The sequence below is a fragment of the Rhinatrema bivittatum genome, chromosome 2, assembly GCF_901001135.1.
Source record: "Rhinatrema bivittatum chromosome 2, aRhiBiv1.1, whole genome shotgun sequence".
Taxonomy (NCBI): domain Eukaryota; kingdom Metazoa; phylum Chordata; class Amphibia; order Gymnophiona; family Rhinatrematidae; genus Rhinatrema; species Rhinatrema bivittatum.
Genome location: NC_042616.1, coordinates 257,840,488 through 258,350,535, shown reverse-complemented (window position 1 = coordinate 258,350,535; position 510,048 = coordinate 257,840,488). Strand labels below are relative to the sequence as shown.

Sequence of the window (510,048 nt, the reverse complement as noted above, 5' to 3'; positions counted from 1 at the left end):
TCCATCTAACCATAATTCCTATCTAGAGAAAATGTGTGAAAACGCATTTTTTCAGTAATCATATTTCCATTAAAGGGAGATAGAATTCTAAACCATCTTTGTAACATTCATTTTGCCCAGTTTTACAAAATATAACTTGTGACAAGATGCCTTACTGTGCAGACACAGTTGCTATAGGAAAAAAAGTAGGCAAAGTAATAACAAAGAACCTTGTACTGATTATTCTGCAACCTCTTTATTCTGAGTGCAACTGTTTTGGGTAATAATGTTTCCAACTGTCTATTATTCCTTGTGGGGGAAAAAGGCAGTGCCAGGGGTGGGGTTAGGGTGGATCACTAGAAGTACCTGTGCAGATTTCATTTTGAAATCCAAACACATAGGGAAACTCCACAGGGAGATTAAGAATTGGCCTCACTAACCTTAATTTGTTTAGTTTCAGTAAATATAATTGTGGCAGGATACATTTTCTTGCAGAACAGAAAAGATGGGTATCATGCTCTTTCTAGTGCTCCTTTAACCCCTGCTGGCTGTTAGGCATTCATCCACCCATAAAATAGGCAAAAAAAAAAAAATCTTCTTAAAGTTTTCTTATTCATACTCCCTCCAACTGGAACAAAAGTGTAGAAATTTCCGGATGATACAAAATTACTCAGAGTAGTTAAATCACAAGAGGATGGTGATAAATTACAGGAGGACCTTGCAAGACTGGAAGATTGGGCATCCAAATGGCAGATGAAATTTAATGTGGACAAGTGCAAGGTGTTGCATATAGGGAAAATTAACCCTTGCTGTAGTTACACGATGTTAGGTTCCATATTAGGAGCTACCACCCAGGAAAGAGATCTAGGCATCATAGTGAATAATACTTTAAAATCATCAGCTCAGTGTGCTGCAGCAGTAAAAAAAAGCAAACAGAATGTTAGGAATTATTAGGAAGGGAATGGTTAATAAAACGGAAAACGTCATAATGCCTCTATATCGCTCCATGGTGAGACTGCACCTTGAATACTGTGTACAGTTCTGGTCGCCGCATCTCAAAAAATATATAGTTGTGATGGAGAAGGTACAGAGAAGGGCAACCAAAATGATAAAGGGGATGGAATAGCTCCCCTATGAGGAAAGACTGAAGAGGTTAGGGCTGTTCAGCTTGGAGAAGAGACGGCTGAGGGGGGATATGATAGAGATTTAAGATCATGAGAAGTCTTGAATGAGTAGATGTGAATCGGTTATTTACACTTTTGAATAATAGAAGGACTAGGGGGCATTCCATGAAGTTAGCAAGTAGCACATTTAAGACTAATCGGAGAAAATTATTTTTCACTCAATGCACAATAAAGCTCTGGAATTTGTTGCCAGAAGATGTGGTTAGTGCAGTTAGCGTAGCTGGGTTCAAAAAAGGTTTGGATAAGTTCTTGGAGAAGTTCTTGGAGAAGTCCATTAACAGCTATTAATCAACTTGATTTAGGGGTAGGTTTTAAAAAATTGCGCAATCGCGTACTTTTGTTCGCGCACCAGGCGTGAACAAAAGTACGCTGGATTTTATAAGATTTTATAAGATACACGCGTAGCCGCGCGTATTTTATAAAATCCGGGGTCGGCACGCGCAAGGGGGTGCACATTTGTGCAACCTGCGTGCACCGAGCCCAGAGCGCGCTGCCTGTTCCCTCCGAGGCCGCTCCGATTTCGGAGCAGCCTCGGAGGGAACTTTCCTTCGCCCTCCCCCCACCTTCCCCTCCCTATGCTTATTTCTATGCACAAACCTATAAACAATTTAACTAAGAGGCCATGAATAAAACTCAATTAATGGAAAGCAAAATAGAAAAAGTGGAAATTACTGTGAAAGAAATGCAGGGAAAAATGAATGTAACGGAGGAAATACAACATAATCTCATAAAATCTGAGAAAATTAATTCGGATAAAATTGAGATGTTAGAAAATCAATAAAGAAGAGCAAATCTAAGGGTATTAAATTTCCCGAGGACTAAGCTGATCACTCCTAATGATTTATTCAAGAGCTATCTCTTGAATATACTGAAATACCCGGAGTCTGCTCTTCCGGTCATATAAAAAATATTTTATTTGCCTCAATCTTCTGAAGAATTGAAAAATCAGTCAGACTTAAATGTAGACCTGTCTGAGATCCTGGAGAAATCCTTTGAGATGACCCATTGAATCAAGAGCTACTTTGCTAGTACAATTTGCTTTTCTGTCTGAGAGAGACACTGTCCTCCAGATGTATTTTCGTCATCAAAAGATGAATTTCTATGGCCAGCAGGTCAGGATTTTTCTGGACTTAGCAAGAAATACTCAGTTAAGAAGAAAGAAGTTTATGTTGATGAGGGGGGGGGGAAGTAACATCACGGGGGGCAAAGTTTGTTTTGCGATTTCCATACCGTTGTATAATTATATATCAAAATTCAAAATATATTTTCAATGAACCTGTACAATTGCGCTCTTAGGGGCGGATTTTCAGAGCCCTGCTCGCGTAAATCCGCCCAAAACCGGGCGGATTTACGCGAGCAGGGCCCTGCGCGCCGGGAAGCTTATTTTACATAGGCCTCCCGGCGCGCGCAGAGCCCCGGGACTCGCGTAAGTCCTGGGGTTCTCGGAGGGGGGCGTGTCGGGGGCGTGTCGGGGGGCAGGCCCGGTCGTCGCGGCGTTCCGGGGGCGTGTCGGCAGCGTTTTGGGGGCGGGTACGGGGGCGTGGCTACGGCCCGGGGGCGTGGCCGCACCCTCCGTACCCGCCCCCAGGTCGCGGCCCGGCGCGCAGCAGGCCCGCTGGCGCGCGGGGATTTACGTCTCCCTCCGGGAGGCGTAAATCCCCCGACAAAGGTAAGGGGGGGGTGTAGACAGGGCCGGGTGGGTGGGTTAGGTAGGGGAAGGGAGGGTAAGGTGAGGGGAGGGCAAAGGAAAGTTCCCTCCGAGGCCGCTCCGATTTCGGAGCGGCCTTGGAGGGAACGGGGGGAGGCAGCGCGGCTCGGCGCGCGCAGGCTATACAAAATCGATAGCCTTGCGCGCGCCGATCCAGGATTTTAGTGGATACGCGCGGCTCCGCGCGTATCTACTAAAATCCAGCGTACTTTTGCTTGAGTCTGATGCGCAAGCAAAAGTAGGCTGATCGCGCTTCTTTTAAAATCTACCCCTTATTTAGATTCCCATTCCTAAGAAACTCCACTGTAGTTGGTACTGGTATAATTAATGTGTAGTAGCGCTAACAGCATTACATTTTGTTTATCAGTAATGATAATTTTTCTTTTTCCTTAAATACTTTTGTCCCCTCATGTTTCCTTTAATGCATGAGTCAATGTTTTCAGAATATTATGTTTTGTTTGAGAAACTAATTTGCAAATATGTCTTTATTCTAGAACTTTGTATTCTTTAAAAATATGATTAAAATTCAATAAAAAATAAATGAACAAAAACATTAGATGGTCTAGGGAAGAGAAGCGATGACTGACAAGGGGAGGAGAACATAAGAACATAAGAAATTGCATACTGGGTCAGACCAAGGGTCCATCAAGCCCAGAAAGAAGTAGGGGCAGGACAGAATTGAAAATGGCAGAAGAGGGGGGGAGAAAAAAGTAACAAATAGGAGTAAGAGTGGTAAAAGAGCAAATATAGGTAATGAAGAGAGGAAGTGATGGGGTTGGAATAGGGTGATATGTATTGAATCTCCAGGTACTGCGGGTAGGGTCACTTTAAAAGAGCAGAGGACTCCACCATCCAAAACAGCCAATGTTTTGGATGTTTTTATTTGTATTTGGTTTCTACTCCATGCAGATTGCCTTAAAGTGCAGACAGTTTTTGTAAGAAAATATGGGTGGATCTAAGGAAGGTTCTGGGTAGTATGGAAACCACTATTTGGTGTTTGAGGCCCACTATCTCTCTTTTCTATGTAAAAAACAACCAAACAAAACCACAACTAGATCATAAGATACCATGTAAATGTAGTTTAAGTAGTAAGCTATCCAATTACAACTTATATTTTGAAACTAGACAAAATGAAATTTGTGGGTATGAGTGCTGTGAAATTGCATCACAACTTGTGCTATTAATAGTCACTCAAACTGGAGTATTATCCCATAAGACATATTGAACTGTAAAATTTCAAGGAGGTTTAGGGATTAACATTTCAAGTCTCATTTTAACAACTTGACTTGTGTCTGGCTGCCTTTTTGTTTCATACTGATATTTGTAGTGTTTTACAGCAGCTGCTTGAGTGTGATAGGTTTTCCCAATGATTCCTATTGAGATGGAACGCATAGGTATTTTTGAAAATACATGATGTTACATGGTGTTCTGAGCATAGGGGAAAGTGGTTTTTGGTGTCATCTTTAGAGTGACATCACAGTCCAAGTATACTTAGAATATCTCTTCTACACAATTACAGATGTTGCAGACGTTATGAAAACAACTCTACACATCCGGAAAGGAGCAAGTTTCAAACAGACCAAAAGGTGTCTATTTTCCGGGATGCGTGCATCCATAGTCTGCACTTATGCGTGATCTGAAAAAAAAAGACATTTATCAGAGTCCTCATGTTCTCTTAGACATGTCTTGAAAATGTGATGTGGATAGGACAGTAAATAGAAAGGGAAACACATATACACCCTCTGATCTCATGTGCCTTCTTTTCCTTCGGAAAGTAGGCTAATATATCATGCTCATTGTAATGAGACTGATAAGGTAATATTCTTATCCAAGTGGAAGCAATTCTAAAAATGGCACATGAAGGAGATCTACACATTTTATTTTAGATATGCTAGATCTCTGAACCATATATTATTAAAATATGATATGATTATTTGCATTTGAAACAGTCAGCAAATATTTTTTTAACAGAGATTTTTCTAAGTCCTGAAGTTAAGTGACTTGAGCCCATGGTTGAAAAATCCACTTTAGTCCAGGAATAGTTTAAAAGTGCGTTTGTTAATGAACAAAAAAAGTTCCATCCAGAACTAAAGGAGCCTACAATCCAGGATGCATGCATGTGTGTGTTCGTGGTCCACAGATATGCCTGAAACTGAAAAAAATACACCACCCTCGGTCAGAATCTTCATGTCCACTCTGGCATATCATGAAAATGTGATGTGGATAGGTCAAACATTAAAATTATTAAGGGGTCACACACACATTCATATAAAGATGAATTTTCAAAGGCTTATTCATGTAAAAAAGGGCATTTACTCATGAATATGGCCCAATCACACATAATGCATATTTTAAAAAGGGGCCACATATGCGTGTATATATACATGCATGAACAAAAGTATTCATGTAAAAAAGGGGCATGTTAGAGGTGTGTCAGGGTGGGCTTTGCACTTACAGGTGAAATGAGGTATTTAAAAGTGACATACATGTGAATGTCATCCAACTGTGTTTATTTACTACTGCTCTTTGGGACATACAGAGTCATACCAGGGGAGGAGGGGAGTGAGGTTACCTGGGATAGACAGGTCAAAAAAGGGGGTTGTTGTAAGTGTACCTGGGATAAACTGCGCCATAGTGTGTTATAACTGGAACATACAGATTTATACTGGGGGTTACTGGAACAAATTGGGGTAACTGGAATTTATAGAAATATACAGGAGGATGAGTGTGTGTGTTACTGGGACCTACTGTGGGGTGGGAGTCAGCGGTGGAGATTCACTTTTCAATGTGACTCTAATGACCTTATGGCTACTTAAGTCATAACATAAGAACATAAAAAATTGCTATACTGGGTCAAACCAAGGGTCCATCAAGCCCAGCATCTTGTTTCCAACAGTGGCCAATCCAGCCTACAAGTACCTGGCAAGTACCCAAAAACTAAGTATATCCCACACTACCGATGCTAGTAATAGCAGTGGCTATTTTCTAAGTCAACTTGATTAGTAGCAGGTAATGAACTTCTCCAAACCTTTTTTAAACTCAGCTACACTAATTGTACTAACTACATCCTCTGGCAATAAATTCAGAGTTTAATTGTGCGTTGAAATGAGAATTTTCTCCAATTAGTTTTAAATGTGCTACATGTAACTTCAAGGAGTGCCCCCTAGTCCTTCTAGTATCCAAAAGAGTATTTCCTCCTCCAGAAGAGGAGGAAATACAGCTGGTTGCTACTCTTTCCTGCATACCTGATCTGGGGCAGCTTGCAAGCGGCCAGCAAAGGAGCAGCTCATCTTTCCCGTTCTAGACCTCTCATGATTTTAAAGACCTCTATCATATCCCCCCCTCAGCCGTCTCTTCTCCAAGCTGAACAGCCTTAACCTCTTTAATCTTTCCTCATAGGGCAGCTGTTACATGCCCCTTATTTTGGTCATCCTTCTCTACACTTTCTCCAGTGCAGCTATATCCTTTTGAGAAGTGGTGACCAGAACTGCACACAGTATTCAAGGTGCGGTCTCACCATGGAGCGATACAGAGGCATTATGACATCCTCCGTTTTATTCACCATTCCCTTCCTAACAATTCCTAACATCGTTCGCTTTTTTGACTGCTGCAGCACACTGAGCCGATGATTACAAAGTATTATCCACTATGATGCCTAGATCTCTTTCCTGGGTGGTAGCTCCTAATATGGAACCTAACATCGTGCAACTACAGCAAGGGTTATTTTTCCCTGTATGCATCACCTTGCACTTATCCACATTAAATTTTATGTCATTTGGATGCCCAATTTTCCAGTCTCACAAGGTCCTCCTGCAATTTATCACAATGTGCTTGTGATTTAACACTGAGAAGGGAGAGAAACCTGAGGAGGAGAAAGAGAAGGAGGTCCCCTTATAGAGAATATTCAAGACTAGGGCACAGTTTTTTGATCTCTCAGAGGAGCAAGTCCTGTGCAGGTTCAGACTCAACAAGGAAACCATACTATACCTATGCCAGCAAGTTAGAGCAGGACTTACAACCTACCACCCAAAGGGGCCACGGCTTGCCAGAAAACATCAAGGTCACTACTGTCCTAGCATTTTTGGCTACCAGTGCCTTCCAGACACTTTAAGGGGCCACGGCTGGAATCAGCCAATCTGTCACCTCCCTGCATATTGAGTAGTTTGTTGCTCCAAAAATCACACCAATATACATGCTTCCCTCAAAGCAGATATCAACAACAATGAAATATTACTGATTTCTATCAAATAGCATACTTCCCCTCTGTCTTGAGGGCTATCAATTGCAATCATATCCCTATAAAGGGCATCCGGGGGAGATGAGGCCACCTACCACAATCACAAGGGCTTTCATGCCCTCAATAAGCAGGTGATCTGCGAAACCAAGGGCTTAATCCTGGATTTTATGCCCAGGTTTCAGGGATCAACCCACAATGCTTACATCCTCTTACAGTCAGGAATTTCTGACCACTTCCAGGAAGGCTACATCACCAGGGCTGATCATACACCAGCTAACCTCTTCTTATTGTCTCTCTTTTATCTAAGTGGACTGACAACTTTGGCCCAGGAGGACTGCTCTGACTCATCCCTGTGAACTGCTGCCCAATCCAAGGCATATCTCTAACTGCTTTTCTCTGCCCTTTCTCCTACAGTGGCAAAAACCAGAACAGAATCAGCAAGGAACGGAGTTCTCCTAGGCACCATGAGAGAGCCAAGAGAGTAAGAATAGCAGAACAACAAAGTGGTGAACCAGGAAATAGATGGGGTGGGAGAAGAAAGGTTTCATTTTTTTTTCTCTTTTGTAAAAAGTTTTCTTTTTTAGGAACAAAACATTCCAGTATAACAAAAACAAAAGCAGCAGCAGGGTAGGAGGAACAGGCTGGGCAGCAACAGGCAATAGCTATATAACACAGCAAGCAAGGTGCTGACTGAACCAGGAGAGAGACAGGGCAGCAACAATGGCTAGAGAGACAAATGCCAACAGCAGCAAGGTGATAGGGGCAAAAATCATGGGTATTGGTTCAATACAGCTGTGCTTTCAGTCATCCTACCACTTGCATGGAAAATCTGAGAAACCCAGCAAAGGCAGATGGATTTCTATTAAGAGCAACTTTTCCGACAGATCTGGTGCCAGCCATGAATGATGAGGGCTCATGATGTCCCCTGCCATTGAGAAGACATGCTGGGTGGTGGGCAGGAAAGATAATGCTGGACCACTTTTGGTCAATCTGATCAGACCATGGACTTGTGTGCCCAATATGCCAAAAGATCTGTGGCCATGTCCTAACAAATTTCTGCTGGGATCTCATTTGCTGTGGTGGGGTGAGGGTCTCTGCTGTTGTCCTAGTTATGACCTGCATCAGAAAAGATGGTTGAGTGGGGGGTAATGTGGCTTTTGTGTATTGAAGTGAGGGATGAAGTGGTAGCTGACAGACTGCTGTTTGTGCTCACACTATTCTCAGGGGTGGCCACTTTTATCTGTGCTGCATCCCCACTGCACCTCCGCCTCTGCTGCTTTTGTTCACATATCCAAGCCAACAGTATCTCCCCTTCCTGTAAATGGGATGCTGGGACTGGAGGGCAAAACTCCCTTTCACCCGTGAGACACAGACCATGGCACGCATGTAAGTATACATTACTAAGAGGGGTTTCATTCTCTTCTGTACCTGCTGCTGCAAGGAGGCCACAAACTGAAAACCTCTACTCTCAGTCCCTCCTTCCTATGGAAACCCTCTAACTTTTCCCCTAGAATATTTACTATGGGGATGACTCTGCCCAGGGTAGCACTTCTGGAACTCAGATCCTCAGCGGCATCCTTGAAGAGTTTCAGGTCTCATATTTGCTGCCTCATTATTACCCAGTGATGATGGCTCAGAGGGCAATCCATATCTTTCTGTGTTTTTCTAGACAGATCATGGAGGAGTGCCTGCTGCATCAGATATGAGGAATTCCACCGGGTTCCAACATCTTGAATGAGCCACATATGAGGCATCCCAACTTCTTCCTGCTGCTTATGGAGAAGCTTACCTGTCCCTTCACGCTTGAATGAAAATGTCCTGCTTTTTCCTGAATCTCTGTATCAGGTCCTTCAGCACTGGAAATGCAATGTTCCATGGTCCCCAGCCCCAGGGCAACACTTACTGCTACTCTTACCATGGGACAGTGGTACAGAACACCACCCCATGAACTCTATTGGTGGCTTGCCACTGTTGATATAAAGCTGGAGGCTGCTGGTCTGCCACCAGACTAGTGGAAGGGCTGTGGGATCAGCTTGGGGAAAAGTCTTTCCTTTTTTTCTACCATTTTGCTGCTACTCCTGCTCCTGATTCTAATTGAGTAGGAGACGGAGTCCCTGAGTTAGTAATAATTCCAATGATAGCGGGTGGTGTTTTTGAAAGGGATGCTGCATAACAGCATTTGCAAGACTCACCAGAACCTTCACTTGATCGATGACCTTACTACAACAAACACACTCAGCAAAATGCCAGCCCTCCCTCATTCTCAAGCGCCTCCACACCACAGATGTCTTCCGGGATCTCCTCTCCCTTTTTGAGATCCTTGGAGAATGCTGCTGCTGACACTGGGGCTGAGGGCAGACTAGGAGGTAAAAGACCAGGGGCATCAGGCTCTGTAACTGCACTGCCTGTTCTTCCTTGGAGGTGCTCTCAGCCCCATTATCATCATTGCTTCTTCCTCCTCCTCACTGAAGGTTAATACACTACCAACCAGAGGCCCCACATTCTCTTCAGCTACCAGCTGTCCAATATCTTCTGATGCAGGGAATCCAGGACTCGATTCTTCACTAGAATTAGTTTTTGCCTGAGAAACCAACCAAGGAAGAGTGCCGTGCTGGTTTTGGGTGCTGCCCTTGCCCTGGTCATGGATCCTAAGTAATTGCAGATATTGCTATTAGTATTTGTCCCTTTCTGAAATCATTTACTGGCATTTGATTACGAGTTTCATTTGTCCATCCAAATTTATAATTTATAATTTACATATTAAACATGCTTTGTTTGCAATCTTTAGAGAGTGGGATTATATCAACAATGATATATATTTGAGGCATGAGGAAGCATTTAGAACGGTTTACTAAAATAATACAAGCGGATAAAGTTTAAAAAGAACAGAATCATTTATTTTGCTCTGTGGTCATGAGCTTTTGCTTTGATTGATAGTAATTAAGTTGTTTTGCAGCTTTGGTGATTTAGTTCAGTGCAACTGTTTACAAATGTTTTCCCAATAGGAAACCTTGGCGAATATGATTTATATCTCTGTGGGCCTAGCCAGTACACATAAACTTACAGTGCATGGATTCATGCCAAACAGGGAAATATGATAAGCTGCTTGATATTTTTCCTATTCCTAAATTCAATTGTCCAGCTTCTAAAATAATTTTAGAGAGGGGAAAAAGCTTGCTGTGACAAAGCTGGAATCAGCAAGAAAGATGTTACTTCTAAGCTTTGTGTAAACCCTAGAAAAGAAATAACTTTAGTTTAAGGTGATGTCTGCTCATGTTTTGGCTTACTTCCAGAGATCACGTAAGTAGGTTTCTGTATTCATTCCTCTGGACTCATGCCAATCCTAAAGCACTAAAACCATGCAGTGCTTTATCTAAAATGCTAGCATCAAATGATTAAATGTCAAGTTTCCATTCAACGAAAAGAAAAATGTGAAGCTATAGAATTGAGAATTGCATTGTTATTTCAAAAACTAAGTATTACATGGATAGTAGCCTTTTAGTGCATTCTGTTTCTAAAGGTCCAGCTAAGACATCCCCAGCTGTGAAGAAAATAACCGTTGATATTTTTAAACTATCCAACCTCATCTTTCAACATTTTTCTGTTTTCTGACATTCACTTGATTTAGTTTGGGTTGTATGGAATTTTTCAAAGTTCTTAGTTTCAAAATGTTTGATAAAAATATAATATTTATTACAAAAAAAGGGAGGAAGATTATATCGCTATTGCATAACTAACAAAACATGTCCAAGTTCATAACTAAACCATTCATTAAACCAGGGGTGGGCAAGTCCGGTCCTCGAGGGCTGCAAACCAGTCGGGTTTTCAGGATACCTCTAATGAATATGCATGAAATAGATTTGCATACAACTGAGGCAGTGTGTATGCAGATCTCTCTCATACATATTCATTAAGGATATCCTGAAAACCCGACTGGTTTGCAGCCCTCGAGGACCGGAATTGTCACCCCTGCATTAAACCATACCTTATTTCCTACAACAGGCATGTTAAGCACCATATGTACAAAAAAAGAGACAGCATGTAGAGGTATGGTAGGCATATGTAAAGATAAGTACTGGACCTGATACTAAGAGATTATGTTCTGGAAAATGGAGCAAATAATGGCTGAAGAAAATGGGAACTGCTAAGAATGACTTGGCCTTGGAAGTTATATAGAGCACCAAACTTGATATACTTATCAGATAGCAGGAATGTGCAGAGTGAAAAAAATTGTTTTGGTTTGTTCATTCATTTCTCATGTCACAGTCATGCTGCTTTTGGTTTGCTTTAAACAAAACTTTTTTTTTTTTCAATTATTTGTTTTATTTGTTTACCTATACAGTCAAGGGAAAAGCAATACAGCCTGTTTGGGGCTCCCAAATTGTGCTTTTCCAATCATTTCTAATGAAATAGGGGGCGACTTCATCAGATGAGTGAAGGTATGCCAACGCATCAAGACTATATTAATATGGCACCAAAAGTGGCAAGAATAGCCTAATAACCCACAATGGGCAAAATGATAACAGCAATGGCAGGACCTCTCCAAGGCACCAACAGAGGAGCAAAACAACAACATGAGAGGCCAGATCACTCAAGGCTGCAAAAGTGGGTCAAAAGACACCAACAGTGATATGACCCCCCAAGGTTGTACACGAGTGGCAAAGCAGCACCAATTATGACATGAACAACTCAAAGCACCATTAAGAGCGAAGAAAGCGGTGATAAAGGATCAAAGCACCTGAGAGAGTGACATGAAGATCCCAAAGCATCATATGAGGTGCAAAGCAGCCACCCAGAGTAGCAAGAATACTCCAAGGCTTCAAATTAGGGCAAAATACACCAACCAAATTGGTCAAAAGACCTAGATAGGGAAAACCAGAGGAAATCTCTGATATCAATTCTATATGGCATCATTAGATGAAGGAGCTAGCTGGCCAGGCTTGTAGTTGGCTATTAATGGGGGTTAATATGCTACTGACTAGAAGCACCAAATCTTCTTTAGCCACTAGCTGTTTACTATCCTGTAATTCAGGGAATCCATGGCATGATTATTCTTCTTAATTAGTTTTTACAAATAAAGCCTCTTTTTTTTCCTTAGAAGCACTTGTGTAGCATTTGCTTTTTGCTGTGGTATAATCCATTGAAGACTAAATACAGGATAAGACCAATAATCATAAGAACCATGAGAGAATGGAGATGGAAGAAAATGTCCAAGATGGTATGAAAGAGTTAAAGATAACAGAGCAGGAAAGATCTGTATATAGGATCAGATGGTGATCAAGAGGGCAAGTACCATAGAAAAACAGATTTTGGAAAGCACTAAGAAGAGAGCAAGAGCAGTGGAGAAGCATCCTAAGGTACAAAGACTGGCTTGGAGCAGTGGTAGTATCAATGCCATAGGTGAATAAAAACTGAACAATACAAGCAGAGCAACACAGCAAGAAGGGCTGAAGCAAGAGGAAGAATAGTATTAAAAGCCAGAGGAGTGCTGCAGCAAATATGCAAAGCAACAGATGGCCGGGAAAGACTAAGAGTTAGCAAGTACCATAAGGGAAGGGGATTTCAAAAAAGGCTTGAGGAGAACTGGAGTGGGGAGTGCATGGCTACTTTGTTGATCCTACCAGTAACATATGCTTCTGACAAAAAGTAAGGATCCAGCCATTCAGGCTGAAGAGATTTTAGCATTATGTGCAGTGTGTTTTATTTCATTTGGTAAGAACGAAAGCATGAACTTGTGTTTATTTAAAGCCATTCATAATTAGATTTGATTTATCATTGGAGAGGGATGTATCATTTTTTCTTTGGTCAGGGGTATAGGCAGAGAGATAGAAAGGAAAACAATCTATAGATATACTACATGAGAGCGACTCCATTTTAATGAAATGATCTGTTTAAGTGTTTTTATCACTTAACAAACCGATTCATTGAGTGTAACAGTTGTTTGGCGGGAGAGGAGGTGAACCCCCCCTTAGGAATGTGTTTGAGAAGAAAGAAAAAAAAAAAAACCTGGGAGTGAGTCACTTTTAAAATGGATTTTACAGTTCTGCTGCGATAAGAGGTTTAAGTATGTTATAGGACTGAGTGCAAAGGTGATAGAAGAGGGACTAATGAATTAATCTGTTTAATGTGAAAACAGAAATTTGTATTGAAAGTATGGGGAAAGTGAATATTAGGGATGAGAGATGACGTAATGTTAAAGAGGGAAGAGATTTATGAATATGCAGAAGGCTGTGTGCTGGGAAATTTAGAATGTTTTGGGTAAAAGTAGAGAAAAGATGTAAGTCAATTGCATTAAATTGTGTGAAGATATGATTTATTTTAAATTAAACACAGGTCAGAAATAAACGGACGGCACTAATATGCATGACCTTTATGCAGCAGTATGTGTTAATTACGTTAGTTCTCAGTTTTGATTATATCTCACTAGCTGCTAACTTTTAGACGTAAGGGAATGAATTAGGTGTTTTGATGGGAGTTCAGGTATTGCACGTTTGTATTGTGGATTGTTTAGACGATATGTAAAGGAGAAAGATTGTGAGACGGTGAACAGCAGAGAAATAAGCAGCAATGTCTATTATCTATTTATGTGCCAGTAAAAAAAAAAAAACTTTTGGTTAATGCATATTAGTATGTGCCATCCTTTTATTTTGCAGACTTCCTGACTCCTAGCTGATATGTCTGTGCTTTTGGAAATGATTCGTATTTCTATTTAGGGTATTTACAGGATTTGGTAGTAAGAACTTTGTGGAACATATGCATATTGGATGGAAATAAAATGACTTCTAATTAAGTGCAAAGTTGTCTGTTTTAAGTTTCTCTTTTAGAAGGCGAGTTAGGAGTTTACAAGCATAGGAAAACAAAAAGATTTTAGATTTGTAAAAGGAAGTAGCTTTTATCACAGGGGACAGCGCCTCCTAGAGGTGGACCATCATAGAAAGGAAAGTAGCTTTATGACTGCTTTTTGTTGAATTAAGGTATAATAGCAGTTTGACTTTTAAGGAACCTGTAATGTCATTTTTAAATTTAATTTTAATCATTATATTAACTGTCATATATTAGATTTCTTTCCAGGGTACCAAAGCACAAAGCGCATCTGTCTCTGTTCTATGGGAGATGAAGAATGCAGTTTATTCCAGTTTGATTCCTTTTTCATTTTTAAAAGATCTATTCTATTTTTAATCCTGAGTTTTTGTTTTCTTTTGTGGATCGATCCAATTCTTTTATATTTTAAAATACGTTTTTTCTTTTTGAGCTCAAACGTTTGACATGTTGTCTGTTCTATGTTACATGTGTAAACTGAGGAATGAATGAATGAATGCATTATGTGGTCAGTGCTGTGACATATGTTTTAATGTACAGTCTGAGTATTTATGTTTGTGGTCTAGACCATTGCATGATGTTTTGAAATAATGTGGGGATTAGTTGGCAAATTAAATATAGGGAGTACGTGACATAAAAGTATTTTCTTACTACTTAATCGGATTTGTTGCACTTTTATTTAGGTTTGACTTCATACACATGCATCTAATTTAAGGAGCTAAGAGATTCTGCCTTGACATCATCACTGAATCCTACTAAAAGAACTATATACGCACTGAATGCAGACATTATTCTTGGTCGCAGACTTTCTTACATATTATATGGACTGCAAGGCTTACAATTTATACCTGCTTTTTGCTTTTTTCTATGTTTTGTGGGAATGACTTTATGCAGAATTTAGGTTCTTTCATTCTCTGTCAGCACTTAGGTGTTCAAGTTAATAATATTATTTGAAGTGATGCTGTTTTTATTAGTTTGTATGTTCCAAGTTAAGTAGTATTTTCCAGTCTTAGACTTTATAATACTTATATGCTGAATCAGTTAACTGCATATGTACTAGGTTTTTCTATCTTTATCTATGGAAGCTGCTTCGATCACATAGAGGGTGATGTGTGTCAGTGTGATTCAAATATGATAATTTAGGGTTCAAGAGGGAGATCTCTTTATATTTCTCTTCCACACCAGCCTAAGGTATAAGCTATTCCTATTCTTTTGTTTTGCAGCTTGCACTTAGGGTAATCCCTTTGCTGATCTTTAATATCTCCATATTCTATTTCTTATTCTAATGTTTCGCTGAACCCTTCTTTGAATATCTTTTTCCTATGACATTATTTACTAGATTTTACCTAATGACTGTTTCACTCTCTTTCACAAAGATTTTTTACTAGTGTAGCCTGTGATGCTTATTATGAGATTGTTCTCCTTGAAACAAATACATACCTTACACATGAGGAGCTCTGCTATGGGGATCTGTAACATTTTATTACTATATCTTTGGGTATATTAATTGCTCATTGTTCTTTTCTTCTTATCTTGGCCCTTTCACTATAAACTCTATCCATGACTTATAAGCTAGTTGGTTTCTATTTAGGATTCCAAAGGGAAAGATATAATTTTTCTTAGTTCTATCTTTGATTTGTATTAAATTTCTTCCTTTCCCTGTGTACAGACTCACACTGATGGTTTATCAATTCTGCAAAGTACATTATTTTGTTTTAGTTCATATAATATGCTAAAGACTTTCTCATAGTGTCAGCTTTTACTTGTTTATGATTATTCCCAATATATTTAGACTTACCATCATTTAAGAAGGGTATTAGCCCCATTTCCCCTAGAAGTATTTGAAGACGAAGCAGTATTACTAGCCAATAGCCATCATCTACCTTAATAATTAATACTTGCCATACACAGATGTATTATCTCTTGGACATATGACTGCCATAAGTGCATTAGGACTGTCCATACAGTGAGTGCTTTCACTGCTACAGTTTGTTGTCATAATACTGGATAGCATTATAAATACCCTACAGAATTAGTATGATGTTTCAGACTTTTGCTATGCCTTTGCCTATCATGCATATGCCTTTGTATTTGATCTTCCATCACTACAGCATATGACTAGAATATGTCTTATGCTTTGCAAAACCTTTATAACATGTATGCACAACACAGTATGAGTTTTTCTATTGATTCTTGTTTCTTCTATTCTATTGGTTTCTTTATTTTTCTGGTAAGGTGCATTGATTATATCCCTGTTTGCCATTTTAATGAATATTATCCTGGGTAGTTGTTCACAACAACAGTATTCATTGAAAAGATTTGCCCAGTATACCTAGTATTATATGAGAAACATAGTATTTTCATACCAGTCTCTCTGTGTACTTATCTTTACATGTTATACCACTATTATGTACTTACTTGATTCTGACAGATAACATATGTGATTATGTTATTATGAAGTAGGGCCTTTTTATAATGCAGGTATCTGTATAGCTCCATTATAGAGCTAATAGCTACCTAGTGAAAATTAGTTTTGCTGTTATTGTTTGATTAACTAGTGAATGCTTGTTGGAGTATCATTCATATTAAGTAGGAATCTAGAGGGACACACACCTATGCACTACACCTGATAAATACCAAGGTTAGTGGTTAGGACACATTTTAAGTGCCTTTGTCATGGCTTAGCATCGAAGACTGGTTGATGTGACACCTGTCCATTAAAGGTGTCCCATAGAGGGAAATGAAGAATAGGCCGAGCAGATAACCAAGAATTCCCAGATGCCTCTGCTGTACTGTGGCTTGTCAAGAGGTGAATGAACTTTGAGTGCTTTTCTGAGCATGACTTGCAGAATATCCCTGAGATCGACCTACTGGCAGGCTCTGCCAAGCCTATAATTACAGGCCAGGAAGGCATCAATGACAATATCTGCACCACAATACATGGAAACTTATTTTGCAGGAAATCAGGATGCAAGCTTTTGTCTTGCAGATGCCTCTTTCAAAGAACAGAAATCAGTTGAAAAGAAGATCCTGTGAGGTTACAGTTTTCAAGTAAACCCTGGTGCCAAGAAATGGAATTCATGCTGAGCTTCTATTCAAACACCAGACTTGTTACCTGTTTATACAACAAAGAATATCAAGAGAAGAACAGAAGAACAAAGCCAGCAAAGTCATTGATAAAGGAACTTTTTTATGGTGGGAGGAGGAACAGGGTTAGAAGAATTCTTAGTTGAGGGAGGTCCTCACAAGCATTTTCTATACAGTATAGATTGTCATGACAACAGCATCATGTGTTTGTGGGCGGTTACACCTTTCTGGAAGTTTCGGCAATACTGTATGTTTTAATTATAAAAGAAGGCTCTCTTCCTGTGTTGGAGGAGATGCTAGTTATTACAGATAGAGGGCATATTGCATCTCACAGGAACATTTGACTTTTAAGAAGCCAAATAAACTAAATTTGAAAACCTCTTGTTGATTTGAAATGTTCTTGTTGCCCTAAGCTTTAAGTCCAGCAAAAATTATACAAGGCATGTACATGTTAAGTATGCCTTGTCAATACAGTAAAACTGTGAATGGTTCATTAAATCAGTTATGGTTCCATCTGTTATTTGGAAAATTGTGATAACTGTAGAGCTAATATATGCCAATGAATACTGAGCCCAAGTCATATTGTGGGAAATACAAACAGCACAAAGGTGTCTAAAGCCCAAAGGCATAGAGTGAAGTCTATTGCAAACAGTACAGGGGCATCTAAAGCCCTAAGGCATAGAGTGTGGTCCATCACAAACAGCACAAAGATGTCTAAAGCTCCAAGGCACAGATTTCAGTCCATTGCAAACAGTACAGACATCTAAAGCTAAAGGTATAGAGTGTAGTCTATCACAAACAGCACACACGTGTAGACAGCCTTAAACAAGACAAAAAAACCAGAAAAGAGAAGGAAAAGGACAAACTTGTATTTTTCTCTCTTTTTACATTTTTTCTGGGGACAAAGCTCATCAGTATAACAAAGAAAGTAGTAGAGTGGGAGAACTAAGCTGATTCAAATAGCAAACAGAGGCAACAAAATTCTCATGCAGGTACATTATAGGTGTGCCAAATTTACATTATATACATGCCAAATAGGCCATGCCCCTGATATACATCTCAGGTGGTATATATGTAGGGCATAGCAGGTAGGCAGAGCAGCAGCTCACCCCTAAGGTGTGATATATCTGGAGCAAGGTAGAAAGTCAGAGAGGCTGCATCTCCTTCAGGGTGGTATATGTGGGGCATGGCAAGCAGGCAAAGTGGCAACTAGACCCCTAAGGTGGTATATTTATAGAATGGCAGATAAGGATGTGGCAGCAAGACCTCCAAGATGCTTTCAGTCATCTTACCACTAACATGGTAATTATGGAAAATCCAGTAAAGGCAGATTGAAGTCTATAATGCGTTCTTTGGTCATATCATTCAACTACTGTAATGTGCTATATATAGGTCTACCACAGTCTGTAATGCATACTATGAACTTGATACAGAATGCTGCAGCTAGAATAATTGCTGTATGGGAACATATCACTCCAATATAGTTCAAACTTCATTGGTTACCAATGTGGCCTATAAAATTAAAAATCTTAACCCTAGTATTCAAAGGTATGAATGGACTTGCTCCACCAGCTTTTACTATTGCAGAGAAGACCTACCAGTCTCTGAGAGAAGATTGAAATCGGAGTTGCAAAATTTGTGTGTTTCATCCTTCAAGCAAATAAGGCAAGATGAATCACAAGAATGCCTTTTCTGTGTCCAATTATCAGAACTGTGGAACTTGCTACCCAGAAACAAGGTTGAACCATTAACATTAAAAAAAACTTTTAGTAATTATAACAACATTTTTTAAATTAATATCAAGTTTGTACTTTAGGTACATGAGCATGAACATGTAATTTTTGCATCGTGACCATTTTATGAAAACATTTTATTATATATTTTTTAAATTTTTATGCCATTTCAGTTTTATGGGATTGTGTTTATACCTTTTAAGTTATTTATGTTTTAATTCATGTTTTTATAAATATACCATTATGAGTCACTTAGCAAAGTTGATATATGGTATAAAAATATTTTAAATAAATACATTGATTTTTAAACACACCAATTTTTCCATCACATCTGGAATCAGCCTTAAACAATGAGGGCTCACGATGTCCCTTGCAATTAAGACATGTTTACTGGCATGCTGGTTAGTGGACTGGAAAGATAGTGCTGAGTCACTATTTATTAAAATATTTATATTGTGCCAATAACAACAACCATGTTATGCTTGGCAGATTACAGCTTCAACATAAAATAGTCTTAAAAACACACATGACAAATAGGTACATAAAAATAAATAAATTTTACATTTGTCATCGTTCTAGCTTTCTAATGGGAAAACTTCTAAATACAATACATTTTTTAATGTCTTGCTAAATACCTTAAAATCTGTTAAAAATCATAACTCATCTGGTAGTGTGTTCCATAAACCATGGCCTACAAAAGACAATGATCAGTTACGCGTCTCTTGTAGCCGAGATTCTTAAACTCCTGGAATCTCAAGCAATTTTGAATGGACAGAATGCAAATTTTTTCCAGGTTTATACCTAGCAAATAACCCAAATAAATAAATGGGGACCTCTACTTACTGGGACTTATAACTAATGCAAGAACTTTGAATTTAATTCTTTGTTGCACTAGCAACCAATAAAATTGTTTGAGTAAAGGCATAATTTGTTCTCCCTTTGAAGCCTTTAGAAGTAATTGAGCAGCCAAATTCTGCAAAAGTTGTAAAGAGCACAAATGATATTTTTAGAGCCCAATATATAGTGAGTTCCAATCGTCTATTATGGTAAATATGAACACCTGAACTAAGGTGTGGAAATCTGAGACATCCTAAAATGGCCTAAGATGGCATAACATTCTTAATTTATAATATATATAATATATATATATATGATCTGAAATTTTTGCTTGGCATCCTCTTCCTTGTCAAGGATAAATGAAGAAGCGATTTACATCGCGAAACACCGGCCGTTGTCGGGTGTCATTTTGGGACAGTTCGGGTGATTGATGTTCTTTAATTTTCATGCGGGACTCAGAGGACATTTAAAGTGTGATTCAGCTGCTTTATATACAAAAATCAATATATTCAACATCACGCCGCAAATGACGAGTAGTCCGGACGGCAAGTGGGTTCACTGCCGTCGTCTGGCTTGCTGATGCGGTTATAAATTCTAAAAAATGGTTTTATATAAAAACAAAGATTTTTTGGATAATAGCACATTGAAGATATAGTTCACATTCTTGTTTTTTTGGTTGTATATCATAAGGATAAATGTAGACCATCCTTACCATTTAACTTTTTACTGTTCCAAATAAGGCCCCAGCCTTCAATGTATCCAAAACCACTTTCTTTATACCATGTTTTGAGCCAGAAGTTGAAGTTTCTATATGGCAGAGCCTTTCCTTCCCCTTTCCATGAACAGGTAATACTTCTGAAAAGGCAATGGTCTTTGCCATATGTTTTTAATCTTCTTCCCTAGATTTTGGAAGTCTTTCTGTACTGCAAGGATACCATTTCTAGCAAGGTCATTCGTTCCCAGATGGATGATAACATTGATATTTGAGTCTCTACTTTCTTCTATAATTGCATTGACTATCTGGGTTGATGTTTTTATTGGCTGAGGTTCCTGGAAGGCATTTAAATGGGGAGGCAACAGCAAAACCTTTGATACATTTCACACATAGGAGGCTTGTGATTGAAATGAGAAACTTGGGAGTGAGTGCAAATGTGGTGGCATGAATTACAAACTGGTTGACTGATAGGTGTTGTAGCAGCCAGCTGCATCTGCCCGCGGCTGGCCCCTCCTACCTCTCTTTGCAGTGACAGTGTTGCCAGCGACACCACAGCAGCAGCAGGGAAGCACTCGCATGCCGGGCTCCTGCTGTCCGCTCTTGGGGATGAATCCCTACGGGGTCCTCCGGGGGGGGGGGGGGGGGCATCCTCCAGCCTTCCTCTCGCGGTGTTGGGCCGCACTGGTGCATTTCTGGGATCGGGCTTGGCCTGCTCTGCCCTTAGGAGCGAGGTCACACCTCCTGAAAAGATTTAAAGGGGCCTCGTTTCCTAAAGTGGTTTCAGCTAAGCCAGTAGGGTCAGGCTCAGGGAGGTAATTTAAGGAGACTTCCTCCTTCCATTCAGTGACTTGGCAACGTCTGCTCACACCCTGTGAGTCTTCTGGTGCCTCTGTATCAGTATCTCTGTCTCTGTTCCTGGACGATTCAGGTGTTTGACTTCGGACTGGCAAGCAGTGATTCTCTGGCGCTTGACTTCGGACTAGCAAGCGGCAAATCTCTGTCATCAGATCTTGGACTGGAGTTTGACGAGTCTTCCCTCTTCAAGGGTCACCTAAGTCCCAGCGGTCTGGGTCCCTACAGGCTCCTCCTGGGGGGGGGGGGGGGCACAGGCTTCCAAGGATGAAGATCCAGCTGACCCTTGCTTCCACGCTATGAGACCTTCTTCTTTCTAGGTTCGTCTAAGTCTCAGAGGTCCGGGTCTCTACGGGCTCCTCCTGGGGGGACCACGGGATTCCAGGGGTGAAGATCTACTAGTTCCCACCTCGCTTCAGCCTCTCCATTCGACGGGGGAACCCGGGGGCTTGTCTCCTCGGGTAGTATCAACTCCTCCTCGGACTAGGGTTCACATCTTCTCAATTTCATAACAATAGGAGACAATAGGAACCTACTCTAAAGAGAGAAAAATTTTAAGTGGAGTGCCACAAAGATTGGTGTTGGGACTGGTTCTGTTCAATATCTGTGTGAGTGACTTTGCAGAACTGATAGAAGGTAAAGTTTCCTGGTACATGAAAAACCATGACTGGGATATATTTATTACAGATGTGCTTCGTTTATCACGAATTAGGCAATTTCAATATCCAAGTCAAAATACAAGGCAACAACATTGCCATTTACTGAAAGACCAGCAAAGCAGGTCATTCTCCTTCTCCTCTTCCTCCTGCTACACCTATCCTGAGCAGGAGGTGAGTGGAATGCCTGGTGTTGAGTCAGACTTCAGGATGTACAGGTCTTTGGTGTAAGGTGGGTGGGGTGGTCATGGATATTAGGTCTTTAGTGTTGAGGTGGAGGGATCAGCTGACTCTGGGAATAGCAAGAGCTCTTGTTTTGGTACCCCTTGCTACTGCCACAATGCTCTGTAGCCTTTGCTAACAGGGTCCAAATCTCTGGAACACAGAATGTGAGCTGCAATAGAAGAGAGAATGTGGCTGTATTAAAATGGCAGATTGTGGTTGTATTAAATTGATTGAAGGAAATTACTCCCGGCCCCTCACTAGACCACTGAGTGTTTGTGGTAAGTACTGGAGGGTGATGTGGTCTCCTGGTGGGAGGGCTCAGATTTCTTATAAATGGGAAGGGTTGGGGGCAGACTCTGGGCTTTTTTCTCCCTCTTATATTTCTTTAAAACCCTCAAAAAATGATAGGAAAAGCAACACAAAATTGTATTTTTATTTTCACAAAATGATAGGAAAAGCAACACAAATTTTTTTATTTCCTATTTCTTTGCAAATGACTTCCCACCCCTACCAGATAGTCCTCCATATAATCTTCTTGCCTATTTCTCCTGCTTTGGCACTGATGAGGCTGCTATTTCACACAGGCAAGAATTGATTGCTATATAGTTACAAGTTAGTCCCTGCCTGCACCTGTTGTTTGTTCAGTACAGCCATAGACTTGAATGTGCTATAGACAAATGGGAAACAAATGAATAGAAATTTTAATTTACATTTGTGGGAACCTCCATTCATTTGGGGCAATCATGAATTAAACAAAAATGGTCTCATTTGTTGCATTTTACCCATTCGTTTCAAACAAATACATATCCCTATTTCACAGGCACAATAGGTTGTGGGCATAGAAATTAAAACTGAAGTATTTATTTATTTAAACTTTTTTTTTTTTTAATACCGACGTTCATGAAAAAGGACATATTGCATCGGTTTACAGAGAACCAAAGTTGGAATTACATCAAACATTAGAACAGGGTTATATTAAAGGAATTACAACGAACCTTTGAACAAAGTTATATCAAAGAAAAGCAATGTGATAGAACTGAGAAAGTAGGAGAGGTGATGAGCCAACATTCATCTCATTTTTCTCCAGTGAATAGAAAGGTCAATTTTTGAAAGACTTTAATTGGGCAACTAAGCAATTACCTGGATAAAATCGAGGGGGCTGAAAATATCCCTTCCTCTTTAAGAGTAAAAATACCTGTACTGCAAAGGGGCAGGGGAGAGAATTGGACTGGAAGACAATGCATAAGATGCATAAGAATTTCATTTTGAAATCCCCATATAAGATTTACAGTGAGGACTTGGCATTTACTATAAAGCATGTAAAACATCCACAGGTGATAAAGTACCTGTGATGCTGCCCAGCCCTGAATTTTCAAAGGGAGACTTCCTCAGGAATCTCCCTTTGAAAAGGTGCTCACATAAATTGTAAAACTGCCTCCCTAATATGTGAACAATAAGACATGCACCGTGCAGGTACAAATTCTATTTTCTTAAACTAGAGAAAGTATGAGTATGACAATTTTCTCTTACAAAACTTTACCAATACTCCACCTGCAACTAGACAGAAAATCATGAGAATGTGTACTTATTATACTGTATATGCTAAGTTGACTATAGCTACCTGGTTCTGATTAAGATTACTTTTTGAATATGGGCATGCCATGTACTCTCCATCATTCTGACAGAATCAATTCTACTCTAACCAATTCATTCTACTCTCCATCATTCTGGCAGAATCAATTCTACTCCAATCATTCTATTCTAATCAATTCTACTCTACTTTTTCTTTTCGCCCATATGCTTTCTCCAAATTTCAACGCCTTTCTTTGCCTCTCTCTCCCAAATTATATATTTTTCCCTCCCTGTCTCCCCACCTATTTCCGCCAATCTATGCTTTATATGTTACCTCATAAATATGTCTTAAGTTATAGCTCTGTTTTTATTAGTTGCATTTTATAAGATTTAAACTATTATTCTTTTCCCATCCAGCCTCCCCACTTTTTTCCGCTAATCTTTGCTTTATATGTTACCTTATAAATGTTTTAAGTTATAGCTCTGTTTTAATAGCTGCTTTATATAAGATTTATTTGAATTAGTTGCTTTGTATAAGATTTAAACTATTATTCTTGTTTCATGTATAACGCTCCAGCGTATGTTTTCGTTCTCTGTACACAGACGCGATATCTCTCATGAGCGGCGGTATATAAAAACCAATAAATAAATAATGAATTCCTAAGCTTTAAATACTTTATTCATTTCCAAAGTAACCTTTGATAAATTTCATTTGAACCAGCTGAAATTAATTTTTACATGGTCCATTTTCTTCTTTACTCACTTCTGGATTTTACAAACCTCGGTCTGCCCAGTGTTCAGGTATTCTCCTCAAGTAGTCCTTCTATAAAAACTAAAGCAATAAAGAACCTCAAGATGATGACTTCATGTCTCAAGAATATCTCCTCCAGATGTTCTCTGATTTTTTTCATTAAAAAATTGTTGACTTCTGCAGCAGTTTTTCATTTCTCTCCCATAGTCCTATTACATATGCAAATATAGATGTAATCTCGGACTCTTTCTCTGATCACTTTCACTAATACTATACTGTATAACTAAATTGAATCAAGACACTTGATCGCTAAACCCATGTCCTACACTATTCAGAGCATTGAAGGAAGATCTTGCCCCGACCATCACTGCTATGGTAAACTTGTCATTCTCAGATGGATATCTTCTGAATGCTCTGAAGGTGGCATTTAGTCATCCTCTATTGAAAAAACCTAGATTAAATCTGATGGTCCTAACTAATTTTCAATCTATTTCTTCCTTTCATTTCTAAAATTATTGAATCAGCCCCTTTGAAGCAATTAACATGTTTCACAGATTTTAATGTCCTAGATCCTCAATAACAGTTTTCAAAGAAATCTTAGTACAGAAACATTATTGTTCAGTTTCGACTCCACCCTGTAAGTTTCAGGGTGCAGGGACCTGTCTGCTACATTCCCCATTTCAGTTCCATCCAACCTCACTTCACGATCTTAAGTTCAGGTAAAAAGACAATGGGGTAGATTTTAAAAGCCCTGCGCCGGCGCGCCTATTTTGCATAGGCCGCCAGTGGGTGCAAAGCCCCGGGATGCACGCAAGTCCCAGGGCTTAGAAAAAGGGGCGGGAGGGGGAGGGTCCAGGGATGTGGTGACAGTTCGGGGGCGGGCCGGGAGGGCAGTCCAGAGTCCCCCGGCACTGCGGCCTGTGCCGGGGGATGCTGAGGCGGCGCACGCAAGTTACGCCTGCCTCAAGCAGGCGTAACTTGCACAACAAAGGTGGGGGGGGTGGGATTTAGGTAGGGCAAGGTGGGGGGGGGACGCGGAGGGAACGGAGGCAGGCTGTGCGGCTTGGCGCGCGCAGGCTGCCGATTTTGCGCAGCCTTGCGCACGCCAACCCCAGATTTTATAAGATACGCATGGCTACATGCATATCTTATAAAATCCGGCGTACTTTGTTAAGATCTACCTCAGCATGTTCTCCTCAGAATTAGACTTTTATTTATCAGATTTGGTAGGATTTAGCATTTAGAAGATAATTCCTGTCTCTAACATCCTGGCCACTAAGCACCAGTTTACCCTAAAGAAAATTCTGTACCATGGGTGGTTTCAAACATGCCATAAACCTTAGCCTGCTTAATATATTAATGCTTATGGATAACTTACTTATCCCCTGGTCCCAACTTCAGGCGATATCTGCTGTTCAACTGTGAAACAGGCTCTGGATGGAGGTCTGGAGAATATGGGCAGGGGAGAAGGCATGCTTCTGGGTCTAGTACTGACAGAGCTGGTGGGCTATCTGGGGGCTTGGTTCCGGGTCTGGTACTGGCAGAGCTACCAGGCTGCTCTCTGCTCCTCACCATCTCAGACTCCATGTCGCTGGCCGACCCTAAGCAGGGCGTCTCCTCTCTCTGATCTCCTGGCCACACCTAGTCTTCTCCCTCCTCGATAGCAGGGGGTGCTGGGCTGCTTTGGGTCCACTCCAAGCTGAACAGCTCTAACCTCTTTAGCCTTTCCTCATAGGGGAACTGTTCCATCCCCTTTATCATTTTGGGCACCTTTCTCTGAACCTTCTCCAGTGCAACTATATCTTTTTTGCAATACAGTGACCAGAATTGTACACAGTACTCAATGTGTGGTCTCACCATGGTGAGATACAGAGGCATTATGACATTTTACATTTTATGCACCATTCCCTTTTTAATAATTCCTTACATTGTTTGCTTTTTTGACTGCTGCAGCACACTGAGCAGACAATTACAATGTATTATATCTACTATGATGCCTGGATCTTTTTCCTGGGTGGTAACTCCTATATGGAACCTAACATCGTGTAACTACAGCACGGGTTATTTTTCCCCCATTTGCAACACTTGCACTTGTCTGCATTAATTTCACCTGCCATTTGGATGCCCAATCTTCCAGCCTTGCAAGGTCCTCCTATAATTTGTCACAATCTGCTTGTGATTTAACTACGCTGAATAATTTTGTATCATCTGCAAATTTGATTACCTCACTCATTGTATTTCTTTCCAGATCATTTATAAATATATTGAAAAGCATTGGTTCAAGTACAGATCCCTGAGGCACTTCACTGTACCCTTTTCCACCGAGAAAATGGACCATTTAATCCTACTGTTTCCTGTCTTTTAACCAGTTTGTAATCCATGAAAGGACATAAGTCTCCTATCCCATGACTTTTTAGTTTTCTTAGAAGCCTCTCATGAGGGACTTTGTCAAACACCTTCTGAAAATCCAAATACACTAACATAGAAACATAGAAGTGACGGCAGAAGAAAACCAAATGGCTTTCACACCTATTTGTTTTCATACTTATCTGTTACTCTGACCGCTGAGGTCAGGGCCCTTATTGGTAACTTTTTGGTTCCAATTCCCTTCCACCCCCACCATCGATGCAGACAGCAGTGCTAGAGCTGCATCTAAGTGAAGTATCTAGCTAATTGGTTTGGGGTAGTAACTGCCGTAATAAGCAAGCTACTCCTGTTTGTTTACCCTGCCTGTGCAATTCAGTCCTTGCTGGTTGTCTGAATATAAATCTTCTTTACTTCATTCCCCCCTGTTGTTGAAGCAGTGGGCTACATCTGCTGGTTCACCTTTCCACATGTTTATTAACCCCTTCAAAAAAATGAAGCAGTGTGAGACAAGACTTGCCTTGGGTAAATCCATCTTGACTGTGTTCCATTAAACCATGTATTTCTATATACTCTGATTTTGATCTTTAGAATAGTTTCCACTATTTTTTCTGGCACTGAAGTCAGGCTCACTGGTCTACAGTTTCCCAGATCGTCCCTGGACCCCTTTTAAAATATTGGAGTTACATTTGCCAACCTCCAATCTTCAGGTACAATGGATGATTTTAATGATAGGTTACAAATTTTAACTAATAGATCTGAAATTTCATTTTTTATTTCCTTCAGCATACTGGGATGCATACCATCTAGTCCAGGTGATTTGCTACTCTTTAGTTTGTCAATCTGGCCTACTACATCTTCCAGTTTCACAGTGATTTAGTTTAGTTCATTTGACTCATCTCCCTTGAAAACCATCTCCCTTGAAAACCATCTCCCCAACATCCTCTTTAGTAAACCCAGAAGCAAATAATTTTAGTCTTTCTGCAATAGCCTATCTTCCCTAAGAGTCCCTTTAACTCCTCAGTCACCTAATGGTCCAACCAACTCCCTCACCAGTTTCTTGCTTCAGATATATTTTAAAAGGCTTTTATTATGAGTTTTTGCCTCTACAGCCAAATTCATTTCAAATTCTCTTAGCCTGCCTTCTCAATGATTTACACTTAACTTGACAATGCTTATGCTTTTTCTTCAGATGGAGGCTTCTTCAAATGTTTGAAGGATGTTTTTTTGGCTGGAATAGCCTCTTTCACCTCACCTTTTAACCAAGCCAGTAATAATTTTGCCTTCCTTCCACCTTTCTTAATGCGTGCAATTCACACACTCCCTCTTGTGCCATCTTCCTTTCTATTCCCTTTCACTCAATTCCTTCTTTCCTTCCTTTGCATTCACTTACCCCACTTTCCCTTTCATCCTCTCACTCACAGCCCCCTTTGCTTACTTTCTCTTCCCTCTCACATACTCATCACCCTTTCCTTCCATCCCATATCATTCATTTATTACCCCCTCCCAGTCCAGCCATTCTCAAAGTCACCACCTCTTCCCTCACACCTCAATTGTCATGTTTTTTCCCTCCTGCCTGCAGGACCTGGGATCCCCATGAGTATGTCATAATCAAGCACTGCCAGTGTGGTTTGTCTTTCTGCCCATGGTGCCTGGGATCCTGGGGGCATATTACAGTCTTGCACCACTGCCTTGGGTTTTTCTTCCTACCTGCAGGCCTGGGAACCCATCAGGCACATCATAATCCCACACCACCATTGCTAATGATTTTTGCCCACAGGGTCTAGGCTCCTCATGGGTACATCATACTCCTGCCCAAGGTATGTCCGAATTCTGTATCGCTGATGCTAGGTTTGTCTTTCTGCTTGCATTGCCTGGGATACCCGCAGGTACGCCATTATTTGGAGAGGCTGATTTTTTTTTTTTTCTGGGTGGGGATGTGGGCTAAGACAGCTGCCACAGGGGTATTTTAAGGGGCACTTTTTTGCCACTTTAAAATTTTGTTGCCTGATCCTGCTGCCTCACTCTGCTACTCAGTCTATTTTTCTGAATATGGTTTTTTTGTTTTATAAACTATTTTGTTGTTTTTATGTATATTTTTATGAATGTTTACCTGCACACTGCCTCAATCAAGGAAGAGTGTGTGTAACTAATGCATAAAAAAAAATAAAACAATTTGGTCCCTATCCACAGTAAGTGGTTTTCCTACTCAGTCTGTAAGGGTAATCAAATCTTTCCTTATAAGATTACTATTTATAACCAGTAGAGAAGTCTGTCAAAAATGATGGCATAAAATGGTCTTAAAACATGCACCCTTAGTTTTGTAGTCTTCCTTGTCTAGATGCATCCTGAACTCTATCAGTCATGAAGACTTCCCAAACCCAATAGATGCTTTACCATCCAAGTAAGCTGCCAACTCCTCCTTGTCCTTATATACTGAAGGCCCCCCCCCCCCTCAAATAGCAAAGCAGTGGATCCCTAAGAGCTTAGTGTGTCTTTGGGCCAAGTGAGTGCGTGTATGTATGTTTCAGTGTAAGGGGTGGAGGTGGGGTATGTATCTCCCTATGAGTGTGTGTTAGGGGTATGATTATGTCTCCCTCTAGGTTGTATGGGTGTGTATGCATATGTTTCTCTGCATGAGGAGCATGAGGGGGCGTTTGTCTCTCTCTCTGACTGGGTGAGGGTGTATGTCTCTCTCTCTCTCTGGGGGTGTGTGTGTGTGTGTGCATGCAAGTATGTCTCTTTCTGAATGGAGAGTTTGGGGGGTATGTGTTTTTCTGACTGGAGGGATCGCTCTCTCTCTGAGCAAGGGTGTTTGGGACATGTGTATGTTTGTGTCTGGGTGTAATGTAGGGGAGGGTGAACAACAGGGTGGTGCCTTTGTAGCACTCTATCCTATTCATGCACTTATTCTCTCTCCCTCTTTCCTCCACCCCCTTTTCCTCACTCCTCTGACCCGCTCTCATCTCATTCACTCCCTTTCTCTCATACCCTGCCCCTTCTCTTATTCACTCTCTTCCGTTTACCTCCTTCTCCTCCCCTCATACACCTTCTGACCTCTTCTTACTCCCCACAGGGTTTTTCATGGTCCTGTGACTGCAGGTGTGGAGAGGGTGATTGGGGCAGGGGGACTGCAGGAAGGCTTTTATTCGAAAACAAAAATGCAGCAGAGCTAGAATTAAAGAGGAATAATGCTCAGCAGCTGCCAATGCTGCCATGGCCGCCCCATGCAAGAAAGCTGAATTGCAGGCAGAATAAAAAGCCAACACTGCTGCGATAGATGCTGCAACAGCAGCAGCCACTCAAGAAAGCTGAGTTGAAGACAGAACACAAAGTTGAAGATGATAGAAGCAGAAAGCAGAACCCACATAGGCTTCACCCTTGGTAAGGCTAAATTAGCACACTTACCCACACCATACCACGCATCAAATTTTGCTGAGCAATGGTGGCAGTAGAAATAGACGAGCTGATACTAAGCAAAACAGACATTCAGCTTGAGATGGAGGAGTAGTCTAGTGATTAGAGCAGGGGGCTGTGAACTAGGAAGCCAGGATTCAAATGCCTCTGCTACTCATTGTGAACTTGAGCAAATTACTTCATCCTCCATTTCCTCAAGTACAAACTTAGAATGTAAGCCCTTTGGGATTAGGGAAATATTTGTAGAACCTGAATGTAATCTGCTTTGAAGAGCCTGAAAAGCAGAAAATAAATGGTCAAGTGACAGCACAGTACTGCTGATCTACATATACATTGAGACCAAAAGATTGTATGTATATGTGAGCAACATCATCAAATGCATCAGAAAATCAATGCACCCAGAGCAGTAGCATTATGTGCCCACCGTACAGAAGCCAGTGGACTATGCCACAAAATCTGTTTCAGCAGTTTACCTGATGCAGCCAACGTGGCTAACTTGATCTGAGTTCCTCACAAAGAGCAACAACAGATTCCCAGTTGAAAGACTGTATTGAGCTTGTAACTCTTGGATCAGACTCAAAAATCCACCTGCAGAAGCCAGACAGTACATCAGATGCTAACCATTGGTTTTTCTGCACAAAGCCTTGCACAGTTGATTAACTCACATTCAGAGAATGCCATCCTGCATTGTGTACAGCAAGAGACATGCTAAAGAAATCAAGATAGCAAAACAAGGAGCAGTAAAGACATTAATCAGACCTGCCACTGAGAAAGTGTTCCTTATGCCTTACGACTTTACTTGAACAGTAAAGAGACCATTGCATGTTTTTGGTAGTTCTTTGATTTGCATATTATTTTTTAACAGAGGTATCTACATTAGCAGGCAGGAGTATTCTGCCTCCACAGTTTATATATGTTTTTTTTTAATATGCTGCCACCACCCTGTGACATCTCTAAATATTGCTTAGCTTAGAGAATCTGCATGCTGTAGCGCTCCTTTTCATTATTGGTTATTATTTTAATGTTTGTCAGCTCCTTATTGGATCTATTCCTGTTTTGCTCACTCTCTCTTTTCCTTTCTAATCTTCTTATTGGTCCCTTGACCCAAGGAATGCCTGGGACAGTATTTCCTGCAAAGACTATCAGTTGTAAGAAGGCTCGTGATAACCAGCTGGAGTGGAGTAGCAGCCTAGTTAGAGCAGAGGGCTACAACCCAGGGTTCATATCCCAATGCCGCTCTTTGTGATCTTGGGCAAGTCGCTTTACTCTATATTGCTTCAGGTATAAACAGATTGTGAGTCCTCTGGGGACAGAAAAATACCTACAGGATCTGAATGTAACCCACTTTGAATTGTCAAGAAGTAGAATACATTTCAAATAAAATTATTCTCATTCTCTTTCAGGCTCTGAGAAGCATCATCTTTTACCTCTTATTTACTATTAACCCACAGCTACTGTCAGCTTTCAAATAAAGCTATTATAGCTGTTATCAGTCTCGTTAGCATGTTCAGCTATTTGTGCGACCTTCTCAGTTACTGTGAGCATTGAATTATTCTTCATTCAAATAAATGCTTTTAGTAACCAAGAATCGAGTTTATCTGATATTTGCAGCTGGGGAAATGGTTTAGCTATTGTCTAAGGCAGGGGTTGGCAATGTTGGTCCTTGAGTGCCACAAACAGGTCTGGTTAACAGGACATCTATTTGCATATAATGGAAGCACTACATACAAATATACCTCATGAATATTCAGTGTAGATATCCGTAAACCAGACCTGGTTGTAGCACTCCAGGACCGCAGCTGCCTACCCCTAGCTAAGGGGTCAATGCTGAGGGTAGTATTTCCTCAACTCGGTCCTCAGGGGTCTTCAAGATATCCATAGGAACATGCATGAGATAGATTTGCATCTACTACTTATATTGTATGCAAATCTCTCATGTATATTCATTGTGGATAGTCTGAAAACACCTGGCTAGCTGTGCCCTGAGGACCGGTTAAGAAGCACTGCTCTAGGACACATGTTTAGATCTAAGACTGTCCCTCATATGCTTTACAACAAAGACAACTGATTATTTTAGTAGTCATCTTCTGGACCAATTCAATCTTTATATCCTTTTGAAGATATCTCCAGAACTATACAGTATTCAAAATGATCTCTCACCAGGGACTGCTACAGGAGCAATATCACCTCCCTTTTTCCTGCTGATAGAAATATGGTGATTTGGTTTTAACGTATTGGAAGTTTATAGAGTTCTGTCAGATTTATACTTATGCTCTGCATTTAGCTGAAGCAGCACAATTTTTTTTTTTTTTTGCTTATTTGGATCATCCTTAATCAGGGCTTCTAAAACGGTGGGTTGTGACTCCTAAGTAGGCGCACAAAATCTTCAGCTGTGGTCACAAGTACCTTAAAGGGCAACGCTGTGCTGCTCAAGCACCAGCAACATTAGTAGTACAAGGGAGCATGAGGCCTGTGACCCAGTGCACACACAGGCTCTGGAATGGTCATCATCACGTGAACTTATGTGGTACCCAGCAGCTCTACATGAGGAGGTTCCAGAGTTGATGCAGAGCCTGCGAGCTTGTGGTTCTCAGGCCTCGCACTGACTTTCATTACTAATGCTGCTGCCACTTGCAAATCACTGTCTGGTTTGGGACAGCCATGGGGGGGGGGAGGGAGGGGGGAGGAGAGGACTGAGTGTGTACGGGTGAGTGGAGATTGCCACTGCTAGTCTCTCTTCACCCACCACTTAACCTACCCAAGAGAAAAAAGTTGCTGCTGTCAGCCTGTCCATTCTGGTCACACATGGTCATCTACTTTGGTCTGGGGCCCAAAGGAAAATGCTGCTGCTGATCCTGGTCAGGAAGATGTTTGGAGGAGGATGAGTTGCTTGGCGGGAGAGTCAGAAGCAGTAAGGGTCTGAGGGTTGAATCAGCTGGAGAGGGATTGTCTGTGGAGGGAGAGAGAGGAGGAAGAACAAAATCAACAGGGAGGTGTAAAAGAGGAGCTGGGGGGAGGATTTGAGGTGAGATGGAGAACAGGGATAGAGTGAGGGGGAAAGGATGACAGAGGATCAGTAGGGGGTTATATAAGAAGGGCTTGAGGGTGAAAGACTATCAGCTGAGGGTGTGAAAAGAGCTGGAAAGGGATATGAGCTGGGGGATGTGAGAAGGGATTAGCTAGAGGAATAGAGGTTGACAGTGTGGGTCCCCTAGAAGGCAGAGGTTGAAAAAGGATCAGCTGGACAGCAAGGATGGTGAAAGTCGAGTGATTGTTGGAAGGAAACTGTTCCCCTGCTAATTAGATTGTTGTCTGGTGTCATGTGAATTTTCTAGAACTAAAATAGGGACACATTGGCTAAAAGTTTGGGAAATCCTGTTCCAAATGTTGGAGAGAATTTTTCTTAAATTTTCAAAATAAGTATCTCCCCTCCAATCCAACATAATTAATGACTACTTTCACAGATACTACAGTATGCTGTTTAAGTATAGCTAAATCAGGTTTGGACATGACAGTGCAGTCAGAGACCACATAGGTTTGGATACCTCTAGCAGCATTCTTCTCCCAAGCTGGCAGGTAATGAAACTACTTCACAAATAATGATCCCACACAAAACCAAAAATTATGGTTCTGTAATGTTTATACCAAATTAACTGTATAGGTTAACCAAAGAATTTCAGAGTAAACCATAAGAACTGATCACTCAGAAGGCTGGCCAATCACAAACCTGCTTTTTAGTGCCCAGTCTGGAATACCATTTATGCAAACCTGGAATAAAATATTTACATCTATGGGTATCTGGCATTTAATACTAAGATGCTAGATATGCATGCAAGATTATGTGAAGTGTTCAGAGACTTATTTTTGGCCTCTTGTGCTGTCTTAAATTAAGTATCTTAATACAACACATATAGGGCTAATAACTAAGGGGCGGATTTTAAGAGCCCTGCTCGCGTAAATCCGCCTGGATTTACGCGAGCAGGGCCCTGTGCGCCGGTGCGCCTATTTTACATAGGCCTACAGGCGCGCGCAGAGCCCCGGGACTCGCGTAAGTCCCGGGGTTCTCCGAGGGGGGCGTGTCGGGGGCGGGCCCGAACCGCGCGGCGTTTAGGGGGCCTGCCGGGAGCGTTTTGGGGGCGGGTACGGGGGCGTGGCTACGGCCCGGGGCGGTCCGGGGGCGTGGCCGCGCCCTCCGTACCCGCCCCCAGGTCGCGGCCCAGCGCGCAGGAGGCCCGCTGGCGCGCGGGGATTACGCCTCCCTCTGGGAGGCGTAAATCCCCGGAGAAAGGTAAGGGGGGGGTGTAGACAGGGCCGGGCGGGTGGGTTAGGTAGAGGAAGGGAGGGGAAGGTGAGGGGAGGGGCGTTAGAGGATTCCCTCCAAGGCCGCTCCGATTTCGGAGCGGCCTTGGAGGGAACGGGGGTAGGCTGCGCGGCTTGGCGCGCCGGCTATACAAAATCGATAGCCTTGTGCGCGCCGATCCAGGTTTTTAGCAGATACGCGCGGCTCCGCGCGTATCTACTAAAATCCAGCGTACTTTTGTTTGCGCCTGGAGCGCAAACAAAAGTACACGCTCGCATATTCTTTAAAAATCTGCCCCTAAGGGTTTCTATATGTACTCAATAGTATTCTCTTTAATGTACCAGTCTATGTTTACCTTAGATCACACAGTATTCCAAACAGTTTGAATATATTTAATGTGGATAAGTGCAAGGTGATGCATATAGGGAAAAATAACCCATGCTATAATTTCACAATGTTGGGTTCCATATTAGGTACTACAACCCAAGAAAGAGATCTAGGCGTCATAGTGGATAACACATTGAAATAGTCTGTTCATTGTGCTGCGGCAATCAAAAAAGCAAACAGAATGTTGGGAATTATTAGAAAGGGAATGGTGAATAAAACGGAAAATGTCATAATGCCTCTATCGCTCCATGGTGAGACCGCACCTTGAATACTGTGTACAGTTCTGGTTGCCGCATCTCAAAAAAGATATAATTGCGATGGAGAAGGTACAGAGAAGGGCGACCAAAATGATAAGGGGAATGGAACAGCTCCCCTATGAGGAAAGACTAAAGAGGTTAGGACTTTTCAGCTTGGAGAAGAGACGGCTGAGGGGGGATATGATAGAGATGTTTAAAATTATGAGAGGTCTAGAACGGGTAGATGTGAATCGGTTATTTACTCTTTCGGATAGTAGAAAGACTAGGGGGCACTCCATGAAGTTAGCATGGGGCACATTTAAAACTAAATCGGAGAAAGTTCTTTTTTACTCAACGCACAATTAAACTCTGGAATTTGTTGCCAGAGGATGTGGTTAGTGCAGTTAGTATAGCAGTGTTTAAAAAGGATTGGATAAGTTCTTGGAGGAGAAGTCCATTACCTGCTATTAAGTTCACTTAGAGAATAGCCACTGCCATTAGCAATGGTAACATGGAATAGACTTAGTTTTTGGGTACTTGCCAGGTTTTTATGGCCTGGATTGGCCACTGCTGGAAACAGGATGCTGGGCTTGATGGACCCTTGGTCTGAACCAGTATGGCATTTTTTTATGTTCTTATATTCCTATAGAATGAGTTGACAGAATACAGTCATTAACCAAGCTAGTGTATGGCAAATTCTAGAATGTTTAATACCCTAGCATTCCAAATATTGTCCTTTTTAACATCAGTCTAAATGCAGTAAGCATTCAGTGTTCAAAATATTTGAAATATGAACAATACTTCCACTGCAAGTTTCATCAGGCCTGCTAAAAAAGTACCTAGTAAACTTCTGAAATGCTATCAGGTTGGCTTACTTATATAAATACCTGAATTGTGCTGATACTAGTGTTCTTCGTACTCTTCATTTTAAACATTAACAATTAGAAACAAAAAATATGACTAAAATAAAGGAAATGTTTCACAAACTGTACACCACAATGTGGCAGCTTCAACTGACTATCATATAGTTTTTATGACCAAGTAACCAAGACTTCATTGTGTTTTGTTCATTTACAAAAGTCTTATAGTATTGTCTTATAATAAAGTCTTATATTAAATAAAAGTCATATTATAAATAAATAAAAAGTCTTATAAACAGATATAAATAAATAAAATTTAAACAAATAAAAATAAACATAAAAATAAAAAATAAATAAATAAAAAGTCTTATAAATAAAAGTCTTATATTAAATAAAGTCTTATATTAAATAAAGTCTTATATTAATATTGTCTTATAATAAAGTCTTATAATCTTATACCGACCTTCATGGTAGGGACCTGATATGGTCCCTACCATGAAGGTCGGTATAGAAAAGTGTTAAATAAATAAATAAAATCATCACTATAAAGCTTATTATCCCAAAGTTTGATACATATATTTCACACAGAAGAATCAAAAATCTGTAAGAAGGTCTAACATACCAATAAAGCAACCATTTCATCAGGATGTTGTGCTTCTGGCAAGGCAAAAGCAAGATAGACATATAGTGTGTAAATCAATAGTGGTAACTCTTATCTAAGATATCAAGGGACCTAGTAAGATCTGAGAATCATAGATACAGAAAAAAGAGACTTGCAGCCTTGGATCTACAGCAGCTATATTAGCACTGATATGGCTTCAGAAAACTTAATATCAAGGGTCTCCTTTTTTCTTTTTCTTCAATATATATGGCTAAAACTAAGAACATAAGAACTTCCAGGCTGGGTCAGACCAAGGGCCATTTAGCTCACCACCAGTCACCACAAGCTATTTAGTAACACTCAAAGGACCTAAACCAGAGTTCACTTATGTGCTCCCTATAGACATGCACGTATGTATTGTAGTGACTCTACTTTGTACAGGAAGAGGCCAGCCATGTTTAAAGCTTTAGCTTGAGGATGTTGAATGCTGTTTTTTTTTTTTTTTTTTGCTATCATTGTCGCGTATGCTGAGATGCAGGTTGAGTTTGACACAAAATTTTGTTTACATGCACAGATTGAATAACTTCTGTCCATCATTATAGGCTTTTTAGGTAGCAAATACACATGTATTTTTTTGTGTATTGGAAAAAGAGACCAGGGTTGAAATTCTCATGATTTACGTCAGGCAAAACTGGAGTAAAAAAAGTGACGGCTGGTTTCTAGCACAAAAGTGTTTGGAGGCTTGCAAGCACAAAACAAAGCCATACTGAAGAGTAGTTTCAACAAGTTATGGTCTCAGCCGCTCCAACCCCTTTAAATTGCCTCTATAAAGCAGCATGAATAGAGGATGTATAGATAGAAAAACCACATGTGCATCACCATTTCTTTTCTGCAGAAGTATAGACCAGTGAGCTTGACTTCAGTGTCAGGAAAAATTGTGAAAACTGTAAGAAAGAATAAAATCACAAAACATTTAGATAAGACATGGTTTGATGGGACACAGCCAGCATGCATGGATTTACCCAAGGGAAGTCTTGCCTCACAAATCTCCAACATTTCTTTGAAGGGGTGAAAAAACATGTGGATAAAGGTGAACCGGTAGATGTGGTGTATTTGGATTTTCAGAAGGCGCTCGACAATGTTCTGCATGAAAGGTTTCTAAGAAAACTAAAAAGTCATGGGATAGGAGCCGATGTCCTTTTGTGGATTGCAAGTTGGTTAAAAGATAGAGAACAGAGAGTAGGATTAAATGGTCAGTTTTCACAGTCGAAAAAGTTACAGTGGAGTGCCTCAGGGATCTGAACTCGGACTGGTGCTTAATATATTTATAAATGATTTGGAAAGGGGTACGAGAGAGGTGATCAGAAATGTGGATAATACAAAATTATGCAGAGTAGTTAAATCTTAAGCGGATTGTGATGAATTGCAGGAGGTCCTTGCGAGACTGGAAGATTGGGCTTCCAAATGGAAGATGAAATTTTAACATGGACAAGTTCAAGGTGATGTACATAGGGAAAAATAACCTTTGCTGCAGTTACACAATGTTAAGTTCTATCTTAGGAGATGCCACCCAGGAAAGAGTTTTAGGTTCATAGTGGATAATACATTGAAATCGTTGACCCAGTGTGCTGTGGTGATCAAGAAAGCAAACAATGTTAGGAATTATTAAAAAGGGAATGGCAAATAAAGCGATGGATGTCATAATGCCTCTGTATCGTTCCATGGTGAGACCACATCTTGAATACTGCATGCAGTTCTGGTCACCGCATCTCAAAAAGAATATAGCTGCACTGGAGAAAGTGCAGAGAAGGGCAACCAAAATGATAAGGGGCATGGAACGGCTGCCTTATGAGGAAAGGCTAAAGAAGTTAGGGCTGTTCAGTTTGGAGAAGAGACAACTGAGAGGGGATATGATAGAAGTCTTCAAAATCATGAAAGGACTTGAACACAATGGGGCGGATTTTAAGAGCCCTGCTCGCCTAAATCCGCCCAAATCCGGGCGGATTTAGGCGAGCAGGGCCCTGCGCGCTGGTGAGCCTATTTTACATAGGCTCACCGGCACGCGCAGACCCCAGGACTCGCGTAAGTCCCGGGGTTCTCCGAGGGGGGCGTGTCGGGGGCGGGCCCGAACCGCCCGGTGTTTAGGGGGGCGTGCCGGGAGCGTTTCGGGGGCGGACCCGGAGGCGTGGTTACGGCCCGGGGCGGCCCGGTGGCATGGCCGCGCCCTCCAGACCCGCCCCCAGGTCGCGTCCCGGTGCGCAGGAGGCCCGCTGACGCGCAGGGATTTACGCCTCCCTCTGGGAGGCGTAAATCCCCCGACAAAGGTAAGGGGGGGGGCTTAGACAGGGCCGGGTGGGTGGGTTAGGTAGGGGAAGGGAGGGGAAGGTGAGGGGAGGGCAAAAGGAAGTTCCCTCCGAGGCCGCTCCGATTTCGGAGCGGCCTCAGAGGGAACGGGGGTAGGCTGCGCGGCTCGGCGCGCGCCGGCTATACAGAATTGATAGCCTTGCGCGCGCCGATCCAGGATTTTAATGGATACGCGCGGCTCCGCGCGTATCTACTAAAATCCAGCGTACTTTTGCTTGCGCCTGATGCGCCAGCAAAAGTAGGCCTATTCGCATAGTTTGAAATTCTACCCCAATGTAAATTGGTTATTTACTCTCTCATATAATAGAAGGACCAGGGGGTACTCCATGAATTAGCAAGTAGCTCATTTAAAACAAATTGAAGAAAATTCTTTTTCACTCAGTGCATAGTTAAGCTCTGGAATTCATTGCCAGAGGATGTGGTTACACAGCAGTTAGTGTAACTGAGCTATAACGGTAATTAATAAGCAATAGTAGCTTGTGATCTATCTAATGTTTGGGTACTTGCCAGATACTTGTGACTTGGATCGGCCACTGTTGGAAACAGGATACTGGGCTTGATGGACCCTTGGTCTCACCAAGTATGGCTTATCTTATTCTTTTGTTTTTCTCATTTCTGTCAGAACCCTCCATTTTTCATTAAATGTTCTCCTAACTTTCATTACATCTTAATGTACCATAAACATTCCTGCTACAAACAGATACCTATGATGCAGCAGCAAGTTACTTAAAAATGAAGACAGAGGTCTTAGGTATCATAGAAAAGGATGGTAGTACTCTACTGTGCCAGATCAGTTGTGACCAGTGTCAAGCTTTGATGAATACTAGAGATAGCCCATGTGCATTGCTCCTACAATGGTGCCCAATGTGCTCTATCACCTACAGCATGTTTAACCTCATTCTGCCTGAATACAGAACTAAACTGGGAATTAGAACCAAGCTATCCAAAAAGAACAGGGCTGGGAGACCTCTAATCCGAGGGTCATACACCAGCTGGGATTCTCAAGATAAATCTAATAAATATGCATGCGAGATATGCATATACTGCTTCCAGTGTATACAAATCTCACTCACACTTATTCATCAGGGATATCCCAAACACCCCAGCCAGAATGTGGACCTCAAGGAGGTAGCATTAATATTTCACCTTGTTAAATAAAATCAGTATTCCCCCTTTTTATTTTTGAAAGAGGGACTTACACAATGTATAGCTTGGCAGAAATATTTTTAAGCCTTTTAACAGCCAGGGTCAAATAAGCCAATGTGTACACAGCTGAAATGAAAAATTCATGTGAGTAGTTCACCTTCTATGCTGCCTGCAATTCCCCTGTCAGTGGAAGATCCGTGCTAGACAGCAGTTTGAATCAGGCTACAAATCTGTGAAAGCTTCCAGTCCAAGACAGAATTTTATTTGTGCTATTATGGAAGGAAGGGGTTAAAAGTGTAAAACATGTTATGACTTGCATTTGTTTATAGCCCACCATACAAACAAAACTAATGTTTACTGGGTTTTTGTTTCTATCATTCTATTTTAATAAAAAAGTTTAATATAAAATTAGTATTTTAATTTTTAATGTTTTGCATGGGATGATACCAGTTTATTTATTTAAAGTGTTTGTTTCCTGTGCTCTCCAATCAATATTCAGGGCAGGGTACATAAAAATATACATAGTTTAAAATAAACAAAGAATATATACAAATACAACATAGAAACTTCTGCTGAAAGAACTTGTAGACATCATTGGAGTACAAAAACATTTTCCGGAACAGCTAATCAAGCTGGACGCCAGGGGAAAATCTGAATGCAAAGGTGCTACTCATACATGTTTAAATAAATGTTTTGATAGGTTTTTTGAATTCTTTGATATCTGTAATAGTGAGGATTGTTATAAGAATGGAGTTCCATAGCATTGGCCCTGCTATGGAAAATGCCCCATCATGTGTGGCTGCTAGTCGTGAAAATCTGATGGCTGGTGTGACTAGGTGTTGACTTGCAGATCTGAGTGTCCTAGTAAAACGTAAAGGCATAAGGTAGAGGTAATTCATAGAGAAGTGGCTTTATTCATCAACATAAATTGAGGAAGTATAGGCCAAATCGTCAACGTCGATCATCCTAACAAGCCTCATCAGTTCCAACCACAAAGGAACAAACACACTTTGGAGTATGCTTTTTTCATAGCTGTACTAAGACTGTGGAATAGTCTTCCAACTAATTGCATCTAGAGTAGGATTATTTGTCCTTGAGGAAAGGCAAAAAACTTGTCTAACAAATTTTATGAATAAACAAGGTAGTTTGCTAGAAAGACCAATTAGTTATAGCTAGAGGGAGTGTTGTATAAGAGAAAAGTAGTTGCATATTCTAAACATCTAAAAATAAGTTGCTGGTAACATGGCATGGAGTTGTAGATGAACTGATTGTATATATATATATATATATATATATTGTAATTTTAAAAATATTCTATTGTCTGAGTTTTATGATGAGATGATACATCAATGTAAATAAAAAATCAGAATGCCATATTTGGCATTCTACACATTTGGATGAATCAAGAAAGCAAAGACAGACAATACAGTATAGTAGAATTTTATTGCTTTCAACTGTTAACATTACAAAAAATAGTTTTCTTCTAACAGTTATTAAATTACAGAGTAAGATTTCACATTGAAGACAAGTACAGACAATGAGTGATTTTCACAAACTGAATAATTTTGTTTCTATTCCTGGAACATTTAGCTTGCTTTGGATTTTATTATGAAAGATAAACCACTGCTATAATTACAAAATCAGTGATTAAAAACAGTTGTGCAGAGTAATTACACATCAAATCATCAAGTATGACAATGAATACTATAATTTGATTTTGTTCAGTTAAACTGAACTATGGAAGACACACACATTTGTGAATATAACAGATGAAAAAAGGGAAAATAGGAATACAAAATGGCATATCACCATTCCTACCAAATCAATTCACTTGCATTAAATAAAAACTGATATTCAACACATTATTCCAAGCCATCTGAAAACTGCTGTAAATTCAGTATATGAAATATGACCTTCAAATAATTATAACAAAGATTTTCTACATTTGACAAGATTTTCCTAGAAAAAGTTACAAAATAAAATTACTTGATATTAAAATCACTAAATTTTAAAAAATAAATTGCTAGCTTTTACCTTTATAGTTTCTACCTTGAAATATTCAAAGCTGTGCACTTTTACACTTCAATTTACTTTTCTACAAAATAAATAGCTGTTGGTACAGTATAAACAAAAATTAACCTCTCACACTTTTCCACTGTTCAATAACTAGTTTGCATCAGTAATTTCAAAACACAACAAGATTACTTATATGCACCAAAGGAAAAGAGAACTGGAACGTATGAGCTGCTATAACTGAAATCTGTGAACCGAATTTAACATGAATTAATCTAAGGATTAGGGCAGTCACAAAATGTGCAGCCCACACAGATAGAAAATAATTGCATGCATGTCACACAATACCACTTGCAAACACATTGCTTACATGAAGCGCTCTTTGCAAAATCAAGTTAGGGTGCTACTTATATGTGTGTCAGAGTTCCTGCAAAAAAGTTGCTGAAGTTTAAATGAAGCTAAATTGGACTTTGAACAAAAAATTATTGTGGTAGTGCACTGCATTTGATAATGCCACTATTTTGATACTATACTTGGCAAATAAAAACACCATCACCAGGTCTTTTCAATTTTTACTAAAAAAAAAAATCTTATGATTGAGAATACACTCACTATTCTTGCAAAGAAAAAGGCCAAAAATAATAAGTACATCAAACTGGGCACAAATACCACAGTTTAAAAAAATAAATCTACCTAATTTGCAGTGTGAGACAAATTTAAGTTTGGGTAGTAGAATCTAACAGATCTAAAAAAACCCAAAAAAACAAACCACTTATGTAAGATGATTTAAGAAAGCATGGACTGATGTATTTTTTTTTGTTTTTCTAGTTGAAGATCACCCTTATATTCTATGTAAACAATGCAATATTCTTAAATAAAGGGAAGCTAGTGAGAAAAATTCCTGAGGTGGCGCTGCAACCAGATTTAGCACTAAAACTCCAGTTATGGCAATGAGCACATCTATCAAAGAAAGTACAGGGCTGTGGATGAATAAATACATGAGCAAGGTGACTACTGCAATGCAAAAATATGGAAAGTGTCTGTTTCAAATTATTTGAAATGTTCTAAATTAGTGCTGGGTAATCACTGTTACTCAATTACTTCTATTGTTAAGGTAATGTTCTATAGCTGTATTAGTTGGGTCTTCTAAAATCTCATGGATATCAGGTGCAAAACTAAAAATAAAAAAAAATACAGCACAGGAAACACTTGCATAAACTTAAATGAGCAGGATACTACTCAAAACCAGTTTACTCCTGGTTTCTATGACTGCCATATCTGTAATTTCTGTGGAAAAATGGTCAAAAGAAGCACTTTATTATAAAAACCTATTGCATAGTGGGCACTATAAAAACAAATAGCCTTAATGTAAACACTACTTCATGACTGTTCTGGCACTGGACAAATTTAACAATTAAAAAAAAAAAACCAGGGAAGCAATACTCTTATTCCAGTGGTTTCCAAGCTCTTTATTAAAATAGCTAAAGAACCACTTGTTATAAAATGATCATGTGCATATTAAATCTCTTGGCTTTGTCAGAAACCATTTGGATTTTCATGGGAGGAAATCTCGCTGACGACACCAAGAAGTAAAAAAGAGTTCAACACACAAGTATAGATCTTTGGAAAAAGATTCTGGAGTTGTAAACATGCTATGTAAATTGTTGATGGAAGAACACTGCTATGTAGAAAAACTGGGGCCTCAACATGTCTAACACGCAGGAAAAAAAATGCACAACAAGCAGCTAGGTGGACTTTACTAAGGAAAACTTGAGATCGACAGATTTTCTTTTTCTACAATAACTCCCATTTACAGTGGAAGGAAACCCGACTTGTTCCTGAAAGAAAACTAACCAAGAAAATTTTCCTCCTTCCTCATACTTTCAGACCACTTACTGAGTGCATCTTCAAAAAGGCATACAATCTGATATACAAGACCAGATGGAAAAAAAAAAAGGAGAAAGAAAACTATGGCCCTGCTGGACACTTTTTTGGTACCAAATTAATGTAGGAAGAATTACTTTGTTTCCCAAAACACAAACATTTTGGAGAAAAAAAAAAAAGAGGCCTGGCAGTTCACAGCAAATGTGAATTATACCATGAGCAGAAAGCACTGTTGCTTTCACATACAAGACAATGTAAACAATCCAGACAGACACTTGCACTGACTTCTAAGTAGCATGGAAAAAAAAGGCAATGGTCCTACAAGAATGACTAACCAAGTTTGTTGTCTAATACTGACAAAACCGAACTTTCAGGATTATAAAAGTGTTCCACTTAAAGATGTGGTAACAAAACCACAAGATTAAGCAGCTCAGTTACCTGTTAAGGGCACAACAGAGAACAGCCATTTCAAGAGCTCAAGATCATGATAAATGAAAAAAAAATTAACACAGATACAGCACAACTTGATCTGCAGGAGAATTATACAAAGTTTGTATGTTTTTACATCGCTGAGAAATTGTATTTTACTAAGATGTTAAATGATTGATACTAAGTAAAAGTTACAACAAACGTCCAATTATTCAATGAAATGATGCAAAGGACATCATAGATTTTTTTTTAATCTAAAGGGAATAAGGAACAGTTTAATACTTTAAAAATAAAAAAAAAAATGGAGATGAATCCCAAAATAACTAACTTTTTGGAAAACTCATCTCATATTGATGTATTTGGGAGACAAACTCTGTACAGTATCACTATACAACAAATAAAGATAGCCTTAATAGACATTATAATGGCAAACTAAGGAATAGGTTTTTCGAGCAGCCCTATCAAAACAAAGCCCGCTTATGCTGGCAACAAGTTTTAGACTAAAGCATTCTCCAGAAATCTCACATGGAAAGCGAAGCTTGTATTTTTGCCACAGTTATTCTGTACCAGCAGCAGTTCCTCTAGTGATATCTGTTAACACTGTCTCCCTAATAAGAAACAGCAGAGGAGTGGACATCACCAATTTGTTTGTCTGGCACAAAATAAATGCTCCTAACAAAATTAGAAACATCACAATCAATGTAGAAAATTTCTTGGGTCTAATACTTATTTCTCCAGACTGGCAGAAACTTTCACCTGGTTGGGCAGTAAACTGTTATATTTATTTGCCATAACCACTGTCCTTTAACTGTTCAAGTAATGGCATGTTTATATCTGTTCTATGGAAGCAAATAAACCTCCCATCCACACTAAAAAATAAAAATAAAAAAATTGTAAACCCCTCCCCCCTTGGAAATAAAATTCTGTGTTGGCTGTAATGCGAACATGCATTTCAACCATTCAGCAATTACTATACTCAATCCAAATCACTGATGCACATATTGATCCTCACTTCACACAAATTATACATACACATACACCTATTTAAAATTCTCATTAAAAAATAAAATTTCCCATAGAATAAATATTTGAAGAATGATCATTGTGTCTTAAACGAGAGAACATCTTTCTCCTAAAGATACAATATTTACAGTGCTCATGATTTTGTGTATACAGTACTTACAAGCAGCATGAAAGTCACCCTTCAATGGCATGATATCCTATAATGATATATACATACAACCACACATATGCTCTTCTTGGTTCAGTTCTATAATGATGTCTCAGTATCCATATAATTCCGTGAAGTCGCATCTTCTATACTTATTTTCACACTCACTGCTCTTTCTGGGTTTTCTGGGCTGTTAAAAGCAAAAATTATGAGCCATGAACTGTACAGCAGAAAAGAAGGAAAGTATTAGACATGAAAGACAGATTTGCATTTTAATTTGTTGGAGGAAAATTCATGTGCTGTTTCAAGCCATTTTTATCTTGTAGCATTCAGTGAGAAAAAAATGGTTACGGTACTGCTGCATCTTAACACAAAACAAGCATTAGAACAATATCTGTACGATATATCATGATTCCCATTAATTTTGTATTTGCCAAATTATATGGGAGAAAGACTGCCAGCAGAGTTGCTTACCTTTAACAGGTGTTCTCCCAGGACAGCAGGATGTTAGTCCTCACAGATGGGTGACATCATCAGATGGAGCCCGGCACGGAATACTTTTGTACACTGAGCATGCCCAGCATGCCACTAACCCTGGAGCCACACGGGGTCCTCCTTCAGTCTCGTATCAAAGCAGAAAAAGAATGAGCGAAAAAATAAAATAACAAACCTCAGACGAACCCAACTTCGCGGGGTGGCGGGTGGGTTTCCTGAGGACTAACATCCTGTTGTCTTGGGAGAACACCTGTTACAGGTAAGTAACTCTGCTTTATCCCAGGATAATCAGGATGGTAATCCTCACAGATGGGTGAATACCAAGCTGCAAGCTGCCCCTGGAACACAGTGGGCCAACAGGCACTCAAAGTGCAACAGGCACAACAGGGGTGTTATTGGCAATAACGGGGCAGGCTTAACCTCATACTGGGCCCTAGGAAGGGAGAGTGGGGTTCTCACACTGGGAATAGGTTACAGAGGACGGACTGGCCAAAGACGCTGTCCTGTCGGCCATCCTTGTCCAGACAGTAATGGGCTGCGAAGGTGTGGAGGGAACTCCACATCGCGGCCTTACAGATTTCAGCAATAGGGACTGCCTGGAAGTGTGCTGTTGATGCTGCCATGGCCTTTATTGAGTGCGCTTTCACTCTGCCTCCGAACGGAAGGCCCGCTTGCTCACAACAGAAAGTGATCCAGTCTGCCAACCAATTGGACAGGGTCTGTTTGCCCACCACAACTCCAAGTCTATTCTTATCAAAGGAGACAGAGTTGGGTGGACTGCTTGTGGGCTTCGGTGTGCTTTAGATAAAAAGAGAGAGCACGCTTGCAGTCCAAGGTGTGCAGAGCCCGCTCACCTGGGTGAGAGTGTGGCCTCGGGAAAAAGGTGGGCAACACAATGGACTGATTCAGGTGGAAGTCAGTCACCACCTTAGGCAGGAACTTAGGATGAGTGCACACTACTCTGTCGTGGAAGAATCTCGTATAAGGCGGATAGGTCACTAGGGCCTGCAGCTCACTGACTCTGTGAGCAGAAGTAACTGCCACTAGGAAGATGACCTTCCAGGTAAGGTGCTTCAACTCGCAGGAGCTCAGGGGCTCAAATAGAAGCCACATGAGCCATGCCAGCACTATGTTGAGGTCTCAGGCCACAACCGGAGGACGTAGTGGAGGCTTCAGTTGAAGTAAGCCTCTCATGAAGCACCCCACTAAGGGCTGCACAGAGATCGCAGCGTCGCCCACTCTGCAGTGGTAGGCACTGATGGTACTCAGATGCACCCGGGATTCAGGTAGTCTGTAACCCAGACTCTGAGAGGCGCCAGAGGTAGTCCAAAAGATTAGGTGTAGGGCAAGTGAAAGGGTCAAGAGCCTGTTCCGCACACCAGGGCGAACACCTCCTCCACTTCGCTTGGTAGGCTTATGCGAAACTATGAGGACCTGTGAGACAATGTCCGAAAGGTTGAGGGACTGCAGCAATAGCCTTTCAACATCCAGGCCATGAGGGCCAATGACCGGAGTTTCGGGTGGTGCAGTCTGCCCCAATCCTGCGTAATGAGGTCGGGCCAAGGTGCCCAGGTGGATGGGCTCCTGCACAGACAGGTCGCGGAGGATCGGAAACCAAACCTGCCATGGCCAGCGTGGGGCTATGAGGATCATGGAGCCTTAGTCCTGTTGTAGCTTCACGAGAGTCTTGCCTATGAGCGGAATCGGAGAGTATGCATACAGGAGACCTGCACTCCAGAGGAGGGTGAAGGCAACCACGGCTGGTCCCTTCCTCTCCCTGAGCAGGGAGCAGAAGTGATTCACCTTGTGGTTCTGCAAAGACTCAAAGAGATCCACATTGGGCTGATCTTACCGGTGGAAGATCTTGTCTGCCACCGAGGGGTTTAGGGACCACTCGTGAGGGTGGAATGTTCAACTGAGGCGGTACGCCACCACACTCTCCATCCCTGCTGGGTAGATCGTGCACAGGAGATGGAATGTGAAAGGGCCCAGGCCCAAATCTGCACTGCCTCTTGACAAGAGGAAATAAGAACCTATGCCCTCATTTGTTCACATACCACATGGCCACTTTGTTGTCTGTCTGAATCAAGATGACCCTGTTGGACAGGCAGTCCTGGAACGCATAGAGCGCATACTGCATCGCTCAAAGTTTTAGGAAGTTTATCTGGCATCTCACCTCGGGCTTCAACCACACCCCTTGTGTGCAAAGGCCGTTGACATGGGCTCCCCAGTCTAGGTTGGAGGCATCCATGGTCAGGATCACCTGAGCAGCCAGGGGCTCAGGTTGGATTCCTGCACCCTCCAGGCGAGGGAGAGCTGAAGCAGTTCAGTTATCTGGACCAATGTGGAGAGCTCGAGAGGCTTGGTGCCACTAAGACCGCAGAGTCCACTGCGTAACCCTCATGGCTAGGCGGCCATTGGTGTGACATGTACCGATGATGCCATGTGACCCAGCAACTTCAGGAGCAGGCGGGCTGAGGCTGTCTGCCAGCGATGAATGTAACTGGCTAACCCAATCAGGGTGGCTATGTGATCGTGGGAAAGGAACACCTTGGCCACCATGGTGTCCAGATCTGCTCTGATGAAACTGAGCCACTGAGATGGCATTAGTTGGGATTTCGGGAAATTGACGAGAAACCCCAGCGATGGGAGGAGCCCCATCATCACATTCAGGGACTGAAGGGCTCCTTCCCTGGAAGAACCCCAATGAGCCACTCGTCCAGATATGGGAACACATGCACCCCCTTCCAGCACAAATGTGCTCCCACCACCGCCAGGCACTTTGTGAAGACCCGGGGTGTGGAGGCGAGCCCGAAGGGAAGAACCCTGTACTAGAAATGCTGCTGGCATACCACGAAGCGCAGATATTTCCGATGAGGGGGAAAGATGGCTATGTGTGCATAGGCGCCCTGCAGATTGAGAGAGCAGAGCCAGTCCCCTTGATAAGAAGTGGGAGTAAGGTACCCAAAGATACCATTTTGAACCGCTCTCTCTGGAGGAATTTGTTTAAGGCCTGGAGGTCGAGGATGGGATGGAGGCCACCTGTTCTCTTTGAGATAAGAAAATACCTGGAGTAGAACCCCCAGCCGTGCTGTGTCCAGAGGACCAGTTCTATGGCTCTGGACCATAGCAGGGCTGAGAGATCTAACTCGAGGGTCATTGCATGTTCCACAAGGCTCCACACCGGAGAGGGAGGGGAGTCTGGGGGACATTGAGAAGGTTCAGGCGGTAACTCCGTGCTACGATGGATAACACACATCGGTTGGTGGTAATGGGGGGACCAGCTTTCTGCGAATAGGCAGAGTCGGCTCCCCACTGGTGGGTCGGATAATGCGGGCACTGGGGTTGGGCTGCTGCTCTCTGCGCAAGTCAAGAGCCAGCCGCAGGGCTAGGCTGAGCCCGAGGTATCCGCTGTTGGCAGGAGTGGCACTTTGGGGTAGCTTGAGCTGGTTGAGCGAGTGAGGCTAGAGGGTAATATCTCAGTTGCCTGTAAAATGGCTTCCCAGAATCTCTATGTGGCGCCCTTTGGGTCGCTGAAGAAGGGTCAGAGGTGGTAGTAGACAACTGGCGCAGGGTCTCATGGTGATCTTTGAACTGGGCCACTGCATTCTGGATTTTGTCCCCAGATTCTCTCTGGCCAGTTTGTCTTGGACCTCTGGATGGAGGCTTTCAGCCAGGTCCATCGTTGGGCATTAATGCCTGCCACTGAGACCCTTGCTGCCGTCTCAAAGACATCATAAGATGCCCTCACTTCATGCTTACTGGCTTCAAATCCTTTCTGGACAATGGCACTGTTGCAGGAGGCCCTCAGCGAACTCCTGGACCTGTTTCCAGAGGTTTTGTTGTACTGGTTCATGTACAACTGGTATGCCGCAATTTGGGCGATGAGCATAGCTCCTTGGAAAACTTTCCGGCCTAGAGGGTCTAAGGCTCTGTGATCCTTTCCTGGAGGAGCGGAGGAGTAAGGGTGGGATCTCTTGGCCTTTTTCTGGGTTGATTCAACCACCACTGACTAGTAACACAACTGGCTCTTCTGGAAGCCCAGGGGATTGCACTAAATACATGGCATCCATCTTTCTGTTGACCGGAGCCACGGAACCCGAACACTCCCAGAGTCAGTAGAGGGGGTCTAGAAGAACTTCATCTACCGGGACAGCCACCACCTCCTTAGGGACGTCTACAAATTGAAGGACCTCCAACATCTTGTGGCGGACATCCTCTTCAGTTAAGTTGGAAGGGAATGGTTTCCACCATCACCCGCACAAAGCTCGCGAAAGAGAGGTCCTCAGGAGGCTAGCGCCATCTCTTGTCTGGGGGAGAAGGCTCTGACTGAAGGTCTTCGGAGGCCTCAGAAGAATGCTCAGAGGCATTTCCCATTGGGTCGTAAGGAGCCTCCTCCTCACCACTAAAATGTCTGGGTCGAGGAGGAAAGCCAAAACACAAATCATGGGACACAGGCACCGATGGTCAGCGAGAAGTAACAGACAGCGGTTGCGCCAACATTGAGGGCACCGGGACCTGTGATGGGCTGTGGGGCACTGGTAGGTCAGAGGGTCTGGGAAAGGAATCCAGCACCGGCAGCACTGCCCGTGGAGGTGGGCATGGAGCCGCATCTTCCTCCTCTGAGGAGCCCGGAATCGTGATGTGGGGAGGGACCGATGGCGGACAGGGCACCGGGGCCTGTCAGTAAGGCATCGAGCAGCATGTCCAGCCTTTCCAGCAGAGGCACCAACATGAAGGGCGCTGGTTCCGGTGCTGGTATGACAAAATGCTCAAACCAGATCTGTTAATTTGTACATCCTGAGCTGAAGTAGAAATGCTTTTCCCTCCAGAGTACAGAGATGCATTCCTATCAATTTTAATTGATAAGCTGGCAACACTTAAGACTACTCAAAATTAACAAATCCTAGACACCTCAATTTTAAAACGCAAAGGCATTGTTTACTTTGGAATCGTAGGATTTGCTCAATATTAGCCCATTTTCTACATATGGAAAAACACTTTTTTTTCTTAGATGCATAGTTACTATTGCCAAACATCTGATAAAACACTCTTGGAGGTACAGCCAGCCCGAATGGGAAAACTTTGTATTGATAATAGTCTCCTTCCAAAGAAAATCTTAAATACTTCCTATGCAGTACGGGGTAGATTTAAAAAGGAGCACATGTGCGTCCATGTGCATGCAGTTCCCAGAGCGCGCATGTTATAAAATCTGTTGGCCGCGCGCGGGGGTGGGGTGTGAATTTTAGTAAATTATGTGCAGCGACGCAATCGGGCCTTCCCCAGTTCCCTCTCAGTCCGCTCCAATTAAGGAGCAGATTGGGAGGGAACTTTCCTATCCCTACCCTCTTCCCCGCTCCATTCCGACACCTAACCTAACCCTAACTATCCTCATTTTTTTTTTTTTTTAAACTTACTGTAGGAGCAGAAGCAACTTCCGTGCGCCGTCCCGGCTGCTGGCCGCTTCTCCGGAACACGGTTTAATGGCTGCTGACCCGGCTGGCCTCCGTTCTGCCCCACCCCAACCTCGCCCGCCCCTTTTTCAGGGCCTGGCACTTGTGTGCATATCGGAATCTACCTGCGTGGCCGGACCCTTTTAAAAATGCGCGCAGGACCAGGGCAAGCGCATAAGTCCTGATTTTTACACACGCAGCCCTTTAAAAATTCTCTCTTAAGTATTGGAATTAGTGTAAGCATTTCTGAACAAGCCATTCTCCATCTCTAAGTGTGGCAGAAAGGTGCCTAAGAAATTCATTTTGAACTTTTCCTAAAGATACCCTAGATCTCAGAAATCTGAATGTAAGTCAAAATTCTCCAACAACTTCTTTGGCATGATGAAGTATGTGGATTACAACCCCTGTGCTCTCTATGTTGGGGAGAGGAGTTCTATTGCATGTGTTGCTAATAGTGATTATATTTATTTATTTTTTAAACACCTGCAGCTGCTTTTGCGAATGTCATTGAAGGCATGGAGGAGATACCAGTGAAAGGTAACCTTGTCTAATTATCCTGAAACCCATTTATCTGAGGTAATTTTTGACCACTGGGTACTAAAATACTGAAATCTCCCCCCATCGGAAGACTGAAATGGGGAATTCTGTTGCAATCAATGGTAATCGAAAAGCCATAGCAGATTTCTGAGGTGGCTGAGATGGGCATTGCAGCAGGTCTTCTGGCCTAGATCTTGTTTGCTGCTGTTGGAGTTGTTGAGGCTGGGTTTGCTGTTAAGGGCAACAGATGCTGCTTGTAAAAAGAATATGGACTGCATCATCTCTGAATAATAGTACGCCCTTTTAAAATTTTGTTGATCCCGAGTCAAATGATACAAAGAAGATGTTGCTAAGTATTAAAAGATAGTAGATTATTCTTTTATAACATTAACTTCTTCTACCTAGTCAAAAAGGTTCTCTCCTAGACATGATGCATCAGCTAGTTTGTCATGAATGTCCTCAGCTCTTTTCATAGCAGATTACTACCATCTTATTGTAAGCAGGCAGTGTCGTACCCTATATTTTAGATCTATGCTATTTTGCCTCTGATAATATAGATCTTGTAAAGCCTTATGAGCTGATACAACCTTAATTTGTAATAGGAGGTTGGATAAACTTCAGTACTTCTTGGGGATCTTTTGGGGTGGTCTAACTTGAAAGGTATTATTTCTGCCATCTTTTGTACAAAGGCTGGATATGACATATACTGTGGGTGCATTGCTTCTTGAGGATTCAAGAGATGAATCCAACAGTAACTTTGGTGACGGCTGCAAAGAACCATAAGTATATGCACAAGAATCCAAAGCTTCATCTGAATTGGAAAGATGGACTGATACTTGTTTAGGTAATGACATTTCCTTTAAGAAATTAGATTGTGATGATTCTGATCTAAGATTAACCTGTGTTTTGAATTGCAGTTCCTTTGCCAACTTTTCCAAAATAGATTCTGATACCTATGTGCCAGCAGTAGTAGATGGAAGATTGCTTCCATATTTCACCACAGAACCCATCCATACATTTTGCATAAATGAATGGCATTCTTCTACCAGTGTTAATGGTAAGATGTTATTTTAGTTCAAGAGTCAGTCTCTGGCACCAGAATGGATGAAAATTCTCCCATAGCTGGTTCCTTGCACCATAGGGAACACTCAGTGCAGATATGTTTTTGTGTCACAGAGTCCCCATTATCGGTAACATGGCTGCATCACTGAGTGGCAGGCATACAGAACCTTCAGTGCTGAGGATGAAGATTATGTGCACAGCATTTATGTTGAGAGCACCAGTGGTTTATCTCAGCCAACAGCATCTAATGTTACTCAACTTCAGGTTTTCCACAATGAAAATGCATGAGATAAATTTACATAACCTAGGTCTCCAATGTATGAAAATCTCTCTCATGCATATTCATTATGGTTATGCTTAAAACCTGACTGGCTAGGTATGCCTCCAGGAGGGGGTTGGGAAACACTGCTATAGGAAATGCTTTTCTTAGTGGCTTCATTGTTTTGGGAGTTTTCTTCTTTTGGGCTTGGGACTTGTGAGGTTCTGACCCTTTATTGGTCTTTTTTCTCCTTTCACTTTCTACAGGTGAAAAAAAGCTCATACTTGAGCTTCATTTCCTTGTGATATCGGGCTCTTGGGAACATCTGTCTGCAGTATTCACAATTTGACATGTCATGTTCTAGTCCAAGACATCTGAAGCATACATCATGCATGTCCTAATGGGGCCTTCCCTATCCTCTTCCAACATACTATTCATCTCTATCGATATCTATATATATCTAGAGAGCCAGATGTAGAGAGAGCCAGATGTGTGTGTGTGTGTGTGTGTGTGTGTGTGTGTGTGTGTGTGTGTATATATATATTTTTTTTTTTTTTAGGTAAGAAAATCAAAAGGAAGGAAGACTGGGGAGGCAAAATTCCAAATTCAGTTACAAAAATTAAAAAAAAAAAAAAAAATCACACACAAGAGAACAAAAACTGACCATTTGTGAAGTGGACAAAAACAGGCAAAGGCTCACGCTGTGATTTTAATGCAGCAGCTACTACATATGCTCAGAAACATTTTTAGTTCTAAGCTAGAGAGTGCTCTCAAATGGCACCATAGGTTGAAGCCACCTACTTGTCTGGCTGACTTTGTTCTCCTTGCCCATGTAGAAATTACATTTCAAGTGTCCATTTGGGAGAATTAAAACACAAATGGCTAATATTCAATTCAAAGACTACCAACAGAAAAATGGTAAGTGAAAAGTTATAGATACCTCAGGTTAGATCTGATTACTTTGGGGTTCTCAGTATTCATGGACAAAGCCTTCCATTGAGCAGTTTTAGCCATTTCGTCTGATATGTTCACAACAGATGGATCAAGGCTATAGAAAAAACAATTTTTGATTAGTATTCAATACTTGAAAATGGTACAGGCAATTTTAATGTTGCAGCAATAGCATCTGCTACCATAAATTGAGCAACTATATTGTAAGTGACATACTATATTATGTTAACAAAACCTTATACCAATACAATTAAACAGAAGTCTAGGTTATTGCAGCTCCTACAAAGACCATGACTACTTGCATGATAAGCTAAAAATAAAGTCGAAGTGAAATGAAGCATAGGAGGTAGCATTCTGTTGCACTTTACTAGACTGTAGCTTTGCTGCCACAAATATGTCAAATAGGATTTGATATAAGGGAAGTTGCCACATTTCTCTTTAATCTTCACTTATACTGATTACTTTAAGCAGAGATAAGGATATATTTTATACATTTTTTTTTTAACAAACCAAATACAACTGCTGCTATCATCCAATTTGGCCAGATATAGTAATTAGTTTTTCCCCATTTTGTGTCTATGGGGAAAATACTTAATACATCTGGCCCTTAGAAACTAGATGATGAATATTGAGAGACTAGGAGTTGGCAAATTTATTCCACATATTCAGCGACATGAATATATCACTGAACATACCAGGCCATTGGGAAGTTAGTCAGATACATGTATCTTGTTAACTTTAGGCCTGCTTTCAGGTAAGCTTAAAGTTAGCCGGATGTCTTAGCTAGATATCACTGAATATCTGTTTATCCAGCTAATTGCAATGGATAAGTGGTGCCACCCCCCAGAATGCCTCCAGATTATATTATGTTTTAGCCAGCTAATTACTTAGTCAGAAAACACAGAGGTGCTCAGCATGTGGGAAATTTCAAATCTCTGTATTTGTCTAGCTTAGAAGCTGAACTCAGCTGGACAGGTGTGCTGAATATCGACCTCTACACAAATAAAACTGTGAAACTTATCAGTTTGTCATGCATTGGCTTTTGTAAATCTGAGAAAAACTAAGTATTACAGCTACAATAATATCAATACATAATCATTGTGAGCGATCGCATCATTTACAGCTGTACATGAAACAGAACTTTCAATATAATGTATTTTCTTACTAATCTAAGCTGTGTCAGTGATGCCCTTTACCTCTTGTTGGGCTCATTAGTTCAGTAGAACAACATAATCAACTTTCTTTTTAAAACTGCAACCCAAACTGAGTGCAGTTTTGAGAAATGTATTTTCTAGTTGGGGCAAAATGGAGTGGGGTTGAATGTGCGTGTGTGTGTGTATATATATATATATATATATATATATATATATATATATATATATACACATATACATACATACACACACACACACATTCAGCTTTAGCATACTTTGCAGGACATCTTTACAGCTCAACTATTATCTGATTATCCTAATAAAACAATTAATCCTTTGTATTTTTGTTTTAAGGTGCATTTACAGAGCACTAAACTTTACTTTGTAAAAATAGTTTTCAATGTCTTGCCTCACATCTGTATTGTAGATACATCTGGCCATTAAAAATATACTGGATTTTTTTTTTTTTAAGTCTTATTCTTGAAATCAACCTGACTGGGTCAATAATTCTTCACTTAAAAGCTGAAACGTAGTTATTGCTGCTCACCCTAGTAGTCTTTGCATGGTTAAAGAAAGTTCCTAGGTGTATACCAGGGAAAGCAGAACAAATCATCCACAAGAATGGGTGATGTCAGACTGATAGCAACAACGTGAAAGAAAAGCTCTTTCAAGCTCCGAAGACCTAGAAGCCTTTCAGAGCATGAGTGGAGTTTCCTGTGTTGCCACCACTGCAGCATGAACCACCTCAGTCCTTTACAAGCTAAGCTTCAGCTTCAGGAAGGGAAGGATTGTATGGCTGATCTGTTCTGCTTTCCATGGAGAACACCTATTACAGGTAAGCGACTTGGCTTTCTCTGTGGACAAACAGGAACAGTCGCACAAGTGGAGACTCCAAGATATGGGTTGCAAAAAATTAATTCTGCCCTTAAAATATAGTAGTGCAACCCACAGAAACAAAGAAAGCAAACAAACTATTATTGAAACAAATTTTGCAGAACTGCCTGCCTGGCCAAAGCTACTGCCAGTATGGGAAATCTTGGTCTAAACAGTAGTGCTTTGTAAAAATGTGAAAGGAAGAAAATGCTGCTGCCTTACACATGTTTGGGTAGATACTGGATGTACATTAGCCACAGAAGCTTTAGTAGCTCTCATTTGATGAGCCTTTATCTTTGTGGAAGAGAATTGTTTGTGTGTGGCAGTAATCAATACACAGACAACCAAGATATGAGTGGCTAACATCATATGCAAGAAATAGCTAGGAAAACCTTCTGAATGGCTATGTTGGGTTGAGATGGAACAGGAAGGCTCTTCTACAGTCCAAAGGATGAATTAGGTTTGGGGAAAAAAAAAAAAAAGATGTAGAAAGATTAATGGACTGATTTAAATGGAATTGAGAAGCTACGTTATGGAAAAACCTTTGACAAGTTCTCAAAATTTTGTTAGGAAAGAGTTGTTTACCTGTAACAGGTGTTCTCTGAAGTTAGAAGGATGTCAGTCCTCACAAGTAGGTATCATCACCTAAAGGAGCTTGGCCCAGAACTTTGACTGTCCCTCACTGGGCATGCCATGTTGCCTCGCATCCACACAAAAGCCCCATAAGCCTTATTCCTTAGCTTAATAAGGAATCAACTCCAAGGGAAGGCAAGCAGGTTTCATGAGGCCTGACATCCCTGCTTTGGAGAACACCCGTTACAGATAAGCAAATGTTTCTCCAAGAACAAGCAGGTTCGTGGTCCTTACAAGTGGGGAATCTAAGATACAGACTGCTCTGAACGAAAAAAGGGGAAAACAAAATAATGCCAATGGGAACAAACTATTGTTTTTGTTGACAACATGCCTTTTATCTTCTATTAATTTCCTTTGAGGGGCAGCCTGAAACAAAACCAAATTCTACACCTCAGAGAGATTCCGCAGGACAGACTGGCTATACCTACCATCACGTCCGCCATCCCCCTTTCTAAACAGTAGTGAGATGTGAAGAGAACTCCATGTCACAACTTTGCAGATCTTGTCCACTGAAACAGGTTGTAGGTGGGTAACCGATGATGCCATGGCTCAGATTATGAGCCTTGACATGACCCTCTAGGCTCAGGACCGCCTAATCTGCTAGCCAATTTGATAAAGTCTGTTTGGTAAAGAATTTCCAGTTTGTTAGTGTCAAAAGAAACAAAAAGCTGAGTGGACTTTCCATGGGCTTCAGTCTGTTCCAGGCAGAAGCCCTTGCAGTCCAAACTGTATGGTGCTTTTTCACCTTAGTGGATATGTGGCCTGGGAAAAAAAAGTATTGGAAGGACAATTGACATAAGATGGAATTCAGACACTATCAAGTAAAAACTTAGGATGGTTCTGCATACCCATTTCATCATACTAAAACTTAGGTCCCTGACTGCCACCAAAAATATGTCCTTCCAGGTCAGGTACTTCAGGTCACAGGAATGCAGTGGCTCAGAGGAAGTTTTCATCAGCTGGGTCAAAACCATGATGAGGTCCCAGACACAGTCTGAGGCCTGATGAGAGGTTTCAAGTAAAGCAGGCCCACATAAATCGAACAACCAAAGCCTGTACCAGAGATGGGTCTACCTTTTACAGGCTGGTGACAAGTGACAACTGCAATGAGGTGAACTATTAGAGAGTTAGTTTTGAGACTCAACTCAGACAAATGTACAAGGTAATTAAGCAGTTTTTGTGTGGAGCAGGAGAAGGGATCCAAGTTCTTTTGCTCATGCCACAAGGCGAACCTCCATTTTAGTTCATGGGACTTCCTCATGGATTCCTGTGATAGATTCCAGATTTGCAGAGTTATCCTCTCAATATCCAGGCCGAGAGAGCCAGGGATCAATCTGATCATGGGATGGTGTAGCCATCTGTGATCTAGAATGATAAGATCAGGGAATTTCCTAGCCTGATTGGTTCCCTTAGTAGATGGAATAAAACCTGTCTCAGCCAAAAGGGGGCTATGAAAATCATGGTCCCCTGATCCTCTCTCAATTTCAAAGTCTTTATGACAAGTGAGATCAGAGGATAAGCATACAAAGCAGGCCTTCACATCAATTAAGAGGAAAGACATTTGAGACTAGTTTGCCTCCTGTCCCTTTCCTGAACAAAAGAAGGGGCATTCCTCTTCTGAGGAGACAAACTAATCTATCTATCATGGAGGTGCTGCTATCTAGTTTGCCACCCATCAGGTTCTATGACCCGACTCCATATGTTCATTAGGACATTCTCTTCACCTGCCAGATATGTGGCTCAGAATCATTGCTTGAGCGATGGCCCAGACCCAATCAATCTGAGCAGTCTCCTGACACAAGAGGTACGATTCCATGTCTTCCTGCATGTTGATATAAATCACCATAGCCTTCACATAAGAATTTGGTCCGACCATCAGACGTTCTTACGGTTCTCGATTCTGCGGGACCACTTTCAATTTTGCGCTCTTCCTTTCAGTCTTGCCACGGCACTCAGGACCCTTTTTCCAAAATAATGATTGTAGTAGCTGCACAGCTCTGAAAAGAGGTATTCTTTGTTCATCCCTACCTAGACGATTGGCTCATTCGAGCAAAGTCGGAACATCTCTGTCGCTTGACTGTGTCTAGAGTTCTTCAGCTTCTGCAGTCATTGGGCTGGGTTGTTAACCCAGCAAAGAGCCACTTAGTACCATTCCAGTCCTTGTATTTTCTGGGAGCCCTGTTCGACACCCGGTGGGGGAAAGTTTTGCTCACGGAACAACGGATCAAACTAGTGTGTCAAATTCGGGTCTTGTTGTCCAAGTCTCCTCCCAAAGTCTGGCATTATCTACAGGTTCTAGGCTCCATGGCCTCTACTTTGGACTTAGTTCCGTGGGCATTTGCTCATTTGAGACCACTTCAGTCAGCATTGCTCTCCCGCTGGAATCCGGTGTCAGAACAGTTTCATCTTCCCTTTCCTCTTACAGACTCTGCTCGTTCCAGTCTCGATTGGTGGCTCCTATCGCAGAATTTGCATCGTGGAGTGGACCTAGAGGCTCCAGTTTGGACAGTAGTCATGATGGATGCCAGTCTGTCCGGCTGGGGGGCAGTTTGTCTCAACAGGTCTGTTCAGGGGCAAGGGTTGCCGAAGGAATCTCGTTGGTCGATCAATCATTTGGAGACCAGAGTGGTGAGACTAGCCTTACAGACCTTTCTACCGCTTCTTCAGGGGAAGTCAGTCAGAATCCTTTCCGACAATGCGACAATAGTGGCTTATATCAACCGCCAAGGGGGAACCAAGAGCCAATCGGTCGCGCTCGAGGCTCAACTATTGATAGCATGGGCGGAACATCTCCTTCGTATTGCAGCGCCTCACATCGCCGAGCTAGACAACGTTCAAGCAGACTTTCTCAGTCGCCATCGTCTAGATCCTGGGGAGTGGGAATTTTTCGAGCAGACGTTTCTTCTCATATGCGAAAAGTTGTCCACGCCGAGCATGGACCTGATGGTAAGGTTCCGGAACTCCAAGGCTCCACGCTTCTTCAGTCAACGTTAAGAGCCAGGGGCAGAAGAAGTCGATTCCTTGGTTCTTCCCTGGCCAATGAGCATTCTGCTTTATGCGTTTCCTCCTTGGCCTCTCATCGGCATAATTCTTTGGCGCATAGAATTTCATCCCTCGGAGGTGATTCTGGTAGCTCCGGAATGGACGAGACGTCCTTGGTTTGCAGACCTTGTCAACCTCATAGTGGACGGTCCGCTTCGCTTTTGGAACCTTCCGAATCTTCTCTGCCAAGGTCCCGTTTGTTTGGAAGAGGTAGATCGCTTCTCTCTAGCGGCATGGCTTTTGAAAGGCGGCGCTTGAAAGATAAGGGTTATTCTGATGCGGTGGTCGCTACTCTTCTCAGGTCAAGAAAAACCTCTACTTCCCTGGCTTATGTCAGGGTTTGGGGAGTTTTCGAATCCTGGTGTGAGGAGAATCAGGTGGTTCCTACTCGGGCTTTGATTCCTGACATTTTGTCTTTTTTGCAGGCTGGTCTGTCGAAGGTTTATCTTGCAGCTCTCTCAGGGTACAGGTGGCAGCTCTAGATTGCTTCCGTGGGAAGATAAAAGGAGTTACCCTGGCATCCCATTCTGATGTGGCTCATTTTCTTCGGGGGGCAAAACACTTGCATCCTCCTTTCAAAAATCCTTGCCCTTCATGAAGTTTAAATTTGGTTCTTAAAGCTCTTTGTTCTGCGCCCTTTGAGCCTCTAAGGTAAGGTCTTTAAGAGTAGCCCTCTTTAAAGGTGATTTTTCTGGTGGCTATTTCTTCGGCCCATAGGATTTCTGAGCTTCAGGCTTTATCTTGTAGAGAACCATTTTTAAGAATTATAGATTCTGGAGTTTCTTTGAGAACTGTTCCGTCCTTTCTTTCAAAGGTGGTTTCTTCTTTTCACTTGAATCAGTCGATTGATCTGCCATCTTTTCCTGATTCACAGCCTTTGGATCCTCAGTCTAGAGATTTGAGAAAGCTAGATGTGCGGCACTCTCTATTGCGTTATCACGAGGTTACTAATAGTTTCCGCATGTCGGACCATCTTTTTGTGGTCTGGAGCGGTCCCAAGAGAGGACACAAAGCATCTAGGGCTACTATAGCCAGATGGCTAAAAGAAGCTATTGGTTCGGCATACTTACACTTCATGGTCAGTCGCTTCCGTCTGGTCTTCGTGCTCACTCTACTCTGTCTCAAGCAACTTCCTGGGCGGAGTGTCAGCAAGTATCTCCGCATGAGATTTGTAGGGCGGCGACTTGGAAGTCTTTACATATTTTTGCTAGACATTATCGCCTGGATGTTCAGGCTCCAGGACCTGGGGGTTTCGGTGATGCGGTGATCTGAGCGGGACTCTCAGGGTCCCAACCCTAGGTAAAGGAGCTCTGGTACATCCCAGGAGTCTGGACTGATCCGGGTACATACAGGGAAAGGAAAATTTGTTCTTACCTGCTAATTTTCGTTCCTGTAGTACCACGATCAGTCCAGAGTCCAGCCCATTTCAGTTTGGAGATAAAGGAGAGTCCGCTTGTTCTTGTTATTTACTTTGCAGATAAGTATTTTCATATAATATGTTTGTTATATGTTAGGTGCTCTACTGCCGTTTGGGTCAGTAAGTCTGGTTCTTATGGAATGTTCTCCCAGTTTATAGCAGTTAGCTACTTAGTTGGGTTTTTTTTAGTTCTTCTGCTTTGTTACATTTAAATACTGACGTACTGTAGGTGCACCTCACGGAAGGTGTGGAGTCAGATGGAACTTCTTCTGCCTCCATCTGCTGGTAAGTGGACAGAACCCAGGAGTCAGGACTGATCCGTGGTACTACAGGAATGAAAATTAGCAGGCAAGTACCAATTTTCCTGTAGAGAAGATTCTATCTGAGAGACTACAGCCCAAATATCTTGAAAGGAAACTCTGCAAGAGCTTGTAACATGGAGGGTGGAACAAAACTGACAGCATGAGGAATATCCACTTCCACCAAATGTTCACTTGTAGCCTCTGACCTCAAGAAATGACAACCATCAGCTCTAATATCCTCCAGAGCTTCTACCAAGGGGTCAGAGTGGTCCTCCACTTTTCCACAAGCCCACAAACTATCATCCAGCCGATCTTTCCACTCCTCCAGCCCTTTATTCCACTAGCTGAACTGCCGGTTCACAGCGTGGCAAAGTAGAGTCATCTGTCTGCAACTCTAGATGCAGCTGTCTGATGGCCTCAGGCTTGCCAACGGCTGATGAAATGATCTCTCCAGGGAGCTGAGAGAAGCCTCAGTGACAGGAGTTCCCAGTTCCAACTGATTCTCCTTGACCCCAGACATCACACTGTTGCTGGGAAACTGCAATGCTTCATGAGCCACAAGAGTCCAGAGGGCCTCTTGGGGTAGAGGCCATTGCTGGTAAAGGTTGAGCTCTTCTAACTTTTCATTTAACATAACAAAATTAATCTAAATGGCTTAGAGCTCCGGGAGCAGTGCCAATCCATCCATCATTTTAGAGCAGCTCCTCCCCTTAAAAGCTCTTGATACTTGATGTTTAAAATGTCATGCAGAACAGCAAAGTCCACCATAGTATCAATAGAGCAGAGATCATTCACCCTATTTTCTCCTATAATTTTCAATTTACCATAAGTTTTTGCATATAGTGAACTATAGAAGATACTTTATTTCTACCCTAATAAATTTGTTTCCATTTGACAATATATTCCTTTAAGATTCAAATAAAATAGAAAACCTTCAGTTGCTTATCTTTGTAAGAGTAATCAAGAGCACTGGACTACAGGAGAAGCCATGGAACATACTTTCAAGATTTCCGTCTTCCACTAACTCAGCATGTGACCTTCAACAACTCAGATTACATACATCTGCCTCCAGGACTCAGTTGAACACATGACTTTTTGGTAATATAGCTTTACTCAATCAAAATATTTAAAGAGCATGCAATTACTTGGGCCTTTTGAATAGCTTATTTAATTTCCCTACTGATATTTCTACAGATAAAAACCATTCTTCTGAATTAAAGCCATGATTCATCAATTATATTTTCTTCTAGATCTGTGATTCAGATTAGATACTTAAGACCCAATTATGAAACACTTTTACCAGAGAAACAACAAATCCTTTATATTTTTATATATATATATGTATATAGTCAGTGTAGACAGAGTAATTTGAAGGCAAGAAGGAAATATAAAATGCTAGGAAGAAAATTTTGAAAGATGTGCTCACAGCAAGTACCATCATAATATGTAACACAGGAAAGCAATTACTATACCTATATTTTAGGCCTTTTAAAGGAATCTGCAGGATATTTCCTCCTTCAAATGGCAGGTGTACAGTTTCACTTTCTTCCGCTTGGAGCATTAGTTCTGCTTCCTATAAACCATTAGAATGAAATTTGCAGAAAGTTATTTTGTTTATTTTATTTATTTGATGAGTTTTATATACAGTTATTCGGCTGAGCCATCATAACGGTTTACAAAAGTATACATTATCTTGTAATTGAGCATTAGTAAGAACAGAAACAGATTCTTAACATATGGGTTGCAATACAAAACCATTTGAACCATTAAACAATATCAGAGAAATGGATATCAAGTCCAGAATGAATTATTAATAGGATAACACTTATAGGATATTTATAACTTGATATTCAAATACATGCATATACACATACACTAAAAATCACAATATACTAAGAAAACATGATGACTGTATTATACTGGTAGAAAGTCTGGTTTCAAAGCAGACAAGATAAAATTTGAAATCTCCTGATAAAAATAAACTGTCTGAGATGCTTAAAAATCCTGAATATGTTATTACCAGGAGAAACAGTCTGATATGGGGTTGGGAAGGAAACATGAGCAAAAGAAAGCAGTTATAAGAAAAAGGAAACACTGTAAAACAAGCTTTCATAATTAAACATTACATTTATAAGGATATGAAATATTACATGGATATCCCTTTCCCTATAGAAAGGTATTTGTGCTGCTTATATTGCATGAGAGATTGATGAGATGACCTATACCTGTTTATCTGGGTTCTAGAATGTACTTTTCATTGGTTGTGTCTATTCCCACAAGTCAAACCTTTTGTGTATTGACACAAACACCAATATAGCTACCAAAAGTCTGCAATAATAATAATAAATAGTTTGATAACAGGTAAAGATCACCAGGCCTATTTATCAATATGGCCATTTTTTCTACCAACTGCAAAACCACAGGTTCTCTTTGCCTCTCTCAAGCCTATTTAAGTTTCTTCAATTCTTGTCTCTGCCACTTCTGCCTCCAAGCTGTTCTATGTAATCATATCCCTTTCTATGAAGAAACTTTTAAGGTAGACCCAAGTCTATCTGTCCAGTCTCATGCCATGACACCTTGTTTTACAACCTCTTTCACTGAAAAATGAATGTTTATACTCAAGAGTATTTGAATCTGTTTATTGTAACAGCTCTTACTTGTTCAACCAACCAAATTAATATGGCTTCCTTCTAGTGAATCCATGTTGCCTCAGATTCTGTAGTAAACGTATTTAAGATACATAATCTTCTCCTCTAATAGTGATTCAATCACACAGATCAGATTAACTAGGCTGTACGCTTGCCAGTTAACTGTGGTCCTATTTTTATACCGTGGAATTAGATATAGTTTTCTTCATTCCCCTGGACCCACTCCTGCATATCAGAGCAGTAACTTTTTTTTTTAGCTCGTTTAAAACATCCTTTGACTAATTGCCTTGTCCACTTTAAATGGTTCTAATTCTGTTGGCTCTTTTCATCTATAAATGGAATAGCATCCACTTTTTTCCTTTTCAACTTGACACGTATCTATGGCCCTTCATTATTCCCTTCTATGAACACACAAAAGTATTTGTTCAGTATTACTACTTTTTCTATCTTGTTTTCTGTTTCAGTCTCAATTTTTACAAATCTAAAATGTTTTTGCTATCTTTTGCTTTCCAAGCTGTTTGCCTATTTAGCCTCCTTCCTGCCTTCTCTTGCACCTTTGTACTGTGACCTTTTCTTTGACCTTAGCTTTCAATCACTGTTTGAAACCCATACTGGTCTTTTTATTCCTAATGCTTTTGTTTACTTTATGCGTACATGGTAGCCTCATATAATAGCTCCTTTTAGTTTCAAGCAACTAAAAAGGCAGGCACTCCCATTGCATTTAAGTTATACAAAGAAGACTTTTCAGTCCCTTAAGGACTGACTACCTGCTCCACATCCCTGGAACCACTGAAGACAACAAGGACAGATTTGGTAGACGAGGTTCCTAAATCCCAGCCAACTCATTCTGGAGCTGGGCAATCTCCATCACAATCTCTAGAAAATATGCCTGAAGACTGAAGCTCCCAAACCACAGCATGTCTACTACTATTATCTCTGCAAGAAAAAACACCTAGAAATGTGTTCAAAAGTTCATGTGCTACAACATGTTTATTGCTCCCTTTAAAAAGATATTACAACCTAACATGCGTATAGAAGGGAAAAAGAACATACAACACTTTTCTAGCAGACGCACTGTAGACTGTCCCTGAAGCTGTAACTGATCAAAACTGATCTATTGCATCACTACACTGAAGTGTACAAGTATTGCTTAGAACAGGGGTGCTCAAACTGGTGTATGTAAATATTTCTCATGCATATAAATTAGGGATATCCTGAAAACTCAACTGGCTGGGGGGCCTGTAGGACTGGTTTGAGCACCCCTGGCTTAGAAGAAAGCCAAACTGGGTTTGTGGTACATATAACACTTCAAAACCATACACAGCATGCAGTATCACTTAAGTCACATGCAACTCCCCTGAGAACAACTATGTTTGGAACAGTATGACAAGCTTGCCTCACTTGGAATGTGATCACACTTGTTCACACAATGCATGGAATGCAATTTTTGACATCCTAGCCAATACAGATAAATTAAATTCAATGAATGTGAGGTAATGTGACATTCAAAGTATCTTCTCAAAGTGTGACAATTTTTATTCTATTTTACCTTCTAAATATACTCATTCTTGCACTATTGAAATATTTCAACTTAACTGCCACTTCAAAGTCACATTCAAAGCAGGGAAACCCAAATATAATCATATATAATACATTAAAAATTATAAATAGCATGAAATATATCAGTCTAAAACAATAGTACACTTGCTGTAGTTTGGCAAGGCATATGCACCTACTGAATTATCAAGTAAATAAGAAAATTATTCCTTACCTGCTAATTTTCGTTCCTGTAGTACTAAGGATCAGTCCAGACTGTGGGTTATGCTCCCAGTCCAGCAGGTGGAGTCAGAAGCAAAAATTAGAGGGGGTTCTATATGACGTGACCTCCTGTGCCTCAATCCTCAGTAACTAGACTTAAAAAGCCAAAGAGAAGAGACGGAGGGATCAAGAATAACAATTGTTCAACAATAATGAACGAAGAGTAAACTAATAACAAACAACCTACAAAAGGAACTTGTCAAACTGAAACTGTGTAAGAACAGAAAAGTCCTGAAACCCCAGGACGAGGTTGAAAGAAGAAGCAGCAGAAATGATAGGAGTGAAGAGCAGAGGCTTATCCCAAAAACAACCCTTAAATGCTAGGGAGGGCGTCTGGACTGATCCTTAGTACTACAGGAACGAAAATTAGCAGGTAAGGAATAATTTTCTTTTCCCTGTACGTACAAGGATCAGTCCAGACTGTGGGATGTACCAAAGCTTCCCTACTCTGGGTGGGCCGATACCAGCCCTGCTCTCAAGACACTATCTCCAAAGGAACCAAAACCCGGAGCCCGAACATCTAAACGATAGTGTCTAGAGAAAGTATGTAGAGATTTCCAGGTGGCCGCTCTACAAATTTCTTGAGCAGACACCAAAGAACTTTCTGCCCAGGACGCAGCCTGCGCTCGGAGGGAATGTGCCTTAACCCCCAGAGGTGGTTGGCGCCCTTTCCCTATGTATGCAGCAGAAATCGCACCTTTCAACCATTGAGCAATGGTTGTCTTAGAAGCCATCTGACCCCTCCTGGGGCCAGACCATAGAACAAAAAGATGATCCGTGAGACGAAAATCATTGGTAGATTCCAAGTACTGCATGAGACATCTTTTAACATCCAGACTACGTAGTTGTCTGGAATCAGACACGGAGAAAGAAGGGAGTTCTACCGACTGATTCAAGTGGAAAGAAGAAACCACCTTTGGAAGAAAAGAGGGAACAGTCCTTAGGGAAATACCGTCCTCTGAAATACGGAGGTAAGGTTCTCGGCAAGACAAAGCTTGGAGTTCCGAAATAAGATGAGCTGAACTTATGGCTACCAGAAAGACAGACTTTAGAGTGAGGTCTTTGATGGTGGCCGCGCGTAAAGGCTCAAAAGGAGGACCTACAAGAGCCTCGAGAACCAAATTGAGACTCCAAGAGGGACATGGCGATCTGGAAGGAGGATTCAATTGTCGCACACCCTTAAGAAAACGGAGTATATCTGGATGAGAAGAGAGTGGAGAAATCATTCCCGTCTGCAACAACGCTCCCAACGCTGCTACCTGTACCCTAAGGGAGTTATATGCAAGACCCATGTCAAGGCCAGCTTGAAGGAAAGCTAAGACTTGAATTACCGAGGCATTAGTCGGTACAATGTCACGACCAACACACCAATCCTCAAAAACTTTCCAAACTCTGATATAAGTGACTGAGGTGGAAGTCTTTCTAGACCGCAACAGAGTGGAAATAACCGCCTCCGGATATCCTTGATGTCTCAACTTGCGCCTCTCAAAAGCCAGGCCGCAAGACAGAAGCGATCTGCCTCTTCTAAAAATATTGGACCTTGTTTGAGAAGACGAGGAAGATGACTGAGACGTATCGGCCCTTCGCGAACTAGAAGAAGTAGGTCCGCGAACCATGGTCTCCTTGGCCATTCCGGGGCTACCAGAATTACCGGTCCTGGGTGAACTTCTATGCGACGAAGTACCCGTCCCACTAGGGGCCACGGGGGAAAGACATACAGAAGAATCTGTCTGGGCCACGGGAGGACCAGAGCATCTACCCCTTCTGCCCCGTGCTCTCGTCTGCGGCTGAAGAAACGAGTGGCCTTTGTGTTCTTGGCTGTGGCCATGAGATCTACGTGGGGGGGACCCCAACGATCTTCTATGAGAATCATCGCCTCTCTGGAGAGCTCCCACTCTCCCGGATCCAGACGTTGTCGGCTGAGAAAATCCACCTGAACGTTGTCTATGCCTGCGATGTGAGAGGCAGCTATCCGAGACAAGTGTTGTTCCGCCCACTGCATTAGCCTTTCCACTTCCCACGCAACCAGGTGACTCTTCGTACCTCCCTGACGGTTGATGTAAGATACCGTGGTTGCATTGTCCGAGAGAATCCTGACTGCTCTTTGACAAACAAGAGGAAGGAATCCCTGTAAGGCAAGGCGAACGGCCCTTGTCTCCAACTGGTTGATGGACCACTGACTCTGCTCGTGTGTCCAAATTCCTTGAATGGAGCTCGACTGGCATACCGCCCCCCAACCCGTGAGGCTGGCATCTGTGGTGACTACTAACCAATCCGGTGTCTCCAGGGATACTCCCTGGGCCAGATTGTGAGGATCCAACCACCAAAGGAGACTGAGTCGAGCTGCCGGTGGAATTGGAAGAACCGCACTGTACTCTTGAGATGTCGGCTTCCAACGGGATAGCAGAGCCTTCTGTAGAGGCCGAAGATGCGCAAAGGCCCACGGAACTAGATCGATCGTGGAGGCCATAGTCCCCAGTACTTGTAGATAATCCCAGGCTGTTGGAACTTGGAGAGTCAAGAAACGAGAGACCTGTTCTCTCAATGACTGCGCTCGCTCTGGACGTAAGAACACTTTCCCCTCTCTCGTGTTGAAGTGAGCGCCCAGAAAATCCAACGACTGAGATGGAGTAAGATGGCTTTTGTCGTAGTTGATTATCCAGCCCAGGGACTGAAGCAGGGACACTACCCTGTCCACTGCAAGGATCCCCTGTCTTCGGGACTTTGCCCGAATAAACCAGTCGTCGAGATATGGGTGAACCAGAATTCCTTCCCGACGAAGGGCCGCTGCGACTACAACCATAATTTTTGTAAAAACTCGAGGAGCTGTGGCTAGACCAAAAGGTAGCGCCTTGAATTGGAAATGCTGCCCCAGGATTTTGAAGCGGAGATAGCGTTGAAAGTCCGGATGGATCGGAATATGGAGGTACGTCTCCGTTAAATCCAAAGAAGCAAGAAATTCTCCTCGATGGACCGCTGCTAACACCGACCTGAGCATTTCCATGCGGAAACGAGGTACCCTGAGTGCCCTGTTGACGGTCTTGAGGTCTAGAATGGGTCGGAAAGATCCCTCCTTTTTGGGAACCACAAAATAAATGGAGTAGTGACCTCGACCCAGCTCGGTGACGGACACTGGTCTTATCGCTCCTAAAGCCCGCAGACGCTGAAGAGTCTGACGGACGGATTGCTGCTTGTGGAGAGAACCGCAAGGCGAGAAGAGAAATCTGTTTCTGGGGGCGTAGACAAAATCCAACGCGTAACCTTGACTTAGGATGTCCAGAACCCACTGGTCCGACGTGATGCGAGCCCACTCCCTGTAAAAGAGGGAGAGCCGGCCCCCCACCCGCGGGGTCAGCTCGTGGGCTAATTTGGCATCATTGCGATGGTTTAGGGGTTGAGCGAGAAGCTGTAGCCTCTTTGCCTGTTCGCCGACCTCGAAAGGACCGATTCCAGCCTTGAGAGCGATAAGATGGAGTCCTTGAAGCTGGTTGTTGCCTGTTTGTTCGAGCGCGACGCTGGTTCCGAGATCGGTTTCTGGAAAAACTAAAAGACCTAGCCGAACGAGGTCTGTCCTCTGGAAGCTTATGCACCGCATTCTCATTCAGGGACTTGATTATCTGGTCCAAATCCTCTCCAAAAAGGAACTTTCCCTTAAAAGGCAAAGAACCCAGACGTGTCTTGGAAGAGGAATCCGCCGACCAGTTGCGGAGCCAGAGAAGACGGCGGGCCGAAACAGCTGAAACCATTGACCGAGAGAGAACTCTAAGAAGGTCATAAAGTGCGTCCGCACCATAGGCTATCACAGACTCTAACCTATCTGCCTGTTGAGCTTCAGAAGTAGGGAGATCCTGCGAGGTGAGTAGTTGTTGAATCCAACGTAAGCCAGCCCTCTGCGCAAGAGCAGTGCAGATAGCCGCACGCACTCCGAGAGCCGAGACCTCAAAAATTCTCTTAAGAAAAACCTCCAACTTCCTATCCTGCAGATCCCTCAGGGCTGTACCGCCCGTTACAGGGATGGTGGTGCTTTTAGTCACCGCAGAGACCGCAGAATCTACTGCCGGTACTTTTAAGAGGTCTAGAAAATCCATAGGAAGAGGATATAATTTTTCCATAGCTTTGCTGACCCTGAGGGAGGCCTCTGGAGTATCCCATTCCCTAGAAATCAGTTGTAAGAAACTGGGGTGAGTAGGGAAAGCCTTCGCCATAGGTCAAAGGCCCGCCAGGAGAGGGTCTCCCTTCTTAATTTTAGGGTCTGAGGGTGTTGGGTCCGGAGGAGGATCAATGTCCATCTCCTGTAGAATATGTGGAATGAGACCTTCCAACTCCTCCAGCTGAAAAATGCGAAGCACTCGGGGATCGTCCCCTTCCAGCTGAACTGAAAGAGAAGGATCATCTCCTGCCAAATCCTGTAGCACATTTCCCTGTGGAATAACCGGAGAATTCCGTGGTAGACCCACGGGAGGCTTGTTAGCTGTGGAGTAGCACTTGTAACTTGGGCCACACCCTGTGCCGAAGGTCCCCCTAATGAAGGATCAAAACGTGGTAACTTGGCAGGAGGAGGACCCCCGGCCGTACCCAGAGGCTGACCGCAGCTCTGTAAAAAGGCGCGGTGCATTAAAACTACAAATTCCGGGGAAAAACCTGGTAGTCCTGTAGGTAGCCCCCCTCCGGGGGTTCCCCTACCGTAAATGGGTCTTCTGAGCCGACCGTGGGTGTCAGAACGGCCGGTGGACGAGAAACTGAATCCCCCGTGTCCTCACAATCAGAAGCGCCGGTTTCTCCCTCAGAAAACAAAATGGCCGCTGTCCCCGCGCTCAACGGGAACGGGGCCTGCCGCTGACGAGAAGTGCCGTCCTCCAAGTGGTGTCCTGTGCCTTCCCCTGATGGTGTGCTAACTTTCTCGGGGAGATTACAGTTGGAGCACAGCCCCTCGGCAGAGAGGCGGCTGCCCAAACGCCCGCAGGAAGCACAAGAAGGAGTACGCGACATGAGGGAGGAGTTTCTTCCCCCAGGGAGGCAGGAACCAAACGGCGCGGCAGAGACCTGTAACAGGTACTATAAAATAGCGAACAACGCTAAAAACACCCTCCTTCTTCCTACCAACACAAGCACTGCCGGGGAAAGGACGTCCCAGCAGACAGCAGCCCCGCGGAATGGCGCGTCGCGGGACCGCGGGTAGGAAGACACGACGGACTCGGGAGGAGGGTGGTGAAACTGACAGGAAAATTTTTGTCAGAAAGTTGTCCTCCAGTGCCGCCCAAAAACGGCAAGAGGTAAAATTCACTGTTTCTGAAAGAAAAAAGTATTAAAACACTTACCCAAAAGTTTCTTCCCCCAAGAGAGAATAAGAGAGGAAAGGTGGTCAGAAACAGTAAGTTAACAAGGTCCTGTCAGTAGCAGACAAAAGTCTGAAATAAAGGCTTTAGCCAAATAAAATATTAAAATTATGAAGCTCTTTCCCTTTTTTTTTTTTTTTAAATTTCTTGATCCCTCAAGAGAATAGGAAAAGACCTAAAGAAGCTGTGCTGGGGACTGAACAGTCCCCTGCTCACACCTGCTGGAGTCAGAAGATACTGAGGATTGAGGCACAGGGGGTCACGTCATATAGAACCCCCTCTAATTTTTGCTTCTGACTCCACCTGCTGGACTGGGAGCATAACCCACAGTCTGGACTGATCCTTGTACGTACAGGGAACTTGAGATGCATTTACATATACTTTCTACTGCATGCAAATGTATCTCATGTATAGTCAGGGTGGATCCCTGAAAACCTGACCAGCTTGTGGCACTCAAGGACCGGAGTTGCTTGTCTCTGGTATAAAAAGTATGTTTATAGATCAGTGAAAAACGTTTTAATGCATTCTGATTTGTATTTCTTTTAGACAACAGAATGTATTCTTCTTGCTGAGCCATGTCAATGTTGCTTTTGCTTTGTTCTTAGGATCACTGTTCTGATGAAAAGTGAATCTTTTGCCCAGCCTCAAGTCTACTGAAGATTGGAACAGATTTTCCTCCATGATCTGCCTCCAGAGCATGGAGACCCTGGAGGTATTAAATATGTCTATCATATCTCCCCTATCCTGCCTTTCCTTTAAGGCAGAGTATCTCAACCACTGTAACGTGGCACACTGGTTTGCCATGGTGGTCTCCCTCCCCCCCTCCTTTCTCCCATGATAGTATTACCTTACTTGCAGTGGTGTGAAGTAAGGACCTTTAAAGAATTCAGCGAATCCCTAGCCCACAGGCGTCAGTATGGGGTGGCAAATGCCAACCCTCTAAACATTGGATAAACCAAACCCCTGCCCGATCCAATCAGTGGTGATACCTCCCTACCGTAACCACCCTCCCCCCCCCCCCCCCCGGCAGGAGTTACATTTAGCCAAATGTAATTTTCTTGCTGCTGCAGATCCAGTCTTGCAGCTCTTATCACGAGACTAGCAAGGTGGCAGTAGGAGATGACATTTGGCTAAATTCAACGTCTATTGCTGCCCACCCCACAAAACCGGCGGAGCCATGAGCGGATCCCATCACGCTCACGGCTGAAGGAGGAGGAAACGGGCCAGCGGTGCCATAAGTGGAGCCCACCCAACTCAAGGCCAAAGAAAAAGGTCTGGAGAAGCTGCAAGTGGAGCTCATCCTGCTTGTGGCCAAAGAAGAAAGAAGCTCAGAGGGGCCAGGAGAGATGATTGTGTGTGTGCCTGTGAGACAGAGAGATTGGGAGCCTGCTTGTGTGTGAGAAAAAAAAGACATTGGGAGCTTGTTTGTGTGTGCCTGTCTGTCAGAGAGAGAAAGAGAGGTGGCCTGCTTGTGCGAGAGACTGTGTGTGTTTGCCTGTATGCGAGAGAAAGTTTGGGAGCCTGTTTGTGTGCCTGCATGAGCATGCATGCCTGTGAAAGCCTGTGTGTCAGATACAAGCTCTCCCAGACACAATGTGTGTTATTTGAGAGAGGGAATGCGTGTGATAGCATAGGCATGCATATCAGAGAGGGAGTATGTGAATGAATGTGTTGTGTGTGTGTGAGAGAGAGAAGAAAACCTTTGTATGGCGCTCCCTCCCCCATCCACAACAATCTCAGGATGACCGAAAATCAAAAGATTCTAGGTATGGAGAGCACCCTTAGCCACTGTCCTGGGGAAGTGTGCACCAGCAGGCATGTGCAGATTACTTCTGCTCCAGATGAGCAGTAAGTATTAAAAATAAAAAAAAATTAGGGATAGTTAAGGTAGGTTTAGGTGGTGGGGAGGAGAGGGGAAGAGGGAAAAAGGTTAGAGTTAGGTGTAGGAAATTCCCTCCCAATCCACTCCTTAACTGGAGCGGACTGGGAGGGAATTGGGGGGGCCCATTTGCGTTGATGTGTGTTGCTTTGTAAAATTCCCCTGCCCCCCCGTATGCGCGAGTCGTGGGCCACCCACACATGTGCACGCAGCCATTGGATTTTAAAACATGAGCTCCCTGGTGTGCGCATGTTATAAAATTGTCGTGTCTATGTGCGCGCACTGGGAACTGCACGCACATTGACGAGCGCACATTCCTTTTAAAATTGACCCCAAAGAGTTTGCCTGGGGAATTTGTAACCCCACAGATCTGGGGTTTCAGTTCCCAGAGAAAAACTCAGACCAAACATCCAAAACACTGGGATCACTCAGCATCTCATTTACCTGAGATACAATCAGTTGCAAGCACAGTGCTAATAAACTAAAAAGTTTATTATTGAAAAGCAAGAACAAAGTAAAAGATTTTACATAAAATTGTGCTACAGCAGGTGGCAGGGGAAGAGATTACATGGTAACTATTATTGAAACTAACTACTAGGCTAAATGCTGCCCCTGTCAGTGATATTTGGCAGTCCACCCCCAGATGCATGTCCCAACTGCAATGGGTCTATGTTGCTCTCTTTTAGCTGCTTAACTGTCTCCAGACTCTGCAATAAGAGAAGTCATCAACTGGCTCTGTGAGATTAATCTTTTCAGCGCCAGTTTCTGGTAATTATGTAACACTGCCACCTGCTGACAAAGTGAAAGTAATTTTAAAAGACAAAACATTTACAACAAACTCATGTTTCACCACACCCCTCTATTATATTTACTATTTTTTCTTCTATTTGCAACTTCACTCTCCTAGCTTCTCTTAGCTTTTCCAGATGTTGTTGCCTGTTTTCTTCTTTCTGCAATCTCTTGTAGTTTATCAATGCTAACTTTTAATCCTTTACAGCTGCTTCTTTAAAAAACAGTGGCCTCATTTTCTTCTTTCCTTTATTTACTTTGCAAACCAAAAGGTTATTTGTCCTTGCAATATCTTTTAGTTTTACTCACTGCTCTTCTACTTACTTTATATTTTCCTATCCAGCTAATGACTCTTGGAAATATTCTTCCATTTTAATAAATTTAGTTTTCCTGAAGTCTAGGACCCTCGCCTTTGAATGAATTATCACCTCCTATGCTCTAAATCTGAACTACACCATCTGATCACTGAATCCCACATAATAATCTACTAAATCATCAAGAATATTGCCCCCATTGGTCAGCACTAGATCCCATATTGCTTTCTCTCATGTGGTTTCCTTTTCTAGTTGAGAGAACAGTTCTCTCTCCTTCTGGAAGACACTAAAACTGGGATGTCCACTTCAACATCTACCAGATTGAAAATCACCTAGCAATAGCTTCTTCCCTTTCATAGTAATTTTTGTGAATATCTTCCAATAAATCTTTATTCATTTCTTCTGTCTGTAATGGAGGTCTGTATATTATACCAATAAAAATAGATGTTCTATTCCCTATTCCAGAGTAACCCTCAGTGCCTCCTTATCTAAATCTCTGCAGTTCTGTTGCTTTATATACATATATATACACACACACACACATCAAAATAAGCAATATAGATCAAACAGTCTCTAATCAAATATTCCATAGTTTTACCACAGTTCATTGCTGTAGTAAAAATTCAAAAGCAAAGGAGTGTCAGTTTGATACAATCCCAAGATGTGCCTTGTTTTGTGTTCCGGCTTCTTTGGAAGGGATGTAATTGAAAAAACTTCCATACACTTAAAGATAGGTTTCAGCAATATCCACCATCTTAATATTACTGTGTAATACTACTGAAACCTAAGTGTGCATGAAGGTTTTTTTTCAGTTGTGTTCCTCCCAAAGAAGCCAGCAAGCAAAACATGGCCATGTCGGGGGACTGTATCAGACCGATACTCCTTTGCTTTTGAACTTTTACTACAGTAATAAACTATGGAATATCTGATTCAAGACTGTATAAGTTTGATATATATTAATCATTTTGTTCTATGAGCAAAGATTGCATGTGTATGGATTAAAATCTATTTTGGAGCACCTTCTTCAAGGATTATTAAAACTTTTGATATTTTGTTCTCACACTCAACTACTTGGATTATATCTGTAGTACTACTCCCTCCCTTTCTTCCAAGCTTGTCCTTCTTTACTAGATTATAGTCTGGTATAACAATATCGTAGTCACGATTTTCTATGTACCATATCTCTGTGACAGCCATTATATCCAAGTCAATCTATTCCATGACTACCACTGAGAATTTCTTATGAGTATTAATATACATAGAGTTCCAGATTTTGTGTTTCCCCCCATTTGTATAGAAGTGTTTAATGGTTTACAACATGCCAATAGGCCAACATTGCCATCAAAAACAGACTATTTTATTTCTTTAAGCGTCAAGCTGAAAATCATAAGAATGGGCCTTAAGAGTAATGGAGTTGGATTCTAAACCTCAGACATTCACTGCAGGATTGTTTAACCAAAACTATTGTTGCAATGGGCATCTCTGTCCAAATGACGACAAATGTGTAGACAACTCCACACTGCAGCTTTACAAATCTCTTCCAAGAAGGCCAATCTCAGGTAGGCCACAGATGCTGCCATGACTGACACTGTGAGCCTTGACATGCCCTTCCAGAATCAGGCCTGTCTAGGCATAACAGAAGGAGATGTGATCTGCTATCCATTTAGATGGCATGCATTTGGCTATGGCAATTCCATAACTATTGGAATAAAAAGAAAAAAAAGCTGGTTGGACTTTCCAAGGGCTTTAACCTGCCGCAGATAGAAAGCTAAGGTTGTTTTGCATTCCAGACTGTGCAAGGCTTATTCACCTTTGTGGACTCGTGACCTAGGAAAAAGTGTTGGGAGGATGATTGATTGGTTAAGAAAGAAGTTGGACACTATCTTGAACAGGTACATAGGATATAAGCACAGAACCACCCCATTATGCAAAAACCTTGTATAAGGCACATAGATCACTCATGCTTGGAGTACACTGACTATGTTGATATAACTGCTGCCAAAAATGACCTTTGAGGTCAGTTACTTCAGCTGACAGTAGTCTAATGGCTTAAAGGGAGCTTTCTTCAGTTGGGTCAATACCATGTTGTGGTGCAATCCAATGACAGTGGAAGGCCGGACACAAGGCTTCAACAGAAGCAAGCCCCACATGAATCAAACTAAAGGTTGTACAAAGATGGATTTAACTTCTGTGTGGTAATGTTTAATTTGTATTTATCAGAGGTAAACCCTACTGGGTCTTCAAATCAGACTCTGAAAGACATAGAAGGTATTCATGCACTTTTTATGTTGTCAAGAGAAAGGATCTAGAGCCTTTCCCCTCACACGATAAAGCAAACCCTCCTCCATCTGGTGGAAACTTTCCTAGAAAGATATTTATTTATATTCCACTTTTCACAGTGCTTCAAAGGGGATTACATTCAGGTACTGTAGGTATTTTCCTATCCCCAGAGGGCTTACAATATAAGTTTGTACCTGAGGCAATGGAGGGTAAAGTGACTTGCCCAAGGTCACAAGAAGCGACAGCAGGACTCGAACCCTGGACTCCTGGTTCGTAGCCCACTACTCTAACCACTAGGCTGCTACTCCACTCTATGAAGCATCCTTTGATAAATTTAGAAAATCAAATACTATCCCCCTCTTATCATTCAGGCTATGAGGGCTTGGGACCCTGTGGGTTGGGATCAAGCTGGTGTTCCCTTGAGCCTAGTCTCCAATGATTCTGGAGGAACTTCCTCACCTAATCAACTGCAGATATAGACATTGATGCATCTAGAACTGATACCCTGCCAGATCTCTACATTGATGTGATACCACTAGATGGAATTAGAGAGTCTCCAGAATTGAGTAAACCTCAGTCTGCATTGCCATAGAAGAAATTGATGCACTGATGTTAGCCAGATTTACTGCTTCCTGAAACTGTCTCCAATCGCTCCTCAAAAATCACTGATGTCAAAACTGATTGGGAAACAAGAGAAATGATATTCCTCAGATTTATCAGGATGGTATCAGTGGCTGCACCTTTGGCCCCTTGAGACTGCCACAATGCCTTCATGTTGTCGCCAGGATGAGTAGGCCTACCCTGCATGGATACTTGTGAGGACTTATAGCCAGAGCCAGTATTTCCCTACTTCTGGCATCGTGCATCAACAAGGAACGATGCCAATGTTTTTTTGCCTTCACATGATGCAGAATACATCAATGTCTGTGCCAAAAAGTGGAATCCTTTGTTTTCATTGGATGGGAGAAACTAGAGGATGCTGTGTCTACCTAGCCCTTAAAGGTAATGGACTTTGAGTAAGATAAATGTTTCCCTGATGTCGATGCACCACCATGTGGATGCAGCTCCTGAGCCTTTAGATTTATCAGATTTGTCTGACCTGAAAAGCTTTTCCATTAGTGCCAAGCAGGTCCGATGTCCTCTGGAAGTCACCTGTTTACAGATGCTAACAACCAGAAATGTCATGCTTATTCCCCAGACACACCATTTATACATCATGCTGATCCATGAAAGATATCATTTGGTTGCTCAGGGGATACTTCATTGAAGCTGGCTACTTTCTCTGGTACATTGGTCAAAAAATAGCTACAGCAAAATAAAAAATAAAAAAAATGAAAGCCATCTAATGTGCAGATAGCTAATGTGAAAAGAGTAAATTAAATTTCAATAATGGAAAAAAAACAAACCCCTAAAAACAAACCCTTAAGTGACTATTTCAGAAAAAAGGACCCAAACAGAGGCTAGAAAACCTGATTTTTAAAGTACTTCATCTCAGGAGAGAGAAAAATCCCAGAGCCTAAGAAAAATGACTGATGGGCTCTGCAGAGACTAAAAAATTACTGGGAGGGGCCCTGCATGGACAGCATGATGTGGAAGTCCTGTGTATGATCAGAACATGTTAGAGAGCTTTTACAGCTGTGGCGTCAGTTCCATCTTAGGTGATGTCATTAGTCAGAGCCCATGTGCGAGGAAATCATCATGTATATACTCTGAGAAACCTCCTTTCCAAGCCAAGAAAATGTATTAATCCACACAATAAGACATTTCTGGCTGAGAAAGGAGGGAAAGACTTAGTAGATAAGGCCTCAATCCCAGCCAATTCATCCTGGAGCTGAGAAACCTCCAGTCTCTAACCTTTCATTTATCACTATCCCTAGCTGTTTATCATTCAACCAGTTTTATGGGCATGCTACCATGCATCCACTATATACATGCATACTTCTATGTGGAATTGGAGTTGGGTATATTTTGCATATCTATTCTCTGCAGACCAAATGAAATAGGTGCCCCCTCAGTGAAAATCACACTTTGCTGCAAGTTATATGAAATACATTTAAAAAAAATAAAGATTAAAGGTCTAAAGGTTTATCCAAAATTCTACAGTGAAGTAGAGAGATAAGCATATGATCATATATCCCTGCTACTATGAGATCTACATTGTTCCCATGGAGGTGAAGAGTACAATTAAACCCTCCTCTTAACTTTTAAGAAACAACATCAAATGGGATCTGCTTATCTTAAAGATACCTAAGTATATTTCACAGTGTTTTTTTGTTTACACAGAAAGGGTCTACTGTGTGTACCATCTTTTATGCTAGTTCACCCAAACTCTCCAGCACGTCACCCTGAACCCCACTCTACCACCAAACACTTAAACCCAGACCTCTCACTCAAAAACAAAAGTATATGCATGCATACTGCTTAAAAAATAGCAACTAGTAACTTGTGTGCATACTTTCAAATCCTGCCTCAGAATGTCCCTAAACTGCTACTTTTTCTCCCTTTTAAGATATATGTCTGACATTGTAAATACAAGCATATTTGCAATGTTTCCAAACTAGCATTTACGCGTTTCCTGATTTTACACCTATAACCACTGTGTTATTTTGCAAATCGTCCCCATTGACTTAAGCAAGAGTGGAAGACCTGGCTACATTATAACAATTGCCATTGTATTGTACTCAGATATGTTATACATTTTATGACATGGATTGGGAGGAGGAGGACAAAGAATTTTCAGGTTACAGAGCTACTAGAGATCTATGTGCATTCATTAATTCAATGGACTGACTCTTTTGTTACTTATGTCTGTAATATGAACTGTATGTATTTTTACTGGTTGTATTTTACTTCCATTGTAAGCCGTTTTGAGTTTGTTCTAAAAAAGATGGCATATAAGTTAAAAGTGAAAAGTGTCATTCCTGTCTACTTAACTACATTTCTAAAATTTGACAAACAGCAGGTCACAGTTTCTCCTATATACTGAGTTTTAGCCTCTTTCTATAAATCTGCTTCTTCCCTTCCAACCCCTCTTCCCTTTGCAAAAACCCTTATCCAGTAACATCAATTGAAATTTAAATTCCCAGTAATGAAGACATTCACTCTCAGGAGCATTACCTCTCATTTCCTGGTCTCTCTAAATTATCTAAGATATAGCAAGCTAAGTACATGTTCTACCAAAATTTTCTTCAACTCGGGCAGCAGTTAGAACAAATAAAATAAAAATTCCCCCTTTTACTGATTAAAATTTTATTTCCAACAAGAAGTTAGTATTTGAATGAGAAATTTCTACTTACCTGATAATTTCATTTTCCTTAAGGTGGATAGATGGATTTAAGACCTGTGGGTTATGCACCTTTATCAGCTGATGGAGACCTAGCAAACTGACGTCACAGTATATATAGTCCTGCAGTAACATCAGCCTGCCAGTATTCTCTTCAAAAGCAGCTGTAGACAGACTAGCAAACAACTTGATTAAAAACAGACAACCATTTTGGTGCTCAACCAACAAGAAACACTGAACTCTGGCAAGAACTATGCATACTAGTCTAGGGACTGGATGAACACTTACCCATAATCCCCTGGAACTCGTAGCCACACAGGAGGATCATCACACAATCACTCAGCAGCCCAGGGCAGGAAGCTGAATCCATCTATCCACCTTAAGGAAAAGGAAAATACTAGGTAAGTAGTAGCTTCCCATTTCCTAGCATGTGGATAGATGGATTCAGGACCAGAGGGATGTACCCAAGCTACTCCCAAATAGAGTGGGAGGCTGCCCACAATCCAGTCATCACTGCACATGCAAAGGCTGCGTCCTCCTGGGCCTACACCTCTAGACGATAGTACCTGGAAAAAGTGTTTAAGGTGGACCAAGTTGCAGCTCGGCAAATGCCAACGGAAGACAGGAATCTAATCTCCGGCCCATGACACTGCCTGAGCCCTAGTGGAATGAGCCCTAACCTGAGCAGGCAACGGCTTTTCAGCATTCACATATGTGGTCGTGACCACCTCCTTAATGCAACAAGCTATTGTAGCTCGCGAAGCTGGTTCGCCCTGTTTTCCTCCACCATGAAGGACAAACAGGCAATCCATCTTTCAGAAAGGTTTAGAAACCTCTAGATACCTTGCGACATGCCACTTGACATTTAAGGGAAACAACAGGCGATATTCTTCCACATCTCTTTTCTTATCCAAGGACAGCAAGGAAATGGACTGATTCAAGTGAACACCCGAGACCACTTTAGGCAAGAATGAAGGAATAGTACGCAGCTATATTGCTCCTGGAGTCACCCGAAGGAATGGATCCTGGCAAGACAAGGCCTGCAGCTTGGAAAATTTGATGCGCGGAACAAATTACCACCAGAAATACTGTCTTCAAAGGTCAATAACCTCAAGGAAAGTCTTCGCAGTGGTTAAAACATAGGGCCTGCCAAGAAATCCAATTCCAAGTTAAGATTCCACAAGGGAACTGGTAACCGCAAGGGAGGACAAAGTTGTTTCACTCCCCTCAAGAAATGGGCCACATCAGGATGAGAAGATAAGGATTCACTTGGCCCCTGGAAAAAGGCAAAAGCTGCTACTTGGCCCCTGAAACAGGCAAGAGCTGCTACCTGTACCTTCAAAGAATTAAGGACCAACCCTTTATTTAATCCATCCTGCAAAAATTCCAAAATAAGCAGGGTTTTAATTGATCGAGAAAGACCACCTTCATCCTCACACCAATGCTCAAATACTCGCCAAACCCACAAGTAGACTAAGGAAGAGGAGAAAATTCGAGCTCGTAGCAAGGTGGCAATCACCGCAAAAGAATATCCACTCTTCAACAAGCGAGCCCTCTCAAGGGCCATACCATAAGACAAAATCTATTTGGGTCTTTGTGAGTAACAGGACCCTGCTGCAATAGATTCCTGTGTGGCAGAAGATGAAGGGGGGTCTCTACCAGGAGTCTTCGCAGATCTGCATACCATGGTCTCCTGGGCCAATCTGCTGCCACCAGGAGCACCATCCCCTTCTGGCCTTCGATCCTTTGAACTATTCTGCCCAATATGGGCCATGGGGGAAAGGCATACAGCAGCTTGTCTTACAACCAGACCTGCATGAGAGCATTGATACCCAAGGACTTTGGACCTCTCCTGTGACTAAAGAATTGAGGAACTTTTGCAGTGAGAGAAGTCACCAGCAGATCTAGAAATGGAAAGTCCCAGCGATCCACTATCAGCTGGAATGCCTTGATTGACAATACCCATTCTCCTGGGATCACACTCTCTCTACTGAGAAAATCTGCTCTTACATTGTCTTTTTCTGCAATGTGCGAGGCTGAAATCACCTGAAGATGCATTTCCGCCCATTCAATAAGTCGATCTACCTCCTGCGATACCTATTGGCTCTTGGTTCCTCCCTGCCGATTGATGTAAGCCACCATCGTTGCGTTGTTCGACATTATTCGGACTGCTTGTCCATGCAGTCTGCTGCTGAATTGCAAAGCACACCAACCAGACCTCCAGCTGATTGATGTTCCAGAGAGATTCCTCTGTATTCCAGTACCCCTACGTAGTTAGTTCCTGATAGTGAGCTCCTCAACTTTGGAGGCTCACATCTGTGAGCTACAAGCCAGTCCAACAAGGTCAGGGAAACTCCCTTTCTCAGATGATCCACTTGCAACCACCACTGGAGGTGAGAGCAGACTTCCATCGTCAGGTGGAGCAGAATCGAATAGTCCTGAGATTGTGGGTTCCAATGAGACAGCAGGGAGCGCTGAAGTGGACGCATATATGCCCTCGCCCATGGCACCACTTCCAAAGTTGCCACCATCAACCCGAGTACCTGTAGATAGGACCACACTGTAAGGTATATAGATGTTCACCAAGAGATACACCCGAGACACCAACTTTCAAAATCGAGCATCTGGCAGAAAACCTTTGCCCTGCATTGTGTTTAATCGCACACCTAGATACTCCAATGACTGAGATGGCTGAAGGCTAAGTTCACCACCCAACCAAGCTCCTGTAACAGGGAGGGTCACCAGATTGCTCTCTTCCAGAGACTTGGCCCGAATCAACCAGTCTAAATTCTGGTGTACTAGTATTCCATCCTCTCTCAGTTCTGCTGCCACCACCACAATTCTTGGAAAAAGTTCTGGAAGTGGTGGTTAAACCAAATGGCAGCACCTGAAACTGATAATGGCACCTCAATACTGTGAAATGCAGAAAACACTGGTGCTCCAATCTGATCAAAATATGGAGGTACACCTCTGACAGATCCAAGGAAGTCAGGAATTTCCCCGACTGCATGGCCATCATCACAGAGCGCACTGTTTCCATGCGAAAATGAGTCACCCACAAATGACGATTGATCCCTTTGAAATCCAGGATGGAACGAAAAGAGCCCTCCTTTTTGGGCACAACGAAATAAATGGAACATTGACCTGTATTTTCTTGAGACATGGGTACTGGAACCACAGTCCTCAGACTGAGGAGCCTTGACAGTGTACACTCCACCGCCTGCAGGGAGATGATATGAACATGTCCTGAAGAACACTGTGAAATTCAGCATATATCCTTCTTGTAGCACTTCTAGGACCCACTGATCCAATGTAATCTCAACCCATGTTTGTTTAAAAAAAAAAAAAAAATAGAGGCCCCCCCCCCCCCCCCCCAATCTCCTGTTCCCGGAGGTGGGTCAGAAAACATTCATTGGGAGGTTGCACTACCTGAGTTCCCACCTTACCTGGACCGACTGGGACGAAAGGACTGAAACCTGCCAAAAGGCCAAGTCCTCTGAAGGGACGAAAACACTTGGAACCTCTGAGATGAGCCCTCATTCCCTCGGGGCAGGACGAATGTAGAACGGTGCACTGAGCTTGGAGACCAGGGAATCCCTGAACAACCCTCCTTCACTGTCTATTTATTTTAAGCTTGCCTGAGCTCAGCCCTTCTTGGCTGATTACAGAGATGGTCTCTGGCTGCAGGGGGGAGAGGGCATCTGCCGTCACTGCCGCTCTTCGGTTCCTGTACCTACTGCCTTAAAGCTGTACAATCAGCTAAGTCCACACTGGCTAAAAAACCAGCTACCGGACCAAGGCACACATCTGAAGGACCACGGAAATCACCTCAGGAATTTTCAACTGGGGGAGGGACCATTTGGTATCACCATAGGAAAGCAGGGCTTTTTCTTTCTTTTTTAAAATTCTTCTTCTAAACTCTGAAGCAATCACCAGTAGGGAGATACACGTCTGCTGGAGATGAAGTGACATCAGTTTGCTCCATCTCCATCTGCTGGTAGAGGTGCATTACCCACTAGTCCTGAATCCATCTATCCACATGCTAGGAAAGTGAAGATTATAACAGCTCCACCTACTCAACCCCTCCTCTCTCCCAAGAAAAATGTTGAAAAAAAAGTGGAAGCTTGTTTTTAATTTTGGACACTACAAATAAAATTAAATATAAACAAGCTTTACTACATTCAGGACACTGTAAAATGATTTTACTAAATTGTTTAAAAAGCAAAAAGTATTACAAACACCGCAAGTATTTACTGGTAGTGTGTGTTTTATGGGATCTTCAAGGCCCTTGCAACCAGGGCTGGCCACTATCAAGATGCTGGGCTTGATGGACATTGGTTAGGGCAAAAATGCCTTTTCTTATGTACTTACTATCGTTTAGAGGAATTGACACCCTGAGGCAATTGAAATTGTCTTTAATCTAGTCAGAGAATGGACTGTAAATTACTTTTTCAACAGAGATTATCATTGTAAATTTTTTTTTTTTAAAGCTTATTCAGGTTATTACCTAAAAAAAAAAAAAGGAGGTAGTTAATACAAATATCCTAGTTACAGCATTAAAACAAAATTGGAATCCTGTTTTACACAGCATATTAACAGCTTGAACCTGGAATCTGGCCAAAGTTTAAGGTTCTAATGAATAAAAGATGCAATGTACATCATTTGCTATTCTTACATGTACCTCTTTTTCTCTTTTCTTTTTATCATCTTCTTTCTTTTTTTTACTCTCTGGCATTAAGTCATCGAGCCAACTCAGCTCTCGTTTGGTGAACCCAAAGTCTAAGAGCTTGCGTATGAACACCAGTGCAAGAACCTGGAGGAAAAACAAATGAATAAATCCAAAGGTTAACTGCACATAAAAAAAAAATTTGAATATATATCTCCTGTTGAATATATGACAGGGACATGCAATTTATGTCTATTATGGTGAGAACCAAATCAAGAAAAGCAAGGTTATCTTCCTAAACAGTGACAGCAAGGATGCGGATCCACTTCCAAGGCGCAAGCTGACTTAGTAAATAAAGCCTCTAAATTTACACAATATGCATGCGTTTTTCTCAGAAGACATAAAAACTGTATTCAAATGGGACACTTTTCACTACAAGAAGTTACACATAACCAAAGAAGATGTACAACAGATTAGAACCACCCTTTTAAGTTCAAATGCATATCGCTTTACAAATAAAAGTCCATGTATTGGTTTCTTTAAGGCATGTGGCATTAAATGATCCTACTCTGTGATCTACTAAAAGGTGAAATTACTTCTTACCTGATTTTATTTCCTTGAATACAGGCAGATCAGTCCAGACAAATGGGTTATGCATGCCAACCAGCAGGTGGAGAGAGAAATCAACAGGCTCGCTGATGTCATTCTTTATATACTGCCAGGCTGTCACCAGCCTGCCAGAATTTCTTTTACAAGCTAAATATACACATATTTAACACAACTGAATCATACCATTGATTCCCCCCCCCTTTTTTTTTTTTTTTTAAACAGTGGACTTTCAGAAAAATAAGGAAGCAGAAATGAAAAAAAAGCTTCCAATATAATCATTCACCTGAGGCGAAGTATAGATATCCACCATACCCCCTAACTATGCCTGTCTATAAAAACATGTTCTGTAAGGCAGGGAATGCATAAAACACTGAGGGATAGCAGCACAGGGAGGGTCCTGGACTCATCTGACTGTATTCAAGAAAAGGAAGTTATCAGGTAAGAAGTGATTTCAACTTCCTCTTCATCCAGTCAGATCAATCCAGACTATTCCCTTATAAGGCGGGATGCTGACTAAGCCCCTTGCAACACCACAGAGACGAAGGAAGCCTTCTTTCTAATCCTACAAAAAATAGGAAAATTTTATTTATATATACATACATATAAATTTACAAAAATGCATAACCAAACAACACATAATATTCATCAAAAGAATCCAAAAATCCTATCACACACACCATACAGTGATACAACATACCAATCTAACAAGTAAAAAAATGTGTCATTCCCAACATGTTTCGCACAATAAAGTTTCTTCAGGGGAGAACAGACAGTGTCAAGTTCATAGAATGGTGGATACAATTCAAAATTTGCTTCCAGAGAATTCCAGCAGAATACAGACATCCTTCACAAAAATACAACTTCGAATAACACCACAGGATCAAACAGAATATTTTCTTTTCATACAGAATAATTCCATATAACCTCTCAGTTAATAAAACATTTTTCCTTCTGTCATATAGACCCCTCTAGAGTGGAAACATCCAAGGGAAGTCTCAGTCTCAAAGACATATCATATGTCATTCAAGCGCAGAAGAACATTATCACAAAACGCTCACCACAGGAGAATCACCATCTTGATCATAAGAACATGCCATGCTGGGTCAGTCCAAGGGTCCATCAAGCCCAGCATCCTGTTTCCAACAGAGGCCAAATCCAGGCCACAAGAACCTGGCAATTACCCAAACACTAAAAAGATCCCATGCTACTGATGCAATTAATAGCAGTGGCTATTCCCTAAGTAAAATTGATTAATAGCCATTAATGGACTTCTCCTCCAAGAACTTATCCAAACCTTTTTTGAACCCAGCTACACTAACTGCACTAACCACATCCTCTGGCAACAAATTCCAGAGCTTTATTGTGCGTTGAGTGAAAAAGAATTTTCGCCGATTAGTCTTAAATGTGCTACTTGCTAACTTCATGGAATGCCCCCTAGTCCTTCTATTATTTGAAAGTGAAAATAACCGAGACACATCTACTTGTTCAAGACCTCTCATGATCTTAAAGACCTCTATCACATCCCCCCCTCAGCCGTCTCTTCTCCAAGCTGAACAGCCCTAACCTCTTCAGCCTTTCCTCATAGGGAAGCTGTTCCATCCCCTTTATCATTTTGGTTGCCCTTCTCTGTACCTTCTCCATCGCAACTATATCTTTTTTGAGATGCGGTGACCAGAATTGTACACAGTATTCAAGGTGTGGTCTCACCAAGGAGCGATATAGAGGCATTATGACATTTTCCGTTCTATTAACCATTCTCTTCCTAATAATTCCTAACATTCTAATAATAATAATTCCTAACATTCCTAACATCATGATCATGATGTGGTATGGCGAGTCTGGACACGATGTCACTTGTATCAACCAATCATCCAGATACGGACGAACCAAAAGGCCTTCCTTGCGCAGCGCTACAGCTACCATTATCTTCAAAAAAGAAAAGAAGTCCTCGAGGTGGTTTGTAATACAAGGGCAGTGCCTGAAACTAAAAAAGCCAACCCAATACTGCAAGGCAATGAAGATCCTTCTGGACTGGAATGTGAAAATAAGCCTCCACGTCAAGGCAGGCCTCTTCACTTGCCGACTGATCTTTTTTCTTTTTTTTTTTTGAGCTAAGAGATCTTTTCTGCCCTGGGATCATGATTTAAGGCCACCAAATTGACCAATATATCTTCAGTGGGATACAGAATCTGGTTTATTTATTTAAACTAGATTCTCCTAATACCATCAGATGCCAAGGGTGATGATTCAGATGAACTGAACCAAATCACGGTGAACCTGGAAGATGCAGTAGGCCAGACTAACACACTGAAGAGCAGCAAATTGCCTGGACCAGATGGTATACACCCCATGACTCTGAAAGAACTAAAAAATGCAATTTCAGATCTATTGCTAGTAATTTGTAACATCATTATCATCATCCATTGTATCTGAAGACTGTAAGGTGGCCGATATTTAGAAGAGGCTCCAGAGGTAATCTGGGAAACTATAGACCAGTAAGCCTGACTTCAGGGCCAGGAGAAATCGTGGAAACAATTCTAAAAAACAAAGTCACAAAACAAAGATAGACATTGTTTAATGGGACATAGCCAGCATGGATTTACCCAAGGGAAATCTTGCCTCACAAATCTGCTACAGTTTTTTTGAAGGGGATAATAAAGCTTACCTGTAACAGGTGTTCTCCTAGGACAGCAAGATGTTAGTCGTTACACATGGGTGACATCAGATGGAATCCAGCACAGAAAACTAAACATCCTGCTGTATTAGGAGAACACCTGTTTAAAAGTAGGGAACTGCGCTTCATCCAGGGCCGTCCCCAAATGGATTAGGTTCCATCTGGACAGTTCCTGCAGAAACAGGAATCAGACCTGTCTCGGCTAATGCAGGGCAACAAGGATCATGGACCTCTGTTCCTGGCAAAGCTTCAGGAGAGTCTTCATCATTAATGGATGAGGCGGACAGGCATACAGGAGGCCCGTCCCCCAGTGGACGGCAAAGGTGTCCATTGGTGGTTTGCCATTCGAGCTGGACAGACAGCAGTACTGGGGAGCCTTTGCGTTGCTGGGGGACATGGAAGATCCGGTCTGCTACCTACTGTTTCAGGGACCACTCGTGGGGCTGGAAGGTGCGACTCAGCAGTCTGCCAGGGTGTTCTCTGTGCCCTCCAAGTACACGGCCCGGAGAAACATCCCCTGCACCAGTGCCTAGTTCTAGATTTGTACCACTTCCTGACAAAGGAGGAAGGATCTGGTACTCCCCAAGCCAAACACTTTCTCCATCTTGTCCAGCCTGACCCGACGGTCCTTCGGGATCATCTGAGCACACAATTCGCAGCCACAGACATCGTGCAACGCCCCCAGGAAGAGGATACACACTTTATGTGGATCCATTAGGGACATAGCCCAGGGGCACTGGGGGCATAGGCAAAAGCCCGAGGTGCCCAGAAACTAAGGGCACGACAACCGGCGGATACGGGAGAAGCGAAAAAAAACTCACCGACTGAGAAGAACCTTATGGGAACTAGAGAGAGACCCAGTACAGGAAAAGAAATGCGAAAGTCTTGAAGAAAACTCACTTTTTCCAAAAGAAAGCAAGAGCTCCATCTCCGCAAGATGATAGCTCCGCAGAAAAGAAAGGACCGGAAAGAGACCCCATGTGGACAAGAATAGTTGCATGCTGGGCATGCTCAGCCAGCCAAAGTTTCTAGAAACTGACAGTTTTCCATGCCGGGCTCCATCTGATGATGTCACTCATGAGTAAGGACCACCATCCTGCTTGTCCTAGAAGAACCATGTGGATAAAGGTGATCAGGCAGATGTGGTACATTTGGATTGTCAGAAGGCATTTGACAAAGCCCCCCCATAAACGGCTTCTAAGAAAATTTAAGTCATGGGATAGGAGGCAATGTACTTTTGTGGACTGCAAACCGATTAAAAGTTTGCAAACAGAGAGCAGAATTAAATGTTCAGTTTTATCAGTGGAGACAAGTAAACAGTGGTGTGCCTATATTTATAAATGCTCTGGAAAGGGGAATGATGAGTGAGTTGATCAAATTTGCAGATGACAATTATTCAGAGTAGTTAAATCCCAGGCAGATAGTGATAAATTGCAGGAGGATCGTATGACACTGCAAGATTGGGCATCAAATGGCAGATGAAATTTAACATGGACAAGTGCAAGGTGATGCATATAGGGAAAAATAACTCATGCTGTAGTTTCATTATGCTAGGTTTCATGTTAGGAGTTACCATCCAGGAAAGAGATCTAGATGTCAGAGGAGACAATACATTGAAATAGACTGCTCAGTGTGCTGCTATGGTTAACAAAGCAAACAATGTTAGGGATTATTAGGAAGGGAATGGTGAATAGAATGGAGAATGACATGCCTCTATTGCACAATGATACCGCATTTTGAGTTCAATTCTGGTTGCCACATCTCAGAAAAAGATATTGATGCACTGGAGAAGGTACAGAGAAGGGTGACCAAAATATTAAAGGGGATGGAACTGCTCCCCTATGAGGAAAGACTAAAGAGGTTAGGGCTGCTGAGCTTGGAGAAGAGATAGCTGAGGGGGCATATGATGGATGTCTATAATGGGTTAATGTAAATCAGTTGCCTACTCTTTAGGATAATGCAAGGACTAGGGGGCACGCCATGAAGTTAGCAAGTAGTACATTTAAAACAAATTAAAGAAAATTCTTATTCACTCAATGCATAATTAAGCTCTGGAATTCATTGTCAGAGGATGTGGTTAAGGCAGTTAGCTTATCTGGATTTAAAAAATGTTTGGACAAATTCCTGGAGAAGTCCATAAACTATTAATCAAACTGACTTTGGAAATAGCCACTGTTTATTACCGGCATTAGTAGCATGGGATCTATTTAATGTTTGGATACTTGCCAGGAACTTGTATCCTGGACTAACCATTGTTCAAAACAGGATGCTGAGCTTGATGGACCCTCGATTTGACCTAGTATGGCAAGTTATGTTATTTATCAGAGATTACAAAGGATAATCCTGAGGTTATCAATCAATCTCCCATAAAGTCTCTTTAGACCCATATTCAAATCCAAACAAATCCTTCCTGGCCTTATAAGGGAAAGATTCAAGATGGCTTACTCATACTGACCATGCAGGAAAAGGAAATCACACTGACTCCTCCACTGCAAGGCTATTTGCCCACAGCAACTAGGGAAAGAAAAGTCGTGGGTTGCCATATTTCCAAGGAAGAGTCATAGCTAACTCATTGCCAGGGAAAAATTCCCCCATTTTCTACTCTCCCCCATGTGGAACTCCATTTCAGAAATTCTTGAAGGAGACCAATTCAGAAAGGACATCCTCTGCTAAAAAAATTTTTGTGCCACTTTCTGTCCTGCCCATCTGAAGGTGGTAGAAGGGTTGCAGTCAGCCTCAGTACTACTCTCTGATCCATACGAGAACCCATGAACCTCTGAAATAATAGATCCCATCCCTAAAGATATCTCTCTGAGGAGGGGGGGGGGGTGTGGGATTAGAGGATATAGCAGAGGTGCTTACCTGTAACAGGTATTCTCCAAGTCAGCAGGATGTTAATCCTCACAACTGGGTGACATCATCGGATAGAGCCCGGCATGGAAAACTTTTGTCAAAGTTTCTAGAAACTTTGTCCAGCCTACCACGCAGGGTCCCCTCTTCAGTCTTATAACACAGAATTAGAAAAAAAGGAACCACCGAAAAACCCCTGAGAAAAAAAAATAATTCCAACTCTGCGGGGAGGTGGGTGGGTTCCTTGAGGACTAACATCCTGCTGTCCTTGGAGAACACCTGTTACAGGTAAGCAACTCTGCTTTCTCCAAGGACAAGCAGGATAGTAGTCCTCACAACTGGGTGATTAAGTAGCTTCAGGCCTCTCCAACTATGAGCAGCAAAAACAGGTGCAAAAGTGCACAACTACACCTGCAGAGACTAGCGGAACAGGCTGTCACCCAAGAGGGGAATCACGGCAAGAGAGTTGGGCTCATGGCTGAAAGATTCTGCAGGATTGTCAGAAACGGAAGTCTTGTCACCCGTCCTTGTCTAGTGAGTAATGAGAGGCAAAGGTATGGAGTGAACTCCAAGTTGCTGCTCTGCAGACCTCATGAATAGGAACCGCCCAAGGTATGCTACTGAAACAGATATGGCTCAGAGAGTGAGCCCAAACAAGGCCAGGAAGTTGAAGCCCTGCCTGCGCTTAGCAGAAAGCATTGTAATCAGCCAACCAGTGAGACAGCGTCTGTTTAGAAACAGTGAAACCCAACCTATTCCTGTCAAACGACATGAATAGATGAGTGGAGGTGCGAAGGCAAGTGCCCTCTTACAGTCTAAAGTATGGAGGGCACGTTCAACTCGATGAACGACAGGTCTCAGGGAAAAAAGATGGTAATATGATAGACTGATTCAGGTGGAACTTGGAAACCACTTTGGGTAGGAACTTAGGATGTATACAGAGCATCACCCTATCATGACAGAACTTGGTGTAAGGCGGGTACCACACCAGCACCTGCAGCTCATTCACCCTGCGAGCCGATGTGACCACAACTAAGAAAAGCACTTTTCAAGAAAGTTACTTTAGATCACAAGAGCATAACGGCTCAAATGGAGGTTTCATGAGCTGAGAGAGAACCACGGTCAGATCCAAAGAAACCGCTGGGGGGCGAGTAGGAGGTTTGAGCTGAAGGAGCCCTTTCATGAAACATCCCACCAGAGGATAGCAAGAAATAGCAGAAACATCCACCTCCCAATGGTATGCTCTTATGGCACTTAGCAAATCGTTCAGAAGAGTCGAGGGGGAGAAGGTGAAAGGGTCTAAGCTGCAACCCTCACACCAGGAGAACAGTTTCCACTTCATGTTGTAGGACTTACTGGTGGAAGGTTTCCTAGACTCCAGAAGAAGATGGGATACCTCCGCCGGCAGGCCGAGGGCCTCAACTGTCAGCTTTGAGGGCTAGGGACCGGCGGTTGGGATTGCGGAGCCTGCCCTGGTCTTGTGTGATCAGGTCTGGAGCTGTCCCCAGTCGGATTGGGGGATGCACCGCGAGTTTCCAAAGGGTCGGGTACCAGATCTGAGGAGAGCGATTAGGATCATGGACCCCTGATCCTGCTAAAACGTCTGAAGCATCTTATAGATGAGGGGAAGGGGCGGGTAAGCATACAAGCCTGTCCCCCAGTGAATCGAAAATGTGTCTGCCAGCAATCCCTTGCTCCTCCTGTCTAGGGAGCAAAAGTGGCGCACTTTCCGGTTCTCCAGGGAGGCAAACAGGTCCACGTCCAGGGTCCCCCAGCGGCTGAAAAGGCAATTCACCACCTCCTGCTTGAGGGACCACTCATGTGGCCTGAAAGTCTGACTCAGGGCATCGCCAGGGTGTTGTCCACCCCTTTCAGTTACACCGCTCGGAGGGTTATACCATTGGCGATGGCCCATGTCCAAACCAGGACTGCATCCCGGCAGAGGGAGAATGACCCGGTTCCTCCCTGTTTGTTCAGGTACCACATGGCTACCTGATTGTCTGTGTGCTCCAGAATTATCTTGTTCGCTAGGAGTTCCTGGAACACCTGTAGGGCATATCGAACTGCTCTCAGCTCCTGAAGGTTGATTTGGAACCTCCTTTCTTGAGCAGACCAGAACTCTTGCGTGCGATGCCCTAGGATATGGGCTCCCCACCCCATCTGAGAAGCATCATTGATGAACGTGACCTGGGGGGGGAGCCACTTGTATCAGGAACCCCCGTAACAGATCATCAGGGGTGGTCCACCAGAGAAGAGAATGACACAGCTCGTCCGTGACTATAATGGGAGCATGTAGGTCCTGGGACGTCAGACACCACTGGAGACGCAGTGTCCACTATGTGCGACGCATGTGTAGTGGAGCAAATGGGGGTGACATGCACCTTCGCCACCATATGGCCAAGCAGCTGGAGCAAGTAGCGAAGAGAGACCTGAATGTGGCCGGAAATGAGACATGCAAGAGCCGCCAAGGTTTCAGCCCTGTCCTGAGGTAGGTAGGCCTTGTTCTGGACAGTGTCCAGGTGTGCCACAAGGAATTCCAGTTGTCTGGCTGGATAAAGATGGGACTTGGGGTAGTTGATCAAGAACCCCAAGGTTTCCAGTTTGTTGATCATGAGGCGCATGGCAGTCTGAGCCCCCTGAATTGAGCTGTCTGATGAGCCAGTCGTCGAGGTAGGGAAATATGTGAACCCCCTGCCTGCGAAGATGGGCACCTACAACTGCCAAACATTTGATAAAAACCTGGGGGGCAAAGAACAGACTGAAGGGCAGGACACAGTATTGGTAATGCTGTTGGCCAACACAAAAACAGAGGTACTGCCGATCTCCATGTAAAATGGGGATATGGGCGTATGCGTCTTGCAGATCGAGGGAAAAGAGCCAGTCACCCTCCTTTAGAAGAGGGATTAGAGAGCCCAGCAAGACCATCTTGAACTTCTCTTTCACCAAGATCCGGTTTAAGGCTCTTAGGTCCAAAATGGGCTGGAGGCCTCCCGTTTTCTTGGGAATAAGAAAATACCGGGAGTAGAACCCCATGCCCTGAAGCATTTGATCGTTCCCTACCACTCTCCATCCTGGAGCTGGCGGGGAGTGGGGTGGAAGTTGCTGGAAATGAAGCCTGTAACCCTGGTGGACGATGGACAGGACTCAGTGATCAGACGTGATAGAACTCCAAAGGTTTGCAAAGAGTTGAAGACTGCCCCCAACTGGCTGGCTCTGGCTACCTCATCGCCAGTCAAATGCCAGTGGCAGGGTTTGGCGGTGGGGCCATGGGTGCTCAAGGGAGTTGAGACTGCCTTTGCCTGCTGGGGAAAGAATACTGGTAGGCTGGTGTCAGTATGGACGCATATGAGGAGTGACACCAGCAAGCCTGTTGAGCTCTATTTCCATCTGCTGGTTGGCGTGCATAACCCATTCGTCTGGACTGATCTGACTGGATGAAGAGGAAACTGCAAATACTATTAGTACAGCAAAAAGCTTCTGGGCACAATTTTATCAATGGGATCACTCAAAACAGCAGTTCCTACTAGAAACATATCCCAGGAAGACACCAACATTTTATTTCTTACTTTCAGAAAGTGTTTTATATATATTTTGTTGCACTTTTATTTTTAATTTTATGTTTGTTTTTGTAAAGTCACCTTCAGCAGCCATGAATCAGCATGACCTTTCCAACCCTCTACTCACAAAAGCACCTCTCCCCCATAAAAAAAAGCAAAGCTTTAAAGCATGGATGTCAGAACCTATAATTTTGTACATGTAGAGAATTACTACCTTTGAATTTGGCTATAAAAATGTTCAAAAAAAAAATGTGCATTCTCAATGAGGAGGAGCAGGGCTCTTGTCATTTGTATACTGAATGTCTGATTATATTTTAATGACCACAGTAGTCATGTGGCACAGGGTTTTTGCTGGATTACTTCTCTCAAACTGATAAGGGAACACAATCAAGGCCTTTCAACTTCTGAGAACGCAATCATGAGAAGCAAGCAAATTCCACCTGTTGCTGCCATTTTCAGTAAGATATTTCACAATCATTACTTGTATAGCAACATTCAACATCTATTTCTGCTTATTGATCGAGACGTAATTTCAGCTTGCCATTCAATTTAAACAAAAATACTAGTCATGAATTTCATAAGGTTCAATCTAATACCAATAATATACCCAGACTCTTTTTGTTCCCCCTGCAGCTTATCCAGCTCAGGATCCATACTGCAGAAGAGGCATGGCTACAAGCAGGAAATATCTGGGTAAGGCTGTAACAGCCATTTCTTAAAACATTTTCAGTGATTACTTTTTAAATATTTTTCTCCAAAGCCTGAGGGATATGGGCATAAAATGCGTGAATTACTCAGAAGAGAAAATTACCGCACTAGGTCTCAGATAGGAAACTGCTACTTTAATGGTTAGAATTTATTTTTGCAAGCAAGTAATAACTGCTGGCCTGAGAAAGAAATCAAGAAATTAAGATATTATATTTGAAAGCTATTGTCAATTTGCAATAGGACCCAATAAAACAAATTTTGCAGGGTGATTATGATTATCTTTCTTCACACATTATGTCAAACTTGCCAGTTTTGTTTAAGTAAAAGATCACTGTTGCATTAAATCAATTTTAAGATGTCATAGGAGGAAGCATGTTTTTGTACAATGACATCATTGATTTAGGACTATTAAACCCTAAAAAAGATAAATACATTTCTATGCACGAGTATTAAATAGTTCCTAAAGGCAAAAAAAAAAAAATATCCTCACAACTTACCATCATGGGGAAGACAACAGCAGCATCAGAGACTTTAATCACCCACAAAAGAATGAGACAGGTGAGCTGGATAACAGTGAAAACATGGACCTTCCAGAGAGGCACATATCGTAAATAGATCAAGTCGGGCTGATGTTTGGCAGGCATTCCGAACAGCTTTATTCGGTCAAACAACTAAATGGAGAATATTACAAATCATTGCTTAAAACTTTGTGCATTGATCCTTGCTTCAGTGCTAAAAATACATTACCATTTACGACGATACTATATTGCTATAACTCAGTTTTAAAATGAGCTTTAATACATATTACACTATAAAATTTAAGGGAGAAAAAAAACCAAAACAAAAAAACAAACTACTAAGGGCTATTTGTATGCTTTTATTCCTTTGACTGCTACCTACACCTAAGGTCAACTAGACTTAGGGCTGCTAATTGGCTCCAGATTTTCAGGAGACTGATCCAGTCCTGTTTTACTCCCCTGCATACAAGTATGTATAGTCTTGATTTTCTTACGGAACACAAGAGGGAAATCAAAATAAGTCCCAGCATGCAATGGGGTAAAACCAGGATTGAATTAACCTGTCCTAAAAATCTGAAGCCAGTTGGCAACCCTAACTAGAGTTTGAATAGGTAAGTATAAAATTGTTTTAAACTTTCTCTGTTTTGAAAGCTTTCACTTCAAAAGGTTTCGAGTACTATGCTACTATAGTACACTTGCACAACAATGGTTAGGCCTGTTGAGACAGTTTTTCTTTACAATGAAATGCTGCCTGATTTCAGTATTTTTATATGATTGTAGATGGTTGTAAAATTAACTTCACCTGTATGCCTTTTAATGAGGAAACTCCCATGTAGAGAAAGACTCCATACAGCACTGGCATCGGAATAAACTGCAAAATAAAACATTTTCCTGTTTAAAGCAAATTTGCAGTGTTTTCAGTAGATAGCAGGATGAATTAGCCATAACATGGGGGTGATGTCATCCAATGGCACCGAACAGACTCATCTCGCCTACCTAGTAGATCTTATAGCTCTATTAAGCATGTGCAAGAATTCCCTCACAGGCACTGCCTCATGAATCTCCTTTGTCAATTTTAAAGCTAAATCTAGTTAGGCAGTTGATTCTCCAGGGAGGCAGGTGGGTATTTAGCAAAGCTAATTCATCCTGCTATCCACAGAAAACACTGTTTATGGTAAGCAATTTATGTTGATAATCAGGGCTGAATTAGCCAAGACATGTAAGGAGTCCTAATTTGAGGGGCTGCTGCAGCGGAGCATTTACATATGGGTCGATTTTAAAAGGCGCGCACGCATCCATGCGCGTGCATGTTATAAAATCTGATGGCTGCATGCATGGGCAGGCAGCCAGTGACTCGTGTGAGCTGGGGGGAGGGGGGGGAGATTTTTACAAAGCAATGCAATCAGGCCTCCCCCAGTTCGTTAGGATAGAATTTTCCTACATCAAATTCTAACCTTCCTCCCTCTTGACTTCTCCCCCCACCCCCCCCCAAACCTACCCTAACTAATCCTAATTTTTTAAATTTACTTCTGCTCCAGAGGAGCAGTAACTATTAATCTGCGCATGCCAGCTGGCTCGCGCTGTCCCGGCCCGCCCCTCACCCTGCCCTTCCCCCACCTAGACCACGCTCCCTCGGGCCACCTCTTTTCCTACTTGGCCGGCACTTCTGCACGTGCAGGGGTTTACGCGCGAGGCTGGGTCCATTGTAAAACGCACGCAAGGGCCGACCACGCGTGTAAACCCCAAAATTTACGTGCGTAGCCCTCTTCAAATCCGAGCTTTAATAAGCAACATGAACCCCCACCATGGGGAGGAGACTACTTGGTAAAACTACGCAAAACTGTTTCTCGAATTTACTGTGTCAATCCTTGAAAGGTTGTCCAGACAGTAAATGGATGTAAAGGTGTATGCGGATGACCAAGCTGCAGTATTGCAGATATCTTCGAGAGGGACTGCTTGCAGATGAGAAACAGATGAGGCCATAGCTCTAATCTGATGAGCTTTGATGGAGTCCAATTTGTAGGTCCGCTTATGTATAGCAGTTTTGAATGCAGGCTGCTATTCAGTTAGACAATGTAATACTTTGTACGAGCCTGTTAGGATGGCAAGAGAAGAATAATTGGGAAGTCTGATGATGCAGAGTTCTTCTTTTGCAATAGGCTAAGGCTTTTTACAGTCTACGGTATGAAGGGCCACCTTCTCCATGTGCGTGTGGCCTTGGAAAGAAGGTAGGTAAATAGGATGGCTTGATTACTTTGGAAAGCTGATACAACTTTCAGCATCATTTTTGAATGGGATGTGTCAGCAAGTGAGAAGGGGCCAGAGTCTTTCTTGAATGCCAGTGAATGGGATGTATCACAAGGGTCCTCCATATCAGTGATTCTTTTTAATATTTATTTGTGCCTACTTTGTGATAAAAAAAAGTTACTTTGTAATTTAAGGGTATACTGATAATGTACAATTATGGTTTCCTGTTAGTTTAACTGTAGATGCTGTACTCATATTTCCTCTGTTTTGGGACATGTGAAGTCATGAATGAGGGAGTATAATCTCTTGCTGAATATTTCAAAGACCGAGGCTCTGTTCATCTCTAGTACTTCATTCCCTGCTCTGCCTTTGCGATTCTCATTTGAAGATATTACACCACTATTTTCTGATACTGTTAAAAATTTGGATTTTTGTTTTGACTCAGCTTTTACTTTTCGCTCTCAGGTAAAGGCAGTAGTCAAATCTGGGTTTGTTAAAGAATTAGCAAAGTTTAAGAAAGGACCTGGAGAGATGTAACTTTATAATACAAACAACTGAACTGCTGCTCTAAACACTCAACTATTGTAATTCATTGTGTATTGGTCTACCAGGCAATCAGTTAAGAGCCATGCAAGTGTTACTAAATGCAGCAGCCAGATTGATTTTGTTTTGTCCTCTTAGAGAACATATCCCCTATGTTACAAAATCTACCCAGGATCCCTATACGCAATAGATAAAGATTAAAATAATTTGTTATATATCACAAGGGTCCGATTTTTTTTTTTTTTTTTTAAACCTTTCCTTGACTGGTACTATCCTGTGGCACATCGTGGTCTGCAAACTCACAGTTATTAAAAGTCCGTGTCTTTGATTTAAAGTAGATCTGTAATTGTACTTTTTAAAGGATGGCTCCTACCCTGTGGAACAAATTTCCACTGCCTCTCTTCAGATACAGGACTATAAGCTCTTTTGGACAATGCTGAAAGTACACTTATTCTGAGAAGCTTTTTGGTGTCCTGAGCAGATGAATATTTTATTTTATTGTGCTCCTTTGCAAAATGCTGAAAATTTACCTATTCCTTGAAGTTTTTAGTGTTTTCAGCAGATGTTTCAGTTTTGCATTTTACTGTTTGTTTTGTCAAGTATGACATTTGTATTGTTTTATTTCTTTAGTATGTTTTGTTTGTGCTGTGTTTTATTACTGTGATGTGTGTTATTTGTATGTTTTATATAATGTTCTTTTGTAATCTGATTAGAACAGATATTCTGGGATAAGGTAGAATATTAATCGTTGTAATAAATAAATATGCAGAGCGAATTTGCCTGAACCATGGTGAAGCTACAAGGATCAGTAGAGCTTAATCCTTTAGTACTTTTGCACTGTTCTATCAGTGGAAACAGTGGAAAAATGTACATGAAATCTGTATTCCAGTTGAGCAGCACAGTATCCTGAGCTGATCTGAGTTTACTGGGTAGAATAGAGCAAACTTTCTCCAGTTTTCTCTTCTGCTCAGACATAAATAGGTCGATCGTTGGAAGACAAACTGTTGATTGTTGCAGAGTCCACTCGTGAGAATGGAAAACTCCACTGAGATGATCTGCCAAGGTGTTGGAGATCTCTGGAAGGTAGGTGGCTTGTAAGACAGCTTGATGTTTGCAAGCCTATTCCCATATCCTTATTGCTTCTTGGCAGAGAGTCCATGACCCTGTGCCTCCCTGTTTGCCCACACAGAATATGGACACTAGGTTGTGGGTTTGAATTAGAATGTTTTTCCCTTGGAGAAGGTGGATGAAAGTTGACAGAGTGATTCTGATCGCTTTCAATTCTAGTAGGTTTATCTGAAAATGTCTTTCTATGACAGACCAAGTCCCTTGGGTTTGAAAATGTTCAGTATGGGCACCCCAACCTTTGGTGGAAGCATCCATTGCTAATGTTACTTGATGATGGAGCAATCAGAGTAGAGCTCCTTCTTGAAGAACTCAAGGGTTTAGCCATCAGCACAATTCCCATTTCATGTTCATTGAAACTTGTAGTTGGATGGTTTAAGGTTGAGTTAGCTGGTCCCATTGACAAGGGAGCCCCCATTATAGGTGGCAGATGTGGAGGCAGTTTAATAGAACTATGCTGCTATATGACCTAAAACCACCAGAACTTCTCTGACTTTCGAATGTTGAGAGTTCAATAGTTTGTGAACAAGTGATCTCAGAGTCCTTGCCTGTTCTGACAGAAGAAAAGCTTTCTCCTGCAGTGAATCTATGCTCCAATAAATTTAATTTTTTGGGTCTGAACTAGACTCAATTTTTCAAAATTCACCAGAAATCTTAACTTATTTAGAACTTGATTGACTTTTGTAAGGAGATTAATATCCTCTCTTGGGAGATGGCCTTGCTAGCCAATCATCTAGATATGGGAAGACAGATTCCCTTACATCATCAATGCACCACTACTACAACCAGGCATTTGGTGAAGACCCTCAGAGCTGTTAACAGTCTGAAATGGAGTACTTTATATTGATAATGGGAAGAGTCCATTCTGAAGCAAAGAATTCCAATGGGTGGGATGGATGGTATGTGGGCATAAACATCTCTCAGACCGAGCACACACATCCACATTCCCTCTTCTGAATGAAGGAAAGAATTGTGTTCAGGAAATTCATTTTGAATTTTTCTTGGACCAGATGATTCAGGTTTTTCAGAACCAAAATGAGTCTCAGCTCCCCTAGATTTTTGGGGGGACAAGGAAGTATTGGGAGTAGAATCCCTGTCCATGGTGGCATGTAGGGAACAGTTCTATTGCCCACTGCTAAAGAAGTGATTCCACTTTCAGATGGAGCTGTATCAAGTGATATGGTCCAGATTGAAGATCAAAGATTGAGGAAGAGATGGTAGCCGGGAGAAACAAACTGTGCACAGATTCCATGATGTTGAGAACCTACCATCTTTGGTTATCTTGTGTTATTCCTCTACAAAGGTCTGGAGTCTCCCCTAACTAAAGAGGGTGACTAGTGAACTTGCTAAGTGATCAAATACTCCTTCTAGGCTTGGGCTGGGCTGGTGTTGCTTTAGGTTGATGGTGTTCATGCTGTTGAGTATAAGCCAGAAGTTGTTTCTGTTGTTGAGCAGGAAGAGTCAGAAGCCAGGATCTCTGAAATAACTGGAAAGGGCATGTCTGGAAGTAAAGCCTCTTAAAAACAAAAGGAGTGCCTCAAAGAAGATTTTTGTTCAGGTGCTACTAAGAGTGATTGCACTGGTTCTACTGGAGTGTCCAAAATTTGGAGGATACCAAAAAAGACCTTTGCACAAGGATCTTTAACTTTGTGTACATTTACTCCAAGCACTTTCCCCAACTTATCAAAAAGTTTGAGTAAGAAAGGTCATCCGGAGAAGAGGAATGTTCTGGAGGCTCTGGTAGTGGCTAGAGCGGATTCTTGTTCAGCTTTCTTCCAAACCTAAGGGTGCATCCAGGACCCCGATGATGAAGATGGTGACTTGGAAAGGGGGGGGGGGGGTGTCCCTCGGTCACCTAGGAAGGGGAATAATCCTGGTGTACATTCCTCTGAACAGCGATATTCTGTTGCAAATGAATGAGGTGGAGAAGGACCTCCTAGAGCTGTTGGGAACTCAGTACAACTGTCCAGTACTCAGGGCATTCAGTGTTGCTATCAAAGCAAAATTCTGACAATGATACTGGATGTGCAGGGAGCTGAACAAATGTACCAGCTTCCAACAGCAATAAGAGGATTTGGAAGGGTCTGAGGAAGGGTCTGAGTAAGGTTTATGGGGGGCGTTTTTTGGAGGTGGCCTACCTTAAAATTATATTTTGTGAATTTGGGGGTGGAGGGGGGCTTTTCAGGCTTACAGACCAGTTACATTTTTGGTATATTTTGAGGGCTTGGAGGGAAGAGAGATCTGCCTGCAATGGGCAACATTTAACTGGGGCGAGGAATCTCTGGTATGTTTTTTTTTAAATTTGGGATCACTATTTAACTGGATATATTTTCTGAATATAGTTAAAGATTTACATTATCCATTCTTGGCCATGCCTAGACTAAGCCAAATAACTTATTTGGCCAACTCTAAATATTGACGCTAGGCTGATAAGTTATTTGGCTAAGTCAATTCTGCCCCAGAACTCCTCAAACACTTTAAAAAATTGGCCAGATAAGTGGTGAAGATATTCAAAACCTGGTATTAATCTGGATAATTAAAAAATAATCCAAATAAATCCTTTTGAATACTGATCTCTGATTTGACTGCTGATAGATTTTGTGTTTTATAATGTGAATATTTTTGGTAGTTCAATGGTAGGGACTACCACTGAAATAAAGCGTTGTTTAAATCTTTGGGTTTAAGTTAACAGCAAAGACCTTTTATTAAATTCTGTATTAGAAAAGGAATCTAATCTATGAGGGTCATAACATGGTTAAATAGTTTTATAACTTCTCTTCCTCCCTCCCCACTCCTCTTGAAAATACCTACTTTAATTACACTTCTAGTGAGAAGGATTAATAGAACTGCTTATACCCATGGGATTATTGCATTCATGGATGTCTCTACCACTGGCATTCATGAACATACCATAAACATATCTAGTTGCTTATCATATGCATTAGTTAAAAACATTACCTTTAAAACCGAAGTCATAAATACGGATAGTCCCATCAGGATAAATATCATTAACCCCGTTACTCGCTGTTCCCGGATTCCTAAAAATTTGGGTTGCTCTCCTGGGGCAGAACATTCTGATTCTAGTTTTAAACTGTTCACATGACTTATGGAGAGAACAGTGGCTGCGACAAACCAGGGCAACCCCATGATGGAACAGATACCCAGCATCACGCCAACCATGAGTAGATCAAGATGGTAACCACAGCCTTTCTAGAAAGTGAAGCAAACAGAAGTTTGATTTTTATTTGTATAAAAGATTTTGCAGAACACATGCCGGCCTAATTATATAGTTATACGCTAGCCATTTTTAACTGTCCGCAACTCAGTAAGAAGAAAAATAAGGGTCAGCTTATGGGAATAAGTCCTCTATAGATATGATATTCTCATGAACTATAGACAAACAGATTTTGGAGGGCAAGAGCAGTGGCAAACATTAAAAGCGAAGGACAGGAAATAGGATTTTACAAAGAATAATGTCGCAGTGTTATAGGTGACACCAAAAACTGACATGCCAGTGTTATTTATCATAACACCATGCATGAATCTTCAATACAGCTTCATGCTTTTCTGTATCTTAATGGGCACAGAATTATTTAATAGTTAAAGTTATTTTACAGGTGGTATATTATGTCTAAGATGTTTACAATCAAAACACAGAAAAATCTTAGTAAAATACATAAAACAGCAAATAAAACATTGAAAGTGTAACCCAAAAGGCCCTACCAGAACCAAAGCTGCAATAAGGTTAACAATCAAAGACCTGACAGAACTACCTTTCTGAACTTCATAAAATTTGTTTCTATCTGGATGTCTAAAGGAAAATTGGTTCTTATCTGCCATTGCTGCTAACTTGGGCGGCTACTTGGAAGTCTTTGCACACTTTCTCCAGGCATTATTGTTTGGCTATCCAGGCCCCAGGGGCCATGGGTTTTGATGAGAGTACTTAGAGCAGGACTCGTGTGGTCTCACCCAGTTTATTTATTTAAATTCTTTTAATATACCGATGCTCAAAACCAAGTCTTATCGTACCGGTTTACAATAGAACTAGGGGGAAAACCAATTAACATCGGTATAGAAGGCAAAGTTACAAAAAACAGGGAGCATAAACATGGGCGTTAGAAGAGAAGAAGTTCAAATGAGTACAATTGGAGAGTAATGTAACAAAAAAGTTTAGGGAAGCTTTGGTACATCCCAGGAGTCTGGACTGATCTGGGTGCATACAAGGAAAGGAAAATTGGTTCTTACCTGCTAGTTTTCATTCCTGTAGTACCACAGATCAGTCCAGAGTCCCACCCAGTTGGGGTGAAAGAGTTTGGAGAGTCCGCTCAATCTATTATTGTAATTATTCTGAAGAACAACATAGGTTTTGTTAGTCCTGCACTTTGTTTTTGATGTGGACAAGTTTATATGCTCTGTTTCCACTTCCCACTGCTCGTTCCAGGGAATATTATTGTTGGCATTGTTGCTATCTTGGCTTGGGTACAGGTCAATACTGAGGGACTGCAGGTGCACACTAGATTATATGGTAGTGTTAGTGAAACTTTCTCTGTCACCATCTGCTGGAAGGGAGGCAAACCCTAGGAGTCTGGACTGATCTGGGTACATACAGGGAACAGAAGGGTATTCCAGAAGGCTGGAGCTTAATAAGCAAAAGATGACTCCCAGATAACTTCCAGTCTGATCGCTGAGGGGGAGGAAGATGCAAAATGGATTTTTGTGAAAAATGAAGAGTACGGGAAGGAATATAGGGAATATTTTTGCAAGATATAAAGGAATCAAAAATGAATAAAAAGAGATGACCACCATTTGGAATATTGAATGACTATTTTCTTTTACTAAGCCTTTTCAGCAGTGGGTGGGAGGGGAAGGGATGTTGGGGTTCAGATTATCTCAAGCATGATCTTGTTTCTGATGCATGTGAAGTGTAACAAGTCTATTATGTATCATATGCTGAGTTCTGTTCTATGAATTTCTTTGCAAGCGTGAATTTACAGATGAAACATAAAAATAAGTCAGTAACAAAAAAACCCCCACAAAAATATGAAACCTGAATCGTTTAATACTACAATCACAGCAATCAAGGAAAATGGCATCAAAATAGCAATGTGCTAAATGTTATAATCTGTCTCTTACCTGCAATAGGCTACAAACAGTATTAGCATAAAGCACAACAGATCTTATGCACCAATATTCCTTTCAAAATTCAGATCTTTCCAAAAACTGAATATTACACAGACAACTTTAGAAAATCACGTTGCCATTTTTTCTGAAGCTTTAGGGCTTGATATGTACTGTATGGGAGAAGGGATATGTATAGTATTGGGAGAGGTACTGGAGTAACTCTGATGAAGGAAAGATACTGCAGATACATGGGTCATGCTGGGTCACATAAAATAGAGTGCATTCCAATGAATGGATTACAATTGCAGGTGAGTTGATGTAGATTTTCTAAATATGTTTGTGTGATTTTCAACTTTTTTGTAAAGATATGAATTTTGAAAGGGACATTGGTATGTAATATCATGGATAGTTTGTAGCCCATTGCAGGCAAGAGAGTGTGGATTACAAAATTAAGCATATTACATTTTCCTTGAATGCTGAGATTGCAATATTAAATGATTCAGATTTTTGTCAGTAATCATATGGTCACCTTTTTTTATTCATTCTTGTTACATTAGTAATTGGAGTGTGCTGCTCTTTTTGATTGATTAGATATAAAAGGAAAACCAGAATGAAGGACATGAAAAGGCAAAGAATTTTAAACTTAGTCTGGCAAAAGATATGCTACCAGTGTAAAACTTGTAAAATTGATGGACACATGATCATATTTAACTCATAAATGACTAGCAGATTGTATTTTGCGGAAGCTATAGACTGAAGTTGAAAATTAGGAAGAAATGCCAGAAAAAGAGAATTGTAATAGTCAATCCGTGAAATTATAAATGCTTAAATCAATTTTAAATCGTGTTTCAAGCAGAGGGCTTAGGCGATGGAGTAATGAAGGAAAAAAAGATTTCTGAATGGTAGATGAAATATATGAAGTTATAGTAAGCTTCAAATCAATTTGAATACTAAGGGTAGTAACAACATTCTTGATTGGAATAATGGTACCAAGCATGACTGAAGGCCAGCTTGACTGGCGTCCTGGTGGTAAATCTAAATAGCTTCAAATTTTGCAGGACTGACTTTCAATTTGTGATCTAAAAGTCAGCTAACCACATGATCTAAATAATTATTGAAAGCTGTAAATGTAAATTCAAGGACCTCTTTTTCTAAGGCAGTAATTTGGATGTCATCCGCGTAAAGAGAAGGTCTAAATCCACAGTTTTGGATTGAAGTTGCAAGTGGCGAAAAAAATATATTGAAAAGAAGGGAACCCCGAGGAACATTAAAAGGCAATATCGTAAGTTCAGAAACTTGTTGGTTCCAGTGGAAATGACATCACTTGGGGAAATGGCAGCTTAAGCCTAGAGCTCTAACCCCCGATTTAGCAATCTTTAGCCAACTGAGTGTCTTGATCTTGCTGTGTGCAGGAAAATGGAGGAGCTTGGTGGAAACTTTTGTGATGTCAAAGAAAAAACAACCTGATTTGAAGCAGTTCTCCTTTACAAATACAGAGGTAATGAGAGCTGCGGGCATTGAGGAGGAAATGGAAGGCAGCGAGGGGGCTGAGTCAGGCCGTGCTCCCGATGCAGCCGCTGGTGTGGGGGAGGCAAGCAGCGTGCCAACCCGAGATGAAACAATGGTTTGCGGAGATTAAACAGAATATGGCCAAAATCAAAGCAGAATTTGGTGCAATGGTGGTGGAATTGAGAGGCAATGTCACAGAACTGGGCAGGAGAGTGGAAGAGACGGAAGACCGACTGGAGGTGCAGGCCACGGACCTGATGTTGTACTGCGAGGAGACTGCAGGACTATCGAAAGTGAGATAGGAACTGGAGGACAAACTAGAAGACCTAGAGAATAGGTCTAGAAGAGTTAACCTTCGTTTTTGGGGAGTACAGGAATCAGCAGAATTTGCAGACTGATATAACTAGGGGTGAGTGGGGTCTGGATCTAGGCTGCTGGATTGCTGGGAGTCATTCCTCAAGAGGGGGAGGTACACCAGGTGAGGGGATGGTGTAAGGGAGGGGGAAGTGGAAAGTAGTTGTAAAGTTTTGGGAGGATGCTGGATATCAGTCGAAGGACTGTGCATGTACCGGAGCAAGTGGAATGTGGATAATGCTGGGTCAAAAGAGGGGGTGAGGCAGGAGGTGGATGGGATGATGGTGCAATTAAAGATCATGTTCTTGAATGTTAAAGGACTGAATTCACCTCTAAAGAGAACGTTACTGATGAGAGAGGTAGAGAGTTTGAGGGCCAACATAATCTTATGTCAAGAGACTCATTTATGAGCCAGACATGAGAGATTACTGGTGTCAGGAACTTTCCCTACTCAATATTTTGCTCCAGCTTCAAAAAATAAATATGGAGGGGTGGGGATTATGTTCGCAAAGCAACTTGTAGTGGATGCAAAGGTAATAATTAGAGACACAAATGGGAGGTTTTTGATATTAAAGGTAGTCATTCAAGGGGAATTATTTACATTGGTAAATTTTTATGCTCCCAATGTTTCTTAGGGGTGTTTTCTCTCTTTCTTTCTCTGACACTCTTAGATTGGGTGGAAAGATATTTATTAATAGGGGGAGGGGGATTTCAACATTACACTGTATTCCTTTTTAGATAGTTTGGGTGGAGGAGGCTGGGTTTCCAAGGTACAAAGAGATAAACGGAAGGAACTAATTAATAGCTGGAGTCTGATAGATGTATTGAAGACTAAGGAATCAGACGGTGAAAGACTATTCTTTCTACTCTAAACCTCGTACATCCTATTCTAGGATAGATTTTTTTCTGTTTGACAAGATTCGGGTGGGATACACTGTCGGGGCAGGGATAGGAAACATAACTTGGTCTGACCATGCTCCAGTATGGGTGGAGTTAAAAATTGGGTGTGATCAGGAGGGATGCAAGTATTGGAGATTGAATGAGTAATTATTACCTGATAAGAGCTTTAATGAAGAACTGATACAGGGGATATGAGAGTACTTGGACATTAATGTATGTATGGGAGTGTCTAAAGGCAGTAATAAGGAGTAAATTTATTTCCAGATCTTATGTGAAGAAAGAATGTGAGGAAATGAGGAGAGCTAATGCAAAAGATTGCAAATTAGAATTAAGGCATAAAAGGAATAGAGTGATCCATTGTTGGAGTCAACAAAACAGGAATTAAAGCTCTGGTTGTGGCTGAGAAAGTTTTGCAAATGGAAGGGGTCAAACATAAGCATTTTGAATTTGGCAATAAAGCAGGGTGACGATTGGCTAGAAGTTTGATGGGGAAGATTATGCAAAATCAAATTTTGAAGACTAAAACTAAAGAGGGTGCCCGCTATCTTCTCTATTCGCACTCTCATTGGAACTTCTGACAGCAAGAATTTGGTCTCATCCACTTATAAAATGGGTTTCAGTGTGTGGGCGGAGGGGAGGGGGAATAACTATAAAATGACACTGCTTGCTGACGATGTGTTATTTAAATTGACTGATGCCAAGGTGTCTCTGAAAACATTACTAGAGGAGTTGAGAGCTTTCGCTGCTGAATCAGGATTTAAGGTCAATGAAGACAAATCAGAGGACCTGAACATCAACATGCCTAAGGTGGAGGCAAGCAGATTGCAGAACTAGCTTCCTTTTAAGGTGGGCTATTTGATATAAATTACAAACCTTTGGTAATCTCTAAGCACCTCGGACATCAATCTCCTGGTTGGGAAGATTGCCTAGATTTTGTTTTGTATTTCAGACACTCCTGGTACAAGTCCTAGATGAGGTGTTAAGAGGGTGGGAGAAGAAAATTTTTTGTTTAATCTGGAGGAAACGGCCACAGAGGGTGAAGAGACAAGTTCTTTTTCAAATTAAATGACAGGGGGCTTTTGGAGTTTAGGTTGGGTTATTATTGTGCAGCAACACAACTAAGAGCAGTGCTGGACTGGCATTGTTTGATTAAGCAGAAAAAATGGATAGTTCTGGAACATGATATAGTGGGGGTTCCCTTTCTGGATAGACTTATGTGGATGTCAGGGAACTTGATGGACGTTCATGAGAGTTTCTTTCCATGTACTGAATTGACATTAGCAATATGGGTTAAATATAGGAAGTTAATGGTGGGGGGTTAATACTGGCTCAGAGCCTCTTTTCTGTATAATAAAGATTTTCCACCAGGTAATTCTAAGAGGGTAGCTACTTGCAAGTGAAATCATTTATTCGCATGAGGGAACTGACAAGATCCTTACAGCAGAATAAATCACTATTTTAGGTTTATTGCAAAAGAGCAGGTGGGATCCTTAAAGCAATCTCAAAATTGTATGCCTTGCTGTTGGGAGTACTGGGATCTAATCCTAGACATACAGTAGCTTGGGAAAAGGATTTGGGGGATAGAATTGGAAGAGGATGCTTGGGTCTTATGTTTCCAGAGCACGGGAAGAAGTTTGGTTTCCTCGAATATAGTAGAGAATGGCTACAAGATTCTTTATAGATGTATCTGACTCCAGCTAAATTACCTAAAATATTTCTTTCAGTCTCAGATCTTTGTTGGTGAGGATGTGGAGAGAAGGATAATTTCTTTCATATCTGATGGTTGTATCCTAAAGTGTGGAGATACTGGAACATGATTATAGAATTACTAGGTGAGATCACAGGATGTCAAATGAAGAAAAATCATAAATTATCATCTACAGAAGAGGAGGGATTTGGATGAGTGGGTGAGGCGTTTAACTCGATACATAATTGTGGTTGCTAGATGCGAACTGGCGGCCTGGTGGCATAAGGGGGAAATGCTGAGTCAGCTGGCTAGAGTGTTTACAATTGGGACACTTACTGTTATATTGCAAAACACTCAAAATTTGAAAAATCCTGGGCACCGTATTTGGCTTGGAAAGAAAAAGGGGGAGTAATTTGAGTTAGGGAACTGAAAGTCTAGAGGGCATGAATAAAGTGGAGGCAGCAAAACACTGCACGGAGTGGCAGTAGCCACAGAGGCATTCACGGAGCGGGATGCCAGTGGCCAGTAGTTAGTGTTCCACCTTCACGGAGCGGAAGGATGGAGGGCTGCTATCTCCAAAATAAAAAAACAAACAAAAAAATAAAAACAGGGGTGGGTAAGAGTATGGGGCAAGGGTGTGGCCTGCTTGTTACAGCGGTTGCTTCCCCTAATTGAGCTGGATGTCACTTGGGTGCTTCCCCTAATTGAGCTTCCCCTAATTGAGCTGGATGTCACTTGATGCAGATACGAAGCTGATCTCTAAATTGGTGGTGGGGTGGAGGGGAATTAGGGCTGGAGGGTACTGGAAGCCAATAGTAACAGGTGGGAGAGAGAAAAAGGGAAAAAAAATGGATAAAGTGCATAGCTTGCTGGGCAGACTGGATGGGCCGTTTGGTCTTCTTCTGCCGTCGTTTCTATGAAAGCATTCTTGTGATTGGGGTGCATATATCTCTCTCATAGGCCTTTTGGGGATCAGAGAGTGAGTGCATTGGAAGGAGGGGGTGGATGGAGGGAGGAGAGGGATTGGGGAATAGAAGGTTTAAGGGAAAAGATATGGGAGATAAGCAGCAGGGAGGTGTGATCATTTACAAGAACAGGGGAAAGATAATAAAGAAGTAGACACAGATGGATGATTTATTAGAGTTTGTAGTTTTTTTTGACACGACATGTTTAAGTTGTCTATGTGACTGTACAGAATAATAATTATTTTGTTATGTTATGTTCTCTATGCCAAGGCATATGTTGGATCTGTTTATTATATGATGATTAATAAACAAATTACCCCCCTAAAAAAGAAACTTGTTGGTTTTACTCAACTTGAAAGGTTCGCTCATATAAAAAAAAAGTGAAATCAAGTCAGATGAATCAGTATGGTCAATTTCGTTAAGATGGGTAAGGAGTTAGGCATGGCTGATTGTGCCAAAGGAGGCACTCAGGTCTAAAGAGGACAATGAGGGCATATTTGTCACCATCAGCCTGGACTCATTAATTATTTATTTATTTTTTTATTTATTTATTGTTTTTGTTATACCGAGTTTCATGACTGGCATCACATCAACCCAGTTTACAATTAACAATGTGTGAAAAGCATAAGGTAATGTGATAACAATATTCCCAATAGAACTGTGAACTTTAAATACAGAGAATCAATTGAAGGGTGAGAAAGTTACAATAAAACAATAAAACAGGGAAAATTAAATTAGTGAAATTAAAGCAGATTCAATACTATGCGCTTTCGTAAATCCTGACTGAGATGGATGAAGAACTTTGGACTTTGAATTAAAGTCATTTGGTTGATAAAAACAACCAGGGACGATAATTTTAAAACAAGCACGCGTATGTGGGCACAAGCTCACATGGGCTGGCATTTTGTATCATGCATACAAGTGTGTGCACATTTTATAAAATACACCCAAGTGCACTCGTCTGTTCCTAAGTTTAAACACTTTTACAAGCATCTGCAAATCATACATTTTGCTTAGGAAATGTCAGCTTTTACACATGCAAGTGAGGTAATTTTATAACATACATGCGCATAGAAAATAACCAGTTTGCCCAGTAAATCTCTAGGTCATCAAAACCCCTGGTTATTCAGCTTGCACGCCCCCCAGTTTACCTAAACCCTTCACCAGGTGAGTAATGCCTATAAAGAGTGTTATACTGACTTATATCTGATAAATAGCAGAAGTGAATGGGTGCAGGTAACAGCCGTACATGCGCTGCTTGCGCTAATTATAAAATCAGGAGTTATGTGCGTAAATGCTGGCCCCACCCCCCCACTTTTTTTTTTTTTTTAGTGTGCCAATTTTTTCATACACCAGTATTTGCGCGGATGAATGCGAGGTTTATAAAATAGGTCGAACACGCATGTGATAGATGCACGCGCATCTTTTAAAATTCACTCTTTTGCTATTATCTTTGAAAACACTGGGAGATTAGAGATTGCTCTGCAATTAGCGAGAATGGCAGGGTCTAAAGATTGCTTCTCGAGTAGAGGATGGACCTCTGCAAGTTTAAGTTGATTAGAAAGGAAGCCAAATGCTAAGGAGTTATTTTAACAGAAGAAATGGGTTTAGCTAAAGTAATGGGTTTTCAAAAACTGAGATAGCATAGGGTCCACTTGCGAGGTAATAAAATGAAGCAATTGGAGTAACAAATCAATACCAGTCGCTGAGATTAAAGGAGGAGAGATTACTAGATAAGAAAGAGGGCAAAACTGATAGTGGTGGTTGATCGGCGATTGTCAGAATCATTAGATTTGAAGTCTTTGCAAATGGTATTTATTGTTTAAGAAAAAACATGCAAAATTATTTGCAGAACATGACAGATCAGCTGGTAGTAGAGGATGCAGCTGGTTAGAGAGATTTGCAATAGTCTTGAAAAACTGGTATGGACAGTTATCTGCCAATTTAATTTTAATGAAAATATATTTCTTCGCAGATATTGCATCCTGGTAATGTCTAATGGCTATAACCAATCTATTTTTTTTTGTTTTAATTTCAATTGATTTATGGTTATGCCAGAGGTGCTTCTAAAGGACGAACTTGTCTTTTCAGAGTTCTTCTACCTGGGTGATACTATGAATGAGCAGAACATTGAGAAAAGAATGAAGTGTTAAGGGAGCCACTTTTATTAATGAGTTAAGACTGGTATTACTAATCTCTTGACAATCTAAAGACAGGGTATCGAAATCGGAATGGAAAAAAGAGTCCAACTCGGAGGAAAATAGAACGATGCATCCCTAAATGCTCAGTTGATTCACTAATTTTAACAAAGTCCATATTACAAGTTCTGTTTAATATTTCTAAAGAAGTTTTCTGTATCATTTAAGAGAAGTGAACAGGACTTGTTTGGAAAAAGAAGCTTAAAATAGGGAAAACAACCCTCACATAAAAAAACAAAACAAAAACAAACAAAAAACCAAACTTACCTTCAATTTATGCTCTTTGCGGTTTATGATTACTGCAGTGATTTGTTGATCCATGAATATAAGAATAGTACAGAGCAAGGATGGAACAGCAGCTGCAAGTAGTGTCCACCAAGGATTAGGTCCAAGAGGATCTATGATCCATCCCCGATTCTTACTTGTGGGCTGAAAAAACAACATTTCAACACAAAAAAGTTACATGCTATCACATACACAATAAGTCAAAATAGCAATGAAAGGAAATGACCGATTAAAGTGACATATCCATACAAATGCAGCAAAGCAAGTTTGCTTACTTTAAATGGGGTTCTCTATAGATAGCAGGCTGAATTAGCCATGGCATGTAGGCAACGTCATCCGAAGGTGACAAAAGACCAATTTAGCTCAGTAAAGTTTTACTATTGAGCATGCATGGGAATTCTGCTTCACAAGCCCCTCAGTCAATTGTAGATCTTAGCTTTAGCTAGGTAGTCTATTCTCCAGGGAGGCAGACAGGTATTAAGCATGGCTAATTCATTCTGCTGTCTATAGTGAACCTTGCTTTCTCTGTTACCAAGCAGGGCTGAACCAACTGCCATACGTGGGGAGTCCCATGCCAAAGTTTGCGTGGCAGAGCACTTACTGAAAAAGCAACCCAAACCCTGTGGAGAGTGGGCTACTAGGTGAACAGACTGTGCAAACTGCTTGGCCAAAGCTACCATCATTTCTCAAGAGATCATACAAATGGTAATGGGATGTGAAGGTGTGAACTGAATCAAGTTGCAGCTTTGCAAATGACTTCAATGGACACGGCTCTTAGGTGAGCCCTGAGATAGCCATGTCTCTTACTTGCTGAGATGTCAGATTCTAGGATCTGGAGGCCAGCCAGAATATAGCAATGGGTAATACAGTCTGCTAGCCAGTTGGACAACATGCACTTGGCAACAGCTATTTCCAGTCCATTAGGATCCTAAGAGATGAATAGCTGAGAAGCCTGATGATGCAGTTGAGTTCTTTTTAAATAATATCCCAAGGTCATTTTACATTCCAGTGAATATAAGGCCTTCTCCTCTTTATGTACATAAGGACTTGAAAAGAATGTGAGCAAAACGATGGCTTGATTCAGATAAAAGGCCTAAACTACATTTGGCAGAAACTTGAGTAGAGTACAGAGCACCAATCTGTCGTGGAAAAACTGCAGGTATGCAGAGTAACGAACCAATGCTTGAAGCTCACCGACTGTGACTAAAAAGCTGAGTTGCTTTCTTGTAATAGGTAATCTCAGAGGACAGCAGGATGAGTAGCATCCATTTGAGCCCACCAGGGAACTTTGATCTCAAAGATTTTAGATCTTTCAGTATTCTCTACTGAGCATGTGCAGCTTTAATCATTTCCCTATCTCCTAGGCAGAGCTCCTCAGTCCATAATTAGCTAATACATGGAGAAACCAACTTGTGAGGTGGGAGGGAATTCTGAGAACTGACATTCCTGTTGACTTTGAGAACACCTGTTACAGGTAAGCAACAATGCTTTCTCAGAGGACAAGCAGGATGGCAGTCCTCACACATGGGTGAATACCAAGCTACAGGTTGCCTGAAACAGGACAAAGCAGGGAACCCCCCCCCATGCTGAAGGCACCACCTTTCTTCGCTTTTGTTTGTGAGGCTGCTGACCCTTAATGGGCCATAGGAAGGAAAGGATTTGGGTTCTACTCTTCAAAAAGACCCAAAGGACAGAGAGAGAAACCCATGATGTGCAGCAGAGGTGCCAAGGCAGGGATATGATGTGAATTTGGGGCAAGAAGAGCACTTCACCTCACAAAAAAGTAGTGCATTGAAGAGTTTCAGATAGCTAACCCTGATAAGCACCAGAAGGCCCAGTTCCTCCTGGATACAGGAAAGGGCACAATTACCAACCAAGAGAAAGAGCTCTTGGAAAAATACCACACAGTTTCCCTTTGAAATCAACCTGGGTCTAGAGAGTCATGCAGAAAGAAAACTGCAGCTAAGAAGGGGTTCTCCCCTCAGAATTGCCAGAAAATGAGCAAGGAGTTTTAAGTATGCTGGAGATAACAGGAGAAGATAATAGAGAAAATCAAAGACCAAAAGTGACAGATTTAGAGGGTCAGGATTTAAATGGGACTTCTGAATTGGGAGAGTTAGGAAGTTTGTTCCCAAAACCCAAACAAGAAAGCACTCCTAAATTTGAGAATCTCCTTAAGGAAAAAGAGCAGGAAATCGCAGTTGTATTGAAACCTACAGTAATGACGAAACCAGTAAATATCACATTAGAAACGCTGTAGAATTATATTGCTAAATTAGATGTTTCGATTACAAATTTAACTGACATTGTAAAGGAAATTAATAACTTTAAAGCAAAATATGGAAAAAACTGAGAATCAACAAAAAGAAATTGAAGGAATAGATAAACATATTATACAAATTGAAAAAATACAGAATCAATAAGTTAAAATAGAGGATGAGTTTCAGAAAAAATTTGAAAACTTAGAAAACTCAATAAGAACTTTGAATTTAAGAGTTATTAATTTCCCTGTTATAAAACAATTGAGTACAATGGAATTATTTAAGAGTTATATTACACAAGTTCTTAATATCCCAGAACAGTGTTTACCTGTAATTATAAGAGCCTTTTACGCTGGAACACGGAAAGGGGAACAGGAGTAAACTCAGCTAGTTCAGGAAGTTAAGGGACGAGAAGATGTGGAGCAAAAGATTTCTGATGATAATTCCAGATATCTTTTACAAAAGTCCCATGAGGACTATGAATAAAGTAAAAAATAGAGGTATACTTTTGATTCAATTTGCTTTTATTACAGACAAAGACAATGTAATGAAATTCTTTTTTCGTAATAGACCGAAATTGTTCTATGGACCGAGATTATAGATATTTCATGATTTGGTAAGGAGTACCCAGCTTTGTAGGAAGAAATTCCTGCAAATGAGGAAAGAAGTATTAGATAGGGGTGTGTTTTTCTTGCTTAAATACCCTTGTAGATGTATCATAAAATTTGAAGGGAAAAATTTTCAGTTTACAGACCCAGATCATCTTAAAAGTCTTCTTGCAAATGTAACACCTGTTATGAAATAGAGAAGGGGTATTTTGTTGCATTATTTCTTATTTAAACCTATTTTACTGCTTATTTCAATGCTCATGATAAAGAGGTTTCACTTAAATTTTCTTATGTTTATATATAGACATTGATTAGTTTACCTTTGTTATACTAATTTGGATAAATGTATCAGTTTCTTTGTTATTGCAAATCACAAATATTCTTGTAATTTTTTTGAAAATTCAATAAATACAAATTAAAAAAAAGAAAAAAGAAAACTGCAGTTCACTAGTATCCTAAGAGGAAAAAGAGAATGCATTTGCATAATTGCGCCCATGAGTAGCCAATAGGACCAATGGGCATAGAACCCAAGCAAATGTTTGGAAGAAGTGGCAAAAAACAACAGGATCTGTGGCAAACCCCCAACAGCCCAATGACTACGAAAAAAAAGATCTGACCCTCCCAGGTCAGATGGCATGGAACCAAGAGGGCCAAGGAATGGAAGTGCTAACCCTTCAATTGGATCTCCACTCCAAGACCCCAAGCATAGCTGGTGAGCTGCGACTGAAGGTCACCCAGTCTCGGCACTTCCACCGACAGGAATATCCTTGGCCAACCAAGCGAAGCACAAAAAGCCGAAGGCAGTACTAGCTAGAATTTGACGAAAACCAGGGAAAGAATGGTATACTTTTTCTGGAAAATATACAATATTCCAATTCACAACATAACTATTTTCTTGACATTCTGACTGGAAGTCAGAAGTGAAGAATACAAGGCGGCAGACCCCAGGGCTGCAGGAAAAAGCCGCTAGGCTGTAGAAATCAATGTTGGGCAACATCCCAACAATACTACCCACTGCTGATCCCAGGAGGGAGTTGCCACTAAGGCTGACCTCTCAGTAGACAGGAACAACAAACTAAAAGCAAACCTCCTGAGGACGTCCTGAATCTCTCAGAGAAAACCAGAGATGCTGCAAGAGCCAGACCCTGTACAAACAGGACTTCACCATCCTGGAAACCCTGAGGGTACTAGATCAGGTTCATTCTGATCAGCAGAGCAGACCACCCACCAACCTGGCATAGGTGTCAAAAACCTATTGCCATAACTCATATTTCCACCCAATAACCTCATGGCACACAAAGTGGATCATTTGCAGTGTCAAGGACCACCTTCTCTGCCTCTGAACACTCCTACTGGCAAGGATATATCTGAAAGAGGAAATGACAACCCTCAAGTGACTGCAATAAGGGTACGGGACCATTGTTGTGAGATTTTGCATCTCCTAATACATGCAGCCATGGATATGACTAGTTGTCTGAAGGCACACCTACCATTCAGGATGCATATGGGCTAGAACTCTCCTCCTAGAGCTATAGCCCATATGCAACAGACTGGCAAGTGAGATCACAAAGCAAAAATATGCACATTGCTCCCAGCAGGTATCAGAAGTAATACGCCCATGCAGGAGAAATCCGAATTTGTTGAGGAAAGATTACCAAGTAAAGGAACCCCCACACTATGGGGAGTCTGAATCCAGAAAACTCCCCCATGATGCAGCCCTGCTGCACATTAGTACAACGGTGGAACAAGTGCTCCAGCCCAACAGGCTCTTGAATTCAGCAGGGAAAAGAAACTAGTTAAAAACAAAACCCATCTGGAGAATGAGGAGCAAGAACAATCTCTTTCCAGGGTGAGAATAAAGCATCCAAGAGGGAACCCATAAGGGCTGCCTCTGGAAATCCAACAGTCATATCTTACTTCCCTGAAGGGGCAGGAAACTGCAGTATGAACTGGGTCAACCCGATCTCCATATAAGTGGGGTACAGTCACCGACTATTGAGGTTCAACTGGCGACAAAACGAGTAGCTGGTGGCCACCTAGACACATAGGAAAGGCCACCATGGCAACTAAGTGTAGGGATGCTGGTGAAAAAGGTCCAGTTGACCCCCACTGCCACCCCCAACCCCTCAAGTCCCCCAAGGAGACTTGTAAGGAGTTGTAAAGATTCATGAGAATTGAAGCTCCAGCCTAAGCATTGAACCTACAAGGGATTGCACCCTGGAAGCTTCACTTTGAAGGGAATTTGAGTGCAAGTCAATATGGGAGGGCCCTAAAAGCCCTAACTCTCCCCTATGGGGGGGAAGGAAAAATCCAGACTCCACTGCTCCAGTATCCACCCCAAATGTGAAGAGACTAGGAGTGCATTCTCAGCCAAGAAATTCCAGCACAGTGGTGATTGCGGTACATAACTTGTTATGCCAGTCAAGAGGAAAGACACACTAAAGGTTAACTAGAATAGTATTGCAACTGCAGTGCTTTGCACTTGTGGAGCGGTACTCATGCTGACTGAGGTATGTATGAGCTCATTATTGCAGTGCCCGTGGGCATAGCCCCATGTTACAGCCTAGACCAGCCACAACTTGCTAGTACCGGCGGCTGCACACTGTCAAAACATTTGTGATGACGCCTCTCTCATCGGTGCTGTATAGCACCTCATGGAATGCCATCAATGGGATCCATGGCAATGATCGAGGCAAACTGTCCATGGCACCCAGGCACTCCACGATGCCAAAAATGATGATAGTGTCTAGTGCTACCCATGGTGCTTGGAGGCAAAGACGACTTCTGCGCGAGTCAACTGCACTTGCTGCGCTACACTGTTTCGATGACACCTTATAAAGTCAGCAAGCACAGCGCTACAACAATGTCAACAATGCCCATTGCGTCCCAACTGCATCTATGTCGCTGGGTGGCACTTGATGGCATTGCCCTCAGTGTTTGTTAGCAGTCATGGTAATTATGGCATCAGTGGTGCTAATGGTGTCAATGGCACCCCATGCGCACTATGGTATTGGGGAAGCCCATGGTGCCCAACAGCGCCCAAGGCACTCCATGATGGTGGTGCCCTGTGGCAGACATTGCCCACAGCATATATGGCACCCACGATCCAACAGCACACTTAATGCTCGACTGTACCTATTGCACCCAATGATGTAGCAACCAGGGCATCAATGACATTGAATGGTGCTTGACAGCGCCTACGGTGCTCAAAGGTGTCGATGCCCACGGTGCCAGAATGTGTCAATGACCCAACTGAGAAGCTTTGCAGCGCTGTTGAGCTGCATCGATGTCGCCTGGCAGCACAGACTGTGTCCACCGGCGCTAGAAGATGATGGACCTTGGATCTGTTTCCACAAATTGCGGTTGTATTGGGTTATGTATGACTGGTAGGCCACAATGCGCACCACCAGCATAGCCCACAGCCTGTTGCACCAGATAAGGTGTATCGGCCTTCCTATTAACCGGGGTCACAAACACCGGGTGTTCCCACATACGGAGGAGGAGCTCCTTAAAGATGTCGTGGATCAGCACTGCCACTATCTCCTTGGGAGCATCGATGAACTGGAGGACATCCAGCATTTGTGACAGGTATCCTCCTCCAACAGGAGTTGGAAGGGGATGGCCTCTGCTATAGCCCTTACAAAGTGGCAAATGATAGGTCTTTGGGTGGAGATCGACGCCGCTCCTCCGGAGGGGAAGGCTACGAGAGCGGGGTGTTGGAGAACGCGAAGGACGAGTCCGAGGAGTCATTGCCCATGGGTGGTAAGAACCCTCCTCCTCGCTGGGGCCCGGGCACCAAGGGCACCGGCAGCATCGATGAAACCACCGGCATTGAGGGGGGCATTGGCTGCGGCCTGGGGAACTGCGGGCAAGGGTGCCCGGTCCCCGAGGCCACATACTCCTCGGAGGACCCAGGATCACTCCAATGGAGGGCATCTGTGGCCGAGGAGGCATCGAAGGCCTCTCAGGCACAGGTGGTGTCTGTAAGGCACCAAGAATGAGGTCCAGACGCTCCAGCAGGGGTGCAAGCATCGATGGCGGATGCTCAGGCAACAGTATGGGGGCCAGTGGCACCAGCATCTCAATGATCTGTAGAGCTTTGAGCACCGCCGATTGCACCCTTTGGTCAAGCTCCTCCTGAAAGCCCTGGGTGGTTAGCACTGATGAAGGGGGATGAAGTGTCGCCGGCACATTCTTGGAGGGATCATGAGAAGGCAGTGCCCAGAACCATTGCTGGTGGCTGGTGCCGCTTCGATGGTGGCTTGGCAGCTGCCGATGCCGATCCAGAACCGGCACTGTGGCAAGATGACTGGTGTGTTAATGCTTTCTGGATTTCTGGCACTCAGTCCAGTATTCCCTTGGCGCAGAGGATGAAGACGACACAGAGGTTAGCGGGAGGGGAGAGACCACAGAGATCGATCTCCCTCTCCCCTATCCTTAGGGGTACTGGATAGTGGGGCCGACAGGGGAAGAGAAGGGGACGGTTCCCTGCGGTCCTTGGGTGTCGAGGATACTGAAGCAGACGTTGAGGGTTTAGGAGATCTTAAGATCTTCTCCATTTTGTCTAAGCATGTCCAACACCCTCTGGGGGTCATATGGTTGCACAAACGACACCCCCGGACGTCGTGTGAGGCCCCCAGGCAGAGGATACACACCTCATGCGGATCCGTAATGGACATGGTCTGCAGGCACTGGGGGTACTGCCGAAAACCGGACGCCACCATCGAAAAAGAGGCTGGCACGCAATTGATGACAGGCACCACGGCGCAGAAGTCGGGAACTGACCGCAAAGAATGAAGGCAAAACCAAGGGTACCTACCGAATGGAGGAACTGAACGCGAAGGGGGACCAGACAGAAAAACCCCCAAACAGGTCAAAAAACAATTTTGAGGAGTTGGAGCTCCACCACCACGAGGCTACTGCACCACGGAAAAGAAGAGACTGAAGGGGGACCTCACGTGTACGCGCGGATAGCAGCAGGCTGGGCATGCTCAGTCTGCCAGTCAAAGTTTCTAGATACTTTGACAAAAGTTTTCCGTGCCGGGCTCCATTGGATGTCGTCACCCACATGCGAGGACTACCATCCTGCTTGTCCTAGGAGAAAGCTCAATACCTTAAATTGTACTCTCTGTTCAATGGGGAGATAATGCAACAAGTTTAGGATTGCATTATGATAACTTGTCAAGATGATCCACCACCTTTCTCTTGTACCAGATCCTGCATTCCACTGAGAACTAGATTTAATGTGATTCCCCCCTCTGGTTGGATTTTCTATTAATAAGGATTCCAGCGTGCAGTTTGTTTCCTGCAAAACATTTATCTTGCTTGAGTCTATGCCACCCTAACATATAATGCCACCCTTCCACCCATTTTAACCGCCCTGTCATGTTGATCTAATTTGTACTCTGGTATCACAGTGTCCCGTCCCACTGGTTATCCTTCCACCAGGTCTCAGAGTGCCTAGTATGTCTACATCTTCCTTTAAAGCCATACATTCTAGATCTTCAGTCTTATTTTTCAGACTTCTGGCATTCGCATACAGATTTTAAAGTAGGTTCATTTGTATTTCTATTTTTATATGTACTCTCAATCTGCTTATCAGATGATACAGGCAGTATGAAGTCATTTTTATTTTCATGCTGTGAATTTAAATACATCTGGGCTTTTTCAGCTTTTACATCCTCCTCTCTTTTGGGACATTCTAACTTACCCGATTTATAATTCCACTATAAATATAGCAGAATGATGGCTCATGGGGAAAAATGGGGCAGGGGGGGTGGGGGGCTAAAGTATGCAGCCAGCTGCATCGCAGCGGTGCATTTTCGCCCGTTGTGGTTGCAGCCGGGCGCACACTTTCGCCCCATAGCGCCACAGGAAAAGGTGTTACTGCTGGCGATAAAATGGAAAACATTATTGCCCGGAGCACTGCTGGGCCATAATCCCGCCCACACTCCTCCCCTTCCCCTGATTTAAATTTTACCACTGCAATGTGGCTGGTTTCGCATGTGTTAGGGCCTGATTACATGCGATAAGGCCCTAATACACGAGATAATGGCACATCGCAGTTTAAAGAATGACCCTGTTAGTTTGCCAATATCCTTTCAAGATACCTCCCTCTGACCTATGTGCTGCTGAGTGAACTGGGAATCAAACTAGTGATTAGTTGCCCAGGAACTAGTACTCTCACCTTCTCAGATCAAGTAAATGATCTTTGCAAATTTATAATTCTAACACGAGCAAGCATATACTCACTTTTGCTAGCTCACAGAATAAATCCAAAGACTATTTTCTCTGAATAAAATTAATACTAGCAAACAAATACTAATCTTAAAAACAAGCAGACAATATACACAGCCAGTAATAGTTTAACCCTTTAAAAAAATGTTTTCGTTATAAGCGCTCTCTCTCAGAAAGACCAATTTACCTTTAGCAAATAAAGGTTCTGCAATCAGCACTCTTTTGTGGTGCCGAAAGTCAGAAGATGCCTTGCTCCAAGAGGAGTGGCATCTGTCTGCCTTTGAACGGCAGCTTCTGGATTTTACCAGACCGTGCCTTCCGCATGGCCTCCAGACATAGTACTGCTGTGCTGTCAGGGACATCCAACCACAAAACAAGTAGTCTGGAGCATCATGGTCCAGACCCAAGCAGAGATAGCAAACTGAATGGGTGTCAGTGATGTATGGTTGGTTATTGAGATTGGTTATTAATCATAATATACAGTTTATTCATATTTAGTGATGTATGTATGACACCCATACCCACAGGTCTAAAATGTGCTAAAAGCAGGCTTTTTTGGTTCTTGGGTTTCTCCATTTTCACTTTTTTTTTTTTTTTTTTTTTAATTAGAACTGAAAAGTTCTATTGAGGGGCTGCAGAGGCAACAGCAAGAAAAAAAAAAAGGGCAGAGGAGGTTTGCAAAGTGTAAACTTGCAAAAACAAGGCCAAAATCTTTAGGATAAAACACACATCTATGTGGTAGCTTGGATAAAAGAGGGGCTTATTAAGAGGCAACATGTACTGAGCTCCTGCATATGCTCAGTTTTACTTTTACTGAGCCCTGAGACCTGGGTCTCCATCGGTGCCATCTCATGACACCACCCATGTGTTATGGCTGATTCATGCCTGTTTGTCGATGGAGAATGGTACTTGCTGCATGTTATACTAGACACACTAACCCTATTAAAAGGTGACAATTAACCATGCACCTCCACGCCACACTTCATTTATTATAGTAAATTCAAAACCAGGTACACAAAGTGCTTCCCTGTCTATATAAAAAGCTAATATATTTGGGACAACTGCTTTTGATAATCTGTGAAGATTGTCAGCACTTATCCAATGTGATTCCATGTTTGGGTAAAGAAGGTAATTCATACACTAGGAGATAAAACAGACAAACTTTCTGCCTTCCACTAGATCTTTCACTAGGAAACTGCCAAACAAGAAGTTGAAATTTGAAGACAGACATTGTCTCCTTTGAATTAAACAAATCTCATTATGTTTACTGCATGCAGTAACATCCAAAAAAATAGAACAGTGGGACTTAATTCATTGTAGCTGCACCTTTACCTTCCTTCAAGATACTGACAGTTAGGACAAATGATATCACACACATACTATGTTTGCATTACAAATTCTGATGCGGCTGAGGAAAATCCTTCTTGCCACTTATTTGGGTTCAGAAGCCCAATTTCTGCTGAAGAGCTATTTTCCTTAGCAAATAGTTCATTCAAATTGGGTTGAATCTATTTCAGCCAACAAATTCCAGAGTCGTATCACCTTCTAAGAAAAACAGTTCTTCCGAGTATTTACCACAACACTGTTCTCTTTAATAAAGCCAAATGGGTCAAAATGAAGTCATCAAATCTATTCACTGAGGATCTTGAAGACTAATCAATTATTCTTAGTTCCAGGATGTCCCTTTTCCCATTGTAGTGCATTTATGTTTTCAAAAGTATCAACTGCAGTCTGATTTCCATACCATAAATTGCTGCACTGTACAAAGTTCAATAAGGATATGTAGAAAGACTCTATAGAAAAAGTCATTTAGTTGAGTCTTACCTCAAACTTTTCAGGAACCTGGAGTTTAGGAGAAGGAACTCCTACAAGGTAGTCTATAAGAACCATTGTGACAATGGTTAGAAATATAGCGAAGTCACTGATTGTAGATCGTACCTAAATAATACAAATTTGTATAAGAAATATGAACTGTAATGGTACAATCAGGATCTCACATTAGGAAATGCAATAGCACAATAATTCTATTTTGTATCGAGTTGTTTAATATTCAACTATCACCATACCTTCTATTATATCTCACTACTAGTAATGCAAAACCCACTTAGTTACTGGATAGGCTGAAGAGACAGTTATTGATACTATCCAGGTATCATCTTTATTAAGATCAGTCAATAGGCATTTGTATAAGGCACACAACAGGGGTTTTTTTTTTTGGGTTTTTTTTTTTTTTTTTTTTTAATAGTGCAGGGTAAAATGTCATCAGTATTAAGAACATATTAACACAGTTCAATGGCAAAATAGTGTTTTATTTTGTGATTACCTTGGTGGGAAAGTAATTTTTCGTCTTGAACTGCTTGAGGAACGCAGACAGAAAAAATGTTGTAAAGAACAAGATGACAGACCAGAATAGAACATCAGGAACATAAGGACCATGATGACCACAAGCAGATCCAACAAATTCACCATGAAACATTTTGCATTCCTGCAAGATTTAAAAAAAAAAATCCATTATGTTTTTTTTTAATTTTATTTTATGATTTTCAACAATATAGAACATTATACAATATTCTCAGACATATACAGAGATCAAAAAAAGATAATTTAACCATATCAGTGAACTTAACACCATATCTAAAGAAAATATTATTCATCTCTGAAAATCAAAGGAAAAGGGAGATCCAAAATGTAAAGAAGCAGATAACACAATAAGAATAAATATATAAATCAGAATAGCATAAGACTCCCGCTGCTATTTCTACTATTACCTATCCTCCCCTGGGTCTAGTTAGGAGTGAGAGTCCAGATATTCTCAGAGATGTGATGGTTCTGAGAAAACATATTTAGTATTTTGAAATACAAGTATACACTTACAAGGAAAACGTAAGTTAAACTTTGCTCCTCTAGCAACAACCTCATTTCTCATAAGAAGAAATGTTTTCCTTCTCTCCTGAGTTGTTTTTACAATATCAGGAAAAACCCGAACTACTTGACCATGAAACTGCTGGTTTGAATTTCGAAAAAAAAGCCTAAGTGCAGAATCCCTTTCTGCTATAAAAGTAAAAGTCACCAATAGAGTTGCTCTGGATGTAATTGGGGTCTCTGATGATTTTTCCAATAATTCTGTTAAGTTTAAAGATGACTCCTCCTCATTTCCTTGCATCCCAACAATCTTTTGATCTTTAAGCGATGGAAGGTAATATGCCTTAGAAATAGTTGGAATGGCAGTCTCTTGAAACTTCAAAACCTTTATGAAATAGCTTTTAAGCAATTCCTTTGGTGGCAATATACGAGATTTAGGAAAATTTAACAACCTCAAATTAGATCTCCTAATAGCATTCTCCAACTTTTCCATTTTATTTGAATGTAAAGTTTCTGATTTAATCAGATTAACTTGAATCTCTGACTTTATCTCTTGCTCCATTTCTATCATAGAAGCTTCAATAAGATTTGTCTTATTTTCAAGACTTTGAACTTTTTTTCCCTGATCTTTTAACATTGATGTTATAGTTTTAATTGATTTGTCCATATCCAGCAATAACTTCCAAACCTCTTGCAAAGTTACTTTTTTCTGACACAGTCCCCATACATATCTCTTTTATATCCGGCATTGTCTCTCCTACCTCCAAGGGATCTCTCTCAGCCGCTTCTGGATTCCTCTCCCTCTGATTCTCGTTACCTTGGAGCCCTGTCTTGGGCTCACCGAGTCGGTTAACGTCCCGTTTCCGACTCTCTGGACCAACGAGATCAGGGGGGTATTTGGGTCAGATGTTCTCCCCAGATATTCCTCCAATCTTTTTGGAGGGCCAGACGGCGGGCTGGGAGTTCTAGGTGCACCGGGGCTGAGGGATGCTTCTTCGGCCAATGTGGTCGGCGTCTGCTTCTCGAACACGCATGCGGCCCCCTCCCTCCGGTCTCTCAGCAGCGGGCCTCGCAAAAGCCTCCTCTATCTGCGGTTGTCTTGCATCAGATATCGGTGTGGAGGAAAGGACTTCATGGACCCGGGCTTTTCTTTTCGTATGCGGCATCATAAGGTAATAATTTTAGTCAAGAAAGATGAAAAAGATTCGGGCAGAAATTCCACCGCGGAGCAGAGGCGTCTGCGTGTGCTCATGCGATCACCATCTTGGATCTCATAATGGATTATTTTAAACAAGCTGCTAGAATCTCATACATGAAACCGATCTCTTAGCTATAACCTGCCTCCCCCCCCCCGCCCAAAAACCAAAACTAAAAGTCCCTGCAGTCTAAACCTGAGCTACATGCTACAATAAATTAGACTTGTTTGGTGTAGGTAAATGTACACATACAATATACATCTTAACATACCTATTTACAATCCTATAGAAATCCCTTCATGTACACCAAATGAAAAGGCAATTCCTAGTTAGCAGTTTACAACAATCTGTGCAATTTGGTCCTAATTTACTTTGTGGCAGAAGTAATCTATTTTAAAATCAACACACGAGAGCACTTGTTTCTAACAGCACCACTCTAGCACTCACTGCCTAGTACATACACAGCCGAGAAACTGAGGTAGAATCCCTTCAAACAAAATAGTTTCACAGGGACATGACTCTCCCCAAACTGTGGGGTTATAATCTACATATAAATGCTTCTATACAGTTACAGGCAGATTTTAAAAGGGCCGCGCGTGCATCCATAAACATGTGTATCTCGCCACCCGCAAAGGTACGTACTATTTTATAAAGTATACACCTAAGTTATATGTTATAGAGAGAGAACCGCTTTATAAGGCTCATTCTGATATTCTATAAATGGATCACTGTGAGGGGGCACTTTGATTCAGGGTGAGTTTGGGTTTGGGGGGGGGTGTTACAGATACATTCAGAGGTATTCATTGTAGAACTGACATCACTAAAGAATTTTACACCTCATAAGTGATGGAAAGGAGTTGATTTGTACAATGCAGCTAGCAGGGACTGCAGTGCACAAATCAACTCCTCTTGTTAGAATTTTCAATGCTTATAAAGGTCCAACATTTTTTTTTTTTTAGGATGACAATTTACAATGAATATCTCTGAATGTATCTGTAACACCCCCCCTAACCCACCTCCCAAAAACTCACCCTGAATCAAAGTGCCCCCCTTACAATGGTCCATATATTGAGTGTCAGGCTGAGCCTGATCTTCCCCCTCCCCCCATGTTCATACTACACCTATTGAGGAGCTGTAGCAAAGTGACATGCATAACATAAGTGAGCTGGCTGAGGAAAATTAGGGGCCATGCGTGTCAATGCTTGAACACCCATGCCCGCTCCCCCTTTTCGCTTACTTTTTCTGGGCACGCATATATGAATGTAGGTGTGCCCTTCCCGGTTATTTAAAATTTGCGTAGCTCCCATGAAGCTCACTTATGCGTGTATGTGGCAGTTTTTGTGCTAGCAAAGCTTTGAAAATCTACCTCTTAAAAGAAAACTTCAAAGCACTTACAGAAACAGTCAAATTACTCCATGAAATGTCATCTGCTGTTATATTAGACTTCATCCATATCTTCAGAGTCTCATTGCTGGGATTCACAGGCTCAGAACACACACATCTGGCAAATTTTAAATATCAATAAAGAAATATTTTCATTTAAAATGGTATGTTTTTCCAACAGTGCTCAGCAATTAAAATATACAAAATTATTGAAACAAGATGCACAAGTGCACTTATCTGTGTGTGTGATCTGCACATTCTAAATATAAAATTATTCCAGATGTTGAGTCCAATCTATGCTGTGCCAGTCCATCAAAATGTTATAGTTAATGTCATAGTCTATGCTGGCAAAACAAAAAAAAATCTCCTACATACGGAGCCAAAACTTTAAGACACTGCAATTTCCTTTGGGGCTTCAAGCTCAATTGAAACTGGTCCCTACTAGGCCTATGGAACCATAAACCTTCATTCACTACTTAAGCTTCCCCCCAACCTTTGCATTTTAACCCCCTTCTCATGTCAGTTATAGTGACAACCCTTGGCCAGGAGCCACAAAGCACTACTCCCTTTGTAACCTGGGTATATGAGCACCCAGAGTCTGGTTAGTAGGTTTTGCTGCTCATTGATAGCTGGGACTGCTTTCTTTCTTTCCATGACCTGTGAGCACAGATCTGCAGCTTAGCCAGAGAACCCAAAGCCAGGCTCTGTAATTGAACCCATGTGCCACATTCAGATTTTTCTCTCTCCATCCTAAAGCAACAGGTATACAAAATTTTTTGCAGACTTCATTTAATTAGCTACTCCCACTACCCTAGATCAGAGCAACTTGGTGGTCTGCAATAATTATCGTAATCAGAAACCTTTGCTAGTGCCAGCCTGATCCATCCGAATTATAGATACAATCTGAATATCCTGTGGAAGTTTGATAAAAAACAAAAGGGAATTCCCAAAATGAAAAAGATATATATCTATTACAAATAAAATGTAAAACCTTATTAAAAATCTGAAAACAAATGAAAGGACATCTGCTGCACGAGTTAAGACTAGAGTAAAATATAGAACACAAATAGGGGAACACTTCTCAACATTAGTCGCTGAGGCACAAGGCCAATGACACTGGTCTTATTAAACTCTACAAGCTTGTAACAGGATTTAGCTGCGAAACAATGCAATGGATGAGATCACCAGGAACATTCACTATCATAGGGACATTCCCTGATATTTGATTTATGCTCCAAAGTTATGGTCCAAACTGCATTTGGCATGAAGGGAGTGGCAGAAGGAAGAGAAAAAAAAAACCCCTCACCTGCTCATGGTCCCTCATTCTGTGTTCATACAATAGTTTTTGAAAATAAATCCCACTACTATTAGAGAAAAGCTCTGCTGGATGGGAGAAGTAAAAAGGCTAGTAGTTAGAATGTATGGATTAAGAATGAGAATTTCTGGGTTCAAATTTCACCCACTGTCAGGTGTTATGACCTTGGGCAAGTCACTACCTACCACTGCTTCAGGTATCCATTTAGACTGTTTATGTATGTCATTTGTTGCAAAGCACCTGGATTTAAGGCACTATTAAAATGCCAGAATAATAAGTTTAAGAGAAGAACCTTGGGAATCAAGATGGTAGAAGCTAGTGAGCTCTTCTTGCTGCTACTCGAGTTTATTTCTTCATTGGAAATTGGGAAAAGGAAGGGGATGATCAGAGCTTATCCTGCTGAAGGACCAGCTTCATCCCCTTCTGGCCCCCCATGGACTCCTATATGCATTGGTCATTGCTACTCATGCAGTTGTCTAGCTCTGAAGGGTCCCAGAGGTAGAGGTCCCCCCTGTTGTCTCTCCAGATGCAGAAGCATCATTCCCGCCAAAGCCACACAGACGAGTGTGATGTTGACAGACGAGCTCTGTCAAACATCAGTGCTGCAGTGGAGTATGAGGAGCTCTCTCTGTTGTCTCTCCAAAGTAGTGGAGGAGAAGAGATTCCCGATGTGGCTACAATCATGGGTTTCCAGTCTGAAACCTCATTGCTGGCTTCAATGACACGAGGGTCTAGAGAAGATTCAAAGTCTATTGCAGTAAGCCAAGTTTTGCCTGCGACTACTAATCCTCTGATTTCACACCCAAAGTGGTTTCCACTAGAAGGTATCTGGGAAGCAATTGTCAGCTTTTTGAATCAGATGGCTCAGTTTCTCTTTCAAACTCAGACTTTGACTTCTGAAATCAGTAGTAATCAAAAGAAACTTTCCTTAGTTCAACAGAAAGTTGAGACTTTAGAAGTATAAGTTTCTGCACTACAGGACGTAACTCCTTGATTAAAGGACATTTACAATTTCAGAATAAGGTGGAAGCACTTGAGGATGTTCAGACACAAATCTTAGGTTCATAAATTTCCCTAAGCAGAGATGTTTCATAGATGGAAATGTTAAAAATATATATTTTAGAGATTTTGAATGTTCCAGAGAATTTAATTTCCCCCGTCTCCAGAACTTATAATATGCTACCTTATAAGAAATATCTGCACAAACTTCATTTGATTTGTCCAACTTGACTGTCAATCTTGAAAAGTCTGGTAATAAATTTATATGTTTTACCTTCTAGGGTACTGATACACAGACATTAGGGAAAAAGTGCAGGACTGCTTCTACTGCAAAGTCCAAAAGCATAGTATGTTCAAGCAGCATTGTCTGAATTATCAAGAAGGCTGCTCACCCTGTAAAAATGTTGATAACTAATTTTGATATGGGTTTGACAGTGCTTGGTTTTGATTTTTAATATTACTACCTTTAACAAAAGGCTTGGGAATAACCTTCATAGAGCGGCAGTTACTTCTATAAGAAACTTGTTGGACAGACTGGATAGACCATTTGGTCTTTTTCTGCCATCAATACTATATTACTATGTTACTATTTTCCCTTTTCATAGTTAATTTACTGGTGGACCCAGACAGGTATTATTTTCTGAGATTGTATTTTCATAGGAGAACTGTATTGTTTTATAACTTAAAAGTCACTATGTTTCCCAAGATAGCCAAGTCTACTCAGCTTAGGAGGAAGCAGTTCCTTCTTCAGAGATCTGGGGTTCAACAACTAGGGATTTTCTGGTTAAATTTTCTTTGCAAATGTATAGTAAAATCAGATGGAATGAAACAAACTCAATTGACTAGGACTGTAAACAAAGCATATTTGTGAAAGACAAGTATTGTCCAGACCTGAAATGACATCTTCAGAGGTGGCCCTCTCCTCTGTTAAATAAGCTCCTTTATTTACATATTTAGTTGTGTACAACAGCCCTCTTTCCTTATTTTTCTATATTAAGCTTCACATTAAAAATGGTACTTAGCTGCTAAGTGATGCTGCTGAATATCCAGCTACGGTCAGCGGGCACCACTTAACCAGCTAAGTTTTTAGCTAGCTAAGACAGGGCTGGGGAATGGATGGATTGGGAAGAAGCTGAGTTATCCGTTCAATTCTGTTTGGACTAAAGGGCTGCACTACTGAATATGCAACATTAATTAGCTGGTTAAGTATATAAAACTGGCTAAGTAGCAGAGCTGCCTGGCGGCTGATTATGGATATCATGTATTATGTTTTCCTTGGCATGTGAAGACCATCCTATATGTGGACAGGTGTGTGAGAAATTCTTTTTTTTGAGGTTATATCCTATTACTTTTTTATGTTTACTTTGCTTGGTACTAGTCTGATTTTTGTATTAGGAAATACTTATAAATAACAAAAAAAAGGGGGGAAGAACCTCAAATCAGCACAGGCAAATGACCCAATAAAGATTTATTGTACTAAGCAGTAGCACAGGACACAAGAGAAATTCACAAATTTTTGGGTAACAGATTTCTTTAGTGCAAACTTGCAAGTCTCTAAAATTTACAGCAAATTAAAAGGTGCCCAAAAGCAGTAAATTGAGTCTTAGCTCAGAAATACATTTGCTTGCACGTGCATTATCAAGTGCATTTACCTATAAATGCTAAACTTGTATAGGCCCCAACTTTATACTAAAATACTCACAAATATTTAGTCAGCTGGTCCAGATCGTTGTGCATATTGAAAGCATACAATTCTCCCAGGTGGAAGAGTTTCTCCAAAGCTTCATAAATAAATATTATGCAAATGAGAGCTGCAAAAGCCTCCTCTGTAAATCGAGTGATGTAACACACCAGACTGCTTGCGTCTGTCGCGACCAATAATATGCAGAAAAATGAAGTCCATAGACCAATGCTAGCACGAAGGGATAGGTATGAAAGTTGATAATCCCTGTTTGAGAACATTAAATATGCCAAGTGAGAAAAAATATGCGATCTGTAGTGCAATAACAATCTTCCAAGGTGAAAAAAATGAAGCACAGATACAAAGTGTCTGTTGCATAAATATATATACTATCATTGCTCTTAATAAACAAAAGGTGAAATTAGTTCTTACTCAATTTCCTTTCCATGAGTCCAGACAAGCCCAGACAAACAGGTTATGCCTACTGACCAGCAGACGGAGACAGATCACCTGGCTTGCTGATGTCACTCCTTAAAGAAGTCTGTGCTGACTTCAGACTGCCAGTATTATCTGTAACAAGCTAACAGGACATATTTGTACAACTTTTCTATACCGTTATACAGAAAACAAGTTTCTATCTCCATGGTTTACATGCTAATAATATAAATAAAAAATATTAGATTAGAATAAAAATACATATAACCACCCAATAAAATAAAATAAATACAACTAAAAGATATCCAAATTCATTACTTATAAAAAAGAGACAGTAAAAGCTTAAGAATTATAAAATTATTATTATTAACTCATAACCTGAGTCTCAACCTGTGTCTTGTGAATTAAACCCATACTTTGCTGAAAACACCATGTTTTTAAATCCTTTTTAAATTTTCTCAGGTTAGGTTGAAGTCTCAAATATTGCGGAAAACTGTTCCACAATTTTGGTCCTGAGACTGAAATTGCACAGTCTCTAACTTCGCTCAGGTGAGTGGATCTAACTGTGGGTATTGTGAGAAGGCCTTTGTTGGCGGATCTTAACTCACGGTGAGGAATATGGAGTCTGATAGTAGAGTTTAACCAATTTGTCTTTTCACCGTATAAAATCTTGTGGATAATACATAATGTTTTGTGTTGTATTCTATATTCTACCGGTAACCAGTGAAAGTTTTGTAAGACTGGGGTAATGTGATCTCTTCTTCCGGTATTTGTTAAGATCCGAGCTGCTGCATTCTGGAGTACCTGCAAAGGCTGAATAGTTGTTTTGGGGAGGCCTAACAAGGTAGAATTACAATAGTCAATTCCTGCAAACATAACCTGGAGCACGTATCTAAAATTACTAAATGAGAGTAGTGATTTCAAGCATTTTAACATCCTAAATTTACCAAAGTCTTCATTAACTTTCTTTGCAAGATGTGCCTTCAAATTTAACTCAGTCTATAAAAAGGCCTAAGTTTCTTGCTACATCTACTAATTTAGAACTTGTTTTGTTATTCAAAGTAATTACTTTCTGTTCAAGATTAACATTTTTCCTATCTAAAACCATAAAAATAAGACTTATCCAGATTTAAGATCATATTAAATTCAAACCAATTAACAGATCTTTTTTTTTTTTAGTGGACTTCTAGAAGAACTAGGAAGATATAACAGCAGAAATAGCTCATCTGCATTAAAGCAGAAGAAAGAAGTTACAGCTCTGCCACCTCCAGTCAACCTCTGACTGAAAGAAGATCCTAATTTGACAGTCTGGACTGGTCTGACTGGACTCTAGAAAAGGAAATTATTAGATAAGAACTAAATTTCACTTTCCTCTTCATCCAGTCAGACCAGTCCAGGCAAATGAGATGTTCCCCAGCTATTCCAGAACACCTGGTAGGAAAAAAGATGCCTCCTACAAGACAGCAACAGCCAAGTGATAATGTTTAGAAAAGGAATGTAAGGAAGACCAAGTCACTGTCTTACAAATCTCTAAAGGTGACATAAAACTAAATTCCACCCAAGAAGAAGCCTAAGCCCTTGTGAAATGAGCTCTCACTTGAGTAGGGAGAAGTATGCTTGACTCCACATAAGCTGTTGTAAAGATCTCTTTTATCTAATGCACTATGGTAGCTCTACATGCTGTCTCACCTTTCTGCACTCCAATATGTAGAACAAATAAATCATCATATTTTCTGAAAGCATTAGTGACCTTTACATCTCAATAACATTTTCACATTCAAAGCTTGAAGAATCTTGAATTCTGCCAAAACAGTCCAACTTTTAAATGCTGGTAAACAAACTGACTGGTTCAAATAAAAGGCTGTTACCACCTTGGGAAAAAAGGAACAAATTGTACGAAGCCTGAACATATCCTGTGTGATTGCTAAAAATGCTCTGTACGAAAAAGTTCCTGCAACTCAGACTCTCCTAGCACAAGAAAGGATCATCAGAAACACAAATTTCAAGGTAAGCAGTTTCAAGGAAATTTGTCTGAGAGGTTCAAATTGTGACCCTGCTAAGAAAATTAACACCAAGTTCAAGTCCCACAATGGAACGGGAGACTGTAGTGAAGGCCAAATATGTTTAATACCTCTCAAAAATTGGAACACATCCAGATGAGATGACAGGGGTCTACCCAAAAGACATCCTCTAACACAAGAAAGCAGTCACATGTACTTTTAAGGAATTGAGAGACCAATTCAACCTTTCTGCAAAAAAGTCCAAAATCAGAGGACCTGATGTCTTACTCAGATTACAGTGATGACCAGTTACAACTGCTACTTTTCTAAAACATCCTTTCTTCATTAAATGTGCCTCTCAAGGGCCAGGCTAAAAGACAAAAATTGATCCAGATTCTCGTAGAGAACTGGACCCTGTGACAGCAACTCATTTCAAGCCGCACATCTCTCAGGTCTGCCAGCTAGAATCTTATGTAATCTGCATACCAGGGATGCAGGGGCCAATCTGGAGCCACCAGAATCACTAGATCTGGATGTTTTCATATTTTCAGAAGCATCTGTCTTATGGGCCATGGAGGAAACAGAGCTCCTTGATAGCCAAACTTGGACACAGCATCGATTCCATATGAAAGATGCTCTTTTCTGACTGAAAAACCTCCACACCTTTGCATTCCTGGTGATTGCCATCAAGTCTATTATCGGAAACTCCCACTTGACCACTATCTGGCAAAAGCGACCATTCTCCTGGATAGACTACATTGTGACTCAGGTAATCAGCCTGGACATTGTCCACACCTGTTGTGTAACACCGATAAGGCCCTCACATTCCTTTCGTCCAGGCAACAAGATCTACCTCCAATGACAATTGCAGAATTTTGGTCCTCCCTTGATTTACATATACTACCACCATGGCATTGTTGGACATTATCCTGAGCACCTGACCTGAAAAAGAGGTGCAAACTCCAAATGAGTTAGTTGAATTGCCTGAGCCTCAAATCAATTCAGGAACCATTGCTTTTCCTTGGCAATCCAGAAAGACAGACCCGCAACTGGACAAATTAGCATCTATCATAACTGTCACCCAGTCCTGGATCTCCAGATCCACTCCCACCTCTAGGTTCTTGAGATCCAGCCACCACTGGAGTACCCTGACTGACTCAAACTGAAAGTCTTATGGAATAATTCTGTGATCTAGACAGCAAGGTCAATTGGAGAGGCCTCATGTGCACTCCTGCCCATGGAACAAAATCCAGTGCTGCTGCCATGAAAGCCCACCAGTTGAAGATAAGGCCATACCATCGGGTCCTTAAGAGAAGGCAATGCCCAAACTTGACAGGTTATCTTCTGAATTCTTTGATCTGTTAAACAAATAAGGCCCCACTGCATATCAAACAGTACCCCCAGCTATTCCAAAGTCTGAGACAGCTGAAAACTGCTCTTGGAAAAACGGACTACCTAGCACAAATCCTGCAGGATTTGAACTACCCTATGGGTGACTAGGATGCTCTCCTGGAGGAGCTGCACATTTATCAACCAATCACCCAAGTAAGAATGAATCAAAATGCTCTCCATCTGCAGCGCTGTGACCACTACTGCCATCACCTTCTAGGAAGTTCTTGGAACGATGATTAACCCAAATGGCAGTGCCTGAAACTGGTAATGCCAATTAAGTACCGCAAAATGCAGGAAGCGTTTATGATCCAGCCCAACCAGAATATGCAGATAAGCCTCAGTCAGATTCAAGGCTGTCAGAAATTCTCCCTGATGGCCAAAATCACTGACCTTAGTGTTTCCATTTTGAAATGTGTCACCTTCAGGAATCTGTTGACCTGCTTTATATCCAAAATGGGATGAAAGGACCTGTTTTCCTGGAGGGGGAAAGAAAATAAAGGGAATAATGACAGAGCCTACTGTTCTTTTGGAACAGGAATTACTGCCTTTAAGTTGAAAAGCCTTGCTAGAGCAGCTTTCACTGCCTCCCTTTTCCCAACAGAATGGCAAGGGGAAACCATAAAAAACGGCTGAAACAGGACAAGAGAATTCTAGAGTGTAACCATCTCAAATGATATCCAGAACTCAATGATCTGAAGTATCATAGGCTCATCTCTACTAAAAACTAGTCTGACAGCCATCTATCTCTGGAATAAGAATAGAGCCCCCAAGTACTCCTTGTGAAGCCTGAGTGGATCTAGATTCAAAGGGTCCCTCTTTACCTCTTTCTTAGCATAAAAGGACTGGTATCTTGTAAAGGTTCTTGACCTCTGGACAGTTGCACTCTTCCCTTTAAAACACCTTGAGTCCCGAAACCTACCATGAGACGGGAAAGCCTGAGAAGAAACTTGCAGCTTATCCTCCTTAAGTCTTGGAACTTTAAAATCTCCACAAGCTTTTGTCATCTTTTCAGGTCCCCTCAAACAGATGCTGATCCTAAAGGGAAGCTTAGTCAAATTAGCCTTAGAAATGTCATCCGCTGACCAATGTCTCATCCATAGAAGCCTCCTAGTGGCTATAATTAATGACACTCCCTAAGTGGACGAACACATCAAATCAAATATAGTAACATAGAAATGACGGCAAAAAAGAACCAAAATGGTCCATCCAATCTGCTTAGCAAGCTTATGTAGTATCTGCCACACTGTGCAGGTTACCCCAAGCATCAGCAAATATGCTGTACTGGGCTCCAATGGAGAGGAGTCCACCAATGAGTTGCCCTGTGCATGCTGCATCAAGCATAATCCACACCTTGCCACAATACAACTGCAAGCAGCAATCTGAAGCATCACCCTGACCGCTTCAGAGGCCTGCTTAAGCACAGAATCAATTTTCCAGTCCTGAGCGGTTTTTTTGGGGGGGTTTTGTTTTTTTTTTTTTTTTAGAGCTGCATTTCCCTCTACTGGGATTGTGGTTCTCTCAGTCACTAAACAAACCAAGGTGTCCATCCTGGGAAGCTGGAACCTCTCACTATGCTGAGGGCCCACAACATTCAATTTAGATAGTGAGCAACTGCTCATAAAATTAGCCTCTGGGGATAACCCACTCCAGATCTATCAAATCCAAAAACACTTTATACAGTGGAAAAAAACTAGAAGACTTTCTGATACTGATCATGATGGGATCCTCCAAGGAGTCGGTTGGCTCCTCCTCCTTGTCTTCAGCAATATTCAGGCTACACAGGGATTGTGAAATCAAACACCAGTTCCTTTTTATGGAACAGATGAAAGTCTGCCTCCTCAACCTTAGGAGGCACAACCCTTCCCCTTCAGGGTTCTCATCTCTGAATCCATGGAGAATCTTATTAAACCCCTCCAGAGAATGTTCAGAGGCAGAATCATCCTCATTCAGCAGCTTTTCCTCTGCTATCCTTTTTGCTCTTAGCCTTAACAGGCCCCCCTGGCACTAAGGAATAAAGGGTATTAGCCCCCTTGCTCTGCCCCCTGTAAAATGCTGCAGCCCTTTTATAATTTCCATAGAAATTACAGCCCAGGGTCAAGAGGACTCAAAGAAACTTGCTCTGACAGTAGGCTCCTGTGCTAATCAAATCACCCTCCTCAGGATTTAAAGAAGGGGGCCCCATACTCTCCCACCATCCCATGGTGTCAAAATGGCCGCCAGGCAGATGTAGGAACCTGAGCCCCAGTGGGAGGCAGCTGAATGACTGCATCTCCTGCCGTAGAACCCCCAGTTGAAACAAATTTCTGTCCAAGGAGCTCTCCTCGAGCCCTAAACCCGTCTCAGCAGTTTACTCCCTTCCTCTGCTTGTACTTCTCAGCCTGCAGGCAGTGCAAGGTTCTGTTCCTGACCCATGCCTGCACTGCCATATTCATGCTACCAAAAATACCCACAGTTTCAAAGGAAAATTTGTTCTTACCTGATAATTTTTGTTCCTGTAGTACCACAGTTCAGTCCAGACAAATGGGTTTTGCATCCCTACCAGCAGATGGAGGCAGAGAACAAAAACTTTGAGGCACTGCTACATATCAGAGAGTGCCACCTGCAGCCCCTCAGTACTGAACTGTTCCCAAGCCAAGATGAACAAACTATCAAACTAATAAACTAACAAACCCCAAACAACTATGGGCAAGCAGAGAAAGTTGGAGCCCCCTAGAACTAGGACCCCTTGATTACATAAAGAATAAGATCAGCCTAGACAAGTGGGATGTACCCAAGCTCCCCTAAACAGGGCAGGCAACCGAAAGATCCGTGAGCAACACACTTTCCCCATAAGTCGCCTCCTCTGGTGCCCGAACATCCAAGAGGTAATCTTTGGAGAAAGTGTGCAGAGAAGACCATGTCGCTACTCGACAAATCTCCTACAGAGATATCAACTGACACTCCACCCAAGAAGTTGCCTGCACCCTAGTGGAGTGTGCCCGCAATCCCTCCAGAACTGACCAGCCCTTACAGATGTAAGCTGTATTATCGTCTCTCTCAACCATCTTACAATCATGTCCTTGGAAACCTTACTGTCCTTCTTTGCTCCACTAATTAAAACAAAAAGATGATCGGATCTCTGAAAAGGATTCGTGACCTTAAGGTCCACAAAAGAATCCGCTGTACATCTAACAAATGCAACTCCTGTGCCCTAAGAGCATCCTGAGACAACTTTGGAAAGGCCGGAAGTTCCACTGTCTGGTTAAGATGAAAAGACGAAACCACTTTTGGCAGAAAGGAAGGCACCATATGCAACGACACCCCGTCCTCTGAAACCTTTAGGAAAGGATCTCTGCATGACAAAGCTTGCAGGTCCGAAATCCTTCTGGCAGAACAGATAGCCACCAGAAAAACAGACTTCAAGATTAGGTCCTTTAAGGATGCCCTATTCAGTTTAAACAGAGGACCACACAGAATTCTGAGAACCAGGTTAAGGTTCCAAGCTGGACATACCTTTCGGATCAGAAGATGCAGATGCTTAGCCCCTTTCAAGAAACGCACCACATCCTGTTGGGCCGCCAGCATCCTTCCCCATACCTTGCCTTGAAGATAACCTAAGGCCACCACCTGAACTCGAAGGAAATTAGAGGCCAAGCCCTTAGACAATCTGCTCTGCAAGAAGGATAACACCTGCGGAACACCCACCTTCAAAGGATGTAAGTTATTCTGTAAACACCAGGACTCAAAACTTCTCCAAAGCTGGACATAACCCAACAAAGTGGAAGTCTTTCTCACCTGAAGCAGTTTCCGAGTATACCTTTATGCGGAGCCGCTTTTCAAAAACCAGGCCACTAGACAGAAGCAATCTGCCCAGTCTGAAAATATGGGCCCCTGCTGCAACAACCCTGGCAGATGAACCAAGTACATGGGACCATCCACTGCTAGATAAACCAGATCCACAATCCACAAGCAACACCAGCCATTCGGAAGCCACCAGAACCATTCTGCCCAGATGAAGCTCGAAGCAGCTCAATACTCTCCTTATGAGACACCATGGGGAAAACCATACAGCAACAGCTCTGTCAGCTACAGCTGGACGACAATGTCGATACCCTCTGAGCAGACTTCTCACCTGCAACTGAAGTATCGGGCCACCTTTGCGTTCCCTGGGATTGCTATGAGATCTAATTCCAGCCTGCCACACCTGGACTGGATTAGGACAAAGGCCTCCGCCGACAGCTCCCACTCCCCAGGATCCAATCACTGTCTGCTGAGGTAACCGACCTGCACGTTGTGCCCACCAGGATGTCACTGAAATCCTGCACTGGATCCCCAGGTCTTTATCCAGATCCCCCAGTCCTCCCTGTAGTTGATCGGGTTAGTTTGTGTCATCCAACATGTGTCCAGCACCATCCGCGGACCTTCCGAGCCCCAGCAGCCACAGGATGTCAACGGATCCCTTAGACTTCTCCTCCCTATGTTTCTTAGGCACCCAAGCCTTTCTAGGGATGGGCCGCTTGGATCCTGCCTCCTTTTTGCCAAATAGGCTTTGTGGAGGAGCAGGATAAAAATCAGTGGAGAACTCGGATGAATCAATTAAACACAGTTCTGGATCCGCACCCCTGTGGTCACCCTCCCCCCTCCCTGTCATGCACAGAGGTCTGATTTGCAGAAAAAAAAGAGGGTGAGGGGAATCCCGAAGTTCCCCAGCTGAAGCCTTGCTCCTATCACGAGGAGCTAAGATGGCCACCATGTCCTCAGGCCCTCCCCCCATGGCCTCCTGCACCGGCATCGCTGCACCCAAGGCACCACACTCCCTGGCAATTCCCGCAGTGTTCCTACACCCCCCCCCCCCCAAAAAAAAAGACGCATTCAGGGCAAAAACGCAGTCACATTTAAGTGCAGCCGCTTCCCACAGCAGTGGCAAACTTTCCCGTGCTGAGCGGAAGTGCCATGCCACGCGATTGGGCCTAAAATTAGCCTGTCTGCAACATGGTCAGTGCCGCTGTGCTGGTGCTGACACCTGGCCCTGCTCACCTCAGACTGCCTCCCAGCAGCACACTGTGATCAGCCACCGGAGCACTGCTTCAGCCGGAGCTCAACTCTGTTTCTTTATAAAAAGAAAGAAGGCAGTCACCAGCAAAAACAGAAGAGAATAAAACTAAATACTTCCTTGCTTCTGACTGGAAAAGGCTGATCATTAGGGGTGGCAGGGACCCAGAAGGGGTGAGGAAACCAGGATCCCCAGCTGTCACCCCCCTCCCCCCCCAGACAAGGGCCGAGCTAGGACAGGGATAACCAAATCCCCACTTGCCCTGCTCTACCCGCGAGGGATGGCCCACGAAGGAACCTAACATCTCAGGGAGCCCTCCTCTAGGAATCTCATGGATTGTCCTCCTTTTTCTCTCTAGGACTGTAGGTTTGCACATCTACCATCTTATGGAGACAGAAAAACTGAGGGACTGCAGGTGGCACTCTCGTTATGTAGCAGTGCCTCAGTTTTTGTTCTCTGCCTCCACCTGCTGACAGGGATGCAAAACCCACTTGTCTGGACTGATCTGGGGTACAAACAGGAACACTCATCTTGGCTTTCACCGAAGAATAAAAAGTCCAAAATTCCTCTGCCACAGTCTGTAGTCCTGAGTAGAGCCCTTCCTTCCTTTCGTTTCCTGTTTGTAGTTTTTCTTTTTCAAATTGCTACTGCACAGACAGCCCCAAAACTAAAAGGGAAGTGCTGTATAAGGCAGGTTTAAGGAGAACAGCCTCAACAATAGTAAGGGGGGAGAGGCAGAGGGGTAAAATGAGGAAAGGGGGAAGAAAAAAAAGAGGGAAATAAAGATTTAGCCCCTTGCCCTTGTCTGTTCAACCAAGAGAGGGGAGCACATGGCTTTCACCTTGGGAGCTGTGGCTTATTTTTATTTATTTTTTTTAATTAACAGCAGTAGCACCAAGGACCCTGGCTCAACAGAGGGTGAGACAAATCTTTAACCTTAGGGCCTCCTCCACTCTTCCTTTTCAGCCTACCAGGCTGCAGTTCACAGCTCAGGAAGCATGTCTACCATCTGCTGGAGACAGAGAAATTTAGCATGCTGAAGTCAGCACAAATGCCTATAAAAGGCGACATCAGAAAACCTGTTGATTTCTGTCTCCATCTGCTGGTCAGTGGACATAACCTGTTTCTCTGGAATGGTCTAACTGTATGAAGAGGAAATTCAAATTCATCACCATGTTGAATTGCCTATCACTTTGCAACAAATGAAAGATGAAATTATTTCTTACCTGATACTTTTCTTTCCTCCAGGAGAGGCAGGCCAGCCCACACAACTGGGTTTATGCACGCCAATCAGCAGATGGAGACAGAGTAAGAGACTCCCTGATGTCACCTTCATATACTCCTGCATTGAAATCAGCCTGCCAGTATTCCTGGAAAAGCTAACTGTGGACAAGTGAACAAACTAACTGTTAAACACCACAACACCTTTTCTTCCCCCCCCCCCCCCCTCTTTTTTTTTTTTTTAAACTTCCAGGAGAACAAGCAACTACCTGATTAAGGAAAGGATGGAAGATCGATAGTGAGAAAAGAAGGCACAACTTCAAGGCTCTGAACAACCCAGATATCACCAGAGTTCTTCGCACATCCACTTCCGATAAAGTAAACGATGTAAATGATAAAAATGACAATATGCAGAATAAACAGCCAAGGGCAGGAGAGTGGACTGACCTGCCTGTCCTAGAGGAAAGGAAATTCAGGTATGAGGTAATTTCACTTTCCTCTTCATTCAGGCAGGCTAATCCACACAACCGGGATGTACTTAAGCTACTTCCTCTTAGGGCTGGAGGCTGCCTGAGCTCCCTCAAATACTGCCCTTGCAAAAGACAAATCTTCACAAACCTTTACATCCAGATGATAATGTCTGGAAAAGGTATGCAAGGAAGACCATGCCATTGCCGTACATATTTCTGACGGAGAAATGAGCTGTAACTCTGCCCAAGAGACAGCCTGTGCTTTAGTAGAATGAGCCCTAACCTGCTTTGGCAATGGTAGATCGGTGTCCAGATAGACCATTACCTTCATAATCCAGCGCGCCACCATGGCAAGAGAAGCTGCATTCCCCTTCTTCACTCTGCTGTGAAGGTCAAACAGATGATTTGTAGTCTGAAACTGCTCAATAACCTTACGCCAAAGAGCTGTTTGAGAGCAGTGCTGGCTGCCAACAGAGGAATCCAGAGAGAGAAAGGAGAAAAGTGCCAAAAAGGGTACAGGGAAGCAGTCAGAAGATTGAGAGCAATGCTGCCTTACCCCTTCTGGAAGTCTAATCAGCTTTCAGCTCCTTTGAGAGGGAGATGGCAGATTGCTTTCACCTTGCTACTGGATTTGGTTCAACTGGGGGGAGGAAGACCCCACTGTCACCTCAAGAGCACCCAGGCCTGTCCCAAACCCGACAGGCCTACATCCACAGAACAGTATGTATGTTCACAACCTGCTGGAGATGGAGAATACTGGCAGGCTGATATCAGTGCAGCAGTCTATTTTTTTTATTCGTATTTAAAGGTGACATCAGCGAGTCTGTTACTCTGTCTCCATCTGCTAGTTGGCATACATAAACTCAGGTGTGTGGACTGACCTGCCTGAATGAAGAAGAAACCATATACTTCCTGGTCAGGTATTTCCATCAAGCAATCATCATCCATGGCTACAACATTTACTTATACCTTGATTGCCATAGCGGTACTAAAAGTTTGCCTTAACCTATAGGTTGTTTCTTCTCCCCCCTCCCCCCCCCCCACAAAGCTCTTTCAGCATTGCCACTTCTCTTCAATTGTGCTAATGAATGAAGTATAACAGCCAACACAGTAGTAGGAATTTACAGTTCCTTCCTTCCTACCCACAGCTTTCCATGCAGTAATTCAAACTGCTAAGCCATAATAAGGGTACAATGTGCTGCAATTTCAGATCTTATCAAGAAAACTTAACAGCTCAATATTTTTGTTGAGTTTTAGCAATATATTTCAATACAAATACTGTCAGCAGGAAAAGTGCAGTACATACATTTGATTTTCTGCTGTTTATAAACACAGTGCATCAGTCTAAGACTGAAAGTATTGATGAGCTCTATGAATCCTTAAAAACACCAAAAACATGTAAAACAAAATTCACACCTTTTGTTAATATTAAAATATTGTTAAATTCTTCTATCTAAAATTCTTTCACAAAGTCCTAAACTTTTAACATATACATATAAACACAATGTTAGATTGGCTATGTTGATTATACTCTTCTATAACAACTGACCAGCTTTGGCAACATACTGCTTTCAGCTAAGAAAAACTATATCCATCATCTCTTACCTGCAGAATTTAAAAAGTATTTTTTCAAACACTAGAACTGGTCCTGTGCTCCCTAGTATCGTAAGAGGTTGTCCCGCAAAGAATGAATAGGCAATTCCTGTTAGCGATGCTCCAAAAAGTGATTCTATTGCACTCTGTTTTGGGAGGTGGGAAATAAATAAATATATATTTACTGTGATTTTGAAACTAGAATGTGATCTGTCAAAAAAAATAGTTACATTAAGTACATTTGATTACAAAAAGCCCTATGCATGATTTAATCAAATTTCACGATATTCTAAATTAGTATGGTAGATGACATATGTTGGCATTGCATACATAACAGAACTGTGAAGAAGCTACAATTTTTTTCTGAATTGTGAAGTTACTTTAGTATAAGGTGAATGGTAGGGATGGCACATCCATGATTGCTGTAGTGCATTTGTGCTACAAAGTACCTGTGAACCTGTAAGCTAATCGCTCAGTAGCAAATTAGCTCCAAACTGCATATTGGGTCTCCTTGGTAAAAACAGCTTTTTTTGCCACGACCCCTGATTGAACTTTTTCTATCGCAAGTCGGTGCCTGTGGAACTGTCTCCTGGAATCTCTGCACTTGGAAGTTTGAAAACTTTTCACAAACAATTAAAAACATTTATTCAGGCTAGATAGCACTTCTGCCATTTTCGAATCCACCTGGTTTTACTGCTTAAATTTAATGGCATTTACTCAACTGTTTCAACTCTGGCACATTGATGTAAAAGATTTCAGTAATAGTTCTTTTATGTTTTGGTTAAGTTTGTTTGCATTTTATGAATGTCTTTGTTGTTACCTGCATAGATCTGTGGATACTGAGGGAAATAAATCTTTCAAATAAATAAAAGAAAGCTCAAGAAACTGAAGCATAATAGGTTGGCTAGATTTTAAAACTTGCTCCCATTTCTGAAAGTAAGATTTGTAATACTATATCTCTTTCAATCTGACATTACAAACTACATGAACAATGTGGAGGCTGAGAAATAGCTTGGGTAATATTATGGTTTAAGTCATATACTAATACTCTTAATATATATATATATATTTTTTTTTTAGTACTTGAAAATTTACTGTATGGATTTTCAGAGAACATGCTACCATTCAGTAAATCTTTTTTGCAGGTAATAAAAATCTCTGAAAACTGTTGAGGTTCCTACCAACTTTAAATAAAAGCAAAGAGAAAGCAGCGTGTACTCATAAAAGACTTGCCTTAAAAACTATTTTTAACCTAGGAAAGAAAGGAACAAGGGCACAACTTAGCTAGAAACAAACAGCACCAGCTCCATCTACAATGATCTTACATTATAGTGCTTGTCTTCAGGAGTTTGGATAACACAGATAAACAAGTCACATGGTTAAACAGTATTAATTTCCCTGTATGAAATATCACTTATTACTATGATTACCACAGTTATTGTTAAAGCTGATTTAGCTCATTCCATATACTAAATTGTTCCATTCTGTTTCAAACTTCTCTTTTCCCATTTCATTATTGCATAACTGCCAAGACAGGGTATTAAAACAGTATCTAGACCTGACCTCATATACTCCTGCATCCTGTTTTCAATTTTTGAATGGTTCTTAGGTAATATTTTTGACAGGAAAGAGCTAACATTCCTGTTCTATAGTGCATGTTTGCTTTTTTTTTTTTTTTTTTTAAAGATCCTCAAGTTTTTGTGTTTTACACAAATTTATTTTGAGAGGGATAACAGTAGAATGTTTGGCAGGTAAGAATGTATGCTTAGTGCTTCCCCTTTCTAAAGGCAAGAAATAAAGGAGTTTTAAAGCAAATATAATATAGTGGGAAAAGGCAAAATGCATGTCCAAGAAACCCTTAACAATGGCTTTTCTACTTCATTTATCACATCCTGTATCAGCAGCATCTCTATCTACTCCCAACCCCTAGCATATCCCATATGTTCATAAACTGCAAACTGAAAAAAAAAAAAGTCATCAACTGCCTGCTACCCTAGCTAGATAAGAAAATAAAAGTTCATGATGCAGGACAGAGCAAGCTACTAAGATGAATGCTGTTTAGAAAACGGGAGGAGAGAAAATAAAAAGGAAATATTTGTTTTGATTGCCACTAAAGCTGTGAGTTGCAGCAGACAATTCCCTCAGGCTTTGAACATTCCATTATTTTAGCAGTCACAATACTGACAATTCGCTTACGATTGCATAGGAACAGCACGTCAAAAACAAGTTACAGTAATGAAAGGATTCGAGGCCCATGCAAGGGTATGAGGCTCCCTGGGCAAACCTTCAATCTTGTGCCCTCCCCCCCTGAAATACCTGCCCATCAGCAACAGCTCTAGCACAGCATCCTGCTCTCTCTCCTCCCTCTCAGCATCTACCTCTCGCCCTCTACCAAGTCTTTAGGGATCTTCATTTTCATTCCCCCCCCCCTCAGGAATTTATCAGGGTTTATTATGACAAAAACAAAAGCAGGAGAAAATCAATGGAAAAAAGTGACATTTTTCTGGGTAAAGACTGGAGTTTATTTTGGTGAACAGAAGCCAGTACAATAAAATAATATTAAGCAGATTTTCCCACTCACCTATTCAGCAGCATCTCTATGTACTCCCATCCCCTAGCACAGTGGTTCTCATCCTTTTTTCGGCCAGGATACACCTGACAGATGGTTCTCACATGCGTGACACACTGAACATGTGACTGTCACGGGGCTGAATGTAAATATTCATTCTGCATCCATGGGTACCTCCTCGACCCCCGACAATGGGTCAGAAAAGAACTAGGGCATTACCCATACAACTCACCATACAACAAAAAGATATTCTGGTTCTGGTGACATCTTAGTAAAAGCAAAACAAACTCCCTTTACTACCAGACACAATAGTCTTCCTTATGAAAAGACAGTAATTTACCACTAATGCATATCCTATTGAGAAAATACAAATAAGATTGATACAAATGCCTACATGCTAGTAAAATACCTCACCTCAGTCACACACACAGAACCGACCTTAACCAAGGGCAGAAAGACCACAAATTATAAATCTGGAGACAGAAACTGAAATGGAAAGCCAAAAAAGCCACTCTGCATGCAGTGTAAACCTGGAGAAATGGAAACAAATATGGCACCTAACATACAGGCCGATACAGTAAAGGCGTGTAAGAAAAAGTGCAGCAGTGCCGGGCGCCCGCTCGTTTGCCGCGCGCACAGTTCGGATAACATACCGCTCGATACAGTATTTAAATGGCATGCAAATGCAAGCCGCGTCCAAAGCGCATCCATGAAGCGCAATCCATTTTACTGTATAGAGCGCTACACAGCGCCTACACAGTATCCTGGGTGCGCTGGTACCTGTCATTTCAAATGTACCGGGCACCTTTAGGGGCAATCGCTGAGAGAAAAAGAGACCAAAAAGACCAAAAAAACTGAAAAAAACACTTTGCGCTGAAACTGAGAATGCTGTGAACTCAGGGATGAAGAGACCCGTCCCCCCTGACATCATCACGCTCAGCGGCGAGCTGGTAAACAGCCACATTCCACCAGGCGTCGCGCGCCGAAGGGGTGCGCCAAAGGTGCACTCCCCTTTGTGCACCCCTTCGTGCAATCCTTTGTGCTACGCTTATTTTAAATCCCTTAAGTTTTCCTTTGTTAATTAACCTTTTTCATAGTGTTTAGTAATCCTTTGTTTATTAAATATGTTCAATGTATTTGACTTAGGAAACCTATTTTCCTGCATACTCTGTTTTTAATGTAAACCGGTATGATTTGTATCTGATACAAGAATGTCGGAATATAAAAAATGCAAAATAAATAAATACATAGACGACAGGTACCAGGAAGTGGATGGTTCTCCTACTCTCGGGCATCGGGATTGCCAGTCCTCTCTCCCCCCCTCCCAAAGCAAGTCGCAGGGCGAAAATAGACTCGACATGTTATTAAAGCAAATAGAAATTGTAACAAAAGTAAACTTACTGCATGCTTCCAGCAGCCCCAGTCCTCTCTACCCTCCTCCCGAGGCGCCCACCGCAGCTCCCCTGCCTCCCGGGGGCAGCCGGCGGCGAAAGCGGCTTCCAGCAGCCCCGCTGGCGAAGGTGCATGAACGCAAGCCGTGACCTCGGACGTCCATCCGGGCGCACAGGTCACGGCGTGCGCTCATGCGTCTTTGCTGCTTGAGCGTCCAAATTGGACCTGCGTTCATGCACCTTCGCCGGCGGGGCTGCTGGAAGCCGCTTTTGCCGCCGGCTGCCCCCGGGAGGCAGGGGAGCCGCGGTGGCGCCTCGGGAGAAGGGGAGAGAGGACTGGGGCTGCTGGAAGCATGCAGTAAGTTTACTTTTGTTACAATTTCTATTTGCTTTAACCTATTTGCTTTGATCATTGGATCTCCCTGTCACACACAGAATCCAATTTATTCTTTTTTATTTTAGAAGTAGTATCCGCTCTCCCTAGAGGTGGCGATTTTGACACTCATCTGATTCGCTGTGAACAACGGTGGATTTACCGCCTCAATACTGTCTCCCATGGAGGCAATAAGGAGATAGAATGGGCTCATTTCACCTGATTTTGATTGGATAAGAGCTCTCTGTCCCGATTGGTCGGTCATCTCCTCAGCTGATTGGTCCGTGTATGTTGAATTTCATGTAATGCAATCCCTACTATGTAACCTTGTAAATCTGATACAGGTAAGATCTATATAATTTTATAGTTTAATTACAATTGTTTGGTGTACGGCATTGCTATCTTATCTTTAACACAGCCCCATTTATGTTTTTCTTTATAGTGCTTGCTAAGATTTACTGTGCGTCCCTCCCGATGCAGCCCTTGGCGAAACATGGGTCCGTGTCAGGGGACCCTTCTCTGAGAACATGCTTGCTTTATACAGTGGAGTTGCAGTTTGAAAATAAAAAGAATTCTTTGAATTTAATTCTTGGAGATTTGGGACTGTGTAAACCCTTTATCTAGCACTTATTCGTGGTGTGTTATTTGCTTTAATAACATGTCGAGTCGATTTTTGCCCTGCACCTTGCTTCGGGGGGGGGGGGGGGGGGGGGGGGGGAGAGGACTGGCAATCCCCGATGCCCGAGCGTAGGAGAACCAGGCCACACCATGTTACTCGCTTGCTCCAACCCACCCACTTATTTGACCAGAGCTTGCCTATTGCTGTCTCATCCCTCTAACGCCAGGGTCAGGGTAGGCGGTAAATTAGCGGGTTAAAGACGCGGCAAAACAGTTGGTTAAAAAGGCGATAATCGGGCCGCACGTTACTGTATGGGAGGGAATAGCTAATCCGATCGTTTACATATCATAGACATGCCGCGGGCGGAAAGGGATACGCGATTTAAAGAAGCGGTAAAGATTGGTAAAAATGGATAGTGAATCGCGAATTAGACTTCCGCGGCCAAATTGTGGGTAGAAAGCGGATTAGAAACAGGGTAACCGTGGCCACGCTTTACTGTATCGGCCTGATAGTCCCAGGATCTGCAATAATGCACACAAACTAATCTGCACAAAGTTACACCTGCATTATGGAATACACTCACAGTAACAACCCTATCTTTGAAAAGGCAATGTTACAAATATTAAACCAGGCCCTAAACACTATTACACCTCCTATTAGGAAAACAGAATAAGCCAAGCTGCTATAGAACCTCACACAGAAATAATTGTAAAACTATATTAATAAATGTTACAAAACAGCTGCTGAACAGAACATACAACAATTAAAAACTCATAAAAAGTATTTAAAAATTGTCTAAATACCAATTACATATTTCAAAACAGACAGATTACATAATACCCAATAATTAAAATGGCAGTCAATCAAGAAAAATAAACTTAAAAAGCCACCTTTATTTACCCTCTCCAGCAATTCTCCTACTCCTTTCCCTTCCAGGCCAATAACACCCACCAGAAGCAGCAAGGGCTGCTGAAGCTCTGTCGTCACGATCCTCTTCTTAGGGCCCACAACCAGTCTTCTCTCAATCACACACACCAGCCCTCACCCAGGCACCCATTCACACCCACACTCCCATTCTCACCACACCCCCATTCTCACATGCATGCACCGGGCCTCACCGCCAAACCTCTTCTTCCTTCGCTGCAGGGATGGGCTCCAGTTCTGCGCGGCTTTATTCCAGCGGGACTTCTTTTTCGCTGCCAAGGGGATGGGTTCCCGTGGCCACCTTGCTTCATCGGGTCGGGCTTCCTCTTCACCACCATGGGGATGAGCTCCCGTGGCAGCCTTGCTTCGTCAGGGGTCGGGCTTCCTCTTCACCGCCACGGGGATGAGCTCCCATGGCGGCCCCGCTTCCACACTGCCACTCCTCCCAACCCTCCCCCCCCAACCTATGCTATGTCCCTTCTTCTTGCCTCGTCAGCCAATCAGAAGCTTCCTCCCTTCTTTCTACTCCCACTGGCAGGTAAAAAGGAGGAGGCTTCTGATTGGCCTGTGCAGGGGCAGGAAGAATGGAGGAGAATTGCCATTGGCCTGCGGGGGCAGGGAATGGGGAAACACAACTGGGGCAGTGGGACACCACGACACACCATTTGAGAATCGCTGACCTAGCATATCCCTTTCTCTCCCTACCCCCCTGAGAATCTCCCTCTTCTCCCCACCCATTGCAACAGCATTCGTCCTTACTAATGGTGGCTCCAGGCTATTCATCACTCCTTCAGCAGCAGCTTACTGAGGATCCTGTATTCTGCAGCACTGCACTTCTGTTTATGTGTGGGGCAAGGGAGCTTGCTGGAAGTGCTTCTGGTAGGCATGGCCCACTTCAAATGCTGCACTGATGGCACCAAGCAGCAGGCACTTTGGCTGCTTCTGGGAGGGAGGGGCAGGTGCTTGCTCTGCAGTGCCACATCAGCAACACTGGAGAGCAGGTGCTTTGCTTACTGGGGGGGTGGGTGGGCAGGACCTGAAATGCTGCAGATGCTTTGGCTCACACTGGCTTCCAGCAGTTGCTAGAGGCCTTGAGACACTGCATCTACAACTCTGGAGATGCTCTTTAATCAGTCCAAAATTAGGGTAAAAATTGGTTTAAGCCGATTTTCACTTTTGGAAAAATCTGGGAATTTATGGATGAAAATTGGTTTAAACCAAAAACAAAGGACCCTACAAGTCTGGCATCCTCCCTCCCTTAGCCCTCTCTGTCCACAGTACCCCCTTCTCTATCCCGTCTGGCATACTCCTTTCTCCCCTCACTTCCTGCTCAGCAAATCAGCATTATCCAAATCTCTTCACAACTCCCTCACCTGCCCAGCACTGTCTGCACCCCACCCTCATATCTACTTAGAATTCATCCCCTTTTCTCTTTTGGTGCTGTGTCTTAAAAGCAGACAGACAGCAGTTTGAGGTTTCTGGAGTTTTTGTTGCCTTCGTCTTGCCAAAAATGTGGTTCTCTAGGCAACCACCTAATTGACTTAATGGAAGAATTAGCCCTGAAAGAATTCTGAAAAAGCCACACAGAAGTATTTACTTTTAAGTTCTTTTCTTTCCTGTAAAAGTTGTATTATGTTATCTAATAGGGCTGGACATAACCATTGTGGAGGGCTTGGCATAGCTGACATATTTGGCTTGACTTAAAAGTACTGCTTAACTCCAAGAATAAATCAAACAACACAAAACCCACAAATGTTTAATTTTTTTCTTTTTATATAATTTATGATGTGATATGTAATCACTTTTTTGTAATGCAAGAAAAATTTTTTTAAGATGTGCGGTGGTCATTTCATAAATGAGCACAGGTCCCATCCAGGTTAACCAGACCTTATTTTTAAACATGAATGCCCCCGTTCATCCATGTTTTTAATATCTCTTTAATTAAAAATGTTCAAAATATTTTTTTTAAAAAGCTTCAAAACATCATCCTTGAAAAATATTTAAACAGGATAGCTCGCCGCCACTAAACTTCAAACACAGAGTTCTCTAACTAGTGGCAAAATTTGTTTTTTTATTTTGAACACGACTCAAAAGAAAACACTTCATTGTATAAGCTATAGAAAAATGACGTGAAAGAGCACTTAGCTTTGGTAGACAAGAGCACTTGAACCAGACATGGCCAATTTCGAAAATTCTCTCTTCCTCAGGGGTCTCAGCTTACCCACATGCCATCTTCATTCAACTAGATCTTTACAGTCTACTTGCAAATATCAGTCCATGAACATTTCTGGCTCACTTGAAAAGTGCTGCCGCAAAAGCTTAAATCCAAAATGGTGAACCTGAGCTTCCGTTCTCAGCATCTTCTTTTTAAAGGGATCAGATCATGCGATACTAAATGGCATAACCATACTAAATCGACAAAATAGCTGTCAGTCAACCACAAAACCAGATTACACAAGAGATGACCAATCAATCAAATCATTTAATCCAACAAGATGTTCAGTCTTTAAATTTATATATCCAATGTTGTTCTCTGTAACTGAGCAAGGATGCTATATCGGCAAAAGGAGCTCTCGCTTTAACTTTCTCCAAAACAGTCCACTTAAGGTCCTCAAAGCTGTGTCCAAATGTAATACAATGTTCAACCAATGGTGCAGACAACACTTTATTCCTGATTCTGGATCGATGTTCCATCATACGCACCTTGACAGGTCTCTTTGTGCGTCCCACATATACTTTAGGGCAAGTACAAGTAATGGTGTATATAACGTTAACTGTATTACAGTTCGATTAACTCTGGACGAATCACTTTCCACCCTGAAATGGGATCAACCCATATCTCACCTTCAACTGTCGTATTACACACAGTACATGCCTCACATTTCTGATGGATTCCTTTCATGGGCATATTCAAAGCATTCACGCTTGTGTTCGCTCTGACTACTTTATCACGTATATTACTTCCGCAAGTAGTTGCAAACATCGGACATTCTTTAAAGATATCATGAAGAGCCAACACATGCCAATGCTTTTTCACTGACTTAATGATAGCTGCTGTTGCAGTGCTCTGTTGTAATACATACACAAGTCTAGTTTGATCTTTGTGTGCCCGATACTGTAATAACTGTTCCCTATCACTGTACTTCGCCCTCTTGTATGCTTGTTTAATCACTTTGGATGGATAGCCACAATGTTTAAACTTTTCTATTAATAGTCTTGCCTGTTTATCAAACTCATCTTTTGAAGAACAAATCCTCTTGATCCTAAAAAATTGAGAAACCGGCAGGCCCTTCTTAAATGCAGGTGAATGATGACTGTGATAACACAAAGTTATTTCTATCAGTTTTCTGTTGTCCTCGCAATGATACAAGTACATCTAAATAAGCGATACTGGTGTAACTATATTGATGTGTGAAACGCAGGTTGTCATCCAATGTGTTAATCAGATAATAAATTCCTCGAGCAATTCTCTTGAAGCATTCCAAATAAGAAAAACATCGTCTATGTAACGATACCACTTAATGATTTTGGGCCACCACTGAGACCCATATATGAATTTTTCCTCAATGTGGGCTACATAGTGATTAGCCACCGAGGGAGGCATTTAAGAAGGGCCTGCTGGTTTCTCAATTTTTTAGGATCAAGAGGATTTGTTCTTCAAAAGATGAGTTTGATAAACTGTTTAAATATTTTTCAAGGATGATGTTTTGAAGCTTTTTAAAAAAATTTTTTGAACATTTTGGATTAAAGAGATATTAAAAACATAGATGGATGGGGGCATTAATGATTAAAAATAAGAGTTGGGTTAACCTGGATGGGACCTGTGCTCAATTATGAAACGACCACCGCACATCTTAATTTTTTCTTGCATTGAACTTGCAGAAATTTGAACAAAAAAGTGATCACATCATAAATTATATAAAAAGAAAAAAATTAAACATGTGTGTGTCTTGTGTTGATTAATTTAGGTATTACCCACACTGGTGGTTTTGTGTTTGGGTTTAACTCCAAGAATAGGCAGAATAACTTGGATTTCCTAAGTGGAAAGTCCAAACAGTTTAATCCATAGGTACTAATTTTCTAGAGCTATGGTTTCAAGTGTATGCAAATCTCTCTCATATGCATAATCACTGTGTATATGCAGAAAACCAGAATGTTAGGTATGCCTCCAGGACTGAGCTGGGAAACACTGGATTAGTCTCCACTACTCAAAGGAATTTTTGTTTTAGAGAATATTTAGTAAAAGAAACCAGGATATTAATTTCAGATAAAATTGGGGGATTGGAGGTGGTAAGAAGAGTCGTCAACTACTGAAGTACTTCTTTAAGACAGAACGGAAAATTTATAGAACTTGAGCTAAAGGCGGCATGCATGAACTGAAAAAATTAAAAAAAATTTTTTTAAAACTTGACTTGATTCTTAATTTCTGATAAAATATCCCAAAGTGGAATAGTCTACCATTACTGGCAGTGCACTGGAAAGAAAAGGCAGGCAGAAAGATGACTTATTACAGGACACATCCTTAACCCATGTATACAAACTTCTTAAATTTCTATAGAAACTATCACTAGAAAAGGTTTTGAAAACAGGTTGTAATTTAAATATTGATTTTAGGTAACTTGTTAAACCGTTTTATTTTGTAATCTGTTTTACCTTCATATATCAAAAATCTTCTGCTTCAAAGAGGTAATACATATTACTACATTGCAGTCTAGAGTACCAATGCATTTTTATAAAACTATTCATATTTTCATCGTAATAGTCAGAGAAAAACACAGAACAAAAACCTGTTATATACCTAGAAGAGGAATACATTTTCTATACAATCAATATAAAAGTTACATGTGAAAATTTCATTACTACTACTGACATGGTTTGTAAATAGTTAACATGAGTTTCAAGCATGCTTAACACACCTAGCTAGGCTTATAGATATTGTCTGCTGTAGCAGATGCTTTTCATACATAACTTTTCACTACAGAAGTCCTGGATTACTGGCTTGTTAAGTAGCGTTACTAGCCATCTACATGTTTTCAGGACTGATTGGTCAAGGCCTGATTTTGCCCTATTACATTCATGGACTTACAGTCCTGATTTACTTGGAAGAAGCAAGATTATAAATCCTGAAAAAACAACCCCCCCCCAAAAAAAAAAACCCAAAACAAAACAAGAGAACTTTGTTAATATTAACAGTCATTCCTACAATATAGTGTCTTCGTTCAACTTCTCTCATTTGAAAGGCAATCTGCCCATTTCAAATGCATATGAACCTCACCTGAAATGAACTGCAAGCTTATTTCTCAGGATGTTAAATTAGGACTTTATATGTTCTCAGACTATTTGAAAGTTGAGGTTGCTGGTTTCCATTTCAAAAACGATAAAAGCCAGTTAATTAAAATAGATTATACTGTAGCCACATGGTGAAAAAGATGTAGAAGGAAATGTATTTTCTCATTGGATACATTTTACATAGCTAGATACCAGTTTGTAAGATGTCAGCATTAGTGAGAAATTCATATCATTTTTCATTATTTAAATTCAGGACTGAAATTAGGACCAAGTTGGCCATCTTCCCATATAAAATACCTAGGTTTAAAGATTATGCTATTAACCAAGAACTTTGCAAATCTTAGGCAGGTCTTTGGTACTGATGCATTTTTATAGCTCAAATCATTTTTTTTGCCGTAAGAAAGAAAGCTTAACCTCTAGTTATAAAGTAGGTTTACCTGACTGTGCATCTTCTCCTGTTCACATGGTTCCCCCTGCACATTTTTCCATAGCAGTTACCTTTTGCGAGGTGGTCTATTTTGGGGCAAGTTAATCAAATGCTTCAAACAAGTATGAGCAAGGGAGACAAATGCACATGGACACTTTGCATCTGAAGGGGCACACAGCCTGGCTGCTACTTTTCTTTCTTTGTACTCACTATATTGCCTTGTGTAGCTTCTCCCAGGAGCCCTCCAAAAGTGATTACAGGAGACATACAGGCACAGTATAGGAAAAGAATCGAGGCCAGGCACTGCAGGCTTAATGCATCCTTGAAGTCACTCAAGAAAAAAGGTGCTTTCCTTTTGATGTCAAGTACCAAACCACCAAAAAGCCTAAATAGGTAAGACGAAACTTGTCAAACTGTACACTGTAGGTGGCCAACTCGCTTCGAACTGATATGGGCTGTACAAGGCTCTCCGTGCCTAGTGCATCTCAGCACAGCCACAGAGTTAATCATTTTTACATTTCAGTTTCAACTTAAAAAGTAAACTCACAAGATCTTAATCTTAATTTAGTAACTGTAGAAAAAAAAAAAGAATTTATAAAACTGAGCCCATACTTGCCCTTCCAGGTCATACTTTTGCATTTTATTTTATCAAAAATGTAAAAGCAGATTGTCAAACTCAAGCTCTGTGTCCCAAACACGAAGACTATTGTTTTAAACAACCATTCATGTAAGAATGAAATTTCTAGCACTTCAGTGGTATACTTGGCTTCTAGTGCTGAGAGGTCTAAGAGATAGATGTGGCCAAGAAACTGATTAACAGTCAGTATTCAATCTGATGTGTACAACTCATTGTCAGAAAGGTATGCCTGCTAGATGACAGCCGGAACCAGCGCAATAGATTTAGCATCAATGTAAATGGTTTCTCGTTGTATTAGATAAGAAACTGGTAAAATTAACACATGCCTCAAGTAAATAATGCTATACCATCTCAAGAAAATCTGGGTTGTCAATGAAGAGTGCCACTTCACTGATCAAAACCACCATACTTATGCCAACCAATTGGTCATTATGTGATGCTGTCAAAATTGAGTTTCAAAAAGACACTTTCACAGTGCTGAAAGTAGAGGATACAAAACTGGTTTTACAGAGCAGATAGGCAAAGATGACCTGGAAGTCAATGCAAAAAGCTAAACTCCCCCCCCCCCCAAAAAAAAAAAAAAAAGAGATAAAGCAGTTTAAGCAGTTTATTCATACACAAACAGTTTTTCATTTGCAAACACTCGTGACCAAATATAAAATAGCATGCATTATATTTAACTTTTTTTTTTTTTTTTTTAACAATCTAACATGTTAAAGCAGCAATAGTAGATTTGTACCTCTGAGCGAAATAAATCACCATGCTTTAAAATCTAACTTTTGAAGCAGAATTCTATATTTTGACAATTTTAGCTTTGGAGATCTTGACACACTCACTTTCAGGTAGATTTTTAAAACCCCTACACACGTGAAAGCTGGGAGGTATGTGCCTAACTGTAAAAGGAAGTCAGCGCGTAAGCAGTTATATGTACAAGAGCGTTTTGGGGTCCCCTACCATGTAACTTTACTTCTGCTATGGGCAGCGTCTAAGTCATGTAACAAAAAAAAAAAAAAGACTAGTCAGCGGGGTTTTGAGGGTCAGGGGTAACAGGGTAAAAGGGAGGCAAGTTAGCCAGGTGGATAAGGAAGTCCTCTTTTACTGGGAAAAAGCTATTGCATCGGTGCGGGTAGCTTCTAAAATCCCCCCCACTTTTGCGCGAGATGGCATTTGCACGTCAATATAAAATCGTGCACACATGTATGGGCGTATAGCTTTTATAACACGTGCGCATGTGTCACATATCCCCACTAACATCTGCATGCGCCAGAAGAGGTGCGCGGGTCTTAAAATCAACCAAGCAGAGGTAACTTTTAAATCCCCCTATGCATGCCAAAGATGGGAGATATGCACGTGACTCTGCCCAGCGCGTGCTGAACAGATTTTAAAAACCGTGCGAGTATATGCATTATCTCCTGGTACGTGCATAAAAATTTTTTCACAAAAAAAAAAAAAAGGGTAGGACATAAGCGTAGTCTGGGTGGGGCATGGGTGGTGCAATGGCGGGCCGGGACTGCACCATGAAGTCTGCCCGTAAGTATTCACACACAAGAGCATACGCCAGGGTCTCTTACCATGTAACTACTTCTGCTATGGACGGCATTTAAGTCCTGTAACTAACAAAACTAGGCTAGTCAGCAGGGCTAATACAGTTAAAGGGAGGCAAGTTAGAGCGCTTAGGAAGTCCTCTCCTTTACTGGGGCGAACTGGGAACACAGGTAAATGTATCAGCGCGAGTATCTACTAAGCTTCCCACCACTTATACGCTTGAGTTGCCATTTGCACGCGCCAATATAAAATCATGCGCACACATACGCACGTATAGCCGATTTTATAACACGCAAGTATGTTATAAAATGACTGCGAGCACACGTGCGGGTTTTAAAATTTACTGCTTAGGTTTCTCATGTCAGCTCAGTTTGGAACCACCAAAAAACAAATAAAATGCACTAGGATGTTAAATATTACAGGACATTAGCAGCACAGAAATTCCATCGACATTCTTAAGGTCATCTGGGCTAAAGTAATAAGACCATGTACATCAAAAATCTTTCAAGTTTCAAGATTTAATAATGTGCAAAGTCTTAGCTCTGTTAGGACCTGGAGAAAAGCTTCAGACTTTTTCAGGTTGTAATAAATGCTGGTTCAATAATAGTTTTATGCAGCACTTTAATGTACTAACTAATACATAGTGTTTGCTAGTGATGTACTAGTTCAGGGGTGGCTAATTGGTTCTCAAGAGCCACAAACAGATCTGGTTTTCGGGATATCCACAATGAATCATCAAGAGATACATTTACATACAATGGAGGCAGTGCATTCGAATGAATCTCATGCATATTCATTGTGGATATCCTGAAAACCTGGCCTGCTTGTGGCTCTCAAGAACTGGAGTTGGCTATCCTGCATTAGATACAGTATGTCTCTCACTTCATTCAATACACATTAAAGTAGTGATGCTTTACTTCTTACTTTTGCTTCTCTTTCCTCTGACCTACATGTCAGAATACAGAAAGTAAAATGCTCAGTTTATATTAAATGTTGATTTTTAATTAAACGTTTCTCAAACTTTAAAACTGAGGGACTATAAAATATTTATGTGCTCTACATATTTCTTTTTACTACATGTATGTGTATTATCTGTTCTGTTGCTCAATAGTGTTTGTGTTTTAAGTAAAATGTTATTTCATCAAAACTGTACTAAAGCAAGAAAAGGTCATCTGTTGTACAACTTTTTTTTTTTTTTGTTTTAAATACCTGTTTTGCTTAACCTCTCAGGATCTGTGAAAGGTGAGGGATTGAAAGCACTGGAAGCCAAAGACTTCCAATATATGTATCCACAGAACAGCTACATCAATAACACCTATAAGCTCTCACTCACTGTACCTCAATCCTGTTGTGTAAATACCACTTCTCAGAATAAGAGAATGATTTTAATCTTAACAATTCAGACTTAATGCCCCTCTGCTGAGCTGCCAACAAGATGTCTATTACTTTCATATTTGATGGAGGCTTTTTGACATCTATCTGCTAGGATTTGGTCAAAGGCTACCTCATTTCATAGACTTTGTTTTATTTTTTCTAATATATGATATGTACATTATGTAAACTGTTTCAACAATTCTTTACTAATAGGTGGTATGTACATTTATTTAAAAAAAAAAATTCTAGTGCCTATACTATGTTCACTATCTATATGAACCTGTAATCTAGAGATAGTGAACAGTGATGATAGTTTAGCTCAGACAAAATGTTGAATTCTTTGCAAATTGTGATACCTTTTATTGAGTCAAAATTTTGTTCTAAGCCCATGCAGGCCACATTTTGAAGGAATCTGTCACCCTGAAAGCTCAAGTACAATATTTATGGATAGTTCCTTATGATGTTCTAATTAAAAAACATCACAACTTGCAAACAATTCAACAGATTACTTACATGTGTTTTTGACTTCCACAACAATACAGAACAAATTATCAGGCAGGTCTACTTTAAAAAGACGTGCTACAAGAGAATCACTTGAGCAAAAACAGAAACACTGAGAATAAGATAAAATGGAGAGAGAAACAGTCAAGCAGACAAGCTCAAATTTCGATTAAAGTACCTAATAGTGCTGCTTTAACATATATCAACACACAAATGCTGACAAATATCAAGTGCTACTTTAAGCTTTATAAGTCGCCTTTCAGTTCACATGCTTGGGATTTTCTAATGAATCTACTTGCCACAATTTCTGACTAGTTTCTTAAAAATAAAACTCTTCCAAACTGTTGTGATAAAGTCTATATAAACAAACTCACCTTCCAGTTCTCTGTAACTCTGGTCCAGCATGATGGGCTTCTTCTTTGATCGTCTCGCCCGTGGGAGTAGATCCATTTGGAAATGTGGGAAGTTTCCTTTTTTCCTATGTCACAGGAAGCAGGGGGGGGGAGGAGATAACACTTAGAATGAGTAATCTTTCGCATGAAAACCAAGTTTACAAGCTTCCAATGGTAGATGTTACTATGAGCAAATCAGGCCGGCCCACTCTTTAGTCTTTCATGTGGAAGATTTGCATTTGCCCCTTAGCTCCTGTTGCCAAAGGGCCGATGTAATAAGGTGCTCAGTGGAGCACACAGTTTTACCTGTGTCTGTGCACACTTTTTATGCACAAACTTTGCTCCCAAAGCAGGAACTTTTGCACAAAAAATTGTGCGCATAAAACTGTACATGATGCTTACTGTCCTCGCATGGAAATCCCATTCAACTTAAGGCACTAGCTATTACCACCAAACTTACCCCTAGATTCATCAAAATGCTATGATTTCACAAGGATAATGCTCGCAATAAGAAAAAGGGGTGTTTATAATTTTAGAATTCTGAACCACGCACTTCCTATAGGTAGCATTGACATTTTCGCACCCTGCGAAATGTGTATTTCCCTACTCACAAAGTGCCCAGACAGGTTATTACTATATTTTTTTTGGGGGGGGGGGGGGGGGGGAGGAAGAGTGAGACTATATAAGACCTTCATAGTAGTCAACTATTTATATCACTATAGGAGGGCCAGCTAATAATTTGAGGTGAGGTTTTGGGGGTGGTTTAGGGTTTTGGGGCCAGTTTACATGCAGAGTGAGATGTATGAACAGCATAGTACAACTCGGTGAAGATTTGACGTCACAAAGATGAGATTTCTACAGTGTTCTCTAGCCCTAGCTTGATGGACTCTAACAGGGTACTATCAAGCTAGGCTGATAGAACATTGTAGAAATCTTATCTCTCTGAGGCTTTCCTCACTCCAAATGACGTCAAATATAAATAATTGAATTCTGTGAAGGCTTCCCCTGAGGAGCGCTCTTCTCTCTCTCTACTCCACTCTCCCTCTCCTCCTTCCCAAGCCCAGAAATGGCCGAAATGCAATTTGCAACCTTTATCGCTAATTGCGTTATGGCCGGTTCGGGCATATCACACAGCTTAATGCCAGGAAAAAAGGTGTAGTTATTCCTGGCGTTAAAAATGCGCGATAGCATGTTACACAATCACACGGTGCGATAATGCCCCTCATTTTCAGTAATCCCGCCCAAATCCTTCCCCGAGCTTGCCCCTTTCAAGAATTTGCATTTGTGCCATGCAGTACTCATGTGCGTTATGGCTTTAATGCAATTTATGCCACTATAGTGGGCGTTAGCACCACAACGCATTTTGATGAATGATCCTGATAGAGAGGTGCGCTGCCATCAAAGCTATAGGCAGAAGCAAGATATCCAGTGTTGGGACACCTTTAGTTAGTATTTTATGTGCAAAAAAATATGCATTGCATGAAAAAAGAAATTTGCTTTCAACACAATATTTTTGTGAAAATCATTTAATGCACAGAAAACTATTTCTGCTCATAAACCATGTTTTCTATATATATAACATTTTTCTGCAGATTAAGCCTTTTCTTAGCAAACATTTTACACATTTTATATTTAAAATGTCACACAGCCCCCCAGATGCAGTATGCAAATCAAACTGGTGCTCAGGTTCTGCGGTAATTCCAAAAAGCCAGCCAAAATAAGCATTACTCACCTGCAGAAAATTTCAATAAAACCAGCAGTAAAAAATGGAGCTAGTTTGAAAAATGCTGCAGTGTTCCCTATTGGTTGATAGATGTGATCTAGGCAAGTCTTTGATGTGGTTGGTGATGTACAGATGTTCATCTGTTTTCTTGCACACTCCTCCTTTCAAGGAAATAAAAGGTGGCTTCTTCCAGGACCATTTTGGCAGTGCTCCGTGGTGTTACGTGAGTTCTGACTAGGAGTTGGAAGTTTTATAGGTGTTGCAGTTAGCGATTGTTCAATTGCGATTGCTGAGTGCTATCTTTTGTGCTACTTGTTTTCCCCTTGATTTTTATCCCTTGAATTCTTGAGTAAATGTTTAGAGTGCATTTTTATTTTATTGGTCTATGATTGCCTGTCATTTTGTCCACTTTTGCATTTAGGTTCCTGGAAGAGTGGACTAAGTGTTTGTGGCTGTGGAAGGAATGTGAGTGGGATTGTGGATGAGAGGGTACAAGTGGGGGGAGCAGATGACCATGAAAGGCTGGCATGTGATGACAAGAGAAAAGAGGAACGTGTAGTGCGGAGTTGGTGGAGTGTAGCCAGGGAAGGAGATAGGGCAGAAGGAGAGTGGCATGCAAGAGGTAGAAGGTGAAGTGGGGGTGGGGGGAGAAAGCAGCAGTTGGAGGGGAGGAAAAATAGTGGAAGTAGTGTTCAGGGAGGTAGGGACCCACAAACAGGTGGGAACCGGCAGCCAACTACTGGAGAAGTAGTGTCAATGCGATACATGCTTCATGGGAAGGATCTTTTGGTGTGGCAGGTCTGCGAGTAGCCTTCCTAGATCTAGAGAAAGATCTAGGAAGGCATTGCCAAAGATGATGTCAGCCTATCAGTGATGACCAAGACAGTGGATAGCTTAAGAATCACTGGTAGGACACCAAGTGGTCATCAAGGCCAAGCAGGCAGCAATCAAGAAGTGCAAGTGTCAGCAGGAGAAGCCCTACCATGCAATGTGCAGTTGATGCTGATGGAGGACCTGATCTGGGGAGGGGGTGGCAGGAGACTCTTCAACTGAACTTTCTTGCTGATGTCATACTGGTGACACTGATACGAGTGTTATGGAAAGAGCAGGTGAGTATGGAGGGAAATGTATCTACAGGTGACGAGGGCTGGCTGAGGGAGTTAGAAAAATCTAATAGTTTCTCAATTCTTGGCTCTGATATTCCTGTATTTTTCCAGGTGATTGGCTGATGGACACAGAGGGGCCTGCCAAAGTGGGGTACAGCCAGAGAACCAGCCAACATTTCAAGGAATCAAGCCTCAGGTTCCATCTCCCATGGGAACAGCAGAACAACTAACTGACAGTTTTGCAGAAATCAACCCACGGATTTCCTAACAAGAGTAGAGCTCTGACCAGAACAACATGCCCATTCTCAACAATGCCACAGAATAAACAGTACTGTTAAGAACCTACCCACCGAGACACCGCTTATAGAGTCACCCTCTGGACAGTCACTGGCAGACACTCATCCAGGAAAGTGACAACTTACTGCTAGGCCATTTGTGTATATATATGCGCGTGCACACACACACTTACATATACACACACACTTGTGTTCATAAATTTACATACCCCTGGCAGAATTTGTAAGATGTGCAGCATTTTAAGAACATCAAAAAATAAAATGGAGATGTTGAGCAGTATACTCAGTAGGGGATAACCAAAAATAGAAGATGGTATAGTGCTAAGTGTTCACGGATCCTTTATGATGAGCAAATCAATAAATGAAGAGACAAGGGTGTTTTAAAGCGTGTTCCCCTTTTATTCACCAATTACTTGAAAGAAGGTTTTGGTGCCCCGACATGGACAGTCTTTTGCCACATAGGCTGCGTCAGGAGGGACAGAGGCCCAGAGAATCAGCTGAGAAGAGGTTTTTGTTAATGAATGAAGCTGCAGTCAAAAACCATGTGCTCGTAGGAGAAAACGCAATATCAAGGAAGGGAAGCCTTGCGGCGGTTATCCAAACACGGGCTAAACAGGCGCAGTGAATCGCAGCCTGCAACAGTCGGAGCAGTGACCATGGGCATGTGAACAAACAGAGGGATCCCTGTGGAGGTGCTGTCCACTTACTGATTCAGACTTCCCTCTACGCTGTTTGCTCACATTGGACCGTCCTTTTTTGAATATTTTGAATTACTCAGTAAAAAGGTCTGCCCTGCTGGGCATTCTCAGTCTGCTGGTCAAAGCTTTGAGAAACATTGACAAAAGTTTTCCGTGCCGGGCTCCATCGGATGATGTCACCCACATGTGAGGACTATCATCCTGCTTGTCCCAGGAGAATAGATATTAGCTTTGTTTATATGCGATTTGCATGCATCCGAGTTAAGCATACCACAGGTTTCTTCGGTGCTAAAACCCATATTACATGCTTGAGTAAGGTTAGCCCCTTAAAACCCATGCTAAAACAGGCATAATAACCTCCAGTAGGCTTAGAGCGGCTTATTACATCGGCCCCTAAAGTTTGGGATACATGTTGAAAACAGGTTCAAAATGACACACTTGAGATAATCACAATCTAGAGCTTAGAAAATGTTAAGTATGAGAAAGAGGGAGCTATTCATATGGGATGCCATAGACATTCATAGTAGCTCTTATACCACATTTTTGTAAAAGTATAGAATAAAGCAGGATTCATTTACATATTAAGGCAAGAACATGATCGTATTCAAGCTGTGAGCATGTCGGAAACAATGTATTCACTGCATTCAAAGCAACAGATTGTAGTAATTCCCTAAAAATAATGACCAATGAATTGCTTAACAGACATTGTGCAAGAGAAAACTGCAAATATACTAGTGCTTGTGTGTCATCAAGGACAGAAACTAAACCTGCAATACCAAAAGTACAAAAAAAAAAACTATCTAAAAACTCATTAGTTATGCATTTCTTAGGGACCTTGGAAATTCAAATAATAATTTGGAAATACTTTACTTAGGTCACCAAAATAAAGCAGAAAGTACACTACAGTAAAGGTTTAGTATGTGTGCCAAAAATGTGATTCTGTTAGGACCTTTAAGAATGCCTACCTGGGAAGGAACACTTTTTGGTGGCTCAATGCGTATTGAAGGATCCCACTCTCCTGGGGGCAGGACTGTTACTTGGTCTAAAAATTCATCAATTCCTGAAAGGAGATCATTTCGGTCTTTTGCTTTATAGGCAACATCATGGAAAATCTTAAATAAAAAAAAAAATCTAGTAATGTATTTCTCCATATGCAGGTAAAACCTAGAAAATTGTAAAGCATGTGCATTACATGAGTTTTACAAAAACTTATTTTATGATTATCAAGTGTAACAAATGATAGTTAACAAGTATCATGACAAGTGCTTTTAAATTGCTTGCCTGAATCTTATTAAAAAGATTGACCAAAACAGTGTACAGCCATAACAATAATGAGAATATTTAACCCCACTGCATAAAACCAAACAAATAGGTTACAACAGCCTAGGGAAAAACAGATAGATGGACTTCTTTATCCAAAGGTTGATAAGTTGCCATAAGATGTACCAGGCCCCCAAAATTCCTAACCTCAGACAAAATTCCTAACCTCAGACAAAATTCCTTACAGCCAAAACTCAATAACCATCCTTCCAATAATCCCTCCTCGTCATCCATATCAAGATTTACCATAGGCATTTACTGCTGACCATCAGGATCTGAGAAAGAACATCTTTAATTAAGAACATAAGAATGTAAGATTTGCCATACTGGGTCAGACCAAAGGTCCATGAAGCCCAGTATATCCTGTTTCCAACAGTGGATAATTTAGGTCACAAGTACTTGGCAGGATCCCAAAAGGTTGACAGATTCCATGCAGTTTATCCTACAGATAAGTAGTGGATTTCCCCAAGTGCACCTTAATAGTTTATGGACTTTTCTTTCAGGAATTTGTCTAAACCTTTTTTCTAAAATGAGACAATTCAATTCAAGGCGCATCTCCAATAGTAAAATTATTTCATAACTGAAGGGCAGCTGTCTAAAAAGCACTAACGATTACTCAGGCTTTCCTTAATTCTTGTAATGTTGAAACCCTAAAAAAGGCAAAATAGCTTGAGCAGAGCTCAAGATCAGGTACATATCAATTCAGCTTCCTCTACAAGTAAGCAGGGCCATTTCCTCTCCAAACTGTGAAACTAGGGTCAGTAGTTTAAATTGAGCCCACCCTTAATAGGAAGTCAATGAAGGATGCGCATCAGAACTGCATTAACCCACCTTGACCATCTCAGGATTACCCTAGCCAAAAGTATTCTGGACTATTTGTAGTCTGTTCATAGGCCTATCGCAAGAATAGGCAACTCCAGTCCTGGAGTGTAGCAAACTGCTCTGGTTTTCAGGATATCTACAAGGAATATGCATGAGATATATTTGCACACAGTAGAGTTCTGAAAAGCAGAACTGTCTGTGGCACTCAAGGACCAAGGTTGTCTACACCTGGCCTATCAGGTAATCCATGCATAGACTATTCCCACAGTCCAGATAGGAAACAAAAGCATGCATAACCACCTTAAAAGATTTCAGATCCAGCAGTGTCTGCAGTCTGACCAATCAATTTTAAGAAAGCACTGTGCCTCACCATTAACACACAAGACTAAGTCAAAGCTATCATGTTTCATGCCCGGGTCCTTAACCAACAATTACAGGACAGCAATGTCTTCTAACATTGACAGAGGCTGAATATTCTGGGCTAACCCAATTTCCAAAATTTATTTTTTTGACCATTAAACATCAGTTTACTCATCCAAAACTATCTTGCAATTCTGTTAATGCACATTGAGGTGTTCCATCACTTCAGCAGTCCTCACTAATTGGCACACCCAGCTAATTATCATCCATGTAAATATAGCCAGTCAGGCTTAAGCTACAAACTTCCCCAGTGGTCTCAAATATTGAACAGGAGAGGAGATAGTGCCAAATCCTGCAGAACTAGAAGAATCTGATAAAAACCTTTTTGTATCCACTGCACAGGACCTATGCGAGAAAGGTAATCCAACATAAAACATTGCCTGCCACCTCCCTAAACCACCATCTACCTTCAGCTATCCAACAGAATAAGATGAAGGACCAAATCATATCTAATACTGTATCACTAACAGGATATCCAAAAACTTTGAAACAGTGAATTAACCACATGAAAATTATAGAGAGCGAGCACGCGAGAGAGATGGCGAGCAAGAGCGCGATAGCGAAAGAGAGAGCGCGATGGCGCGACATATATATATATATATATATATATCTGTCGCGCATATAGAGAGAGAGACACAGAGACAACAGACAGACAGACAATAGAGACAATAGACAGAGACAATAGACAGACAACACTGGGGAACAATTTTTAACATAATTCCTGTTGAGTTCGATTTTTCAGCTGTTTTAGACTTAAATAGGCATGCCGATTTCAAAACTGCTGTTAGTTTTCTTCTATTACGTCAAGTTTTTTTTCTCTACAGCCTTAGGCCTGGATTTATCAAAATGTACTAAATATCGCATGCAATAGGAAAAGGGACGTGTTTTATGGTAATAGGCTGTTTATCGCAAAGTGAACTATCTTCATAAAACTCTTGACTTCTGGAACTCATGCCAACAAGCCATCAACAACCTGCTCACAAGTCTCAATCTGATTCTTAATCAAAACAAAACAGAATACCTCCTCATCTCCCAGGATGGAACCTACACACTTCCCATTACCACCCTGTCTTCCCAATTAACAATCTCCCCACAAGTCAGAAATCTAGGAGTTATACTAGATAACCAAATGAATTACAGATCTCTCATCAATAACATCGTTAAGGAGGGATTTTTCAAACTACAAGTCTTAAAAAGACTGAGACCACTCCTCCATTTTCAAGATTTCCGAGCAGTTCTACAAGCAATCACTCTCACTAAAATAGATTACTGCAATTCACTTCTACTTGGCCTCCCCGCTAACGCCACAAAACCTCTACAGATGTTGCAAAACACCTCAGCAAGGATCCTAACCAAGACAAACAAAAGAGAACACATATCACCCATCTTAAAAAGCCTACACTGGCTTCCGGTCAAATTCAGAATACTTTTCAAAGTGCTCTCATCAATCCACAAAGCACTACATAACATTGCCCCACTCGAGCTCAAAATCCCTCTCCAACCCCATACCTCTACCAGACCAGTGAGACAAGCTTACAAAAACAACCTGCAGATTCCACCGATGAAGACATCATTAAGTAAAAGAGCATTCTCCACGGCCGGTCCCAAACTCTGGAACTCTCTCCCGCCAGACCTCAGATTAGTGCAATGCCCCATTATATTTAAAAAAAGACTCAAGACTTGGTTATTCAACCAAGCATTCTCATAATATCAGCCAGTGGAATTTCCCTACCAATCATCCCTTCATTGGTATCCCCCTAGAGAACTCTCTAGATCATCTCTAGAACTCTCAAGAACCCCCTAGAGAACTCTCAGGTCATCTACGTATCCTTATGCAGTCAAACATCAAAAACCTAGCCTTTGGCCTAACACATGTGTCTCCAGCCTACATTAGGCTCCGTAACTTTTACGTTTTGTTATTAACCCCATATATCTGTTTCCAAGTTTTATCTACCTGTTTATTGTAAGACATCAACTGTCATTGTTATTGTTTAGAATGTAAACCGAATTGATCAGTAATTCTGTTATTGGAAAGTCGGTATATAAAAGTGCTAAATAAATAAATCTTAGCGCTTCACATAGGTATTACCGCAAACTGAAATAAAATTGTCTGCTTCCTTCTTGATCAGCAACACGGATACACCAAGTATCCCTGTTTTCTGTGTATGTGGGTCAGAGCTTGTGAGAAGCATTGGATGCAGTCAAATTGGCCTCCAAGATCTGACCTCAAACTTGGTGATCCAAACATTCTGCATGAGCCACTTGTTGACAAAAAGAGAACATTATATTCCTACCTCTGCACATAAAACTGGGTCTCATGAAGCAATTTGTTAAAGCTTTGCCAAATGAAGGAAACTGTTTCAAGTATCTCATCTTGGCATTTCCTAGCCTGTCGTTTGAAAAGATAAAGGCCGGTGCGTTTGACGGTCCACAGATTTGGCAGCTCATTAAAGATGAACATTTCATCAGGACAATGTCAGAACTCCAAAAGAATGCTTGGTTGTCATTCAAAAACCTTGTCAAGGACTTTCTTGGAAATACACGAGCACAGAATTACACCAAAATTGTCCAGAAACTCTTGGAGAGCTTCAAAATGCTTCACTGCATCAAGGTGCATTTTCTGCATAGCCATCTTGCTGACTTCTCGAAAAACCTTGGTGCAGTCAGTGATGAGCAAGGTGAACGATTCCACCAAGATTTGAAGGTCATAGAGGCACGGTATCAGGGTAGATGGGATGTAAATATGATGGCTGACTATTGTTGGAGCATCAGGTGAAATTGTCCACAGATTGAACACTGCCGGAAAAGCTATAAGCATAAATTTTTACCTTAATATGTATGTTTGGTAGCAGAACTTTACTACTTGTACACAATTTGACTTACAGTAACAATATATAGCTTTTGTATGAATAAAATAACTAAATAAACAGTATATTTAGGTAATTGTTTCTTTTATTTCCTTTGTACAATTTTTGGGACAAAGGGAGGACATCCTGTACCTTAAAAGTTGACGTGATAGAGAAAAACTGGGGTCATTTTTGGATTCAGATGTCAAAAGTTAGTCAAAAAACAAGTGTCAGATCTAACTCAACAGAAATTGTGTTCGAAGAGGGAGAGAGAGAGGGAGAGAGAGAGATGAGCTACATCTGGCACGCTCAACAAATCTAATCACTATTTATACCTAAACTTCAATCTACAGCCAATATCTGTCAAATCATGCCCCTACATCTTTGCACCAGCATTTTTACACACACAAAAAAAGAAAAAAAAAAAAAAAAAAAAGCAAGAAGCAGTACTTCCTACTGGGAAATGAGATGCAAATTCAGGCTTCAGTGAGAGCAAATTGCATGAAAATTTGGGATCACCTGCTAGCGTAAAAAACACATTGTATCACCTGATAGAGGCAATTCTCTGTTCAGTTCTTTACTAGCTAGTTTATAGTTCTGGTATGAGCCAAAGAAGGAAACAAAGGAGAAAATTGGGTCAACAGTTACAAGACAAAAAGAAATTGCATAACAATCTCCTAAAAAAACAAATTAAAGATATTCCCCCCTTTCAAGAAACACTAATTTCAAAAGATACCATAAAGGCTGCTTAATTGATTTTAGATTATTTACCTCATCTGTCATAAGAGTTGCTATTGATCTTCCAATTTCATGGTATTGTGATGATTTGCCAGTTGGACCCAACAACAGAAAAAGAAACCTGTGGAAAAATACATTCAAATGAGCATCAAATATTATAAGATGATAAATCTCTCTCTCAGGAAAAGCTTACATAATAAATTCTAGAAACAGATTTTTTTGGTATTTTATATATAAATCTATACATACATAAAATTACACAACCTTGTGTTAAAAAAAGACACAAACTAGGCTATTCTCAATCACCTATTTCTATATTGTGTTTATAGAACATGTGAGTGGGTCAACCTGCATCTTCATTACATTTCAGACACTCAACTTTATTCATTAATTGGACTGTGCTGGAATTTGGTAAGTTTGGCAAGAGTCCAGTCAGTTTTGTGCCAAATTTGAAAAATCAGTTGATGTTTTCTAGTTTAAAAAAAAAAAGGAAAACTTCTTGAATACCTAAACTGCAGTCACCTACAGAGGAAAAATAAAGATCTACCTTATAAATGGCCTGTGACCGACGGCCCGCAAATGCGCAGTAGAGACCAGCTCTACCGCGCATGTGCGGGCGAGCACGTCGCTCTGAGGCAGCTTCAGAAAGAAAAAAAAATGGCGGCGTCCAGTGGCAGCAGCGGGCGGCGGCACCGGCAGCGGGCGGCGACGGCGGTAGCGAGCGGCGGCGGTACCGGCAGCGGGCGGCGACGGCGGTAGCGAGCGGCGGCGGTAGCGAGGGAGGGAGAAGAGAGAGAGAGGGAGGGACGGAGAGAGAGAGTGGGAGGGAGTGACTGAGTGAGAGGGAGGGACTGAGTGGGAGGGAGGGATTGAGTGAGGGGGAGGGACTGGGACTGAGTGAGAGGGAGAGGGGGGACTGAGGGAGGGAGGGGGACTGGGAGAGAGAGGGAGGGAGTGGGACTGAGGGAGAGTGAGTGGGACTGAGTGAGTGAGTGAGGGAGGGGGGAGGGAATGACTGAGTGGGATGGAGGGATTGAGTGAGGGGGAGGGACTGAGGGAGGGAGTGGGACTGAGGGGGAGAGAGGGAGGGAGGGAGTGGGACTGAGGGAGAGGACGGAGGGAGTGGGGACTGAGTGAGAGTGAGTGGGACTGAGTGAGTGAGAGGGAGGGAGAGAGGGGGGAGGGAGTGAGTGAGACTGAGTGGGAGGGAGGGACTGAGTGATAGGAGAGGGAGGGTGGGGAGGAGTGGGTGAGGGAGGGGGTGGTGAAGAGTGAGGGAGAGAGAAAAGAGGGGGAGGTGAGAGACAGAGGGATGTAGCCCGTTTTAACGGGCTTAACGGCTTGTTTATATATAAATCACTGAACTTACTTTTTGCCAAAATTGCCAACGTTATAGAACGTGTTACTATGTATGTTTTTTTTTATAACACACATTTGTAAGAGTTACTGCTTTGTGAAAATTTAACCAGAAAAGTATGATTTAAGTATAAACATTTTCTGCATTTATAGGATTTATATCCACCTAGTTAGAGGCAATTTATCAGATACAAGCATAAATAAAACCAAACTTGAAACATAAAAGTATAGAAACCATTAAACAAAATCAAACATCTTTACATAAGGGTCATCATTCAAGGCAGCTGAAAAGAGTCAGAAATAGGTTTCTTTGCGTCATTTCCATACACATCATGCATACTGTACTAGCTCCCACACAAAATATTAGGCCTGGAACAATGCATCAGCTCCCAAAAATAGGCCATGCCACCCCCAAATTCCCTACACAGAAAAATATTCCTTCCTATCTTTCACCATACCTCTCTCTCAAATTCACAAACCAGGAACACATTTCTGTTACTACCCATTAAGCCATCTGCCAAAACACACACACACACTTAACCCTTATAGCACATTCACCTACCATATCTCCATCAGCCAGCACACACTGACCCTCACCTACAATGCTTTTAACAACACCCACTCAAACCACAGTGCTTCACACACCTGCTTAGCTCATTCTCATTCATATTAACCCATATGCATATGACCAACACATTCTCACTTTCACTTGGCTGACTAATATATACCAACTCATACTTAGCTGTCAAGAACACACTGACCTATCCATCATACCCTATCCACAGTCAAGCCAGCAAGAGTTCACCCAGTCACATTCCAGCTCCCAGCACACATTCACCCAGGAACACAACTCCATGGTGAGAAGGGAGACAAGAGAGGTTTGAGTTACTTTGGCTGGGAAGGAGGAGTTGTTGCTGGATGAGAGGAAAAATGATGAGAAATATAAATATTGATGTGGAAAAGTTGGTGAGAATGCTTGAGAATTGGACAAAGTCACACTTCTGATGTAAATGCAAGAAGAAGTACACACAGCTCCACCAAATCAGTCAGGGAGGGGGGGGGGGGTCTTTCTGAAGGTATACCTATTTGAATAATGTATAAAGTGTGCATTTCACAACCATGCAAAATATCTTTTGCTCAGAAATCCTTTTGTCTCTTGGATTTGGGTAAACAGAATCCATAATGAATATTTAAAACAAAGAAAATTATAAAAAAATATGTCAATTAAACTTTATGAGCCTGACTGATTCTGTATCTATGGGGGAAAACAGCATTATAAATTAGGACATGAGTCAAAAGGTTAGCAATAAATAAAAAGCCAATACAACCCCCGAAGCCTATTACCACCATGACATTCTCTGCAAAAGAGTACAAGTCAAGTTGAGAACTTAAATGAGAGTCAGGAAATAGTCATGGGTCCTTATTCTGATGCACTCTTGCTGTGTTATTCAATAAAAAATGTAATCAGTTATAAAGAATTCATAATATTCAAGATTTTAAAACACAGATCTTTCAAAAGATTCCATAAATCTACATTTTCCATCAAATATTTGCACAGAAGATGTAAAAGTTACAAAAGATATTAAAAAATAATAAAGTGTGACCTTCCCTAAATTGAGTCTTCAACTCCCTGGGTTGGCTGGGGATACTTCAGAGGCAGTTGTGGTCCTTGCTCACGGGTGACACCTAGTTACCAGATACAGGATCCATGACTGCAGGGACTGGAAGGAGTCCTAGTACATGGCCCCTAGCCTAGGACCATTGTTGTAATGAGTCGACTAGGTATACTTGTCTGTAATGGGGGGGGGAAGGAAGGATAAAATAGGTAAAAAAAAAAAAATCCAGTTAGCTGCGAATGAAGGCTAGTGATGCCAGATCCCAGCTCTGGTCATGAGTGAGCTGCAAATTGAGAGGCAGAAGCTGCTGGGTTAAAAAAAAAAAAAAAAGTCTTCAGAAAATTATGCTTTCAGATAAAACTGAAGGTGGCAACCCTGTTGTCTTGAAAACATGTACTATATTCGTTTTGCTGGTCCTTTATAAAGTGTCACAATAGATCAGTGTATGTATGCAAATCTCTCTCATGCACGTTCACTGTGGAGATTCTGAAAACCTGACTGGTTAGTGAAGCGCTGTAATAGATAAAACAAAGAGTCAAGAAGTAGGAACAGTTGGACAGAGAATGCTTTGAGATAAGAACAAAAGAGCGACAGAAATTGCAAGCCCATGAATCAAAGTGGGCTAAAATCAGAAGTTTAAAACAGGACAATTACCTTTATTAGCCATAAGAACACTTATCCCAATCCTACTCTTAAAACAAGTAACATATGAACTGATGGAGAGAGAGGGCACTGTGGCAGGCTCTGTGTGAGCAAATGCAACATCGGGGGAGTTTTCTTCCTCTTGTTGCAGCAATGGTGGTTTCATTGCAGGACCCAGCATCTGATGTCATCCGTTGGGGATGTCGGGTGAGGCCTTAAAATCGCCTCTTCAGCGGCACCCGCCGCCGCGTCGCCAAAGGGGTGTGCGGCTTTGTATCTTTTCATCTTCTTAGATTCTGAAGTTGGACTCACCCAAAGAAAGAACTCTGTTGAATTTCTTTCGTCTGCTATCCCTTCTGGTTTAAATGGGGGAAAAAAAGAGGAAGAGAACTGTTTGCTTTCCCCCTCCATCCTCTTGAAGGTTTTATGCAGTCCTTCAGCACTAGTACTCCTCAGGATCGGTCCAGCATGGCTTGGGTTGCCAAGCCCTCTTTTGGGGAACTCCATCTCCCTCAGTCCTGACTCTCGTCTGCCACCTTTTTTGAACTCTGAGGCTTCAGCAAGTTCTCTGGAGGTACCTCTACAACCTCAGGGTAACTTGAGTTCTCCTCCGGTGGTGGGAGAACCTGCTTTGATAGACTTTCAGGAATTGGCTGGGGATACTAATGTGACTCCAGCAAACCCGGCTATGGGAACGGCTTCTTCAGTTTCAGTTCTTGTTATTCCTCCACAGATAACTTTAGAAACCCTTTGGATTGCTATTAAAGGTTTAGAACAGTGTTTGGAGTCTAGATTAGGAAATGTTAATTCAGTTGTAGCACAGGTTCAAACGCAAGTATCTGGTCATGGTCAAGTAATAGTAATACTGAACGTATCTCTTCTTTCGAAAAACAGTGTGAGTCTCTAGGAAAATGTGACCTGTCTCTAATTAAAATAGAAATGACGGCAGAAGAAGACCAAACGGCCCATCCAGTCTGCCCAGCAAGTTCCGCACTTTTTTTTCTTCTCATACTTATCTGTACTCTTGGCTCTTAGTAACCTTTTGGTTCTATTTCCCTTCCACCCCCACCATTAATGTAGAGAGCAGTGTTGGAACTGCCTCTAAGTGAAATATCTAGCTTAATTAGTTAGGGGTAGTAACCGCCGCAATAAGCAAGCTACACCCATGCTTATTTGTTTACCCAGACTATGTAATTCAGTCCTTGTTGGTTGTTGTCAGGAAGTTACACAGCATAGATGAGAAGCTCTTGAGAATTCTTAATTTTCCTAAATCTTCTAGCATTTCAATATGTCCAGTGCTTCTGAAATCCAAGTGAGACCCTGCTGCAAAATACCGTATTTTTCGCACTATAAGACGCACCTAGGATTTAGAGGAGGAAAATAAGAAAAAAAAATGTCTGTCCCCATGACGGGCTCTGTACAGAACTCACCACTGGTGGCAGTCTGTGGGATATTTTATTGGTTTTGTTTTTTTATTGTAAGGCAGAGAACATCCACACAGGTACTCACACTCACTGGTTTTCTCTCCCTCACATACATTCATAGGCTCTTTCACACTCACTAGCTCTCCCTCACATATACACATACCCACAATCACAGACTCTCTCCCTCATACACACAGCTCTCACACACCAGTTATTTTAAACTTTCATGACTGCTCCAAAGCTCAATAATAAATAGTCAGGGCTATATTACATTGATTAGGAGAGCAATTTGCTCCTAATATTTCAACAGGTAGCTACTTAATCAGCACAGGCAGTAATTCTATTTGCTTTTCATTAATTTCAGCTATCAAAAACTGCTAACCAGTTATGAAAAGCCACATTGCTTCATATGCAAAAAACATTTTATCACAAATCACTGAACCACACCAAGAACCAAAAAAGCAAAGGTCTGTGTTATGTGTCCTCCATCCCAGGCAGTATACCATCCCCATGACCCTCCACCAATACATCCAAACAAATGAGAAGGAAATGGCCTGCACCAACCACAAACCCTGATACCATGTATCGTCCCTCCACCAGCAGAGCCCGAGCTCCCCGCCGGTCCCGGGGTGCATCTCACTGCGAAGTTTGGCGTGGCGCAGGTCAAACATCAGCTGTTTGTACCGCGTGGGCTACGGAGACCCCTCCAGTTCAACAGCTCCCTGCCAGTCTGCTGTTCCTGGGGTGCTTCCCACTGCGAAGGCTGGCGCGGCGCAGGTCAAATGCCAGCCGTCTAAACTGGAGGGGCCTCCGTAGCCCACGCGGTTCAAACAGCTGATGTCTGACCTGCGCCACGCAGACCCTCGCAGTAAGTTGCACCCCGGGAACAGCAGATCGGCAGGGAGCTCAAGTTCCACTAGCAGAAGACAACACGCGGCATCAAAGCCCATGGTCAGCACAGGCCATCTCCCTCTCATCTGTCCAGACACAGCAGAAAATCATGAGGGCAATATACCGCCTGGGATAGAGGACACAAGACACAAACCTCCACCCTTCCAGCTCATGGCACAGTTCAGGGATTCATGACAAAATGTTTCCTACATTTGACCTGCGCCACCATGCTGATTGGGCTGAGTTGGGGGAAGGAGGAGGAAGGGGACGGCGCGCGAAAGGGAGAGACGCTACATTCGCTCCATAAGATGCACAGACATTTTCCCCCCACTTTTGGGGGGAAAAAAGTGCGTCTTATGGAGCGAAAAATACGGTAAATGACACAAAATTAGTCAGGAAAACTGACATCACCTAGCTCTTGAAGTAATTCAGGTTGTGCGAGGCAATATGTGGGGTTTTATTATTCCACAAAGAACGGGCCAATATTGCATCTACTTTGCAATATAATTTATAGGAAAAAAGCAGACATGTTAAGTACAAAATTAATTTGGGGACAAACATTTTAAGTGTCTAAACTCCTCCCCCTCCATGAGAGAAATGATGGCAACAATCTATTCATGCTGTCAGTTAATAGAATGATTATGTGGTATTCTGCTTTAAAGAGGATCAAATGAAGACAATTATAGAATTGAATACCTAAGTATTTCAAACCATTTGGAACTGCAGAAAGTGAGAAGCAAGTCCAATGGCCAACCATTAAGGGGCATAATTTTGGATTTATTCCAATTAACACGGTATCCAGATATGATTGAATAGGAGGAAATATGCTATGGATTATTCTAGGAATTGCGTCAGTGCGCTGCCTGGCATATAGACTAACATCATCCGCATAAGCCAATAGTTTGTGCTCCACATTACTGAGTCGAATACTTTTCACAACTGGGTCTTGTCAAATCGCTAGGAGAGTTATTAAACAAAAGTGCAGTCTTCCCGATTTCCTCATTATAGAAGGGCTTTTCAGATAGAGTTCTATTAATTGAAAGTGATCGTGGAGAACATAAGGGTTTAGTAAGGGATAAAAAGGAATTAACAAAACCAAACCAGTGGAGAAAAGTAACTAGGTAATCCCACTCAATGTGATCAAAAGCCTTTTTTGTATCCAGAGATAAGGCTACCAAAGATTTCAGTGTATCTTTAGCAATATGTAGATAAGAAAAAGCCGCACTTTGTAATTAGATGACCTTTCATAAATCCATATTGAGTGATGTGTATCAATTTACCCACAACAGCACTAAATCATATGGTGAATAATTTAGCAACAATTTTATAATCTACACTGAGGAGCAAAATAGGTCTATAGTTTGAAACTACTAATCCCTATTGGGTTTAGGGAATGCCATAATTTTAACATCATTAAAATGAGCAGCTGCTATACTAGTATCCTGCATTGCACAATACAGGGATTCCAAATGGGGAAGAAGATAAGAAGAAAAGGCTTTATAGAACTCAACTGAAAGTCCAACCAAGCCTGGAGCTTTCTGTGATTGGAGGGAGGTTAGGGCATGACCTATCTCAGGCTGGGTAATCAGTGAATCAAGACTTTCCCTCTCTTCATCTATTAGAGATGGGTGGTCCAAAGAGACAAAAAGTCAGTTATAAGAGAAAGATCTTTGCAGGATTCAGAGGAATGAGAGACAGTACTGCCTAAATTCCTGAAGAATTTCAGCCTGAGTGGTGAGCAGAGCATCATTCTTAGATTTTAGAGCTGCAATCCTATGATGCCTTTGCAGTCCCACAGGTAATTAGCTAATCATCTCCCAGACTTATTTTGCTCAGAATATGTGGATTGCTGTAGAAATATGACTTTTTCGGCATGCTTGCTAAGCAATTTATATTGATATTTTAAATCCGTAATTGTGCCTAGTGAATTACCTTGAGTTCTAATATGAGCCTGCTCTAATATGGATATCTGATATTCCTAATCCAAAATTTGCTCTTTAGAGAGTTTACGAGAATGGATGGAATAACTAATTATTTCATCAGAAATTGTAGCTTTGAAAGCTTCCCATATAGTTTTCTGAGAAACATCTGAATTATTTTTATAAAAAGAGTCATCGATGAAAGCACAGATTTCAGATTGAAAATCTTTCAACAGAGCAGGATTGAATTTCCAACTAGGGACATTAGATGGCGGTAAGTCGCAATGAATAAAAAGAGAAATCGTAACATGATCAGATATAAGTATGAGAGAGATATTAGAGGCAAAAGTGCAGACCACCCATCTAACAGATGAAGAGAGGGAAAGGCTTAATTCACAGATTACCCAGGATACGGGAAACTAAAAAGTAGTCAATACAGGAGCAAGTCTGGTGGAGAAAGGAGAAAAGGGTAGAATCTTTATCAGTAGAGAGTAATATCCTCCAAAGATCCACCAACCCATGAGTAGAAATAAGGTTAGTGATAGCCTTGTGAGAGGGAGAGGATCTACCCAGACTGGTGGATTTTCAGTTCAATATTAAATCTATAGGTTGGTTAAAACCACCACCCATTACCGCCAACTCAGCATAAGAGAACAAGAGCAGAAATATCCTTGTAGTAAGAGTTAACAGGTATTAGGAGCATAAATATTAAGCAACACTGGGGCAGTATGGAGAATAACCACTGCAGCAAGCCACCGTCCTTCAGGATTGGCTTCTTGATGGATAATTTGTAAAGGCAAACTTATGTGCTAAATTGGCAACCCTCCTTTAATTTAGGAGATGCAGGAACAATAATAACCTGCCCTGACCCAATCCCTTTTAAAATTTAAGAGATTCTGCACTTGACAAATGAGTTTCCTGTAAGAAAAACAAACAAAACCAAAAGGTCTGGATGTAGCGATTTGAAATGAGTTAACATTTTCTTTCACTTGATGCAGTGGTTCAAACCATTTACATTCAATATAAAAATGTTTAAATCAGAAGCCATAGTAAAAGTGGACAAAAATATCAGATTATTCCCAATACACAGCCAACCATGACAACAATACAGAGCAATCAGAGAGGTAACAGATATTAGAATGTAAAGGAGGCTGCATAAAATATGAGGGAGAAAAACCATCAATGGAAAAAAAACAACAAAAAAAAGATACACATATAAAATGGAATAGTGGCACAAATTCTCCCAAGCCAGGGAGAAAGGAGAAAAGAGAAAAGGGAGTGGTGTGGCAAGGATGTAGGCCACTCAGTCCTCCAACAAGGGTTGGAACATTAAGTCGCTGCACAAAAAATGAATATATAGATAAAAAATATAACAGGACATCTGCTGTATCTTGTTATGAAAAACATGAGTTTGTCATCCGGTATATGGAAATTGATATTGGGCAGTTTATAGCAGGCAGAGAAAGTCAGGTGAAAGCCTGCAGCTCCATAATTAACTTCACCATCCGGGACATGGTCAAATATATGAGAGAAACCAATAGAAAGTCCAATAGTTTAGGAAAGAAGATGTCACTTGCAAGTACCTCCCTCAGTAAAATAAACAAGGCGTGACCATCACAGTGCTGTAGTAAAGCCAACAGAAAAGGTAAACAAAAACATTCAATGGGAGGTACAACAGTGAAGCTCAAATTTAGCCAAACCCCCCCCCCCCCCACCCCCACCCAAAAAAACCCAATTAAACAAATGGAGCACAAAGCTATTAGAGCTGGAGAGAGAATAAAGGATATCATTCCATGATGATTCAAGTGACTTTCGGTGTATGTGCGTGTAGCATTAATATGTGCACTCTGCATTCACGCAAGGTAGAGCAGCTTGTACTGTGCATAGAGTTCCTTAAGTTGCAGTCTCAGACCTAGAAATAGCTTCCGACATGCATAAGTCATTTTTGTTCGGTCCGGGATAAAAGTAAGCCACATTGAGTCATAAGATATTGGCACCTTGGATTTAACTGTTGAAAGGATGGTCAGGCTCTGCTGATAGTGTAAAACGTTTAATATGATTGGCTGTAGGTGTTTCCTGTGAGGAGTCAGCCTTGACAGGATGTGGTATGCATGCTCGATTTCGAGAGGGAGTTCGAATTGCAGGCCAAGACTTGCAAGAATAAGCTGTCTCAGAAATGGTAACATTTGGCTCTTCCTTACCTTCAGGTACCCCCAAGTATGCGTATATTATTCCTCTGGTTGCTATTACACAAGTCTTCTAGATCACGTTGTAAGGAGGCCATTTTGACAGAGGCAGATTTGAGCTCTGAAATCACGGCTTTGCAGGTGTCCATTCTGCCTTCCAGGGATTCAAATACAAGGTTGAGATGCAGCTACACTTGCTGTTAGGTCGGAGAGTCCTAATTTAATAGCACAGTTCGTTTCAATGTTGTGATGCAGCATCTCTTTTAGCTGCAGCAGCTCTAGGAAGAAGGATCATGCTTCGTTCTTTTGGACCCCAAGGCAACAGCAAAAGCAGCCTCTATCTTGCCCATTTTTGTGCCAGACATTCCTTCAACTTTTTCAAAGCAAGTTGCAGGAGTGCAGCAGTACTAATCAGCAACAAAATCTTTGATTCAGAAAGGAGATCTGAGGAGCTAAAGAACTAGGCAGCAATCTCCCTTGGTGCTCACCAGCACCCCCTTAACATTTTAGTCTTTATGGAACTAAACTGCAAGGGGCACAGTGCTGCAGCTCAAAACCAGATTTGCAAGACAAAACCAAGAAAATTCCAGTCTCTTATGGACCTCTTAGAATTATGTAAATTTCAAAAGCTGGTATCAAGGGGGCACCTGCTGGGCACCTATCAGCTATGGAAAGCCATTAAGCTTAAAGCAATGTTGCTGTGGCAGGGCTTTTTCTACCCTTCCAAGCCCAAAAAGTTGCACACCATCTAAGCTGCTGTGATCTTCCCTCACCTGAGACCAGGAAAGTACTGGGAGAGAAAGCTAAATAAAAGACAATTAAAACTAATTTTCCATTCAGGGTGCCCACAGGTTATGACTGCTGGGCAGTTTATATAGAATAGTTAGAAATAATATTACCCAGTATTAAATTAAATTTCTATGGGTCGAGTTTTTAAAAACATTGTTTTCCATCAGTAGATTCCATAACCCTGGTCCATAATTTGTCCTATGGGGCAATTCTTTTTTTTTTAACCACTATTCTCTCTATAACATCTGTCTTTTCTATATAATTAATGTACTTTCAGGCTAATTCAGTGAAATTATCAGAATTTCTATCATTCTTATGTGCTAATCGTGCATTTCCATATCAAACATTGGTTTGGTATAAACCTGGATGAGTGCTGAGATTTTCCAGGGTTATCTCAGGGGCCCAGGTTTAAATCTAGTTGTTGCTTAAAATGGGCATTTATAACTACAGCACCACAGATTTGGAATTTGCTGCCAGCAAAGGTTAGGAGCGAAATTAATTATTTAAAAATTTGGAAGTTGGTTAAGTCCCATCTACTCCCACTTAAGGATTGAGGGAGTTTGTATGATATGATAATTGTGCACACCGCAGCTGTTTTGGGGAAAGAAGGATAGGAGTATAGTGTGGTGTTGTGATACATTCATAGCTGGAAGAGGGACAAAGTACTGTGGGGTGGTAGGTAGGAGGAGGTTTGTTGTTTGTCTGTTTTGGTTTATAAACTTATTTAACTGCTCATGCAGTATATATTTTTTTAAATAAATAAATAAATCATGTACTAATACATTTATAACAAAAGTACAACAAATGTTTTCTCTTTACTTCTTGAATTTACTAATAAGTATAGACTGTAGTAAAATTTATAGAAAAAAATATTGGTTAACTAAGGAGCAAATGAACTAAGCATTTTTCTCCCACATACACAAAATAGGAGTAACCCTTTTGTACATCTAGCCCTTAATGAAAAGCAAAGAAAAGGGGCACAGTGAATTCTGCATTTTCAGACTTTCTCATTTGAATATGATTTATGTAGAAAGAGTGAGTGAAAGCTCGTGTGTTACGAAGAATAAACTATTAAGGACATCATAACTGTAAATAAAACTTGAAAATTTTAATTTGTAGGCGCCGTCACTTTCAGCTTGCAAATTAGTGGAAAAAAAAATGAAGCCTTGTGTATTGTGTTGTAACTACACCACCACAAAGCGGGACAGGACTAGCACCAAGAAGCATGTGAAAATAGTCCATAGTACAAAATTACTGAAAATGAATATACTAAAAGTTCACCAGCAAAATGTGACAGTCCAATTATGGCCTTTATCCAGCACAAAACCACAGCCTGTTAAATAATCAAGCATCACCACCTCCTACAGTTCCAAATAACTTAAGGGAAGCCTATATCTCCAATTCCTTATTGATTTAGCTGGTTTCAGGTGGCCACCTTTTGACTCGAACAGAAGATTTACTAGTATCACCTAAGCCCACTTCTTGTCTACTTGCTCATTCTACACAATTTCACTCCAGGGTCACTTGCATCAGCACAATTTGACTTCTCTATCAAATTTCCAAGTTACTCTACAGTGTGAAATCCAGTAACTACAACAAACACTCTTATTCAGGCTTATTATAAATGTCTGAACCTTGCTGAACTAAGGTTTCAGTTACATAATACCAATCATCCTCCCAGCTCTTTTCTTTCTCCTATACCTCCAGTAACCCATGAATAGCACAGAATATTATTTCTTGCTAAGTGGCTTGCTATAACTTCGGAAACCTTTGTGTGTGTGTGGAGGGAACAAAACCTGCACATTAGAGGTGACAACTAAATTTCCCAGTACTTGATTTTACTTGAAACACCTCGCCCACTGGTGCCATTACCGTGTGGGAATAGGAACTTCCGTGAGACCTGAAAGAAGAACCGCAGGAGAAAGTCTCACAAAAGCAATGACAGGTCTTTCCAAAAGTTCTACTTCTCCCACTAAAACATTGGATGCTTCTGCTCCTGGGGGGATTTTTCTCATAAAGTTCATGTCAACCTATTGTAAAGGAGAAAACAAAACAGAACCGCATAATCAATATACTGTTCCCATTGCTTATCCTGAAATACAGTTAAAAAACAAACAAAAAAACCACATTTGACAAAACCACAATTCCTTAATTGTTTATAAAGATATTGTTTTATAGAAACAATATCTGAAGGTGGTAAAATATCTGACACAAAAAAGCAAAGAACCACAAAATGATTGCTTGCAAAACAGAAAAATATGTCTGTCAATACCATTTCTATACTTTCAACTGTATGGAACTAAATCTACTTTTGAAACCAAATTTAATACAAAAAAGTTCAAAGAAAGGATGTTAATATCCTGAAGACAGAAATCTTCTAAAGACATATCAATTTATATGAAGAATTATGATGCCATCTTTATGAAATATGTAAATCACATTCATGGAATTATACACAATGTGCTGACAAATAAATGTTTCTTTTAAATGAAATGTTAGGACTTAAATTTGACTCAACTTTAAGAATTGTATGCTGTGCCAGTGGATGTGGTGTATAAGCTAACAAAAGGAAAAACGATGTGTATAATTGCATAGAGGAAGGGTTTCAAAATTTCTACAGAACAAACTTTCCTTATTGAAAAACAAATTGGGCAACATGATCAAAGCCAGAAACTGAACACCAGTTACACAGTTATCCATAATCACTTACAGCCGGCCTCTTAAGTCCCTCGCCAAGTGTGCCACAACTACAGTGCCAGGAGACTGACTCCTGCCCAGCAAAAGACAAGGGAGGTATATATACATGGAAAGGCGAAGCAAAAACAACAAAAAATTATATATATATATATATATAGTGAAGCTTGTGGGTAGGTAAATATATTTGTAGCCAAAGGTTTGGGGTTTTTTTTTTTTTTTGTTTTGTTTTTAAGACAAAGCTGCTTCAGTGTGCTCTTCTAAACTATTTAAAGTTAACACAAACTACTTTTGCTTCACCTGTGTTACAGTGCTGGAAGTTTAGCCAGTTAGCTCTAATGCCGGCTGGAGCATTACGATCACATTCTTTAAAACGAAACTGAAGCTGTGTAATATTTTCCTGAGAAAGAATCATTGGCTGTGATTAGAAATAGAACAACCATCTACTATTCAGACTGTTTGGAATACTATAGCCCCTGAAGCAGCCCTTGTTCATGGGCGAAACTCAGCCCGAGTCGGGCACTTTGTTAAACGATCAATACAATTTCTTTCCCTGACACTGATCCACTCCTGCTTTTGTTCCCATTAACATCCATTACATCTTTACCACAAGCTGCATTCATTAGCCACTCATACATTCCATATATATCTTTATGCATATCGCTTATCATAAAATTAAATTACTCTCATAGAATATTATATACTGCAGAATCCCATGCAAGGTTTACTTAGTTAATTTCAAGCTGTTAAAACAGTCCATACAAAGGCCTTTGATTCACCGATACAGGCTTCAAAGGTGTTTTAATCTGCCGTTCATTAAACAAATGTCTCCTGCAATGTAATGCCCTTATGTGGTGCAATAGCGATAACTTGTCACAGAAGGTGCTCGACCTGATCACTTGCCTGATTCATAAGCAATCTACCATATAGAATGATCCAACATTATTCATCAACCCAGTAGGTCATCTTGAATCTTTCACCAAATTCTTACGAACATTACCACTTAAAACTTTACCACTTTTAACTCACTCATTCCCACAATAAGTTTGAGTCATTATTCTGGTATGTTCTGGCCCCACTAGATTCCACTCTTTGCGTCTCATCTTTGTTGAGACCGTTCCAGGAAAAAGTTGACAACTCAGAGCCAATCATTAGCTGACAACCTCTCTTTACCACTACATCTTGTACTTTTATAGGCAATTTCTGTTTAGAAGCATGCAAAAGGTCAAAACACCTGAGAGCTGCAGGGGTCAGGGCTGCCGTGACTGAGTGGTAATGGATTAAAATTAACTAAATAAACCTCGCGTGGGATTCTGCAATATATAATATTGTGTGGAAGTAATTTCGTTTTGTGATCAGCGATATGCATAAAGATATATAAATGCAATACATAAGTTTTTTTTTAAGGAGTGTTAAGCAATTTACAAGTGGGTAATGAATGCAGTTTGTGGTATGGACAGAATGGATGTTAATGGGTACACACAGAAGATTGCTTCATTGTCAATGATTTCTCTCAGGAAGTTTATGTAAATATGGAGATGTAAATGTTTTTTGACATTGTATAATAAAAAGTGTAAATAATTAGTAACAATACTAGTTGAAACATTGGTGGTGTTACTCTTCATCATTCTACCCTGGACAAACCATACTTTGTTGATTTTCCTGCTTGACAGCAGAGCAGGAAGCCAGGCTCAGGTTACTTTGAAGTTTAACATTGTAAGGATGGATATATAAAAGTTTCAACACCTCTTTATACTGAGTATGGTTTGTCCAGGATACAATGATAAATCTTATCAACAGAAACTTGGTCCTTTACTCAGATAGTTAATGTCTCAGCCTCCAAGATAAGATGAAACAAAAGGTCTTTTGTTGAGAGGAGACCAAAAAAAAAAAAAAAAGTTCCAGTGGTAAACGGAACAGATTCACAATCAAGGAGAGAAGCTTTGCAAGTACAGCAAAGTCATTGTCAAGTTTCATGGTAGGAAATCAATTATATTAGAGGATTGGACCATTAACTGAAAGGAGTTTATATACCACAAGAACATTTCCCAAAAGAAGTAGGATATTGGAAACGTCATATTTTCTCCTGAGACATTCAAAATAATTTAAGGACATTTATATGCAATTTTTCTAAAAGTGGTTTTAATGGAAATGTAACTGTTTTCAGATTTTATTCTTTGAGTATATTACTAATAAAATATATGGTTAATACTTTTTATTTTATTTACAGCATTATTTTTCAAAACTTTAATTAGCTTTTTACCACAGTACTATATTAGTTATATACACACAGGTGAAGCAAGAGCAGCTGGTGCTACCGTAACTATGGATAGTTGAGAATGGCACACTGAAGTAGCTTTGTATAAAAACAAACTTCAGCTACAAATGAGCAATAGCTACAAGCTTCATTATCACAAAATTTCAATATAGTTTTCTGGTAACTGAACCACTGTTCAGGAACATGGTTCGATTTAGGAAGCATATTCAAGTTCTTTTTTTCTCCAAACCTATGGCAGTTTTTTATTTTCATTTTTGAAGGAGTGGTAGGGGTGGAGTTACAAAAGTCACAGAATCTGCTGTATAAGTAAGCATGAAAATATTTTATTTTATTTATTTATAATATTTATTAAGCACTTTCCAATTTTATGGTAAAATTTTCCAAAGCGATGTACATGTTTAGCCATCACAATATCATACAAACAATAAAACAAGCTACATCCATTAAAACAAAAATAGTAAATCATGTTACCATCCCTCTATAACATGCAGAAAAATACCTCAACTCAGACCTCATCGCTACACCCTTTAAACTTAAAGAGCCTTCCCAGTTTAATTTGGAAGCTCTAACATCAGCCATGTTTTTATTTTATGCTGAAATATCAAGTCCAATTCTTCCCTGATGTCCAATGGAAGACTATTCCAGAATTTGGAAACCATCATGGAAAGACCGATTTTTAAGTCTTACATGACAAACTCAGAGTGAAGTTGCAGCTGTAAACCATACTGAAAGTGAGTAACTTTGAGGACGTTTCCAAAGGATTTTGTCCTTGCAAGGTGTTAAATGCTAGGACAAGGGTCTTTAAATTTGCATCTCAATTTGACTGGCAATCAGTGTAGTTTCACAAGCAGTGGTACAGATGATTCTGGCCTAGACCATCCTAAAACCAGCCTAGCAACTATATTTTTTTCAAAATAAACAAAAATAGACAAACCCAAAAACAGAACGAGCCCATACATGTGGGCCATGTGTGAGCAACGTGAGTTTTAAGAAGCCAGGAGGTACGTGCGTACATACCTGGGCGCATGTCAAGAATAAGGGGGCAAAAAAGGGATGGGACCAAGACTTACGCACGTAACCCCCAAATTTTGCAAGGCTGAACATGGCAATGCATGCTATGTTATCTGCGTAACTTTACTACTGGTCCTGATGAGGCGCAAGTCTGGAGATTTTGAGCCAAAGGGATCCTAAACACCTGGGGAGGGGTGAGAGACCGAATCTGACACTCTCTCTCTCCCACTGTAAGAGAGGCATTTTCACAACTCCGGGTGGGTTTTGGAAGAGAGCAGTGTTACACTGGTCTGCCTGGGGTGCAAGGGTCTGTAGACCTTTTAACACCGCTGCCCCCCCCCCCCTCAAAACCCACTCTGAGTTGAAAGTGCCCCTCTAACAGTGGGAGGTATAAAGAGAGTGTCAGATTGTCTCCCTCCCCTCTCCCAAACATGGTCACTTGTGTGAGTATGCGCGTAAAGGCTCCACACATACGCGCGGTAGGGATATTTTAAATGATACGCGTGTACTTGCATGGACAATATAAAATTAAGCAGATTTTTATTCACGTGCCCAATTCACACATTTATGGGTGCAACTGCGCTCCTTTTAAAATTTACCTAAGAACATGCCATACTGGGTCAGACCAAGGGTCCATCAGGCCCAGCATCCTGTTTCCAACAGTGGCCAATCCAGGCCATAAGAACCTGGCAAGCACCCAAAACTAAGTCTATTCCATGTAACCATTGCTAATGGCAGTGGCTATTTTCTAAGTCAACTTAATTAATAGCAGGTAATGGACTTCTCCTCCAAGAACTTATCCAATCCTTTTTAAACACAGCTATACTAACTGCACTAACCACATCCTCTGGCAACAAATTCCAGAGTTTAATTGTGCGTTGAGTAAAAAAGAACTTTCTCTGATTAGTTTTAAATGTGCCACATGCTAACTTCATGGAGTGCCCCCAGTCCTTCTATTATCCAAAAGAGTAAATAACAGATTCACATTTTACCCGTTCTAGACCTCTCATGATTTTAAACATCTCTATCATATCCCCCCTCAGCCGTCTCTTCTCCAAGCTGAAAAGTCCTAACCTCTTTAGTCTTTCCTCATAGGGGAGCTATTAAGTCTTTGTAGCAGAGAAGCATGAAAATGAAAATGTCCTTCCCTCAATTTGCTGAATAATACAAATTTACCCCAGATTCATCAAAATGCTATAAATATCACGAAAATAGCGCCTGCAATAAAAAAGGGGCATGATTAGGATAATTTCCCTGCTACCGCATAAGTAATTTCCACAACATGCGATACACTTATTGCTCCACTCATTTTCACATCGCACACTGAGTAATCCACTGCAGGTGTGTCACAGACTGAAAAAGCTTTTATTGCAAATGGCTGAGAGAAAGACTCTGCAGAGGCTCACATATAAGTTTACTATTTATACCACTGTAAGAGGGGGCGCTAGTAACTCTGGGTTTAGTTCTTTCCAGCATTAAAACCTGCATAGCTGTGTGTTACTCTATTGCATTTGACGTTAGGAGTCGCTCATTACCATTAACCATGGCCCAAACTCCTCCCACTTGCATAGTAAATGTGACATTTGCATACTAACACGTTGCAGTAAATAAAGCAGGGGTTACAGCATTATCACATGTATTAATGCAAAATAATAAATGACCCTGTTAGGCTGAAAAAAATGTTACAAATGGTTGGGAACATAATGGATACCATTCTGATTTAATCTGTTGATCAGATCTGTTGCCATTTGTGACTTAGATACTGGGAAATTGATATATACGGTACTTAAAATTTTGCTAGGTAAAACCTCTAAGGTGGCCAGAAAGACAAATCATAAAAGTTATTTTAAACAAATTAGAACATATTAATGTAAAAAAAAATATATAACAAAAAGGAAACGGAATTGCTATCTTGTTCAAATGGTAATATATAAAAATGATACTATTAAAGCATGATCTCATTAATACTCCTCATTAATACTCCAGGCATGGTACAATGTTGAAATTTTCTTTTCAAGAATCAAAAAGCCACAAAATAAGTACACAACACATACATTTTGCCATATAGAAAACACATTACTAAACCTGACCAGTATTACAGACCATGAGTGACCATAAAATGTCAAATATCACAAATTCAATATAGAAAATCTTGATTTATGATATAGCCACAAAGAAATATCAAACATAAACTAGTTAAATAGGAAAATTCTACAGACAAATTTATATGACCAAAACCCATCCTGTTCTACTCTCTCCACATTTAAGACAATTCCAAAGTGAAAAGCCAGGTGTTTTTATACTTTTCAAAAGAAAAGGTAGGAATTCAAGCTCCTCAGCTCTAGAGACAGCATTTTCTACAGTGAATGCCCAGCTACATAAAGCTCTGCCATGAATAGAAGCTAATCTAGTAACCTTAAGTAAAGGTTCTGAGAGAAATTCCCCATGTGGATCTCAACAATTGCATGAAAATATATGGCTGTAAATGTTTTAGATATAACTGTCCCTACCCCTGACAAGTTGTATACACAAGGTTCAGAAGATTAAACTGCATCCTATTTTCCACACAGAGACAATGTAGGCTCTCTAGGACAACAGTTATATGATACTTTACGGAATGAATTTGCTTGCTGCAAACTGGGTTCTCTATGGTCAGCAGGATGAATTAGCCATATCATGGGGGTGATGTCATCCAATAACGCTGTACAAACCATGCTCTCAGAGCTCAGTACAGCTTGTGCAGGATTTCCCATATGATCGCTGTCTCGTGAGTGAAATTTCAGAGCCTAGCACGGTAGTGGACTCTCCAGGGAGAACAATGGATGTAAAACATGGCTAATTCATCCTGCTGTCTATGGAGAACCTCATTTATGGTAAGAAAACTCACTTTTTCTGTTGATAAGCAGGCTGAATTTGCCATAAAATGTAGAGAGTCCCAAGCTGAAGGTTGCACTGCGGAACATTAATAGACAACAACCCAAGACTTTTCACCCCCCCCCCCCCCCCCCCAAGGACAGTAGACTACGAAGAAAACAGATTACACAAAACTACCTGACCAAATTTACTGTCAGTTGTTGAGATACTGTCCAGATAGTAATGGTATGTGAAGATGTGAACAGACAGCCGTATTGAAGTATTGCAGATATGTACAATGGAGAGAGACTTGAGATGGGCCAGAGGTCACCATTGTTTGCACTCTATGGGCTTTGACGGAGTCTGTAATCTGACAGCTGGCTAAAGTATAGCAGTGGGTGATGCATTCTGCCACCCAGTTGGACAAGAGTCCACTTAGTCTCTGCTCTTCTGAGTCTGTTACATTCATAGGAAACAAACAGATGGGAAGCCTGAAGAAAAGGTTGAGTCCTTTGTAGATAACAGGCTCAGACCCTCTTAAAATCCAAAGTGTGTAGGGTTCTCTCACCCCTATGGACATGAGGCCTCAGGAAAAAAATTGGTAACATGACGGCTTGATTAGTGATGAAGGTGGATACAACCTTCAGTACAAACTTCTGGTGAGTGCAAAGTACCACCCTATTGTGAAAAAAATGCAGATAAGTGAAGTACAAGACCAGGCTTACAATTTGCTAATTCTTTGTGCTGACATGACAGCCACTGGAAAAATTACTTTCCAATAGTAGGTCTAAGGGCTCGAAAAAAGATTTCATCAATTGGGCGAAGACTATTTAGGTTCCATAGAACCGCAGGCTTGATCACCAGGGGTTTTGTACACCATTATCCTTTCATGAATTTTGAGACCATCAGATGAACAGAGATAGGTGTTCCATCTACGAACGGATGAAAAGCCATGATGGTACTTTCCCAGAGGTTGTGCACAAACCAGGTATGGACAGGGAGAGAGGGTAATGAAATATATTCCTAAGAAGGCAATCTAATAGGTTCACGGAGGACGCACTGCACCAGTAGATGAACCTGTTCCATTTGAACCCATACGATCTTCAAGCCAACGATTTCCTGGTAGAGATCACCATATCCTCTACCGACCTAGAAAGTGCCCAAGACAATCAGCAAGCGCTCAATCTCTGCGCCATCAAGTTGAGATATTGTACACATCCCCTTTCCTGGGTCAGAAAGGTCAATGCTGTACCATGCTGGATTGGTGTTGCATCATGGAAGCACCTATTGTATGATTTCTGATCATATTTTAGAAGATCTAAAATTCTGTGCTTTTAAGGTTAAGTCAAAATGGTGAGTAGTAAATCTGGATTTATATTTGAGAGGAGCAGAAGAATTTTTCATTTTAATATACGCTCCTTTAGTGTAAATTTAGATCTTGATTTTTAAATATTCTTGTAATTTGTTGTAAATCTATTGATATTTTTATTTCCCCTTTTTTCATTTTATTTTGTATTTAATATTTTATTTTTATGTCTGCTACTTTGTTTTTCATTTTGGTCTTAATATATATTTTCCCTATCTAGAATTATTTTTATTTTGAAACTTTTAAGTCTTTGGTATAATTTAAATGTCCATCTACTCCTTGATTCAAGTCTTTTTCCCTTTCCTCCTTTTCCGGACCTCATTCCCACACTACCCTTTTTCTATTCATCCCTTTCTTCTCCCTCCTCACCCTATTTTCCCTTCTTCCTCATTTCCCATCCCCTCTCTTTACAAAATATAAGATTTGTCCTCTCGCATCAGACTAAAGTTCCATCAAGCCCAGTATCCTGTTTTTAACAGTGGCCAATCCAGGTCACATGTACCAGGCAGGATCTAAAAAGGTCAATAGATTCCATGCATAGATTTCCCAAACTCCACCTTAATGATTTATGGACTTCTTCCAGAACTTGTCCAAACCTTTTTTAATCCCAGTGACACTAACAACTTTCACCACATCCTCTGGCAACAAATTGCACAGTTTAACTATTTGTTGAGTAAAAAAAATATTTACTCTTATTTGTCTTAAATGTATTACCTAGTAACTCCATCTTCTATCCCCTAGTTTTTGTACATTTTGAAAGAGTAAATAACCAATTCATATTTACCCGTTCCATGCCACTCATTTTATAGACCTCTGTCATATCTCCCCTCAGCTGTCTCGTCTCCAAGCTGAAGAGTCCTAATTCCTTTAGTCTTTTCTCAAAGGGGACTCACTCCATGGTCATTTACAAATGTGTTAAAAAGCTGTGGTCCTGGTATAGATCCACTATCCAGCTTTTCCCATTGTGAAAAATTGACCATTTAGGCCTGCTCTCTGTTTTCCACATTTTAAACAGTTCTCAATCCACAATAGAAAATTGCTTCCTATACCATGACTTTTTAATTTCCTGAAGAGTCTCATGTTGTACTTTGTTATATGCTTTCTGAAAATCCAGTTCTCAATTATGCCAGAGTGCGGACAGTGGAACCTTCATCTGCTGGTGGTAAGTTGGCCTTGCAAGGAAAAGCATTTAAATTACTGGCTGTGTATACAGTGTGCTAGCTATAAAGTTAGTATTTAATTGCCTGTGTTAGAATTACGTGTATTCTGAACTGGTAAAGGTTAATATTTAATTGCTATGATAGAATTGTGTGTGTGATGAAGCAGGGGCATCATATAGGCAGAAGTAGCCTGGAGAGATAGGACAAGTAGAGACTTCAGAAGGCAGGAAAAGCTCTAAAGGGATGCCAGGGGGAACATTGTTTCAAGATGGAAAGTAAAAGTAAAAGTAAATAAGAATTGGCTAGAGAATTGTAAAGCCAGAATGAAAAGGAAGCACAAGGTTGCTGGGAAATGTAATTTGGAGATCCTTTGCAGAGAACTAACTAGGATCAAGGTATTGGCTACTAATTAGCAAGACACAGCTGAGGCCAATTATGGAGCTACTCTAGAAAAATCAGCAAGTCTCTTAAGCTAGAGAAGGAGAGACAGGTAGAGAGCCAGTGGATAAAGACTCACTCAGACTCAGATGCAGTGGTGCCCACAGCCTGTGGTAAGGGGGATTATGAATCTACAAAAAGATATAATTGGGAGTAAATTCTATGTTGTAGGAAATTGGGCTGGGCTACAGTTTTCCAAAAGATTCTTACTGGGAAAATTCTGTTGTCTCAGGAAAGAAACAAAGTCGAACGTGAACACTGATATCTGGAATAAAGCTGGTTTATTGCCAGTGGCTGGCTCAGAGTAGTATGTTCCAGAAAACCATCAGCGGGATGTACAGGGCCTAGGTAGTGATGGGAAGTGCACACATATCCAAAGCAAACTCCAAAAAGACTGAAGAAAATTGTTAACAGTCCAGGCAGTGCAGAAGCAATAAGACAGCATAGATAAGTACAAGGGTCTGAAGGAAGTGGCCAGGCTCGATGCTGAGAGATGTGGCGAATTGGAAGGAGCTGCTCGGACAGAGTAAGCTGTTGAGAGCTTGAGAGGTCCATTTGTCCTACACTCTGGAAGTCTATCTGGGGTCAGATAGAGTACTAATATATGAGGAGGACAAGTACAGCTTGCAGTAATATGATTGACTGTTGCTAAGAATACCAGTGGAGATCTGGGCTGCTGCTATATGAAGCCAATGCTTCATTACAGTATGTTCTGGGAAAACAAATTAATTCTGTGAGCTAGTAAAAGTTAGTATTTGTTTGGCGGTTTCAGAATTATGAGCTTGCAAAGATCACTTACTCAATCTGACAAGGCAAGAGTATGGTTCCAGAGGTACTAGTCACTGATTTGATTTCCATTCTCCCCCCCCCCCAGTCACAATTTTTGATATAAAGATTACCATTCCCTCTAGGAGGAAAATCTTGAAAAGTCAATTAGTGATTTAGAACAGGACTGGCTAAACCTTTCACATACCAAGAGTAAAGGAATCAGAATGCCCAGTATCAGAGGTAGATTTGAGGAGCCGTGCATGCATTTGCCAGCACATGCACATGGACGCCATTTTAAAACGTTCACGTGTTTTAAAATTGGCTATTCACACATACATGTACACGCAAATGCCACCTCACTCACTTAAGTGGGAGGGATTTTACTAGACACGCACACCGATGCAATTACCAATACTCTCAGTTTGTGCCCAGTTTGCCCCAGTAAAGGAGAGGATTTCCTAAACCCCTAGCTAACTAACCTCCCTTTTCCCCATTAGGCCCGAGCATTAAAACCCTGCTGACTATCCTATTTTTGTTTTACAACTTACATGCCCGTCCACAGCAGAAGTAAAGTTATGCGGTACGGGATCCCGGTGCACGCTTGTGCGCGTAAAGACTTGCGTGCAGACTTCATTGGGCAGTTCTGGCCTGCCCATTCTCCTCCCAAGACCATGCCGATGCGCCACCCCTTTAGGCAAAAAGTTTTTTGTGAGGGTACCGGGAGATACACGCGTACCCGTGCAGGTTTTAGAATCCGTGCGGTGCGCACCACTCTGAGCCACTTACATAAATCCTGGCTTCAGCGCACATAGGGCTTTTAAAATTGATCAGAGAGAGTCTTGCGTTTGAGAGATGGGAGGGTCCCCCCCCTTCAAGAAGCCAGAGATATTACAAGGGATGGCAAGAAGAGTGACCTTCATGGCATCAAGCTGGGGGAATACCTTATTGCTCTTTTGAATCAGAGTCTGTGAACACCCAAGCCCAAAGAGGAAAAGGGTGCCAAAAGCAACCGTTGCCCAGAGTGCCATTTTGTCCAGCAACTACCCTGCAAGGGAAGGGATGAGTAGTGGGGATCCCCCTTCCCATCATCCTTATCAGTATCTCTTGTGCAATACTCCCACTTTGTTCCAAACTTCTCTCAATCCCATCCTGTCCCCTCCAGTCTCTCTCAATCGTCCCATCGGTCTGTCCCTCTCACTCAGTCCCTCACCTGGTCCTCACGTCTCTCAGCAGCTCCAGTATAACAACATCTCTCACCTCTCACTACCCCCTCCTAAGAGCTACAAGGGGGCCTCAGTGGCTCCATTATAAAACCTCCTGTACCCGTCCTCTCCTCACTCTCTGACCAGCACCAGTAGCTCCCTTCCCCCCACATCCTCTATTCTTCCACCCCTTCTCACCTAAGACTTCATCCATTCTTGCTTTCACCTTCTTCACCAGATCTGGTTCTGTCACTATCCTCTCTCTTTGCACCTGTAACTCACACACCTTCATCACTTCTGCCCACCCTGACACTACATTTAGCTTTATCATCCTCCATCACCACTTCTGGCTTTCTTTCAAACACACCCTCTCCCCCTCTGGCTCTCATACCTCTCAACTAGCATTTCTTCAATTCTCTGGAACCTCTTCTTTCTCCATCCCTGGCTCTCTCATGCCCCCTCCACTCCAATGTTCCCAATTTTAGTTACGTTTTCCTTAAAGGAAAGTTGCTTTGGCACATTTGTACAGGTCAGATGTCATCTAAGCAGCTCTTCACAACTCATAATTGTTCCACTAAGTGATCATCACAGGATCTGTGTCCTCTGCAAAACAGTAGGGGGTGGATTTTGAAAGGGTTACGCATGTATATTACCCGCGTAACTGCGAAAAGCTGCTCCTGCGCTCGCCGAGCCTATTTTGCATAGGCCCGGCAACGCACGCAAACCCCAGGACGCACGTATTTCCGGGCGCTTGAAAAAAAGGGGTGGGGAGTGGGCGGGGCGGGACAGCCCGCACAACCTATGCCTGCTCGGAGGTAGGCGAAGCTTATTTAACAAAGGTCGGGGGGGGTTTAGATAGGGCTGGGGGGCAGAAGGAAAGTTCCCTCCGAGACCGCTCCAATTTCGGAGTGGCCTCAGAAGGAACGGGGAAAGCCATCGGGCTCCCCTAGGGCTCAGCGTGCACCCCCTTGCATGCGCAGACCCTGGATTTTATAACCTGTGCACGGCTGTGCACGTATGTTATAAATTTGGGCGTAGATTTGTGCGCGCCGGGTTGCACGCACAAATCTACACCAGCGCGTACCTCTTAAAATCTGGCCCTAGGTGTGATATCTGATTATTAATATCTATAGGGTTAAGGATAAATCCATAATCCAATAAATTAAGAGTTCTCCATGGAGTGCCAGACAAAACAGGAGAGGTGACAAGTAATCTCCCAGTGAAGAATATTTCATGATCTTGATCTCAGAAATTACATTGTCCATATTTACAATTCAGATAGAATGCAATCTGCTACATTTTCATATCAAACTTGATGTACTCAGTGCAGCGTTCACCCTACATCAAGGCAATTGTCAGAGTAGGATGCTTTTTTGTTTTGTTTTAAATAGTTATGCTGTACTGAGATTTTGATTTTTCCTTCAACTGGCCATACTGCTTTTATTCAGCATCAAATGCTCTCTGGATCCATATGCTCCTATTCTGTTGACATGCTATGCAATTGTATATTCTATCTGCAGCTAATGCAGTGAACAGGTTGTAGATTGTAAGTAGGCAAGTTATTGGTCAGAGGTTTCTGGGGACTTTACCTGGGTCTCTATTTTGAAGGAATAGTCATCTAAGAACATAAGAAATTGCCATGCTGGGTCAAGACCAAGGGTCCATCAAGCCCAGCATCCTGTTTCCAACAAAGGCCAAACCAGGCCACAAGAACCTGGCAAGTACACAAACACCAAGAAGATCCCATGCTACTGATGCAATTAATAGCAGTGGCTATTCCCTAAGTAGCCGTTAATAGACTTCTCTAAACCTTTTTTGAACCCAGCTACACTAACTGCGCTAACCACATCCTCTGGCAACAAATTCCAGAGCTTTATTGTGCGGTGAGTGAAAAAGAATTTTCTCTGATTAGTCTTAAATGTGCTACTTGCTAACTTCATGGAATGCCCCCTAGTCCTTCTATTATTCGAAAGTGTAAATAACCGATTCACATCTACTCATTCAAGACCTTAAGAGATTTGCACGATCTAACCACCTGTCAAAGAATTAAAGAGAATATGGTATACATTCACTTTGTCAACTGTTAAAGATGTCTCCATTGAAGCTTTAGCTCTCACAGAGACTGTCTCATGTGAAGATGTGCGAAAGAGGCGATGGACTGTTGCCAGCATGCGGCTTAACAACTTCATGAAAAGGACAGAGATGTTTTTGATGCTTGATCTGTAGGATTAGTCTTGATAATTTGTTTGCTCGTGGAGGCATAAATTCTTTTCCCTGGATTGTGTCTAGTTAGGTCCCTATGTCAGTTACATGAGATGGTTTCATGCTGCATTTCTGAAGACTGATTAGAAATCCTAGAGATTGAAGCATGCTCATAGTAAGAAGAGTGGATGAATGATCTTCCTGAAGATACTGGCCAGACATGAGTGAATCCTCCTGGTATAGGGAAACATCTGTTTTCCTTAAATAAGCAACAAGGCATTTTTGTGAAAACTTTGGGTGCTGTAGAGAGGCCAAGAACACACTACTGGTAGTGATCCTTTGCTATGGTGAAACATACATAATTCCTGTGAGTTTCGTGAATTAAAATGCAAGTGTAAGCATCTTTTGGATTTATAAGAGAGCAAAAATAGTTGTTCTCTAAGAGGAAAATGATGGCATCCAAAGAGTTCATCCTTTTTTTTTTTCCTTTCTTTAGGTATTTATTGCGATTTCTTAGATTTAAGGCTGGTCAAAGATCATCTTAAGGAATCCAGGAGTATTTGGAATAAAACCCAAGATTTATTTCTTGTAATGGAACTGGTTTTACTGCATTAGCCAGCAAGAGGGATAAAACTTGTTTTAAGAATCATGGTTTTTTGGGGTATCTGAACACTCACTCACTGAAGGATTGTTTGGGGGTTCAGATTTGAGGCTTAATTGGAATCCTTTATGCATGTTCAGGATCTAGTCAGTTATTGCTCATTTGAAATACTGAAGCCTTTCTCTCTACCAGAAACTTGTCTAAGGGTAGGAGAGAAGATCTGATAAAAAATTTAGTAAACAACGTGAATTGAATTTGGTTTTTATCTGCTTTAGAGACTTAGGTTGCCTTCTCTCTGGTACATGGCCAGTTTTAATGCTGCTGCTGGAAAACAAGGGTGTAGATAGGGATTTTGGGGTAGAAATATTCCTTTCTTTAGATCTGAGGCTGACTCTTTCTGATAAGGTTCTGTTACAGGATAGCAGAGAATTTTCTGTTGAAAGAGATTCAACAGAACTAAAAGGCAGCAAATATTAGCCAGCCTGCTGCCCCTAAATGTTCGTCGCCCTAGATACAGACATAATGGGTGCCTATTGAGAAATCCAGGGCTGGGTCAGGAGTGGCGAGTTCTATAGTATTGGCCTGCGATTGAAAAGGACCTTTCTCTGGTTCCTTCCAGATGCACTATCTTGAAGGAAGGGATCTCTAGAGTGCTGGTTGGATGACCTGAGTTTACATGAGGGGATATAGACAATGTTGCGGCGGTCCAAGGAGGAGAGATGCTATACAACAGATTGTGAATGATGACCATTTTATACTGGACATGCCAGTGTATCGGGAGCCAGGACAGTGACAATATGGGAATTGTGTGTTCATAAAGCCTTATGCCTATCAACAATCATGTTGCGAAATTCTGTATAATCTGCATGGATCTGAGGGCATAACAGTAAACCAATCAAGAGGACATTAGAGTTCTAGTCTGCTGCTGCTGGGAACGATATCAATACCTTTATTATGGGCATCTCCTTCATGAGGAAAACTGCTTTCTAAAGGAGGTTGCTAATTTGTGAAGAACGTTTCATAGTAGCTGTTAATATTTGTAAGCTAGAACAATGATCCCTAATCATATCCACAGCCTCTTACTTTGACACCAAAAAGATGTTCTCCTGTTCAGGAGACATTGTCCAGTCTGTGTCTACCTTGCACATCTTTTGGGCCTGACACTTTCAGTCATGCACGCCTTCTACACCCTATAACTATGGTTGAGGACCCCCAAAGACGACAATCAGGAGGCCAATACTCAGTGGGAGAAGCTAGCCAGATAACTTTAGAATTAACCAGCTTTATGCAAAGGAATATTAGCCAGTTATGTTCTAGTTTAAAAACAAAAAATCTCACATTGAGGGCATACAGGCCCTAACCTGTCCTCTGTCTCCCTTATACCTGAGTTTCAAAGGCCCCATGGGGCTGAATTTGCCACCCCCTCCCCAAAACGGTCCATTTCACGTTTAAATAAAAATTATTAGGGCCGAAGAGTTCCTCCTTCCATCATTTTTTTTTTTTTTTTGCAGTCCTTGTTAAATGTAACTTTGTTTCTCCTGATTATAATAAGTTGTTTATGTTTACTGTTTTTATGTCCCTGTTCGATGTAAACCGATCTGATAAGGTATTTAACCTTGAAGGTCGGTATAGAAAAATGCTAAATAAATAAATAAATAAATAGCAGTCTAGCAATAGCAGAAGTACCAGCAGAAGTGCCAGTCCCAGAACGTGGTAGGCGGCTACCACGATCCGGGAGAACAACTGCAAATAAAAATACAGGCGAAGGCGGGCATAGAAGGGAAAGGGTTAGGGTGGGCATTGGGAGAGGGATCTGGAACCCATGAGACATGCTTCAAAAAAAATAAAAGGGGAAATAGGAGCAGGGGGTGCGTAAGAGGGAACTCTTGACCTTAATTTTTTTTTAAACATGTCACCCACCTCCCTCCCACCTGAGTTGGAAAGGCCCATAGGGCCTTTCCAACTCAGGTGGGAGGGAGGTGGGTGACAGATTAGGGCCACACGAGGCCGGATAATTTTAGACTTGCTTCCGAGCAGGTCTAAAGTTATGTGGCTAACTTAGCCAAATATAGCTAATATTTGGCTACGCAGCCAGATAACAGGATCCCTTCTCCAGAACTCCCCCAAAATGTGCCTTTATATCTGGCTATAATTCAGCCAGATAAGAGGCTCAATATGCAGTATAACCCATTTAGAAATAACTTGCGAGTTATCCATCTAAATAGCTTTTGAATATTGATCTTCAGTTACTTAGTACTTCTTCTGCATAATTGAGAAGAGGCATAAATTATTTTGGATGTCTGATGGTAGTGTTCCGCATGTATTTCTCAAATTTTTTTTTAACCGCATAATATTGGCTAAATGTTGAACCATCTGAAAATGACTGTAGCATTGCTGAGTGAAATATCTTTTTATCTACGGCAATCAACAATTTTGCATCTTTTCCAGGTGATACACTGGAATGTGTTTCTGATTTCTTTGCTTTCTTCAGGGCTACTTCCACTAGCACTAAGTCATGAGGAAACAGACATCCTATACCTTGGACTTTGTTGAACTTTATATTTCAAGTCCACCTTTCTGGCTTCTGATAACGTGGTAAGTGGGTGTTTGCCAAATCTTTGATCATAAGTCCTGAAGAACTTTATGTATGGGGATGGTCATGGCCTGCTTAAATGCTTGTAATAAACTTCAGCACTTCAGGAAATTCCTCCTTAGATATCTTCTCTTCCTCTAGGTTGAACAGTACAGCACCTGCCATCTTTTAAATGAAAGCTGGGTAGGACATATCTATTTTGACTTTAAGATACCCAACCATCTCCTGGCAGTTGATAGAGTTCAGATGACCATGGGGGTCCAGCAAGGCGACATCAGTTAGAGTGCCAGGGACTTCTTCTAGACATTCCTTGGCACTTTCTTCTTCGGACATAACATTAATTAGTTAAAATATTAGTTAATATTTTAAGATGTGTGTCTGCTTTTTATAGTACTATATACTCCTAAATTCCAGGTTAGTTTAGTGAAAATACGGTAAAGGGCCTTGGTGCTGGAGCCAATCCTCCATTATAACACTGTTCTTATCTGCTCGACTTATGTTTTGACTTAAGAACATGGATTTCAGGAATCAATTGCATCTTAAGTCAGAGGACTTTCTGTACTTTATTAAACTGGAAGATGAGTTCATTAACTTTGGGTACACTATCAGACAATTACAAAATCTGGAACAGAGCTTAAATTTATTACTTTTTCAGTACTAGGCACTAAATTTTATGGGAAAAGTTAACATTTTTTCTATAAAGAGGATTTTCACTGTTTACATGATTGTCTTGAAGGACAAATGAGCTGCTAATGATTAGCATGGTGATCAGACTACTCAAGTACATTCCTTTCTCTGTTATTTTGCCCTGCACATGAGCAGGAAATCAGTGTTAACATGCTGGAGGGTATATTCATTTTCATGGATGGTTAATATTTTCGAGGCAAAGGTCTATTTTAATCTCCATGAAATCAATGGACTTTAATATACAGACAAGTTACAGCTATCAGGTGTATATATATATATATTTTTTATTATTATTTTTTTTTTAAATACACATTGTTTCTTACCTTGCTGAAGTCAACAGTACTGTTTTCATGGCTGCCTGTCCCATTACCTTTAGTGTCTATTCCCTTCCCAATCTCTAAATTCCCAGGTGCTGACTGTGGAGATGCTAGAAGCCCTACATAGAAATAAATTCTTAATTTAGAACACGGTCGAAAAAAAATGAGTTCAGTGACATATGCATAAAATAAACCCATGAAAATGCCAAATGGATAAAGCACAATGTGTAGGTTAATCAACAAAAGTGGATGTTAGTATCGCAGATGCATAAATGTCATTGTAATCTGAAAAAACTACACAAGTCAAATTATGAACAGCTACATAAATACATGTAGACATTACCTAAATGGTGAGCCTTTACTAGACAGAATTAAGAAAGTCTTAATATTTTTTAAGACACAAAACATGTGACAAACTCTGCTACATTGACCATACAGAAAGAAGTAAAAAGACACAAAAAAAAGCAATGGCAATCTTATCATTGCCTTTTAAGAACCACTTATATAGCAAGGGAAATCTCTAAGGAGCCTCCCCCCCTGTCTTAACTATATTTCTCCAACCATGAATCCTTTTTTTAGCAAACATATCTTATAGGTAATCTTGCAAAATAGGTCTTTTGAACAGGTACCAATTGTTGTCTACAGCATCAGTAACTGTCACTTCATGTTTTTAAAACATCAAAAAACTATTTAACCCTCTTCAATTGTGAGGCTTGTTTTTTGCTTGTGTCTATATAAGAGGGGGGGGGGGGGGGGAGTCACTTCAGTTGCCTAAGAATAATATTTTTAACAAAAACATGTTGGTTTTTGTCTTGCTCAACTGAAACTAAACACTGATCATCCAAAAACCGGGAATCAAACATTCTTGTTTGCTTCTAATATGGAAAGAGGGATGCTAATCTACTCCTGTTCTATCACATTTTTATTCAGCCATACAAATGAAGAAAAGCACTAAGTCTACTAATTTGACTTGCCCCAAGATATTGGAAATTTTTTTTTTTTTTTTTTTTTTTTTTTTTTTTTAACTTGGCCCCCATTTCATCCCACCACACTGTTTCTTATTCCTGCACTTTGTGCCTATTCTGTATCCAATCTAGTACATGCTAACAGCACTACACCGCAATACACCAAGGATTTCTACATTACAGCACATTATTCATTTTATTTGGCTTTCAGGTTTGCAAAAAGCTTTCCCACAAATAGATTTGGAAGCCTACTACAATGCACCTTGGCACATATATATATATCATACACCAAAGTGAAAGAAATGAAATTAACTTCAGCTCAGGTTACATTAAGTATACAAACAAAAGCTTGCTCCAATTTCTCTTGGCCTTGATTTTGTCTAAATTGTATGACAGCAAGCAAATGCTGTATTTAAAACACACAAAACAAGCAATAATCTAGTTCTAAAAACAAAGACAAAGGTTCCATTTTCCACTTCAGAAACTAGTTCAACAGTTTTCTGCTTTAACCAACAGGGAAGTATGAGAGAAAAAAAAAAGGCAATGTGCTTATTCATAAAGGGAACCCCAAAGTCATGAAAGCTCTTTGGGTAATTACAAAATGTCAAGGTTCCAATTCCACTATACATGCACTGCACAATTACTTTTTAAAATAATCTCCTGAACTGTGATGGTATTTTCAGCAATGGACTGAAAATCTGCCAGAATCAAGGAATAGCGCTAGATTCTCTTTGGCCAATAGAGAAGACTGAAAAATAAAACAAACAAAAAAAAAAAAGGTTATTCATCCTGAGAATGCAGCACAATAGGTAAAAAAAAAAAAAAAAAAGGCTGACCTAACAAAAAATGAATGGGTGCCCTCAGGAGCTCTAGACTTACTGGGTCCATTGGGTTCAAATGTAGCTCACTGATTAGTCTGTCAAACTAAAAGCTTGCCCACAATGATACAATGCAAAGGATTAACACTGACACTGGTGTACAATTAATATGAACATACTATTTATTTCTTTGCACTCCACTGTTTTACTATATTTCATATTTCTTTTATGAAAATGGCAAAAATACTGCCATGTACTACACAGTTTTGTTTTGTTTTTTACTGTATAAAGAAGTCCATTATCAGCAAAACATCTCCAACCTAGTCCTTAAAATCCAAAACCCAAATAAAAGCTAGGCATAAAAACAATTCAAAGATTTCCAGTGCTTTAGGTGTTAAAATGTGCAACACTAGTAAATTTTAATTCCTCCCATCCCACCTGAAGAGCTGTAAATAAAATGAATATGAAATCCTAACAGTAACATTGTAATGTCTTAAAAAAAAAAAATCAAATCATACTGCAAAAAAAAAATAAATTAATATATGTATCAGAAACATGCAGACTGAAGTTAACTACAAAATCTGCAAAGTATAGTGTTCACTTTACAAAGCAGTGTGCTCAAACGCATTCCAGTGTAAGTGATTCAGATGCATGGAGCACTACACAAGCGGAATTTAGATAGTTGCCTGGTATAAGGTCAATATTATCCTCTCTCTTCTTTTCCAGGTCATCCTGAGCTTCCATCTCTTCCTCAGGTGGATGAATTACTACTGTAGGGATATCATCAATGGCACAAGAGAGCAGTTCTGGAACATGGAGCTCACTCTGCTGAGAACTTTTAGATACCAGGCGATTGAGGATAGGGCTGGAAGGTGGTGTATTTTGGGGGGTGGCTACTGGGGTTGTACACCTGGAGCCTGACGGGGTCCCACTTCTTGAAGGCAGAAGGAAACCGAGAAGAGACAGGCGTGATTCACGTCTCAGGGAGAGGTTCGAGGCAAAGAGACCTGCACGCAAAGAGTTATGGGAGGCTGAAAGGCCCTCCCCTGAGGCAAAATAGAGAAATTAAACATAGTAAAGTTGTCAATTGAAGAGAAATAAAGGAACAAAGGTTGTACAATGTTTGCAATGGAAACTACATGCTTACAGAGCTTAAAGGTAAACATTAACCTATAGCAAATTTTTTCTGTCTTGTGGATTATAGTGAAACCAGTACATTAGCAATATTAGGTTTCAGCTTTAATATTCTCCCATTTATACTGTATAGGTGACTGTGGGCCTCTAATCAAGCATGCTAATATTTTAAAAGCCTGTATAGGACCTTTTTTGAATACAGTATCTGCTTTCAAAAATGGGTTATATTTAGATGTTATTACTATCAGCATGCATCTCGGGCATCCAATGTGAACATATATAGAAAGTAGAAAATATAAAAACAAAAACTAAATTTTTATATATCTTTATACACTTGTTTTATAGCAAGCAGAAAGAAAAAAAATTCTGCCATAGGTTAGTGTTGAGACACAAACATTCATGCAAGTGAAACAAGTCAATATATAAAGTGATCAAATCTTGAGGCAATCTAGTTAGTATACGGATCATCAGGGAATAAAGCAGAGTTGCTTACCTGTAACAGGTGTTCTGCTAGAACAGCAGGATGTCAGACCTCACACATGGGTGACATCGGAAGGAGCCCGGCATGCCACTATCCTTGCAGGGTCCCTCAGTCTCGTAACATAGAATTACGAAAAAATAAAAGAAACATAACAAAACCCAACTCTACAGGGTGGCGGGCAGGTTTTGTGAGGGCTGACATCCTGCTGTCCTGTTGGTTACCTGTTACAGGTAACCAACTCTGCTTGCTCTTAGGACAAGCAGGATGGTAGTCCTCACACATGGTTTAATCCCTAGCTACAGGCTGTCCCCAAAGACAGGAAGACTAACAGACACCTAACACATGCCAATATGCACAACAGTGGTGAAGTTGGTAACAGAGGAAGACAGCCTAAACATGAAAAAAGGGCCAAAGGTAGGAAGAGTTAGGTTTTACAGTTGAAAGATATTCCGGAGGGCAGACTGGCCAAAGCTGCTATCGCGTCGGCCATCCCTGTCCAGACAGTAGTGAGAGGCAAAAGTGTGGAGAGAACGCCACATCGCAGCCTTGCAGATCTCATCCATGGGGACTGCTCTCAAGTGGAGCACTGAAGTTGCCATGGCTCTAACAGAATAAGCCTTGACATGACCACCAAGCTACAGTCCTGCTTGAGTATAGCAGAAGGAGATACAATCTGCCAGCCAGTTGGACAGGGTCTGCATAGCAACTGTAGCTCCTCATCTATTCTTGTCAAAAGAGATGAAGAGTTGTGCAGATTGCCTGTGGCTTGCCGTTTGCTCCAAGTAGAAGGCCAAGGCTCTCTTTCAATCCAGACTGTGCAGAGCCTGTTTTGCCCTAGTGCGAATGAGGCCTGCGAAAAAAGATGGGTAAGATGATTGACTGATTAAGATGGAAATCACCATCTTAGGTAGGAACTTAGGGTGCCTGCGCAGAACCACCCTATCATGGAAGAACTTCATGTATGGTGGATACGTCACTAAGGCCTGAAGCTCACTGATTGTGCATGCTGATGTGATCGCAACCAAAAATATTACCATCCAGATAAGGTACTTGAGGTCATGAGTTGAGCCAACACCACATTAAGATCCCAGGACACTGCAGGGGAGGCTTCAACTGAAGCAGACACCACAAAGCGACCCACAATGGGTTGCACAGAGATGGGCAAGCCATTTACACCCCGGTGGAAGGCATTGATCGCACTCAGGTGTACCCTAATGAAGTTGGTCTTTAAGCCAGTATCCGAAAGGTACAGGAGGTAATCGAGCAGCTTCAGTGTAGAGCAAGAAAATGGATCCAGGCTGCGGTGCTCACACCAGACTGAAAACCTCTTCCAGTTCAGGCCATAAGACTTCCTAGTGGAAAGCTTCCCGGAAGCCACCAGGACTTGAAACAAAGAGAGGTCAAGGGACTGCAGAATTAACCTCTCAACATCCAGGCAGTCAGGGACAAAACCTGGAGATTGGGATGGTGCAGCCTTCCCCTATCCTGCATGAGGTCTGGGGAAGTCCCCAGACTGATTGGTTCCCAGAGAAGAGATACTGCAAGATCGGGAACCAGATCTACCTCGGCCATCAAGGGGCTATGAGGATCATAGTTACTTTGCCCTGTCAGAGCTACAGGAGAGTCTTCATCACCAGGGGAAGTGGAGGATACACGTACAGAAGGCCCTTGCCCCAATGTCAGACAAAGGCATCTGAGGCTGGCTTGTCGTCTCCCCTGGACAAGGAGCAAAACTGATACACCTTACTGTTGCAGGGGGATGCAAACAGATCCACATTTGGGGTGCCACAGAGGCGGAGTATCCGATCTGCCACTTCTTGTTTCAGGTATCACGCGTGGAGCTGGAAGGCTCAGCTCAGCCTGTCTACCACCATGTTTTTCCCAGTCAGGTACGTGGCTTGAAGCACTGTACCCTGTGATAGAGTCCAAGACCAGATCTGAATGGCTTCTTGGCACAGGAGGAACGATCTCGTACCACCCTGTTTGATGTGCCACATTGCCAACTGGTTGCTGGTCTGGATCAGAACCACTTTGTTGATCAGCCGATCCCTGAACGCCCAAGAGCGCGTACTGGGTTGTGCGGAGCTCCAGGATATTGATCTGATACTGTGCTTCCTGGACGGACCACAAACTCTGGGTGCGGAACCCTTCCACATGGGCACACCACCTCAGGTTGGCCATATCCGTAGTGAGCACAGTCTGGGCAGGGGGACTTTGAAAAGGCACCTCCTGCTCCAAGTTGGTCAGACTCTCCCACCAAGACATGAGTCCCAGGGAGGCGGAGTATCCTGGATGTGAACATGGAGATCCTGTGTGGCTTGCCAGCACTGGGACTGCAAGGTCCATTGGGCTCTGCGAAAATCAAACGAGCTAAGGAAGTAACATGGACCGTCGCGGCCATGTATCCCAAGAGTCACAGCATGTGGCATGCCAAGACCTGCCGCATCTGGTGGACCACTCCCTCAATGAACCTCAATGTGAGTGCCTGTTCGTGGGGAGGATACGCTTGGCCCTGAGCCGTGTCCAACCTGGCACCAATGAAGTCCAGCTGAGGCAACGGGTCAAGATGAGTCTTCGGGTAGTTGAAAATAAACCCCAGGGACTCTAACACCCGAACAGTCAAGCACAGAGACTGTATCACTCCCTCCTGGGTGGGGTTCTTGATGAGCCATTCATCCAGGTAGGGAAACATGCACCCCCAACCTGCGGAGGTACACACCCACCATGGTCAGGCACTTTATGAAGACACAGCAACACCCTGTATTGAAAATGCCGCTCACCGACCAACAAAGCGCCGAAACTTCCCATGAGCCTAGATGATCTTGATGTGGGTGTAGGCGTCTTTTAGATCGAGGGAGCAAAACTAATCTCCTCTTTTTAGAAGGGGAATCAGGGTGCCCAGAGAAACTATCTTGAACTTTTCTCTCTTTAGAAACCCTGTTCAAGGCTCAAGCCTAGAATAGGATGGAGTCCCCCTGTTCTCTTTGGAATCAGGAAATATCGGGAGTAGAACCCTCATCTTTGCTGATTCAGTGGAATAGGCTTGACGGGCGGCGAGCTCCACCAATAGTATTTCCTGATGAGAGGACTGACCCCAAGAGGAGCACACGGGAGAGTCTGGAACGACACCCAGAAAGTTTAGCCAGTACCCCCAACGCACGATAGATAGAACCTGCTGGACTGATGTAACGCTGGGCCATTGGTCCAGGAAGAACCACTGTCGACCCCCGACCGGAGGGTTCTGCGTCAAAGGTGGTAGACTTATGTTCCCTCACAGCCAGTCAAAACTTCGTAAAGGGACTGGCGTGGGGGACCCGCTGCTGCCAAGAGCGGCCTCTAGAGCCTCCCCACTGGGCCTGGGTGTGAGAAGCAGGAGGATATTATTTCCTCTGGCAATAGAAGCACCTCCTTGGTCCCTGATGCGAGGACTTCTTGGCCAAAGACTGCGGGTACTACATACTGACCAAGAAATGCTGCAGGGTCTCATTATGAGACTTCATCTGAGCCACAGTATTTCTCACCTTATCACCAAAAAGGCTGTCGCCAGTACAGGGCAGGTCTGCGAGCCTCTCCTGCGCCTCCGGGCGGAGGTCTGAGGCCCTAAGCCAGGCCATCTGGCAAGCACCAATTCCTGCGGCCGCCACCCTTGCTGCAGTCACCAAAATGTCATAGGCGGAACACACCTCATACTTGCTGCATTCCAGACCCTGTTGGACAACTGCTGAAAAGTTGTTCTGCTGCTGGGGTAGGCGCTCTGTCAATTCCTGGATCTGCTTACAAAGTTCCGAGAATACTGAATCATATAAAGCTGGTGGGAGGTGATCTGGGCAATCAGCATGGCACCCTGAAACACCTTCCTGCCTAACGCATCCAAATCCCATAGCCTGTTGGACCAAATACACAGCATCGGACCTTCCTGTTCACTGGAGGTACGGAGACAGGGTGTTTTCCCAAATCCTAAGGAGCAACCCCTTGAAAATCTCATGGAAAGGAACTGCCACCACCTCCTTTTGGTCATCCACAAACTGGAGAACCTCCAGCATCTCGTGTCTGGCATCCTCCTCCATAAGAGGCTGGAATGGAATGACCTCAGACATGGCCCGCACAAAACCAGTAAAGGTTAAGTCCTCAGGTGGGAACCAGAGTCACTCCTCTAGAGGAGACTGGTCCGAGGGAAGGTCACCGGAATCATCAGAAGACTTGGAGGTATCATCCTACCACGGGTTATAAGGGGTGTCATCATCGCTAAAATTGCCCAGAGATGCACGTGGTGGGAGGCCTTCCCAGGCCCAACAGCTTGGGCACACAGGGCCCCGAAGGACCCAGAGCTGGACAGAGTAATACTAGCCATGGAACAGAGGGCCTTGACGGCCCCTCCAACTTCGAAGGCCCCACAATAGGGATAGCATCGGGAAGAGGAGACACCGGTGGCCGCTGGAGCATCAATGGCACCCTGATCACCAGCATTAGCTGCATGGGGAGAACACCAAGCAAAACATAGAGGCATTCCAGCAGCAGTGCCAACATCAAAGGGGCGGGCTCCAGCACCAGTGGGGCTGGCAGCTTGATGCCCTGCAAGGATCGAACAACAACTGCATCCTGCATTCAAGCTCCTCCTCAAAGACCGCCAAGGACAGGACAGCCTGAGGAGGAGCCAGAGTGGCCAGATCCCCCTCGGGGCCCCAAGGGGAATCGGCACCTGGCACCGGAATCTGTGGGGAACACCTTGGACCCCTGGCATAAGTGGAGGGCAATACTTCCTCACCGGGGGGTCGCTTCAGTGGCATCACAGTAGGCGCCAGTGCCAACCCAACCCGGCACCATGCGAGGACCGAGACCGGTGGCAATGTTTTCACAACTTCCCACGGTGCTCGGCCCATTCTTTCCCAGACACAGAGGATGAAGGTAGCAATCCCAAAGGCCTGGAGCGAGAGGAGACCGATCTCTAGCACCCCTCTCCACTGGAGGCCCCAGAGGAGGGGTGGAAACCTGGGGATCGGTGTCCATCGGTCCTTCTCACCCCTTCGGTGTCAATGCCCCTGATGCCTGTGTCGAAAGTTCGGACTTCCTGGACCTGAACAGCTTCTTTATCTTGTCGAGGTGGGTGCACTGGCCCTTAGGGGTTATCTGGTCATAAAAACAACAGCCCCGGATGTCGTGCAATGCCCACAGGCAAAGGATACACACCTCGTGTGGACCTGTAAGGTACATTGTTCTGAGGGCACTGGGAGCATCGATGAAAACCCAATGCCATGACTAAAAGAAGGCCGGCAACTGGTTGACTGACAGACACTGGAGGATATCGCTGCTGGGGATCAACCGCGCAGAAGGCAAAAACTTACCATGCTGCTGGGCTCACTAAGGCCAGGAGGAATGGAGAGGGACCCAGCTCAGGAAAAAACACTTTCCGAAGGGGAAAAAAAAAAAAAAGGAGCATAAGCTCCAGAACCGCGAGACCACAGCTCCATGGAAAAGAGGGACACCGCGTGGACACATGAATAGTGGCATGCTTTGACATAAGTTTTCCGTGCCGGGCTCCATCCGATGTAGTCACCCATGTGTGAGGACTACCATCCTGCTCGTCCTAGGAGAAATGCTAGACATCATTGGTGCATGCAAAATGAATCTGAGCCTTTTGTCTTAATCTGCCTTTCCCAATTCAATATATTCAAAGTTTATATTAGCAAAGATGCATTTCATCTACTTTTAATTCCACAAAGATAAAATCAAGGCATATGTAAAAATTCAAATTTTTTTCAATTTAATTGAATATCCTTTTATGTACAAAATTACAGGGAAAACACCATCAAGTCTGAAGGGTGATTACATAACAAAAACAAAATTTACAAGCTTTTATACCATATATACAGTGATGTGAAAGATTACCTAGGAAGTAAAACATTATATAGATTAGTACTTCCTAACATCTTTTTGATTCACAAAAAGGGGTTGAATTAGCATAAATTTGAAAGTTTTGAGCAGTAGTGCCACATATCAAGGCTTCCATTTAAGATTAAATCTTCAAGATTAAAACCCATCTTTGCATTGCATTTCTTCAGTATATGACAAGGTTTTATGCAGTTTTGTGTACTTTACTTACACAGTAAGAAACCAAATAGGAATCCTAATAAGGAAGTATGAACTGTTTAAAGGTGCAAAGAAGAGAAGATTAGGGAGCACAAGCAGAAAGTAAACTCCCTGCAATTATTTGTTTGTTTTAGAGAGATCCACAACAATGGTCAACTATGTTTAAACCCAAGTATAGAAGCCCTCCATCAAGCATATGTTCAAAAAATACTATGCAAGACTGGACTGATATCAGTCTCAGGTGTGGCATTGCAGAGGAGTTAAACTCACTTTTTGGAAGCTGGACTTAAGCTATAAAATGCTAGTAATATTCTATATGTTACTACATTCCTTGAGGACTGTTAATCATGTGTGTGAAAGAAACTGGCTTTTGATTCCTCAAGTAGAATGCCAAGCCCACTCATGATACAACCCTAGAACCGAAAGTGATAAACAAGTCAATATCTGCCTTAATGCTTTTAATGTGACCTCAATATTTCTCCCCGCTTAGTCAGGAGAGGGAAACGGGGAATTGGATTTAGTTGACAGCCGAAAGCCCTGACTTCTACGATCTGGGATACTGACAAGCAGAAATAAGGGAACAAGCACAGGACTGCTTCTATGGCTAAGTCCTAAAGGAAATGAAGAATGCTGGTGCAGCAGTTACTACCGTTAACCAATAAGCCTTGATGCTTTTAATGCAACTGCAACATTCTGCCCCACTTCATCGACAGATGGAAAAGGGAAATGGGATTCAGACAACAACCAAGAAGGCTCCAACTTTTATGGTTTGAGTTACTGATACGCAGACACAAGGGAAAAAGCACAGGACTGTTTGTATGGCAAAGTCCATTAAAAAAAAGCACAACAAGCAGCACAGTCTGAATTTTCAAGAAATTCTATCACCCAGTAAAAAATATTGCTAGCTGCGATTTTTATGGGTTCTCAAAAGGCTTGGGGATAACTGCACGGAGCAGCAGTTGCTACCCTTAAGAGAAACATGGAGGTAACCTGCCAGAGTGGCATTACTACCTTTAAGAAGCTTGCTGGGCAGACTGGATGAACCATTTGGTCCTTTTCTGTCATTTCTCGGTTTCTATTTTTGTATGTTTCTTGCCACTGCAGACAAGAAACCAGAAATATGAAAAACTCTAAAAGGAAGGTTAAGATTAATATAGTTAACCATACAACCTTTTTCTCTAAGCAAAAGAGTCTATTACAAGTGACAAATTGAAAATACAAGGAGAAAAAAAAATGTATAGACATTCTAACAAGCAGCTTGTTAGAACAAGGATTCTTAAGTGCCCTTCTCAGTGCTGGTATGAGATCAAGACACTTTCACTGTTTACTATGAGAAATGTTGAAGTTCTCCTGAGGCCAGATAAATCAAAATGACATCTTTAAACAATTCTTTCCAAGTTATAGACAACCAATTGAATTTTGTAAAGGGCATCACCTTAAGCTCATCTTTTATAGATGCTCAGCGAGTACTACTATTAAAACAAAAATTTAGCTCAAAAAAAGTTTACTCACATTTATCCCCCACTCAAACATTTTATAAAGCTCTGATAAAACAAACAAAAAAAAAAACCTGACAAACTAAACTTGCTGGAAAAAATTTTAACTGTAAGACTGAACTGAAAGAGCATGACTGAAGAAAAAAAAAATGCAGAGAGAAAGCAGATTAAGACACATTTTATCCCAATACACATAACATGGGGAGGAAAACCCAAGACAAAATAGTCTACTAATAATACAGTCTGAACACGCACACCTTAGTACTAGGATCAATTAAGAACACTGCCTTGGAAGATGTGTATGTTCAGTGTACCGGTGAAAAAAAAATCACAGAATACAAAAAAAAAAAAAGTCAGGCTGTGCATGCAAGTAAGGATTAGACTAGCAGCACAATTACAGCATACCAAAAATCATCAGTACAGTGGTCCCCTTTATAACGAAACTGAAATCTTAACTCCAAAGTAAATCCTTAATTGAACTTTTTAAAGCAGTCATGTCCTGCAATAAGCTTGTAATAGCTAACTTGAGAGCTCCCAATCTGTTTGTCATAAAGAGTAACTACCACTGTACCTTTATTCAGTCACACAAAAATTACACATGGCTAATACATACCAAATGACTACAAATCTGACAGTTGTTCACCTGCGGTTTGTTTTTCTTGAGGCAGAGGAAAGTTTGCACACAACTTCCAGTTAAATAGCATTTAAAACTGATTAGTATAAATTGGATGCTACAACTTCTCACCATTTCGTTCAAGCAAGTGAGGGTCAGAATGTTTCTTGCCTATGTCTGCGAAAGATCTGACCAATGGGATGCGGCTGCTCAGTTTTTTCTCATTCTGGTGGTGGTGTCTCTTCAGAAGTGCTTCTCTAACATTCTCTCTTACAGACTCGTTCAGTTGGCCAGACGTGATCATATTGTCCAGCACCATATCTGAACAACAAAAAAAATCAATGTTAAATTAGAAATACACCTTATTTGGTGCAACAATCAGACAGGTTACATATATTACACACTTTCATATATCTATATGTAATTGGCATCTGCTGATTAGAAAAAAATCACTACCAGTTTTAAACCTTTCCCACTATGCTCCATCCTAGAGATGTGCTTCAGGTAAAACTTTCATGTTGGCCTTCATTTCGAGGCCCCCCCACCCCCCACAGGAATTTTGTTTTTCCCGTGGTTCGAGGGGGGGGGGGGGGTTTCGGGGGCCCCGATTTTTAAGTCAGCGTGCACTAACTGGAGTCAGCGCACAATAACTCAAAAATGAATTTTTTCCGAAATTTAAGAAAAAATTAAATCGTTTTTCGGTTCTCTCGAACCATTCCGAATTAGGCAATTTTGTTGACATTGCCTAATTCAGGAAAAACGGTTGCACATCCCTACTCCACCCTGTATCTCTCAAAACCCTTCCAATGGTCATATAATAATGAAACATCTTATGATAAAACCTAAGATACATCTTTAATTCTCAAATACTGTTATCTCCTGGAGGCTAGGTTCAAGGTTTGCCGGGCTTTCTAGTAATTATGGAGTGCATCTTTTCCAAGGTTGCACTAGTTCTAATTTCTCTAATACCAGAATTAAAACAGTGGAGCATTTTCCTCCAGTGTGTAACAATAAGAAAACCTGCAATACGCTTTCAACAATGTGTGTGTTCTTCCAGATTGTCAAATCTGTTGAAATACCAAGTAGAGCAAATTCAGGTGAGGGAATAAATGCAGCCTGTGCTCTTTCAGGGTCTTGAAAATATTAGCTCAGTATTCTGAAAGTATTTTAAAGTGAACTGTTTTCTACTAGGCATTAAACAATTGTCACGTTGATTCTAGGGAGTCTTGCAAGTCTCTTCCCACTTAGAGTGCTTTTTGCACTGAATCAGTTCTTGGACTCTCTTACTGACGAACTCTTGTGAAGTCAAGCCTTTAACCAGGGAGTTCAACGTTTGCTGGCAGATCATTAAAACATGATGAAGAACTGTGCCACAACAAAGCTGAGTACTTATACTTAAAGTATCAGAGTTCCAGCCTCACATCAAACCAAAGCCAAGCATTTGATACATGAAGACAATGTATTTTGTTAGTTCCTTCTAAACTCTTTATATATTGATTGTATTTTACTGCTGTATACTGCACCGGGCACGCCAAATTAGACCAAGACAGACAACGAGAAATTACTATTTAGCTGATAATTTCCTTTTCTTTAAAAGTCAGATGAATCCAGGACAAGTGGGTTATGCACTCTACCAGCAAATGAAGACGGAGCAAGCTAACGTCACATATACCCCCTGCAGTGATATTAGCCTGCCAGTTTTCTCTGCAAAACAACCGTGGACAGACTAGTCAAAAAACTTGATTAAAAACAGACAACCACTTCAATACTCAGCCAACAGGCAACACTGAGCTCAGATAAGAACAGAAGAACATAACACTAGTTTAGGGCCTGGAGTTACACTTATCAGTAATTCCAGTAACATGTAGGCACACAGGAGGAGTAAAATGCAACATGGCAGCCAAGGGAGGGAAGCTGGATTCATTGACTGCCCTAAAGAAAAGGAAATTATTATGTAAATAGTAATTTCTCAATTCTTAGTGTCTGGTCTGATGAATTCAGAACAAGTGGAATGACCCAAGCTACTCCCGAATAGGGTGGGAGGCTGCCTGTGGTCCAGACAAAACCGCACATGCAAAGGCCACGTCCTACTAGGCCTGAACATCCAGGCGATAATACCCGGAAAAGGTGTGCAAGGAGAACCATGTTGCAGCACGGCAAATGTCAACGGGAGACAACAATCTAACTTCTGCCCATGACACTGCCTGAGCCCAAGTGAAATGAGCCCGAACCTGACTAGGCAATGGTTTCCCAGCATCCAAGTATGCAGTCATGACTACCTCCTTAATCCAGTGAGCTGTTGTAGCCCATGAGGCTGGTTCTCCCTGTCTAGTACCACCGTGAAAGATAAACAGGCGATCAAACTTCCGCAAAGACTCAGTAACCTTCAGATACCTGACAATGTGTCTCTTGACATCCAAGGGTTGCAACAGACTATACTCCTCTGTATCTCTTTATCCAGAGATAACAGTGAGATGATCTGACTCAAGTGAAACTGAGTGACCATCTTCAGTAAAAAGGAAGAAACAGTACATAGCTGTACTGCCCCTGGAGAAATGTCTCCTGACAAGACAAGGCCTGCAGTTTGGAAACCCTACACAGCAAACAAATTGCCACAAGGAACACAGTTTTTAAAGTCAGCAACCGCAAGGACACAGTACATAGCGGTCTAAACAAAGGGCCTGCCAAAAAAACCAAGACCAAAATTAAGACTCCATAGGGGCACCGAAAACTGCAAGGGAGGACCAAGATGTTTCACTCCTTTCAGAAAACAGGCCACAACAGGATGAGCAGACAAGGATCCACCATTTATCCGCCCCCTTAAACAAATGAAAGCCACTTCTTGTACCTTTAAAGAAGCCTTTATTCAAGCCATCCTGCAAAAATTCCAAAATAAGTGGAATCTTGAGCAAGGAAGGAACAGCACCTCGATCTGCACACCAGGCCTCAAACACTCTCCAAACTTGCACACAGGCCAAGGAAGTGAAGAACTTTCTAGCTCTTAGCAAGGTGGAAATGGCTGCGGAGTATCCACGTTTCAACAAGTGAGCCCTTTTCAAGGGCCATACACCCACCATAAGACAAAATTCTGTCGGATCTTCATGAAGGACATGTCCCTGCTGCAACAGGTTCTCCTGTGCGCTGGAAGTCATAAGCCTCCGCAGATCTGCATACCACGGTCTTCTGGGCCAATCTGGGGCATCCAAGAGCACCATCCCCCTGTGGCATTCGATTCTTTGAATCAATCTGCCCAACATGGCCCATGAGGAAACGCATACAACAATTGGTCTTCGGCCACTCCTACACCAGGAAATCGATCCCCAATGACTTCGGATTAGTTCTGCAGCTGAAGAATCACAGAGCTTTCGCATTGCGCAGAGACGCCAACAGGTCCGGGAACGGGAGACCCCAGCAACCCCAAATCAGCTTAAAAGCCTCATCTGACAACGCCCACTCTCCTGGGTCCAGACTCTTTTATTTATTTATTTATTTATTTGAATAGTTTTATATACAGACAACCGTTTGCACATCGTGTCGGTTTACATGTAACTTACTAACCACGGTTATATAGGCATTTCCTTCACATAATAACAGGAAACAATAAGATGCAATAACAAAGAAACTAGCTACATTGGTGGGAGGGATTCAAACTGGGAGAAACATGATTTGCTGAGAAAGTCTGCTCTGACATTGTCTTTGCCTGCAATGTGTGAGGCTGATATCTGGAGATGCATTTCCGCCCTTTCCATAAGTTGATTTATTTCCAGCGACAGCTGCTGGCTCTTGGTACCTCCCTGCCGATTGATGTAAGCCACGGTCATTGCACTGTCAGACATTATTCAGACTGATCGACCTTGTAGCCTGTCAAACTGCAAACATGCTAACAGGACAGCCCTGGTTTCCAGGCGACTGATGTTCCAGAGAGACTTCTGTACTCCAGTGCCCTTAGTTCCTGACAGGGAGCTCCCCAACCTAGGAGACTTGCATCCGTTATCAGTACTAGCCAGTCTGGTGGGGACAAGGAGAATCCCTTCCGTACTTGATCTGCCTGCAGCCACCACTTGGCAGGTGGAGCTGAACAGAATAGTCCTGGTACTGCAGATTCCATCGAGACAGCAAGGAGTGCTGCAGAGGACACATGCGCCCTTGCCCATGGTACCACTTCCAAGGTCGCCGCCATTAAGCCAAGGACCTGCAAAGTAAGACCATAAAGTCGGGCACAAAGTGTTCAACAGACAGATTTGAGCTAGCAACTTCCAAATTCGAGTTTTCGGCAGAGCACCTTGCCTTGCTGCTTGTCGAACCGAACCCTCAGGTATTCCAGCTACAGAGTAGGCTGAAGGTTGCTATTGGCTAGGTTCATCACCCAGCCAAGCTCCTGCAACAGGGAAATCACCCTGCGAGTTACCAGGTGGCTCTCTTCCAGCAACTTAGTGCATATCAGCCTGACATCCAAATACGGGTGGACCCAGGATTCCATTCTTTCTCAACGCTGCCGCAATTACCACCATTACCTTGGAAAAGGTTCTGGGAGTGGTGGCCAGACCAAAAGGCAGCACCCGCAACTGAACACAGCACCCCAGAACTGCGAATCGCAGGAAGCATTGATGCTCTAGTCAGATGGGAAAGAGAAGATACGCCTCGGACAGATCCAGAGGGGTCAGAAATTCTCCCGACTGCAAAGCCATTATCACAGAGTGCAATGTTTCCATGCAAAAATGCCTCACTTGCATGATGGTTGATACCTTTGAGGTCCAGGATGGGACGAAAGAAGCCCTCCTTCTTTGGCATAACAAAATAAATAGAACATCACCCCGTATTTTCTTGAGATGCGGGAACTGGGACCACATCCCTCAGACTGAGCAGTCTGGTCAATGTAACCTCCACTGCCTGCTTCTTCTGCGTGGAGTGCAGGGAGACTCCATGAACACATCCAGAGAAATACTGCGAAACTCCATCGCATAACCTTCTCTTATCACCTCCAGGACCCACTGATCCGATGTGATCTTGACTCACTGGGGGTAGGTCGACAAACCTTCATTGGGAGGGTCGAGAGGGGCCACCATCCGAGCCTGCGCCTCATCTGAGCTGTCGGGGACAAAAGGACTGAGACCTACCAAAAGGGCTAAGTCTTCTGAAAAGTCGCTCCACTATAGGGATGAAAATGCCAGGATCCTTTAGAATGACCTCTCATGACAAGGGAGTGCTGCACCTGTCATCTTCCGGAAAACAAGGAACTGGAGATTCGCCCCACTTACTGGCCAGTTTCACCAACTTGTTGCCAAACAAAAGCGATCTGTGAAAGACAATTTGGTGAGATTAGCCTTGGAGATCACATCGGTCAACCAATTTTTCTTAACCATTACCGGAGCCTGGCCCCCACAATCGAAGCCAACCCTCTGGCCGAAGAGTGGACCAAATCACAACCCGCATCAGCCAAAAAGGAAGCTGGTTCCATAACTGCCCTGGAATTTACTCCAGAGTCAGCAACCTTCTGGGAAAGAAGCAAACAAGAGTGAGCCACCAAGGAACAACAAGAAGCGATCTGCAAGGATATTGCCATAGCTTCAAACGCCTGCTTAAGCATAGTCTCAATATTTCTATCATGAGCATCCTTCAAGGCTGCTCCTCCTTCCAAGGGAATAATGGTCCACTTGGAGACTGCACACACCAATTCATTTACCTTTGGAAAATGTAAGCACTCATCACTGGGTCCAGAGGGTATAGGCCTTCCAAAATCCTACCCCCTTTGAAATTAGCCTCTGGGGCATCCCACTCAAGATCAATCAATCAATTCTTGAATGGCTTCCATCACAGGGAAAAAAACAAGAGGCCTTATGCAAAGAAACCAAAATAGGATTTTTCTTCGGCTCAGAAACTGGATCTTCCTCAGGAACCCCAAGCAAGGTCAAGGTCTGGGAAATCAAGGCTGGCAGTTCATCCCTGTGAAAGAACCGCAAAATAGTTCTATACAGTTCCAATCTGGGGGGGGGGGGGGGTGGGAATTTCCTCATTTTCAAGAGACAGGATTGTCGTAATCTGTGCTGTTCAGATCTCCAGCCAGAGGAGCCCCTCAGGTGGTACTCCGGCGAACAGAAAGTCCAGGCAAGGTTCCCACCTGTGCCTCTGCTCTAAGAGCATGGGACAGAACAGAGGACTGTGCCTGAAGAAAAGATTGTTACCCCTGGAAAAATTCTACCCAGGAAAAAGTAGAAGCATCCAGACTGGGAAGTACCTGAGGAGTACTAACTGAGCTACCTTCCCCTGTTGAGGAACCAGTTAAGCGAGTTTCAAATTCATGTGCCCCACCTGACATCTTTAGCCAGACCCACAACTGGCTGGGAAGAACCAGGCTTAGCAAAATCAGAGGAAGACAATTCATCCTGAGCCTCCAAACAGCACTGGCACAATTCAGCGGGCGCTCCTGGCTGAGATGCCTAAATATGACAAGCAGTGCAAAGAGAAGCATTTAGGCTTCTTAGGCACAGGAGCCATAATAGTCGACAATGCGCAGAGCAGTGGGCGGAGGCGTGCGTCTTCCTTTTTTATTTTTTTATATAAGCGCAACTAGGCGCCCAAAAAAAATGTACACGTCCAACACTTATGCGCACACACCTAGATGTTCCACCATGCGCTCAAAAATTATACGTCCAGGACTTAAGCGCACATACCTACCAAAATGAAAGCGCACAAAAATCTTAAGCGTGTAGTACCACTTGTATGCTGACATAAGCACATGGCCAATAGGTGGCACTGAATGTGGGCACTCAGGATTCAAGGCTTTATTGTGTGCCCAACAACTAGGCGAACAACTGAATACACAGCGAGACGCACATGCTGGACCAATAAGCCTGCAGAGGGCAGCCTCAGAAAGTCTACAAAAAGCCGTTGCGGCCTACCACACTGCGCGCAGCAAGAAGCCTCGGAATGGGGCCTAGCCAACAGAGGCTGCTCAATGTGACAGACTGCCCATGTCCCTTGACCTCCCACAAAGTGGGATGAACATCGAAATGGCGAGTCAAGCTCAGAGATCAGACGGAAGGAAGCCCTGCACAGTAAAACATCCCACTAAGTCTTTTTTTTTTTTTTTTTTTTTTAAACTTACTGGAGCTCAGCCTTAACTGGCTGAGCACAGAGATGGTCTTCGGCTGTGAGGGGGAGAGAGAACATGCCATAACCACCGTGCTCGGCTTCCTGCACCCGCTGCCTTTCAGCTGTTCAAGCAGCTAAATCCACCCTGGCAAAACTGGCTACCAGACCAAAGTAGACATCTGAGGGACCACGGAAATCACCTCAGGAAATCTCAACTGGGGGATGGTCCATTTGGTATCACCACAAGAGTGGGGTGTTAATTTGCTTTCCTGTATTCTCCTCCTTAAAACTGAAGCAATCCCCAATAGGGAGATGTACGTCCACCATCTGCTAGAGTTGGAGAATACTGGCGGGCTGAGGTCACTGCAGGGGTATATGTACTATAAAAGTCAGCTTGCTCCATCTCCATCTGCTGCCCAGGCTCCACTCACCCCCTCTCTCCCAGGGAGATTGCATTGCCAAAGCTGGTAAGCAGGAGGGGAGGCAATATCATCCAGGGCTCCAGTCCGTGGAGACTAGTTCCTCGAGTCATGGGGAGGATGAGCTCTCCTCCCCATAGGAACGGCAAGATCCTCAATCCTTCCACTATCTGAATCCACCAATGCAGAGTGATCAGTGAATCACCATGGAACTCCAGCCTGGTAGAACTCAGGCGAGTCCCCAGGCTCAGCGGCCTACACAGATCACAGACAGACTGCATACTCCAATCCTGTCAGCACTGTGGGAAAAAAGAAAACAGACAGAGCACAGAGAAGACAAGTAGAAAAACCTGCAGGAGCAGTTTTTTGTTTTTTTTGGATAACAGACTGTCAGGCTGCACAGGGGGAACCCATCATGTGGAGAAAGAGAGAAAGCTCTAGAATCTTTGAGATCAAAGTTCCATGCTGGGCTCCATCTGATAATATCACCCATGTGTGAGGACTACCATCCTGCTTGTCCTAGAAGAATATCAAAAGAACTTTTAATCAGTGTTGCTACATCAGTCACCTGCTATCTCTTCTATGGTGTTTGCTCTCATGTCCAGCATGACTGTCCCATTTAGTATACAGCTCCGCAGTTCAAAGAGGCTGTGCAAAGACAGAGTAGCCACATAAGGCTTGCTCCATCGGTCACCACCATCTTCAACATCTTCTTCAAATTTTAGCCACCTGAAATGTAAGCATAGGGTGCATATGAATATACAGATACAGATGGGTATGGTGGCCTACTGGAAGCACTGCAGAAATAGTGCAAATCTAGTCCTCAGCAGTTGGGTGCCATAAAAAGATATAAAGCATGCTACCTATATGTATATCATTTCTCTACTACCATATGCTGAGGTGGTATTCTTGCTAATGATATTCTAGATAGATTTCTTTCTGTCCCATTGGGTAGCAAAACTACCAGCTTCCAGTCAATTATCGATTACTGTTCCAATCTAATTCTGAAAGCAATGGACTTACCTTGCAGTTTCTTTCCATTCATATTCTCCACCATCCCGAATGCATAGCTCATCCATTTCAGTGAAAAGGTCATGAGGAATGTGCTCTTCATCATCATCCTCCATCCCAAGGATGAACTGTACTCGCTGTGAAGGAGTATCTTAATGGAAGCCAACAAAGTTAAATAAGATTTCACTTTTGTTAACAGAAAAACAAGGCAATTTTACGACAGCTTAACTACATTTTCCCATCAGAAATTTCACTGCTAAATTAAGCTTTCAAAAAAACAAAAAAAAAAAATTAGCACAACCCCACAAACACAAAAATAAATCACAGCAAAGTACATTGCAGAATACTGGGACTGGAAGGATTCTGCACCAAAGAGAGCCCTCATAGTACAACAAATTAAAGCAAAAAAATATGTACAGCAAATTACATCTGAAATATTTCTATAATTGTTCTTTCATGATGAAATCTTACAGTATGCTGTACAGATCAATGAAACTGTTTGCTCTTTGTGGTATATATATTCAAAAACCATTTAGACAAATAATGGGAAAGTTATCCATCTAAATGGCTTAGTCACATTTTTAAAATGCTTACTCGGCTAAATTCTAGCTGGATAACGAAATATTTGGCTAGAATTTAGCTGGGTAAGTCAGGGGTGTTTCTGGGACAGAAGGTAGGCATTTTGGGGAGGAGATGAGTTAGCCATAGGGCAGGTCTAAAGTTAGCCAGCTAACTATGACTTATCCGGGTATATTCAGCAGTGTGTTGCACTGCTGAATATCCGGCTAACTTAACTAGCTGCTTAGTGGCTAAATATTTATCCCTTTTTGTTTTAAAATATTTTGATTCATATTTTTTAGACAGCAGAATGTGAAAAATATATAAGGGTATGAAGATTTAAGCACTGTAAAATGTAATCTAAAAAAGTATATGAATCACCTTTACTGCATTGCTGACTAATACTTTTTTTACAGAGCCAATCACCTCTGATCTACTGTAAAGATGAATCCTAAGAAACTTCAATCACTACAAAGGACTGCCAAATCTGTGAACTCTGAGTCAACCACCTCTTGGCAGTAAAAGATGACACTTGGGACATGCCCTCAGAGTCAAAATACAGCAGTGGAAGGCTTTCCTCTCTGAAGCTGTCCTATTACAGTTTAGTATGTCAATGACATAAGAGTGCTCAATGCACAAAAAGCCAACGCAAAAAAGAGCTTATCACCTTTCCCAGACTCTGCTTTTGAATAAGTGAGTTTGGAGTACCACAATTTCCCCAACCCCGTTTCTACGACCAATCTCTGTATATTTCTAGCATGTCATAAGTACTGGTTTCTACCACCACCCTTTCTCATTAAAAAGTGTTTTTTTTCATATTCCCTCTGAACAAGGCTATTTCCAGTTTCATATCATGACCCCTTAGTCAATGAATTTCCTTTTCTTTAGAAAAATTCTTCTCCTGTGATTTACTCAAGCAAGTCATATTTGAAGGTTTCTAGAATATCTCCCATATCTTTCCTTCATTAAGCACATTGAATTTCTAAGAACATGCCATACTGGGTCAGACCAAGGGTCCATCAAGCCCAGCAACCTGTTTCCAACAGTGGCCAATCCAGGCCATAAGAACCTGGCAAGTACCCAAAAACTAGGTCTATTTCATGTTACCGTTGCTTGTAATAGCAGTGGCTAACTTCATGGAGGACTTGTGTTTCAGGCTCTGTATAGCAGAGTTGCTCATCTGTAATGGGTGTTAAGGACAATGTTTCCTGACCCTATCCTAGAGAGAAAGGTTTTTAGGATATCCCTAAATGAATATGAATGAGTTGCAAACTTGGAAGACCCAGGGTATGCAAATTATTTCATGCATATTCACTATGGCAACCCTGAAAATCAGACTGGATAGCTATGCCTCCAAGGCAGAGTTAGGAAACAGTGCTCCAAGGACAGCAGGATGTCAATCCTCACACAGGTGACAGATGGAGCCTAGCCTGGAACTTTTACTTCAAAGTTTCTAGAAACATTGAGTATGCCCTACTGGGCATGTGGCAGCATGCCATACTGCCACATAGGGCCCCTTAAGTCTAATTTAACTTAAAATTAGAGAAGCCAACTCCAAAGAAAGATGAGCAGGTTTTGTAATGACTAACATCCTGCTGTGCTCAGATAACTCCTGTTACAGGTAAGAAGCTCTGTTTTCTCAGAGGACACGCAGGATGAGAATCCTCCCACATAGGGAATTCCTAGCTACAGACTGCCCCAACAAAAAAATGGGGGAAAATATGAAACCATGTCAAAAGGCACAAACTTTTTGGTAGCCCTAAGCCGATGACTTATTTTCTGTCTTTTTATAGGGCAGCCTGGTAATAAAACAGATCTAAGAGGAATGGAGTTTGGGCCTACACTTCAAAGAAGTTCCTTAGTTCAGACTGACTGAACCTACTGTCATTTCAGGAATCCCTGTCCAAACAATAATACAATGTGAATGTGTGGTGAGAACTCCATATTACATCCTTGTGGAACTCTTCCATGGCTCTGACACTGAATCTTGAGTCACTTATTGCAACTACACTACTATATATTTTCTGGTAATGTCATCTTTCGCACATTTGAATTCTGACCTGGAAGAGAATTCTCAAAAGCTAGTCAAGAAATGTATTAAGTTAGTCCAAAAATAAAATATCACTTTATATATAATTTTTTAATATTTTTATTAATCTTTATTTCTATGCATTCAAGTGAACTATATGGAAGCAAAACTAATTTATCCACTGTGAGCCTTGAGATGGTCCACCAGATTCAGGCTTACATAGGCATAACAAATGGAGATGCAATCTGCTAGTCAACTCAATAGTGTATGGTAAAGGCAATCCCTGGTTTGCTGATGCCAAAAGAAAAAAAAAGATGGCTGGACCTTCTAAGGGTTTCAGTCCACTCCAGACAGAAAGCTAAGGGGTTTTTTTGCAGTGCAAACTATACAGCATTTGTTCACCTTGATAGACACAGAGCCTGGGAAAGAATATTGGAAGAATGCTTGACTGTTTAAAGTGGAAGTCCAACATTACCTTAAGCAGGAACTTAGGATGCATTTGCAGAACCACCCTATTGTGAAAAGGCTTGGTATAAGATGAGTAAGTTACTAGGACCTGGAATTCATTGACTCTGCAGGCCAAAGAGATCACCATTAAAAATACGACCTACTCAGCTCACAGGATGCAAAGGATCAACGAGATCTTTCATCAGCTGGGACAGTATCACACTATTTAACGAGTTTTATATACCGTCATTCAGAAACGTTAAAATAATGCCATCATAACGGTTTACAAAATAAGGTTACAGGGATAAGGGGGGTTAAACTAGGGATGCAAAGTACAAACTGTTATTAAGCATAGGGGATAACATGTGTAAGGATTTAGTTCAGTTTTTTGTTTCATTTCTAATTTATGAAAACCTGGATGTGATGAATTTCATTTATTTATTCATGAGGTTGGATTTATTCATGAGGTTGGATTCTTCTCCCCTGCTTCAACGGCAGGGGAGAAGAAAAACAACCAATAAGGGCTAATAACATAGTCTGGGTAAAACAAATAAGCATGGGTGCAGCTTGCTTATTGCGGCGGCTACTACCCCTAACGAATCAAGCTAGATATTTCACTTGGATGCAGCTCCATCACTGCTCTCTACATTAAAGGTGGGGGTGGAAGGGGAATAGAACCAAGAGCTAAGAGAAACAGATAAGTATGAGAGAAAATATGTGTGAAGCTTACTGGGCAGACTAGATGGGCCATTTGGTCTTCTTCTGCCGTCATTTCTATGTTTCTATGTTTCTATGTTGTGCTGTTCATTGGGTGAGTTGGTATGCTTTGTTGAACAACCATGTTTTTAACTCCTTTTTGAAGGTTTTTAGGTTTTCTTGTGTTCTGAGCTTAGTTGGTAGAGAGTTTCAAGGTTTTGGGCTACCAAAGGAGATTGCTCTTTTTTGGGTTGAGGTGAGTTGATTTGAGTGCGTTGGTGGTGTTTTTGGAGTCCCTTATTTGCTAATCTAAGGTTTCTGCTTGGGGTATGTAGTTGTATGTAGGGGCTTAGCCAATTTTCTTGTTCTTCACTAAAGTCCCAAGACACAGTAGGAGGCTTGATGAGAGGCTTCAAAAAAGGCAAGCCCTGCATAAAGGCTGTACAGAGATAGGCCTACCTTCTACATGTTGGTGATAGGTGCCAAATGCATTAAGATGAACTCTGAGTTGGTTGTGAGATCTGACCGAAAGATATAAAAGTAATCAAGCAGTTTGTGTTAAGCAGGAGAAAGGATCTAGAGCTTTACTCACACCACAAAGCAAACCTCCTCCACTATGACCCATAAAACTTCCTCATAGAGTCCCTCCCCTGGAAGCCAGAAGAAATGGGGAGACATCCTCTGAAAGATTCAGAAGTTGCAGGGCTACATTCTCAACATCTAGGCTGTGAGAACTAGCAATCCCAGGTTTGGCTGGAACCTGGGATTGCTGAGTGATAAGGAATGGTGAAGTCCCCAATCTGATTGGATCCTTGATAGATCTCACATAGGAGAGGAAACCAAAATTTATCTCAGTCAAAAGGGCACACACAGGACTCCAGCCCTCTTTTCTTAAGGAGTGGCTTATTTATAACACAATCAGTAATATAGAACTCACAATGCTTACCTTCAGCAGCATAATCAGAGACAGTTTTCCCATTTAGCATCCTTGCTCAAGACAGTATTACCAAGGGAGTTGCATTCTCCTGGAGACTGAGGCCTGTCTGTTCCTCCTTGGGCCTATGCCCTTAATCATGCTCTCAGGAGGGAAGGGGGGGGTGAGACCCTCAGAGCGACCTATTTGCCTAAGCTTTTAAGTTGGATGAGGTCAGATGCCTGGTCCAGCGCTGTTTAAAGAGTTTTCAGGGATACTCCTTCACGAGGCTGCTATGAAAATTACACACCTCTGAATTTCAACAAGGTCATCGAATTGAGAGGAACCAGAGAATATTCATCCAGCAGGTCCTGGCCCCAATTCAGGATGAAAGAATTCAGCACTAGTTTGCATTGAGTTCCTTTCCTGGAGCAGAAGAGCAGGACCTTTCTTTTCTGAGGGGATGCAAACATATCCACATGGTTTGTCCAACTCAAGGAAGACCCCAGTTCAGGGTCAGTTTTAGGGGCGCTCCAGGACCTGACAACCTGTTCATCAGGACATTCTCCTCACCTGCCAGAGACATGGCCCTGAGGACCACTGCTTGAGAAATAGCCCAGACCCACATCTTGACAGATTCCAAACACAAGAGATATGATCCCATTCCTCCCTGATTGCCGACATAAAACATCACCACTTGATGGTCTTTCTTGACAAGCTTTCAGAGTGTACCGAACTGCCACTAGTTCTAGGAAGTATATCTAATGAAGCTTCTCCTGAACTGACCAAAGGACTTGGATGTAAAGTCCCTCTACATGGACTCCCCACTCTAAGATGGAAATGACTGGTCAGGACAACTTGGAGTGGAGGAATTTGAAAGGATCTACCCCTGACCAGTTTGAACTAGTTCAACTACCAGAATAGGAAGTCCTACAGCAGCCTGGGTAATGAGGATATCTCAGCAATTCTGAATGATTTGATCCCACTGCAATCTGAGGATCTACTAAGCTCTTCTCGTCTGATCACGTGCAAAGGGAATAACATGCACTGTTGAAGCCATGAGGCCCAACAACCTTAACATACCCCATGCTGATCCCTGGGAACTCATTTTATTCCTTTCTACTGTATATATCAATGTGGAAGGAAAGCTCTTGCATGAGTGATATCTAGCAGTGCCCCTAAAAATGCCAATTGAGATGATGGGCTCAAGTGGGACTTGGTGGTGGTAGCTGATGAACCCCGACAGCTCCAACACCAGGATGGTTCTTGCACACTGATGCTGTAGCCCCTTCCTAAGATGCAAATGTCCAGATCGGGGTGCACATGTACCCCTAAGCTTGTGCATGTAAGACGACAATTTTAGGCCGCTTAGGAGACTTTGTGATGAATCAGAACAGGCTCTAATGATTGATGATTATTGCATATAAGTTGAGTATAGAGATTGTGTAAAGACATGACGCTATCATGTCGTTCCTGGGACATCCTGGCAACAGGAGAGCTGGGATAGCCCCAGGGAACATCTGGTGTCTCTGGGGAGATCAAAGGCTAAGACATCTGGTGTATCTTAACACCTGGAAAGATCAAATGCTAAAGACAAGGAGCTATACCAATGAGCTGATAATGAGTTAAGACATTTGGTGTCTTAACAAATGGCAAGATCAAAAGACTAGAACCGAAATACCTTCCTGGATAAAGAACAAATTGAAATGCCTAACTTGCAGAGGGATATATAAGGCACTGCATTTGCTTATTTTAGTTGGAGGAAATCAAGAAAAGGTATTAAGTAGTAAAGAACAAAGATGGATCTATAAGCTAAATAGTATGGAATCTAAGGGACTAGATGTGAATATACAATGGAATATTTTCTTGTAAACTATTTTTGGGAACATTGCGGAAAGTGTTCCTTTTGAAATACAGTGAAATTGGTGGAGTGAAAATCTTTTTTACTGTCTGTGAATATTTTGTAAGCATAGGAAGGTTGAGGGTAGTCCGTTGTCATCTTGGTTTGGGAATGCTCTCTTGAAGAGGAAAGTTTTTAGGATTTTTTGAAGAGCGTTCTTTCTTGGAGATATCTTATTGTCTTTGGTAGGTTGTTCCATAGGAGTGGTCCAGCAGAGAAGAAAGCGTGTTCTCTGGTTTCAACTAGATGTGTGAGTTTTGTGGGTGGAGCATCTTGTAGCTTCTAGTTAGATGATCTTAGCTTTCTGGTGAGGGTGTGGATTTTTGTTGAGGAAAGCCATAGGGAGTTTAGGCTGTGAATAGAGGAGTGGATGATCAGTGCCAGCTTATATTGTATTCAGAAGGAGATAGGGAGCCAGTGTAAAGATTGTAGAATAGGAGACATGTGCTCTCACATGTGAGTGCCAGTAAGGAGACTTGCTGCCACGTTTTGATCTGTAGTGGACAGGTGGCGTAAGGGGTAGGCCTGTCAGGAGAGGGTTGCAGTAATCTATCCCTGAGAATAGTAGGGATTGGAGGACAGACCTGAAATCAGAGTATTCGAGGACAGGTTTAAGATGGCATAGTAAGCACAGTTTGTAGAAGGAGGAGTTAGTGATATTTCTTATATGCTTGCGCATGGAGAGGGAGGGGTCAATAGTGACTCCTAAGTTCTGTACTTATCTTTGCTTATTTATTATCCATGTGTTTACAAACATTTAGTAAACTAAGTTTTGCTTTACCAGATTGTATGTACAGTGTTTTATGACATAATGCAGAATATACCCCCATACAGCCACTGTGCGCAGCACAGTTGTAATACCTCCTTTGAGAGACTTTTTGTGGAAATAAATATATATGAGGCTGACACTAGGCCAAAAGGGCAGCACATGATACTGGAGGAGACAATTGCTTGCCACCAAAGAGATTTTCTATGAGCTGAACTCTCTCTATATGGATGTAAGCATTCTTAGATCCAAAGAGCATAACCAGTCCTCTTTTTCTAGAAAGGGAATTAAGGTATACAAGGAAGCCTTTTTGCACTTTTCCTTATTCAGGAACTTGTTCAAGGCCCTTAGATCAAGGATGGGATGGAGTTCTATTTTCTTTGGGATCAAGAAGTACTTGGAGTAAAATCCTCCCTTGATGGAATGGGCTTAAACACAGTCATCCCTACGAGGGAGGAGAGCTTATTTTGCAGAAGTTCCTGATGCTGAGATATCCTCCAAGTTGGCTCTCGCAGATGATTTGGAGGGATATCTAACTATAATTTGCAACCCTATTATGCTGAGGATCCAAGTATTCAAAGTTACACTGGGCCAATGGTTTAAATAAAACCTTAGCTTGCCTTCAACAGGAAGATCTTCTGGCATGGGTACTGGGATCTGAGCCATGTTCTCTAGGATCCAATGAAAACCGCATCCCATATTTTCGCTGGGGTGCTGGCTGTGGCTTGGGGGCCCTCTGCTGCCTAACACCAGTACAAGGACCTTGCTGCTGACAAACCAAGGGGGCAGTGGAAAACATCTCCTCAGCTGATAGAAATGTCTCCTTTGCAAAACTACTTAGGAACCTCCTAGATGAAGGTGGGTCTTGAGTGGCAATGGGGAGTTGAAGCAATTTATTTAATATATTTCTATGTTGCTGCATCCTTTGTTCATCATCAAATGGTGCTTTATATTAGTGTCTTATGTTCATCATCAAATGGTGCTTTATATTAGTGTCTTATGTTCACAAGGTCAATCCACTTAAAAGTACCGGGCTCTGAGCCTTTACAAGTTAATTTCAGCAAAACCTCTGGGAAAATATGTGTGTCCTCAGATCATTTTAAAAAGTTTTATAGCATGCTTATTTCCGGAAAAAGATCAGTAGCAGATTTCAAAGTGCAGTTCCTGCTGTTGAGATATTACCAGAAGGAAGGGCATGCCGCAGGTGGCTGGCGACCCTGCTTCTCCCTTCCTTCCCATGATGCAACATTTTCTTGGATCCTGGAGGGAGAGGGGGGAATGGCTAACCAAGTTTTTGGGCTTCTTTTGCAGTGCCTAGATTTGGGCAGTCTGAAGAGCTCCAATGGAAGAACAGTCAGATTCAGCACTGGTGTTAGGGATTTTGCTTCAGAGGAAAAGATATAGCAAATGCCAGGGGTGATCCAGGAAACTACAGACCGGTGAGCCTGACTTCAGTGCCCAGAAAAATCATGGAAACTGTTAGAGAGAATAAAATCACAAAACATCTAGATAGTCATGGTTTAATGGGACACAGTGATTTACCCAAGGGAAGTCTTGCCTCACAAATCTCCTACATTTTTTTGAAAGGGTGAATAAACATGTGGACAAAGGTGAACCGGTATATGTGGTGTATTTGGATTTTCAGAAAGTGTTCAACAAAGTCCCACATGAGAGAATTCTAAGAAAACTAAAAAGTTTTGGGATATGAGGCAATGTCCTTTTGTAGACTGCAAATTGGTTAAAAGACAGGAAACAGTAGAATTAAATTGCCAGTTTTCACAGTGGAAAGCTCAGGGATATGTACTTGGACCAGTGCTTTTTAATATATTTATAAATGATCTGGAAAGGAGTACAACGAGTGAGGTGATCAAATTTGTGGATGACAAAAAAATAATGCAGAGTAGTTAAATTTCAAGCGGACTGTCAAATTGCAGGATGTCCTTGAGAGACTGGAAGTTTGGGCTTCTAAATGGCAGATGAAATTTAATGTGGACAAGTGCAAGTGAGCAGATTCCATAAAATTGTAGTCAACAGCCTTTCACTATTTCTGCCAACTTAACTGATCTGAGACATCAAGCAAACATTTGGAGTGGAGTAGCAGCCTAGTGGTTAGAGCTCCTTGTGACCTTGGGCAAGTCACTTTACCCTCCATTGCCTCAGGTACAAACTTAGGACTGGATTTATCAAAATGCACTAAATATCGCATGCGATAGGAAAAGGGGCGAGTTTTATGGTAATAGGCTGTTTATTGCAAAGTGCGCTCTCTTAGCGCTTCGCATAGGTAATACTGCAAATTGCAATAACTTTCGCACTTTGCGGTAAGTGCCAGAATTGTTGTAATTCCTACCTACAACCACTGGGTGGGGGGGGGAGGGGGAGAAAGAGAGAGAGAGGGGGGGGAGGAAGGGAGAGTAGCCATAATGCCCTCATACTAGGTAGGTATTTATACCTCTATATGAGGCCCACCTAGTAACTCGAGGTGAGGTTTAGGTATTAGTGTAGGGGGTTAAGGGCTACTTTGACATTCAATGTGAGATGTACGAACAGAACAGTGGTCTCTTGTGAAGATTTGATGACCTATGGAGTGAGGAAACTCACCCAAAGATAAGATTTGTGCAATGTTCTCTCCACCTAACTTGATGTTACCCAACCCTACACTAATACCTAAACCTCACCTCGAGTAGCTAGGTGGGCCCACTTGGCCATAAATCCCGCCCCAAACTCCTCCCCTTTTTCTGATTTGCATCGCACCATGCGTTATGGTGCTTTTGCATGCATTAAAGGAGCTTAATGCATGCGAAAACGCCATATAGCACATTGATAAATGACCCCCTTAGATTGTAAGCCCTCTAGGGATAGGGAAATACCTACAGTAATGTAATCCGCTTTGAAGTGCTGAAAAAAGTGTGAAAAGTGGAATATAAAAATCTAAAATAAAATCTAAATAAAAGTAATCTGCTAAATGAAGGCCCTACTAAAATGATAGATTTCCAGCAGCTACTTCAACATTCAGCGCCTTATGTATTAGCATAATGACCAAATCAGATCCTCCATTTAACACAAAGCCAATACAGAGTATAAAGAACTGGTGAAATGTGCTCAAAATGTGTTGTCCCTTTCAGAATTCTAGCCACTGAGTTCTGCACTATTTGAAGTGCCTCAATTATAAATTTTGTAGATTATGGGAGACCCAAGTAAATGGAATTATAGTAAACCTGGCCAGATATAATCAAGGCTTGAATTGTCCTAAAATCCGTAATATCAAGATAGAAATTAACTTTCCATAAAATTCTCAGATTAAAGAAAGATCTTTGCACAACCAACTTCATTTGTGATTTAAATGAGAGTGTAGACTCTAGAATAACTCCAAGGTTTCTAACTTCCTTTGCAATAGGAACAGTGATTCCTCCAAACTGAATACTAGGTGGAAAAGAAAATATTAAATATCCTCTCAGCCTAATGATATTAAGTCAATTTGTTATGAGTGAACCAGCATTCAGATAGATGAAAATGAGGCCAATCATAATAATATCAAAGCTAACTAGGAAAACAAATTGTATATCATCTGCATAAAGGTGATAATAAAGCTTCAGACCTGAATATGCAGATCGGTCTTAAATATATGTTGAATTTTGTGGCAGATAGTAATGATCTTTGGGGGACCTCAGTTATAAGTTGGTACCAAGCAGAAGTTCCTTTCCATAAAATACTTGCTGCATTGATCTGTTAAATATGAGCAGAACTAGGCAAGGACAATGCCTGAAATACCAGTCTCGGCCAACGCTTAATCAGAACATTATGACTAATGGTATCAAAAGCTATAGAAACAACAAGCAGCACTAAAATAAATTCTTTACCCGCATCTAACCCTCGCCAGATTATGTCTAGGCTAGATCTCAGCAGAATCTTAGGGGTAGATTTTAAAAGCCCTGCGCACGCCGGCGCACCTATTTTGCATAGGCCGCTGGCGTGCGTAAGTCCCGGGGCTTGCTAAAATGGGCGGTCGGAGGGGGCGTGTCTGCGGTCCGGGGACGTGGCCGAGTGCCCCGACACAGCGGCCTGTGTCGGGACCTGGCCAGCCGGCGCACGCAAGTTACGCCTGCCAGCGGCAGGCGTAACTCCATCGAACAAGGTTGGGGGGGGGGGGGGGGGGAGAATAAAAAAAAAGTTCCCTCCGAGGCCGCTCCGATTTCGGAGCGGCCTTGGAGGAAACAGAGGCAGGCTGCGTGGCTCTGTGCGCGCAGGCTGCTGATTTTGCGCAGCCTTGCGCAGGCTGACCCCGGATTTTAAAAGATACGCGCGGCTACACGCGTATCTTTTAAAGTACGCGTGTTTAGGCCTAAAGCCAAACAAACTGATCAAGGATTTCATACTCATCCAGAAAATGAGGTAAGTAATGTGAAGGACTATGACAAACTGTAGTCCTAAAGATCCAATAAGGTCATCTTGGTGATCTTTTAAATCCAGGCTTACTCTCTGCCATGCTAAAAAGGATAGAAGCTAATTCAAAACGCGATTCTGAAAAATTAGTAAAGTACAAAAATAATAAAAACAAAAAAATACTAATAATATTTAAGTGGCTAAAAGCAGAAACACACAAAGAAAACAAATTGATGGTTTGTTTCTGTGAGCTCTGAGAAATTATTTCCATCTCTGCACAACTGAATAATTTCACTCACTTCTGTAGTTATCACCCTGCTTGCACACAGAGAAACATGCCATCAAATGGATACTAAAGAAATCTCATGTATGCCTACTCTTTTTTCCTTAACATTGTAACCTGTGCTCAAAATGGCAGGCATCTTTATACATTTTTGGATTTTTAGCTCACCTTTTCAAATGATGCTCAAGGCAGTTTACAGCTTAACTGCAATTCAGGCAAAATAAGTTCCTGCCACAAACAGCTTAATATCTTAAGCAAGTTTGCTTATCTGTAAACTAGGTTCTCCAAAAACAGCAGAATGGATGAAGGAGTCATAACTTTTGAGTGAGGACATCCAATCGCGCTGACAGACCCGGCTCTCATAGCTCAATTAGTTTTATTAGCATGCACAGGAGTTCCCATGCACAAGCTACCTCATGAGTCCCTCAATCACTTCCAGAGTTTAAGCTTAGTAAAGTAGTCAACTCCCCAGGGAAACGGATGGGTATTAGGTATGGACAATTCCTCCTGCTGTCTATGGAGAGCCTTGTTTACAGGTAAGCAAACTTCCGTCTCTTGATGAGTAGGCATGAATCAGCCATAACACATAGGGAATCCCAAGCTGAGGGCTGCATTGCAGAAGCAGTTCAACTCAGACTTACCAGGTAGATTATGGACTCCTGAATGAACAGGCTGCACAGAACTGCTTGTCCAAATTCTAGGCTAGTGGTTCTCAGCCAGTGCGGCAGGACACACTGGTGTGTCACCAAAATTTGAGAGAGCAAGCCTATGCTTTCTGTAACAGCCACATGTAATTGCTGCTTGAGGAGAGTGCAGAGTAAGAAGCTGATACTTCAAGTTCCTCATCACCGCTCCCCTATTGCTGCTTTTCCATCAATCCTGGCAATCACTGCCACCACCAATCCAAGCCAGAAATGTTGCAGCTGTATCCTGCCATATGGGGACCCCCCTGCCCGCTTCTTGGAGTTTCAGTTTTTCTCTGTATGCTTGATTATAAATTTATGGTCTTTTATTCTGCATTAGACAAAAATCAGTGTGCATTTTGCAAGTTTGACAGAGGTGAGAGATTCTACTAACCAAAAGATCGCCAAGTTCAGAAAAAAACTTAAAACATGGCTCTTCCGACAAGCCTACCCTGATTAAGTACACCGACTTCTGCAAGTATCTTGCCTACGCCTTGTATATTCCTGTAAATAGTCCGTTGCAGTTTTTATTTATTGCTTTTAATTCCTCCACCTCCTGCTCTTTGTATACTCCTCCTTGTTCGCCCTCCCTGTTCATTGTAATTTCTACCTTTAAAGTTACATTGTAAACCGGTATGATGTATGCATACTAATACCGGTATATAAAAGTTTTTAAATAAATAAATAAATAAATAAATAAATAACTAGGATGCAGATTCTGTGTAGGAATCTAGAGCAGTCTGGCTTTGTTTTTCCAGTTTAGTGTACTGTGTTCTATATCTGCAGTCTTGCTTTTTCATAGGTTAGGTTATTGCTGTTCAAGTCATGGAAGTTAGTGCTCTTATGGTATGGCTGGTATGCTATATAGTTTCTAAATGCCTTTTTAGCAGGTTTTCATGTTATTTCATAAAGTGGCTGGCAGGGAAGGGATTCTGAAGTACTATTACTAAGGGGATACCAGAATTTAAATATATTTTTTGTATGGTGAGGTGAAAGGGGACATTTCCTAACTCTGCTCTGTATAAACTCCAGAAAAGGCCATAACTTTCTGAGCTTGACAGTGAAATGCATGAGAGTTTGTCTGTATCGAAAAACCGTGTGCTGCATGTGCATATCAGTCCCAGATTTCTCACTGATTAAACTTTTTGTGAAAAACATTTAATATTTTATAAGCATTTATTGAAATTAAAGAATGTTACGTTAGCTTTCTCCTGCATCATTTTCAACAATAAAATATCTAGGATTTTTTAGTATAGCGGTTAAATGTAGTGGCAATGTGTCATGCACGTGGGCATCTATCAGGTGTGTCTTGGCGGAAAAAATGGTCGAGAACCACTGTTCTAGGGGCATGCTATCCCAGCATTAACAGGACGCGAAGGTATGAACAGATGACAACTTTGCATATATCTTGAATGGAAGTAACCTTGAGACAAGCCCTTGAAGTTGCCATGGCTTTTTTTATGAGCATTGACAGTCTAATCTGTAAACTATCTAGTATATAAGTGTGCAATACAGTCTGCTAGTTAATTAAATAAGGTTCATTTTGCAACTGCCCTTCCCATTCTATTGGGATCAAAAGGAAACAGTTGAGAAGTCTGACAGTGAAAATGAGTCATCTTTAGATAATATGCAACATGAGAGGCTTCTAAGAAAACTAAAAAGCCTAGGGATAGGAGGCGATGTACTTTGGTGGATTGAAAACTGGTTAAAAGACAGGAGACAGTAGGATTAAATGGTCTGTTTTCATAGGAGAAAAAGGTAAACCGTGGCGAGCCTCAGGGATTTGTACTTGGACCAGTGCTTTTTAATATATTTATAAATGATCTGGAAAGGGGTACGACGAGTGAGGTGATCAAATTTGCAGATGACAATTGTTCAGAGTAGTTAAATACCAAGCGGATTGTGATAAATTGCAGGAGGACTATGCGAGACTGGAAGATTGGATGTCCATATAGCAGATGAAATATGTGGACAAGTGCAAGGTGATACTCCCTTGAGCTCCACACAGAAGCCACCCTGATTGACCCCCAGGTCTGGGAAAAATCGGGATTTTTTTATGCAATGAAAAATGGAGGCACCTGTGCTGTTGAGGCTAGGTCCCCTCAAGGAGGGCACAAATCTGATGGAGCCCTGAACTGATAATACTGGCCTTGAGTCCCCCATGCCACTTTGGTGCTTTTTTGGGCATCTCAGGCCACTATGCCATACTCAAACCTGATCTCAGGCAGATCCAAAAGGAAGAGCCGGTGCTTGTGGATCAAGAGGGGGATGCTTCCCCTCTTGACTTCTTGCCCCAACAGCCCAAATATGCTTTGCTCCTCAATAAGAGCAGTTCTGCCTCTCATCGAGACTTAACTTTTACTCACTGCTGCCTTCCTCGGGGCCTCAAACGACCTGAACACTCTCGCTTATTGACCAGTGTCTTCATTGGCTTTTTTTTTTTTTTTTTTTTTTTTAAAGCAAATGTAATTGAAAATATTGTCCTTAAACAACTGATCCAAACTGATGTTGAAGTATTGAGGAGCACTCAATACTTCAACATCAGTTTGGATTTAGAAAGCGCTGTAGTACTGAAACATTGTTGCTCTCAATATTTGACATCATCCTATGTGGTTTTGATAGGAGTCAGAAATTGGCCGCCTTTAACACCACTGACCACAGGATTTTGCTAAAGCGACTTGAAGAAATTGGAATAGCTGGGACTGTTTTCCATGGATTTGATTCATTTTCAAATGGTTGGGCATAACAGGTTTGCAGTGATTTGACTTCTAAATGGTATCCTGTGATGTCTGGCATTGCACAGGGCTCAGGCCTGTCAGCAACACTTTTAAACATCTACATGGTTCCCCTTTGTAAGTTGTTGGTAGGGCTTTATTTACATATACGGCCGATATAGTTTTTAAATCTGATCAACTACTCAATGACCAATACTTTTAAACAGGTATTTATCTTGCTGCAATTAAAAAATGTCTTTTATCAAACAGACTATCATTGAATATTATGAAAAACAGAAATTATATTAAGTAGACAGTCTAGCACGGAGGAATAGCCCTCTTTCATTTGATCAATTAAACCTGCTTCTTATATTCGATATCTTGAAGTACCATCTGGATTCTAAGCTACCTATACACCACAAATTTAATCAAAGTTGGCTACTTTAAGTTGTGTATGCTTCAGCGTTTGAAGCCTTTGATTTTTTTTCATACAGTTCTTCAGACTATTTTTTTCAGGGCTTGATTACCTGCAACTCCCTTATGCTTAGCCTTCCAGATAATACTCTAAGTTCACTACAAATGCTCCAAAAATTCAGTCGCCAGTGTAATAACTGGTCATAGTATGTACAAACATATTACTCCTGTGCTATCATCCCTCCATTGGCTACCTACTCAGAGAATTAGATTTAAAATATTGATGTTGATCCATAAACTTGCTAGCAATACAAAAATATCTTGAAGTGGATCAACCTTACATGTTTACACTCCATGACGTTCACTCCGATCAGCCAACAAAAGATTACTTGAAATACCACTTTGCATCAAGCACACTTAGGGAAAATATTCTGTGCATTTTCTGTTGCCGATTCCACTCTGTGGAACTCTATGCCTGAGCAGTTCAAGACTTTTGTCAAATTTGATGACATTCAAAAAAGGCCTTTAAGACTTGGCTCTTCCAACAAGCCTCTGGGGCTAGCAGCTGAAAAGAACTGATTCAGTACCAGGCATAAGAGCACTACAATTATAGTCCTAGCTTATCACAAATTCCACTTTAGCACTCATGAGGGGCACTGAAGAAAGCTAATTATTATAATGTCAATTCATTTGTGTTTTAAGTTTTTAATGTTTTACAAACTACAGTGATCTATTGGAGTGTGGAGGTCAACAAATCTTATTCACAGTGGCCAGTAACCAATTTTCAGAAAGATTAATTAAAAAGCAAAAGTGTGCCAATGTATGTTAAATAATGTTTCTTTTATATTATGTTGCAAAAAATCTGTATGAATTTATTTGGTTGGGGGGGGGGGGGGCGGTTGATTGGATGGATGGCAAAAAGGGATCGCAGGTATGATTCAATTTAATTTTTTATTTATATTTCACCTTTCATGACTAGTCAGCCACTTCAAAGCAGATTACATTCAGGCCATGTAAGTATTTCCCTATCCCCAGAGGGTTTACAATGTAAGTTTGTACTTGAGGCAATGAAGAGTGAAGTGACTTGTCCAAGGTCATAAGGAAGGTCAATGGGAGAAATGGATTTGAGCCCTTGGTTTTCAATCCATTGCTCAGACTACTAGGCTTCTCCTCCACTCTAGTATCAACACAGGAAGGGGATAAGGCACAGGAGAGGAGAGAGGGAGAAAGCAGGAGAGAGAGGACTGGGCATGGTGAGACAGAAGGAGGAGGTAAGAAGGTTCCAAGATCTAGTTTACAGAATCTGGTACAAAGGGAGGAGAAATCCCGCTAGATGGTGAGGTGTTGGGGGCAAGTATCCCTACCTCTGCTTTCGTCTTGTTCTCCCTTATATCTCAATTCCCTCTCTAACCTTTCTTTCTCCCCCCCCCCCCAACCCATCCCTACCAATCTTGCATGCCATCTCTCACCCCACCCTTGTTCCTCCCCACCCTGCCACCCCCCTCCAGTCCCCACACAGTAAGCCAGGATATCAGTTCCCACTCTCCTTCACTCACTGCTGTTGCAGCCCCAGAACAGCTGAAAGGTACATGAAATGAGTGGTGCTTGAACTGCCATGTTCCACTCAGTCTTGGGATAACAATGCAGGAATTCAGGTACTGCACAGCTTACACTCGGAGCTGTGCGATTGAGAAGCTTATCAGCTGTTCCATAACTAGCGAGTCTGGTCCAAGTTCTTCTTTGGCAATGTGGCCAATGGGCCACATAGGACCTCTGACAGGAGCACTGAACAAAGCTGAAAAACTTCAAGTATAAAAATAAATTAATGCTACTGATGCCACTATGTAATTACCATATGTTGGAGATTCCCGTCCATCATCTCTGTCACTCTCCTTTTCTCTTCTTCTCCTGTGATGCCTGTGACCGCGATGCTTATGGCGCCGACGACTCTGCCGACCAAGCGGTACATGCACTCCTATGTACACAGCTCGATGACCTTTTAAGGGAAGGAAAGCATATTTATTATTAGGTTCATTAAAAAGAGACTACGTATTATCTTAGTTGCATAAAAAGCACCATATTGTTCCAGAAGCCAGAGACCCAGCATGGCATATCGTATGTTCTTATGTAACGTAGAACCCAGCTTCCCTATTATACTTGCTTTGCAAAATGCCTATCAAAACAGCATAGAGTAGGTAAACCATCTTATCTCATTTTAAAACATTCACTAAGAGAATAAAGGCCTCTCAAAATGCATACCTCTTGCTAGAGCATCCAAAAAAACACACATTTCCACAGGAAATTCTAAAGCTAAGAACAATGGAAGAGCAACCTTAACGGTGTGTTGTAGAATGCAGACATACTCAGAGGCTTTATAATCACTTACGGGCAGATACAGTACAGTGCGCTCCAACGGAGCGTACTGTTAGCCGGCATTTGGATGCGCGTTTGGACACGCTAGCTTTACCCCTTATTCAGTAAGGGGTAATAGCGCATCCAAAACGCGTGTCCAAAACCCCGAACCTAATAGAGCCCGCAACATGCAAATGCATGTTGATGGCCCTATTAGGTATTCCCGCGTGATTCAGTAAGCAAAATGTGCAGCCAAGCTGCACATTTTGCTTTCAGAAATTAGCGCCTACCTAAAGGTAGGCGCTAATTTCTCCGGGCACTGGGAAAGTGCACAGAAAAGCAGTAAAAACTGCTTTTCTGTGCACCCTCCGACTTAATATCATGGTGATATTAAGTCTGAGGTCCCGAATGTTTAAAAAAGTAAAAAGTTAAAAAAAAATTTTAAATGGGCCCGCGGCTCTCAGGTCGAAAACCGGATGCTCAATTTTGCCGGCGTCTGTTTCCGAGCCTGTGGCTGTCAGCGGGCTCGAGAACAGATATCAGCAAAATTGAGTGTGGGCTGTCAAACCTGCTGACAGCTGCCGATTCTGTCAAAAAAAAGAGGCGCTAGGGACGCGCTAGTGTCCCTAGCGCCTCTTTACCACTGGGCCTAATTTAAATAAATTAAGATACTGAATCGCGCGCACAGGAAGAGTGGCCTGTGCGTACACCGGGAGAGCGCTCTCCCACGTTTTTATTGTATCGGCCAGTTAGATTTTATTAAAACAATATTTACAGGCTTGTTACTGTGACTGCTTCCTAGCACTATTTCCTGTATCTTTTGCCCTTTGATCAAATGCTGGTCTTCTCAAGCAGTGGTTCTCAACCCAGTCCTCAAGGTTCACCTGGTCAGTCAGATTTCAGGAAATCCACTATGAATATGCAGAAGAGAGATTTGCATACAATGGAAGCAGTGCATGCAAATCTCTCATATGCATCTTCATTGTAGATATCCTGAAAATCTGACTGGCCAAGTATAGTCGGAGGATTGAACACAGAACCACTGCTCTGGAGGACCATTACAGAGGATGCTACATTGCTCAATTCTCTGCAGTTCATTGTTGCATGTTCACCTAGTGGACGGGAGGCTGTCTTAACTCTTAATGACAACATCAAATCAGTATGATTCATGTCCATGCACACCTGCCAAGTTTAACACAACAATGTAAACTATTTTCAATTTCACTCTACTAACAATCTTTTTAGTAAGCTGTTCAAAGATTACTACTTTTTGAGCCATGGCCCCCTTCCAGCCATACAATAGGTACCCCCCTCCCCAAGTTGGGTTCTTGCTCTCTAAACATACAAACAGGCTATCCTGGTGTCATATTCTCATGCCAAGCAATCAGCTCTTCAAGCATTTGCAAAGCCACCAGGAAGCCATACTGCTAATCAGTGGCTCGCAGCCCCTGTTTTCTCTCTCCTCAAGTTGATGAAAGGAACAAGTACATACACAAACATGGACAGACAGACACTCCCACCACACAGAGACACAGACAAACCAACCACACCATACACAAACAGACCCCCACATCCAGACAGGCCACATACCATAGACAAATGGAAAAGAGGTGAAACATTTTTTAAAAATCTTTAATATCAGCCCAATATTTTAGGAGCTAGGGAAAAGAAAAAAAAAGAAAGTCTAACCATACCAAACTTTTTTTTCTTTTTTAATTGGTTTTACTAACCAATCCTATTTTTTCTTTATTTTTGTGTTTCTTATTTTGCTCATCTTTTTATTTTTATAGCTAATTTTCAGGTGAATTTTTAAATACTGCACATGTAAATATTAGCACTTGTATGCATAAGATAGCACATATGCAAATGCATGCTATTTTCAAAACTTCAACTTAAATGCATAAATCAGGGTCCACGAGCAACTTTGCACATGTAAAAAATGAGCCTGCCACGGGCATTCCAGGGTGGGGGCAACATTTACGCTCATAAGTTACTATTTTAAAACCTGCCAAGGTGAGGAATGTACATCTTTTACTTGCATATGTTTATTCCTGCTCAATATCAGGTTTAAGTGATCGTAAACATTGTTAAAGTAAAAAATGACTGGATAGAGGGTTGGTAAATATGGTGAGATTTCAGGCTGCAGATAAACTGAGTGAACTGGTAGACTAACTGGCTAATTGCTGCACGCATGTTATAAAATGCCCTGCTTTAAGCGTGTAAAAAGCTGACTTACAGGGGTAAAAGCATCAAATTAATGAGCTAATAATCTACACCCATATCCTTATAAAACTGAAGTATGAATGCGTGGGTATACGAGTTGCACACACTTATCTGGCTAAATCCCAATTTATTCGGCTAAGTAGTGCCTTTCCATTATTCAGAAAAGTAGTGGCACTTATCTGGTTATAATCCAATTTATACATCTAAGCAGCAGCAGCAGGCCTACACAGACAGATAAAGCTGAAATGTGATACTTGTGCATCGAAGTATTGCTTTACGGAGTTATCCAGCTGTATACTGGTGCTGAGCCGGACAAATTGGCCTTCATCCAGATAAGTCCAAACTTGTGTGGCTTGTGGTTTTTTACATATGAAGCTTTAATGCGCGCATATTTACTCAGATTTTATAGCCTTTCTGCGCTGGTCATAAAATACAGTAGCAACTTTGCGTGCACCCATACACGTGTGTCCATAAAATGGACACACGTGAACAGTTTGGAAAAGTTATCTTTGCCTTTTTTTTTCCTTCACTCTCTCTCTCTCTCTAGCCTCTATCCATTCCATTCCCCTATTTCATCACTTCTCTCCTCCTAGGCAGGGACCCAATGGGGCAGGAACTCCTCCCCAGGCTAAGGCCAGAAGGTGCCAGTTCTTCCTGGGTTGTGGAATAACCCTAGCAGCTCTTCCCATGTATGGGCCCTTCACAGCAGAAGGGGTGCTTATCTCAGACCCATACAAAGACACATGGCCTAAGCCATGGCATGATTATGCTGTCATTACTACATTCCCTCGTTCCTGAGAGCTTGTAGTGCCCTCAAGAGTGATCAGACCGGCCAGAATATACATTTTGTTTTCGTCCTCCATCAACTAGGATCATTCATGCGCCTCCACCCCCACTCCATTTGTGCATCCCTGCTATAGCCTTTTATTCATATAGAGATTGCCATGTATTCAAAATGGTTGCTTTTAAAACTAACAAATGCAATCCAACTAAAGCTACAGTACACAGTTCTAGTTACCCATAAGAATGAAGAGCATTCGATTACATAATAAAAACAGCAGCAACTAACAGAGTACAATAAGACCTCTTCACCTGAAACAGTTCAATCCCACCCTCCAAAAATTATTCCCATTTGCAAAGAATGCATTCTGACAGTAGCAATACTCAGAACAAACCAAGATGGCAAGGAAGAATGGCATGACCAAGCACAGCACCATTATTTTTATTTGTTTTGAAGAAAAAAAAAAAACTAGCAGCCTGCAAAATGTATTACCAAGTTGAATACCACCCAATTATTAAAGCTGCTGAAATTCACTGTTGCCTTCCCATACTGGGCACCTACTTCAAACTTTTACTCCAGCATTGCCAATCAAAATGCTGTTTAAAATATTTGAACATAAGACATCCTTTCAAAACCTATATAATTCAAGACAGTTTTACTATAACTTAAAATGTCTTTAGGAGGTGAACGGTTTCACTAAGTTTCATTCTTTATGAACTGTGGACACATTTCATTGGACCAACGTAAAAATCACTCAAAGTTTGAGAACATGCACTTTTAAAGCCATACAGACCCCATTTCTACAGATAGGGTAAGAGACCTCTTACCCTGAAAGCTAAATCCTTGAGAAGAAAGCCAACTTGCATGCCCTTCCAATTTCACTACCTCCACTCCCACCCATGCCATCAGCAAATCACCCCATTCTCCAGTCTCTCACATACCATCTCTTTCACTTCTCTCCACCCTCAGCTGACTGCCACCTCAGCAGAGGTGTGCAGGGTACTGCTCGGTTGAATAGAGCTAGCAGGGAGGACCCCTGCTGAAAGCAGCACTATTTTTCTGTGGTGGTTTTTTTTTGTTTTTTTTTTTAAGCAGGTCAGACAAAAGCAGGTGCCTCCGCAGGATGTGATAAGGGGATGGCGTGCAAATAAGATATGTGCAAAAAAAAAATAAAAATGCTCGGAATACCAAATACACACGCCAATACCTGCATAAAAGCCCTGATGCACAAAGCCGCAGAAAAACAGGCACTTAAATAGGCACACGTGGAAAAATGTTACAGACTCATTTCTATTTATTTCAAGTTACTACTATTCTCCTACCGACCCTTTTATTAAAAAATAAATTGTTTCAGCTCCTCCCAGCCATTTTACTCCATTGCTGGCATTAGGGTGGTTGTCTCTGTGCAGCCTTTTCCTTGCTGGGTACCCAAGGTGGGGACAGAGAGGCTGGCAATCGCTGGGGGGCTACAGATAAAAGCGCTGACACCACCAGGAGCTGGGACTGAAAGCTGTCAAAGCAGTAGGAACAACTGCGATCGGCATGCCCAGAGCACCCAGCAAGGAAAAGGCTGCATGGACCCCACAATCTGGCATCAGAAAACTATTCAGGAAATGAAGGAAGTTTAAAATAGCTCAAAGATAATGCCAGCAATGGAGTAAAAGGGGCCTTCTGTCAAGTGCTTTCACTTAATTCCTGACCTGATCCCAGGCACTAAAGAAAAGAGCTTAAATAAACCTGAACTAACTGATCACCCTGCTAGTGCAGCTCCCTGCACAGTTTGTGAATAGCTACTTGCCTCCTTTTAAATGCTATCTGCATGCGCTCATGCAAAACCTGCCGTGGATTTTTGAGCAAGGGTGCGCACGTGTTTTTTTCCATGTGAAATGCATTACATATGTGCATAAGGTTAGCACGGAAAACCACGTGCAATTACCCGCAGAAAAACCCGCAGCAGATTTTGCATAGCTTCTTACATCGGCCCCATAGCATGTATGACTGAAGCGGCATGCACTCTGTGTCTCTGCACCCCCAAAGTACCATGCATTTCAAAGACATCACTTGCACTTTAACACGTGATATTCTGGCTGCTGAAAACTCATGTACTACATTTTTGGATTATTCTTAAAATGGTCCAATAAAAAGGGTTTGTAACTCGCAGCAATCCAGTATATTCAAGAACCAATACAGCTACAAGGTGGCTGCATTACATAGCAAAAACCATTGTAATAATGTGCTAGATTGTTTCTATACCCCTTGGACTGTATCCTGGGTTTAATTTGTAAACAAAAAGGAAGTACAACCATGGAGGGGAGGGGAGGGAAGGAGGCCAGGGCCGGGCATGACTTGTATGAGAAGAGGCCAGGGCCCAGTGTGATTTCTTCCTCACATGTATGCAGACACACTGGTCACATTCCTCATCACAGTGATCCTCCACTCCCAGCCCTCGCCAGTGCTCAACCTCCAGCCATCCTTCTCCCACTAGTACTCAAGAACTAGTGGACAGACAACTGGGGACTGAACACTGGTGGGAGGTGGTTCTCCATCCCAAGACCTGCCCCCCATGATTCTCACCCTCCTGTGATCCTAGAGTCTTGTGTTCACACCCAATCCCTGGTGGTCCTCAAGACCCCCCCCCACCGATTTTCACTAATTCTCCCTCCCTAGAAAATTTTCCTCCCCAGCTTCTCGCCTCCTCTCTCTCCTTGACCAGTAGGGAATAGGCCTCCTCTATGAGCCAGAATCAGCTGCTGTCTTCTACCTTTGGATGATGGGAGCAATCTGGCTTGCACCACCCACTCTACTCAGCCTCTTCAAACTACCTTTATAATCCATTTACTTGAGGCGGGTCTGGAATTCAAAACTATTCTCAGGTTTAGGAAGGGATCAGTGCCATGTAGTCTCCTCTCTTCTCTCCCTCCCACCACCACATGCTCTCCTATCCCTTTCCTCATTCACTCTCCCAGCACCCCTCTATCGCTTCGCTCAGACTGTTCTTCCCATTCTTCCTCATCACAGTGATCACCCCTCAGTCCCTTTGAACCCCACAACACCTTCAAATCCCTTATTCACCCCCACACAAGAGACTCTTCAATCTCCTTATTCCATTGCTTTGCCCCACATCCTCTCACTTTCTCTCTCCTTGCCCCTCCTACTCTCTCTACTTCTCTTCCCTCTGATCCCTTCACTCATTCTCTCCCCTAAACATCCCTTCACTCTCTTGTCCCTTCCTTCTCCCCCAGCAGCAGAGGGGGTGAGGATCGGGAAGCCAGTGCAGCAACCTAGGCCAGGAAGCTAATACACCCATTAATGGCAGACTCAGTAGAGCTGACAGGCATTCACCTTGCCTCTCTTTGGCCTTGGCCATTCCCCCTCATGGCTTTAACAGTGCCAGGAAATTGCACAAAAATCAAGGCCATGGGGCTGCTCCCATCTCTGGGTAAGCAGCTCAAACACTCTTCTGCTCTATTCCCTCTGGGACCTGGGAGGCCAGAAAATTATCCATGGCACTTCTGGCTCTGCTCCGTTTCTGCAGGAAGCTGAAATTGATTTATATTACCAGCCCTACTTGAACTCCTTGAGCTCCAGAAAAAAAAAAAAAAGTGACAAAATGTTATTCTGGATTATGCCAGAAATTAAGCTCTCAGCAACAGACAGAAAAAAAAGCACTGAATTAGCACAAGTCTGAAACTTGTAAACTGTAGTTCTAACCATCAAGGACAAGGCTGAAGCCTTGAAGATTGACATTACTCATGAGTTTCAAACATGTGCTAATTCAACCCTTTTTTGTGTCTGCTATTTACTCTACAGTATCTGCTTGAGTAGCACCCCTTCCCCTCCTGTTTCCTGAAGCACAGGAGGGAAGGGGGAAAAACAGGAATAAAGGGTCTAGATTACTGTCTGCTCCGGGCTCATCCCCTCCTCTCCTCTTCCCTGCAGGCTGCTTGAAGGGCAGCAGATGGAGAACACCACCCCTGCTACTCTTCTCAAGTCTTTAAAGCGGCAGAACTGCTTTCCGTGCCATTCCCCTAGAAATTAAACCTTGGACTATATTTTAGCATTTACACTTTCATTTCACAAAAATTTCCCAATGAAAGGAATAAAGGGAACCTTTATCTTAATCCCTTCTAAATTATTTTTCAAGCTTCTTATTCTCCTCTGGCACACTACAGTAGACTTCATTGTACACTCAAACAATAATGGAACATTCTGAAATATTTAAAAATATAGCATGGGAAATATATGCAGCATATCTTTGAAAATATGTCTCATAACCTTTTGAACTCATTTGAAACAATGTAAGGAAAAATTCATGCTAGCCAAGAGTAGGTGGGCTCACAGTGAATATTTTAATCTGAGCTACAATGCAAGCCTGGATTTGCAAAAGAAACCAGAAGGGTTTCTTCTGCTACTCACAAATTGCAAGCATTTATCAGATTAACATCAGTCAAATGAAAATAAAAATGAACACAAGCCATTTTAGGACACACATACAGTGAGCTCCTAAGTAATGTTCCCATGCAGAAAAATCTAAAGATCAGCAAAGTAAATGGATTATAAAGGTAGTCACCAGAAATTTTTAATAGATCAGCACAGGCTTATAACACACTATCACTGAACATTTTACACTAGATCAGAGCTTTCCAAATCTGTCTAGTGATCCCAGTCAATTTTCAGGATATTCACAATGAATATGCCTAAATTTACATATACTGAGTCTCCACTGTATTCACATTTCTTTCATGCATATTCATTGTGGAAATCATAAAAATCCCAACTGGCTTTGTGGTCCCTAGACTAGGTTTGGAAAGCTTGCACTACATGTTAAACTTTATAGCTCTTAGGGATGTGCATTTGTTTAAAACGAATGCACAAATACAACAAATAAGGGCAATTTGTTTCATTTGGGGGATCCAAAATGAAGAAGACCCCCCAAATGAAACAAACCTTATTCTCTGCATTTGTTTTAAATGAATTCATCGGGCCTAGGTCCAGGCCTAAAGCCAGGGCCTCACCTAGCGAACAAAGCAGTAGCCATGGCTTCCCGGAGCTCAGGCCTCGAAGCAGCTCAGTCATCTTTTCTTCTTCAACTGACTCCATCCACAGGGGTCATTGCCACACATCAAAATGGCACCATCCTCTGGGGTGAATGCGCCGGAGTTAATTAACTCTGGTGCGACCCCAGGGGATGGCATCAGTTGAAGAAGAAGAAAAGAAGAAAGATGATGTAATCAGAGTTGCTATGGGGTCTGGGCTCCTGGCCCAAGCCTAACTCTAGACCAAGGCCCAGGAGTTGGGACCCGGCATCAAGCCTGGGCACCGGCCTAGGCAGAGACCCAGGGATTGGGATCAGGATCCGGCCTCTGGGCTGGGCATCAGCGTTGGACCCAGGCCAAGCTCCCGGCATCGGGACCCGACCTCCAGCATGGGCTGAGGCATCTGAGTGGAAGTGAAACTACTTGTTCAAACAGTTTATGGAAATTATACTAAAGAAAAAGATTTACTGCACCACTTTTGAAAGTTCAAGGAAACTATATTGAGATGTTGCTAAAGCTTTTCCACAAACAGCTGGTGTTTTTACTAAGTACATTATGTAAATCAATTTATCCAAAAGAACAGAGATCTTGTTGATTATGGGCAGTTTTTCTACAAAAAACATTGTTTGCTTTTCTATAGTATGCAGGAGATCTTTATGGTAAAATGTTTTAAATGGTGTTTGGGATAAGTAGATGTGCACATATGTTTTTAAATGTTTTCTGGTAAAGTTTTGAAGACTGATTTAAGATGTAGGTGTAATTACCTTAATCTAGTTGATATAAATTGTTATATAACTGTAAAATGAAAAGAAAAGTCTGCATTGACTGCTCTTTTTGTGTGTGGGGCATACATGGTCAGCCAGGAATGCTATGGCAGATTCCAGATGGGATGATTCTTTTGTGTCTGGGAGCTGCTGGACCCAATGCAGTGCAGCTCAGGCCACATGGCTTCCTCAAATGGAGGCCTGCAGGGCATTGCATTTGTTGTAAAGGCCTGTTTAAAGTTGCCTCTATTTTCCTATCTTGGGAGTCCTTTGATGCTGAGCACCCTGTTACCATAATGGTGATTTTGTGTGTAACTGCTGAGACCAAAGCATTGACTGAGGCTATTCCTCTCCCCGGTGGCAAGGGATAGATTTTACTTAAATTCTTCCCTCATTTAGCCTCACCTCTGGGGTATCCCATTTGGTAAGGACCATATGTCTAAGGGCACTGTGCAAGGAGAATGCCTTCAGTGGCTTAATACCCTGGAGGATAGGATCCCCTTTGGCAGGTCTTCCATGGGAGTAACTGACATCCCTAGGGCAGCCACTACAGTGAAAATGATAGCTGCCAGATCCTCTTTCCCGAATAGGCTTACTATAGTGGAATTATCTTCATCCAATGAAATCTCCCCCTCCTGAGAATCCTCTGAGGAGCCCTGGAGTGAATTTCTCCCAGACCATGCTGCTTTCGTGGAGGCATGGGAGCTTGAATGCCCTCTTGAAGGAGGCTATAGATTTTTCCTTGGCCTCTTGACTGCTACCCTTAGAGGGAAAAGGTTATCCCTTAGGGCCTCACAGGTACTAGGATGCGTAGCACCCTGCATGGCTAAATAGTCTTTGTGCTTTGCCATAATAAACTGCAGCAAAGGTGCACTACCAGGGATCCTTATGGTCCCCCCTGGGTCTTTGGAGGGGGTCAAACCTCCTCCAGACCCTATATTAGGGCTGCCCCTTAATATGCCTGCAAAGGGAGGAAGAGAATTCATTTCCCCCTGATGGTCCAAAGCTATTTAGTGCCTGCGGAAATTGTCCTGGTGCAATCACTGATTCTGCTCTTGATTGTTCTTCCCTAGCTTGAACGACTGCGTTACCATTTCCACACACACCCCCCCCCCCCCCCCCAAAGGCATCCTGCTACTTTCTCCTTCACATATCGGACAGAAGGAGCCCGCAACACGAGGGATCTGCATAGCCTCACGGACAGAGCATTTTCACCCTCTAGGTATGACTGCACTGTTCCAGAAACAGCAAGGAATAGCCACAATGAGTTAAGCTTCCTCTGGCACCAGGTTGAACACATTCAGAAGCTGCCCTCCCTCCGCTGTGTGCACACACAAACAGCAAACAAAGCAAGCCTTGATGCCAACTTTCTTCCCCCAAAGAAAGAACAGCACAGCCGCTACTCACCACCTCCAGGAAGTTGCTGCCAGCAGCTAAGCAGACCTGGCCAATGGTTATGTAAAACCTCATCCTGCCTCTGACAGGAAGGTCTTCTGGTATGGATATGGGTATGAGCCATGCTCTTTACAATCCAGTAAAATCCAGTTCCTAGGCTTTGACTGGGATGCTGGTTGTGGCTTAGATTCTGTTGCCTAGGACATGCATGAGGACCCTGCTGTTGACAGGATCAGAGGAGGGAGGAGGAAAACATCCCCATCAGCTCCCTGCTTGGGTGCCTCCTAGCAGAGAAAGGCTGATCTAGATAGTTAAGAGTCACACAGTAGTCTTTCATCTGAGGTACTGCTTTTTTGATCTCATCTCCAAAGAGATTCTCTCCATTATAGAGCATATATTCAAGTCTTTCCTGAACATCCAGACGGAGCCCCCAACTCACCACTGCAGAGACACTCGATGCTGTTTCAATAAGATCAAAGCTTAACCTGATCATGTGCTTTCCACATGCCACACCATTGTCCACTAGTGACTCAAAGTTGTCACGCTGCTCTCCTGCTATTAGCTTATTCAAGATATCCCACATATACTGGGCCGCAAAGAAGTGGTAAGATGCTGTGCAGCCAAGGTGTGAAATTCCTTCCTCTGGGGGATGAGGAATGGATTCGGGACCTGTGGCTTTCTTCAGAGTGAATTTGACTACCACAGAATGGTGGTAAGCTGCTGCTTGTCGAATCTGGAAGCCTTCTGGACATGATATACTGCATTCACCAGAGGGTGAATGCAGTATATCATGTCCAGAAATATCATACTGTATTTCCTGAAGGATCTCATGGACTGGGACTGCCACATTCTCTTTAGGAGGCTCCACGAACAAGATACCCAACATTTTGTTTCTGGATTCTTCCTCCTCCTGCAAAGGAAATGGCATGGTCTCTGCCAATCTCTTAAAGCTGGTAAAAGAGAAAAGCTTGGAAAGAGATGTTCTTTCCCGAGAAGAGGGGTTAGACGGGAGACCTGCTAATTCCTCCTCAGAGATGTCTTCAACTTTATAGAAATACTGATAGAACACTCAGAATCTGAACCAGATCGTTGTCTCTGGTGTAGGTACCTGGATCTCGCCCAGCTAGCACACAAGGCCTCAGATAAGAGTGCTTGTCGACAGGGCCCTAGTCCAAGAAATTTCTATCTGGGGGATGCTTCCTCCCCCTGAGCAGCAGACAAATGTTGATTCCGTTCTGGGAATCAATATTGGTACTGATTTGCCTGGTGGCTGAAAAAACTCCATTATCAGCTGGACATTGGTCTACTTCAACATCTATGGCTGTGCACTGATATTCTATACCAACTGGCCCCTGCCAAACACCAGTATTTTTCCTGTAAGCACTGTTCTTCCAAAAATGAACCTTCTGCTTTTTTCAACATCAGAGATCCTCCCACTCTTCATCAGTGACAGCTGCCCGCTCAAGGTTGACAGAGAAAGAAGAACTTGGCAGCAGTCGCAGGCCAGAACCAGTTTTGATGCCCTTGATATCTGCCTCCACTGACAAGGAGAACGGTCTGATCTTTCCTCCTGGAATTGTTTGTATCACCAAAGAACGGTGATATGAACTTCAAACTCTGGTTTCATATTCTCCACATACAAAAACTGGTCTGTGAGGCAATTCAATTGAAACACATCACAACAAATATCTCACCACAAATTTAAAATTATATTCTCTGATCAGGGCTACTTTTATACCATGCATTCATATTAATTACAAGGAACATTCTTCTAAAAAACAATTAACACTGACATATAAATCGTAAGGCACAGAGTAACAAACTCAATCTCCATTGACTGAGTTCCATTTGGCTATTTGGTTGTAAAATTACTTAAGCCAAAGTTCAATTGCTGGTGTCCGTTAACCAAGAACTTGTCTTTAAAGCTTCCATAAAAGGGCACACACAGAAGGGCAAGAAGATCTCCTCTCTTCACAAAACATAGTCCTTTAAATCCTCGTAGATTTTTAATCACTTATTACTCAATGGCTACAGACTTCTCTCGGTAACCTCGATACTTAATAGCATCTCCAAAGGGACCCCCACTTTGCAAGGTCTCCTCTCTTCAGAAAATATATTTTCTCTTTCTAGATCCTTGCAAATTGTTGACATATGAATGTTTCGCAAAGCTGCATCAGGACATTTTCATATACAGATAGTCTTTTGAACTACAAGGAAATAAAATACATTTTATATAAAAGAATGCCTTTCTAGTATATTGAACAACTCCAAATAGTTCTTAATTCCTAAATTTTAATCTACTTACATTTTTTTAGCCACATTATATTTCTTAACTCTGAACCAGAGGATTTTATCTTTCTTCGTTCTTACCCTTTGAAGAAAATGATTCTGTATTCTTTTATGGAGCAAACTTCTGTACTACGTGCTGACCATGTGACATACTAATTCCCCATTGGTTACTCTCTCCCAATTATTTATTCCAAGATATTTTATTTTCCATATTTCCCTAGAGAATATTAAACATTTAATACAGATATTCTTTTATAGTTTTAAAATTGACATCTTAACTAATATACTTCCTATACTTACAAAATATTCTCAGGCAGCAAAAAAGATTTTCACCCCACCAATTTCACTGGATTTCACAAGGAACACTTTCTACAATGTTCACAGCAGTTAGAATGGAATCTTTTCTTGTAAGTTATATTCACATTTAGTCCCAACTAGGTAGATTTTTAAAACGTTGCTCGCGCAAAAACAGCCCCATGCACGTGTATGTGGGCTGCGTGCGAGCAACGTGAATTTTAAGAAGCTGGGAAGTACGCACGTACATGCCTGTGTGCGTGTCAAGAATAAGGAGACAGAAAGGGGGCAGGTCATGGACGTTCCAGGGTGGGGCCAAGATTTACACACATAACCTCTCAATTTCCTACTCTACATCTTGGATTCCTTTTTATATTCATTAACTTTGCTACAATTTCTCCTAATTCTTAAAAATTGAGATACTGGAAAAGTGTCCTTTCCAGTTTAGAGCGGATCTCAAATCATTTTATACATAATGTAACATTAAAGATTTTCTTTTCCGAGCACCCAAGTGAAAATAGAAATGAGATTATAAGACCATGCTCAAAATGGATACCGGGTCCCCTATATCCAGCTTTGGCAACTTTTCACTCGTGGGTGGGTACTGCCATAGTGGAGGAGTAGCCTAGTGGTTAGAGCAGTGGGTTACAAACCAGGAGACCGGGGTTTGAGTCCCACTGTCGCTCCTTGTGATCTTGGGCAAGTCACTTTACCCTCCCATTGCCTCAGGTACAAACCTAGATTGTAAGTCCTCTGGGTACTATAGGTATTTCCCTATCCTCTGGGGATAGGGAAATACCTATAGTACCTGAATGTAAATCCACTTTGAAGTGCTGAAAAAAGTGCACAAAGTGAATATAAATCTAAATTAAAAAAAATACAGTATTCAACTCTCCCTCTATTTTTGGAAACCATAAAATCCAAAAAAGAAATTGACTATACTGAATAATAAATTGGATTCTCTCATTACAAGAGTTTACCCACTGATGAAATAATTTCAGCTTTTCTAACATTCATCCCATAATATAAAGACATTGTCAAATCTCTTCCAGAATTTAATCTTATCCAAAAAAGATGAAAGATCTATCCATGTCCTTTCGAATGCTGCTATATATACATTGGCTAAGGATGGAGTCATACTGGCACCCATGGTCGTCCCAGATATTTGCTGATAAATACAGCCCTGGAAAATAAAGTAATTCTTCATCAGAGCTATAGTAGCCAATTTTATAATAATTTTTGAGGGTACCAGATGTGATCTTATACGTGATTCCAATATTTCTTCCATTATTTATTTAGTACTTTTTTTATACCGGCATTCATGATACAGATCATATCATATCGGTTTACAAGGAACAGGGGGATTTAACATTAACCATAAACAAGGAAGAAGCAAAAGTTACAATAAAACAAGGGTAATGGAACTTGGAAGATGAAGAAGCTGTAGTAGAAAGGAAACTCGGTAACTATAGCAAATCATTTACAATGTTTGAGATGGCGTGCATTGATCAGTTACAATGTCTGAGATGGCTTGCATTAAATAGAAGGCCTTAGTACATGATCTGTGGCATTGCTGATGTAGGTCTGGGTTAGCGGAAGGCTTGTTGAAAGAGCCAGGACTTAAGTATTTTTCTGAATGACAAGCAGCAGGGTTCCAGTCTGAGATCGGGGGCGGGGGGGGGGGGGGGGAGGAATAGCATTCCAGATGGTTGGTCCCGCTGTTGAGAAGGCCCGTTCTCTAGTGGTTGACAGATGGGTGGCTTTGGTAGGGTGAGCGTGCAGGGATCCTTTGTAAGCTTCCCTGATAGGTCTTGAAGAGGTGTGGAGTCTGAGTGGGAGTTGCAAGTCGATGGGTACCTGGTGGTGAATGGTTTTATAAATGATGGTAAGGGATTTGTGAAGGATTCTGAAGCTTATTGGTAGCCAGTGTAGATCTCTAAGGATGGGCGTAATGTGCTCTCTTCTGTTGGTGTTTGTTAGGATTCTGGCGGCTGCATTTTGGAGCTTCTGAAGAGGTTTGGTGGAGGAGGCAGGGATTATCTGGAGAGCCTCCACCTGTGGTATGCTCGTATATAGAAAGCTAATATCCATGGTCACTAAATACCAATCTTTGGTATTCTCTTCCTTGTTTTCCACCATATTTAGAAAATGCGAGCTCTCTCTAATAAATGAGGGGATTCTAAACACAAAGAGTCTTAGTAATTTATCCACATAGAATGGACAAGGACTCTAAAATGGAATCATTTCCCATCATTACAGGTCTCCCTGGCAGGTTAGTTAAGGTTTTATGTAGTTTTGGAAGGACAAAGATCTTATTTAAAAATTTATATTCACCATTTTTTAAAATCCTAAATAAACCACTTCAGTTGTAATTTCCCTTAGTTTACTATTAAGAGCTTTAGTAGGTCTAAAATCAATTGTTTATAGTTATTAGCATCATTCAATTGCCTCATTACTTCTTTTATATAATCAGAGCAATCATTTATCACTGTAGTGCCCCCTTTATCTGCCTGCTTAATTACAATGCTTTTATCTCGAGACAGATAATGCATCTTTCAGTATTACTCTGCAATACAATTCTTAGCTTGGGATTCCCCATTCATTATGGCTAATTAATGCCGGCTTGACAACAGAGAAAAGAAGTTTGCTTACCTGTAAACAGGTAGCTCTGTAGACAGTAGAATAGTTAATTCATTCTTAATAGTCACCTGGCTCCCAGAGAGTTAACTAGCTTGCTAAAGGTTAAGTTTTGGAAAAGACAGAGGGGCTCATGAGACAGCGTACATACACAAGAACTCCCATACATCCTTAGAAAAATCTCTACTGAGCTCTGCATTCCCTCTTGGTACAGACTATGAAGAAAGCAGAGTTTCTCCAAGGACAGCAAGATGTTAGTACACACACATGGGTGACAATCATATGGAGCCCGGCACAGAAAATTTGACTGGTACACTGAGCATGCCTAGCATGCCGCATCCACATAGGTCCCTCCTTAGTCTTATAACATAGAATTTGCAAAAAATAAAATCATAACCAAGAGAAACCCAACTCCACAGGGTGGCGGGCGGGTTTTGTGAGGTCTAACATCCTGCTGTCCTTGGAGAACACCTGCTACAGGTAAGCAACTCTGCTTTCTCCAAGGACAAGCAGAATGGTAGTCCTCACACATGGGTAAACAGCTCCAAGCCCCTCCCAACAAGTGCAGCACAGAACATGTGCCAATGTGCGCAACAACTAGAGCTGCAAAAAAAAACCAGAGGAGCAGGCCTGCACCCAAGGCCAGGGCCAGGGCCTATGGAAATAGAGTTGGGTTTTTATGGCTGAAAGATTACGGAGGATGGACCGTCTGAAACAACTGTCCCACCGCCATCCTTTGAGACAATAGTGTGAGGCGAATGTGTAGAGAGATCTCCAGGTCACTGCTCTGCAAATCTCATTAATGGGGACTACACGCAAGTGAGCCACCGAGATTGACATGGGCTGCATGGAGTGAGCCTTGATATGACTCAAGCTGCAAGCCAGCTTGAGCGAGCAGAAGGAAATACAGTCCGCAAGCCAATGGGATAAGGTCTGCTTGGATACCGTATCTCCCAATCTGTTTTTGTCAAAGGAGACAAAAAGCTGGGTGGATAGGCAGTGATGGTCTGTCTGTTCCTATTAAAAAGTCAGAGCCCTTTTACACTCCAGAGCATGCAGAGCCTGGTTCTTCGTACATAAGAACATGCCTTACTGGGTCAGATCAAGGGTCCATCAAGCCCAGCATCCTGTTTCCAACAGTGGCCAATCCAGGCCATAAGAACCTGGCAAGTACCCAAAAACTAAGTCTATTCCATGTTACCGTTGCTAGTAATAGCAGTGGCTATTTTCTAAATAAACTTGATTATTAGCAGTTAATGGACTTCTCCTCCAAGAACTTATCCAAACCTTTTTTGAACCCAGCTACACTAACTGCACTAACCACATCCTCTGGCAACAAATTCCAGAGCTTTATTGTGCGTTGAGTGAAAAAGAATTTTCTACGATTAGTCTTAAATGTGCTACTTGCTAACTTCATGGAATGCCCCCTAGTCCTATTATTCAAAAGTGTAAATCACCGATTCACATCTACCCATTCAAGACCTCTCATGATTTTAAAGACCTCTATCATATCCCCCCTCAGCCGACTCTTCTCCAAGCTGAACACTAGCTGATAGCACATACAAGAGAAAAATACAAGTTTAAATAATTTAAACAGGTAGCTAAAAAGACTCATCTCCTTAAAGCATTATTGCACTTAAATTAGGAGTGGAAAACCAGGTTGTCTGAAAACCAGCACCCATCATCAGCCCAGCCCCAAAGAGAACCACATGCCCACCCAGAAGAGGAGAAACTAGAAAGAGGCTAAAGAAAAAAGGGGAAGAGAGGTCAATCAAGGGAAAGGATGGAGAGAAGGGTAAGAAAAAGGAGAGTAAAATAATTTTGCAAGAACATACATTTTCCGCTGGTTCCTAAATATTTTTCCTGGCACCCAAATTTTTCTAAAAATAGTCCACCCAACTTACAAACATACATAATTAAGTGCAGTAAAGCTTTTCTTCAACCTTCATTCCAATATTTACTATAAAGTGAAAAATTAGATAGCTGATGTGCTGATTCATTTTTGCACTTCAGTGGTGTAACGGATGAGCTGTTACACAGAAGGAAACTATGTAAGCACCAAACATTTCTGATGCAATGTCAGGCTTTCAATTGAACATGCATTCGTGCTGTGGAAAGAAAACATCAAAAGCCATTTTCTCCAGCTGCCATCACAAAGCACTTATGGCAAAATTTTGATCCTTTTTTTTTCTGTGCCCCTCCACTGTTAGAATATCATCATAAAATCCAGACTACAAGTGGATAGATTAAAGAAGATGGGAGGAGAGGCACTCCACCGAGAGATGACTAAGATTAGGTTTGCCAACTGGCTCCAGATTTTCAGACTAGGTTAATACCGTCCTGGTTTTACCCCATTACATGTTGGGACTTATTCAGATTTCTCTATTGCATTCCCTAAGAAAATGAAGACTATAATAAGTACCTGCATGCAGATGAGTAAAACCAAGACTGGATCAATCTGTCCTGAAAATCTGAAGCCAGTTGGCAACCCTAACTAGTGCCTCTGCAATATAACAGGTTGCAAAAAATGGCTGGTGGCTCAATGAGGAAGACAACCAAGAAAGGAAGAGAGAAAACTAGACTTTTCTTGGAAAGAAACACTATTGGTATTGTTTATGCTGTTCTCTATAAATAGAGAGCAAGAGACACACAATCAAACGTGCAAAAAAGTGTCATTTGTCAAACTGATTCAAACACTATGAATACAGAAGGCCTGAATCAATTCCATTTGGACCCACAGGATCCAGTGAATGTAAACTGAGTCACACTGCAGTTTGATTCTTTTTCTGCGATCCATGGAATTCTTCTGGCTGTGCCCTTAAGACAGCCCTCATCTTCTAGCGAGCAGGGCCAGGAAAGAGGATTTTCACAGGCTTACATTTTTCTCTAACCTACAGACTGATACAGTAAAGTTCGCGGGAGAGCAGGTGAGCGCCCTCTCTCCCGGCGCGCGCACAGGCCAGTGTCCTGTGCGCGCGATTCAGTAAACTAAAATATTTAAATTAGGGCCAGCGGTAAAAAGAGGCGCTAGGGACACTAGCACATCCCTAGCGCCTTTTTGGACAGGAGCGACGACTGTCAGCGGGTTTGACAGCCAATGCTCAATTTTGCCGGCGTCAGTTCTCGAGCCCGCTGACAGCCACGGGTTCAGAAACCGGACGCCGGCAAAATTAAGCGTCCGGTTTTCAACCCGCGAGCCAATTTCAAATTTTTTTTTTTAATTTTTTTTTTTTTTTAACTTTCGGGACCTCCGACTTAATATTGGAGGTCCCGTAAAAACTGCTTTTCTGTGCACTTTCCCAGTGCCGGCAGAAATTAGCGCCTACCTTTGGGTAGGCGCTAATTTCTGAAAGTAAAATGTGCAGCTTGGCTGTACAGGTTAACAGTGCGCTCCACCGCCTGCTAGAGGGGAGAAGGAACTTTTTGGACTTCCGAAACTGCATGAACACCCAAGGAAATTTCTTAATTAGCTGACCATGGACTACCTACAATGTTTCTAGCTGAAGATTCCAAGGTCTGAGCAAGAATGATATTTAGCAATTTCAAACCATTTCAGTTTAAATTATACATGCTTTATACACAATAGGAAAGAAAATTAGTTGATAAAGACTGTCAGCAGCAAAATAAAAGGAAAAAAAGAGTTAAGTAGAGCTATGATTTTTGGGGAATGAGAATGGTTTGCACAGTTAAGAGAAAAAGTCAACTTTGGGTCTTGCACAAACATTATGACATTAAGCAACTGGAAATCTCAGACAACCTTTTAGGATTTTTTTTTTCAGGTTTTGTGTGTTTAAAATGCAAATTTAGAGGGATATGTTCCATTCTTCTCTTGCATACTTGAGTCTTTAAATGTTCTGAGAATCCAGAACTCAGAAAAAAAAAAAAACAGCTAGATGGCTAACTAAAATTAGTGTTTTCTTACTTTATTCTAGCTCAGCAGCTCCCAACCTGGGGGTCCAATTTTTAAAATAGCCTGAAAATTGCCCTGCCTACATATTCAGTTTAGATCAAAGTTGTATACATTATGAATGATTCTGGAATGTATACAATTATTTTGTTATAGCATGCAAAAATTAAAGAGAAGTATGTGGAGGTACATGAAATTTTTTTAAGCTGAAAAATGGGTCTTTGTTCCCTGAAAGGTTGGGAGCCACTGATCTCGCTGATAAACAGCACCTTTAAAAAAAAAAAAAAAAAAAATTTTAAAAATTGCATCATCTGCAGTCAATATATTTGCTACAACAAAAATCTGAAAAAACATTTAAAAATGGTTAGCCAAATGCCTTAAAATAGTAATGCTTAAGCAAAATTTGGGAGCAGGAAAGGATGCAAAACAGATTTTGGGCTCCTCAGAAATTTGTAAAACGTCCTGCAAAAGCTCAATGTGCATCTATAAAATTGTGCAAGGAAAAAGAAAGCTAACCAGCAGAACTATTTGTTCAATCTATAATTTCCTCTTCACAGCTGTTGCATTACACTCCCAGATAGCACTGCTTCTCTGCGATAGATGACTGGTGAAGCAGTAGTGATTAAAAATGTCAACATGTTAGCTGAAACATTCCCTGAAACTGGAATTTCACTGAAAGTGAACTAGTGCTATACATTCTCCAACAAATAGAAATTCTTTATCCATGTGGCAGCCCCCCTCCCTCGGTCTGGCCACCAGATATCATCATCCTTGGATAGAACACCCTTCAGAAGAAGCCATCCATCCCCTCAGTCCCTCCCACCTGCAGGTTCTGGATTGGATGCTTAAATATTATTTAGCCCAGCCATTTTAGGATCAGCTGGGGAAGCCTTTGATCAGTAAGGATGTTTAAGTTTTACACTCTGCTGAGGCCTCCCAGCTTCACCCAGATGAAGTTTTCATTTAAAAGTAACACCTACTCGTGCACTCCCTGCCAGAAGGTTCTTCTCCTACTAATTTACAGGAGAGATACATTTTTACGCCTGATACCCTTTTGGGGTGAACGGGTTCTCACCAGCGGACCAAAGACCTGTGAGCCCACTCTAAACCCTAGCTGGGCAAGCACCAGTGATGGATCCTGCTGTGACAGACAATGAGGGCAGATGTATCCAGTTTAAACTTTAGAAGTATTTTTTGGACTTGAACAAAGTGGGGAGGCTTTTGGATTCCCTTCCCCACTGGGATTACAGTGTTGTAAACTAGCCTGATCCCACTTGACTTTTCCCCATGAGAAGCCCCCCCCCCCTCCCCAAGCAGCAAGGATAGGGCAACAAAATTGGGAGACCCCAACCAGATCTCTATACTATGGAACCAGGACCGTCTGGGTATCCAAGGAGATGACCACCTAAGGTAGGATTTTTGATGTGAAGTTGGGGACACTCCTCTAGGATTCCCGGATAGCTGTTGCATGAGCTTTGCACATTAAATATAACCATGGGGCTTTATTCGGATGCCTGAATATAAGGACACCTACCTACCTAGAACTACACTTGCACCAGCATGTCAGATGTAACTTCAACAATTGCTGACTTATGGACTTTAAGACTTAAGTTTATTTTTACACTCAGATCCTGGTCCTGTCTAATTTATTACAGCCTCTCACCTCATGAGATGCACCTAGAAGTCTACCCACACATTGGGAGCAGCATAACATTGTCTGGGCTACATGTGAGAGCATATCCCCATAAAAAGCATCCCCCTCTCCCCCACCAGGGATTAAGAGTCAAGCATGGAATGGAATATGCTAACCAGAGCAGCCCCTGAAGAGAAATAAAATAAGTTTGTGTGCCCTTGGTATTAATCCCCACTAAGGTTATCATCCATAAATCCTGGGCTATTTGCCACACACTAGCTAACCTCTAACCTCCTGCAGAATCCTTTGAGGGAACAGTCATGAAAGTAGGTAGCTCTATGACATGCTGAAGAAACAAAAAATGCTCCCTTTAACAGGTAAACCCCAAAACATACAAAAATATTTAATGTTCCAATTAGCTATCTTTAAAAAGTGTATAGCACTACACATTGGCACTGTTCACTGAACAAGTAGCCTTGGCCATTTCTCAGGGTCTTTCAACTTAATTACACATCTTACATACCATCTTACAATTTCTTTTCCTCAACTAGTGCCAGGTGCTTAACAGCTAACTAAACAAAACTTAGCCTTGACGCTATTACAAATATTGGTATCCAGATAACTGCTGCTTATCAAGACACTTACACTGAATTTATTTTACATGGATAGGTTAAAAACAGACGGTTGATGCAATTTGGAACTTCAAGTATTACTATACCAGAGAAACTTAGAAAGACTGCATCAGACAACTGAGTTTCTTGGCTTATGGATTCAATATCCAGGTCTCGCACTGTTCTATCGTAAGTGAGAATTATCACCATGAGAAAGAATACAAATAAAACATCTTCTGTTTTAAGTCTGGTAAATATTTTGGATTTTTTGACTTCCTTCTATAGAAAGTGTTCTGCAGCTAGACCAATGTACCCTTTAGGTGTGCATGCACAGCTATGTAGAGGTTTTCATGCAGCCATGCACGCCACGTCTCAGCCCATGCGTGAATTATCCCCAAGACAGCAGAAGTGGGAGCCCGGTCTGCCACTCTTTTTATGCAAACTCTGCAAGATTTGTGAGGTTGGTACTTCCTCTGTGCTAACAAACATAGAAAAGGACGATGGAAAAGGACCAAACGGTCCATCCAGTCTGCAAAGCAAGCTTATGGTAGCATCTGCTGCACCATACAGGTCACCTGCTTGCTTAGTTTCCCAAACCATCAAAATCATTGCCCTTGTTGGTTGCTGAGTCTAATTCCCTACCTCTTGCCATTGAAGTAGAGAGCAATGTTGGAGTTTCATCCAAAGTATCAAGCTTATTGGTTAAAGAGTAGTAACAGCCGCATCAGCAAGTTACTCCCATTCTTGTTTTCCCAGACCGTAAAATCCAATGTCCTTGTTGGTTGCTGTCCAAATCTAATTCCCCTTTCCTCTTTTCCCCCTGCCGTTAAAGAAGTGCAGTTATAGAGTTGCATCATTATGAAGGCTTATTGGTTAAGGGTAGTAACTACCACACCTGCAAGTTACCCCCAAGTGCTCTTTTCTTAATTTCCAATCTCTAGCCTTTAGGGATCCACAGTATTTATCCCATGACCCTTTCAAATGTTTCTCCATTTTTGTCTTCACCACCTCCACCAGAAGGGCATTCTAGCCATCTACCACCCTTCTCCATGAAGAAATATTTCCTGATCTTGGTTCTGAGTCATCCTCCCTGGAGTTTCATTAGGTGAAGTTGAATAAGTGACTGCAGAGGCACAGGTGCTTGGGCTGAGTTAAACAGGTGACTGCAGACTAATCTCACGATACACGAGGTCAGCACTGTGGAAGTACGAGCCCCATGAGTTTCAAATATGCTGCAGGGCCAGTACACAAGGACTAGTAGCAGAACAGAATCCTAAGATCCTCTTCATGGGTAGACCTGACAGAAGAGAGAGAGAGGACCTAGAAGGGCTGCTGGTGGACAAAAAGAAAGGATTGAGAGAAGTCCTGATGGGGCTTTCCAGCAGCTGAAAAAATGAAGGAATGAGAAAGACCCCAGCCTGAAAGAGCATGCGTGCTTGAGAAGGAGTGCACACGTGTACTTGTGTGGCCCCCCCCTTTTCCTCATTAATCCATGACAACTTAAAGGCACTTGAAATTCAAAACGTTCCCAGGTATGGAGAGCAAGGAATGTTTATCTCTATTAGTTTTGACTTGTATAGAAACATAGAAATGACGGCAGAAGACAACCAAACGGCCCATCCAGTCTGCCCAGTAAGCTTTGCACTTTTTTTTTTCTCATACTTCTGTTAGTCTTGGCTCTTAGTAACCTTTTGGTTCTATTTCCCTTCCACTCCCACCATTAATGTAGAGAGCAGTGTTGGAACTGCATCTAAATGAATATCTAGCTTAGTTAGGGGTAGTAACCGCCACAATAAGCAAGCTGCACCCATGCTTATTTGTTTACCCAGACTATGTAATTCAGTCCTTGTTGGTTGTTGTCTGTATATAGATCCACTTTTCATCATTCCCCCTGCCGTTGAAGCAGAGAGCTATGCTGGATATGCGTGAAGTATCGGTCTTTCTCCCCTACCGTTGAAGCAGTGAGACTATTAGATGTTATTTGATGTTTGTTTAGAAAATTTTATTGGCGTTTATGGAATTTTCTTTAAAATTTCCCATGAGTTTAAAATTAGTTTAAAAACTCAATAAATAACTTATTGATTATTATTCTATTTGTTAGCTGTTTTGAAATATTTATTCTCTTTATTGGCATGGTTTAATTTATATTCCTGATTTTACAGTTTGATGTTTTATAAAGAATGCTTATTTTTCCATTGCTGCACTGTAGATAGAGTTTGGCTCATTGCAGTTTCCAGTTCATTTGTCTGTCCGTTATGCATAATGTACTTTATGCAGTTATGGTATGCACTGCATAATTCATGGTCTATTTTGACTTGGTGAGGTTGTGTGTGTGTTGCGAATGTGTGAGAGGCGAGGCATTCTGGTAGTGTGTAGTTTGTGTGTGGTTCTATAGCAGCTTAGCTTGTTCTATTTTCCTAATAAATGTAGTATTGATGTTTTAAGATCTGGTGTAATATTATTTGCTGTGTTGATTTTCATAGTTAGGATGGTTACTGTTTGAGTGACAACAAAATGCTATTTTGGTATAGGTGGTTTATTATATTGTAATTGCAATTCAGTTTACTCATGGATTTTTGCAGTCCAAGCCCTCACCCAAACATTACAACAGTACAGATGTACTTTTGTACATCAAAACAGTGTCAGGCACAGGGCCAGCCATTACCATATTTACATACCGCAAGGGACAGCAGTGCCTAGGGATTTCTCCTGCCCTATTTAGACATTTTGGACTCATGGATGGATAAGATGGATTGGGGAAAGGTATTTTTAAATAAATCTGGATCACCTGCATGGACTTTTTTTTATGATGGGGGACCAGGACAGAGAAGGACAGAAGAAATTCTCAAAGCTGACAAGCCCTAACCAGTAACCTTTCATAAGGGAGCTGGTTTCATCCCTTTTATCATTTTTGTTACCCTTCTCTGTACCTTTTCTAGTTCTTAACTTTTAAGGTGGGGCAACCAGAACTGCACATAACACTCAAGATGTAACCCTGCCACAATTTATGCAGACACATTTCTGTATTCTCAGTTTTATGCTCAATTCCTTTGCAAATAATTAACAACATATTTGCATTTTTTAATACTGCTGTACTGAGTTGAATATTTCAGCTAATCCAAGGTCCTTCCCCATTCGGAGTTCCGAATGGGGAAGGACCTTGGATTAGCTGAAATCCTAACTAATATGGACAAGCACACAGCAATACTGTGTTCCACATTCGGAGCTACCTCCGAATTGGACAAGCACACAGCAGTACTGGGTTCCACATTCGGAGCTACCTCCGAATGTGGAACCCAGTACTGCATACATATAGTTAGGATTGTTTTTCTCTATGTGCATTGCTGTGTGCTTGTCCATATTAAAATGTCATCTGTTATGGATTTCCAGTTTCCCAGTCTTGCAAGGTCCTTTTGCAATTCTTTCACTCTGCTTGTTTCAACCACTTTGAATAATTTTGTGCCATCTGCAAATCTGATCACCTTGCTGAATGATCCCTTTTCCATGTTAATGAATTTTTTTGAACACTGATCCCGATATAGATCCCTGGAACAATATGTTTTCTGCCTTTGTCTTTTGGGAAAACTGATCATATAATCCTACTATTTCCTGCTGAACCAATTACCAGTCCACTATAGGACACACTGCCTCCTATCCAATGACTAATTTGAGGAGTCTTTCATTAGGGACTTTGTCAAATATCTGCTAAAAATCCAGATACTCCATGTCAACTGGTTCATCATCCTTTTCCACGTGCTTATTTATCCCTCAAAGAATTCTAATAGCTCAATAAAGGAGTCTTCCCCTTGTTAAATTCATGTTGTCTTTTCCCTATTAAGCCAAGTCATATGACAAGGCAGAAGGGTGGATGCTGGGGACTGGAGAAACAGAAAACTGTTGGTGGCAAGGGTAAAGAATGGAAATTAGGCATTATATGGATAATCTCATGTATAGTTGAAAGTACAGGCAAGGAGGTGGAAAGCAAGTTTCCTTTCTGTAAATGGTGTTTTCTGTAGATAGCAGGATTAGCCATGACGACATGTAGGTGACATTATCTGGCATACTGCATACCTTCTTCTACCTCCATAGGGGCTAGACATATGGCCTGGTTGGGAGTAAGCAGTATTCGTGATGAACATAAAAAATTGGTGGATGTACCTTGTCTGAGAGAGCACTTCTTTGGAGACAGACTCAGAGAAACTGTACTCAGATAAAAGAACAGAATATGGCAGTCCAATTTCTCTCCACAGGACTGGATCAGCCTTATCCAAAAATGATTTTATAAGAGGCCCTATTTTCAGAGACACCCTTTCCAATCTTAGCAACGGTACTGGCTCCCACCTCTTTAGACTTAGCAACAACTACTTCCTTCTAAACCTCACCAGTGGGAACACCATCAGCCTAAGACAGCACAGCAAGCCCAGCCAAAACCTGGGCTTAGTTTTTGACCATGTAAATTCTCATGAATCACACTCTACTGGGAGGCAGAATCCAGTCCTACTTGGAGGCGTGGCACCATATAAAAGGACTCTGGATCCTCAAGCTGTGGAATGTGGGTGCTATCTCTCCCTCACTGATCGACCCTCAGTCCAGATCAGTCTCATCTGACTCAGCTCCAATGAAGTGGAATCTCTTCTTAACTCCACTGCAACTGAGTGGAATGATAAACTCCTGAGAAGGGATTCTGATGATTTATTCACCCTAACAGGGGTGACAGACTCCCTTCTGTGGGAACACCATAGCAATGCTGGAGAGGAGAGATTAGAAAATACCTTGAGTCTTAGGTCAAAGAGGTAAAGAAATTCTCAAGTAACTGGCAAGCCCTTTCACCTGGCGTGGAACATAGTCTTCAGAGACATGAATGCGCTCCTGTTCCTGAATAAGATGCATATTCGAAGTAAGTGGTACCCAATGAACAAATTGGGGCCGGAGTTTCCAAGTATAACCCTTCTGCAAACAGCCTTGATGGGGTAAGGTCTTTAGTAATGGGAAATGTTGGAGGTAAGAGTTCTTCCTGGGTCAGGTATAGGTGCCTAGCATATAGCTGGGTTGACATATTTGCATCTTCTGTATTTGAGGCATGTGTCGTCAGACTGCAACTGCATTGGTGCTTTTGGTTTGGATGGTGCTGGAGATGTATGCTTCAACACCAAGTGCTTCAACACCTTTGCCAAAGAATGCTTTGAGTGCATTGAACGACTTCGTTGGCTCATCCAAAGCAAAGCCAGTGTTGAGTAGGGATATGTCGATGACGCATGCAACCATCTCTAGGCTGGTTGCACTGAGAAAACACTGGTGCCATACATATGTGCAGTATGCACCAATGGCGTAACTGCACCACATCTAGCATTGTTTCTTTGGTGCCGGTTGCTCTGATAGTCCCACTTAGTACTGCCACTTCTTCCCTTGATGTAAGGCAGTCAGCATTACTCGACCCCCAGGCTCCAGCCTGCTGCACTGATGGGGGTGAGGGAGGGGGTTGAAGAGCTCCTGCTGAACTCTTGTCCCGTGAGCCAGATTATGCTGCATTGCAAGACAAGACTGTTCCTCCATCTTGTAAGCCTTGAAACAGAGAACACAGGGATATTTGCCTGTAGGTATAACAGTTTGCCTGGTTATGATCAGGACAGAGACATGACAACACAATTCACATCCATCAGTGAAGAACATTACCTTACTGCAGATACAGTTCTTAAAGCCACTCACCATGGGCTTTTTCTTGCTGGACATCTTTGAGGCAGCTAAAGTTTTTTTTTTGGTTTTTTTTTTTTGTAACACTGAAAAGTGTTTAGGGGTGCTGCAGGAACAGTAAGGCAACTAAAATAGTAAAATCTGAAGTAAAGTAATGAAAATTTAGAGATTAAGGATTTAAGAAAATTTTTCTGGAGAGATAAGAGTAAATATCCGTGCTTGTTCTCAGACAAACATGACTGAGGCGGCTCATAAGATAATGCCCACATGGGAATTTCAGCACACACTCAGTAAAGCTAAAAGCTCTAGCCAGGAGAGACGAGTCCAATCGATGCCGCCAGATGTCACCCATATGTCATAGTTCATTCAGCTTGTTTACCAGAAAAGGGATGGGAGAGAAAAAGAATGGAAGGTTAGGAGAGGAAAATCAGGAATCAAGAAGTATTTATTTAATTTAATCATTTATCTACCATACATGCCTATGGTCATAAGAACATAAGAAATTGCCATGCTGGGACAGACCAAGGGTCCATCAAGCCCAGCATCCTGTTTCCAACAGAGGCCAAAAACCAGGCCACAAGAATCTGGCAATTACCCAAAACACTAAGAAGAACCCATGCTACTGATGCAATTAATAGCAGTGGCTATTCCCTAAGTATAATTGATTAATAGCCATTAATGGACTTCTCCCTCCAAGAACTTATCCAAACCTTTTTTGAACCCAGCTACACTAACTGCACTAACTACCTTCTCTGGCAACAAATTCCAGAGCTTTATTGTGCGTTGAGTGAAAAAGAATTTTCTCCGATTAGTCTTAAATGTGTTACTTGCTAACTTCATGGAATGCCCCCTAGTCCTTCTATTATTTGAAAGTGTAAATAACCGAGTCACATCTACTCGTTCAAGACCTCTCATGATCTTAAAGACCTCTATCATATCCCCCCTCAGCCATCTCTTCTCCAAGCTGAACAGCCCTAACCTCTTCAGCCTTTCCTCATAGGGGAGCTGTCCCATCCCCTTTATCATTTTGGTTGCCCTTCTCTGTACCTTCTCCATCGCAACTATATCTTTTTTGAGATGTGGCGACCAGAATTGTACACAGTATTCAAGGTGCGGTCTTCACCATGGAGCGATACAGAGGCATTATGACATTTTCCGTTCTATTAACCATTCCCTTCCTAATAATTCCTAACATTCTATTTGCTTTTTTGACTGCTGCAGCACACTGAGCCGACGATTTTAAAGTATTATCCACTATGATGCCTAGATCTTTTTCCTGGGTGGTATTTCCTAATATGGAACCTAACATCGTGTAACTACAGCAAGGGTTATTTTTCCCTATGTGCAACACCTTGCACTTGTCCACATTAAATTTCATCTGCCATTTGGATGCCCAATCTTCCAGTCTTGCAAGGTCCTCCTGTAATGTATCACAGTCTGCCTGTGATTTAACTACTCTGAATAATTTTGTATCATCCGCAAATTTGATAACCTCACTCGTATTCCTTTCCAGATCATTTATATATATATTGAAAAGCACCAGTCCCAATACAGATCCCTGAGGTACCACTGTTTACCCTTTTCCACTGAGAATATTGACCATTTAATCCTACTCTGTTTCCTGTCTTTTAACCAGTTTGTAATCCACGAAAGGACATCGCCTCCTATCCCATGACTTTTTAGTTTTCGTAGAAGCCTCTCATGAGGGACTTTGTCAAACGCCTTCTGAAAATCCAAATACACTACATCTACCGGTTCACCTTTATCCACATGTTTATTAACCCCTTCATAGAAACATGACAGCAGAGACAGTATGGACCATCCTTCCAAATAATTCAATACTATAATTCTCATCACTTCCTTAGAGATCCCCATGCTTTCTTGAATTCAGATACTGTTTTTGTCTCCACCACTTCCACTGGGAGGCGGTTTCATGCATCTACCACCCTCTCTAATGAAATATTTTCTAAGATTACTCCTGAATCTACCCCATTTCATCATCTCAAGACCCCTCGTTCTAGAGTGTTCTTTTCATTGAAAAATGCTCACCTCCTGTGAATGGAAACCTTTGAGATATATGAATATCTATCATATCTCCCCCATTTTGCCTTTCCTCTACGGTATACATGCTTAGATTTAAGTCTATACCATGCACTTTAGAACAAAGATCACTGACCATTTTAGTAGCCACCCTCTGGGACAGACTCCATCCTGTTCATATCCTTTTAAAAAGGTGCAGTCTCCAGAAACGTACACATTATTCCAAGTGAAGTCTCACCAGGGACCTATTCAGGGGTAATAACGCCTCCCGTTTTCTGCTGACCATTCCTCTCCCTATGTAACCAAGCATCTTTATGCTTGGTCCATAAGACGCACAGACATTTTCCCCCCACTTTCGGGGGGGGGGGGGGGGAAGTGTGTCTTATGGAGCAAAAAATACGGTACTTTATGTTTAGTTAGCTCCTCATAAGCACACTATTTCTACTGTAGTGGCCCTACGATAGAAACAGCCTCTTGGAGGTGCCTGAGTTCCCAAGCTAAGTTTAAATTTCACAAGACTAGACCAAATCAGGAGTACAGGCACTGTACAATTGAAATGCAATAAGAGACATGCGATGTAGATGAGAGAGATTATCTGTTTCCACAGCAACTACAAGGTGAGGGCCTTGGAATAGCTGACTAACTGTGGGGTGACTAAGGGTGAGAGGAAGACTGATAGGAACAAGTGAGGAAACACTGAAAGGGGAAGAGTGGTGGGACCCGCATTCAACTGAAATGAAGGGCCTGATTTACTAAGCTATTTTCCCCTCCATTGGCAAAATGGAAAAAGAGCTATGGCAAACCTCTGAATGGGACACCCCTCCCCCCCAGCTGCTGGCTCCTAGGATCAAGAATATTTTTCAAGGCTTGAGTTAATGCACATAATTTAAACATGCATAGCACACAAAGGCATCACCAATACTATCCCTTTTGTTAATACTTTTCAGCCTACAGATGCACCATACACTATAGCAGTGGTTCTCAGCCAGTGTGCACAACAGGTGGGAGGTGGGGTCACAAAAATGTTATATAGCAAAACAGCCACATGTGCCTGCTGCTTGAGGAGAGTGCAGAGCAGGGAGTACCTATGTTTTTCAGTCTAAAAAAGTACCCAAATAAAGTAGTAGGTGCAAATCTATGCACATACTTTTTCCAACAGGAATATTTTCCCTTTGAAAATTGGTGTAAACTATGGGTAAAATCTCTTTGTAGACTTCTGCATACAGTTTGAAAGTTGCCCCAGAATGTCTGGTTTCTCAGAGTGTCAGTATTTACATTTTCTGTTTTTAATTTATAGTCCTTTATTCAGTAATAGATAAGGGTCAGTCTGTGCTCTGCGTGTGACAGAGGAGAGGGATTCTGCTGACTAGCATGAAGTTTGTGTAGGGATCTTTAGCAGTCTAGTACGTCTTGTTTTCCCAACAGGAAGCATATTGTGCTCTATATTTGCAGTCTTGTATTTTCATAGGAAGGGTTGTTGCTGTTTGAGTCTTGGATGTTAGTGCTGTAATGGTATGACTGGTTTGCTATATAGATTCTAAATGTCTTTTTTTTTTTTTTTAGGTTTTCATGTTATTTCACAAAGTATCTGGCAGGGGAGAGATTTTGAAGTGCTGTTACTGAGGGGATACCAGAATTTGAATATATATTTTTTGTACAGCAAATTGAAAAGGGAAACATTTTACAGTCTGGGGTACTGATACGATGATATTGGGGATAAAGCTTCTACGGCCAAGTCCAAAAGCAAAGAACATTCAAGCAGCATTGTCTGATTTATCAGGAAGATTGCTTACCACGTAAAAATGTTGCAGTAATTGTGTTATGGGTTTGACAGTTGCTTGGTTTTGCTTGTAAATTTTATCCTTAATATAACGCATGGGGGTAACCTGCATGGAGTGGCAGTTACTGTCATGTGAACCTTGCTGGGCAGATTGGATGGACTATTTGGTCTTTTTCTGCCGACAATACTATGTTACTGTGTTCTTTGCTAACATCCTTGCTCTGCTCTATATAAACTCCAGAAGAGCTCAGAGCTTCTTGAGGTAGACAGTGAGATTCACAAGTTTGTTTATTGTTCCACCCTGAATCAAAACATCAGTCCCAGATTCTCACTAACAAAGTAAGTGAAGATTCAAATGTCTGTAAAAGTAATCACATTTAATAACAAGCAGTTATTGAAATTAAAGAATATTTTCTCTTGCGTCATTTTTAACAATAAAATATTTAGAATTTTTAAACTTCAGCTGCAGAATTTAATGTGAAGTGTACACGTGAGCATTATCTGTCAGGTGTGACACGGCAGGAAAAAGGCTAAGAACCACTGCACTATAGGATAATATCACATCCTGAATAATTTACTTTGCAATAGGTCTTTGTGGTTGAAATGTATGCATCATAGGTTGGTCTCACATGACTGCTACCAATCCCTCCTAAATACAAATAAGAAACAAGTCTCAAACTCAATACCATATAGGCTGTGTGTTTTTGGAGGCTATTACATTGCTTTTTATTTTCCTTTGTGACTATATGTATATCACTAAATCACTGTTTGAACTGCACAGCCTGCAAAAGGAATTTTTACATGTAAACACAGCAGCCATGCAGAGCAACTGTTTCCATGCAATAAATTCAACAAGTGAGAAATTAAAGTTCCTCAAATACCCCATTTAGAAATATTTTCCCTGCCTACAGTACATTCACTTGTACTAAATAGGGCACTTTAATTCCAAGTATGCTAAACAGCCTAGGAGCAGGGTGTAAGAACATAAGAAATTGCCATGCTGGGTCAGACCAAGGGTCCATCAAGCCCAGCATCCTGTTTCCAACAAAGGCCAAACCAGGCCAAAAGAACCTGGCAATTACCCAAACACTAAGTAGATCCCATGCTACTGATGCAATTAATAGCATTGGCTATTCCCTAAATAAACTTGATTAATAGCTGTTAATGGACTTCTCCTCCAAGAACTTATCCAAACCTTTTTTGAACCCAACTGCACTAACCACATCCTCTGGCAACAAATTCCAGAGCTTTATTGTGAATTGAGTGAAAAAGAATTTTTTCCAATTAGTCTTAAATGTGCTATTTGCTAACTTCATGGAATGCTCCCTAGTCCTATTATTCGAAAGTGTAAATAACCGATTCACATCTACTGTAGGTTGGTATTAAATATAATGCAAAAGATAGATAGCACAAAACAGATATGTGACCCAACAGCGCTGATTCTATCCACTTTTGTACCCGATATATCACTGTGGGGTATGCTGCTTGAAGTTCTCAGTTCTAGTCCCTCCCGAAGAAGCCATAAGGCAAAACATGGCTATGTCTGAAGGCTGTACAGGACACAGTGATAATATGAATTTGAATTACTGAATTCCAAATAAACACCACATCTTAATATTGTAAGAGATTCTTCAATCTGGAGAAGAGCATCTGAATTTATGGCTATTGATTTGAAGTTTCTAATTTGTCCTCACATTTTTTCCTTGATGGGAAATTTTTATACTCAAGTAGGAGACAGAAGCCATTTACACATATCAGCTACAGTCAGTGGTATGGGACACCTGTGTCCAAGTCATGTCTGTTGATATCAGCAAGGCAGATGACTGCTGAAGTGCTATATTCAAGACTTTGAAGGCAAAGCAAGAAAGCATTACCTTGTTGCTCAAGTGCAGAGCTGGAGCATTTCAAGTCTAAGGAATCATCCTCTCTTACACACAACATGTAGGGGACAACAGGATCATCTCAGGCTAGTATCCAGGGAAATGGGGAGGGAGATTAGAGAAGAACAAAAGGAAGAAAGCAAGTACTATGTGATGATGCTAACTTATGGAATGCTAATTAATTTTATCTACATATCTATGAATTACAGTGCCTTACAAACAGGGTAACCTTGTAATGCGAAGCTAAAAATCACCAAGCCAATTCCTCACACCAAGGCTCAAAAACTCTCCAAACATAAGCCAGAGACATAGAAAATTTTCTGGCCCGGAGCAGAGTGGAAATCACTGTAGCAAAATAACCATACTTCAACAACTAGCTCTCGAGGGCCAAACCCCAAGACAAAATTGACCCGGATAATTGTGTATAATGGGTCTCTGCAACATCAGATCCTTCCAGAGCAGCAGTCTGAGGACTACCCACCAGCAGCCGCTGCAAATCAGCATACCATGGCCTCCGGGGCCAATCCAGAGCCACCAAAAGCATGGTTTCAGTCTGACTTGAAATCTTTCAAAAGATCCTGCCTATTAGTGGCCAGGGTGGGAAGGCATATAATACCCCACCCCGCAGACATGCCTGGATAAGAGCATCAATACCCAGTGCTTTTGGATCCCTTTCTATGACTGAAAAACCACAGAACCTTCATGATGCCAGCAAATCTATAAGCAGGAGATCCCAGCACTCCACTATGAGTTGAAAGGCTTTGTCCGATAACTCCCATTCTCCTGGGTCCAAGCTCTTCATGATGAGAAAGTCAGCCCTTACTCATTGTCCTTTCCAGCAATGTGGGAGGCGGAGATGTCTTGAAGATGCGTTCATGATATGGCCAGAGCAACATCTATCTCTTCCGACACATATTGGCTTCTGGTTCTGCCCTGATGATTGATGTAGGCCACCGATGTTGCATTGTCCGACATTATCTTGACTGCTCGAGCATCTAAACTTTCAGCAAACCTCAAGCATGCCAACTGAACTGCCTGTGCTTCCAATCGATTGATGCTTCATTGCCGTTCCTCTGACAGCAAGCCCCCAGCCCAGAAGGCTCACATCTGTCGTGAGCACTAATCAATCCGATGTCTCCAAGGAAACCCCCTTCCTGAAATGATCCACCTGTAACCACCACTGCAATTGGACGCTCACCTCCGATGGTAAGTGAAGCCTCAGCATGTAGTCCTGCAACTGTGGACTCCACCAGGAAAGCAACATGCATTGAAGAGGCTGCGTGTGTGCTCTCATCCAGGGGTCAATATCCAATGTGGTAGCCATCAAACCCAGGACCTGTTTATAACATCACATTGTTGGGCAAATAGTCCTTTCCCAGGATTTGAGCTTGAGCTTCTGAATGCAACTCTTTGGCAGAGACACTCTGCCCTGCTTCGTACTAAATAAATACCAAGATACTCCAGAGTCTGAGATGGCTGTAAGCTGTTCTTGGCCAAGTTCACCACCCAGCCTAGATCCTGCAGTAAGAACACTTTGCAAGTAGTCAGGAGCATCTTTTATACTCTTGGCCTGAATCAACCTGTCGCCCAGATATGGGTGAACCAGGATGCCGTCTTTGCACAAGGACGCTGCTACCACCACCAAGTCTGGCGGTGGTCGTGTGTGCAGTGGTCAGCCATGAAGGGCCTGAAACTGATAAGGACATCCAAGAAGAGCAAACCACAGAAACCATTGATGTTCCCAGAAGACGAGAATATGCAGATATGTTTCCATCTGATCTAGAGTTGTGAGATATTCCCCTGATTGTACTGCCATTATTATGGAGCAGAGAATGTCTACTCAGAAATGAATCACCCGTAGATGCTTATTGACTCCTTTGAGATCCAGGATGGGTACAATAAAATAGATGAAATAGTGGCCCGCATTCTCTTATGATTCGGGAACAGGAATTACAGCCTTCAAGTCCAACAGCCTCCTTACAGTAGTTTTCACTGCCATCCTCTTCTGTAGGGAGTTGCATGGAGAGAGATCATAAATGCATTCGGAGGAATGTGAAGGAATTCTAGAGCATAGCCATCTCTTATTACTTCCAGGACCCATTGGTCCGACGTTATCTGGATCCACCTCTGATAACAGTAAGAGACACCCACCTATCTCCTGCACTAGCAGGTGAGTCCACACATTTTCATTGTGAAAACTGAAAGGCTCCGCGCTCCTGGAGCCCGCATCCTTCAGAGGCTTTCTGGGATGAGGTCTCCGAGTGGTCTCTCCTCTATAAGGACAAAAACAACTAAGTCTCTAGGACAGCTACTTGCCCAAAAAGGATGCAAAGCTGGCTTCTTATCCTCTGGCAAATGATGGACCTGGGATTCCCTCCATCTAGTTGCCATCTTCTCCAACTCACTGCCAAATAATAGAAAACCCGTAAAGGGTAACCTTGTGAGACTAGAATTAGAAATTGTGTCCGCTGCCCAATTTCGCAGCCACAGCTAGCACCTAGCCACTATCACGGAAACAACCCCTCTGGCAGAGGTGCGAACAAGGCCACAGCCTGCATCATCTAAGGCAGCAGCTCCTAGTTCTATTACTGTTCTGCTATCCGAATCCACTCCCTCAGACTCCTGAGAGAGAGACGCAAGCTAGCCTGAGCCACCAGGGAACAGCAAGAAGCAATTTGCATATTCATCGCTAGTGCCTCAAAGGCTTGCTTAAGGATAGCTTCAATTCTTCTATCCTGAGCATCCTTTAGAGCTGCCCCTCTTTCCACCGGAATGGTGGTCTGTTGGTAACAGAACACACCAGTGCATGCACCTTCAGGAAACACAACTGCTCTCTTGTCTTCAGATCTAAGGAATACAAACCCACCAAAGCACGCCCCCCTTTAAAGCTTGCCTTTGGCGCACTCTAGTCAAAATCAATCAATTCTTGAATTGCATCCAAATGGCGAAAGAAACATGATGCTTTACAGAGGGTGACCAATATGGGGGTCCTTCCTCTGTGCACCCACAGAATCACTCCCAGCCACACCAAATATCTGCAAAGTCTGAGACAGTCTCGGCAACTCATCTGTATGAAAGAAATGGAGCAGAGTTCTGTGTCTCTAATTCTGGGGAAATTTCCCCTTCATCCAGATGGGAGAAACGCAAATCACCAAAGTCATCTTTATCCACATCCTCCTGAATATCAGGGATCGCTTCACCGTGGTGCTTGCCCGCAATGAGACAAGTGGGGCCCCAGAGTACGCAACCTTGATTTAGAAGGCTTCACTGTCTCTGATGGGCGCCCCTGCAGAAAGAAAGTCTGTAGTCCCTGGAAAAATTCCACCCAGTAAAAATGAGGATGGGTCCATAGCAGACCCCACAGGCCCAAATCTGCAGTCCTCTGACTGAGAGGACTCCTGAAGAAGTCTCTATCAGATCAACCAAAGGGGACACTTGTTTTGTCGCCTTCAGCCCCACTCCCTCTGTCTGAAGAGGTGGACCAGCATCGGCAAAATTAGGAGGAGGAAAATCACCTCAAGTATCGAGGCAGTGCTGACAGACTCGCAGAAAGCCTTGGCTGCACTGCCCTTATATGGCAAGCAGCACAAATAGCTAAGTGTTTAGAATTTTGTCATTGGCACCATGCCCATACCGGTTTGTAGTGCGCCCAAGATAACACTCAACTACGAGCTCAATATGTGCTCAGCTACATGCCCAATACTCTCATTTATATGATCAATATGCACGCACCAGCAGGCTGAAGTACACACAAATATATGCCGCGGCCTTGTGCAGCGTCACACCACCACCATGTGGCAAAAATGCACACATGTAAGTGCTAGAAAAACACTGCTGCAGCCTACCAGTAGGCCAGTAGAGACCAAGCCTAGGAGTGGGGCCAATGCAAAGGCTGCTCAATCCGTTGAGTGCCTGAACCTCACTAAACTCCCCAAAGAAGTGAGGGGGAAGAAAGGAAAGCAGTCAACCACCAACACTGAGGGAAGAAGACCTGGTGATAGGAGAATAAAATCTCTCTACTTTTTTTTTTTAACCTGAGCTCAGCCCTCTGGCTGAGAGCACAAATAGGACTCCAGCTACAGAGGAAGAGGGCTAAAGTCTTCACTGCCGACCCTCAATTGTCCTACAACTGCTTTTTTTTTTATCCAAGCCAGCAAAGGCTGCAGGATTCAAGGCACTCAACTGAGGGAGGGACCCACTAACCTTTTTTCTTCATAATTTTTTTTTTTTACTACAAGCAATCCACAATAGACAGATGCATGTCCACCACTGCTGGAGTCTGAGAATACAGGTCGGCTGGTGTCTGGGCAGGGCTATATGTCCGTGACATCAGCTTTTACTCCATCTGATGGTAGAGGTACATAACTTACTTGTATGGACTGGCCTGTCTGAGTGCAAAGGAAATATGAGATCTGCATTCCAGTTGAGCAGAAATACATTCTGAACTGTTCTGAAGTCACTGGGAAAAATGGAGCAAAACTTCTCCAGTTTTTTGTTTTATTCTGAAGCGAATCGGTCTATCACCAGAAGATCCCATAGACAATAGCCTGATGGCTATCAATTGCTGCAGAGACCATTAGTGTAGTCCAAAGACTCTGCTCAGGTGATTTAACTCAGAGATTCCCAGAAGGTAGATCACTTACAGCATGGTGTGATTGGTTGCCCATTCCCCTACCTTTATCACTTCTAGGCAAAGAGTTCACAGACACCATGACCTGGCTGTCAGTCCGAATGAGGATGATCTTTCCTTTGAGCATTTGAGTAAAGGTTGTTAGATTGTATCTGATTACCCTCAATTCTAAGAGACTGATTTAAAACTTTTTGGAAAGATCAAGTCCCTTCAGTGTGGGGGGGGGGCTCCCAAATCGCCAATGTTACTTTGTAAAAAGGAAAGCATAATGGAGCCCCTTCTTGTGGGGTGAGCGGGTCTAAGTCATCATTGCAGATCCTGTTTCATTTCTATCAAAATATGTACTTTTGTAGATAAAGGCTGAGTTGGCCACTCAAGATGTCATATAAAGGCAAATTAAAGAAACCACATGAATCGCTGCTGCTATGCAGTCCAGAACAAGCATTACATCTCTGACTGTCAACTAGTGTGCAGCAGTCTGTGTACTAGTGGCTTGAGTAGAAGCTCGATCTATGGGAATGCTTTGTCCTGTACAGAGGTTTTCCATGCTTCAATAAATTTGATTCTGAGTGGGTACTGGAATTGATTTCTGGAAATTTAAATTTTATGCTGCAAGAGTTGGATCAAAGGTAACCTGTGATTATTTTATTGGCTGTTTTGAAAGCCTTTGATTCAATACACATATGGGACTACTGAGGAGATTAGAAGCTATAGGAATTGGGGGAATTGTGGCACAATGATTTTTCTCATTTTTGACAGGACGCTTTCAACAGATCTGTGTAGGTATATCTTTCTCTGAATTAGTTACCTTGCGTTGTGGGGTGCCCAAGGTTCCTGCTTATCTACGACCTTTGAGTTAAATTGTACAGAAGGCAATCTTCTTCAAATGTTATGCTGATATTCCTCTGATTTTTCTAGTCAAGACAACCATGTCTGAGGCTATATGATATATCTCTTCTGAACTGGATATGGTGAATCAATGACTTAGATCAAATGGTTTACTTTTAAATATTGCAAAAACAAAGCTAGTTCTTATAGATGGTGCTAAACTTCTTTGTGACTGTCCAGATTTAGACATGGAAGGGATTAAGATAATGCCAGTGGACATACAGTGAGATTAAGGTTTCTATATTGATAAAGCATTCAGTTTCTTGCCCCAATTAAGGCACATAGTGAAGGTTTTTTGTTTTTTTTTAAACTACATACATTGCATTGTTTAAGGTTTGTTTTAGACAATGAGGATTTTTAAAAAGTTCATTCTTTTGTGCTGTCGATTTTAGATTACTACAATGCACTGTATGTGGGTTTACCAAAACTTGATGTGTATGCATTGCAATTGTTAATGAATGCAGTCACCTGGATGGTCACTAGTTGTCCATTGCAATTTCATGTTAAGGGATTTGCTTTGGCTAACAATTGATCTTATTGGTTTACTGTATACTTTATGGTGTTTGGTCAAAGTATTTAAAAACATTGGTAAGTTCATACACATCTGTCAGAGCATTATGTTATGAAAGTCAGCAATTGTTAGCATTACCTGGACCAAAATCTTTAAGACTTGTATCATCCACCAGTAAGCGAGTCTTCTCTGAAGTTGCCCCTACTCTCTGGAATGCCCTCCCAGTGGAATTACATTAGCAGATTACAAGTGTTTTACAAGAGCTCTAAAGATGCTTTTTTTTTTTTTTTTTTTTTTTTAAACGTAGTTTATAATCTCTTATTGCTTGTTTTGAGTGCTGAATGTTTTATAAACTTATCTGCCATAACATATTGGTAATATGGCAGGCTACAAACTCCTATAAATAAATGTTAGGAATTCCAGGGACTGCAGAAGTATCTGCTATGTTCACTGCTTGCAGGTCAATCCGCGAGCAGCCTCACTCTCCCCATCTCTGCTTCTGCTGTGTTCGCGGTCTATCCCTGGTTGGAATTGAGTGCAGGACGACTTATTTTATTTCTTTATTTTGTAAACCACCTATCAATAAATACTTAAGGCAGAATACAAGCACAATAATAGTAATACAATTTAAAATTGCTTTTCACAGCTATCAAATGTCTGACCATTGTTATCCAGTTATTAGCAGGTTTTCAAAGTTTGCTTTGATTAGTACTTGTAATACATTGTGCTTCCTGTAGCATTAGGGAACAAATGACAACTGTCACAAAAGCTTCCCTACCTCTTCTCCCCACACCCAGCCCCCCAAAAAGAGATTGCATATGCTGAGTTGCATTTGGCAGAATAATGCAAATCAGTGGTCATCTAGAGCAAATTCAGTAGGCAGACAAGACGACATCTTGTTCACACCCTCATTTTGTACACCATTCATGTAGAAGGAGAACTAAAAGAGGAGCAAAGGTGAGAATCAAGCCCTACATGAACATGACAAAGACCCGATGCCGGCAGCAGGAGTTGCTATTACTTCCTGTGGCCCTCTACTTCTCTGGCATGGTCCTAGACTAACTGCCCCAGCTGCATCATCGCTGGCAGAGAACCGAAGAGGAGCCCTAACACCAGACACGGCCACTGCTGAAGGGGCACATCATTCACAAACCTCCTTATGATATTCTGTCTGTCTGGTCTTTTTTACTTTTGGAGACTGGATTTTCTATGTTGTGATGTGGGATTGAGACAGTTGAGTGGTTTAAATTGGTAATATATTTCTAAATTAAATACTCTTCCTTCTCAGTAAGAGTGGGTTGGGATTAGGTATATCATGATTTTGATCTTTGTGTTTTATTGTGTGGTTTCATGCTTTATATTTTGCTGCAATATTTATATTATGTTGATGTAACTAGATTATGCTCATGATTTATTGTTGTACTATGTTTGATTTTTTTTTTTTTAACTGTACCATATACAGAGTATAGGATTTCTCCTATGCAAAAAAAATCATGTTCCAACTGAGAAAAAAAAAATCCAAATATGTACAAGCTCACACCAGGCAAGTAGCCTGAATATGCACCAACTGCTTTATTCATATCATTATTTTAAAAACATTTTAACTTTCAGCATCTTAATAAAAAATGTTTCTCATAAGAAAGAACTAATTGCAATTTATCTAGATTTAAAACAAGGCTGCCCAACAGCCCATCATTACAGTGTCCTTTCTGAAAGACAGACGCGAGAGTAGCGTATTTGAATAATAACTATGTTTTAAGACCAGTTGACTTTAATAATGTTGGTTTAATTACATACTTCAAATGGATAACCTTGCATTGCATTTCCAAAATCTGCATTACTATGAATGCAGATGGTCTTCGAACACCACATTCAACATAAATCTATTACAATCTAGGATGCCTCATGACTTTAAATCAAAAATTACAGTTAACATGGAAAAAAAACAAATACTAACAGGGCTATGTAATAATCTGGATGTTAAACCGTGTGCGGGATTTCTGCACACGGTTAACAGATTGTTTCTTTGGAATTCCCAATGCAGTAAGCTAATGCAATGCTAATATATCAGGAGTTTAAAAAACTATTGACTGGAAAATGTGCATTCAGCACAGGCCAAAATCATATTTTAACTCAGGAAAGGTGGGTAGGGCCAGGAGAGAAAGAATACTGATCTAGCTCAGTGGTGGTGCTAACTGCGGCCAGAAGGCACTTATCCAGCTATGGCTATCTGGCCGTGGTTACTGCTACTACTTAGCTGGATATGTACAGACTTATCTGACTATCTGGTCAAAGCAGGACAATCTGTTTTTGTCTTTCCCTTGGTTTTAACTGCCAGCACAGCATTGCTTGACTTTACTCCACCCCTGACCAGCATTAACAAAACCAAAGTTAGGGCCAGTGCACTCTCTGCATCAGGGAGTATGCTAAATGCCCTCGTTTGCATGGGATTTCCATGCAAGGTTGCTAAGCTGTATTCACATTCTTGAATTCACCTTTTGTGAGCATAAAACTCCTTGCTGCATCAGTAAGTCTTACATTCACAAAATGTATGTTCAAATGTGGGTAAAGCTGTGCATTTGCTGAATGCACCTTTATGCAGTGGCCTGTAAATGACCAATAGTAAAACAAATAGAGAGAAAAAGTGCACAGCATACCCACAATCAGCAGCATTGGTTGAATCATGATTTGTTATAAATATCCCTCTACAACAGGGGTGGGCAACTAACTCTAGGCCTTAGGTTTTTAGAATATCTACAATGAATATGCATGAGATGGAAATACATCTCATGCATATTCAGTGAGATATCCTGAAAAAACTGACTGGCTAAAGACATTCGAAAACCGGAAGTGCCTACCCTTGCTCTAGATCAGGGGTCGGGAACCTTTTTGGCTGAGAGAGCCATGAACGCCACATATTTTAAAATGTAATTCCGTGAGAGCCATACAAGACCTACCAAATTAATTTACTACAACCCCCTACTCTCCTGACGCCCCCCCCCAAGACCTGCCAAATTAATTTACTACAAACCCCCCCCCCCCCCAAGACCTGCCAAAAGTCCCTGGAGGTCCAGCGGGGGTCCAGGAGCGGTCCGGGAACCATCTCCTGGACTTGGGCTGTCGGCTGCCAGTAGTCAAAATGGCGCCGACGGCCCTTTGCCCTCATTATGTCACTGGGGTCGACCAATGGCGGCGGTAGCCCCTGTGACATAGTGAGGGCAAAGGGCCGTCGACGCCATTTTGATTACTGGCAGCCGATGGCCCTTTGCCCTTACTATGTCACAGGGGCTACCGCCGCCACTGGTTGACCCCAGTGACATAGTGAGGGCAAAGGGCCGTCGGCGCCATTTTGACTACTGGCAGCCGACAGCCCAAGTCCAGGAGATCGCTCCCGGACCGCTCCTGGACCTCCAGGGACTTTTGGCGGGGGGGGGGGGGGGGGTTGTAGTAAACTAATTTTGGAGGTCTTGGGGGGCGTCGGGAGGGTGGGGGGTTTTGTTAAGATTTTTACTTTTTATTAAAGATTTGTCTGCGAGCCAGATGCAGCCATCAAAAGAGCCACATCTGGCTCACGAGCCATAAGTTCCCGAACCCTGCTCTAGATTATACAAAAACACAAAAAAAAACAAAACAGGAAAACATCAAAATTAGTCATTAAAACGAAAACTACCACTTGCTGTCTCAATCACTGACTAAGAAGGGATAAGTGGGTGGGACGTGGACAGAGGCAAAACCTTTCAGATGGTATGAAAAAGTAATTCAGAAAACCCTGAAGATTCTTCTTCTTGGTGACCACCGAGGGCCTATTTCAAAATTCATATGTTGTGTAACAGCAGAAGATTCCTCTCAGCTCTCCATTAAAGTAGATGCAGAACCTATATTAACACAACATTTATCTCACTCCACTTCATTGCTTCCATTGCTCCTATACCTAGCTCACTCCTCCCTGAACCAAAATATTTATAATTTTAAAGGTTTCCCCTGTATTCTACAAAGATGCATGGCAGCATTCCCTCTTCCCTAGGGTATCGATATTGAGCACAATAGAAAGTCATACAGTTGTGCTCATGAGTTTACATATCACTTGCAGAATTTGTAAGATGTGCAATATTTTAAGAAGCCACGAGTGATCAGACAAAACACTTCTGTTATTTTTAATGTGTTTCAAGTTACATTATTTTATGCATCACAGAATAGCACAATCATTAAACACGCCATAGCAATAATGAAATAATAAAAAGGTCCTGTTCAAAAGTTTACATACCCTTAGTTCTTAATATCATGTATTGCTCCTTTTTGCAGTCTTTTATGATAGTTGGGAATGAGGCCCTCTTTTTTTCATATGGTAAAGCTACCTATTCCTCTTGGCAAAAAGCCTGCAGATCCTGTAAATTCTTTGGTTGTCTAGCATGAACTGCATGTTTGAGTTCTCCCCAAAATGGCTCAATGATGCCATGTTGGAAAGTCCAAGTGCACCCCATCCGCAGCTTCCAATACTTTGATAAGATACTACATTCATCCTGCCAATTTTGACTCAATTCCCTGTGCAGCTGTATGTCACATTCCCCCAAAACAGCAGAGATCCACCTTCCTGCTTTATGGTAGGGATGGTGTTGACGCCTCTCCAACTTACCATTTATGGTTGTGACCGAAAAGTTCAATTTTAGTCTCTTCACTTCAAATTTATTTTGTTCCAGAAGTTTTGAGGCTTCTCTAGGTGCTGTTTGGTGAATTGTAAGCAGGATGTTTTGTGGTGTTGGTGCAGCAATGGCTTTGTTCTGGCAATTCTACCATGCAGCCCATTTTTGTTCAAGTATCTTATTGTGTATGCTGAAACATCCACACCACTGTTTCAAAGAAGCCTGAATTTTAGTAGAAGTTGATTGCGGGTTGCCAAATAAACTTGTATTGCAGTTCTCAGAATTATGTTTTCTGACACGAGTGCAATGTTTTCAAAACAGTGCTTTATTTCTTCTGAGGATAATATTTCAGGATAGTTAGACTATCGATTTTTAAGGTCCTTATAGTCCACTTCTTTATATGTGGCCAGTAGTTTAGAGAACTTAGTACCAGTGGCGTAGCCACGGGTGGGCCTGGGTGGGCAGGTGCCCACCCAACTTAGACCCAGGCCCACCCAACTGGCACCGGAACTGCAAGGCTGTCGCGGGATCCCATCCCCGTGACAGCGAACAAGAGAACCCACGCCTCGCGCGCCATCACAGCACACAAGGGGAAGCACTGCTGCGGCCGTATGGCCAACCGGTCTTCCTGTTCGGGGGGGGGAGCGGAAGCGCCGCGCGCAGCTTCCGCTTCCTCCCCCCAATGCAGGAAGATCAGCTGCCTCTCCTGCTGCCACCCGTTCTCCTGCTATCTTCGGGCCAAACGGCCCGCCGAACTTCCTGTTTGGGGGTGGGGGAGCGGATGCGCCGCGCACAGCTTCCGCTTTCTCCCCCAAAGCAGGAAGATCAGCTGCCTCTCCTGCTGCCACCGGCCTCCTGCTATCTTCGGGCGTCGGGCCGTACTGCCCGCCGATCTTCCTGCTTGGGGGGGAGGAAGCGGACGTTGTGCGCTGCGCTTCCGCTCCCCCCCCCCCCCACGACAGGAAGATCGGCGGGCAGTACGGCCCGACGCCCGAAGATAGCAGGAGGCCGGTGGCAGCAGGAGAGGCAGCTGATCTTCCTGCTTTGGGGGAGAAAGCGGAAGCTGTGCACGTGCTTGAATGTGTATGTGTGGATGAGAATGGGAGTGTGTGTGGGTGAAAATGGAAGCTTGAATATGTGGGTGAATGGGAGCTCGAATGTGTGTATGTGTGGTTGAGAATGGGAGCCTGGGTTTGTGGGTGGGTGAGAATGGGACCTTGAATGTGTGAATAAGAATGGGTGCTTGAATGTGTGTATGTGTGGGTGAGAATAGGACCTTAAATGTGTATATGTATGGATGAGAATGGGAGCTTGAATGTGTGTGGGTGAGTCTGGGAGCATATGAGAGTGACAGCTTGAGTGTGTGAGAGGGAGTCTGTGAGAGAAAGTGTGTATGTATGTATGTATGTATGTATGTGTGAGTGTATGTGTGAGAGAGTGTGAGAGTGAGAGAGTGTGAGAGTGAGAGAGTGTGAGAGAGAGAGTGAGAGAGAGAGAGAGTGAGAGAGAGAGAGTGTGAGTGTGAGTGTGAGTGTGAGTGTGTGTGTGTAAGGGAAGAAGACAGTAATAGAAGAAAGACACTGAAAAGGAATTAGGAAATGAGCTATAAGGGAAAAAATGGGAAAAAGAGACCAGGACCAACTGATTAGAAAAATACAAAGATCAGACAACAAAGGTAAAAATATATATCTATATTTTGAGATGTTAGCAATTTAAATATAATCAACACAACTGCTCTCTCAAAATTTATGGACAGGTAGGAGCCGTGTATAAAATCGTAATAATAAGAAGGCTAAAGTACCAAAAATCACCGTGAATTATGTTTGTATCATTAAGTAAACCTCATACTTAGGCGTAGATGTGAATGCTATGCTGCATAATTTGGCATTATTTATCAGTAAAAAAACAACTAGTAGCCCTGCATGCCTACAGCCCACCCATGTTAACCTTGTGCCCACCCAAAAAATCAATTCTGGCTACGCCACTGCTTAGTACAGGAAAATTTCTCTAAACTTTTGTTTTGTTTTTTTAGAAAAAGCTCTTCTAATTGTAATTTCTTGGTGTGGGGGAAGCAGTTTAGGCCTGTATCTATATAAATAAAAATGTTAAATAGTTTGGACAAAATCGCTAATCTCAGAAACCCTGAACAGATTGCTTTCAAATTTGGACACAACCTTCATTTCGCATACAGGAAGGTTCTTCTGTACTTACATTACAGATATGTCACACCTGTGACAGGTAAAATAGGTTTAAAAATTTTTTCCAGAAAACAGTGACATCTGCTGGACGTAAGCGCCATCTGTTACACCTTACACTAACACACGCTACACTAATCATTTCGCCAGTCCAGGTCCACATTTCACTTCCATTTTCACACATTCGTGCACTTTTTTCGCCGGAAGATAACTATTTCCTTTACAGATAAAATACACCCACCACCCTCCTCACACCCCCCACACATGCCAAATTGATTTACTTCCCACAGCCTCCCAACACACACTAAACCACCCTCCTCACACCCCCCACACAGATGCCAAATTTAGTTACTTCCCAGGCCCTCACAACACACACAAAACCTGACAGAAGTCTGGGAGGCTCCAGCGGGGGGCCAGGACCGGTCCGGTAACATCTCCTGCACTACGGCCGTCGGCTGCCAGCAATCAACATGGCGCCGACGGCCCTTTCCCTTATTATGTCACTCGGGGACACCAATGGCGGCAGTAGCCCATGTGACATAGTAAGGGCGAAGGCCCCTCGGCGCCATTTTCAGGACTGGCAGCCGGCGGACCTTTGCCTTTACTATGTCAGAGGACCTACCGCTGCCACTGCTCCACCCCACTGACATAGTAAGGGCAAAGGGCCGTCGGAACCCGTTTCAGTGCTCGCAGCCAACGGACCAACACCAATACATCGCTCCCGGACCGCTCCTGAACGCCCACTCCACCGACTGATATTTTTATCAGGTCTCAGGGGGTGGTAATGAATTTATTGCGAACATCTTGGGGAGGGGTCGCGGGGGGGGGCAGGTTTCATTCATTCAGCAACTCTGAGGGGGGCAGGGGGTAGGAGAGTGTGGGGTGGTTAGTTTAAGAGAACTTTTCTCATAGGGTTGTTTTTTTGGGGGAAGGGGGAGGTTCACACACAAATACATATACTAAACTTGCACGATCTCGGGAATGCACCAAAATGGCCCTCCCCAGACCACAAATTTGGAAGTGCACATTTGGTTAGGCACTCCCCTGTTTGGCTACATAACGCGCACAGATGCCCAGGGACAGACCACATGTAGCACCAACAATTTTAATTTCCCAGGTCTTGGGAGGGGGCAGGAGGGTGGGGGGTTATTTGATTTAAAGGGTTGGGATTGGGGGGGTTCCCACAGAAATAGAAAGACAAAGGTTTTCTGATCTGAAGGGTAGGCAGTAGGCGGGGGGGAGGTGACAGTGAGGGGAGGAAGAATGAGGGGGGAGGTGAGTGTCAGGGGAGGGAGAATGAGGGGAGAGGTGAGTGTCAGGGGAGAGAGTTGGAGTGGGGACAGGGGAGAAGGATGAGTGACTGAGGTAAATGAGCAAGGGGAAGGGGGAGGGAGGGTAAAGAACCTGACTCTGCCACTGCAACGCGTGGCCGGGTGCCACTAGTAGTGTATATAATGTCTCAGTTGTAGGTATGTGTAAAAATCAGATCTAGGTAGCAGGTACAATTTTTGTAGTTCCTGGAAACTATACAGAGTGTTGGAATTATCCCCCAAGAATTGGAGGTTTCCACAGATAGTTAGGAGAGGGGAGAAAGTTGTTCCCAAATTGAGCATTTTACAAAGATATAGCCAGGCTTGATGACCTGAAGAAAGGATTTTAAAGCTTTTATATTGAAAAGGGATTTGTTGAGAGTATTTGCAAAGAACGGATAAAGAGTAGCCATTAAACCAACGCTGTAAGTGGGCTGTTGGTGACAAATAAGAGGTTTCCGATATCCAATCTTTCAGATGGCACATCATAATACTAAATTGTATCTTTGAAAATTTGGACAAGTGAGCCCCTCATTCGGGATTGATTCACATAGATGACAATGCAAGTCTAGCTTTCTTCCCCCCCCCATATAAACTGTCTGATTCTTCTGTTAATTTCTTGTAAGTCCGATTTCTTTAACCAGATGGGAAGCATTTGTAGACGGGAGCCACTTGGGGAGCTCCATCATTTCAATTAAATGAATCCAACCAGTTAATGAAAGGGGGAGATGAGACCATTGTTTTAAACAAGCCTTCGATTTTTGCAATATCAGGTGTACATTTGATTGATATATCTGGTCTATCGCAGTAGGAATCTGAACCCCCAAGTATTTAATATTAGTGTTGGCCCATTGCAAAGGAAAGGTTAGCCCCCAAGCTAATTTAAGATTACCATGGAGTTCCATAGCTTCAGATTTGTCTCTCTTAATCTTTAGACCCGAGAATTGTCCAAACAGAGCCTGATAATCTAAAACCTTTGGTAATGAAATATGTGGATCAGTACATCATCAGCAAATGCTGCAATTTTGAAAGAGGTGCCCCCAACCTCTAGACCTGAAATTTCTTTATCTTCTGCAATGACCCGGAGAAGATGGATGATGGAAAGTATATAAAGCAGGGAGGATAATGGGCAGCCTTGTTGCACTCCTCTTTGTGGGGCGAATGCTTTAGATTTATCTCCATTAGCTAAAATATGGGATATCAAACTCTTATATAGCAAGGAAATATAAGTGACTATATCCCCTTTCAGACCATAGCATTGTAAAACAGAAAAGAGGTATTGCCATGAGTCAAAACTTACTGTGAGAGAGGGAAGCGCATGGTACTTATAGTAAGACATTGCTGCGATTAATTTGGAGATGTGAGTGCTGGCTGATCGGCCTTTAACAAAATCTACTTGGTTGTTTGCTATAAGAGATGGAAATACAACACTGAGTCTAGTGGCTAATACTGTGGCTAGAAGTTTGAGATCACAGTTTAAGAACGAGATTGGTCTGTAAGAGGATGGTTGTGATGGGTCCTTTCCGGGTTTGGCCAAGACTGTTAGATAGGCTTTATTAAAATCTCTTGGGAAAGAACCCTTCGCCAACATCTCTATAGAAAGAGCTCAGTGGACCGATCATTCATTCTCCTAGATTTTTGTAATAATCGTAGGAAAAACCAACAGGCCCGGGAGATTTGCCCGGCTTCCTTGACTTTATGGCATTTAGGATTTCTATGGAGGTAATTGGTGAGTTTAAGTATGCCGATTGTTAGGCTGAGATTTGTGGGATTGAATTTTTTTTTTTTTTAAAGAAAACATCTTCCTCGACTTGTCCTCCTAGTCTGTCTATCTGTGTATAATTTCTCATAAAAGAAGCATAGTACTTCAGATGTCAGCTCTACAAATCGCCCAAGTATCCTGGGATGTTTTCAATTTTTCTATGAACGTTTTACTCTGACGAATTCTCACTATATTAGCTAAGAGTTTACCAGTCTTATTTCCATACTTAAAAAAGAATGTTCTGCTTGCTGGAAATTTTTCAATGCCCATTGGTGAAGATAGGCCTGTAGGGTACTAAGTATTGCATGGTAATTTGCAATATGCTCAGCTGAAAGTTTGGCAATCATGACTTAACAGCTTTCAGTTTGTCTTCTAGCTCTAAGATCCTCGCATTTAAACATTTAATCCTGTGCCTAAAATAAGAGATTATCTCCCCTCTTAGTACAACTTTGCTGGTTTCCCAAAATAGACTAGGAGTATCTATATATTGGGTGTTAGTGTCTTAGAACTATGTCCATTGGATTGTAAAAACTGCTGAAAGTTTGTGTAATTTTTCAAATAAGATGGGAATTTCCACCATCGCTCCTCAGCTGCATGGTCCTCTATATTTAGGTCAATCCATATAAGATCATGATCTAAAACACTGCCTGAGCCAATGTTAGCTACAGCAGTATAGGGGAAGATGCTATGAGACCCTAAAATATAGTCTATTCTGGAAAGAGTACTATGAGCTTTAGAGACATGGGTGTAATCCCTTTCGTCCAGATGTAAGGTTCTCCACAGGTCTAAAAGTTGTAAATTATGACATAAGGGTATGCCTTTGTTCTGGTTAATAGGGTTGTTTCAGAGTACATTTGAAGAACGATCCATTAAGAGGTTATGCACACAATTAAAATCTCCAGCTAGAATAAGCCAGCCTTTTCTGTGGAGCATAAGATTGGATATCATGTGGAAAAAAAAAACAAACCAGGGTTATATGAATTTGGCCCATATATGTTGCATAGGGTGATTTCCTTGCCATTTAGTGTCCCTATGAGATTTGTATACCTGCGTGAGTCAGAAATCTCCATTGTAAATTGAAAGGAAATATTTCTGCGTATCAGTATCGCCACCCCAGCCTTTTTTCCCCCACAGCAGGAGAGTAGTATATGGACCCTACCCAGTCAGTTTGTAACCTTTTACTTTCTATGGCGGTTAAATGGGTTTCTTGTAAGCATGCTATGTCCACCTTGGTCCTTTTAAGAGCTTGTAAAACCTTAGAGCATTTTATAGGGCTTCTCAAGCCATTCACATTTAAGCTTGCTAAGCGCATATGAAGCTAGGGGGTTGCGTCAATTGAATTAGTTGCAATAGACTTGTTATAAGTCAGTTTGTGAACTTCTCAGCCTAAGTTCACAATCATGTCCCAGTACCTAATATAAATATTTGGCAAGTACCAAGATTCCAGAGAAATGTGAAACTGATTTCCAGGTTGATTCCTCTTTACACCCCTCAATGTACTTAGAATTCCCCCCAACTCCCCCTCTAATTCCATTCCCCTGATATATTTCCATTAGCCTACCTCTCCGTAGCATTCGGAGGAGGTAGAGGGAGCCCGTTAGATGTGAGTTGGCACCATCCTCCCAATATTTAAAAACTGCTAGCGTTCCTAATCCATGTAATTTAGAAAGAGCGATCTAATGCAAGTAATGCTTACTGGCAATGAAACTCAGTTAACAAACGATCAGATGAAAAACAAACATAGCCCGCAACTGAAGGAAAGCTTCAATAACAGTAAAAACAAGCAGACCCTCTGTTATTGGTCAAATCAGTTTGTGCAGACCACAATTTTTCCAGTAAGAGTCTAAAATTAAAGTCAAAGATAGAAGGTTCAGCACAACTGAGTGCTATGAATCTGAAACCAGTTAACCTACTCTGAAACAAAACCTACTCTGCAAAAAACCTTTTGTTCCTTAATTGGTTAACAACGCAGGAGAAAAGGGACCCATCGTGGCAATACTCCATAATTTTGCGGCGCTCCACGGCTTTGGCCTTGAGCTTGGAATCATTGACCTGCTAAAAGGTGAACTTTCTCCCACGTTTTATTTTTTTTAGCAGACCGAAGCAGGTTGTTTTGCAGTATCTCCCTGTATGTTGTACCATCCATCCGTCCTTCAATTTTAACAAGATGCCCAATTCCCCACAGAGGCTAAGCAACCACACAACATGCTGCTGCCATCCCTATACGTTACTGTTGTGATAGTGTTTGTTGAGGAATGAGCAGTGTTAGGTTTCTATCTCACGTAGCATTTTGAATTTTGACCAAAAAGTTCAATTTTAGTCTCATCTAACCATAAAACCTTATCCCACATTTTAGATGGGTCACTGATGCTTTCTAGCAAACTCCAGACATGTTTTGATGTGGTTTTTATTCAATAAAGGCTTCTTTCTAGCCACCTTCCCATGCAGGCCAGTTGTATGCAGAGCTCTTCATATGGGTGACTGGTGCACCTCCACTCCAGTCTCAGCCACTGAACTCCGTAGCTCTTCAGAGTGACTGTTGTCCTCTCTGTGGCTTCTCTCACAAGTCTTTCTTACTCTGATGATGAGTTTTGAGGGACAACCTTGCCTAGGCAGTGTCTGGGTGGTATGATGCAGCTTCAATTTCCTCACAATTGATCCAACAGTACTCACTAGGATATCCAAGCACTTTTTTTGTAGCCTTTTCCTATTTTGTGCACGTCTACAACTTTCTTTAATTTCCTTAGAATGCTCTTTGGTCTTCATTTTCACAGCTTTCCTTCAGATACATAATCCAGTACCATTAGAATTAGGGGGGTCTTTAATCCAGAAAAGCTGTTTTGTTTTTTAAATGATTCACAGGTAGAGACCAATTGTAAATTGAAAACGTGAAGCTTCCTCAGAACAGAGGTTGAATATTTATACAAGCAGCATTTTTCCATTTATTTTACAAAAAATGCAGAGAAATAATGGATTGTGATTTTTAAAATGTACTTTAACAGCATATTTGTTTGCAATAAACATTCCGTCTAGTACAATCTGTATAAGTGTCATTTGTAATCCATACAAATCTGCTGACTGGGGGGGGGGGGTGGTTTGAATACTTTTGCAAGCCACTGTATTTAAATGTATGTATCATATCTCCCTTTTACCTTTCCTCTAGGGTATACATGTTTAAATCTAAGTCTGTCCCCATATGCTTTAGAACAAAGACTACTGACCATTTTAATAACTATGCACTGGACCAACTCCAACCGATTTATATCCTTTTATAGGTGTGGTCTCCAGAACTATATACAGTATTTTAAATGAAGTCTCACCAGGGTCCTATACATGGGTAATATCTCCCTTTTTCTACTGACTATTCCACTCCCTATGCAGCTAAGAATCTTTCTGGCTTTTGCCATCATTTTATTCACTAATTTGGCCACCTTGAAAACAGATACAAACACCCCCAGATTCCACCCTTATTTATTTTGTTTAAAATGTTTGTTATCCGCTCTTCTATGGTTCAGGGCAAGGGTCAAAAGAAACTAACATACGGCTTCATAAGAGATCTTTGTATAAGAGCTGAAACAGGTGGGTCTTCAAAATCTTAAACAGTTTTGTATTCCTTATAGATCTCAGCTCAACCGGTAAAGAGTTCTATAAAGGATGGATCATCAAGAAGGCCCTGATTTGAGGACCACAATGTATTAGTTGGTGTGTAAATCTTCAACATAGCAGTGATCCAGAGGAAGAAAATATTGTTAAGTAGGGTGTATATGATGGTCACAAGTTTATACTGTATCTGGTATGCAACAGGGAATCAGTGTAGAAAGAATAATGTAGGGGTGATGTGATCTCAAATTGAATTGTCAGCAGACACACAGCAGAATTTTGTATTATCTGTAATGGGCATAACACAAGTAGGAAGTCCAATACAGAGTGAATTACAGTAGTCCATACCTGAAAAGAGTAATGCTTGAAGTCCAGTGTAAAAATCCGGGAGATCTAGTATGTTTCAAATGACAGAGTAAGCGGAGCTTCTAAGAAGGATTGGGTTATAGCTTTGATGAGAGTCTGAATGCACAGAGGAATCAATAAGAATCCCCAGATTGCGCACAGTGTTTGTGTTTTACCAATACTGAGTGTGTATTTTGATGAAGCCATTTGTATATAGAAAATAGACAGAGGGAAATAAATTGCTCAGCAAGTACCCAAGAAGATTTAAGAGGGAAAAAAGAAATAAGTCATCTGCATACAACTTGTAGTGTATCCCAAGTTTCATGAATAGCTGATATAGTGGGATAGGTATATGTTAAATGCTGCTGCTGAAAGAACTGTGCCTTGGAGTACACCAGATGAAAGGGTGCACCATGAAGAAGTTTCAGAACCAAATGTCAATTGTTGCATGTGGTCAGACAAATAAGAAGAGAACCAGGAGACATTACTAGCAAAACCCAGAGATGCTAAGCTAGAGATGAGAATAGAGTGAGCGATAGTATCAAAGGCTGAAGAGATGTCAAGAAGAGTAAGTGCATATTATATACCGGCATTAAATCCACAGCTGATTGCATCAGAAGTGGACATAGTAGCATGTTGGTGTTATATTTATGGAATCCAAATTAGTATTTGTCTAAAATATGAGCATCCAGAGAGACAACTGTTATAATACAATGTCTTCTGTAATCTTTGATAGATACAAAAGTGAAGAGAAGGGATGATAGTTTGAGAGATGTTCCAGAGAAACCCTTCTGCACACTAGTGCCCTTGTGCAGTCAGCTCCTGACAGTGAGCACCCCAACCCTGGAGGCTCACATCTGTTGAGTATACCAGCCAGTCCGGTGATCTTAGGGAAATGCCTTTCCTTAGATGATCCACTTTGAACCACCACTATAGTTGAGAGCAGACCTCCATTGGCAGGAGAAGTGAAATTGAATAATCTTGAGACTGTGGGCTTCCACAAGCCAGCAGAGCGGGCTGAAGAGGATGCAAATGAGCCCTCACCCATGTTGCTATCTCCAGGGTCGCTTCCATCAATCCAAGCACCTGAAGATAGGACTACACTGTCTGTCGAATCATGTTCGTCAATATCTGCACCTGCGCCACCAGCTTCTGAATAAGCCTCTCCAGCAGAGGACACCCTGCCCCCTTTTTCAAGTCATACTGAACTCCAAGATACTCCAGCAACTGAAGATTGCTCTTGGTAGAGTTCATAACCCAACCTAGCTTCTGCAACAAAGAGATCACCTTATGCGAGATCTGGAGACTCTCTTCCAAACTCTTGGCCCAAATCAGCCAGTCATCCAAGTTCAAGTATATCATGATCCCATGTTTTCTCAACTCCACTACCACAACAACCTTGGAAAAAGTCCTGGGTGCGGTGGCCAAACCAAATGCTTGAAACTGATAATGGCATTCAAAAATGCAAAACGCAGAAATCGTTGGTGCTCTAGTCAAAAGGGGATATGCCCTTTAGACAGATCCACAGATGTCAGTAAAATCCTGACTGCACTGCCAGGTTACCATGCAAAAATAAGTCACATACAAATGAGAGTTGATGCCTTAGAGAGCGATTTTCAACCAGTGTGTCGCCAAGCAGCGGCAGGTGTGTCGCGTGCTATCGGTCTCCCCTCTTCCTTCACCGAGCGAGACACCGACCATCTTCCACTGCTGCCGTTGTCACCCGGGCTATCAGCACGTTCAAGCCCGGATGGGAACAGCAGCAGTGTTAGTGGAGGCTGGCAACTGCGGCTGGGTCTTTTCTTCTTCCCACACCTGCCCCCCCGGCCCGGAACAGGAAGTGATGTGCAGTGGGGTGCGCAGGAAGAAGAAAGCCATGCTGCACGAAAAAGTAGCGGCGGCATCGCCCCCGAGCAGTAGTGTGGGCCCGGAGCAAAATCAGAAGCAACCAGAAATCAGCACAGGAGACAGCAGAATTAGCCCCCCCCCGTGGTTGATAGGATTCTTCTTTCTTGGCCTGCAGGGACTAGAGGAGGAGGCTACCATTTGTGCTCCGGGGAGAGGAGGGAGGGGACGGACAGCCAGCCTGTCTGTAAGTGAGAGAATGTATGTGTGATTGAGAGTGTGTATATGTAACTGTGATTGACAGCCTGTATGTAAGTGAAAGCATTTGAGATCATCTATGTAAGTGTGTGAGAGAGCATGTGTGTGATTGAGAGAAACTGGTCAGACAGAAGATGTGTATATATAGAAGAGACAATGGAAGTGACTGGAGTGTGAGAGAGAGAGAAAGTGATTATCGGAATGAGAAGCCTGTGCATGTGGAAAGAGCTAGCACAGGAGTGAGAAACCTGGGTGTATGTGAGACACAGCATGAGAGTGAGAAACCTGGATGTATGTGAGACACAGCATGAGAGAGTGAGAAACCTGTATATGTAAGATAGAACATGGAAGCCTGTGTGTGTACACGAGAGAGACTGTTTGGGAAGGTGACTGGTGTGTAAGAGAAAGAGTGGTCGGGAGATTGGTGTGTGAAAGACAGAAACTGGTCATAGGGGTGTGATGTGTGAGTGTATATATATATATGTGTATATATATATATATGTGTGTGCGGGTGCATGTGTGCGTATATATGTGTGCGTATGTGTATATGTGCGTATGTGTATATGTGCGTATGTGTATATGTGCGTATGTGTATATTTATTTATTTATTTAGAACTTTTCTATACCGACTTTCCAGTAACAGAATTACTGATCAATTCGGTTTACATTTTGAACAATAACAGTGACAAGTAAATGTCTTACAAAGAACAGGTATAAATATATGTGTATATGTGTGTATGTGTATATGTGTGAGACAGACTGGTCGTGGGCCCTAAGGAAGAGGACCATGAGTACAGAGTACAGAGCTTCAGCCACTACTGTTTCTGGTGTGTGCTACTGGTCTGCATGGAAGATGAGTAGGAGAGCTGCTGGAGGGGCTTAGTAAAGGTGGCTTTAAGCTTATTTTTCTTACCATTTTAATTACTATTAGTTGATGTGTCTGCTGTTTTGAAATATTGTATTGTGTTTGGAGAATTTTAAATAATTTTTATGAGTTTTTAATTGTTGGATATTGTTCTGTTCATAATTGTTGTAAAACATTTATTCTGATTATTAGTATAGTTATACAATTATTTCTGTATTGGCATCTATGTATTGGGAGGAGGAATAGCCTAGTGGTTAGAGCAGTGGACTATGAACCAGGAGACCAGGGTTCGAGTCCTACTGTTGTTCCTTGTGACCTTGGGCAAGTCACTTTACCCTCCATTGCCTCAGGTTCAAAATGTAAGCCCTCTGGGGATAGAAAAATACCTACAGTACCTGAATGTAAACCGGTGTGATATCTCAATTGAGATCGAATGTCAGTATATAAAAATAATAAATAAATCTATAGCTGCTTGGCTAGTTCTGTTTTCCTAATAGGAGGTGTATTGGTGTTTAGGGCCTGATTTAATATTTGTAGTGTTGCCTTTTCATAAATAGGGTTGTTACTGTTTGAGTGTATTCCATAATACAGGTGTAACTGTGTGCGGATTAGTTTATGTGCATTACTACAGATCCTGTAGTAATGTGTATGTGAACAAGGTGAGGTATTTTACTAGCATGTAAGCGTTTGTATCAGTCTTTGTTGTATTTTCTCAAGAGGACATGCATTGGTGATAAAATGCTATCTTTTCATAAGTAGGGCTATTGAGCCTGCTAGTAGGAGTTTGTTTTGCTGTTACTGATATGACACTAGAACCAGAATATTTTTTTTGTAAGGTGAGTTGTACAGGGAATGTCAATTCTGCTTTACTTCCATAACTGTGGGTGAGAAGAGTTCTTGTGAATGCAAACTGTACTTTTTACATTTAGCCCTATGATGGTCATGTGTTCAGTGTCAGGTGTATCCGACAGAAAAAAGGTTGAGAACCACTGCCTTAGAGATCCAGAATATGATAAAATAATCCCTCCATTTTGGACAATGAAATAAATGGAATAGTGGCTTGTATTATTTTTTATTTTATTTTAATGAGATGTCGGTACAGTAACCAAAGCCTGCAGGCTGAAAAGTCTTAACATACACCATGAACACGGCTTGAGGAACAATGCGAAATTCCAATGCATAGCCTTCTCACATCACTTCCAGAACCCACTGGCTGTTATGATCTCAACCTACCTCCGATAAAAATCTGGAGGGTCAGCACACCTTCACAGGGAAGCTCTGTGTGCTCCACTCCCGGTGCTTGCGCTTCATCAGGTAGCTTGAGACGAAGGACTGGGATCTACCCAAAAGTAAGAGTCCTCTGAAAAGTTGCTTCTCTGTAGGGTCGAAACGTGTGAATCCCCTTGTACGACCCCTCGTACTGAAGGCTCATGATGCCTGTTTCTCATCCTCTGGTAACTGAAGAAACAGGGACTCTCCCACTTAGTGGCCATCTCCTCCAAAGTGAACTTTTAAAAGGCAACTTCATAAGGTTAGACATTGAGGCTGTATCAGCTGACCAATTTCTCAGTCACAGATGCCTAGCCGCTATTATTGAAGTCACTCCTGCGACTGAAGTGCGGTCCAATCATAGCCCATATCTGCCAAAAAAGGCAGCTGCTAGTTCCATCACTGCCCACGGTTTACAGACCTCCTGGGAGAGCAATAAGCAAAAGCAAGCAACCAGAGACAACAGGAAGCCATCTGCAAACTCAATGCTATTGCTTCAAAGGCCTGCTTAAGGATAGCCTCAATTCTCCCATCATGAATATCCTTTAAGGCCGTTCCCCCTTCTACGAGAACAGTCATCCGTTTGGTGACAACACAAACAAGCACTTCCATCTTTGGAAAATGTAATTGCTCTCGCACAGCTGGGTCCAGGGGATACAGGCCTTTCCAAGACCCATCCCCCTTTGAAACTCAATTCTTGAATGGCTTTCTTAATATGAGACCTTTTTTTGGTTCAGACTGATTCAGTCCCAACATCCTAAATGTCTGGGAATTTTTGGGATCCGGCTGGGTACTTGTGTCCTTGTTTGGCTGCCAAGAATAAACAATGGTTTTCCTAGATCTACATGGCTAATAATCGTTTACGGATTGTTTTTCCAGGAACTTGTCTAAACCCAGCTATGCTGCTTTGACCACATCTTCTGGCAACAAATTTCACGGCTTAATTGTGCACTGAGTGAAAAAAAATACTCTCTCCAATTTGTTTTAAATATTCTACCAATTAGGGATGTACAGTCCCAAAACTTTTTTGTTCTCATTTTGAGGGTTTATTTTTCATTTAAATTCAATTCATTAATTTTTTTTTTCAGTTTGGTTTGCTTGGCAAACCAAAACATAACCTTAAACAAAAACACCCCTACAAAACAAAATAATCCAACCACAAAAATTAAAAAAAAAAAAAAAAAAAGCAGGCCTCTGGCAGCACTGGCTGGCCTTCCTGAGTCAAAAAGCTGTCCCGAATTGAGCCCGGCACCAAAGCCAATGCATCAAGGGCTCCAAGTGCTTTCGATGAGCCAACTGAACCAGGTGCAATGAAGCAGAGCCCAACCTCTGCTTAGATAAGCACTGACTGTGTCGCTGGCTCTGACACATGGCACTGCTTCTTACACCGTTGAGTGCCATGGGGCCAGTGAAGGGCTCAAAGACTGTGTCCAGCGCTTCCACACTTTGCTCAACCCTATTGAAGCAGACTCAGTCCAGGGCTCCCTCTTCTGCACTACAGCGCCTATGAGCACCTGCTCAACAGCACCATCGCAACTTAAGGCGGCTCCTCTCTGGAAGAACACAGACGGATTCTTTTAAAATGTACGTAACTCCATCTTCTGGACCTCTGAGCCCTTGAAGATATCTAGACACAATGGTAATCAAGTATGTCGTGGTCTGGCTGCAAAAGCATAGCAAATGTTGTGGCCATCTGCGATGGACATCTTTCTGCCAAACATGCAGTCCTTGAAGCAGCCGACTGCGGCCTTCTTAGAGCCAGAAATTAGTTTTTATTTGGTTGATAGCACTAAAACGTGTTGCCGAGGCAGCGAGGTAGTTTCAATATCATTGACAAACAAAAATAGAACACTAGACAGAAAAAAAACCCCTAAATTTTAGAAAGAAAAGGATTCATTTAATGCAGCAGCGCAGATGGGAAAAAAAAAAAGAAGAATTCACAAGGCAACTCCCATGCATGCTCAGTATAGCAGAAGCTCTGAGTAAGAGAAGGGTTTGTTTGCTGCTGAATGATATCACCCATGTGTCATGGGTGATTCAGCTCTGCTTGTCAACTATGGAAAAAAGAAAAAGATACAAAATGATGGGAAAAATAATCAAAGGCAAAAATATGCATTTCTTTGACTCCTACAAGATTCTGAAAAGGCACCTAAGTTTTCTAAATATTTTTCCACCCCTGATTATGGTAACAGAAGCCAAAAGTTGCCTTGTACAGTCAGTATAAAATAAACCTTGTTTACACAAAATCAGGAAAAGAAAAGTCTGCACTATGAAAACAGGACCTGACAAATATCACTTCCTGATCTGTGTGTGTGACAGAAGACATTTCAGCAGAGCAAACAAACATTGCTGGGCCAGGCATAGGGATTAAATGGAGACTACTGTGCATTTTTAAGGATTTTTGTACTTCACAGCTTCTCAAACATCTCCTGGTGACTCCACTGCACATCTGGTCTTCAAGATATCCACAATGAATAGGCATGAGAAATTATACACTGTGGATCTAATGTACGCAAAGTTCTCATGCCTATTCAATGTGGATATCCTGAAAATCCTACTGGCTATGGGGGATATCAGGCCAGGTTTGGGCCGCCTGGCTATAAATGAACAGTAAAAGGTACATTTTCAAAGTGCTTTGAATCTTAACTTTGAGAGTTAAGCACTTAACATGTTTTGTTTTTTCTATAGAGACTACTTTCCAGGTGCACAAATTTAAGTGCCTAGCACCAATGTTTAGTGGTAGGCATCTAAATCTAAGCAAATGAATAGTAGTCTAAATTTAGTGGCTTTTGTTTATCCAAATTTACAATCAAAATCTCAAGCTCCTAAGTGACAAGCTGAGCATTTTTAAAAATTGACCTTTAAGTACTTAACATAGAATGAAGGCTGCGAATTTGGAAAACAGGACAGCTAGTTCTCATCTTTTCTATTTATAATTAGATCCAACATTTCTGTGAGGGGAAACTTGACTTATGATGTCACAGCAGGAGCTGCATTTATGAAAAACAGCAGAAGCCCAACTCCCTATCCCAAAATCAGATTTAAAATTATATATATATTTAGGGGCAGATTTTAAAACCCCTGCGCGCCTATTTTGCATAGGCCGCCGGCGCGCGCAGAGCACTGGGACGCGCGTAAGTCCCGGTGCTTCCTGTCGGGGGCGTGGCGGGATGACGCGGCGTTTAGGGGCGGGACGCGGCGTTTCGGGGTGGTGACGTGGGCGTGGTTTCGGCCCGAGGCGTTCTGGGGGCGTGGCCGCGGCCTCTGGAACAGCCCCCGGAGCGGGGCAGCCGGCCGACGCGCACAAGGTTACGCCTGCTTTCAGCAGGCGTAACTTTGCCGACAAAGGTAAGGGGGGGGTTTAGATAGGGCCGGTGGGTGGGTTAGGTAGGGGAAGGGAGAGGAAGGTGGGGGGAGGGCGAAGGAAAGTTCCCTCCGAAGCCGCTCCGAAATTGGAGCGGCCTCAGAGGGAACAGGCAGCGCGCGCTGGGCTCGGAGCACGCAGGTTGCACAAATGTGCACCCCCTTGTGCGCGCCGACCCCGGATTTTATAAGATACGCGCGGCTACACGCGTATCTTATAAAATCCAGCGTACTTTTGTTCGCGCCTGCTGCGCGAGCAAAAGTGCGTGCTCGTGCAAGTATTTAAAATCTGCCCCTTAATCTTTTTCAAGTGAGTGGTATTCTAAAAATCAGAGTCTCCTATGGCAAGTAATTACAGAATTTGTTTACAATAAAAATCTTTACAGTAGTAGTGCTGTTCAGATTGTTCAAGGATCAGCCTACATATTTTCTGGATCTATTTCATCCTCTTTGGATGATTTTCCTAGATTTTACTTTTTTGGCTCCCTCTCCCATACTTAACACTTTACATATTTGCAGAATTTAAAAAAAAAAAAATGTGTGCACCTTAATTATGACCGCATGCTGTTTTTAAAAATCTGAATCCCTTTTTTCGGTTGTTCATGCCTTAATATACTGACTTCACAGGATTCAAATAAGGAATAAGCATAGTTTACTACAGATTCTTAGACCTGCTTAAGCAGGAAGAGGTTTCAAAAATGTTAACCAATACTGCCTCAAAAATTTGCCACAAGTTATAATAAACAACGAATAGCTTGCTAATTGCATTTTAACATGCCAATTTATCTAAACTTCCTTGCCCACCTATACAGAAAATGTCCTAAATTTTTCCTACAGGTATTCATAACCCCATCCATTTTGGAATCAAACAACTAAACTACCCCAATATCGCCTCAGACACTAATTCTTATATCTGCAATATAATGCACATTAGAGCCTATTATCACGCCATAATGCAGATTGTGAGCCCTCTTGAGACCAGAAAAAGCAAATGTTGTTTACCTGTAACAGGTGTTCTCACAGGACAGCAGGATGTTAGTCCTCACATATGGGTGACGTCCCAGGACTGAGCCCAATCACGGAACACTTTTATCAAAGTTTCTAGAACTTTGACTGGCCCCTACTGGGCATGCCCAGCATGGAACTAACCCTGCAGCCAGCAGGGGTCCCCCTTCAGTCTTGTTTTGAAAGTTACAGGTAGTGTCGAAAAATAAAATGAACTCAACACCACGGGGCGGCGGGCGGGTTTCGTGAGGACTAACATCCTGCTGTCCTGCTTTCTCACAGGACAAGCAGGATGGTAGTCCTCACATATGGGTGAGTACCGAGCTGAGTATGTCCGAACATGCACCAAATGTACCCAACGGCGTACAACAGGCACAACAACTGGGGTGGAATTTGGTAGAGGGCATCCGGAACCCTATCGGGCGGAAGGGTGTTGGTACGTCACATTGGAAAAAGGTTACGGAGGACAGATTGGCCGAAGATGGGAACCTGTCTTCTGGCTTTGTCCAAGCAATAGTGGGCTGCGAAGGTATGGAGTGAGCTCCAGGTAGCAGCTCTGCAAATGTCAGGAAGCGGCACCGATCGAAGGTGTGCTACTGAAGTCGCCATGGCCCTCACAGTGTGCGCTTTAACACTGTCTTGAAAAGGAATGCCTGCTTGTTGATAGCAAAAAGATATGCAATCCGCCAACCAGGAGGAAAGAGCCTGCTTACCCACAGGTTGCCCTAATTTGTTTGTATGGAAAGACGAATAACTGAGTGCTCTTCCTGTGTGCAACTGTACGGTCTAGATAGAAAGCTAGAGCCTGTTTACAGTCAAGGGTATGCAGAGTCTGTTCCCCTGGGTTGGAATGAGGCCTGGGAAAGAAGATAGGTAGTATGATGGATTAATTAATATGAAACTCCGAAACTACCTTGGGCAAAAATTTAGGGTGAGTGCGGAGTTTAGTGTAAGGCGGATAGGTGACTAAGGCCTGTAACTCACTAACCCTGCGAGCAGAAGTGATAGCTAAAGAAATAACACTTTCCATGTGAGATATTTAAGGTCACAGGAGTGGAGAGGTTCGAAAGGTGGTCTCATGAGCCGACCGAGAACCAGGTTAAGGTCCCAAGAAGGGGCCCGGAGGACGTAAAGGTGGCTTGATATGGAGCAAGCCTTTAAGAAATCGTGTTACGAGAGGTTGTACCGAAATAGGGACATCCCCGATTCCTTTATGGAAGGCGGCTACCGCGCTGACATGCATTCTAATGGAAGAGGTCTTTAGACCTGATTCTGATAAATGCCAGAGATAGTCCAAAAATTTTGGGATTGGACAGGAAAAAGGATCAAGGGACTATGAAGTGCACCATGATGTGTACCTTTTCCATTTATAGGAATAAGATTTTCTTGTGGAAGGCTTGCGTGAAGCAATCAGGACACGAGAAACCGAATCTGAAAGGTTAAGTGGTTGAAGGGTTAACCTTTCAACATCCATGCCATCAGGGACAAGGCTTGAAGATTGGGATGGAGTAGGCATCCGTCGTTTTGAGTGATCAGATGCGGGTCTGTTCCCAAGGGAATGTGCCTGCGGATGGAGAGATCCTGAAGTATGGGAAACCACACTTGGCATCGCCAGTGAGGTGCTATCAGGATCATGGTCCCTCTGTCCTGACGTAGCTTCACGAGAGTCTTCGAGAGAAGAGGAAGTGGAGGGAATGCATAAAGCAAACCGGTTGCCCACGTGAGGGAGAATGCATCTCTGGGCAGAGAGTGCTTGCTCCGAATTAGGGAGCAGTAATTGTCCACTTTGTGGTTCTGAGGTGACGCAAAGATAGAAGAGAGAAGATCGCTACCGATGGATTGAGCGACCACTCGTGCGGTTGGAAGACACGGCTCAGTTTGTCTGCCAAGACATTGTTCACTTCCGGCAAGTAGGTGGCCCTGAGGTACATCGAGCGGGAGAGCGCTTCCGCCCAAATCTGCGCAGCTTCCTGACACAGAAGGAAGGAGCCTGTGCCGCCTTGCTTGTTGATGTACCACATGGCCACCTGGTTGTCCGTCTGAATCAGGATTACGTGATTTGATAGGGAATCCTGACAGGCTGGCAAGGTAGCTCGAAGCAAGATTAAAGAAAATAAATTACAACGTACCACAGCAGAGAGGAAAGTTCTGAAAAAATCCCGAGGAACTCACGAAGCAGCACATGCAGGAACTCCCAAAAATGCTCAATACAGCTAGGAGAGAAGGGTCCATTCAGCACCAGATGACATCACCCGTGTCATGGCTCAATTAGTTCTACCTGACTGAGAATCCATAAGAATATTCATTCTACAAATAATGAACAAGCCAAATTGTAGTAGATGCCAGCAGAAAGACCAACGGGCCTAATCCAGTCTGTCAAGTTATTCCTATTCATATAAAGATATATCTGAACTGCCAGCCAGACAATGAGACCGACCACCTGTAGAATCTCCCTCCCTCCACAACAGTGTCATCTTTCTCCTTTGTACTTTCACTTTCCTAGATAAATGAACATGGAAGATCCCCTATTTAGTTTATATCTAGGACCCTCTTTCCTCCCATTTTTAAGCACAATGTCCTGCGATAATTCAAACAGCCACCAATACTAGCATGGCCGCTGCCTGCACATCCAGCCTGCACCATGTCACCTCCAACTTGCCACCCTGACCTGGTTGCCCTGAGGAGCAAGCAAACTGCCAGAAAGCCCACACATTTCCCACTAGGACTTCTGACACTTTACATTATCCACTTTGTCATTCATTCTGATGGTCTTAAAACACATGCCACTAGGCCATGCTTCTGATATGCCCGCACTTTTTTTTTTTTTTTTTTGCAATTAAGGATTCTCTGAGCTTATCTAATTTAAATCTTATTTTATTCAATTGCAGTGGACACATTATAGAACAGCTGTTAATTGTCTTCCAATGTCTGATTAAAACAAGCTATCCTGGGCCAGGATTACAGGTACTTGTAATATCCCATAGTGGCAAGCAACAAATCACATAAGACAAGGCAGGGCTGCAAGGAGCAAAGAGAAAGCATTTTATATTATCTCTGAGGCATCTCCTCAGTTTGTAAAAAGGGTATTTGTGTGATTTAACTAACACGTATTCTACCTGGCTGGACTAGTGAAGGACGACAATAATGAAAGCCAGGGATGTGTAACCCAGGAGTTTATAGCCTAGTAACAGAAAAATAAGATTACTAGTAAATTGACTGCTTCAGAGAAAAGCAGTTACCTGTTCAAAAGGGGGAAATAGACTGCAAGCAAGAGAACATTAACATTACCTTTTTAAGTCCTATTGCTAGTTTGTACATGTAAAGCAATGTGATGTTTTACAATACATACTTTCCAGCTCTTCTTTCTCAAAGTTTGTGCTGATGGTTGAACTGGTCTTGCCCAAATCCACAACTGCTTCTTCATCATGACCCTAAAGTGAATAAAAAAAAAACACAATAGTAAGTAAGGAAGGACTACACTCAAACATGGCAAAAGAATGCTCAAGTCTCCATTTAATCCTTGGCCTTTTAAAGTGGCTCTCTCATGTCCTTTAGTGTTCTATCTGTGCAAAAAATCTAATCATATATCGAACTATGGGACCAATTTAACTAAGCTTTTCTCTCTACCATAGATACAGAATGAAAAGAAGGCCTTGATCAATCAGACCCTAAGTATCATGCCAAAAACACTACACTAAGTTCTTTATGAGAACACACCAGATGAAGAATTTATGCATACAAAAATCAAGCACAGCCAAAACATGCACAGTGCCAGGGCCGGCGCGTCCATTAGGCAAACTTCGGCGGTTGCCTAGGGCACCGAGCCGTAGGGGGAGCAGCCACATGGTGCCGCAAGCGGGGCCCTATCCCGCTCGTGGCAAACAGAAATAGAGACTGTGCTTCTCAGCGCTGCTCGCGGCCCTGAAAAGCACACAGTGTCGTGCCCCCCCCCGTTTCGGCGCAGACTGTTTCTCTTTGCCTCAAGTGGGATAGGCCCTGCTTGTGGCACCACGTGGCTGCTCTTCGGCGCCCCCTATGGCTCGGCGCCCTGAGAAGCACACAGTCGGCAGCGCAAGGGTCACCTAGGTCACCCAATACCCTTGCACTGTCCCTGTACAGTGCACAATCGTCCCAGGCAGACAATGATTAATATTGTATGCATTATAGCAGAGAGTTTCCTAAACAGTTCATCAAGGCACACCCGCAAACAGAGTTTCAGGATATCCATAATAAAATTAAAAAATACAAATCTTATGTTTAATTATTTTGGATATCCTGAAACCCAGACTAGCTGGAAATACTTCAGGGACTCATTTGGAATTCACAATGTTAGAGACTACCATGATATATAACCACCATGCAAGTGAACTTGAAGAGTGGGAAACAGGTACATACTGATCTCCAACCTAAAAAAAAAAAAGTTTCCTTTACACTTCTCTATTTGCTATCAATGAGGCCGATGAAAGTGCGCCCAGCCTAACGCACAGCTTAATGAGTGGTTGAATGCATATTTTGGTCGCACGTCCATAATCCCCAATGCAAGGAAATCAGTGCGTCCAAAACACGCGTCCAAATAGAGACATAGCTAACAGCGCCCATCATATGTAAATGCCATGTAGATGAGGCTATTAGCTACTAACCCGCAATGTAAAAAACCACCGCGCTCCCAAGGTGCACATTTTAACCTATCAAATTTTACACCTGCACAGATGTATAGAAATAGACAACAAAAAAAGACCAGATGTCATAAGAACATAGAGTCTGCCATACAATCTTGCTTTGAATTTGTATCACTGATCTTTAATCTGGGTCCTTTCATTGTCACTATGGTTTAATTGAAACTGATTAACCCTATGCCCCTTTGCTATAGCTCCTTAGGGGGTCCACACAGTCTAACTCATTCCCTATTGATGTCCTATCCTATTATCTTCTTCACTATTTCTCCTTTACTTCCTCCCTGTTGTTTCTGCTCAACCCCGATAATTCCAGGAGTTCAAGAGTATTTCCTTAAGGATTCACATAGTCTATCCCATGCCTTTTTAAAGTCCTTTACAGTCTTCTTCCTCCAGCAGGGCATGCCAAGCATCTACCACCCTTTTCATGAAACACCATTTCCTGACATTCAGTTTGAGTTTACCTCCCTGGAGTTTCATATTGTGACCCTTTGTTCTCATTATATCTGTCAAGTAGAAGAGGTTTATTTTTATTTGAATATATATATATTCAAATTATATCTCTCTATATATATATATCTTTCATGTATCTGAAGGTCTGTATCATGTCCCCTCTTTGCCTCCTCTCTTCCAGGGTGTACGTATTTAGGGCCATCAACCTATCCTCATAGGTCATATGATAGAGTCCTCCCATTTTTATCGCCTTTTTCTGAACTGCCTTCACTCTCTCTGTTCTCCTTATGCACAAAGTCTTGGAAAGAACACAGCTAGCACAAAATCTTAATTAATTATTTTTTTATATACCAACATTCGTTCTGAGATATCACATCAGTTTACATTCAGGTACTGTAGGTATTTCCCCATCCCCAGAGGGCTTACAATCTAAGTTTGTACCTGAGGCAATGGAGGGTAAAGTGACTTGCCCAAGGTCACAAGGAGCGACAGCGGGACTCGAACCCTGGTCTCTAACCTCTAGGCTATTCCTTCCTCTGGTCATCACCTGCTTTTACGGCTGAGATGGGGCCTTGTAAACCTTAGGGTAACCTGCACAGAGCAGTTACAACCCTAAAAACTTTGCGAGGCAGACGAGATTGGTCTTTTTCTGCCATTTACTATATTACTGTCTTGAACCTCAACACCAACAATTTGTTCAGTCTCTGCAAGATAGATCTTAATCTCCTCAATTTCTTGGGGGAAGGGGGAGAGATTTGGAAAGCAATAGTTGACTTCTAGATGTGGTAGAACTGTTCCAAGTGATTTTATTTTGCACTTCTCATTTGAGATCTTTAGATTCCTCAAATCCAGAATAGTATGATAAAATAGATTCAATAGGAAAAATAGTATTTCAATCAGGTCAAAGAAATGGTTGATCTCATAGAAGACCAATGGTCCATGCCCCAAACGTTTTCTATTTTCAGAGTAGCAATCTGCACAGTTCTACAGAAGACAATTTAATTACCCTCATAAAAGATACCGGCCACACTTTTCCAAAGGCAGCACTCAGAACAGCAACAAGAGATCATGCTCTAGAGAAAGCTCAGTCGATTCTCGCAGAAGTCTTGAGTCTTCTTTTTGAATAATTGGAACAGCTACTCTCTGTAGACAGTAGGACAATTCAGCCACACAAAAGGTGACGTCATTTAATAGTACTGACACAAAATGTGCTCTCCCAGCACAGAAATACCTAGAAGTCTAAGCATGTGTGGCTTTTTCCACACTGCCACCTCCACACGAGTGTCCTCAGTTATCGCCCAAGTTAAGTTTCAACTCTGAGGGGAGGAGAATGAGCTTGTGTGGTTTGGAGAAGAGATGGCTAGGGAGGGGAACATGGTGGTCATAAGTAGGATATAACAGGTAAATGTGAATGTTATTTACTGTTTCAAATATGAAAACTAGGGGACACTCCATGAGTTAAGTAGCACATTTGAAACAAATTGCTCAATGTATAATTAAGCTCTGGAATTCATAGCCAGAGGACATGGTAACAGCAGCTAGTATAGCTGGGTTTAAAAAAAAGGTTTGGACCAGTTCTTAGGAGTCCATAACCTGCTATTAACCAACCAGACTTGGGAAAAGCCACTACATATCCCCGGAGTGGATCTATCTAGTGCTTGGGATCCTGCCATGTACTTGTGATTTGGATTAGCCAGTGTGGGAAACAGGATATCAGGCTTGATGGACCCCTCTGTCTGATCCCATATTACAATTCTTATATGCCCTTATGACTTGTCCTATCTACAAAAAAACACCCATTAAAGGTTTGTAACTTTGCTTTCTCCGAGAACAGGCAGGATTGAATTCTGCCACACAAAGAGGGATTCCAAAGCTGAGGGATGCAATTTAACAAATTGATCTTTTTGTCCAGGCATGAATTGCAGCAAGACTTAGGGTTTTTGTGCAATGTGCTCCATTCAGAATATGACTAATGACACAGCGAAAGTGGCAGACAGTATGCAGCAGGACAGAGATGTTCCATGCTCCTCCTGCAAGTCATGCATGGGGGAAGTTGGGGCAGCGAGTGTGTTCTGGGGGGAGGGAGGGAATGTTAAAGCAGGCACCAATAAGTATGTGGCTGTACTCTTAAGGTCACCAAAAAATTGTTCCAAGAAAGCCTGTGCTAAGCAATACTGGAGGGCTAAAAATATAATTGAAGGGGGAAGGAATTTAGAACACATTGTCTCTTTAAAACAGACCTTGACATTTATTAAAGTCTTAATGGGTTTGCTCTCTACATAAATTTATATTTACTGTTTAACTGCTTGCACAGTACTCTGTGTTACCAGTAAGGAACTTAGTACAGCAGACTTCAAACTAGAAAACAATAAGAAAAAAAATAAGGGAAAGACTTGTCTTGAAGGCCTTTCAAGAACTATAACACTATGTACCTTCAGGAAAATTTGAACCACACAGAAGGCAGAAAGGACAGTTGGTCTGGTTTGTGTGCTTAAAATTGACAAGTTTTTCTGCTGTAAGTCAGCCTCAGCCGTTTTCACTTCTCCTGCCACAAGCATTGAGGCAGGGGGAGCTTCATCACATTCAGACAATTACAGGTTAAAACAATTTTTCCATAATTCACTTAAGAAGCCTCAGCATGATTAAGAAATCCAAATGTATTTGTCACTTGCTTATACACATCGACTACATTAACATAACAGACTGAGCAGGATGGTGCCAGACTCTAGCTTGGGGTATAAAGGAGGATGTCCACAAGACAGACAACATCCATACATTAGCCTTTCAAACAGAATCACATGCGAGCAAACATCTTGCACATAATTACACACAAAGCTCACAATAGTTTTCATCCCTGGCTGGGTGCTGTGAAGTGCATGAAAACTGCATGGAGCTTTAACTGCCATGCAACTCTGTGCACTTGGGATCACACAGTCACCTTTCTGAGAAAATCATACGAGAACTGGGGAAGGAGGGTTGGAGTGGGCAATATGGGTTAAGTTGGCTAGCGGTGCTTGTCGCACATGGCAGATGCCCAGGGCCAGCCAGCTGTATGCAGGATCAGAGGAAGGGGATTGTTTCTATATAAAATATGCGATCAGTGGTGGAGGAAAGGTACAAGTTGGGACTGTCTTTACAAGCGACTTCAGTCCCAACTTATACCTTTCGTATTCGTCGGGGGGCAGATACGTTGCATTCGGTAAAGGGGGCCCCCCCGATACGTTTATACATCAATTCTTATTAGTTTCCCGGCTAAAATGAAATTAACTACAACCCCCACCCTCCTAATCCCCCCAAGACTTACCAAAACTCCCTGGTGGTTCAGCAGGGGGTCCGGGAGCCATCTCCTGCACTCACACCCTCGGCTGCCGGTATTCAAAATGGCGCCGATAACCTTTGACCTACTATGTCACAGGGGCAACAGGCGCCATCTTGTGCACAAGATGGCGCCGGCCATCCATTGCTCCTACCATGTGACAGGGGTTGACCAATGGCACCGGTAGGCGCCATTTTGAATACCGGCAGCTGAGGGTTGAGTGCAGGAGATGGCTCCCGGACCCCCTGCTGGACCACAAGGGAGTTTTGGTAAGTCTTTGGGGGGGGTGGTCAGGAGGGTGAGGGGTTTGTTTAAATTTGCTCCTTTAGCCGGCCGAATAATTGGGTGAAGATTTGTTGTATTCGTGGGGAATCGCGATACGTTTCGCTTCCCCATGAATACAACCCTATACGTTGCGGATTACCAATTCGGGGTGTGCATTCGTTCCCTACAAGTGGACGGTAGTATACTCCTATCACTATAGACTTCCCCACCACACATGGGATTTCTACCCATAAAGATTCAATTGTGCATTTAGTCTCATGCAGGATGTTTATCCTGTTGGACTCTATGCCATCCTGGACATAAAGCGCTACACCGCCTCCCCAGGTACTTCCTCTGTCATAATATAATATATTTGTACCCCGGTATAGCACTGTCCCATTGGTTGTCCTTCCTCCATGTCTCTGAGATGCCAATTAAGTCTATGTCATCATTCACTGCTATACATTCTAATTCTCCCATCTTACTACTTAGACTTCTGGCATTAGCATACAAACATTTCAAAGTTTTGTTTTTTTGTTTGTATTTTCATTCTGCTTTTTAATTAATAGGGATAAAGTTAGAAATTTTTAGCTCAGGTGAGTTTTTGGTTACAAGCACTTGGACTACTTTTCTTATTATTGGAACCTCACTGTCGAGATACCCTAATTCTAATGCATCATTAGTATCCTTTGAAGATACCTCCCTCCAAACCATGTGCTGCTGAGTGACTGTCGGCTTTCCCTTTGTTCTAGTGTAAAAGCTGCTCTCTCCTTTTTAAAGGTTAGTGCCAGCAGTCTGGTTCCACCCTGGTTAAGGTGGAGCCCATCCTTTCGGAAGAGACTCCCCCCTTCCCCAAAAGGTTCCCCAGTTCCTTACAAAACTGAATCCCTTTTCTTTGCACCATAGTCTCATCCACGCATTGAGACTCCAGAGCTCTGCCTGCCTCTGGGGACCTGCGAGTCCCCAGAGGCGCGTCTTCTGTTGGATCCTTCTTCCAATTTCTGAATGAAGATCTTATGGCTAAAATAGTCTTTCACACCTCACCTTTTAACCATGCCAGTAATCATTTTGCCTTCCTTCCACCTTTCTTAATGTTTGGAATACATCTGGACTGTGCTTCTAGGATATTTTTTTTTGTTTTTAAACAATGTCCATGCCTCTTGCACACTTTTTACCTTTGCAGCTGCTCCTTTCAGTTTTTTTCTATTTTTCTCATTTTATCAATGCATACCAGACCTGCCTGGGTCATGCTGGTGCTATGACGTCATTGCAACCATGACCCTGAAGGTGGTTTCTGAACTGTTCTTTGAATCAGTGGCAGCATGGAAAAACATACATGAAGTTTCTGCTCCAGTCAAGAAGGAATAAGTCCTGAATGAGTCCGAGATCACTGGGAAAGGTAGAACAGAATAGACTGAGCTTCCGCTTGTGTTCTGTTGCGAACAGATCCATTGAGGGGCAACCCCATAACTTGAAAGGTTCTTCTGCTATGGCCTCAGTAAGAGACCACTCATGAGGCTGAAACATCCTGCTGAGACAGTCTGCCAAGGAACTGGAAATCCCCAGCAGGTACACAACCTGGATGTGGGCATAATGGTCCACTGATCATCACCAGATCTACACAACTCCAGAAGCCCATTCCTCCCTGTTTGTTTATAATAAACATGGCGATCTGGTTATCTGTTTGAATTAGGATATTCTGTCCTTTGAGTAGATGAGTAAAGACCACTAGAACATTTTTGACTGCCCATAGTTCAAGGTGGTTGATATGCAGTCTATGCTCCAAGACAGACTGAGTGCCCTGTTTCTGACAGGATTGGGTGTGTGTATTCTACCTAGTCATAGAGGCATCCGCTGCTCATATGGTTTGATGGAGAGTATGGCGAAGAAGAGCAGCCTTCTGAAGGATGTGTTGTTGGAGCCACTAGCAAGAGTTTTTATTTCATCATCCCCGAGAGAATCATCACAGAGTCCAACGGCTGAGTCAGTTGGTCCCATTGATTGCATAGACCCCATTGTAAGCAGATATGTAGGTGGGTCAGGGTCACCATTTGCAGTGCAGCTACCATATAGCAGAGGACAACTAGCACTTGTCAGACCATGACTTGGGTCTACAGAAGATGACTACCTATCAGGCATCAGAGTAGTCACCCAACTGTCAGGGAGGAAAGCCCTCTGGAGTTCGGACTCTATACAGGCACTGTGTCAGAACCAGGTGGGACTTTTTGAAGTTCATGAGAAACCCAAAGTCTTGTCAAACTGGAATGATCTCATTCAGCCACATTTTGTTCTGTAAAATTTGGGAGACTGTTTCCCCTCAGTTTTTCACCAAAGGGCATCACCCAAGCAGGGCAAATCTTTGTCTCTCGTGGACATCCTCTCAAATACCATTAGCCCAAAGCCACGCCATGCAAAGAGCACTGAAGGAGGCCACTGATATTCAGGTGATAGTGTCAAAAGACTCCAATAGTTTGCAGATCTCCTCCTCCACATCTCAGCATGGATGGGAGAAATGGGTTCCCCCCATCTCAGTGCAAACTAACGGCTTCAGCTTGTGGATGCAATCATGGATATCCTACACCATGTAGAACTGATGGTGGGCAATCCTGGCAGCAAGGATTGCTAAAAACCTTCCTGCCAAAGGAACTGACAGTTAATTAGGAGTGGATACTTGTCTTTTTGGCCCTACTGAGAGTGGACTCCACCACCATGGACTGGTGAAGTAAATGCACTACCCCATTTCAAATCCAGCTTCCTCGCTGCCACTGTGCCGAAAATGTGAATTTCCCACTCTTGCACTTGCAGTGTGTTCAAAACCTGGCATGTTGGTAATGCAACAGGTTCTGAAGGGTTGTCCATGATGTGGAGAAGAGACATCACCTCCACACGAGGCTCTTTATCCTTGCAGACTTTGTATACCAAGGGTACCTCCCATCTTTTCTATGAATTTGAAGAAAATAAGGTCCTCAGGTGGGGAAGCATTGTCAAGCAGCTCCAGCAGCAGGTTAGAGGGGATTCTAGTTGACTCCTTTTCCAAACCGCAAGGGAAACCTCCACTCAGCCATGAATGTTCAGAGGACTCTGGAAATGGTGGCAGTTCTACCAGAAGAATGGGGGTGGGGCGGAGAGGGGGTGCTCTGCCACACCTGATTTAGAAGATTCTGTTGCAACCAAAGATGACTCTTAAAGGGCAGGAGCTGAGTTGCCCACAAACAGCAATGGAGATGCAGATGCCATTGCTTGAGAGAAAGCTAGGTGAAAATGGAGAGGACCGGTTGAAAGAAGCTGCCAGGTCCTCTGGCAAGGGAGGTAAAGAAAGATCAGACGATGTCCACCACCTGGTCTATAGAATTATTGGGTTCTTTGAATCCAGAGTTTATCCTGGTATCAGAAGATGTGCCCCCTCTCAGAGATGGTGGCCGAGCAGATGAAATCAACCGCAGAGAGCAGAATGGATCCAGTGTGTCCAACTGAAGTCCTGGGATAGCAGGTACTTCACAGGAAGTGTCCTCATAATAGGGGGAGATAGATGAACAACCCCAGTTAGACCCAGCACAAAATGTGCTTGTAGAATGGGATACCCCATGTGACCCAATGCAGATGAGAACTTTAGGGTAACTGAAGAAGCACCACATGAATGATGGGAAGACTACCCTGAAGCAGGAAAAAAAAAAAAAACCAAACCAAAAACCACACTTTCTGTCCTTTGAATGTCCCAAACTATGATGAGAAGGGGACTTGAAATGAGGAACTCAGCGGTCTAGAAGGTAAGGGTAGGCCAGTCTGCATTGAAAAGCAGTGGTGCGTCAATATGCATCATGTGAGCAGAGGCTTTATGCTTTGGATGAGTCAATGCATTGTATGACAGACACTTTGAAGCAGCTGGCATCCGATGTGATGTACGTCAAATGCACTGAGGTGTCCTGCGGATGTGCCGATGCATCCAGCTTCAGATGATTTGATGAAGAATGCATTGGGTACATTGAGGGAGGATGCATGCTTCAGCCGTGTTAAGGATTTCTGTCTCCATGCACCACCCTTGGGAGAGGCCTCTGGTACTCCCTACATCAACCTATTGTGCTTCGATGCATGCTGACCCATATCAGAGACACAGCACTTGGGTGTCAAACCCCTGGTTGTGAAGAGGTATGGGGGGGGGGGGTGATAATCTGACACACTCTGTTGCACGGAGGAGCAGCTCCAAGAGGATGACCTACTACAGCTCTGGGCCTGACTGAGGCCTTCAATTTTTATTGCTCTCGAGAACTGTCCATGCAGGGGCATGCAACAACAGTGCGGACAGTTTGGCTGATTGTGGTTGGGCCCCAAACAGTAGCAGAGTTGATGGCAATCAGTTAAAAAGATGAATTTAACCACAAGAATAGCTTTTAAATCCAGAGGAGGTTTCAGACACTTTGCTAGGCATGTTCGAGAAGTCCGAGGCATTTCCTTAACTTGATTTTTATTTATTTAATTTAATAAGTGCTGTTGCTGCGCTGCAAAGGCAATCAGGTATCACGAAAAAAAAGGAGCAAATAGCCACAGAAGAAGAAAAGAGAAAAGAGAAAAGAACAAGTACACGTCCATGCTATAGCTTGGACAAAAAAATGATTGAAGAGATCAATGAGGTAACACCAGCATATGCCAGATGATCTAATTTGGCCTGTTTAATCAAGGGAAATTTTTCTGCTAACCATCCTTGAGAATTTTGCATGTCTGCTCTGCAATGAAACTGACCTTGCTTGCATTCACAAATGATTGTCTTTCACACAACTGTTCAGGTTCTCTTTTTTGGCATATACTGTGTCAACAAATGCAGGCATCAACACTACACAGGCATTTGCAGTACTATTCCAGCTATCATCTCCAGATGGTGCACATGGCATGACGAAACTAGCATTTCACTTTGAGAGCAGGCAGACTGCCAATCAAGCAGATGGTTGGTATAAGAAGCCAAGAAACTATACATAAGTAAATAGGTTTGCTGAAGCCAGGACTCCAACAGGAATGATGTCCCTGAGCATCTATCAAAGTATCCTATGCTTACCTTCAGCTCTAAGCAACATTACTTTAGAAAAACAATAAGGCCACAAATAGGATTTTTGGCTCTTGTGCATCTGGGATTATTCTTTGAAGAGTGAAAGTAGACTGTTAGGGGTTACTACAATGAGGCTCACTAGAAAGGGTCTCCAAGGATCATATTAAAATGTCTGTGCAGGATAACCATTCTTCTATTCAAGCAAAATTAATAAAAGAAATTTGGCTTAAGTAGAACCCACAGAAAGCAACAGTTGAAAGTTTTCATTGAAAATATTGTTAACTAGTCATACCAGCATAAGAAAGAAGACATACCACAATGTAATTCATGATGTTCAGAGGTGCAGTTTATGCCTACTATGAGTTGCAATATCTCTGCCCCAAAGGGTTTGTATACTAGAACAGGGGTGGCCAACTCCTGTCCTAGTATTCAGCTCTACAAGTGCTGAAACTTCTTAAAATTTCCTCACAGCCTGTGGGTCCCACTTTAAATGATCAGGGCTTTCCATCTTGGTTGGAGAACTGCAGCAAAGCAGAAGTTACTGTACCACCAGCAGCACTCCCAATTCCTGGTAAGACACCTGCTGCTATAACCACAGTCTTAGGTGCATAGTCACTGGCTACCAAATCTCATGACACTATGTGTAGGGGGGCAGGGGTGGGGGAAGATGTGGCATCCTTCTTCCTGAGCTTGGTGAAACTTCTAGGTCCAGCACTATTGATACCTCTACCATCTCCAATACTGCTGGTGTCTCCCAAGACTCCAACACAAACCCAGCCACTGCATTGCCCACCTGGGCCTTTTCAGGCAGTAGAATAAGGAGGGTCTCCCCCTTCCTTATCCTGTCCAAAATGAATTAATGCTCAGTGCAGCAGAGCCCTCCTGAATGGTAAATTATGCATCAACCATCTTGATTCTTCCCCTGCTATATTTTTAATATTTCCCTCATCCAACTCAACCATGATAGCAATAATCCTTGGACAGAGGATGCAGACTGAGGCCCCCTTCACAACCTGATATTCATGTACCTGAAGCCTTTGCCAGTCTGTGCTATTTTAAGATGGCTGAACTGTAACTCCCTCCATCCTGAAGATTGAAGTGTGACATTTTAAGAAAAACGTATTCAAAACAAATTTCATTAAAATGGAATGCCAAGATCAAAAAGGTGCAGGCAAAAACAGTTTAATTTATCTTGGCAATGCATTTTTTTAAATTTGACAAGTCATCAGTATTTTAGGGCTGAATGAATTTATATTGGTCCATGAAGAGAACCTCTTTCCCTTGAAGCTATAAGAATTTTAGATTGAAGGTTTCCTGGTGGCAACCAGCATATTATGCAGTTCCTTAGGAAAGGCTAAAGGAGAAGACGACTATTGCACATTCAATAACTGTGCCACGAAGGCCAGCTATAATAGAGCCTGCTCTTTTCCCTTGGGAATATCTCAGATGCACATCGCAAAAGTAATCATAGTAAATGATTCCAGATAAATACTCCAAAGTCCAGCCAGTCTGTCCAGCATGTTGCCTAGGTGGTAACTGCCGCTCTATGTAGGTTGCCCAACCATCCCCCCCCCCCCCATGCCATCCATTAAGGATAGGTAGTAACTAGCGCTCTGTGAAGACTATCTATCCCTCCCACCCCCATGCCTTCTGTTAAGGATATTAACTATCACTTTATGCAGGTTAAATTCCATTCAGAAATGTTACAGTGAAACTTAGCAACAGGTTTCATTTCCAACTAACCATTAGGGATCGTCTGCTTTTATCCCATGCCTTTTTGGCATCACTTACATTTGTCTTCATCACCTCTTCCAGGAGGGCATTCAATGCATCCACCATCCTTTCCATGAAGAAATATTTCACAACATTATTCCTAAGTCTACCCACTTGGAGTTTCAAATCATGACTCCTAGTTCTACAGCTTCTTTTCCATCACACAAGGTTTAATTTTTATACATTATTTATACCTTTAAGGTATTTAGAAATCTACATCTAAAAATACCTCAGATTCTTTAAATCCAGCTAATTTTAGACCTCTTTCTAATCTACCTTTTGTGGCAAAACTCAGATAAAGTAGTGAATCAACAACTTACAGAGCACTTGGAAAAAAAACCAAAAAACAACATTATGTATCCAGCACAATTTGTCTTTCGCAATTTCTTCAGCACAGAGACGCTTCCTGTCTCACTTATCAACACTCTCCTTGGAGAACTTGATAGTGGACAATCCTCTCTCTTAGTAGTGCTGGACATTTCAGCAGCATTCGATATGGTCAATAATGACATTCTGATCAACAGGCTAGTTGAAATTGGGTTAAAGGATTATACACTTCAATGGTTCAAATCATACTTACATAATAGATCATATAAAGTGAAGATGGGCATCTATGAATCTAAGAAAATAGACCTTGAGACTTGTGTCCCTCAGGGGTCCTCTCTTTCTGCAACACTGTTTAACATATATGTTGCCTTTATGTAAATTATTAGCAGGACTTGGGATAAACTATTACATCTACGCAGATGATGTTCAAATTTTAATACCAAAGATTCTATCAAAAATTCACTGAAATTATGGAATATATCTATCTCTCTGCTATTAAACAAGTTCTCACATGAGTGTTTAAACAAAACTAAAACAGAAATATTATTAGTATGTAATAAACTAAACGAACGTATCAACCGTGAAATTAATGATCTAAAATGTAATCAAGCAATAGGAAATTATGTAAAAAGTTTAGGAATGATTTTAGATACTGAACTAGATTTTAAGAATTTTATCACTTCACTAACCAAAGATGGCTTCTTTAAGCTTCATATGCTTAAACAAACCACTCCTACATGCCAACAATTTTAGGACTGTCCTACAAGCACTGATTTTCCTGAAAATAGCCTACTGTAATGTACTACTCTTAGGCCTTCCAGTATTCACTACCAAACCGCTTCAGACCCTTCAAAATGTGGCTGCAAGAATTCTAAAAACATTAGAAAATTTGATCACATCACACCCATATTGAAAGAACTTCACTGGTTACCAATTACCTATCGAATACAGTTAAATGGCTTAATGCCACCCTACATTTCAACACACGACAAAGAAACTTGCGTTCAAAGGTTTATTATTTATACCATCTCCGAAATTGGCCCACCTAAACGCAGTAAGAGAGCGAGCCCTTCCAAAATTTTGGAACTCTATACCAATAGATTAGAGAGCTGAGGCAAATCTGCTGACTTTTAAAAAGAAACTAGCTATTTCAGCAAACTTTTCCTGATTGAGTAATGCCATTCTTTTATTTTATTTTTATTATACTGAGTATTTTATTATTGTATTTGTATTTCTATTATATTATTTATGTTGTATTTCATTTTTTAGCTTTTATCTGATGTATTTTTATTTTACTGGTTATTTTACTTTTAATTTTGTAAACAGATATGATGTATTCTTGAATACCGGTATATAAAAACAAATAAATTAAATATCGTATCTCCCCGTCTCTTCTCCTCTAGGCTATACATATTTAGGTCTTCTAGTCACATCTCAAATCTTTTAGCGCAGACCTCACACCATTTTGTTCACCTCTCTGGATCGCTTCCATCCTGCCTTTATCCTTTTTGAGATTATGGTCTCCAGATGAGGCTTCACCAAAGAACAGTACAAGAATATCACCACCTTTTTTCCTACTGTTTATGCCTCTCTATGCAGCCCAGCATCTTTCTGGCTTTAGCCACCACCTTATCATACTGTTTCGCTAACTTCAGATACTATCATCCCAAGTAAGGTTTCTATTCAGTCCATGCATATCAGTCTCTCACCGATCATGTACAGCTTTTTGGATTATTGCAGCCTAAATGCATGACAGTGCACTTCTTGGCATTGAATTCTAGTTGCCAAACCTTCAACAACTTCTCAAGCTTTCTTAGATCATGTCACATTCTCTCTATTTCTTCTGGAGTGTCCACACTTGCAGATCTTAGTGTCATCCACAAAGAAACTCTTCCTTCTAACCCAGTGCTTCCCAAAACTATCCTGTGGACCCCCATGGCTAGTTGGGTTTTCAGGATATCCACAATGAGTATGCATGAGAATTTGCATCTATTGCATCTCCATGATATGCAAATTTATCTCATGCATATTCATTGTGGATATCCTGAAAACCCAACTGGCTGTGGGGTCCCCAGGTTTGGGAAGCCCTGTTCTTAACCTCTCCACAATATTGCGCAAAGATGTTTGTTAGAACAGGTCCCAAAACAGAGCCTTAAGGCATTCTTACCACCATTGTAGGTTCCATTTATCATTTATCCATTTATCATATGCTGTCATCTGCTAGCCAAGCATTCTACCTCTTGGGGACCAACTCCCAGACTTATTTTATTCATGAGCCTCCAAATATACCACAGAATGCTTTTCCTTGATCTAATTCTCTAGTAACCCAATCCAAAAAAAAAAAAAAAATCTGGTTCATTTCCCATGACCAACTGGAAAAAACCATGCTACCTTGGATCTTGCAACCCACCAGATTGCAGATAGCTCATTATCCTTTCCTTCACTAGTTTCCCCATTAATTTTCCCACAACTGAGATAAGGCTAACCAGACTGTAGTTTCCAGCCTTCTTCCTACCACTTTGGAGAAGGGCTGTGGTCCTGTTTCACAAATATTACAGCACCATTTCTGTTTCTAAGGATATACTGAACAGGTCCATCAGTGGACCTCTTAGCTACTTTAGCATCCTGGGATGTATCTCATCCAGCCCCTTGGCCATGTCTACTTTGTTTTTCTAATTCCACCCAAAACACTCCTCTATAAACAGAGTGGTAACTACCCTGCAAACGTGTACTTTTGCCAACCAGCAAAGGTCTTTCTCCATGGTATTTGGTGAACACCAATCTGAAGAATGTACTTAATATTTCAGCTCTTTTCTCATCTTTCTCCATACATTTTGAGTTGTTAAGTTTTCAGTTTTAATATCTTATGTATTTTGTTGATTTTAGCATGTCTAATGTAAGAATCATGTTTTTATTGTACTTCACACTGGTTTACTCTTCATAACATGCAATTAATCAAAATAATGAAAAAATAGATTGCTCCATATCTCCTTTTAATCTTACAATACCAGCACTGGCTTTTCTCCTTTCAGCGATATTTCTGAAAAATGTTGTGTCACCTTGCTTTGCCTCTTTGGCAATCCTATCTTCCACTTGAGCTTGTCCTGATTCCTTTCATCTTTCAGCTTCACCAGATATTCTTCCCCATGTTCGTGAGAGTTCCTTTGTAATTTTTGAATGCTGCCTTTTTTACCTTTATTTTTTCAGCTTTTTGAGAAACCATATCAGTTTCCTTTTCCTTACTTTTGTTACATGAAATGAACTGTCTTTGTTATAGCTCCATTCAATTGGGTCCACTATTATTCCACTTCACTCCTCTCCTCCCAGCCTTCAAGCTCAAGGTACGTTTACATTTTATCAAAACCTTTATTTATGAAATCCAGAGCTTTTTTCTTCATGCATAGTCTCTGTCTTGGCTGTTATATGAAACTGTACTGTCCAAAGATCATTACTTGGACATTAGATACTATTTCCATTTGTGAGTACCAGATCCAGTATCGTTCCTCCCCTCATGTGGTTTCATCACCAGTTGAGCGGAGCCCCCTGGGAACTACCTTGGTCGACAGGAGCCATCCTCTGGGACCACATAATGGATGGAGTATATCCCTGTGCCCTGTTCCCCAATGGGCACAGGACCAATGAATCAAAGCTCTGTTTGCCCATGTGACCTTTGTTTTGCTCAGAGATGAGCTGGGGAAGTCCTAAATATCTATAGGGTCAATGCAATGAGCTCCAGGGCGTACCCCTTTAAATGACATCCCATACACATTGGTCTGACGTGATGCGTGTCCACCTCATGTCACCTTGCCACAGGCTTCTGAATGTGGATACCAACACGAAAGGGCCACTCTTCCCCTCAATAAGGTTTGAGATCACAGCCTGCGGCTGCAGAGGAATTGTGCCTGGATCTTTCTGCTCCTAGAAAGGACTGGGACTTTGCCCTCCTGGTTTGCTGCGGCACATGCCTGCTTGCTCTGAATTTTTAACACATTCTAAAGCATGGCGCCTAGGATCCTATGAATCTGCTTGCAGCCTATCCCAAAGGAATATGCGGCTTGGACTTCCCCAGACATCTCTCACATGTTCCTGCATTTCTCCAAAGGGTAGGCCATTTTTAAAAGGACAGTTTACAAAGGCAGGCTTTGAGCAAATTGCTACCCAGTGGAAGAGCCACTGCCTCCTTGCTGCCACCCACAAGGCTATCGCTCAGGACACCATCTTGATCAGATCCTATATTGTACCCACCAAGGCAGCCACCCTGGCCTCTTATCCTGCTATACATTCCAATTCTGGTACCTGCGGTACCTGGCACGCTACTGCCCGCACTACATAACTCTCACAATAGAGGCCTGCAAGACTGTGTTGGGTGAGAATGTTTGCTTCGACGACCTCGATCTTTCTGTCCCGAGGATCACAACGATTGTCTTGCGGGTAACTGTAGACACTAGGCATCTACTTTGAGGATCCTCAGAGCGTTTTTCTCCTTCAAGGGCAGGGAACAGATCATACCTAAGTTTACCTCCTTCCAACCCTCCTGAGAGGATCCCATTCTGTCAGTGCCATGCCCTTTTAACTTATGTCCCAAAGTTTTTAAGAAGCTATCCTCTAATAGGTTAAAGCTGGGTGCAAAGAAAAGGTTCGCTGGGGCATCTAAATTCCCTATAGGATGAAACATCCTTTCTGCAAAAGAGGTACACCTCTGAAGATTTTTCCTCAAAGAAGCATTCTACTTCCACTGGTGTGTCTGTGGGCACAGAATAATCAGGCTCTATACCTGTAAGAGAACCATCCCTGGCTCTTTGGGTGAAAGCTCAAGTTGACTATCCCAAATTTCCTAGAGCCACCCTAGCTCACTTTGTGGTAGGTTTTAAGAGCCGCGTGCGGGTGCACGTTTGCTGGCACGCGCACATGGATGCAGTGATTTGGAAACATATGCGCATGTTTTAAAATATATTTATGGACACGCGCGCCTGATTTCATATTGATGTGCACACAAATGCTACCTTGCTCACGTAAGTGGAGGAAGTTTTACTAGACATGCCGACAATAGAATCCATTTTCCCAGTTCACCCAGTTAATCAATTGGCCTTCCTAAACCCCCCCCCCCCCCCCCCCCCCGTTACTTTGCCCACCTTTTACCCTGTTAGGCCAGACCCCCTAAACCTTGCTAAGTAACCTATTTTTTATTTTATGAATTAACGCCATCCATAGCAGAAGTAAAGTTTCACAGTAAGGGACTCCGGTGCACACTTGTGCATAAATAAGTCAGCGCAGAAATCATGTCTTGGCCCTAGCCCGTCCATGCCCTGCCCAGAATTGCCTCAAAAAGGTTTTTGTGCGCATAACTGGAGATATGCGCGTTGTTGTGGGCCTTTTAAAGTCCGCGCAGCACGTGCACATCCGAGACACGCATTTATCTCCGATTTTTTATTTTTTTTTTTATTTTTTTTTTAACACATGCAAGCCTTTTAAAACTCGGCCAGTATTGTAGGGAACCTCTGTCCTCTGGACAAGAAGAGGCCCTAGGCAGGGCTAAGGAGGGGGGATCAGCTAGCAGTTTCTGCATTGCAGACCTGCATGAGATGCATGAAATCTGGAGAAACCTCCAAGGGGTCCAGAAAGGGGCTATGCCCTATAGATCTTGAAAGACTATATCTGCCCCTAGGCTTAGCTCCAAACTCCTGTATTCCCCCTGATGGTTATCCTTAAGAAGGGCCAGAATAAAGAAACTCTGGTGGTTAATGCCAGCCCAGAGTCAGTGCTATGCACTATCACATCAAGGAACTGTGTTTTGATTCTAGGGTCAAGCCTTCTCCTCCCTAATCCAGCCAAATGCTGTAGTGGCTTTGCTGACCCTGGAGAGCGGGGTGGGGGCTCATTCTGGTCAGACACACTGGCCCCCCTAGGGTGGACAGTTAGGAGCTACCTTACCTTGCTGCTTCATCTGTCTTATTGTGGCCCAGGCAGAGGGAGCCAGTCACCGTGGAAACCCTCTTTGCTGCATGGACTTTTTTTCTTTCGTCAGAGAGAGAAAGGCAGAGACTCGCGGAAATTGACCTTAGCCCCTCCCAGTGCTAATGCAGCCTATATTGCCTTGCCGCGGCTTTATGCTTTTTTTTTTTTTTTTTGACACTGCCCCTTGGGTCACAGCTTGGTGCCACAGTGTCTAGGCTCTGCCATGGGTCCTTCTGTTTTTTTTTCATTTTTGTTGTGCCACGTTTTAAACTGTGATGACACAGCTGCCCATTTGCAAGGCAGAGACACTTCTCCACCCTGTCCAAGCCGCTGCCTCCCTACCTGTATCAGCTCCTTACTGCTGCTCTGAGGAGCTTCCAGAGCTGCAGGGGCCAACGCTGTCCCACACTGGGATCAAGAATTCACCTCCGGGGACTGCCTCCAAAGTAAGAAGTCTTCTCTTCCTTAACTTCCCCTTTTCAAAAGAGGGGATGTTTGGGGTAATGGCCAGGTTCTTGTGGCCTGGTTTGGCCTCTGTTGGAAACAGGATGCTGGGCTTGATGGACCCGTGGTCTGACCCAATATGGCAATTTCTTATGTTCAGACATACGAGGCAGCAAGAGGGAGAAAGAAAGAAGCGGGAGAAAGCTAGCCATCCACCCTGCCAATTCCTCTCAGAATCCAAATTTCACAAAGTAAGATGGGAATCCCCTAACAAGGCCATTCTACCAAACCCCCAGGCCTAGGGATGCTGGGGAAAAGCCCAACAAGCTCAACCACAAAGCAGTCCAAAGGCCTCTTCTTCTCCCCCCCAGGAGCAGGCTACTACTGGAAGAAGTCATCCCAATGGACAACTGCCCCAGGAGCCAGTGGACTCAACCAGCCTGAGGCCACACCAAGGCCCTGGGAGTGGAGGAGAGACTTGCCCTCACTAGTCTGCTGGAGACAGATGAATGCTGGCAATTGCCTGTAGACACTTCCCTTACACCTGTACATGTCGTCACAAGAAAGAAAAAGGTATGTCCTTTGTCTCTGGCAGCAGTGGAGGAGGGAAATTCCTGAGTATTGACTCTAGCAAGGCAATATGGAACTTATGACTTTTCCCCACTGTAGCAAGATACAAAAAGAAAAAATAAACCCAAAACTCCCAGCTTCTACACATGTGCTACCTAAATTTAGGTATGTTCATACATACATGGAAACATGCAATCCTCCACCTTAACTAGTAGTTTTGAAACTAGAGCGGCGCTGACCTCAAAGTCCAAAGAAGTGTGCAAAAAACCTTCCATCACATGGAATCAACGTGCCTCAGAATAGATTTTACTTCCTTATGCCTTTGTAACCCTGGCTGTTACACTATCAGTGCACTCCATGTGAACAAGAAGCTCCAACAATAAACTACTAAGTAACCACAAGCATCCTGCATACAGGACATGTATAGCTTGTTTTCATAGCTGGCAATGTACCATACTATTATAGAGGGTCTCTGCAACAAATGCAAAGCAATTTTTAAACAAAATATCCATACCCGGAGATGTGACATCACATATGGGTCAAAGTTTCTTCTACTTTCAGCTAAATACTAAAACCAAAGAGCAAAATAAATCTAAATTTTAAAAAAATGCTTAAACTGAACCAGCAACCGCAGTCACTTCCAATGGAAAATAAGAGACTACATAGTACTGCAGCTGACCAGCAAACAACCCATATGTTTAGCTCCTTATTTTGTCTGGTATAAGAATCCTTTAAAAAAAAAAATGGACTTATTTAAAGGGTTATTAAAAATAGCCAAAACAAAACAATTGGGTACACCTTAGCAGACTTGGGCTAGTTTATTTTCCCTGTACAAAAACAGTTACTCAATTCCAATATGTACAAAAGACAATCAAACCCAGCAACCAGCAATGGTCTGCAGATAGCTAAAGATTGTTTCACAAGTCCTTTGTGAGATTTCCACTCATTGTGTCAGACTGCTACATAACCCCCACTTTATTGACATGCCAGCATTTCTGAGCCAACTTACTGTTTTGCAAATACAAAAAATCTTAGTGAAAGCACAGTTTAAATCATTGCTTAGAGGGACTCGCAATACAATTCAGTCTTGTTTCTCCACATATGTTATGTGGGTAAGCCACTCTGTGTACTACATTTTTAAAACATTTCATCATGGCAAGTCAAAAGTCAACTGTACTGAAAAGTCACAAGCAAGGCTGTACAGTAGTACAATCCAGCATTCATTCTATAAAAATGTTTAATAAACTTTAATATTAGAAAAGTGTAAAACTAGCAAAATACAACTTAACACACAAAACAAGGTCTCATTTCTGATGTCTGGCAGTCTTCTTATTCTTGCTGGCCTAGTTACCCTCCAACCTGTTCTAAACTTCTATTAAAAAGAGCAATTCATGAAGTGCTGCTGCTCCAACAGGATCTCAAAAAGATTAAGGAACAGCCATAAATGAGAATCCAAAAAAAAAAAAAACACACACTAATACACCATAGTCACTACACAAGATTGAAATCAGTTTTGTGTTTTTTGTTTGTTTTTTTTTTTAATTTATCAAAGTGCAAAAGCCCAAAAGTCATTACAGTTTACAGCAACTGCATATAGGGAAAAATAGTGCTGCACAGCAAAGATGAAAAAAAGGGCAGACAAAAATAATCTCCCCTAGTGTTGATTGAAGATGGCTGAATAAGTTGAAGCAAATAAAGTGATGCCAGAGTAGACATTCAATCATATTTTTACAGACCGTAAAGCTGACTTGCATTATCCTTTAGAAGAGGTTATTTATTTTTCATTTTTATATACCGATGTTCCTGTATAGAATACATATCGCACCGGTTTACAGAGAACTGAACTGTCGCCTCAGGGGCGGATACATTGGAACAAGGTTGAAAAATGAACTTACAGTGAACAAGTGAACTGCAATTCAAAACATGATTAGCTAAAATAAAGTACAATTCAAAACATATTTACAGTGGGATTGGTGGGCCAGAGTCTATAAAGCTCGATTCATCGGATCTTAGCTCTCGGGGAACGCTTGGCTGAATAGCCAGGTCTTTAGCTTCTTTTTGAATACCAAAAGGCAGGGTTCTTGGGGGAGGTCCGGAGGGAGCGAATTCCAAAGTGAGGGACCCGCAGTGGAAAGGGCACGTTTCCTAAGTGAGGTTTTTGCCGGCTGGGTTTGTAGCATATCCTTGTATGCTCTTCTGATGGGTCTCTTGGTAGTGTGCTGCTGAAGTTGGAAAGTTAGGTTGAGGGGGGGAGATGTTGTGCAAGGCCTTGTGTATCATCATGAGGGCTTTAAAGAGTATCCTGAATTTAATTGGCAGCCAGTGGAGGTTCTGGAGAATAGGGATGGTTCCCTTTTGTTGGTGTTTGTGAGAATCCTGGCCGGCGCATTCTGGACCATCTGAAGTGGTTTGATTGTGCTGGAGGGAAGGCCCAGAAGGAGTGAGTTGCAGTAGTCCAGTTTCGGGCGGATGATAGATTGTAGAACCAGGCGGAAATCTCGGAAGTGCAGAAGTGGTTTTAATTTTTTTTAATACTTGCAATTTAAAGAAGCATTCCTTGGTGGTATTGTTTACGAATTTTCTTAGGTTGAGTTGGCTGTCTAGTAGATAGGAGGTTAGGCATTTGGCATAATAAAGGAAGTCTATTTCACAGACTTGCAGCAGTGGTACCACTCTATACCATGCAATATAAATGAACTGGATGTTACCAGAAACAGAGCTCTCTGTTGCTGGCTCTTGCTTAGTTTTCTAAGAAAACTAAAAAATCATGGGATAGGAGGCGATGTCCTTTCATGGATTTCAAACTGGTTAAAAGACAGGAAACAGAGAGTAAGATTAAATGGTCAATTTTCTCAGTGGAAAAGGGTAAACAGTAGAGTGCCTCAGGGATCTGTACTTGGACCGGTGCTTTTCTATCTATCTATATATCTCTGGAAAGGAATAAGACGAGTGAGGTTATCAAATTTGCGGATGATACAAAATTATTCAGAGTAGTTAAATCACAAGCGGATTGTGATTTATTACAGGAGGACCTTGCAAGACTGGAAGATTGGACATCCAAATGGCAAATTAAATTTAATGTGGACAAGTGAAAGGTGTTGCATATAGGGAAAAATAACCCTTGCTGTAGTTACACGATGTTATGTTCCATATTAGGAGCTACCACCCAGGAAAAAGATCTAGGCATCATAGCGGATAATACTTTAAAATCGTCCGCTCAGTGTGCTGCAGCAGTCAAAAAAGCAAACAGAATGTTAGGAATTATTAGGAAGGGAATGGTTAATAAAACGGAAAATGTCATAATGCCTCTGTATCGTCCATGGTGAGACCACACCTGGAATACTGTGTACATTTCTGATCCCGCATCTCAAACAAGATATAGTTGCGATGGAGAAGGTACAGAGAAGGGCAAACAAAATGATAAAGGGAATGGAACAGCTCCCCTTTGAGGAAAGAATGAAGAGGTTAGGGCTGTTCAGCTTGGAGAAGAGATGGCCGAGACGGGGGGGGGGGGGAAATATGATAGAGGTCTTTAAGATCATGAGAGGACTTGAACAAGTAGATGTGAATCTGTTATTTACACTTTCAGATAAATAGAAGGATCAGGGGGCATTCCATGAAGTTAGTAAGTAGCACATTTAAGACTAATTGGAGAAAATTCTTTTACACTCAATGCACAATTAAGCTCTGGAATTTGTTGCCAGAGGATGTGGTTAGTGCAGTTAGTGTAGCTGGGTTCAAAAAAGGTTACCTATTTTTGTCAGTCTTTAGTTCTAACCTGTGAACTCAGTACAATAAACATGACTATCTCAAAGCAACTGTGAAGAGCTTCTTGCTTAAAGTCCTTAAATGGTATTGGGGCTTTTTTGCCCATTGATTTTGTCCTCTTCTGTAATTTTTCATGTATTTTTAATAATGTATGCTATCTAAACCGCCTTGTATTACAATATAAAGTGCAAGTTATGCAACTCTTCCCAGACACACAGCAATAGCAGTGAGCACAGTCTGGAGGTTACAATCAACATGTGGAAAAAAGTCATGCAAGCAAGAGGCAGAGACCAAGACTCCACTCCATAATTACTTTTCTCTGTTCCCAGGAGGCACCTGTATGGAACAGTCCACCACCATTTTTGTTTATAAAAACCTATAAGATCACCACCTCCAGAATACCCTGGGGTATACTATTCCATGCATCTACTTTCTGAATGATTACAAACTGGCAGGAATTGACAACCAGTGCTAAAGTGAATGAAAACCCTGTTAAAAAAAAAAAAAAGTTTAAAGGGCAATGAAAGAATACATTTTCAGTAAGTTATATTAGAAAAACTTGTTCTTTACAATGTAACTAGATCTAGAAATCAATTGAAAGTATGTGTCTAATGTAGATGCCTAGCAAGCCTGCCATAGACATTTAGAAGCTTGTTCTTTTAAGTACAAGCTCCCAATAAAACATTGTAGTTGACCTACTACACTGTCTACGCTTAATGAAAAAAAAAATCCTGAAAGTTAAAAAATAGTTCTCAAAACTAAAAGACTAACTGGACCAAGAAGCAAAAACACAAAGTGTAAAGTTATACTAAAAGCTAAAGAGTAATTAGCTATTTCTCCACGTAGGAGTATAACACGTGCCTTGGGCTTTATCACCTTGACTACTTATTATTAACTTTGTCCTTTGGTGCCACTGTGCTTTGGGATTTTCCTCACACTGAATATCAGTAAGTTGTATACCTGGAGTACAGTGTCTTAACATGTCTGACATAATGGAGCAATTGTTTTAGAAAAAGGACTTTCTATAGCTTGACATCTTGTTTTGCAGCACCTCTGCACTTCTTGTCCTTTTCTCCACTAGCTTTAAAATGTCAAACATCTGATCATGTGTAAAGCAGCCTATGGCATCAAGCAGCACCTACATTTCAGAGATCAGCTTTTCACAGTCTTGACTGGGAGTGGAGAGGGAGGAAATTGCCAGAATATTTTTGCCTGTTTACAAAAAGTTAAGTTTACTGGGTCCTGATAAAAACTGTCTCAAAAGTCTGGAGATTCTGGAATCCACTTACAGTTGATGAAGAAAATTATGCATATTCACAGCCACGATGAAGGGATATATTTCTTTTAAAAAATAAAGCACAACTCCAATATGCCTGCTAGGCCAGCAAAGCTAAAGTTGCTTACCTGTAAAGAGTGTTCTGCAAGTCCTCAAATGTAGGGTGACATCTGATGGATCACAGTGCAGGAAGATTACTCTAAATCTTCAAGAACCAGTCTTTTTTCTGAATGCTGGGAGCAAGGGGAGGGGAGAACAAAACAAATAAGTCCTAGTAAAGGAGTTTGGTTCTAAACCTCAGATTTTGCAGGACAGATTGACCCAACTTACTGTCAAGCTGGAATCCCTATCCAAGCAATATGATGTGAACATGTGCCCAGAAATCCACGTCGCAGCCTTGCATATCTCTTCCGTGCAGAATGATCTCAAGTGGGCTATCAATGCTGCCAAGGCTCCAAACACAAGGAGTCTTGACATGCTCCTTCCAGATTCAGGCATGCATGGGCATAAAGATGCAATCTGCTACCCAAACAACAAAGAGGGTGCATAAAATCAGTTCCAGGTTTAATGGGATAGCAGAGTTGCTCACCTGTAACATTTGCCCTCCCTGGATAGTAGGACAAACTAGCCACACAAGTGGGGTGAAGTCACTGCATGGTACCAAATAGAGAATGTGCGCTTAGCGCCCAGAAAGACAGAAAAGTCTGAGCATGTACATATGTTCCTGTGCTGCTGCCTCCACGTGAGCTCTTCAGTTCCTTTCCTAGCTAAACTTCAACTTAACAGGGAGTTTGGGATGGTGTGGCTGCTTTGCTCTAATGTTCACAGAGAATGTCCATTACAAGAAAGCAACTTAGCTTTCTCCACAAACAGGAAGAATCCAGCCACACAAATGGAGACTCCCAAGCTAAGGATTGCAAACAGGAAATGGCCATCTAGAAAAAGAGGAAAGGAGAGTAGAAGCTCTTTCAGAACTGCTTGACCAAATACCGTATTTTTCGCTCCATAAGATGCCCTTTTTTCCCCCGAAAGTGGGGGGGAAATGTCTGTGCATCTTATGGAGTGAATATTAAAAAAAAAAAAATTTAACCTCCCACCCTCCTGACCCCCCAAGACTTGCCAAAAGTCCCTGGTGGTCTAGCAGGGGTCCTGGGAGCTATCTCCTGCTCTTGGGCAGTCAGCTGCCAGTAATCAAAATGGCACCAGTGGCCCTTTGCCCTTACTATGTGATAGGAGCTACCAGTGTCATTGGTCAGCCCCTGTCACATGGTAGGAGCAATGGACGGCCGGCGCCATGAAATACAGTTTGAAAGCCCTATAAAAGGTTTGTTTTTCAAATGGTAAACATTGCTTAGCTGTATCATAAGAATAATGGTTGAAAAGACTTTCTGAAAGCTCTCTCTCCAAATAAAAACAGAAAAGCCCTTTTGAAGTCCAAAGTACTTTAATTGGAATTTGGTTTTGGGAAAAAAATTGGTAAAACCATGGACTGATTTTAATGAAATGGAGATACTACTTTTGGTAAAAAGTTGAGCAAGTACTCAAGAGTAATTAATTTTTTTTAATCTGAAATCTACAGTTGTGAGAGGTTCAAAAAGTGAATTCATTAAACCAAAGAACTATACGGAGGCCACACTGAGTAGAGGATGTCAATGATAAAGGTTTTGATGAAAGCAAGTTTGCTTACTGTAAAAAGCAGGATGAATTAATCATGGCATCTAGCTGACAGATAATGCAAAACGTTCTCTCCTAGCACAGAGCTTTTGCTTTATTTCACATGTGTGGAAGTTCCGGACTGCCTGCTGTCTCGGGAGCACCTCTGTTGAATACAGAGCTTAGCTTTAGCTAGGTAGTCTGCTCTCCAGGGAGGCAGGCTCATTTATTCTGTCTACAGAGAGCCCCGTTTACAGTAAGCAAACTTGCTTTCTCCATTGACAACCAGGACTAAGTTAGCCATGACAGATGGGGAATCCCAAACTGAATGATGTAGTGGAGCACTTCTCGGGGGGGGGGGGGGGGGGAGGGAATCCAACCTGGACCACCCCACCCCCCATGGAAAGTGGAATACTAGGGAAACAGGCTGAGCAAAACTGCTAGCCCAATGTTACTATCACTTCTTGATAGATTGTCCAGACAGTAATGGGATGTGAAGGTGTGAAGTGATGACCAAGTTGAAGCTTTGCAAATGTCCAATTGGCACAGTTCGCAAATGAGCTACTCAGGTAGCCATGACTTTCACTTTATGAACCTTGGGGAGAGTGATCTGGAAGCCAGCCAGAGCACAGTAAAGTGCAATACAGGCTGCTAGCCAACTGGACAAGTTGCGCTTGGCAGCTGCTATTCCCAGTCTGCTAAGATCATAAACAGATAATGTGGTTGAGTTCTCTTCATATAAGCTAAGGCCCTTTTGCTAGTACTGCAAATGGAGGGCTTTCACCTCTTCATATACTTGAGATCTTGGAAAGAACATGTGCAACACAATGGCTCAATTCAAATCGAAAGCCAAAACCACTTTTGGCAGAAATTTATGGTGCAACACAGCACCATTCTGTTGTGGAAAAGCTGTTTGTACAGTGAGTAATAAACCAATGCCTGAAGCTCACCGACTCTTTTAGCAGACATAATGGTTACTAGGAACACTGATTTTTTGGTGAAGAACTTTAAGGAAGCAGATTAACCATTCATAAGGCAGTTTCATTAGTTGTGCCAATCCAATATAGAAATCCCATGGTATCAGCAGCTTAGGGACCAGAGATCTTATACCACAAGCCTTTCATAAGCTTCAACACTAGAGGACATATGGAGACTGGTTTGGCATCAGCATGAATATAGTAAGTCACAATGGCAAAGATGCAATCTGACCGATTAAGTACTGAGACACGATGAGGAGAGGAAGAATTACAGTAGCTATTCCTTCAGCTCAGAAGCAAACCGGTCCAGGGAGCTTATTTGAAACCAATATTTATTTATTTATTTATTTATTTTATTTAAGTTTTTTTATATACCAACATTCAAGACAGTAGTCCCATCATGCTGGTTCACAAGAAACAGGGGTGCAGTTATAATAAAACTTTACAATTTGAACAATAGTGCAGAAAAGCAGTTACATATAACAAGGAAATCAATAACTTGGAGTGAGAAGGAAAATGGAGATCAGATAATTATATAAGTATGAATAACATTGTATAAATAACATTGTAAGAGGTGGCTATTAACGCTAATACTAGCGAAGCGAGTTGATTGATGGGAGTTAAATAATGTTGGAGTTAGGAAAGGCCTGCGTGAACAGCCACATCTTGAGTTTTTTCTTGAATGTTGAAATGCTGGGTTCCATTCTGAGATCCGGGGGAATGGAGTTCCATAAAGTTGGACCGGCTGTGGAGAATGCCCGATCTCTAAGCGTGATGTGTCTGGAGGTTTTGGCTGGAGGAACTTGAAGTGATCCTTTGTAAGCATCTCTTGTCGGTCTTGTTGAATGGTGTAATCGGAGGGGGATATGGAGATCGATTGGAGCTAATTGATGGATGTTTTTGAAAATGGTGAGAATGGCCTTGTAGATTATTCTGAAGTGGATGGGCAGCCAATGAAGGTCCATCAGGATAGGGGTTATGTGTTCTCTTCTCCTGGTGTTAGTGAGTATACGGGCGGAGGCATTTTGGACCATTTGCAATGGTTTGGTGTGTGATGAAGGGAGCCCAAGCATGATGGTGTTACAATAGTCCAGCTTTGTGAAAATGATTGATTGTAGAATCGTTCTAAAGTCATGTATGTGGAAGAGAGGTCGTATTCTTTTCAGCACTTGGAGCTTATAAAAGCAGTCTCTGGTGGTTTTGTTGATGTTAGCTTTCAGGTTTAGGTGATTGTCAATTAGAACTCCTAGGTCTCTCACTTGTGTAGTATTTGGTACGGTAGGATGAGAGTGTGAGAGGGAGCTGTTTTCTGGTGTGATGAGTAGAAGTTCAGTTTTTGATGAATTTAGTATCAGGTTGAGACTTGTGAGAAGCTGTTTGGTGTTTTGGTGTTTGATATTTTGGTATTTAAATGGAAAAGATGAAAATCTTTTCCATTTAAAGCTGTAAGCTCTAGTTGAAAGCTTCCTGGCATATTTTACAATATCCTCTATTCCTTGGACGATGGCAGTAATGAAACCAGCAAGCACTCAATATCCATGCCACCAAGTTGAGAGCGGGAATGTTGGGATGACAAACAACCCTCCTCTTGAGTTAGCAATGTCAGATCAGAATGCAGAGGGATTAGAAGGCCAATTCTCTTACATCAAATTGACAACCATACTTTTCTAGGCCAAGCTAAAGCAATGAGATCAAGCACATCCAATCCTGGAGTGCCTTCTACCCTGTCCTCACCACCAACAGAAGTGGTGGAAAAGTGTATAGCAGATCTACATCCCACTTGAGCAGAAAAAAGTGTCTAGAGCAGATATGGAGTGGAGTAGCAGCCTAGTGGTTAAAGGAGTGAGCTAGGAACCAAGAGACCAGAGTTCAAGTCCCTCTGTCGCTCCTTGTGACCTTGGGCAAGTCACTTTACCCTCCATTGCCTCAGATACAAAAAACTTAGATTGTAAGCCCTCTGGGGATAGGGAAATATCTACAGTACCCGAATGTAATCCACTTTGAAGTGCTGAAAGTGCAAAAAGCAGAATATAGGAATCTAAATAAAAAATATGAACTTGTTTTGAAGGACAGAACGGATATTTTCTATTTTACCGGTGTCTTCCATTACAAACATGCAAAAAAAATTGATGGGTGACCCCACAAATTGAACAATCTGTCTGCTACAGTATGATCTAGAGATCACTTGTGGGAACAATCTGCTGAGGTGATCTGCCAATGTGTTGCGATAGTGGTAAAGTAAGGGGCTTGTAGAAAAAGGCTGTTTGGTTTCAAGCCTGCTCCGAAATTCTTAAGAGATTCTTGGCAGATTGTCCACAACCCTGTGCCCCCCCCCCACCTTGTTTACTCATGTAGCATGTTACCTGATCACCAGTTTGAATCAGAATCCCCCCCTTCCCCGAAGGAGATGCAAAACACTCAAATGCATGTCAGATTGCTTGCAGCTCCAGGAGATTGATCAGAAACAGAAGTTCTGTTGACGACCAGACTCCTTGGGTTCTAAAACAGCCCATGTGCATGCCCCCTCCCCTAGTGGACACATACTTGCCAACATTACTTGATGCAGCAAAAGCCAAAAGGGAACTTCTAACTTCAGGACATCTGAGCTTAACCACCACTGGAGGGCAAGGGCTGAGCGAACTGAACCGACAGAGCACGAAGACCCTACTGGAAAACCTGAATGTTGGGACAGATCTAGGGAACTACATGCACCTCTATCATCACGTGTCCCAATATAACCAAAACCTCTAAGGCTTGATCCTGCTGTAGAAGGCACTGGATCAAGGCTCAAAAGCAGAATGCCCACGTCGATGGAAGGAATGTTTTCTCCTCCAGGGAATCTATCAATGTCCTAACGAACTTGATTCATTGGATAGGAACAAGATTTAACTTGGCAAAATTGATATTGAACCCCAGCAACTGAAAGAGCTGGATTGTCTTCTGCAGGAATTCAACCCCCTGCTTGGGAAGGCTCTGTCACTAACCAGTCATCCAGGTAAGGAAAAATTTCCCGACAATAAAAGGCGTGCCATCGCTACCGCTAGGCATGTCATGAAGATGGACCTTGTATTGTGAGAAATTCACTACGAAATGAAGTATTTCCAATGGGATCGATGGTGGGGAATATGAGTATACACATCTTTCAGATTCAGGGTGCACATCTAATCTCCTGCTTGATGAAGGGAGTTCATTTTGAATTTCTCCAGTAACGGGATAGTGTTCAGTCTTCCAAAATCCAGGATAGATCGCAATCCCCCTGACTTCTTGTGGATAAAGAAATAGTGGGAGTAGAACTTTTTGCCATGGTGTTTGGGAGGGGCAGTTTCTATAGCTCGCTGGTTGAGAAGCAACTCCATTTCAATAAGGAGCTGGGTTGAGTGAAATGGATCTGGATTGAAGCTGAACAATGGTGCAATACTGGATGACAGGAGATGTGCAAACCATAACCAGACTCCACAATTAAGGGCCCAACAGTCTTTAGTGATCTACTGTCACTCTTATAAGAAAAAGTGGACCCTCCCCCCTACCAAAGGCATCAAGGCCTGAGGGTAGAGTCCAGTCAAAAACTAGGCCAGGCTTAGGCTGGTCTTCTTGTGGCATCTTCAGTTGATGTCTCTCATGCTGGTATTCAAGAGCCAAGAGGTGCTGCTGTGGAAGCATGTTTGGTGAACGATACTTGTAACGATTTTGGCTGCTAGACATTCCCCCCCCCCCCCCAGCAAAAGTCCTCACTGAGCCATACTTTTACTTTCTCCCACTCTAGCCACATACTTTATGGCTCCATGACATAGCAAGGCGAGCTCTATTTAGCCCTGTCTCTTCATAGAGTCATCTTGGTTCCTTGCATTGGCCATCCTTGTGTCACCTTACCATGGCTCCTGTGATCTTCTTAAATTGCCCTGTGGCCTTCAGGCCTTCTAGTCTTGCTGCACCTTTGCAGTCCGCTTAGGCCTCGTCTGTTTCTCCCTTGTCTTATATGCATCTTGTTTGCATATTCTTTACCCTGTTCTCATGGTCTTGTCCAGTCCTAGTCATATTAAGTTTTGTCCTGTCTGGTCCCCAATCCCTGTAGGCCTTCAGTTATTTATTTTTATTTAAAAACTTTTCTATACCGTTGCTAAGTTAAATACCGTCACAACGGTTTACATGTAGGCACATATTTAATGTAGGTAAAAGTGTACTATAGTACATTCTAACAGGTGCCGTCAAAGGTTCAGTTACAATATATCATTAGACAGTCATTTAGCGAAGTAGTTCATGACCAATTGTACCAAGGTACTTACACCGGTAGTTTTATCACACATAGTATTATAGTTATGTTTTATTGTGGTGTAGAGTTCATAGACTAATCTACTGTACAGTCCTAAGGACTGTATGTTGGTGCCTTTCTGTCTTTTCCTGAAATATTTCTCTCTATTCTCCTGTCTCTTTGTAAAATGCTTGTTTAAAAAGCCATGTTTTTAAATTTTTCTTAAATGTCTTGAGATTACTTTGTAGCCTGATCTCTGGAGGCATTGTGTTCCAGATTATGGGTCCTGCTAGTGATAGGGCTCTCTCTCTCACTTGGGTCAGTCTTGCTGTTTTAACTGATGGAATGGTTAGGAGTGCTTTATTTGCTGATCGGAGGTTCCTGTGTGGAGTGTGTACCCGTAATGCCGTGTTCAACCAGTCTGATTTCTCATCATAAATTAGTTTGTGAATGATACATAGGGTTTTGTATTTAATTATGTGTTCAATTGGTAGCCAATGTAACTCTGCTAGGGTTTCAGTTATATGGTCCCTCCTTTTTCCAGTTAGTATTCTAGCTGCTGTGTTCTGAAGTATTTGCAGTGGTCTTAATGTTGTATTAGGTAGTCCTAACATAAGGGCATTGCAGTAATCTGTGCTGGAGAAGATTAGTGCCTGTAGTATTGTTCGGAAGTCATTTTGAGTTAGTAGTGGTTTAAGTTTTCTGAGTACCATGAGTTTTGCATAACCTTCCTTTATTTTTAGTGATATGTGTTTCAGATTGATTTCAGGGTCTATTATTATTCCCAGGTTACGTACTTTTCCTGCTAGTTCAATTTTCTGGTGTCTTTGTATTATTGAGGTTTGACTGATTTCAGAATTTTTTCGTTCTAAGTGAAGAAATTCTGTTTTATCAATATTAATTACAAGTTCCATTTGAGTCAGTAGTTGTTTTATAATGCTTAGGTACATGTTGGCTAGGTTTAATGTTTTCTCTAGAGTGTCCTCTTTATCTCCCACTATTGCCTTACCTCCAGTTCCAATCGTCTCCCACTACTGCCTGGCCTCCAGTTCCTGCCAGCATTTAAAAGTGAAGTATGGATGCCTAGAAGGGTGTTCCAATTCCATCAGGAAAGAATGGATGGCAGCCTGCTGCTCTTTAATTTTGGCAACTGTTTCCCTGAACTTGTTTCTAAAGAGGTTGGCCCTGGAACAGGGTACAACCAACCAACTTGTCATGAATGCCCTCATGAAAGTTGCTCGGCATAATCTAATGGATGCTGCAGAAGATCTTGATGCAGTATCAAATGATTCACATATTAAATAAAAAGACTACATTCAAACTCCTCCTCATACAGAAAAGCCTGCTGATAGCCAGCTTAATCTCTGTCCAGCAATTATCAGGGGCTTCAGCTTGTCTATACAATCATGTAAGTATTGCACCATGTAGAAATGATGGGCTACGACGTGGGCATTGAGCATCAAGCTCAAAGATGATCTTTCCAAAGTTATACAATAGTCTAGATACCCTGCCCAGTGGGGTCTTAGCCATTTTCAGTACAGACACCACTGGTGCAGTAGATGGACTACCCCAAAAGCTTTTGGTTTTGCTGAACTAAGAACATGCCATACTGGGTCAGACCAAGGGTCCATCAAGCTCAGCATCCTGTTTCCAACAGTGGCCAATGAGATCCATTTTTCTGGTTACTGGAGGACAGTAGGACATTCTCCCATAGGGCTGGATGAATTGCGATTGCTGCAGGTTTAGATGGAGATCCAAAATCCAGAGAAGTCTGAGGACCTCAGTGAAGGGGGAATTCTGCACTACTGCAGAGCACAGAATTTATGCAGAATTCCCCTCCTGCACAGGATTTCTATTTTCTGCACAGAATTTGCAGCAGGTCCCAGTGCGAAGAGAGTGCAAGACCCAGCAGCTGCGAGTGGAACCCATCCTGCTCCTGGCGAAGATTGTGCAAGCCCCGGTGGCCACAAGCGGAGCCCATCCCACTTGCAAGGATGAAGCAGGTCCTGGCATGCCGCAAGCAGAGCCAATCCTGTTTGTGGTGAAGCAGGCTTCAGCGTGCCACAAGTAGAGCCTCATCCTGCTCCTGGGTTAACTGAACTGGCAATGCATAGAGACTAGAAGCACCATGTAGCATTATGGATCTTGTATCTCCAGATAAAGTCCTGGCTCAAAGAGATGAAGCAGAGATAAGGATGGAAGCAAATACAGTGAATCACCTTCAGGGCCTCTCAATCATTCCCAACTCAAACGTACTGACTGCACAAACAGAGCCGTGGACCAGTGTTCCAATTATGTTGGGGCAAGGAGCATCAAATGATCCGATATTGAACATGTCAGGGAAAACAACTGGGTTGGATGAATCAAAGACTAATGCATGGCAGGCTCAGGGGGCCCCAGGGCCAGTGAGTCAATGGAGCTGACCTTTATCTCTGCTTCAGCAGTGCTGACTACACCACCTGCTCCAATGTATTGTGCCTCTTTTCCTTGTGTTGATGACCCTACAGGGCCTTCAAAAGGGCTTAAAGACCCTTTCACGGTGCTTCTGCACTTTGCTAGACTAGAGCAGAGCGGCATATCTGAAGATTGGAGCCATAGAAGAGGGAGTTCCTGCTCAACATGGCATGGAGGGAGCCAGAGGAAGTCCTTCTCCAAGGAAGAACTACATTCTTCACCAACCTGAACATATGAAATGACATACTGGGTCAAACTAAGGATTCAAACCCAGCATTCTATTTCCAACTGTGGACAATCCAAGTAACAAATACCTGGCAAGTACCCAAACATTAAATAAATCTCAAGCTACTATTGCTTATTAATTAATATTTTATGGATTTTTCCTCTAGGAACTTATCCAAACCTTTTTTAAACCCAGTTACACTAACTGCCATAATCCCATCCTCTGGCAACGAATTCCAGAGCTTAACTATGCGCTGAGTGAAAGAATTTTCTTCAATTTGTTTTAAATGAGCTACTTGCTAACTTCATGAAGTGCCCCTAGTCCTTTTATTATCCGAGACAGTAAATAACCAATTTACATTAACCTGTTCAAGTCCTGTCATGATTCTGTAGACCTCTATCATACCCCCTCTTAATACCTTCCCCGAACTGAACAGCCCTAACTTCTTTAGCCTTTCCTCATAGGGAGCTGTTCCACACCCCTTATTTTGGTCGCCCTTCTCTGCACTTTCAGTGCAACTATATCTTTTTTTGAGATGTGGAAACCAGAATTGCACACAGTATTCAAGGTGAATTCTGTGAAGTTCTTCCATCTTTCAGGCTCTGTGATATCTGGCCACAGTTATAGCAGTTAACTGTGGCATGGTCTAGCCCTAGACATTTATAACAAATATCGTGGCCATCTGTAATAGACATTTTCTGGCCATACATAAGTTCTTAAGTTGCTGGTTGCAGCCTTCTTGGAGCAAGACATTCTCTTTCAATTTATATTTTTTAAATAGCACTAAAATGTGCTGTTGAGGGGCTGCGAGGCAGTGAGGCAACTCGAAGTGAGTTAAGAAAGAAAATGACAAAGTACCAGACAGAAAGCATACATGTCTATGCAGAAACTCAGACAGATTAAAAAAAAAAAAAGAGACTGAGGGGTTCAAGAAAAAAAAAATACATGGACGCGAGAACTCACATATATGCTCAGTAGAGCAAAAACAGTATGAGCTAGTAGAGAAGCGTGTCTGGTGCCGTTGAAGGATGTCACCCATGTATCATGGCTAATTCAGCTCTGTTGATAGAGAACCTTGCTACTAGCGGATGGTGAGAAACCATATTATCTTACAAGTGATTATGGTATGCAGCAATAGCACTTAAATGTGCTGATGGAATTGGATTTCAAGCCTACTTCTGAGGCTAAGAAAGTATTAAAGCAAAGTTGAAGTAGAACAGCTAAACTGATCTATGAAGTGTTTAGTACAAATAGAAATTCTTTTCCATTTAAAATTATAACAACTTCCTAGTAGTTGGTTTTTCTGCTACAAATATCTATTTTAGGTAAGAAAGGTACTGCCTGCACTATTCTGCTTTCAATCTCCACGCTGTTAGGGCCAGTAATTGCAGATTGGAGTGAAGGAGTGAACCATTTTTGATTCAACAATGTTGGAGCCATAGCCAATCTTTGACACCACGAAAAACAAAATCTGTCGCAACCAAAGCAATGAAGATCTTTCCATAATTTTACAATGATCTTTGATATAAGAGGAATAGATTGAATTAGCTACAGTATATTCTCCAGAGATAGGTATTAAATATTGCTAATTCATCCTGTCTATGAAGAATTCTGTTAAACTTGTTTTCTCCATGAATTAGCCATCACACATGAAGAGTTTCAAGCTGAAGGCTATACAGTAGAGCAAATACTTAAGTGGATAGTGGACTACTGAATGAACAGACTGTACAGAACTGTTTGTCCAAAGCTACTATTTCCTCAGGCAGGCTGGCCAGAAAACAGTGGGACATGAAGGGGGTTAACTCCTAACCAAGAAGCAGCTTTAAAAATGTTTTCAATAGAATTGGCCCTAAGATGAGCCACTTAAGTTGCTACTGCTCTCCCTTGATGAAATCAGACAGCAAATGGAATCTGTAAGCCAGTACACAACCGTGTGCAATAGAGTCCATTAGCCAATTGGAAAGCCCTTCTCAATTAATTGGGATCAAAGAACACAAACAGTTGAGAAGCTTGACTGAGGTTAAGTCCTCCTTATATAATATGCCAGGACTTTTGAAGTCCAAGTGAAGAGCCCGTTCTTTGGGGTCATGTGGTCCTAGTAACAATGCAGGTAGCACAACAGCTTGATTAATGTGAAACGCAGATAACACCTTCGGAAGGAACTTTGGGTGCTTCTACAAGCTTACCCCTAATATGAAAAAAGTGAACGTATGGTTAATATGCAACTTAGAACCTGCAGTTCCCTTACTCTTTGTGCTCAAGTGATGGCCACAAAATCCAATACTTTCCAGGTGAGAAGCTTCAGGTTAACTGACTTATAGGGGTTCAAAAGGAGGTTTCATGAGCTGGAATTTGAGGTCCCAAGGCACTGGAAGTTTATTTACGTAGTCTAGAATGACACAGTCCTTTTATTAACTTCAATATCGAAGGATGGAAAGAGACTGGAGCTCCTTCCACCTGCAGGTGGTACACCACAATGGCACGGAGATGAACTTGACTAAAAGGGCTAAGGACAAGAGGAAGAACAGATAGTGAAGCAAATCCATCTTGCCACAGAAGAGATCCAGCTAGCTGATCCAACACCAATTGGAGTACCTCTTCCACTTAAAACCATAGGATATGGTTTATGCCTTCTGTCAGGCATGTTAGGAACCTCAGCCACACTGGCGCGCAATCAGGTCCCCTCACCTGCGCCAGCCGGAGGCCCGGCTCTGTCGCCGCCGCTCCCATCCGACTCCGCCCTGAACACCATCGAATCAAGCTCCTTGTGGTCTCCTCTCTAGGCACATGCGCACTGAGTCACAGGATTTAAAGGGCCAGAGGCAGGAAAGTTCCCCGTGGCTCGGTCTGATGTAGTCAGGCTAGGCGGGTATTTAAACCTTGCCTATCTGCTCCCAATTAGCCTCAGCAACAGGTCCTGCTCTCCTGAAGAGTGAGTTGTCTGCATTCCTGATCCCTGTGATCCTGACTCAGCTTTACTTCATTCCTGATCCCTGGTTCCAGGGTTCTTGTTCCTTGCCTTACTCCTCGTCCCTTGGATTGCTTTCTCGGTTCTAACTCCTTGCCTGGTACTTGACGCTGCTTGATAGCCACCGGCCTCTACATCTGGACTCCTCCGATGCTGCCTCTCCTCGCCTACTCATTCTACACCTGGGAAGACCGTGCTTAAGTCCTGCCGGCCCCAGTACCCAAGGGCTCAACCTGCGGGGAATGAGGGCTCATATAGGTAAAGGTCCTGTTGAGTTTTCTCTCCCAGAACCACCGCCCGATGACTACCTCCAGGGGCCGACCCCTGGAGATAGCAACAACCTCGTCTCAAGGGTCCACTTTTCCAACAAGGAGGTCCTCTGAATCCGTTCGTGGGAAGGACATCACAATGCCAATCTTCTGGTGACCTGTCTTCAGAGAATCCAGAATACACTAGTGGCCACCTCAGCAAAATGTTACCAACCGCACAAGTGGTCCATGGATCAAAGAATTGTGAATGACTTTATCAGTAGATGGGGGGGGGGGAGGGGGGGAAGAGACTTGTGATCAACCTGTTTGCCTCTGAAAACAAAATTCATTCTGTTCCATGTATCTGAACAGTTGCAGACCTTTCAATGCTTCTAGACTAGAACGTCAGTCTACACTCTGCATACCACAGATTCCTCTAATCACCAGGACTGTCCAGAAGGTCCTTCGGAACAAGAAGATAATTCCCAAGCATCAGCCTGGACTTGACAAGTGTCATATTCAGTCTCCAATTCCACTGTGAACATTGACATTCATCACGCAGAAGGAAGGCAGCTCTGCCACTACTGGCTCTCATAGCGTGGATATTGAATTCAATCTCCATCTTGCTCTCTTTCAAAGAGGTAGAGGATGCTCTAATTTCCACTAGAAAACCTTTAACCAGAAGATCCCCCTGATTTTTTTTTTGTTTTTTTGGGGTTTGTTTTTTTTTTGTTTTTTTTACACAAAGAACAGTATCACTTGGTTGTCCATCTGGATCAAAATTTTCTTTCAACAGGTGGTGAGAAAAGCCTTAGCGGATAACAGATCAATCACCTGTAGTTGTGACTTATTTGTAGAGGACTTTCCACTACGAACCACAATCCTTGGGTCCATCCTACACTAATACGTGCCCCCCCCCCCCCCACCCTTTGATGAAGGAATCAATAGACAAATGGTGGCATGCGCAACAAGAGGTCAATCTTCAGAATTTTCAGATTCAGCTACCACTGAAGACATGTTCTCATCCCAGGGGATCATGGAGATCTGGTGAAATAAGAACTAACAAAGCTGATCCATTTGGCTTCAAAGGCCCCACTGAACGCCTTGCAAATGCAGACTGGTCAGAGAAATCACAAACACTGTAGCAACTAAGTGTCCAAAAAGAAACAGACCTTGCTGAACCTCTTCCCTATTGAAGGCACCTTACTAGGCCGATCAGCAATGCAGCTCCTTCAACAGGGAGGAACATTTTTTTCTGAAGCAAGATTATCCAAACTCCTATAAAAAAAAAAACAATTCTTTATGACAGAATGAACATTTTACTTGGCAAAGTTAACCAAGAAACCCAAGAGATGTATGGTCTTGGAAGGACCCCAGAGATCCACACAGAGATGAATCAGTCAGTAACTAATTGCAAAGCTGTACCACCATTACCGCAGGGCATTTTGTGAACACCCTTGGTGCAGAGGCTGAAGAGCACCTTGTGTTGTGTGTGCACATCCTTCACCACAAATCTAAGGACCCTTCAATGGGCGAGGTGAAAAGTAATGTGTGCATAAATGGTTTTCAGATTCAGAGCACATATTTGTCCCTCTGTATAGGATACAACTAGGTTTAATGAAAGAAAGAATTGTCTGGAGTTCATCTTGACTCTCTCTGTATTAGCAACTTGTTCAATCTCTGCAAATCCAGTATAGGCCTTAATACCTCTGACTTTTCAGCAATTAGGAAATACTGGGAATAAAATCTGACCACAATCCTGAGAAGGGACAGGTTCAACTGCATTCTGCTGAAAGAACAACTCTACTTCCAGCTGCAGTTGGGCAGACTGAGAAGGGTCAAAGAGGATGACTGACATCCTTTAGGCTGGAGGAGACTAAGAGAAGCATTAGTGGTAGCCATCTCTCCACAGGCTCTTGGTGACAGAGCCATTCCAATAGGAATGACTGAGCCCTCCCCCACTCACCCCATCCCAGTGAAGGAGGCAGAGTCTCAGACATCGAAAACTTGTTCCAAGTTTAGGCTGTGTCTGCTGCTGAGCCTTAGGCAGATAACTTTCCCTCTATTGATCTCTAGCAGGCAGGTACTGCTGCGCCAAAGAGTTCCGAGGAACTAGATACTGGAAAGAGCAGAAGGGATGCCTCACAATACGGATTCCGTAAAGCACATAATACTGAAACCCTCCTCATCTCTCTTACACCACTCATACATGGGCCTTGACAAAGGACACTCATTCCTGCTTGTGCTCCTTGATATCTCCGCAGCATTCGACACAGTAAGTCATTCCACCTTACTAAACCGGTTATCAGATATAGGAATTACAGGATCTGCTCACAGATGGTTTGACTCCTTCCTTAGCAATAGAGGCTATAAGGTTAGAATTAATAACAAGGAATCACCACTCACCAAAACTCCACTCTGAGTCCCCCAGGGTTCCTCCCTATCTCCCACCTTGTTTAATATCTATCTCCCACCTCTCTGCCAACTGCTCACAACCCTAAAACTGAAATTCTATATTTACACAGACGACATACAAATTTTGATCCCCGTAACTAACTCGTTGGCAACAGCAGTCAAGCAATGGAACACTCACCTGCAAATGATCAACCTTTACCTTACAAGCCTTAACTTCGTACTTAATACTGCCAAGACAGAACTCCTGCTTATCACTCCAGAAGTCGGCCATCACCAACAATAGTCACTGGTTACCATCCAAATCTCTCAAGCAAGAGACCTCTGTGTGAGGGTGTAGGTGTGAGAAAGAAAGGGAGCTTGTGTGGGTGTGTATGCAAGAGAGAGGGACCCTGTATGAGGGGAAGTGTGTGTGTGTGCAAGCCTGTATGTGTATTAGAGAGCATGTGTGTGATAGAGAGGGAGGGATAGAGGGAGGCTGTGTGAGGGGCAGTACTGAGAACAGGGTCAAACTCTGGGACTGGCAATAGAGTGGAAGGGGTTGGGCCTAGAGGTGGAGGGGAGAGATACTGGCAGGTGGAAGAGAGTTGGGGCCTGAGAGGGCAAAGTGGCCAGGGAAGTAGGGAGAGCGAGTGGAAGGGAACCTCTTACAGTGAATTTCTAGGGAAATTCTGCTCAAAATATTTAAAATTCTGCATCTTTAAGTAATAACTTTCTGTATTAATTTAAAATGTAATTACTTAAAGACTCATGTAAATTGTGTTATTGTGACCAATACAAAGTTTTTGTGCGTCGACTTCTCCCAGGAATAAAATATGTATACCCTGGAGGAGAGGAGATATGATACAGACCTTCAGATACTTGAAAGGTTTTAATGATGCACCATCATCAAACTTTTTCCACTGGAAAGAAACCAATAGAACTAGGGGTCACGAAATGAAACTCCAGGGAGGATGACTCAAATGTCTGGAAATATTTCTTCACAGAAGGGTGGTGGATGCCTGGAATGCCCATCCAGAGAAGGTGAAGACAAAAATGGTGAAAGATTTGAAAATGGCATGGGATAAACACTGTGGATCCCTAAAGGCAAGGGGGATGGGGATGAAGTAAGAGGGATGGAATAACTTGCTCTTGTGGCAGATATTACCCTTAACAAATAGCCTTCATGCTGTTGATACAACTCCATCATTGCTAGCTGCTTCAACGGCAGGGGGGAAGAGAGGAATTGGATTCAGACAACCACCAACAAGGACGCTGAACTGTACAATTTGGGAAAACAAATAAGCATGGGAGTAACTTGCTTGATGCGGCGGTTACTACCCTTAACCAAAAAGCCTGATACTACACTTCTAATGCAACTTCAATATTGCTCTCTGCTTCAACAGCAGGGGGGTGAAAGGAAATTAGACTCAAACAGTAACCAACAAGAGTCCTGACCTTGGTGGTCTGAGTAACTGATAGCTGTGGGAAACTAATAACTATCAGGCTGATACAGTACACTGCGCTCCGATGGAGCACACTGTTAACCTGCTCTTGGACATGCGTTTTCCCTTACCCCTTATTCAGTAAGGGGCAGAAAATGTGTGTCCAACCCGCGGCACCTAATAGCGTCCTCAACATGCAAATGCATGTTGATGGCCCTATTAGGTATGCGCATGGGATACAGTAAGTAAAATGTGCAGCCAAGCCGCACATTTTACTCTAAGAAATTAGCGCCTACCCAAAAGGTAGGCGCTAGTTTCTGCCGGCACTGGGAAAGTGCACAGAAAAGCAGTAAAAACTGCTTTTCTGTGCAGCCTCCGACTTAATATCATGGCGATATTAAGTCGGAAGTCCTGAAGGGTGTAAAAAGTTTTTAAAAAATAAATAAATTTAGATTGGGCCCTCGGGTCGAAAACCGGATGCTCAATTTTGCCAGCGTCCGGTTTCCGAGCCCACGGATGTCAGCGGGCTCGAGAACAGACACCGGCAAAATTGAACGTCAGCTGTCAAACCTGCTTACAGCCGCCACTCTGAGTCAAAAGGAGATGCTAGGGACACACTAGTGTCCCTAGCGCCTCCTTTTGCCCGTTTTTACCGCACCACCTCATTTACTTACTGCATTGCACGCGCCGGGAGAGGGGGCGTTTGTCCGCTCTCCCGCGTTTTTACTGAATCGGCCCGTATGAAAGCTTGCTGGGCAGACTGGATGGGCCATTAGGTTCTTTTCTGCCGTCACGTCTATGTTTCTATGTTAAGACCATAAACTTATTAAACAGGTAGACTTGCTCTCTTCCCCATCCCACTACCCCCATTAAAAAAAAAAAAATATATATATATATACATACATACACACACACACACATACACACACATACATATATACACACACACACACACCTCTCATCAAGACACGTAAGGAGAGAAAATTAGTTAATAAAGTTTAAAAAAAATATGTAAATCGTACTGAAGATTTGCAGAAACTTTGCAGCAGAATTGTCTAAATTTCTATGACAGAATCTACCCGAGCTGTTGCCCTTAATGGAAGGTTATAAGCTGTGCTTAAAATGGCTGTTGCATAACTATGTTCAACACATGTAGAGAACTCAGCATATGTATTCATCCATGGGCTATGCATACACAGGGACCTGGCAGGGGGAAGCCCCTTCAGTCTTCATATCACCCCAGATGTCCTGAAAAATCTGATGTGGCTACGACGCTGCACAAAATAATTTAGGGCCACAAATTTAGGGCCATTGCAATTTCAAAACATCTCCTTTGGAAAATAAGCTAAAAGGTTGCCTCAAGCCACAGTTTCTGCATATCAAATTACAGAATTCCACTTATAAGAAAGCTAGTAACCTGTGGGACAATGAACACAATGAATAAATGAATTAAGGGGGTGTGTGCTCACGCATATACATGCAGAAATAGCTACTACATAATGACACTAAAAATCTAGGAAATAAGTCATGTAATATCACTTTCAGAATGCACAAACAAGCAAGTAGGTTGTTCTGGGATGTTCTTGCTTTACGGTTTTCATCAAAAGAAAAAAAAGCAAAAGCAAATTGCCATGCCCATTAAACTCTCTCTCTTAACAAAACAGAAAGACGATGTTAAATAGAACATGAGCTACCTCTAAGTAGCAAATTTGTTTGCACCAATGTCTGTTCAAGGCTACTATTCATTTTCCAGTGCCCAAAATCTGACATTCTGCTTAATACCTCCCCTTTTTAATACCATAAAGTAGCAGTTACTATAAGAAATATAGTTTTATGCTGCTTGCCAAGCATTAAACCCATAGATCTGATTATATATGCAAAAAGGTAAACAGATCCAGACATCTATTCAGATAATAGACAATAATTTGTTAAAAGTAATTGATACCCTATTAGGGTGCGTGAGGGGTGGCAACAGCCAGCCTGGTTGAATATTTCAGAGTTCAAACTTACAGTAGTAAATATGCTCTGCTAAGAGAAGGAACAGATTACCCGCTGCAGAATGCAACAGTTCCTTCAGAGATTACTCGCGCCATCAAGGACACAAGGGTATTAGGATACTATTCTGAGACTGCCTGATAAATATCCCTCACCTTCCTGTGACCTTACATAACATTACATTCTAGGAAATCAGTATTTTATCACAACAAATAAAACAAAAAAAAACCCCCAGTTTACGTACAGATATCAACTCCTTCTGCGAACGGCTCCTTTCCATGGTAACATCTGTCAGCATAGCGTGTCCTTGTCTGAAATGCTGCAAGGTAATATACCAAACTAGTGTGTATCCGATTGCTTTAGGACCTAGTGCCAAACACGGCTGAACCCATAGCAAATTGCTGTTTACCCGGCAGCCAATCACTGTCCTGCAGGGCTATTTAATCCAAAACCAGTGTCACATACAGACACAGGGTCAGAGAACAGGAGATTTCAGGAATATGGCACGTATTCAATTCCAGCCAAGGAGAAAGCCAAAAAAGGAAATGGAAGCTATGCAGATACAGTCTTAAAATGTTCTCTTCACAAAAGCAGAGGCTAAAAACAGAACCATTCCAACTTTAGCTCATCCAAAAAAAATTTTTTCTCTCAAAATTCCTCATTAGCAATGAGCAAAAACATAAGGAGTCTCGACTCCCAACACAGAGCCTGCAGGTAACTGTTCTTCCGCTGTGTGTGAGCAGCTAAAGTGTGGAGGGGGGAAGGAGTAGTAGTTACAGACTTAATATTCATGTGGTGATAACAAATGTATTAAGGAATCACCAACAGCATTTTATTCATAATACAGACAGGGACATGTATTTAACAAAAAAAAAAAAGTCTTTTTTACAGGGACTAAACTGGATGGGAAGATTCCACAAGTCAAGACAGCTTCAGAAACCCTAAATTTGAAAAAGGAAGGCTGCTGGTACAAACACCACCACACACAATTTTAACTGTTTGTATGCCAAATGCCAGAAGTCTAAGAAATAAGATGTGAGAATTAGAATGCATAGCAGTGAATGATGAGATAAGCTTTAATTGGCATCTCAGAGACACGGTGAGAGGATGAAACCAATGGGATAGTGCCATTCCAGGGTACAAATTATATCACAATGATAGGGAGATACAACTTGGAGGCAGGGTGGCACTATAAGGGCAGAATGGCATAGAGTCCAACAGGACAAGGATCCTGCAAAAGACTAAATGCACAATCAAATCTTTATGCATAGAAATCCCATGTTTGTTGGGGAAAGAGTATAGCAATAGGTGTATATTGCTGTCCACCTGGCCAAAATGATAAGACAGGCAATGAAATGCTAAGAGAAATCAGGTAAGTTAACCAAACTGGTAATGCAGTATGGGAGATTTCAATTACCCCAATATTGACTGGGTAAATGTAACATCGAGACATGCTAAAGAGAAAGTTCTTGGATGGAATAAACAACAGCTTTATGGAACAACTGGTACAGGAACCAATGAGAGAGGGAGCTATTTTAGATCTAATTCTTAGTGAAGTGCAGGATTTGGTGAGAGGTAACAGTGGTATCCTTTGGCAACAGAGACCATTACATGATCAAATTTGAATTAAATGACTGGAAGGGGGATAATAAGTAAATTCACGGCTCTAGCACTAAACTTGCAAAAGGGAAACTTTGATAACATGAGAAAAAAAGTTAGAAAAAACTGAAAAGGTGCACTTATAAACAGGCATGGAAATTGTTAAATACCATCTGAGAAGTGCACCGTTAAAGAAGGTGGAAGGAAGGCCAAACAATTGCTGGTGTGATTAAAAGGTGAAGTGAAAGGTTATTCTAGCCAAAAGATCTTTCAAAAATTGGAAGAAGGATCCATCTGAAGAAAAAAATAGGAAAAAGCATTGGCGTAGTTAAATGTAAACATTGATAAGACAGGCTAAAAAAGAATTTGAAAAGAAGTTGGCTATAGAGGAAAAAAACAACTCATAAAAACTTTAAATATATCCGAAGAAGAAGCCTGCAAGAGAGTCAGTTGGATCGTTAGATGATCACTGGGTTAAAGGCACACTTAAGATAGGGCCATTTTGGAAAGACTAAATGAAAGCTTTGCTTCAGTGTTTACTGAGAAGGATGTTGGGGAGATACTCGTTCCGGAGATGGTTTTCAAAGGTGGACTATTCAAATGAACTGACCCAAATCACAGTGAACCTGGAAGATGTAGTAGGCCAGATTGACAAACTGAAGAGTAGCAGAGGATGCTATACATCCCAGGGTTCTGAAAACTCAAAAATGAAATTTCAGACCTACTACAAGTAATTTGTAACCTATCATTAAAATCATCCATTGTACCTGAAGACTGGAAGGTAGCAAAGAAGAGACAGAGGCCCACGGCCACCTAGAACACGGGGAAGCCGCCAGCAGCAGTGAGCCAGGACGTTCTGCATCCCGTGGGAGAAGGTGCATGCAGCTGAACAGCTATTTCCTCATCCCCCGATACAGCCCTTACTTTTAAGAACATTGCACCAGGGAGAGATGAACTGCTGCCAGCAAAACAAAGAGGGGGCCTGCCTTCAGTGTGTGTATGTGTCAGAGCGAGCGAGAGCATGCCCAGGGGTCCGAGTGTGTGAGAGAGAGAAAAAGATGACTGCCTGGATGAGAGAGAGCATGTGCATATATATGAATGAATGCATGGGTGCCTCCCCTGGAGGTCCATCTGTGTGTGAGAATGAATGGGTGCCTCCCCGAGGATCTGTGGGGGGAGAGCTTGTGTGTGCATGAGAGAATCTGGGGAAGTAAGAACTTTTGTGTGTGGAGGGGGATGGAGAGGGTCTTATGAGCCTGTGTGTTTGAGAACATGTATGTATGTATGTATGTATGTGAGAGAGAATGAAGTCAGACAGTCAGTTATGTCCAGTTGCACTGCTACCTGAAGTTCGGACCCAAAAAGATCACAGCACATGCTCTCTTGCATGAGGAGTGGCTAGTTTATTTACTCTGGCTCCTCATGGAGACTCCTGGATGCAAGGCCCTTGTGTGTGTGAGAGAGAGAGGATAAAGTCTGTGTATCCCCCTAGCCCTCGACAATCTCAGGGTGACTGGAAATCAAGAGTTCCCACGTATGGACAGCAGTGGCTTTTTTTTTTTTTTTTATAATCCTTAGTTGTATTTATTGGGTGTTATTTGATGTGTGCTATTTTATTGTTGCTCGGGAAATGTTAAATGTGTATGACTTCAATTAATAGAAGTTATTCAATTTGTCTGTAGTTTTAAAATATTTTTATTATGGTTTTACTATTATGATTGATGATTTGTTTCTTGATTTTTATTTCTTTTATGAAGAAATGGTGTTCTCTTTTTCCATTGTTACACAGTCTGGCTTCTTGGGGGTTTCCATTTCAGTTTTTGTCTGCATATTACTGGTTCTAATTTGTGATCCTTTATTCTGTATTTGGTGAGGGTCTGTCTGATCTGCATGTGTAATTGAGGTTAAATATTCTACTACTGTGTCATTTCTATGTAGACAACTATAGAAGCTTGGTTTGTTCTGTTTTCATACTAGGAGGTACATTGATTTTTAGGGCCTAGGGTAATGTTTGCAGGGTCACCTTTTCATAAGATTATAACGGTTAGTGCTGTTTTGGAATGGGAGGTTAGTGCTGTTTTGGAATGGGACGGTTTATTATATTGTAGTTTTTTTCATGACTTTCAGAAGACCACACCCAATATGTGTTACAATAGTCCTGTGTGTTACAAGGGTCTTTTTGGTTTTTATGCAGGGTTTTCTGGTTAACACCACAGCTGTGCGTGTAAATATAATATACATGCTGTTGTGATATTTTTTACTTCAAAAGACTATTGTGTGTTTTTTCATGTAAAATCTTTTATTATAAATGTATAATTTGAAATTGTGTATGGAGAGGGCCGTAGTAGCGGGAAGGCTATGCATAAAGCTGTAAGATTCACTTAGGGAGCGTAATACCCTTGCACTGACCCCGATTAGTAAAATAATATAAATTAAATGTTTAAAAAAAATAAAATAAAAAGGAGGGGCCAGCCCAGTAATTGTTTGCACAGGGCTGCAGAAAAGTTAACACTGGTCCTACATGGCAGTGCCATCTGGTGATGTGTTGGCAGAGTTCCCATCCCTCCCTAGTGAAGAGACCTCACGCAGTGGTGCCTTGTGGTGATGCTCTGGCTGCTGATGGGGGAGTGGGGGGGAGAAAGAGGGCAGCCCCACAGGGGATACAACACTGAAAGCTTTGTGAAAGGTTGTTGCAGAATATAAGATTTTGATACATCAATAAATTGGCCCCTGGGCATCTGAGATCCTCGCTGAGCCTCAGGATGGACCCTTCAAAAGACTCCTCCTATCAGGGTTTGCATGGAGGAGCCTGAAGCTTTTGTATTGCTTTAGAATACTTATTTATTTATTTAAATGATTTATATACCGGAGGTTCCTGTATAATATACATATCACCCCGGTTCACAAGGAACAGTAACTGTCGCTACATTTAGCGGTTTACATAGAACAGAATAAGAATAAAACAGGAGTTTCTACATTGAACATTGAAAATTAAGTAAACAAGTTTTTACATTGTACAAATTAATCGAAGTAGGTTACTTTTCTTCGTGTTCTTGGCTCTAGGGGAAAGCTTGTTTGTACAGCCAAGTCTTAAGTTTCTTTTTAAATGTAGAGTGGCATGGTTCCAGACGAAGGTCTGGAGGGAGCGAGTTCCAAAGTGAAGGGCCCGCTGTGGATAATGCACGTTTCCTCAGAACGGATTTCGCCGGTTGTGTGATTAGTCTGTTTTGATAGGCGCTTCTGGTTGGTTTCACGGATGTGTGTAGTTGAATTTGAAATGTTAGGTTGAGAGGTGCGATGTTGTGTAAGGCCTTATGTATCATCATTAAAGACTTGAACTGGATCCTGAATTTAATCGGAAGCCAGTGGAGATGGTGGAGGATTGGGGTGATATGATCTCTTTTTTTGGCATTTGATAGAATTCTTGCAGAGGCGTTCAGGACCATCTGAAGAGGTTTGATGGTGCATGCTGGTAGGCCTAGGAGGAGAGAGTTACAGTAATCCAGCTTAGTGAGAATGATGGCTTGTAGAACCATGTGGAAGTCTCTGTATAGGAGGAGTGGTTTGAGTTTCTTTAATGTTTGAAGTTTAAAGAAACATTCTTTTGTTGTGTTGTTGACGAATTTGTTGAGATTGAGTCTGCTGTCTATGATGACTCCCAGGTCTCTAACTTGTTGCGTGGTGAAGAGCCCTGCAGCGTCCGGATGTTGATTAGTGTTAGAATGTGAGGAGGGGGTATAGTTTTCCGGTGCTATAATGAGGATTTCAGTTTTGTTTTTGTTTAGAACCAAGTTGATGCTGGTGAGTAGATTGTTGATAGCTGACAGACATTTATTCCAGTATGATATAGCTTTGTGTAGGGAATCTTCTATAGGGATGAGGATTTGAATATCATCCGCGTATAGGTAATGTCTTAGCTTAAGGTTGGTGAGAAGTTGACAGAGCGGGAGCAGATAAATGTTGAAAAGAGTCGGGGAGAGGGATGATCCTTGTGGTACCCCCCTCTTGGATTCGATGGTATGGGACTCTGTTATTTATCTTGACCTTGTATGATCTGTTCTCCAAAAACGATTTGAACCAGTTAAAAGCTACTCCTGTAATGCCGATGTCTATTAGGCGTTGCAGGAGGCATGAGTGGTTTACGGTATCAAACGCTGATGAGAGATCCAGGAGAGCGAGGAGGCAAGGTTGGCCCTTTTCTAGGTTGAAAATGATAGTGTCGGATAATGATGTTAATAATGATTCGGTGTTCATAGTCTTACGAAAGCCAAATTGGTTTGAGGCGAGGATATTGTTTTCGTTAAGATATTCAGTAAGTTGTTTGTTTACAACTTTCTCCATAACTTTGGCAATGAAAGGGAGGTTTGCTATGGGTCTAAAGTTAGCTGGGTCTGTGGTAGATAAGTTAGGTAAGCCCTCAAATCCCCAACATGGGATGGACCTGATAAAGCTGAAAGAGGATCTGTGCCAGGCTTCTGCATAGAACAGAATGCTGGTGCATAAGAAAAAAAAAAATCAGGAGAGAAAAGCTCCATATAAATCAGCAACAGCTTTTTTTGCAGCTCCTGTGGAGCTAAACCCTAATGCAGTCAGATAGAAGCACTCTCCCCCAACACACACACCAATGATCACTGAAGGTGGCAAAGATGTCCTCAGTGCACGCAGGATCTTAATATTTTTTGCCTCTAATAGCCCCAAGTTGGCTGCTAAAACTGCTGCCAATTCATCTTGCTCCTCCTGAGGGAGGACTCCAGCTTGACTTCCCTATCACATATAGGCAAAGAGACTCTGCAACTGCCAGGAGCCTCTGAGAGCTGCAGGTAAGCATACCTGCAACATCTATTCATCACTGCGTTGCTTTCCCCTGAAGCCTGCTGCTCTGCCTTTCCTTAGCTACTTTATTTGTATTTTTTTTTTGTTAAAGGCACAAGGCAGCCTACTGGGGGTTGATCCACCAGACTTCTAGGGCTCCAACTCAAAGGAGAATTCAACCAGGATAAAAAAAGAGGGAAAAATCCTCCCCCCCCCATGGGAGCTACCTTCCACTGGGGTAATCAATCCCTAGGGCCTGTTACCTCAGGAGCCAGCAGGCTCAACCAGGCCTAGGTCTAACTAGGGTGCTGGAGCACACTAATCTGCAACTGCTGAAGACAGACCACACCTTCTTTATACAAGAGAAAAGGTGCTGGTGCGTCCTCTTTCTTTGGCAGTTGTGGAAGGGGAATTCCATGTGCAAGGACTGGTCAAGCAGAAAGATTAGAAAAAAAAATAAAAATTTTCATAAAATAGAACCAACAAGATGGAATATATGATCTTATCCGACTACTGTTCTGGTCCCAACCAGAAACAAATGCCTCATACATATGCTAATATCTTCCCTCAAATGCCTGGCCAAAAAAGTTTTTAACTGCTTCTTAAGATAAAGAAATTCAGACCACTGTTGATTAGGAGAAAAATTCCAAAGCTGGGGACCAGCCACCATAAAAGTTCTAGAAAGTCAGCCAACTGAATTTGTCACACACTATAGCTAGAAAATTATGCCCAGTCAATCTTAGTAACTAAAGTAGTTTATACATTTTCAAAATTGAACCAAAAACCCTCCCACACACCAGGAGCATCAATATACAAATCTTTATGAATTAAAACCAGTACCTTGATATTTAACAAGCCACACTATCAAAAACCAGCGAAGCTAGCTTACTGTAAATGGTGTTTTCATAGACAGGATGAATAAGCTATTGCATGTGGGGGGGTGACATCATCTGGTGGCACCAAACTGTCAGATCACCAAGCTAGTAGAGCGCTGAGCACTATCGAGCATGTGCAGAAGTTCAGATGCAGGCTTTGCCTTGTGAACCTCCTCAGTCTATATCAAAGCTAAATCTGGCTATCTAGAGTGAGGTGGGCAGGCATTCCATGGCCAATTCATCCTATCTACAGAAAGGTTAAATTATTCTTACCCGATAATGTCTTTCCTTAAGTCCTGGCTAGACCAGTCCATTACCCTTGGAATTTCCCTGCTCCTCAGCTGCTAGAGACAGAGGTCAAACTCCCTTTATGACTTCACTCTCTGCGTAAGGGGAGAGTGGTTGAAGGCCCTTGCCAGTAGTCTTCTACCAGAACAATGAGGCAAGAGCCTATATTACACCCCCCCCTTTTTTTTTTTTTTTTTTATCCTTCTAGGTCACCCCCCCCCCCCCTTCTGAAGAAGAAAGGGCCAAAAATTTGGAAATATGTCTGACCAAGCATACTGCTATTAAAAATGCCCCCTTTAGCAAAAGGTCCTTGATGGAGGTCCCCTTTAAGGCCCTGGTGGGAGCTCCTTTTGAGCCGTTAATCATCAGATTAAGGTCCCATTGAGAAAAAATTAAACTGAATTGTGGTCTAATCTACTTCACCCCTCTCAGAAAGCACACCACGCATGGAAACCCGAATGCCTTTAATTCAGCCCTGAAACAAAACACAGCTGCCACCTGCACTCTAACAGGATCATTTTTTCAAAACGCAATGAACCGTTATTGTGTATGTTAGGGAGTTATTACACACGATAATGCGATAATTCCCTAACGCACGCGATAGCATCGCTATACGGTCATTAACATTTAAATGAGGGAAAGGGGCGGGTTTAGGGCAGGGTGAAAAATTATGCCGTACCACTGTGGGCGATGTTTTACATCACTGTCAGTAGTGCCGGAAATAACACCTTTTGCAGTGGCACTATAGGGGCGAAAGCATGCGGTGCAATCGTGGCAGGTGAAAACGGACCACAGCAATGCAGCTGGCTTCAGACTATCGTTCCCAAAGCCCCCCCCCCTGCCCCGCCCCTTTTCTGGCCACAGCCTATCACTCCACTATCTTTATAGCAGAATGATAAATCCTAGGGTTAGTGAGCTGTCCCGTTCTGTCTGCAAGACAGGAAGATAAGGATTCTTGATCTCTGCACTCCAAAACAAGACCCCTCCCCTCTTGACATTATACCTCAAGAAACCTCAGACCTTAACATAGGCTAAGGAGGTGCAGATTTTATTTTTTTTTTTTAATATTTTGCTTTTCAGCACTTCAAAGCAGATTACATTCCCTATCCCCAGAGGGCTTACAATCTAAATTTGTACCTGAGGGAATGGAGGGTAAAGTGACTTACCCAAGGTCACAAGGAGCGACAGTGGGACTTGAACCCTAGTCTCTCTGGTTCACAGCCCACTGCTCTAAACACTAGGCTATTCCTCCACTCCACTCCTCTTATACTCCTTTAGTATCGTGGCCATTACTGCTTGTGAGTATTCTCTGCTTCTCAGACGTGCCCTCTCAAAGGCAAGCCATATGCTAAGATAGTGCACTGATTCTTATTGGTATTGTGCTCCATCTTGGCCACCTCTATTCTTTGGGCTGATGCATTATTGGTCCCATTGCTAAAATGGGCTCCTTTCTAACTCTTGCTTTGTGCCACAGAGTCCAACCAGAGTCTGACCCAATGTGTCTGGCAGAACCAGGTCACTATCGTCTTAAATTCTGACATCTATTGAAAACATGACTGGCGTCACGCCTCATGTGAAGTCTTGAGGTATTTGTTAATATGAAGTTGTCTTTTCAATACCACATCAAGTCTAATCAAAGCAAGCTTTAAGCTACACATGTTATGTGGCCTTAAATCTTTGCTGAGTTTGACAGAATTTCAATATGTTTTGCCTCTGCTCAACTATTGTAGCTCTGTGTAAATTGGGTTACCAGAATACAATATGTGAGATTTCAAGTGCTACAGAATGCTGCTGCCAGGCTGATCTCAAGGCAAGGAATTTGTGATCACATCATTCCTGTCCTTGCAGACCTACACTGGCTCCCAGTTGTTTGGCGAGTAAAGTTTAAAATGACATTGCTAGTACATAGCCTTTTGAGCCTAGATTTGTTGCCTGGGATTTATAATCCTCCGCCTTCCCTTTCTTTCCAGAGAGTCCTCCCAGATGTTTTGTCTGGACATATAGCACACCTGGCAGAAATTCAGGAGCATGCATTCTCAGTAGCCACACCAACTTTCTGGAACTCACTCCCTGAAGATCTCAGCATCTTGTACAAAAATGTTTAAATCTCTGCTTAAGACCTATCTTTTTCTGCAGGCTTCTTGCAAGTTTGTTTAATCAACATATGTTAAGTTGCCCTGGTCTGTTGCACTATATGGATTAGATGTTTGTTTTAATTCTATTTTATGAATGTTTAATTGCTGTACATTGATTAAAGCCTGGCACCAGAATAAATAAAGAAGAAAAGCAGAGACTACCATTGGCAGAAACTTAGGGTAAGAACAGAGGACTAGCTTGTTGTGGAAGAATTGCATGTATGGTAGATCGTGAATGAGCACTTGGAGTTTGCTGACTGCTAGCTCATGTAACCACCTCAAGGGAAAGCAGAGTTGCTTACCTGTAACAGGTGTCTCAGAGGACAGCAGGATGTTAGTCCTCACCCATGGGTGACATCATATGGAGCCCTGGTCCAGAACTTTGATCTCAAAGATTCTAGAACTTTCAGACATGCCCTACTGCGCATGTGCAGGTGTAGTTATCACCCTGCCCCCTAGGCAGATTTCCTCAGTCCATGATACAGCTCATAGAAGGAGAAACCAATTCCCAGGGATCCTAATATTGTCAGGGTTTACTAATCCGAAATCCTGCTTGTAATGTTTTCTGTGATGTGGAGTATGTTTCCTGTTAGCACTCGCATAACTCCCCTGCCTTAGGCGCCTCTGTTGCACATTGGGGTGTTGTGTCTATCTGTTCTTTGGTTTTCTCTTTGTAGAACCCAACTCTTGCCTGGGAGGTGGCCGACCCACAAAGGGTCTAGGCAGGAAAAAAGGGAAAGAGGTGGTGCTTTCAGCAATGTGCGGTTTCCTGCTTTTTCCTGCTCAGACAGCCTATAGCTTGGGCATCAGCGATGATAGAGACTGCTTCCTGACAGAGGGTGTACAACTCTGTTCCCCCTGCTTATTCAGATACCATTAGCTACCCGATTGTCTGTCTGAACAAGGACCATTTTTGTTGAGAAGTTGTTCTCTGAATACCTGCAGGGCATAACGAGTTGCCCGCAACTCCAGGAAGTTGATCTGGTACTGCGTCTCCTGCGAGGACCAAAGCCCCTGGGTGTGGAGACCTGCAACATGGATTCCCCAACCTGTCTGAGCTGAGTCTGTGGTGAGGACAATCTGGGGCCGTGGGCATCAGAAGGCCATCCTCCGCTCCAGATTTGATGGGGGGTGCCCACCACAAGAGGGCGTGCCAAAGGAGCATGGTGATCAGGACATGAGCTCGCAGGTCCTGGGTAGCTCGACACCACTGGGAGCGTAACGACCACCGAGCCCTGCGCATGTGAAGCCGAGCAAATGGCGTGACATGCACCGTTGCTGCCATGTGATCCAGTAACCGGAGAAACTGGTGTGCTGAGACATGGGAGCAATCAGACTGCATGGGCAAGAGCCGAGAGGGTCACCACCCTGTCCTGAGGGAGAAAAGCCTTCGCCTGGACGGTGTCCAGCTGTAAGGATGGCTGGAGATGAGATTTAAGATAGTTGGAAAACCCAGAGGTTCCAGAACTCTGATCATGACTTGCAGGGCACTCTGGGCCCCTTGCCTCGAGTCACTCTTGCTAAGCCAATCATTGAGGTAAGGGAAGACATGAACACCTCGCCTCCGACCACCACCAGGCACTTGGTAAAAACGTGGGGCGCAGACACAAGGCCAAAGAGCAACACCCTGTTCTGTTTCCCATTCACTAGGAACCGCAGGTATTGGCGATCTGCCTGAGAAATGGGGATATAGGCATATGTGTCTTTTAGATTGAGAGCGCAGAGTCAGTTTCCTGATTTGAGGAGGGGGATCAAGGTACCCAACGAGAGCATTTTGAACTTCTCTGACCAGAAACCAGTTCAACACCCGCAGGTCCAGAATGGGTCAAAGACCACCAGTTTTCTTGGGAACCAGGAAATACCTCAAGTAGAACCCTTCACACCTTGCTGGCTTGGAGGAACTGGTTCGACCGCCCAAGCCAGAACAAGGGTGGAGAGCTCTACCTCAAGTATCTGCAAGTTCCCTACCACTCTCCAAAGACACTGAGGCGAGCAGGGAGAAACTTGTTGGAAATGCAACTTGTAGCCCTGACGCACGATGGATAGGACCCAGAATTCCAATGTAATCGAAGTCCATCAGTCTGCGAATAGCTATAGCAAACCTCCCACCGGGGAGTCAATGCCACACAGAGGAGGCTGGCTCATGCTCCCTGGCCGCCAGTCAAAACCCTATAGCAAGGCATATGAGGTTGTCGCAACCTCAGATTCTGCGGAGGCCACTGAGGCCTCACCCTAGGTGCCGGAGGATAGTACTTGCATGGTTGGTAAAAAGGCCGCCTCAGATACTTCTTGGGAGGCTGGGTGTCAGAAGTCCTGCTGGCAACTGCTGAAGGGTCTCGTGATAGTCCTTCAATTACGCTGCCTCCTTAATTCTGTCCCAAACAGATTTTCACCTGCACAAGGCAAATCTGCCAGGTGGTCTTTAACCTCAGGGCGCACGTCAGAGGCACGCAGCCAAGTCATACGGCAACCCCCCATGCCCGCAGCAGTGGTTCTCATGGTAGTCTCAAAAGTGTCATATGCAGAGCAGACTTTGTGTTTGTCACACTCGAGGCCCTGCTGCACTATCCTATGGAACTCGTCCTGGAATTGCTGCAGGAGGCTGTTTCAATAGGTTCCGGGAGTACTGACCCATATATAGTTGGTAATAAGCAATCCTGGCTGTTACCATTGCATCTGATCGACAGCTAAAAACAGAGGGACTTACCAGATCGCAGAAAAAGAACCCAAAACACGCGAGGGACCCTACGCAATGCAGGTGATAGAAACAAGCGCTAGCTCCATGACCACGAAGTGACCCCGTGTGGTTAGTGGCATGCTGGGCATGCTCAGTGTGCCAGTCAAAGTTTCTAGAAACTTTGACAAAAGTTTTCCGTGTTAGGCTCCATCTGATGTCACCCCATTTGTAAGGACTACCATCCTGCTTGTCCTTGGAGAAGGCCCAAAATTGAAAATGCAGACCCAGAAAGCAAAAATGAAGAGAGTTGGACCTCGTGGGGATATGGAGTTAGGCTTCCACCAGATCCAAAGAGGCTAGGAATTCCCTCTTCAATACGACCACCATAACTAAATGTAGGGTTTACAACTTGCAATAGGGTTGACCCTTTTTAAGTGTAAAAAAAAAAAAAAAAAAAAGGCAAAACTGTGCCCTTCTTTGGCAGTACTGGTACTATAGCCTACAGAACTTACAACCTTTGGAGGGCTGTCTTGACTGCCTCTTTTGGCTTGCAAACTGCATGGCAAAGTCATATCTGTCTGGAATTGAGGCAACACACTGATGCATAGCCCCTCAAAATTATTTCCAGGACCCACCAGTCTGTCAAAATCTGGGCTCATGCCACAAAATCTTGCTAGGCTACCAGGATGTGAAGGAGCCCCCTAAATATCACTGCTGGGGCCAGCTGCTCCTTGGATCTGTAGGGGAGGGGTCCAATTCTTATCTTTGCTCCTCAAAAGGCCTGAGTCCAATTTCTCCAAGTCTGTTCCAAATAGCTGGCTCCCCACTAAATAGGAGTTTGCATAGACTGTCTTTGGCACAGATTCTGTTGCCCAGGGAAATACCTACAGTACCTGAATGTAAACCAGTGTGATATCTCAATTGAGATCGAATGTCGGTATATAAAAATAAATAAATAATTGCATAACCATGGAAGAAGTCTAGTAGCTATAACTGCTGGAGGAATCTGATCAAGTCACACACAGTATCCGCCAAGAAGGCTAAAGTAGACTCCACACATGCGCCGGTTCTGAAGGAGTTGCTGGACCAGCATAGGGCTGGCTTATGCAACATAACCTACACAAATAGATGCCTATAATCATAGCTCATGTGATGAAGGCCTGTCTGAGCTACATCAATCTCACAGTCCAGTAGGTCCTTCAGTGCAGAACCTCCCGTAACTGGGATGTGGTCTTATGCATTATTGCACCAACTCTGTGTCTACATTTGGGATCTTTACCAAGCAATCCCTCTCCTTTACAGGCAGGGGAAATAACCTTCCTAGCTTTACCCCCTTTTAGAGTCCCCAACGGGATGTCCCACTTTGCTAACACCATTTGCTTTAAAGCTTCGTGCAGTGGAAAGGCTTTGGAGTGTTTCCTATTCCCATACAAAATGGGCTCCCTTCTGCAGGCTTGAAAGCCTTAATGCTTCTTGAACCCCTGCAATGAGAGCTGTGAGCTTCTCCTTTTAGAGGAGCCATATGATGTCCACTCTTACCTGATGAGACTTGTTCAACCTCCGGGGGGGGGGAGGCAAGCAACCCCTAAGCTCCAAATCAAGGCGTGCTCAGAGTCTGGAGTGGGGGTGAGAGCCAGACAGGATCTTAGGCTCAGGCCACCCATGCTTCTGATGTGCCCTCCTTCTACAGGACGCATCTCATGCCAGGCTTCTGCATGACACAAAACACCTGGTGCATTATTAAATTCTGGCAGAAACCTTGGGAACACCACCCAAGGGACTACCCAACTGGTTGTAATCTAGGGGCTAATCTAGATCTAAAGTGCTTAGAGGAGAGAGAGGCTCTAATTGGCACAATGGTATATGCTTCTCCTGCTCAAGGAGCACTTCCTCCAATTCTAGCTCCCCCCTCCCCAAGAGATTTCTCATCAGCTGCCAGGGGATCCTCGAGGGGTGACATGGGGTAACTCGACCTGCTCATGTGTTGCAGGCCAGGCATATGGAGCCTGCCATCATATGGAATTTTCTGATCCACTTTCAGCCCCTCAGCATTGTGGCTTCCCCCATGGGCTTTTCCCACTTCTGGGCTGCTGCACAGCAGTTAAACGTTTACCCACCACCCCCCAAAAAGATGCAGCATAGGTGCTCACCCTTTCATGAGCATAAAACTTCAAGAGCCCTGCAGCTGTGCAGCACTGCTATCATTGCTGCAACCAACCTCAGCCTTTTTGTTTTTTTAATAGCTTTGTTGTGCCAGGCAAAGTGAGCACATAGTAGTAGCTGTGGGGGCGGGGGGGGGGGGGGGGAAGAGAAAAACAAAAATCAAGGGCTTTCCTTTTTTGTAAGTTTGCAGCCTAGGACTCTCAGCCCCCTCTATGCCTGAAGGAGAGGGGGGGTTCCACCTAGGGAGATCCACAGCTCAAAGGCAGGGAGCTTGCCTAGGGACTTCGACTGGGAAGGGGTGGGGGTGGGGGGTACACTGGGGAAAGTTACCCAGAAAGGTAACTTTCCTCAGTGTACTCCCCATGCCCCAGGAGCATCAAGTTGGCCAGACCTAAGCCAAAGCCTGGTACTGAAAAAGATTCTGAATTTATTATTTTTTTTAATAGTCTGATAGCCATCCTTGTCCGCAGCTGTCGGAGACAAAGGGTTACTGTTAAGCCCTACGACACTACTCCTTCTTTTATGGCAAACAAGGTGGTCATCAAGAAGGCAAGCCCTCTGTCTCCAGCAGCTGAGACACAGGGAAATCTCTAAGTGCAATGGATTGGATTAGCAGAGGAGAAGAAATGCGCACAATGCGTGCAGCAATTATTCCCCAGCACGTGCATTGCTGGGGGAATAATTAATGCCTTTCTTTTACAAGGGATCTGTATGCACCCATGCTAAGCTTACTGCAGGTTTATTAGCACAGCTTTTTTCAGCACTAAAACACATATTACATACCTGAGTAAGGTCAATGATGAAAACCCCACACTAAAACCCAAATAAAAATGTACGGGAGGCTCAGCACAGCTTATTACATTAGCCCCAGTGGTATAAAGACCACTTCCAAAGTGTTCCTCCGACCTACAGGTGGTGTGTGCTGCCTGAACTGTGTCTAGTCCTCCCAGCTCCTGTTTCTTATATAGGCCTGTACTTATACTGAGGCAGTCTCAGCAGTCAGTTGCCAGAAATTGGTCTTACCCTCCCTGTCCTTGAACTCTGGTTCTATTCCTGTATCCAGAAGACTGCATTATTTTCAGCTTCTAACGTCAGAACAGATAGCACTATCCGGCTCCTGGATTTCTGGTTCATTCCTGCTCCTTACTTTGTTCCAGACCTCTCATTCCCTGTTCGTGCCGGCGTCTTAACACCAATTTTCATGTCTTGCTAGACATCAGCACCGGAGGGCTCAACCCGAAGGGAAGGTGGCTGGTCTAGGCGGAACCATTTTATGGTGGCCTGGTTTTGATTCACCTGGCAACTCACGGATAACCATCACAATTGGAAGCTGTAGAGCAGTTTCCCTCTGTATTGACAATCAATGATTTCATTATATGAAAATTCACAAGGACCGTTAATTGACCTTTGAAACTCAGTGGCTTATGCCAATAATTATATGGTCAAAACATGAAAAGATTTGAAGGCATGATTAAGGACAGTTTTTGCTTTAAACAGTAAAAAGGTAGTTTCAGCCTTATTTCTCCATATAAAAAAAATACAATCATAAAAGGAGAAATGTGGGAGATAGGAATAAGAAAGAAAAACAGAAGCAATCGACTGAGTGGGAGAAACAGCAAATCCTATGAGAAGTTTCCATCTTCTTCCTATTATAGCAGAGCAGAAAAAGCATGCAAGTAATGAAACACACCACCTGAGTCTGTTTCGTCCAGTTACAGCCAAGCACACCACACAAAAGGTTGGAGAATGCATTTTCTCATGTTTCTCAAAATGCAGGAGAGTATGTCACACATTCATGAATAGTGCACTGCATTAGTGTTAACTGGAGCAAAGCCAATGCTTTGTTTCAATGCAAATATTCTCACTATTCTGCTTTCCAGCTCTTTGATGGAAACCATTTTGTTCATCCTCTAATAAAATTACTGTCAAAATCCTTGCTTAAAGGGATTTTTTTTCACTGCATAATCAGCCAATGATGGTAACAAAGGCCAACTTACCATCTTTCAGTGACCAATTTCCTAATCCGCTGCACAGAATTGAGCAATGACAATCACATAGGTTCTTCTGCTTTCTGCCATAATTCTCCAAACTGCCCAGTTTGCTGTGTCTTAATTATTTTTAAATGCACAAAAAAAGGCTTTTCAGTGCTTTCATGTGTTAAAGAACTACCTTAGATTGGTTTTTGTTTTTCTTGAAGCATGTTAATGAACCCTGTAATCACTAACTATAGGAAGCTGTGATTTTGGAAATGACATCTATTTAAATATCAGTCATCTATTTTTGTATATTTTAACATGCTGCTTCTAACCGATTCCAACAGGAGTTGGAACTAAGTTGTTAATGTTGCTACAGGATTTTATTATATTAAAAACCTCAAAATGGAGATTTGTTTTCTAATAAAGCACCACACAATCTACTGCATTGTAACTGGATAAGTATTATCTGATATTCAAATCTTGGGAGGTTCTTTGAGAATTGCCGACTGCAATATAATACTGGGATAACGTTTGTATGACTTTAGAGATTGGAAAATAACCAAAAAGTATTTACATTAAGACTGAAAAAAATAAAAGGGCTGAGATTTATTTTTTTTTTTATACCAGTGATGGCAGTTACAAGGTTTGCACATGAAGCATCAAGAGAATGAAAAAGACCCTGATGCATGTACTATCTAAAGTTTTCCCTTTCTTAAACAAAAGTAGTCATGTTATCCCGGTATGAATTTGTTTGATGGTTGGGGATGGGGAGTAAAATAATACTATTTTAAGAAAAAAAAAATTCATAAAAAATAAAAACAAAACACAAAATTGTGAAAGTACTAAGGAAAACTGGAATGTATTCATTAAGAATTCATTTGGATTGTTTTCTAAAACAGACTCAATTTCTAAAATCAAAAGCATCACAAGATAAGTTATTAGAGTTCATTTGAGTAAAGCAGAGTTGCTTACCTGTAACAGGTGTTCTCCTAGGACAGCAGGATGTTAGTCCTCACGGATGGGTGACATCAGATAGAGCCCCGGCATGGAAAACTTGCTAAATGCTAAATGATTAGCTAACATGATTAGCCAAAAGGGATTAGCCATCTTAAATACCTGAGGAAGGTTCAAAGAACCTTTAATAAGGGGAGACTACACTTACCATTGCGTTCTCTTTTATGGGATACTGGAAGAGATATTGCCTGTTTAACTGAAGGCAAAATAAACCTTGTGTAAGAAGGATGGCATTGATTAAAAGTGACTAACCTTGTGGAAAGACTAGATGGGATCACTGCCAATTAAGGCCCATAACTCTGGGCACAGGCCTCTAAGGATACCACCTTTAAGGGATATCCTTCGAGAACACGTGACTAAGCATCTTGAAAGGAAACAAGAGTTGTAAGAACCGGATCCAGATTCCATTGGGACACCAGAGGCCCAGAGGGAGGGCAAATACATTTAACACCAAACTCCATGAATCTGATATCTGTACCATGAAAATAGCTGCAACTGGGACCCACAGGGAATTAAGAGCTCAGCCCTTGTCAAAAGCTCTTTTACAGATACCAAAATATGGGAACCATTCCTACGATGGTATAAAACCTTTTGAGGATAGACACCTTGGACATTTCGAACTGACAATCAGGGGGAGGCTGAGGGGGTATACACTGCAAGGGGTTAATACTGGAGTACCCTTAATTTGTTCCATAGTACTTGGTAAGTGAATGTGCTTAGACTGATGATGAGCCGAGGGGAGGGAAGGGGGTAAAATGTATATTGGCTACTTATGTAGAATATGTCAGGTTCAGTGCTCATTGACCATTTATAACGTTATAGTTTATTATGTAGTGGCTAGATTTAATGTTGCCAATAAAATAATAAAAAAAAAAAAGCAGCTCTTTTACAGGAAGATCTTCATAGAAAGGATGTTCACCCACTAGAGTGAAAAGGCCAGAGATTAGAAAAAAGCCTCAAATCTAGCAAGGCTCCAGCAGGAGGAATCACTGCTGAAGAATATTCTGAGTTAACATACTCCTCAAGGGTTAAGGCTAAGACAAAAAGCCAGTTCCTGGCATACCACACCACACGCAATTGCGGAACTCTTCACCCCCACCTTCCTTGCCAGTGGCTGAATAATCTGTCTTCGCAACTTGTGATTTGTCATCAGATTCAATTGTGGGGGGATTTATTCTGTTCAGGAAAGCTTCCAGTCTGAGCTCACACTCAAGGACCAACTTATTCCTGTTGAGAGACGTCAGTTTAAGCATGTTCTGCCCTTGCAATGTGAACCGCTATAAACCACAACAAGTTCTGCTCTGCCCAACAGAGCCACCTGCTTACTTCCTAGACCATCACTGGTCTCAAGGGCATCCCCCTTACCCATTTCACATAAGCAACCAGCTTGGCCTGTTTACAGAGCAAATGCTTCTTCTTTGGACATGTCGCCTGGACTACATGGGAGGTGATAGAAGGCACCTCAGCACACCAGACTGTTGTCAGACGTGCCCACAAGCAATCTGGGAGGATCCAGATTAATTCCTTTTGAAAGATCACGGTACCTGCCACCTAAGTCTGGCCGTCCCTGACTGAATGGAAGTGGAAGACGCACCGAACACACCTCCGTGCTTTGCGAGGACTAGCAAGATCACAGACATCTGAAGCCAAAGGAGGGCTCTGGCTCCAGGAAAATAGATCCAGAGAAACCATCACAGAACCCAGGAGCTAGTGATGTTCCTACATCCTGAAGGTCCTCCTGAGATAACCATTTATTGACTTCCTGTGAACAAGTACGTATATAATAAGTTTTTCTGCCCGTGGTTGTCTGCTCAGCCCCGCGTTCCTCTAACCAGTATCAGAAAGAGTGACAAATATGTAGCCGCATAAGACACCCGTAACCGGTGGCTGCTGCTGCCAGTGCGGGCTGCTCTGGTAGAAATGTCTGCTTCCCTCTGCCTTGTATCTTTCCCTGCAAGGGAAACAAAATTGAAAATTCTGGTTCTCTGAACAGCAACAGAGCCTGCCACCAAAAACTCTGTCAGGCTGCAGAGATCCCCCCCACCCCAAGGGCTGACTATCTCCACAGTAGCAACAGCCCCCATCCAAATACACCTCTGGAAAAGAAAAAAAAAAAAAAAGCCATTTGACTTTATAAGAGCAGGGAGAGTTCCCTAGATGGCTGAGGGTCCTGCCACGACATTAAATACTTGTGCTTTCTCAGAGTGCATCTCCAGCAAGGAGAAGGCCTTCCGTGCTCCTGGTTCTGTAAACCCTCCACTGCCAAAGCCATGAAGGACAACAGCTATACCTTTTTTTTTTTTTTTTTTTTTTTTTTAAATAAAAAGCTTTAAATAAAAAAAGCTCGACTGCTGCTGCCTAGTGAAGACAGTCCAGCAGTAAGGTGATTAAACCCAAAGCAGGGAGCGAGGGGGGACTCTACACCTGTGAGCCTCAAGAGGAGGGAAACCCAACAAAGGCTTCCCCCATCAGACCTCTCAGTCAGGCTTGGCTGGAGGTCTGGAAGTCACCCACAAGCTCCTAAGCCACAATCCAGGCCTGCTCCACTAGCCAATCACAAAATTTGCTGGTGTAGAAACCGAGATCCTGCTCCACTAGGGAAAATAGCATGCAAGGGATCCTGCTGTACCAGGTCAGCATGTGTCCATCTCTTAAGACCAAGAAATAATGGCTATTGCCAGTGCAACACCAGCCTATTTAGCACATGAAGATGCCCCTGAGAAAAGGAGTCCCCTATTGTGTCCATTTGCTAATAGGTAGAGATAACACAGAAGAGTGGAATGGTGTAGCAGGATATTTCTATACAGAGTATAGTGGATGCATGGATCAGCCTCCCTGTGGAGGTGGAGAAAAGGACAGCATCTGAAAGCATGGGATAAACAGGATCTCAGAGGAAATGGTGGAGATTACAAAGCTGAATAGCTGGACAGACCTGATAGGCCATATGATCTTTCTGCTATCACATTTCTATGTAATCACCTTATAATAGATTTTAACTGGCCTCGATTAAACGTTTAAGTTAAAAGCTGACCAATAAAAGAAGGCATCAATTTGCTCTGCAGAAGAGAATATTACAACTATTATAGAAGAAACTAACATGTAAAAATTACTTTGTAAGGTCACTGCCAGTGCATCCTCACTGTAATAGCTCCTACAAGCTCTACCAGCAGCAAGATGCTCTTTCATCCCTCACTTTTGTGCTTTTTTTTTTGGGACCAGAGGAAGGAAGCTCCTCTACTACTCCACCCAGCTTTTAAAGACTTGGTTATTTAATAAGGCATCTTGCATTGCTGGGCTATTTTAGCTATTTTTAAGATAACTGATTTTGTTTTAGGTGATAAAATAGCATATAAAATACAAAGTTTTAAATAATTTTGAGTATTTTGTTTTCTTGCAAACTGATTTTAATTGGAGGTTAATTCATTTAAAATCTTACTATGTTTCCCAGCCCTCTCCTGGAGGCACACCTATCCATTCAGCTTTTCAAGACTGCCACAATGAAAATGCATGAGAGATTTGCAGAATTTGGAGATCTAGTATATGCAAATTGATGTTATGCATATTCATTCTGAAAACCCAACTGGATAGGCACCTCCAGTCTCTTCAACCTTTCCCTTCCTCTCATGGCCTACAATTGTGCCAGAAAATTACACACAAATCAAGACTATGTGGCTTGCTCTTATCTCAGAGTAAGCAGCAGCCAATACTCTCTAATCTGATTTTTATGGGGTCTGGGGGCCAGAAATGATTCTGCCACCACCAGCTCTGCTCCATTTCTGCAGGGACCTGAAACTGATTTATACCACCAAATCTGATCCATTTCTATGGGGGAGCCAGAACTAATTAATAGCACCAGTTCTACTCTGTCTCCTCGTGCCCTGAAAAAAAAAAAAAAAAAAAAAAAAAGAAAGAGGGTGGTAGACCATCATTCTGGGTTGTTCCAGAAATTAAACCCTGGGTAAGAGACACAAAAAGGGATTGAATTAGCACAAGTTTGAAACTTGTGAGCTGTAATGCTTATCAAGGCCATGGTTGAAACCTTGACAACTGGCACCATTGCACATAAATTTTAAACTTTTGCTAATTCCCTCCTTTATGTGTTTATTCTTCTGCAGTTTCACCCCTTCTGTTCCCTATAGAAGAGGAGGGCGAGAGAGGGCGGAACAGGAGAGAACTGGCTGTTCTCTGCTCCAGACTCATCCTCTCCCCTCAAATTCCCTGCAGGCTGCTTGAAGCAGAACACCCCTGCTACTATACCACTTAAATCTGATTCAAAGGCATAGGGTACTCCAATCTGCTAAGTGATTTGTTTAAATATAGTTACATAATTTCCCTCTTCATGTGCACTTTAGAAGTTTCTTTAATTCTGCAGTTAAATCCTTTCCTCCTGCATATTTAACAACTTATCTACCAAATATAACCTGGGTTATCCCAGCTATATCATTTCACAGTGAACTTGCTTGTAGAGGGAAAAAAAAAACCTCTCCAGCTGATCTTATTTGCTTTTATCAATAGCTCTCTGTGCTAACCTTGTTTGGAATAGGCTTTGCCAACTGAAACATTTCTTTTATAGAGCTGTAAAAACTATTTTTTTTTTTGCTAGTCTTTATATCACATTCCATGTTTTAAAGAGAGAAATTAAGGACATTTACCCAGAAGTTACACTCCCGCCCACCTCTAGAGTATTTTAGTCTTAAGCAGTTCTTCCACGGACTTAGGTCATAAATTCTTCACTTAACCTAAACAAATCCAACAACTTGCATATTAATTAAGCTAACACTACTCAAGTCTCCTTGTTGACCCTTATCATCAGATTGTCTTATTTAGTGTAACGATTGTGATGCTTATGTGCCAAGCAAGGAATACAGTTTGGAAACAAAGTTTGTCCAATTTGCCTTCAACTGACTTAAATGAAAAAGGAACTGACTTATCTGAAAGAGGAAAACAGAGTTGCTTACCTGTAACAGGTGTTCTCCAAGGACAGCAGGATGTCAGACCTCACACATGGGTGACCATCTGATGAAGCCTGTCATAGAACTTGGATCTCAAAAGAGTTTTCAGCATGCTCCACTGAGCATGTGCAGCTGTACCTACCTCCCTGTGTCTCAGGCAGAATCCCTCAGTCCACAATATAGTCAATACATGGAAACAAACTCCTCCCAGGGGAGGTGGGAGGGTACTATGAGAATTAACATCCTGCTGACCTCAGAGAATACCTGTTACAGGTAAGGAACTCTGCTTTCTCCAAGGACAAGCAAGATGGAAGTCATCACACATGGGTGAATCCCAAGCTAGAAGCTGCTGAAAACAAGAAAAATGGGTAAACCCTTTAATGCAGAAGCACCACCATTTCCATATTCCCTTTTCGGTGAAGCAGCTGACCTATAAGGGCTCTAGGAGGGAAAAGAGTTGGGTTTTTCACCTCAAAGACTGGTATGTCTGACAGATAGAAACCCCATTATGCAGCAAGGCATCCGAAGGCAGGGGCATAAAAAACCAACACAGAAAGCTTACAAACAAGTAACAAGACAGACTGGGCATGTCGAACAATGCCCAAAGTATGTCCAAAAGGAACAGTGGGCCTGGAAACCAAACATCTGCCCAGAGAAGTAGCGGCAAAAAAGTATCCAGTCTGCAGCAGACCCTATCCACTGAGCTACTACAAAATACAAGATCAGATCTCTAAGGTCAGATGAGATAAAAACCCCGAATGCCAAGGCATGAAGAGCTACTCCTACCCAGGGAGCCCCATGCCAAGATGCCAAGCAGGGCAGCGAGCTGCTACCGAAACTCAGTTGAATAATGTACGTCATCAGGGGAAGCCGTGCAAAAGGAAAGCACCTCAGCCAGGGAACTGGCCAAACCAGGGGAAGGTATATGCAACGATCACTCCCATGCGCCCCCTGGCTTCCTCCTGGACTGTCTTACTGAGAGTCAGAAGAGGTAAATACCACAAGGAGGCAGATCTATGGGCTGCAGGACAAAGGAAACAGACTCTAGGCTGTAGAAAATACAGATGGAGACTTCCCAACCATACAAACCCCTTGTCAATCCCAGCGGGGATTTGCCGCTGAGGCAGGTATAGCCCACAGGGCCTATCTCCCTTCAGTAGATACTGAGAGGAAGAAGCCTGTAAACCTCTCTGCTGAAAATAGGAATGCTGCAAGAGGCAACCCCTGCGGAAAAGGACTTCCTCACTGATCTGGGAACCCTGAGGGTATCAGGAGGAAGAACAGTCTACCGACCAACTGAGCTTAGGTATCAGACCTATGGCTCAAGATAACCTGTTGGTCCATCTAATAAACTCGATACACAAGTGGAAACGTGTACCTGGACAGGCACTGCCAAAGTCCACCAACGAACATCTGACAGGGTAACCTTTGAAAGAGAAGAAAAGACCAAGAAGTGAGCTGTCAGAAGACAAAACTGCCAGTGAAGAAATAGGAAGAGAAACTTTCCCTCAGAGGTGGAGTACCTCCTTGAAACTGATGGGTAGAAGTGGCACAAAGTGAACCTATGCCCGCTGCACTCAGCACGTATTCAAAGAGGTACTTAACCCACATGAGAGGAATCCTCATCTGCTACTGGATAGCAGATTTCCAGGACAGGAAATCCCCAACTCCACGAGGAGTCCGATCTAGGAAGCTCATCGCCCGCCACAAGGCATCCCCGTTGCACAATAGTGCAACAAAGAAGAGAGCTCCCAATGGGTGGCCTTCAAATCCTGTGTGAAAACAGAAGGCAACTGCCACTAAGAGGCTAAGCCAACTCCAAGAATGGGATGTTAAAGACAATCCCTTCTCGGAGCAGAAAATAAGGCACCTCTCAAAAGCCAAGTCAGACCTCTCACCCTTGAGGTGGAGGGGAGAACTCACAGTTCCACCAGATCCATTTGATTCCAGAAACCCTTCCACTCTCCAGACAAGAGTGGGGCACAATTGCTGACCTAAGAGTGCTCTCAGAAACTAAAACAGTCGCTAGTGCTTGCCTAGTCATTCTAGCACCAACATGGCAACCAGGCACAGGAAAGACCAGCAAATTGACCCAGTTGTCCCATGTTGCTGCACTGATTCATGTGAATCAAGGGCTGTATCAATGCCCCAGTTAGAGCACTGAAAAACAAGAAACCTGGAAGTTCCCCCTAAAAGGGATCCAAAGCATAAGACAATGAGGGGAGGAAGCCCGTATGGTCCCTGTCCCGTCCCCCCCCCCCCCCCCCGTCCCCCGAAAGGGGGAGGTACCTGGTATCCACCCCAAAATAGAGCAAATAGGATTGTATTCTCAGCCAAGACATCCCAGCGAATCAGCAACTGCAGCATACCAGTACAGGATGTCTGCTGGCACCAGAATAACACACGCTAACATGTCAGTGGGCACCTAGTAACAGTGGTGTCCCTTTGTAGACTCTGCATCCTGGAACAGCAGTGCTGTGTACCCACGCTGATGCATTCCATCAAGCCAACAGTGACGTGCATATACAGAAAGATTCAGTAACCGTGGGTTAGCCGTCCATGCCATGGCCTGGATGGGCACAAGCTGCAGAGGTGAACGGCATGTGAGGTGTCATCACTGGTGTCCAATAGCAGCCTCAGGTACCAGACACATGAAGGCACTATAAAGCACCCCTAGATTGCAATCAAGAACCACTGTCATGATGCACCTGGCACAGGCAGTCCAACATGGAAGTGCATCTTAGTATGTGTGGTTACTATGCATGATATTGGGGACGCTGTGTGTGGTACCTACCATATGTGATGGAAGGAATGACGCACAAGGAGTCTTCAACACCTAGGCACCACTCAACAGGAATGACTGTGACCATACCCGCGGCAATGTGGTAGTGCCCCGGTGGTGCACCTGGCAAAGGGAGGCAACAAATACCCTCGCCAAAGGCAATCCTATCGTTAGACTCCCAATGATGAGAGCTGGAGGGCTAACACTCAAGAAAGGGCAATAGTGCCGACTGTATCACCCTTCATATCTCTTGGGGGTACCCATATAGAACCATCAGCGCTTAATACTACCTACCCGCCTAACAGCGAGGGCACCCATGGTACTCTATGTAGGTGGTGACCCCTGCACCCATCAACACACCTGGCACACGATGGTGACCAGGATGCTAGATGTCATCTACAGCATGTGATGGCAACCATGGGTGCATGGCAGCAACCCAGGCACTCAATTGTGTTGATGCGGACATGAAGCTCTATGCACACAATATGTGAACTGCAGCACCAATGACATCCAAGATGCCCATGCCACTTGACAGCATCCATGGCACCCTGACAGTTTCAACATCAAGCCTTGTTGTGGTGCCCAATGGCATCAAATGCAACCTTGGTGCCTGACATTAAGTGCCCACTTGGTGCTCATGGTGCCTCCTAGCACTCTATGGCATCGATAACACCATGCCCTTTGATGGTGCCTTAAACGCTCAATGGCGCCCCTATTGACAGTGCCAACTGTGCTAGTTTGTGCTTCAAACAGCATTGGAAGGCACCCATAGTACTGGACCTGAAGGAATAGACTGTGCCCACAGTGCTCGATAGCATCCATGGCTTGAGCCTCTGATGCCGAATGATCGGACCTGGGTAGGAAATTAGGCAAGTCCCCAGGCCAGGGGCCTACAGGGACCACACACAGACAGTCCAAACAAGCACCTGACAAAGGCAAAAAACAGATAAGTTAAGGAGAGGACACCAGAATATTCTGCAGGTGCAGCATTAAGGGAAAAACCTCCATTGGCCACATAGTGCACTAGGTCCACCATGAGGCAGACAGAGATGCTAGGAAGAGAGAGAAAAATAGACCTAAATTAATGCAAGGAAAATGAGGAGGAAAAAAAAAAAGACACCAAGGCTCTGCCTGAAAAAATAGCTACTTGCAGCTCCAGAACTGTTACAGCCTTAGCTGTGAGGAGAGCAAAGCTGAATCCGCGACCACACGTTTCTGCGGAAAATGAAGGATTAAGGGACTCTGCCTGAGAGACAGGGAGGAGGCTATAGATGCACCTGCTCAGTGGAGCATGCTGAAATTTCTGGATTCTTTGAGATCAAAGTTCCGTGACTGGCTCCATCAGATATCACTCTTGTGTAAGGACTGCCATTCTGCTTGTTCTCTGAGAATTGTCTAGACTTCAAAAGTCCTCATAGCATCTAGAATATCTCCAACTTCCACAGAGTATTCTGAAACCCAGGAAAAAATGGATTTCTGTGGGCTCTGGTAGAACAAGACCTTGAATCCAGAGACAGTCTCAACTGAGAAACAGCGAGGATATCCATCCCCACCCAAAGAGGAGTCAAATATCCAGGAATGAATGGATTACAGTGGGCTCTAGCAAAATGAGGTCTACGGTGATGAGACATCCCACTGTCCACGTTTATATCCTTACATTATGCCTTTTTTGAATTAGAAACTGAACCTGCTCTTGCAGTCAAAGAAAGGAGGTCTGAAAAGGAAGGACCCCATGCAACCACAAACCCTTTAACATTATCAAACCTCAAAAGAAAGCTCCTTCTGCTAGGAAACAGTCTTTAAAGGAACTAATTTGGGATCTCATTTTGAAGAGGACAATAATTAAATGCCTTACAGTATCCTCAGCTGGTAGAAATGCAAACTTGGTAGTCAATGCAATTAATGAAGAAAGTAAAGACTCTAATATCAATGTTAACATCCATCTGGGGACCACAACCTCACAAGAAACATCCAAGCAGTACAGAAAGATTTCCAGCGTCTTGGGAAGGATAGTAAGCCATTTACACTGGTGTGGTCTATAGGCCTCCAATCCAAACTGAAGACCTGGACTGAGATCTGATCAAAAATATTCAAAAGATGGGAAGGAAGGATGATGCGTTTAATCTGTCAAATGTCGATTGGTGTATCTCAACTGCTGAATCCTCAAAAAAAAAAAAGGAAAGAGACTGGATGCCCTTTAAGGGGGCTCTGATAAAACAATGGTGATGGAACCCACAAGGGAGGGAGTGATGCTCGAACTAGTACTCAAATGGAGAAAATAAAGGTCTCCAATGTCTCAGTAGGTGCTCACTTGAGCACTAGCGATCAGACAGTGTTTGATATCATAGCCAAGATGGAGAGAAATCATACAAAGATTCAAGTTTTGAATTTCAAAAATACAGACTTTGCTAAAATGAGGAAGTACCTTGAGGAGGAATAGAAACCTGGGAGATGATGGGTGAAGTGGAATAGTGGACCAAATTTAAAAAGGGCTAATTTCAAAGGCAACAAATCTCTATATAAGAAAAGTAAATAAAAGTAAGAGGAAAATGAAACCAATCTGGTTCTCAAAAGGAGTTGGCTAATAAAAATTAAAGGCAAAAAAAAAAAAGTATTCAAGAAGTACAAAGGTTTCAAAAAAAAGAGGAACACAGAAGGACAAGGAAAGAAATCAAGAAAAAGTCAAGTGGAAGAAAGGATCGCTAAAGAGTTAAAGTGAGGTGACAAAACATTTTTCAAATATATTAGTGAAAGGAGGAAGACCCAAGGTGGCAAAGTAAAATTGAAAGGAGACAAGGAGCAACATGTGGAGAAAGATGATGAAATATTAAACAAATGCTTCAGTTTGGTGTTCACTAAAGACACTGGAGAAGGGCAGTTGCTGGTTTACAAGAGCATAGGTGGGCATGGGGTAGATGCAATCCCATTTTCAGAAGAGAATGTATGGGAAGAAGTCCTGCTATTAATCAAGTTGACTTAGAAAATAGCCACTGCTATTACTAGCAACAATAGCATGGGATAGACTTAGTTTTTGGGTACTTGCCAGGTTCTTATGGCCTGGATTGGCCACTGTTGGAAACAGGATGCTGGACTTGATAGACCCTTGGTCTGACCCAGTATGGCATGTTCTTATGAAAGCTGAAAGTAGACAAGGCCTTGGGGTTAGATGGGGTATATGCCAGGATACTAAGGGAACGCAGATGTGCTGGCAGGTCCACTGAAAGATCTGTTTGATAGATCCCTGGAAACTGGAGTGGTGCTGCAAGATTGGAGAAGAGCAGTTGTGGTCCGCTTTACAAAGGTGGTGGCAGAGAGGCAGAGGGAAAACTACAAACCAATTAGTCTCACCTCAATGGTGGGAAAATTAAAGGAGAGACTTTGCTGATAGAGAGGATAGTGAACTATCCACAATCAAGTACATTTCAGGACAAAGAGCAGCATGAATTCACCAAGACGAGGGTCCTGTCAGACAAATCTGATCAATTTTTGAGTGGGTGAATAGAAAATTGGATTTTAGCAAAGCTTTTGATATGGTCCCACATAGGAGGCTCGTGAATAAAATGAGAAGTTCGAGGATAGGCACCAAGGTTCTGGAGTGGATTACAATAGTTGACTAACAGGAGACAACATGTAATGGTACATGGAACCTGCTCTGATAAGAGAGAATGGTGTTAAGTGGAGTGCCTCAAGAAACAGTTTTGGGCCGGTTCTGTTCAATATCTTCCTTAGTAACATTGCGGAGGGGTTAGAAGAAAGGCACAGTAATCCAAAACAGCTGTATGTGATGGGGACGAAAAAGACTGTGTATATACCAGGAAAGGGACCTTGGGGTGATTGTGTCTGGCGATCTGAAAGCAGCAATGTGACAAGTCAGTAGCTCATTTCATGCCAGAAAGATGCTGGGCTGCATAGAGATGAATACCCAGCAGGAAAATGGAAGTAATAAATGTCCTTCTTGGTGAGGCCTCATATGTAGGACTGATCAGTTCTGGGGTTCATACTTAAGGATAGACACAGCATGGAAATAGTTCAGAGGAAGGTGACCAAAATGGTGTGGGATCTGTTTCAGAAGACTTGAGGAGAGGAAGTGCAGGGGAGATATCCTATCTTTCGGGTATCTGAAATTTTGTATTAATGCAAACTTCCAAGCTTTTCTGTTGGAAAGGAAACTGTAGAACTAGGGATCACAATATGAAACTGCAAGGGGGACGACTCAGAACTAATATTAGAAATATTTCTTCACAGAGAGGGTGGTGGATACCTGGAATACCCTCCCAAAAGAGGTGGTGAAGACAAGAACAGTAAAGGAATTAAAAAGGGCCTGGGACAAACACTGCGGATCTCTAAAGGCTTGAGGTTGGAAATTAAGAGGGTGGCCCAACATTTCTGCATGGGGTAACCTGCAGGGCATGGCAGTTACTACCACGAACAAATTACTGGGCAGACTGGATGCACCATTTGGAGGTCAATATTCAAAAGCCATTTAGACTGATAACTGAAAAGTTATGTCTAAATGGCTTACCTGGCTATATTCAGCCTTTATCCAGCTAAATTCTAGCCGGCTAATAAGTTAGATGACTAGAATTTAGCCAGATAAATTGGTAGCATTCCAGGGGCATAACTGGGAGGAATTGAGTTAGCCAACTAAGTTAAACGACTAACTCAGATATTCAGAGTTAGCTGGATGACTTAGCTAGCTAGGTTTCTTCGGGTCAAAGAGCTGTCTTAAAGGTAGCCAGATATAGTTAGCTGGCTAACTACTTAACGCGCTGATACAGTACAGTGCGCTCCACCGGAGCGCACTGTTAGCCCGGGTTTGGACACGCGTTTGACGCACTAGCTTTACCCCTTATACAGTAAGGGTTAATTAATAGAGCGTCAAACCCCCCCCCCGAAACTAATATCGCCCAGAACATGCAAATGCATGTTGATGGCCCTATTAGTTATTCCCGCGCGATACAGAAAGTAAAATGTGCAGCCAAGCCGCACATTTTACTTTAAGAAATTAGCGCCTACCCAAAGGTAGGCATTAATTTCTGCCGGCACCGGGAAAGTGTACAGAAAAGCAGAAAAAACTGCTTTTCTCTACACCCTCCGACTTAATATAGCGATATTCAGTCCGAGGCCCCAAAATTAAAAAAAAAAAAATATTTAAATCGGCCGGCGTCCCGCAGGTCGTAAGACAGATGCTCAATTATGCCGGAATCTGTTCTCCGAACCCGTAGCTGTCAGCGGGCTCGAGAACCAACACCAGCAAAATTGAGCGTCTGCTGTCAAACCCGCAGACAGCCGCCGCTCCTGTCAAAAAGTAGGCACTAGGGATGCACTAGTGTCCCTAGCGCCTCTTTTTACCGTGGGCCCTCATTAGCATATTCTTCCCCCCTGAATTGTGCTCGCCCGCTCTCCAGAGACTTTTACTGAATCGGCCTGTATGTTAGCCAGCTATATTCAATTGTGTGGCTGCACTAACTACTGAATATGCCTCCAAAGTTAGTCTTTATCTGCTGTCATTACTATGTTACTAAATGGAAAAAAAAAAGTTGCGGAAATGCGTTCCAAGCTATTCCCCATAAATTAAGCCTTGCAAACTAAAACTAAGCAGCACAGCAACACCTGGGGTGTAGAAATCAAGCTCTTATCTGCCTATCCTAACACAGCAGCTAAGGCAGACAGACTTCCCTGCTACAGGCTTCAGTACAGCAGACATGCTGTAGGGATTTAGGGAGGGCAAGCATAGGACGGACAATCTTCGCATGCCTGCAAAGGTCTGAGTCTTTGTCCTTGTCCCAGTTTGCAGCTTCAGTATCACCCAATGGTGCAATGGAAAAAACCTGAGCATGGAAAACAGAAGTGCTACTTTGGGAAAGTTTGTTGCAGTTTTGTCAGCTGTATACTTTTACCCCATGCAGGAAAATGCATGAGCTTTTTGCACTTTACAGAGCAATGAGCAACTACTCAAAAAAAAACAAAAAACTGTACATTTTAAAATATACATATATTTCTTACATATTAAGGAAAACTGCATCTATCCTTCAAGCCAAAGACTGTCACCTTCATTTCTTTACATCTGCCACATACAGAATTTTAAAAAGCATCACTACTGTGGAACAAAACACTATTTGTGACCACTCACACAGAGCACAGGGATATTTTAGTAGAGAGAGAATCAAAGCAGCAGCAGCTTAGCTATGCAACGTGCTATTTGTGTGATGGGTTAATTTTGCTATCTAAGTTTAGTGTAGGCTGTCAAAAGGAGCTCAAGGTTTCATACAAGACTGTTTACAAAGTCCATGCTCTCTAATGTATGCTTGTAAGTTTATCTTTCATTTAAATAGCAAAGGAATTTCCTGATCAGATGCCTCTCTATCTATGGTCCTCTCACAAATCCTCTAACATTTGCATCTGGCCAATCTATGACATCACTCAATCCTATCATCAAATGTCAATTCATTTACAAATGATACCCAGCTATGTGTTAAAATAAAGACTCCACACAGTAATTCTGGTATAATGTAGAAAATGCTTTTACTTGGTGGTAGCAACTCCACAAACTTTAAACAGTGCCTTACAGATTCTTAACGGGTCCCCCCGACACAGAACCCGTGTTTCGCCGTGAGGCTGCGTCGGGAGGGACAGAGCAGAACATTTTTAAATCTGCTGAAATTTTTAATTGAAAGTGCACTCCCGGACACTTAGAAATATCAATGCCAGAATCCAGCTTGTTGCAATGGAGGAAGAAATGCAAGTTAAACCAGGACTTGTGTTCTTTAAAAGGAGCTACTGTTTATAACATGCAAGTATTTCCATGTGGGTATTCATGGAAAGAAACTTCAGTACCATTTCCGTCAACAACGCTGGTGCTTTCAAACTCTGGAGAGTATGGTCACAGAAGTACCCAAAACCATGTGTACTTCTGAACAAATATCCCATACCGAAGATCTACCATGTGACCTTACATGCTCATTAGAGACAGGCAAAAATAGAAATCTTTTCTTAACTAGTTTAATTTCTTCCCTATATGGCTTTCAATATAAATCAAAGTGGTTTACATTTAAAATTATACATGGATAACGTGCAGTGCATAATAAAAGTCATGGCATATACACTCAAATATGCAGAGCAGTTTCACTTGGCATGGCTTGACAGGTGCTTTAAAAATTTACTCCTAACCTGAATCCCAAGAAAAAAAAAAAAGATGCTAAAAAGGTCTCCCTGCTAGCACAGCGCTCAGCATGGCCAGTTATTAACTAATAGCCTCTTTTCCACGCTATTTGCAAGAGCTCATGCTAAACTAGCTGCGGGATTTTTGGCACCATTACACTGGCCCCTGTATAAGCTCCATTGGCGAGCTTATACATTTGAGAGCAGGAGAACATTTTAAAGTGCTTTGTGTTGCATTCAAACACCTGAAGCAAACAGCACCAGCATACTTGTCTCATCTCCAGCCCATATGCACTCCAAGGGTATTTCAGTCCTCCCAACAGGCCCATTTATCTGCCCCTTCACTAGCTACGGCAAAGCTTGCCTGCACAAGGTTTCATGCATTCAGTTGCATCAGAGGTAGGCAACTCCAGTCTTCTAATGCTGCCAACAGGTTTGTTTTTCAGAATATCCACAATGAATATGCATGAGATCTGCATACTGTGGAGTTAGTGCATGCACATCTGTCAAGCATATTTACTGTGGATATCTTGAATAAAAAAGCTCTACTGGCAGCACTTGAGGACAGGACTTGCGTATGCTTGATACAGAATATCCCACAGGATTTATGCAAGGACAGCTTTTACTTTTCCTTTCAAGAAAGGATCAAAACTTGTCAGCCAAGCCCCCCTTTACACTGCTAGGGATTCTCCCTTAACTATGAAAACAATATTCTACTTTATATGCTGTGTTTATCTTATTGCCCAGTATCCTCCCTATACTATGAAGTCACTGAATACCATGTATGTTACCTATACAATTCTGCACTGTTCAGTATGTTTCCCCACCACCAGATATATATATACACCATTGTTTACATCTCTTTGCAATCTGCCTTTTCCAAGAAAAGGCACGATATCAAATGGCAATATATACATAAGGGTTTTCAACAATTTTGTTACCATGGGAAGAATAGTTACTACATATCCCCCATATATTTTCATTTGTAAAAAATTAAGCTGCATACTTTTGGAGTAAAATTTGGAGATCAGAAGCAGGAAGAACATGCAATAAGAAAAAAAGATCAATCAAGACACAAAGAGAGGGAAAAGGATCACAATCCAATCACAAAACCATCAAAATTTCCTTAAAACGCAAATGACAATATCATAAAGACAGCTCTCAAGTTTTAATCTGCAGCCTCTTGCCACACAATGGGCCGCAAGATGTATTCAGCCTTCAGAGCAATGTGATGTTTCAATCATTTGTCAAAAAACTTTTCTTTAAATTTTTATTCCCAAAAAAATTTTAAAGAACGTTTTGTTTAAACTACCAAAAATTTTTAATTCCCACATTTAAACTACCCAAAGTTTGTTTCAAAAATTCCCACACCAAGAATGTTGAAAAAAAAAGAGGGAATAGAGAGAATACTTGGCCCAATTAATAAAAGCATTAATTGGGCTATAGGAAGTCACATAACGAATCCCCTGAGGAAGACAGATACCAGTTGAAACATGAATCATGTCTGGAAAGTTATGAATTACGACGAAAAAGCTATTTTTGGCTCAGTTTAAATGCTTTCATTAATTGGGCTAAGTATTCTCTCTTTTTTCAACATTCTTGGTGTGGGAATTTTTGAAACAAACTTTGGGTAGTTTAAATGTGGGAACTAAAAATTTTTGGTAGTTTAAACAAAACGTTCTTTAAAAAAATTTTTGGGAATAAACATGTAAAGAAAAATTTTTTGGCAAATGACAATAAATGATTGAAACATCACATTGCTCTGAAGGCTGAATACAGCTTGCGGCCCACTGTGCGGCAAGAGGCTGCAGATTAAAATTTGAGAGCTGTCTTTATGATATTGTCATTTGCGTTTTAAGGAAATTTTGATGGTTTTGTGATCCTTTTCCCTCTCTTTGTGTCTTGATTGATGAGTATTTTGAGAGGTGGTTTGCTTCTGGTTTTTTGATAAGAAAAAAAGAAACATACACCCAGGTTCTCACAATTGCTAGGGATCAGAGTATACCGGTATTAGGATTACTCTTCCACCTTTTAGCCTCATTAAATTTTAACCATTGCCTTACTTTATGAAACATCCCACGTCTCTTACCCTGTATGTTTTTCTTAGTAGATTGTAAGCTCTATTGAGCAGGGACTGTCTTAGTGTTTGTGCAGCGCTGCGTATGTCATGTAATGCTATAGAAATGTTATGTAGTGGCAGTAGTAGTACTCTAAGCTGCATCTTGAATGTAGTTCTGACAATCAGAAGCAGATGGTATAGGTTAGGAAAAAAAAAAATACAACAATGAAAGCTGATCATCAGATACCCTTGTCCATAGCACACCTAACCAGCAACAATTCAGTTCTAAAGAAACAGAGGTAAAAAAAAAAATACAATTATACAGAGGAAACCAGCACTTCTATCAAAACAGTTTTCAAAGGAATCACAAAATGCAGTACGGTTGTGAAACAGTGACATGTAAGCCTAGGACACCACCATAAGGGGACTTCCACTTCTGTTATTTCCGTGTTTACAAGAACCTCTACAACTCTGGTGACAAAGACCTAGCCACTACACAGTCTATTCTATTCTTAACCTCTAACAGGAGGAAACAGAAAACTTACAGGGCGAGAGTGTGCTGTCAGTAGCTCCTCCTGCCAGACCCAGCAAGGGAACATAGCCACCCGGCACCTCTCAGTGCTTGACCTCTGATCCCAACTGTGTCAGTTCCCAAGAATCAATCCCAAAACTACTTACGCTCCACCGGGAACCTGACCTAAAGACTTTCTGGGAACGTTCTAGTCACAGCTGCAGCACCAGGCCGCGTGCCTGCACCATCTGCTGGAGACAGAGAAATACTGAAAAGCTGACCCGCTATAGTGGGAAATGAAGTCTTAGGCCTGATGGTCTGCTTTTAGCTTCATTAACTAACTTTCTTTAACCACTGTCTTGCTTTATGAAATACCCTGAGTCTCTTGTCCTGTATGTTTGGAAGTTCTATTGAGCAGGGACTGTCTTTTGTGTGCTTGATAGTGCTACACGACATACACAGTGCTGTACAAAGCGTTAAGTAGTACCGTGTTTCCCCGAAAGTAAGACAGCGTCTTACTTTCTTTTTACCCCAAAAAGTCCCACTATGTCTTACTTTCAGGGTATGTCTTATATTGGAAAAAACCTGTAAGACATCCCCCGAAAGTAAGACGTAGTGTTCAAAAAAAAAAATAAAATTTTTTAAATACCTGTCGGAGGGCCGCGTGGGTCCAGGCGGCCGGCGGGAGCCGGGTGGTCGCGTGTTAAATCTAGGCCGCGGGCGGGTGGGCGCTTGTTCCAGGCGGCGGGGGGACGCGCGTTAGTTCGAGAAGGGCGGCGGGTGGTCTCGTGTTAAATCTAGGCCGGGGTCGCACAGGCGCGCATTCATTCACTGCCGGTGGGGGCAGCCCCCACCGGCAGTGAATGAATGCGCGCACAGGCCCACAGCGCCTGTGCGCCCCCTGCGATTCGGCGCTGGGGGCTGCCGGTGGGGGCTGCTTTCGGCGCTCAAGGCAGTCACATGCCGTGACGTCACAGCATGTGACTGCCTTGAGCGCCGAAAGCAGCCCCCACCGGCAGCCCCCAGCGCCGAATCGCAGGGGTCGCACAGGCGCTGTGGGCCTGTGCGCGCATTCATTCACTGCCGGTGGGGGCTGCCGGGGGGGGGGGGCTGCCGAGGCAGCCCCCACCGGCAGTGAATGAATGCGCGCCTGTGCGACCCGGCCTAGATTTAACACGCGGCCGCCCGCCGGCCGTCTCGAACTAACGCGTGTCCACCCGCCCCCCCCGGGAACAAGCACCCACCCGCCCGCGGCCTAGATTTAACACGCGACCACCCGGCTCCCGCCGCCAGCCGCCTGGACCCACGCGGCCCTCCGACAGGTATTTAAAAATAATTTTTTTTTGAACACTACGTCTTACTTTCGGGGGATGTCTTACATTAGCCGACCCCCCTAAAATTCCCACTACGTCTTACTATCAGGGGTGTCTTACTATCGGGGAAACACGGTAGTAAATCAATTCTGAGCTATTCTTCTGTCTCCATTTGCTGGCATAGAAGGGGATTAAGGGGGGGCACATTAACCAACTTGTCTGGCATGGATAAGGAAGAACAGAAAGACATTTCTAAAAAGGTCCATGAACTCCAGTGTCACATGTGACGGGGTCTTGCTGGGGTAGAAGTACTGCCAGTCTGATTACAAGATCACACACAACCAAACACCACCTTACATTATATGCAAAGTGACCAGAATGAGAAACCCTACAAGCACTGAAAGCCCTGATGTACGAAGTAACTTTCCCACAGAACAAAATGGGAAGAAATACTAAAGGGCTGAATTCCTAAGGCTATCAGACTGTAAAGACCTTATTCAAAGTGGACTCTCCCCATTCTATATTCATGGAAAAAAGTTACTCAACGCCCTATATGCATTTTACTTAGTTGCTGATTTTTGGGTGGGGGGGGGGGTCTGAAAAGAAGTTTTGTAGTGGAATTAAAGAACCATAAATTGTGGTCAAGTATTGCTAATCTACATGGGGAGGATAATTTTCAAAACAGTTTACCAGGGTAAATTGCTCTCAGAGGAGCTAAAGTGTGTTTGTGGAGTTCAAATATATACATTTATTCCACATTAAAAAAAACCAAAAGCACTATTCCGGAGTGTGCAGCTACCTGGATACTTCTGATGCATCCCCAATAGCAGGATATGGCTTCCACTTGCACCCTCAGCAAATTGAGTGCCAAGCCTTTGTCCAAGCCCTTCTGCAAGAAGTCTAGAATTTGTGGAATGTCAGACTTCCATGGGTAAGCCTGAAGCTTACTGCTGGGAGCATAAAATAGCCTGCAAACTTAAATATAGGTTAATCAATTTGAACTCTTACATGCTTTCACAGCATGGTTGTCAGACTACCTGAGAACCACCTCTTCCTTGCAGCTATGCCCTTTCAAGGGCCAAGCTATAAGAAAATGGAGATGGACCTTCCATTGCTATTGGATCTTGCCACAGCAATCCCTGTTTTCTGGGCAATTGCAGTAGGATCCCAACTGGAATTAGGTCTGCATACTAGAGATCTCCTTGGCCAATCTGGGCAATCCTTATCACTTTGTCAAGGGCCAGGGCAGAAATATGTACAGGAGCTGACCTTTGGTTAAGGTTGGATTAGGGCATCTTTATCCCCATGGATCCTGCCTCTTTACAGTGACTGAAGAACCAGTCTGCTTTGGGTTTGGCTGTAGTTGCCATTAAGCCCACAGTTGGCAGTCATCATTCCACTATAGCAGGGGTCGGGAACCTTTTTGGCTGAGAGAGCCATGAACGCCACATATTTTAAAATGTAATTCCGTGAGAGCCATACAAGACCTGCCAAATTAATTTACCACAACCCCCCACCCTCCTGACCCCCCACAAGACCTGCCAAAAGTCCCTGGTGGTCCAGCGGGTGTCCAGGAGCGGTCCGGGAGCGATCTCCTGGACTTGGGCTGTCGGCTGCCAGTAGTCAAAATGGCGCCGACGGCCCTTTGCCCTCACTATGTCACTGGGGTCGACCAATGGCGGCGGTAGCCCCTGTGACATAGTAAGGGCAAAGGGCAGTCGACGCCATTTTGATTACCAGCAGCCGACAGCCCAAGTCCAGATCGCTCCCGACCCCCGCTGGACCACCAGGGACTTTTGGCAGGTCTTGGGGGCATCAGGAGGATGGGGGGGTTTTGTTAGATTTTTACTTTTTTACTAAAGATTTGTCTGCAAGCCAGATGCAGCCATCAAAAGAGCCACATCTGGCTCACAAGCCATAGGTTCCTGACCCCTGCAGTATAGCATCTGGAAGGTCTCCTGGGTCCAGTCAGCTTCAACTAAAAAAGTCTGCTTGAACAATGCTTGCTGCAAAATGAAAGAGGCTGACAACTGGAGCAGGTTCTTTTCTGCCCAACTGAATATCCCTCTTCCTCTACAAGCCTGGGGCTGCGAGTGCCCCCTTACGTTTTCACATATGCCACAGCTGTGTTACTATGAGATAACTGCCTTCCCCTCTATACGCGGTAGGAATACCTGAAGGGCCAATCTGATGGCCCTTCTCTCTAATCTGTTGATTGGCCAAAGGGCTCCCTCCTCCGATGAACTCCCTTGGGCCAGACAGCCCTGGTAATATGCTCCCCACCTGATCATGCTGGCACCTCTAGTCAGAACCCAGTCAGGCAGTTCTAATCCCTTTTATGGATGGATCCAGCCACCAGTCCACATTTTCCTCCAAAGCATAGGAGACCTGTAGGTGACATCAGTCCCGGGAGGCTCGAGACCAGTGGGCTAGCATTAACTGTTTCAATGGATGTATATGTGCCCTAGCCTAAAGGACTAGATCCAAGGTGGCTGCCAGCCTCGATAATTGAAAATAATCCCATATCCTGGGTAAACCTAGGATGCAAAAAACTCTTACTTGCTCTTATTTTGGTGACCCCTTTCAGCATCAGGCTCATGAATCTTTCCACTGTATCGAAGAGGGTGCCTAAGAACTCTGGTGTCTGAAAGAGTTCTAAGTTGCTTTTTGCATAGTTTATCAACCAGCTCAATCTTTCTAGAAGAAATTATTGTAGCCAATGCCTGCCAGTTCTGCTGCTGCTACTACCAGACCTTAGTAAAGATTCTTGGGGCAGATGCAAGGCCTAGGACACAAAAGTGAAGAAGTCTTTGAAACAAGGTGTATGAAGATTTCATATCAGTATTTGGAAATTGAATCTGGCAGATCCAATGATAAACTATTTTTCTTATTACCACCATGACAGAACGGAGTTTCCATTCTGAAATGGGGTATCCTCAAGCACTTCTTGACCCTTGTTAGATCTAGGATGGGTCTAAAGGTACTGTCCTCTGGGACTACAAAATAAGTTGAGTATGTTCTTTGCCCTCTCTCCTAAGGAAGGACTGGGACTATGGCTCAAAGTCCCATAACCTTTGAAGAGTCACTTTCATCACTTCCCTTTTGGTCTGGGATGTGCAGGGGAAAATCAAAGGCATCTGAAACTGGGGAGATGCATTCAAGCAAGTACCCACTTCAAATTATCTCCAGGAACCACTGGTCCGTAGTAATCTGGGTCCACTCCATGTAACTCCGCAACAGGCATCCATCTACTGCTATCGCCTAAGGGACCCAATGGAGGGTGACTGCTTCCTGAGGCTACAGATTAGATCCTCACATAAAATCCCTGGGATATACCTCATGCCACTTGTGAAACTGCCAGACCTCATGTTTTACCCTTGCATTGGTATCTGAAATGTCACTGAAGCACTCATGCACTTGACCGGCTTCTATCCTCTGGGAGTCTAAGGTTTGGATTCATCCAAATCCTTTACTAATTTCTCTAAACCTTCTCCAAATAGGAGCCCTCTTCTAAAGGAAAGCTTACAGAGCCATGACTTGGATGTTAAGTCTGCTGCCCAATTTCAGAACCAGAGGAGTTTCATGGTCGCAACCCCAGAAGCGATGGACCTAGAGGACAGCCTAATCATGTAATACATTGAGTCTGCCAAAAAAGCAACTGCCGACTCCAGATATGCAGTCTCTTGATTCTCAGGAAACAGCTGTACCCAACATAAAGCTGCCGGGCTACACAAACTGAGGCCTGAATAGCCATGACCCCCTTAAAAGTGGCCTGATTTAGCACTTCTTCCATCTTCCTGTCCTGAGGACACTTCAGGACTGTGCCTCCCCCTCCACTGGAATGGTGGTTCTACAGATTCCTCCTGAAACTAGCATGTCAACCCTTAGGATTCACAGTAGTTTGTTTTTACTCCATAGGGAGAAAATATAATTTTCCTATTACCCTGCCTCCTCTGAGACTTCCCTGTGATGTGTCCCACTGTCAATATTATCTGCTTTAGGACTTCATGCAAGGGAAAGTTTCTTGAAGGCTTCCTAATTCAATGAAGGATGGGACTGTCTTCCCCAGTGTTCTCTGCTTTGGTGCCTGAAATCTTCAAGGTCACATGGACACTAGTAATGAGAGCTGAAAGCTCCTCTTTCCAAAACACCCTTAATTTGACAAATATTCCTCCTTCAAGGCACACTACCCCTCCTCCAGAGAGCTCAGAGGATTACTAAGATCAGATTCCTCAGCCAACCATTGCCCTTCTATTGTGTTCACAGTGGCAGTTCATGCTGGCGAGGGTTTGGACACAAAGGGGTACCTTGGGCATTAAAAAGCCACGCTTCTTCTAGCCGTTGACCCCTGGGGTCTTGGGATCTCAATCCAGAAGCATTGCCAAACATTTTGCATAGTACAGAAAGCCTGATGTATTACTAGCGCAACTCCAAAGAAAAGCTTGACTGGCCCTTTTAAAGTTCCAGCCCAGAAAAGGTATAGGATGACTACTGAAGTTGGTGGTGCATCAGAAAACTTTGCTGCTGACATGTAACCGAAAAACAAAAGACCTGAGGTCCTCCAATACAATTATATTTAAACCTCTAGCAGGCTTAAAATCTTAGCACTGACCTATTTTACCTACTCCAGGTCAATAAAGTTCTTCCCTATGGGAATGAAGTCTGGGGTCTGTACATGATAAAGACAGAATCTCAGTATAAACCTTGCACCTCAGGTTCTAGGATAGCCTGCATTCACAGAAGCTCCTTCAACAAAGAGAACAGAACAAAACTAGGACACTTCCCCTTACCACTCACCATAGAAAAATAATATTCAAATTCTAGTGTCACCTCACTAACAGCAACACATTAGTATACCTCAGTAACACTGCGTAATTACAAGCCCTGCAAAAATAATGTACTCATAACCTACAGCAAACCTGCCATAACACACTAAAGGCCAGACTCATTGTAACATCTTGCCCAGGAAAAAACAACACTACAAATATTACACCAGGCCCTAATACACCATTACACCTTCTATTAGGGAAAACAGAATAAGTCAGGCTGCTATTGATCCCTTACATGCTAGCAGAATACCTCATCTTGGTCACACATGTAGAACACAGAAACCCTCAAACACAGAATAAGGAACCACAAATTAGAAACAGAAACATGCAGACAAAAAAAAAACCAAAACCTAAACTGGAAACCAAGACAGCAGACTCTTTTACACTGCAAACATCACTCCAGTCTCCACCACTGCTGCCAATCCTAGGCCTGGTCAAGAGAACTGGACTCGTAAAGCAACCAATGAAGGCCCTGACTTTTACAGTCCAGGGAAACAAGTATGGGGGTAACTTGCTGATGCAGCGGTTACTACCCTTAACCAATAAGCCTGACACTTTGATGCATCTCCAACACTGCTCTCTGCTTCTGACTGCAAGGCATAACAGGGAATTGGATTCAAACAGCAACCAAAGAGCTCTGACTTTCACGGTGGGGGAAACTGATAAGCATGGGGGGTAACCTATACTGTGCAGCAGATACTACCGTAAGCAGACTGGATGGACCATTTGGTCCTTTACTGTCATCATTTCTATGTTTCTTCCTCTCAGCCCAGAAACCCCCCCACCCTCTGCCCAGCATTTCCCCGATTACCTTCCCTGCACCTCTGCCCACCATCCCCCCCAGACCATGCTCTTCCCATCACCCTGACTCACTTATTTCCCACCATCTCCCTGACACTGCTCTTCCCCCACACCACTGACTCTACTCTCTCTATCCTATGCCCACCATCCCCTTGACCCTACTCTTCCCCCACCCTCTGTCCACCATGATCCTGACTCCACTTCTCCCCCACCCTCTCCCTAAACCACTCTTCCCACTATCATTCTGCACCCCATAATGTATACCGAGCCCACCTCTCCTAGGCTCTGTCCTTACCCTCTGACCTTCTTTCCAGTTCCATTCTGTCTCTTCCCTCCACCTCCTGCCTATCATGCCCCCCTCTCTCCCAACACAGCAGTCTGAGCATTTTCAGCACAAGTCCCAGGCCATTTCTCTCATCCTCCTTGGCTCCCAGATAGCAGTCCCTCCTCCCTCCTTTCCAGGAGAGGAAGTTCCCGCCTTCCGCTGGCCAGCACAGTGGGGGATAATGATGGCTGTGGGACCCAAGAGCAGAAGGCGGCAGTATCTCGCCTCCTACCCAATGGCAGCACAGGGAGGTGGTGAGAAGGCAGCAGAGGCAGGATTGGTGCCAGAAAGTGAAGCAGGAAGGAAATTGCAGCAGCAGTTGCAAGCAGAACTAAGTTGCTGCTGCACATGTCTCTCCTGCATCGTCAGTCTGCGCGGAGGCGGGCCTAGGAACTAAAATAAAAGCACACTAAGAGGGGTAAATGTGTGACCTCGCAGCACAGTACAAAAAAAGAAAATTCAAAGCAGGCTAAGAAACCAGGGATGCCCTTGCACAGAAGCCACACATTGTGATCTTTAGCGAAAGCAGGTGGGCAGCCCTGCTAATGAACCCCCCTCCCCACCCACATGCAATAGCAGAAATGGGTGGGAACAGGTCTCACCATCAAAATAAAGTCTACAAGCAGAGCAGTTTCCAAAATATTGCACACGGAGTAGGCCAAGCATGAAAACATTTGCTGGTCTACAGAGCATGGGACTGAAAATCAGATTTCAGCATCTGCCAACTATTAATAGACTAGAAATACTGGCATTTTTATAAATCTACTTTGAGCTTATTCCCACGGCTTATATTCTGTTTACAATTACTATAACTTCAACTGTGGGTTAGTGTGGGGGGGGGGGGGGGCGGGAGGAAGAGATTTCTGCAGGTTTTAGAAAGGCAGTCTCCAGAAGAAAATAAATCATGAAACCTACAACCTGCTTCAGGATAGCCCATGCAAAAATATTGCCTGGCAGATTTTTACAAAAGAAATAAATAACCTTTTAAAATGACCAAAGATAAAACATCTACAGGAAAACAATAAAAAGTGTCTTCAAAGGAAAAACCATAATGATAAACTTTTTTTTGCCTTGTAAACACATGCAAAGGCAGATGGCAGGAAAATACAGAATTTTCCAAAGGTACCAGCTCAGATCAAATAAACCTTCTAAAACAAAGTGCACTGGAAAAAAAATAAAGAAATGCAGAAAAGCTTAGGCATCAGATAAAATCATTCAGAATACGTCTCAAGGAACCTAATCCCAGCACAGGCATGCTCACCAGCTTCACCCACAAAAACGTACTTATCTTCTCTATTAGCTGGCCAGAGACAAAGTGTGGAAAAGAGATGCAAAAACCCCTAGCATAAGTTGAAGAACCCTCTTCCCACAAAGGAACACATTTTCCATCAATTTAAATTTAAAAAAAAAATGCCCCCACCAAAAGAAATAGCTGTGATTAAGGTCCTGCTCCCACACTGCTTTCTGCACGAGGAAGAAGGCGGGACTTTGCTTCCCGATGAACCAAGGTCTTCCTTCTGCCCGGTGCTTGTGCCGATTGTCAATCAAACCAGCAGAGCTTGCCTCCCTCCCCCATTGGTCCCGCCGAGGAGGCCCTCAAGCTGCTCCGCTCTTATTGGCTCCCTCTGTTGCTGCTGCAAATCAGGTTGCTACTGCTTTCCCCTGCAGCTCGCTCAAGCTCAGGCACTGCCTTCAGGCCCTCCATCTTCTCTCCCTGCAGGGAGGTGCAGTTGCATGCTAAGGGGAAAATTCCATGGGCTGAAGTATGAAATGTCATGTGTGCAGCTTAAAGAAAACACTGGTCACAGTACTCGTTTATCATTTCAGAGGGAAGCAGAGCCAGAGAAAAGGAGACAGCGTTCAAAGCTGGTGGTACTTGTGCACTATGGACACTATGCCCATGCAGCCCGGTGCAGGGCCAGTAAACCTGCCTCCAGTCCCTTCCCTGACATCCCCTTTTATCAGGGTTGCTACCGGAACTGGCTGGCGAGGAGGCAGCAGCTCCTCCTCTCCTGGAGTATTTGGGGCTAGGTCAGCTCCTAGGGTTGCCCCTTCCCCCTCCCTGAGGGGGTTCTTTGCTGGGCCTAACCGGGGAGGCTGGGTCCAAGCCCCCATTGTATGCCACGCAAAAAGGGGCCAGCAACGCTGGGAACCTTCCTTGCACCACCCTGCTTCCAGGGCAGACACGGCACAGAAACACAGCTCACTGTCCATGGCGACTCTGCTCTCTCACCTGGTTTCCCTGCTAAAAGTAGCTGCAATACTCTCCACCACCAGTGAACTCCTTCACGCCTGCCACAGCTCTCTCTAATTCTTCAAATTGCCTATATTCCTCCCACACAAATTCGGGAGAAAGCAGCAGAGAAGAGAAAAACCTTAAGCTTCCAATTAAAATTAAAAAAAAAAAAAAAAAAGGTGGGGAGGGCCAGGTCCTCTAGGATCTCCTATTCCCACAAGAAGTGAGGTCCCCATTAGGTGGGATCAGGGTCGGCAGGAGGTATTAGGTGGACTAGGCACTTGCCTAGGGTGCAGGAGATGGGCAGGATGCCATCAGTAGACGCGAGGGTGCCATGTTTATAAGTGAAGCAGTTGCGCGGTGCAAGGTGGAAATTGGAGAGTTTGTGGACAGGACCTGTGAAGGTGAGGAGAGTATGATTTGGGAGAGCAAGATAGAGAGATGGCACGGTGATGTCACTGCCTAAGGTGGCTAGACATTCTTGCACCGGCACTGGGAGGGATCCTCAGCTCCCTGGGGAACCACTCCTAGGTTGGCTTCCACCAGGCTCCATCCTGGGAAGGAAGCTCCCACTGAGGAAAGCAGCCCCAAGAGAGACTGTTGCCCCAGGAGCTGGGATAGCTAAACCAGACAGGCAACACATCCTGGCTCTGGGAGATCTGAAAGTCTTTATACTTGTCCACATCTACAGGAGACAGAGATGACTGGCAAGAGCTTGAGGTCACTCCCCTCTTATGGCAGTAAATGAGATCATGAAGGGGGTGTGCCCTCTGTCTCCAGCAGCTGAGAAAAGGGAAATTCCAAGGGTTTCAAATGTGTGTACACTCTTTCCCCCTTCCCTCATCCTCAGGGAAAAATAAAAAAAGTTGCAGAGTTCACACGGACATTTATACCAGATAAGAGAATTTCCAGAATTTAAAAAAAGTTGTTTGTTGGGGTTTTTTTTTGTTTGCCTACAAGGTCCATAGATATAAAAGATTATCCATGGGTTTTGCACCTGGAAGTCCTATGGGAATAGAATTCTTGCAGAATTCCCCTCCTGTACAGATGTGCAGAATTTTGCAGGCTTGTGGCAAAGATGGAGCAGACCCTGGCATGCTGCAAGTGGAGGCTGTCCCGCTCACAGCAAAAAAAATGGATCAGGCCCCAATGACAGTGAGGGTGTGTGGGTGTAAGCCTGCAAGCCTGACAGCATTTGTGACGGTGCCTTTGTGAGGGTGTGTGTATTTGTAAGAAAGAGCCTGTGTGAGAGAGAGGGAGCCAGTAGGGGATGAGCGAGAGGGGGAGCCAGAGTGCAAGGGTGTGTGATAGAGAGATATAGGTAGCCTGTGTGAGGGTACATGTATGAGAGAAAAGGAATCTGTGTGCACAAGAGAGGGAGCCTGTGCAAGGGGGGGGGGGAATCTTTATGAGGATGAGTATGTGTGCATGAGAGAGAGACAGACTGTATGAGGGGATGTGTATGTGCACTAGAGAGAGGGAGCGTGTGTGTGTGTGTGTGTGTGTGTGTGTGAGTCACTGTGTGAGGGGCAGTACTGAAAGGGGGTCAAACTCTGGCAGTGGAGAGAGCGCGGAAGGGATTGAGCCTAGAGGGACAAGTGAGAGATAGCGGCAGGTGGAGGAGTTGGGGCCTGAGAAGGCACAGAGAAAGGAGACTCGCCAGGGGAGTATGGAGAGAGGGTGGAAGAGACACTCAAAGTGAACTTCTAGGGAAATTCTGCTCAAAATATTTAAAACTCTGCATCTTTATGTAATAACTTTTTTCTGTATTACATTTTAAATTAATTTCTTAAAGACTGTCATATATTGTGTTATTTTGACCAAGGACCCTTCCACATCTTTGGTCAAACCATATTATTGCTGCATTTGGCCTTTAGAATAAGAAAAATCAACAGTTAAATTCCTTCATTACTTATTTGCCAAAGACAAACTGCTATTGCCATGTATTAACCCCCCACCCCCCTAATAATCTGTGTTGGGGAAGAAGGGGTAGAAGTTTACGATGAATACATTACTTCCCTGCCAAATGCGCATCCCTGCACAGTCCCTTTTGCCCTCCCACCTCACCCCCACCTAGGCCTGATGCTGCCTTCCAGGCCCCAGACAGCATCCCACGCCCAGGCCCCTGTTAGAGATAAAAGAGGCACCACCTCCTTCCTGTTCTCTGAGCTGTCTCAGCCATGAAAATCAGTTTTCAAAACCCTGTCAATACAGAGAGGATGGGTTTTAAATATGACCATGGATTCACTTCTGTAGTTTATAATTTATTAGTATGCTTTTTATTCTGCATAATGTCAATCTCATACTGGAGACGGGGGAGGTTTCAGAAGACAAGATGTAATCCCTTAACAAAAGGAACAGGAAGGCAAGTGGCAACTCCAGGCCAATTAGCCCTGCTGAAGTAGCAGAGAACGTAAAAGTCACAGTACTATGGAACTTCTTAAACTCAACAGGATGCAACTGGGATAAAGCCTAGGGCTGACCTAATTCATGCTTCCATAAGCAATATATTGCAGAGTGGCTAGACAGGAAGGCATCTCTCTCTGCATAGGACAGCAATACGTGTAACTGAGAAAGTACAAACATTTGAAGAATAAGAAACCCTGGGGTGGGGGAAGAGGAGGCATGAGAGAAGTCAAATGCCTTAAGCTTATAAATACATAAGTCAAGTATTTTTTTTTTAGAAGAAGTTTAGAAAACAGGGTCATGGTATGAAGCTGGAGGAAGCTGTACTCAGAATAAAAGGCAATAAGGTATTTAACGGAAAGAAGGGTGTTTTTATGATCAAGCCTTCTAGTGATGGTGATCAAGAACAGAAACCATCAAGTTTGCAGAATGGATGTGGCAAGCACAGGTAATTCTTAGCAGCGGGGAAGTGATAGAAGTGCCAGATATGAGCAAAGGGTGGTAATGCAGAAGGTAAGACAAAATGGGTAGACCAGATGAGCCTAGAGTTCTTAACATCTATCAGTTTCTATGTTTATATTAAGTGAAAGCTAGTGATGAAGAAAATAAGGATGTAGATCTGCCAGAATGAAATCAGTTTTCTTGAAACACACAAAGTACTCTTTTCCAGTTCCAACTCATCTACATGGTTTCATTGTATTTAAATACACATATTCTGCAATTCTAGAGATACAGACTGCGGATTACAATAAAACCTCAAGTATTAAAAGCTTGCTTAAAAGATGTTCGGTTGACCAGCCCTCCTCTGTTGGCATGAATGAAGAATCCCTTGGTTGTTCAGGGGGGCCTTTTTGAGCCCGGGCCAGAGCCATTCACCACTACAACCAACAGGTCAGGTCCAATACTGTTAACTGATGTTATAACCTGGGCCTCTAATCCCATATTTATTCAGGAGGGGAAGGAGGAGATCATAACATTGTTAGAACTCACGGTCCAACCTCCCAGTGCTTTGAAGGGAATACTTGCCAAATGCCCGCACCCAGAAACGCCCTCATCCTTCACCATTGAAGAGGATGCCGCCGATGTGTGCCTAAGGCACATGCTTGCACTTTGTATGCCCCCACCAAGCTCTGCTCTTGAGTCGCACCAGGATGACATCACCTCCTGAGGATTTTTAAGTGCTGGATGCCCAGTGCTCTGGGCCTCAGCAACAGGTCTCCTGAGCGTTTCCCCCCCAAGTACGTGTTGCTTCTTCGTTGGTTCTCTATTCTCCTGTTTTGTGGCCTTTCCTCTTGCTTTAGCCTCTTGTCCCAGTCCTCTTCATGTGCCCTCTTTGTTGTCCATTTTGGATTGCCTTCTGATTGACCTCAGCCTGGACTTGGACTTTTGTGGATCGCTGCCTGGACTAGACCTTGCTGATCACCACCTCCCCCAACCCCTGGCCTGTCCCTCTGTCTTTGCTGTCTGCCTCCTGCCCCAAACTCTGGCCTGCCTTCACCATCTACGCTGATTGCTGCCAGCCCCGACCTTTGCTGGACTTTGACTTTGCCTCCATGACTGACCACTAGGACCCTCCGCAAACCTGCTGGCCGTCCAAACCTAAGGGCTCAACCTGCAGGGGAGACTTCAATACTGGCGAAGCTTTCGATTGTCCCTCTTCAGGGTAAATCTACCTTTGTAGAGAGTTCATTGCAGTTCAAGGATCCATGTTTCTGATACATATCTCCCAGTGAAATTGTAGAATCAGGGATTTCAGTTGGGGATTTTAATACTCAACTGTTGTTCCTCTCTAGAGTAAAGCTGAATTAATTGTTCAGCCTACAAATGTCACTCTGATGGATGTGCAAAAGATAGCAGCACAAATAGATAAGTCTTAGAAAAAACTGGTGGACAGAATTGGTTTTCATCTTTTATGGGGGGCTAAATAAAAAGTTGAAGATCATGAGACCAGTATATCTTAGACCACAGTACCTGCCCTTTAACTCCTCAAGTTTCTTCTTTACAAGCAGCTGGGACTTCATGTATTAAGCATAGTTATCTAATATAGATGGTTCTCACATGCGTGACATACTGAACATGTGACCATCACCACACCAATTGTAAACATGCACTCTGCATCCACAGGAATCCCCTCAACCCCCAGCAATGAGTGCAGAGCAGATCTAGGGCATTCCCCATTCAATTTACCATACAAAAAAAAGAATTTTCTGGTGACATCTCAATAACAGCAACATAAACACTCTCTCCTACCAGGTGCAATATCCCTCCTTATAAAAAACCAGTAATTTACCACCAATGCATGTTCTATTGAGAAAACACAAAAAATTTTGATACAAATGCCTACATGCTAGTAAAATACTTCACCTTGGTCACACACATAGAATCAACAACCTTCACAGAGTACAGAAAGACCACAAATTGCAAATATGGAAACAGAAACTGGAATGGAAACTCAAAAAAGCCATTCTGCATTCTGTGCAAAACAAAAATATAGCACCTATCAGACTTCCAGGATCTGAAATAATGTGCACAAAGTTACACCTGCATTATGACACTCAAACAGTAATAACTTTATCTATGAAAAGGCAGCACTGAAAAAATTACACCAGGCCCTAAAACACCAATACACCTCCTATTAGGAAAACAGAACAAGCCAAGCTGCTATAGATACCTACCAAGAAACTACAAGCTCGCAGAACACCCTTAGATGGGTCACACACGCAGAACACAGACAGACCCTCACCAAATACAGAATAAAGTGACCATAAAGCTAATGTTTTTGCATTGTTACACTGCATACAGAGTTTGGCTTCTTGCTTTTTCCAGTTCAGTTTGTGTCTCCACATTTCTATTTATACATTCCCCGAGAAATATAAAAATTCTAAAACTAGAATATAATAAATGTTTCAAAACAACTAACTAATGGAACATCCAATCATTAAAAATTTTCAAAATTATTAAAAAAGTTCTCCAAACACCAATAAAATATTTCTAACAGCAGACATCACATGGCAGTCAATCAAGAAAGTTAAACTTAAAAAGCCATCTTCACTTACTCTCTCTCCAGCAACTCTCCTACTCCTTTCCCTTGTAGGCCAATAGCACTCACCAGAAGCAGCAAGGGCTGTTGAAGCTCTGTCCTCACGCTCTTCTTCCTTAGGCCCATGACTAGTGTACCTCACACACATACCAGTCACGTCCCTGACCAATCTTTTTCTCTCACACACACCTGTGACTTTCCTGAGCAGTCCCTTTCTCTCACATATTTCTCTTAATTACACACACATTCTCTCATGCACTTACACACATGGATGGCCCACAAGATGGTGCCGGCCGTCCATTGCTCCTACCATGTGACAGGGGCCGACCAATGGCACTGGTAGCCCCTGTGACATAGTAAGGGCAAAGGCTATTGGCACCATTTTGAATACTGGCAGCCAACAGCCTGAGTGCAAGATATCACTCCCACACCTCCACTGGACCACCAGGGACTTTTGGCAAGTCTTGGGGGGGGGGTTTGAAGTTAATTAGATTTAAAAGGTTGAGATTGGGGTTTTGTTTATATTCGCTACATAAGATGCATGGACATTTTCCCCCTACTTTTGGGGGAAAAAAAGTGTCTCTTATGGAGTGAAAAATACGGTAGTTACTTTTTGTGCAGAAAAAGATGAAGAATGTCTTTTTCAGAAGTATTTTTCCTTTTATGGCCAAAGTGTACAACTATTTCCTGATGTTTCATTAAGTACTCAGACTGGGAGGAGGCAATTCCTGCAGCTGAGACAGCAAGTTTTAGCTTTAGAGACCATTTTCTGTCTAGAGTTTCCATGCAAATGAGTAGTTATTTAGCAGAAGAATAAAATTTATCTTTCTGGATCCCCTACATTTGGAAACTTATTTCTGACCTAGGAGGGATGTAAATATAATCATTTAGGGGTAGATTTTAAAAGGAGCGAGCGTGAGTCCATGTACAAGCAGTTCTCAGCACGCACACATGGACACGCTGATTTTGTAACATGTGTGCGCATTATAAAATCCGTTGGCCACGCGTGCATTTGCAGGCGGCACGGGGGAGGGGGAGGGGGGAATCTTAGCAAAATTACGCGCAATGACACAATCAGGCCTCCCCCAGTTCCCTCCCAGTCTACTCCAATTAAGGAGGAAACTGGAAGGGAACTTTCCTACTACCCTGCCTAACCTTCCTGCCCCCTCTCCACCCCGACCCCTAACCCCCCTACCAACCTACTCGCAAATTCTTGTATTTTTATACTTACTGCTCCTCTCAAGCAGAAGTAGTTTGCACACACCAGCCGACTGCTGGCGCATGCTTCCCCGGGGCAGCGGCCAGTCCTGGCCAGCCTCCGCCCTGCTCCTGGCCCACCCCTTTTTCAGGGCCCGGTGCTTGTGCACGTATCGGCAGTTAAGAGCATGGCCGGGGCTCTTTCGAAAAAGCACGCGACGCATGCAGGGCCCAGCCATGTGCGTAACTGCCGGTATTTACGTGCGGGGCCCTTTTAAAATCCGGCCTTTAGGGTTGTTGAATTCCACATAGCTGCGATTGTTTGGTTTAGCAATATGTGTTTTTCTTTTAATATTTACTTCTATTAATCACCCCTGCCCCCACATTATGGGGCTATGACTAAGTTTATTTGTTAAATCACATGTATGTATTCCTTTATTTATGTAAATAAGTAATAAAAATTAAGTTTAATAAATTAAAAATGTCTTTAGATTTTACATGTGCCTACATGTAAACCGTTGCCACGGTAGTTAACTTAGCAACGGTATAGAAACATTTTTAAATAAACAAATAAAATACATTAGTAGTGAAAGCTATTGTAGATTTTATTTAAAGATGGAACCTTTCAAGCAGGCACACATATACATGTGTATATGGGCATTCGGCCAGATACATGACACTGCACGCATGTTATAAAATAGCCCTGTTTTGGGACACGCAATTGAGGGAATTTTATTACAGACAGGTCCCCAGGCCATAACCAGTTTCACTAGTTTGCCTACTCTAGAGCTAGGTCCTCCACACCCCTTGGTTCTTTAGCCTACACTCCCCCCCCCCCCCCAGTTAACCCAGATCCCTAACACACTTCAAAGACACCTGGAAATGGTTTTAAGACATATCCCGTCCTCCATAGCAGAAGTAAATCTGCACTCAAATATACCTGGGCACACAGCTACTTGAGCGCATCTCTCTAGGCCCTGCCCCGGAACACCCATGCCTCACCCACATTCCACCCCGATGCCAGATATTCACCCATCAGTACTTGTGCGCACATGAAATTTCAGATCTATTAGTTAAAATTTGTAACCTATCATTAAAATCATCCATTGTACCTGAAGCCTGGAGGGTGGCCAATGTTACCCCAATATTTAAAAAAGGCTCCAGGGGCGATCCGGGAAACTACAGACCAGTGAGCAAATCGTAGAGCATATAGAAAGACATGGTTTAATGGAACATAGTCAACATGGATTTACCCAAGGAAAGTCTTGCCTAACAAACCTGCTTCATTTTTTTTTTTTTAAGGGGTTAATAAACATGTGGATAAAGGTGAACTGGTAGATGTAGTGTATTTGGATTTTCAGAAGGTGTTTGACAAAGTCCCTCATGAAAGGCTTCTAAGAAAACTAAAAGGTCATGGGATAGGATTCAATGTTCTTTCATGGATTACAAACTGGTTAAAAAGACAGGAAAGAGAATAGAATTAAATGGTCAATTTTCTCAGTGGAAAAGGGTAAACAGTGGAGTGCCTCAGGGATCTGTACTTGGACCAGTGCTTTTCAATATATATATAAATGATCTGGCAAGATGATCATCTTGCAGATGATGTGTTGCATATGGGGAAAAATAACCCTTACTGTAGTTATACGATGTTGGGTTCCATATTAGGAGCTACCACCCAGGAAAAAGATCTAGGCATCATAGTAGATAATACTTTAAAATTGTCGGCTCAGTGTGCTGCAGCAGTCAAAAAAGCAAACAATGTTAGGAATTATTAGGAAGGGAATGGTTAATAGAACGGAAAATGTCATAATGCCTCTATCGCTCCATGGTGAGACTGCACCTTGAATACTGTGTACAATTCTGGTCGCCGCATCTCAAAAAAGATATAGTTGCGATGGAGAAGGTACAGAGAAGGGCAACCAAAATGATAAAGGGGATGAAACAGCTCCCCTATGAGGAAAGGCTGAAGAGGTTAGGGCTGTTCAGCTTGGAGAAGAGACGGCTGAGGGGGGATATGATAGAGGTCTTTAAGATCATGAGAGGTCTTGAACGAATAGATGTGAATCTGTTATTTACACTTTCAAATAATAGAAGGACTAGGGGGCATTCTATGAAGTTAAGTTGCACATTTAAGACTAAATCGGAGAAAGTTTTTTCATTCAACGCACAATAAAGCTCTGGAATTTATTGCCAGAGGATGTGGTTAATGCAGTTAGTGTAGCTGGGTTCAAAAAAGGTTTGGATAAGTTCTTGGAGGAGAAGTCCATTAATGGCTATTAATCAAGTTTACTTAAGGAATAGCCACTGCTATTAACTGCATCAGTAGCATGGGATCTTCTTAGTGTTTGGGTAATTGCTAGGTTCTTGGGCCTGGTTTGGCCTCTGTTGGAAACAGGATGCTGGGCTTGATGGACCCTTGGTCTGACCCAGCATGGCAATTTCTTATGTTGGTAGCTTAAAAAATCAGGTGGACATGCGCACATGCTAGATGTGTGCATATCTCCAGATTGTATCACGCAATCAGTTTTTAAAATTCACCTTTAAGGGTTTAAGTAAATGCAACTTGAAAAGCAAGTTTAGCTACTTTTTTTTTAGCTTGTTTATTATATCTCCAATCTAGGGTCCTGGACGCCCTGATTTCTAGCTTCCTCATGAATACAAAGAGGAATCTCCCCAGCAACTCAGGTACTAAAAACAGCAGTTTATCTAACTAAAAAGCATAGAAAGATTTATGATAATTAAGGAAATACCATTACCTTGTAAACCAGTTTATTGGTTCTCAGCTCTACCCTGAAGGCACACCTAACTAGTCTAGTTTAAGAATCTTGCAATCAATGAAGACTCATATCCTGAAAATCAAAGCTGTTAGGAGTGCCTTTAGGGCAGAGCTGGAAACCACTGCTCTTGGCTACCAGATGAAGCTGTTACTGAATTAATAATAGTTCAAGTGCTTCAATTACAATGCTTGGAAGGTTTTAGAATGTATTGTTGATAAAGTGGAATGGGATGATAGTGAACCATTATATTAAAGAGGTTCTACAAAATTGTCCACACATTGGACTTGTACAGGGCTGAAATTGTATGTTATACTGCCATGTGAGTATTTTTCTTCCTGTCAAAGTAGTTAAGATAGCTGCAAGCAGCTTCAAAGTTGTCCCTAAAGTATAAAGGCCAAAACAGATAAGTGATGTATAATCTCCAGTATGTAAAAAGGAGATTTTTTTTTTTTTTAATGAGGTCACATGTACCTGTTCTGAGCTGCATTTAATGTTACAAAATGGTATGACCCAGATTGGATCCCTTTCCATCAGAGATAATTTAACATGGCAGCTCAAATATTTCCTAATAGCTTTCACCAGTGCATCTGTAGGGAGCTTTTGTCTGAAGCAAAGCATGGTGCTTAACAAAAGGCCACATTTCAAGCAAAATGATGAGCAACTGAACTGCATACTCTTCCAGTCACTAAGTTAAAAAAAAGGATTACTGAACAACTTACTGTTCCCTATGACCATGGGTTCCAGAAGTGATCTGGGAAACTACAGACAAATGAGCCCTACATCAGTGCTGTGCAAAATGGGAGAAACTATTCTGAAGAACAAATTTAAATGCCATCTGGATCGACAGATTTGAGAAAAGGAAAACAAATCACAGTGAACCTGGAATATGTAAAAGGACAAACAAACTTGAGCCAGATGGAATACACCCCAGAGTTCTGAAATAAATTAAATTGCAAACCTATTACTGGTAATTTGTAACCTATCATTAAAATAATCATACCTGAAGACTAGGGGGTGGCCAATATAATACCAATCTTTAAAATGGGTTCCAGGGTGATTCAAAAAACTACAGGACTGGTGAGCCCAATGTCTGTGCTAGGAAAATAAAAAAAAAAAGAAAATCAAAGAAACTATTCTAAAGAACAAAATTACATAAAATAGAGGCATGGTTTAATGGGATACAGCCAACATGGATTTACCCAAGGGAAGCCTTGCCTCAATCTCCTATGTTTTCTTGAAGGTATTAATAAACACATGGACAATGGTGAGCCGATGAATCTAGTATATTTGGATTTTCAGAAGGCACTTGACAAAGATCCTAATGAGAGGCTCCTGAGAAAAATGTCCTATTGTGGATTGCAAACTGATTAAGGGACAGGAACAGCAGGACATGTCAGTTTTCTCAATGGAGGAAGGTAAATAGTAGAGTACCCCAGGTATCTGTACTGGGACCAGTGCTTTTTAATATATTTATAAATGAACTAAAAAAGGGAACGAGTGAGGTGATCAAATTTCCAGGCGACAAAATTATTCAGAGTTGTTTGACCACAAGCAGATTTTGAAAAATTGCAGGAGAACCGTACAAGACCAGGAGACTGGGCATCCAAATCACAGATGAAATTTTATGTGGACAAGTGCAAAGTTATGCACAGAGAAGAATAATCCAAACCGTAGGTAAGCAAGGTTAGATTTCATACTAGGAGACACCACCCAAGAAAAAAAAAAGATCTAGGCATCTTCATGAACAATACATTAAGTCATCAGCTCAGTATGAGGAAGTCAAAAAAGCAAGTGATATTAGAAAATATTAGGAGAGGAATGGAAAAAAAAAAACTGAAAATGTCATAACACCCATGTATCACTTCATTGTGAGACCGCACCTAACTGTACAAAATTCTGGTTGCCGCATCTCAAAAAAATATATAGTTAAACTACAAAAAGGTACAGAGAAGGGCAACCAAAATGATAAAGGAGATGGAACAGCTTCCCTATGAGCAAAGGATAAAGAGTTTAGGGCTGTTCAGCTTGGAGAAGAGACGGCTGAGGAGGAATACGATAGACGTCTATAAAGTCATGAGTGGAATAAAATGAGTAAATGTAAAATAAGTTATTCACATTTTCAAAAAATACAAAGATTAGGGGACACTATGAAGTTGGTAATACATTTAAAAAACAAAATTGGAGGAAATTATTTTCATTCAACACACAATTAAGCTCTTGAATTCATTGGCAGAGGATGTGGTAAGAACAGTTAGTGTAGCTGGGTTTCAAAAAGATTTGGACAAGTTTCTGGAGAAGCCCATAAACTATCAATCAGGTAGACTTAAGGAAAGCCACTGCTTATCCATGGATGTAAGCAACATGGAATCTATCTACTATGTAAGACCCTGTCAGGTACACATGGGCTTGGGCTGGCCAGTGATGGAAACATGGTACTGGACTTATGGACCCTTGGTCTGACTCAGTATGACAGCCAGCATAAATATAAATCAAATAAAGGGAAATCTTGCCTTACAAATCTATTAGATTTCTTTGAAAGGGGGTAAAGAAAGATGAAGACTTGATATGGTATAATTATATACAAGGCAACATATCTAACAGGCCGATTCAGAAAAACATGCAGGAGAGCTGGCGAGCGCCTGCTCTCCCGGCGCGCACACAGGCCATTCTCCTGTGCACGTGATTCAGTATTTAAATGAGGGCCCGCAATAAAGAGGTGCTAGGGACACTAGCGCGTCCCTAGCACCTCTTGACAGGAGTGGCGGCTGTCAGCGAGTTTGACAGCAGATGCTCAATTTTGCCGGTGTCTGTTCTCAAACCCGCTGACAGCCACGGGTTTGGAAAACAGACGCTGGCATAATTGAGCCTCTGTCCTCTGATCCCGCGGGCCAATTTTTAATTTTTTTTTTACTTTTGGGGCCTCTGACTTAATATCACCATGATAATAAGTCCGAGGGTGCACAGAAAAGCAGTTTTTACTAATAGGGCCAACTAATAGGGCCATCAACATGCATTTATTTATTTATTTAACAGTTTTTTATACCGACCTTCATAGTAAATAACCATATCGGATCGGTTTACAGTTTAACAAAGGGAAAACTAGAGTAATAATTCAAGTAAACGAAAGATAACAATAGGTAGGAATAAGTCAAAGTTACAATCAACAGGGGGATAGAACTTGGAAGCTTACAACAAGCTGGAAAGAAGAAAGGCCGGTAAAGTATTGTTACCATAGAGTGAACAAATTAAAAAAAACTTAAACAGTGCTATAACCTGAACGTCTCAGGTTACTTAAAAAAAAATTCACTTATCTGAATCTTGATGTTACACATGGACCATCCCCTTCACATATGAAACTGTCTGTGTCCCATGTTATTTTCTTAGCGATTACTTGGGCTGGATTAGTAGCTTGATGAATAACTTATTCATGTGAAAGCCAAGAGGAACTTGTTCATAAATAGAGCCGACGTCAGCTAACGTTTCGCCATCTGGCTGTGTGTCAAGGCACACATTTGCATGTTGCGGGCACTATTAGTTTGGGGGGGGGGGGGTTTGGACGTGCGTTTGCCGCACTATTACCCCTTACTGAATAAGGAGTAGAGCTAGCACGTCGAAAACGCACGTCCAAATGCGGGTTAACAGTGCGCTCCACCGGCCTGTAAGTAAACTTGGAAAAAAATAGGACAATCATTTTTAAAATTTGTCATCAACTACCTTAGGGCTGAGCTAGGGTTGGGAAGAGAAAAAATAAGTAGCAGTGACCAGGAAAAAGGAGCAGCTTATATGACAGGGAGGAAGGGGCTAGAACCATAAACACACCACAATTTAAAAAAGGATTTTAAGAAGGTATTTGACAGAGTCCTTCATGAGATGCTCATCAAAAAGTTAAGTCATGGGATAGAAGGCAGTGTGCTATTGTGGATTGGTAACTGGCTAAAAGGTAGGAAATAGTAGGACTGATTGGTCATTTCTTTCAATGAGAAAATATAAAAATAATGGAGTGTCCCAAGATCTGTACTGGGATTTTTATAATATATGTATAAATAATCTGGACAAGGAATGAGTGAGCTAAACAAATTTACAAAATAACAATTATTTAAAGTTGTTAGGTCAGTGTTTCCCAAACTGCTCCTGGAGGCACACCTAACCAGTTGGATTTTCAGGATAGCCACAATGAATATGCACGACAGATTTGCTTTCATTGGAGAGCAAGTTTATTGATCTCTCATATGCATAATCATTGTGGATACCCTGAAAATCCAACTCGATAAGTATGTCTCCAGGGATGGGAAGGGTTGTGAAACTGTTAGATCACAAGCCGATTGTGAGGAGTTGCAAGAGGTCTTTGTGAGACTGGGGGGATTGGGCATCTAAATGGAAGATTTAAATTGTTGGACCCAAGCAGCAAAGAGGAAGGCGATCTATGATAGCCTGTTGCACCCGGTCGCAGATGGCTGCACCCTCTATTGCTCACCTTTTTTCTGCCTGACTGTTCCTTTTGGGAAGATAGCTGCCTACGCTTCTCCACGCAGACACCTTCGACATCCCCAGATGGCTAACACAATCGCCCATGCCGGACTTTCTCCCGGAGTCACCTAGGACACACGCACACGCAGCCCCGTCCTTTACGCGAGTCATGGCGGGAACCTCGGGGGCGTCCCCACCGCATGATGTCACGAGCTCTGATATTTAAACTCCGTTCGCGATTCCTAATATGAGTTAGCAAGGAATCCTCCATGCTGATCTCTATGTTACAAGACGCTGCCGCTCTGTGTACTCCCGTTCCAGGACGACTTAGGTACCCGCTCCTCGGGGGCCTTGCCTCGCTCCTCTACACCCTCCGGGGTTACCTGCTACCAACAAGGACACCTAAGTTACCCGCTCCTCAGGGGCTTTCCTCGCTCCTGTCTACCTTCTGGGGTGCCTACCACCTTCAAGGCCGCCTAAGGTACCCGCTCCTTGGGGGGCCTTATTTCGTCCCGGACCTCTGCTCCTTGGGGGTTCTCTCCTACTACAACTGCCAGCATCAGAGTGAGTACTATCGCTCCAGTTCTGTCTCTGCATTGTATCATCTCTCTCTACCTAGATCCTCGGCCTACCCTGCACCGCGGACCACTACCGAATCTATTCTCATTGGCCTTCCAACTAGGTCTGGGTTATCGGCCTACCTCGCTTCGTGGACCACTACCAGACCCATCTCCCTCTCGGGACCTGTTGAGACTGTGTGACTGCCCTTCCACTCGGCAGCTTTCAGACGGAACATTGCCATCGGAGATGATCTCTTCTGACTGGGATCATTGCCAGTTCCTCAGGTTACCATCTACAATGCAGTATAATAAAGGCTACTTTTCTCTGTGTCCATCTCTGCTTGGAGCTAGCTTATCACTGCAAGTCCCCACAGGGCTCTGCCCTGTGGGAGGTGCCATCTCTTGCAGAGACCAAGGGCCCACACCTCAAAACATAACATAGCCAGGGAGGAAATAGAAGAATAGATGCCAGATGTCTGAATGTATTTATTGTAGTGGAGATGTGTTTTTATAAAAAGCCCGACTCAGCCAAGTTTACACACATCTAGTGGCTGCATCAGGGGCTATAGTAAAACATCACATACAGAAAAATTAAAGGACATACTAGGTCCAAACTCATAAGAGGTAATAATTCATAGTCTAATCTTTAAAAAAATTTTTTATAGTAATTCAAATAGACATATGTAGTTGTTCTAGCTCTTGATCTCCTTTATATGTTCTATCATGTCACCATTTTAAATGTTCTTTTATATGTTTGTATATTAATATTTTGTATAACTGATTAATTTGTGTAGGTCTTTTTTAATTTTTTTGTATGTGATGTTTTACTATAGCCCCTGAGGCAGCCACTAGATTTGAGTCGGGCTTTTTATAAAATCACATCTCCACTACAATAAATACGTTCAAAGACATCTGGCATCTATTCTTCTGTTTCCTCCCCGGCTATGTTATGTTTTGAGGTGTGGGGCCCTTGGTCGCTGCAAGAGATGGTATCTGGAGTACTCTGGGCAATTCTGGTCGCCCCATCTCAAGATACAGTAGAACTGGAAAAGGTGCAGAGAAAAGTGACCAAAATGATACAGTGGATAAAATGGCTTTCCTATGAGGGAAGCCTGAACATGTTAGGGCTCTTCAGCCTGGAGAAGAGACAGCTGAGAAGAGCTATGATACAGCTCAATAATATCGTGAGTGAGATGGAACAGGTAAGCAGGGAACAATTTATCCTTACAAATAGCACTCGGACTATGAGAGTCTGCATGAAGCGAATAGGTAGCATACTTTAAACAAATCAAAGTAATTTTCACTCTATGCACAATTAAACTTGGAATTTGTTGCCAAAGGATATGATGAAAGATGTTAACACAGCTGGCTTTAAAAAGGGCTCAGAAAAGTCCCGGAAGGAAAATGTCCATTAGCCATACAGAGCTGGAAAGCCAATGCTTATTTGTTGTGATGAGGGAACAATAGAGATATATTCTTTGGGATCCTGCTGGGTACTTGTGACTTGGACTGGCCACTGTCAGAAACAAGATGCTGGGCTTGATGGACCTTTAGTCTGACCCAGTATGGCATTTATGTTCTTAAGCTCAAAGTCATCCAAAGAATTGTACTTTTTAATTGCACAAAGTTTCTGCTCAAGAACAAAATGACACTTCTTATGGATGTGTTTAGAGCAAAGGTGAAAAATAAATCAACACCCAAAAGTAAAACTTTCTAGAACTGAATGTTTTAGTTAAAGCAGCAACTCTTATACTTAGCAACTGTCATCAGAACAGTTGTTCTTACAGTTTGTTTCAAATTGCAACTACTTGAAAAAAAATTAAGTAGCTCCTCTAACTTAGAGATAAAAAGATGGCTAGCAAACTGGCAACCTCTTGTCTTTTAGTCATCCCCTGGTCACCCTAGGTGCCAAGTCTTAAGGTGTCCAGCTGCAAGCAAGGGGGTGATGGAAAAAGAAAAGAATACCATGGGCCCACCATCCATCAGCTGTTTATCTTAATCTTGCAAGGGCTGTACTGCTAGTCTGTGCAAATCTGCATATTACCAAAAGTTAGAGGAAAGCAAACAGCATTCTCCATAGATAGCAGGATCAGTCAGCAAAAGTGTGGGCAACGCGATCTTACGGTGTCAGCTTGGACCCATTTCCCAGATCAGTAAAGTCTTGCTGAGCATGCTCGAGGTTTCCGCATGCAGACGCTGCCTCATCAGCCCTTCAGTCTTTTCCAGAACTTAAAGCTTTAGAGAGGTAGTCAACTCTCCAGACAAGTGGGAGAGTGTTAAGTATGGCCAAGTCTAGGAGCAATGGAATACAGTCTTGGTTGGGTGACCAAGAGCCTACATCTCCACCCCAAGCTCCCACTGCCAGTTTCTTACTTTGTTTACACTTAATGTTATTTTCTCTTACATACACATTCTTCATGTACATTCCCAGACCAATCAATAAAAAGCTTGATACTAAAAAAAAAACAAACCCCAGAAATCATGGTAAAAAGAGAAAGTTACAAAAACAGAGTAGAAGCGTCGTACTATGTATGAAGAGAAAAGATAATCATTGAGTTCCAAGAGACAGAGACCAAGAAAGTGTGGCTTAAAGATAGTGAAGATGTCTAAAATTGTCTGGGCACCACTTTACTGATTTAAAAAATTCCAAAAACTTGCCTTGATATGTTGCCTGTATATATTACACTGTACAAAATTCAGAAGAGAAGCCAAGTGGCCCAATGCAAGCATTAAGAGTAATAGGAGTAAATTAGAGAGCTTGAGATGATATACAACATACCCTGGCTTAAGAGCAAGGCTCATTCTTGTCACTGAACGTGGCAAGACAAACCCAATATAATTCCTGTACTTCCGGTTCCATTGATTCAGGAGTATGTATTTACAGAACACTGTCCCCTTCTCGCCACACATTCACGCCTCCAGCAAGGAGGCAGAGAAGGATATTTCCCTGGACACGTCACCATACACAAAAGTAATCAAATTCTGTTGTCATCTAACAATAACAGTAATAAACAACCACCACTACCAGGCGCATGGTGTAAAACAAAATCTACCAAAAAAACGAACAACAACAAAAAAAAACCAAACTCAGGACTACCTCAGCTTGGTCACACTTGCAGAATACTGAAAGACCTTCACCAAATACAGAAGCTGACCACAAATCACAAATGTGCAGACAAAAGCTGAAATGAAAACCCTTAGAAGCCAGATTGAATGCAATGCAAAACTGAAAACCGGAAACACATTTCCCTCTACACTTAAGCCAAGCCTCCATTATCTTTCTTGCGGAGAATGGGGGTGTTATGTTGGGGCCACAAAACCCATGTTGTGAGCAGTAGGTTACATAACCCTTGCACCCAACACCTTCCTCCTCTTTATGGTACTTTACTTTCCCCAGCCGCCTCCAACAAAACCCCTCCCCCAGCAGTGAGCCAGCTTCCTCCGAGAACCCTTCTCCCCACTCCTAGCAAGCCAACCTCAGACTCCCTGGATCTGTTGGGGAAATTGCTGCTACTGGAGGCACTGTGTGGCTTTCTGCATTATCTTACGAGACATGCATCACATCCGAACAGTGACCCAAAATATGGTTGTGCCAGGGCCCAGGTGGTCCTCCCTGTTCCGACACCTATGGCCAATTCATCCTGCTGTCTACAGAGAACTCTATAAGTAAGCCAAAATTTTAAAGTCTAATTGAAAGATATGTTCTACCATACATTGCAAACACAGTCAGTACACCAAGATGGCAGCTGGTGAGCTCCCTCATATCTCCAATCACTCTGGAAAAAAAATTGCTGTATTTTGAGCTATAGCTTAAGCTCGGTAGTCAACTCTCCAGGGAGGCAGGTATTAAACATGGCTAAATCATCCTGCTGTCTGACAATTCCATTTATGGTAAGCAAGCTTGCTCTCTTGACAAGTGGGGAGTCCCAAGTTGACGGATGCAATGGAGCACTTGCTAACAAGCAACCTGGATCCCACTGTAGAGAGTAGATTACTGAGCAAAGAGGCCACACAAAATTGGCTTATCTAAATTTGCTGTCGCTTCTTGATTTACTGTCTGGACAGTCTGGGGGCATGAAGGTGCGCACAAAGTTGTGTCTTTGCAAATGTCCTCAACATGGCTGGTACTATTTCTTTTGCTGCCCTGTATGATAAATTACTGTGTTTCCCCCCATCCCCTGATTCATGCAGTGCCTGTCCTGGGCCTATCAAATAAAGCACAGCTCCATCCTGCAATCTATATTTTTAAAAACTGACAAAAATATCACTTATAACATGCATATTATATTTACATGCACTCCTGTGGTGCCAACCGGAAAATTCTGCAAAAAAAAAAAAAAAAAAACACAACACACTCTTGGACCTCCAAGGGAATTAGATTTTTTGCAATACGTGCCAGATGTGGGCTTGACCCTCAGAAAGCCATGAATAAATGAAATTACCATTACAATATATTAAACCTCCCATACCAAAAAACCCTAACAACCTTATTATGAAAAAGCAGCACTGCACATATTACACCAGGCCCTAGAACACCAATGAAAACTTATTAGGAAACCAGGCTGCTATAGATCCTTACACAGACATTACATGCCAGCAAAATACCTCATCATGGTCACATATGCAAAATACAGAGACACCCTGACCAAATACAGAATAAAGAGATCAGAAAATATAAACAGAAAGGTGCTGAGAAGAAATGAACTGGAACCAACCTCTACATGCAGAGCAACAATGGGAAAATAGAAACATTACCATTCTTCATAACAAAACATTAAATAATAAAATCAAGAAATATAATAGTAGTCATATTCATAAAAAATTTCAAATCATTTAATGAATAGAATATTGAACATTTCCCACACACCAAAAAGTGTTCAAAAATCTGAATAAAAATCCAATTAAAAAGTGTTCTAACACCCCCCAAAAAATATTTCAAGAAAAAAAAAAAAAGCAAAAACATAAAATTAAATGATAGCCTATATGCGACAGCTCTCCCAGGCACAAATCACCCCCACACCCACTCACTTTCACAGGACCAATCTCTCGCTCTCACACATTTTAGGACCTCTTCAGCTGCCGGCTACAGAGCAGGCCTCTTCCATCTGCCGCCGGCTCCAAAGGCCAGCAGTACGGTAGGGTTTCTACATCTGTCGCCGGCTTGGAGGAAATGCCAGTGGCACCACAGGACCTCGCTTTTCGCACCACCGCAGGACCACAGCAATGGCACCCCTCCCCGTTATCACCCAGGGTGGACCACCTCCCCCTTACTATGCCACCGCGACCTACTGATCTTCCTGCTGGGGGCAGGGGGGGGGGGGAGCAGAAGCTGTGCGCGGGTGTGCATGCATGCATGGGGTTTCTCCTTCCATTGCTGGCGCTCTCTTTTCGGCTGCCGGCTGGTTAGGCTCTGCCGGTGGCCTGCCGTCTCCCTGGGTGTGCTGCTCCGTGTAAATGCACAGTATGCACTCCTAGTCGTGCTGGATCTGGCCCTCAAAAGGAATGATTCACAGATGCAGTCATGTCCCTCACTTGATTATCCTTAACTGAGTGTATAATCTGGCGGCCTGCTAGTGCATAATGATGCGCAGTAATTCCTGATAGCCAATTGGATAATGTGCATTTGCCCAGACAGGTAGGATTGTAAGACGAATAGTTGACACACAAGAGAGCTCTCTCTGTGGCAGACCCCCACCATGTGGAATTTGCTGCTGCAAGAGCTGCATTTAACAGCTTGTACTAACCACTTTAAAGCTATTAAATAGATTTATTTAAGCTTGCTTACAACTGATGTGTTGAGTTTAACAGCTAAACTTAAAATGGACTTTTTGTCGTGTCTGCTTATGTCTTGATAAAATGAAAACAAAAATAAAATGTTTTATGTTATACCATGAGCAGACTACAGCTTCCTGCATTGGCAGCATATAAATGTAAATAAATAGGTTGTTAGGCATAATGATGTAGCAGTTCTCTTCCAGTAATAGGCCAAGGCTCTTTTACAGTCCAAGGAATGCATGGCTTTTTCACCCTCTGGTACATAAGGCCTCAGGAAAACATGAGAAATGGCATATGAAAAGGAGATACCATTTTTGGCAGGAACTTTGGATGGGTGTAGAGCGTCTATCTATTGTGGAAGAACTGCATACAAGCCAAGTAATGCAATGCCTGAAGCTCGCTGATTTGTCTGGCTGACTAATTACTCAAAAGAAATGGCTGTGTCAATTGCATGAGCGCCACACTGAAGCCTACAGAATTGCAGGTTTACTCACCAGGGGCTTCGTATTCCACTGTCCCATCATACATTTTGAAATTAGTAGTGAATGGAAATCAGTTTCCCCATTCATGTGAGGATAAGCCACAATGGCACTCAGGTAGACCCTCAATGAAGCTGTGCATAAAGCTGAAGATGACAGGAAGAGGAGGTATTGAAGAAAATCTCTAGAAGGACAGTTAGATGGATTCACGGACAGCACCTTGCACCAGCTGATGAACCTGCTCCATTTGAACGCAAAACTACCTGTGGGTGGACTGCTTCCAGGAGAGATCACTATGTCCTGTACATCCCCAAAAAATGCCCATGATGATGATCAGCAAGTGCTCAATCTCCATGTCTTCAGGTTGAGATGAAGGAATGGATGTTGCAGTTGTCCACCCTCTGGGTACAAGAAAACAGGATCTGTTCCAAACAGGATAAGGGACTGTAACAAGAGCTGAAACAGGTAGGGGAACTAAAGCTGCTTGGGCCAAGCCAGAGACAAGGATAATTTTTCCACAATCCTGAATCAGCTTCTAGATTGCCTTACCCACCAAAAGCAGAGAAGAATAAGTGTGTGCTTATAAAAAAAAAAATCTCATTTGAGCAGTAAAACATCCACTGCAACTTTCCATGATCTGGAAAGGAATACAAGTGACTTATACAAGCAGATTGTGATAAATTGCAGGAAGACCTTGTGAGACTGGAAAATTGGGCATCCAAATGGCAGATGAAATTTAATGTGGATAAGTGCAAGGTGATGCATATAGGGAAAAATAACCCATGCTATAATTACACAATGTTGGGTTCCATATTAGGAGCTAGCACCCAAGAAAGAGATCTAGGTGTCATAGTGGATAACACATTGAAATCGTCGGCTCAGTGTGCTGCGGCAGTCAAAAAAAGCAAACAATGTTGGGATTTATTAGAAAGGGAATGGTGAATAAAACTGAAAATGTCATAATGCCTCTGTATCGCTCCATGGTGAGACTGCATCTTGAATACTGTGTATAATTCTGGTCGCCGCATCTCAAAAAAACATATAATTGCGATGGAGAAGGTACAGAGAAGGGCTACCAAAATGATAAAGCTCCCCTATGAGGAAAAACTAAAGAGGTTAGGACTGTTCAGCTTGGAGAAGAGACGGCTGAGGGGGGATATGATAGAGATGTTTAAAATCATGAGAGGTCTAGAACGGGTAAAATGTGAATCTGTTATTTACTCTTTTGGATAATAGAAGGACTAGGGGGCACTCCTTGAAGTTAGCATGTGGCACACTTAAAACTAATCGGAGAAAGTTCTTTCACCCAACACACAATTAAACTCTGGAATTTGTTGCTTGAGGATGTGGTTAGTTCAGTTAGTGTAGCTGGGTTTAAAAAAGGATTGGATAAGTTCTTGGAGGAGAAGTCCATTACCTGCTATTAAGTTGACTTACAAAATAGCCACTTCTATTACTAGCAACAGTAACATGGGACAGACTTAGTTTTTAGGTACTTGCCAGGTTCTTATGACCTGGTTTGGCCTCTGTTGGAAACAGGATGCTGGGCTTGATGGACCCTTGGTCTGACCCAGTATGGCATGTTCTTATGTTATGATTCTTCCAAGCAAATGCATAAGAACATAAGATATGCCACACTGGTGCACTCTCTTCAGTGCAGCTATATCCTTTTTGAGATGCGGTGACCAGACCTGCACTCAGTATTCAAGGTGCAGTCTCACAATGGAGCAATACAGAGGTATTATGACATCCTCCATTTTATTTTCCATTCCCTTCTTAATTCCTAACATTTGTTTGCTTTTTTGATCGACACAGCACCCTGGGCTGACGATTTCAATATATTATCCACTATGATGCCTAGATCGGTTTCCTGGGTGGCAACTCCTAAGATAGAACCTAACATTGTGAAACTACAGCAAGGGTTATTTTTCCCTATATTCATCCACTGCACTTGTTCATGTTAAATTTCATCTGCCATTTGGAAGCCCAATCTTCCAGTCTCACAAGGTTCTCCTGCAATTCCTTATAATCCGATTGAGATTTAACTACTCTGCATAATTTTGTTTCATTCGCAAATTTGATACCTCACTTGTTGTACCCATTTCCAAATCATTTATAAATATATTAAAAAGCACCAGTCTAAGTACACACCCCTGAGGCACTCCACGCTTTACCTTTTTCCACTGTGAAAACTGACCATTTAATCCTACTCTTTCCTGTCTTTTAATCAACTTGCAATCCACAAAAGGACATCACCTCCTATCCCATGACTTTTTAGTTTTCTTAGCAGACTCGTGCGGGACTTTGTCAAACGCCTTCTGAAAATCCAAATACACCACATCTACCGGTTCACAGACAACCATAGCATAAGTCATGGCCATTTCTGGCCACTGATAAAATCCTTGAATTCACTGACCATGGGTTTGAGTACAGACATTTCTGAATGATCTCTCCTTCCCTCTGTATTTTTTTTTTTAATTAGCATTGAAAAGTGCTCGTGAGGCCTGCCAAGCAGTGAGGCAAAGAAACTGCCAGAAAAAAAAATACTAAGAAAATTTATAGTAGAGAGGTGAATGTCTGGACATCAGTATGATAAAAAAAAATAAAAAAATAAAGAGTGAGAGGGCTCAAGAGGCAGTGCTCACATGGTTACTCCCAGATATGCTCAGTGGAGCAAAGCTCTACTGAGCTCAGAGATTGGTCTGTTCTGCACCATCAGATGATGTTACTCAAGTGTCATAGCCAATTCAGCCCTGTTTGTTGTCCAAGAATGATTGAGCAACAGAACTCAGATCATGGCACTTAATGGAGTTTATGCTGGTGATAAAGTGGGGTATCTCAGGACTTTGTGCTAGGGATAGTTTTTTTCCAATCTATTAACGAGTTGTGACCTTGCAGGACCTTAAGGAAAAAATGCTTGTCTGCAAAAGCAAAAAAGCTCTAACGGTGTGGAAAAAATTGACTGTGGACTTGAAACAACAAATAATAGACAAGAGTTTGGGAACTGTACTACTAGAAAAAACCTAAAGCAAATAAGTAAAATGAATCTGGCTCAGGGGATCTCAGAAGAGAGGTGTACAGTAATGTCGGCATGCTTTGCTAATATTAGCTTCAACTGTTACTATAGCAGGTTTTTTGAAATAATTCTTCAATGCTGTGCTCAACTGTCAAAGAGGAACCACAACAGAAGCAAATTGGTAAAGAGTGAGATCTTGTAGGCAGTCATATTCTTACAACAAGCAGACAGGATACATCCTTTGAGTACTGTAAACTGCAAGTTTGCTCAGGAGGTTGTGCACTATTCAGGATTATGTAGTGGCAATGGGTTGGGAGGCTTCTGACATTCTATACTGCCAGTGTCCTGCAAGAACCTGTAACTTCTGGAAAGGAAACATTTCAACAAAGAAATAATTTGTGCAAAAAGTACTGTACGGAATCTAACACTTTCAGGCAAACATTCCAGTGTTTTGTCAGAAATGTCAGCTTGCATAATTGATTTTTCATTTCCAGAAGTTACAGGGAAATTAAATTCTCAGGCAAACAATGCAACATTTGAGGATAATGCAAACAAAGTTTGTGTATCCTTTTTGTCCTACTTTTGCCCAAAATGTTTTTCAAAGCACAAGTATAAATAAACTTAGTATGAAACTAAAATTAGGTAGCTTTCATTTTCATTAAAAATATATTAATCGCTTAACACAGAGGCCTAAGTGATGTACAATAAAAGACTCAAAATAAGATACAAAAAATGCAAAGCAGGGACAAAACTTATCAAAGATATTGCCAAACATATGAATTACATAAATGCAAACAGGGGCAAAATACTGTCATAAACATGCACCATAATCAATTCACGTTTACCTTATAAAATGATGCTGTTACAGGGTTAGCTAAAGGCTTGGCATAAAGAAACATTTTTAGAGAAAGCCTAAAAGATTTAATGCAAAACTTGAGATGTTTTGCTTCATTCTATGACTATAATCTCACCCGAGAAAACCACAATTCTTGCATCACACCCCTTCTATTATTTCTTAGACATATTTCATCTAAACATAATTTAATATAGCAACTTTAAAAATGGTTTAGGGCTTTTTCAGAATGCACTTACTTCTGAAAAACAATTATACAAAGCTCACCATATACTTAGTATTTTCAAAATTATTTTATCAGTTTTCCCCAAATACCAGCTAGATAAGCAAGTTTGATTACCATAAACAGGGTATTCCATAGAAAGCAGGATGAATTAGCCATGCTCTCTAGGGATGTCCCTCTGGCGGCCCGACACAGAAAACTCTCTCCGATACAGATCTGTGCTCTGTACACCTGCGCAGCCTTTCCCACGCGATCACTTGACTCTCCTCAGTTAGTACAAAGTATATACATGCAGTGAACAGAGAAGAAAGCAGATGGCTAGGATGAAGAAAAGGCTGTCCAGGGAGAAGGGCGGGGACGCATAGCTAATTCATCCTATCTACAGAAAACACTGTTTAAAAGGTAAGCAAACTTGTTTTTTTACCCATTGATAAGCAGACTGAATTAGTCATGCTCTCTGGGAGTCCCCAGCTAATGGTTTCTAGACCACACCTTTAATCTAGAGTCCATGCAGCATCCCTCGAGGTTGAAAAGAATGATGTGAGAGAATCCGCCCTGAATGATGGACAGCTTATGTTTGAGTAGCTAAGCGCAAGATTGCCTCTCCCATCACTGTGCCTGACAGTCTGCTGACTGAGGCAATAGTAAGCTGTGAAAGTGAAGAGCCAACCAAGTAGCTGCTCTGCATATATGTCTAAAATTAGCATATCTTTGGAGGTGAGCTATTGAGATTGCCATGGTTCTGAGTTGATGTCCTTTTACTCAGTCCAGGAGTCTATCCTGGTGCAATGAACAACAGAAGTTAATACACTGGAATAACCAATTCGCCAGTGTACACTTAGACTGGCAAGCCCAGCACATTCGGGTTAAAGGAGACAAACAGCTGTGAACTACATTCAGGGGCTTGAGTTCTCTGACAGCAATAAACCAGAGTTCTCTTACAACCCAAAGTATAAAGGGTCTTTTCTCTCTCCATAGCATGCGGCTTAGGGAAGAAAGTCGGTAAAGTGATTAGTTCAAGTGAAATGCTGAGATGACCTTAAGGAGTAAAGACAGTTTGGTTCACAGGGTGACTAATCGTGGTAGAACTGCAAATAAGGGGAGTAGTGAACTAAGACCTGCAGCTCGCTGACCTGATGGCCACTAGAAACAAGAATTTCCATAGCAGAAGTTTCATTGAGGTGGAATGCAGCGCGAGTGCATGAGTTTCTACAAAACCAAGTTAATGTACCAAGGACATTACCAACCGCCAGTCTGATAATCCGGTGTCAGAGTCTTATAGCCCCCCTCAGGAAGCGAGACACTAAGGGATGTGTCGAGATGGATTTTCTATGTATAGAGAGGTGATACGCTGCAATGGCACTGAGGTGCACTCTAATAGAGGACACTGCTAGTCCAGAAGAATACAACGGATGGAGATATTGAAGAATTTGTTCCAGAGAACTCGCAAAACGGGTCTATTGATGACGTGGCACACTAACTGGAGTATAATGTACCATTTGCCCGCGCAATTCTTCCTTGTAGACAGTTTCCTAGTGGAAATGAGGATATCCTGAATGGCCTTCAGAAGAACCAGGTGAACTAAGGCCTGCCTTTCAATCTCCAAGCCGTCAGACGTAGAGAGGAGAGAAAGGGGTGAAGAAGCATGTCCCCTCCTGTGACAGAAGATCTTGCCAGTTTCCCCAAGTGAACTGGTGTCTGAACCACTAACTGCATGAGGTAGGCATACCATGGCTGTCTGGGCCATGCCGGTGCAACGAGGATGAGATCAGATTCGTCTGATGCATTTCTGGATCACTTACCCCAATAGGGGTATCGATGGGTATGCGTAGAATAGGTTCACTATCCAGGGCAGTAGAAACACATCCTGTGCGATTCTGCACGTGCTGGGGTAGAGGGAGTAAAACTGTGGTAGTTTTGTGTTGACTTCTGTTGCAAAGAGGTCCATGCAAGGAGTTTCCCACCTAAGACTGTTCGCTACCTCCTGATTTTAAACACCCACTCGTGGGGGGTAGAATATCCTGCTGAGCCCGTCAGCTTCCATGTTCCTTATTCCTGGCAGATGTGCCGCTTGCAATAGGATGGAGTGGTTTAAGGCCCATTCCAAGGTTAATGCTGCCTCTTTGCAAAGAGTCCTAGAACTGAACCCTCCTTCCTTGTTTATATATAAAACATGACTACTTGGTTGTCTGTGTAAACCATTACTTGTTTTCCTTCGAGGATATGAACCCAGGTGTAGATTCCATTTCTTATAGCTCTCAGTTCTAGCAGGTTTATCTGGAGGTGTTTTTCCTGTGGTGATCAAACCCCTTGGGTTTTTGGGTGTAGGACATGTCATAGTGATCTGGTGCTCCCATTTCTAGAACTGGGGGGGGGGGGGGCGCCACCATTCAATGTCTTCAATGTCCGATATCAGAGTGAGTCATGAGAATTCGCTGATTCATGTGGACACCAGAATTAGGGTCAAGGAATCTAGAAAAAAAAAAGTCATTTACCTACATTGGGCTAGTTCAAAGGTTATGCTTCATGCAAGAGATCAGGTTTTGATTCCTCAAACATCCCAAGGCTGAGGATAGTAAATATAGAGGCAGCAGTCACAGCCCCAGGAAGTGCAATCACTGCACAATGACGACCACCTCATGGTCAGATTCAAGCTACACGTGTCCTGAGGTCCAGAAGGAGTCTTACAGCACCTACCCATTTCCACTGCAAAGGCTGAACTAGAAAGAATGGGGGAGGGGCTAAGAAATGAAAGTACTGGTCAGCCCACCAGCAGTACTGCCCACCACCATGTGAAGCTCTCTGCGCCCAATTCCTGATTCAAATCTTCCCCACTCTCCAGGCCAGTGGTTCTCAACCTTTTTTCCGTCGGGACACACCTCACAGATGGTTCTCACATGCATGACACACTGCTCATTACAATGTACAGTGGAAATATTAAAAGAAAAAAGAAAAGAAAGGCCCAGTATTACTTTTATTGTTAAGAATGAAACAAGGGAAAAAACAGTACTCTCTCTAAATATAAATTATATTAACAGTAAACCTCCCATACCAGAAAAGCACCAACTTCCAGCACTCTTAATAGTAAACACCTTACCCAAGAAAAGGCAACATTGAAAATATTACACTAGGCCTTAAAACTCCAATACTCCTATTAGGAATATGGAACAAGCCAGGCTGCTACAGAGCCCTACCCAGAAACTGCATGCAGCAGAAAACCTCACCTGAATCAAATGTGCAGACCCTCAAACACAGAATAAAACAGAGACCACAAAGCATAAATAGAAACATGCAGACGAAAACTGAACTGGAAACCGCAACAAGCCAGAGAGATTGTATGCAGTGCAACAAAGGAAAAAGAAATCACCAGATCTCATAAAATAAAGAAATATAAAAATCAATAGCTGTAAAATCATACTAATAAAAAGAACAGATTTTTTTCAAAAACAGCTGATGAATGGCATAATCCAATAATTAAAAACTCAAAAAAATTTCTAGACACCAATAAAATATTTAAACACAGCCAACAAAGACCCAATAAAAATAATAAGGATTAAAAATGCTGTTCTCCATACCTGGAAACGTTCGATTTCCAGGTGCCCTCAAATTGTTATGAATTGGGGGGGGGGGAGGGAGGGGGGGTTTGTTTGCAAATTTCTCCTCTCAGTCGCACACATGTTCACTCTCTCAATCACACAATTACACACACATACAGGCTCTCAATCACACCCTTACATACGTTGTCACACACGCTCTCCCCACTGAACTAGCAGCAGCAACAGCCTCCTCCTCTTCCAGCCCTCGAGGCCTCAAGAAAGGAGTCCCATTGGCCACGGCAGCTAAGGTTGCTCTGGGCCAGCACTGCTGCTCTTCTTCGGGCCGACTGTGCAGAGACTTTATCTAACAGGGTCTCTTCTTCCCAGGCATGCAGCCGCTGCACTTCACTTCTTCCGGGCCGCGGGAAGAAGAGGCCGCGCTGCGAGGGCCGCCGACTCCATTTACCTCCTACCCCTTTGCCAATTGCTATCTGACCTTAATTTAATTCATTATCTGTATGCAGACGATGTACAGATTCTTATTCCTATTACAGAATCTATTTCAAAAGCACTTTCCCACTGGAATAACTGCCTTATATCTATCACTAACCTCCTCAATAGATTAAATCTGGTCTTTAACTCTTCAAAGACGGAGCTCCTCCTCATCTCAGCAAATGAAGAAAATATTCCCATACCATTCCCTCACAACACATTCATCACTCATAAGCAGGTGAGAGATCTTGGAGTAATTCTCGATAATAGACTAAACCTTAAGAAAATGGTTAATACTACATCCAAAGACTGTTTTTACAGACTCCAGGTTCTGAAACGACTCAAGCCACTTCTTTTTTTCAAAGATTTCAGAACAGTACTCCAGGCGTTGTTATTCTCCAAGATTGACTATTGCAGTGCCCTCCTCCTTGGCCTACCCAAATCGACCATTAAACCGCTTCAGATGATTCAAAATGCTGCAGCGAGATTACTGACCAACACCAGCCGCGGAAATCACATCTCACCCATCCTCAGAAACCTACATTGGCTACCTGTAAATTTCAGAATCCTTTACAAAGCAATTACCCTAATACATAAAACCATCCATCACCAACTCCATCTCAGCCTTGAAATACCCTTCAAACTTCATTCCTCCAATAGGCCAATTAGAGATAATCCTAAAGGTACTTTGAACTACCCCCCAACTAAAGCCTCACGCCTTTCCTCGACCAAAGACCGAGCTTTTTCAATAGCAGGTCCATCTATTTGGAACAACATTCCTTCAAGCCTCCGACTAGAACCCTGTCTCATTACATTCAGGAAAAAACTTAAGACGTGGCTATTCCTCCAAGCCTTCGATGATCCTCCAGACAACCCTTAGTCTTCTTTATCCACACTTGGACGTAGAAGATTAAAGTCTGACAACCATTCAAACGAAGAACTCTGGCACTTACTGATTAAAGCATCTTGCTTTAATCCAAATTCCTTTTGGACTATGCTTCTTTAATTATTTTTTGGCATTTAACTTCCTTCCAGCTTTTAAGCTTCCCAAGTTTTTACTCCTTGTTAAATGTAACTTTATCTTATTCTCTTCTCTTGTTAATTACTTTTATTTATTGCTTCTGTTATACCCTTGTTTTATGTAAACCGATCCGATATGGTTTATTTACTATGAAGGTCGGTATAAAAAAGTGTTAAATAAATAAATAAATAAATCCTGCCGCCCGGGCGGGAGGAAGAGTTCCATTTTGCTGGAGCAGGAGCAGCAGCTGGGCCAGCGAAGGACCGGGAAGCGTGGCGACACACTGAGCCGCTGCTTTAGGCCAGCTTGGAGTGGGGATGCTGCCAGGGCAGCCCGTGCCCAAGGACAGATACCACTGCTGCAAAAAAACACAAGCTAAGACAACAGTCCACGGCTGCTCCCTACCACATACAGCTGGTGGGGGGGAGGGAAGAGAAATAGTTGGAGAGAGAGAATGAAAAGCGTTGGAAGCTGGAGAAGAAAGGTAGGTGAGAACCCTGCGATGACAACCAAGAAACTGGAATAAGCAGCCTGAGCTACACAATGAAAGAATGGGATTTAAAAATGAAAAATCAAATCATTCACCAATGATCATCAATAGCAGTGTTTGATTTTTCCTACCTAATGGTGCCTCAAGGCCATTGTCTCAAGTTAGTTTCTTAGCTGCAAGAAACACGTGCTTTTCCCCATACCACCAAAAACCCTTTTATATCATCCCTCCCTGCAAACTTACCTTCCTTATTGCTATTTATCTTTCTCAGTATAGTTTTAAAACAAAAATGCCAATAATTAACATTTCCCAACATAAGCCTTTAAGCATAAGCAAATACAGATTGTTTAAAGAGAGACAACTGAAATGCAAATCACTACGAAAGACACAGTGAAGCACCAATTGTTGTTACTACTGTTTCAATGATATTCTGGAGTCCGCTGGAGAGGACATGAACACTGGTGAAAAAAATAAGACCCTAGAACAAAGGCCGTTAGGTGTTTCCTCAGCAAATGATGGAGGCTAAACTGCTTGTGGCGTGGGGAGGTCCTGCACTTCCCCCTGGGGGAGGGGTTACAGCTCGCCAGCCTCCTCGCTTCCCTTATCGGTTGGGATTGTCAGAGGATCAAAGGAGGGAAGGAGAGAACGTGGACCACAGGAAACTGGGTAGCCCCCCCAATTCGCCTTCTGAGCGGAGATGGGGGGTGGACCAAAGGGTCTCTGGGTCTGCCTTCTTGGTAGGGGGTGGGGGGGAGGTCCCAACCTTAGAGAGGGGGAGGAGAAGCAGAGAGGAAGAGATTTCCCTACTCCACTTCTCAGTTAATGGAAGGGGAGGTTTTCCCTGCTCCACTTTTCACTGGATGGAGTGGGGGGGGGTTTCACCCTTAAGTCAAAAAAACAAACTAATGCAAATGGAAAACGCAAATATTCAGGATTAAAGCATAATGGGGAGGGAGGGGAGTAGAGCATCCTCTCCACTGCTAAACAGCGAGCGAACTTCTCCATCCAGCCGGCAGACACGTCATACAAAGTGCTATGCTTTGATGCGGGCACGCACCAAGGCCTTAAACAGGACCCCGCACTCTAGGGGACTGCCCCCAGCCAGCTTTTCCTGCCTCGACCGTCAAACTGCCTGCTTGGTGGCAGACAGGAGAAATTTGGCCTGGGCATCACTCTATCGCAGGGGGCCCCCCTTTCTGGCTACGCACCCGCAGATCAGGTGGTGTAGGGTGAAGTTTTAACGAAAATAAAAAAAAAAAAAAAATTACATAAAGGAAGGTCAGAAAGAGGTCACCTGAGACATTTCATTCCCAGGTGGGAAAGGCGTCTTCCTGGAACGCGTGGGCCTTATACCTACCAGTGGCCACGGCTCCATGCACCAGCCTCCAGCAGCGGTCCCCTTCATACCTGCCAGTCAGTCAATCTGGAATAGAAAGACTCCCAGCGGGCACCCCCTCATCTCCCCCAGGCCCCAACGTTTCCCCACCAGGGTGTGTCGGGACAAGAGGCGAGGGCCAAGGCAGTGCATCATGTGGGCCACCAGCAGGTAAAGGTTCTTCCAAGACACAGTTTGGAAGACCACTGGGGATATCTCCCACAGATTGCCAAGGCTGTGGGCTTGATGAGGTTGAGTTTGAGGGGGGCCTGTCCTCCGGCACCATAGGCCCTACGAACAGGGCTGAAGTGTGTGGTGGGGGGGGGGGGGAATCCTCAGTCCGCAGGGCCCTCTCCAGCAGACCATCTGTAAACTTTCAGAGAGCCTTGGGTCACCTCCCTTTGGGCAGAAAGGGTCAGCATCACGAGCCGGCAGGACAGGGAGGAGGTGCCTGGTCTTGAGAGCTTCATTTTAGGACCTGCAGGAGATCGGGTGCTAGGGTGTCAAAAAAAGAAACTGACAAACTCTCTGGTGAACTGTCAATGCTCATGGATGTTCCTACTGGTCTCCGTCCAAGCGAGGTCTCCCTGGCCTAATGGCAGGTCCAGCTGCATACAGCTGGCCTCGCTCACCACCAGAAGTCCCTCCCACAGGGACTCGCTCGCAGGCTTCTGGGTCCACCAGGTCCAGCGAGAATAGAGCCGCGTAGAAATTCCTGACCTTCGCAGGGATCCTCTCCGGCTCAGTCAAGGAGGGTACCATCCACAGATAACAGGCATGTTTATCCGTTTCTTGTTCCCCTTCGCTTCTCCAGCCCACAGAAGAGGTGCAAGCCACGATCCATCTCCACTAGGAACAGGATCTGCAACATCACATAGGCCCCATACCTTCGCCGCTCCTTGAAGAGTCACAGGGCTTTCTTCTTCTCCCCATACTCGGGCAGCACAGTTGGATGTCCTCCCCCCTCCTGCATCTTGCTGAAGCACTCCTCCAACTCCAGCACTTCCCCCAGAAGCCACTGGAGTGTCAGGCGCTGCTCGGAATTCACGCCCCTGGCATGCTCTTGACAGACAATCCACAGGTAGATGTTTCCCACATCCCACCACTAAACGAGGGAGGGGAAGTCTGCCTCCTGATGGTGCCCAGTTTACCCAAAATTCCCGGTCCACCACCACCAACATTAAGAACAAGTTGTTGAAATGCCAATGGGTCGCCCCGAGATACGCTGGGCTGAGCACCACACTTAGGGCCACTAGGTTGTGGTCCAAGAGGGAGGCCAGCTCCACCATGCACTCTGTGGCCTGGTGCATCAACCAGCAGGAAAGATACCACCGGTCAATCCAGGAGCAGGATACCGCCTACTCCCTCATCCTTTCACAGATAAAATCAGAAAGGGCTCCCATGTCCTGCTCACACCAGGATGTCTACAAATCCAAGTCACAGGATAGTATCCCGGAAGAGCTTGGCCACATCCGCACTCCACTCCTGAATGTTGCGGTCTAATGGGTCGTGGGTGACACTGAAGTCTCACCAGAGCACCACTTCCTCGTCGGGATCCAGGCCACGAGATGGCTCGACAACCGGCAATAGAACACTGTCTGGTAATACACTTGTGAGCATGCACGTTGACAATTCATGGTGCAGCTTTCGAATCACAAACTCACATGTAGCATTCTGCCCAGCACATCAGCCCCAACACCCAGCACTTCGGTCTGTGGGACTTTCAAAATCAAGATATCCATCCCACCAGGCACGCCTGAGTTAAGACTGGAGGCCCATCTCACTCTACCACCCCAGAAGCCAGGTCACTTTGGCATCCGGGGTGATGTGGGTCTCCTGTAAAAAAGGTCACAGAATACCCGCTGGACTGGAGGCTAGAGAGCAACCAATGCCTGCGGAACCCAGTCCTACAGCCTTTGCTGTTTAGGGTGCAGAACGTTAAAGCCATTCTCTGTCAAGAAGCAAATCTGGTATGCACACGGATGGCCCCACCTCAGAGCATCCTGAATTGTGTACGGTTCGTGACCTGTTCGCCTCCTGCTCGCGGGCGGCTCTAAGCCACCTGCTTCACATCCTCCTCCCCAGTCCCGCACTGCTATAGCCACCTGAACAGCTATTGTAGCTCATCAGGGACAAGGCAGAGGCCGAGAGACCTACGGGCACCATGGTACCCGCTTTCCTTGGCCTTGCACATACTCTCTTCTCCTGCCTTCCCTGCCTTGTCAGGTCCCCAGGCTGCAGCCCTCATTAGAATAAGCTCTCTATTGCTGAGAGCCCCTCCGATACCCTAAGGGAAGTCCTCCCTCCCCCCACACACTGCTAGGCACTGACCCCCTGTACCTGGTGCTGGGCCACCTGTGGTAGGGGTAGAGTTGGGACAGGAGTAACCAAAGAGGGGAGAGCAAGGGGAGGAGAGAGAAATAGTTGGAGAGAGAATTAAAAGCCTTGGAAGCTAGAGAAGAAAGAAAAGAGAGAATCCTGTGATGACAACCAAGAAATTGGAATAAACAGCCTAAGCTCTACAATGAAAGAATGGCCTTTAAAAATGAAAAATCAAATCATTCTACAAATGAACATCAATCGCAATGTTTGATTTTTCCCACATAATGGTGCTTCATGCCATTGTCTCAAGTTAGTTTCTTAGCTGCAAGAAACACATGCTATTCACCATACCTCAAAAAAAACCCTTCTATATCATCCCTCCCTGCAAACTTCCCTTCCTTATTGCTATTTAGGTTTATCGGTATAGTCTTTAAAACAAAAAAAAATACCAATAATTAGAATCTCCCATCCTAAACCCTTGCTGTAAGCATAAGTGAATACACATTGTTTAAAAAAGCGATTGAAATGCAAATCACTATGAAAGACACAGTGAAGCACCGATTGTTGTTACTACCATTCACAAGTTTCAGATTTAAATACAGCAACATAAAACAATTTGACTTTTAAATGCCCAATGTACGTCTCAATATTGATGAGCATACTTGGTGTAAAAAAACAAAAAAACTCCGTATAATTAAACCTTAACGCGATCGCACGGCACGGCATGCTTCACAAGAACAAAGTCGCATATATGACCAGGGCACCCCTACGCCTCACCCCTTGAACACCACTTCCACTTACTGCTGAGCGAGAAACATGACATGGTGCACAAAACATTTACCCAGCCTTGACTTTTCCCCACATTCACAACGCGTTTTGTCCGTCCCCCCCCCGTCTGTGATCCGAGAGTTACTGAGAGGCTGCACAAATAGCAGTCCCACGTGTCACTGCTCGCCTTCAGCTTTATTCCGTTCTTTAAGAAGAAAGGGGAAGAGACGAATGCGCACCCCCCCCCCCCCCCCCCACCTCCCGCAGGGCTGAGAGAGGTAGCCCGAACTGGAGGAGAGAAAGGGGGGAGAGAATGAGGAAAAACAAACAAACACGGAGGCAGCGGTACTCATCTCTCTTCCCTGCCTCGGGGGGAGGGAGAGGAGGAATTGCACAATGCCATTTACAGCTCGCGCCGGCTTCCGGTACAGTTGAGACACCAGGGGACTCGGGGCGGGGGGTGCACGCGAATTCCACAAGAGTAAAAGGTGGGGGGGGGGGGGGGGGGAAATCCTCCTCCTGACAAGGAGCTGCCCCGCAGCACATCCATTACAGCAACGCTTCCTCTCTCACACACACACACCAGTGAGGCGGGGGAAGGGAGCTATTCACCAGGGGAGAGATCTGCACCCACAGTTATCCACCGCCCCGTCCCGTCCCCCTCCGATCCCACCACCAAGAGCGGCGAGGGGCTTTGTCCTCACTGCAGCCGCAAGCGCGAGGCTTTACACAGGCTCGGGGGGGGGGGGGAGGAGGCGCTCCTCTCCCGCTGTGATGTGTGAGCCGCCAGCGCTGCGTGGCCACCAGGAAAAAAAAAAAAAAAAAAGAAAAAGATCACTCACCGTGGTGAGCAGCGGTCTCATCTGCTCCCCGCCTCCGTCCTCTTCCATGGCGCACGCTCGGCGGGAAAGTGGACGGGTTTGATGCGTGCTCGCCTATCCGCTATCTCTCCGCCGCTGTTATCTCTCAGCGCGCGCGTGGCAGGTCTATGGGACTCTGCGCGTGGGCAGCAATCTTTATGGTAACGTAAGCATGCCTCTGATGACGTCTTTCTTTCGCTACCGCCCTCTTTCTTTCTCTGCTGCTTTTTCTTTTTTTTGCCTTTTGTTGCTTGCGCCGGCCGGCAGCTCTACACTGACTTCCTTTCTCCTGGCTCTCTCTTACAGTTTCTGGCTTCTGAGGGTGGAGCGGCGGAAGGTGATTGCTGCTGATTACAGCATTTCTCCTGTGCCCCCTAGTGGGGACACCGAAGACTGAAAAAAGAAGTGAACAAAAAAAAAAAAAACCTAAGGCTGTCTTTTTACAGCATATAGGGAAAAAGATTTGGGGATGAAACTACTTGTGGCCAGGGGGGGACGGGACTCTCACACTGTCCCCTGATTGAGAGGGGGGGGCCGTTGCTCAAGGACCTCTGCTTCCCTTCTCAGCTGGAGTCGAACGAGGAGTGTAGAAACAGGGAAAGGAAGGGATCTCCTATACCTCTTCTCAGTGATGGGTGGAGAGGGGGGGGGGGGCACTGATTGCAAGGGGGTGCCCGGGTCTGCCTTCTAGGCAGGGGAAGGGAGGTCGCCAACCATGGGGGGGGGGCCCTCAAATCCACCTTACGATGGGGGGAAAAAGAAGGGAAGAGTCGCTGACCATTGGAGTGAGGGGAGAGGATGGGAGCTCAAGAAAAGGAAGGGGGGGAGAGGAGGGGGGTTCTCCCTATTCCACTTTTCTGTGGAGGAGAGGGGGAGGAGGGATCACCCTAAAATGTAAGTAAGAACCTTAATATAAAAGAACTTAAATATTCAGGATTAAAGCATAATGGGGAGGGAGGAGAGGGGAGTAGAGCACCCTGTCCACTGCTCACCCGTGAGCAAACTCCTCCACCCGGCCGGCAGACACAGCACAGAGCTGCTCCACTTTGAGCCGGCCTCAAACTGGGACTCTGCACTCCAGGGGACTGCCCCCAGCCAGCCTCTTCTGCCTCGACCACCAAAGTGCCTGCTTGCCGACGGACAGGAGAAAATTGACCAGGTTGTCCTTCTGTCGCAGGGACCCCTTTCTGGCCACACGCCCATAGATCAGAAGATGCAGGGTAAAGTTTAACCAAAAACCAAAAAATAATACCTTAATGAAAGACAGGAAAGAGGTTAACCTGGGACATTTCAGTCCCAAGTGGGAAAGGTCCTCCTGGCTACAAAAAGGGCAGGAGAGGTCTTCCTGGAACGTACAGGGCCTTATACGTACCATTGGCACGGCTCCATGCACCAGCCTCCAGCAGCAGTGCCCTTCATACCTGGAAGTCAATCCGGAGTAGAAAGACTCCCAGTGGGGACCCCCCACACACACACACCTCCGTCTCCACCGGGTCCCAACACTTCCCACCAGAGCGTGCCGGGACAAGAGGCGAAGGTGAGGAGTGCACTGTATGAGCCACCAGCAGATAGAGGTTCTTCTGAGAAACAGTTCGGCAGACCGCTAGGGGAATCTCCCACAGCTTGCTAAGGCTGTGGGCCCGAGAAAGTTGAGCTTGGCAGGGCCTGTCCTCCGGTAGCCTAGGCCCTCTGAACGGGGGGGGAGGGGGGGGGCAGGAGGTGCAGATGGGCGGGTTTCCCCGGCCCACAGGGCCCTCTCCAGCAGATTGTTACCTTTCAAAAAGTCCTGGGAGCTAGCTCAGTTGTAGATGCGCTCCATAGTGGCGATCGGGACCTCTAGCAGGTCTCTGGCCTTGGTCGCCTGGGCCCTGACCAGCTGGCATCTCACAGACCAGCTCTCCAACTCCTCCAAACCCAGAGTGGGGTTATAAGACCATAAGATATGCCATACTGGGTGAGACCAAGGGTCCTGTTTCCAACAGTGGCCAATCCAAGTCACAAGTACGCAAACATTAGATAGATCACAAACTACTATTGCATATTATTTACCATCATAGCAGTTTATGGATTTATCCTCCAGGAACTTATACAGGAAGGGTTTGCTCAAGAAGTCACAGTCCGTCTTAGCCTGTCTGTGGTCATGCACAGCAGTTTCAGGCCTTTACTACTTCTTTGTAGAAACCTGGCAGCCACGAGAGGTGGCACAGGGTGAGGCCTCTCATGTCTAGGATAAACAGTTGCCAATCGTACCTTTGCTAGGATCTTGTAGCCTGTGCACAGCAGGGAGACCAGTTCTTTAGGTCACGGGGGTCACTGCCTTTGGGCAGGAGGGTCAGCACGGCACTCCGGCAGGACAGGGGGAGGTGCCTGGTCTCGAGGGCTTTGTTTAGGACCCACAGGAGATTGGGTCCTAGAGTGTCAAAAAAGAAACTGACAAACTCAGGGGTGAAGCCCTCGATGCTCAGGGTCTTCCCTCTGGGCATCTGCCTGAGAGCTTCAGTGAGGTCTCCCAGGCCTAGAAGCAGGTCCAGCCGCACGCAGCTGGCCTCACTCACCACCGGAAGCCTCTCGCTCAGGAACTCACAGGCATCCGGATCCACCAGGTCCGGTGAGAACAGAACTGCGTAGAAGTACCTGACCTTCATCTGGATCCGCTCTGGTTCAGTGAATGGGGAACCATCCGCAGATAACAGGCATGTTATCTGCTTCTTGTTCCCACTCCTCTTCTCCAGCCCATAGAAGAGGCACGAGCTGCAATCCATCTCCGCCAGGAACTGGATCCGCAGCCTCACGCAGGCCCTGCGCCCACGCCACAAGGAGTCGCAGGGCCTCCCCCCTTTTCTCTTCATACTCAGGGAGCATGGTCCGATCTCCTCCCCGGTCCTGTGCATCACCAAACCATTCCTCCAACTTCAGCACTTCCCACAAAAGCCGCTAGAGGGTCAGGAGCTGCTTGGCATTCACTCCCCTGCAATGCTCGTGACAGAGAACCCGAAGTGGACTTTTCCAACAAACCACCACTGAGGGAGGGAGGGGATGTCCGCCTCTTGCCAGAGCCAGTTCACCCAAAACTCCAGTACCGCCACCACAAACACCTCATCTGCGAGGAGCAAGTTGTTGAAGTGCCAGTGGGTCGACCTGGCCTGTGCGGGGCTGAGCACAACCCTCAAGGCCATTAGTTTGTGGTCTGAGATGGGGGGCCAGCTCCAGCATGAACTTCCTGGCCCGGCGAATCAACCAGTGGGAGAGATACCACTGGTCCATCTGGGAGTGGGATACCCGCTCCTCCCTCACCCTTGTGTAGGTGAAGCCAGACGTCTACCAATGCAAGATGCAGGACCATCTCCCTCAGTAGCTTGGCCAAGTCCGCACACCACTCCTGACTGCTGTGGCCCAGCAGGTTTAGGGTGACACTGAAGTCATCCCTGAGCACCACTTCCTCGTTGGGGTTTAGGTCATGGAGATGGTTTGACAACCAGTGATAGAACGCTATCTGTTTGGTTATGATGTTGGGAGCACGTACATTTACACAATTTACGGTGCAGCTCTCGAATCACAACCTCACCTGTAGCATTCTGCCTGGTATGACAGCCTCAATGCCCAGCACCTCCCAACTTTAGGACTTTCAAAATCAAAATGACCACCCCCGCCAGCCACTCCTGAGTTGTGACCGAATGCCACCTCGCCATCCCATCCCATCCCAGATGCCAGGCTGCTTTGGCATCCGGGTTAGTGTGTCTCCTGTAAAAAGGCCACCGGGTACCCACCACGCTCGAGGGCGGAGAGCACCCTGTGCCTGTGGAACCCAGTCTCAGAGCCCTTGGGTGTTAAGGGTGCAAAACATTAAAGCCATTCTCTATCAAGCAGCAAAACTGGTACGCGCACAGTTGGCCCCATTTCAAAGCCTCCTGAGGCGGGCACAGTTTGTGAGCTGTTCTCCTTTTATTGAGGAGGGAGCCTGCTTCACATCCTCCTCCCCGGTCGCACTGTGCTGTAACCATCTCCATGGCTATTGTAACTCATCGGGAGTGGGCAGGGGCCAAGAGGCCTAAGGGGCCGCATGCTGGCCCACGGCCCTCTTTCCTCGGCCCCACGCACACGCTCTCCCCTGCCTCATCAGGTCCCGAGGGCCCAGCCTCGGGGAGCAGGACCTGCTTCTGACCTCATTGGAGCGGCCTCTCTGTCGTTGAGAGCCGCTTTGACGTCCTTTCTTAGGTGCGTCCTCCCTCCCCCCACACCCTGGCAGGCTCTGGCCCACTCTTCGCAGTGCCGGGCCGCCTGGGGTAGGGGTGGAAAGGAGAGAAATAGTTGGAGAGAGAATGAAAAACGCTGGAAGCTAGAGGAGAGTTAAAGGTGAGAACCTTGTGAAGACAACAAGAAACTGGAATAAGCAACCTTAGCTATACAATGAAACAATGGGCTTTAAAACTAAAAAATCAAATCATTCTACCAGTGAACATCAATAGCAATGTTTGATTTTTCCTACAAAATGGTGCTTCAGGCCATTGCCTCAAGTTAGTTTCTTAACTGCTAGAAACACGTGGTTTTACACATACCTCCAAAGAACCTTGTCTATCATCGCTCCCTGCAAACGTCCCTTCCTTATTGCTATTTATGTTTCTCGGTATAGTCTTTAATACAAAAAAAGCCAATGATTAGCATCTCCCAACCTAAGCCCTTTTTGTAAGCATAAGTGAAGGAGACCGCGTGATCCGATGCGCCGCTGAGACGTGTGGGCCGACTCGCTCCCGGTGCTGCCCCCTCTGTAATCTGCAATTATTTCTCCAGATTCTTACCCTTAGTGTCTGCCCCGTCAATCATCTGTGGCTGCCCAGAGATTCACAGAAGACTTCCTGCTGCGGGACCTCAGTGAAATGTCTAGTAAACCACAGCGAGAGAAGAAACTCTTTCCTTCGCTACTGCCCCCTTTCTTTTGCCGCAGCTTTTTTCTTTTCAGCACTCGCTCTGGCCGGCAGCTTTACGTTGACTTCCTTTCTCCTGGCTCTCTTTTGTTCTCCCTTTCCTGAGTGGGCCACCTCCTCCTCTCCCCCTCCCCCCTGCAAAACACACACACACACAAGCGTGCAAGGCCTCAGCCAGCATAGCGTGTTTTTTTGTTTGGTTAATGTTTTGGAGGGTTTTTCAGACCATGGATATCTGGGCATATATATCTGGGCATCAGAGCCCAGTCTCACCTCTGCTTTTATTTGCGGGCGGTTGGGGGGGGGGGGGCGGGGGCTGGTGGCATGGCTTTGAATTATTTCTGTGTGCTCAAGCCACGGGAGGGGAGAGTGAAAAAGGGATGCGTGTGACAAAGAAAAAGACATAATAATAATAGTAATCTGCAAACAGGCTTATAAGCGGAGACCCAAATTGGTGGTTATTGCACACTGTCTTGAACTTGAATTTATGGGGTGGTTTCACTTTATATTTTAGCAAAGAATTGAGGTTTTCATATTAGTCCACTTGGATACTTGGAGTTAAGGGTCAAACAAGTTGTAGGTGATACCTTTTTGTTGGACTAATTTAATATATCTGTGCCCAGCTTTGTAGAGTTGTCAGTGAAGAAACAGTGCAGTTATACTGGGTTTAAATAGTACAGGGTCATCTAGGCCTTAGGCATATGTATATATAATTACAGTTCAATAAATGAAAGGGTGAGAACTGCCAGAGATTTAGAATCAAATAACTTTATTGGCATGACAATTTTTCATATGTTGCCAAAGAAATTTAGTGACGAGACAGAAAAACTTTCCAGTTGGAAGTACCTGTATCTGCTAATGGGTGAGAAAGCCAACGTCCTAACAAATACGAAATAACTTGCCACAGATGTATTAAGTTAGTTCAGTGTAACCCCCATCCATTGCAGGTCACCTTCTAATGCTTCGGGGAGCCTGGGGTAACGCTCCCAATGTGAGAAAATAAAACTCAGTTGGGTCATGGGCTGGGGGCAGATATTCTGCAGGGCCAAACTGGGAGCAGGCATGCACACATGCACTTCAAAAAAGCCACTGTCCACATCAAAAATTGAACTCCAAATGAAAAGATAGTTTATTAGAAGTATATTCAGTTACTATAGAAGAGTATAACTTTCAACTTCACAGCAAATCCAGAAAGGCTTTTCTCTCAGACATCCAGAAAGCCTCAGACAACTTATGTTACAGTCTATATACACTACTTTTCAACCTGTACTAGGCCACACTGTTTAAAATCTCTTCTCAAACCCAGTAAATCACAATGTACTCAGTTTATCTCTCAGGTGGCTTCAAGCTACTCACGTCCCTTTTTTTCAGGAGGAAACGGGAGGCTTTCATCCCTCTTTCCAAGATCCAACTGGGCACAAGTTTCTCTTTTCTGGTCCCATTTGGTCCCTTCACAGTTCCTTTCTTCTCATGTACTTTTACTCTTTGATCCAAATTCCAGTCTCTTTACACAGTCTCCCTGAGATACTATTGGAGTATCTCTGCCAACTCTCTCCCCTTTTCCTTCGGCGCCATTTTTATTAGTGGCAGCCGACGGCCCGAGAGTGGGAGATCGCTCCTGGGACCCCCACTGGACCACCAGGTAATTTTCAAATGTTTTGGGGGGGGGGGGTCGGGAGGATGGGGGAAGCTAAAGGAGCTGTTTAAAGGGTCGGGGTGGGTTTTTTGTTTATCGGCTCGGGCGCAGCCAATAAAAAAAAACCCGATCGGGCCGCACGAAAAAAAATTGACGATGTGAATCGGAACCGATTCCGGTTCCGATTCACATCTCTAGTAGTAAGTATTGTTGGTGTTTATGGAAAGGATCATCAAATTAGTGGCATCACTGCTTAATAAAAACTGCTGACAGTTTTAGAACAGACGAAGAAACCAAAAAAAGATGCACTGAGAGAAGGACCTGCACTACTAGAGCCCAATTTGAGGCCTAGTAAATGTATAAAAACATACAATTAGCTGAGGAACGCATAGGATTGTGGGAATGTAATTGTGAAAGAGTGTTTAAGCTTATAGAACTTTAAAAAAAAAAAAAGGAAAAGTAAGAAAATAAGATTAGTTAAAAGTAAGTGATTTCCCACTTCCGGGTATGACGTCATCGAGGTCGGCAGCCTGAACGGGTAGCTCCGTGCCCCGCCCTTCTTAAATCAGGCGGCATCCCCTGCCTGATCGGCTCCCGGAGTCCCGAATGGAGCCATAGATGACACAGCAGTGAGGGCTAACAAATCTCTGGTTTTTCGAGTCAGTCCGGCGGCGGGAGGGCATGATATGCACCACAGAAACACGCGCGGCCTTCCCTGGACCAGAAGAAGCGAGCCAAGATGGTGGCCACGGCTGACGGCAACAAACAGCTCACGGCGTTCTCTGAAGAGGCACTCCTTCAAATTTCAGTGAGTGTCTCTGCTGCACTCGATGACAGGCTGCTGAAAATCCAGGCATCCATGGAGGGCATAAAAACTGTGGTGGAAGGGCAAGCTCGTCGCATAGACATGGCAGAGCAGCACATCTCAGATCAGGAGGACAGACTGGGTTCAGCAGAAAGGCAAGTTCAAACTTTAACTACGCAACAGGCCACTCTCCTAGCATGGCTGGAAGACCAGGGAAATAGAAATAGGAGGAATCATGTAAAAATTATAGGACACCTTGAATCTTTGCCTGATCGAGACCTCTACGCATTTGTGGAAACCTGGCTCCCTGATAAGCTGGGCCTGGTGATGGACCCTGACTGCACTGCGCTGTGAACGAATACACCGTGTGGGCCCGCCGAGAGAAGCAAATAGCAGGCTAAGACCGGTGATGACTAGAATATTGAACTGGGCTCACAAAGTGCAACTATTAAAAGCTTACCGCCAGCACCCTGGGGTCAAATGCCAAGGACAACGGATCCTGCTGTTTAATGATATCTCGGCCGCAGTTGCAGTGCAATGGAAAGTTATGTCCCCTGCATGCTCAGAATTACATAAAAGAGGGATCCCCTTTGTCTTGCTCTTTCCCACGAAGCTGGGAGTGCAACATGATAACAAGGTCCTCTTTTTCAACAAGAAGGAGGAAGCGACTTCCTTTTTGGCATTGCTGGACCGCGCAGAAGTGTCCTAAGCCCTCTATACCCTGATATGGGACTTGTCTGATCTCTCTTTGTGGGGTGTGCAGCTAGCTATGAAAATTTTTTTCTATTGAGCTACTGTGGCCACCCTGTTTTGTCTACTATGTGCTCAAAGATTAAGTGCATACCCTTTTAGTCAGCGGTCTGACCTAACTGTTCCTGTATTTAAGGATGTAATCCAGCTACTGTTTATACTTAGTATATTATTGTTTTGCCTACTATGTTCTAGCTGATGTTGTAGCTCTGGTTCGGGGCGGGAGGCTAGAGGGAGGGCCTGCACGTCCCGTGTTAGAGGGACAAGCAGGCACTTCGAGCCTCTTGGGGCGTAGTGTATGGTTCTGGTGCATATGTTAGGATGTGTGAGAAGTGAGTGTGTGTGTGTGTGTATGAAGGATGCATGGCAGCATGGGGGATGGGATGGGGAAGGGCAGAGGGGCTATAAGTGGAGACGGACTCTTTCTCTGTTCACAGATCTCTAATTTACTTGATGGGGGGATGGGACCTAACCTAGACAGCTGAAATGGCCACAATCAAGATTACCTCATTAAATGTGGATGGTATACACTTGCCAATTAAAAGGGAGAAACTATTGTCCATGTTCCAGCAACTGCGGTCTCAGGTGGTATTTTTGCAAGAGACCCACCTAATGGATGTAGAGCATGCTAAACTAAAAAGGGAATGGTGGGTAGCTGTCACTCTTCCTCCTACATCTCTCGAAAGAGAGGAGTAGCGATCTTGTTTCATAAACAATTGGCATTTCAGCTGGAAAAGGTGTGGTACGACGCAGAGGGTCGCTATCTCATTGTCACAGGATTGCTTCATCAACAGAGGGTAGCTTTTTGCAGTGTTTACGCCCCGAACTCTTATTCACACGAATTTTTCACTCACATAGTAGGAATCCTTGCAAGCCTGTTCGACAGTGCTCTGGTGGTGGGCGGAGACTTTAACACGGTTATGGACAAACAATTGGATTGCAAACCACCATGGCTACAGGGTAGTAGGGATCACCTCATGGGAGTGAATTTTGTCTGTACAGAGCTAGGTTTGCTTGATATATGGAGGCTATTGCATCCTGAGGAGCAAGACTTTACATTTTTCTCCCACTCTCACCTCTCCTATTCACGGCTAGATTATTTTTTACTTTCTGACACACTGACAACAGCGGCTACCATAGGCACCATGTTATTATCAAATCATGCGCCCATATCATTTAATCTGGAGATAGGAAGACCTCAGAGGACAGCTTTTTCATGGCGCATGCCCCCGGATCTTATTTTAGAAAATCTTTTCAGGCCTATCTACAGGTGGGATGGGAAGATTATGTTCGACTTAATACCACTCCCGATGTAACTCCTGACATCCTGTGAGCTGCGGGGAAGGCAGTGATGTGGGGCAATTTAATTGCATATGTCGTTAAAAGGAATAGAAAGCATAACACAGACATATTGCGCTTAACGGCCGATTTAAAAACAGCCCAACTGAGACATATATCAGATATGTCCGCCGCCAGCAAACAGGAGATAGACTGTATACAGTTACCTTTAATTCTCTTTTGCATCAACGGGCCTCCAAATCACTTAGATATTATAAATATCAGCTTTATAAACACAGAAACAGACCTAGTAAATTGTTGGTGACTTTGGTCAGAGCTAGGGCCTCCCCACAATAATACACTCAGACCACGGGTTTTGATAAAGACAGGCAAAATGTACAAAATGTACGTCGTTTGATTGCTGCCCTCAGCTACCACCCCCAGGCTGAAGCATTAATCCTAAGCCTAGATGCGGAAAAAGCATTTGATTCCATGCCTTGGGAATATCTGGGCACTCCAGAGCTACGGGTTTGCCGTAGAATTTATGCAATGATTAGAGGTGCTCTATTCTTTTTTTATATATAATTTAATCTTTATTGCCTTTTGCATTAATTACAGGAAATTTTTCAATGTATATCATATTTCAATCAGGTGACATATAAATATCCAAACATTAAGGAAAAAGAATTAACCTATAAAGGAAAGAAATAAATTATAATATCACCTGGTCATATGTACATTGAAATAACAAATTTAAGAAACGTTAGGAGACCAAGGGTGAATATAGCAGATAATAAAAGGAAATCTTAAACCATCAAACAAAAAATAAGCTGATTCACTGTGAGTAACACCAACAGTATACCTATTTCCAACTACCTTAGGATTCTCCCTAGGATTTTGATGAGGAATCTAAATAAGTACGCAATTGCTCTGGATCTGAAAATACATACTTTGCATCTCCACAGTATAATAGGCAACGACAAGGAAATCGTAACATAAAACGAGCTCCTCTCTCTACTACCTCCTTCCTCATTTCTAAAAACGTTTTCCGTTTTATTTGTGTCATTCTAGCAATATCTGGAAAGATACGAATAGGGTGGCCAAAGAACTTCATAAAGTACTGTTTCAGAACATTATCTCTTTCCAATCTTGATGCAAACTGGACCAGTAGTGTAGCTCTCAAAGCAATGTCCATTTCAAATGATTTTTCCAGAAATTCAGTTATATCCAGAGTTTCTTCCCCTTGTTTTTCTTGTTTAAAATTTTCATTCTCAGCAGATCGTTGTATCTGATAATACACTGTTGTTATTACTGGAATTTTTTCCATTGGGTACTTTAATATGTTCACAAAATAACTCTTCAATAAATCCATAGGAGATTGTAATTTAGTTTTGGGAAAGTTCAAAAAGCGCAAATTTGCTCTCTTAGCTTGATTCTCTTGAAACTCCATTTTATTCTCAAAGTCTTTCTGACTTTATAAGATTTACTTGTACTTCTTCCATTTTTTTCACTTTCCCTTCCAAAATTAAAGTTCTTTTGTCAACCGACACTAACGTTTCTTTCACCATATTCGTTTTATTCATAGCTTCTTTCACTGTTAAAGTTAAGGTGTTAATAGATTTCTGCATTACAATTAGAATATTCTTTATTTCCTCCAAGGACGGAACGAGAGCAGAGGTAGTATTAAGAAGAGAAATATTACTCATCGCTACTCCTACCTCCACAAGGCCTTCACCACATTTCTTTAGATCTTCCGGGCGGTATTGAGCCATTTTCTCATGATCCCTGGAACCCGTGGAACCTAATCCCATCGGGTTCACCGAGGAGAGTTCATCTTCTCCTCTCGGGGTCTCATTTTTTATAAACAAAGATTTCTCAAATAAATCCATATTTGATGTTCTTGTTGGTGGTTCCGGAACCATTGGATATCCCGGGCCCAGCGATGTCTCCAGAGTCAGGGGGCTTGGCAGCTGCTCCATGCCTGCCCCAGCGACATGAGCTTCCGGGTCACAAGTCGGCGTTCTTGCAAAAGCAGCTTCGATCTTTGTCTGTCGTAAGGAATCTGGAGTAGAGGTAAGCTCTCGCACCCGAGCTTTCCTCTTAGTATGTGGCATGTTCAAAATAGGCTCAAAGGAAATTGTTCTTAAGGTCTAGCTCAAAGAAATATTCAAAGACCGAGAGCCGCTAACTGCACGTCCTCACAGCTCAGCGGCCATCTTGGTCTCAGAGGTGCTCTATTCTAACCCGAGTGCCTGATTATTAATCAATGGTTTACTGTTCATGCCTTCCTCTTTGCATTGTGGGGTGCGTCAGGGGTGCCCTCTTTCTCCCTTACCTTTTGTTCTAGTTGTAGAACCCTTAGCTGAAATACTTAGGCATGACAAAGAGTTCTGGGGCCTCCACATTGACAACTATCTGTTGAAAGTGGCAGTGTTTGCCAATGACATCCTTTTGTTTGTGGGTCACCCCCGAGTGAGCATTCCAGCCATAGTTTCAATTTTCTCGCAATTTTATGATATTGCTGGTTTGCGTATTAACTTTTATAAATATGAGGTGTTAACCTTAGATCCGCATCTGCAGGCAACTTGGCCCGGAGTTTTTCCCTTTCTGTGGGCCCCTGGGAAACTCAAGTATTTGGGGGTGTGGATACCTAGGGACTGCACTGCCCTTTACACCCTGAATATATGGAAAACGATCACGAATATAGGAGTCCAGTTGATGGCTTGGCATCCACTTCCTCTGACATTTTTTGGGTGCTGTGCTCAAGCTTTTGCATAAATTACACATGCTTCCTACTTGGCTGTCTAATGTAGATTTACGATGACTACAATCAGCTTTTCAAAAGTTTTTAAGGGCCAGAAAGAGGGCACGAATAAAGTACCAGACTGTTATGTGCTCCAAGGAGGGGGGGGAGGGGACTTGGACTCCCAGACTTCTGACGGTACAATGTTGCCTGTCAGATGCGTTTTGTGGGTGAATGGCTTCTCGACTCTTATTCTTACTGCCAGTATGTCTGCCCCATGGTCTCCTTTATATCTCCTGCAAGCATGCCCGAAGATGCTACAGACCCTGGATATTCCCAAAGTGCTACTCTGTCCCTGCTGGTGTGCTTGGAGGTGGCTTCGACGCCAGCATAATATGGAGGGCTCTTACTCCCAGCTATTACCACTAATAGGCAACAAGGACTTCCTGCCTGGACTCAGTTGTAGCTCGTAATGGACTGCCCTTCATTTTTCATCTCTATGAAGAAGATAGCCCAGTGGTACGGGAGTTTGCCTCCATAGCCCAAACATATTGAATACCGACGAAACAATTCTATGCGTACCTCCAAGTACGACGAGTATATTCAACACCGTGTACTCTTGCAACTCTATCAAGAGCTGGAGCGCCTTGAGCAAGCAATCTGCTTCAGCAGACCCCCTGGACGCACTCACTGCCTACTGATTGGCGGTATGGATAGAGCCACTTACAAAGTCCTATTTACAACTCTGTTTTAAGACTCTGCACTGTCACATCCCAGATCTGGGGCTGCAGGAATTACAATTTCGGATACTGCATCACAACATCTGTGATGATGCTCGTCGATTCAAAATGGGGAATTTGCCATCGCCGCTATGTATCAAATGTGCAAGAGAGACCGGCACCATGATTCATTGACTTTTTACCTGTTCCCTCCTTGAATCCTTTTGGGCTACAGTTCTAGAGTTCATTGAGAGATGCATCAGTCGACAGCTCCCGAAGTCAAGTAGACTTCTTATGTCAGGTCTGAGAGGGGTCCTGACACCTTGTCCCGCTTCCCATGACCGTTTTGGAAGACTCGCCATTCTTTTAGCTTGCTGGGAGGTTTTGACTGAGTGGATTGACCCCCTTGCATTACCTCAAGTAGCAGCTTGGCATAGACGGATGGCAACTGCCATGCAGATGGAATGGTTGGACCATATAAAGAGCTACCGGAAGCCAAATAAGAGATACTGTGAAAGTTGGTCCAAATGTTTTTATCTTTTGCCTGCAGATATACAAACCAGTCTGCTGGCGGTCAGTTTTCAGGTGAATTGGCTATAATCAGAACTTGCGCTTTTCTGTACGGCTGAACTATTTCTTTAGCCTGGGTGGAAATATGAGGATTGCCCTGGGTGGAAATATGAGGATTGCCCTATGTGTTTGCTGTTCCCATAACTTCTCTTAGTATTTTATGTTCTTCTGATGGGCGAAGGCTCGTTGGTCTCCCGGGGGGGGGATACGAAGTGGTTGGCTGTGGGGATGAATGGGATGTAATCTCAATCATTCATAGTTTAATTTACAACTCTACATCCACTTGGCTTTGCACCTTACTCCGCATTTACAAACCCACCCGACACTTAAGATCACTTACTCAAAATCTCTTAGACATTCCATCACCACGACAGGTCAGATTAGATATCACCAGGAAAAGAGCTTTTTCTGTTGCAGGACCATCTCTCTGGAACTCTTTACCCAACCCACTCCATTTAATATCAAATCCTCATCATTTCAAAAAGGCTTTAAAAACATTCTTTTTTCAACAAGCATTTAACATTCCCACTAAACATCTCCCCGATCAAAAATGAAACTCCATCCCCTAAATTTCTCTCATCAGATACATATTACATTATCGTCTCTCTTCTATTATCCCATCCATGTTCTTTCTAGGACATTACAATTCGATAAGGTGCTACCCCCCCCCCCTCTCCTCCCCCCCCCTCCATCCCTTTTACCCTTCCTACTCTTTACCCACGGCATGTTACCATTATTATTATTTTGTTATTTAATAATTTGTTTTAGCTAACATTTATCTAGCTATTTAGTTAAATTTATGTATTTTAAGTTTATTTTAGTTATATTTTATTTTTACTTTATTTTAACATATTGTAAACCGTTTTGATAAAATTTTATTTTAAAAAGCGGTATATAAATACTTTTAAATAAAAATAAATAAATGTATGGGTTTGAAGGATTGAATGGATGGATCTATGGCTGATTGGCTGGACAGTCGCTGGACTGCTCAGTGAGTAAGCCTGGGGCTGAGAGGGTTGACTTTTCTACAAAACGAAGATTTGCATGCTACCCTATACAGGACATGGCAATAGGAAGGGACATGGCTGCCATCTCAGTCTCTGTGCTATATATTCTCTATCTCTGTTTCTAGTCTTGTATTTTGTACAATACTGTTTTGCCTATGTGTTGCACATCTTCTTAATAAAAATGATTTTGTTTAAAAAAAAGTAAGTGATTTCCTAAACACAGTATTTATTTGGCATTGACAGCGAATGCAAGACATTTTGAAAGTAAATATCTGTTAATTAATAAAATTACACTAAGAATCTAACATATTCTGTAAAGACCTGAGCCTTTTATTATATTCAGGCTAATCTTCTTGTAAATAAAGGATAAAAAGGGATTGAGTAAACCTTATGCCAGCCCTCTCCTGTAGATAAAGGAAAGGGAAAGAAATTTCTGAGAATATAATCCAGCTGATTAAAGGCCTGTAAAATTTCAAATTATGTTGTTGACAGGTGAAAAGGTTATGCTCAATGATAGTCTGATAAGCTCTTCTTAAAATTTACTCTATAGAAAGGTTAAATTTATTGTCCGGAAAGTATTAAATATATTTCCTTATTGTTAGACAATTCTCCATGGTGAATGTGAGTGTGCATGAAAGACTGAAGCATTACAGCACTTACACTAATTTATTGACATTGCCCAAATTAGTACTAGGAAACATTCTAAGCAGCTCCATCTCAATACTAATTAGCTAGGGATTCAAATTTATCTTTTGTTTCTTAGAATAAGAAAAAGTATTACTAAGGCAGAGCTAAAAACGTTTTCTGGAAGGGAATTAGTCCTTTATGTACTTAAAGTTAGGGTAGTAGCTCTTGACCCTTGACTTTGTCGTGTTCAAGAGTAGATGGGCTACAGTCGACATATGCAAAACAGCGCCCCCTAGCATCATTCTCTAAGCCACCAAAGCTACTCATCATTTCAGGTGTTTCTGACTTTTTCCTGTTCTCCGAACTCAATTCTACGAGCCCTAACTCCGTCCTCAAGCAACTACAAAAGATAAAGTTAAGTGCACCAACCAACTAAAGACTGAGATTTTCATATAAAATATACACATTTAGTGAAGTTGATAATACTTACCCGAATCCATGGTTCATAGAGATTTTCTTCTTCAATTCTGTAAAGGAGAGATTAACACAAAGAATCAATTCTATTCTATTACTAAATGAAGTAACAGAAACAAGATAGTATTATTCTATCAAAATATACTTATCTGTTAAGAAATCTGTTCATGGAAAACAGGTTCTTGTAGATTCTCGAAGTTACCTATATTTTCTCACAGGTTTTCATATTCCATAAATTCTTGTATGTTCTCATTTCGTATTAGCAGTTACAATTCTCTAAAAGTTTCAGTGGAGAACAGTTTGTAATGCTGAGTATCCATAATGTTATTTTGGATGAATATATTTTAATATTCTAATAATTGATTAAAAATAACTGAATTAAATTGTCTAGTTTATATGCCTGTTCAGTTCTCAAAAGGGAAATAAACATTTAATAAAAGGTTTCAGTACTATATTCTCCTATATTTATTTCATTGTGAGTTTGTTTGTGTGATCCAGCTAAAGAACTATGTTGAATACTAAGGCAAACCTTTTTTTTTGTCTTCCACCCTCGAACTACCCATGTGACTATGCCTAATATTAGTTCTTTACACAAGTGATTTATAATTGCTAGGCAACTATGATCCTGGCCATCAACTTTAAATAAAGGTACTGGGCGGGAGGTGGGTGGGAGAAAGGAAAGGATTGTGGTGGGTGATTCAGAGGGCCACTAAATTAAAAATGTATGCATTTAAGGGGAAGTTGGTGCAGCGGGTGGGGGAAGGGGAGGGGTTCTGACAATATTGCATTTTTATTTTATTTAAATGGGCTGTTTTGGTGGGTGGAAAGGGCGGCCCTGGAGGTCCTTTGCAACTTGGATGGGAGGGAACTGGGAGGGGGGGGGGCCGGCTGCATTGGTATTTTTTTTTCTTTTTAGCAAAACAACCAGATATATTCTTTTTTGAAAATATCTGGTTCAGTCTCAAGTTATATGGCCCCACGAGGCCAGATAAATTTAGGCCTGCTTCCAGCAGGTCTAAAGTTATGCGGTTAACTTAGGCCTAGATTCATCATTCTGCTATAAATGTAGCAGAAATTGTGCCTGTGATAAAAAAAGGGGTGTGCTTAGGGTAATTTATTGCACCTCTGATATTTTCACATTGTAAGCTGAGAAGTCCGCAGATGGGTTTTTATTGTATTTGGGCTGCTGGTGGGGTGGGGGGTGGGGGGAAGAGGGAGAGAGAGAGAGAGCCTCTATAGTGCTCACAAAAAAATGAACTATTTATACCACTGTAAAAAGGGGCACTAGTAACTCGGGGTGAGTTTTGTGAGGTAGGGTGGGTTCTGGGGGGCAATTTTACATGGACATTCATACGTACAAACAGCACAGTTACCATCAGGAAAGATTTTATGTAATTTGAGGGGATGACAGGTGAAAGAAGAGAAGATTTGTACCATGTTCTCTCTACCTAGCTTGATGCACTATTTAGCTAGCTGCAATCAAGCTAGGTAGAGAGAACATGGTAACAATCTACTGTTCTTTTACTTTTCATCCCTCGAAATCACATGAAATCTTCACTGATGGTAATTGTGCTGTTTGTATGTATGACTGTGCATGTTAAACTGCCCCCTAAAACCCAACAGACCCCACAAACCTCACCCCGAGTTACTAGTATCCCCTCTTTCAGTGGTATAAAAACTTAAAAAATCAGTGGGCCTCCACCAAGGTTCTCTCTCTAGCGCTCTCCCCCACCCCCCCCTTCCCAAAATGGGATTTGCAATAAATCCTGTTTCGACCATAATGCAAAGCTATTGCAGGCATAACATCCAGAAAAAAGGTATAGTTAAATCCCATAGTAGTGTGTGTTATGTTATCGCATGCAATGTTAACCAGCTCTCATTTCCCTTTACTCCTCCCACTTGAATAAAATTTTCAAATTTATATACATATTTCATGATGCTGTATTTATCGCATGCGTTACGGCGTTATCGTGGGCATGATGGCCATAATGCTCATGATAACGCCGTAACGCATTTTGATAAATGACCCCCTTAGCCTGATATACCCAGTATTCAGCTAAGTTAGCCCGATATTGGGACTCCTCCCCAGAATGCCCTCAAAACACCTCTTTTATATCCAGCTAAATTGTAGCCGGATAACAACTGTTGTGTTCCGCGCCAGCGGACGACCGCGGGCGCGCCCCCCCTACCTGACCATGACGGCGACCCACCGCAGCAGCATTGGGAGAGGAGCCTACGGTCTGGTGCCTGTTGTTCCTGCACATCGGCGTGGGCCTCCAGGTTGACCGCCGGGCTGGGAGCCGTCCCTGCTCCTCCCGCGTGGCATCAGGCAGCTTCTCCGTGGCCGGAATCAAAGATGGCCACCACCATCTTAGGCGCGAAGCCGCACCTCCTCATCAGATTTAAAGGGACCTGGTCCCTTTAATTACCTACAGCTGCTTCCAATGAGCCAGAGCAGAGGAAGTATAAAAGGAGGCTTCCTCTGCTCATTTCTTGTCTTGGCAATGTCCTCCGTTGGTCAGGTCTGCTTGCTTCGGTGAGTTCTTGTGCTTTGGATCCTTGCTCCTTGGTTCCTGTCTCGTCTTAGTGACTCCTGGTTCCTGACTTTGGATTGGCAAGCGATGACTCCTGGTGTGTGACTTCGGACTGGCAAGTGGTGATTCCTGGTGTGTGACTTCGGACTGGCAAGCGGCGATCCCTTGGTGTGTCACCTCGGACTGGTAAGCGACGACCCTCTGGCACTTGACCTTGGACTTCTTCTGGACCACCGTCTCCAAGGGCCCACCTAAGTCCCAGTGGCCCGGGTCCCTACGGGCTCCTCCCGGGGGGATCGCGGGCTTCCAGGGGTGAAGCTCCAGTTAGCCCTTGCACCGAACTCTCGACTCCTTGACCTCTCAAAGGTCCACCTAAGTCCCAGCGGTCCGGGTCCCTACGGGCTCCTCCTGGGGGGACCGCGGACTTCCAGTAGTGAAGACACAGTTTCGCTCCTCAACGTCACGACTCTTCGTCTGCCTCCACAGTCGCCTCAGTCTCCAGTGCCGAGGGTCAGCTGGTCGCATCTTCTGTCCTGCCTCGCCACCCGACGGAAGAACCTACAGATCCACCTCCTAAGGTACACCATCCTCCCATCTGCCCAAGGGTTCACAACCTGAGCATAACTAAAAACGTGGCTGTTCACTCAAGCCTTCCCTTGATGGACACCCCACTAACAGCACAGTCCTGCACTTCTTTTTCAAAGATCTGCCCCCACCTTTTCCCACATTCTTGCCTTCAGTGTTTGATCTAAAGCCATTGTCAAAGCTTGCTACATTCATTCCTTTTGTTAAACTTTGTTATGTTAAACTTTGTTATGTTAAATCTTATTCTAATCTTTTTGCTCTCATCTCTCCCACTCTGTAAATCCCTGTTCATTGTAACTTTATCTTTCTAGTTAATTGGTTACCCCTTGTTTTGCTGTAAACCAGTACGATAAGACCCTAGTCTTGAGTATCTGTATATCAAAAGAACTTAAATAAATAAATAAATAAATAAATAAATAACAACAACATCCAGCTATGATTTAGCTTGATAAGAGGCTCGATATGCCATTTAAGCCATTTAGACAGAGTTATCCATCTAAATGGCTTTTAAATATATACCCCCCAATGTTCAGTGGCTGCTAGATGTGAAAATGTAGGAGGATGGAAACAAAAAGAAGCACTTACATTAGTATCTAGTTTAAGAGACTGTGGAATGTATATGTAATAGAGAAAATAATAGCTATAAAAAATGACAGAGGTGAGAAATTGAAATGGATTTGGTTAGTCTCTTGTGTTATGGGAGCGCTAGGGAGCAGTCCCAATTCCGGGGAGATAAGTGTGGGCTTGGACCATGGCGCGACTGCAGAGGAGCTCCGAGGAAGCGCCGAGGCAGGCAAGACGTGTCCAAGCTTGGGCGAACAGACTGAAGACCAGGAGCTCTGACCTCTGCCAAACCTGAACACACCAGAAGGGACCCAATAACGCAATGCTGGTCTCTGGGGTAGCCCTCTGGCCACTCGATAACCCTTTCGGACCTGCTGCCTGGAAATGGCAGTAGCGACAGGACGGACAGAGGTCGAGGACAGACGATGGAACTGGAACAAGACAAGGATATTTGGAACTTGGACGAGACGAGGACACTAGGAACTTGGACGAGACGAGGACACTAGGAATTTGGATGAGTTGAGAACTCTTGGAACTTGGACGAGGCAAGGATACTTGGAACTTGGATGAGACAAGGATACTTGGAGACTTAGGCAGGCACTGCCCTCAGGGCGCCCTACACAGACCCTTGTGGACTGGTCACAGACCACACTGTCCCACTGCATACTCTATACAACCTGAAGAGGCTGGTCACAGACCACGCAGAGAGCGAGACATGCGCAGGACTGGACGAAGGATGAATCCGGGCAGTGCTCGAAGAAGGATCCAGCCAGAAGAGGACTCCAGTCACCGGAAACGGACTCTGGATCAGATACGGATTTACTCTCAGGAATGTCGGCTGGAGACGAGGTCCAGCAGGCGAGGCAAGGCTCGAAACCAGAGCTAGGAACTAGCGGCTACATCAGGACCAGGACTGGAATATAGGACATCAGGATCAGGGCTCGGAACTCGGAACATCAGGATCATAAAGCATGGAACATCAGGTACTTCTGGATCGGGGACATCAGGACTAGGAACATCCGAAGACTGGAACATCTGAAGACAGGAACATCTTGAAGCCAGGAGAGACGAGGATGCAGGAACCGACAAGAGACCAGGACATGGATCGAAGATGAAGGATCAGGAACCACAGATGAAGACAAGATAATTCCCACAAAGAAACAGAGTGCCTTGAAGAATTGAGGATGGACTTCGGAGCCTCCTGGAACGAAGAGCTGGTACAGTGGAGAATCTAGGAGCAGGTAGTTCCTTGCGAAGGGTCCTTTTTTAGGGCTGAAGTGGAAACACCTGATGACATCATCAATCAGGGCCGTGGGGCCTTTCCCACCACGGGCCCTTTAAATAAGCTGAAGAGGCGCAGCCGCGCGCCTACGAGGAAGGACCAGGGACAGCGGCAGCCATGCTGCAGAGAGAGAGAGAGCAGGAGCGGCACTAGGCTGCAAAGCCAGGTTCCTGCATTGGCTTCTGACCACGCAGGACAGGAGGATGATGTCGACAGCCACCGGACTGCGAAGGCAGGACTACAGTGGCCCTGCCAGTGCAGGGAAGACGGCGGCCTCCAGGCCGCGTGGAAGAAGGGCGGCACAGCCCACCGTGCAGGAGGAAGGTGTGGGCGGCCTTCGGGCCGCAAAGCTGAACAGCGGCGGCTCTGACTGCCGCGGAAAACAGGCGGTGGCCTCCAGGCCACAACAGATGGCATCGGGAGCAGGCTGGCTGAGAGGTGAGAGGCTGCTTGCAGCTAGGCCCACGAGCAGCATCGCAACATAGTCTTTGAAACTTGCATGAAAAATTAAGATGGTTAAAAAAAAATCTGGAAAGATTTGAAAGAAGGTTTAATTTTTTGGGAAGGGAAATAGTAGCCTTATGTACCTCTACGTTAAGAACATAAGAAATTGCCATAGTGCTTCAGATCAAGGGTCTATCAAGGCCAGCATCCTGTTTCCAACAGTGGCCAATCCAGGATACAAGTACCTGGTAAATACCCAAACGGTAAATAAATCCCATGCTACTAATGCCAGTACTATGATTTAAATTTGGAGAAGGGGAGAATAAAATGAGGAAGGGGAAATATCCAAAACCAAACAGGTAGTAATGGGTATTGCTGCTGAGTTCTTGTAAGCTTATTGGTTAAAGATGCTTATGTTTTAAATTTGTTTACATAAAATATTGTTATATATTGTTTGCTGTTGGAAGTGTGTAAACCCACTATTGCCTAATAAACTTTAAATTAAAATAATCACATTTTTATGATTCAGGAAACAATGTGATCAGGTCAGTTCAAGGGATTAATCATGTCATGTACAAGGAAAGGAAGATTTCATATTCCCTGACTTTAGTAATGAAGTGATGCAGGAGTGAGATATTTAAATCTAAATGAAAACTGATTCAAACTGGTATTAGAGCTGGTGTCAGATGCCCTGCAAAATTAACCTTTATTAAGAAAAAATTCTAAGAACATAAAATATACCATGATAGGTCAGACCGAAGGTCCATTGAGCCCAGTATCCTATCTGCAATGTGGCCAGTCCAGGTCAGTAGAAATTACCTGGCAGATCCCAAAGAGTAGATCCAATTCCTTGTTGCTCACTCCCAGAGATAAGTGATGGCTTACCCCCAAATCCTCTTGGCTAATACTTGTACCTGTTTGTGGACTTTTCCTCTAGGAATTCATTCCAAAAACCTATTGAATTCAGCTATGCTAGGTACTATAGAGTGACCCTAAACAAGGATGTGCATCACTGAACTTAAAGCCTGCAGCTATGCACACAGACTGAACCAAAGCACAGGCCTAAGCAATACAAAGATGGAGGCATCAGCCATGTGATGATCTTGGCAACTTCATATGAGACTACGATTCAAACAGAAGAGTATAAATTGCAATTGTAATTCCATATCAGGCATTTGTCAGCACCTCACGATGGGGCTGATGTAATATGACCCACGGTGAAACAGTCTATTTGTGTTTTCGTCCTCTAGGTTAGAAAGAGCGGAGTGAGAGTCTTTGACTGCTCTGAGAATGCAGAGTGACCAAGGGGGGTGTCTGAGGGTGAAGGTGAGCATGACAGGTGGGCAAGTGGAGATAGGATGGATAGAAGGACCGTGGCATCTGAGTCAGATGAGTGTGAATGTTTTATTTCATTTGTATTTTATTATTTATGTAATTGTATTATTACCGTATATTTTATGTACTATTTTATTAGTTATATTGATTATTTTAATTGTTTTTATCTGTAAACTGTCGTGATTGTTTGAACAGATTGGTGGTACATAAATCTAATAAATAAAATAAAATAAATAGTCAGAAAGGGCAGATGGGGCGTGGAATGGGGAAGAGGGATGTGCAAGACTAAGGGTGCAGCTGGGGGTGGGAGTGGAGGGAAAAGAAGGCAGGTGGAGGAGATAGAGCAAAGGGAGGGGGAGAGGGTGTAGTGACCAGGGAGGTAGGGAGCCACAGCAGGCTGGTCCCCGTAACCTGGAGGAGAATAGGCAGCACAGTGAGGCACACTTTATAGAGGAAAAGAAGGATCTGCTTACGAGGGAGGTCTGTGAGAAGTACAAGGCACTTTTGGGACAGAAGTAAAGCGAAGAATATGGGAGAGTATTTCCAAAGATGTCAGCAGCCTATGGGTGACAAACAAGTCAGTTGAAGAACTGAAGTATCAGTGGTACCACACCAGACTGTAAAAGACAAGGTGGCCCAAATTTATTTATTTATTTAGGCATTTTATATACCATCGTTCCAAAATTAGATCACAATGGTTTTCAAAATCAGCAGTCAGATACTGGGTCAACATTCCCATTCTAGGTCAACATTCATATTCTAGGTCAATATAGCAGCAAATATATATTCTAGGTCATATTTTTACATAATCTAGTTCATCACAACTGTAAAAACATATTCTTGGTCAACACATTAATAACAAGTACAAGGTAATTTGGGTGCTTTGATGTAGAATTGAAACCTATGATTTCCTTTTCATTATCCCTAATGTTAAACTTAGTCTACACTTAACATCGTGGAGTTTCTCCTTAACCACATATTTTCAGTTTTTTTGTGTTTAGCAATAGTTTCAGCTGAGATAGTTTTTGTTGTATTGCCTTCATATAAGTGGACAGGGTCAAAGCAGTTTTTTCAAATTATTTGTTGAATGGGATGTAGAATTGTGTGTTGTCTGAATATAGCAAGAAGTTGATTCCTAGATCTTCTAGTAATGTGTATAGAGGTACTTATAAATGTTGAATAGTGTAGCCAAGAGTTCTGACCCTTGGGTGACCCCTGTTTCGATTGGGAAGATGTCAAATAAGTGATTGTCCAACTTGACTTGGAATGATCTATCTGTTAGGAAGGAAGAGAACCATTTGATAACATTTCCATCTATTCCAATTTTTCTCAACTGATGGCACAACAGGGTGTGGTCTACGGTGTCAAAGGCTGCTGTAAGATCAATTAGTACCAGGATATAGGATTCATAATTGTCAAACCCTTGTAGTACAGGGTCGGTTAAGGAAATGAGTAGGGTTTCTGTTGAGCGGTCTTTTCTGAATCCGAATTGGTTTGGGTATAGAATATTGCTGTCTTCTAGGTAGCTTTCCAATTGTGATAATACTGCTTTTTCTAGAACTTTAGCGATGAAAGGCAAGTTGGATTTTGGTTGATAATTGTCCCAATCATCAATTCTGCCAGTTTTATTTTTTGGCTTGGTTTAATCATAGCTTGTTTTGCCCTATCTGAGACCAAGCCTTCTGATAGTGAGTAGATGATCATGGTCATGATTGTTGGAATTATTATGCTGTGTACTGTTTTCAACTTGCGGGGGTTGAGTCCAGTGGATGGATAGCAGGTTTAATTTTTGTAATGATTTGGTTAATTTCAAGTTTTGATACTGTGTCAAATGTGTTCCATTTAGCTTGCCCATGATTTTCTTTATGTTCTTTTGTTGGTAAGCAGGTGGAGAATTGTGTTTTAACCTATTGATTTTGTCTAGCAAGGAAGTGGCATATTCATTGCAGGAGTTTTGTTTTGTTTTGGGTTTTTTAAATTTGTATTTTTGCATGGATAAACAAGTAACAACAATCATTTCAAGCCTGCATACAAATATGAATTATTCAATAACAAAAACAGGTGAATATAGTCACAAACAGTATACATAACAAGATCCAACAGATGCCGATTCTGTTTGTCCAACATTTTGTATTAAAGAATAGTGTACCCCCCTCCTCCCCTTCCTAGACCACGTTGGTGGAGAATAACTACTTTTTTCAACAGGACTATGGGTGTTGTAGGATTGCATTGAGAATAACCCCACTGCTGAAGAATTGGCAAAATTTGTGTTTACTGGTCTTCAGACGTGGGTGAGACTATTGTCTGACTTGCTACCCATGAAATGTAAGGTTGCCATCGTTTTAAGAACCTACCCAGACGTTTATGTTTTAGAGCTGTCAAATGCTGCAAGTGGAAGATCTGCACAGTTTTCTGCAGAACATTCTGTCTGTTAGGTGCTTCTATCTGCTTCCAGCTTCTCGCAATTTCTATTTTTGCAGCTAGTAAAATTTGTGTTATAAGATGGAAATGTTCTAGTGTCCCTGTGGTAGTCTGTATAGTTAATAAATATATGGCTGGATGTGGAGCAACGTGTGTACCTGTGATTTATAAGATTAATTTTGAGATGTCCAACCAATACACAGCAATTTTTGGACAAGTCCACCACATGTGGAAATACGAACCAATCTGTCCCATTGCAGGAGTTTTTTGAATAGTTGTTGTTATTCAAGATGGAGGAAGATGGGTCTTTGATTAGGCTTTTAACTGTTTCAAAGAGCAATTTGGAATTAAATATTATACTATGAATCTGTTTTGCATAATAGAGGGGTTTTTTTTGCTTTTTTGCTTTGTTGACAGTATTTTGTTAATAGGAATTTGTATTTTTCTAGATATTCTGTCGACTGGCATTTCCACCATTGCTTTTCAGATTTTCTCAGGGTTTGTTTAGTGTGTCTTAGCTCTTAACTATGTGGATATTTTGTATGTGGGTTCAGTGGTTCTACAGCTTTTCTGCGTGGGGCTTTTCTTCTATTTACTGATTGACTTATGCTGGAACCCCAGTTTTCACACCTTGCAAGGGGAGCAGTTTTTCTCCATGGATAATGATGCAAGAGAATGAGAAAGGAGGGGGCAAATTAGCAATCATCTTCATTGCTATTTTATTTCTGATGCTGTTCTTTATTTTTAGCATTGTGATTTAGATTATTTTATTTAATTAATTTGAACAACATTCTTGGACTCCTGAGAGTGCTTTTCCTGATTTTACTATCCTTGCTGTTGTTATTGTCATCACTGCTCCTTCTCTGAACTCTTTGGTACCTGTTAGAGGTCCTCTATCTTTAGTGTGAGCATTGAGTAAAGACTGGATAGACATGCCAGAGGGCCCCAGAAGATTATTCTTTCTCCCCACCTGAACTGCACCCGGACCCGTACCACCCCAAAATGAAGGATAAAGCACACAACTTGGGAACCGGTTGCATAAGTAAAAAAAAATTCTATGCCCCTAATTAAAAATCTGATGGGTTTGCTGAAATATCATGACACAGGTTTTTTGAGCAGGCATAATTATAAGTAGTTATATTTAGCAAAATAAACTAAAATCAAACAGTTTACTTTACAATTAAGATTAGTAATAATTTAAAAATAGGATGGTAGGTTGTAGGGATGTGCAGAGGGACGCCATACGTTGCATTCGGGATTCGTATTCGTCGGGGGGCAGATACATTGCATTCAGCAAGAGAGCCCCCTGATATGTTTATACGTTAATTCTTATTTGTTTCCCAGCTAAAATTAAATTAACTAAAACCCCCCACCCTCCTGACCCCCCCAAGACTTACCAAAACTCCCTGGTGGTCCAGCGGGCGATCCGGGAGCCATCTCCTGCACTCACACCCTCGGCTGCCGGTATTCAAAATGGCGCCAATAGCCTTTGACCTACTATGTCACAGGGGCTACCGGTGCCTTTGGTCAACCCCTGTCACATGGTAGGAGCAATGGATGGCAGCTGACGGTCGGAGTGCAGGAGGTCGCTCCCCGACCCCCGCTGGACTTTTGGCAAGTCTTGTGGGGGTCAGACTTGCCAAAAGTCCCTGGTGGTCCAGCGGGGGTCTGGGAGCGATCTCCTGCACTCGGGCCATCAGCTGCCACTAATCAAAATGGCGCCGATAGCCTTTGCCCTTACTATGTCACAGGGGCTACCGGTGCCATTGGTCAGCCCCTGTCACATGGTAGGAGCACAAGATGGCACTGATGGCCATGTGACAGGGGCTGACCAATGGCACCGGTAGCCCCTGTGATGTAGTAGGTCAAAGGCTATCGGCGCCATTTTGAATACTGGCAGCTGAGGGTGTGAGTGCAGGAAATGGCTCCCGGACCCCCCGCTGGACCACCAGGGAGTTTTGGTAAGTCTTGGGGGGGTCAGAAGGGTGGGGGGTTTGTTTAAATTGGCTCCTTTAGACAGCCGAATAATTCGGCGAAGATTCATTGTATTCGTGGGGAATCGCGATACATTTTGCTTCCCCACGAATACAACGAATATGGCCCTATATGTTCCAGATTCCCAATTCGTAGGGGATGAATGCACACCCCTAGTAGGTTGGATTTGGCATATGATATTATTTCTAGCCTACATGCTAGTTAAATACCTCACCTCAGTCATACACACAAAATCGTCCTTCACAAGTACAGAAAGACCACAAATTACAAATATGGAGACATAAACTGGAATGGAAAGCCAAAAAAGCCACTCTGCATGCAGTACAAAACAGGAGAAATGGAAACAGAACTATAGCACCCAACACAGTACCAGGATCTGCAATAATGCATACAAACTGATCCACACAAAGTTACAGCTGCATTATGGCATGCAGTCAAATGGAACAATCTTGCCTATGAAAAGACAAACCTACAAATACTAAACCAGGCCGTAAACACTAATACACCTCCAATTAAGAAACAGAAAAAGCCAAGCTGCTATAGATTCCCACATAGAACTAATTGTAAAACTATATAGAAACATATAGAAATGACGGCAGAAGAAGACCAAACGGCCCATCCAGCCTACACAGCAAGCTTTCACATTTATTTTTCTCATACTTATCTGTTACTCTGACCGCTGAGGTCAGGGCCCTTATTAGTAACTTTTTGGTTCTAGTTTCCTTCCACCCCTGTCATTGATGTAGAGAGCAGTGCTGGAGCTGCATCAAAGTGAAGTATCAAGCCTAATTGGTTAGGGGTAGTAACCGCCGCATTAAGCAAGCTACTCCCACACTTATTTGTTTACCCAGTCTGTGCAATTTAGACCTTGTTGGTTGTTATCTGAATATAAATCCTCTTTTCTTCATCCCCCTGCCATTGAAGCAGTAAGCTACATTGTATATGTATTCAAAGTGAAGTATCAGGCTTGATTGGTTCAGGGTAGTAACCGCCACAACAAGCAAGCAACTCCCACGCTTATTTGTTTACCCAGACTATGCAATTCAGTCCTTCTTGGTACTTGTCTGAATGTAAATCCTCATCTTCATTCCCCCCTGCCATTGCCTTTCTGACCTAGGCCTCAAATTTTTCATATATGCAGATGATGTCCAAGTCCTCATACCCATACAACAATCCATCACCAAGTCATTAAAATTTTGGGAGAAACGTCTCTCCTCCATAACTACCCTCCTCACAAACCTCCACTTATCACTCAACACTACAAAAACAAAGCTGCTCATCTCAAACCCACAGAATCCTAGGCTAGCCCTTTCAAGCATCCCCTTGTCCAATTCGACTTCCACACAGCCTTTGTACGTGACCTTGGTGTCATGATTGACCATCAGCTGAATTTCAAAAAGCACATCAGCACTGTTCTAAAAGAAGGTTTCTATAAGTTCCACATTATGAAGAAACTCAAACCCCTACTCTATGCACATGACCTCCGCACTGTCATACAAGCAACCATCTGCCCAAAAATGGACTATTGCAATTCCCTACTTCTGGGCCTCCCATATGCCACTATCAAACCACTTCAAATGCTACAGAATTCAGTAGTTAGAACCCTCACTAATACCAGCAAATCCGACCACATAACACCTGTCCTCAAAGGACTTCACTGGCTCCCTATACCCTCATGTATCCTCTTCGAAACTCTCACCATTATCCACAAAACTTTATACACTCACAATTCTAATTGGCTTGAGGAGCCACTGCGTTTCATCCCGCACAACTGCCCCACTAGAACAACCCACAAAGCTACCCTTCACACCTCCTCCCTCAAGAATGCTCATCTCACCACCATGAGAGAGCGAGCCCTTTCTGTTGCAGGACCCACCCATTGGAATGCTCTCCCCACTGAACTCCACACTGAGCCCTGCCAATACAAATTTAGGAAAAAGCTCAAGGCCTGGCTCTTTAAACAGGCATTCCCAGCATAGGTCTTCTAGTCCTCCTTTTCGATCTCCCCACAATGTTATCATAATTATGTCAATTATTTTATGTTATCTCTGTGTTATCTTATATTCTGTTTCTAATTCATTGTAAACTGATATGATATATTTCCCTTAGTTCATTGTAAACCGATAGGATGCACCCACGAATGTCGGTATAAAAAAGTTGTAAAATAAGTAAATAAATAAATAAATTGAAGCAGAGAGCTACTGGAATATGCATTGAAAGTGAAGTATCAGGCTTATTTGGTTTGGGGTAGTAACCGCCGCAACAAGCAAGCTACTCCCAAGCTTATTTGTGAATGCAAATCTTTTTCCCACATTTCCTCTTGCCATTGAAGCATAGAGCAATGTTGGAGTCGGATCAACCTTATGTATGTTTATAGAATAAGGGTGTTAATCACCAGGTAGTAGCCATCATTCCCACAAGCCACCCCCATGCCTCTTCTCTTCATTCACATGCTCAAGACTTTATGGATCCACAGTCCATAAATATGAATAAATATTTCAAAACAGCTGATGAACAGAATAACATCTAACAAGAGGGTACTATGGGGAAAGGGTTGGGGAAAAATGGTAAAATGTGTTGGGAAAGAGACGCAACTGACGTTCTGTTGTTGGTACTGTATATTAGATGTCTTTGGATTGTATTGGTTGCTATGTACACTGTTTACACCTGCTATTACGCAGGATCCAATGTTTGATGATGTTTCTTCCCAATAAAAAATTACTTTGGAGAAAAAAAACTCTTAAAAATTATTACAAATTATCTAAATATCAATAAAATATTTCAAAACAGCAGACACACCACATGGTACCCAATAATTAAAATGGCAGTCAATCAAGAAAAATGAACTTAAAAAGGTACCTTTACTTACCCTCTCCAGCAGTTCTCCTACTCCTTTCCCTTGCAGGCCACATGAGAAGCAGCAATAGCTGCTGAAGCTGACATCACAGTCCTCTTCCTCTTCCACAACCAGTCTTTGTCTCGTTCACACTCACACACACACCAGTCACACCCTCAGGACCAGTTTCTGTCTCTCACACACCAATCATCTCCCCGACCAATCTCTCTTACACACATACACACGTCACCTCTCTGACTAGTCTCTCTCAATCACACAATGCTCTCTCTTTCTTACTTACACACAGGCTTTCAATCACACACATGTTCTCTCTATCACACTTCCACACAGTCTCTCAATCACACACATACCCCCCTCTCTCTCACAGCCACAGCCAGCAGAAACATGTTTCATCTCTCTGTCACACACACAGACAGAAGCATCCTCCCTCTCTTACATACACACCACACATGCACACAGAAGCACCCTCCTCTTCTCACAATACATTCCACACACACAAGCACCCTCCCCCCTCACATACACACCACACACACACACACAAGTACCCTCCCCCTCTCACATACATACCACACACATCACACACACAAGCACCCTCCCTGTTTCACATACACACACACAAAAGCACCCTCCCAATCTCAAATCAAATACACACACACACACCGACCCCAGCTGATCAGCTCTGATCTTCGGCTCCACCAGCATGGTCTCCGGCGATGGCCAGTGGCTTCCATCTTTGGCTCTGCTGGCCTGATCTCTGGAGGTGGCCAGCAGGTTCTATCTTCTGCCCTGCCGATCTGGTCTCTGGTGGCGGCCAGTGGCTTCCATCTTTGGCCCCCCTGGCCTGGTCTCCGGCGGCGGCCACTGGCTTCAGCTCTGCCAGCTGTGGGTAGCACACGACACACCTGCCGGTGCTTGGCAGCACACTGGTGTGTCATGACACATTGTTTAAGAATCACTGCTCTAGACCATTCCTCAAGCTTCACTAGATGTCTCCTCATGTTTTGCATACCTTCCTGGCTGTTTTCCATGTTACAGATTTTGGTATCATTAGCAAAAAGACAAACTTTCCCGACAATCCTTCCACAGTGTCACTCATGAAATTGTTGAAAGGAACCAGTTCCAAAGGCCAATCCCTGAGGCACATCTCTAGTAATGCCTCCCTCCTCTGAGTGAATTCCATTTTCCACCACCCTTTGTCACCTCCCACATAACCAGTTTCTAATCTAGTCAGTCACTCTAGGGACCATACTAAGGACACTCAATTTATTTATAAATTGCCTATACAGAACCGTGTCAAAGGCCTTACTTAAATTCAAGTACACTACGTCTAGTGCTTTCCCTTGATCCAACTCTCTGATCACCCAATCAAAGAAATTGATTAGATTCATCTGAAAAGATCTTCCTCTGGTAAAAACCATGCTACCCCTAATCTTGCAATCCATTGGATTCCAAAAATAGCATTATCCTCTGGCTTAGCAGTGATTTCATCAATTTACTCACAATAGAAATCAGCCTAACTGGCCTGTAGGTCCCATCCTCCTCCTTACTTCTATTGATATGAATAGGAACCATATCCACCCATTTCCAATCCTCTGGATTTTCTCCCAACTCTAAAGAAGCATTGAAAAGGTCAGCCAGTAGAGCTGCCATAACTCCTCTAAGTTCCCTTAATACCCTCGGATGTATCCCATTCTGTCATATCACTTTATCTACTTTAAGTTTAGATAGCTCTTCTAGAACACATTTTTCTGAAAATCAGTTGAGGTTTACCACACTTCCAATTGTCACCGTCTGTGAGTGAGATTGACTGACACTGCCCAACTGGTGACCCAGCTGGGATCTCACCAACAGGAGGAAAACTCTCAGGGACCAGAACTGAGCTTCACCTATACCAGCCTCTTCCCCTGAAGGTTGAGCCTTTGGGTTCTGAGACTGGCAGGAGTTAGGCAAGGGTCCTATGGACAGGCACAGTCAGTAGACAGGGAGTGGTCTAGGCAGGTGGCAGATATGGAGCAAGGAAGTCCAGGTAAAGGTCAGGGCAGGCAGAAATCAGGCAACATCAGGTTCCAGGCAATGGGTGAGGCAGGCAGAGATGACGCAATAGTCAGGACCCCAGTGAGCAATCCAAGAAGAGAGCTGGATAGGGTGAGGAGAAGACAGGAGCTGGCAGGATAAGTCAAGGGCAGAGGCAAGTCAGGCTAGAATGAGGCAAGGCAGGCTGGAATAAGGCAAGGCAGGAATGAGCAACATACATTGCAAGGCAGGAGAACCTATTGCTGAGGTGCCGGATGGATTTATATGCCCAGCCGCTGATGACATTATCTACTGGCGCTGCGGCTAGGTTCCCACCATGGAGCCTTTAAGACAGGGAAGCACACATGCACCTAAGTAGTCCAGCATGGCAGCATCCTGCCATAAAGATGCCAGCAGCATTACAGAGTGATTGAGGCCAGCCATGGCATGATGCCACAGATAGCCAAACATTACACCAATCTCATTTGTGTTCATTTTATGTGGTCCTGCTCCTGGCCATTCCACTGAGAACATTTAACAGAAAAATGTATTAAGCAATTTTGCTTTTTCCTCATTAGCCTCTAAATATACTTCTTTTTTACCTCTGAGTCTCACAATTCCACTTTTGCATTTACTTCTATCACTACCATATCTATAAAAGTCTTGTCCCCCTGTTTTACTGTATATGCTATTTTTATATCCATTTGAATTTTTGCATTCCTGACTACTTTCCCATCTTCTCTTAGTTTTTCCAAATATTGTCCCGCCTTCCTTTTTCTGTGAACTCTTGTAGTTTATGAATGCTAACATTTTCTCCTTTACCTCTTCAGCTACTTCTTTAGAAAAACATAGCAGCCTCTTTTTCCTCTTTATTTACTTTCCTAGCAAATAGGTAAATAGCCTTAATAATATCTCCTTTTAATTTTGTCCACCGCTCTTCTACGTCCCTTAGATTTTCCCATCTAGCAAATGACTCCTTTAGGTACTCTCCCAGTTTTCCTGAAGTCTAATGTTAGGAGTTGTGGACCCTTGGCCTGAGGTGGGGTTGTTGCTACCTGAGGGGGTTGGGCCCCACAGGTCCCCACCGTTGGGAGGCGAGGCTGGCCGGGAGCAGAGGCAAGCTGGGACTTCACCTGTGCCGAGCCTCGTTCCCCGCAGGTTGAGCTCTTGGGTGCCGGGGCCGGCAGGACTTAGGAGCACCCCTGTGTGGCTGGTCCCGGAGAGAGCAAGTGAGTGAGTATTAGAGAGGTTAGGCACAGTTCGAGACAGGAGCACTCTCGCAGGGAGGAGGAGAAAGAGTCTCTGGAGGTGCAAGGCAGCTGCAGCTCTGAGGGGAGTAGAGCAGGACCACGTGGGAGTGGCCTCAAGGAGAAGAGGTGCAGATGCAGAGACACGAACTGTAGAGCGCTGGATAAGGATTAGAGCGGGGAACCCGCTGTAGCAGGTGCCTGGAGAGTAGCAGTGCAGAGGTACTGCCTGGGACCCGGCAAGCCGGTGACAGGACCTTCTGTAGTAGCAGCGCAGAGGGGTATCCCGAGGAGCGGGAGTGCCGAGACACAGTCTGGTGGCATACTGTGCTGAACCAACTCTTGAGGAGGAAAGGCACTGTAGCAAAGTCCTCAAGGAGAAGTGCCGTGGAAGTCCCAAGGAGCTGCGGGCACTGTGGTGGGGACTCACAAGTAGAGTAGCGCTGAGGCTGGCCCCGAGGAGCGGGAAGCACCGAGAGAGAGTCCAGGTTAAGTTGCACTGAGCCAGGGCCCGCGGAGCGGGAAGTGCTGAGAAGAAGTTCGGATGATGATGCACTGAGTTCGGCTCCGAGGAGCAGGAAGCGCTGAGAGAGAGAGAGTCCAGATGGCAAAGCGCTGAGCCAGGGCCCGCGGAGCAGGAAGCGCTGAGGCAGGAACCCGGAAGGAGAAGCGCAGAGATCTGATGGCAGGAACAACAGCTCCATAGCGAGAAAGTGGCACCCAAAAGGAACCAAGGAACTTGTTGCCAAGTTGGTTAGTGGTGGCTAGAGGTGAAGCTTAAATATCCCGGGTCAGTGATGTCATCAGCTGGGGAAAAGCCTAGAATTCCTGCCATTGGCCCTTTAAAGGAAGGGCAGATAGCGCGTGCGCACCTAGAGAGGACCAGGATTGGAACGCTGGTTGGCGGCGTCCTGCCCCACGTGGAGTGCAGAGAGCTGGGAGGAACACGGCAGTGGTGACTGGCCACCGCCGCAAGAGTACTGGAAGTAGAGAGCCAGGCGTGACATGACATGAGTTGAGCCTGCTGCGGACCGGTGGTCATAACATCTAGGACTCTCACCTTTGAAAGAACCTTCATTTCCTGCAGTTTAATTTTGAGCCACACTATCAAATAATCACTGGATCTCAGATGATTGTACACTACAACTTCAGAGATACTCTCCCTGTTGGTAAGCACCAAGGCCAGTATCACCCTCCACCCCCCCCCCCCCCCCACGGGGGTTCCGTTACTAGTTGACAGAACAATTCCCCCTGCAGAGAATCCAGGATCTCCCTATTTCTAGAAGATACTTCAGGTGGGATGACCCAATCAACATCCAACATCACCTAGCAATAGCACCTCTCCTTACTATTGGTAAGAATAGATCCAATATCACACCTTTCAGTATGGGGCATTACCATTTGATGGAACAATTCTCTCTGCAGAGAATCTAAAGTCTTACTGCTTCTAGAAGGCACCACAGCTAGAATGTCTCAATCAACATCCAGCAGATTGAAATCACCTAGCAATAGCACTTCTCCTTTCATAGCAATTTTGTGAATATTCTCCATTACATTTCTATCCATTTCTTCTGTCTGCGATGGAAATGTGTATATTACACTAATATAACCCACATTGCTGCCTCCTTACTCTTAAGCCCTCTTGTTGCGGATTTGGTGCTGGGGAAGGGTGGTGGTCACCACCTCCAGAGTGGCACAGATCAGCAATATGGGCTAGGGCTAGATTTAGACAGTCCGGTCTTCGCAGGGCTTTTAAAATCCGCCCCATTATATTTTGTGTGTTTTATCTGCAAAGTGTTATGAACTAGTGATTCTCACATGGAATGACGGTATATAAAACATTTAAATAAAGAAAAAAATAAAGAAAAAATCTCCACCCCAATTCTGCCTCCTGGAATGTCTTTGCTCAGTGAACTTTAAAAGCCTGATGCATGCATTAATTAGGGGATGCATGAAGAAGTCGGGCTTGCGTGCATCATGCGGATTTTAAAAACCACTGAGATATGTGCTTATCTCCCACAATGCGCATATCTTGAAAGTTCAAAAGGGGGTGGGGCATGGGATGCTCTGGGTGTGGCATGGACATTTCGCGTAAATACGAACACGGCCCAGTGCACACCGAGACCCCCTCCCACATAACTTTACTTCTGTTATGGATAACATGTTAGTTAAAATTTAAAGAAAACTAGGCAGATCTGTGGGGTTTTAAGGGTCAGGGCTAACTGGGGGAAGTGAAGGCTATCAAACCAGGGAGGGGTTGAAGTATCTACCTTTTAACTAGGTGAACTGGTGGCAAAATGGTAAAACTGGGAATGGCATCAGCATGCGCCCCTTTTAAAATCCCCTAATTTACTTGGTAGAAGAGGGATCTGCACGCACATGTATGTGCCCACTTAAAACTTTGCACACGTGCGTGCGGCCAGGCTATTTTATAACATGTGAGCATATGCATGTGGATGTTATAAAATGGCTGCGTACCTTGGTGTGGGCTGACTTATGTGTGCAAATGTGTGTGTTGCGCTGGAGGTGGACCCTTGGCCTGGTGCAGGATTGGTACGGCCCTCCGGTCAGACCCAGAGAGCTCCTGCCACCAGGAGGCGGAGCACAGGAGGAGATAGAGGCTACTTGGAGCTTCACCAATAGCAACCCAGGGTTCCCTCAAGTTGAGCCCTTGGTTACCCGGGCCGCCTGGTCTTAGGTGGGCCTCACAGGATCTCCTAGAGAGGAAGCGCAGGGAAGTGCCCACCATGAACAAGGGTGCGCGGTCGATGTCCAAACAAGAATGTCCAGAGGTCACAGGAGGCCAGAACAGAGAGTCCAAGTGGATAGCGAGAATCAAGGCCAGAGTATCAGTCCAGAATGGTCAGCCAAAGCAGGGGTCAGTACCTGTAGTCAATCCGGAAGTAGTCGGGCATCGGTCAAGTTCCAGGCAGCGATCAGGAGTAGTCAGAGAACAGGCAGAGGTCAGGTCCAGGCAGCAATCAAGAATAGTCAGAAGCAAGCAAAGGTCAGTACCATGAGATCAGTCCAGAGGGTACTACCAGGGATGGAGAGACGAAGGAACAGGAGATGCTGGAACAGGAGTCACAGGAGACGCTGGAACAGGAGATGCTGGACCAGGAGACACAGGAGACACTGGAACAGGAGACGCTGGACCAGGAGACACAGGAGACGCTGGAACAAGAGACACTGGAACAGGAGATGCTGGTACAGGAGACGCTGGAAGGCAAACTAGAGACACCGGAGTGTACGACCCAATTGCCAAGGCAAGGTAGTGGTGTCTGACCTTATATACTTCTATCAATCAGGGTGTGCCGCGGAGCTGGGACCTGCCCTTGGCTCTTTAAGAGGCCGGGCGGTCCGCACGCGCGTGCCTAGGGATGGGGCTGAAGCCATGGAGGAACCTGAGCCCTGCCGTGAGGCCTGGTGAGCAGTGGAAGGCCCGGTGGTCCTCACCGTGGGACGCCGAGGCCGAGTGGAGCTGGCAGCAGCAGCGGGGTAGGATGACCCGGGACTCGTCAGAGCATGGACGAGGTGAGCAGGCCCAGGCTTGGGCCGAGCGCAGACGGGATGCGCAACAGTGTGCTGTTTTGAAAGTTACTGTCCCTGTGTAGGAATACATGTAAATTTAGGTTGCATACATAATTTTACATATACTCAGCCCTAAGCTATTTTAGTACAGCCATTTGTGCACTTAAAACCAGGTTATATGTATCTAAATGTCTTTTAAAATTATCTCCTAAAGAGTGTATGTAACAAGCAAAATCCTTGTCTTACTCCTCAATTTATTTTAATTGGTTTGGTAAGTTTTTCTATAATCAGTAGATATTTATGTTTTATTATAGACAGTTTGGATGGCATTTAAGTGTTGAACATATCTCCTCGTCTCCAAGATCTCCCAAAATTTATTGCAGTCAACCCTGTAGAATGAATTGTCAAAATCTATAAAGGCTAAATATGTTTCCAGATTAAATTCTCTTCTTTTTTTCTATTATTTGATTGTAAAAAAAGGAATTTTTTATTGCGGTCCTGACCGCTTCCCTTCTGTTAGGGCTCAGGCCCGCCTACCTCCGCTTCAGTGATCACCGCATTCCACCCGCTCCGGACCCCGGGGGCTTCTCTCACTCCACGTGGCGGCCGCCATTACGGGCCTGCTTCCCTTCGGTCACGCGCGCGAGGACGTCCCTCTTGAGCGTCCAGCTCCCGGAAGCCCGGTCCCGCCCGCGCTGCTGACGTCACGCCCAAGTCCCGATATAACCGACGTTCAGACTCTCTCTCAACGCCTTGCAACGAGGTTCACAACTTCTTAGTTGCTCTCAGTTGCGTACCTGTTGATCTCCACGTTGCCTGCTTCTGACTCCGGTTTGCTTCTGACTCCGCTTCAGCTTGCTGCCTGCCTCCAACTCTGGTTTGCTTCTGACTCCGCTTCAGCTCGCTGCCTGCCTCCGACTCTGGTTTGCTTCTGACTCCACTTCAGCCTGCAGCCAGCCTCTGACTCCGGTTTGCTTCTGACTCCGCTTCAGCCTGCAGCCTGCCCCTGACTCCAGTCTGCTTCCGACTCCGCTTCAGCCTGCAGCCAGCCTCCGACTCCGGTTTGCTTCTGACTCCGCTTCAGCCTGCAGCCAGCCTCCGACTCCGGTTTGCTTCTGACTCCGCTTCAGCCTGCAGCCAGCCTCCGACTCCGGTTTGCTTCTGACCCTGCTTCACCCACTGCCTGCCTCTGACTCTGGTTGCTACAGACTCCGCAGCCGCCTGCTGCCCTGCCTTCAGCCGGCCCTCGGTCCTGTGCAGCCGGTCCCCTGCCTTCCGGGTACCTTGGACTTCCTATTCATTCTGCTTGCTCTGGTCCCGGCCTACGCCCATCTCAGCCTCTGGACATTCTGTAGACAATTCTCAGTCCCGAGGACCCGGGACCCTACGGGCTCCTCCCGGGGGGTCCCTGGTTCCTGGGTGAACCCTTCCAGCTTGTGGCTCCGCCCCCCGGCCTACCCTGTCTCCCTAGGTAGGCCGGCCCAAGGGTCCACTATCTTCTCCAGCAGCATCAAACTGCAACATTTTTGATCAATAAATTGTTGGAATATGCTAAATCTAATTAAATTCATGAGCAAGATCTTACTTTATTTTGGGATATGTTCAAGATTGTACTTAAAGTTCTTGTCACAAATTGTAAGATTAATTAAAAAAAATTGCATTGGAACAAGAATTTATAAAAAAAATATTTATTGGTTAGAAATCCATCAAAGCATTAACACCTAGAATATGTAACAGCACAAGCCAGCCTAATAATCTTTTATATCAAAGAGCTCAAAGGTCAATTTGGTTTTATAAAGTACAATTTGTTTTAGTATGGAAACAAGTCAAATAGATTTATGACCAAATTAGTTAGATCATGTGAAGGAGCTAAGTTTATCCTGATACCTAAAGATTTAAATGGGAATGAGTTTCATGATAATGTGCAAATTAAGAAAGTGTTGTGAGATTTTTATCATTCATTATAGCAATAAGAGCCCGGTAATGACTGCATTAGGGAAGAATGTTTTCATAATCTGAACATTTGTTATTTAAATCCTGATTAAATGTCAGAATTAAAAGAGGTTCAGTCTGTAAATAGAGAACTTAAGAATTTAAAGGCTCCTGGACTTGATGGCTTTAATGTGCAATTTTCTAACATCTTGATTGGACATGTTGATCTTTCCCTAGTATAATATGCTTCAAAGCTTGGCATCTAATGATTATTTACCTGAATTTGGTAATACAGAAATTATTCTGAAAAGGGGGAAATTATTAGAAGACTTTGGGGCAAATGAACCAATATCTTTATTGATATTGAAAGAGGATGTGAAAATATATGTAAAAATTATTGCAGAAAGACTAAGGCAGGGGTGACCAACTTCAGTCTGCAAGAGCCACAAACAGGCCAGGTTGTCAGGATATCCACAATGAATATGCATGAGATGTATGAAAATCTATCTCATGAATATTCATTGTGGATATCCTGACAACCTGGCCTGTTTGTGGCTCTCGAGGACTGGAGTTGGACACCCTGTACTAAAGCAAAACTCAATTGAATGCTTATCAGCTTTGATTCCAAAAAGGCTAATACAGCATTTTCCAGAAACGCATAATAGACAGCCCGGCTGGACTAGTATTCCCCAGGCGCTGGAACAGCTGTTCCTCCGGTAGCAGTGCTGTAATGGAGAGAACTGAGAGAATGAGTACAATAGAACATTCACAGAGTCCCAAATATGGAGAAGCCCCGAGGTAGGGAGAGCTGGCCCTCGAGGAGCGAGTACCAGATCCGTGGGAGCAGGGAGACTCGTTGGCAAAGTACTCACACAGCGGTTCCAAGTAGGAGATGGCACTGGTGCTGGAACAGAGGCAGGCCCTCGAGGAGTGAGTACCTGGTTCCAGGGAGACAGCTCTGAGGAGTGGATGATAGTACTCACTGATGGTGTCTGTAGCGAATTCTTCCAAGTAGAAGAGGAGATAGATGCAGGCAGCAAGTCAGGGAACATGGGCCCTCGAGGAGCGAGTACCGGTTACCTGATAGCGACCTGAAAGAAGCAAAAGATGCCCCTGAGGAGCGGGTACCCCATTAGCAGAAAGAGTCCAATAGAAGTTGGAGAGGCAGAGTAGCGGGGTATAGAGAGCGAATCCCATCCGTAAGAATTCCCCTTGCTAACTCAACGGCTAGCAATAAACTGTAGGCTTAAGTATCAGGGCAGCGCCAATGAGTATCAGGGCAGCGCCAATGAGAAAATAAGAATGAGGGCCGCGTGGTGCGCACGCCCTAAGGTACCTGTACAACATGGCGGGAGGCAGTGCCCAAGCCGGTCCGGGGACGCCGGAGAGGACGGCAGGCGGACGTCGCGGTAGCCAGGCCGTGAAGAGCAGGCGGAGCCGCAAAAAAGGAAAGGTAGGCGGAGTGAAGCCTTCTGGAAGTGACGGTCGCAACAACCACACAGCAGGAAGTCATCATCCTCAGATGACCCCACTCCTACTATGCAGGGCAGGTGCTAGGATTTTTACTACTCTGTGCGAACAATTACGATGCTGCCCCCCCCCCTCCCCCGTTCATTCATTATGGTGCAGATTTTATAACCTGCGCGCGCGGCCTACATTTGTGCGCGCTACCCGGCGCATACAAATGTACACCCGATTTTATAATATGTGCGCGCAGCCGCGTGCATGTTATAAAATCCGGGGTCGGTGCACGCAAGGGGGTGCACCTTGGGCTTGTGCACCTTGCGCGTGCCAAGCCCTAGGGGAGCCCTAATGGCTTTCCCCGTTCCCTCCGAGGCCTTGGAGGGAACTTTCCTTCCACTCCCCCCACCTTCCCCCCACCTTCCCCCCACCTTCCCCTCCCTTTCCCTATCTAACCCACCACCCAACCCTACCTAAATCGCCCCCTACCTTTATTTCTGTTGCGTTCGTGCCTCTTCTCGCCCCTCGCTCCACCCTCTCTACCTTGGGAGCGACTCCCTTCAGCTCTGATGAACAGATGCAGCCGCGGCTTCTCCCTGCCTCTTGGTCCTGGTGTCCCCGGGCTGGCTTAATGCTACGGATCTGCCATGTTTCTGATGATGTAAGGGTGCATGCGCGCGCTCCAGACTTTGTACCAGCAAGGGCACGAACCTCGGGGGCGTCCCCCCGTGGTGACGTCATCCATTTTCACTTTAAAAGGTCTTTGTTTGTTAACCTCTAATGAGTTAGAAAGGAACTCCAACAGGACTTGCTTCGGCAGTCCATGATACTTGCAACAAAGATCCGAGTCAGCGAATGGAATCTTTCTCCACTGCTCGGCCTTTTCAAACTTACCAGGAATACCCGCTCCTCGGGGGCTCTGCTCTCTCTTCTTGATTTCAGATTGCCAAGACGGGATCTGGTACTCGCTCCTCGCGGGCCTATGTCCCTGAATACTCAGGAGACTCCTCATTTGCCTGGAAGCGATCGCGGACGTGAACACAGTGAGTTATATTGTACATAGGAATTGGTACTCGCTCCACGAGGGCCTACATTCCTATAGCTCTGAAGACTCCCTTCCATCCAAGACGTTATCGCAGGTACGGAGATCGAAAGTTAGATTGGCAAGATTACAGATAGGAACTGGTACTCGCTCCACGAGGGCCCATGTTCCTAGAATCCTTTACAGACTCTCTTCTACTCTAGAAGCCATTTCATATACAGCTATTGTGAGTTCTTATTACAGACTGTTCAGAGGAATCAGTGCTTGCCTACGGCCAGGGGCGGATTGAGGGAAAATAGTGGCCCGGGGGATTTTTCTCCATACTGGCCCATGGGTACCCAATTACATATACAATATAATTTACATATATAATTTACACATATATGTACACACCCCTATTTTTCGGCATGGTCCTCCCATATCAACACAGTACTATTTGCCAAAACTCAAAGAATAACAACCCCACTTATGAAAAAGAATACCACAAATATTACACCAGAATCTAAAATATCAATACACCTCCTATCAGGAAAACAGAACAGGCCAAGTTACTACAGATCCCTGCAGAGAAATCACATGCTAAAAGAATGCTTCATCTCAGTTTTTGCATGCAGAACACAAACTATCACCAAATACAGAATAAAGCCACATAAAATATAAATAGACATGTGCAGATAAAAACTAAACTGTAAAATGTATCATGCCAGACTCTATACAGTGCAACAATGGAAAAACAAAAATGTCACCATTCCTCATGAAACAATCAATAAAATCAAGATATATAAATCATGAATCATAATTATAAAATCATACTAATAAAATAATTTCAAAACAGCTGATGAATAGAATATCCAATAATTAAAGACTCAAGCAAATTTTGAAACCTTTACCAAACACCAATAAAATATTTCAAACAGCAGGCACATCACATACTACCCAATAATTAAAATGGTAGTCAATCAAGAAAAATGAACTTAAAAAGCCACCTTTACTTACCCTCTCCAGCAGTTCTCCTACTCCTTTCCCTTGCAGGCCACACCAGAAGCAGCAGTAGCTGCTGAAGCTGTCCTCACGGTCCTCTTCCTTAGGGACCACAACCAATCTCTTCTCTCTCTCTCTCACACACACACACACCAGTCATACCCTCAAGACCAGTTTCTGTCTCTCACACACCAATCATCTCCCCAACCAGTCTCTCTCTCTCTCACACACACACACACACACACACACAAAAGCACACACATACCAGTCATCTCCCTGATCAGTCTCACATATAAGCACGTCACCTCTCTGACCAGTCTCTCTCAATCACACAATGCTCTCGCTCCCTCTTACACACAGGATTTCAGTCACACATATGCTCTCTCTATTTTACTTACACACAAGCTCTCAATCACACACATGTTCTAACTCACTTACAAACAGGCTCAATTACACACATGCCTTCTCTCACAGCCACAAGCCAGCCAAAAACATGCTCCATCTCTCTTGCACACACACATTGACACACAGAAGCACTCTCCCTTTCTCACATACACATTACACTCTCACAGATGCACCTTGCTTTCAGACTTGCAGCATTTTTCACTTTTACTAAAAGTGAAAGTGATGATCCCAACCATTAAATAAGAAAACCACATTCCTATCAGAAAGCGAAATGACACCCTTCCTTCAGGTTCTGTCCTCCCAAGGGACAGCCACCCACACCGTACAGCTTCTCTTGTTTTATGCTTTCAGGCAATAAAGCAAGTGTCTTTCTTCAAACTATCAGTCATATGATTATTCATATGGGAGATATGGAACCGAAAGACATCCTTAGTCAACTTCCCTTTTAAATGGGAAAATTCCAGTCTTAGTCATTTAAAAATATACATTTTCTAAAGGCTTAAAAAAAAATAGCAAAACCATTTCAGATAGGAACTATTCTAGTCTTCATGCTTAAATTATGCTTAAAAAAAACAAACCCAAATCCCACCTGGCATCAGTATCTTAAATTTGTAATTTTGCTGAGATGAACATTTTAAATAGTTTAATTTTTTTTTGCTTTAGTATTTGTCTCTACCCACTTTGCTAAATTTTATTTTCCAGAAGAGGGATACTTAAAATTCAGTAATTTCATCTTTCATCCAACTTTTCAAAAGTTGCGCTACCAGCACAAAAGTTGAGGTGTATGTATTATCACATTTCATTTTTTTATAAACTGGCAGATTCCTTTCTCACATACATAACACACACACACACACACACACACAGAAGCACCATTCCTTTCTCACATTTACACATACACACACATATATACACACACACACACACAGAAGCATCATTCCTTTCTCACATTCACACATACACATACATATACACACACAAGCACCGTTCCTTTCTCACATACACACAGAAGCACCCTTCCGATCTAAGGCCCCCAGCTGAACAGCTGGTCTCCGGCGGCGGTTAGCAGCACCGGTGTTCACTTCTTCGGCCCCCGCCAGCCTCGATTTTAATTTCTTCGGGCCCCGCCGGTCTCGGTTTTAATTTCTTCGGCCCTCCGGCTTGGTCTCCGGCGGGGGCCGAAGAAATTAAAATCAAGGCCGGCAGGGGCCGAAGAAGTGAACACTGGTGCTGCTAACTGCCGCTGGAGACCAGCTGTTCAGCGGGGGCCTCGATTTTAATTTCTTTGGTCCCCGCCGGCCTCGATTTTAATTTCTTCGGCCCCCCGGCTTGGTCTCCGGTGGGGGCCAAAGATATTAAAATTGAGGCCGGCAGAGGCCAGCTCCTGAGGCTGGCTGGGAGGCACCCATCTTCTTTTCTTCGGCCTCCGCCGGCCTCGATTTTAATATCTTCGGCCCCCGCCGCCTCGATTTTAATTTCTTCAGCCCCCACCGGAGACCAAGAGGGGGCTGGCTGGATGGCGCACATCTTCTTTTCTTCGGCCTCCGCCGCCGCTGGCCTTGATTTTAATTTATTCGGCCCCTGCCGGCTTGGTCTCCAGCAGGGGATGGCTGGGAGGCTCCCATCTTCATTTCTTCGGACCCTGCATGCTTGGTCTCCTGTGGGGGCTGGCTGGAAGGCTCCCATCTTCATTTCATTGGCCCCTGCTGGCTTGGTCTCTGGTGGGGGCTGGCTTGGAGGCTCCCATCTTCATTTCTTCGGCCCCTGTCGGCTTGGTCTCCCGCGGGGGCTGGCTGATCTTCTTTTCTTCGGCCTCTGCCGGCCTCGATTTTTATTTCTTCAGCCCCCGCTGGCTTGTCTCTGGTGGGGGCTGGCTGGGAGGTGCTGAGGCTGGGCTGAGGAAGAGCCACTCGGGCGAGATCACTTGACCAGCTAGACCGGCCCACAGGGGGAAGCCCGATCCCCCGCTAGGCCAATCGGCCCCTCATACATCCATCCATCCCAGGCAGCCTCCCATTCACATACCCACTCATTCCAGGCAGCCTCCTATTCACACATACACACACACTCATCACAGGCAGCTTCCCATTTACTCAAACACACATACATTTATTCCTCCTCCGCTGCCGCTGCCTACTTGTACCTTCTACTTTGTAGAAAGCAGCCTTTTTGCTACTCCTCTTCTTGTGCTGACACTGAAGTAATTCAATACTCATTGTGCTAGCACTTCCTGTATTCACATCTCACGAGAATACAGGAATTTGTAGGATATGAGTGTTCAATACCACGGAGCCAGCACCAGAGGTGGAGCTGCAGAAGGGCTTCTTTTGCTGTAGCCTCCTCTTCTGCCACTGGTGGGATCGGGTACATCGGCAGCACCATGGACCTCCTCTCTTTCCACTGCCAGTGGAATCAGGTCCACCGGTGGCACCATGGTCCTCCTCTTCTGCCGCCAGTGGAATAGGGTCAACCGGCAGCAGCACAGGCCTCCTTTTCTTCCGCCGCTGGTGGGATCAGGTCCACCGGTGGCAACACGGGGTTCTCCCTGCTCTCGACAGCAACCCACCGGGTGTGCTGCCCTGTGCATCTGCTTGGTTTGCAAACCCGGTGGCACCACGCCTGCTAGTAGAGTGCATGCTTGCCAATGATGCCTTATTTAAAGGGCCCACGGTGGGAAAAGGCTCAAGGTGCTCTCTGAAGATATCACCACTTCAGCCTAAAAAAGGCCTCTCCTGACACTGCTCGAGCACCTCAGCATCAGGTCTTCCTACTTGCCAGTAGTATGTATTGTCATAGTGTCTCCTGCCTTCAGTTCTAGTGCTCCTTGTCTTTGTTCTTCACTCCCAGCATTCCATGTCTTCAGTTCTTCTCTGTGTCCTGTATTTCCTGCCTGGTCTTTCTTTACCCTCCTGCCCTGCCTATCCATCCTGCCATTTCCTTCAGACAGATACCTGTCCAGGAGTTAGACCATGGCCTAACTCCTGGACACTCTTGAATGCCACCTGCCACTGACCACTTGCCTGACTCCTGGACACTCTTGAACGCCGCCTGCCACTGACCTTTGCCTGCCATTGGAATCACTTCTACTACGCCCACTTCGACCCCACGACCTCAACGAATCTCACCACCATCAGCAGAGGGCCCCATCTAAGACTTGCTGGCCCAGCACCCAAAGGATCAACCTGAGGGGACCTGGGCTGGTAAAGGCGAAGCTCTAGTTGGGCCTCTGCTTCATCTGGGTCAGCCTGCCAACAGTGGGTTTCTGTGAGGCTCTTCCCTGCAGGTTGCGTCAACCCTACCTCAGTCTAAGGCTCCACAAACTCATCAAGGCCTAAATGGTCAGTTTTCACAGTGAAGGAAGGTAAATAGTGGAGTGTCCCATGGATCTATACTGGGACTGATGCTTTTTAACATATCCATAAATGATCTGGAAAAGTGATCAGATTTGTAGACAACACAACATTATTCCCAGCAGATAATTCACAAGTGGATTGTGAGACATTTCAGATGGACCTTGCAAGACTGAGCATCCATATGGCAGATGAAATTTAATGTGGACAAGTGCAAAGTGATGTGCATAGGGGAAATAATCCAAATTGTAGTTACACAATGTCAGATTCCATTTTAGGAGTCACCAGCCAGGAAAAGGATTTGGGCATTATCATGGACAATACATAGAAATCCTTGGCTCAGTGTGCTGTGGCAATCAAAAAGGCAAACAGAATATTAGGAATTATTAGGGAAGGAATGGAGAATAAAATGGAAAATATCATAATGCCTCTTTATTGCTCTATGGTGAAATTGCATCTAGAGTACTGTGTGTAGTTCTGGTCTCCACAACTCAAAAAAAGTATAGTTGAACTAAAAAAAATACAGAAAAAGGTGACCAAAATGATAAAGGTGATGAAATGGCTCCCATATTAGGAAAAGCTAAAGAGGTTAGGGCTCTTCAGCCTGAAGAAGATTAGAGGTCAATAAACTCATGAATGGAATGATCTGGCAAATTGATTGGATACTCCATGAAGTTACTGAGTACTACATTTAAAGCAAATTGAAGAAAATATGTTTTCATTCAATGCACAGTTAAGTTCTGGAATTCCTTGCTGGAGGATGTGGTAAATGCAGTTAACAAAGGCTGAGGTTAACAAAGATTTGGACAAGTTAAGTTCCTGGAGAAATCCACTGCTTATCCCTGGGTGTAGGCAGCATGGAATCTATTATTTGGTATCCTGCTAGATTCTTGCAATCTGGATTGGCCACTATTAGAAACAAGATACTGAGCTTGATGGACCCTTGGTCTGACCCAATATGGCAGTTCCTATAAATTGATATTGTTGTAAGTCTGGGGTCCTTTTGGACTCCAATCCAAAAACCCAATAAATGGTACAAAGTAACTCTGGAAAAACATGATATATGTTGTTTGTTAACATTAATTTAGCTAAAACTTAACTTGGTGTGTGTGTGTGTGTTTGGGGTGGGGGGGGGTTGTTAACACAGCAGCCAAGATGGTTACCCTCCCCCAACAAAAAGGAGCCCAATGACTTGATCCACCTGCCAAGCATCTCACCACCTACCTCATCCAATGAATCTCAAATAAATATAGGGGCAGGAGAGAGAACTCCCCTGTGTCTGGCTCCAGTTGCCAAAAGAGCACTAGCTGACCTGAGGTGTTCCTTTGTCCAGCGTGTATGGAATAGGCAGTAATGAGAGGGTGCTTGGCAGAGAGGTGGAAGATCGGCCTACAGATTCTTATCTTTGAATACCGAAGGAAGGGAGATTAGGATGGCACGGATACTCAGGGGCCCATCGTTTTTTTTCAGTGGAGGGGTGGAGTCAAACTGCAGAAGTCCATGCTTACATACTCAGGAGGAGGTAAAAGTGGTAAGACTGGGCAGCAGGATCAAGTCTTTGCTCACACTTGTGGGGGGGAATCAAGCCAAGGGGGGCCCATCTTTGCTATTGGGGTGGGGGATCGAGTCCATCTTTGCTCAAACTTGGGAGGAGTGAGGAATCAGATCATGGGGCCGGTCTTTGTTCACACTTAGGGGTGGATTGGGCCTTAAGGTCTATTTTTGCTCACACTGTTTACTTTTTGCTGAAGGTTTTTGGCCTATCAGCATAATTTAGCCTGGATTCATTCTCTGCATTATATAATTTCAGTTATTTTTCACTTATAATTGCAATTAATCCTCTCAGACCTCTGCAAGCATTCCTGCAGCTGCTACCATGAGAGACAGAAATGACAGGTTGCGACCAAAAGCAAAAAGGCAGCCAAAGACATTGTGTCTGAATGAGATGGGCCGACATGAGCAAACTGTAGGGACAATATTTCAGAAGCTATTGTCCTGTTTATATCTGATAATATTTTGTCAAGAATAAACAGGGAGGCAGAATGTAAGTGTAGCAAATGGAATTAAAGTAATCAGATTACATAAAAACTTGAATGATATTGAACTGAAGACATATATGGGCCTCCTTATTTTGATTGGCTTGTTCTATGGAGCCAAAAAGCAACAAGGTAGGCGATCCAGTAGAGATTGATGGAGACGTGCAATATTATTGCACGTCTCCATCAATAAAGACTTGAAAAAGACTTCTTGTGGCATCCACCACTTTGTTGCTTCCTTGTTCTATGGAGGCCATGAAATCCTGAAAGAGTTGAGGTTTCCATGCATAGGGCATCCGTGTTTTTGTGCCACAATGAGTCTGAAAAGATTCCAACAAACAACAATACACATGCATTTTCATATTAAAGTTACACAGGAGGAAAGGAGAGCTGGACAAGTTTGCTGCCTTCCATGATGTGTGGACACCATTTGTGAATGAGCAGCTGGCAGCTTTCAGGCATCTCTGTCTCTCTAGACAGTATATGCCCAGCAAATCCTGAACATGTAGCACCAGATTTGGTGATGGAGTAATGCAGTACTGGACAAACATTATAGCACCTAAATGGAAATAAAGTAAATACTTGCATATACAAGCTAGAGAAGAGCAGTACAAAAAGGTAGCCATGTTGCACAAAAGTTTGTTTGGCCCTGGTACAAATCAGGAAGGAATGTTGTGGGTAATGACTTTTTACTAGCTCAGATCTATCAGAAAAACCGACACGTGAAAACTTGACCTACCAAGGCACCATCACGAGAAACAAGGCTGACATTTCAAATGAAAGGTAGCCTGATCACAAAAGAGAGAAATTCCCATCCATCTTTGCTTTTGATGGGGATCTCACCCTCGTTTCATATGTGCCCTGGAAGACTAGAGCAGTAATGTTGCTATCAATAATGCACTATGACATGAGAGTAGTTGAAGAGGAAAGAAAACCACTCAATGTCATGGACTATAACAAAACAAAACTGCAGGTAGAATGGACAACCTGGATCACAACTTGAAAATGCAAAACAAACAGGTGGCCAATGACAATGTTTTTCAATGTGATTAATACTGGTGCAATTTGCCAGCTTTGTTGTTTGGATAAGAAATCTTTCTGCTTGAAACAGCAGATTACCTAAAAAATAGATAGTGCCTGTACCTTACTCAGCTGAGTGAGTACCTGATTGATGGACTGGTTAAACAAAGACAACAAAACACCTAGAATCTGTCCAGGCCAATCAGAACTGTATTGATTGCACTGGACCACACAATCCCAGTACCCACTTCTGCAGTTGCTGAAGGAAAAAGGGTACATTGTTCTGGCTGTCCCAGAGCAGCAGAAGGCAGATCATGAAGATGCTGTGAGGACTGCAAAAGGTTTGTGTTCAAAGAACACATAACTTCTGTAAAGCAGTGTTTTGATTGTTCAATGAAAAAAATCATGTAGATGTGTGTATCTTACTATTTTAATACTTTGAGTCACTGAAAAAGGGCAATTCCTAAGAAAAATGTTTTTCCCTGTGTTTATAAAAAATAAAAATGTGTTTTCATGAGAAATTCATGTTATGTCAGAGTGCCTCAAACTGGGGACCTGGTCAAGTGGAGGTCTACTGCTCTGCTCACTGAGCCACCAGAGAATATAGTTCCTTGTTATAAAGCTCCTGACCAAGAAGCTCCTTGCCTCTAACTTACCATTACAGGAATATTGTTGTAGCTTCCTTCTAGCTGTGGATTTCAAGTATCTTGCTGTATTCAAGCTGCGCAGTCTTTCAGTAGGTGCATTGTTATGAAAGCAGCCCTGTCGCTCAAGTAAGGGGATTGGCCAAAACTAGGGTAAAAGGGGGTAGATGGAAACAGGAAGCTGTACAGCAACCAGAAGGCTGTCTAGTACAGTGGTTCTTAAACCTTTTTCCTGACGGGCCACACCTAACACACAGGCCAATACAGAATGGTGCGCTCAGCTGAGCACACCATTTAGCCCCCGTTTGGCCGCATGTTTTAGATGCGCTATTATTATCTCTTATACTGTAAGGGTAATAGCGCATGGATAACACGCAGCCAACCCACCCCAAAACAAATAGCACTCATCACATACAAATGCACGTTGATGAGCCTATTGGTTATTTGCCCGGAATACTGAAAGTAAAATATGTGGCCAAGGGCAGTCGTTAACTTTGAAAGCACCAGGAAAAGTGTACAGAAAACCAGAAAAAAACTGCTTTTCTGAACACCTTCTGACTTAATATCATAGCGATATTAAGTCGGAAGCACCAAAAATTTTAAATAAATAAATCAGCTCGCTGGTTGGCAGGTTTGAAAACAGACATTCAATTTTGCCGGCATCCGTTTTCCGAACCCGTGGCTGTCAGCGGGTTCAAAAACCGATGTCGGCAAAATTACGCGTCGGCCATTGGACCTGCTGACAGCTGCCTCTTCTGCTAATAAAGAGGTGCTAGGGATGCGCTATTGTCCCTAGCACCTCCTTATTACCACCCGGCCTCATTTAAATAAAGAACTGCGCGCCCAGGAGAGGTGCGTGGGCGCGCGTTGGCAGAGCGGGCGTTCATCTCAGAGAGCCAGCTGCCCTGCACCTTTTATTAAATCGGCCTGACAGTGAATACATGACCATCATGGTCACACTCTGCTTCCACAGGAAACCCCCTGCCCCTTCACCCAACCCCCAACAATGGGTGCAGAGCCGAACTAGGATATTTTCCCAAATAACTCACCATACAAAAAAGATATTCTGATTCTGGTGTGCTCCATAACAGCAACACATAATCCCTTTACTACCTCACGCATTGTAAAATACAAAACTTGTAAAAAACAAAACAAAAAAAACCCCCCAACATATGTAGCAAAACTGTCATACCATACCAGCACTAACTCTGAGGACTTAAACAGCAATAGCCCTATCTACATGCTAGTAAAATACCTTATCTCAGACACACACACACACAGAACCAGCCTTCACCAAATACAGAATAAAAGACCACAAATTACAAATGTGGAGACAAAAACTGTAATGGAAATCCCAAAAAGCTACTCTGCATGCAGTGCAAAACTGGAGAGCTAGAAATAGAAATACATTTCCTCCAACACTAAGCAAAGTACAAAGATAGAAGAAATACACATTCCCAAAACTGACATATTATGGCTCTTGTACTCCATCACTCCCCCTCCATGCCTCCATCATCGCTTTCAATCATCCCCTCATACTCACATCCCTGCTCTGGATCCTGCCCCCCCCCCCCCCCCAATTCTCTTCCCCGTGCTTTCTCTCCTCTCTGCTCGACTCTCCCTGACCCTTTTTTCCCCTCTATTCCTCTTGTCCAGCTACCCCTGACTCCCTCTTTTCCACCTTTATCTGCTCAGCAGACCCTAGATTCCCTCTCTCTTCTACCTGTCCCTGCCCAGCAACCCCAATCTCCTTCCCCCCACCACCTAGACAGGGCTGGTGCAAGGGTATTAGGCGAAGCTTCTGGCTTGCGCCTGTCCCCCCCCCCCCCCCCCCCCCCTCTCCAGTCCAGGCCCTGGCTCCAGCCCCAATCTCATTCACTCAGACACAACTCTTACACACACTTAGATTCCTTGTCTCATTCACAAACTGACACAGGCTCCCTCCCTCCCTCTCTCTCACTAACACCTTTGTGCTCTCGTACACACACAATCCCTCTCACTCACACACACACACACACACAGATGCCGCTTGTGGCCCACTGAATCTCTGCTCTTCTCGGCCGTGAATGGGATGGGCTTTGCTTGTGGCCCCACATGGCTGCTCTTTGTCACCCCCTAATGGCTGGCGCCCCAGGTGACCGCCTAGTTCGCCTATTGGGACGGGCCGGCCCTGCCCCTACAGGATTAACAGAGCATCAGCAGTTTCACTTCCAGGCCCAGTGTGGGGGGAAGATAAAGTAAGTGTCTCATCAAGCCCAGAAGAACAGGAGTTGGCAATGTCTCGCTGTTATTTGGGTGAAGAAGGAAACAGCCTCCCACTGGACCAGAAAGAGGAGAAGGAATAAAAGAGAAGTCAACCCACCCAACCCGGGCTGATGACAAGAGAGCGCAGCCTCCTGCTGGCCCTGCAACACACCTACCAGGACCCCGTGACACACCTATTGAGAATTACTAAACAGCTCCCCAAGGGATTTATACAAGTTATGGTATTTTTTCTCTTTTCCCTTCATTTTTCTGTGCCCCGTTCTGCTGGACACAATGGGGTAAGACAGAAGAGGAGTTATATAATCGATGCAATATCGACTGTGGACTTGCTACAGGCCATTTGCCAATGTTGTTCTATGTTTACAATCTTAATAAAAAGTATGCATAATGAGGTCACTATTGAGCGGGGCGGCTGAGTGGGAAAATGTTACCTGGTAACTTTACCCGGACATTCAGCACAACTTACCCAGGTCATGGTTTTTCTGAGCCTACTTACCTGGCTTGCTTTAGCTGGGGTAGTGCCGAATATCCACACTCACTGGCTAAAGTTTTAGCCCCAGCCTCAGAATGCCCTCCCCAGCGGTGCCTCTTTTTTACCTGGCTACATTTTGGGTGGGAAATGATTTACCAAGACAAAAAAATAACTGGGCAGGAAGGGGGGAGATTTTTAAATCATGAGTATTTTGTCTGAGTAACTCCAAACGTTAACTGGATCAAATCCCTTTGAATATCAACCTCAATATGTATTATAGGATTGAGGGTGCTTGATTTTTCTCTACTGCCTCACCAGTTTGTAAAATATTTTACCATCCATCATTTATAATATGCTCTCTTTCCATTACGCTGTTATGCGAGACTAATTGCAACTTCCATTTTCTGGATTAAAGATTAGGAAATATTTAAATTCACTGTAAGAGAGGTAGAAGGAACAGGAGGAGCAAAAAGCCCAACTGACACTAGGCAATTAATGATTGTCCTTGAGATCTTGTTTAACCTGTTTTACAGCACTCCCATATACTAAGGTGCGCCATTAATGAAATGCTTATGCTTGTCAATGCCAGATAGCACAGAATGACACAGAACTAGAGAAATCCCCCAGCATAAAATGGTGCACAATTAGAGGAATTCATGAAATCTTCCTGCATTTTTGTCCATGACTTTTACCTCCAGGAATATATTTCTTCTTAAAATGTACATAAATTAAAGGAATATTTGTGGGTAAACAGTTACTTATGCCTGTATAGGTCTGTCATGTCTTTATCTTTTCATGAAAAAAAAATATTTATTGACATGAAAAAGAAGTAATGAACAAAGGCACAGTACATTATTTTTCCTTTTACGTACTATGCATAAAATGCACTGGCCAGTAAAAGTAATGTCCATACAAAACCTCTTAATACCCCTAGCACCCCCTATACATGCACAACACCAGTGAACCTTATAGATAATTTCATTGCTTTCCCATATGAAAAACCACAGCTGCAAAAAACCATAATAAAAGAAAAGAGACCTGGTAAAAGATGTCGAACCAGCGATCAGGCAGGCAAATTATCCACTTGTAAATCATTAAGAGAAGGCTACAGGTTATTGGAGGCAGTGGCCCAAATATTGGAAAAAAAGTTGTTCTTTGATGGAAAGGCCCAAATTGACAAATTCTTATGGTGAACAATGATGAATTACTTTTCTCCACTGCATTACCGAGGGAGGAGTAGAAGATCTCCAACTCGCAGAATAGATACTTTGGCCAAAAGCCACATTTTCCACAACCAAAGTTTGTGGAACTTGGATAGGACTTGTAAAGAGAAGACATCATAAAAAAGACATGACACTGCATGAAGTGGAACATCAGAAGGCAGTATCAAATTCAAGAAGTTCTGAATCTGATACCAAAAAACTCTGTATTTTCGTACATGGCCAAAACTGGTGTCCCAGCATGTCTATGTGCACTTTACATTTAATCCAATCCAAAAAAAGGAAATGACATTTCCTTTTTTTGGATTGGATTTAATGTTGATGGAAATTGTCTGAGTTCTTTTTTGAGTCGTCGTCACTTTACATTTAAGACATTGGTCTGAACCTGAAAGATTAGCCAAACACGCTTGTCGCTGTGAAAAATAAAAACGTACAAGAAAATTAAATGTATATTGAACTTCTCTCAAGTTAGCATTATTTTATGATCAACTTAATTTGTTTTGCCTTTATCATGTTTTGCCTTTATCATAATGCACTCTTGTGAAGATTTGCCTTTATTTTGCCTTTATCATAGTGCACTCTTTGCCTTTATCATAGTGCACTCTTTATTTTGCCTTTATTGTAGTGCACTCTTTATTTTGCCTTTTTCATAGTGCACTCTTGTGAAGATTTGATGTCTTTCGGAGTGAGGAAATGCACACAACGATGAGATTTGTACAATGTTCTCTCAATCTAGCTTGATGGACCCTCTACCTGGGTATCATCAAGCTAGGCTGAGAGAACACTGTGCAAATCTCATCATTGTACATTTCCTCACTCCGAAAGACATCAAATCTTCACAAGAGTGCACTGTTCTGTTCGTACGTCTCACTCTGCATGTAAAAGTGACCCCTAACTCCTACACTACTACCTAAACTTCACCTCGAGTTAGTAGGTAGGCCTCCTATAGTAGCATAAATAGCTGCTTACTATGGTACCACCCCCAAAGGATCTTTCTCATCTCAGGTCCTTCCCCAGCCTAAAAATGCCCACAATGGAATTTGTGAAAAAATCACAAATTGCATTATGGGCATGTCCCACGGCTTAATACTATTGAAAAAGGTGTAGTTATTTTCAGTGTTAAAACTGTGCGATATCAGCTTCGAGAAGCCAGCCCACTTTTACAAAGTTTCTGCCCCAATCCCTCCCGTTTTAAAAATTTGCATCACACCATGTGTTATGGTGCTTTTTGCATGTGAAAATGCCTTAATGCATGCGAAAACGCCATAACGCGAGTTGATAAATGACCCTACTAGTTTGGTGTAGATCTATCTCCTCCTTGGATCCTGCTTGAGAGATTTCAAGCTGAGGATGTAGAGCTGGATGTTTTTGAATAGAAAATAATTTTTACCCCAGATTTGACAGTTATGGCAAATATTCTTAAAGTCTGGAAATTAGTAGGGACATTTTTCAAGCTGGCCCAGCAAATATTCTCTCCAATTTCACCTTTGAGGTATTAATCCTAATATATTGATCAGCAACTTTACCCCAGATATAGAGTATTGGCACTTTGCGGGCTGTTGTTCATTGGGCAGTTTTGGAATGAAATTATATTAAGTCCTTTAGTGAACTAGTTTGAGAGTTTTCTGCCCCTATATAGACTTATCATCTATTTTTGGAATTACAGGAAGCTCTACAATGCTTAGTTGGTAGTGGTGAGGTTCCCAGGAAACTAAACTGTATGAAATTGGTACCGTATTTTGTAGATATGGCTAAATCACTCTAGTCTAATCTTCATAATGAGGGCAATTTTCAAAAGACATTTACCTCTCCAGTATAAATCCTGTTCCAGCGTATGCTATGAGGCATGACCAGGAGCCCTAGCATCTTGCAATTCTGCTGACTGCTCTAAACCTCTGAAGTCCATCATCATGGAGATAGAGGCCTCTGCCAAGACAGCAGGGGCTGTCTTCATCAAACTTGATGATTTTGGAACCTACAAATCACCTCTTTCCCCTGCTGAAGGACCCTTGTCTGTAGAACAGAACCAGGCAGCAGATGTTTCATCTCAAAAACCAAAGAATCTCTGGACATCATGTTGAAACCCCCGAGTTCCTCATTGGTAAAGATGTACTTTCAACGTCTCTCCAGAGCTGAAGATAAGAGGCTTATGGAGAGGGCATAAAGGAGGGGTACTGTTAACTTTACCACTCAAGGGATGGCTCCACAAGCGGCTGCAAGTACCCATGTACATGTACTGCTCCTGACCTGCTCCTAGGTGTGTACTTGTGGCACGCACCAAACCGTAAAGGCCCTATGGTGGGAATCAACATTCTCAGTGCTTCCCGATGACATCACATGGCCAGATATTTGAATCCCAGCTGTGCAACTCAGCAGAGGTCTTTACCTTTGTCCAAACTTGCCATGTCTTCGTCAAATTCTGTTTTCATCCAAGCCTGTCTTGCTTTCGTTCAAGCCTGTCTTGTCTTCATCTAAGTCTGCCTTGCCTTCATCCAAGCCTGCTTTTGTCCAAACATGTCTTCAACCTCAGTTATGCCTTGCCTTCGCCACGGTTCTTAGCCTCAGCTTCAGCCTCATCCTCACCTTGTCTTCAGCCTCAGCTATGCCTTGTCTTTGCTATGATCCTCAGCTTTGCCTTGTCTTCAGCCTTAGCCTAGCCTGATCTTCAGCTCTAATCCGGTCTTCAACCATAGCCACAGACTTGTTCGCCCACCAGTTGCACAGACCTCAGTGCATTCACTCGCCTTGGCAAGAGGGGATCATGCTCACAAGACTGGGCTGATTGAGAAGAGGAAAGTAGGGCAAGTGAAAGGTGGGAAAATGCGAGAGAGGGTGGAAAAAGGAGGGGAAGAAAGGAAATATGAGTGAAGGGAGAGGAGGACATGAAGGAGAAAGAGGGAGGGAAAGTAAGAGAATGGATGAGAGGTAGATGTGATAATATTTTTCCTTCTCTGATACCGTTTGACTCAAACTGCTTGTTCAGGATCAGAACCACGTGTGTGCAGCAGAGGCCCCTCCCCCCCCCCCCCAAATGAGAAATATAGTGAAGCAGAAATGACTTAGAACACCTCTGTTGCAGCATGTAAGGATTCTTTATTTCGGAAGTTAGGATAGAAAAATAATAAACATTCTATACACAGTTACATTGCTCTGTACGAGTGATTATGTTGGTGTGACCAGACACAATAGGCAGGGAGGAAGATGGAGATTCAACTCACTGGTACAGGTTAACATCCTATGTAGATGTTTTTACAGTCCCTCCCCTTCCCCTACAGGACAGGTGATATCTATTGAGGAACCATTAAATCCCTTGCAGTCTGATTTGGAGGATGACCAACTTAATGACAGCAACCTCTTCTGGCCAAACCTCGACAGTGGGAATGCCATCAGCCTAAAACAACACAGTAGGTCCAGCCTACATCTGGGCCCAGTTTTTGATCCCTCTGAGTAATCAACAGTTCTGCATTCTGGTGGGGGGAGGGCAGAATACAAGCCTTCTTTGAATCATGGCGCCAGATAACCAATGATTTCTGAGTCCTCAATATTTAGGATCCCTGAGTCAGGGAAACCCACCTGGGGAGCGGCATAGAACTGCAAGGCAAGATTTTGAGCAAGAAAAGGGCTGGTCTTCCGCCTAGCCACCCCTCTCCCCTACAGGTTGAGCCCTTGGGTTCTGGGGGCCAGGAGGTCTCTGCAGTGGCAGTCCATCATAGTAGTGAGTCCACACAGGCTGGAACCCAGCAAGGTTGGGCAGACAAGCCTGGAGACAATGCTGGCTACTAAACAGGACCTGGAACTAGATAAGACACAGATCAGGCAAGGCAAGGACAAGACTCTTATACAGGCAGGACTGGTCAGGACACTGGAAAAGACAGGACAAGATTCTGGTACAGGCAGGACTGGACAGGACACTGGAAAAGACAGGACAAGATTCTGGTACAGGCAGGACTGGACAGGACACTGGAAAAAACAGGACAAGATTCTGGTACAGGCAGGACTGGATAGAATATTGGAACAGACAGGGCAAAACCAACACATCAGACTAGGACAGGAGTTAGACAAGGCAGACAAGAGAAACACTGAACAAAGAACACAGAAGCCCGAAGCACAAAGGCAGCAAGACTTGGACAGATGGGATAGACCCAAAGGCACCATGGCAGGATACAAGAGAGAATAGCCGGAAGGCCCCAAGGCAGGAAACAAGGCAGGATAGGCCCAAGAGCTTCAAGGCAAAACAAGAAGCTAAAAGGCCCGAAAGCCACAAAGCTAGGTAAGGCAACAAGGAAAGAAGGCCTGTAGGCTATAAGGCAAGACAGGAACAAGGGTCAGGTCAGGTCACAGAGCCAGAGGTGACACCATAAGACAAAGTTAGAATGGCAAGGCAGGTTTACATAGGGCAGGAGCTTGGACATGGCAAAGGCAGTGAGGTGGAGCTTGGCAAGGCTAGTGGTGAAGCTTATTATGGGCCTCTGCTGGTATGGAGGCATCATTGCAGAAGTCAAAAAGGTAGGATAAGGCTGCATAGCAGGCGAAATCCTAACACTCAAAATCTAGAGTCTGCATTTCTCCTGGCTACCATTCCTTCCATATTACTCGACCCTCAATCCAGATCCATTTCACTTGACACAGCTTCATCTGCAAGTACAATCATTCCTTCAACAAAGGGCAATGTTATGGTTTTGGTCTGTATCCTGATATGGTGATCACCACCTTCAGGAGTGACACAGGGCAGGAGGACAGGAAGAACTGCAGCTGATTTGGTGAGGCTGGGTAGAGTCTCTGGAGCTGGGTGCGTGGCTGAGAGGAGTCTCTGGAGCTGGGTGCGTGGTGGTAAAGGTGAACTTCAGGAAACACTGGAACAGAATGTGGGTATGCGTGGATGTGAATGCAGATAAGTGTGAACTGTTACACTGGAACAGAGTGCAGGTATGGGTAAAATCAGAATACATGCAGGTAAGCATGAGACTGGATGTTTCTGGATATGGGACAGGTAGGCAAGGAAGGCCGGGCCAGCCAGGGGAGAGTGCTCATGGGGGGGCCTCTAGTGGTGAGGAGGCTGCACAGCAACCAGAATCATAACAGTACCCCCCCCCCCCCCGGGGGTACTGGCTGAAGGAGGATGCTATGGGCTGGCGTGGACGGATTTCTTTTGTTAAATAGACTTGTTGGATGCAGGTGCCTCTTGCAGGGTGAAGTTGCCTAGATTTCTTCTGGGGTGGTGCGACTGGTTTAAGCCCCTGCTGGAACTGCTGAGAGGCTGGGTCGAGCCCCTGCTGGGGCCGCTGAGAGACAAGCTCAGACCCCTCCTGGGGTGGCATGGTGCAACTGGAGCAGTTATCCCTTTCAGGACTGGCTGGCTGGAAATAAATACCCCCTGTAGGCTGGACTGGCTGGGAGCAAATGCTGTCTGCTGGAAGAATTTGCTGAATGCAGGCACCTCCTGCTAGTCATGGTGCCAGTTTGCAGGCATCTCATGTAAGATCCTGCTGCTAACTGGTCACAAGGTGTAGGACTTTCCATGACTAAATTGGCCATGTTTGACTGAGAAGAGTGTATAGACGTGGCTACAGAGCAATTGGTGGGTAGAAACAAGCTGCCAGTACTCTGATCATGGGTCCCTGGTTCTGATGTGTGGGGTTGCAGATTAGTAAAAGCACAGGCAGTTCTGGAACGTCTTGGGAAGCAGCTCGTCAGCCGTGACTGACCTGCAGCTGTGAAAGGCAGAGCTCTGCTTGGCTTCGTTAGTGTTCTCTGCTCTACAGAACCTTGTTTCTGAGGACTGAGCCTAGAAGTCACTGGAATATTACTGACCAGGTGAGTGCCAGGGTTTTCTGGTAGAGATTTTTTTTCTGAGAGGTTTTCTCTAAGGTGCCATGAGAAGGGGTGCTGAGATTTTTTACCAAGGCAGTGCCAGTTGTAATTACATAGTTTGCCTGGCTAGACACAGACCACAGGTCAATTAGACAGGTTTATGTTTCTTGTGCAACAGCTGGTCTAGTAGCTGTGCAATGGGGGGCAAGCTTTGTCTGGGGGTAGTAAGCTAGAGATACAGGGATATTTCCACCATCTTGGCTTAGGAGAGTTACAGTTCAAGCATTCTTGGTATTCTGAAACATTTTTCTTCTGACAGCTACTGCATGCCCAGCACTCCTGATCTAAAAACTGACAGGCTACACAGTTTTGGTAATGTGGGTAATTCAAAGTTTGATAACGAGTACAGGTAAAATACTGCTGAGTATCAGAAATGTTATGTAGAGCAGAATAAAAAGTTGACTCACTAAACTGGTGCAGACTCCTGTCCCTACATCTGGAGGTGGATGGCTTCGGCATGCTATTATGGTTTTGGGCTGTAGCCTGGTGTGGTGAACATCAACTTCAGGAGTGACACAGGACAGAACAGGAACAATTGTAGGTGATCTGGTACAGGCTGAGAAGAGGAGTCTCTGGAGCTGGGTGCATGGTGGTAAGGGTGAACTTCAGGAAACACTGGAACAGAATGTGGGTATGCGTGGATGTGAATGCAAGTAAGTGTGAACTGTTACACTGGAACTGAGTGCAGGTATGGGTGAAATCAGAATACAGAAACAGCATGCAGGTAAGACAGTCTTCTGATACTGACCTCAGCTTACTCCTGACCTGCCTGCCTGCCTGCCTGCCGCCTGCCTCAAGACCTCAGCCTGCCTTTGACCTCATCTGACCTCCGGAACCTGATCCTGCTTTGCTGACCATTCCTCGGACTGACCTCTGGATCTTGACCCTTGCCTGCCTTACCTCGTCTCCAGATTCTGGCTCTGATCCTCACCTTGTCATTACCAACTCTGTTCTGGTTCTCCTTGTTCCAACCAGCCTCCACCTTCGAACCCGATCGTGCTCCCCCTGTGTCCGTGGGCATGCCGGACTTTCATTCTCTCAGGAGATCCTGCGAGACCCACCTAAGTCCAAGCGGCCTGGGTCCCTACGGGCTCCTCCCGGGGGGGACCTCGGGCTTCCAGTGGTGAAGCTCTTCACAGCTTTTATCTCCTCTAGTGCTCCGTCCCCTGGGGGCAGTTACCACCTGTTCCCTTTAAGGAGGTGTTCCATCACTGTCCCAGGACAAGGGTCCACCCCGGGGCGCAACAGCACAACATAAGGCTCATCCAAGCACTCACTGTTGCAGCTAACCTCAGAGTAGGGAGTAAACAGTCACCATAGCGGATGAATTCCAAAAGTTTTGCATGAAATATAAACAGAGCAACCCCCTGATTGAGAGCCAGTAACAGGTACAAATATCCATTGAGTTTGTAAACTTAGATTGTGCAAGGCCTGCTTTAATTAAATTGTGAACTGGAGACTACCACTTTGCCTTGTCAAATATTTTTAATTATATTTGAACTGTAATAAAAGAAGATATTATGTATGGCGCAATCAGTTTGAATGTCAGCTGCATCATATCCAGCTGCAGGCAAATCTAGTTTTTCCAGCTTGTAAATACTCTCATTTCTGTGGGACCGGGCACCTGGTGTACTAGTCTGAGCTAGGCCCAATATCTGAATATGATTTGGTTCGGCAGGAGCAGTAGGCAACACTTGGCATCTGCCACTGCTAAAAACAGCCTGCAAGACTCCAGAGTGTGATATCAGCCATCTTAAAGACCACATCCAGCTTTAGATAGTCTGTGTGTGTACTTTCTTATCAAGCATTTTTTGGCAATTGTAAGAGTAGGAAGATTTTGGAGTATTCCCAACTCCTTCAACGGCTACCTCCAGTGCCAGACTTTAGCAATGAGACATTTAACAAAGACAAAAATCGTTCAGCTATTATAATCATTTTTTTTTTAACAGTAATAACATTTTGTTAGGCTTGTATGGCTATATTAATCACTGAATTATTCTAGCATCACCCAGTGTGAGAACCTGCAAAAAGAATAAGGACTCTTGTATAGGAATTTTACTTAAAAATTGGATAAAGGGGCTAGGACACCTAATATGCAACTTTTGGTATCATATCACTTGTCATTAGCCAAGAAATTACCAAAAACAACCAAGGTATAATCATTTACCAATCTTTTGGACCTAATTTAGCATTTTTTAGTTTTTTTGTTATGCAGATAAAAATATGAGCTCGATTCCAAAGGTTAAAAACCAAGTCCTTTCTCAACTCAAAGTTCCCATCGGCAGGATGAAACATAGCACGGGGTAATTAGAAACAGAAAAAAATGTAACTTGGTGACTCAGCTCATGTACTCTCTTCAGCAGCGTGAAAACCCATGCTCGCTGCTGGGAAACTGGTCCGACACTGACAACATTTCGACGAAAAGGTCATCTGCTTCAGGGGTAAGGTGGAATTTCTAAAATGTAAGCAAAGAGTGCAAAGGAACCCCTGATGGCGGAAATCTAAATACTAAATCATGGGGTTTGAGGAGGATTGAGGCCCTGGTGTAAGGATCCAATCTCTGGGCTGGGCCCCTGCATTGGCCCTGGGTCTGGGCCAAGGCCTAGGCATCGGAACTCAGCCTCCAGGCTGATCTCTGATGTTAGGCCAAGGCCTAGGCATCGGGGCCTGGCCTCCAGGTCAGGCTTCAGCTTCGGGCCTGGGCCCAGGCTCTGGCCTAGGCTGAGTCCCAGGCATCTGGACCTGGCCTCTGGGCCAGGCCCTGGCATCAGAACTGGATCCCGTCTCTGGCCTAGGCTGAGGTCCAGATGGTGGGATCTGGCCTGGCATGAGATGCCTGACATATCAGGTAAGTGGTGGTCAGGAAATATCCTGACCCTGCAAAATTTTTCTTGGGCCCTAGGCCTTTACTCAGGTCTCGGCTGAGAATCTGGTGTCGGGTCCCGGCCTAGGCCAAGACCCCAGCATTACTCTCAGGCGTAGGCTGTGGCCTATGCCTAGGTAAGGCCCCGGTCTCGAGCCTAGGCTGAGTCACCAGCATTGCACTCTTTGGGCCTCAGCCTATTTCTTTTTTTAAATGAAGGAAACTAATAGTATTTGTTTAATTCAGGGGAACTCTCAATTCATTTTGGGCACCACAAAAGAAACAAATTGGCCTATTCATTTTATTTTTCAAATTCACTTTATCCAAATGCACATCCCTAGCAATCAGCGAAATCAGTGGGAAAAGTGTACATGAGGCTACTTCCCCAATCAATAAGGAAAGCATCCTGAGCTAATCTGAGATCACTAGGTAGAACTGAGCAAAACTGGTCAAGCTTTCTGTTCTGCTCCAACATGAAAAGGTTGATAGATGGCAGATTCCCTAAGTCAAATAGTTGGTTGACTTCTGATTGTTGCAGAGACCACATGTGGATGAAACACTCTGCTGAGGTGACCCACCAAGGTGTTGTAAATCCTAGGGAGATAGGTGACTTACAGGGCAGCAGGATTCTTGATTGCCCTCTGCCAAATCCTTAATGCTTTCTGGCAGAGAGTCGCTGACCCTGTGCCTCATTGTTTGTTGACATAAAACATGCTAATTTAGTTGTCAGTTTGAATCAAAATATTCTTTTCTTGAGGAAAATGCATGAACATTGTCAGAGTATATCTGATTGCTCTTGGTTCCAGTAGATTGATCTGAAAGTGACTTTCCTTGAGATATCAAGTGCTCCTGGGTCTGAATGGATCCTGTGTAGGTGCCCCATACCTTTGGGGAGGTGTCCTTTACTAGAGTTACTTGATGGGGGAGAGTGACAACTGGAGCTCCATCCTGAAGCACAATGTGTTTCAACCACCAGTACAATTTCAGCATCATGTCTACAGAAATCTGTACTATATTTGACAGCATTTATGTTAGTTGATCCCATTGACACCACAGACCCCACTGCCAAACAACGAATATGGTGGGTTAGTAGGACCACATGATTGGCTGCAGCCATAAGACCTAAAGCAACGAGAATCATTTCATTTTCAATTTTTCATTTATTAAAATGTATTTATCGCTAAACACATATGGCCTAAGTGATGTTCAAAAAATAAAACATTCACTCTGGCTGTCACATGCTGAGAAGTCAGCAGCTTGTAAATAAGTGATCTCATGATGCTCACTATAATCTGATGGTAAAGCAGAGTTGCTCTCCGAGGACAGCAGGATGTCAATCATCGCACATGGGTGACATCATATGACTGAGTCTGGCACAGAAAACTTATGTCAAAGTTTCTAGAATTTTGACTGAGCCTCACTGAGCATGCCCATGGCATGCATTATATCATGCGAGGTCCCTTCAGTTTGATAACCTAGCAAAGGAATACACAAAGTGGAGACCCAACTACATGAGGAGATGGATGGTTCTCATGAGGACTGACATCCTGCTGTCCTTGGAGAACATTTGTTAAGGGTAATCAACTTTTGCTTTCTCTGTGGAAAAGCAGGATGGCAGTCCTCACATATGGATGAATTCCTAGCTAAAGTTGAACACCCCCACCCCCCCCAAAAAAAAAGAGGACAACAAAAATAGTGTCAATAGGCACAACCAGGAGAATACTTTTGCTGGCAACAGGCCTTTTTTTTAATATGGATATACCCTAAGCGAGCAGCCTGGATAAAAAACAATTTGCCCTAGGTGGGAACAGTTCTGGAGGACAAAATAGCCAAACCTTCTGTTGCGTGGGTTATCCCTGTCTAAACAGTGTGATGTGACTGAGTGGAGAGAACTCTACATCACAGTCTTGAAGATCTCCTCCAGGGGGACTGCTCATAAGTGAGCCACTGAGGCTGCCATGGCTTCAACAGAGAGAGCCTTGACATAACCCACACGATTCAAGTCCACCCGGGCATAACACAAGTGCCCTGAATGCAAAGCCCATCTATATGAGCTCCCCAACCCAGATTGGTTGCATCCATGGTTAGGACCATTTGAACTGGAGGAATTTGGAAGAGAACACCCTGAACCAAATTGGAATTGTCCTGCCACCAGAACAAGGAATCCCATAGCAGAGTGACCTGGATGCAATCCCAAAATCTTGAGTGGCTTGAAACCACTGCGATCTCAATGTCCATGGGTTCACTGCATGAACAGATGTGCCATGGGAGTAACATGAACTGTTGCGACTATGTGGCCCAACAACTTCAACATGGGCCAAGTTGATGGGAGCACAACATTTTTTTCTGTATGACACACAGCAGCACTAATTCTCTTGAACCTCTGCCACAATGGCCATCAGGGTGGCAGCCCATTGCTGTGGAAGGAAAGCTTTTGCCTGAGTCGTGTCTAGCAGAGCTCTAATAAATTCCAATTGCAGTGATGGGTTGAGGTGAGACTTTGGGTAGTTGATGACAATCCCTAGTAACTCCATCTTCCAGATGGTCATGCACATGGACTCCTCTGCTCCTGCCAGAGATGTGCTCTTTACTAGACAATTGTCAAGATAGGGAAACATGTACGTTCCCAGTCTGTGCATTTGCGCCACTACCACAGCTAAGCATCTCATGAAGACACATGGGGCAGATGTGAGCTCAAACATTAGAACGCAATGCTGGAGGGACAGGTTTCCCACACAAATCTGAGATACTTCCTATGATTGGCGAATATCTTGATGTGAGTGTTTGCATCATTGAGAGAACATAGCCAGTCCCCTTTTTTCAGGAAAAAGATAAAGGTATTCAGGGAAATACTCTTGACCTTCTCTTTTTTTTGATGTGATGGAGTTCCCCTATTTTCTTTGGAATCAGGAAGTACTTGGAGTAAAATCCCTGCACTCTTTGGTAGAACAGGCTCAACCACTCTGGCTATTAAGAGGGAGGAGAGCTCCACAACCAGCACTTCCAGATGCACTGTGTGCTGCCAAGAGAGGTTCAGAGGGCGATTTGGGGGGACACCCAATAAGTTTAATTTGTATTCCAAACAATGCCAAGAACCCACTCATCTGAGGTTATACTGGACCACTGATTCTCATAGAATCATAGCCTGCCCTCAACTTAAAGGTCCCCTGGCAAGGGTACTCGAATGTGGGCTATACTCTATGCAGTCCAATCAAAACCCTGTCCCAGGTACTGGCTGAGATGCCATCTGGGGCTTAGTGTTATGGTTAAATGGTGTTTGGGTGGATTCCTGTGTACTGAGGCTGATGACCACACCCATGGGGAGGAGCCCTGTGAGGCGCCGCAGTACTGGGCTAAACGCAGACGCACAAACACAGAGTTTCATTCTTTTATAAAACAGCTTGTAGTGTGCCACCAGAGGTGGCAGTAGTGAGGTAGTCTGGATGTAGCAGTCTCAGGACCCTCGGCTGAGGGGACCCTTCTCACCCCGTTGGTAAAGGGGGATTCCGTTGTAGATTTTCCAGCAAGGCAGTACTGTGGATGAGATAGACTGAGAGTTAGATTACTCACAAGATGGTTGCTGTTAATATGCGATTCCACCAGGTTGAAGAAGTTGGTAGTGGCACCGAGGCAGGGAGAGCAGGCCCTTGAGGATCGGGTACCTGATCTCTGTAAGGCACCTGAAATGAAGCAGAGGGCCCCCGAGGAGCGGGTACCCAGGTTAGCAATATTCCGAAGGGCAGAGAGAGAGCTTCCAGCGGCAGCAAGGAAGTGGCAGAGTAGCTTAGACTGGCCGAGACCAAGTCCTTGCTAACTCAACGAGCTAGCAACAAAGTATAGGCTATATACCCGGATGGCATGATGTCAGTAGGAGGGAATGCCCCTGAGGTTCGCGCCATAGCTGGAATAAAGATGTGGGTGGCATGCGTGCGCGCACCCTGGTAGACCCTTGGGAGGAGCATGGCGGGAGGCAACACCATAGCCGTTCCGGGGATGCCGGAGAGGTCGGCTTGTAGATGTGGCGACAGCTATTTTCCCTAGGGATGCAGGAGGAGCCATGAACAAGGTGAGGCAAATTTATTTATTTATTTATTTTTATATACCGATGTTCGATTTTACATATCACATCGGTTTACATTTAAACAAAATTTGCAGGAACTCATGTGTTACCTTTGTCAAATACATTAAACAATTAAATAAGGGGATTGTTAACAAGGGATATAAAAGAACATGGGGAATGGCTAACACTACGGGATGCATGAAGAGGTGCACAAAGGGAAGTGCCCCTTTGTCGCTCCCCTTCAGTGCGCGACGCACGGTGCGCAACGCCTGGTGTTCTGGCGCCGTTTAACGTCCGTCACAGTCCTCAGTGACATCAGAGGGGGCGGGTCTCCCGATAGAGGATCACTCACCGCCCCTCCCCTCTCAGTTCCAGATGGATTCTTTCACCTTTTTTTTCTTTCTTTCTGTTTTTCTCATCACTGTTAGTTATTTCAGGGAGCACGGTGGTAATGGTGTGTGGCATCCCTGTGCATAGGCACCTGGAGTTCTGGCGTCGTTTAACGTCCGTCACAGTCCTCAGTGACGTCAGAGGGGGAGGGTCTCCCGATCGAGGATCACTCACCACCCCTCCCCTCTCAGTTCCAGATGGATTCTTTCACCTTTTTTTTTCTTTCTTTCTGTCTTTCTCATCAATGTTAGTTATTTCAGGGAGCCCGGTGGTGATGGTGTGTGGCATCCCTGTGCGCAGGCACCTGGTGTTCTGGCGCCATTTAACCTTAAATGGGGTGAAGCCATCTAGCACTGACGGATGCAACACTTAGGTGCTCTTTGCTGCTTGGGACAGCTGTGAGGGGCCTGCAGAGAGTGGAACTAAGGGGTCATAGCATAGTGTCTACTAAGTCAGAAGAAATGTTTACTCTGCCCCGATTTCAGATACATTGTGGAGGAGGAGGTTGGTTATGGAGGGGGCGTGGAGAGCTACTGGAGTGTTGCACTTTAATCATGAATTTATGCCACTGCATTCATGACTTGATCTCCAAAGAGATTCTCAACCATACATTGTATGTCAGCAAGTCACTCCTGCACTTCTAGATAGAGATCAGAGCCATGCAGCCAGGTGACTATGCACACTCCTATCCCAATGGCAGAGACTCTAGACGCTGCTTCAAAAACATTGTTGGTCTACTGAACCCTGTGTTTTCCACGCTCTAGATCCTTGGTCACTAGTGACTGGAGGGAGTCTTGCTGCTTTTGGGGAAGCTGCTTGGCCACCTCTTGCACTTGCTTCAGAATGTCATGCATATGCCACTATGCAGCTCATGAGCTGCATAGTGGTCTACCAGCTCATGAAGAGCTGGTAGGCCACTATGCAGGTAATGAGCATGACATCCTGCAACATTTATGTTCTTATTTTCCTCCCAAGTGTCCATGGCTCTGGGGTCTCTACATGGTGGCACTGTGGAGTGGGTTCTAGAGCAATTGGCCCACTTGAGAGTGGATTCAACAACTACAGATTGGTGTGGAAGCTGATGCTTGTTGAATACAGGAGCCTTTTGGGTGAGATAAACCGTGACTGTCTTCTTATGCACGGGAACCTCCAAGAGGGGGGTTCTCTTACATCCTCAACAGTAACTCCTGAAGGATCTCAGGCGCTGAGACTGCCACGATCTCCTTAGGAGGCTCCATGTATTGGAGAATATCCAGCATCTTGTGCTTGGAGTCTTCCTCCATTTGTAAAGGGGATTGCTTCTGCTATCAACTTCACAAAATTTGTAAAGAAGAGGTCCTCTGGTGGATGTAAGGAATTGAGCAGAGACTTGAAAAATGACAGTGCCACTCTCAGTGCCATTGATGCCCCAACACTGAGGCCCTAAAGCACCTTTTTCACAGCCAGCTGCACACATCTCTACAATTCCTCTTTAAAGATTGCCCATACCAACATCGACTGGGAGGCAGGAGGAGTAACCATGTCCTCTTTGGAAGTGAGAGGAGAAATAGTAGCTGACACCAGGACTGGTGGAGACCATGGTGAACCCCCAGGAACCTATGAGGATGAGCTCTCCTCACTGTGGGGACACTTCAAGGGGTTTCTTGGCAAGAGCTGGATCATCCCTGTGCTTGGCATGTGCACCAAAGCTTATTCAACTTTCCTTTATCTTCGGCATGGTCCTTCCCTGGTGCCGAGGTCAATGAGGACAAACTCAAAGTTTTTTTCGACCGGGAGGAGCTGGGCGATGGCCTGTCTCCAGGATCCTTACTCGCCACTGATGCCAAAGGAGCCAATGGCCTCCCTGTTGTTGAAGGCTCCACATCCATCAGTGTGGCTCTGTGGTCTTTTGGTGTTGATGCCTCCAATGCCAATACCGATAGATTGGTCTTCTGGTGTTCTGAACAGAGGTTCCATCAAATCTGAGTGGGACCAGCATCCTTTGGGGGCCATTTAAGTGCACGTGCGGTAATTCTGGACATCATGCAATTCCCCCAAGCCGAAGAAACATCTATCAAGGTGATCTGTGATAGACATAGTTCTTGGGCATCACTGGAATCCTGAAAACCTGTCAGTACACAACATACCATATTCAATATAAACTCGTTATCACTATTCATACCCTTTTAAACAATATTCTCTCACCATGGATTGCAGCTACTTTATAAATCTACACTCCAACTTGGACATTATGATCCTCAAACCAAACGACCCCTCCCTAAGACTGATTCACTTAGAGGAAACCAGAGAATGTGCCTTCTCAACCACTGGAGCTGTACGGTGGAACTCACTCCCTATGAAGATAAGAACAATCTTAGATTCAAAATCTTTTAAGAAGACTCTAAAAACACATGTATTTCAAAAGGCCTATTCCTCAATTTGCAAATTAGTGTGTCATGATGCTCAGGCCCTCCAGATTTTTCTATGCAACTGCTCATGACTTGATGTTGTGCATTTTTGATGTTTTATTTTTTATAGACTTATTGTGTATATTATTTTGTATCCTGCCCTGAACTTTGGAAGGATAGGTACATATATTTTAAAAATAATATTAAATAAGTTTCCTAATGCTGCCTTTCCAATTTATTTGTTTTCTCTGGAGGTATCATACATTTTGCATGCTGAATGGGAAAGGCTAGGGAGGGCAGTGGAAAGGGTGGCTAATGTGGGTTAAATGTTATCCTCAACTAAAGCTCAAGTTACAAAAAGTTACAAAGGGAATTACACCCCACCACCCAAGTCTTGATCTGCAGCTATCCCGTTCCCTCCCAGCACCCCATGACTATGATTTGTCTCTGACTCCCATCAAATTCCTACTGCTACTTCCTTCCAGTGGTGTAGCAAAGGTCTCCGGTGCCCAGGGGCCAATACATTTGTGTTGCCTCACCCATGCCACCCCCCTTTCCACTACCACCACCACCACCACCATTCTCCTTGCAGAAATTATTAAGGTCATAGAAACAGCAGACATTTCAAATAAACCCCTCTTCTTGCCTTCTACTTGTGTACAGATGAAAAAATATATAAAAAGAGCCCCCCCCTTCCCGGCACCCCTTTTAGCCTGGCACCTGGGGGATTTGGACCCCTCCGCCACCTCTCGCTATGCCACTGCCTCCTTCCCACTTGCGATTCTCCTCTTTCAGCTGCTACCTGCTCTATGTTTTGTTTGGCGGCTCATGGGACGCCCCCGTGAGCCTCTGCACTCACCCCTGACGCCGTCAAACTGAAGACCTCCTCCAAAGGGGGGATGCTGCTGAGCTTCATGGCAGGATGCCGCCAGCACTATCGCCACTGGTCAACCCTCTTAGGCAGGCACACGCCCAACTGCTGATCATTTAAAGGGCATGTGGTGGGAAAGGGCCTTGCCGCCCACTGATGACATTACCAGCCATAGCCCTTATAAGGGCTCTTCAAACCCCCTTCCTTGCCTGGGCAACAGGTCCTCTAGTGTGCCTATGTGGTCCAGTGCATGTTGCTTCCCTATGCATTGTTCCTTGATTTGTTCTTGTCTGTTCCTTGCTTCGTCTGTTCTTTGTCCTAGCCTTGTTCATGCCCTGCCTTGTCTTGTCCTTTGTTCCCTGTTCCCTTGGCTTGACCTCCTGCATAATGACCCTGGCTTGGATTCAGACCTTCTTTGATTGCTGCTTGGACATGACTCTTTGCTTTGGACCCGACTGTGCTCTGTCTGCTGCCTGCTCCAGCCTCTGGCCTGTTCTCTGTTACCGCTATCTGCTGCCTTCCTCGATCCCTGGCCTATTACTAAACTCTACTGTCTGTCGCCTGCCCTGACTTAGGCTTGGCCTTGGACTCTCTCTCTTGTACTGCCCTAGACATTCACCTAAGACCTGCCGGCCACCAGAACCCAAGGGCTTAACCTGTGGGGGAGGTGGCTAGTATAGGCGAAGCTCCAGCTGATCCCGCCACAGGGCTTCTCTGCCGTTTAACTGTAGGTGTGGGCCTAGTGGGCTTGCTCACTAGGCAGCGCCAATCACATCACAAAGGGTCTACTCTTCCCACGAGCCTTATACTCTAGGTACTCTCTCTTTCTGGCCCTGCATGGGCCTTCTCATCTGATGGTGTCAGCCTCCTCCTGCATATTTCCTGCTCTGTGCAAGATGATAATCTGGGACCCAATTTTATTGCATTTCTCTTCTAGCAATTTCTTCAAAGGAAAAGTGCTTATCATGAACTTTTACCCTGTCTCTGTCCTCTCTTTCCTGTATGTTTCTGCTGTTCTCACTATCCTATCTCCCTGTGTTGTTTGAGCCTCATCTACTGTCTTTCCTCTGTGCCTGTGCTCTTCTCTCATTCCTTCCTTTCTATATTTGTCCCTATTCATTTGTCTCACTTTGCTGTCTCTCAGCTATTTCCCTGTGTCACTTCTTCCTTTTTTCCATTATGTGTCCTTTCTCTTCTCTTTTTTTATCTCCTCTCTTCCTGTATGATTTTGCTTTCTTATTTCCATCCCTTAATTTATCTTCTGTGCATCTCTGCTCTTCTATCATCTCTGTCCCCATCTGTCTTACTCCTCTCTTCCTCCCTCCCAACCTACTTGTGCCTCTTCCATGTGTCTCACTCTTCTGTCTCTCCCACTATCTCCTTCAGTGTCTCTCATCTCACCCCGTGTAACTCTATTCTTTTCTCCCTGTTCCTGAGCATCTCCTTCCTTTGATCCCCCTTCTTCTCTAAGAGAATAACTTTCAAAACTGCTCGTGTGTGCTCATTTAAGTGTGTATATGGGTGCATGCAAAGTTGCTACTGTATTTTGTAACCTGCATGCATACAGTTTGCAGAGGTTATAAAATCGAGTATGAGTGCACAAATGCTTGCATATATAAAAACCAAGAACTGTGCAAGTTCAGACTTTTCTGGAAAAGTAGTGGCAATTATTTATTTATGTATTTATTTATTTATTTAAAATTTTTATAGACCGACATTCATCAGGGATATCACATCGGTTCACATTGTAACGCAAACAGACGCCTGGGGAGGCGTTTTACATCAAACAGAGTTATATCAACAATTTATAACAAATTAACAAAAGAACAATTGAGGGGGGGGGTAAGAGGGGGAATATAAGGAGGGTAAGTAACATTGAATGTTAAATGTTAAGAATAGGCTTTACTAATATATATAAAATAAAATAATATTATAACAGTATATACATATCCAATATGAGGCGATGACATATTAAATAAATTTGAGTATAGTTTGAGAGGAGAGGGGGGTAGAGGAACCTAGGGGGGGGGGGGGAGAGGGAAGGAGGGTATTATTGAGATAAGTTTTGATTTATCCGGGGGGGAGAGGGAAGGAGGGTATTATTGAGATAAGTTTTGATTTATCCGGCTAAGTAGCAGCATTTAAGTACATAAGAAATTGCCATGCTGGGTCAGACCATGGGTCCATCAAGCCCAGACATCCTGTTTCCAACAGAGGCCAAAAACCAGGCCACAAGAACCTGGCAATTACCCAAACATTAAGAAGATCCCATGCTACTGATGCCAATAATAACAGATGCCATTCCCTAAGTCAGCCTGATTAATAGCAGTTAATGGACTCTCCTCCAAGAACTTATCCAAACCTTTTTAAAACCAACTACACTAACTGCACTAACCACATCCTCTGGCAACAAATTCCAGAGCTTAATTGTGCATTGAATGAAAAAGAATTTTCTCCGATTAGTCTTAAATGTGCTACTTGCTAACTTCATGGAGTGCCCCCTAGTCCTTCTATTATCCGAAAGTGTAAATAACCAATTCACATCTACTCGTTCAAGACCTCTCATGATTTTAAAGACCTTTATTAAATCCTCCCTCAGCTGTCTCTTCTCCAAGCTGAACAGCCCTAACCTCTTTAGTCTTTCCTCATAGGGGAGTTGTTCCATTCCCCTTATCATTTTGGTAGCCCTTCTCTGTACCTTCTCCATGGCAACTATATTTTTTGAGATGTGGTGACCAGAATTGTACACAGTATTCAAGGTGCGGTCTCACCATGGAGTGATACAGAGGCATTATGACATTTAGCCAGATAAGTCTGAAAAGCGCTACTTGTCCATCTAAGTTGCGCTTTTCAAACTTATCCAATTATGTAAGACAGCTGGATAAGTTTAAAAAAAAAATGCTAACTATCCAGATAAGTTCAAATTTGTCTATCTAAGTAGCAGCAAAAGCGCAACTTAGCCAGAAAAGTCAGAATTTAGCCAGATAAATGTGCGCAAATGATATAACGATATATTTGTACTTCCAGTTTTAAAGGAATATGCAAATAGATTTTACTTGCATTATTTAGATGCATTTACCCACATAAGTCAGCTTTTACACATTCAAGTCAGGGGATTTTCTAATATTTGAATGAAATAAGTAACCTGTTTTATCAATTAGTAAAACCTAGTTCATCCAGTCCATCTGCAGCTCATGAAGACCCTCCTAGCTCTTCAGCCTGAAGTCCCTCCCATTTCAGCAGATGCCCCACCCAGTCATTTTTTTACTTTTAAGATATTTTTGATCACGTATGCCAGATAATGACTAGGTGTAAATATACCCAAGTAAAAGACTTGGTGCGCATCACTTTGCCAGGTTGTAAAATAACAACTTGCATAAATGTTGGCCCATTCCCAGAATGTCCTGGTCCACCCCTTTTTTACATATGCAAATTTACTCATGGACCCTGATTTATGTGTATATTTTGCAATTTTTAAAATAGCATACGCTCGCATATATACTATTTTACATGCCCATGTGCTATTTCTTACACATGCACCTTTTCAAAATTCACCTTCAAGTATCTTTGTACTTCTCTCTCCCTTCTCTCCTGTGTATCTCTCTGCAACTCTTATTCCTCTCTTCCTTTCATCTGCCTTTTCTCTTCTCTCCCCACATTCTGTATATCTCTGTCTTATATTTCTCTGCTCCTCTCTCTCCTCTGTGCGTCTCTGCTCTTCTCTCATCATTTTCCCTGGGTGTCTCTGCTCATCTTTCTACCCTTTCACCTGGGAGTGTCTCTTCATCATTCTCTCTCTCTCTCTCTCCTAATTACTTGTATGTGTCGGCCCTTCTCTTTCCCTCCCTCCCTATGTATCTCTTCCCTATCCCTGTTTTTCTCTCTCTGCTCTTCTCCAGGGCTGGTGGAAAGGTAGCAAGCGCCCTAGGAGAACTATCAGCCTTGAGTTCCCCCCCCCCTCTCCCCCCACAGACTTATCTACTGACTGAGACAGGAAGGGAGAGCAGGAAAAACAGCAGCAGAGACCGTGATCGCTAGCCATCTGGGGCCTGACCTGGAAGTGAGGGGGAGGGCATTAAGAGACTGAGCCATCAGTGAGTGGGAGCACGGCTTGGCAGCTCCCCTCCAATCAAAAGAAAAGAGAGATCTGGCATAAGAGAGACAACAGGAATGCTTCAGCTTAGCTGCCACTGTTGGTGAGTGGCGAGGCGGACCCAGAAGTACTTGATCCTTCTTAAAAAATGGGTGGGCAGCCCCAGGAGGTTCCTAGGATTTTGCTGCCCCTCCCCCCCAATTTTGGCATTATAGGCAACTATTTAGCTTGCCTAATGGAAGAGCTGGCCCTGCGCTTCTCTCTCTCTCTCTCTCCATGTGTGTATCTCTGTTCTTCCCTCACCACTCTCTCCTTGTAAATCTCTTGCAGTTTGGTGGTAGTGAAGGCAAAATTTGTGGTTCCAAAGATTTCACCGTTTGTGGCACCAGGTGGGCAGCTTTAGTCTGTGCTGCTCTTATATGCTGGGTGTTGCTGGTGGAAAGTCACAGGAGATGTGCCATGTACATTGGTCTTCATACTGAGGGAGTACCGGGACAGGACAGAGCCTAAATTGAGCTTATAATTCTGCAAGAAGGCAGAGCGGATCCCTGAGAAACGATGTCCCTTAAATGCCTCGGGTCTGTGCCAGATAGATCCTGTAATATCTCGTATGAAAAGAAAAATCAAACAGAATACATTCAGTATTTGTATCACTTTAAAATTAGAATTGAAACTGGGGGGGGAGGCACCAGAGAGCTTGCTGCCAGATATGCGAGAGAATTGCTCTCTGAGGATCAAGCCAAAAATCAGCACACACTGCCAGAAAAACTACTATTTCTTCCAGATATTTATCTTAGGAGATAACTGTTATGGGCAGTAAATAAATCAGGTAAATGGAATAGAAGCAGCTTTTACAATGTTATTCGATGTCAAAAGATCCAAGAAAGACCTTCCATCACAGCAGAAAATGGCTGCTGGCAAGAAAACTAAAACTGACACCTCTCTTAGCCTGATCACAAAAGAGCTGCATTCCTGAAGGTACTAATGACAAGGGATCATGGAGAAGCTAAAGAAATTAAGAGGTCAGTTTTCAAAGGGTTTAAGTGCTTAACTTTGGCAGCTTTTTTTTTTTTATATATATATATATGAGCCTCTCTAATGCAGATGGCTTCCTTTACAGCACGATGTTCTTTTATTTAAAAGAGGAACACAGGACTCTACCTACCCTTTCTGGGTGTAGTATAATCAGTTGCACAGAGGGGGTAATCAAACCAAGCACTACTAAAGTTTAGTTACATATAAGATTCTAGCACAGCTCATCCAGCACTGCTTACCTGGTTTCCTGCTTTGGCTAAGTCTAATTTTAATATGATTTTATTCTGTATTTTCCCCAATATAGTTTGCTTTTATCACTGCTGTTTAGAATTTGTTCTTGTGGTGGGCAGGATTATTGTTTTCCAAAAGACGTTGCTAAATTCTCCTGTTCTGCTTCTGTCTTGTGTGCGGCTGGAAAGAGAATGCCAAGTGAAAAATTCAGATCATACATTATCAGGCACTTAAACTAGGAAGTGGGGGTGGCAGGAGGTGGCAAGTGAATTTGGCATGTCACCCAACAGGAAGAGGGGAAGAGTAAGGAACAAAATCAATCCAAAAAAAAGCAGAAAAGGAGACTATGAAGACCAGCTGGAAGGCTATGACTACAAGTGCTCGTAGTCTGGGCAACAAAATCCCAGACCCGCAGGCCCTAATGGTGGAGGCGGACTTGGACATTATTGCAGTAACAGAGACCTGATTCACTGATTCTCATGACTGGGATACGGCCATCCTGGGTATAACTTGCTATGAAAGGACAGAGAGGACACAAAAGAGGGAGGAGTAGCTTCTTATATAAAAAAGCAATATCCAAGTAACTGAATTGCAAGGGTTGTGGGGTAAAGAAGAAGCCTTATGGCCCATCCTAAAAAGAGAAGTTGGTGCTTCCATTTTTACTGGTGTGATCTACAGGCCACTGACTCAAACAGAAGAACTGAACAGAGAATTTATTGAAGACATCCAAAAGGTGGGAAAGAAGGGCAAAGTGTTGCTTGTTGGAGATTTTAATCTGCTGGATATGGTTTAGAGTATCCCTTCTGTGGAATCTAAGAGAAGTAGAGAGATAGTGAATGCCCTTCAACGGGCTCTGCTCAAACAAATGGTAATGGAACCCATGAGAGAGGGTGTAATACTTGATCTAGTGCTCACTAATGGTGATAAATGTCTCAAATGTTAGAGTAGCAAATAGGGCACAGATAAGTCATGCAAAGACCCAAGTTTTTTTTAATTTCAAAAATACGGACTTTGTCAAAATGGGGATGTACCTGGAGGAAGAACTGGAAGACTGGGAGGAAATGGGTGAGGTGGAACAACAGTGGGCAACAGCCCTTATGGAAAGTTTAATCATTCCCTTGTAGGACACTAGCTGATTAATTAGTAAATTCACCTGTAAATTTAAAGTACTCTAATTCCAACTCCCTTAGTATCCTAAACTTAACTAGGAACTCAACAAAATTAAGATGAAGACAGCTGTCCAGTAGCAAGAAGGGGACTTTCCAGTCTTTTGCATTGAGTGTCACATGTATGATTTTTTTACCCACCGGTGAGAGATTGTATGTGTGCACCTGGTGCAAAGAGCTCCTGGCTCTCAGGGAATGAGTCCAATCTCTAGAGGCTAGAGTGGCAGGCTTGGAGGAGCTGAGGCAGACAGAGAGGTATATTGATGAGACCTTCAGGGACATAGTAGCCAAGTCCCAAATCCAGTCTGGCAGCCCAAGTGCTGCCTTGGATCAGAAAGGTCTCCCAGTAGGAGAACATCACCCTGGTGTAGCAGGAAGTGATCCTGTATCAAGGACCTGCTCTCCAGGTGATGAACTGTCCTCTCACACTGAGGACAAGTCTCCTAGGGCTACTGCCCAGGAGGGAAGGGTTAGACTGGCCATCATAGTTGGTGATTCGATTATTAGAAATGTAAATAGCTGTGTGGCTGGTGGACGTGAGGACCGCCTGATAACTTGCCTGCCTGCTGCGAAGGTGGTGCACCTCACGTGTCACCTAAATAGGATTATAGACAGTGCTGGGGAGGAGCTGGCTGTCGTGGTACATGTGGGCACCAACAACAGAAGAAAATGTGAGAGAGAGGTTCTGGAAGCCAAATTAAGGATTTTAGATAGAAAACTGAAATCCGAACCTCCAGGGTGGCATTCTCTGAAATGTTTCCTGTTCCACATGCAGGACCCCAGAGGCAGGCAGAGCTCCAGAGTCTCAGTACATGGATGAGAAAATGGTGTAGGGAAGAGGGATTCAGTTTTGTAAGGAACTGGGGAAACCTTTGGGGAAGGAGGAGACTTTTCATAAAGGATGGGCTCCACCTTAATCAGAATGGAACCAGGCTGCTGGCACTAACTTTTAAAAAGGAGATAGAGCAGCTTTTAAACTACAACAATGGGGGAAAGCTGACAGTCACTCAGCAGTGCATGGTTCGGAGGAATGTATCCTTGAAAGCACCCCAACAGAGAGCAAATGTAGTTCATGTGCCTATATGTAAAAACTCACCTGAGCTAAAGATTTCCAAATTATCCCTATCAACTGAAAAGCAGGTTGTTAATGCAAACAAAAAACAGACATTTCAAAAATACACTTTGAAATGTCTGTATGCCAATGCCTGAAGTCTAAGAAGTAAGATGGGAGAATTAAAGTGTATAGCAGTAAATGATGAGATTGACATAATTGGCATCACAGAGACCTGGTGGAAAGAGGATAACCAATGGGACAGTGCTATATCAGGGTACAAATTATATCGCAATGATAGGGAGGATCAACTTGATGGGGGTGTGACACTTTATGTCTAGGAGAGTACAGAGTCCAACAGGATAAAGATCATACAAGAAACTAAATGCTCAGTAGAATCTATATGGGTAGAAATCCTATGTGTGTTGGGTAAGAGTATGTGATAAGAATATAATACCATCCGCCTGGACAAAATGATCAGATAGATGATGAAATGCTAAGAAAAATCAGGGAAGCTAATCAGTTTGGCAGTGCAGTAATAATGGGAGATTTCAATTACCCCAATATTGACTGGGTAAATGTAACATGTAATGTTACTTTATATACCGTTGCTTCTTGCAAATTTGATTATATGTACAGCCGTCATAAGCTTTGTTGATTAATTTAATTGTTTCATTTTAATCTTGTCATTTAATCTATGGTTGAATTTTGCTACTTTTAACTCAGTTTTTAGATCTGTATCTTCATAGCCTGTCTTTGGTTATTGTTATCCTGTTTTTCCCCTATCCCTTGTTATACTGTATTTTCCACACCTTTTGTTAAAATGTGAACCGGCATGATGTTTCTGACGAATGCCAGTATATAAAAGCAGTTAATAAATAAATAAATAAATAAATAAATAAATAACATCAGGATTTGCTAGAAACATAAAGTTCCTAGATGTAATAAATGACTGCTTCATGGAGCAGTTGGTTCAGGAACCAATGAGAGAAGGAACTATTTATGCAGGATTTGGTGAGAGAGGTAATGGTGGTGGGGGCACTTGGCAATAGTGATCATAACATGATCAAATTTGAACTAAGAACATAAGAACATAAGAAAATGCCATACTGGGTCAGACCAAGGGTCCATCAAGCCCAGCATCCTGTTTCCAACAGTGGCCAATCCAGGCCATAAGAACCTGGCAAGTACCCAAAAACTAAGTCTATTCCATGTAACCATTGCTAATGGCAGTGGCTATTCTCTAAGTGAACTTAATAGCAGGTAATGGACTTCTCCTCCAAGAACTTATCCAATCCTTTTTTAAACACAGCTATACTAACTGCACGAACCACATTCTCTGGCAACAAATTCCAGAGTTTAATTGTGCGTTGAGTAAAAAAGAACTTTCTCCGATTAGTTTTAAATGTGCCCCATGCTAACTTCATGGAGTGTCCCCTAGTCCTTCTACTATCCGAAAGAGTAAATAACCGATTCACATCTACCCGTTCTAGACCTCTCATGATTTTAAACACCTCTATCATATCCCCCCTCAGTCGTCTCTTCTCCAAGCTGAAAAGTCCTAACCTCTTTAGTCTTTCCTCATAGGGGAGTTGTTCCATTCCCCTTATCATTTTGGTAGCCCTTCTCTGTACCTTCTCCATCGCAATTATATCTTTTTTGAGATGCGGCGACCAGAATTGTACACAGTATTCAAGGTGCGGTCTCACCATGGAGCGATACAGAGGCATTATGACATTTTCCGTTTTATTCATCATTCCTTTTCTAATAATTCCCAACATTCTGTTTGCTTTTTTGACTGCCGCAGCATACTGAACCGACGATTTCAATGTGTTATCCACTATGACACCTAGATCTCTTTCTTGGGTTGTAGCACCTAGTATGGAACCCAACATTGTGTAATTATAGCATGGGTTATTTTTCCCTATATGCATCACCTTGCACTTATCCACATTAAATTTCATCTGCCATTTGGATGCCCAATTTTCCAGTCTCACAAGGTCTTCCTGCAATTTATCACAATCTGCTTGTGATTTAACTACTCTGCACAATTTTGTGTCATCTGCAAATTTGATTATCTCACTCGTCGTATTTCTTCCAGATCATTTATAAATATATTGAACAGTAAGGGTCCCAATACAGATCCCTGAGGCACTCCACTGTCCACTCCCTTCCACTGAGAAAATTGCCCATTTAATCCTACTCTCTGTTTCCTGTCTTTTAGCCAGTTTGCAATCCACGAAAGGACATCGCCACCTATCCCATGACTTTTTACTTTTCCTAGAAGCCTCTCATGAGGAACTTTGTCAAACGCCTTCTGAAAATCCAAGTATACTATATCTACCGGTTCACCTTTATCCACATGTTTATTAACTCCTTCAAAAAAATGAAGCAGATTTGTGAGGCAAGACTTGCCCTGGGTAAAGCCATGCTGACTTTGTTCCATTAAACCATGTCTTTCTATATGTTCTGTGATTTTGATGTTTAGAACACTTTCCACTATTTTTCCTGGCACTGAAGTCAGGCTAACCGGTCTGTAGTTTCCCGGATCGCCCCTGGAGCCCTTTTTAAATATTGGGGTTACATTTGCTATCCTCCAGTCTTCAGGTACAATGGATGATTTTAATGATAAGTTACAAATTTTTACTAATAGGTCTGAAATTTCATTTTTTAGTTCCTTCAGAACTCTGGGGTGTATACCATCCGGTCCAGGTGATTTACTACTCTTCAGTTTGTCAATCAGGCCTACCACATCTTCTAGGTTCACCGTGATTTGATTCAGTCCATCTGAATCATTACCCATGAAAACCTTCTCCATTACGGGTACCTCCCCAACATCCTCTTCAGTAAACACCGAAGCAAAGAAATCATTTAATCTTTCCGCGATGGCCTTATCTTCTCTAAGTGCCCCTTTAACCCCTCGATCATCTAACGGTCCAACTGACTCCCTCACAGGCTTTCTGCTTCGGATATATTTAAAAAAGTTTTTACTGTGAGTTTTTGCCTCTACAGCCAACTTCTTTTCAAATTCTCTCTTAGCCTGTCTTATCAATGTCTTACATTTAACTTGCCAATGTTTATGCTCTATCCTATTTTCTTCTGTTGGATCCTTCTTCCAATTTTTGAATGAAGATCTTTTGGCTAAAATAGCTTCTTTCACCTCCCCTTTTAACCATGCCGGTAATCGTTTTGCCTTCTTTCCACCTTTCTTAATGTGTGGAATACATCTGGACTGTGCTTCTAGAATGGTATTTTTTAACAATGACCACGCCTCTTGGACATTTTTTACTTTTGTAGCTGCTCCTTTCAGTTTTTTTCTAACAATTTTTCTCATTTTATCAAAGTTTCCCTTTTGAAAGTTTAGCACGAGAGCCTTGGATTTGCACACTGTTCCTTTTCCAGTCATTAAATCAAATTTGATCATATTATGATCACTATTGCCAAGCGGCCCCACCACTGGAAGGGGGACAATAAGTAAGTCTGCAGCTCTATCATTAAATTTTCAAAAGGGAAACTGATAAAATGAGGAAAATAGTTAGAAAAAAACTGAAAGGTGCAGCTGCAAAGGTTAAAAATGTTCAACAGGCATGGACATCGTTTAAAAATAAAATCTTAGACGCGCAGTCCAGCTGTATTCCATGCATTAAGAAATGTGGAAGGAAGGTAAAACAATTACCGTCATGGTTAAAAGGTGAGGTGAAAGAGGCTATTTTAGCCAAAAAACATTCTTCAAAAATTGGAAGAATGATCCATCTGAAAAAAATAGGAAAAAGCATAAGCAATGTCAAGTTAAGTGTAAAACATTGATAAGACAGACGAAGAGAGAATTTGAAATAAAGTTGGCCGTAGAGGCAAAGACTTATAATAAAATCTTTTTAAAATATATATGAAGCAAGAAACCTGTGAAGGAGTCAGTTGCACCATTAGATGACCAAAGAGTTAAAGGGGCTCTTAGGGAAGATAAGGCCATTGCACAAAGACTAAATGAATTCCTTGCTTCTGTGTTTACTAATGAGGATGTTGGGGAGATACCAGTTCCGGAGAAGGTTTTCAAGGGTGATAAGTCAGATGACCTGAACCAAATCACTGTGGACCTGGAAGATGTAGTAGGCCAGATTGACAAACTAAAGTGTAGCAAATCACCTGGACCAGATGGTATGCATCCTAGGATTCTGAAGGAACTAAAAAATGAAATTTCAGATCTATTAGGTTACAAATTTTGACTATCATTAAAATCATCCATTGCACCGAAATACTAGAGGGTTGTCAATGTAACCCTAATATTTAAAAAGGGCTCCAGGGACAATCCGGGAAACTATAGACCAGTGAGCCTGACTTCAGTGCTGGGAAAAATAGTGGAAACTATTCTAAAGATCAAAATCACAGAGCATATAGAAAGACATGGTTTAATGGAACACAGTCAACATTGATTTACCCAAGGGAAGACTTGCCTAACAAATCTGCTTCATTTTTTTGAAGGGGTTAATAAACATGTGGATAAAGATGAACCGGTAGATGTAGTGTATTTGAATTTTCAGAAGGTGTTTGACAAAGTGCCTCATGAGAGGCTTCTAAGAAAACTAAAAAGTCATGGGATAGGAGGCGATGTCCTTTCGTGGATTACAAACTGGTTAAAATTTTCTCAATGGAAAAGGGTAAACAGTGGAGTGCCTCAGGGATCTGTACTTGGACCGGTGCTTTTCAATATATTTATAAATGATCTGGAAAGGAATACGATGAATGAGGTTATCAGATTTGCAGATGATACAAAATTATTCAGAGTAATTAAATCACAAGCAGATTGTAATACCTTGCAGGAGGACCTTGCGAGATGGAAGATTGGGCATCCAAATGGCAGATGAAATTTAATGTGGACTAGTGCAAGATGTTGCATATAGGGAAAAATAACTCATGCAGTAGTTACACGATGTTAGGTTCCATATTTGGAGCTACCACTCAGGAAACAAATCTAGGCATCATAGTGGATAATACATTGAAATCGTCGGTTCAGTGTGCTGCAGTAGTGAAAAAAGCAAACAGAATGTTAGGAATTATTAGGAAGGGAATGGTGAATAAAACGGAAAATATCATAATGCCTCTGTATCGCTCCATGGTGAGACCGCACCTTGAGTACTGTGTACAATTCTGGTCACCGCATCTCAGAAAAGATATAGTTGCGATGGTGAAGGTACAGAGAAGGGCAACCAAAATGATAAAGGGGATGGAACAGCTCCCCTATGAGGAAAGGCTAAAGAGGTTAGGGCTGTTCATCTTGGAGAAGAGACAGCTGATGTTGCGGTCCTGGCCGTGAGCACCACGACCAGGCCCTTACCTTCTTGGTCCCGGACCTGCTCCTGCTTCCGGAGCCCTGGCTTGCGGCCTGTTTGGCAGCGTCCCCGCTGGGGCTGCGCCGCCGCAAAGGTGCCTGAGGAAGCCCTGCTCCTAGGCGCGCGTGCGCGCCACTTGGGCGCCTTTCTAGCCTGTTTCCCGCCAGTGGTGACTCCGCCCAGTTCCTGACGTCAGACGCCGCAGCCTTGATAAGCCAGCTGTGGCCATCCAGTCCTCGCCTTGCAACGGGTTAGCTTCCCGGTTTCCTGTTGCGCTGGGCCCCGGAGTGATTCGCTTGGCTTCGTTGCTCCATCCCTGCTACAGTACCAGCTTGGTTCCTGTTTACCTGCTACAGTACCAGCTTGGTTCCTGTTTACCTGCTACAGTTCTTGCCTGGTTCCAGTACCCGAGTCTTGCTACAGTACCTGCTTGGTTCCAGCACCCGAGTCTTGCTACAGTACCTGCTTGGTTCCAGCACCCGAGTCTTGCTACAGTTCCTGCCTGGTTCCAGTACCCGAGTCTTGCCACAGTTCCTGTCTGGTTTCAGAACCCGAACCCAGTTACAGTATTGCTACTGTCCTAGTCTGGTTCCAGTTACCTGTCCTGATCCACAACCCGCCTAAGTCCCAGCGGCTGGGCCCCTACAGGCTCCTCCCGGGGGGGGGGGGGCTTCGGCTTCCAAGGGTGAAGCCACCTAAGTCCCAGCGGTTGGGCTCCTACGGGCTCTTCCCTGGGGAGTACCAGCTTCCAGGGTGAAGAGCATCTACGTCCCACCTGAACATCTGCCTCCTGGCCTGCTATTCATTAGAGACATTGACCATCTATTCCCAGTCTCCAGCAGGTCGGCCCAAGGGTCCACTAAACTGAGACTCCCACAACAGCTGAGGGGGGATATGATAGAGGTCTTTAAAATTATAAGAGGTCTTGAACAAGTAGATATGAATCGGTTATTC

The 510,048-nt window shown here is 42.9% G+C and overlaps 1 protein-coding gene across 4 annotated transcripts; it reads right to left on the bottom strand.

Moving 5' to 3' along the window:
• Positions 1–41,454: 41,454 nt before the first annotated feature.
• SLC4A7 (solute carrier family 4 member 7) lies at positions 41,455–426,841 on the bottom strand. 4 transcript variants are annotated; one of them, XM_029589434.1, is made up of 26 exons: positions 426,565–426,841; positions 303,304–303,385; positions 238,008–238,151; positions 220,385–220,523; positions 219,930–220,090; positions 211,983–212,171; positions 202,726–203,085; positions 200,263–200,375; positions 181,959–182,116; positions 169,297–169,384; positions 164,083–164,229; positions 159,277–159,380; positions 155,056–155,230; positions 143,266–143,399; positions 131,132–131,377; positions 127,128–127,233; positions 123,998–124,159; positions 123,499–123,612; positions 112,551–112,712; positions 102,508–102,759; positions 96,437–96,505; positions 95,614–95,787; positions 84,734–84,865; positions 63,178–63,278; positions 54,274–54,381; positions 41,455–45,717 (listed from the first exon to the last, which is right to left on the bottom strand). In XM_029589434.1, the coding sequence occupies exons 1-26, from the start codon at positions 426,610–426,612 to the stop codon at positions 45,627–45,629; spliced, it is 3,759 nt and encodes a 1,252-aa protein (XP_029445294.1). In that variant the 5' UTR covers positions 426,613–426,841; the 3' UTR covers positions 41,455–45,626. The 4 variants fall into 4 exon arrangements, with proteins under 4 accessions (XP_029445294.1, XP_029445292.1, XP_029445295.1 ...); XM_029589432.1 differs by lacking the exon at positions 426,565–426,841 and adding an exon at positions 346,662–346,798; XM_029589435.1 differs by lacking the exons at positions 102,508–102,759; positions 426,565–426,841 and adding an exon at positions 346,662–346,798.
• Between the last annotated feature and the right edge of the window lie 83,207 nt (positions 426,842–510,048).

What these genes read in the sequence shown, in the direction of transcription:
- SLC4A7 (XM_029589432.1), bottom strand. Translation starts at nt 346,715, where the DNA reads ATGCTGACAGATGTTACCATGGAAAGGAGCCGTTCGCAGAAGGAGTTG. An exon ending in GAATGGAAAGAAACTGCAAG is followed by an intron (nt 220,091 to 220,384) that starts GTAAGTCCATTG and finishes CTTACATTTCAG; the next exon opens with GTGGCTAAAATTTGAAGAAG. An exon ending in TAATATTGACCTTATACCAG is followed by an intron (nt 200,376 to 202,725) that starts GCAACTATCTAA and finishes ATTTCTATGTAG; the next exon opens with GGCTTCTAGCATCTCCACAG.